The 576,716-nt window shown below is 37.3% G+C and overlaps 15 protein-coding genes across 25 annotated transcripts in view; 9 read left to right on the forward strand and 6 right to left on the reverse strand.

Moving 5' to 3' along the window:
- Positions 1–3,220: 3,220 nt before the first annotated feature.
- LOC306882544 (uncharacterized protein) lies at positions 3,221–41,328 on the reverse strand. The gene is made up of 4 exons (XM_079437251.1): positions 40,707–41,328; positions 38,870–39,821; positions 5,903–5,960; positions 3,221–5,314 (listed from the first exon to the last, which is right to left on the reverse strand). Exons 1-4 carry the CDS (start codon positions 40,944–40,946, stop codon positions 5,299–5,301), a joined length of 1,266 nt encoding a protein of 421 aa, XP_079293377.1. The 5' UTR covers positions 40,947–41,328; the 3' UTR covers positions 3,221–5,298.
- Positions 41,329–44,672: 3,344 nt separating this feature from the next.
- LOC306882465 (heme-binding protein 2-like) lies at positions 44,673–47,468 on the forward strand. The gene is made up of 4 exons (XM_079437089.1): positions 44,673–44,889; positions 44,977–45,103; positions 45,734–45,902; positions 45,992–47,468. The coding sequence occupies exons 1-4, from the start codon at positions 44,755–44,757 to the stop codon at positions 46,164–46,166; spliced, it is 606 nt and encodes a 201-aa protein (XP_079293215.1). The 5' UTR covers positions 44,673–44,754; the 3' UTR covers positions 46,167–47,468.
- Positions 47,469–61,397: 13,929 nt separating this feature from the next.
- Positions 61,398–141,798, forward strand: LOC306882188 (sodium/potassium/calcium exchanger 3-like). The gene is made up of 17 exons (XM_079436662.1): positions 61,398–61,763; positions 79,957–80,097; positions 118,925–119,001; positions 125,367–125,441; positions 125,857–125,941; positions 126,046–126,149; positions 133,035–133,109; positions 133,678–133,703; positions 133,814–133,867; positions 133,999–134,126; positions 134,214–134,374; positions 135,310–135,580; positions 135,752–135,918; positions 136,008–136,122; positions 136,948–137,060; positions 138,097–138,162; positions 138,248–141,798. Exons 1-17 carry the CDS (start codon positions 61,589–61,591, stop codon positions 138,395–138,397), a joined length of 1,983 nt encoding a protein of 660 aa, XP_079292788.1. The 5' UTR covers positions 61,398–61,588; the 3' UTR covers positions 138,398–141,798.
- Positions 141,799–143,068: 1,270 nt separating this feature from the next.
- Positions 143,069–145,763, forward strand: LOC306882356 (uncharacterized protein). The gene is made up of 4 exons (XM_079436910.1): positions 143,069–143,468; positions 144,126–144,343; positions 144,615–144,774; positions 144,883–145,763. The coding sequence occupies exons 1-4, from the start codon at positions 143,207–143,209 to the stop codon at positions 145,107–145,109; spliced, it is 867 nt and encodes a 288-aa protein (XP_079293036.1). The 5' UTR covers positions 143,069–143,206; the 3' UTR covers positions 145,110–145,763.
- Positions 145,764–146,431: 668 nt separating this feature from the next.
- LOC306882516 (ras and Rab interactor 2-like) lies at positions 146,432–183,426 on the forward strand. Of its 4 annotated transcripts, none has more exons than XM_079437191.1 (13): positions 146,432–146,684; positions 149,222–149,310; positions 158,284–158,385; positions 163,417–163,505; positions 165,211–165,409; positions 165,504–165,612; positions 166,815–166,887; positions 167,766–167,857; positions 171,598–172,857; positions 177,946–178,254; positions 178,361–178,492; positions 178,621–178,784; positions 181,595–183,426. In XM_079437191.1, the coding sequence occupies exons 3-13, from the start codon at positions 158,338–158,340 to the stop codon at positions 181,910–181,912; spliced, it is 2,793 nt and encodes a 930-aa protein (XP_079293317.1). In that variant the 5' UTR covers positions 146,432–146,684; positions 149,222–149,310; positions 158,284–158,337; the 3' UTR covers positions 181,913–183,426. The 4 variants fall into 4 exon arrangements, with proteins under 4 accessions (XP_079293317.1, XP_079293319.1, XP_079293318.1 ...); XM_079437193.1 differs by having other exon boundaries at positions 181,752–183,426; XM_079437192.1 differs by lacking the exon at positions 149,222–149,310 and having other exon boundaries at positions 146,477–146,684.
- An 874-nt stretch (positions 183,427–184,300) lies between these two features.
- LOC306882517 (sialin-like) lies at positions 184,301–189,576 on the forward strand. The gene is made up of 11 exons (XM_079437195.1): positions 184,301–184,456; positions 185,333–185,520; positions 185,968–186,201; positions 186,336–186,423; positions 186,504–186,590; positions 186,730–186,848; positions 186,966–187,127; positions 187,454–187,586; positions 187,710–187,857; positions 188,013–188,103; positions 188,378–189,576. The coding sequence occupies exons 1-11, from the start codon at positions 184,369–184,371 to the stop codon at positions 188,507–188,509; spliced, it is 1,470 nt and encodes a 489-aa protein (XP_079293321.1). The 5' UTR covers positions 184,301–184,368; the 3' UTR covers positions 188,510–189,576.
- LOC306882518 (elongation factor 1-alpha 1-like) lies at positions 189,508–196,441 on the forward strand. Of its 2 annotated transcripts, XM_079437196.1 has the most exons (9): positions 189,724–189,756; positions 190,448–190,636; positions 191,293–191,476; positions 191,565–191,744; positions 191,837–192,133; positions 194,200–194,350; positions 194,459–194,715; positions 194,801–195,035; positions 195,631–196,441. In XM_079437196.1, the coding sequence occupies exons 3-9, from the start codon at positions 191,333–191,335 to the stop codon at positions 195,753–195,755; spliced, it is 1,389 nt and encodes a 462-aa protein (XP_079293322.1). In that variant the 5' UTR covers positions 189,724–189,756; positions 190,448–190,636; positions 191,293–191,332; the 3' UTR covers positions 195,756–196,441. The 2 variants fall into 2 exon arrangements, with proteins under 2 accessions (XP_079293323.1, XP_079293322.1); XM_079437197.1 differs by lacking the exon at positions 190,448–190,636 and having other exon boundaries at positions 189,508–189,756.
- Positions 196,442–198,496: 2,055 nt separating this feature from the next.
- LOC306882520 (cyclic GMP-AMP synthase-like) lies at positions 198,497–203,671 on the forward strand. Its single transcript, XM_079437200.1, has 5 exons — positions 198,497–199,417; positions 199,859–200,081; positions 200,827–201,096; positions 202,822–202,921; positions 203,083–203,671. Exons 1-5 carry the CDS (start codon positions 198,629–198,631, stop codon positions 203,420–203,422), a joined length of 1,722 nt encoding a protein of 573 aa, XP_079293326.1. The 5' UTR covers positions 198,497–198,628; the 3' UTR covers positions 203,423–203,671.
- Positions 203,443–211,864, reverse strand: LOC306882519 (putative ATP-dependent RNA helicase DDX43). 3 transcript variants are annotated; one of them, XM_079437198.1, is made up of 17 exons: positions 211,397–211,864; positions 210,946–211,001; positions 209,748–209,874; positions 209,502–209,648; positions 209,211–209,292; positions 208,255–208,411; positions 208,041–208,159; positions 207,850–207,960; positions 207,605–207,746; positions 207,362–207,462; positions 206,837–206,924; positions 206,568–206,695; positions 205,774–205,883; positions 205,353–205,491; positions 205,160–205,247; positions 204,002–204,162; positions 203,443–203,806 (listed from the first exon to the last, which is right to left on the reverse strand). In XM_079437198.1, the coding sequence occupies exons 1-16, from the start codon at positions 211,731–211,733 to the stop codon at positions 204,013–204,015; spliced, it is 2,082 nt and encodes a 693-aa protein (XP_079293324.1). In that variant the 5' UTR covers positions 211,734–211,864; the 3' UTR covers positions 203,443–203,806; positions 204,002–204,012. The 3 variants fall into 3 exon arrangements, 2 of the variants coding, with proteins under 2 accessions (XP_079293324.1, XP_079293325.1); XR_013785257.1 differs by lacking the exon at positions 205,160–205,247 and having other exon boundaries at positions 203,526–203,806; XM_079437199.1 differs by lacking the exon at positions 205,160–205,247 and having other exon boundaries at positions 203,526–204,162.
- A 452-nt stretch (positions 211,865–212,316) lies between these two features.
- LOC306882739 (potassium voltage-gated channel subfamily KQT member 5-like) lies at positions 212,317–333,540 on the reverse strand. The gene is made up of 17 exons (XM_079437591.1): positions 332,953–333,540; positions 239,744–239,834; positions 236,991–237,117; positions 235,013–235,188; positions 234,099–234,224; positions 232,892–233,002; positions 231,934–232,029; positions 228,487–228,581; positions 225,943–225,969; positions 223,529–223,585; positions 222,225–222,445; positions 219,835–219,943; positions 218,696–218,827; positions 218,320–218,430; positions 217,088–217,195; positions 215,974–216,103; positions 212,317–215,560 (listed from the first exon to the last, which is right to left on the reverse strand). The coding sequence occupies exons 1-17, from the start codon at positions 333,285–333,287 to the stop codon at positions 214,502–214,504; spliced, it is 3,111 nt and encodes a 1,036-aa protein (XP_079293717.1). The 5' UTR covers positions 333,288–333,540; the 3' UTR covers positions 212,317–214,501.
- A 7,246-nt stretch (positions 333,541–340,786) lies between these two features.
- On the reverse strand, positions 340,787–419,634 carry LOC306882270 (regulating synaptic membrane exocytosis protein 1-like). The gene is given in 35 exon segments (XM_079436784.1): positions 340,787–343,170; positions 343,256–343,395; positions 344,037–344,138; positions 344,243–344,355; positions 345,484–345,634; positions 348,577–348,797; positions 349,746–349,906; positions 350,152–350,261; positions 350,369–350,481; positions 351,046–351,080; positions 351,082–351,157; positions 352,003–352,068; positions 352,257–352,328; positions 353,262–353,339; positions 354,482–354,571; positions 356,590–356,700; positions 358,552–358,629; positions 359,254–359,316; positions 359,780–359,875; positions 359,964–360,147; positions 361,454–361,510; positions 362,959–363,112; positions 363,226–363,397; positions 364,038–364,168; positions 364,254–364,369; positions 364,488–364,534; positions 366,347–366,470; positions 367,329–367,428; positions 367,619–367,729; positions 368,520–368,560; positions 372,383–373,197; positions 374,441–374,742; positions 394,348–394,564; positions 416,681–416,755; positions 418,980–419,634. Coding segments are annotated over 35 exon segments (4,905 nt in total). The 5' UTR covers positions 419,147–419,634; the 3' UTR covers positions 340,787–342,954.
- Positions 419,635–421,233: 1,599 nt separating this feature from the next.
- asrgl1 (asparaginase and isoaspartyl peptidase 1) lies at positions 421,234–430,265 on the forward strand. Of its 3 annotated transcripts, none has more exons than XM_079437624.1 (7): positions 421,234–421,364; positions 421,921–422,109; positions 422,188–422,330; positions 422,546–422,700; positions 423,414–423,535; positions 424,103–424,213; positions 429,002–430,265. In XM_079437624.1, exons 2-7 carry the CDS (start codon positions 421,923–421,925, stop codon positions 429,214–429,216), a joined length of 933 nt encoding a protein of 310 aa, XP_079293750.1. In that variant the 5' UTR covers positions 421,234–421,364; positions 421,921–421,922; the 3' UTR covers positions 429,217–430,265. The 3 variants fall into 3 exon arrangements, with proteins under 3 accessions (XP_079293750.1, XP_079293749.1, XP_079293751.1); XM_079437623.1 differs by having other exon boundaries at positions 421,238–421,364; positions 421,908–422,109; XM_079437625.1 differs by having other exon boundaries at positions 421,252–421,297; positions 421,908–422,109.
- Positions 430,266–448,487: 18,222 nt separating this feature from the next.
- On the reverse strand, positions 448,488–462,947 carry LOC306882738 (opioid growth factor receptor-like protein 1). The gene is made up of 7 exons (XM_079437590.1): positions 462,637–462,947; positions 461,035–461,121; positions 460,699–460,777; positions 458,830–458,908; positions 456,069–456,135; positions 455,423–455,568; positions 448,488–451,699 (listed from the first exon to the last, which is right to left on the reverse strand). The coding sequence occupies exons 1-7, from the start codon at positions 462,829–462,831 to the stop codon at positions 451,204–451,206; spliced, it is 1,149 nt and encodes a 382-aa protein (XP_079293716.1). The 5' UTR covers positions 462,832–462,947; the 3' UTR covers positions 448,488–451,203.
- Positions 462,948–478,024: 15,077 nt separating this feature from the next.
- On the forward strand, positions 478,025–501,675 carry LOC306882634 (galactosylgalactosylxylosylprotein 3-beta-glucuronosyltransferase 2-like). Its single transcript, XM_079437425.1, has 4 exons — positions 478,025–479,102; positions 489,493–489,637; positions 496,340–496,488; positions 500,996–501,675. Exons 1-4 carry the CDS (start codon positions 478,536–478,538, stop codon positions 501,080–501,082), a joined length of 948 nt encoding a protein of 315 aa, XP_079293551.1. The 5' UTR covers positions 478,025–478,535; the 3' UTR covers positions 501,083–501,675.
- LOC306882633 (stromal membrane-associated protein 1-like) overlaps positions 501,581–576,716 on the reverse strand; it is a 125,498-nt gene continuing 50,362 nt past the window's right edge. For all 3 annotated transcript variants that reach the window (XM_079437424.1, XM_079437423.1, XM_079437422.1), the window contains 5 exons: positions 532,069–532,147; positions 526,801–526,928; positions 510,257–510,482; positions 509,352–509,668; positions 501,581–502,764 (listed from right to left, as the gene is read on the reverse strand). In XM_079437424.1, coding sequence (XP_079293550.1) covers positions 502,630–502,764; positions 509,352–509,668; positions 510,257–510,482; positions 526,801–526,928; positions 532,069–532,147 — 885 coding nt within the window. In that variant the 3' untranslated portion in view covers positions 501,581–502,629. The remainder of the gene's footprint in view (positions 502,765–509,351; positions 509,669–510,256; positions 510,483–526,800; positions 526,929–532,068; positions 532,148–576,716) is intronic.

Here is a 576,716-nt window from a genome sequence, read left to right on the forward strand (position 1 = left end):
GAGAGCCGTGATGAGAGTCGTAACATCTCTCAGTTCTGTTATTATCATTCTTGGGTAATTACAGAGACTTGTGCTTGCTGATTGCTTCTGTCAAGCAGTTAATCTGAAAATGAGAAGGTAATGAGAGTATGGGCTAATATGCCGCATATCTCTATCTGTCCGTCCAGAGGGAGACACAAAAAAATAGAAGACAAATTATAGTTTAGATACAGATAGCAGAAAACATTAGGATAGCGGAATGAGAAGAGATGTTCATGAACAAATATATACAGAAAATAAGGTTTCTTGAACACTCACTGCATCTGTTGTTGGTTGAACAAATAGATAGATCTGCCCCTGTTTTATATCATTGGCTGAGCTGAAGTTTTTGTGTCAGACTGGTCGAGATGCTTTAACAAGCTATTTTTTTTTATGTGGCTGAAACCTTTAAAAATTATTTTTGTTGGTGACAGTGACAGTAACGTGACATACGGCCTAGTATGGTGACCCATACTCGGAATTCGTGCTCTGCATTTAACCCATCCAAAGTGCACACACACAGCAGTGAACACACACACACACCGTGAACACACACCCGGAGCAGCCTTGATGTAACCTTGTGTAGTCAGGTTGATTCAATCAAGTTTAGTAGTAAAACTTACATATGAGGCATATTTTTAGGGTATATTTTAGGGTAGTGAGATGTAGCCGCCATTAGGGTTTTCCAGTAACCAATAACAATAGTGATGCTTGCCTGAGCAAACACTGCTAATGATGTAGGCATGTTGCTTTTGAGTTTTAATTATGCTATTAAAGGAAATTTGATTTGAGATCAAGGCAAGCAGATGTCACTTTGCATATCCAGGGGTTTTGTGGAGCTGAGGGGCAGGAAAATTTGTTGAGACAGGAAATCAGTGGCTGTCCCTGTGCTGTGAAATCTCTGAAAATCTCACCTCTCAAATCATGCTGTCTCTATCCTGTTCAAAAGTCTGTCTCATACTTGTATAAAAAAAAATATGACTTTACTCCCATGATGTGCTGCAGTCTCAGTGTCTTGGCAGTTGAACGAGAGTCAACACGATATGAGTAATATTTGAGTCAGTTCTGAATTAGTCTTGACTTTTTCTGTGTATTTGAAACTTAAGCTTTTACATCTTTTTGTGTCTGCTGAGGCTTAGGGTACACCATTATGGAGTAAGTCTATTAAACTTCCTGAAGAAAGCACCACCCTTATTATTGTAAATGAGCTTAGGAATCAAACATATTTCCATTTGTTTGTGTTCCATTGTTAGCAGCTTTCCATCTCTGTGTGGCTTACTCTTATTTGTTAAAGGTGTGGGAGAAACAGTTCACTGTTGTATGTGGTTTTGCACCAGGATCAGGTTTTGGATTTATGAATTAATACTTTTTAAAATTACTCATTGAAATCTAATCCCCTGTATTAAGTCAGAATCTGAATATTTCTGTAGAATTAAAAAGATGGGCATTCAGGGCTTTTTCACTTCAGCAAAAGTCTCATTTGGTACTAATAATATTGGTAATAATATTATTTTATTTCTAGATGCTAACTGAGATGTTAATAGGATTTGTGTCGCTTTGATAAGGATCATAGATATATGTATATATATATATATATATAATGATAATAGAATAGAAGTGGCGGTTCACACGTGTCACCATGGAGACGAGTCTCTGAGGAGCCGTGACTGTGACTCCCTCTCTTTTTCACACTCACTCTGTTTGTACCCATAATGCCTAGTGACAATCAGCACCTGACTCACACACATACATGCAAATACTGTGCATACATATGTACAGTATATACCTTATTATTTCATTTGTGAAGCATTTTCATTCTCCAGAGCACTGATATCTTCATTTTTAATACAATTTTAGAATTTCATAAATTCTTTGAAATATGCAGTGTTGTGGCATCATTAAATAACAGCCAAAACAACTTTCTTTTGCATAATTCTGCAAGGCAGAGATCACTTTAAGCCATAAGCAAAATGCAAGAACAGAATTGCTGCATTTCTCCAGCTCAGCATTTCATAACTATTTATTTGTCTTTGAACAGCGCTGCATTTTTAAGCCTTCATTTTCCATCAGCTCATTCTAGGTCTGAGGGGGCCAGAGCCACATCCACTGTGAAACATTATTGCATTGATTACTATAAATATGAAGATGCAGTTTTTACTAAAAATGTGTGTGTGCTAGTGAGAGAGAGAGAGAGAGAGAGAGAGAAGCAGAAGAGTATTTATAGGGCCTCTGGTTCCTCTCGGTCTGATGTTTGTGTTGATGGATTGGGTGTTTTTTGGTCAGGTAGGCATTCGGGCCGCTCTCAGCAGGATCCCAATGTGTGCTGCATTGCAGAGAAAAGCAAAGAGCAGACATTAGGACTCCGTGTTTGTGTGTGAGAGAGAGTGTGTCGTGCTCCCTTGACAATAATACATCTTAATCAGGGCACACAGTGCTGCTCTTTGCCCCTTACCTTCTGGCTGATATACTTCCCTACTTATCATAGCAGAGTAGGGCACACATATTTCTATTTATAGTATTCACTGTACTTAAACATGCACAGTGAGTTAAAGACAAAAGCCAAACAAAATAGTGATAATAGATTTGAATAATGATTTTAGCAAACATGCTGTATTTTCTTAAGGAGTATGTTTAAAATACTAATACACTTAACAGAAATGACCTGATTCTTGATGTTAAATGGACCATTCACTTATCATGTATTCACTTACTTATTCACATGATATTCTAAACCTGTATGACTGCCTTTCATCTGTGGAACACAAAAGAAGATATTCTAAAAAATATTTTTTTGTCCACACAATGAAAGTCACTGAGGACAAATGGGGTCAGTAAGATTTTTGTTTTTAGAAATGTATACTTTTATTCAGCAAGAATGCATTAAATCATGTAAAGAATAAAATAAACAATGCATGAAAAGTATTACGATTCCCACAAAAATATTAAGCAGTACAACTGTTTTTAGCATTGATAAGAAATGTTTCTTGAGCACCAAATCAGCATATTAGAATGATTTGTGAAGGAACATGTGACATTGAAAACTGAAGAACAGAAGAAAGGCATACAGCTTTAGAAAGGGGTGAACTATTTAATTACATTTAAACATTAACATCAAGAATTTGATGTCTGGTTTCCTGACATGAGACATGTAAAATTAACAAATCAGTCAAAATAAGAATCAAATTAAAAGTGTTTTACATAAAGAAGACTTTATTGTTTTTACATACATCTCTTAGTATAACATTTATAGATTCAATAATACCAGTACGTCAAAAATAATAATTATAGTTATCATATATAAAAAACTAAGCCTTAAACTACTCTTTACTTTTTAAAAACATAAAGGTTTTATATATTAATATCTGTTCTGTTTCGTAATCTGTCAACAAAAATAAAAAAATCACAGGTTAATGAGCTTATCAAGTAACTTTTGCTGTTTTTAATACTGACGGTATACCGGAGGATTGATGGTTTGCGAGATGCCTGTTACGTTCAGTGAGGGAACAAATTTAAACTATGACATCCTCTCAAATGAAATGCAACAGTACCCGGTTTGTACTGTCGCCCAGAAAAGGTTCAATTAAATACCTGGTAAGAAGAGAGGCATGATGGTCTATGTAGTCCAGTGGGATGACAAGTCTCTGAGTTTTACATCTCAGTTATGGTCCAAAACCAGAGAATGTGAGGGCAAGCACGTCTGGACTCTAACAGAGCCACAGGGCCGCCTCTTCCTTTCGAATCCACAGACAGACGGAGAAAAAAAAATAATAATTTATTGGTGAACCATAAAATGGGTTTGGCAATTTCACAAAGCATTGAAATGGTCAAAATATGTGAGCTTTGTGATTGGGCCACTTGATTTCAGCAGCAGTGAGGGCAGAAACACCAGACGCAAGAAGACTCGACACAATGGAAGCCTAAAGCGTCTGGCTACACAAGTCTCGGGTGCAGCAGCAGTAGCTTTCTATGTGCTTCTTTTACATCACACGACACTGCATCTACAAACAGATCAGCAACGGGATATTAAGAGACAGGAGGGGTGTTTTAGGATGCCTCCCACTTTGACTTTTGACTTTAGCAACTATAGATAGTTAAGAGTTTAACTACCGCACTTTACACATGGCCATAGTCAACGTAGTAAAATAAACTGTTTTCACACGGGTCCTAATGAAAGCCAGGCAGTGATTGATATGACATAATGTCATAATCATTCAGATTTCATCTAAAATTTGATACTTGTGGGCCACTGACATTCAGCATTGCTCTTTTCCTCAAAATAGCTTAAGAAATGTCCTTGTTCTTAGAGGCAAAAAACTGGTTTGGTAATCTGCCTGTATGTGCAAAATGTTGGCACACTGCAAAAAAAATAAAAATCTGTATTTTTGTTTAATTGGTTTCTAATTGGTTTCATTAAAAATATCTAGATGTCCTTACATAAGCAAAATTGAATAAGACATTTTATGAGAGTTTATATATCGATTGTTTCCATATAATATCTTGTATTATAATCTCTTAAAACAAGTTTTATAAAATCTTATGCATTTTAGCATAATTGATATAGAATTTTATATATGTATATTTATTTTTCATTTGTTAGCATTGTATATTTTGTTGTTTTAAGCATAAATCTCTCAAAATTTAGTGAGGTTCATGCTTAAAACAAGAAAAAAAACTTACAATTGAAGTACAAAAAAGTAGTAAAGGTAAGAACATTTTAAAAATGTCTTCAGTCTTATTCTTAATGTCTTATGCAGTTTTGCTTCTTGAGTAGTATAGGATGTTTAGACTTTTTTTTTTTTTTTACTGGAAAACAATACAAAATAATTAAGATTTTTATTATTTTATTTTTATCAGTGTGGATTGATTGTGTGTTTCGTGGCGACTGTAAACAAAATGGGTAAAAAAAACCTTTCAGTCCCATTTCAAACTTTTTTTGTTTCGTCTGCTTCCTTTCAAAGGAGGTAGGTCTATTTTGTTGGCAAAAGAGAGATGATTAAACCTCTCATTTGAGAAATTCTTTTGGCAATTGTGTTATTTCCAGCTCTTTAAACCCTAAAGAATCCCTCCTCCAGGCCTCGGACTTGCAGGGCTGTAAGTTATATTGGGCGACCAGCAGGAACCAGTGTGGTGAGGGAGGGGGACGAGAGACACTGGCTGTGCAAAGGTTTTTGTGCTTCACTCAGGCTTTTTCATCCCTGTCTTCCATTTCTGTCAGTGCAAGTTAAATGAAAGCAACAGGGATCCTTTTTCATAGCCCACTGAATCCAGTCAAGGCAATGGTCAGGAGGCATCAAAACTGTGGGGAGAAATAAGCATTTGATTAGGATTGAATATGAAAAACATTTTGTACAAATTTGTACTGAACCTGTAGATTTAAGTCTTCAAAACTCAGTAGCATGTAGTGTTTTAGTATGCGTGTGTGTGTGTGTGTGTGTGTGTGTGTGTGTGTGTGTGTGTGTGTGTGTGTGTGTTTGTGTATGTGTGTAAAAACTGATTGATTTGTGCTTAGCAAATTCAGAGGACAAACTGTTCTAATGCTGTCCTGAAGGTGGAAATATTCTGCAATTAAATCTGCAGCATCATTAACCCAAGAACAGCATTTATTTGAAATATACATCTTCTGTAACTTAATAAATATCTTAACTCTTACATTTGATTAGTTTAATTCATCAGTGCTCAATAGAAGTATTAATTTGTCCAAAAAAATGTACTGACCCCAAAGTTTTGAATGTTAATGTATTACACAATTGTACACAACTACAAAAGTGTAAACACACAAACACAAATATAACCGTATGAAATATCGTCAAACTAATCCTCTTTTGAGCCATTTAATGCATAAATAACATGCATGTGCACTGTACAATACAGATGTGAGCCTTACCTGTCCCAAAGCTTGACACTTCTACATGAGCTGGTGCAACAGCCAGCCGATATCAGAGCTGCAGAAGAAAATAATATATTGAGCATACATTTTAGAAGGTTAATTTAATATTGATGGTACTATTAGCAAAATAACAGCTTCTCTAATAACTACATATAAACATAGTGCTTTCCAGGCTGCACTGAGTTCCTCAGTAAAATAGTGGGCTGACTCACTGACTCGGAGATAATGATAATTATTCACTTGTTTATAGAGCAGCTAATTAACCCAAAGAACTGTTTTACACTGCCTTTTTTGTGTAAAAGGCGTGAGACAACCTATAATTTATAGTTATATCTTGTCCTTTGATTTGTTCTGTTTGGTAAATGGGCAGCACCAAGACATTTATTGTAAAAGGGAAAATGCAATGCTTCAATGTGGCAAATGAGGTTAGCAGCACTGCCACAGCTGTCCACAATAAACCTGGCTGAATAATAGTGATCTTTTTGATGAATTATTTGAACCAGCTTGCAAAAATTATTCATTAATGAATCCGACTGATACTGAATCAGACTGGAATGTTTACTAAAGTGTTTTTTTTTTTATTTTAAAGAAAATGTATGGGAAGTTCTTGTTCCAGATTTGCATCGAGTTCATTTTTTGTATTTCCTGTATTTTGATGCATTCTGAGTGTGTGAGCGCTGTTGTAGAAATCGTTCTCTGTCCTGTCTTTGCTTATGTGCAGTGTAATTTTAGTACTATTTATAGGGTTTATTAGTATTTCAAATCAGATTTTATTTTTGCATTTTCTTTTTTTTTTTTTTTGTGCTTTTGTCCTTTCTATTCATTTTTGTTAAATGTTTTATTTAGCGTTATTTTATTTCAGCTTTACTTTTAGATCGTCAGATTTTCATATAATATTTGTATTTTACTTAAGCTTTATTTCTATTAATGAAAACCATTTTTTTTTATAGTTTTCGTTAACAATAACAACACCAGTTAGGTGTTAAATAAATTATCACTTTATTTTGTTTCTCTTCCTTAAAAAGGATGCAAATGTGCTAAAACAATGAAGTTAATCATGAATTACTATTTGACATTTAATTATTGAATGCTTTGACAGCCTTGGGTTCCTTTGATCAGTTGACCGAGGCTGTTTATTTGTTGCCTAAGATATTGATTTAATATTGATGCTGAGGTTTCAGAGGCTGGTATCTTACTAAAGCCAAGGTTTGATATTGATCCACTCCTAGCTTCAACTCACTTTGAATAACAGCATTAGCTGGATGCATAGATGTATACATATGGCCACATTAATTGTGGATGGGTACATTTAGCTATATTTTTGAAGAATAAATAAGGATGTAAAATGGTAGATTTAACAAGATAATATGCATGTTTTTGTCTTGTTAACACTGCTGTTTACAAGCGCACATGTACACGCCAAGTGAGAAGATAAAATAAAGGGGGAGAGAACTGGCGTGAGAGAGAAAAGCCTGCTCTAATCCGTGTTACGTACAGTGTGATTGCACCAGCAGGAGGTGTGACCCTGAGTGTCTGCTGATGAAAAGTACCTTCTAAGTCAAGTGTCACTTCTGCAGCGACTCTGTACTGGAAGGACTCTCTCTGTCTCTCATGTGCTCATTCACATACACCCACAAAGTGATAGTTCACCCAAAAATGAAAATGTGTTCATCATTTACTCACCCTAATGTTGTTGCAAATGTGTATGAATTTATTTTGAAGAATGTGGGTACCAACAGTTTCTGGTCCCCATTGACTTCTGTACTGTGCAAGTCAATGGCTACCAGCAACTGTTTGGTTACCCACATTCTTCAAAATATATTATTTTGTGTTCAACAGAACAAATAAATTCATACAGGTTTGGAACAACTTAAGGGTGAGTAGATGATGCTAAAAATTTTGGGTAACTATCCCTTGAAGGATCCTTGTGAACTCCATATTCACATACAGACTATAGAAATAGGTTAAGAGGTTCTTTAGAGCCAAACCAAAAGCAATCTGTTTCTCTATTGATTTACTTTGCTTAAGGCTTATTACAGTAATACTTCACTTAAGCCGAGAAGACCTGCATCCAGAGAGACACTGCACACACTTCAATCTCATCTATCCATCCATTGGTCTATCTAGTGTTATATCATTCTGTCATTCATTTGATTTATCATTCTATAGTTAATTTGAACTGCTGTTCTGTTTATCTGTCTATCTATTAGGGATGTCACAATTCTCCATATAATGTTGAACCGTTCCGTACGACATCCAAGGTTCATGTGAATTGCAGTTTTGCATTTAAATATGCAAAATGCATGTGTTTTATTTCTCTCAGAACTGGCTGCCGATCAGTTCACGTGCTGAGATGAGGAAACGCCTCCCCGCTTATATTTGAAACAGCAACACACGCCGAGCAACTTCCCTTGTAATGACATGCAATGATAAGCCTTTCTAAACCTGTTGTCCAACAAAAGAGAACATTATAACTTGTTTTTACTTCACAACATCAGTTGAGTGTTTGAAATAATTTCCTTTTGTGATCTGTTGTGGCAACTTATCACAGAATGACACAGAAATATAGTCTATAACGTAATAAAGGCTATGATTAGGGCTGGGACTCGATTCCGAGGCGTTGGGAATTGAGAGTCGATTCCATTAGGCGGAATCGACTCCTCTTTAAGAATTTTTTTTTTTTTTTTTTTTTTTTAACACAAACCGCAGCCTGTAGCCGATTTCATTTGTCAACACAATCATGTCACCTGTAAAGAAATAAAGTTCAGACTAAATAAATGGATCCAGTCGTAACACAGAGTGGTTTAGGTAGGATGATTATTTCAGCGTTGTGTAGCAATCAGCGCAATGACTGACCCAATGAAATCTTTAGAATCGGTTGCTGGGCGGGGTTTGATCTTCCTCCTTGTAGTTTAGGACAAGAAGAATAAAACTGATTTCTTACACTGCTTTTTAAAAAACAACCACGTACAGTATGGAGACTGACGCTATCAGTGACTACGTTTACAGGGGCAGCAGTAATCTAATTATTGACCTTATTCTGAATAAGACAATATTCTGATTAAGGTGATTACATATGAGTTGCTTTCAGATTATTCCGTTCATGTTCATGTTCCCGTTTTACGTGTTACAGATCGACAGAACGCATCATTACGTCTCCATGCCATGCAGTCCAACGTTTCTTCCAGAATTATCAACATACAGTTTGTCTTCGTTATGGTACTATAAATAGTTTTGGCTGTTTCATTTACAAATTATACGAAAGCTACGAGTCACTTCGTCGTCGTATTAACAACGTTAATAGTTAGATTAAGGTGTGTAGCCTACATGTCTGTAATGCAGTCCGATAATGCGACTAAAATAGGAATAATCCACGTCTTAATTCAATTTGTGTTTACTTCTATTATGACTTTAGCCAGATTAAGGTAATTAGAAATCACTGTTTACATGGTAGTTTCTTAATCAGAGTATTGTTTTAGGCTAATCAGGTTCATATCGGAGTATTGTTGTCCATGTAAACAGTGTTTTTTGATTATGTTCCATAGAGAAAAGTGCCTCGTTCTATTTATGACCAAGCATCACTCGCAATACGACTAATAGGAAGGACAAATGGATTTGCAACAGTCGATTTGTCACGCCCGGTGTAGAGAGTTTCTCACTGTGTGGCACGGTAAGATGTGAATATGTTAGACACGGTGTTGGTATATAAAAAAAAAAAAGAATCGAAAATAACAGTGAGGAATCGATTCTTGGAATCGATTCTTTTGATTCCAGAAACAGAAACGATTCCAAAAAATCCGGAATCGAACAGCCCTAGCTATGATTATACCCGAGATGGCTTGAAGAACACAAACCATATTGTCGCAGGAGAGTGTTTATTGTCCTTATATTTCATCATTCAAAAAGTTTGTTTAAATCTTCTTTTTATTCAGTTACAGCGATAGCGATGCCTTTATCCATATTAGGGATTTCCTGGAACATCATCAGTGTTACTTCTATGATGCATATGTTGAGTTTCTGCGGGAGGGTGCCCTCTGGCATCCAGTATGAATGAAACACACATTGCATGTGTTTATAGCACTTAATAATGGACAATTCATCCTATTTTGGGTAAAAATCTGAAAAATAATGTTAAGCAGACATATAAAAAGCCAAGTTTTTTCCAGTGTACAGGGGTTTACAGGAGTTTTTTGTTGTTAATTTGTTGCAAAAAACCAAACCGAAAACTGTGGTTAAAAACCGAGGAACGTATTAAACTGTGGACTAACTGTAGTGTTGCATCCCTACTCTATCTATCTATCCATCTATCATCTATCTATCTTAATGTTTTATACCTAAGGACTGCAGCTAGATTTGTAGTAGTCTGTGAATTATGATGAAAAATGATAATAATAATAATACTGTACTTGTCTTGTACATATGTCCTTAAGCATTTTTGCCTTTTTAAACACTTTCAAAATGCTCTGACATAATTGAACTAAGGGCCTATTTAAATTGTAAGCAGAGTTTTGTTTTAGTTTTAATTGTTATTTGAAGGAAAAAGAAAAAGGATGTTTCTCCAAGTAAGTTTTGCATATCCACCTTAAAACGGTGTGTTATACAGTATATTGCTTTGCGGGATAGCCATAATCATAAACATAAAATCATTTTCAAACCTGCAGTGAGAATCAATAAGCATAATCAAATCAAGGAGCTACCAATGACTCAAAAATACAGCTTTCATATCAGTAAAATGTTATAGACCTTATATAAAAAAATATTTAAAAAAAAGCATTTTTTCTGTGTGATCCTCTTCTAAAACTACAAATGGCTAAAATAAGTATGTATTTGGGAACAAACTTGGAAAGTGACTTATTTTACTGCAGAAAGATGCTGTTATGTGCCCAAATTATGCCGGAGTACTGCTAGTCGGGAACTCGCATTTGATGAAAATACCTGGTCTATTTAAATCCTAATAGTTTGTGGAGCTCCATCAGTGTAAGGTAATAACATTATAATGGTGCTGAAGGAAGCAGAACAGTGGTACAGGAGATGAATGAAGGTGCTTAACCCTCTGACCTGCTTCTGTACATGTTGCATTTGTCAATATCTTTAATAAACACCCCTGAGTTCAAACTGTCTCTGCCCTCTGCAGCTTCAAATGACTGCAATAAATTGTACACTCACAAACACATAAACCTACCCTGCCCTGAGAGAGACACACACACTGATACTGGTAGTAAGTAGAGATGTTTTATGGTGCAAATGTTATTTGAGAATGTAAAACATTATGTCTGTAATAAGCACAGTGGCTTGAAGCTGTTAAAGGTCTCAAGAAAGAAAAAAGTCCATAAAACATGTAAGTACTTACTTCAGTTCAATGTGTTTGGAGTAGAAACTTTTCTTCTGGCAGCAATGAGTTTCTTTTTATTGACAGAGCTGCCTTGTTTAGCTTGTTTGTTACCTTGTTCTTCAATTAAGGCATTAAGATGTAAACATAAACTAAAATGTGTTCTCAGGCATGGTGCTTGCATATAAAATATATTTGCATTTCCTGAAGGAGAAACTAGTACTTTCAAGACAGCTAAAAAATGTTTTTGTGGGGTTTTTTTTAGGTTAGCTTCAGTTTAAGGCGTTGATTCTGCATAAATTAAATGCCACATCAGACCAGCATTAAACTCAGCACAATGCATTTTCTGTCAAATCCATGAGAATCAACACAAATCAAAATCAGGTTGAATCAGTAAGCAAATATATACAAAGCAACAATGACAATTCAGCATGCAAATTGCAATAAAATAATCACTTTAGATTTTGAAAGTAAAACATTCTCAAGGGGAGGTTTTAAAATGCGTGTTATATATTTCCAAATGTATTAAGTTAGACTAATTCAAATGGAAAGTCTAAAAATGTGGATACAGAGAGAGAGAACCTCTTACATATTGAATTAAAACTGTTGCATTTTTACATATCAAAGCCGTCAAAATAATCATTACTCAAGTACATAGTTGAAGGAAACGTTCACCCACAAAAATTTGCTTTATCAGAACAGATTTGGAAAAATTTTGTAGTACCTCACTTGCTCACCAATTGATCCTCTGCAATAAATGGGTGCCGTCAGAGTGAAAGTCAAAACAAATGATAAAAACCTCACAATAATCCACAAGTAGCACAGACCACTTCAGTCCATCAATTAAAGGGGTCATATGATGTGATTTCAAGTTTTCCTTTCTCATTGGAGTGTTACAAGCTGTACAAGCATAGATAAGATCTCTGAAGTTGCAAAGACTCAGGTCTCAAAACCAAAAAGATATTCTTTATAAAAGTTAAGACTTGTCCACGCCCCCCTAAAACGGTTCATTCAAACACGCCCCCACATGTCTACGTCACGATGTGGGGAGATTTTCATAACACCGCCCAAATGTATACGCAATGAAAGAGGGCGTGATTTTTGTTCTCGCTGTAGTGTTGTTGCTGCCACCGGCGCCATGTCGTGGAGACGCTGTGTTTCGTTGTGAAAGTGAAACTACTTTGTTTGGGCTTCCAAAAGTATTTACAAGACTGTTCCAGAGCAGTACAACACAAATATTCGAGTGTGTGCAGCACATTTTACGGAGGACTATTTCCTGAACATGGCAGGAGAGTAGCCTACGATGCTAGCTGTGCTCAAAGGCTGTTTCTATAAAGTGGGGCAATTCCAACTTTGCAAGGACAGTCTGACGCTTCTGACTAGTACGTTTCTGCTACTTACGATTAAAATGTGAGTTTTGAGCAGGGTAGAGTAGTGCTTGTTGTTTGTCGTTTCTCCGATCACAAATGCAGACATGGTAATGTTTGCGCGATGCAACGCAACGTGTAAAAAGACAATAATTGTGTCCCCACTGGATGCAACAAATGCTTATTTTGTAATGGGTTTTATTGTTTTAGTCTCTTCACCCATCACAATACGGTGAGGGGCGTAACATTTCCATCTCATGCTTGAGGTATTCAGCCAATCACAACGCACTGGATAGCTGGCCAATCAGAGCACGCCTCGCTTCTCAGAACGATGAGCTTTGTAAAAATCTGTACATTATCAAAATCAATGTACAGTATGTAGAAAGTAATGTGTTTTTTGAACTTTAAACCACATAAACACATTCCATTACACCAAATACACAAAATATTGTTCTTTTTAGCAACGTCATATGACCCCTTTAACATCTTTTGAAAGTAAAGTGAAAGTGAAGTGACATACGGCCAGGTATGGTAACACATACTCGGAATTCGTGCTCTGCATTTATCCCATCCAAAGTGCACACACACAGCAGTGAACACACACACATCGTGAACACACACCCGGAGCAGTGGGCAAATGTTTGAGGCAAATGTGTTTGGGAAATACAGATAGAACAAATTTTTAAATTTCAAACATATTCTGGCTAAAATATGAGGCCTCTATCTACAATATTGCTTATTCCAGTGAGAAAGTCATCTTGGCTGAATCAGAAGAGGAATGTGCACAGATCAAGCACCGTTACAAGCAAAAACAGTCCCGTTTTAAACCCAAATGTTGGTGAATTTTGATGTGAGAGGACAACAGTGGATGGACTTTTTTCCACATTATTATAGATTATAGACTCATATTTTGGCTAAACGGTACAGTTTAAAGTTAAAAAGCCCATATAATGGATTTGTTTCTTACAGACATGCAGCTTTTGACTCTACAAGATGTTAATTGATGAACTGGAGTCATGTGGATTACTTCTGATGATCACATTCTGATGCTGACGGCACCCATATCAAGTCATGCTAAATTTATCTGTTCTGATGAAACAAAATCATCTACATCTTGGTGGTTCTGAGGGTAATTAAATTTTTAGCTAATTTTAATTTTTGGATAAACCATTCCTGTTTTTTTTCATATTTTTGTGTAATGTTTTTGGGGTTTTTTCCTCTCACAGAGAAATGTTTGAGATTAAATACTTGGTGGACCCCTTGAGTACCACTGTGGATCTACAAAACTAAGTTTGAATACAGTTAAGTGGTCAGTGCTGAATTAGTTGCAGAAAACTATAGAGAAGATAAAGGAGAAAATGCAGGAATAAGAAGAATTTCAATACAATGGCTCCTTGTAGCAAAGGAGCAGTGCAGTGTTGTTCTGGGAATGTATTGGAAGTGTCCGAGCAGCACTGCAGTAGAATCTTCATTAACATGGGAGGAGCAGGTGTGCTCCAGCAGGTAATGCAGACAGGACACTGATACTCACTTTCTCAGGCTCTATGTGGCCGTTTTTGTGCATACTGTATGTAAATGCATGTTAAAGTGATGAGGAGACAAGAGGCTGATTCAGTGATGTGTTATCTTCTTCCTTTATAACCAACCCACGTCACCGACTCTTCTTTCTCTATCTTCCTCTTTTGTTTTTCCCCTCACCTCTGCTGTAATCAGTCAGTATGGGGCTTCCCTGCAGTCCTTCACAAGGTCAGCTGCTGGGCCTCTCATTAAACAGTCCCATCAGCCATCTCTCTAACTGTCTCATCATCTGCGCCAGTTCACACTGCAGTCCGGCCTTTCAGGTTAAAATGAGAACAGAATGAATATTCCTACAAGAAGCAGTGTAGCAGACACAAATCAATGCCTCTCAGTCTCTTAGAAAGGAGCATGGAACATACTTGCTCTAGTTTCAGGCCGTCATGTATATATTTTCTCACATTTACATGTTGACAGCTAGAGGCTTCAAGTGTAAGATGTGATAGTGGCATAGCTTTTGTTTAGCATGCAAGAGGAACATGGTTCAAATCCAGACATTTTTTAAATATGAAATCTAATGACGACCATGTATTTTCTTTGTATGAAAATTAACACCAGTGACATAAGCAAAAAGTTACATTTTCAGCTATATCGGACAATGGATGCATTTTTTTAAAAAATAACATTGCTGTCTCTTTGCTAATTAATATCCAATATAGTTTTATCATTTTCAGTGTAATACTGGTTCAAGGCTTATGCTCTCTGCTGCCATAGAAAAGCCTAAACCTTTCAGATCAGTGTTTGGAAGCAGAGTGGAGAGTGTCAGAAAGGATAAAGTAGCCTTGTGAGTCAATAAGCATACAGGAACAATATTTTTCACATCAGTCCATTGGACCTTTGGCCTGTTTGTTAGTGGTTGAATGGAGAGATGATAAAACGGAAGCGAAAAGAGAAGTGACTGTCTTTGATGTTCTCTGAGCAGACATGCTATTCTGTTGTTCAAAGAACTCACTCTCTCTCTTTCTCACACACACACACACACACACACGATAGCCACTTTTTTGTAGAGACCATTCAGCAATTACAAGGAGACAGCTCAGACAATACGACTACATCTGAATCTATCAACACACACGCTTAGTTCTCTGCATATTATGTGCAGTATCGTTATCAGAGAGACACTGTAATCCAAAAAATAGCCCAAGGTGACTTTTGGGATACATTTATCAATGTATTAAGGTCTGTCACTTGAATTCAAGGGGCCCAGGGCCAAATTTAATGGATGAATGGCGCCGAAACTTCTGAAACACTCATGATTCAGTTATTCCTAGTATATTTACATGTTTGAAGTGCACATTCAGATTATTGATGAATCAATAAGTGCATCACAAACCTTGCTGCTCTAGCTATATCAGTGTGTAATAAACTCCAGCAATGCATTTTAGTGATCTGATGTTACAGGTTAAAGATTTGATATGCTAATAATTACAAATTAATGTGATTTGCAGAAAAAATGTTCCTTTTGCATGGCTGCCAGTTAACAGATTTAAGTGTTACATTTATTTAATTTGTATTCTTGTTGCGATTTATATTTCTGCAGACTATTTGAACATTGGTTTAAAATTGTTAGCAAAATCATAGTCTATACAGTACCACAATAGGTAATACTTTGTGGACAAGGGTCTTTATGTCGGCTGCAATAGAAATGGTCAGGAGTTCAGAATCAGGTTTGAGAAGCACATAAATATTAATGCTTTAAACGCTCTAAAACAAAACATAATGGGAGGGGATTGACTGCAAAGAGAAAAGCTAATGAGACTAGGAGGAATAGCCCATTGGCCTACTTAACAGGATGTTCTGGGGGAGAACCTGATCGCTATCTTAAACGCACTGTGATCCCTGCTGCCCTTATGAGGAATGAATGACAATGAGCCACAACTTCCCACCACTGCCGGGATCCTCCGGTCATCCTATATTCCCCACTGGACAAGGTCAACCCTTAATGAGCTTCTTTGCAAATAAATCTGAAATCTGGACCCCGCTGACCTCACCGATTTCCTACAGGCAAAAGAGGACTATTTTTAAAAGCACATCTGTGTGACTGTTTTTTAATATCATGATGCTTTCCACACAGTGTTTGTGCTGTCATGAAGTATGAAACAATGGGAAGCCATCAAGGAAATCAGGTCAGTTAAGAGATTAAATCACTATTTGCAAAAAACAGATAATAAATAATATTTCATTGCTCAAATAATTTATGCAATTTACTTTCCCTCAGGGTAAATTATACAATAATCACTATTCAGAGTGAAGACAGTCTGTCTCTGCAGCACACAGGAACGCACTCTCCAAATAAGCACAGGAGAGAGTCTTCCCTGAGGAGAACCTTTTCTCATAGGTGTACAAAGCCCTTACTGCAAATGAGATAAGGCATAGAATTCCCATATAGATGGCAAACAGTTTAAAACGGAGGTTTAAATGGTGAAAAGCAAGTCGTAATAAGAGAACGAATATATATTCTGACATATACACTCTCACACACTGGTGAAGGGTGGGCTGCTCTACTGACCCAGCTTCTAGAAGCAATTTCCCTGAAGCACCAGTGTTCATCCCAAAACACAGCAGTGCTTCAGATTTTCCATAAATGCTATGTGTGTCCCCAATATAGCTTAAGCACATACTGTACTTTAAGAAATGGCACCTCAGAAAACTGAAAACCTAAGTCTCTTCATCATTTGAGACCATCTGCACAAACTAAAACACACAAGATGACATCTTTCTCTGTACATGATCAAGTGCTACATTTTCGCAATGGATTTTATGGTTATTTTGAAATCAAGTGGAAGCCATTTTAAAAAAAGTTGTTTAGGGCTTTTGTGGGGAGTATTTTGAAAGTGTGCTTGCGAATCTTATCTGTTGAGAAAAGATGGATAACAGTATTATTAAATGGATTATTTACTCAAAATTCTGTCATTATTTACTTACCAGTAAAAAAAATTCACTTTGACCATTTTGTGAACTGCTTCAAGCTATTTACTGAGAAGTCTGACTAAAAAAATATTCTGAAGACAGTAGTACATAAATCATATGGACCCCTTTTTTTATATCTATGGTGTTTTAACTATTGAATGCTCCAATCACTGGTTCAGTTCACCCTTCGCTGGGAGTTTGATTGACAGGTGATCTGACTAATCATAACACTGAATCTGCAATTTTGTCCGACAAACCAGACTAAGAGCAGTTTAACGTCGGTGGACTTGAAAAATGGTGTGAATCGACATCATTTTGCGATTGAAAAAAGATACTTTTAGATGTTCATTCATGTTTAGATGATTGGTTCACATCCCGTTTGAACTGAGGTGCTACAGTGATCTGTCACGACAAATTAAAAAGCCACAAAATGGTATTTATTGTTTGAATTTCTTAAAAGACAACATTTGAAAGCTGAGACTTCGTTTCATACCAAAAGTAACCTGCTCTGTCTTGTCTGTTGGCGTGCTGTCATTGCAATGCAATGTAAATTTCACTGTGTGGGAACGTATTTTTCAATGTAATTTTTCACATGGCTTGTCACACGTAGCAGCAGTTACTAAGGGGGGAGGGGGTTTTGCAAAGGGTCAATTGCATGAAATATTTGTATTCTACAATTATAACGATAGCAACATGGGAGTTGTCACAGATTGAGCCAGAGACAAAAAGGTAGTGAAACACAGGCAGGTTTACTGAAAAGGCTTTTGGAAGCAGATCATGAGCAATGGCAGGTGAGTATCAAACACTATGATCAGTTCAATGGTTCTTGGCTGTATGCTGACGAGTGGTTTCTTTGCAGGTTCGTAGGAGATAGGAGACCAGGAACGAAGGAGTACTACGCTGGAGAATCGTTTGGGAATCGTCAGGAGATCTAGAGGTAAGTACACACAGGTAAGTCTTGCACATAGAGTCTGGGAATAGTAGATGTGAACGGTAGATGTGACGAGGAGGGAGTGTGGAGAGTGTGCAGATATAGTGGAGCTGATGAGTACTGACAGGTGCTGGGGATCAGTAACGAGGAGATTGTGATCAGGTGTGTGTCGTGACTGGGCTGATGACTGTGATGGATCCCTGACAATACGCCCCCCTCCGGAAGGCGCGTCCCCGCGCCATACAACATCCATTGGGGGAGGGGGGGGGGCGCTCTGGAAGGACCAGGAGACAACAGGAGATAGACGGCCTTCAGGGCGGCGCCCGTTCCGGGACCCATGACGGGTCAGGGGACTCGGGACGCCATGGCGGATCAGGGAGCCTGGGCGGCCATGGCGGATCTAGGAGCTTGGGCAGCCATGGTGGGTCAGGGGACTTGGAAGGCCATGCCGGAGCAGAGGATTCTTGAGGCCATGGCGGGACCGCCTCCGAGACTGCGGCCCCAGCCCCCGCCCCGGCCTCTACGGCAATAGTGGAGCGTGAGCAGATATAGTGGAGCTGATGAGTGCCGACAGGTGCTGGTGATCAGTGACGAGAATATTATGATCAGGTGTATGTCGTGACTGGGCTGATGACTGTGATGGATCCCTGACAGGAGTAAGTAATAATCGAATTTTCATTTATTAAGCACAATAAACACATTTTGCCTGTGTGTATGGATTATGGCGAGAGTGATAGAGGAAGGCAGATGAGCAGCTTGTGTTGTGACCCTGGGTGTTCTGGCATGTCTGTTTTAACTTTAAGATCTAAAGGTTGTGTGACTGATGTGTGCCTCAGGATTCAGCTGTACAGATGACATCATGTCCTCCCTGGGACGACTCTGTATAAATAACCACAAACAGCCTAAATCTCTTGCCTCAGGCTTTTTTCAACTCACATGTAAAATGAGCAGGATGTCCAAATTATTAGTATTCGGGATACAGTAGGAAAACAATTTTTAATATCACTGCTCATGACTGAAACTTTAATACAGTTGCTTAATAAAAATTATAGTTGTTGTATATAGTGTATATAGTGTTGTAGCACCTCTACATATTTATATTTAATTTATGTCAGCGTGTTATCCAAGAATGGAAATTGGATTAAGGTTATCAAGTTGTATCTTGATTTCTAATACTTTGAAGTTCTTGACTCCATTTCCTATAATGCTGTGCTGGACTCTTGTATTAATTCCTGTTTTTGTTTCTTCCTGTTTAATGTTTTCTCTATGGATGATGATTGCATATGTATATAAGGGGGTAGGAACCAATGTGTGGGGTGTTGTTTTCCTGGGAACTTTTCCAATTGACGGACCTCTAGTTTACCAGGTGGATATCCTTGTTTGCAGCATGCCTCGCTGGCAGGATTTACTTGTGATGTTGTGGAGTGTTTCGTGACATTGGGCTTTTTGATGCAATGCAGCACAAAGGACTTGGGTACATTTGTCTGGGACTAACGAAGGTTGCGGTAAGAAGTACGCAACTCATCTTTTAGTGCAAAGACTAAGGGATCTACGATAAGTCACGACAAGGTGGACTTTGCTCATGTGTGTGATTAATGATATGTTTAATCTGGGTGTTTATACAATATACGTCTCTTTTGCATCGTGAAATGACTGAACTGTTTGTATTTTATTTGATGTGACATCGCTAATATTGAGATTGTTACAGTGGTGGCCCGTACGGGGAAGTTGTTTATGTGCAAGTGGTGTGTATATTATTGGGGATAATGGAGAGTGTTAATGAGGAGAACATAGAGGGACAAGACAAAGAACAAAAGGGTAATGAGCCAGATTTTTCTGCTGAATCTTTTGTAGTAAGGAGGAACTCCACTAATGAAATATCTTCTATGTTAAGTTCATTATATGTTACATCTGATAGAGATGAGACTGATGATGATGATGACGATGGTGAGACAAGAAGTGTTGTAGAAGTTTTGTCACAAACTGAAATGGTGCAAATGAAAACTGAAGTTGGGAATGTGAAAGAACAGATACAAGTTTTAGAAACTAAACTAACTGATGCAATTAATAGCTCTCTAAATAGAGAGACCAGTTTGAGGAAAATTATCGATATCAGTCTCTCCAAGTTAGAAGAAAAATGGAATCAGGGTTTGGAAAGGTTGGAAAGGGAAGTGGTGAATTGTTTGCTTCGTCGAGATGAGAAATGGGAGAGGAAACTGTTGAAAGTTAAGTTCTGTAGTACTCCTACTTCTCCACGGTTACTTACGAGTAGAACCACGACTCCCCGAATCCATGTTGAGCCTGTTAGTAATGTGTCTCAGACTAATACCCATAACTTGACTGGTCTGGCCGGTGCATCCTCCTTCTGTGCAAATCCTCCGATTAGACTAGAGTTTCCTGAATTTGGGCTATCTATGGAAATTGCGGATGTATTGCATTTCATAGAACGATGTGAAAGCTACATGGAGGTAAGACCTCTTTCATGGCCTGAGTTGCTTGGGACATTGAGTACAGTTCTGAAAAGTTCAGCCTCGAGTTGGTGGAGGGCTGCAAAGTGTACAGTCCATGATTGGAAATCATTTAAAGAAGCTTTCATGGCAGCCTTTCTCCCTGCAGACTATATGAGTGAAGTGGAGGAGAAGCTGAGAGTGATGGTGCAGCAACCTGGACAAAAGCTCAGAGACTTTGCATATGATTACAGAGCTTTGTGTATAAAATGGAAACCTGAGTTGAGTGAGGAAGAGATGGTGAACAAGATCCTCAATAATGTCAACCCCAAAATAGCAGGATCCTTGAGGGGCACTGTACATTCGGTTGAGCAATTAGTTAAGATTGGATCCATGGTGGAAAGAGATTGTATGAGCATAAAAGATTACTGGCAAAAAGTCAATGACCAAGTTGGAAAAGACAAGATAAATAAAAGAGGTTCTAACAAACCAGTTGCTCCCAGTGTGTCAGCAGGTCTATCAGTGATACAGCGCCATCACCATTGGAATCAAATTAATCCAGCATCACTTCTGGTGGTCCCTATCATACTGAATGGATGGCAGGTTGAGGCTGTGGTGGATACGGGAAGTGCTTTTACCTTAATGCAAGAGAGCCGATGGAAGGAGATTGCAGGTATGCATAATGAAATTCAGAATGTTAAGCAGAACTTTGTGATGGCTGATGGAAAGATGCATCAATCGAAGGGACAAGTTGAGATGAAGTATGACTGGCACCAAGAAAGAGGAAAGGTGGAGGTGTATGTAATGGAAGACTCCCACCTGGTTTTTCCCGTTGTTCTGGGATTAGACTTTTTGACTCGTGTTGGTGCCACCTTTGATTTCTCACAACTCTGTTACAAACTACCTTCTAAAAGAGGTGACTCTGGTTATCCTTTTATCTGTAGTCAACAACCATCTTTTATCCAAGGAGCTGGAAATCAGATGTTTAGCTCTCGTCCACGGAGCAACCTCAGCTTGTATTATCCTATGACTGAGGAACAATCATATTCCTTTCCCAGAGCCAGAAAGGATGTGCCGGGCATGGTTGATGGAGATCTGTTCCCTTCCGAGGTACAGCAGCTGATGCAGGAATGGCCGAATGTAACATCAGGAAAGTTGGGAAAAACTTCGGTTGTAAAACATCGAATTCAGACCTCAGACGAAGTTCCCGTAAAATCCAGGGCGTATCGGGTTTCACCCTTTAAAAAGAAGATTATTGAGGAGGAAGTAGAAAAGATGTTGAGAGAAAACATCATTGAACCCTCTCTCTCTCCTTGGTCATCGCCCGTTGTCCTGGTAGAGAAAACTGATGGAACGTTCCGGTTTTGTGTCGACTATCGGAAGGTAAATAGCAAGACCATTTCAGACGCCTATCCTATGCCCATGATCCATGACATTTTGGAGTCCTTGAATGGGGCAACGTGGTTTTCTGCCTTAGACCTGAAGTCAGGTTATTGGCAGGTGGAAATGGCAGAGGATTCTAAGCAGAAAACAGCCTTTGTTACGACAGCAGGTCTGTTTCAGTTTAAGACCATGCCGTTTGGAGCACGGAACTCATCAGCCACTTTCCAACGGTTGATGCAGACAGTATTGAGTGAGATCGTTGGCAAAAGCTGCTTCGTGTATATAGATGATATTATCATATATTCTAAGACAAAAGAGCAACATCTGGTCGATTTGAGAGCTGTGATGGAGAAATTGTGTAAATCAGGATTAAGTCTGAACATGAAGAAGTGTCACTTCTTTCAACGTCAGCTGAAGTTCTTGGGACACATAGTGTCAGACAAAGGGGTGGAGGTGGATCCTGAAAAAACTCAAGCCATAAGTGAATATCCAGTGCCCAGTGATATCCTGTCGCTACAGAGGTTTTTAGGACTTGTAGGATGGTATCACAAGTTTATACCTCATTTTGCGGATGTTGCTGCGCCTTTAAATCATATGAAGCGGAAGGGAGTGAGATGGAATTGGACACCGGAATGTCAGGACAGTTTTGAGCAATTGAAACGTGCAGTCACAAATCCGCCTGTGCTATCGCAGCCTAATTTGTCACTCACCTTCCAGGTACATACCGATGCAAGTGACATGGGGCTAGGTGCTGTCCTTACTCAATGTACTGAAGAAGGTGAGAAGGTGATTGCCTATGCATCAAGAATGCTAAAGGGGGCTGAAACGAACTATTCGACTTCAGAGAAAGAGTGTTTGGCAGTAGTCTGGGCTGTGGATAAGTGGAGGCATTACTTGGAAGGAGTGGAGTTTGAGGTTTATACAGACCATGCAGCCTTGACGTGGGCCTTTAATTGCCCGAAGACGTCTTCAAGGTTGACAAGGTGGATTCTTCGACTACAAGCTTTTAGCTTCAAGGTTTTCTATCGACGGGGTTGCCTCAACCAGGTGCCAGATGCCCTTTCAAGAATATATCCAGCTCGCTCTGAAAGTGTGTTACCATGCATGGTTATAACAAGATCCAAACTCACTACTGACTTGCCACACAATCTGTCTGAGATAGCTAAAGCCCAGGCTAGTGACCCTGACATTCCATCATTGAAGAAACATAATCAAGAACTGACTCAGAAACCAGGAAGGACACAAATGGAGGAACATCAAGGAATTCTGTATCGACGAGTACCTCTAAAACAGGATGGGCATAAATTCCAAGTGGTGGTCCCACAAGTCTTGGTGAAGTCGTTCTTGGGGTACTTCCATGATAACCCCTTGGGAGGACATCTAGGCAGATTAAAGACACTCATGAGGGTCCTAGAGGTGGCTTGGTGGCCTACTGTGCGCAAAGACGTTTGTGAACATGTCAAGACATGTAACGTTTGCCAGAGATACAAGGGGGAATGTTCCAAACCGTCTGGGCTTATGCAGTCAACAGAAGTTACAGAACCCAGCCATACACTGGGAATTGATCTGATGGGTCCTCTTCCTTTAAGTAAGAAAAGAAACACAATCCTGCTGGTGATTGTTGACTACTATACAAAATGGGTCGAACTCTTTCCATTAAAAGATAGTACAACACCGAAGATAGTGAAAATGTTAAAGGAAGAGATATTTACCAGGTGGGGGGTACCTCGATATCTTGTATCTGACAGGGGGCCTCAATTCACTTCAAATCTTTTGGTGGAACTGTGTAAAGATTGGGGAGTGGGGCAGAAATTAACAACTAGTTATCATCCTCAAACAAATTTAACCGAAAGAGTAAATAAAACCTTGAAAACTATGATTGCATCATTTGTTGGAGATAAGCACTCGAATTGGGATCAGTGGCTTCCAGAGCTAAGATTCGCTATCAATTCAGCACATCATGAGTCGACTGGTGTAACTCCGGCACAACTGATGCTTGGAAGATCTTTGAAAGGTCCGCTTGAAAGACTTTTATATAAATCACCATCTCCGAATCAAGCTGCCTATACATTGTTAGACCGACAAAGAAGATTGGCAGATGAGGTAGCACATAGAGTGGGATTGCAACGTGCCAGACAAGCCAGATATTACAATGCCCGGCATAAAGATGCGCAGTTTAAACCAGGTGATCTGGTCTGGTTCCGTTCTCATCCTATCTCTAGTGCTCCTAACAGGTTCTCAGCCAAGCTTGCGCCTAAATGGGAGGGGCCTGCTAGGGTGGAAAAGAAATTGGGGCCAGTAAATTACAGTATAAGATGCGGTTCTCCTGAAAAAACTGACAGTATTAATGTTGTTAATTTGAAAAGGTACTATGGTCCTATTCCTACTATGTCATAGATTGGGGGAGGGAACTATGTAGCACCTCTACATATTTATATTTAATTTATGTCAGCGTGTTATCCAAGAATGGAAATTGGATTAAGGTTATCAAGTTGTATCTTGATTTCTAATACTTTGAAGTTCTTGACTCCATTTCCTATAATGCTGTGCTGGACTCTTGTATTAATTCCTGTTTTTGTTTCTTCCTGTTTAATGTTTTCTCTATGGATGATGATTGCATATGTATATAAGGGGGTAGGAACCAATGTGTGGGGTGTTGTTTTCCTGGGAACTTTTCCAATTGACGGACCTCTAGTTTACCAGGTGGATATCCTTGTTTGCAGCATGCCTCGCTGGCAGGATTTACTTGTGATGTTGTGGAGTGTTTCGTGACATTGGGCTTTTTGATGCAATGCAGCACAAAGGACTTGGGTACATTTGTCTGGGACTAACGAAGGTTGCGGTAAGAAGTACGCAACTCATCTTTTAGTGCAAAGACTAAGGGATCTACGATAAGTCACGACAAGGTGGACTTTGCTCATGTGTGTGATTAATGATATGTTTAATCTGGGTGTTTATACAATATACGTCTCTTTTGCATCGTGAAATGACTGAACTGTTTGTATTTTATTTGATGTGACATCGCTAATATTGAGATTGTTACAGTGTTTTATTTTAATATTTAATGTTACAGCTAAATACTGTACCTGAAAAATAAAGCACTGTTTGCTTTATTTGTATATTACGTGTATTTGTAATGTATATCTTTTGTTCTTATTTTCTAATAACAAAGATAAAATAATGACAAAAAATGTATCTTCGCCCACTTTGGCCTGAATGTCTGCCATTCTTTTTTTATATTTTGTTACCTTGAAAGGCTTAGTTTTTAGAATAGGGAAATTAGATTGGCTGTACTGCTCAGGGAACAAAATAGTAAAACCAACATGACAAAGAATTGTGATAAATTTGTAAATTGTGATATTCCTGAATAAAATGGTGATATGATATTTTTGCCATATCGCCCACCCCTAACTTGAGCTACAACTGTTTGGCCTGTGCTACAAAACTTTCAACCTCTGTAACACCAGTGCTATGTGCAAAAAAAGTTAATGTACAGCCCTATATACACATATATATATATATATATATATATATATATATATATATATATATTATACATATAGTCATGGCCAAAAATAGCAGCACCCTTGGTAAATACGATCAAAGAAGGCTGTGAAAATTAATTGATCTTTTGATCTTTTATTTAAAAAAATCTAACCTTTCACTGGATAATAAGATTTTAAAATGGGGGGAAATATCATTATGAAATAAATGTTTTTCTCTAATACACATTGGCCACAATTAACGGCACCCTTTTATTCAATACTTTTTGAAACCTGCATTTGCCAGTTTAACAGCTCTAAATGTTCTCCTATAATGCCTGATGAGGTTAGAGAACACCTGACAACAGATCAGAGACCATTCCTTCATCCAGAATCACTCCAGACCCTTCAGTTTCACAGCTCCATGACGGTGCTTCTTCTCTTCAGTTCACCTCACTCATTTTCTACAGGGTTCAGGTCAGAGGACTGGAATGGCCAAAGCAGAAGCTTGATTTTGTGCCCAGTGACCCATTTTTGTGTTGTTTTTGAGGTTTGTCTTTGAATAATTGTACAGTTGGAAGATCTAAACATGGCCCATTATAAGATTTCTAACAGAGTCAGTCACTTATAGATTTTTTTTATCTGTTGGTATATGATATAATCCATGATGCCATGTGTCTAAACAAGATGTCCAGGAACTCCAACAGAAATATAGGCCCACAACATCAAAAATGCAGCAGTATATTTCATTGTACACATGGGGTACTTTTTATCCCTGTGTTCAACAAACCCATCTTGAGTGTTTGCTGCTAAAAAGCTCATTTTTTTGTTTCATCTGACCATAGAAGCTAGTCCCATTTGAAGTTCCAGTCGTGTCTGATAACTGAATATGCTGGAGTTTGCTTTTGGATGAGCTAGGATCGTTTTTCTTTAAACCCTCCCAAACAACATGTGCTGATGTAGGTGCTGTTTGACTATTTTTTTTAAGGTTTTCTGACCCCGTTTCTCAACCTTTCTCTACAATTCTCCAGCTGTGGTCCTTGGAGAGTCTTTAGCCACTCAAACTCTCCTTCTCACCGTGCATTAGGACGATATAGACATGTCCTCTTCCAGGCAATTTCGTAACATTATATGTTGATTCAAAATTCTTAATTATTGCCCTGATGGTGGAAATGGTCATTTTCACTGCTCTAGCTCTTTTCTTAAAGCCACTTCACTAATTTGTGAAGCTCAATTATCTTTTGCTGCACATCAAAAATATATTATTTGGTTTTTCTCATTGTGATGAATGATTAAGGGAATTTGGCCTTTGTTCTCCATCCTATTTATATTTCTGTGAAACAGGAAGCCATGGCTGGATAAATGCATGATCATAATCACCCTGGAGTGCTCAAAATTGTGAATATGAATGGGAATATTTTACTCATAAGAATCTCTAGGGGTGCCAATAATTGTGTCCAACTTGTATATGAGAAAAACATTTATTTCATAATGATATTTCCCACCATTTTAAATTCTTATCCAATGAAAGGTTAGATTTTTGTGAAGTTTTTAAATAAAAGATCACAAGGATTAACAATGCAGCTTCATTTTCACAGCCTTCTTTGAACATATTTACCAAGGGTGCCGATATTTTTGCCCATGACTGTGTGTGTGTGTGTGTGTGTGTGTGTATATATCTATATCTATATCTATATATAGATAGATAGATAGACAGACAGACAGACAGACAGACAGCAAGGACAGGGAATGAAGAGCCATTAGATTTGAAAAGCTGAATTCATTGTGGTTAAATTGTACTTTCATTGTACTTGTTTATAATTGTTGTGGTCATTGTCAACATAGTGTGTCACAGGTCATTTTCCTGTCCTCTCAGCTGTTATACTGTGCTTGTAGCACATGCTCTTCAATTGCACGCACAAATGTAGTGGCGCACTGTATATAATTTCATATTAAAACGCACATGAAGCTACAAGCATACAATGTCATAGATAGCCTATGTTAAGTCATTAAATTACCAAAAAAGTGATAAAAGCTGCCTTAAAATTATACATGTATGTAAGTATTTGTTATAAATGAGTCACATTTAAAAATATGTCTCTGAAATGCAGTGGTTTTCAAAACTGTCCTGGAGCAAAACTTTCTCCCTCATCTAACACGCCCGATTCAACTTGTCAGCTCATTAGAGACTTTAAGACCTGAAGCATGCCAGAAAAGGTAAAGAGTTGTGAGAAAATACTATGTGTGTCATGTTCAGCAGCGGTAGCTCTAAAAGCCACCAAAATAACCTAATAACCCAGCTGCGGTGATGCCTGTTATTCAAACAACAAAATAAAAAGGAAGGAAATCAATAACTTTTGTAACTTTTAGTATTCTTCAATATTTAATAAATTGTGTTTGATAACTTTATTCAATTTCTGTATATTTCCTATTTGCTGAAGGGCACAGGTAGCTAAATATTACATTTATTAAAATGCCTATATGAGAAGGTTGATTTATTAGATTGATCAATTAGAAGTTGTCAATTTTTTAAAAGTCTAATAAATGTTAAAATTGATAGCTCTCAATTATACTGTAATGATGAATGGCTATAATCAATGATTAAATATCGTGGGAAAAACAATTTCACAGAGACATCAGTATTGGTATCAGTGATACTCACCTTCAGTCATAAATAGATGCCATTAAACGTATTACAAATATACCGTCTTTGTTGTTTCTACATTAATTTGAAGATTGAATGCAAAATTATTGCAATATTAAAGTATATTTCAAAACTTTAATGTTAGGTGGGATTAATTGCATTTAATCTTGATCAATTTCATAAAGAATGTGAAATAAATTAGGGTAAACATACCTATTAAGCTCACGTCCATTTTTGAGATCAGATTATAAAAAGAAAAAATTATTTATAATCCTACTTGATGTCTTAACCAATTGATATGTTTGTTACTATATACCTCTTATAATTTCAAGCCAATAAGATCATGGCACACTGAGATATGGGTGTCCATATGTTGACACTGTCTGGCAGCCATTTTGAAAGCTGTCTAAAAACTTTCACCAAAAGAGTAGCCCCTTAAATGTGCATTTTTTAGATGTTTATGCCTTTATTTTGGGTAAGTTTCTCTACTTATTGTAAAATTAAGAGATTAATGTTCAGACGTTTGCATATTATAACCTGGAACTTGGATGTGGGAAATAATTACATTAGATCCAAAAGATAGATTTATCAAAATAGCACAGATGCTACAGAACACAGTTAGCTGACTAGCTCTATATGATTTGTGCTATGCTAATATATTACTTCACAGGCATTACTGGCTTGTACTTTTACATCCATAATATTATAAATTGACAGTTTATTGCTGGTCTGTCGTTTTACAGTGCTGTCATTTTTAAAGATTTCATTTTATTTTAAGGTGAGCTTGAAGGGTACACGACTATGAAAATCACACAGCTTCGGTGTGACATCAATAAGAAAAAGTATAATTTCATAGACATTGTTAATAATAGTTGTTCATATTAAAATATATATGAACTTAATACATGACCTAGACTATTTATTTAGCAAAATCCTGTCATGTCATTTTAATAAATATTAAATGACATTTATGCAAAATTGTTGCTGCTCCAATTAAGCTCAGTGTGCTCTCTTTAAGCTCTTCTACGTTGAACGTCTATGTAAATACTTCATAAACAGACTTTACATATAAACTGATGGTTGTCACTTTAAGTTAAGTTAATCGAGTTTCTATGGAATCAGTCGACTCAAATCTGCAGACTGGCTCTGACCTTTGGCAACTAGCATCAACTTCTCCAGACTATAAATCGGTGGAAAACTGGGGCAAAAATCATGTAGTGTATTCCAGCCTTAAGAGCGTTTAGATAAGTTAACAACCATTTAAAAAGAGGTTTCATAATGAGGATAGTTTCTATGTTCATCCCCACGAATTAAATGTTTTATTGGTTTGTTTTATTTGATTTTTGAATGTGTTACTTATCTGAAAGTGGACTAGTATAGGCTAGATGTTGCAATGTGCTTAGATGACACTTCACCATGAATATATAACTGATCGACTTGAATGCCTTGTTGCTTGAATTTAGTGTTCTGGTTGTTTTTGTGATTGACTTTGTACCTTCAAAAAATATATATTTTTACAATTATTCTTTACAAATTTTCCTTAAAATATACAAGAATTTTTAATAAACATGATGTGGGCTTAATGGGAATAGGGGTGTGCTTAAAGAGTAGAGAAATGTACCCATTAAGCACAGCAAGACTTTTTGAATTTAACGATGTATATCTTAATTTAAATGCTTTTGTCATTTAAATTAAAAGTAAATATTTTTGTGTGAGAGATTAATATTTTATTTTAACATAACTTTTAGTACTGAAACCAATATCTTGTGCACTAAAAATGTCTCAATGTAGATTTTGGTGAGCTTAATGGGTACGTTTACCATACTTTTTAATGATTGACAGCACTATATTTTTTCACATAATTTATCAACAGTTAGGAAGTAAGTTCTGAATTTAATGTAGTACATACTCAGAAATTGTACGAAATTAGGCACATCCTTGTTCTCTTCCAAAACGTAGTGAGGTGCCTACTGTCTCTTAATGATCAATAAATCTTGTAAGTGATTTATTTAGAAAGTATAAGCAGCAACATAACACAATACTCAGCATAATAATACATAGCAAAATAGTGTAAAATAATGTAAACTTAATTACACTAAACTATTTTTCAACATTTTTCAGAATTGAATGAAATATAACTTCAAATTTCTCTTTTGTCATCAGCCATATTGGGTTTTTTTTTTTCCTCCTGTGAATTTATCGCAGTGCATTCTGGGATTCCTGATGACGCCTTATAATGCAGCATCTGCAGGCACCTCACTAGGTTTTGAAATTGAGTCTAAATTACCCTTCAATGCTTCTAATACAGCACTGTTTTGTATGTACTGTATATCTCCATCCAGCCATCTTTTCCTCTGGTTCTGGAGATTGTAATTCCCTGATATGATGAAATATTTATGAGCATAAATTGAAAAAGGGGTCATTTAGTGTGGCTGTATTTTCCAAACTCCGTCAGTACATTATGAATTTCAAAATGCATGTCAGGTCATGCATTCAGATGATTTATAAAGAGCGCAATAGCACTGTTTATGCTGAAGGGAGTCCATAAATACCCACAGTTAGCTGCCTGCACACTGCCCTCCTCCCACAGAGAGCACTGCATGGTTTGAGGTTCCTCCCTGAGTATTACCTCTCTCCTCTGCATAGAAATTTCATTCATTTTAATGGCCTTACACATTACCTGGCTCTGTTGCCCAATTTAATTTTGTCTAAATCTTCTTTTATTGTCTGTGAGTAGATTCGGGAGATGGAAAGTGAGGGTCTGCCTCTGAGCTAGCTGGTCTCTTCTAGCTTCCATTGCTTCTATTACTGTTAACTGCATGTGTGTGCACTTGTGTAAATAGCTGTCCACTCGAAAAAGTAGCTGAATCACAGTGATTGATTTCATATGAGTGGGTTTTCTAAAGATTGGAAACAAAGTGTAGCCTTGCCACATTTCAGTGTGCCAGGAGGAGAAGCAAAAAAGAAAATACAGTATACTAATATTGCACTCATAATGCAAGATGGTTGCGTAATATGACTCACAAGCTGAAGCAGACTGCTGCTTGTGCGTCACAATAAGCACAGAGACCTTAAAATGGAAAGATTTTGGTTTAGTATTTTATTACACTAAAACCACATATTGGCATCATTGCTGTGAAACATTCCTTATATAGTTTTATACATTCATATGTATATATGAATACATATGAATGTATAAAACTATATAAAAAGGAAGAAAGGTTTAGTACAAGAGCTAAGTTGCTCTTCTTTTCCACACTGAAAGCATACACAGCATGCTGCTTTCTGAAGCTGATACATGAGTGTCCTACAGTCTTGTTCTGCCTATGCCTAGAAATGTGACCCGGCTGTACGAGCCAAGAGAAAAAGTGCAGTGCTTTCACCATGAAAAAGAGTTTCACCTCACTCCCTGTCCCGCTGTTTCTCTGTTTCTCTCTCTCAGTCCATCTCTCACTTTTCACTTGTATAGCACAGCAGTCTATTCCTGCCCATACCACAGTACACAAAATCTCCAGTCAGCAATAAACATAAACATGCATACAAAAACATGCTAGATCACTGTGATAAAGTCCATTCATTTCCTGAACTGACAGTGGCTAACTTCTTAAAAATACAGTGTGAAGTATTTCTTCAAAATAAGCAGTTCAAGGTTTAACTAACAAACCTGGCGGCTACAAATGCTAGTGTTAGCATGCCTGCTAAAACAAATTATTACTCCAGGCTGGTTTATGCTGGTTAATTTGATCCTTACCATCTTAAACTGATTAGCCTATGTAGCCTTCCACGTTTTTGGACTCAAAAAGCATCTTTCTCTCGTGACTGATATTCAATAGTAGGTCTGTATTCAGAATCAGATAGAATAAATTTTTTCAATATAAACCACACATACTTTGTTTTTTAGAAGGGCTTACATTCTGCTGTCTTTCCCATAACAGCTCTAGATAGTCACTATAGCAGATCTGCATTAATGCACACTCTTATCTGGGCTTAAGCCCAGATCCCCGGACTGAGGAAAGGCCCAGTGTTGTTGCAGATATGTAGGACATATTCAAATTGAAAATTTACAAGAATTTACAAGGTGTTGCTATGTTTTCGCTGTTATCTCTTAGCTTTGAGTGTGTGGCTCTGAGAAAGGTGGGGATTTGTGAAGTTGAGCACCGAACGCTCTTTCCTGACCGCACTATTGTCACAGCTCCTGACCATCAGCGTGAGGAGAGAGCTGCAGACACGGTGACACAGCCAGATACAATGAATAAGATTTAATGAGAGCAGAGTGGAACGGAGCTAATACACAGCTACACACATAGTGGATATTCAGTATGTATCTGGCCATTAAAATAAATTATTATAGACTTCCTCATCTTGTACCTGAGTATTCATGCATGCTAACACTGAAAACTGAAAAGGTTCCATCTATGAGCAGGTCATCATGTATAATGCAGTTGACAGTAGTTAGTCTTTCCTAGCTTGCTAATACCATCCTACTAATGTTTTTTATATCTTCTGGCCACCTGGCCTCATCCTTCTGAGCAATTCACAGGGGGAACAGCGTTTCTTTATTTTTTATTTTTTAAACTGGTAGAATATAGCAAAAGCAATGTCATGGGTTCAGTTCCCAAAGAATGCATGCCTGATAAAAATGTATTTACACTATCGTTCAAAAGTTTGGGATTTGAGATTCAGTATGATTTTTAAATGTTTTTGAAAGAAATCTTTCATGCTTACCTAGTGGTATTAATAGTAAAATTGTAAAATATTATTACAATCTAAATTAAATGTTTTCAGTTTTCATATATTTTGGAAAATAATTTTCAGCAGCTGAATTTTCAGCAGCCATTAGTCCCGTTTTCAGGGTCACACAATTCTTAAGAAATCACTCTAATATGCTGATTTGGTGCTCAGGAAACATTTGCTATTTACTCTTATTATCAATTTTACCAAGCAGTTGTGCTGTTTAATATTTTTGGAAACTTGTATTTATTTATTTTTAAGGAGTATTTGAATTCAATTGAATTGATTTTTTTTATGTTTTATTCAGTCTTGTTTTACAATTAAAAACAAGGCACTCTAATGTCAGAATGCTTTTTTGCAGGGTTAACTATTCAATTATTAACATATTTAATGCTTTAAACTGAAATACCAATTCTTGCAGTGACTTGAACCACTAATTCACCACAACACTCAAACACCAGCCACTAGTACATACTTGTCACTAGTAAAGATCAACACACTTTCATAAAGACGTGTGTGAACACCTTCCTATTAACTGGACATTGATTTTTCCTAGAATGAGATCCTATTTTCTCAGCATTTCCAATGAAAGTAAAGCTCTTAATGTCTGTATATATATGTTTCTTCTGCTTTTATAGAACACACGAATGTTAGATTAAATGTGCCCCTTTGGGCTACTGTATGAGCCCATGAAAGAGATCTGTAGATTGGGTAATAGCTCTGCAGGGACACTGACCACTGCAAGCCCTCATGTTCCCTCTTTCTGAGTTAGCAATCAATGGTTTCTACCTTACACCTTGAGCCAGTAGGAAGATAAACAGGGGTTCTAGGTAGAGAGCAGGCTGGCTCTGGCACTCTCAGCATGAATTCCTAATATCTTACATAATCTCTCCATGTTGCAGGACAGCACACAGGCTAGTATTGGTAGAGATGGCACTGGGTTGAATTAGGAACACAAGGCTTTTTTTGGCACACTTAAACTTAAACGTCTTCCAGGGAACGGGAGAGATCAAGGGCTAAATATGAGATGAATAATATATATCATTTTCACTGAGATTGATTAAACTATTATTGTAGAATATGGGCCAGCAGCCAATAATTGGGGTTGACAAAGCATCCTGAACAAAGACACTGACTGTCTTGTTCTCTCACAGAGGCCTCTGTTAGGATAACAAAGCAGTAAGCAAGCATGTATGCTGTGTATACATGACTGCATTGAGTTTAGGTTTCATTATTGGTTTACATTGGTTACACATGGTTTATAATTTCAGATTATATTTGTCCTTTCAGATCTCAAGATTAATACACAAATTAGCTTTTTCTTGGGGGAAATGGACAAAAAAAAAGTCTGAAGGACACTGTGGAAGTGAAAAATGATTAAAGAAAAAAAATGTCCAAGTGATTCATCTAGCAGCAAATATTAGAAACCGAGAAGTTATTTTAGACTGTAGGAGGTGTATGCATTGCTCTGTGAACTTGCAGTTTATGAAAAGGAGTAATTCAACACTTATTTTAGTTTAATTTATGCATTTGGCAGACACCTTTATCCAAAGCGAGCTACTTTGCATTCAAGGTATACATTTTATAAGTTTATGCATTTCTTTGGAATAAAATCCATGAATTTAGCATTGTTAGTGTTGCTCTGCTTTTTGAGTTGTTTGATGTGAACATGTACATATTGATATATACAGGGGCAGTCCATATCAGATCAGGCTGTTGCTAAGGCTGATTTAAGGATGATAGATTCTAAAATTTTCACAATTTTTTGCCCACTTGAATTATTCATTATTTCTAGGTCAAGGGGTATGATATTTCAAGCATTATGATAGCAATCCACATACAAATTAATAGATGCATACAAAAACTTGTTCGCTTTTCACATCAGTGGAAAAATTTCATTCCAACTGGTTCAGAGACTCAGGGTAAAAATATACAGATATTTCAGTAAACCTATTTCATTGTGTACCCATTGATAAGCAGTTATATAAAGTATAACACCACCTGCATTGCTTTTCTATGAACTAAAATGTAGTGATCAATGCTGCATTTATCTCCTACTAAATTCCTTTCCACTGTCTATTCCGCATATCTTAAATTCAATGTTTCTCCTCTTCGTTGCAGTAGCAGAAAGCCTAAATCAATTGCTCACTTGTGCGCTAATGAGAGATCAATAAACACTGTAGCTCTCCACTTCCACGAGTGTGTTCACCTATTTTCCCCAGAAACCGTCTCATGAGCTTCATTTTCTACACCACATGTAGCACATCGAAATTACTTCGTGCCAAAGTCCACATGACAACTAATAGATTATGGAATTAGCAACCGCACACGGCGATCGCAGGGGGGCTAAATTGCGGTCTGTTTAGGACACAGCTTAGCAGGATTAGAATTTTTCATTAAACCATAAAACAAGCAGACAGTCATTAATTATGGCTGAGCATTCAAGATCAGTCATTGGCCAGGTCACAAAGAGCCGAGTAGATTTAATTTAGTACCAGGCTTCTGAGAACTGTTTGCTAACTGTTACACAACCCCTGGCTCCCCAGCAAGAGAGCAAAAAACAGCCATCTGATGCCAGCCACAATCGCCAAGGCCTTTATCTCTTGAGAAATGAAAGGAAAATAAATTAAATTCCACTTAAATGTCAAGGCAAGCAATTAGATATGTATTCCACAGATTGCAAATTAAATTACTGCAAAGGGTTGTACCACCACATCAGCCTGGAACTACGACGAAAGCCCACAAAGCGTGAAGCATGAACAGCCAGCAGTGCTTGTTCTGTGTCACATTACCAAGGCAAATGCAGCTGAGCTACAGCATTATTCATTATTTACACAACGCATTGACGGATGGTCTGATTGATGGATGTATGATTTCTCAACATTGAGCCCTGAGGAACAGTTACAGTAGGTGGAGACCCCATTTAAAGCAGATAGGGCTAAATAGAGCCTAAATAGAGCTATATTTAGAGAGAGGTCAGTCAAGGTCAAATGTGAGGTCTTCTGTGGGTCAGGTCGGGATATTTTAGAATCCACTTTGTTGTTCTGACCCTTCAAGCTTAACAAACTGCATAGAAGAGACGCAACTGGAGTAGAAAGTGCTCAAAAAAACAAACTTGAAGGGACAGTTTACCCAAAAACAAGAATTCTGTAATCATTTATGGTGTCAGTCCAAACCTGACTTTCCTTAGAAAAAAAATTTCTCTACATTCAATGAAAGTCATAAAGGTTTGGAACGATACAAGCATGAACTTTTTTATTTTGGGGTAAACTAACCTTTAAACCTTGTTCGTAAATTTCTCTGAACTCAAAGTAACTTCTGTAATCCAATTAAGTTAAGCAGTTATGGCTCTTATGAGATATAGTTCTTATGAGAATTTATTATGTTACTATCAAAGTGCCCCAAATATTTTGCTTGAAGTTCTAAGTTTTTAGATTTATAAACATCTTTAAAAGCAAATAACATTTGAAGTCCTTTGCAGAAAACTTAAACGTTTCTCTCTTAAATCAGACTGCATGCAGCTGTTATTTTACTGATATACGTTTATTATGCCTAGTAATCAAAAAATAATTAGAAAGTGACAAAATGGAACTAGCATTCCTTAATTTCTGCTTTCATCACAACTCTTGACAGAATGATAAACCATATAAAGAGTTTCCTTGGCAAATCTGGAAAAAAACATTTTCATGTAACAGTGGGTTTGAATTGCACCAGGAGAAATAAAATATGCTTTTTAACCATTCACAAACCTCTTTTTGTTCTATTTTTTCTGCAATTCACAGAATATGAATCTGCCAACAAGTGTGGCCTACACCAGAACCTCTCTGAACATATAGATACCGACCACCTCATATCGACTATAGAGCAGCTGGTTTGCTCAAAGCCAAAAACATCAGAGTTACTGTGGACTGCAGGACACACTCCAGGAAGGGACGAGAAAAAGAGAAATCCGACTGTCAAAACCTTCTTAAGGGATAATCCAGGCTGTCTGACCACGGCCAACAGGGATGAACTGTAATTCCCTGCTCAGAATGTGAGCATGTGGTTCCATGAAGAGTGTAATTTTTTTTTTTTTTTACTGATTAACCAAAACAATTTTGTTTAATGTGCATTTATGACTAATTAGACACACTGGGGATTGTTTGTCTCTACTGAAATGTAACTTCTGAGGCATCTGGAGCAGTAAGCAGATTGAAAAGTGAGGATATGCACCAACCCAGAGCATCAGTGGAAAATTTTAATTGGATCTGCACTATTAGGAAAAGACAGTTTTAGTCTGAAGAAATAATGGAAGAACACACGTGTATCTCAATAAAAGTGAGTGATTGTAAGAAGGGAACGAGAAAGAGAATGAAAGAGAACAATAGCTTATTCTCTCTTAGTTAGCTTGTGGTTTCAAAAGACATAAATCAGCAGCAGGATGGATCTCAGTATACAGGCTGTCTGGTACCAAGCTTGCATACAAGGCCTTTGTACACTCAAAGAAGAAACAAACCGGGATTCTAGCTACTAAATCAACCATTCATCTGCTAGGAAGGATGCTTCAATAACTCTACCATTTCATCATGATGTTTATGTACAATCTATAAATCAAAGTGTCACATTTGAAACCATCCTTCATCAGAATAGCAGCACTATTTCTAGTTTGAGATCTGCAGCGCATCCATTTAGGCCAGTGAACTCAGGTGTTAATTAGCAGCTGTTATTTTCCTATTAAGTGCAGCGCAAGGTAAACAGCACACAGCTTCAGGAAGAATCCCACAGTCTTGGCAAGCCACACAACTCAGCACTTTTCTCCTCCAAGAAATCATTAGCAGAATATAGTTGGAGAGAACGCTACACAAGAGGAGGAGAGTCTGATATTCCTCCCTTTTGTTCTGCACACATTCATGTGGTTTGTCCTCCAATAATATTCACTGCAGCTTTTCTGATATGTCTGCATCTGTTCACAAAGTTATGAAGTATCTATGCAAATTCATTTTTAATTTATAATTCACACCAAGAGGATTCCCATAATTTTTCTTTAATCCATAAAGTATAATTCTGAAAGGAAACAATAATTTAGATTAGTATTAGGTAGCCCAAACAGCAGCACCAAAGCCATTGGTTTGAACTCATAAAGTCCCACAGAAACTACAAGCAAGATCACTAAGTTGATGCTACAAAAATTAACAAGCGTGCCAAGACTCAGCTGAGATCTGTACCAGCACCTTGTGGTGTGTCTGTGAAGGGTTGTTTTTTTTTTACCACTGCTGAGGTGTTTATGAGCCTTATGCTGGGTCTATGGAGGTGAATGAAGTTTACTGTAGGAGTTGAAACTATTCTGGGTGTCGTGTGCATATGTACAGTATATAACTGTGTGTGTAATACAAGAACATTTGTGGGTTGCAACATTCAGCATATGTGCCAGGGTGGCCACTAATTACAACTGAACTGAGAATGCCTTTAAAATTCCAATTAAAATCCTAAATTTGAAATGAGATAGCTAAGAGAAGGCAGAAATTGAAGGTAATGTTTTGAAATAAGGAAATACTTTTTTTTTTTATAGAGGAATTTGTAGGAACATAAGAAAAGGGGGAAAGAAAGGGCTTTTCTTAACACTGCTCCTTCTCAAGTGCTGCTGACTCATACTTTGCCACTCCACTCACCTGCGTTCATATGGCAAATACAATGGTGTCCACTCCTGGTCCTCCTGGGCAGCACTGTCTTCTGGCTTTTGTTGGGCCTCTGAGCTTTTTGGTCTTTCATTGATTTATTACAGTGTTCCCTCAGCTGGGTTCCAGAGCATAAAAAAATGGCTTCGGAGGCACAGGTACAGAGGCTGATTGATAGGAAGCAGCTAAAGCCTGCTAAAATCATGGCCCAAGAGGACCAAGACTGGACACCACCGACCTTTACCAGAGATGAGATGTTCTGCTCTAGCCAGACACTAAAGCCCCTGCTCTATCTGGCCATTGCCTCTCCTGAACTGAGCAAAGCAAACTAAACTAAATGCAGATCATGGCTGGCTGAATGAGATTGTTTAGTGCTTGGCTGAGAATTGGGGCTTTGCTGGCTCCAGGATGAAGGATGACCATCCCCTCTGTGTGTGGTGTACTCAAATGGGACTCCGTATATATCACTGTGGGTGCTACAGCAGGCTCCAATCGGGCCCACCGTTCATACCGCTATAGATGCTCCGGTGATGAGGGGACATCTCCTCTACGCCCAGCCTCTTCTGTGCCACCTCTCGGCCGGGGCTGCCAAACTTGCCATGCTGATGCCTCAACAACTCAGGGCTCCCAGATATGACTCGGCCCTTCTGTAGGTGCTCCGGGGTCCCTGACAGAATCTGTTTGGGCTCTGGACTCCCACACACACTACCCATGCTACCCCTGTGCTTCTGGAAAAGATCTGGGCTGCCAGGTGGCTGAGAAGACACCAGTAAGTGTTTTGAGAACTGCTCTGGACTGCCTCTCTTGCCAAGTTTCTCTGGACTGAGACCCCGCAGGCCCTTATGGTCGGGACTGGAGAAGGACCCGCAGCGAGACCGGCACACCTGGGGAAAGGTATGTGCTGCGTATTCCTGGCTGGTGCTATGTCTTCGGCTTGCTTGCTCAAGTCCCTTTGCCTCCTCCCCTGAGCCTGGCTTATGTAGGTGGTCAGGACTGCCTCCAACCGGGCCACCCAACAGCTGCTGCTTATGTGTGAGATGGTCAGGGCTGTCGGTGCTGCCCGCACTGGAGGTACTGCTCCCGTCACCCACATCCCTTAGTAGGCCAGGCCCAGGGCCACTAGCGTGAGACAGGCTGCTCTGACTATCGATTGAACTCCTGCAGCCGCCTGGTCCCCCGGTACCCGTTGGCCCGCCGGTACCTCCAGAGCCCTTCTCCTCATCCAACATGAGGCACAGCTCTCTCAGTTCAAGGTTCTCTCTCACCACTTCCTCTTGCCTCTGCTCCAGCTCTTTCAGCTTCTGCAGGTAAAGCATCACCTCCTTACGCATGATCCCTGCGCTGTAGCGGCCCAGGCGCTGCCACTCCCTTGACACCTTTTTCCCTTTCTGCCGGTCATCATCCAGAAAGCAGCAGAGGTCCCGTAGCTCCTGGTTATCCTCTTGCAGCTTCTGATTCACTTCCTGGAACAATCAAATCTATGACTCAACACTGATGTCTAAGCAAAGACAGTTTGACTGATGAAAGTGAAGTTAAACAAATGCTGGCATCAGTGCTGAACAACAGAAAACAGAGTATGAAGAACAGAGACAACACATTCTAGTAGAATATTCTAGTTGAGTTTTTCAATATTAGTAGGAAAAAAATGTATGAAAAAATAAAAATATGTGTATTAATACTAATAATAACATAGTATTTATAATATTCATGTAATATTCTAAATATAAATGTTAATTTATAAATAATATTTTTATAATATATTTTTTTAATGCTTCTGTGTGTGTGGGGGGGTATCTATATATATACACACACAAGCATTTTTAAAAATGTAATATTATAAAAATTATTAAAATAATATATTAATTATTATTATAACAAATATTTTAATTGTATTATAAATCACGGTTGTAACGTGACTTGTCAGGTTCTACTTTACACATCTGGCTACAAACAATTTATTTTTCCCATAAGACAAGTGTTGCAATGTACTGTTCTATGACAAAATGACATTTAAGAGGCGCCCCGGGCCCTTTAGCCCCATTATACCTCATCATAAAGAACTGTATTTGCAAGGAGCTACATATTAGAAAGTATGGAGGTAAAAAGAAAAACAATTTAAAGCTCCAAAACATGAAAAGTCATAGGTGAAAAGCTTTAACTTCTGCATCTGTCAAGGGCACAGGACGCTTTGAAAAAAAAAAAAGTTATTTTACAGGAACGTTTTAGTAAATAAATAAAATTTGCTTTGTTTGTGTAGTACCAAAAAACGAAGTGGAGTGATGAGGGGTTAATCCAATCGTTATTCCATTTCGCCCACACTATGTCACCTGAACACAGGCTCGCCTTACCTTCAGCCCCCGTATTTCGTTGAGATGCTGCTGAAGCCTGCGGTTCACCTCTCGGATGAGATTGCTGTGGTCCACTATGACGCTCATCTTCTCAGCTTCGGCTCTGCGGAGCCGGCGAACCAGCTCCTCCTTGCTCCATTTCATTAGCTCCTCATCCGTAAGTTTGGAGAGGTCCTCTGAGGGACCTTCTGCGCTCTTGGATATGCTCGACTGCAGCTGAGGCTGGGTGGGCTTTTCCATTCTCCCAAGCAACTTATTGAAGTGCTAGGCTATAAAACAAATCGCCGACAAGCCGGTCAAATCCTTCGTTCGCACTTTCCCGCAAATCCCCTCTTGTTAGGATCGAATTTTTGAGACAACCATTTTAACGATAACTGTTCTGTCCATGCTGCCCCCTCTGAAGATAGGGATGCAGCCCTAGAGTACCGGCGAATACTTCTCCTTATGCACTTGCTGTACGGGTGGACCCTCTGTCTCTACGGCAGAGACTCGGTGTGTTTCCATCTGTCCGTCAGCATCCTGTCCAGCTCAGTGCGGTGCTGATCCCGCGCATGAAGAAGGCGCACGGATGGTCGATTCTGTGCGCAGGGTGCGTGACAGCAGCCTCTCAAATTGCTCGACTGGCTGAGTTTTGATTTTTCTCTCTCCCTCTCTTTCGTTCTCTTTTCCGTCACACGCCCCCTTCTCTTGGAGACAGCTAACTTTTTGATATTGTGCGCCACCTGGTGGTGTTAAATCAAGCCTACGTCAACTTGACCATTCTACAGTTTTTTCAGTCGTTTTGGTCATTTTTCTTTAAATCATTCTTAATCTTTGCGAACAAGCATGTGCATTTCTCAAAACAATTCGTACAAACAGCACCACACAATGGATTAATTGCAAAAGCCTGTAACTTGCTCAAAATCTTTAGTTCACCTCTCAAAAGAAAGTATATCAGTGCCATCAGAATGACAAGTCCCTGTCAGTATTTCCTGACATAAACTATGGCTACGTTTTTGATGACAGACTGAAAATGCACAAATGCACTTATCCTGTATATGTCAATAGTACAAATGTGCATGTTACTGTATGTGGTATGGAAATATATATGTATGTGTATATATATATATATATATATATATATATATATATACACACACACACACACACACACACTAGTCAACATTTGAAGTGGATCAAAACCTTTCATCAAAGTTGTCCTAAAACCAATTACCCATACCCATTCTTGTCTTAGGACAACTTTGATTACCTTTTTTGATCCACTTCAAATGTTGACTACTATATATATACTGTATATGCATTACATTAGCATTTGTGGGGTCATGATTGAGAACATGGTCTACAGTATCTCACAGAAGTGAGTACACCCCTCACATTTTTGTAAATATTTTATTATATCTTTTCATGTGACAACACTGAAGAAATGACACTTTGCTACAATGTAAAGTAGTGAGTGTACAGCTTGTATAATAGTGTAAATTTGCAGTCCCCTCAAAATAACTCAACACACAGCCCTTAATGTATAAACCGCTGGCCACAAAAGTCAGTACACCCCTAAGTGAAAATGTCCAAATTGGGCCCAAAGTGTCAATATTTTGTGTGGCCACCATTATTTTCCAACACTGCCTTAACCCCCTTGGGCAAAGAGTTAACCAGAGCTTCACAGGTTGCCACTGTGGTCCTCTTCCACTCCTCCACGACGACATCACGGAGCCGGTGGATGTTAGAGACCTTGCGCTCCTCCACCTTCCGTTTGAGGATGCCCCACAGATGCTCAATCGGGTTTAGGTCTAGAGACATGCTTGGCCAATCCATCACCTTTACCCTTAGCTTCTTTAGCAAGGCAGTGGTCGTCTTGGAGGTGTGTTTGGGATCATTATCATGCTGGAATACTGCCCTGCGGCCCAGTCTCTGCTTCAGTATCTCACAGTACATGTTGGCATTCATGGTTCCCTCAATGAACTGTAGCTCCCCAGTGCCGGCAGCACTCATGCAGCCCCAGACCATGACACTCCCACCACCATGCTTGACTGTAGGCAAGACACACTTGTCTTTGTACTCCTCACCTGGTTGCCGCCACACACACTTGACACCATCTGAACCAAATAAGTTTATCTTGGTCTCATCAGACCACAGGACACAGTTCCAGTAATCCATGTCCTTAATCTGCTTGTCTTCAGCAAACTGTTTGCGGGCTTTCTTGTGCATCATCTTTAGAAGAGGCTTCCTTCTGGGACAACAGCCATGCAGGCCAATTTCATGTATGATATATATATATATATATATATATATATATATATATATATATATATATATATATATATATATATATATATATATATATATATATATATATAAACATTATATATAAACAATATATATATATATATATATATATATATATATATGTAATGTTTATATATATAATGCATAATTAATATAGTTTAAAATATCATTTAATTCAGTTATGCAAATCAGAATATTTATCAGCTGTTACTCCAGTTTTCAGAGTCATATGATCCTTCAGAAATCATTCTAATATATTGATTTATTACCAGTGTTGTTAAAAAAACTGTTTATGCTGGTTAGGAATGTTTTGATGCTGGTTTATGCTGGTCCTTAGCTGGTCATGTGCTGGTCTTAATCTGGTCGGACCAGTTTAGGACCAGCTTAAACCAGCTCAAACCAGCATACCATGCTTCAAAGCATACCTAACCTGTTTCTTTCAACAGGCAACAGTTTTGCTGCTTAATATTTTTTGGAACCTGTGACATTTTATTCAGGATTCTTTTATGAATAGAAAGCTAATAAGAACAGCATTGATAATAAATTAACATATTGGAATGATTTATGAAGGATTATGTGACACTGAAGACTGGCGTAAAGGCTGATGAAAATTCTGATTTGCATCACTGCAATAAATTACATTAAAAAAAACATTCAAAATCTTTTGAACGGCAGTGTGTGTGTGTGTTTGTGTGTATATATATAAAATAGACTATATTCAGTATATGATCCAAAGTAACTAGTAACTAACTACTTGAGTAGTTGTTTTATCCGGTACTTTTTTACTCTTACTCAAGTAACTATAAGGACTAGTACTTTTACTTTTACTTGAGTAAATATTTCTACAAGTACTTTTACTTTTACTTGAGTACAGTTTTTGGGTACTCTACCCACCTCTGCTCGTATGTGCAAACATACCTGGCAATAAAGCTAATTCTGATTCTGATTTTGAACATCTAATTCTTTTAAAACTTCCTCTAAAAGTAAAAATGAAAGCAATTTAGACATCTCACCTGAGCTGCAGCCAACATTTAAATGTCATGATAGCGTATGATTTCTGAAGGGATATGTGGTGAGTGTGCTGAGCTGCTTCCACTAGAATTCTGCTTTGTTTTATGATCAGTGCTGGAGGAACTCTGCATGGATCACTTTCAAGTGAATTATAGACTCGTACCGGTTGAGCTCCTGTTCAGCCTACCAGTTTTATTTTGAATTAAAGAGCCAAATTATTTATGTGGAAATGTTCCACTTTTTTCCTTTATTTATATAACTGACACCAGACATTAAGCAACCCTTAACTTTGCCAGTTTAGTCAATTTAATAATGGCTCATTAGTCATTTAACTGACACTTTTAATCAAAGCAATTTACAGTACACTTATTACTGGTGTTACTAATGATGAAATGCTTTGCTCAAGGACACAATGCTGATAGTTAATAGATTAGTGCTGCTTGGTTTAAACAAGTCATTATTCATTATTTATCTGTCATAGTGCTTTATAATGCTTCCCTGGAGGTTACATTATATCCTTTTTAATTGCATGGAAAAGATCTACTCTTCTTCACATTTCCGCATTGTGTTTCATGGAAGAAAGAAAACCTGTATTGTAATGTAGCAGGTTAATTGTTTCCTGGTGTCATACTGATGGTAGTTTATTTGCGATGGGGGGGAGAGTTCTGTGAAGTGTTGAGGGTGTGTCTACAGGATGAGGAGCATGCCGTACACAAACAACCTGTGACAACATTTTTCATCCTGCAGTGCAATGGCGAGGACTCTGCTTTCTGCTTTGTGTCTCCTGGTTGGACTTGTATGTTTCCCAAGTACAGAATGTTGGGAAGCACCTTGGTTCTGTCATGGACATGAGTGTCCTGTGTACACTGTGGTACAACAGTATGAGGTAGGTCGACAATTCTTGTTTTGTCATTTGGGATATGGTCTTTTCTATGTAAAAAATTATATCATTGTGTTAATCATACATAAAAAGGGATTTGAGGAGCGTAACTACGAAGTGAGCCATTGGATTACCACTGATGTTGCGAGTGCCAGCAATAATGATTTAAAAGATGGATTTTGGAAACTGTATTACTTCAATCAAGGTCAAAACAGTGAGAGTAAGTAAGCTATACTGGTAACACTTTAAAATAAGCTCTTGTTTGTTAACATTAGTTAATACAAAGTTAACAATTACTATGGTTAATACTGTACATTAATAGAGAATTTATTAACCTTTCTTAATGTTAGTTTATACAAATTGTCCATTGTTTGTTAGTTCACAGTGCATAAACAGATAAAACTTGATTTAAAAGTGTTTTAGTAGATGTACAAATTAACATTTAGATTAATAAATGCTGTAGAAGTGTTGTTCATTGTTAGTTCATATTAACTAATGTTATCAAATGAAACACAATTTTTAAAGTATTTTTAAATTCATGGTTTTTATTAGATCGTATTTGATTTTATATAAATATTCCAATACCCCAGGTTTCACAGACAAGGTTTAAGACTAATCCCAGACTAAAATCTAAGTCTGAGGTGTTTCAGCTAAAAGAAGCTTGCTCTGGCTGATCTTAAAATATATCAGTGCCTTTATTTTGTTTCAAAATGCACACCAGTAATGTTTTTTCTAAGGCACATTTATAAAAATTACTTAAATGTCATAATTGAACTATGGCCTAATCCTGGCTTAGTCTAAACCCTGTCTGTGAAACCAGGCCATAGTGTATCATAATTTTACTTCTCAGAAAAGGAGATTGCTATGACCAGGCCTGTACTGGTCTCAGTGAAGGAAGCTGATGGTATGGGGGAGCAACAGGTGTCCATTTCCGTCTTTCAGTCTGACACGGACATTCCTGAGCCCAACGATAACACCATCAGACAAACAGTCATACCAGGCGGTACTGTCTATGTCAGGTTAGTTATTTTAGGAAAGGATGACAGTCAAAAACCTGTCTGTTTGACTCTTTTTCATTTAAACATTCTCTCTTTGCTGGTCATTACAGGTCGTTTGGTGGTTTTGCATCTGATGAAGATGCCTTAGAGAATGTGCAGCAGCTTAGGGAAGACCTCACAGCTGCAGGAAAGGAGTTTGTTGAAAACAGGTTTGATGCAGCTGGATATGATGCACCGTGGGATTTGATCAACAGGCACAATGAAGTTTGGGTTTGTGCACCCTGAGAACTTGCAGATCCGGAAAGTTCTGTTCCTCATTCCTTCGGTGTAGCCTCTTTGTTTTGAAGTTCAGTCTATTGAAGATTTCCTTACATGTCGTATGACGAAATGATAGTATAGTGTTCATGTTTCAATCTTAACCATTGGATTAATGTTTCATTTTGTGCAATACAAATGTGGAAACACTTTGAAGTTGTTTGACAGGATTATAAACTGTTTTTTGGAATGTGGTGACTATCATCTACCTCTGTAGGTTCAGATAGGTTCAAACTGAAAATGCAGTAAAAATTACTGAATTCTAATAGCTTTAACAATAAAACATTTGACCTCTTTATTAAAAACATTTTTGTCCTTTTTTATTATACGTTCTATGTAAGTCATTCTATTTTTCAATCTAAAACATTCTATGAAATGAACTCACCCTCTTTTACTGATTTATCAAATTATTGAAAAATGCATAAAATTAAGGCATTCCAATAAGAAGATAAATATTAAGACCTAGAAAAGACATGGAAAACTGATACACAAAATACAGCAAGTTTCCAAAATACAAAGGAGAAACAGGTTTAGGAATGATCTGAATGAGAATAATGTGATTTTAGGTTACCAGGTGTCTCATCAGTTTTCTTTATAAGAAGCTCCACCCACTAAACTGGTCTAACTAGTGATCCAGATTTCCCCTTAAGCTGTTAATGAAACTATTTGATTAAAATAGCACAAAGTTCAGTGAATGTGAATCTTCCAGCTTGTGAGTATGAAACTTTTAAGAAAGCATGTGACTTCAGACAACATTTTTTGTCATTTGCAGCCTGGTGCTTATTCAGTGGGCTTAAAAATACATAAAATGGTGAGTTGTTTCACAGCATGGTTGTATGGTGCTGAATTCATAGGCCTGCAAGCAGTATGTGATTGTTTGTTGATGGGGGTTTCCCTGTTGTGTAACATGGGAATGTACTAGCTGAGAAGAAAACTGGGTCAGCCCACCTGAGACGTCTTGTCATGGTGACTGATCTGGAGTCAGTTTAATTCGTCACATCACATCTTCTCTAACAGAGCCAGGAAATGTGATGAGGCTGCATTTTCCCACTTCTCACACAATTCCTCCGCAAAATGGGCCAGCAACCTCACCTGAGAGAGAGAGCAAACTTTGTAGTCTCTCTGAAAACTAATTCACTAACTCTCCCAGGTTGGTTAACTAGCATACAGCAGTTAACAAACCTACATTGAAAGCAAGTAAAAATGATCTTATCTTTGATTAAACATTTCATTTCATTTTCAAGACAGACTCAATTGCTAATTTAGTCACACAAAAAAAAAAAAAAATTGTCCAAATGTGATAAAATACTGACTCACTGGTCACTGAAAGCAAACACACACTCCTTGTACACTAGGTGGCAGCACCGACTTGTGATGTTTCTCTATCCTGTTCTACATCACATATGGCATCAAATTAGTCTATTCCAGGGGTAGGCAACGTTGGTCCTGGAGTGCCGCTGTGCTGTAGAGTTTAGCTCCAACCCTAATCAAACACACCTAAACAAGCTAATCAAGGTCTTCAGAATTACTAGGGCTACAGGCAGGTACGGTTTTTTTCAGGGTTGGAGCTAAACTCTGCAGGATATCGGCACTCCAGGACCGACGTTGCCTACCCCTAATCTACTCCGTTTGTGCATCTCCAGTTTTCATAAAAATGTCCTCAACCATTTGCTTTAGCTCTAAATATGCTGTTGTATCTAGAAGAACTTTGAGCTAGAAGAACATGTGGGCAGTTCCTCACCAGCAATGTCGGAACAAAACCCGCTACCCAGCATGCCTCAGCACTCACCATGGGAAGCTGGACACTCAATGCCCCTCAACACACATTCACAGTTTCCATGGTTACACTTCTATAGCAAGAAGCCAACCATGTTCGTCAAAAACACAATTATGCTTCAATGAAGTCAGATCTGTAATAACCCTAGATGTGTTTTTATGAGTCATAGACAACTTGCCGTGACTACTTACTTATATAGTGGTATTTTCATCAGCAGGCCTCAGGACTGTTGTGTTCTGCAGTTCATTTAACACAGGGAGCTTATTAGGTCGTATTAGGTTGTATGCTTTGGAATCAGCGCATATTCGGCTAGTGTTTGTGGAGGATAGGAGATGTTGCCATTCACAAGAACTGTGTAGTTGTAATATCTTGGAACAACCTAATTATCTCATATATCGGCACATTTTTATTTTGAAATTCTGTCTGGGCTCGTATGTGCCACCATGGTGTCCAATAAAAGCCTGTCTGACTTGGCAGGTTATGTCAGCATATGTTTGAGGGCTTGTGAATTTTAATCTGCCCTGTTTTGGACTATGTTCTCGGTTTGGAGGCCCCAGCCAAGAGGCTGTTTGGACTGGCTCATGGGAATTAATCTTATCACAGACGGGCCAGTTTCCTGAGAATATAGCTGGGGCTCTATGCTGTCAGATAAGGCAATGTAGGAATGCAAGAGTAGTTGTGCATTTTGAGAGAGTTTTAACCATGTAGAATGTTCATGCTTATGCCAGCCAGCCGAGCCGTGTGATATGTGTGTCCATCTGTTGCATGATCTGTCTGCTTTTGCTCTGTTTTGAGGTCCAAAACACTTTGTCAACTACTCTCTGCTTCTCCCAGGAGTTGGTTTAATTTTTTTACATAACACATTATTAAAAATACAGCAACTTTTGGCCAAGAACAAATTATTATTATTTTTTTTTTAATGCTGTTTCGTATTAAAATGTCCCTCATGATTACCCCACGCTGTTTATAATTGATGATGTGCTAAACATGAGGACACCAAACCAAAAAAGAGAGCTGAAACTCATGGCTGTCACTGAAACTCAGATGCTGAGAGCAGCAAATTTCTACTAAAGTTTGGTCCCAACGGATTTGCAATTAATTATTTTTAACAGTCACTGCAGCATACATAATGGTGGCCTGTGATATATGGAGTATATACGTATATACATGTGAATATGGATGGCGTGTAAATAATGTCCAAAAAAAAGTCTAAGTCCACTTTGGAATTAGGCTATTTAAATGTGTATATAAAATAATCAAAATAAGAATAAGAGGCCAAACAACTGATATTTTTTTTTTCTCACAATAATCCACAAGCACTCAGTACAACTCTAGTCCATCAAATAATGTCTTGTTAAAGCGAAAAGCTATTTGCTTGATGAGCATGTAATGCTATTCTCCAAATCTGTTCCAATGAACAAACAAACTCATCTACATCTTCGATGCCCAAAATTTTATCAAACTTAAATTTTTGGATGAACTGTCAAGGGTTTGAAAAAAATTCACAATTTTAAGACATGTAAACAAATGTATTAATATTATTATTTATGTATAAAAATCTGCACTAATTCTAGGTCACTAATCGAATAGGCATGTTTGTGACGCTGAGTATGTGAACTGTTCAGTCATATTCTTGCTTCTTGCAAGTGCTGTCAGATGTTTGTGATATAGTGATCACTAGGCTCACACTTCCTCCAATACAGTGCTTAAGAGGAAGTGCTGTTATGTCTGTTGTGCTCCTGCAGCATAATGGATGGATGTCATCGTGTAGGACAGAAGAGCTCATAGCAACCCCTTGGATCTCTTGAGGTCCAGCTTTAAATCTTACTTTTACTTTTATTTACTTTTGTCATTTAGCAGACGCTTTTGTCCAAAGCGACTTACAAATAAGAAAAAGTAACTAAAACTAAAAGTTACAACTCTATAAATACTATGTACCCACATATGTAAATATGTAAATCTCTGTCTCCTCCCCTCAACTTAATCACTCAGCAAGTTTGGAAGCCTCTCCCATTTGTGAATCTCAGAGTTTGAGGTAATGAATTATAGATTTGAGTTTTTCCAAAAAGAATGTTGGGGATTTTATTGTAACTTTTTTTTTTTTTTTTTTTTTTTTTTTTTTTGTCTTAAGCACTCAGCTTTCATTAAAATTAAAGAATCACCCCAGGTAGCCAAAACGGTTTGGCCCGATAATGGCCCAGATCCAGCAGGCCGGAAGAAATAACTCGGCCCAGCTGCGGTTGCCAGACTCGGCATGGACATGGGATGAATGATGCATTCATCATTGCCTTTCATTCATGATACTATGTTTGTGTATTTTATTTCTTTCTTACAGTATCTAAGACCACAATGAACATTTCAGATTCAAAATTGTTGAAGTTTTGTAAATGTTCTAAAAAACAAATAAACAAAATTACAAATAATAACCCAGTATAAAATTACGAAAAAAAAAAAATTATTCCCTTTTAATATTACAAATGAAATTAACATTTGAAACGTTGCCATTTCAATTGCAAGGCATTAATATACAGTACCTATTAAATTTGTATATTTTGAATTATTTAGAAATTGTAAAATCATCTGCATGAGAAGTGGTTTAGAAAAGATTGTTTGCAAAAATCATGGATCCCCTGTGCTTTTAGGACTGCAAGTTCTTTTTTTGTCATCTGGTGAACAGAGAAGATTCTGTGTCTTATGACATTCTGAATCAGTTTGGCTGTTATTCTGATACAACTACCTGTGTGCATCTGAAAAACCCCAGATCATTTAGAGAAAACAATACAACATCAGAACATCTCTTAATTGTTACTCTTCAGTATTTTACCCTAAGCTAAATGTTGATCAGTTCTGGAGACATGGCCATGTGAATGCTTTCTGTCTTTTGTTCAAGCAAAAACAGCATTTTGAATGTCACCTCAGTAGGCTTGTGCACAAATAGTGCTTACTGTAACATCACATTATTATTTGTGACTGCACACTCAGTTTGCATGCATTACAAACAGACCTTATATGATGGCACATTATTCTCTCTTTCTCTCTTTCTCTCTTTCTTTCCACCCAATGCAACGCCAGAGTGCTTTGATTTTCTTAGAGGACAGAGGACTGTCCAAACACATAAAAACTCATTGTCTGCCTGCAGGGTCTCTACTTGTCCAGTCAGGTTTGGTGTGTAGAGAAAAGTGGCAATGGTGGAAGAGAGGTATTATTTGGATTTATCAGCACCCGGCTTTGCTAGTCCTTTTGATTGGTTGGACTCTGGCTGTATCTAAGACCAGAGTGAAAATCCACAACCAATTTACAGTGAATTTATGAAAGAGAAATTTCATTTTAATACATTGTACTGATGCACTGGTGCATGGCTTGAATTTCAAGTTTCTGGCCAATTTTGGCTGATGCACACATGTTTTTAAAGACTAGAATTCAGCTTTAGATTTTCAAATTGCACAAACGTAGAAAGGCACCTACAAGTTTATTCATGATGCCTAATTCAGTAACTAATGTTAATGAATTGAATCCTATTGTAACATGTTACCAAAGAATCAAATATGTGGTGTATTTTATCCTAAACCTTTTATTTAAACAATAAACCAAATAATTTGCATCATACTCTACCGTAAAGATGTAACATCCTTAGAGATGCAGCCATTTTTGAAAACCATCTTCATTTTTTATTAATTTTTTCGCCAGATAATGCAAGGTTCTGCAGTGAGGTCACAGTTATTTCCAGCAGCAGGGATTAAATGATGAGTTTTCTCATAGTGTGACTTGGTTGAGGATTAGAGAGACTTTGGGACAAATGTCAGAAGACTCCAGTCTCCGCTTCCAGTCTCCACCTTGCTCCATCATCACTAACAGTCATGCTGAGGCTGTGAAAGCTGTTCTCCAGTGTGCCACTTTTATTAAAGACTTATGATAGATTGGATCGGTTAATACTGGGATTTGAGATTTGTCGCTGAGTAAACAAAACACAGTGAACCTATGTAGCCAGTGTGGAAACAGGAGGCGTGCTATGATTCAAACCACCTCCTGACAGCTGTTAATGAATTTTTAATGGCTGTACAGATGAAACATATATAATTGGTGACTGAATATGAATATTTAATAGACTGATAGATTGTAAGTATTATATAATTTCTATATAAATTGCACAAAGAGCTGATAGTATTGTATGAATTATAAATACATCAGATGCATGATTAGTGTGAATGTTTTGCTGTGTGTTTGAGCATGTGATTGTAACATTAGGCAATACAATATTACATATCTTCTGCTTACTTTTTTTAACGTAGCAGAATAAGAGATTAATAATTCTCAGAAAATTCTGACTAGATCAGCCCAAATGTTACGCGTGGACTGGTTCACCCCTCTCGGTTTCTCTGAACTTTTAGTTTGACATGAGGAGGATGCTGGCCAAACATGCAATAACATAAACAGATTGTGCAGACTGAATATTGCAGGCATATTAAGATTGTCGTTCATTACTTCCTCCAGGTTTTTTATAACAGCAGTTATTGTAATACATATAAAAATGTAAATGAACAGTGTTTCTGTGAATGTTTATTTCTGTTTCAGGAATTCTCCTTAGGCTAGTTCTTTGTGTTTTTAAGAGCGTATAAAGTATGATGTATGAGTAATGTTGGTATTGGTTTGTGTGATATAGACTGAAAACACTGTTGCATAACATTTTCTTTCATTTTTTATTATCTTTTATTGTTATTTTGAAAACTGGACCATTTTTTGTTCCTACAAGACCATGTGAAGATGAAAGCAATTATGGAAGTTTAATCTGTTAAAAAAAGGTCTAAAGTTATAATTTATTTCAGTATAAAAACAATAAGGAAAATGTGAGTTGGCAACTGAGACTTCTTGTAATGTTTGTCATTCTGTCAAATGACATCAAAAAGCTTGGAAACACAGCATCAGGCTTTTCATTTATTAATCATATCCTTTTTGAGGTGCTATATTTAAGACAGAGTGCTTGCTGCACAATGTACCTCACTGTAATTTATTATGCTAGACTAGTTCTTCCCCGGCATCCTCTCCTTCAGGGCTGTTTGTCCACTATCTGAACCTATGGCAAAGTGGAAGTGGCCACAAGTGTCCCAATCTGCCTGCTACAAGATATAATGATAAAAATATAGACTAACGTACAATTTTAAAAATCAATTATATGTGTGTAAAGAAAGCAGAAGTCACATGACATTTGGATCATCAGCCCATTAACTGAACTTTCTGTGAACAGTAAAAAAGGTCAAAGACAAAGGTCACATTCGAATTTAGATATTGAAAATGATTCACTCTGCAGTTATCTGGAGTATTTTTAGAGATACGTCGTCATAAAGTGTGGTAATGAAATTGATTTTGTTCTCAGTGTTCTATACAGAAACCTTCAAATGCCGGCCAGTATTGTATTTCCCCGAAACAGGTCACCTATTCGACATCACCCCTGTGCATTTCCCTTACCTTTCTATTTCCATCTGTCTGTCCTGCTTGTCTTTCCTCCAGGTGAATTATCTAATTGAGAGCCATCAAGGGGAAGCTCCCCCACCATCCCTTTCTTGTCTGGGGGGCAAATGCTGGTTTCTGTTCCTGCTAGTGCTCTGCCGCCCACTGTCTGTCCTTGGCTTGACTTTGGTCAGAGGTAATGTATCCTTTCCTAATATAGAGAAACCAAAGACAATAAGACACTCTTAGAATAGAGCCTGGATTGTGGAGTCCCCATGGACGAGTGTCTGTGCTTGTTTGTGGAAAAGCACTTCAGTGCAGTAGTGTACTATACTCCTCTCCAAATCAATATCTTAACTAACTCTTGTGTGTAACTTTGTCCATGTTCTCATAAAATGTGTGGTTACCATCTATATGAATTAAAGGTGTACAGTGAAACCATTATCTGCTGTTGTAATGACAAGTTTGTTCTTATTTTTGTGGAAATGTCAAACATTTTTTCAGGATTCTGTAAGTTTTTACTGCCACTTTTGACCAATTTAATGCATCCTTGCTGAAAAAAGTATTAATTTCCAATAATATAAATTACTGATCCCAAACTGTAAAACAATAGCGTGTTTAAATGTTAAAGACACTTGTAAAACTTGTACATTTGTAAAATTATTAGTACAATATGAAATTCAGACTATGATTCATCATTATTCAATATGAAATTCAGACTATGATTCATCATTATTCATCATTTTCTTTCTTTCTTTCTTTCTTTCTTTTTGTCTTAGTTCAATAATAGGGCTTCTCTGGTAGCACTGTCCATCCATATTGACATTGTGAATGATGTGTGTGTCAATAGGTGTCTTTTGTCCTCCACTGGGGAGACAGGCATGAGTTACAGTAATCACCACAGATCTTTGACGTGATGAGGGAATTGATAAATTGCCGGTTGAAAATGGAGGCTTGTTTAAAAGAAAAAAGGGGCTCTTTTTCCGGAACAGAATACTTTAATGCACTCTTGAAGAAAAAGAATTGTAAATAAACTTGACAGTGAAAACTTGAAGTGGTTTGGCAGATGATGAGAGGATTTAGATGACAGTGTTTGAGATTGAACTGGGGAGGATAGGATTGAAACAGGATTCTCGATTAGAGCTATTAAGCTCAAGTTTAACAGAGATGAGAGCTGTTTTAAGAGAGGTGTGGAATGGGTTATATTGATCATTTTGGAAACGTTGAAATGAATCACTTGCTAATTGCTAAAGCTTTGATTGTGTGTGTGTGTGTGTGTGTTTCTGAGAATGGATGTTTTTAACAGTAAATTTACAGAAAAAAACAGATACATATATAATGCTTGCATGTTTTGAATAAAACATGTGAGGTGAGACAACAGAAGGATGAATGTGCTATATAACAGGAGGACTGAGTCGACGAGAAAGCGCCAGAGAGAGAAAAAGAGAATAATCCCTCAAAGCCCAGGAGGATTAAGCATCCAGAGAGCATCACACCATATTACAAAGAGATGTTTTTAACCTCAGGTCAACTACCCAGAAACCACCTCTCACTAATTTCAGTGCAGTAGGAGGAGAGGAAAAGGTGTCAATATCTGAACAAGTGCAAATTGCTGCAGTAGATTATCTTTAAGAAAGAAGAAATAGAGACAGGCAAAAACCCTGCGTGCGAGACAATAATCCTTGCTGTTCATTAAGAATGATTTCCTTAGATTCATTCTCATTCACAATTTAAAATTTCCCATTAATGCAGCTACAGTATTTGTCTGTATTCTTTTGACTTTTCATTTAAAATATTTGTTTTTGTTGTGCTTATATTTTGATAGATGTTTTATATTTTTTTATATTTTTGTATATAGATATTTTCTCTTAGAAAGCCTTGACAACCATTCTAAAGCACCCATAGCTGAACAATTGCTTTTGAGAAGAATGGGAAAGCCTTTTTTTTGTTGATTCCTTCTCAGCCATGATAATATTGCACACCTGGTCCTCAACTGTGCACACCTGGTTCTGGTTTAGTTAGTTCCTCATTAACCGTGTATATGTATACCCCTGTGTTTACCTCTTGGTTTTGATCAGCATGGTTCTTGTTAAGGAATTGGTTGGTGAATGTTCCATATTATGCGATGCAATAAGAGAAATGAGTTTAATACCTTATTCTTAATCAACTTCTTTTGTGCAATAATTATGAATGTAAAAGAAAAGTGGAAATTATTGGAGAAGCAAAGCTAAGTTGAATGAGAATATCCCTATATCAGAATATAAATTTTCTTTCATGAGCCATCAGTCACTTCCTCCACTGGGCATCAGATCAGAGGCAGGTGCTTCCGGAAACCTTTGCAGACAACTTTCATCTTTCTCAATCCGTAACATCTGCACATTAACTAATATAGAATTTAAGGTGAATGTGATCGTGATGTATCTCAAGTATAAGTTTATTACGTAATGTGAATTGTAAAGACACAGGTGAAGCAATCTGTAACTGGTTATATCAAAGGATGGGCCATCAAACAACATCAAAGGTAAACAGAAATGGACACTTTCTGAGGGGCCTCATAGTGGAAATCAATCAAATTGATTTGAAGTATTTGTTGTTTTAAATGCCAAAGCAAAAATGTTAGAAGAGTGAACATCAAGGAAGGAGATTGCTGAATTAAATAGTTTAGTTTTCACACAGTTGCTTGATATTGTATGTATTTGAGTTAACAAACCAATGAATTGGAAATACTGTTATATGGTGGAATTATATTTAAGAGTATAAAGTGTCTTCCATGAAGATACACTGCTAATTCATATCTATGACCTTTTTTCTGTGTCCTTGATGGCAAATCAGAGCATCTCTGTGTGTCCTTGAGTAAAATGACCTGCTCTCAGTCAAAGCCTTTGCTTGAGTGTATCTAGAGCAGCAGAGAGTCCGGTGCCATACAAATTAGAAATTTGACCACCCAGCTGGAAGAGTACGCTAATAATCTCTTTGTTTGCAATTATGCGACATAATTTTTAATTCAAACCTTCTCTAAATGTCTCTGGTCTCTCTAAATCCTAGTGTTTCACTTTGGGCTTGATCATTCATGTGTGGTTCCTTTTCAACCAGATCTCTTTCATCCTAGGAAACACACTTCCTGTTCCACTGCGTCATTCGGTGCTGAAGGACATATGTCTGGAAGACCACTCAGTAAAATCATATTAATATTAGGTCTACAAATGACAACAACCACAACAATAATAATAATAATACAAATGATTTATTGCCATTAGATCTAATAATAATAATAATAAATCATAAAATATTTTAATTAAATAAATCTATTGTTGTTGTTGTCAGTGGGACATGTGAAATACAGATCAAGACTGCCATATGCTTGACTTTTTATTTATTTATTTTTAGTTAAACTCCAATTCTACAGCAAAAATGAATATGCTTTCAGTTAAAGTATGTGGGCTAAGAGAACCAGCCTCTTTTTTTCAGCTGTTGACGAGCATAACTTCATGAAATGACAGCTGTGAAATGCCACAGGTGAAATAATGTCTGTGTCATTGAGATCTTTTATATATTAAATTCTTATTCACAAAGATAGTCTTGTTTTATTGATAGAAATATGTCATTTTGTTTTTGTTACAAATTGGTATAATTTGCTGCTTGGCTCTAAGCAGAGTTTATTACTGTGAAGCAAAGCAAATTGTTAAAGTCCAATTCCTGACCTGAAGCAAGTGAGTGAACTGTAAAATGGATTTAGAACATCACACAGTTTGATATATTTCGCCAAACTGAGAGCAGAGAAATTGTTAAATGCATTAATAATGTTGACTTCTAATGGATGTTACCGTCTGACTATGAAGAGATGGAAAGTCATTTAAAAACTTTTGGGAAGGGAGAAATAATTCAGGATTGTCACTGAAATGACTGCTTTAAGTAATTTTGTATAATAAAGCACTTATTTCTATTAAATCAAAGTAATTTAAAATAAATAAGAAAATAGGTGAGGGAAAAAAAAGAGATGTCACCTATTGGATGAATGACCAAAATGCATGCGTGAAAACCTAAAACCTTTCATATCAGTCACCTGACTGTTACCACTTTAAAAATTCAGAAAGCAACGTTCACAACAGTTTGCATCATTTAGTATGTGTCCTGTTTCTATTCTTCCATCTCATTGTAGATATGCCATTAAGTGTGTGTCTGTGTTTGAGCCACTGCACAAAACATCTATACTCCTATTTTAACCTCTTTTCACCAGGCCTACTTTGTTCTTCTGTTACTCTCCATTTCACGATATATTCATATTTTAACATCCTCTGTAACTTTCTTTACATTTCTTTCTTCCCATTCTATTTCTAGCCAACTGATAGTGAAAGGAAAACTGCTATTAACCATTTATTCCATTAATGCTGGAATATTGTAAGAGGTATTTAGATGCTTAAAGAAATAGTTGACCCAGAAATGAAAATTTGCTTATATTTTTTTATTACCCTTGGGCTGTCCAAGATGTAGATATGATTGTTTCTTCATCAAAACATATTTGGGGAAATTTTGAATTACATCACTTGCTCATCAATGGATCCTCTGCTGTGAATGGGTGCCATCAGAATGAGAATGAGCTGATAAAAGCATTGTGTTTGTAATAAACAAATCCATCAAGACTTTTTTTTTACTTTTCTCCTCAATCCATAATATTGATTTCTTCAGTGACAAGGTTATGAGGTGAGAAATATGCACAGATGAAACACCATTTACAAGTGAAAACAGTTCTAAATAAATATGTTGGGAGATTTAGATGAGAGAGGACAACAGGGGATGGAGTTTTTCACTGGAGGAAGTGTTATGGATTTTCTTTTTTTTTTTTTGTCAGAAGCAACATTTTAAAGTTAAAATGTCTTAATGATTGATTTTTTCTCTTAAGCACACAGCTTTTCACTTCACAAGACATTGATTGATGGACTGGAGTTGTGTTGATTACTTGTGAATTATTGTCATGTTTTTATCAGCTGTTTAAACTCTCATTCTAACGGCACCCATTTACTGCAGAGGATCCATTGGTGATCAAGTGATGTAATGGTAAATTTCTCAAAATCTGTTCTGCTTAAGAAACAAACTCATCTACATCTTGGATGGCCTGAGGGTGAGTAAATATTCAGCACATTTTTCATTTCTGGGTGGACTATTCCTTTAAGTAGCAGGAAACTGACCATATCTGTGACTTGGCACTGGCAGCATGAATGGGCAGAATAAATGCAAATCTAATAACTGTGAATCTGGTTTAGTGCATGGGAGCTAACTCTGACACTGCACTGTTTAAAAAATTAAGTGTATGACCATCAATCAAGGGGTTTTCCACCAGACATTATAGTCAGGTTGACAAGAGCAGATGACTTGAAACGTACCGTCATGGTGAGTCACTCATGTCATTATGGAAATTCACCTAGGGCATCTTTTTAAATGCATATTAAAGAACCGACCGTGGTGATCAAAGGCGTGGAAAAAAATATTTTATTGGTAAACAATTACTACACAGATGGATATGGAACATCAAGACAATATGAGGCTAATAGCACATCAAAAGACAAACTGAATTACACACAGATTCATAGCAGAGAGAAAGAGAGAGGGGGAGAGAAACAGGTGAAGCACAGATCACAAGCTATAGATGAAAGCAGAAGGGGGGCTAGAAAAGGATTGATGTCACATGGGCTGGGTAAACAGTGGCTAAAGAGTTTACACTACCTTGTTTTAATCTACCATCCTGTGTAAATGTTAGGTAAAATAGCCAAACAATATTTTCACATTTTGTCCATCTGACTCACTCAGGCCTCTTTGCTGATGCAAACAGATTGAAACCCCCCATTTAATCAGCTAACTCATCATTCGGCGTGTCCCTCTAGAAAATCTGAGACTCTAAAGTCTTGGGCTATGGACAGAGATTACACCCAATCTGTCAGTATGTGCCCATTACAACGCAGTCCAGTTTAATCCAATAGGCTCATTGCCCATTCTTTGCTTCTCTCCATAAAAAGTGCATTGTTGTCCTAGCAGTGGCATTAGGCACGCAAGCCATGCGGTCAGTGGGAGCTGACCCAGCTGCTGAAACAGTGCTGGCTGGAACATTGCTCAGTATTTGACGAAGGGAACACAGAACACCGAGCAGCTCTATCCCTGCAGTGTTTAACATATTTCAGAGAGGGGGAAAAACGTTTCTGCTATTTGAAGCTGTAAAGTACTTAAAAAGCAATAGCTACAAGATCTGCAGCTGTGTGGTTTTGAGACAGACTCAGAAAGCAGGTATTATGGCGCATGATGAGAAAATACTGATTAGGAGCATGGAACTGCTGAGATTCTCTAATTTATGAGACAGTTCAAGAAGATATATGGGAGTCTGAGGCAAGCTGTCACACCTTTTACAGTGAATATTTAATCATTTATATAATATTTAGTCATATAAATTATTTTGTGTGTGTAGACACATTCTGTGCCTTAAAGTATAGGCAATAAAAAGCATTTCCATAAAAAAAACATTTTCACTGATATTGATTATCCTATTATTACTAGATTGTATAAATGTATAACATTTTAATAAAAAATTACCAACTTGCCCCAACCTGACATTTATGAAAAATAACCTTGTCCTCGGAGCACAGTTCAACCTTTTGGGTGAAAATGAACTTCATTGTATAGAGTCAAACCAAAATGTATTCTGACTCCTTCAACATTTCCCACATTATCACAACTTATTCGCTACAGTTTAGATAATGGTAATAAAATATGACAAGAACTCAGAGTTAAACTGTGTCAGAACAAATTCATCTTGATTATGTCAGATAAATTTGGTAATGCATTAGGTTGAATAGCTTCCAGCTGTTAAATATAAGTACACCATTAGATAATACCAATTTAGGTCAACCAATTACCAATCAATGGTTAATTTTGTTCAGACTGTAGTATAAAAAGGATGCATTAGCACTTAAAGAAAAACACTTAAGCAAAACATGGTCAGGTCCCAAATTAATTTTTTTATTTTTTTTCTGGTAGTCCACTGTATGAAGAATTTTTGAGTATAATATGTCACAGTTTATTTAGCTATCCTCACTTACATAACTGAACTATAGTGTCCTGCACCCACTAGTAAAAAAAAAAAAAAAAAAAAAAATATATATATATATGTATGTATATATATGTATGTATGTATGTATGTATCTATATCTGGATTAAAAAATTATATCTGGTGTCTGAATCATTTTTGGTTTGAGTGTACCTAATTGAAAAACTGAAGACAAGTCTGCATGTACTGTATGCTAGCGTGGTTTCATTTTATCTTTACCCAACAGCTGTAGCATAAATAATAATAATATTTTTATTTTTATTTAATTTATATAAAGACATGAAATTTAATAAGAATTATTATTATTATTATTACTAGCCTACTACTACTACTACTACTATTTTAAGAAGGAACCCACCATATCAAATTACTGCTACAGAAAACAAAGATTTTGGACGTTTGAGATAAAACCTTATATTTACTAAGTACAGTGACAAATAGGTCCGGTATAAACAATAGTATTGCGGCGCACGTCAATAAAATAAAATTTTTGAAGAATTAGTTTTGACTAATTCAAATATGAATGTAGCGTATCTTATCGCATGTATCTGCAAATAAACCAGCAAAATACTACCAATAGAGGGTGGCGATGAGCAGAGGGTTTTGTTTGCGGTAAATCGTATAGCTCCTCCTTTTAAACCCACCAGCAACTGCCCCTAGTTCCCGCCCACCTATCTCACTCTCTCTTTCTCTCTCAGTGCATGGACTTCATCCTAGGTGCACCATTAGAACAGCTGCGTTCCAGTTTCTCTGTCTCTCTCTCTCTCTCTGACTGCGTTCACTTCCTTACTTTCACCCCTCCCTCCCTTTTACGCTCTCTCCTCCTCTACATCCTCAATCTCTCCAGCAGCAGCAGTTTGTGTCCTGAGAGAACTGGCACCAAACTGACGCATCCATGGGGCGCGTGCAGCATCTTTATTTCACCACATTACAATTTGAAGTCATATAGGGGGAATATTCACGTCAACGCAGCATATACACTATTGTCTTTCGGCGTTTCATCTTCCGGCTTAAAACTCTCAGTCGCACCATATCTGTCTGTGTTTGTGGCATTTGTAGCTGTATTGAGCTGTGGTGATGGATGGGGATGCGTGTGTTCGCGTGTGGACTCGACCGCTGCAAGTGATGCTCCAGCAGAAGAAGATCAAAGTGCGGAGGAAAAAGCGTAAGGAGTTGTTCGGAGGACAGATGTGCTTCGTGGGGCTGCTGCTGCTGGCGGTGTCCGGCTTGTCCAGTTTGGCCGAGAATTCCGGTGAGTTTCGGTTCAGGATTTGTCAGGAATGTGTGTTTGTGAAGGCGGAGGGGGGTAATGGAAAGTTTTACGGGAGAATCATACTCGCACTCTAAACTGTTTTAGTTAGAGAACCGTATCGCGTTACTGCACTGAGTTAAAGGGAAACATGCAGAATCACACTCTGAACTGTTCAATAATGTATGGTTCTCTAAAACTGTTAACCGCTTTAGAGATGCGCACTTAAGACTGTTAACTATTTAAATTAATCCTAATCACATAATTAACAGTTTCACAGAACTGTATAGGCTATTACCACTATCTTTTTTTTATAGAGCAAAACTTAACTATTAGAGAACTTAAATGTTTAAGTAAACCATACTCTGCAATTGTAGATCTGTGCTCAGACTAACCATTTCAGAGAGGTGTACTTGAGACTGTTATATTAAAGAACCATATACAATATTACCTGCTTCAATGAACCTTAATAACGCTAGAGAACTTAGCTGTTAAAGTGAACCATACTCTAATAGTAATAACTGTTACAGACAGCCGTTCTTACACTATTAACCATTATAGAGTTGTGTACTTTTTGTTAACTATTTTAAAGAACCTTACTCAAATTTAACAGTTTTGGAGAACCATACTAGTGCTCCAATCAGTTTTTGAGAACTGTTAACCATTTGAGTGAACTAATTACCTGTTGTAGACTGTTCTATTTACTCTATTATCCATATTAGAGAGGTGTACTTACGACCGTAAACTATTTTAAAGAGCGATACTCATAATATAAATAAACTGTTACAGAGAATCATACTGTCATTATAAACAATTTAAGACAGCCATACTGTAACAATTAATTCAGAGACATCCATACTCACATTATTTATTGTTTCAGAGAATCATACTTACACTTTTTCCCTGCAATGCTGACAAAGTTTGTGTTCTGACCCCATAATACATACATTGTAGTAAGCCTGTGTTGGTTTACCCACTGATTCACATGCACTGAAAGAGTTCATTACTGTAGGATTGAACATAAATTATACATAAGTATATCTATATCTATATATATATATATATATATATATATATAGTCAATATTATTTGTATAGCACTTTTAACAATACAAATTGTGTCAAAGCAGCTTTACATCGGCTTGATATAAAGCTGGGTGGCTTTATATCAGCTTTACAGTATTTAGACGGGGAAATAGTTTGTCGAAATAGTGTCATTCTCCTCTGGCCAGACAAAATCAGCAGTTTGAATCTAGGCTAAAGCAGAATCAGATTGTGCAAAGGACTCATCTGGTTCCTGTGGTCTTGTCCCGATGGCTGTCTTGGAGACAGGGTCTTCACTTCTCTAGGTGCTGATCCACCATCTGATCTGGATACAGTCTGGATCAGGGTGGTATACGGTACACTCGGAATAAAAAAGAAACAGACTAATATTAGCGTAGATGCCATTCTTCTAACAATGTAACAAGTATATATTAAATTATTTAAATGATTTAATATAACTAACACAGGGATCCCTGATGATCAAAATTATCTACTTATAGAATTATTTGCATCACTAATTAGGACAATGTGGCAGATATCTGTACCAGTGATGTCTGTAACAGTGTCTGTACCTTTCTTAGGCAAACATGTTAAAAGCACTTTATCACTCGTGTTTACATTATAGCAGCTAGGACTTGCATGAAGGTTTTTCCTTAAAAGTTGGCAAATATTAGCATAGAGGCTTTTTTATCAGCTTGTCTAGATTTGTCCGCTCCCTCATCCGCGATACCATACAATCTGAATCCATCCACATACAATACACTCCATCTGGCTGTTCGTATCTTTGCAACTCAGCACAAAAATAATGACTCTTATAATAATCTTTCTATTAAATGTGTCTCTCTAAAAGCCATTCAGTGTTTGTGTATCTGTCATAGTACCCTGACATCATACAAAACAAAAGATGTTTTTGTATAATGCTCTGCGTGTTCACTTAAGGGCACCGTATTTGTAGATAATCTTGTTGTGTAACATAATTTCCACAACTGTGTACATTGAATTACGGCTGTTGGATGTAATGGATAGAGTTTTTATTTTACATATACAGTGTTTTAATACAGAGGAAGATGCTCTTTTGCAAATGCCAGGAGGGAAAGCAAATAAAGAGAAGTGGAGAAAGCAAAGAGGTGAATTTGGAGTGAGGAATAGGGAATGATGAAGGCAGGGAGAGCTGTGCCGAGAACCTGCCAGCCAGTACAGATACTGATATGAAGGGACTGCTCTGTCAGTTGCTTACTGGCTCTGACAGACATGCTGCCTGCATCTGGGCCAGCAAGTCAGGCCTCTGAGCTTCTTTATTGTTTTCTGAGGTTATTATTATTATTTTTTGTCCTTTCTTTTCATAATTTCTTGTGTCCCCCATTTTCTTTCTCTTTCGCTCTGTTTTTCTCACTACCCTTATTTCTCTTTTGCACTGTTTGGACAGGATTAGTTTTTCAAACGGCTGGAGTAAAATTATTAACAGAGGACATCTGTCATGTCATGTACTGATTTGGACAGGATTTGGATCTATGTAGTTTTTTTCTCTGTAGTTTTACGATATTAGAAAAATGTCATATAAATAATTATTTTTATTAATAAATGTAAATAAATGAAAAGAGGCCAAAAATAATATATACTTCACTATAAAACATTGCATTCCAGATTAAACTCACATTCCTTGTGAGCTCAGATGCTCTCATGCATCTCATGTTCATGCACGGCATGGTCTTATCTGGAAGATGGACGGAGAAAGAAAGGGTGAAACAAAGAATAATGGACAGTGTGATAGATCTTCCTATTGTCTTGAACTATTTTGGACAATACTAGAAAGTGGTTTGGCATGTTTTGGCTCAAATTTCGCATCAGGTTTAAGAAATGCACAGCACTGGATAAACCTGATGTCTTTAAGATCAATTGGTTTCCTCAATTGCAATCCCAGTTTCTGGCTGTTGTGTAATGTTAATGACCCATTATTCATATATGCTGTTTTTTTAGGAATATATTTATCAAACCTAGAAATTTATACTTTTGTCCCTACTATTTTATTGGTATTTTTGCTATTTTTTAAAGAAAGACAGCACAAGCAAAATATTTGACAAAAAAAATGTGTTAGGGTATAAATTTTAAAACAACAAAATCGCTGTCAAATGTTAAATGCATAGATATAAAAATAAGATATAGGCCTAGTCTGTACTTGCCTCAATATTTTAATTGATTGCATCTTTCACTTGCATGTCCTTGACATTGATTCACATTCCTGAATCTTTGATCCTGTCACTTGTCACTTGTGAACATGGAAATATGGACAATAGAACACCTGAAAAGAATCTGGTTCTCAGCAGAATGACTGAATTATGTTTAAATGAATGAAAGTCATTGCATTGTGCTAGACTGTCCACAGGTGTCTTTACATGTAGAGAATGCAGGGCTTCAGTTTGAAACAGTACAAGATCACCCTGATCTGTGCCCAGAAGGTCATCTCTTTGTCCTTCCTTCTCTTTGTTACTTTTTCATGTGTGAATCAGATCTCAATTAGGCCTACACCTTTTAGTTACCCTATTAAGCCAGTCCTGTATTGTCTCTCAATCTTGCAATCATTGAACTTATGGTGGGGCCCATGAAAATACTGGTATGTCAAATACTAATTGTACTGTCCAACCATATTGTTTACCCCTATGAGTGGAACTGATGCTGCCAAAAAAATAGCATCCATTTTCTGACTGTGGTTTCTTACACTAGCACGAAATTTATAGGCATGGCATGCAGGCTTTTCCCATAACATTAATTATCATAGTCTTAGCCCTGGATGAAAGCTCCAAAATGTAGTGTAGCTAGATAATGTCTCCTTAGGTGACCTGGCTGCTTAATTGATTTTGCTTTCCAAGTAGGGTTACTTCTTGTTGTTCTTAACTCTCTCTCTCTCTCTCTCTCTCTCTCTCATTCTCTTCTGACCAGCTCATTTATCATCCACTCTGGCCCACACCTTGCCTAGTCTCTATTTGGAGCAAAGCAGTTCATTATTTTAGCTAGTTTTACACCACACTGGGCCACAAGCCTGACAGCAAGCTAGTCCCAGATGGATGACTTGACATGGATCAGTGCCATTATTGTAATTCTATACTGCACAGACAAATTGAAGGTTTAGAATATGTGTGAAATGTCAGAGGTCTAACAGTGTTCAGGTTACAGATTTGTGGCCACTGAAGCCCATGCACAGGTTATTTGGTGTCACTGTAACATAGGTGTAAATTAAGTCTTAATCTTTAAGGGATATTAGGACCATATCTGTTATCATGCGGTTTTTGATTTATTGGTATTAATCAGTAATGGATATATTTATCATCTGGTATCAGATATTTAATTTTGAATGCTCATTTCCATTTATTTTGTGGATATCAGGTTACTTTTGCCATCGTCTAATATAGCACAATTTTAAAGGGATAGCACCGCATTATGTTGTTACAGTCATTGTGATATCTTGTGGCAAAATTTTCTGTTCGATATAAAATATACTGACTCTGTGGTTTAGCTTTCAGTTGAGCTGATGAATGGAGCCAGTGATGATGTTGTCTGGTGCACCATTACCTACAAAAGCCATGCACACCAAACCAGCCTCTGTACATCCCTTTGACAGCTAATCATTCACAATTCTCTTTGAAACATGGCTTTACGCATTAAAGCAGTCCCGGCACTAAATATACACAGCACAGGCTGACGTCTCTGCAGAATTTCTGAGATGTATTCACAGTGAATAAAAATCATCTAGTCATTTGATCAAGTGTGAAGAGCAAATAATGGCTCATCTTTCAGTACATCACAGTTAGTAATTAAGCTCCCCGTTCAAACATTGATTACAAAAATCATCTCAACACAGTCTAAATGTACAGCAGGAGACTCAGTAAAGTAAATCAAGCTTAAACAGGAGGCACTGCATATTTTAAAGCCTAAAATAACATTTTTAGCTCTCTCATTTTTAACATGATAGATAAATGCAAACTTATTTCTCAGTAGTCTGTTTACATCATAAGGAGATTTTTGTCCACTAATATCATGCAAAATCAACACAGATGTTTTGTAGAGGAGCAACAAAGTAAACAAAATACACAGTAACCTCAAGAGTATTTGCACATGCAAGCCACAGTTAAAAATGTGTGAATGTCATTTCATTATATAACAAAATATCAAAACAAATGTGGCATTTATTTGTAAAGAAAGATAGCACAAGCTCACTTCACGTGCAAAATACTTAAAAAGGAAAACTCTAGCATCATTTGTTAGCAGATGCCAGTGGTTTGATATTTTGAGTCTAATTTAATGATATTCGAACATTAAGTGTGCCCTACATATCCAAAAGTGTCCATATATGGCAAATGTATATTACAGCATTAGAATGATGACGTGACATGGTTATTTACTGTGTTGAGCTGTTTAAAGAAGTTAACATTAACCTTGTCTCTCTGTGATGGGCTCTTGAACTGGACTGTTTGATTACTATATATGATTGAAACATATAATCAGAATGAATAGAAATAAAGGTGGAGTTGACGTGATGCAAAGAAATATCACAAGTGTGTGGTCGGCAACCGTTTATATCATAATTGTGTCGTGAGTGACAGGATTAGATAAACATGCTCTAAACTTTCATTAAGAAGTTCATAGAAAGAAAACATCATCCAGTTCTTCGTCATTATGTTCTCATATTACTCTATTCATGCTTATATTTAAAACAGGGCAGAATGTACTGTATTAAAATGAAGGAATTTTCCGTATTGATTGTTTTAACTCTTTTTGAATTTTGGACTTCCTTGTATTGGATTTTACGGTTAATGTAAATGTTCGTAAAATTCATAATGTCCTGGCAGAAAATTACCAGTACATTTTCAGTTTTTTTGTACAGTGTACAATCTGTAGTCAATCAAAATGGAATGCATGCTTAAATATACTGTCTAGTGATTGCTTGTATAGCACTGGTAGCACTGTGTTATTGATGTTGAAGACAATTCCATGGTAGATTTACTGAATCCAGGAGTCTTGGATTTTCTCTGCATGTTGAGCAACACTGTCACATGATTTTTATTTTTTATTTGTTAATTTTACTTCTGTAATGTGATGTATTTCACAGTGAAATGATATTTAGCAGGTAAAAATATAGAACAGGACTTTTAGTGGTTGTGAATTGATTGTAATGTGAAAAGTCATTGTTACATTCCAGAATGGAGCCAGACCTGAATGCGAGTTTGCTAAAAGGTTTGCTAAAATAATGGCTAAATAGCTAGTTTGATTAGCATTATCCAATAACATTTGCAGCCTCAGTAATATTAGCAGAAAGAGAGTCATTTCAGTGGAAGAGCAAGTTATTTTATTTTATCATTACAATCTTTTTTTTATTTTAATTTTTTTTTATATTCTTTATTTAATTAAAGATACGGATGATCTTGTTTGTAATAATCACAAAGATCTCTTTCTAAGCATGATTTAAAATCAAATCAATGTGAAATTCAATTAGCAACCTATTTTACTCCTGTAATGTTTTTGAAAAGTAAATATAGTCAATTTTGATTTCATTTGGAGAGTTTGTCAATATCTTGAATAACCAGAGAGAAAAATTCTCAGTAATTAACAAAAGGTATTGAATCCCCCAATAGAACGTCCCTAATTAATACAGTGGTTTTATATTAGGCTAGCAGTCTATTTTGGAATACACAAGACATTTTAGTCAGGATGGAGGCAGCTGCCGCCCTGGAGCGCATGACGAGGTGAAAAGGGGTTTTCTATCTCCTCCACATGCCTCTCCTGCAGCTGCCCTCACGTGTAGCGCAGGTCATTAATTCAGGGAGGAGGGGGCGCCCTACATACCTTTTCTCTCTCTCTATATATAGCATGCTCTAAATGTCCTCATTAGAGGTGTGATTTATGATGCCCCTACACTCCACCTTCTTTATGTTTGTGCTGCGGTAAGAGCGGCTCAGGCCCTGCATTGCATCTGTTTATGGAGTTTGCTAAAGCCAAAACCGCTCTGACTGAGTAAATCAAATGCAACGCACAGTTCAGCAGAACTCAGCAAGACCATCTCCTAGAGAGACTCTGGCCAGCCAGTGAGCGAGCGTACGGATTGCACACAGATGTTTGAAATATTTTAGACGTATGGAGATGAAAACCAGCCACACATTGTAATCTAGCAAGGACAAGCATGTTATACGGGCACTGAAAACCGGGATGACTTGCCAGAAATATTTTGCACTGAAAACAATATGTTCTCAAGTTCACTTTACAGAAACTAGTATGCAGATTTTTTTCAGAGTGGGAGATATTAACCATGAGGGTGGTAACCTTGAGTCTGATGGCCTGTGTGCAGCAGTTATTCGGTGCCGTGGGTTGTGAGATGAGGTTCCATCTGTTTGAAACAAAGTTAGGCCAGACAGAGACAGACCGAGAAGTTGTTCCCATGTTTACTGTCTTTATCTGTATTTATTGCAAGTGAGAACCATTTGAACATTTGTGACCCTGGAGCACAAAACCAGTCTTAAGTAGCACAGGTATATTTGTACCAATAGCCAACAATACGTTCTATGGGTCAAAATTATTTATTTTTCTTTTATGCCAAAAATCATTAGGATATTAAGTAAAGATCATGTTCCATGAATATATTTAGTAAATTTCCTACGTAAATATATCAAAACCTATTTCATATTTTTTATTAGGAATATGCATTGCTAAGAACTTAATTTAGACAACTTTAAAGGTGATTTTCTCAATATTTAGAATTTGTTTTGCACCCTCAGATTCCAGATTTTCAAATAGTTGTATCTCAACCAAATATTGTCCAATCCTAACACACCATACATCAATGGAAAACGTTATGACTTGTTTTGTCTTCCAGGGACACATTTGTTGAAGTAACTATCCCTAGTTCTTCTTAGATGATGTTATGTTCCTGTTTTAACTGTAGTATTCTGCATTTCAATTTACTTTTTTTCGTTTTGGGTTCATCTAAGGGTTCATCTAAACAAACAAACAAATAAAAATATATGGATGAAGATGATATGTGGATATAATATGAAGTTGCTCCTATATACAGTACACACACACAGACTCATATTGAAGTTCAGTGAAGTCTTTTATGCTCACCAAGACTGCAGTTATGTGATCAAAAATACAGTAAAAACAGTAATATTGTGAAATACTATTACAATTTGAAAAAGCAATTTTCTATTCGAATATATAACATGTAATTTATTCCTATGATACGAAGCTGAATTTTCAGCAGCCATTACTCCAGTCTTTAATGTCACATGAACCTTCAGAAATCATTCAAGAAATATCAAGAAATATTTCTTATTTTTATTTGTATTTATTTGTATTAATTTATCAGAGCTTGTACATGAGCTTGAAAAGGATATATCTTAAATCAAATTTGTTTTACAACATTTGATCAATGCAGTAAAGATAAAAACGAGTCTCATTGTCTTACACAATTTTGTATAATATTTTCTCTTTGTTTTAAAGATTTTTTTTCTGGAGAACAAGACAAACCAATTCAAGTGTTTTTGAGCATTTAATAGAATTTGTTGGCATAGCAACCTATATTATGATGCTTTCCATATCTCTCAAAATATTTGGCATTATGAAAGTTGAACTATGATTTGTCATTGGTATCAACAAAGTGTCGCTGTAATCTGAGTTGTAAGTGTTGTGAGTGATGATATAGCACATTTCAAATAGATAAACTGCTCCGCTGTCAGCAATTAGCAGGGAACCCCAGCGCACGCTGCGAGTGCTAGCACATTCAGATAGCCTTTCACCTGCACTAAGAGGGGAAGAAGAACTGATTAGCTTTTTAATTGTCTGATTTAGATCAAACGTGAGCTGACTACCATGTGGTGTAGTGTAAATTACGAGTAAGGATATGAGAAGGTAGCTCATTATTTTTCACACAGGATTACTTTTCATTCAAATAAGCATTTCTGCTCTGTAAAAAAGACAAATATGCTTAAGATGTTAAAATCCACTCTGAAAGAATAATGAGTTCTAAGCCTTTAATCTTTTGACTGCTTTGAATTTATATAAGCCTTTGTTTGATATTCTGTCTGATTACATAACGCTGCAGTTGAAACATATTTGAAGGTGGTGTGCTGGTTTGTAATTTAACCTGCTGAGGAAGAGAGTACTGACAGAAGATATTTTGGTGGAGTTGATGGTTTTTGTTATTGTCCCAAGGTGTCCGTATGGGAGGGTGGCCAAAACATGCCAATGTAGTATTTACCCCAAAAGAGCATTGTAGGATAAAACACAGAAGAATCAGACACAGCTGTGATGCAGGAAGAGATTCTGTGGTCCAGTGCCACCAAGACCAATTTTGGAAGCCAAAATTCGATGCTATTTTGTGTGGTACAAATGCAACACTCCTTTTGCCTCAAAATACAGTGAAATATGGTGCTAGCATCAGTAGGACTGCTTTTCATCATCAGGGACTGGACATCTTGTTAAAATAGAAGAATGTGTCATTTGACTAACCCCGGCAACGTTCAGTAAATCTCTAAGATGAAAAAATGGTGTGCAAGAATAGGCCTGAAGAGTGTATGAAGCTAGTAAATACTTGTCATTGCTTCACAAGGTGGCACTTGAAATATATTAAAATGTGTGGATTGAAGATAAAATGACATGGTTAAAATAAATATGATGGTATTGTGCAATTTGTCCTATGGAGTATGATTGACAACCTAACTGGCAGTTTATTAAGACTATTTGTGATCTGAGTTACTTTAAATGATATTGATTGGTTAAGTGATTATTGTATTTGCTTAAAATGACATTTTAACTAATGCAATGTGCATTGATGTGTGAAACTATATTCAAGTTATACTGTTTAATTGTTCAAAATTCATAATTATGCTGGTTTTGGTTTTACCTGGCTCTATAGACATCTTAATTTAAAATATTGAAAATGAAAATATTAAAATATTGAAAATATAGAAAATGTGCCTAAATTAGTAGACCTCATTGCTCAACTTGACTAGTCAACCTTTGAAAGCTTTCGCTACTGAAGACATTTTCTATGTCCATTTTTGAGATTTAGTATGATTTAGTAGTGATGCTACACTTAGTGATGCCCCAGAAACCATAGGGCCTTTCGCACAGCAGGAACCTTTTCATAGTACCTGAACTAATTGTGGAACTACCCACTTTTTGGCTTGTTCGCACCGCAGGAACTAGGAACGGTTTTAGTTATAGGAACTCCATTTGGAGGAACTAAATTAGCTCCTACTTCATATTAGGGTCTAAAACATTTCCATAGGAACTGTCAGTGACGTAAGTGTATGCTGATTGGCCAAACGCACACGAAACACCGGCTACCCGGCAAAAGCCATGTAAATAAATTTACTCCACGAACATGGAAAACAGCGATAACGGCATTTACCTGTTGTCTGCAGTGTTGTGTTCTTTTCTCAGCTTCGATGATATGTAACACAGCAAGTTGTCATAAAAAATGTTGTTTCTTAGCCCAACTTTTTGCTCTTGCACGTGCAAAAGCCCCTCATCTCTCTCACTGGTTTACCCAGTCTCAAAGCTTCCTGACTGCCCCTCTAGTCCTTTGAAGATTGATTGGTGGAGATGAGGCTCTTGTCCAGCTCTTCTGGCTGACAGCAGACATGCACAGCAGGAGCTGCACCGCCAGCAGTCACTAATGAGACTATTAATGGCCTGTCACATCCATAAACGACCCATTATGGATACCCAATCACTGACTTTATATATAACCACCATAGATTCACTACTGATGGTTTGTTTAATCATTCACCCGATAGTCTGATCATTAACTATGCTGTACAATTCTCAGACAGGTCCGTTCCCATGCTTTTCCTGAGACCCAATACTTTCAATATTCAAGAATTCCCATATGGAGTTTATTTGTAGTTTCTTTATAGGTACTGATTCTCTTTTCAATGGGGTTTAAACTTCTCCTTGATCTCCTTGAGAATTATCACCTCCCTAAAAATAAATAAATAAATATAAATGTCTTTTAAAAGCTAAAGATATCATAAAAAGACAATACATTGTTATTAATATTTAATTTATGAATAATTATATATTTAATAATAAACAATTATGAGTATTTATTTATTTATTTGACACTTTTTTCCCTGACATTTTCTGCTGACTCCCTAGTGGTCCCTCAGGGTCCCTGTTCCCCATCTATGCAGATATTTGCCTTATGTAATACAGTGTTTCCACAACACCTTAAATTCTACCTTGCTTTTGTCTTCTGATTTGTTCGTACCTCTCCTCTCTCCCTAAATTTGTTTAAAGAGTACTGTCCCATACTCAAGTTTTCGCCTAATGAAGATAAACTAGGTAATTACGGTTTTGTTAGAGTGGAAGTATGCAGTGTTATATTTATCCATTTTGACAGTATGGGGTCAGATGTGTAAGGGCACTCTGAATCTATAGGATAGAATTTCCCGGGTAGTTCCTCTTCGCAACAGCTGCTATCTGGGACAGTCTTCTGTGGGACAGGTCCACAGGTGATGTGGTGCAGATGTGGCTAGATAGAGCAATCTATTTTCTCTTTGACAGTGTTTAAAGTATATAGCACAAGCATCTGCAAGCTTTCTTCATAGAAATAGCACTGTTAGTGACAGGCTTTCTGTGGAGCATTACCAGCAAAAGGGAAATAAAACTTAGCTGTATAAATACCCCCCTTTTAAATTAATTTTATTTCATGAAGCTAAATAGTTTTGTTTTATATACTTATGGTTAAAGGTGAAGCATGTGATTCTCTACCACTAGTGACACCAAAAGGAACTGCATTCTGTTTTTTCAGATAACATCATTGGTTCAACCAGTGGTTTGAGTTTGAGATGGGTTAACCAGTTTAAAAAAAAAAAAAATAGTTTTATTTGCAATTCTGTTTTGTGCAAATATTAAAGATGACCAGTATACACTTGAGTGCGAAACTTCAATTAACTGCTCCTAAATTAGTGTGGTATTGCATAGGGGTGTAAGAAAATATCGATACACGTGAGTATCGCAATATTTTATTTGGCGCTACTGTATCGATTCTCCAAAACGGAATATCGATATTTTAAAAAAACAGTTCGGTGTTGAAGAGCCTTTGCACGGGGCGCAGCGGGTGGTAGAGTCGCCGCGCAGCTGCAGCTTTCTCTCGTAATTCGGGGGTGTTTTGTGCAGTTGGGGCGATGCTCGCGTCGTGGCCTCTGCGATTCCACGCGGAACATAAATACAAACTGAAAAACCTGTGAAATCCAAGTTGAAAACTTCTGAGAATGTTTAACATCTGTATTTATTTGATTGTTTTACAATTGTTTTGTTTTCTTTAGGAATCCTGCAAGCGCTTTATTTTTCATTGATATTAAGCAGATGTCATATTTTGTTCAGATCAAATGTTATGACATTGTATGTCACAATTGTAAACTTAAACTGTGAACCTTTAAAGTAGAGTCTATAAATATATATTTATTTCTTATAAAATACATTTTATACATACATTTAACTGAAGAATCATGCAAGCACTTGACTATTTCCCCCTTTACTCGTACTGCACAACAAGTGCTTCAATAATGTTGAATGTTATAGGGACTGATTATTGAAGCACAACAAGTGCTTCAATAATGTTGAATGTTATAGGGACTGATTATTGAAGCACAACAAGTGCTTCAATAATGTTGAATGTTATAGGGACTGATTATTGCAAATACAGATCCCAGTGTGTTCTGGTTAAACTATTTTTATTTATTTATTTTTTGCTAAGGTTTGCATATGGTGGTGTGTTCTTAATGACAGCTTACCTAAAAAATATATGTCCTATTCCTAAAATAAGAAATATCCCAATATATCGCCTTGCTTACAGTATCGCAATATATCGTATCGCAACCCCTGTATCGTGATGCGTATCGTATCGCCAGATTCTTGCCAATACACAGCCCTAGTATTGCAGGTAAATAGCTTTTGATATGTGGCAAATAACTAATGGAGGACTCTTGGGAATGATGATCAGTACTTTCTGTGGCTCTCTTTGGGGCATAGAGGCCTTATTATTCATTATTTAGAAGAGACTAAAATAGTACTGAGAAGTAAATAAGACCCTTTCCATTAAGGATGCTGCCCATTACAGTATCATATTTGAGTAAATCTTTAATGAGCATTATTGTTGTGTGACAAGTGAATCCAGTGACCAAAAAGTCATCCTACTTTTCCATTAATTTATAGTTTATTTTGCCATTTGACCTCATTCAAGATAATTTTGCATCTGCAAACAGTATCCCCTGAATTAGAACTGCAGTAAAAAGAGTAAAGTTGCATAATCTGTCTTAGTCATGTTTGCTCTCTGTGAAATTACTTGAACATCAGGACAAGCACCTACGGCTCTTTCTTTGTAGAGAGAGGTCCTTTGCCATAATGCATCCTTGTCTTTCAGCAAAATTTTTGTGCTGTTTTATTGTAAAACACTGAGTATTTAAGGCATGTTTATCTCTAGGGTCTGGGCATTTAACATCATGCTAGAGGCTTTTTGCTTTATGACATGCACCATGTTGTCTTTGTAGATATAACAAAGAGGGGATGAATAACCTGATTATGGAATATGTAGTAATAAAGTTGATAAAGGTGATGGTGCAGACGTGCTTTGGGCAGTGCAGTAGCCCATAGAAACCTTATTATTCATAAGACGTGTCTAAACTGCTTTTTCTATATATGCTTGACTAAATATATATGGAGGAAGATAGAGGGAAAGAGAGAATGTATACACGACAATTTCTATTCGTGCACGCGCACACACACACATATATATACTGTATGTACAGTGGTGTGAAAAAGTGTTGGCCCCCTTCCTGATTTTTTTTTTTTTTTTTTGCGTGTTTGTCACACTTTAATGTTTCAGATCATCAAACAAATTTAAATATTAATCAAAGATAACACAAGTAAACACAACATGCAGTTTTTAAATGAAGGGTTTTTTTTATGAAGGGAAAACAAAATCCAAACCCACATGTGTGAAAAAGTGTTAAAACATTGTTAAAACATAACTGTGGTTTATCACACCTGAGTTCAGTTTCTCTAGCCACACCCAGGCCTGATTACTGCCACAGCTGTTCGCAATCAAGAAATCACTTAAATATGACCTGCCTGACAACGTGAAGTAGACCAAAAGATCCTCAAAAGCTACACATCATGTTGCAGGGATCGCAAAATTTCTAAATCCCTGGTAGCCCTTCGGGCAGGTTTTGGTAGGTCTTCAGATTTTGGTTGCCCGAAAATTATCGCGTTGTCGCGTTTCAGTCACTACAGATAGAGGGATGAAACTCTGCTGAACTTCTTAGCTGGTAAAACATATATGTGTTGAATCACCCAATAATAAAACGTGACATTTCTGTAGTTTTGTCTCATATTCATCTTTTAGTCATATTTGTAAATGTCTAGATTCCACAGCCAACAGAGCAATTTTGTCTTTACTGTTCCAATACTTTTGGAGGGCACTGTATATATTCATTCTGTTTAATGGATTTTAATATACAAATTCTTATATAATAATCTCAAACTCAAAAGTCATGAAAGTTGACTTTGGTCAAACAGTGGGTAAAGCTTGATTTGTTACATAATGTATTTTTAGACCACTAGGATAATAATCCACAAGTCACCACTTGTGCATTTTCAATCTCAGTGAGGGACTGTCTCTTAATGGGGTCTCTCGCAGAGGTGCCTTGGGCTCTCTGGTGCAGCTGCATGCTGTGACTTTCACATTCATTACATAGAAATGCCTAAAATACTTCTGCAGAGTATCTCAGACCCTCTTGTGTTAATATAAATGTTTAAGGAGAATTATAGTTATTCACATGCAATGACACTTAATGTAAAATGTAAAAGCAATGTTCTTTTTTAAGAGATAGAGTTTGTGCCTATATCATCAGTATATTATTTAGCTCATGCATATTTTATTTTTTATTCCCTGCACGTATACTGATGTGTTTCGATTAGCCGTGTTCATCTGAGCATGATGGCATCACTGTTCTCCTCTGGTCTCTGCGGTTACGTCACATCTCCATAGTAACTTCCTGCTTCCCCCCGCGCTTGTGTGTGTGCAGTGTGCATTCTGGCTCGCTGCACAGGTAATGCCATTTCTGTGCAGCATGTCAGAGAGAAACACAATATTTCCAGTGAAGCTGGCACAATGAGCCAGAGCTTTGCTCACTCTAATGGAGCTGCTATTTTCCTCTTTATCATGCGTTTGATTATAGAACCTACATGGTTAATTACTTGGCCAATTAGTTGCATTTTAGCCCTGTAGAGTGAGAAATAAAGACTCAGAGCTAATTCACTAAGCATTTGGGGTACAATAACAGCACGTGCCTTAGTCTATTTACTAACCAACCATAGTCCACTTTAACATATTAAACATTTAGCCATTGGCATTCCTTTCTGAACCTTATTCACAAACTCAACGCTATTTGCTTTCTGAAAGTAACATTGAATTTTATTTAAAAGAGAGGATCAGTTTAATTTGATCATGTCAGTAGGTATTATTAGAATCAAATGATGTACAAATGATGAAGATGTATAAGCACAATTTTACCATTCAGAATTATACATTTCAGCATTTAGATTAATTTATGGTACCATTTTATAGCTGATTTAAAATACTGAAACAATCTGTTTTTCTCCATTCAGTTTGATAGGCAATTTACTTCCCAGTTAAAGGCCATGTATTTACCAAGATTTACTCATATTACTAGAAATAGGAAAAAGTGTGCAATGTATCAGAATAAGTCCCGCCTCCTAAAAAAAAGAGGCAGTCGCCAACTGGTAAAGTCATGGCGTCACTGCAGCTGCTGTTAGAAACTCCAGTTCCCATAGAAACAGTCAGTGTCCTGAGACACATGCTTGGGACTGCACATACGCATTGGCTGGACCAACTTGAAATATACATTTTTAAATGCTACTTGAGCATAAGAAATTAAATTTAAGGGATAGTTCATGCCAGTATTGTTGCTGATTTGAAATACACAATTTAAACGTGAATTTGTAAAGTTTTTGAGATAGCTGCCCAGAGGCATTGCAAATGTGGCCGCAGAGTGAAATGACTTACTGACTAGCCTCAAAGGGACTTTGGCCATAGTCTGCTGCATCCTCCACAACCCAACACTCAGAACTGGCCTGCAAAATCAAGAACTGCAGCATGCAAAATTGCATTTAGCATAGATTTTGTGAGCACATTTGTGCCACTGCCTAATTTACATAATTCCTTTAGTGAATCTGGCGCTAAAACAACAGAGACAGCGTGTTCAAATAAGCGGCACGATGCATTCCCCTTTGAAAGATGGAGGATCATATACCGATGAAGTGTCCGTGTGACTCAGTTTTGTGCTTCACTTGCTAGTCTCTCATGTCCTGGACAGATCGCTGCTGTCTCTTTACTTTACTCTTTATTTTCTTTTATTTTTTTTTATCTTTTCATTTTACATTATTGACACACTATTTTCCTTTTTTGATATTGTGCAGTTGCTTTGACACAATTTACATTGTTAAAAGCGCTATATAAATAAAGGTGACTTGACTTGAGGAAGTCGCTAAGGTGTCACATTTTCCAAAAGTGTCACAACCGTCTTCACTTCACTACATGATTCTTTTGACATCTCAGGGGGCGATGAATTATTAAACAGCTTCCACTAGGAATGTCAGTGTCTGGATTGGTTTTTCCTTTTTTGTCTTTTTGTTGATAAAGACAAACTCAAGTTTCCTATCAGTACCGAAGAAGAACAAGGTGTTCTGACACTCTTCTTACAACCGTATCCCAGTTCTGTATCACCGTTCGCGTCACATCACAATGTCAAAATGCGTCACATCATAATGCACCCCACAGCCCCGAAGCCCCATGAGTGCTGTTTTTTGATAAATATAGCGGTTTTATTTATAGCGACTGGAGTGGTAAGTGAAATGAGTTGCGCAGGAAGACGGTAGAGTGGAGTAAGGGCAGAGATGCTTGAGGACAGAGCGACCCAGATGACAGCGCTGCCAGAATAATCACCCCCTCCCAGACCAGACAAGCCTGGGCCGAGGCGCTGCTGCAGGAGCGTTCGCCGCGTGATGTCACTTTTATTACGCCTCGGCTTCACTCCGCACCACAGACGGCCCTCATGAATATTCGCCAGCTGACTTCCGGGGCTCTGCTGCTCACAGTAACACAAATGAGAAGTGGAGCCTGTGAGAGTTCAACAGTATGTAACACATTCTGGCTCACTGTGTCCCTGTGAATGCAGTGTGAATAGGAGATATCACACAGTAATACTGGGCTGGACCGGTCAAACCTGCCCAAAACAACACTGCGATGAGCCCAACTTAGAGCCGTGAGCGTGAGACTCTGTGTTGTTGTGCTGTGTTGAGGATTTTAGTTTTGTATAATAACGCTGGGTAATAATAGATAGGGAAAAAGTTTGTAATTGTTATTTTGACATTCAATGCCCATGCATTTCCAGTTGCCATCAGTAATTTTTATATGTTCAGAAAGGCAGATGTTTCATTAGCCATCTCTGGTTGCGAGTCTCTTAGAGGTCTGTAGATTCAAGCAACTACTTAATAAATGTAAATGACTGTCACACTCACACTGTCTTTTCCATGTGAATATGTATTTGTGCTGTCCAAATTACATTCAGTACACAAACTGATCTGCATTCTCTTTTACATAGTAGTTATTTGCATTAAGTGAACCCCAGAAAAAAATGTTTGGTTACACAGACAGCTTGTATATCACTCAGCATTTGCAATATGTTTAGACTTAAAATATGTTAAAATAGAAACCAGCTATTTTAAATGTAATGATATTTCACAATACTGTATTACTATATTTTTTTTATCTAATAAATGCATGAGAATAAGAGTCTTCTTACCAACCCTGAATGGCAGATAAGACAGATAAGAGGTAAAAAAAAGTGCCAACTTAATAGAAAGTAATTATTTTTTAGACTTTTAATACTTTACACATATTTGTCATATATTTATTATCATTTGTGTTATTTCTTTGTTTTATAAATGGTTCCCTTGTAAGGTGATTGTAATATTTGAGGGTTTGTTTCAATAAGACAATTTGTCATGTCATTTGCAACTGAAATAGGTCAATCTAGCCATGATTAATGACGATGATTTTTATACATGTTTTACAGGTTATGGCATCTCCAGTCTCTCATCTGAAGATAGTGAGAGGTGGGAAAGCCGCAGGCTGCTGCAGGACTTTGACATTGACAGCAACTACACTGATGAAGTGCAGGTTGGGCCCAATGCTAAAAAGAACTGCACACCGCCTGGTAAGAGGTTTAGCACCACACACACATAAAAAACCTCACACAGTGTACCAGCTCTTTTGGTTCAATAGCATGGATGAAACAGGAAAGTTATTGTTTTTCTAAGGAACTTAGTATGACAGATGACTAATGTCACAATGGAAGCAACACTTCAATATGATTAAGCAAGGAGTCAGCAAGAAGTTTCACTTCTGAATATCAGTTTTTAAGGTTAGAATTTCCATATTGGAACGTGTATTGGATTGTGAACTAGGCTCTATGAACCTTAAGCTCAAATGATGTTTTCTAAAATGAAATATTCTCATGTCTTTTATTTGTTCACCTCTATTTTGTGAGTCCACAGAGGTGTTAGTCCTGTATCAGGATTATCAGTAAGTCAGACACTAACTCATTTGTTGTGTATGAGTGAGTAATCTCGCTGACACAGACTGCTATTGTTTCTCTTGGAACTCACTGGCTAGAGAACATTATGTGTATTTCAAACCATAGAGACCAGTGAGCTGTGACCAGTTCAAAGGTTAACAGTGGGTTTCTGGCCAAGGTGAAGACCGGACACGTCACCTATAATGAAGACATTAAGGCTTATAAAAGTATTACTGCTCTAAGAAAAGCCAACTGAACACAACTCTATCAGCTGCTATGGCTGAGTTTGATGTGAAATTTGGTTAATGTCTGTACAAGATCCCATGGTAAACGCATTCACACCCACTTTTAATTAATAATCAGAATTAGTATAAACAATTTGACGTTTCCAGTCTGTTCCTCATTATTTTTCCTCATTGTTATTTATTGTTTATTTGCACGGTTGGTGTAGATCTTCTGTGTAATTCGATGCACTAGACTACATTGTGCTCCACACTCTTGGACAACGTGAAGAGGCCAATTAGAACAGGTCTGAGGGAGAGGCGAGTATGAACAAAGGGGTCATCGATACTGTGTGGGTCTATTGATTGACCGTCTCCCTCTTCTTTCAAAGCTCTCCTCTTTCCCCCCTGCAATGCATTTACCGTAGATGGGATCAACTACAGCACACTGTTAGTATCTGATTCCACTTCACTGCTCAGCTTGCTTGTTGTTTAGGAACTTCATACATGGGCTATATGTTTTTAGTGGCACCAAAAATATTTGGACAACTTTGCCACATTTAATAATAATTACTTTTTATTACATAACAAAATATAAAATCCACAGGCATTCATTCATTCATTGATTTAAAAAAAGTGTATATATATATAGCATAGACCGTAATAGCAAAATTAGGAATTAAGTGTAAAACTAAAAACATGTTTAATTTCAATTGAAAAAATAGAATAATATATACACAACCATTTAAAGGTTTGGGGTTGGTACGATTATTTTACTGTATTTGAAAGAAGGTCCTTATGCTCACCAAGCCTACATTTATTGATTATCAAAATTACAGTAAAAATAATATGGTATGTTAATACAGTAATGTTGTGAAATATTTTTACAGTTTAAAATTATTTAAATTGTAATTCTTTTCACACTTTTAATATTTAATATTTTTCATTTAATATTTTATTAAAATCTTATAAAAGTCAATAATAAAACCTGACCTCACCTTGCTGACCTCAAACTTTTTAATGTTATTGTAGATTTAAAATAAGACAAAAATTGGATAAGTAATGCAAAAATGGCTCAAAAAAGTTAATTGTTGAAATTATGCGAGTTTTTCGTTTGCATTCAGAAGCCATGTAGTTGTAAATTTTGGTTTGTAATGCAGTTAAATAATGCATATATTTTTAAATGAGGCTTCAGCGTCCAAATACTTTAGGGCCACAGTATGTCATAAATACTGTTATTTTATATGCGTTGGCATGACTTTTATATTTTATATGTGGTTAAAGTAGAAAAGGGGAGTGTTTAGGCTTGCGTAAAAGTGTAGTGAATACAGAGGAATGTCAAGTCTTATGGATGGTCAGAGCAAAACTTATGATTTGACATCTGTCCAGAAATAAAACCGAGCAGGAGGTCATTTTCCATGGGGAGCCATTGTATCTGCAGTGAGCTCAGTGTGTAACAGCCCAGCTCTGCTGTTATGAGGTGTAAAGGGAGCAGCTTTGTGTCCGTAACACAGCGTGGCCTGCCTGCTTTTGTTTGTGTTTTTTTTCTGTGGGCGGATTTGGGTGAATGTTTCCAAGTGGGGTCCTGGTGTTTTAGGAGGCTGTGTTTCTTGCCAAGCATCTCCTTGATCTCGCCGTTAAAGAGCGAGCTGTGCTCTTAAGCTCTCACTCATGTCCAGATGCCCGCTCCCCCACCCGTCTCCAACACCAGCCTGGCGCCTTGGCACAGGTTGAGGGTTTCCTTACTCTGCTGTTTAAAACTATTATTCCATTAAAACAGCTGTAGAAGCTTACACATTACACTAGAGAATAATCCTGCTTATCTCCTGATATTCAAACCTGGTTTTTACTACACATACACGTGTTGGGAATGACAACACTGTTTAAATGTATGAATGAATGCCCTAAATTATCATCACAGACTGTGAGAAACAATCTCAAACGTGAAACTTGGACATCAAGAGTTTAGGCTATTTTTGACAAAGTGATATTAGACTGGAGACCTATTATGATGCCTTTAACAAAAATACCTTGTTTTGCCCTTAATATTAATACTATATTCACCAAGTTTGCATTAAATTAATTAAAAGTGACACTAAAGACATTTATTGTGTAATATTTCTATTTTCATCATTTATTAAAACATCTATTTGAACTTTCTATTGAACTTTGTTCATCAAAGAATCCTGATCATGGTTTCCCAAAAAATATTAAGAGCAATAAAAATATTAATAATAATAACAATAATAATAATAAATGTTTTTTGTGCCAAATCAGCATATTAAAATGATTTCTCAGCTTTTGCTGTAACAAGAAATATGTATTGTATAATATATTTTTAAATAGAAAGCCCTGATTAAATAGTTTTTTTTTCTTTGTTTTTACTTTGTCATCAAATAAATAATAACATTTTCATAAATGTTTTAATTATCATAATATTTAATAGTTATTTAATAAATTATAATTATTTTATTCCTCACAATGCATGCTCTCTCTTTCTCGCATTTTATTGGGTTTTGCAGGCAGAATCTCCCTCTCTCAGCATTCTTTCATCCTTAGTGCACATGTAGTCATTTAATTTTTCATATGCTCTCCCATGAATTTTCAGGAGTTCTGCCTGTGCACAAATCCTCCTCGGCACTTCCTGAATATTCACAAATGCATCATAACAATCAGACAACCCGCCATTAGCTTGATTACTGAAGCTAATGAGCTGTTAATTATCTCTTCATCCATCAACTCCTATTGTCTGTCACACGGTATTTAATGTTGCTCAAGCAATAACAGTGACTGACTGGAAGCCATGATAATAGATTATGACCTTTGAACCAATATCAGCAATTAACTTTACCTAAAAGCTTTACCCACTGGAATTGATGTTTTGATTCAAGTTAAATAGTTCTATATAGTCATTTAATAAAAATAAATGATTGATCTGAATTACAGCTAACCTATACATTCTAATTCACTATTAATTCAAGTGTTTGCATTTGCCATTTTCTTTATCTTATTATATTGTGTTGACTTCCTCTAACTGAAGTGTGCTCCTGTTTTTGTATTTCTATGTACGCAGTTGGACATTTGGCTAGCAGATGAGTCATGTGACCTGACCTTTGAGAGCAGTGCTGACATTAGGCTTACGGCAGAGAGTGTATGTAGGACTGCTCAGCTGAAATGTGACTACACATGGAGGCTCGGGCAGATGATTAAAATGCCTGCTCTCACCTTTTTTCACCTGTCTATTTTCTCTTTGTTTCCTCGTTGTGGTTGCCATGCTGATGTCAGGAGGACCACAAAATGTTTTTTTATTTTTTAGTGCTCAGCCGAAACATATTCTTTCTACAAACCGAATTCTGGAAATGTTGAGATGTTTTTTTAAATTTGAATAAAATGAAAATTAAAAGACTTTCATATCACATGAGCCAATATTTTATTCACAATAGAACATAGAGAACATAAATGTTTGAACGGAGAAATTTTACACTTTTATCCACTAAATGAGTTCATTTCAAATTTGATGCCTGCTACAGGTCTCAAAAAAGTTGGCACGGGGGCAACAAGCAAGAAATTTGAAAAGATTCAGCTGGGAGAACATCTAGCAACTAATTAAGTTAATTGACATCAGGTCTGTAACATGATTAGCTATACAAGGGATCTCTTAGAGAGGCAGAGTCTCTCAGAAGTAAAGATGGGCAGAGGCTCTCCAATCCGTGAAAGAGTGCGTAAAAGATTGTGGAATACTTTAAAAGCAACCTTCCTCAATGTCAAATTGCAAAGGCTTTGCAAATCTCATCATCTACAGTGCATAACATCATCAAAAGATTCAGAGAAACTGGAGAAATCTCTGTGCATAAGGGACAAGGCCGAAGACCTTTGCTAGATGCCCGTGATCTTTGGGCCCTCAGACAACACTTCATCACTCATCGGCATAATTCTGTCATTGATATTACTAAATGGGCCCAGGAATGCTTCCAGAAACCACTGTCCGTAAACACAATCCGCCGTGCCATCTGCAGATGCCAACTAAAACTCTATCATGCAAAAAGGAAGCCATATGTGAACATGGTCCAGAAGCGCCGTCGTGTCCTGTGGGCCAAGGCTCATTTAAAATGGACTGTTTCAAAGTGGAAAAACGTTCTATGGTCAGACGAGTCCAAATTTGACATTCTTGTTGGAAATCACGGACGCCGTGTCCTCCGGGCTAAAGAGGAGGAAGACCTTCCAGCATGTTATCAGCGTTCAGTTCAAAATCCAGCATCTCTGATGGTATGGGGTTGCATAAGTGCATAAGGTATGGGCAGCTTGCGTGTTTTGGAAGGCACTATGAATGCTGAAAGGTATATAAAGGTTTTAGAGCAACATATGCTCCCCTCCAAACGATGTCTATTTCAGGGAAGGCCTTGTGTATTTCAGCAACACAATGCAGCTATTACAACAGCATGGCTTCGTAGTAGAAGAGTCCGGGTGCTGAATTGGCCTGCCTGCAGTCCAGATCTTTCACCTATAGAGAACATTTGGCGCATCATTAAACAAAAAATACGCCAAAGATGACCACGAACTCTTCAGCAGCTGGAAACCTATTTCAGGCAAGAATGGGACCAAATTCCAACACCAAAACTCCAGAAATTCATAACCTCGATGCCCAGACGAAGAGGAGATGCTACACCATGTACCGACAAGCCCCCGTCCCAACTATTTTGAGACCTGTAGCATGCATCAAATTTGAAATGAGCTCATTTTGTGCATAAAATTATACATTTTCTCTAAACATTTGTTATGTTATCTATGTTCTATTGTGAATAAAATATTGGCTCATGTGATTTGAAATTCTATTCGTTTTCATTTTATTAAAATTTTAAAAAACGTCCCAACATTTCCGGAATACAGGTTCTACGTTTCTGTTGTTTAGTCACATGAAAATTTTATGAATAATCTAAAATACTTTAAAGACATAGTTCAACCAAGGAATATTAAGTAAAATTAAAACCATAAAATAAACAATAACATAAATAAAACACAAAAAATAAACTTATTTTATTTCAGCTAGTTGCCAAGGCATAATTTCTCATTTTAGTTTAGTTTAATTTGAAGTACTAAAATAACTAAATTAAATAAACACTAAAACTGATGAAAAACATTGTTTTAACCAAAAATAAAAATTCTGTCATCATTTACGCACCCTCGTGTCATTCCAAACCTGAATGGCCATATTTATCTTTATTTCTAAGAATGTGTTGACTGTTTTTGGCCATTCATTGAAAAAAAATTACCTCACTATCAAAACTATTTGGAATAGGGAATTATCTGACCTTAACTTATCTGTCGACTGTGAGAGGGTGTGGTCTAATCTCAGTTTAACGTTTAAAAATCTGGCTCATCGTCTTATTCACTTCAAAGTCATTCATAAAGCTGAACTTTGAGATGTTGAGTATGTGTCTGTTGTTTTTTTTATGTTTTTATGTTATGTTGTGTTGGGTATGAAAAATAAAAAAATGTTGATAACAAAAAAAAAATTACCTCACTGACTTAAATTGTACAGCCAAAAAACTAAAATTTTCACGTTAGCACTCGGGTTTCATTATAAATGTACAAAGTCACATTACACAAGTCTAAACGTGCCCAAAAAGAGGATGCAAAGACAATAGCAAGGAATACAGTCACATAAAAGCCACGAGACAGAGAAGGGACACCAGAATTGAATAGAGATATCCAGAAAGAACAAGAAACTGCGATTAATCAGTGGGTCGCCCATGGCTACCCTGTGCACACATTCACAAAACACACACACACACACATATAGAAAACAAACACGGCGCATTATGAAAGATGATCATTCAGCATGCAGCACTCAGCTTAGTCATTTAACCACTTTCTACCACTTGAACTTTCTACAGCTGTTCATTGAAAGCTGCAAAGCGAACTTAGTTCCTTTTTTTGGTTCTGCACAAACAATAAAAGCCTTTATCCTCCTCAATAGTGAACATTTTGTTGTGGGAGAGAGTTTTTTCCTCTTGTGTCAGTCATATTCGTGTTCCACTAAAGAAGCAGAACTGCTTACTTGTCAAACCTTTGCATTTATTCTACAGTGTCCAGCACTGAAGACAAATGGAAGTGGTCAGTGTTCTCATAGGAACTCCTGATTTGGACGATGCTTTTTGTACAGCGTGTTGTGCTCTTAAATGGCCTTTGTTTACAGTTTACACCTCCCTCGTCTCAAAGGCTCAGTTTCAGATCTCTTTCTCTGGCTGAGCTACATTTGCACAATCAGAGTAGCACTGAAAATGTGCTTACCGTGCTCTTTACAGAAACGCCAATATTGCAGTTATAAACACAGCTTGTCTCTCTCTTTTGCACTGTCACTCACTCTTTCTCTCTGTTTCTGTGTTTGCCTGTCTGTTTCTCCATTTTAGTCTTTGCTCCAACAGACATACTCACTATGAATGCATCATATAGCATATTGGTTATTGACCATTATTAAGTCAAGTCAAGTCACCTTTACTTAAATAGCGCTTTTTACCATGCAAATTGTGTCAAAGCACTGCACAATATCAAAAAAAAGGAAAATAAAGTGTCAATAAGTTTGAATAGTGTCTTTGCAATAAGGTCGGCGATATCGCTGGAAATGAAGCGTCCCCAACTAAGCAAGCCAGAGGCGACAGCGGCAAGGAACCAAAACTCCATCGGTGACAGAATGGAGAAAAAACCTTGGGAGAAACCAGGCTCAGTCGGGGGGCCAATTCTCCTCTGGCCAAACAAACCAGCAGTTCAGTTCCAAACTGCAGCAAGTCAGATTGAATGGGCTCAGCTTTGGGCTATTAGAATTTTAAAAAGCCATTTTCTATTTTAATATATTGTAAAGTATAATTTATTCTTGTGATGGCAAAGCTGGATTTTCTACAATCATTACTCCAGTCAGAATTTTTGAAATAATAGCCTTTATTTAAAAATATCAATATTTTGTAGCATTATCAATGTGTTAACTGTTACTTTTGATCAATTAAATACTTGTTGAAAAAAAATATTAATTTCTTTAAAAAGTATCATGCAGACCCTACTAGAACTAGTTTATCAGTCAATATTTAGTTGTGCATACTTCTATTTTTATATTTATCTTACTTTTGCTATCATCTAATATTCACTTCAGGTTAGTCTTTAAAACACTAATAATCTAATAACACTATAAAATGTAATCTTAAGCAAATATCAACATTTGTGTGCTGTACATTTGAATGTTGTAATGCATAAATTGATTTAAAATCATTTATTTTCGATTGTAATTGCTTTTGTGTTTATTCAGACAAAATTGTACAATTTTTCAATTTTTTAGCAACAATTTTCTATCTGCAAGATGAAAAATTGCAGCCTGTGATATCAGTGGGTGCATTTTATTCTTATTTTTATTTATTTATTGTTATTATTTTTTCCCTATACTGGTAGAACATGAGAACATCTCCATGGAGACCCACAGATCTGCTTCCACTTTGTTTCAAAGCCATATGCTTTGGTCCAGCCTCCCTCCTGCCACAAGTACAGAGCGGAGAAAGAGAACCCTTAAGATGCTTGTTTTGTTTCCAAGTTTTACCTTATCCATGCTTTTTCTCGCCGACTCTCTGAGCAACCATCAGACAAACAAGAAACCAAAGTAAAAGCACATCACTCAGAATAAACAGAGGCTTTCTCAGGAGACATTCCCTGGTGGCTCAACCTGGATCTTTTAGACACGCTCAAACAGATATTTGTTGTCCTCTTCACTGTGACTAACCAGGTTTTTCCTGTGACTCTGCTCCCTTTGAGGAGAGATTTCTGGGAAATGCTGAGGCAGAGGATATGAAAAAAGAGAAATGCTTCATGCAAGCATGATTCCCAGAGGGGATGTTGTTTCTTTAAGTCCAGGCAGGCTGGAGTTTGTTAAAGGTGTGGAAACTCTGGTTGAAAAGGATGTTGCCATGTGGTTGCTAAGGTGTTTTTAATGAGTGTTAGCATGTGGCTATGCTGTTGCTCAAATTAATCTGTCCCAAAGTCTGTATGATATTCTCATGCCTAAATATGTCACTTTTCAGTGTCCGTTTATGGTTATATTTTCCACTTTTTATCATATCTACCAGGCAAGAATCATAAATTCCACTTATAATCTCCTCTCACATATGGGATGATTTATGCGGCAAAGTTTAAAACATATGATAATTATGTGTATTTATAATATAATTGTGATTTTAAAAATTTGTTTGGGGGTTGGTACAATTTTGTTATGTTTTTTGAAAGAATTATCTTATGCTAACCAAGGCAATATTTGATCAAAAATACAGTAAAAACAGTAGTATTGTGAAATATTATTACAATTTAAAGCTGTTTTCTATTTGAATATATTTCAGTAGGCTGATTTGGTGCTCAGGTAACTTTTTTATTATTACCAATGCTGAGAACAGTTATGCGGTATAATATTTTTGTGTAAACTGATTTTAATAGTGAATAGAAAGAACAGCAAAAAAGTACAGCATTTATTTGTAATTGAAATCTTTTGCATAGATGCCTTTACTATCACTAAATGTTCATCCCTTTATTTGAATGTCTTATACTTTAATGACATAAATTACACATTATATTATACATTGGCAGCGTGTTGAAGCTGGAGGTATGATCTTTCCGCTGTGTTTTGTGGGGGGATGAGGCATGTGAGTGGGGGCTAAATGTCAAATTACTCAGCGCAATGACGACGAAGCCTGCTACACGCGATGTGTCTCTGCGAATCAGCATCTTTCGCTCTCTCTCATTCTCTAAGGGTGTATCTGTTTTTGTGTATGTGGGTTTGTATACACATTTGAGCTTTGCTATAAATGGATATAGAGATGATGTTGCACAATGTTGCAAATTCCCCCAGTCCCTGGAATAGTTTGAGAAGGCCAACGTCAAAACATGGCAAGCACTGTAATCACTCATGCAAACCCAGAGTCATAATCTAAAGACGCATCCAGAAAAGGGTCCGATATTGCGTCTGTGTTATTGTGCATATGAGAAGCACCATTACTCTTTGCCTTCCAGGCGTTTATATGACATCCACACCTGCATGAAATCAGGGTTTGCATCATCTTTGATGATGAAATGTTGGGTTAGGCTAAGTCTTGATTTACTGTAGCTGTAATCTCATATAACAAATATTTGCTTCTAGCTGTCAGAATCATTCCCCAAAGCAAGTCGTTTTCTGAAGAAAAGCAAGCCATGTACTGGAACAATATACAGTGTGTAAAATACTATTGAGCTTTTTTGAATGAAATCCTGTTAGACTACAGTTATTGTCATTTTGATAATCTGTTTATTTAATTATTTAATTGATGTGTTTGTTATTAATGGTACAGAAGATCATTGAGGTCAAAGAAAATTTAGATGATGTGAAGTGTACTGTAAAGTGTAGTATTGTGAGCATAATGTGTAGCCTAAAGAGTTTAGAATAATGTTGAAGAGTATAGTTTGCCAAGTATAAAACATAATGGGTCTAGTGTATAATTTGTAGCAAATTGCTACAGTGTGGATCACGTTTCAGTGGCCTTGGTTCTGGAAGTGTTTGAAAATCACAGAAAAAGACTAAGAAAGTTACAAGACTATGTACTTAACAACTTTATTGGGAAAGAACTCCAATCTTATGAAGCATTATTAATTGCATAATTAAAAGGATGAAAAAATATAAAACTACTTATTTAAAGATTTTGATTATACGTGGGAACAATATATTTTATGTTTATTAAAAAAATAAGCATATATATACAAATATTTAAGTAATTCGAGAGTGTAGGGAGACTCTATTACATCATTTGCAGTGCTTCATTGTCGTAGTTCTCTGATTGGTAGAGATTTCTTTGCAGAATCATGGAATAATGTAGTTTTTCGATTTAAATTCTGCTGTTAAACTGAACATGATACATCATTGATTAACAGCATCATCGCCCACAACAAGGTTCATAAACTATTGTTAAAAACAATTATCTTATGTAAACAATAAAAGGGACTTTTACCTCCGCAACCTGACTGTTATAGTATTCACAGTGTGTAATGTGTAGAAAGTGGTATATAGTATGTAAGATGTAGCATGTAAGGTGCTGTACAGTGTGTAATGTATAGCTCATAGGTTGTAGCATGTAGCGTACTGTATATTGTGTAACATACAGTATAGTGTAACTTATAGAGTGTAATGTTAAGCATGCATTGTGCAGTGGGTAGGGTCACTAGAGTCTAGCATATACAGTTTCTATCAAAAATTGTTGTGTAGAGAAAGCATGTGCAGCTGCATGCAATGTTCAGATCTGTCAATTATTTCTCACAATAAACCAGTCTATATCTTCTATGGAGAAAAAAACACTACATAGCATGTCTACTCACACAAACAGAAATGACACACACACACACACACACACATACACATCCACCCGCCCACCCACACTCCTGCAGATGTTACTGTATGTGGCAGTGGTGTGAGGTTTTGTTGTCCTTGCGTGGGTCTGTGTTCTGACTCATGTAGTGTACCTGCGAGCTGAACCCATCTACGGCTCTTTCATAAACCACAATAATGAAGCAACTTTCCGCATAGCAGCCTAGGGCACGTTGCTCTCATAGTATTGGTACTTCCAGGTATAACAGTGGCGTAATTAGACATTCTCTTAAATTTTGCTGTAATTGTTAACATGCACATTAACACTTAACAATGTTAAATTATGAAGTGTCTGTAAATCATGGTAGATAACAGTGTGAATTAGCTCTTTTTCATCTCAGTGCAATTCTCTGTGATCTTGAGACTCCAGAAAGTGGAAACCCAGGAACCACCACCTTCGTTAAGCCTTGTGACATCTGTGGGGACGTTCTCATCAGTGCTCGAGCATCTAATTGGTATTTCTCGGCATGATTTGCTGTGTAACCAGAGCAATAAATCACAGTTAACATAGACATCTTTGCACACCATTAATCTCATTAATGCGGTTTTTCCTTTATAATGAAAATCAATTTTAACAGACTCAGGACATATTTGAGCTGCCTCTCCCAGGGAGACTAAAATGGATAGCCAACCTCAAGGGAGGCATGTATTTTGATAAATTGAATTCACCTCGAGGTCACAGAGAAACGTCTTGAGACACTAAACCCACTGAACTTGAAAACCCAGTGCATTAAAAGGTGTTTCCAGCAGTTCTGTTTTAAAAACAGGCCTGAATCTCTTGTGATTATAATCCTTACAATTTGCCAGGTAAAATATGAGAGGTAATGTTAATCATGCACTGGAGGAACAGTTCTTAGTGTTTCAGTATTGCAGCTTGTGTGTTTGTATCACAAACACCTGCATTAAAGTGCTAGAGAACAATATGCATTTTTGAGCTATGCATGTGTTTTCTGGTTAGGCTGTACTAAAACTTGAACAGCGCAAATGTACGTTGAATGTTAGTTTAATGCTATGTGTTTCTAATGGATGTACTTAAATATGTTTCTTTTTTTAAACATATGTAGTGTCCAATGGGGCAAGTTGAGCCACTGGATCATATATGACCCTGGACCACAAAACCAGTCTTAAGTCGTTGGGGTATATTTGTAGCAATAGCCAAAAATACATTTTATGGGTCAAATTTTCTACCGTAAATATATCAAAACTTAATTTTTGATTAGTGATTTGCATTGTTAAGAACGTCCTTTGGACAAATTTAAATTTTCTCAATATTTAGAGTTTTTTGCACCCTCAGATTCCAGATTTTCAAATAGTTGAATCCAAAAATTGCCCTATCATAATAAACCATAGATCAATGGAAATCTTATTTATTCAGCTTTCAGATTATGTATAAATCTCAATTTTGAAAAATGGACCCTTATGACTGTTTTTTTGGTCCAGGGTCACCTATATCTTCCAGAAGCTATCCTGAAATATCATTAATTACCATCTCATTTTGCTTTGCCAAGAGGACCTTTTAAATGGATAGTTAATCCAAAAATGAAAATGTCATCATTTCAGCCCAGGCTCATTGAAAATACGCGCCTCTAAATACATTTCTGCAGCACCATTATTTGGTACCTTACTGCACGTTTCGCGACAGTTTCAAAGTGAAACGTCCAGTGACTAGCGCTAAAACGTGGGTTCAATATGAGACTCTGCCACATATTTTTTACGTTGATATAGGCACGTATTGCTGTGTTTGTATTTTGTTGCTTCAGGTACGTATTGCGGTGGTTCATAATTCAAATATCTAAGGAGTATCGCTAAAAGTTAATGTTCTATAGTGTTGGAAATATCCCCTACACCAAACCCAACCCTAAAACTTCCCGATAGTGTTAACAAATGCAAAAGTGATGTAAAAACACATTTGTTGATGCAGCCATGCTATTTTAACTTTAATCGTTAAAAATTTATTTTAATTGTAGTTATTTTAATCGTAGTTTCACAGGGTTCGTACCGGAGATTTTCATCACTTAAGTTCAACGCCATATTGCATGAGCTACCGAGCAAACCTACTGAATTAGAAAACTCATGCATGTGAAGCTGGAGATGTGACGACACGTTCAAAAGTATCAGTTTTCAAATTTCACAGCATGTTAAAAATAGTTTTGAATTTATAACATAATATTCCTCAAGTAATTATGCGAAAATTAGGCTTTATTAATGGAAACTGCGGATCTGCAAATCATACTTTCTGTGAAAAAGAATAAAAGTTGTCAGAGTTTTACTGCCTCTAGTGTTCATTTTAACTGGAAACTGTGTGGTATTTCATAAATATGCTTTATGTTAAATAATTTTGGAATAAATTTCACGTTGAAAGTGGACAAAGTTGAGTAACTGCAAAAATAGCAACATTCGCTAAAACCAAAGCAGTAAAATGATTCATCATGTTCAGTTGTGACATTATAATAAAATTAAACTAACTAAAATGATTTCCATCTTTAAATATGTGTAGAGTTTCATTTTTTTCATCCAGCATACTATGGAGACAAGTCAATGTACTGCATAACAGGAATGACCCTATAGTTGCAACCAACAGCGAGTTAAGTGGGCGGCACGAGCAGCTGGCTCCTCATTAACGGCCAATTGGTGTTTCGTGCTGAGGCTGCTTCACCCTGTGCACGTGAGCAGCTGCGGAATTCCACTGTCGTGACACTTGCATACACACACGTTCACCAGCTTCTCTCTCATTCCTTAATGAGTCTTCATGATTTCTTACAGCGCTGGCCAGTGAGGCCGTCATGACCCCTGTGCTATAATGAAATAAAGGAGCACATGCCTGAGGAGAAGTCTATGCTGATGATGAAGAGCCATCTCAGCTTCACTCTTCTGCCTTATTACATGCATTTATTTTTAGCTGGCCTGCTGGGATTTCATGCTCCGCTGTTAAACGCTGATACACATATGTAGCGCATAGAATTTTTTATTTTTTAACCCTTCTCTCGCTTTAATCGCTTTCCTCCCTTTATTCCTTCTATTCCTCTCTCTCTCTCATGCTCTCACACTATCCAGCGTGTGATGGACAGGCTCAGAATGTGATGTCATCGGTGCTGCAGGGATGCTTGAGCTTCTCTGATTATGTAACACTCAAACAACGGCTGGGAAAAAGCCGTGGCATCACTCTAACTGCAGAAAAACTAGAATCCATCCCTTCTAATGCGGGTCAAAGAGAAAAGATTAGTTTAGTGTTTAATGAATAAGTATTAGTAGTGCTTAACCATCTATTTTCTGTACTTTATCTAAGTAATGTAGCATGTGGAAACGGAAATGTCATTTGCTTATATACGTTACATGCTAGATATGCTTTGATTTTTCCTACGTCAGCATTTATTCTAACAATGAAACGTCACAACACATTTTAGATGTGCGTTTGAATGATCAACATGACAGAAAACTAAAGGAAGAAGAAGGGGAATGGCTCGAGCCGGACTCAGGTCACCTGCACGAGCGCCACCGCACATGTCAGAGCATGTGCATTACTTGCCAGGCCACTTCTCTGAAATCTGCGGTACTATCTTTTGGGTACTAGATAGGGATGCACAAAATATTGGTGGGGTAAATAAAGGGTCAAGGTTTTTAATAGTAGCTAATTGTTTGAGACTGAGTGTGTTCTTGTGGTAGTGTAATTTTTGTATTGTGTTATTATAGTATTTATTCATATTTTGAAACTTTTAATTTTATATTTAATTTTAGTAAATTTTTTTGACATTTTTTTATGTGCTTTTGTCACTTTTAGTAGTTTTTTTTAATATCCCTATTTACATTTAATTTATTTACAGGAAGCAAATAATATGAAGGTTATAAAAGATATACAACTGTTGCAATACATATTTTCTTCTGTACATTTCATGTTTATGTACGTTACTGTATTTCGTGTGACTGTTGTACTGTTATAGTTATTCTTAATATTTAGAATTAGCTTTTATTTATTTTTTATTCAGTTTTCATTTTAATTTTAGTCATTTTTTTATGTGCTTTTTATTTTTAATAGTTTTGTTTTTTTTATATTTCAATTTAGTTTTATTTTTTATTTTAGTTTTAGTCATTTTAAAGGGAAAGGGAAGTGGTGTGTGACCCATACTCAGAATTTGTGCTCTGCATTTAACCCATCCAAGTGTACACACAATAGTGAACATACACCCGGAGCAGTGGGCAGCCATTGCTGCGGCGCCCGGGGAGCAGTTGGGGGTTCGGTGCCTTGCTCAAGGGTCTCACCTCAGTCGTGGTATTGAGGGTGGAGAGAGTGTTGGCTATTCACTCCCCAACACAGAGACATTGGCTGCTCTTACACTAGTAGCAGTTTCTGTCATAGAGCCATTAGCATATGCGTGCGTGTGTATGTTTGCGTGTCATATCAACGTGTTTGTGTGTCTCTCCTTTCTGCTCCCTTCAGAACCCAGCCGCGTCCCACAAGGGCCTCTGATTTCCATCTCGATGGAACCGCAGCTATGCTTTCACCTCTCACAACTCTCCAAAACAAACTTCAGGGTGTTATTCATCGATTCCACTTAATGGTCTTTAGTGATGTAAAGTATAAGAGTCAAATTTGGATGAGAGATGATTAAATCATGGTACATCAGAGCCTATCCATCAAGGAATTTTACAACAGAAGTTCTCATAACTTTTACTAACTTTGCTGGTCATGATTTACCTGCTTAAAAGACCAGCTTGAACCAGCATAAGATGGTTTAGATGGTCTCCCAGCCTGGTCGAGCTGATTTTTCAAAAAGGTTACGGTTTTTAATAATCGCTAATGTTTTGAGCCTGAGTGTGTTCTAGGGATGTAACTGTATGAAAATGTATTATCACAATTATAGTGACCAAATTTATCACGGTTATCAGTATTATCACAGTATTGTTCAAATGTGCTGGAGATGTTCAAAAAGTACCGACACAGTGTTGGGAGTAAAAAGTAATGTATTACAGTAACGGATTACTTTTTGATGTAACGCAGTAGTGTAAGGCATTATGTTTGTCACACTTTAATGTTTCAGATCATCAAACTAATTTAAATATTAATCAAAGATAACACAAGTAAACACAACATGCAGTTTTTTATGAAGGGAAAACTAAATCCAAACCCACATGGCCCTGTGTGAAAAAGTGTTTCTATCAGTCCGGAAAAGGTTATAAAGCCATTTCTAAAGCTTTGAGACTCCAGCGAACCACAGTGAGAGACATTATCCACAAATAACGAAAACATGGAACAGTGGTGAACCTTCCCAGGAGTGGCCGGCATACAACATAATCGTATCATCTTCCAATCAGCTTTGCCCTTATGTCATTTCTCTTTGGTTTCAGAGTTGAATCATGACTGTTGTGTGTATTTTATTTATTTATTTATTTAGACAATTATACACATTTTAATATTGGCCACTGAATGGTTATCTGCCATAAAATAAGTACTTTTATAGATCCGGTGATTGGCATAAAACAACCTGATTGCAGAACTGAGAGCCCATGAGCAAAGATGGAAGATTTCAAATCACTTATCTCTATGGAGTAACCATCTAAAACCAGAAACCGTCTCAAATCACAAATCAGTCTGATGACCAGCAAATCACCTTTAACGCAGAATTAAGGAGAAACAACTGAGGTCTCATTTGTGATTTTTTTTTTTCTCTCTCCAATGGTGGTGGATATCATTCTGCATTGACATGAAGAAAGAGAGAGAGACAAGGAAATCGAGAGGAGAGTAAGACTAATGATGATATGTGCTATATTTAAACAGCAGAGATTGCAGATGGATAGGCTCTATGGCTTTTCATGAGTCCCCGTGGACCGTGTTGCTTTGCAGCCGTGCTTTTTATCACACTTAAAAATGAATGAGTATCACTGTGGAGAGGGAGCTTGGACAGGATCGGGCCTGATGCCTCGTAGGGTTCACTCACACTGGAGTAATGCACTGTTATGACCTGCCTCCTGTTTGGAGCTCTTACTGCCATCGTTTTTACTCTAGACTTGTTTTATTGTGTTGGCTATGTTTAAATCCAGGGACAAACAGTATATTGGTACTACATCAGTTATCAGTCGATATTTTTTATTTTATTGGTATCAGTTGATATTCAATATATTTTTCTCCTGGAATAGAATGCTTAATTGTGTGTTTATTTCAGCTATTTTAAAATTTTGATTACTATTGCTGTCATCTAATATCCATTTTCATACAAACAGTCACAAATGAAAATTCTCAAAATCTTTTCGCAAATTCAAAAGCAAATCGAATTAAAATGACTGACATTTGCTTGTAGTTTTTTATTTTTAAATTTATTTTTAATTATTTAGTTTAATTTATTTAAAGTATACACTAACCTTCAAAGGTCTGTAAGGTATTTTTAGTCATAAGTCTCTTATGCTCACCAAAGCTGCATTTGTTTGAAAAGCATTATTATTTAGTATTTACTGTCCATTTTGATCAATTTTAATAAATCCTTGATGAATAGAATTATTAATTTCTTATAAAAACAAATTCCTGATGCCAACATTTTGAATTGTAAAATATTACACATTTTAATGTCATCCATTTATTTGTTATTGACCAACTAGAAAGTAATTATCGGCTTAACGATTTTAGCCAGAATATTTTATTATTGTATTTCATAATCATTTTTAATATCATCACCACTGATTCTTAGCTGGTTTTAATTCACGACACAGATGATTGTGGTACAGTACCAAAGTACTTTATCATACAATAGAACAATATAAAAAATAAATAACTAATAAAATAAAGTCAGTGAAGTTGAAATGTATTAATATTACCTTAGTTCCAACATTATGCACAGGTATAAACATGACAGGCTAAGTAAGAAAATTGGCGATTTTGTAGATGCAGTGAGAACAGAGGTGTCAGTTACAGTCTTATTAGTTTATTTAATTATTAATTATTTAATTTTGTTGTTGTCACAGCTCTTAAATTTCATTGAGGCTCCCTTTTTTACTTTTAAACAAATGTAGGTTGCTGTTACATTATGTATTCTGGGTTGCTGGTTTTGTGAATTTTTATCTGGGAGATGGTGTATATTATATTTGGAGTTGTCAAAAGTTACATCCAACATTGAAGAGACCTTCCGTCTCCCCCTTCTCTCTTTGTTTATTTTCTTCCTTTCGTGACTCCCAGAGGTACAAACAGCTTTAAAAGTTAATAAAACACCCCTGGTTAGTCACTGGGAACACATGTCAGGAGAGAAACAGAGAGAAGCCTGGGTTCTGAGGGTTTTTTGTTTGCTTATTCAATATTGTGAGATGGTGAGGTGTTCACTCATGTCACATTACATTCATCACTGTCTCTGTTGCCTGGTCGTCTCTCTTAACAACGCCTCCACCGACTACACAGACATGCCGCCTTATTTTTCTGATCCGTTCATTTGCGCTTGTTTTTTTGCGGACCTTTCTGGCACAGGTTTTCTTTACAAGCATTCCACCTCAATAAATGTGTTTGTAATTAAACACAGGCCCGGTCATGTGATCAGCCAAACATCATGAGACGGAGCGGGCAGAATGGACGTAGCGTGGCAGGCAGCGGCCTCCCACCGTCTCCATCCCGCCGTGTAAAGCCTTCACGTTCACGTGCTTCACCTCACGCAGAGTCGGATCTGCACGGCTCCTCGTGCTTCCCCAGAGCAAGCTTTAGCTTATCAGAGGCCTTAGTCTGGGATCATGGGACTGAAATATTCACTCATCCGCATAGAATTCCTCTTTATGATCTTGTAGTTTTAGGTCGCCGGTGTGCATGAACGGGCCTCAGTGTTTGCCAGCGTGTATGAGTATGTGTGTGGATGAGAGAGCGAGAGATCAAGCATGTGTTGTTAAATGTTCCCACACCGTGTAATGCAGACCTGAGTGAGGGGAGTATGGAAAGAAGAAAATAAAGTGAGGCACATGGTTCCCATTGTGCTGTTGTTTATGTTCGCTGTGTATGTTCTTGTGACTTTTACCTGACAAACTCTGTTCCTCAGATCTACAGTCACTTATATGATCATTTCAACTGTTCTTCTTCTTCTTCATCACCATCATCATTTGGGAAGCTAGGTCATTCATGTCCTCGTCAGATAATATACTGGATAAGCTAGGGCTCCACAATTTAGGGGGGAGAAAATTGAATTGGAATTTTTATGAAAAATATTGCAATTGTGATTTAATATGTAATTTTTTTTTCTGTATCTTCAAAAAAAGATAAGTAAAGAATTAAGGATATTGTGAAATATTACTACAATTTAAGATGTGTAATTTATTCCTCTGATGAAAAATATGAATTGCTCAGGATTCTTTTAATGACTAGAAAGTTCAAAAGCATTAGTATTTACTATTTACTGTCAATTTTGATCAATTTGAAATCTTGATGAATAGAAGTATTCATTTCTTATTTTAAAAATTCCTGACGTCAACATTTTGAATGGTAGCTATAATGTTATACATTTTAATGTCATCCATTTATTGGTTATTGGCCAACTTAAAAAACAGTCCTTTTATAGGAGTTTCCTGTATTCCTAATTTTTCCATCCTATTAATCTTTCATACTATTTATGCGCCAATATTAAAGTTACCAATAGTCCAATACCAGTAATTATTTTATATACATTTCTGTATATGTATATTTTCATATACATAAAGTATGAAAAATGTATATGCATTATGAGATTGGCTAAATATTACATTCAACTGTGTTATTCAATTATTAGTGTTTTTTAAAGATTTTTTTTTTTTTTTTTTTTTTTTTTTTTTTTTTTTGGCCTGTCAGTAACACAGATAACACATGACAGTACGTATGTGTAGTTATGCTATCATCATTCACAGCCTTTTTTTTTTTTTTTTTTTTTTATATTATTTTTTTTTTATTAATTAATTAATTAAATTTTATATACCCTTTTATTTAACCATACTATGACCGACAAGACCAGGGGACAGAGAAAACAAGAGAGAGAAAAAAAAAAAAAATAATAATAATAATAATAAAAAAAGAATAATTATAATTATAATGATAATAATAAAAATAATAATAATAAAAAAAAAAAAGGAATTAGAAAAAAAAAAAAAAAAAAAAAAAAAATTGTGGATAAAGTCAACAGAGAAGGGGGAGAGAGAGAGAGGAAAAAAAAGAGAATGGGGGATAGAGAGAGAGAGGAAAAAACAAAAAAAAAAAAAAAAAGACAATTTGCTTCGATACCTGCTGACAAAAAGAGAAAACAACAGAAGACACAACAGAAGACACAACATCAGAGAAACTGCAGCAACAACCAACATCTGTATGAATCACAATAAATTCTAAATGTTAAATGTTATTGAGCAACACGCATAACTAATATTACAAAATAAGTTTTGAAGCAACAGCAGATCAGAACAATGTGTGTCTGTGAGCACCCGTTTTTACACCAATGTGAATGCTTGAGTGTACACCTGTGTGTGTGAGCGCGCTTGTGTTCATAAGGTTCCTCCATGTAAATGTTTAATAGTGTGTGTGTGGGGAACAACAGCCCCATCCCGCAAGGCATGAAGCAGGCATGGAAGAGACCCAGGCCCCAAACATCCGGAGGCCCCCCAGGGCACGGGACCCCCAGGGGAACCACCGCAGGGACAACTGCGGCCCCCACCCAGAAAAGGGCAGAGGAGAGCCCGAAGGTGGGACATCCGACAGCCACAGTGTAGACACCCCAGGGTGCCGTGGCGGCAAGCCCGCAGGCTCCGCCGGCAGCCGACCACACCAGGGCAGACCGAGCCCTGGGCCCGGAGATCCAAGGGCCCCCCACCCCCCAACCGGGGCCCAGCAAGGCCAGTAGGGCCAGGCCCCGCCAAGCGACCGCCGAGAGTGGGCCAGCGCTCACCCGAGCATCCTGCCCCGGCGCGAGAAACCACCAATGCACCGGCGGCATCCTCCACCGGCAGGGCATGGTGGTGGGGTGGGGGTCGACTGAGATGATGAGTGAGGTGGAGTCTTTTTTAAAGATTTTTAACTGAACTTAAAAGCACTATTAAACATTCCATGACAGCAAAAGTCATCTCAATCTAACCCTAACCCCAAATAGAGAAAATGACCATGAACAATTGCATATATCCAATAATAGCCCAAATTTGTCTTGTATTGACTGAAACTGATCAATTAAAAAAACATTCCTAAAGTCAGCTGATAACCAATATAGATATACAGTATCATGCATACCTAGTAATATTCCTAAAAAAGCTGGACCCTTAATGACATCATTCTCCAGGAAGTGACATCCTTTTGGTTGGAAAACAAAAATGATTAATTATTTCCAATTTAATGGATCTAGTTGGTTAGACTCTTGTTAAAACATTCAGTACTGATTGCAATCCACTAGGCCACATGTGCTACTTCAGCTCTCAGGAAAATGCAGTTGTCTAAACGAAAGCGCTTCGTCCTGCTTTAATGATTTGCACTCTGGATCAAACAGATTGTATAATGAGGCAGATGATTATAAACCATCTCTGTTTTTGCCTTGTTGAGTGTGAGTGTGATTTGGTTTTTCTCTCTGGTCACGTTCTATGGCGTCCTGATTAAATGCCAGGATTACCATGTGCCCTTTCTTCAGTCCCACTGGCCTACTTGGGTCTTAAACTCAACAGTCCTGTTTTTCCTTCCTTTCTTCCTTCAATCCCTCTTTTAATTCCTCTCCCTCTTTCTCTCTTATACGCTCCTTCCTGTGTCCTGACCTGATGCCTCCACCTTATGATTTATGATTCGCACATAATAGGTATGTTTCCCGAAATATGGTATCTCTGTAGAGAACAGCATGCTCCCAGAGAGATCGGGGGAGCCCAGCGTGTGACACAAAGACTGTGTTTTATTCTGGGAGACATGCGGGTGACCAGGAGGCCTGTCAGCCGTCACTCTGAGCTGACTGATGGATGGATTGATCTCTTGACATTAGAACAGAAACTCTTCAGATCGACGTAAGCCTCTGTGCTCTATTTAAACATCAAGTGCGGTGCATTGAGAGTGATATTTAGGTGAGAGAAACAAGTAGTAGTGAAATGTTAAAAACACTGGATTAAGAGATATAAACATCAAATATTAGATATGCTTTAAAGTTGAATTCAGTAGTTTTTAGGTAGTGTTAGAATTGTTGTTCTTTATGTGCTTTAAGTGCCGATACCTCCATGGTGTTAGACGTTTCACAGTAATCAACTTGGATCATGATGACTGTCTTTGAGTTGTATGTGCGAGCTGATATTATTGAGTATGTGACTCGCTTTGCAAAAAATTTATATGATTTAATATAGTTAACCATTTAGCAATTAAGCAATATCACGAGTGCTGTTTTTCCCGAAAATCAGCATGATTGGAAATGTGATTTATTTTTATACCAGTTTAATGAACATGAAGTTAATGTTGTAAGTTAAGTTTTAGACACAGTATTGCCAATATTGGCTGTTTTTGCTCTATTTTGCCAAAGAAAACATTTTCAAACAAAGCCACATAAGCTGTTGTGGATATCAGAGCAACAGAGCAGTGTTTCTTTATTCACATTTTTAAATGAGTCGGGTGAGTGAATGATTCAGTGTCCCGTTCATAAAGATGGTCACTTTGTTCCTGAATGTATCGGCTGTTTGAACAAATAAGTTGAGTAAATGTTTTATTTTGAAGGCAGCTTAGGCTTCTTCGACTGTATAGGTACTGATTTTCCCGTTTCCACTGGTAAAGCATGATAATAATTGTGTTCCATGGTCTAATTTTCACCAATCAATCAGCATGGCATTTTTTTTCTTGATTTACATCATTTTAACACGACAGATGGCCCATACTTTACATAAAACACTAGAAAATTATTATGAGTCTCATGCGTTTATATCATTTAGAAGAATCTTAATAAAAACTACAGTACCAAACTACTTCTTTTTCTGTGCATCAAGTAGAATTGTACAAATAATGATCCTTTCCAAATAGGTTTCCTCAACATTTTATTGTTTGAACAAATATGTATCCTGTACCAAACTCGCGCCATTGTTTAGGCAAGAAAAAAGGTTCTTGGCAGCCATTTTGACCAGTTATTTCTATGTAGGCAACAGATATATAGCTCCTATCTACAACCCTGATTCCAAAAAAGTTGGGACACTGTACAAATTGTGAATAAAAACAGAATGCAATGATGTGGAAGTTTCAAATTTCAATATTTTATTTAGAATACAACATAGATGACACATCAAATGTTTAAACTGAGAAAATGTATCATTTTAAGGGAAATATAAGTTTAAATTTCATGGCATCAACACATCTCAAAAAAGTTGGGACAAGGCCATGTTTACCACTGTGTGGCATCCCTTCTTCTTTTTATAACAGTCTGCAAACGTCTGGGGACTAAGGAGACAAGTTGCTCTAGTTTAGGAATAGGAATGTTGTACCATTCTTGTCTAATACAGGCTTCTAGTTGCTCAACTGTCTTAGGTCTTCTTTGTCGCATCTTCCTCTTTATGATGCGCCAAATGTTTTCTATGGGTGAAAGATCTGGATGCAGGCTGGCCATTTCAGTACCAGGATCCTCCTTCTACGCAGCCATGATGTTGTAATTGATGCAGTATGTGGTCTGGCATTGTCATGTTGGAAAATGCAAGGTCTTCCCTGAAAGAGACAACATCTGGATGGGAGCATCTGTTGTTCTAGAACTTGGATATACCTTTCAGCATTGATGGTGCCTTTCCAGATGTGTAAGCTGCCCATGCCACACGCACTCATGCAACCCCATACCATCAGAGATGCAGACTTCTGAACTGAGCGCTGATAACAACTTGGGTTGTCCTTGTCCTCTTTAGTCCGGATGACATGGCGTCCCACTTTTCCAAAAAGAACTTCAAATTTTGATTCGTCTGACCAGTTTTCCACTTTGCCACAGTCCATTTTAAATAAGCCTTGGCCCAGAGAAAACGCCTGCGCTTCTGGATCATGTTTAGATATGGCTTCTTTTTTGACCTATAGAGTTTTAGCCGGCAACGGCGAATGGCACGGTGGATTGTGTTCACCGACAATGTTTTCTGGAAGTATTCCTGAGCCCATGTTGTGATTTCCATTACAGTAGCATTCCTGTATGTGATGCAGTGCCGTCTAAGGGCCTGATGATCACGGGCATCCAGTATGGTTTTTCGGCCTTGACCCTTATGCACAGAGATTGTTCCAGATTCTCTGAATCTTTGGATGATATTATGCACTGTAGATGATGATAACTTCAAGCTCTTTGCAATTTTTCTCTGAGAAACTCCTTTCTGATATTGCTCCACTATTTTTCGCCGCAGCATTTGTGGAATTGGTGATCCTCTTGCCATCTTGACTTCTGAGAGACACTGTCACTCTGAGAGGCTCTTTTTATACCCAATCATGTTGCCAATTGACCTAATAAGTTGCAAATTGGTCCTTCAGCTGTTCCTTATATGTACATTTAACTTTTCCGGCCTCTTATTGCTACCTGTCCCAACTTTTTTGGAATGTGTAGCTCTCATGAAATCCAAAATGAGCCAATATTTGGCATGACATTTCAAAATGTCTCACTTTCAACATTTTATATGTTATCTATATTCTATTGTGAATAAAATATAAGTTTATGAGATTTGTAAATTATTGCATTCCTTTTTATTCGTAATTTGTACAGTGTCCCAACTTTTTTGGAATCGGGTTTGTACTTGAATAAACAAAAACAGAAATCTCAAAAAATGTTTGTCAAGATTGTTTCAATTCTATATAGGGCTGTGTGATATGGCGATATACAAAGTCTGTCGTTTCATATTATGTTCTATCGTTTATTTCGTGGTGTCGCAAAATACATTGTTTACGGTAATACTTTGTCATCATTTGGATGATTGCGATCTTTACACGCCACTTTTTTTGCCGCTTCATTGGCTTTGAACGATTACATAAACACACTTATATGCGTCAAAATCCCCGTCTTTGCAAGTATCCTCATAAACACAGCAATTTAGGTCTTAAGAGAGAGGAAACAGCTGAAAGAGAAAACACATATGTAACAGTATATTGGATCCGGACTTCAGTCTTAAAGGGGAAGCTGTCCAATATTTGTTCAGAATCAGAATCAGAATCAGAATGAGCTTTATTGGCCAAGTATGTTTACACATACAAGGAATTTGTTGTAGTGACAGAAGCTCCACAGTGCAACAGAAAGACAGTAACAGGACAGGACACAGGTAATGAAACAAAATAACAGGAAATAGCCAATAACCAATGTACAAAGCAGCAAAAAAAATAAAAAATACACAATATATAATATATAATATAGGCGACTATGTATGTACAGGTGAAGTATGTGCAAATTAGAAATGAGAAAATAAAATAAGTGAGTGTGGTGAATGGATAATGTATTAGTTGTGTGTTCTACGTTTATTTATTGAGTGTTCATGAGATGTATTGACTGAGGGAAGAAACTGTTCCTGTGTCTGGTCGTTCTGGTGCTCAGAGCTCTGTAGCGTCGACCAGATGGTAACAGTTCAAAGAGGTTGTGTGCTGGATGTGAGGGGTCCAGAGTGATTTTACCAGCCCTTTTGCTCACTCTGGATAAGTACAGTTCTTGGAGAGTGGGGAGGGTTGTACCAATGATTCGCTCAGCAGTCCGGACTACCCTCCGTAGTCTTCTGAGGTCAGATTTGGTAGCTGAGCTGAACCAGACAGTTATTGAGGTGCAGAGGATGGATTCAATGATGGCAGAGTAGAACTGTTTCAGTAAGTCCTGTGGCAGGTTGAACTTCCTCAGCTGGCGAAGAAAGTACAGCCTCTGCTGGGCCTTCCTGACAATGGAGTCAATGTGAATATCCCACTTTAGGTCCTGAGAGATGGTGGTGCCCAAGAATCTGAATGACTCCACTGCAGTCACGGTGCTGTTCATGATGGTAAGTGGGGGGAGAGCAGGGGGGTTTCTCCTGAAGTCCACGATCATCTCCACAGTTTTGAGCGTGTTAAGCTCCAGGTTGTTGAGACTGCACCAGACAGCCAGCTCCTTAACCTCCTGTCTGTAAGCAGACTCGTCACCGTCCTGGATGAGGCCGATCAGTGTGGTGTCGTCTGCAAACTTCAGGAGCTTGACAGAGGGGTCTTTAGATGTGCAGTCGTTGGTGTAGAGGGAGAAGAGCAGTGGGGAGAGTACGCAGCCCTGAGGAGCTCCAGTGCTGATGGTTCGAGTGCTGGATGAGAATTTGCCAAGCTTTACTAACTGCTGTCTGTCTGTCAGGAAGCTGTTGATCCACTGGCAGACGGAGGTGGGGACGGAGAGCTGAGTTAGTTTATTTTGAAGGGTTTCCGGGATAATGGTGTTAAAAGCAGAGCTGAAGTCCACAAACAGGATCCTCACATAAGTCCCTGGTCTGTCCAGATGCTGCAGGATGAAGTGCAGTCCCATGTTGACTGCATCATCCACAGACCTGTTTGCTCTGTAGGCAAACTGCAGGGGGTCCAGTAAGGGTCCAGTGATGTCCTTCAGATGAGCCAGAACCAGTCTTTCGAATGATTTCATGGCTACAGACGTTAGTGCCACAGGTCTGTAGTCATTTAGTCCAGTAATTTTGTGTTTCTTTGGGACGGGGATGATGGTGGAGCGTTTGAAGCATGAGGGGACTTCACACAGCTCCAGTGATCTATTGAAGATCTGTGTGAAGATGGGGGCCAGCTGCTCAGCACAGATTTTTAGGCAGGCTGGTGACACACCATCTGGACCAGGTGCTTTCCTTCTTTTGTTTTTCCTGAAGACCTGGCACACATCGTCTTCGCTGATTTGAATTGTAGGTGTGGGGGAGAGAGGGGTTGCTGGAGGTGTGAATGGTTGTGTGGAGGGGTGTTCTGGGCGGGTGTGGGGTGATCGTTCAAAACGACAAAAGAACTCGTTTAAGTCGTCTGCCAGGTGTTGATTCTCCAGAGTGCTGGGGGGTGGTGTTTTGTAGCTGGTGATGTCCTTTAATCCAAGCCACACTGAAGCCGGATCGCTGGAAGAGAATTTGTTCCTGAGCTTGTCAGAATAATTCCTCTTTGCCACTCTGATCTCCTTTTCCAGTGTGTATTTGGCCTGTTTGTACAAGACTTTATCCCCCTTTCTGTGAGCATCTTCTTTGGCCTGACGGAGCTGTCTGAGTTTGGCAGTGAACCATGGTTTGTCATTGTTGTAGAATAGATGAGTCCTGGTAGGAATGCACATGTCCTCACAGAAACTGATATATGATGTTACAGTCTCTGTGAGCTCGTCCAGGTCATTTGCTGCAGCTTCAAAAACAGTCCAATCAGTCAGGTCGAAACAGGCTTGTAAATCCCGCTCTGTTTCGTTAGTCCATCTTTTAACAGATCTTAATACAGGCTTCGCAGACTTAAGTTTCTGCCTGTAGGATGGAATAAGATGAACCAAACAGTGATCAGAGAGTCCTAAAGCTGCTCGTGGAACCGAGTGATATGCGTCCTTTATTGTTGTGTAACAGTGATCCAATATATTACTGTCTCTGGTGGGACATGTAACATGCTGTCTGTATTTTGGCAGTTCACGGGAGAGATTTGCTTTATTAAAGTCCCCGAGAATGATTAAAACAGAGTCCGGGTGTTGTTGTTCACTCTCTGTGATCAGATCAGCGAGTTTCTGTAGAGCTGTGCTCACGTGCGCTTGCGGTGGAATGTAAACACTCACGAGAATGAACGAGCAGAACTCCCGCGGTTGGGTAGAGAGCGGAGATTCGCCAGATGGATGCTAGGCAACGCCGTTCTAAATCCGCGCTGACGAAGTTTCACGAGCGCGCCGGCTCTCTTTCCCCGTCTGCGCCTCCTGAAGCGTTTGACCAGAGCTACAGCTCCGCCAACTACAATGTCCAGCAAAACGTCCGAAAAATCAAAAACCGGTAGAAGATTTTGTGGTGTGTTCTGCCGAATGTTCAGTAGATCATCCCTTCTGTCTGCCATTCATATTAATCATAGCACATTGCTAGAAAATCTTTCACTGCGCTTGACTAAATCCCTTTTGTAACTTTAATAAGAAGAAATAATGATATATTTATATATCTATATATATGTATAGAATCTATACATAATACACGTGTTAATTATATCTATCATAGATAGAATATTTATATATATATGTATAGAATCTATACATAAGACACGTGTTAATTATATCTATGATAGATAGATAGATAGATAGATAGATAGATAGATAGATAGATAGATAGATAGATAGATAGATAGATAGATAGATAGATAGATAGATAGATAGATAGATCGATCTAGAGCCTACCACTCACATAACTGTCCAAGCGGAGGTCTCTAAAACTCTCTAAGCGAGAGGAGACCTGACGACAGTCGCCAAAACAGTCGAGCTCTCAGAGCGGAGACCTCTGCATACTGACTCTCTAAATCGAGAGGAGGTCTACAACGCTCCACACGCTGGACGTCCTGTAAGGAGACTCACCTAGAGCCTACCTCTCACAGACTGTCCTAGCGGAGCTCTGGCGAGCGAAGGCCTCTAAAACTTTCTAAGTGAGAAGAGGCCTGACGATGCTCGCTGAAGAGTCGAGCTCTTGGAGCGGAGGCCTACTACACTCCGTACACTGGGAATCCTGTGAGGAGGTGCAGCTACCACTCACATAACTGCCCCAGCGGAGCTCTGGCGAGCGGAGATCTCAATAACTCTCAGTAGCGAGAGGAGACCTGCGACGCTTGCCGACTTTGGCGAGCGGAGGCCTCTAAAACTCTCTAAGCGAGAGGAGGCCTGATGATGCTCGCTGAAGAGTCAAGCTCTTGGAGCGGAGGCCTCTGCATGACGACTATCTAAATCGAGAGGAGGCCTATTACACTCCGTACACTGGGCATCCTGTGAGGAGGTGCAGCTACCACTCACATACAGTAACTGCCCCAGCGAAGCGCTGGCAAGTGGAGGCCTCGAAAACTCTCTGTAGCGAGAGGAGGCCTGACAAGACTCGCCGAAACGGTCGAGTTATATGCTAAAACGCTACTGTCAATCAACAATCGTGGGAGGGGCCTCCGTCCGTGTGACATCACACGGACAGACGGCTCGATTTGAAAAAGGGGTAAAGATTTTAGTAGATTAAAAAAAACACTGGGGGGATTTTTATCATTATAGGGTGGTTGTGTACACACACTGCCAACACACATTTCAGTTCAAACAACTTGTAAAAGTGCATGTAGCATTATATGACCCCTTTAAAAGAAAATAAAAAAATACTATATCATGACATATATCGTTATCGTGATATAAAATTGGTCATATCGTGATATAAGATTTTGGTCATATCGCCCACCCCTAATTCAATATGTCAGATCAGCAGCATTTGTTAGTTTGTTGATTAGTTTATGGTTTTATAAATCACATGATCCAAAGTGATGTTTTGAAATAATTTTTCCAGCTGTAGTGTATACTTTCTTTTCATGTAACTCTTTAATTACTTCCATTCATGTTTTAAGGTCTTTTCTCAGACACCTCACTCACAATCAGGTCAAATATAGCATGGCATGATCACGATCAGTCTCAGCGTAATTAGATTGGGCCCATGTCTCTGGCCAGCTGGAATAGAGTTCTCGCTTTCTCTTTCTTTTTTGCTGTTATTCATAACTTGTTGCGGTTCAGATGAGAGCTCTCTTCTTAGCTACACTTGTCATTTTCTTTAGCTTGCTGTGTTAACGAAAAATACTGAGAAACACAATCACCCCATATTTTCTTCTTGACATCAAGCACAATTGTCAGTTTCCCCATACTTTTTTACTTATAGGTGAATGACTGTTTTCAGACAGTTAGATTTCTTTTTTGTTGCAATATGTTGAACAAATAGTGAATTATTTTTTATATATTCTCCCATTCTCAGATATTAGATGTCCATCCCATTAGGTAATGTGCCACCCAGCTTTTTAAGTGTCAAAAAAAGTTTAATACAACCATATGTGTTTTCAGAAACTGTTTTTTCAAGCACTCTTAACTGCCATAATGGAGGCATCAGTAGACCGATTCATATTTCTTGGAAGCTTGATGGAAATTTGTCTCTGCTTTAGCAAATACACATCTGTCGGGAAAAAGGGAAAAGAGTCCTTGAATCTCTCCATCTCATCTCCTAAACCACATGGTCATTTTTAAAGCTTTTTTTCAAATTGTACACTCCATGGCATAAGGGCAGCCATATTTTAATAATGGAGAAAATGTATTGAATATTATTTTTCAGGCGTCCTGCACATATCATCATGCAACAGATTAGGACGGGATTTGTGGAGCTTAGCTGATGGACACATGCTGTCCCCAAACACCCTGCATATACAAACACAGAACCAGCAGAGTTGAGGTACAAAAAGAGATGGATTGAGTGTGGAAGTTTTAATGTCCCTTACATACTACTATTTGGGCTCAGGTCATTGTCATCCCCCTGACCACTCCACTCTGGATAACATCACATAATAATGGATTAGATCATGCATCACACTTGTGTAAATGACAATACATGTAGATAATAACATTTGAGAAGCTGGATATTAGTTCAGAAAATGAATTGGTTTTGTTGCAATGGCATCTTTTAGAAGCAATAAATCAATGATAATGTATATGAATGGCAGTAGCACTGATACAATACATATCTAGTTTGTGACATCATCTAACATGGCACGTCTGATTGGCCTCTGCTGATTCTGCAACCAGTCAGCTTGCTGATTAACATTTAAATAGTCTGGTGCAACTTGTTTGCTGCAAACAAACCCTCCACCTCCCCCAGCTCCACCCATATAGATAGGTACAGGTAATTTCAAGTGTGTTATATGTGCAGTAGCAGCAGCATGTCTGTGGATGTATTGTCACTTGCTAGAGACAGAAATTATTATATTCATATTATTATAATACTGTAAAAACTTAATTTATATATCTATATAGTATTTGACTTAAATTTGTTGAAAACAATGTTAAACCTTTTTCTTTAATTTAATAATATTTTATGTTAAATGAGACGTTTTGGGTATCTTGACCATTCAGAGCAAAAAAAAAAAACACAGTCATTTCCCCTTCTGCTTTTCTACTTTTAACATCTGCTCACTACACAATGTCTTGTAGTGTGCATTTGTGAATTGTTCTTAAAAAGCCTTATCTCCTGAGATCTATTTAATGATGTATAGGATTAGAATGAATCATTTATACAAGTCTGAATTATATAATATTTGTGTGCTTATGTAAGAGGCATGGACGAGCACTGTTTTTTCCACATGTGAGCCTGGACCCCAGTTGCTACAGTGCAGGTCAATCCTGCTTGATCCTGCATAGATTTAAAAGTCAGGGATTTGAGAAGGACTCTGCGTCTATCATCAGATATGCTTATCCACGGACCCTGTTTCTTCTGCTATATATGTGTGTGTGTGTTTGTGTAAGAGAGATGGAGAGAGAAAATGTTTTAGCTCAAAAACAGTATGATTTGACCATTGCATGCCTTCAAATCTCCTATCACTTATGTTCTCTTTGCTCGACCTTTTTACATAAGCAGGTACAGAACATTGTGTCTTATTTATCTGTTGACCTGGTTAGAAAAATTAGCCAGTTTTCTTGTGTGTTATAACATTTTGTGGTAGAAAAGTCCTGTTATTAAGGACTCTTAAGTTATTAAGGACTCTTAGTGTTTTATCATATATGGAGCCATTAGCAGCACAATGTAGTTGTGATTGGTGTACGAGGGAAGAGAGCTCAGCTGAAACAATTGCATGCTGATGTTAGTGCAGCAGTGAGGGGCTTGTGAATAGCTTTAATTGAATCCAGGAGTAATTGGTCTTGGTATCTCAGCTGTGTTTGAGGCTGACAGCGGAGAGGACTAGTGTTGTTGGCATGTAAGTCATGTCATTAATTAGCGGTCCTGAGTGTCCCCTCTCAAACGTCGTACCTGAAGCACTTGAGCACCGCTACCTATGTTTACAGTCAACACTTCAGCCCCTCTCAATCACAGATTTCCCTGTCAAGATGGAGATAATAAACTGTGTATCTGTAACATGAGAAAAGCAGTAAAGCATTCGAACTGGGTCAAATGCAGCTTGTAAGAGACTCATGTTATTGATAAGATTCACTAATGTCATTGAAATGCTTTTATGTTCACTTTTATGCTGCTATCCTTAGTGTTATAAAAACATGGTATATGAACATTTTATATATATTTTTAAATACTTTATTTAATAGTATAATGGTATTTTTTTACATTTTAATTTAATCAATTTTAATTTTAATTTTTAATAATTTTATAATTACTATTATTTTGGTAACTATGCACTATTGTCATTTCTGTTAGTTTTTTGTGTATTTCTATTTACGTTTAATTTATTATTATTTCAGTTTTAGTGATTTTAATACTTCAGTTTATTTATTACTCAATTTTCTTTTAGACTGGCATCATCATAAATATAGCTGAATTACATAATTTGGTATAGAGCACTGATCGAGCTTTTTTAAATGAATAATTTATTATCTTAAGTTTTCTTTATGTCACTCTTCTGTGTAATTCCACATCAGTGGATAATGTCCATAGTGACAAAGTTGTTTGAGGACATGAACTGGATTATGTGTTTCCAGCAATGTTTAAGTGCAATTTATAGAAATTACATTGTTAAATGGACGGAAGGCAATTTATGTCATCTGGGAAAACAGTTTGACAATTAAAGCAGCTTTATAGGGGAAAATCACTTAAGAGGCAGAACTTTTTCATGGAATCTGTCAACGACTCAGCATCTGTCCCAAAGTTATGTCACCAGCAGCAGTCATTATGTTGCATTTCATATTGAAGTGATCACTAAATATGCCAGTGAATGCCATATTTGCACTCCATAGGGTTCTGGATTATAATTAAGTCATAATTAAACTCCAAGGTCAAATATGGACATGGACCAAAAAGCCAAGAGTTGATATCTAGGAAAGTGAGAGTTTCTTTGACAAAGTGAAAAAAAAAACCTTGTCATCATGAGGCTTTTATGAAGTTTCCGATTTGACGATTGAAAAAAAATAAAATACAGTGTAAAAAAGCAATAGGATATTACTACTACTTTAAAAAAGCCTCGCATTGAGTATTTGATTTAGTTTTTGAATGATATTAACTTCTAGGGAAGTTGGTTTTCAGTGCAGCTTTTCATTATGTAAGAAGCCACAAGTGCTTTATATATCATTACGCTCTACTTGTTATCGTAGTCTAGCTTGGTCGCTAAGTGAATCAGTTGTTTGACTCGTGTCTTTGATGATGGAAAGTGCGATATCTTTAGAGCTCCCTTGGGAAATTTGTTTTAAACCACACAAGCTTTATAATGACAGAGACAGCATATCAAATCCTCAGAGGAGTTTCTGTAGTAATCACCAAACATAAGTAATGAAGAGCAAAACAATATGCCTCCACCGTGCCATGTTTTTCTGTTAGGAAGTTAAACTGTAATTTCTATGTAGTTTCCTCATTTTTCCCTCATTATACATATAACACCTCAATCAACCCAGAAAAGTTCCTAATAATGAAAATACCTGTCAGGACTCACTTTACCCTAGATTTACTCCAGATTTTCTTCCCATTCGGCTTTCCCAAGCCACAGGGGATACATTAATTAAAGTTAATTTGATATCTTAAATACTTGTGTTCTTTATTGGTTTAGTTCACAGAGGTGCTCTATCTATCTATCTATCTACAGTACAACACAATATGCAGCAGCATTTATACGTTTAAATTGCATATAGTTTTCATGTGTGTATATGGAGTGTATTCAGGTAGACTTTGCTTTTTTGAACATCAATTTACCGTATGAATAGTTGCATCTGTACAGTATATGTGTATAAGCCACAGCACAACAACTACATATATTCACATCTCTAAACTCCTTTAGGAAGGAGAAATTCTTCAGTTACTGTTTGTCTTGACAACGGAAGGGCTTTAAATTCATCAATTAGATTTAATTGACAACAGATGCTGCCTTCCTGTTGATTGGAATTACAGAGGTCTGACTCTCAGTTAAGCTGTTATGTCTAACTCTCTCTGTTTGACTGACAGCTACTCCACGGCTGTGTCTGTGTCCGAAAACCTCAGGCAGCTGCCTTGCTGCCTCTCTGTCCAGTCACTCAGTGACTAAACAGGCGGTGTTTTGTCTCCTTAGGAAACAGTTTTTGTCTCCCAAGAAATCTGGCTTTCAAGGCACAATAACATCATGTCTAATAATGTAAAACAAATTCCAGTTTGCTTTAAATATATATGCATGCATGAGGATATTACATATATTCATGATATACAAATAAATACACATTGCAAGTCTCTTATGCTGCTCACCAAGGCTGCATTTATTTGATCATATATACAGTAAAATTGTATTATTGTGAAATATTATTATTAACTGTTTTCTATTTTAATATGTTTTAAATATAGTTTATTACTCTTAAGACAAAGTGTTACGGCGCGAACGAGACGTGTGGATTCATTTGTAAGCTTTATTCAAAGGCGTGGTTAAAAAAAAGCAAGGTTCATACAGTGGCAACCAGGAACAACAGACAAGACAAAGAGTAATCCTAGGGCAAGCGTGGGTCGACGATCGGCGAACAATATCCAACAGGGCAAGGCAGAGAGATAATCCAGGAAACACGGGCAAGAATCAAAACACTAGAAAACACGCAAGGCAAGGCAAGACTATGATAACTGAGTGGGCTCCGTTGAGTAGCTATCACTAGGAGAGTGATATACGCTATACAATACTTGGCAGAGAGGAAGAGGAAGTCAATGGTTTATGTAGGGTGTGTGATCAGTGCAATCAGCTGTTAGTGTGGTGCAAGAGTCCATGTGGTGAGCGAGTGACCTCTGGTGGTGAGTTAACAGAAGTTCATAGACCAGATTCATGACACAAAGCACTCCTGTCTTCAATGTCACATGATCCTTCAGAAATCATTCAAATTTGATGATTATTAATATATTATTAATAATCCAGGATTCTTTAATTAAGGTTAATTAAGGTATATTAAGGTTCTGCAATACATAAATATATTGTGGAAACTTAAATTCCTGTAGAGCTGCTTTGCAACGATTTGTATCGTAAAAAGCGCTATACAAATAAACTTGAATTGAATTGAATTTAATTTAATGAATAAAAGGTTCAAAATAACTAGAAATCTATTGTAAAATTTAAAATGTATTTACTGGCACTAATCAATTTATTAAATGTGCCCATGCTTAATAAAAGTATTACTTTCGTATAAAAACTTTCTGACTGCAAACTTATGTATAACTTATGTTCCTTGAAAATGAAACTTCCACAGCTTCCATCAGACAGCATTTTTATTCTGTCCATTCAAAATCCAATGAGAAGGCATGTTAGTGGATATCTTAGAGGATGTTACCTTGTACCATTTTGTCTTCCTACTTTTGTATACTATCTGCAAAGGCAGCATTTTGGCCAACTTTGAAGTTGAAGCATTACATCTTCTGATTTTTAGCCTTTGAAGTAGACTTATTTAAACCGCTCAAAGCTTACAAAATTCACTGAAGGGAACTTGGATGCGTACGGCTGTTTCATGTCCTCATGAGGAGTTGAGCAGTTCTCAGAGGAGGAGCAGGGGGCCGGCGCTGACAGCGGTTAATGTATGTGGACAGTCTTCATGTCCTTCCTGCTGGCCATTAGTCTCCTGGTACTCTGGAGGAGGAGGAGGTTGTGCAAGGTCCAAATCCTGCTGAGAATCAGCCCTGTCCTTCTCTATCCTAACATTCCAGGAGATTTTAGTCTTTTCTCACTAGCTTGGAATGTTCTTGTCTAATTCTCGCTAGCAGTCGCTCTGGGAGAGGAACCGAGGCCTCATCCATTTGTTTTAACTCTGTTGCCAGTGTACAATAAAGAGATTTCGAATTCACTTCTGTTTGTTTGCCTCCTCTGTAATTACAGAAGGGACCTTTCCGTAGACCCTTTCAACATTACCAAGTTCATCTTTCTGTTGTTGTTTTGTGTTCTTTAATTGATCCGCTCGCAGTAACTGGCTATTGTTTAGTGCTGCTTTATTCATTGGCGCTGTAATTGAAATTATATTAATCAGAATCTCTTGTACCAGGGAACGCTCTGCGAAGAGAGGCTGTGACTCTCTAATGAAGACCACACCAACAATGAAACCCATGTGAACCAAGAGCACCAGAGCAGATCTGTTGTTCCTTGGATAAAAATAGGCAGCTGACTCTCGGTCCAGCGTTTCATTCATCTGTTTGTCATCAGAAGCCTTTTGTCTCTGTTTATGTGTGTGTGATGAGCAATAGGAGACTGGCATGAGACCTAGAGGTCGTAGAGCAAGGGTCAGTCTCTCTTTTCACACACTTCAGGAACTGTCAGTGTGTAATTTTGAAGGATTTGTATCATTAAATGTACCATATACAGAAGCACCAGGTGAGAGCTTCTTTTTTTTTTTTTGCTAGTGGATGATAAAGCATTGTTTTGTGAGTTGTTTCGGGTTGTTTGAGCTCACCTCTGTGGTGTTTCGGGCATTGGGGGCAGTGTGAAGCCTGCTGACGCATTCAACCTCCCCGGTGATCTGGGAGAGAATGTCACTGCACAATGCGCAGCCATGGACACGTACAAACACCCTTGCAGATATTCCTGTAACGACTGCCATGTTATACAAATACTGTTATGTTGTTCTTTATATGAAACAGAGCTAGCTTGTAGTTTGTCAACTTTGCTCACAATGTGGTGGCACAAGAGAGTAACATTACATCTGTGCAAAGAGGAAATCACATTGTATGTATTTGTTGTGCAGTAATGTAGCCAATTGTGAAAATGCTGAATCTGAAATGACTTTTTAATAATTAAAAAAAATATATATATATATTTAAATTGCAACTTTTTTTTCTTATGTGAAGGTCACATATATAGCACAGTTTTTAAAAATTACATTTGTAAATAAACTTTTTACCTGCTTTTCATTATGGCTACTTATTATGTGCACTATTTTATTTTTGTCCTTGCCTTAGACCCAGACCTTTAATCATAAAATATTATATTTAAAATGTCTTACAAAAAGAGTTTAATTATTTTGATATTTATGGTGTGAAAATTATTTAAATTAGTTTTTACCTCATCACTTTCCCTCAATTGTAATGTAATTTCTATCATAACCAACAATTTTGCCACTAGCAAAGGTTTATGAAATGTTAGTGTGCTTAGTTACCAAGAAGACACATGTGTCAGTGATAGAGCATGCTTAACATGAAATATGACACATGATATGTGATATGATATGAAAATCAAGAATAATCTAGGTAATTATCACTTATGAAGAATATCTTATTTGCTCATTATTTCCTATATCTGTAATTATGACACTTAATATGAAAAATAGTAAAAAATTACAGAATTTTCCAGTAATTGTTAGTGGACCAATTAAATTAGTGGAGGTGTCAAATTGTTTTAAGAGAACTTAGTTTCTAAAAGTCCTTAGGAACAAATGTGTGTAGAGATAAAGAAAAACAAATGAAACTAAAACATAAAAAAGCATGCAAAATTATTAAACTTGCTTTTAAAAGATGAGACAGAACAGACATAAAAGATGCTGTTTCTAACAGTATTGGAGACAAAAAAAAAGTGTTAGAGGATCAGACAAGCAATTTATTTTAGTCTCTCAAGATACCATCTGTCTTTCAATCATAAAAAGTGACAGGCGTTCAAAGTTGCACACATTCTGAGCAATGAAATAAATCAGGTTTCACGTTTGCGCAGAGAGATCAGGCTTTTCCCCCGAATGGAACAAAGCTGGTCTCTGGGGTCTCAACGCTTTTCAATCAGGACTGTAGTATCTTGGATGTTGACGTCATGGCAACAGACTGTGTAGGAATGAGCACAATTGCAACACTTCAGACAGCTCACGGCTGACTTTGTCACTCCCACCATCTTAGAACATGTAAAACCGAATCCAGGCAAATAAGTGGCCACTCTCACTGACCCGATTCTGTCGGCAGGCTGCGGGCTTATCAATGGAGCCGGCCGGGTGACACGCTGTGGCAGTGAATAGCTTGTTAACAGAGCAGCGATGGACTGGTAGCAGCAGTAATGCAAGAACAGCTCCTGAAAATCATACCAATGCCACAGTCATATAGTTGTCAATTCTCTCTGAAGCTCAGTGAATGACGTCTGATAAAGTCATTTTGTTGTTCTGAGCGATCAGAGCAGAAATGTTTCACTGTATTGGTTCTGCTGATGAAAAATGAACTCTTTTTGGACTCTTAAAGGGATTTTTCACCAATGTCATCATTCACTCCCCCTCATGTGTTCTGAAACCCATATTCTTTTATAGGAAACAAATGGAGATGTTACGGAAAATGTCCAAGCTGCTCTTTTCCATACAATGAAAGTGAATGGTGACCAAGGCTGTCAAGCAAGATTTTATAGGCAAAATATTTAGCGAATAATGACCTAAATTTTAAGCTGTGTCATGCATCTTATAATACGGCTTCAGAAGACTTCAAGGCTTTTGTGCCCATTTTGAAGCTTGACAGCTTTGGTGCCCAAACACTTTCATTGTATGGAAGAGAGAAGCTCAGACATATCTGCGAAATATCTCCTTTACATTACACAATTTTCATTTTTGAGTGATCTAGCCCATTAATGGTGACAAAAGTATATGCCAGCATATTCTACTTTAATGAGATGAATTTATGCTGTGTAATTAGTCTGTGATTGAAAGCTTTTACTATTTGTCTTCTGGAGTGATCCATATGTTTAATTATATGCTGGATAATGAGTGGGAAGAATCTCTGAGAAACGTGTGCGCTGCTCTGTGTTATATGTGGATTATTCATGTAGCTAAATGTGTGTGTGTGTGTGTGTGTGTGTGTGTGCTTTCTGCAGGTATACATGAGTTTCCTGATGATATCTTCACCAACCAGGAGCGAATGGACGGGGCTGTAGCCTTGCACGTTCTGTGTGTAAGTATCTCTACCGTCTGATTTTCCTTTTCAACATTCAACACAGTAGTTTGAAATTACACAAACACTTGAAGTCACAAGGCTGTGTGTTCCATTCAAGCATCAGGGCAGTCTCTGGATTCACCTGTATTATTTGTTACAATGGCTACAAAGGATTTTCCAAGTGACTTACTCATTGGTACACATGAATGAATTGATCATGCTAATTTTCAGGTTATATTACCTCACTTGAATGGAGAGAAGGCTTTGTTCTACTTAAATATTATTGTGAGAGTTTGTGTCCAATCAGGATGTCTTTGCCACATTAACCAGTATGACAAATACATTTAACTCAACTGTTGTGTGTGACAACATGCCCCAATTACAATTATGTATGTTAGTTTGATGAAAGTATGCAAAAATATAATAATATTTGGAATGTACAGAAATTATATCTAATATGTAATTTCTGATGATCTGAAAAAAGACTTGAAAATATTTTATGTTATATGCATTTATAAATACTTATTAATTGTTTAATAAATGTATATAATATGAAAAAATATTATACATTGCATATTTTATATACTGTATATTGTAAGATCAATAATGGTAGCTTCTAATATTTTTTATATGGAGTAGCTTTGGTAATGACTTGTTCTCATTTTGAAAGGTATTCTTTACTCTGATGAAGTGTATTATTTATGAAGAAAGCTCATTTATTAGATCATTTTCTTCCTTCCTTTAACATTTCCAGTTACTTCCATTAATGGTATCAGTGTTTTCATGTTCAGATGCACTTTATAAATGATCTACAGTAGAACACGATGAAGCCTGTACACATCTTGGCATGTGTTTTAGTTCTTACCTAAAATAGTCAAGTCAAGTCACCTTTATTTATATAGCGCTTTTAACAATATAAATTGTGTCAAAGCAACTGCACAATATCAAAAAAGGAAAATAGTGTGTCAATAATGTCAAATGAAAAGATTTTTAAAAAATCACTTGATTTTCAGTTAAAGGCATTTCATTATTGAATTCAGTGATGTCATCATCCAGCTCAGTGCAGTTTAAATAGTGTCTTTGCAATCAGGTCGACGATATCGCTGGAAATTAAGTGTTTACTGTTTTACTGTTTTACTGTAAATACTGTTTACTACAGTGATTGTGCATATAGAGAGTGAGATTGGAGTTTATAGTCTCTGGCAGTCTATGCCAGATGACGCAATCATTTGTTTACAATAACACACAATAGTGTTCCCTCTGCCAACAGTATTTCCTTTAGTTTCTGTTCTTTCATGCATTGAGTTGAGTGCTCTCTAGAGATTTTAAATGGAGCCAAAGTGAAATAAGACTAGAAGTTGGAAGCAGTGTAAGCTGAGTGGCTGTCCAGAGCCTTTTTGAATCACGACTTGATAGAATGTTCATGAATGAACATTCGGCAGAACACACCACAAAATCTTTTACCGGATTTTGATTTTTTGGACGTTTTGCTGGACATTGTAGTTGGCGGAGCCGTAGCTCTGGTCAAAAGCTACAGGAGGCGCAGACGGGGGAAGAGAGCCGGTGCGCTCGTGAAGCTTCGTCAGCGCGGATTTCGTACGGCGTTGCCTAGCATCCATCTGGCGAATCTCCGCTCTCTACCCAACAAAACGGACGAACTCCTGCTCTCCCGGACAAATAAGGATTTTTCTAACTGTGCTGCTCTTTGTTTCACGGAAACCTGGCTAAATGGCAACATACATCTGTCTAATTACCAGCTGATCAGAGCAGATCGCGACGCAGAATCAACGGGGAAATCGCACGGCGGCGGGACATGCTTTTACATCAATGAGAGGTGGTGTACAGATGTAACTGTGTTAAAGAAGATGTGCTGTTTAGATCTAGAACGCTCTTCATTAACTACAAGCCGTTCTACTCACCGCGGGAGTTCTGCTCGTTCATTCTTGTGAGTGTCTACATTCCACCGCAAGCACACGTGAGCACAGCTTTACAGAAACTCGCTGATATGATTACAGAGAGTGAGCAACAACACCCGGACTCTGTTTTAATCATTTTCGGGGACTTTAATAAAGCAAATCTCTCCCGCGAACTGCCAAAATACAGACAGCACAACACATGTCCCACCAGAGACAGTAATATATTGGATCACTGTTACACAACAATAAAGGACGCATATCACTCGGTTCCACAAGCAGCTTTAGGACTGTCTGATCACTGTTTAGTTCATCTTATTCCGTCCTACAGGCAGAAACTTAAATCTGCAAAGCCGGTATTAAGAACTGTTAAAAGATGGACTAATGAAATGAGCGGGATCTACAAGCCTGTTTCTCTCTCACTGATTGGACTGTTTTTGAAGCCGCTGCCATCGATCTGGGCGAGCTCACAGAGACTGTAACATCTTATATTAGTTTCTGTGAGGATATGTGCATTCCTAACAGGACTCATCTAATCTACAACAATGACAAACCATGGTTTACTGCAAAACTCAGACAGCTCCGTCAGGCCAAAGAAGATGCTTACAGAAAGGGGGATAAAACCTTGTATAAACAGGCCAAATACACACTGGAAAAGGAGATCAGAGTGGCAAAGAGGAATTATTCTGACAAGCTAAGGAACAAAAATCTCTTCCAGTGATCCTGCATCAGTTTGGAAAGGAATGAAGTATATCACCAGTTACAAGACACCATCCCCCAGCACTCTGGAGAATCAACACCTGGCAGATGACTTGAATGAGTTTTATTGTCGTTTTGAAAAATCACCCCACACCCACCCTGAACTCCTCTCCACACAACCATTAATACCTCCAGCAACCCTCCTCTCCCCCACACCTACAATTCAAATCACCGAAGAAGATGTGTGCCAGGTCTTCAGGAAGAACAAAATAAGGAAAGCACCAGGCCCAGACGGTGTGTCACCAGCCTGCCTAAAAATCTGTGCTGATCAACTGGCCCCCATATTCACACAGATCTTCAACAGATCACTGGAGCTGTGGAAAGTCCCCTCATGCTTCAAACGCTCCACCATCATCCCCGTCCCAAAGAAACCCAAAATTACTGGACTTAATGACTACAGACCTGTGGCCCTAATGTCTGTAGGCATGAAATCATTTGAAAGACTGGTTTTGGCTTATCTGAAGGACATCACCGGACCCTTACTGGACCCCCTGCAGTTTGCCTACAGAGCAAACAGGTCTGTGGATGATGCAGTCAACATGGGACTGCACTTCACCCTGCAGCATCTGGACAGACCAGGGACTTATGTGAGGATCCTGTTTGTGGACTTCAGCTCCGCTTTTAACACCATCATCATGGAAACCCTTCAGAATAAACTAACCCAGCTCTCCATCCCCACCTCCTTCTGTCAGTGGATCAACAGCTTCCCGACAGACAGACAGCAGTTAGTAAAGCTTGGTAAATTCACATCCAGCACTCGTACCATCAGCACTGGAGCTCCTCAGGGCTGCGTACTCTCCCCACTGCTCTTCTCCCTCTGCACCAACGACTGCACTTCTAAAGACCCCTCTGTCAAGCTCCTGAAGTTTGCAGATGACACCACACTGATCGGCCTCATCCAGGACGGTGACGAGTCTGCTTACAGACAGGAGGTTAAGGAGCTGGCTGTCTGGTGCCAGAAACCCCCCTGCTCTCCCCCCACTCACCATCATGAACAGCACTGTGACTGCAGTGGAGTCATTCAGATTCCTGGGCACCACCATCTCCCAGGACCTGAAGTGGGATATTCACATAGACTCTATTGTCAGAAAGGCCCAGCAGAGGTTGTACTTCCTTCGCTAGCTGAGGAAGTTCAACCTGCCACAGGAGCTGCTGAAACAGTTCTACTCCGCCATCATTGAATCCATCCTCTGCACTTCAATAACTGTCTGGTTCAGCTCAGCTACCAAATCTGACCTCAGAAGACTACGGAGAGTAGTCCGGACTGCTGGGCGAATCAATGGTACAACCCTCCCCACTCTCCAAGAGCTGTACTTATCCAGAGTGAGCAAAAGGGCTGGTAAAATCACTCTGGACACCTCACATCCAGCACACTCCCTCTTTGAACTGTTACCGTCTGGCCGACGGTACAGAGCTCTGAGCACCAGAACGGCCAGACACAGAAACAGTTTCTTCCCTCGGGCAATCCATCTCATGAACACTCAACAATAAACGTGGAACACACAACTATAATACATTATACATTCACCACACTCACTTATTTTATTTTTATTTCTCATTTCTAATTTGCTCATACTTGACCTGTACATACATAGTTGTCTATAATATATATTGTGTTTTTGCTGCTTCGTACATTGCCTATTTGGATATTTGTATATTATTCTCTTATTATCTGTGTTCTGTCCTGTTGCTGTCTTTCTGTTGCACTGTGGAGCTTCTGTCACTATAACAAATTCCTTGTATGTGTAAACATACTTGGCCAATAAAGCTCATTCTGATTCTGATTCTGAATCATTTTCATTGAAGTGTGATTCATTGACATTTCTCTACCTGCTCTACTCTATGGCCAAAAAAACACATAGACATACATATTTATATTCCTAAAGCACGGATGTTTTAGCTTTGTTGTTGTTGGCTTTTTTAAAGACCTGAGAGATAAGAAAATTGTTTTATGTGGTAACTGACATCATGCCACCCACAATGGATGTTGATAGAACTTAATTTATATTGAACCTGGAACATGAATGATTACATTAATGCTGTCTTAATAAATCCATTGCAGTTGGACTTAATAAAATAAACTGAGTTTCTCTATTCCACCCCATCATCGTAAGCTATCACAGAGAGACTATTCATCATGCATCAGGCTTTCCTGCCCCCATAGGCCATGTCTGAGCACACTTTTAAGTGAAGCACTGATGCAGTACTGTGTGTTCCTGCTGAAATCACCTGCAGGGTTGGTTTGACACTGCCATTGTTGTGTGTTGTTTAGGTAGTTGCCCATGTAAGCAGAGAGTGAGTGGATGGTAAAAGCTGCAGCGAAAACCCTCTAAGACTCCCTCCAGCTGTTTACATGTTTTATTTATCTTTTGGGGCTTCAGTAGCCCTTGTCAGAAGGTCAAGAATAAAAGGAAGGGGAGGGAATGAGAGTGGAGTGGGATGAGATTACGTAATGGGCACACAGTGCAAGCATGGCAGCGTGACGGCTGAATTAGATGCACTGAAGTCTTGGCGGGAAACAGTTGGCAAACGGATCCCAGGAGTGAATGGGAGCTGGCTTTGAAAGGACAGTGTGTGCTTGCATCCATGTGTATCTATATGCAAGTTATATGTGAATTCATGCTTATTTAACAATTTTTTTATTCTCAAATATTTTCAAATGTTATATATAATTGACAATAATTAATATATTTGAATTATTTATTTGTATTTAAATTATGTATTTATTAATTAGTGTTTATGTACTTTTTTTAGTATGTACATGCATAAGTTCACATGCATATGTGTGTGTTGCATGTCAAGGGACTATGACATCTGCGATTCACACCCATCTGACCAGAGCAGATGTTGGAGCAACTAATCCACACACAGCTCTTTTATGTAAAACATGTCAGACTGTAAAAAAAAAAAACATCAGTTCCATCCCTATTGAGCATGAAACAAATAAACTTTGAACCCCCAGCCCCCACCACCCTTCACTCTGTAAAGGGCACCAGCTTGCATCAGTGCCTTTCTGTCATCGGAACACTTTCTAAGAAAAGGTCTGAATAGTCCCAGTGGACAGACGTCCCACTGGACTGCAGATTGCTCTGAGAATTTAATGGTGTTGACACTCGTGTACTCAAATGTGCTCAAACGCAAGAATTTCACTTTGCACAAATTTCATGCGCTCCCTGCAGTGGCTTCTAGAGTCTGTTTTTTTTTTTTTTTTACTTCTTATGTAATGTGAAGTTACAGAGGCTTCATCACGTGTCGCAATCTAATTTAAGGTGGTATTTCCACAGTGGACCATTTTGGCTTTAAAGGAAGAAAATGAAAATTCTGTCATGATTTTCTCACCCTAATATTTAATTTCTAAAGGTGAAGTTTTGAATAAAATATCCTGGCTGCTCTTTTCTAAATTATGCAGTGGCTCTTAACCATTTTGACCATTTTGACAGACCATAATTTAAAAGAATAACTGTTATAATTTACATACCTTTTAGTTGTTTCAAACCTTCTGCTGCTGCTGAACACAAAAGAAGATATTTTGAAGGATGTTGATAACCAAACAGTTGCTGGTCCCTATTGACTTCCATAGTATTTTTATTTTTTCATGCTAGTTCAACCGAAAAAATAAACTCATACAGGTTTGGAATGACTAGAAGGTGAATAAATGATGACAGAAATAGTCTTTACTCTTTCTCTCTCTCTCTCTCTCTCTCTCTAAAGGCCATGTATATGTTTTACGCACTGGCATTGGTATGTGATGACTACTTTGTGCCCTCTCTGGAGAAGATCTGTGAGGTAAGACATTTATTATGTCCTTGCTAATGTTCTACATATGCTAAGTCATTTAAAGCAAGTTTGAAGGTAAAATATGTAATTATTTATTTAATATTTTTCCTGTCACAGTCTAGGCTACTTTAAAGTTTTGAAGCTATTTTGAGTTTTTCTGGAAATAAAATAAGATAGTTGTCATAAGAAAATATATTAATTAAATATTTCTATTTTGTCCCAATCTAAGCTATTTTTTGTAATAATTCTACTATGTTTTTAATACAAAAATATTTAAATTAAATATTTCTACTTTCTGACCAATGACAGATGTGTTCGAGAAACTCAAGATTAGTCATTATTTTTGCCTGTGTTTTGTTTGGTGCAAAATTTTCCACTTCATCTTTGACGTCTCTCTCTCTGTCTGTGTGTAAATGTGTTGTAGCGCCTCCATCTCAGCGAGGATGTAGCAGGAGCCACATTCATGGCAGCAGGAAGTTCAGCTCCTGAACTCTTCACTTCGGTCATAGGTAAATGTCTCTGAACACAGCGTGCTTTTGGAAAACAATTCCCCACACATTTGAACATGGACCTTCACATGCCCTCTGTAAGCCACCCTGTCTTCTCTGTGCAGGTGTATTTATCACCAAAGGAGATGTGGGAGTGGGCACAATCGTGGGTTCTGCTGTATTCAATATCCTCTGCATCATCGGAGTGTGTGGGATCTTTACTGCACAGGTGCTTATTACTCTTCACATTAACACACAACCCAAAATATGTTTGGGGTAATGTTTCAAACTAATTCAAATGAAAAACTGTTATTTCTTTGTCAGATGTAGCGAAGGGAAGTCCAAGTCATTTTAGTGAACTTATCCAGCCAGTTCTCACAACTAATTCACAGATTTACTTTGGTTTCAGCATAAATGTCCATGCACCGTCCTATGTGTAGTGAAATATTTTGTAGTGTTTGTTGTATATATACCTTTTGAACCCATAGTAAACCCATAGTGGAAGAATGCTATAGTTGTATTCAAATTACTGTATCTTCCCCAGCACTATTTACATCCTCATTTGCTACAGTCTCTACGGATTGCCAGTAAAACATTATTTTCCTTTAGACAGTCGACACAAATATACTGAGCAAGCACTGTGAATTCTCAGCATCTGTGCATCCCCTTTCTAAACATCTGCCCTAAAAAAGCCATTACTTAGTGCAGAATGACAGTAAGAAGTGAGCAGACTATTCTCAGGGGTCACTGAGAGAAGCCGATGAGGTCAGCCATGTTAGCTGTGAAACTGCTTTTTTTTCTGTTTTCCATCCTATCGTCTTTGCTTTCCACTTCATTCAGTCATTCGCGCTCCTTCGGTTTAACCTCATGAGACCCTTACTATGTTAAAGAAAAGAGGGATATGAGGTTATTCAGTCTTTGCACAGGCATGGGGGACTGCTTAATAGTTTTTTCCCTCTCCCAGTCTTTCTCTAGTCACAATCTGTCAGTGGAATAGAGGCATTCTGGGTAGTCTGATGGAGCTCAGAAAAGTATTGTGTCTCACACATAGATACAGGTCCTTTTCAAAAAATTAGCATATTGTGATAAAGTTCATTATTTTCTGTAATGTACTTATAAACATTAGACTTTCATATATTTTAGATTCATTACAACACAACTGAAGTAGTTCAAGCCTTTTATTGTTTTAATATTGATGATTTTGGCATACAGCTCATGAAAACCCAAAATTCCGATCTCAAAAAATTAGCATATTTCATCCGACCAATAAAAGAAAAGTGTTTTTAATACAAAAAAAAATAAAAAATCAACCTTCAAATAATTATGTTCAGTTATGCACTCAATACTTGGTCGGGAATCCTTTTGCAGAAATGACTGCTTCAATGCGGCGTGGCATGGAGGCAATCAGCCTGTGGCACTGCGGAGGTGTTATGGAGGCCCAGGATGCTTCGATAGCGGCCTTAAGCTCATCCAGAGTGTTGGGTCTTGCGTCTCTCAACTTTCTCTTCACAATATCCCACAGATTCTCTATGGGGCTCAGGTCAGGAGAGTTGGCAGGCCAATTGAGCACAGTAATACCATGGTCAGTAAACCATTTACCAGTGGTTTTGGCACTGTGAGCAGGTGCCAGGTCGTGCTGAAAAATGAAATCTTCATCTCCATAAAGCTTTTCAGCAGATGGAAGCATGAAGTGCTCCAAAATCTCCTGATAGCTAGCTGCATTGACCCTGCCCTTGATAAAACACAGTGGACCAACACCAGCATCACTGACTGTGGGTACTTGACACTGGACTTCAGGCATTTTGGCATTTCCCTCTCCCCAGTCTTCCTCCAGACTCTGGCACCTTGATTTTCGAATGACATGCAAAATTTGCTTTCATCCGAAAAAAGTACTTTGGACCACTGAGCAACAGTCCAGTGCTGCTTCTCTGTAGCCCAGGTCAGGCGCTTCTGCCGCTGTTTCTGGTTCAAAAGTGGCTTGACCTGGGGAATGCGGCACCTGTAGCCCATTTCCTGCACACGCCTGTACACGGTGGCTCTGGATGTTTCTACTCCAGACTCAGTCCACTGCTTCCGCAGGTCCCCCAAGGTCTGGAATCGGTCCTTCTCCACAATCTTCCTCAGGGTCCGGTCACCTCTTCTCGTTGTGCTGCGTTTTCTGCCACACTTTTTCCTTCCCACAGACTTCCCACTGAGGTGCCTTGATACAGCACTCTGGGAACAGCCTATTCGTTCAGAAATTTCTTTCTGTGTCTTACCCTCTTGCTTGAGGGTGTCAATGATGGCCTTCTGGACAGCAGTCAGGTCGGCAGTCTTACCCATGATTGCGGTTTTGAGTAATGAACCAGGCTGGGAGTTTTTAAAAGCCTCAGGAATCTTTTGCAGGTGTTTAGAGTTAATTAGTTGATTCAGATGATTAGGTTAATAGCTCGTTTAGAGAACCTTTTCATGATATGCTAATTTTTTGAGATCGGAATTTTGGGTTTTCATGAGCTGTATGCCAAAATCATCAATATTAAAACAATAAAAGGCTTGAACTACTTCAGTTGTGTTGTAATGAATCTAAAATATATGAAAGTCTAATGTTTATCAGTACATTACAGAAAATAAAGAACTTTATCACAATATGCTAATTTTTTGAAAAGGACCTGTATATACACACAATTGTTTTATGCCCTTCTCCATTATTCAATTCAAGTTTATTTGTATAGCGATTTATATATTGCAGAGCCTTAATATATTTAACTTATGTCAAAATTTGGTAATTCTGTATGTTGTCTGAGCGTTGGCATCCTCTGAGGTCCTCTGAGGGGTTGGCATCATCTTTTCTCAGGTGTTCGGTCATCTCAGATCATTTAAGGGTTGGATCCAGACTGAAGCTTCTGTAATTCCTAGTTACCATGGGATGTTAATCCCGTGGCAGAAACAGAGAAACAAATAGAGACATAATTAGCGTAGCTGCTGTTCCATCTAAGCAAAAATGATTTGTTCAACCCAAGCTAAAGAATAATAATAATGTACATTTGATCAGATATCACTGCAGTACAAGATTATAAGAAGCATTATGTGAATGCTTGGCTAAAGAGATGTGTCTTTAATCTAGATTTAAACAGATAGAGTGTGTCTGAACCCCAAACGTTATCAGGAAGGCTGTTCCAGAGTTCTACCTCCTTTAGTGTACTTTGCTATCCTAGGTACTACCAAAAGTCCAGAGTTTTGCGACCTTAGGGAGCGGGTTGGATTGTAGCATGATAGAAGACGAGTTAGGTACGCAGGAGCTAAACCATTTAGGGCCTTATAGGCAAGTAATAATATTTTGTAAATGATAAGGAACTGAATAGGTAGCCAGTGCAGAGACTGTAAAATTGGGGTAATATGATCATATTTTCTTGACCTGGTAAGAACTCTAGCCGCTGCGTTTTGGACTATCTGTAGCTTGTTTACTGAAGATGACAACCACCTAGCAGTGCATTACAATAGTCCAGTCTAGAGGTCATGAATGCATGAACTAGCTTTTCTGCATCAGAAACAATTAGCATGTTTCGAAGCTTGGCAATGTTTCTAAGATGGAAGAATGCTGTTTTTGTAACATGGGAAATATGATTTTCAAAGGAAAAATTGCTGTCTAATATATCACCCAGATTTTTGACTTTAGAGGACGTGACAGTGCATCCGTCTAGTTGTAAATTGTAATCCAAGAGATTCTGTGTACTGTTTTTTGGTCTGAATTTAGTCGGAGGAAATTATTGGTCATCCAATCTTTTACATTTTTTACACAGTCTATTAGCTTAGATAGTTGAGAAGTTTCATCTGGTCTTGTTGAGATATATAATTGAGTATCATCAGCATAACAATAAAAACTAATCCCGTATTTTCTAATAATATTACCAAGAGGCAACATGTATATTGAAAATAGCAGAGGACCTAGGACAGATCCTTGTGGTATTCCATACTTTACTGGTGATAATTGTGATGACTCTCCATTTAAATGTACAAAGTGGTAGCGATCGGACAGGTAGGATCTAAACCATCTTAAAGCCTGCCCTTGAATACCAATATAGTTTTGTAATCGATCTATGAGTATATCATGGTCTATAGTGTCGAACACAGCACTAAGATCAAGTAATACTAGCAATGAGATGCAGCCTTGATCTGAAGTAAGAAGTAAGTAATTTGTCATTTTAACGTGCAGTTTCTGTGCTATGGTGAGGCCTGAAACCTGACTGAAATTCTTCATAGAGATCATTTTTTTGCAAGAAGGAGCACAATTGAGCAGACACAACTTTTTCTTCTGCTACAGGTAACAACTCTTTCAGTAGTTTAGTGGGTACAGGATCTAATAAACATGTTGTTGGTTTAGATGCACTGATAAGTTTATTTAGCTCTTCCTGTCCTATAGTTGTAAAGCACTGCAGTTTTTCTTTGGGTGCGATGAATGAAGCTGAAATACTAGATGCAGAAGAATATAAATTTGTTATTGTATTTCTGATTTTATCTGTTTTATCAGTAAAGAAATTCATAAAGTCATTACTATTAAACTGTGAGTGAATATTTAGATCGGGTGGCGTCTGTTTATTTGTTAATCTAGCCACTGTGCTAAATAAGAACCTTGGATTGTTTTGGTTATTATCTATGATTTTGCGGCTATGCTCTGCCCTGGCAGCTTTTAGAGCCTGTCTATAGCTGGACATACTGTTTTTCCACGCAATTCTAAAAACTTCCAAGTTAGTTTTTCTTCATTTGCGCTCAAGATTACGAGTTTCTTTCTTGAGATAATGGGTATAACTGTTGTACCATGGTTCAGTACGTTTTTCTCTAACCTTTTTCAATTTGAGGGGGGCTAGTCATTTCTAGTTCATGTGTATTTATGGGTACAGTACAGTCTAGTTCATGTGTATTTATGGGTACACAGAGCAGTTGAGATAAATCAGGCAGGTTATTTGTGAATCTGTCTTTGGTGGCTAGAACAATAGTTCTGCCTGGACGATAACGCGGAGCTATATAATTAATATCAGTAATACGCAGCATGCACGATACAAGGAAATGATCAGTAACATCATCACTTTGAGGTAAGATATCTATATCCATATCTATTATAATTTGAGGAAAAGGACAAAGTCAAACGAATGGTTAATTGACAGGAAATTTGTTTTGGAAGTTTGAACATTGGTGTCTGATAAATAATCTCATTGCTGTGTGTGTGTGTGTGTGTGTGTGTGTGTGTGTGTGTGTGTGTGTGTGTGTGTGTGTGTGCATGTTTATGTGGTTTATGAGGACACAAATTTGTATAATGACATGGGTATGACAGAGGTATTACAATATGAAGGTGGTTTATGAGGACACTGCCTATGTCCCCGTAATTCAAAAGGCTTAAAAAACATACTAAATGGTGTGTTTTTTCCAAATCTAAAAATGCACAAAGTCTCCTGTGAGGGCTAAGTTTAGGTGTAGGGTTGGTGTAGGGCAATCGCACACACAGTTTGTTCTGTATAAAAACCATTACGCCTATGGAGAGTCCCCATAAACCACAAAAACCAACGTGTGTGTGTGTGTGTGTGTGTGTGAATATGTATTTTTTATAAGATAAGTTATATGACATTATTATTATTTATTTATTTTATACATGTAGTATTTAAAATATTTTCTATTATTAGATTTTTATGTTAAATAAATTATCTTATTATACACACAAGCACACAAACATTTTATATTTACATTTATATAAAATTATTTATGCACATACATGTCATATGCAGTGGTTTTGCATTTTTTGGACATTTTTACAAAATTAGAATCAGTAAATCTTTCCCAAAATGGCACAAGGCCATAAGACACTTACGCATGGAATCCATCAGTGTCGGGGGGGGGGGGACACACATCTGCAACAATGGAGCTTCTGGTTGCCACGGAAACACAAAGCAAAGAGTGTCACCTGTGGTGTAAGTTAAGCTGTGCTGGCGTGAGCGATTGCGCATTACTTCCGGTGCTTTGACGTAGATCAATGCTTTTTATGGAAGAACCGCCCTACACAACATGACACACATTCAGTATGGATTATTTCACACAGTTCAATCAGCTCTATTCGGTACAGGATGTCACGTTCATATATGGTTCCTACTTTATTCATTTCCTTCACTCGCTTCCAATTCATGCACTTTAATTCTGCATTCTAAAGTTTGCAAGCCAAGACCAACTTTTTTTAAAAATCTGGAAATAGTCACAGATTACACATTATATAAAAGGCATGACAAGCACATTTTAAAATCCTTTAATACCAGGGTTTTTAACTGAGTCCATGGATGAAAGAAGCATGCAATTTATTTATTGTGCTGAATAGAGACTTTTGAACTAAACTCCTTAATATACTGTTCAACTATTGTACAATATCATTATTAAAGATACCATTTTTGTTTTGTTTTGTTTTGTTGTTTTTCTGTAGGTTTATTTAAAAATCGTGGCACCTCTATGCATGTCCCTTTTATAATCATGGCCCTGTAATATGATAACCTTTATGAGTTACAAAACTTGCTCTACACTGAAAAAATAAAAAAATAAAAATCTGTGAAATTTACAATAAATAACCATAATCTGTGGTTGTCAGAACTTTAGCCAAAAATATCACAAGTAGCTTTTCCACAAGTTCACTAATATATGGAAGGTGCACAGTGTCATAAATACAAAACGCTATCATGATAACACATTGACACTAAGTGTCCAATAAACATTAATTTAACAACAAAAACCCTAATGTAAAAAAAAAAAAAAAAAGTTATTTTAATTAAAATCCATCAAATCATAGATGTCAAACAAAGAATTCTGGGCATGTCAGTATTCGGTTTATTTATAGGATCGCTTGTTCTTTTTCACTTCCAAAAACTTACCGTTACACTAGTAACATGTTTTTACCTGTCTTTTTAGGTGGGTTTTTTTGTGTGTGTGGGGGGGGGGGTATTTTTATGATCTTTTACTGATAAAATTCCACTGTTCAAATTTTACTTTTTTTGGGGTGGGGGGGTTCATGATTTATGTCACCACAACAAAAAAAAAAAACACTTGTTCAAGGTGACTGGTGAAAGTAAATCTCTCATCTGTCCTCTCTCTCTTGTCAATGCAGGCAGTACGGCTCTCGTGTTGGACGTTAATGAGAGACTCGGTGTACTACACTATCGCAGTGACCGCTCTGATTGTGGTGAGTAGGACTCTAAGTGGCTTTTTATGCTCCCATGATGCCTATGGGCCTCCTCGCGCAGCAGGAGAGGAGAAGCAAGTGGCTCTCCCGTGGCTCTCTCCTCTTATTTGCCCACACTCTGCATGTGTTCCCAGCACAGAGGAACAACAAACACCGATTATTAGTACACAGAACACAGAGTATCTGAGATGTTACTCACAGCAACTTATTAAAAATTGGATTCACTGAAAGAACAAACTATTTTGTAAAAGTGTATACTGTTACAGTTGAAACTTCAACTCTTTTTTTGGAAGGGGTGATATGCCTTTTCCCTTTTATAAACCTGAAAATGAACAGAAACGTCATGTAAAATTTTCACTGGAATTATGCTGATAATATAATTGATAAAGAAACTATTATATTATATTATATTACTCGTTAAATCCTCAGGGCCCATATTTACAGTAAGATAATCCTGCCCTCTGGTGGTAAGGTGTGACATTTCAGAGCTGTTTGAAGAAATTTGGCTTTGTCATTGTGATTTGTCTGTTAAATTTTACTTTATACTCTGTTTTCTTTTTCTTTCAAGTTCATATATGATGAGAAGGTGACATGGTAAGATTAAACCTGCTGTTACACCAGACCACTCTCTTAATTTTTCATAATACAACTGTTTCACATTTTGTTTTGCATTCAGTCATTTATGCTACTTTTCCTCTTCTCAGGTGGGAATCGCTCATTCTAGTAGTACTGTATATATTTTACATTATATTAATGAAGTAAGTTGTCTATTCTGTCACTATGGAAATTTTTCATTATTGCATGGATTCATTGCTATTCGTATCTACTCCACATCAGTAAATCGCATCGCTGCTGATTTTATGAACTCTCCTTCCTTGGTGTTAATCAGATTTAACTCACGGGTGGTTCATTACATCGAGCGGCGGAAAAAGAACTCGGCAAATCTGGGTAATGGCACAGCCAGTAACACAGACATCGACGATGGATGTGATGCCACTGTTGTGCTGCTTAAGAAAGGTAATGCATGCAGTCCTGTTTTATATAGGTGTGTACAACTGCTTGGTGCCCATCTAAATTTCTGCATTGCTTTGCTGCCACTCTTAGCAAATTTCCACAGGAAGCCATCAGTGCTGATGGTGGACGAACTCTTGTCTGCGTACCCTCATCAGCTGTCCTTCTCTGAGGCCGGAATGAGAATCATGATAACCAGCCACTTCTCTCCTCGCACACGCCTCACCATGGCCTCCAGAATGCTTATTACAGAGGTCAGTCACACAAGCACACGTTCATAAACACAGTTATGTCAAACACTGTCAGAACTAGATGCATATGCACAGCTAAACAAAAGTACAGCTAAATTTTGTAGATTTTGTAGTGTTTTTGAAAGAAATCTCTTATTGCATATTATTATATTATATTATTACATACATATATTATTATTACAATATTAAAACAACTGTTTTGTATTTGAATATATTTTAAATTTTAATGTATTCCCGTGATAGAAAAGCTCCAGTCTTCATATGGTTATTATGGTTAACTTGAACTAAAATTAAAACCATAAACACATTTTTGTTACCCGAAATAAAATAAGGTTTTTAAAAGCATAATTTACCAATTTCTTTTAGTTTAACTAACATAACTAGGTACTAAAATGAATAATAAAAATATAAAGACACATTTAAATATATAAATATATATGGCAAAACACAACAAAATCACTAAACCTTTATCAAAATTTGAAATGGAAACTGAAATAAAAACAAAATAGAAACTAATACGTAATAATAATAAATACTTGAATTGTACATTAAAAATAAAACTGGGTCTTCAGTGTCACACGATCCTTCAGAAATCATTCTCATATGATGATTTGGTGCTTAAGAAACATTTATTATTATCAGTGTTACAAACCGTTGTGCTGCTTAATATTTTTTTTGGAAACTGTTAAACTTTTTTCAGGATGCTTTGAATCGAACAAATCTAAAAGAAAGAAAATAAACGGTAATTGTGAGATGTTTAAAATAAGAAATAAAGTCACAAAATGGGATTTAAATATGTAAATCTAACAGTTGTGAGAAATAAAGTCACAATTGTCTTTGTGAAAAAGGGGTTATTGATTGCATCTGTATTTCAGAATGAAATGTTTATTATTCAGTTATTATAGCTCAGATTAATGTGTGTGCGTGTGTTTCCGCAGAGGCAGCGTCTGATAAACAGTCGTTTCAGTAACGGGGACTCAGAGGTGACAGTAAAGATCCCAGGAAAGCGTGGGGTGGAGAATGGCCTGGCAGGACCGGACCGAGGCCTGAATGGGCGAAAGGGAGGTCACCATGATGACGACAGGGGAGGAGCTGAAGTCGGCACTGACACCGAAAACGAGAACGAGGACAATGAAAACAATGAGAACGATGAGGAGGAAGAGGAGGAAGATGACAATGAAGGACCCTATGTACCATACCGCTGCCCCGGTACATTTATTACAGGCGATTGATAAAAAATATTGTAAATCATTTTAGGTTAAATTCTGGTTGTCTATAAGCAGGCAGTGTTCCTGACAGGAGGTGAACCGTATAGGCAGCTTTCAATGAAAGCGTCTGTTAAAAGACTAATGATTCAAATGATGTCCTGATCTTGTGCAGGTGGGGGCTTTAATAAGCTAAAGTGGCTGCTGGCCTGGCCACTGAGTCTGCTGCTGTTCCTCACCGTGCCCAACTGTTCCAAGCCTCGCTGGGAGCGCTGGTATATGGTCTCGTTCATCATCTCCACCCTCTGGATTGCTTTCTTCTCTTACATCATGGTTTGGATGGTAAGACTTGCCTCACAAATATTCACTTTAGAAATTCTTAAATGTATAAATGATTTGCTTGAAATGACCTATTGACACTCTCGTGGCAGGTCACAGTGGTCGGTTACACTATGGGCATCCCAGATGTCATCATGGGCATCACTTTCTTGGCTGCTGGCACCAGCGTTCCTGACTGTTTGGCCAGTTTAATTGTCGCACGGCAAGGTTGGAAAACATTTCTTCATGCTCTTGCATTATTATTTATTATCATTTCCCCAATTAAATAATAGGAGGAGATTTTTAAAAGATAATAAGTTTGCAGACTTTCAAACAGCTTTCTATTGTTACAATATCGGTAGTATATGTAAACAATATATACTCCTTCTCCATGTTACCTACACCCAGATATCACATTTATTTGTCAACAAAAGTATGCTTGGTAGCCTAAAATGCATAATTTTGTGTTATCCAGTGGATTTTTGACAGCTTGAGGGATGAAACTTCTTAATTTTTTTCATTTTTTTGTTTTCATTTTATTACATTCCGTATTCCCCACCCACGGACAATCGGATTGACAGAAGGCCAGCTCCAAAACAGTGTTGCCAAGTCAGCAATTGTCCTGTACAATTATGCCAGTTTTATACTGTTGCCATGGGTTGTTTTTTAGTCCATGGGTTAAAGCGATCTTCCACCACCCCTCAGTGGAAGGGGACCTGACAGAATGAGATTTCGACGGAGGGGAAATCCGCAGTTTTGGACTAGTTTTCAATAGAAAATTGGCTGGTTTTGTTTCGCAGACGTGGCAACCCTGCTCCAAAATCAAAGTGCATTATGGGTTTTGAAGTTTTATGGCAAAAGGGAACACCATAGCACTTTTTGTTCCGTTTTCTCAGGTAGCACTGATTTTTATTTTTATTTTCTTAAGTTTTTTTTTTTTTTTTTAAACCCCTGAGTCAGTAGGGAATTCCTCATTTAAGACTGAAGCAGAATTGAAAGTATTAGTAGATTCAATTTCTGTTTTAGTCTCAACTGTCTCTCTATCTTTTTCAGGAATGGGTGACATGGCTGTGTCTAACTCCATTGGTAGTAATGTGTTTGATATCCTGATTGGGCTTGGTCTGCCCTGGACCCTCCAGACTTTGGCCATCGACTATGGCTCCACAGTAAGTAGAAAATGTTGTAATAGAGATTACTGTGTAATGATTCATTTGGTAAATGCTTAAACAGCATTGACATAGAAAGAATTAAAAAGTCAGTGTTGTTTTGTTTAGTTAATATTTGTATATAGTTTCAACATAATAGCACTCAGAACCTGTCAGTAGCAGTAGACCATTAGGTAAGATCATCTTAGAGCAGTGGTTCAAGATGACTTAAAACTATTTCAATTAAAATCGTAATAAATTTAAATAATATTTATTTCTAAATATTTTTAAGATCTAAAATATTTTAATTGGGTAAAAATTGTTATATATATATTTTTATATTTTATATATGCTTTCCTAGCATGGCGCTAGCAACGCCAAGGTCATGGGTTCGATTCCCAGGGAAAGCAAGAGCTGATAAAATGTAAAAACTGTAACTTGAATGCAATGTAAGTCGCTTTGGATAAAAGCGTCTGCTAAATGCATAAATGTAATGTAAATGTAAATATATATCTTTAAGACCCACTGTATTAGAGGAATACAGTTCTTAATATATTGTCAATATAGTACTAGTTTCTAGTTGATAGGAAAACGAAATTGTGTAAATATTAGGGATGTGCTGATACGGATAATTATTTTTATGTTATAGCCAATAATGAATTGATTGCCAATAGTAAAATCTATTCTATTTTGTCTAAATAAATTAATATTAATTTTAGATTTGCTCAAGCTTAAGTCTTATTAAATTATTTACTAGTGTTTTTAAGACCAGCTTTAAGTGAGAGTTACATGATGGCAAACATATCTAAATATAGAAATTATAATAAACAATTACATTTCAATAATGGATTATATTAAAATAAAATAAAAATATTTTGTGTTGGTGATGTGTCAGAAAACAGACACAAAAAGAAAATAGTCATTAAAGAGGTTGTGTACGTTTTCTAAATTGAATACACATTTTGAGTTTCTGTTAGATAAATAATTTATTATATTTATTTATACATTTGTTCTATATCCTAAGTTCTAACAAACTTTTTCTTGCATTTCTTTTCAGATTCACCTGAACAGTAAAGGCCTGATTTTCTCAGTTGGGCTGCTGCTAGCATCTGTGTTTCTCACGGTATGTGGAAGCATCTAAAAACACTTATTCAAACAAATGTCCTTTGAATCCACCTCTCACCATCTACCCTTTCTTTCCCTCTCAGGTTCTCGGTGTGCATTTGAACAAGTGGAAGCTGGACAAGCGTTTGGGTTTCATTTGTTTGCTGATGTACGCTGTCTTCCTGTGTTTCTCCATCCTCATCGAGTTTAACATATTCACCTTCGTCAATCTGCCCACCTGCCGTGAGGAATGAGACAGTTCCTTTTCCCAGTCCTCCCTCCTTGACCTTGTGAGGACAATGGCACAAGTCCTCGATCAGACCGGATCTCGTTCTGAAGGAATATTTATTTATTGATCTAGCTGATCCTTTATCGATCCTCTCTTTTTCTTTCCAATGGGTGCAATATTGACGGAGTCTCCGGATCTGTGGTGTTACAAGAGGAGAGAGAGGATTTGTGTGAAGAATGGTCCTGTTGACTGATATATAGACTGTTCTAACGGGACAGGAATGTGGTAAATGATGACTACTGCCTGGTTTGATGTGAATACTTTTTTTTATATATATTTTGCATATTACATATTTAAAGAATATGATGTAAATGTATTTTATGATGGTATTTGTTTTATTAGCTGCTAATTTACTGAAGAAGAGGCTGGACTTATTAATGTCGGTAAAAATAGAGATTTATGAGGGTTCGTTATTTTGCTGAAAGGTACTGGTGACCTCTAGGAAATACTTGTATACAGTCCTCTTTTTAATTTGGGCATTACCAAGTCGTCACCTTCATTTTACAAGATCGAGCTGGACGTCAGGGTCATTAGCGTCTACATTTTTCAGATGAGAATATGTTTACGGTGCAGAGGAGGTAATAAAACTGAAAGGTTTAAGATCAAATTTTAGAGCTAAACAGCGGCATTTGTTTGCACCTGTGTGGAAACACATGTTGGAACACTACTTCCAACATATTTATGTTTAGTGAGACAATACTCTTGTGTGATAGATGGGTTTCTATAGATGTGTTTCTGGAGTTTCTTTTGTCTTTAACACTCTGTATATACTGAAACAGAGAAAGGTTTATTTATTAATTTATTGAAAACTATTTATGCAGATTACTTTCCTATGACGTACTGAAATAAAACCAACCCACAGCTGTCCCAAAGAAGAGACCGTTCTGGAGTTTCAGCCAGGCTACGCCGTTTTGTCCTTCAGAGCTTATGTGTCTGCCTTTTCTACTGGATTCCTTTTCCTTCATCTCTGAATATTATGCACCCTTTTAGATGCACCTTTGACTTGATGTGTAAATCAGTTTCTACTATTTGATATCGGTGTGACATGACATTAGAGGTAACTGTAAAGATTTTTTGAACACTCAAAACTTTGGCAGGCAAGTAAGGGAATATATATAGATAGATATATATTTTATACTTAACTGTTTTGACATTTAAGATCGGTCCATTCCCTTTTTAGAGTGAATGGAGTGAGTGAGCCACAAACCTAAGAAGCTGATTAGCAGGAAAGTGTCCTGGTAAAATGAAGCTAGCGTTGATCAGACTGTTTCAAAGTCAAACCGTCAAACCGTAGATGCTCTAGAAAAGGTCAAGTCATTTTTCTCTCAGCATGCCGCTCTAATCTTAGAGTTTATCCAGGAATTTTGGAAGAAATCCTCTCAGCAGAACAAGGATCAGAATTCATTTTCAAGGAAGCGGTTAATAATATGGATTTTTCGGGAGTTCTTTATGCTGATGTGTCCGAGGCTCATTTCTTGCCCTTCTTTTAGAGGACTATTTAAATACTTTGTTTTGTATGCCTTAATGCATAATGCATCACAGCTGTAAGCTTTTAACTGTGGCACAATATGTGGATGCGTGGACTTTTTCTCCTAACAGAGGTTTTTTTAGTGAGCTGACAAAGTAGCGATTCTATGGACTGTTTTAGTCTAGTTAGCAACTTCATGCAGGTTTTCTAGTCTGAAGGCACATTGCAGGGAAATTTTGTGTTTTATGCACTGGTTGATACTGGGTGTCTAATTGTTTGTCATATTTTAAGAATAGAATTTAGATGACTTAGAAACATATTTGGAAGAGGATTGCAGCAAAGTATTTTTTAATTACAAAAGTAACTTTGTATTTTGTAACGCAAAATGTTTAGAAATGTTTTCTGCTTTTAAAAGTCTGTAGAGTGTGCTTCAAGTGAATCTGCATATTTATTCTAGATCATAAAACTAATTTGTCAGCTTACTGTCAGAGTACTGTTTAAAAGCATGTTTAAAATCAAAGGTCACACTTTGTAGGGCATTCTTTCAACGATGTAAACAAAAGATCATTTGTCCCTAGTTTGAGAGAATATATTAACAAATATGAACATTTCGTTTGCTGTATCACTCATAGTAGACATTGAGGCCTAGTTTACTTTCCAAAAATGCTACAGCAGGTCTAGGGTTTAAGCAATGTGATATTCCTGATAAATATAAGATAGGTGTAATCCAAGTAGAGCGTACAAGCTGTATTTGGATGCTGAAGATTGTTAGTCTGTTATTTTCTTCTTTGTAAAGCAGGGTATTATGAGAAAGACGTCGGGAAGGCAGGGTTTAATGAAAGTTTTGTTCATTAAATGCAATAATGTTTAGATTAATGAATTACCGTGTTTGCATTTTTTTCTTGTGAATCCTAAACATCACATCACATCTTTTGAATCATATATATAGATATGCTACGTACATATTTCAGTAAGGTTTAATAGTGTTTGTGCACTCTATGCTCGATATTAAGGATAGTAAAAAGAGGCTTTGAGATGCAACTAAATTGGCTTTCACTGCAAAATGCTCAAAAATCTATGAATACTGCTGCTTACAGATTGAGGGACATTAATGTCTATGTTTATGGTTGCAAAATCAGCCATACTAATTTACAGATTCAATGATTTTTACATACTGATAAATGCTATTTGGTCATAATCACATCTGGAAATCAAAGCGCTGCTGTTCATTTGTATGCACAAATATAATAATAATATTGAGGGCATGCACAATCAATTAGCCCACAATTAGACGAGTTTCCCTCAGATTTCCTTTTCTTGTCTGCTGATATTTCTTCATGGATTCAGGCATATTTTAATAAAAAAAAATGTGACTTTTACAGGGTGATGCATTGCTGATGTACATAATTATACATGAAAATGTCTTCATATTTTTGTCTTTGCCTGTATATCCGTTGACTATATTTTCATACAGTAGATACTGTACAATGTTTGGGTCCTTATTTGTTTATTTTATTTTTGTTGTTGTTGTGTTGAGGGTTTGATTAAACACCCTTGGTTTGCTAAATTGCATGGGATATTTTAATATAAGGAGTTATTTATGTTCATTAATATTACACATTGTTGAGCACTGGATGGACAGCAGTGGAATTAGACCTCTTAGATTATTGCATGTTTTCTTTGTTTTCTTTTTTTTCAATGGAAAACTGCTAGGCTTTTGATTCTCCAATGAAAGCATAAAGTAGATATTTCATTCAAAGTAACTGATGTCTTCTGCATTTCAGGAGTCATAAAAAGAATGGTGGTTGGCTTTATGTACTAAAATATTTTGTTCAGGTGTTTCAGTTGTATATCAGAGTACATTTTTGCTACTTGAGCATAATAAAAATGATCTTTGCTGAGGTAAACACTATTGTACACTTATTGTCATTTCAGCCATAATGGTATGTGTAAATACACATCTTGGCTTCATTATATAAAGACATAAATGCAATTTCTTTATTTATGATAATATTTCCTAAACCTCAAACGTACCCCTAATCCTAACAAAAACCTGGTGATATAAGATTTAAAGCAAAATATTGTTAGATAATGCCTCCACGCCAGAAATATCAGATCCAGCCCCGGAAACACTAGATCCTGTCAGAAAATATCAGTTTTAACTAGTAACAGAACAACTAGTCAGCAAAGTTGTCTAATACCCAGAACTGTATTAACTGTCTTCTATCAGCCAAGAAGTTGACTGAGTAAAGCCAGAGAAGAGCAGAAGCAGGAGATGAAGTATGATAATAAAAAAGTAGCAGAGTTTATAAATAATCTTAGGTAGCCTATATATGTTTCAATGCTCAACTTTGTCTGACCAACACAAATCCAACAGGGTTATTATATCACAAGCAACAGCAATGGAAAATTACTGCTTCACAACCTTGAAATGGAGACATTCTCTTATCTCTTACTCGTGAATAGGCCTACACATTTTCCTTGAACCCACACAATCGTAAGTCTAAACAACAATGGAAAAATAGTATAAGACAAAATTATATAATATAAATGACTAATCAATAAATGAATCAATGAAATGAGTATAAATATAAATATATATAGGTTATTGAGTATAAATAACCTATAAAATATATAATATAGCCAAATACATCTTAAATAACAGCCTATTAGGCTACAGCTCCTTGATCAGTTTTTGAAACACTGAAATAAATTCATGGATCCAAGTGAATAAGAGCTTGCCTTTCATTTATAATGCATATCGAAACTAATTTTAACTTAATCTGCTGCGGTTTAAATGTAGGCTATTAATCTTTAGCTTTACAACTCAATAACAAAGTAATACATTGATTTATTTGTATTAATATTTACAAGGTTTACTTAATAATATATATTTTTTGTAGCTTTTCATATTCACATTTCAGAAAGAACACAGAAAAAGGACGCAAAACTAAATAAAATAAAAATGATTAATTATGTAAGTAATTATCAGCAAAAATGATCATCTTTTATGGTTAATCATTTTCAAAGACTGTTATAAGAGATGTGCATGTGTCAAAAATTTAACTTGGCGCCTATGCAATGGGCGACGTCACCGGCATGCTTGTGGGAATTGTAGTTCATTCAAAACTTCAAACGTTCTGCCAACATTGCTATGACGTTTGCGTAACGTGATACGTGCGCTGGCTGGGGACAGTTTGATAAGCATTTCCGCCTATTTCTCGTTCATATCGCAGTGTTTATTAAGAGATGCATGTTATGGGATTCAATTTAGCATGAAGTGCTGTTTGTAAGTGTATAATATAAATGGACCCAAACAGTGTTAGTCGCGTGAACTGGGCCATAAACCGCCGGGCGGAGGGTTTAGTAAGTAAACACATGGCAGACATGGCACAGAGGCGCTCAGCGGTGCCTGAAGAGGATACGCACCCTCTGCCAGGAGACTTGAGCAGAAGCGCAGAAGACATCCCTGGGCGGGCCGAGGTGAATTTCAGCGTGGATTCACAGTCCTACAATCCCGCAGGAGTGACGGGAAAGTTAATGCGCGAAGATGCGTCTTCAACATCAGGTACTGGGAAGTGAAGAGAGTAAAAATAATGATGTTTACCTTGACACGGACTTACACATCCCTTCACTTCTATTATTATGGAACTTTGTTTTGTTAAAAAATGTCTTTTGCATTGACATTTTTAGTTTTTTTGTTACAGGTATTGTTAGTTAGTTGACAGTTGATTAGGTGTTATCTTATTTTGTTTTAACATAAAATTGCTAACTTGCATAGTTTTTACATAGTAAACTTGTTGCTGTGCTAAACAACTCGGGTCATTTGGTTGTTTATTTAGATAAAATATGCTAAAAGCACCTAAATAAAAAAAAAAAAAACATAAAACCCTTTGACAGTTATCATCACCAATCTTGTTTAGTAAACAAACCACCACCTTTATTGTTATTGGCAATATTTTTTTTCCACAAATGAAACTGATGCAGCATTTTTTTATATAAATGCTGTAGTTTAAAGCAGTAGTTCCACTGCAGTGAATGGGTGCCATCAGAATAAGAGTTAAAACAGCTCATAAAAACATTAAAAAAAATTATCCAGCAAACTGATGTACTTCCTGGATGGCCTCAGGCTGAGTAAATTTAAAGCTAATTAAAATTGTTGGGTGAACTATTCTTTTAACCTTTTGTAAGTCTTCACTTAATATGCATTTTTTTACAATTACAGAGACAGCAGCCCATAGACAAATCATTTCACTCCTTATTGAGATCAAGGAGGAGCAGCAGAGGCAGTGGGAAGTTCTGAAAGACCTGCAGGCCAGGATTCATGGACAGGTGTGTGAAGAGGAGGACGAGCCGCTTGATGTAGATCTGCCGCTACGAACAATGGAACAGCTTGATGAAACAGAGCAGCATTTAGAGGATACTGAAGCTCAGAAGAAAATGGTAAAAAATGATTACTGTCAATCTACTCAACAATCTACAATCACTGCAGCACATGTAATAATAGGTTATGTTACTTTTGTAAACCTCAATTCAGGACAGGAAGTTTACATCTTATGGAGGTAGTTATGTAGTCCAAAATAATAGTTTAGAACAATATTGTTTGCTTTTGTTTCTAGTTATTTCTTTCTACAAAACTTTTTTTCTGGTTACACTGTTCCCTTCTGTACCTGTACTGAATATTTATTAATATTTTGAATTGTTTTTTTCATAGGCGTCACACCTCTCACGGATGGGCGGAGCTACGGTAGATGATGCGGTCCGGCGTCTTATGCACGCTGTTCTCTCTTTCAGTGTAGGCTCAGAGCTCAACTGGGTTGGCAGAGGACAGAAAAGGAGCTTCAGAAACACCAGACTGCAGGGTGTTTTGTTTCGTAAGCAGTCTTTAAAATCATGTCTCAGTGCAGATGCATCTTCAGGTTTATCGCTAGGATCCTCAACATTTCCCATGTGAAAGATTGTTTTAACACTGTTTTCTGCAGGTGCCTTGAAAAGGACACCTGTAGGAAAGGAGGCCACACACCACCAGTTTGCTGATGTAGTGAAGAAATGGTTGCGGTTTGCTCCTTTCCGACAAAGAGGAAGTGGACGAAGAGCGCATTGGAAACCCATTGAGTTCATCTGTCCCAAATATGACAGTTCTGTGGAGGATCATAACCAGCTTAACCATAACCAGCTGGATTCTGGGGAGATTCAGGTGACAATATAATTACAGTGTTGTATGACTAAATGTCCAAAGACAAGTAAAGTGAAATCAGTGAATGAAGAAATGACAAAAGTGTGAAGGATTGGCTTTTAAATTATGTTTCTTTTTTTCCATATTACATTCTTTCTATTATAATATTTGCTTTGTTTTCTTTGAGTTCAAATATACTATTGTTACGAGAATAATTAGCAGATTTGCAAATTACAGCATTAATCTTTAAAAAGTAATGGGTAAATGTAAGTCATTCTGTTATAATGATTATTTTCCCCGTGCAATTTTATTTTAACTAAAGTGTAAAATGTTTTGTTTTAAATGCTGATGGCAGTATATTTCCATTTTAAATATTACATTTAGCAAATTGGAAATTGTTAAGAATGCCTTGCGTGGTTTTGTGCCATTATGTTATGACAATAAATAGACACCAGAGTTAAGAATTTCAAACATTAAAGAGTTAATAGGTGTCACAGAAAAAGTCAGATTGCTGTAGAAAAAAAAGAAGATATTTCTCAAATGTAATTTAATGACTTTTCTCAATAACGTAGCTAAATGCACTTACTCTCTTGGTATCCTTGTTTATGTGACCTATTTTCCAACAGTTTTCTAAGAACTCTTGCTTCCTGCCATATATAAAAACACATTAAAAGCAATTTATCCATTAAGTTTTTCTGTGGTGAATTCATTTGTGTTATTTGCGTGTTTCATGTTTATTGAGCCACTATTTTCAATTTATGTGACACTTTTACCTTCAATTTATTTAATGTTAGATGATTGAACATAATCTTCCTTCAAGTCCCTCAAAACACTTATCACTATAGTGTTTAATTTTTTTAATCAACATTGTTGAAGAGTACATGGGAATTTGTTATAGCCTATTTTAAATTGTTAGTGTAATTTCCATCATATCTCAAACAATATACTGTTTAATCGCATTCTATTATGGAAATGGAATATTAACAGATGTGATAAAATGTCAGACTAATTTTGCAGCTTGTATTTTATGTATCATAAATACTAGGCCTAATATGTTATGCTTTTTGCATAATTTGACAAAATGATTGAATGACAGAATCAATTTGATTGAATGACAGTTAACTTATATAATAAGAACAAGTGTTATTTCGGTTTATTTGCTTTAATAAATAATTCGAGGAAGTGAAATAGTGAAATTTTAGAGATATTTATCCCACCGGTTATTTACTTAATTGTTTCGATTTGTGCAACTTTGCATAGTTTTCCACTGTCTTTCCGGTTGCTTCATATTTCTCTCTTGAGTATCATCAATGGTTGGTGGATCTAACAAAGGCTTTTCCCTTCCGACATTCCCTGCTGGAACACGTGACGTGAAACTTAAAGCGCATCAACTTTTGTTCTCCTCCTGGAGTTTGTTTTTGCCGGGAGAGGTCGCATGCTTTAACACAGCTATGAGTCTTTTGAAGTACAAGGCAGCAGCTTCGACTCGGTCATGTAGGCACATCTAAACTGTTCACATCAGCTGAGCCTTTGGAGGAAGATCATCCAGATCTTATAATTGCGTAACTGCGCTTTTGCTAGCGTGTGTTTTGGTTTCGACCCGTCGAGGTGAGTCCTCCACACACTGTTTATAAGCGTAAGTCTACAGCGAGTGTCTTGTTTTTATTATTAAAACGTGTTTTACTTAAAATAATAATAAATAAAATCTTAAATTTGACATTATAACATTTTGGAACATATACGTTTTTGTTTTGTAATTATATTTTATTAACACTTAATTACTCGTGATAGTAATGTTGTTTTAATTATGCTGGGATAACACTGGAAAGGATAGTTTGGTGACTTCTTTTTAGTAACTACCACTTGCTTTGTGGACAAGAACAAAACTGTTATTGTTGTCAGCCGGTAATTGTTTTATGCAGGTTACTCTGGTTAAGAATGGTCTATAGGAAACATACATGTATTGAGATGTTGTTTAACGTCATCATGATTTTTTGAAAGTTTTAAGGATGATCTCAAGGAAAGTCCAATTTGTCAAGATCTGTAAAACTTACTGAGCTATATGTCCTGACTTTCGATACCCAAAATGCTGTCATGAATATGAGTCAGCTTAGGTATTGAAACACATTCATATATTTCTTAGGTGAATGGTATGTATGGTAATTATGTCCACAAGAAAAAGAAAAGCTGTAGTACAGCATTGAACAGTGTGTTTTTGTATTAGTTTTTAAGATCATATCATTTTGCACTGGAAAACTGCTTGCACTTATATTTTTCTTTGTGAATGTGAACTCTAAAAGAGAGGGAAGTAAACTTAGTGTAGGGGTCAAGTTAGTAGCTTCACTGTGATGTCCTCATATTTACAATGATTTCAAGTTTTTTTGAAGAGCTAATTACATCAGAACAGGTAGTTGTCAAATGTTTGCCAAATTTTGCCATCTCCTAAAACTTGGTCGTGTCTCTGGACAGTAAAAAAATTGAACAGCCCCTGTGAGGAAAGTAGGTTAATGGCGTAATCAAAATGTAAAAAAATCTGTTGTTGTTTTCATTTATTTATTTTATTTTTTTTTCTGAGCAAAGTCAGTTGAAAGTCCTTGTGCTATAGTGAGTGTGCTTACTTATCCACCGCTTGTGCTTTATGCATCAATTCTCTTTTATTGCATTCATACAAATTGATTGCATTCATTACTAACTTTTTTCTAAAAATTGTCCCTTCAGATTTTTCGTTTCTTCCCCACAAATATTTCAGCAGTGGCTCTGAGGCCTGTTAAGAGGATTAGTCTCAGGCAAAGGGAAGTAACTTAACTGATTTTGCCCAGAACATGCGTCACTTGACAAGAATTTCAGAGTTGTGCAGTGACTGGCATTGGATTAGTTTGGAAGAGAATGTTTTGATCCATTTTATTACTCTACATAGCAGTTGTATTTACATTTACATTTATGCATTTAGCAGACGCTTTTATCCAAAGCGACTTACATTGCATTCAAGTTACAGTTTTTACATTATCAGCTCTTGCAATTTACTTTATTTAAGCTGCGGTTTGCCGGAATTGTGAACACTGAGCACTACTTAAATGCTGAGGTGTCAGCCGTGACTGAGGTGTCTTCATTATGGTAATTCCTTGTACTGTAATTTGTCATCATAATTTTAGTGTCTTCTGACAGTATTGAGAGTTGTTACACTGATTTTAGTTAATGTGGTGGGTATATGATTAAATAGCTTGACAATTTTGAAATGAAATATGATCTCTTATGGTCAACCGATCAGAGCAATGAATGCAAAGTGAGAGATATAATGAGGTAATGAGATATCATATTTAGTTTAACCGCAGAATTGAAAAACAAGCCAAAGTCTCACACAGAATGATACTGTAGTAGTGTGACAAACTGCACAATCCTTTAATACTTTTTACTTGAACACTTCCTTGCTTGTTGTGTACTATTCACCTTGTTTCTGTTCCCTTAAAATTCACTAACGTTACCATTCAAATGTTTGTGGTAAGATTAAAAAATAAATAAATAGCCTAAATAAAATATTCAGTTTCATTGATCAAAAGTGACAGTAAAAAGATTTATGTTACAAAACAATAAATATTTTCAAATAAATAACATTTTTTTTTCTGAAAAAAAAAGATGTTTCAGTTTTCACAAAAAAATAAGCACTGTTTTCTACATTGATCATAAATAAGAAATGTTTCTTGAGCACAAAAACAGCATATTATTGTGAATTCTGAAGGATCATGTGACTCTGAAGACTGGAGTAATAGCTGCTATCAGATTTGCAGATACAAATAAATTGAAATAATGTTTCACCATATTACTAGTTTTTACTGTGTTTTTGATCAAATAAATTCAGCTTTGATGAGTATAATCCTACTGACCCCAAACTCTTGTGTCCACACTGAATATTTTTGCCTTGTTTACATTTTGTGGGCCAATTGGAGGTTCAAACACAGAGCAAACCTCAAATATTTAAAACACTGAGGCCCATTGGGACTTAGGCCTGTTTTAAAGCAGATAATGCTGACTATATCGTCCCATCACAATAACAACCAACTAAAATCAATTTTGCTTGGCTGTGCGCATCTGAAAATGTGGTGAAAAGGCTGAAAAAATCTTTTGTCTTCACTTTTTATTTTCTGTAGGAATAGTGACATGCTAAATAATGGAGGAATTCTTGATGAAGGAAGACCAGGAAGTGATACATTAAAGTAAAGGAAAGCACACAGATTAGGTAAGGGGAGCTGGCTTCACATCTTCTTCATAAGTGTGATTTATTTGAACAAGATCTAATGGTTTATCCGTCTTCCCCACTGAAGTGAGAGTGTATTCAGCACACGCAGACCTCATTTTCTCTTGGAATGTCTCAGCTTTAATGCAGTTAAGCTAAACCAACAACTTTTGTGGCATAATGCCAATTACCACAGAAAATTATTTCGACTTACCCCTTAAAAAGCATACTTACCTACACATTTATGACCAAAAAACCAGCCAGAAACAATCTAATCAACAGCTTTCTGCTATATCTTTACCTGAAGGCATGACATCACGTCTTTGTTGATATACTGGAAACGCCCACAAATATTACAACTTTATAGCTCGAATGATTTCAGCGCTTCACAAAAATGAGTTTGACATCTGTCAAATTCTTTTGTAAATGTCTTACCATCATTTTTGCTTTTTATGGTAATTGATATTATCAAATGATGTATTAAACTAAAAATTCCTAAAGACGTATTACACTTGTTTTTTAGTTTTCATTTCCTTTTAACTACCATACATCCTCATATCTGAGTTTTGGATGATGTGATGTGGCTGGAATCCAGCTTTAGCAAAGAAAACGTGTTTTGTTTCTTCAGTGTTGCTATTTTGGTATTTAAAAACCTTCAAACAGGTTTGTTGTTTTGGTTGGAAGGGGTTATGTTTTATGGAAACCAAAAAAATAAACGTAAACATGGACTGGATTGAAGATGGCACTCAAAACCTCTTCTTATCAAGATAACATGCTTTAGACCTTTTCTGAAAACAATGAGAAGAAGAATAATAGCGTTATGGGCAAGATGAAGCAATTGTTTTCTTCTTCGGAAGATCATTCGGTATCCAGTCCAGGACTCTAGAAGTGATATCAGCTCTTGCAGTCAGGAATCTGCCAGTCTGCCAACAGCCTTTCCCACGGAATCACCTCACGCTTCCCTCTGCACCGTCTGAATGAGAGACCGTTTTGTGTCTGACACAGAAACTAGGAAATGGAGAGAGAGAGAAAGGATAAGTTCTGAAGAGTAGGAAACTTTTAAGTAGATCAAAAAGGTGTGTTTGGAGCCAGATTCAGGGCAGCAGAGGAAAGGAAACTTGATGAAACAGGATGAAAGATGTGCAATAAGCACTTAAATGCAAGAACAGCCCGATGTATGAGTCTGGAATTTGTCAGCACATGTATAAATCGTTGTTTGATCCTCATTTTGTTTGGTTATTGCTCTGGGACATGCTATGTGGGGTGGAGCTGGCCACATCCTGTAGAGTGCTGGCCTCTGCCTGCTCCCTCTGAATGTGTGTTTATGTGCTTCTCTTGTCTGGGGATCTGGGGATCACACCCATCCCATGTTGTGAGTAGGCCTAGATATGGTTGAGATGAAATATTGAGAGGCAGTGCTTGTATTTAATCAGGTTTAAATGGTCATCTTTTAGCCTTCACTTATGAAGTGTGGCCGGTGACATTCAGATGGTTTGGGTTTGTTGGTCTGTGCTGCAGTCTGCGGTAACAAAAGACTATTTTGAGTGTGTTTTGTCACTGCTTTGCCTGCTTTTGTAGTTAATGCCATTTTTCTGAGCCTTTCCGAGTCTCTCCGCAATCCTTTCAGTCACAGCAGCAGGAGACTAAGCTTAAAAACCACTTTAACTTGAATGAACTGTCAGTCAGATTTCAGGTCTTCAGGGGTTTCAATTTTTTTTATTTTTTTTTATTTTCTTGTTGTTGTTGTTGTACATTCTGAAACTGCGTCAATGGTTTTAGTACATTTGACTCTGGATTCTGAGGGGTATTGCAAGAAAGTGTAATTTTTCTTGTGTGTCAATCACTTTACTACTGAAATCAGATATTTCAGAGTTTCAAAAAACAGTTGTTACAGAGCTGACACAAATTCTGTTTTGGGCGTTTTTGTCAGTGAGCTTGATGAAATCGGTCAGTAAACGATTCAGTGACTTGTCACTAGTTTTGTTTCTGAATGAGGGAGTGCGTTTGAGTGAATCGGTTGAGCAAATGATTCAATGAATTGTCGCTTATTTAAGTTCTGAATTAATTATTGTTTGAACAAAATTTTTGAGGAAATGTTTAAATTAATCAATCATAAAGAGTCTCATTTCTAAATAAATAAATATGGTTGACTGAATTGGTTGAGTAAATGATTCAGTGATGCCATCTACTGGCATAACTTGCAAAACTGACAGTAACATCCAAACACGTGATAAAAATAATGTTGGGCAGTTTAATCTGGCTGTTCTGTGTTTACAGTAAGGAAGGTAATGCCAGTAACCATAGTGACAGTGGTTAAAGTAAATATCAAATATGGTGTCAGCATAACAACAGAAAAGTCTTACCACAAGTGACACAACAAAAATCTAATCTAGGTGTGAGTTTATATGTCATATTTTATTAAAATGGCTTTGCATGAGTGTACAACAGCACATCATTTGGGTTATAAACAGACCACAAACTGATGAGAGTCACTCCGATGGAAGAGAGATTGGATCTAACAGCTGGATCTTTCTATGTAGGTTACCTAAAACCCCATCTGAAAAGGCAAAACTCAGGCGTTTTTGAGTGAATCAGTTTGATTGAAGGAAGTCTTCATGATGTTGCCCAAATAAAATGTTGATGTTGTTTCTGAAGCATGGGTGACTGTAGCGTGTGAAGATTTTAACTGTTGTTGTTGTCCCTCAAGGCTGCTGTCCCGCATGGGTGGGTAGAGCTCTCTACAGGCTTTGAGCAGAGCTGGATTTTTTCCAGCCGGGTTTTTGTGAAGTGGAGGGCCATATAGCAGCAGGGTCCTAACACAGTGCCAGACAACTTCATTATCCAATAGAAACTCAGTGTCTTTTTTCCCTCTCCCTTCTCCATCTCACATACTGCCTAACCACTGCATCAGACTTCAGAATGATTTATTAGTATAATTCTTTGAATGTGTGTGCGAAATGTGCTTTAATTGTCCTAGTTATGGTCTCGAACATATATTGTAGATGTGTTAACAATTAAGTAGGCTGTAAAATTCTCTCAGAAGAATATAGGAAACTTAAGGGAAATAAAATAATTTAGCATAATTATGATTAAAGTCATTTTTGGATGATTATAAACTCCTCTGCACTGCATGTGGGCATATTTTATTGTTGACTTTTGTTTAGACTTTAATTTGTTTGCTGTTTAATATTAATCACAAGATCTCTCCAATACAAACTGCATAACCTATACAAACAGCAAGTCTGGTTTCGTAAGCTGTGAATCACACTTTGAGTCGAAACCAACACATTTCCAGTCCAACAGGACTGGAAAGACTATGTCATTCAGTAACACGCTGTGACTTCCTCTGTTGGTTACTGGAATGGGGAAAAAGCTCCTTGCTCCTTGCTAAATGCATACTGATTCACTTTGATTGCAAAACACTGTTGACCACTAACATGAAAGTATACTGTAAATGCCGTTTCCAGTCTAACATGTGAATAGGTTAGCCAATCAGAGGGCATTTCTGGTGCACAAAACATTGACTAGAAACTTAAAACTTTTGTTTATCAAAAATGTTATTTTTGACAAAAGACAGTAAACACATTTATAATGTTACTAAAGATTTAAAGTTTTAAATCAATGTTGTTCTTTTGAACGTTTATTTAACCATGCGATAATTTTATACATGCAATAATTTTGTTTCTTGCTTTCTGCACATTAGTAATCTTGTAATTTTAGTGAATTTGTGATTTATATATTGTTTCTTTTGTTAACTTAAAATGTTAATGTCATTGGCTGCTGAGAGGATTCACAGAGTAAGAATTTTATTGTATGGTCACGGTGTAACTTGATAGTTTCCTGTACATATGACAACAAAGATTGATGCAAAAACAAATGCATCAATGTTTTCACAAAAATATTAACATTGATATTAACATTGATAATGAAAATAAATAATTCTTGAGCACCAAATTATGATTTCCAAAGGAGCATTTGACACTGAATTCAACTTTGCCATCAGATGAATAAATAGAAAACAGTTCATTTAAATTGTAATAATGTTTTACTGTATTTTTCATCAAATTAATACAGACTTGGTAAGCTTAAGACACTTCTTACAAAAACATTAGAAAATCTTACAGATTTGAATGGTTGTGTAAATATATGTGCTGGTGCATTATTATTGCACAAGAAACAACATAAAGGAAATTTATAATCACAGAAAAGCACAAATGGTTATCTTGTACAGAATGCAACTTATACTACAACCGTTTCCGGAAATTTTTATCATTGGGTAAACTATCCGTTTAAGGTTTTGTTTGTGTGCGTCATATTTGGTTTTGTTTCTCAGCCATGCTGCACTGTTGTTTTGTCCTAAAAACTGTCACTGTCCCGCTGTTCATTGTCATGCTTATATTAAGATGCTCTGCACTCAGAGTTCTTGTTTTGTGTTTACATCAGCCCAGGATAAGAATCCCAGAAATACTGAGTCGTGTCTCACATTCTTGTTATATTTGTTCTCTTTGTTTATGGCTCAGCCCCTTTAATTGCTTGCAAGCTCCATTTCCTGTCAAGCCCTGCCAGGTCTCTCCAGACTACAGAAAATCCTCTCTGCTACTACGCACCTGTTATGTGTGTGTGTGCAGGACACAGAGACGCTCTGTGCTTCGTAGTTCAGATGTGCCTTTGTGTGGGTCCAAACAGCCCAGCTCAGTGGTCTTTTACGTCCACACACACACATATATATACACAAACTTGCATGCTGAAGCTTTTGTGCAGTGGTACAAGCCAGCACGCAATAACAAATGACCCTGTTTTGATGGAAACAGGATAAAAGTTTGCCTCTAGGCTTGTGTTGTTTGCAGTTGTTCACATTTTGGATGGCACACTAACAAATGCTGTTCCTTTCAACTGTAGTTTTCCATGTATCTCAGTGCCGTGACATCCCTATTGAGATGAGCGGGCGAGGGGGATAAATAACCAATTGAACTGGACTTTCTCTCTCTGCGTGTCTGCGCTCCACAGTGGCCAGTTAGTAACTTAGCCTGTTTATTCTGCCCGTGCTGGCAGTACGAGGGGTTTCCTGTTTACTCACCGAGCCTTATGCATGTGTGCGTTTTGTTGAGTCTTTCAAAAACAGATACAGACACAGAAACCGGATGATGCAAGGTAAATAACAGCTTGCTTTTTCTGGTTGATATACTGAGCAGGGCTCAACAATGGTTTGTTTGATGTCCTGGGGCCATTGTGAGAGAGTTTCGAGCCAGATGATGGAACTGTCACTTGTTTTGCATCATGTCATAATTTTACAGCAAACCTATTTATGTTTATGGATAAAGCTGTAGACTACATAATGCTGGCAGTGCAAGCAGAAAAAAGTGTTGTTGCTGAGCCCTGCCGAGGAAAGATGAATGTGTGTTGTGATGCCTCATTACAGCAACAACATGAGGTGAAGCCCCTTCACAGAGAGGAGTAGATTAACATGTCAAACTCAATCTATATCTGTCAGCGCAGGAACGACGCTTCACAGGAAATACCTGGAACTCAGTCAGATTTCTCTTGTACCCCACCTTCATCTCCAGCTATTTCCTGAAAACCCACCATCACAACAGCATAAAAATGTTAAACTCAGTTTTCGCTGCTGTATTTTTTCCAAGAAGCTGGGGGGTTGTGAGAGTTGTGCCCTTTGGATTGTACTGAGGCTTGCCGCTGAGCATGACAACTGGTCAGGAAAAGAGAGAAAGAAAGAAAGAAAGAAAGAAAGAAAGAAAGAAAGAAAGAAAGAAAGAAAGAAAGAAAGAAAGAAAGAAAGAAAGAAAGAAAGCTAAGAACTGTGGGATTGATTTGGAAGAGAGAGATTGAGACGATGAACAAACAAAAGCTGGATAATCGTTCAAATCCTACTGATTAATTGGTGAAATCATTGATGATCAATTGTCAAAATAATCGCTTGTTGCAGCCCAAATGGACTATCCATTTAATGAGGTGAAGATTTTGTTTATGTGCAGTTGGGCTTTGTTTCTATAATAGTTTTATCACTCAATATTATTATACAATAATATGTTATCTTAATAATAAAATAATAATTGTATTATTATTAACAATATATTAGCTAATAATGATGATGATAATAATAATAATAATAATAATAATAATAATAATAATAACAAAATTTTAATACTATGATTAAATCACAAAATAATAATAAATAATAAAGTCCAATTACTATAATTAATAATTATCATTATTAAATTGTTATCATTAGAATTTTATTAACATTTTTAAACAACAGCAATAATAATAATAATACTTTGTTTTGTAGATGGATCTTGAGTCTAATAGAGTCCAATGAATGAATAGCTAGGCTATTAGTATTATTAATCTTAAAAAAAAAAAAAAAAACTACATGGCAAAAAAGATAAAAAACAGGAATAATATATAAAGGAAATCAAGCCAGAAGAATAAGAAAATATACATTTAATTGCTGAAATAGATCAATTTAAACAACTGTGAACAGATATATTTTGAATATGTAAAGAGATGTTGTTTCACAGATACGGGGGAGGGAATTCCAGGCTTTGTTCTACTGAAGGACCTTCCACCCAGAGGACAGTCTGAACTTAGGCAATGTTGATAAATTGGCTCTGGAAGACACAAGAGTCCATAGCGATATGTGCAGAAGAAAGCAATGGTTTGGGGGGAGATGCTAGCTCTTTTCAAAGCTTCTGATGGTCACTTCAAAGGCCTTGTGAGCTGAGCTGCACATGTTTGCCATGATTTCCTTTACAGTGTCAGCACCCAGACAGCAGCTTTGTGTTAGCTCAACACATAAATTCAACCAGTGAAAAAAGGCTTTGTGTTTCGTTTGTCGACGGTAAGAGCAGAGTCAGGTTGTCACTGAAAGACTGTGCTGTCTGTGGAGGAAAAAGCTGTTGTGCATAACTCAGACAGCTGTGCTGGATCAAAGCTTTCTGGGTGTTGGGGATCTGCAGCATCTGGAAGTGGGTCAGCGCTGGCTCTTGCTCCAGCTGAAGACAATCTTCTACAGCAGGAGAGAGACGCTTGTTCATCGTGAACAAAGTGACCTGCAGAGGCAGCTTAGGGTGATGTGGCTGTTTAAATAGCTGTATTGTTTACAATTTCTCTGGCAGGACATATTAATGCAGCTTACTTTTGCATTGAATGTTAAAGAGATTTCATAAATGTTTTGAAGTAAAAAAAATGTTGTGTACAAAACAAAAAGCTCCCTCCATGGTCCCTTCAGCCTTTAATCACTTCAGCCCATTCATGGTTTGAACCCATTATACCTAAGTTGTAAAGAGAGCTTTCTGACCCTCCATAGGGCCCGGGAAATTTCAGTTACACTGCTGTTTATGCAGGGTCATAAAGCTCTCGGATTTCATTAAAAATATCTTAATTTGTTTTCCAAAGATGAACAAAAATCTTACAGGTTTGAAACAACATGAGGGTGAGTAATTAATGACAGAATTTTCATTTTTGGGTGAACTATCCCATACAGCTATGAGGAGCAGGAGTTAAAATCAGTGAGATATAGCCTAGCAAAGAGTACTTTCATCAGTACATTTATCAGGTGATCACAGCATTCCAGTGGTTTCTTTTTGCACATGGAGCTGGTTTTGATTCTTACCTGAGCTGAGCAGTGCATTCACCACTGATTATTGCATTAGAATGCTGTAGGTTCCTCTACCTTCCCTCTTCCTCCACCCTTTCTCACAGCTTGACCTTTGCCCTGGTTTTGTCTCTGCCAGTCTCCTATCTGATTCTCCTCCCTGTATTATGCCTCAGGCTGTTTTGAAAACTTCTTTACAAAAGTGGGTGAACAAAAGATTTAAACTCAGCCTGTTATCTCAATTTGCTTTACCAGTTCTCCCATGATCTCTAAGCAAATGTACTGTGTAAATAGTTTTAGCTAAGGTATTCAAATATATATATATATATATATATATATAATTGAATACCTTAGCTAAAACAATGTACACAGTATACAGTAATTATATTAATTAACATGTTAAATTCAGCCTTGGCTGTAACATAATATTGGCTGCACATCTTCTTATGAGCAATCTATGACAAGATGTGTTTGAACATGTGACTGTGTGTATGTATCAGACAGTATTGTGTGTATAAAGGGAGTAGTTAACGTTAATTAATCTGGCAGGAAATGAGTTGAATGAGAAGAGGGCTTTTAATTAACTTTAGAGTGTGCCTAAGGTGCATTTAGGGTAAACGTACCTATTAGGCTCACGTACCCATTAAGCACACTTCTATTTTTGACATGAGATTATAAAAACAAAAAAATATTTATTATCCTACTTGATGTCTTAACCAATTGATGTGTTTGTTACTATATGCCTCCTATAATTTCAAGTCAATAAGATCATGGCACACTGAGATATGGGTGTCCATATGTTGACACTGTCTGGCAGCCATTTTGAAAGCTGTCTAAAAACTTTCACCAAAAGAGCCCCTTAAATGTGTGTTTTTTAGCTGTTTAAGCCTTTATTTTGGGTAAGTTTCACTACTTATTGTACAATTAAGAGATTAATGATCAGACTTTTGCATATTATAACTTGGAACTTATTATAACTAATAAGTAAGAAATAATTACATTAGATCCTAAAGATAGATTTATCAAAATAGCACAGATGCTACAGAACACAGTTAGCTGACTAGCTCTATAAGATTTGTGCTACGCTAATATATTACTTCACAGGCATTACTGGCTTGTACTTTTACATCCATAATATTATAAATTGACAGTTTTTTTGTGTGAGAGATTAATATTTTATTTTAACATAATTTTGTACTGAAACCAATACCTTGTGCACTAAAATTTTTTATTTTGGTGAGCTTAACAGGTACGTTGCAGGCTCCTGCTATAAGTCTTGTATGCTCATTTCTCTGACCTATCCGTGTGGAATGGGTTGAGATTTCCTCTTCCTGGGCTTCAAGTTATGTATCTGTGATCCACAGAGACTCAGCCTGACAAAGAAGAGCTGCGTACACCCAACCGTGTCTACTACAGACATGATGATGCAGTCCTGCCTCATGGACCAGAGCAGCAGCTTTTTTAAGGTGAGACACATCAGTACTGTCTCCTGAGCTTTGCCTTGTTTTCTGTATGTGTTTGTCTGCATGTTCTGGATGTAGATTTGCATGTGCTCTGTTATCTTTACATGAGCTTCTCTAACAGAGTCTCCTATATGAAATAAGCCACACAGGTTTGGAATGACATGGCTAAATGATGACATTTTTGGATAAACTGTCCTTTTAAGGTTCATCTCAGTCGGTCCAAATTTGTTAATGCTTAATACAGTTGTAGCTAAATATTTTGTGATCCAATCACTCAAACCACATTCAGAGGTAGACAGAAACGCATGTGACAGCATGGCCTACGTCATGATTGAACGGCACTATAGTTTACATTTTACACAGTAATGTGTCAACCAGCAATAAATGACGCACGAGAAAAACAACATCACTCGAGGAGCTTGCTTTCAGTATGCGTCCTACTTTAGAGCCAGACAGAGCACAGGTTAATCAGGGCCTCTGGAGACCCAGTGGAATGCCGCTCTGTCTGTTCACTGTGCCGGTGCTAAAGCTGCAGAGTTTAAGAGGTTCTCAGAGGATGATAGATGCAGTTGTTATCTCTGCAAGCTATTCTTCCAACAAACATAAAGAGTTTTTGTGTGAATGTTTATGTAATTGTTTCAGGGTGACCTTACTATTCCCTCCAGCATGTGTTGTGATTATTTCATGCAGGGGGAAGTTGTAGTTGCAAGTGCAAGCTTTGTTACATGTAAACAATCAGATGCAGCCAAAGGCAAATAAATCAGGCTTTCACGCTGACACTAACCGGCCGTGATGAATGCATGATAAGATTATGAGTGTCAGTGAACAAAAATTTATATTCCTCCTTGTTTCCTTAACAGAAAACACTCCAGGGCTCGCAAAATTTCAAAATCCCTCGTAGCCCTTCGGGCAGGTACTCTTCAGATTTTGGTAGTAATTATTTTTTTTAAATATAGAAAATCAGATAGGAGTCTAATCGTCAATCAAAAATATTTTCAATATACCCATATCAACAAATATGAAGGAAGGAATTTGATTTCACTATTTACAAGGTATCTGCAGATTTATGACTCATTTTAAGAGCCGCACAAGTAAAACGAACACAGTATGGGCGGGGTTGGACAATGTCTATGGTAACATACAGTATTAAGCCATAAAATTACATGATTTACAGTTCAGATACAGGTTTTCACAAAAACAAAAATCTTATACAACAGCATTTCAGCCTTTTTTATGAAAAATTATATGAATTATTATATTAAATTAAAATGAATAAATATTACTGTCTAATTGTTTAGGTTTTTAGAAGGCACATTAACTTCTCATTTACAACTCTGTGTTTGCTGGTTAAAAACAATGGTCGATATTTGCATTGATCTGACATACAAGAAAAGCTTATTGGAAATGCAAATTCATTCTCTGCCACGAGGTGGCGCTTTAGGAGCGGCATAATATAGCGGTTTCCAGTACACAATGCAGCACCGTCCGCGCTCATAAACGCTGCTTCATCAGGCACTATAAGTCAGATGAAATGAAAATGCCACCAACACGTTTCTGAAGACGTTCGGTTCCCTTCAGATACATTCACATAAAGACATCCATGTTGTGTTTTGATTTGAAATGTGCAGCGCTCATATTTATTACATCATTGCCTTTTGAAGTTTAATCCTGCCGTATCGCCATTCTTGTCTTTCCGTCCTCAACTGTAAGACTTCTTGAAATTATAATTAAGACATTTAAATACGTTAAATGGTATAAGAAAACTTTTTATGGCCTTAAGTTTGATACAACTAAGTTGAAGAGTTTTTAAGGAACTGCGGGAACGCTGTATTTAAGGTAGCCCGTCGTGTAGGGCAGTGATACATTTTGGTAGCCCGACTGGAAAACACAATAGCCCCGGGACGTCGGGCTAGCGATTTTGCGAGCCCTGCACTCCTGTGACATCTCTCCTCTGTCATCAGTTTAGATGATCCTACAGTGGAATGTGGTGAGCGGATTGAATTGTACCTTTGTCATCTATTAAAGGAATGGTTCATCAAAAAAAATTGTTGTTCCAAACATGTATGACTTTCTTGTTTCCGTGGAGGACAGATGGTGAATTTTCAAAGAATATCCTGGTTGCTCTTTTCCAAATAATGAAATATGGAATAGAATACTGGCAAGAAGACTTAACCATATGGAAAACTTGTATGATATTAGGAATGCACAATATCAAATTCTTGTTGATACCAATTCCTGTTATGGCTAATAATTGATAAATGGCTGACATAAATAAACATAAATCACTATAATCAGTTGTTTTAAATGCTACAAGTGAGTGTAGGCATTACAGCAATATAATGTACAGTATGAAAAATAGATATTCATTCTGATATTTGCTAAAGATAATGTTTAACCATGTCATTTAATTATTAGTGATTTTAAAGATCAACTTTAGTGAGTGTCAGATGATGATAAGAGTAAACAAAATGTAAAAAATTATTGTATTATATCCAATATAAATATGATACAACAAATTAAATAAATTCAGTAATATTGGCTGATAAACAGATAAAAATTTTGACCATTTTTATTTAAATATTAATAGAATATATTAAAATTCTAAAATTAAGATGTACAAATAGGCCCTTCAAATAATATCTCGACAAAGGGAAGCTAGTTGAGAACCACTGCCGTATTATACAGGTATCATTTACTTTAATTATATGGAAAAGAGTGGCTAAGATGTTCCTTAAAATTTAAAAGGTCACATGACATTGCTAAAAAGAACATTATTTTGTGTATTTGGTGTAATGCAATGTGTTTATGCGGTTTAAGGTTTAAAAAACACATTATTTTCCACACACTGTACATTATTGTTGCTCCGCCTTTCTGAAACCTGTTGATTTTTACAAAGCTCATCATTCTGAGAAGCGAAGCATGCTCTTATTGGCCGGTTATTCAGTGCGTTGTGATTGGCCGAATACCTCAAGCGTGAGACGCCCCTTACCGTTTTGTGATGCCGTGATCCGGCACAATGACACAAAAACGATAAAACCCATTATAAACGAGGCATTTGCTGCATCCAGTGGGGACATAATTACTGATTATAATGACTTGAACTGTCTTTTTACGCGTCACGTTGCATCACTGCCGTGTAAACATTACCATGTCTGCATTTGTGATCGGAGAAACGACAAACAACAAGCTTTCACAACAAAACAGCGTATCAGGACATGGCGCCGGCGGCAGCAACAACACTACAGCGAGAATAATAGTTCTGCCTTCTTTCTTTGCGTATACATTCGGGCGGTGTTTTGCAAATCTTTTCACACCGTGACTTAGACATGTGGGGGCGTGTTTGAATGAGCCGTTTTAGGGGGGCGTTGTCGAGTCTTAACTTTTATAAAGAATATCTCTTTGGTTTTGATATTTTAGTCTTTCGCAACTTCGGGGATCTTATCTATGCACAAACGGCTTGTAACACTCCAACGAGAAAGGAAAACTTGAAATCTCATCATATGACCCCTTTAAATTTTAAACTAAGGATTTGGAATAGTGTGAGGGTGTGTAAATGTTGACAGAATGTTGATTTTTGAGTGAACAGTCCCTTTAATTGATGAACTCTGCTGCTGTCACTTTGAGTGTTTATATTTCGAACACTCCTCTCAGTGTTAGGGCTGTGTTTGGCTGAAATAAGTGTGCTAGTAAAATGTCAGCACATAGTTTCCTAGAGTCTTGGCTGCTTTGTATGCTGTGAATGACTTTACCTCACGGCTGGTTAAAGACAGGCACAGATGACTGCAGTATTTGGAAGAGTTCTTGATCTCGCCAGTCTCCAGAACACCAGCCAGCACATCACAGGCATCAGAATTTCCTAACAAATGTCCAACCGGCGAAAATGCACCTTTTATTCTGCTTCATCACCCCTTTTAATGGCTCATCAGTAAAGCTGAAGTCAGTCTCTGCTTCTGAAAGAGTTCATCAACGCAAGCTCAATGATTTTTATTTCAGATCTCTTTCTGTCCCAGCAGGATTGTGTCTATTCAGTGAAAATGATAGGTGGTTCTATTGTCATCATTCTGGCCGACATTAGATCAGAGTAATTTGCTGTGTTCTTATAAATCTGTTGAAAATCTATCTTCTGTTTTTCTCTGTCAGTATCCAATAGGATTATACGATCTCATTTATATATTTTAGAAAAAAAAATGGTGTTGGTGCAAGTCTTTACAGAGTGCTTTTCTTGGCTGTGAGCTGCATTTTGAAAAGAGCCAAGGGTTGGTGTGTAATTGTGGTTTGCTGACTAGGTCTGAGATGAAACTCAAAGAAATACCTCATGACTAAGCAGAAAATGCTGCCTCAGATAAAAAAGAAATGCGAAAAGAAAGTGTGGGCGGGTCTTTACTTGTCTGGTTTATGGTCAGGGTTCCACTGAAATCTTGACTTCCGTGCATAATAGTGGTAGTGATTAACTAGAATTTCTGTAGGATAAAAAGTTCAAGCAGTAAAATACTAAAACATTTATAATTTAAAAAAGGGAGAGAGAAAAAATAACAACCTGCTCCCTGCTGGCCATCAGGAGAAATACAGATCTGTGAAAAATATACAATTACAAAACCATTTTCCCAAGTGCACTTACCCTTACTGACCTAAAATCACCATGATTCATGTCTGATTTAAGCAGTTAGCAATGAAGCATCAACAATTGTTAGTATCCTGCCTTAAACAGAATATTTTTTTTCTTTCGATATAGTGTATTTTAATTTACAGTGACCACTTTTCAGTGTTTCATCTAGAAATAGTCAAAGGAGATGTACAGACAGTGTGCTTTGATGTCTTTGTCTGAATTGTTCTCACTGTTTGCTGTTGAAAGGAAACGGCTGCAGTTGCTGGCTCACTGAGAATCGTTTCATGACTAATTCCAGACACAGCCACTTCCCATTCGTACAAAACTTCAGTGACACACCAGCACACATTCAGAATGTCTTGAGATTTCCTGCTCTTTATGCATGTATTGTGTTTTCTCTCTGTGTGTGTGTGTGTGTGTGACTACAGCTGATTGACACGTTCTCCATGGAGATCTCAGAGCTAAAGCAGGAGATGGTTCAGCCAGCCAGAGAGCCGGAGACAGAGATCTTACAGGGGTGAGTCCTTCCTTCATCACTGTCATCCTCCTCCTCACTGGCATTAATAGGTTATATTACATTTACATTTAGTCTTTTAGCACACGTTTTTATCCAAAGCGACTTACAAAAGAGGTTGGTATTACACTGTAAAAAAAAAAAAGTTGAGCCAATTTAAAATTTTAAGGCAACCAGCTTCAGCAGATTTTTGAGTTCTCTCAACTTATTTTTGTAGGAGATTCTCAATTTTTTTTTGTATAAACTTAAAACAACAAGTTGAGAAAACTCAAAAATATTCTTAAACTGTTTTTTTTTTTACTTAAAACAACAAGTTGAGAAAACTCAAAAATATTCTTAAGCTGTTTTTTTTTTTTTTTTACATTGTAGAAGGTGTGAGACAACATTGAAAATGTAACTTAAACCAATAATAATTTCAATAATAAAAAAAAAGATAAAAAATGCAAACTAAGCAATATTTTGAAAGTTATAGCTGTATCTGGCATTAAAATGGGACAGGAGAAGTAGTTTTATAATTTAAAAAAATCTGTACAGATTTATGTAGTCGTCAGTATTCAGTATCACAAGCATCACTTAAAGACTCATTCTCAGTGTTTGTTATTGTACTTCCCATGTTCTCCAGCAGGTAGAGCATGTCTTATTTTTGAGCCGTAGGACATTCAATGCTTTTGTAAAACCGCATTTCCATGAAATCTAAAGTATGTGCGAGGAACAATAAATTCAGGTGTTTCACAATCAGCTTTCAGAAGTTTGAAAACAGCTTAACCAAAACAAGCTTCAGTCTTTTCCTCATTTGATGTCCATGCATTCATAATGAGACAATTAACAACATTCCTAAACAACTTCTTGCGATGTATAATAAAATAGTTCTGTAATTTAAGTCTAGTAGTTTCGTTTTGACAGATCAGTGTGGGTTTGGAAAGTAGGAGGAGGTCTTACTTCCTTCTAATCTGTAAAGAGTCCCAAGTGGGCTGTGACTTGGCTAATTAAAAACAAAATAATTATAATGAATGAACAACAAACACCAATATTTGATTTAATTATTGGATAAATTAACACATATCAGTGAATTAGCAGGTTCACATTAACAGGTTCATAAGTTCACATTAGTTTGTGTTGTTTCACTTCAGTAGTGTAACTGACAGTTACAAAATTGCAAATGTATGCATTGAATGCAGATTTATTAACTAGTGAATAATAGTTTTAATCAGCAAGGATGCATTAAATTGAACAAAAATGACAGTAAAGACATTTAAAAATTACAAAAGATTTCTTTAAACTGAACTTCAACAACCTATTCATCAAATAATTCTGAAAAAAGTATCACATTTTCACAGAAATTTGAATCAGTAAAACTGGTTTTTACATTGATAATAATAAGAAATGTTTCTTGAGTACTAAACAAGCATATTCGAATGCTTTTTATAGGATCATGTGAGGAATAGAAAAGAATAAATTACATTGTAAAATAAATTAACACAAAAAACAGTTCATTTCAACTGCGAAAATATTTCCCTGTGTAGCTGTTTTCGGTAGTAGTTTGGGATTCTTACAGATTGAGGGTGTTAGGTGGTCTGCGATTTTTCTTTTAATGTAAAAGTGATCTGCCACCTGAAAACATTCGACAACCACTGGTTTAAAGCAAGTGTGGTTTTGTTCTTGTGTTGTTGTGAAATAAAGGTTTCTCTCTCTATGTATATATCTGTAGTCTGGAAGGAGAGGTCAGCGGTCTTTTCCTTCAATCTTCTGCCTGCGCCGGTACACCTGGAGTGAGGGATTCTGGGTATGACTCTTTACGCAGACGCATGAGCATCCTGGACAGACTGATGCAGACACACTCTGTATGGTTGCTACTCTCTCTGAGCGATGAGGAAGCCAGACGCATTCTGCAGCCGCAGCCGGCAGGGGTAATGACAAAAGCCACCTTGCTTCACAACAATAGGTTCGTTTGTTATTTATGTTGTATCATGGTCAGTGTATTTGTGCGTCTGTTCTGTCTAGAGTTTTGTGGTGAGAAGGTGTTATAAACTGCAGAAAAAGGTGATTTCCCTACGTATGGACAGTGACACTCTGATTGTTCGGGACTTCCCAGTTAAAGAGAGCCAATATAGTAAGTGAAGTTTATTTCCATTAGAAGACCACTAATAGTGTGTGTATCTGTAATCTTTTTCACTTCCTCTTGCTTGGAGTTTTTGGTTGTTTTTTACCTGTCCATTTCCTGTCTAATAGTTTGGAATAGCCATGCATCTCATCAGAGTAAAGGCTGACCTAGTAATAAACTATGTTTGTTTGTCTGATGTTTTAGCTTAATTTATGTTTTTTGTTATTCTGTCAAAGACACATTTCATGTTACAGGGCCATAAGTGCGCTGTTGTAATGAATATCAGTATGATATCTATGTAGTGTCATATAAGCAGCATACACTACCGTTCAAAAGTTCGGGGTCAGTACGTTTTTTTATTTTTTATTATAAAAATAAATTAATTAATATTCAGCGAGGAGGCGTTAAATTGATAAAAAGAGACATTTTTTGTTTTTAAAGTTACAGAGTTATAGAGTTCTATTTCAAATAAATTCTGTTTTTATGTGAACTTTCTATTTATCAAAGAATCCTGAAAAAAGTATAATGGTTTCCACAAACATATTGAGCAGCACAACGTAATTTAAACTGCAATATTATATTTCACAATATTACTCTTTTTGCTTGTATTTTGATCAAATAAGAAGAAGAGGAAGAGGAATTTCCTACCACAAATGTATGAATGGTAGTAGTATGTGTGAAAAAGGGAAAATATGGAAAAAATTATTAGGTTTGAAACATAACGTTTATGAAAGGTATGAATCGTTCATAAATCTATCCTTTTGTAATATGTTTGTATTTACAGTTTTTTTTTTTTGTTTATATTTTTTTACACAACAGTTTACATTACAAATTCTGTTCTTCTTATGTTTCATGAATGAGGCCCAGCGAAACTAGAAGTACTTGTATGGATCAAGCTCCAGTTGTGCTATGCTGTTATTCTACTCAAAGGAAATCAGTTCACTGTTTTATCTCCATCAACACACTTCATGCACTCTGCTTCATTCCCATCTCTCTGTTTTTCTCTCTGTCTTTGTCTGTCACTTTCTGCAAATGTAGTAATGCAGTAAGTGGGTCAGATCCTGTGCGACTTGTATGAAGGGTGTTTAAATGTTCAAATTTGGCTTTATTTACTTTTCCCTTAGAGAGAGACTGTTAGGTCATTTCAGTTTTTCCAATAGCGATTCCTGTGGTGTGTAACTTGCTGTGGTGTGTGTGTGTCTTTATTACAGCTTTTTCTCTGGAGGGCTCAGGGATCAGCTTTGCAGACCTCTTTCGGCTGGTGGCGTTCTGCTGTATCAGCAGGTAAGATGATCCCACTCAGAAAAAACAAAAACATCTACAAAAACAGCTTGTTTAATTTCTAATATTATTCACTGTTCTATTATATATTTATAAATGGGTGGACAGTGACCTTTATGCTTTGTTGGTGTAGATAGTAATCATTTATAAGAATGCTTGCTTTATCCTTAAGAAAGTCTAGTGAAGGCTCAACTAGTAATGATTACACAAGCGTAGATCCCAGACTTAGACCAAAACAACAATATTAACTCAACCAATGGAGTGAATTTGAGGTGGGACTCTCTGTTTGACCAGCCAATGGAAGGGATGGTCAAACCTTTCAGAAAATCTCCTGAAGTTCTCAGAATAAACCAAAATGTTTGTGGTAAAGTAAAACCAGATGATGCTGTTTCAGCTGCATTCCAGTGCTGAAGACCAACACAGAAAATAACAGGAAGGAAGGGTCTGACTAGAGTGGTCTCTTTTTGCTTGGAAAAAAAACAAAAAACAGAATGTAGTCAAAGTTCTATTCTGTCTTAACCTGCTTACATAGTTAGAGTTCACCCATATAGAGTTCTGTAGCGAAGAGGTTTGCGAGACGTAACAAATCTATGCAAGGTCTGTGTCAGTGCCACGCTGAAAAGTCAGTGGATAAACACAGCCCTTTCTCTGCCAAACTCAACCACATGCTCTGATTAACAGCTATTTCTCTCTCTCTCTCTTTCTCTCTCTTTCTGAGTCTGACTCATTCTTTCTTTCATACTCTCCACGAGTGCACACAACGATTCTCAGCCCGGATATTCTTGCTGTTTAGTTTTTAGTATTTGTTGTCACTCTAACAGTCTTTTGAAGCATTTTTGTAATGTTTTTAGCGCTTCTCAACATTCATCTGCCCTCTTTAGGGACGTTCTGCCCTTCACACTGAAGCTGCCCGAGGCCATCGCAGCTGCAAAGACCCCTAAAGATCTGGAGGAGGTGGTTCAGTTAGGAAGAGGTGAGTTTTATTCCCCAAGCATGAATGTTTGCTTTCTAGAATTTTACTGAGCTTAACTACTGAGTGATGAGTTTTAGCATTACTCACCCAGACAGCTCCTAACTTTTTGTTTGTTTATTGTATGTCTGTGTGACTGGGTTTAATAGCGTGTGTTTACTGTAAACCTAATACAGATGTTGTTTGCATTTCATCTTAAATTCAGGTCAGAGTTTTATTGGCAGTCAGTGTATCAAAGTTTAGTCATTATTGAGCATTCAGCAGTTTGACTTGGTTGAAGCATTTAGTTTTACAAGTAAACACCAACTCTAAAACATTAAGACAAAATGCACAGCATATATATGCAGAAGGGATACACATTTGAAAATTCTTGCCCGTAATGATAAATTGCTTATTATTTTCATGTTGGCCAACAATCAATTAATGGCCAATAGTAAAATTCTGTACTGTTTTCTTTAATGTATGTTCTTTTTGACATTTGCTCCAGATTCAATTTAACAGTTATTAGATTATTAGTGTTTTTCAAGATTAAATTTGAGTGTTAACATATATAAATATAAAATATAAATATAATTTGAGGAAATTAGTTAAGTGAAGTGAAAGTGACATACGGCCAAGTATGGTGAGCCATGCTCGGAGTTCGTGCTCTGCAATTAACCCATCCAAAGTGCACACACACACACATCCGGAGCAGTGGGCAGCCATTTTTGCTGCGGCACCCGGGGAGCAGTTGTGGGTTCAGTGCCTTGCTCAAAGTGCCTTGTTTTGAGGGTGGAGAGAGTGCTGTACATTCACACCCCCCACCTACAATCCCTGCCGGCCCGAGACTCAAACTCGCAACCTTGTATTACGAGTCTGACTCTCTAACCATTAGGCCACAACTTCCCACTTCCCATGAACAATTACATATCCAATATAGGCCGATATCCATTATGATATCCGTATTTTGTGCATCCCTAATAAACAGTATTTGAGTGACCAACTAAGAGAAAGTAACAAATTCAACATAATTTTACACAAAGTGAGAATTTTTTTTTATTTTTTTATTGTTTTTAAGTCTTAAAGCATGAGATCTGCAGGCTGTAGCCATGTTAATGAACATGTTGAATTTGTAGTGCGACAACATCTGGCATGTTGTGAAGAACATAAGTCAGATATGTCCTGGAGCACTGACTATACAGGTGTTACTGTGCCAGCAAACACACGACAACATTCAACACGTGGCATTTAACAAACAGCTCATGTGGCCTACATATGAAGATGATGAGATGTTGACTAGGTGAAATTGACCACAGATGTGTTTGATGCTAGTAAATGTCTCTGTCAAACAGAGATCTGCCTGTGTGCTTTGTGTCTGATTCAAACTACATATTGTAACTTTGCACCTTACTTGACGTATGTGAGGTACAACATTCCTGTACTGAGACATATGAAATCTTAAACACAAAACTGTTGTGGTTATGTTTCTCAGCAGAGATTATGAGGTTCATTACAAAATAAAATTATCCCTGTAGCTTTATTTAATTATATGGTGGAATGGTTTGACTTGAGGTAAAAAGCTCCAGATTTTATTTTAAAAAGACCTTTTTCATATATCATAGTCTGAAACAAGTAGGCCTAAATTACTTGTTTAGGGACATGTTTTAATCTAAGAGTTGTTGATGTTTTTTTAAGATAAATAAGATAGCTTTGAAACAGGATGATCTTTTAGTTTTGTGAAATGACATACTTGAAATCTCAGAGGGGAACATATTTTCCTCAGGAAGACCAGGCAGTCTGAATGGGATAGGTGAGACAGATAGTCAGTCTTGGCAAGTAGTGTATCTTCTCTTTTAAAGAATGCCACCTGTAATAATATGGTTAGACAGTAATGAATGCTGAAATGGCAGTGCAGAGTAAAGTTGAGAGCAGTGACGGGTGTGGTACCTCTATACTAGGATCATTTCCAAGAGAAACTCCACCAAGACAAAATTCCAGCTGTTCATTGACCGACTATAATGACTGGGACAATGGGGGTGAACTGAGGACAAGAGAAGAGTTGAGAATAACAGCAAACGCGACCGAAGCTGTAAAACAAAATGTAGCATTTTAAGTTTGTTTACTGAGACTGAAAGAAAAAAAAAAAGAATAGTGCAATTGTAAACACAGGTGCAGGTTTCCAGTTATGCCACTCCTGCACAGGTGTCATTTCGGCAGAACTGATCCGAGTGACGCAAACGCTTCCCGCTCTTATCTCAGATGGCATCAGTTAAGAGATGGCTGAGACTTATACAGAAAAAAAATAATGATAATTTTTATAGTGATCAGATTTCCTGTCACACCTATATTTCTGTTGTAACTTTCTTGGCAATTTTGGTATTGCAGCACTTTTTATGTCACTGTCACCTCAGTATAAATCGAGTTAAATATTGCACTTCGGATTAATGAGTCAGATAAATGAACAAATGTGAATATTTTCCTTGTCTTTACAAAGGCAATGTGTCTGTAGAAAAAAGGGCATGTTAGTTTTCCTCTTGACCATAGATGTCACTAAATCCCATCTCAGCACATTTATTGAATGGTTATGTTTTTTATTTCAATATTTTATCAGACCATCAACATTTGTGTGGTTTATACCAGTCAATTATTATTATTATTCATCTGCCACAGGGACACTGGGCCAGTTATTACATTTTTTGACAGTTTCATCTGCTGTTATGACACCAGTTTTGTTCTAAATTTAATTGGCAAATATTTCACTTTACCTTAAAAATATATAAAATTATGCATCATCCTGTTCATGCCAAACTTTATTCCAAAAATGCTACAATTTATTAGTAAATTAATTCATACACATTATTCTTAAGGGGCATAGCTTACCCACTTGTTTATTGATTTTTATATCTATTGTATTTAATGTCTATAGTTATAGTGTTGATTCACAAAACTGGAACATGATCGAAATAAAAAGTATTCATTTTCTGAAAATGCAAGATCACATAACAAAGAAAAACAAAGAAAAGTCATTCTCTTGCATTGCATCACATGAAAACATTTGAAGGGGTGGCGTTTAGTATGAACGAGTGTGCTGTAAGAGAGGAGGAACAGAGAGCTCCAGTGCCTGTCCTCTTCCCACCTCCTCATCAGCATGCATGACTCACACCATTCACTGTGTGGGTATCAGCACTACTCTACCACTCACAACTCAGACAGAGTCGCTGCATGAAGTGTAGACGTGTAAACTTTTGTGCTCAAACTATTTACAAGCAGTCTGAAGAGAAGACTTGATGATTAGTAGCGTAAGTTTAATTCTCCTAATCTTGTCTTATTTGTTTCAGGATTTTGTTGTTCACTTCAGTGTTTTTTCCCTTAGATTCGGTCATGGAATTTTGTGGTTTTGTGTTTGTGCACACTATATTATGTTAGTGTATTCAGTATGCCAGTGCTTGAACTTGAGGATAACCCTTTCAGAAGCATTATCTACAGTGTCTGCTGATATTCTTCAGCTTTTCTGTCAATCATTTGAGATCGTAGCTTAATATCTGGAATTCTCTGACTTCCTCTTTTATTTGTTTGTTCTGTAATGCTCTTCTGTGATTGTGTGAAAAGTATGATTCAGCCATCTTATTGTTAAAGATCACTTACTTCTTAGTTCAGCAAATTTAGTGAAGAGCTAAATTTCGATTTCTTGATTTTTTTTTTTTTTTATAAATTGAATGCGTTTTTTTATTAAAATGGAGCCTCATTATGTTGTCTTCATGCAGGTTTCTGGGACTCTGAACTGTGCAATAAGAGGAAGTCTTCTGTGTCTGGGGAGACTGTGTGTGAAATTTCACAACAGAGACTAAAACAGTGGTTATACAGTGGAGTTCTTCCAGCCATCCCATTCACACGGACCCCTTTTGAACTTGAATGCAGTCAATCCAACGGAGCGCTGTGCTTTATCAATCCCCTCTTCCTGCAGACACACCAAACTAACCCTTCACCTAAAAAGCAAGAATCATCCCCGGGCAACGCAGATCGCCAGAACAGGGAAGACAGTGTTTTTTGCCGTGCAAAAAGCACGCAAAACAAATCACACGCAAGTGTGAGCAGATCCAACAGCAAGAGATCCCCACCACCTCGGCCCCCACCTCCCCGTTTTGCCTCTGGCAGATCTGCAGTTCTTCGTAAACAGAAGACCATGCCTGAGACGGTCTGTTGGATCAAAATGCCTCAGGAAAAGAGCAGCCTGCTGGGGAGGTTGGGATCATCCTTCAGTTCCTTATCACCCTCATCCTCCCCACCCAAAAAGTTCAGTAAACCCATCCTGGTGCCCTCATCCCGCAGTAAGAATTCCTCCAATCTGCTCGATGCAGACGGTCTCCGCTGCCACATGGCCCTGGATGACCAGACCATTGAAGAAGCTGTGTCTTGGAGCTTGGCCAAGCAGTCCTCACGCAACTCCACCGCTTTGGAGAACGGCAGCCCCGTGGATGAGCACTGCTCCACCGGACGAGAGCGTCTGAGTGATATCAGCATCTCCACCTCGTCCTCAGACTCTCTCGACTTCAGCCACAGCTTCTCGCTGCCCATGGAGGCCAGTCCCTCCAGAACCGAGCGGCCCACTGGTGACAGCAGCCTGGAGGAGGAAGAAGAGGAAGAAGATGATGGCATCAACTTGGAGAGCGACCAGGAGGTGCCACCACCCTTGTCAAAGAAGCAGAATGGCGCTGGTACCTTCGTGCTGCCTCGTGCACTGAGAGGACAATTGCGCAAGATGAGCAGTGTTCTCAATTCTTTGATGACGCCCGAGAAGAGAGCCATTCGGAAGATTGTTGAGCAATCCAGGGATAAAGGGACTTACTTCGGCTGCCTGGTGCAGGACTACGTGAGCTTCTTGCAGGAGAACCGCGGCTGCCACACATCAGGCTTGGACCTTCTGCAGACTCTCAGGCAGTTCATGACTCAGATGAAATCCTACCTGCTGCAGAGCTCTGAGCTTGACCCGCCAATTGAGTCCCTTATCCCGGAGGATCAAATTGGTAAGGCTTCCTTCCTTCAGTAAAACTGTTCCGTGCTAAGAAAGGGAAATTGAATTGTTGCTCTGGCGCCAATAATTATACAAAGGAAGTAGGGGTGTGCAACATGTATTGTCTATGATAAAAGTTATTTTAATGATGTGCAAGCTTACATTATCAAGCATGTCATATGTTTAGGGCATCAGCTATATGTACTAGACTGTAGCTGCAAATTGTCCATCTAAGTTGTTTTAATGAAAGGCAACTAATGAAATACCTAGCTGAATCAAGCTCCAGTGAGCAGTAAGCACTGATGTGATTTTGTCTTGCCACGTGAGCACATTACGTAATTCTTGCAGTGATACCTTTGGCCTTGTCCCAAATGCCGCCCACCATAAGCACTTGCTGCCTTCTTCCGAGTCCATACTTTGTGTTGAAATCCTTCATATATTGTAGAATAGTAGTCTGTTGTGGAGCCTGCAGAAGTGTGCGTTGAGGCTGCAAAAGGGGGAGCTTTGTGGTCTCAAAATTACAAATGGGACATTTTGCAGTCTCGTGGACTTCACAAGCATGCAGCGGCCATCGCAAGAGCACAAGTACACATCAAATGTGCCATTTGGGGCCGGGCCAGTGAGTATTAAACAAACTAAATTGACACTTCTCTGCAGTATTAAGGCACTTAATGATCTTGTCAATGTTAATTAACTTACTCTCAATGCAGAGGATGAGAGGAATTAATATTTGCACTGACTATTGATAAACAGGCCTTTTAACAGACATTTAAAAATACATTTTAACAGACATTTTAACTGTTAAACAGGTTAATGCAGCTATAATGCAATTAATAAGGACAGAGCTCATATTCTATAAACTGTGTACAATGGGATTGCCAACATATTCGTGAATCAAAATGCATGTTGTTGCATTAGTGAATAGGATAGAAAAGTGACATTGAGAAAATGGCTGTTTTGTGGTTAACAAACATTGCAAGTGAGTCTTTCAGGCTGATTTTGGCTAGACACCGTTTCTATTCAAAACCATCCTTTAAAATGAGACACCGCTCTGTCTCCATTGACACTGACTTACTAGGACCCTGTGGTCCACTGCTCACAGCACAACAAATATGAACTTTTTTCCTAGCATTGGAAGACTACAAATAAAACACAGAACATAAAAAATAAAATGCAAACATTTTAATAATATATATGAAGCAACAACAAATGTGAAAGTGAAATATTTATAATTAGAATGCCAAAATTACGTGTTTACTGCCTTTTGACACTGCAAACTATAAAATATGTTTGAAAACCAACAAATACACCATGAGAAATGAATGATGCGTGTTAAACTTGTGAGTGTGTGTGCATGAGACAAAACTCTCGTGCCCATTTATCTCGGCCTGGAGGCATTTTACTCAGCGTGAGCGGCACACACAAGACACATTGAGCTGAGATGTACACTGACATATTCATGTGTGGGCAGAGATCCATCAGTATGGCTTTGTATAACTGGCCACACGTCTTTCACAGTCAGTAACAAGCAATTATATACTTTATACAATGACACACTGCAAAACTGCTACTTTCCCTGCAACTGCAAAAGCCCAGTAGATATACATTCTAAAGCAGGTTAGTTATCACGAAATTGGTTCAAGTTAACATGGATAGTATGTTGGATGATTTTCAGCTCAGCTGGATTTTGTTTTGGTTCTCCAGGAAATTTGCATCATCCATCGCCCTGAGCATCCTCCTCCTGCTTTTTGTCTCTCTCTCACGAGTTGTAAACAAAGTCCAGCTCTGCTATGTGTTTTGAGGAATAGATCACTTTCCAGATGTTCCCAGAACAAACTTCTGCCAAACGAGCCAGTGTCGCCAATATAGCTCTTCTACGATCCACCATAACCCCTCCTGCTTGTTGATTCAGGCATTGAGTATGTGGGTGTCAGGCAAGAATGTAGAGAAAAAGGCTGTTGTTCAGAGCTCCTAACCTGATGCAGCTGCCTATGTGTACTGGCAGGTTTTGTTACGTTTCTTTTGTGCTTAAACAAGCCCAGGCACAATAAGGGCTGTAGCTATGAGATTATGCCGCAATAAAGAGAAATCCTATTCTGTGACTTTAAAAAAAGCAATAAAAACAAGCTTGAATGCACAGTAATGACCTTTGACATTAATGTCACCCTCTATTTTTAAATAGAGATAAGTCCGTGTTCCAGCTCTCTTCACTCATTTTTGAGTCATAACAGGATTAAGACACTTTTATCAAGATTTGTCTGAAAAAGACTCATTGTTGCTCATCCAGGCCAAGGATTTTTTTGTTGTTGTTGTGCCTCGGCTCTATTCCGAGTACTTCCTTAAAAACACATCTGAGAGTAGAGATTCATTTTGTTATTATTCGTTTTCCTGAAAGACTTATTTGGATGGGTCAATAGACTATGAGGGGGATTTTATTTGCTCTGTTTGTCTGGTTTAGTTTGTGTGTGCCTTTTGTTCTGTGCTGTGACGTACTTTGTGGCTTTGTCTCCTAACTCGAGCACTAGCGTGTACTTCTTGTGTGGGAAGCATCAGTGGATTCACTTCTCCTGTCATTACGGCTTCATTTTCCAGTCTGCAGTGTAGACATGGAGCGTGAGAGACAAAAAGAGCACTATGTAGGAGTGACGCTGAGGAGGACAGGGGATTGTTTTGAGGGGATGTTAGCAAGCCTTGGAAGATAGCCTTTCAAGTAGAGGTGGCCTTGACGGAATCAGTGTTTCTAATTTGAGCCACATTCCTGTAAACATTCCTGTCGCTATCACCGCTGTGGTTTCCTGTTGCCCTGATGTCCAATGACATCCTTGTTAAGGGCCGAAGTTACTAAATAATACAAATTAAAAAGACAGTATAAATTATAAATAATATTTTTTTATAATGTATAATATATATAATGTAAATTGTGCTGTGCAGCAAACATTTAATTCATCACCTCTTTTTTATGTAAATAAGGTTACAAATACAGAAGTTAGGTTTAAAAGTCTGTCTGGCACAACTGATGTTATATTATAGCGTTAAAGTAGGCCATAAATTAAATTTTATTTAAAAGAGATGTTTGATTTTTCTGATTGTAGATGCTATCAAATTAATCAAATCAAATATTATATTACAGAAATAACATCGGTACCCCTCCCAAGTCCTTCGTTTCCACTGCGTCTGCGGTTCTTCCACTGAATAAAGCTCTTAAGTGGAACGGCAAACCAGCTCAGTTCCTCTAAATCTTTGGCTCTGTTCTGCCCCTCATTAGCAGAGCTCTCTGCATCAGAGAAGCCTTGCTTATTTACCGAGCTGTCCGCTCTCTCTTGGGACTGACAAACATTTTGCAACTCAGCTGAATCTATTAAAGTGATGTCAGACTCAGAGCTAAAGTTAGACCTCTAGAAGTTAGACCTCTAGAAAACCCTGATGTAAGGCACAATGACTATGACTGGCTATTTATTAGTTATGCTTCTGATGGATAATTTCTTGTAAATGGACTGGGAGTATCTGTAGCCTTGACCGGTTGAAGCTGCTATTGTTGTGCACACTAGTTGATAACATTTGGCCCCATTGTGAAGACTGCCAACAAGCAGCCTGTGTCTGTTTTTACACTTTACTTTAAGATGTAAAGTAAAACAGGGTTAGTTTACTTAATTTCTTAAAACAGGTTTGCCAAGCTATTACGGTCACAAGCAGTTGAGTCATCCTGACACACATGATTAAGACGATTACCATAAGATAAATGAAGTGTAAACCGTCATGTTACAAGTTGATTCGAAATCATCTAGCATTTTGTGGATATCATGCACAGTGTTTTCCTAGGAAACAAATCATTATGCTATTTATATTAGCTCACAAAACATAGTCATATAGAATTACTGTAAATTGTTTTACACTTGTTCACTGTAATGCATTTACATTTGTAATAGACCAAAATAGGAAAGCAAACATAAATTGTATTAGTGTGATTTGCTATTACATATTTAAAAAAGTATAAAGTGCTGCCGTGTGCGTTGTCAAAGCACTTATTGTGTTGCTTTCCTCAGTGTTCCCAGTGTGCTGACAGAAGCAGTGTTGTCAGCAGTTTCCAAAGCTGTTTAAACATTACATTCTGCTCTTCAGATCAGATGATTTTAGTTACGCATGCACTTCTTGTAGTTTATAGATGATTTACAGTTTAGGTATCATTTCAAGTCCTGCTTGCACAAAGTTACAAGACAAAACCTATTGCATTGAGTCATATGTGAGCATACCAGAGACTCTTGTGCTGTCAGGAGACATTTAGTAAATGTTGAAGAGTTTTGGAAAAGCAGGTGTAAAAATACTATGAGCAGGTATTCCCCTTTAAAGCAGGAACTGGAACAAACCACGTCATAGATCCCAGTCAATATACTCATGGTCACAGTCCTTTCATCCACAAATAGACTTGCCCACAGACATTCTGTTCACTTTTTTAAGGGATTGTATGCTCCAAGGGGGGGGTTCTGTTCCCCTGCCTTCTATAGTTACTATGTCTGTTTTCAGAGTTCATCAAAACAAATTCCAAAACATATGTGGTGTAATGTCTATAAAAATGTAATTTTGATTTTTTTTTTTTTTATCATGCTGGATAACATGATCATCAGGTTTATATAAATGAGTATGATTTCTGGTTCCTTTCTAAAGAAAATACTTTTATAGCAAGAATCCATTTAATTGGAAATACATTTAAAAATATATTTTTTATATATTTAGTATTTTTATTTAAAATACTGTTATAGCAAGAATTAGAATGATTTCTGAAGGATTATGTGACACTGAAGACTGGAATAGTGGCTGCTGAGAATTCAGCTTTGCCATTGCAGTAATAAATTGCTTTTTTTAAATATATTAAATGACAAAACATATTAAACTGTTATGTTTCCCAATATTACTATATTTTTGAACAAATAAATGCAGCCTTAGGCAACTGAACCATTCAATTATAATTTCTATTTTATACAATATTCACAAAAAAAACAAAAAAACTCCATTACTGCAATTAGCTTTAACCTGTTACCTATTTATATATAATTATTCTAATTATTTATATACAATTATTAAATAACGTCTTTTTCCTCCGTAGATCAGGTGATGGAGAAAGCCATGCACAAGTGTGTGCTGAAGCCTCTGAAACCTGTGATAGAGGCCGCTCTGCGGGACTTCCAGGTGAGCAGTGGGACTTGGCAGCAGCTGAAGGAGAATCTGGTTTTGGCCAAAGCCAAGCAGCCCCAGGAGATGGGTGTGGATGGAGCTCTGCCTCCTGATGCTGTGGCCATAGAGAAGATTCGCCACAAGTTCTATAACATGTGCAAGATGTACTCACCAGAGAAGAAGGTGTCTCTGCTTCTCGGTGTGTGCAAGCTTATCTACACCATAATGGAGAACAACTCAGGTACATGAGCATGATGCATTTGTTTGAAATGCGTCAGTGTGACCATAATACTTCTGCATAATTTGATTTCAATTCATGATTTCAATCTTTGTTGTATCAATGGCAGGGAGGATGTATGGTGCTGATGACTTCTTGCCCATGCTTACGTATGTGATGGCCCAGTGTGACATGCCACAACTGGACGCTGAAATAGAGTACATGATGGAGTTACTGGACCCATCACAGCTTCATGGAGAAGGTACATTAGACCCCGGTTTCCGCGTATTCGTCACAAATACTGGGCTACTGCAATAACTGCTGAAGTTATTACACAATTTCATTGGGTATCAAACTTTTTTAATGTTCCAGTATTTTATCTGATTGTAGGAGGCTATTACTTGACCAGTGCATATGGGGCGATGTCTCTCATCAAGAACTTCCAGGAGGACCAGGCAGCTCGTGTGCTGAGCTCTGAGACCCGTAACACGCTGCACCAGTGGCATCGTAGACGCACCACACAGCGAACCACTCCATCTGTGGATGATTTCCAGGTAAATTCCCTATTAGACATGGTCATATACAGACATGGTCAGAATTGTTGGCACCCTTGGTAAATATGATCAAAGAAGGCTGTGAAAATTAATTTGCATTGTTAATCTTTTTGATATTTTATTTTGAAAAATCACAAAAATCTAACCTTTCATTGAACTAAAACAATTGAAAATGGGGGAAAATCTCATTATGAAATAAATGTTTTTCTCAAATACACGTTGGACACTATTATTGGTACCCCTAGAAATTCCCCTAGAAGTATATTCCCATTCATATTTACAATTTTGAGCACTCCAGGGTGATTATGAACATGAAATAATCCAGCCATGGCTTCCTGTTTCACAGAAATATAAATAGGAGGAAAAACAAAGCACAAATTCCCTTAATCATCCATCACAATGAGAAAAACCAAAGAATATATTTATCTGATGTGCAGCAAAAGATAATTGAGCTTCACAAATTAGTGAAGTGGCTTTAAGAAAAGAGTTAGAGCAGTGAAAATTCCCATTTTCACCATCAGGGCAATAATTAAGAATTTTGAATCAACATATAATGTTACGAAATTGCCTGGAAGAGGACATGTCTATATCGTCCTAATGCACGGTGAGAAGGAGAGTTTGAGTGGCTAAAGACTCTCCAAGGACCACAGCTGGAGAATTGCAGAAAAGAGTTTACTCTCGGGGTCAGAAAACCTTAAAAACAATTGTCAAACAGCTCCTACATCACCACATGTTGTTTGGGAGAGTTTCAAGAAAAATTCTCCTTGCTCATCCAAAAACAAAGTCCAGCATATTCAGTTGTCAGACACGACTGGAACTTCAAATGTAAGTCCCCAATTGTAAGTCGCTTTGGATAAAAGCGTCTGCCAAATGACTAAATGTAAATGTAAATGCAAATGGGACTGGCTTCTATGGTCAGATGAAACTAAAAAATGATCTTTTTTTAGCAAACAGCAAACACTCAAGATGGGTTTGTTGAACACAGGGATAAAAAGTACCCCATGTATACAATGAAATATACTGCTGTATTTTTTATGTTGTGGGCCTATATTTCTGCTGGAGGTCCTGGACATCTTGTTTAGACACATGGCATCATGGATTCTATCAAATACCAACAGATAAAAATCAAGTGACTGAATCTGTTAGAAATCTTATAATGGGCCATGTTTGGATCTTCCAACCAGACAATAATCCAAACACAAACCTCAAAAACAACACAAAAATGGCTCACTGAGCACAAAACCAAACTTCTTCTATGGCCATTCCAGTTCCATGACCTGTGGCTGCACCCTATAAAAAATAAGTGAGGTGAACTGAAAAGGAGAAGCACCGTCATGGAGCTGGGAATCTAAAGGGTCTGGAGTGATTCTGGATGAAGGAATGGTCTCTGATATCTTTGTCAGGTGTTCTCTAACCTCATCAGACATTATAGGAGAAAATTTAGAGCTGTTAAACTGGCAAATGGAGGTTTCAAAAAGTATTGAATAAAAGGGTACCGTTAATTGGGGCCAGTGTGTATTAGAGAAAAACATTTATTTCATAATGATATTTCCCCCCATTTTAAATTCTTATTCTACAATGAAAGGTTAGATTTTTGTGAATTTTGTTAAATAAAAGATCAAAAGGATTAACAATGCAGATAAATTTTCACAGCCGCCTTTGATCATATTTACCAAGGGTGCCAACAATTCTGACCATATGTGTAAGTTCTATTCTCCCTTTTCTTCCTTAAAACAATAGCAATTTAGGAACATCAATATATGTGACCTGTGCTGGCAAAATGAGTCACAACGAGCAATTTTTAAAAAACAAATTGGTTATTTTTATTTTTACATCCTTCATTACACAACCTTCAAAATGATGTATGATTTGTTGGAATTGTACAAAACAATTACGGAGCTACGCCTGTTTGAAATCAATGGAGTCAGCAAAGTAAATTTAGAGAAAAACTGATTTAAGGCTTTCTGAAGGTTCGACATTATTTCTTTTCCCCCACTTCTTTTCTTAACAATCATTACTAGATTAATAATCTCAATATAGCTTCTTTTTTTTTTATCTTTGTTGTTATAAATAAGAACTGATGCAAAAAAAGAACAAATATAAGAAAGAAGTGTATAGTGTTTTTTCTTTTCATTTTACATCTTAAAAACATAAGCATTCAAGGAAGAAAAGCAAATAGTAAAACGTAAAAATCACAAGTGTTCATTACAAATAAATTATTTTAACTACTAAAGCATTTCAATCAAGAGCAGTGAGTGATTCCCTCTTTTATTTTATCGTTTGATTAACATTAATGCAACATGCTGCCTATATTAAGATATAGTGTAATGCACAGATCTAATATAATGTTACACATCCAAAGTTTTTCCCCAACAGTTCCCCAAATGTTTGCTTAAGATATATAACAGGTTGTGTTTGCGTGAATACTTAAATATATTTAGCCTACCGTAAATTTGTGTATATGTGTATCGGGATAGAGTGTTGTTTTTATGCGGGTGCTTCGGATGTCAATCAGTGCGAGAGGCTAACGGAGAAAAGGTACTCCTTTTAGAAAATGTACAAATAAAGATACTTTTAGATGTTTAATTACAATTTGGAACATCGGGATCGCTAGACAAGGGCTTAATTAACAAATTTTTGTGAAAACCTCAAATTCGACCAAAATCTAAAGTTTTCCCTTTTTTTTGCCTGTTGCTCAAAATTTGCTTGTGTGCATTGACTCATTTTGCCAGCACGGGTCACGATATGTTCTTAAACAAGTTTGATATATATTGGGATTTACACTTAGATTTCTTCTTGTCTATGTTCAGAACTACTTGCGTGTTGCACTGAAAGATGCAAGCAGTGGCTGCACAGCCAAAACCCTTCAGGTGCAACCTTACGCCACAACGGAGGAAGTGTGTCAGATATGCGCGGACAAGTTTAAAATTTCTGATCCAGAGAACTACGCCCTTTTCCTCTTGACAGATGAAACCACACAGCAGCTGGCCCCGGACACTCACCCGCAGAGGATCAAGGCCGAACTGCACAGCCGCCCACAGCCACAACTCTTCTACTTTGTGTACCGCCAGATCCAAAACCTCACTGTCCCTGCAGACCAGCTCAATGACAACACATCACCCAACTGACAGAGCAAACCTGGTTTCCATCAGGTCCTCTCGAAACTCCTTCTCAGCCACATTTACTCAACTCCTTCCCTAGGAACACTGCTTATGTCTGCATTGTTTTGAAAAAAGTTGGATGGAAGCGGAAGATCTGCTTAGAGGGAAATAGGGAAGGAAGGATGTGTCTGACAGATGCAGCGTTTTTTATGCTCCGTCTTCTCTATTTTTCAGAACGTTTTAGGAAGTGGCACGCGACCATCATGAGAGAATAGCTGTACCCAAACTGCCACTGTTACAGTATGCCTGTTTATTTCTTCATAAATGTTCAAATACATTCAGGTTAACAGAGAAACAGGAGCATTTTAGTGTTAAGGGTGTTTGTCTAAGCTTTGCACTTTCCACATTGAATACACTCCAAAATTGTGCCTTCCTCTTCCCAAAACTCTGCATACCTATTCTATCTCCTGTTCTTCGCTATGCTGAGAGACTATGCCATTTTTCTTATGACTGCATTGAGGTGGAGAGAAGACTTTTAGAAATTTCCTTCCTTCAGCATTCATTCAGTAACATGGACATCTCAGTCCCTAAGAACATTGTGGACAATTGTTTTCAGATTGTTTTTTTTTTTTGCAGTTGCTGGTAAACTGCATTCTTTTTATATATGATTTATTGTTATGATATTGCATGTATCTCTGTGATGATAAGAACCAGGCATTGTTGCCAGTGATGTTTTATCATATTGCTTTTGTATGAATTAAGGTCATTAAGTTTTGTTAAAATTCATTGGTAGTAATGGAGATAGTAGAAATGGTGAGGTTTGTTCTAAAATACTCTACTACTACTGACAAGCTTAACATTTAGGGCTTGTGGTAATCTGGATCTCTGTTGTACTAATTTTGGATTTGACTTGCAGACAAAGGGTTTTGGCAAGTAGGACAAGTGGAAAGATCAGTGTAAAGTAAGAAAGATTAAGAAAAAAGACATGGATGTTTAAAGCAGGTTTAGAGTCATTTGTAGAAAATATCAACGAACAGAAATGGTTTTTGTGTCACTGTAAAGTGCTATCAGGGAATACCAAGATGGATGAGTCGCATAGAGGAGAATAGTCCTTTAACATTCATAACTATACTCATGCTCTTAACTGCAATAACTTGCCAAGTATTTCATGTTCTACTAAAGTACTTTATGTTTGTATGTTTTGATGTAAACTCGGGGCATTGTTTTTTTGTTTTTAAGAGAGCAGGGTGCTGAAATGCTCTAATCCCATGTAACGATGATTTAGAAACACTAGTCACATCCGAAACACAAACTACGTTTCAAGTCGTGGAATGTATTTTAACATGATATTTTAAGTCTGTTAAATGTATACATATTTATATGCAATCTGTGCAGGAATTTTTCACAGATTTGAAATGTCTTGATTCAAAAATATTGTGTATTCATTTGGAGAAAAGCTCATCCTCGTTCTTTAGTAAGTTCTGCGTATCTTCCTTTTAAAATGTACTCTTTTGCACACAATAAATTGATGTTGAACATTTATCATCTCTGTCATCTTTTACTACAAGCTTTCACAAGTCTTATCCTTTTCTGCATTAGCGGGTGGTTGGGTACCCTGCCAGTTCCTTTCTTGGAATAGATAAATGCATTCCTCATCACCCTGAGGGCTGGTACTTCCCACATTACTGATTCCACGTAAAACAAAATCATTACAAGGCACCTCTGACTGTTTTCGCATAAGTGAGGATTCCATAAGTGTGTGTGTGAGGGAGATAGAGCTAGTAGTCTATGTTTCATAACGGGCATTATTTCAAAGCAGATTTGCAAACAACAACAACAAAAAAAGAAGAACCTCAAATTTTGTAACATTCAGATACTGCATGTTTTTTTGTTTTTTTTTTGTTTTTTTTTTTGACCTAATAGAAAATATAAAAGGTAACATTTAAAGTTAATTGTGAAAATTTGGTTTAAAATATCTATTTTAATACATAATGCTAATGAAGATCGTAAAAGAGAACTGAATCCTGACTGCATTCGAATTTCCTTGCTTTAGCGCCTCTTAGTGGATAAATGTTGCAATAATATAGAAAGTACACAAAGTAGAAAAGCAAACTCTGTTTGGTAATGGATCTTTAAAAAAAACAAGTCTGTCGTTGATTAAACCATGAACAATCATAGTTTAATATAAAACGGCCACATTAAGAAATATTTAAGAGGATTTGTTTGTATTAAAATTCTTAATCTTGTATATTCTTCTATATTCTTGCACCTTCTTTTACATGTTTTGACCTTTAAAACATTTTGACAAATATAGTTTTTTTTATTATTATTATTATTTTATTTTTGTTATATAATCTGAAGACGACGGGACTTTTATTGTGGTATGTGTTTTTGCTGACGGTGAACAACAGGTTCCGCTTCCGCATTCGGAGCGTGTTGTTATTGTGCTTCTGGGCAGGCTGAGAGCAGCCGAGCCGCTCAAGATGATGGAGCATTCAGCGTCAGACTCAGAAACTGAAGATCATGCCCAGCCTTTACTACGCCGGAAAGACACCGGAGACCTCCAGAAAGGTAGCAGGACATTAACTACGAATGCCTATTATGTATTTATGCAGATTTACAACATGCCACGTAATACAAAATGCGCTGGTACCATACGCGCCATAATATTAGTACTACTTACAAAGTAATAAATATGTAAATGCAGTTATAATAGCTGTGCTTAACTGATAATGTTCCGCTGCATTGTAAACTTGTCATTTGCTAGAATAGCTCATGTTAAAAAATTCCTTGTTTTTAGTAACTTACTCATGAGATGCCTGTCATTCAATCATCCCAAAAGTGCAGACTTCATCTCTTTCGTTCAGTGTGATAGAATTGTCGCAGCATTTGATGCAGTCTACATAAATAATTCAAGAGCCTTTTCAGATGTGCTTTCAAAACAGGCAGTCACGTGAAGGAGGAAGTGTGTTAGTCATGCAGGTAACTGCCCTAAAAATGTCCCGTGATAACTATTTGCGCCTCTTGTTACAACTGTAAAATCATAATATGTTAATATCAAATGTCTTAATGTTTTGTTACTATGAATAATTTATCATTATTATTATTATTACTACTATTTCAAAAATGTAATACATGTTTTAAGAACGTGTCAGTAATTTCATGTATTACGTGTCAGGTATTTAGGGATCTGCCGAACAAAATCATAGGAACCACTCTTAAAAATGATTTGAATGAAAATTTCTTTAAGAGTCTGAAAAAAAGAGTCTGTTTGTCATAGTTTTGGGTGGAGCATCTTTTTTTATCCCTCCACATTCAGTTGACAATTTGTATTCGCAACTCGGGTACAAAAAAATCATACAGGTTTGGAACAACATAAGTGTAAGTACATTTTTGGGAGAATCCTTTAACCACTGTTTGACAATGGTTTCATGTTTGTTCTTCCAGCTCCTGCTTGCTGCTCCTCACGATACGGGTTGGCCTTCTTGTCCTGTTATGGCTTCTTTGTGGCGTATGCCCTCAGGGTGAACCTTAGTGTAGCAATGGTGGACATGCTGAAAAACAGTTCCAGGGCCAACACCAGTTCCTCCGTCTGCCCTCATCACAGCATCCCTGTGCCCAAACACAATCACACCGTAAGAGCATCTACTTTATGGTCTCCCATATTATATATGCAAACTCCTCTTGTTTTATTATTTAATAATAATTATTATTGTAAGTTCATTATATAAAAAATATTTCAAATGTATTTTTAAATCAATATTTTTGAGGTGCATATGATTTATTTATTTTTTTTTGCATTTCCGTATGATTAATTAAATGTATTTCAGTTTTATTTTTAAAATTTTCAAATTTAAATAAATATATTTTTTTAACAATGTGACATATTTCTCAAACTCTCATTTTGACATGAAAAGAAAGGTGTTCTGGAAAAAAGTAAGGTGTGCTGTGGGGAAAAAAATAGTTTTTACAGTTTTTTTTGTTTTGTTTTGTTTTTTAAAGTACAGTGCACATTTGGAAGAATTTATTCCAAGCATGATATCTTGGAAGTGTTAATCATATTTAGTTCAATGTCTCCACAGGCCAGTGTGTATGACTGGGATTCAGAGACTCAGGGATGGATCTTGGGTTCTTTTTTCTATGGGTATATACTTACTCAGATACCAGGTGGCTACTTTGCACGCAAGTATGGTGCCAAGTGGCTCTTTGGTATCGGCATCCTTTGCACTGTGATCTTCACCCTGCTGACTCCAGTAGCCGCTGACATGGGAGCTGGTTACCTCATCGCTGTCAGGGTGTTGGAAGGCATTGGGGAGGTAACCTCAAAACTCATTACCTACAATGTGGATTTAGTACTTCTGTTCTTGTAGTTTGAAAGTCGATGTTTCATTGTTGTCATATTCATTTTGGAAAATAAAAGTCTTTAAAAGACTCATTCTTGTGCATCCAGGGAGTGTCATATCCTGCTATGCATGCGATGTGGGCATCATGGGCACCACCTCTGGAGAGAAGTCGACTGCTCACGATCTCTTACACAGGTACCCTGCCTTGATTTGTAACAATCTACTCAAGTTTTTGTGTATTTGTACTATTATTTATTTTTTCTTTTCTCTTACAGGTGCTCAGCTGGGAACTGTAGTGGCTCTTCCTCTGTCTGGCCAGATATGTTTTTACTTAGACTGGACGTACGTCTTTTATATATTTGGTAGGTTTCATTATAATTCGCATTTAAAGGTGAACTGTGTGCACAATCAGCATAAAATTTAACACTAAAGATTCTTCCACAGGTTTGTGTCTTAATACATTCTAAATGCACACTGATCTGATTTCTTCACAAATCATAGGAGCTGTTGGACTTGTTTGGTTTTTCCTTTGGGCTTGCTTTGTCAGTAACAGTCCCAGCTCACACAAAAGGATAACAGAGGCTGAGAAGACTTACATAATGGCATCTTTAAAAAATGAAGTAGGCAATGCTACAGTGATCTTATACAGTGTCTGTCTTTAAGATGATTTCTTTATTCTCAAACCAGATAATGGTTGTCTCATTAATTGTTTGTTTGTATTAAAATATCTGCTCCAGCTCTCCCCAACCACAGACTACATCCCATGGATATCAATCCTCAAATCTATGTCATTATGGGCCATAGTTGTGGCACACTTCTCTTACAACTGGACATTTTACACTCTGCTGACTCTCTTACCCACCTACATGAGTGATGTACTCGGATTCAGCATCCAGCAGGTGAGTGCAAAGCAGGGCTGATAGATCTTTTTTTTTTTAAATGATCAGAAGAATTTGTATTTTTACCAAATTTATTTCAATGTTTTGAATGCTTTGTAAGCTAATGATGAAGATTATCTATTTTAGATTATTAAAATAGAATTATACATGTCCTCACTGTCACTTTTGATCAATTTATTGCATAATTTCTGAATAAAAGCAATAGAACTTACCCCAAACTTTTGAACAGTAGTGTATTTAATATGAAAACAGGTTATCTGAAAAATGATCATTGCCTCTCATCAAAAGACCGTTTATTAAGTGTGAACTCAATGTGTGATTTTCAGAATGGAATGCTCTCGGCTCTGCCCTACCTTGGTTGTTGGTTGCTGGCTTTGCTGGGTGGACAGCTGGCAGACCTACTGAGAGAGAGATATGTTATCCGCACTGTAATTGTGCGTAAGGCATTCACTATAGTAGGTAAGACATTCATAGATTTATGCTGAACGGTACATTTGAAAATGTGTTGATGGGATGATTGAACTGGTGATGTGAAGTCTGTTAATGATAATAAATCAGTGTGTCTGTTTTGAATGTGTCCAGGAATGGTGGGACCAGCCGTCTTCCTGGTGGCTGCTGGCTACACTGGATGTAACTATGTCTTGGCTGTAGCCTTCCTCTCCATCTCCTCCTCTCTAGGGGGCATTTCGGCCTCTGGATTTAACATCAACCATTTGGACATTGCTCCCTCGTAAGATAAGGCTTTTTATTGGCAATCATATATGATTTATGGTTTAGAACAACGGTACATGCATGAAATCCATGTCACAAGTTAATTATCGTTGGATCATGGATAAAGTACCTCTTCATTTTCATATTTTTTATTTATTTATTTTTTCTTCTCAGATATGCTGGGATATTGCTTGGGATCACAAACTCATTTGCCACTATACCTGGCATGGTGGGCCCTGTAATAGCAAGATCTCTGACCAAATCTGTAAGTAACAATTTATATATAAATTATTATATATATTTTAAAATATTACAATATTTTATCTTTTTTTTATGCAACGACTGCATTACATTGTTACGTGCTGCAAAAACTAAGAAAAGTGGTGTAAGAAAGTTATTTATTTAATGCTATGCCTGTCACTGATGAGATCATATGTTCGTTATGCATAAATGCAAACATTAAATGCTTCAGGAGAAATCTATTTTTCACATTTGTGATAATGAAGTAACAAATGCTTAAACATTTTGTTTTAATCTAGAACACCATTCCAGAGTGGCAAATTGTCTTCTACATCTCCGCAGCGATCAATTTATTTGGAGCTGTTTTCTTCACAATATTTGGCAAGGGTACAGTCCAGCCTTGGGCTGTCCAGAGAATACACATCCAGTGAAGCACGTCTACCGTTAGCCATTTTCAAAAGGCCAAAGGGACGTACCTCTTGTAAATTCTAGAGATCTTAGCTGTAGTTGCATATGGTTTGCAAACTATTGAATATTGCACAATCCAATGTTGTTGTTGTTGTTTTTTTTAATCGTACCAACAAGCACAATGACTTTTGGTATTTTTTTTTATTGGTAATATTTGTATTTGTTATGCTTTTTCAGACAATTTTTTTTTTAAATAAAGGTGCGATAAATGAAGGGAAGATAAAACATGGACGCTACATCAAAGTTTTGATCACACTACAGTGTAGTCTAATTCACACTTGTGAGTGGAGTCTGTTTAGTGAATGAAAAACCTGTGTGAATCGGAGCTGTTACCAAATGAATCTCACTCACTTACAGAACCACAAGTTAACTTGTGAATTGTTTTGAAGTCTAAAGCTAATGAGACCCATTGTAGTTGTTGTTAACACAGTAGTAAAAACTATATCAATTCTATTTCTGATTTGTTAAATCTGTTCTGTTGAAAACTAAAATAATCGTAATCGTTAAGCAATTGTAGTCTTTTGCGATTAATTTCCCTATGAAATATGCCTTATTTTAGGCCTATGATTGTCACAACATGCCTTACCCATACTGAAGCAAGAGGCCTTAAGGGAGATTATCGGTGAAATCATGTCTGGTTGTTGCGGTTTAGACTTTTTGTACACTATAACTGATTTATGTTTACATTTTTATTTCTTTCTGTTTTGTGCAGTCGTTAAGTGGGAAAAAAAATCCGTGTAAACGCTGTATGTTGCATAATCTCTCAATTGTCAAGATATACAAGACATGCTTCATCACCTGTCAAATACCTAATACAAATTTTGCTCATGTTTATGTTCTTGACGTGCATGTATTCATTGTTAGAATGATCAATTCTGCTTAAGACCTTTTTTTTATAATAATAATTATAATAAAAAGAAATCTATTTGAGACCAATATTTTCGTCACCTTTAAAACCACCGCAGCAGTTTATGTGCACCTGACACGTTTAAAGCAAATGCGTTCGCAGAATAAACTTAACTCTTTTTTCCTTTCTCGTCAATTCTAAATGATTTAAACAGTTCTTGACAATAGCAGTCTGACCTCAAGCATCCTCAGTGACTGATGTAGAGTCTGCGCATGCACAGTCGCTTTCGTCGAGTCTGTATTATAACCAGACGCGCCGTTCAGCCTCTTCAGCACCGTTCCACTATCCCGAGCGCACGCGCAGGTAAAGTACCGCACATTCACACGCATCTTTATCTGCGTATTTAAAAAGAAACCTAGCAAACGGTTGTGTAATCATAAATGAAGAACTTCTGTCTGTTTTTGTGTTTTCTGAATAGTTGTGGCTTGTAATAGACCTTACTGATGCTTGTATTCGACGTTGCGCTAGATACAGGCTGGGAATGTGAGAACATGGCGGCAGCTGCAGGGGAAGGGATTGCACTATTAAATCCCCTAGACATCTGAATGATTTCTGTCGCCTGCTGTTCTTAGACGACTAATTTTGCAATGTTTTAGAGCAAATTAACACCGAAAGAAATAGCTTTCTGAAGTCATGTCAGGCTGATGCGACAGAGGAATAATTTAAAGCCCTTTTTTAAAGAATGCGTCTGTGTTAGTTAACCTTAACAAGAATAGCCCTTCTGTTAACCTCTGAAGTTAAGCTGGGAATTAGCTTCCTTACACTAATGGCAACCCGGCACTTGCTTTAAGGAACATTTTGGAATTCTGTCCCTGACGAATTATTCATTTGAACAGCTTACAGCTCCTTGGAAATGATGCTGATGCAATAATCATACACTATGGGTTCATGATGCAGCCAAACCATAATGCACTACCTTAGAATGGAATATGAATTCTTGCTTAACCAGCTGTTCCAATATTTTTTCTTCTTTTCACAATATCGGATACATGAGTGGCTCACAAATGGCTGCCAGTCTTTTAAATCAGTAGGCGAATCTTTACAAAATGGAGGTCTGCAGGACAAAGATGTACCAGGCATGAAGAAAGTTGTCTGTTAAAGCATTGCTCGTTATTTGGCAGAACTAGAAGCCTAAACAAGCCTGCAAGGATAAACTTAATGCTGGTCTGAAGGTTGAAAAAAGGTGAGGGCGTAGTGAATACCGTATTTGTTAAACAAATTTCTTTGTCTGTCTTTCTTTCAGTGTCCAATGAGTGAAATTCAAATGATAAGACATTTAAATTCTGCAGTCACAGGAAGCCATAGATGTTGCTGAGCTGGTATTGCATAGGTCATTCTAAGAGAATTACAGATTACTGCACCAAAAAATTAGATTTCTGTCATTGTTCAAGTGGATGTCCTGTGTGGTTTACTTTCTTTAGCAGAACAAAAAAGTACAACTTTTGAAGAATGTACAGGTCGGTCTTGTCCATGATGATTTTACATCCTTTTTGAGGCCTTACATCCTCAGTCACCATCCATTTTTATTCAGTGGAAAAGAATGACCAGAACATTCTTCAAATTTCTCCTTTAATATTCCACAGAAGGAAAGTCAAATGGGCTTGGGAACAAATTGGGGTGAATAAATCTAGGAATTTTCATTTGGTGGTGTACTACTATATTGTACTATCATGAGATCTACTGACGAACAATGCATGTGTTTAAAAGGCCACTTCTTAAATTCATGGAATTAGTATTTTAAATTGGATGAAAATCATCCTCTAGCCAGGGAACATGTGTCTAACTTAGTTTATGTCTTTAATAGAATTTGCACCATGACTATTTGCTGTCTGTGTAAAGATTTACAGTTACATTGGCACTTTAAATAAAGCCGTCAGCCATGGGAAAGGAGAAGCTCCACATCAACATTGTGGTCATTGGCCATGTGGACTCTGGAAAATCCACTACAACTGGCCACCTCATCTACAAGTGTGGTGGGATTGACAAGCGAACAATTGAGAAGTTTGAGAAAGAGGCTGCAGAGGTATGATGGAGATATTGAAGACATTTAATCTGACATGATTAAAAACTATTTCAAGCTGTTATATCATGTTTATGTGCATCACTCATAGATGGGAAAGGGCTCTTTCAAGTATGCCTGGGTGTTGGACAAGCTTAAAGCAGAAAGAGAGAGAGGAATCACCATTGACATCTCCCTGTGGAAGTTTGAGACCAGCAAATACTATGTCACCATCATTGATGCTCCAGGACACAGGGACTTCATCAAAAACATGATCACTGGAACCTCACAGGTTAGGAACTTAACATGCACACAAATATATTTTAGTAGCTGCTATTTCTATAGAGAAAAATAATAATCCCTAACATTTATTCTGACCCTCAGGCGGACTGTGCTGTGCTGATTGTGGCGGCAGGTGTCGGAGAGTTTGAGGCTGGCATCTCGAAGAACGGCCAGACCAGAGAGCATGCTCTTCTGGCCTACACATTGGGTGTGAAGCAGCTGATTGTGGGTGTCAACAAGATGGATTCCACTGAACCCAGTTACAGCCAGAAGCGTTATGAGGAAATTGTGAAGGAAGTCAGCACCTATATCAAGAAGATCGGCTATAATCCTGACACAGTGGCATTTGTGCCCATCTCTGGCTGGAATGGAGATAACATGCTTGAGGCCAGTCCCAATGTAAGTATGACGGGAAGTAAAGTATTGTTTCCATTAGGGCTGCACGATTAATGAAAGTAAAACGGTAATGGCTTTGATGTGGCTTAGTGTATTTATCGGATTTAATAAAAAAATATGCACTGCCTGTTTCAGAGTGAAATGCAGCACTGTGTTTATTTACAGTCCAGTGTTTTCAGTGTCTCAGCGGTTTGGTTTGCAGTAAAAGCTACTCTACACAAATGTTGTTTGAGTTGCTTATAATACAGGTACATCTCAAAAAATTACAATATCGTGAAAAAGTTCATTTTTTCTTGTAACTTATTTCAAAAAGTGAAACTTTCATATATTTTAGATTCATTACATGTAAAGTAAAGCATTTCAAAAGTGTTTTTGTTTTAATTTTGATGATTAGAGCTTACAGCTCATGAAAGTCAAAAATCAATATCTCAAAATATTTGAATATTTACATTTGAGTTTCAATTAATGACCATCCCTACAGCATAAATTCCGGGTATCTCTTGTTCTTTGAAACCACAATAATGGGGAAGACTGCTGGCTTGGCAATGATCTAGAAGACTAACGTTGACACCCTAAACAAAGAGGGTAAGTCACAGAGGGTCATTACTGAAAGGTGTGACTGTTTACAGAGTGCTGTATCAAAGCATATTAAATGCAAAGTTGACTGGAAGGAAGAATTTGGGTAGGAAAAGGTGCACAAGCAACAAGGATGACCGCAAACTTGAGAATACTGTCAAGCAAAGCTGGTTCAAACACTTGGGAGAGCTTCACAAGGAGTGGACTGAAGCTGGAGTCAGTGCATCAACAGTAACCACGCTCAGACGTCTTCAGGAAAAGGGCTACCAAGCCACTTCTGAAACAGAGACAACGTCAGAAGCGTCTTACCTGGGCTGTGGAGAAAAATAACTGGACTGTTGCTCAGTGGTCCAAAGTCCTCTTTTTTTTTCAGATGAAAGTAAATTTTGCATTTCATTTGGAAATCAAGGTCCCAGAGTCTGGAGGAAGAGTGGAGAGGCACAGAATCCATGTTGCTTGAAGTCCAGTGTGAAGTTTCCACAGTCAGTGATGATTTGGCCTGCCATGTCATCTGCTGGTGTTGGTCCACTGTGTTTTCTGAAGTCCACACTCAACGCAGCCATCTACCAGGAAATCTTAGAGCACTTCATGCTTCCTTCTGCTGACAAGGTTTATGGAGATGCTGATTTCATTTTCCAGCAGGACTTAGCACCTGCCCACACTGCCAAAGGTACCAAAAGCTGGTTCAATGACCATGGTGTTACTGTGCTTGATTGGCCAGCAAACTCGCCTGACCTGAACCTGACCTTATCAAGAGGAAGATGAGAGACACCAGACCCAACAATGCAGATGACCTGAAGGCCGCTATCAAAGCAACCTGGGCTTCCATTACACCTGAGCAGTGCCACAGGCTGATTGCCTCCATGCCACGGTGCATTGATGCAGTAATTCATGCAAAAGGAGGCCCAACCAAGTATTGAGTGCATAGAAATTAACATACTTTTCAGAAGCCTGACATTTCTGTTTAAAATATCATTTTTTTATTGATCTTATGTAATATTCTAATTTTCTGAGACACTGAATTTTGGGTTTTCATTATCTGTAAGCCATAATCATCAAAATTTCAAGAAATAAAGGCTTGAAATATTTCACTCTATGTTGTAATGAATCTATATAATATATGGGTTTCACTTTCTGAAATGAGTGACAAAAATGATTGACCTTTTTCACGATATTCAATTTTTTTTAGATGTATCTGTATGCATTTAGAAATGCTGCATGCTAATCGTCTTCACAAATTTGTTATAAAAACTTTCATGAACCATCTGACAACAAAAGAGAAGTTGTAAAGGGTTGTTTTGTGGCAATCGCAACTTTTTTCTTTTTTTTTTTAAATCACAATTATATTTTTCCCTCAAATCACTCTATAGCTCAAGTTTCTATATGGAGCATTATGCAATTCTTAAGTGAATATGAATACTTTAAGCAAAATGGCATCCCAGCAGGTGGATCCCAAACAGCATCTTCTTTAGGTTTCTTTGTCTTTACTTTAGATGACTTGGTTCAAAGGTTGGAAGATTACCCGGAAAGAGGGAAATGCATCTGGGACCACCCTACTGGAGGCTCTGGACGCAATTCAGCCTCCAACACGTCCGACTGACAAACCCCTACGCCTGCCTCTTCAGGACGTCTACAAGATTGGAGGTTTTAATTTGGACAAACTATGTTAATCAATTTTACCTGTTTTTGCCTGAAAGATGGTTAGACATTATTCTGTTAGCAAAGCAGAGCTAAATGCAGTGTTTTGACTAGGAATTGGAACTGTTCCTGTGGGCCGTGTGGAGACTGGGCTTTTGAAGCCAGGTATGGTGGTGACCTTTGCCCCTGTCAATGTGACAACTGAAGTAAAGTCTGTGGAGATGCATCACGAGGCTCTTTCAGAGGCCTTGCCTGGGGACAACGTTGGCTTTAATGTTAAGAATGTCTCTGTCAAGGACATCCGTCGTGGCAATGTTGCTGGAGACAGCAAAAACGACCCACCTCAGGAGGCCGCCACCTTCACTGCTCAAGTAAGCTCAGTTAACTTCTATTCTCACTCACTACTCACTTCAGCAAACCTGAGCAGTCATTACAAGCTTCATTCTTTCCCATCAGGTAATCATCTTGAACCACCCAGGGCAAATCAGTGCTGGCTACGCCCCTGTTCTGGATTGCCACACTGCACACATCGCCTGCAAGTTCGCAGAGCTGAAGGAGAAGATCGATCGTCGTTCTGGGAAGAAGCTTGAGGACAACCCTAAGAGCCTTAAGTCAGGAGATGCGGCCATCGTCGAAATGATCCCTGGGAAGCCCATGTGTGTGGAGAGCTTTTCAGAGTATCCTCCACTGGGTAAGTGCTATCCCAACATCCCATCCCAAGAGCTACATTCAAGCTTTTATTAAAGTTAAGGTAACTGAAGTTAAATTCATTAAGTATAGTTCTTGATAGTTTGACATTCCTCTTTTTCATAAAAAAAAAAAAATCATTATTCATATCTAAAAGCCATGCCAAATAATTAAGAAAATATATACCTTCAAAAATGAAAATTGTTTTATATAATTTACCTCCAAACCGATGACTTACTTTTTTTTTGTAGTTGTTAGTTAGTTTGATAGAGGCAATGATAGGTAATGAGATGGAAAATTGAAAAAGAACACACGTAGGGCAGTCAGCTGTAAAAGAGGGGCAGGGTTTCAGCAGAATAAATGACTGGAGACGTCTGGAATGCAGAGAAGTCAGACTATTCCCCGAAAGATTGTTTTATAACATTTTTATTTTAAAAAAAGCATTTAGAAAACAGACTCAAACAAATAGATGAATTTCTATTTCATACCAACAGTTTTTATTAAAGATATGGTATGCCAGGAGGCTTTTCACAATCAGCGTTAGGATGATAGAGATAATGAACACAGATGACCTGCTTGGATTCTTTTTTGGTTTGCAGGTCGTTTTGCTGTGCGTGACATGCGTCAGACAGTTGCAGTGGGAGTGATTAAAGGAGTGGAGAAAAAGACCCCAACGAGCGGAAAGATCACCAAATCCGCTCAGAAAGCCCAGAAGACCAAATGAATGTTGTGTTTGACTGCCAACTCCAGAGACGCATATGAAAAAGCAGAGGTCATCCAGCTCTTCTGTCCTATTGGCTGCTTAGGTTCTATAGTCAGAGACTGCTTAATTGTTCCAATGCATCGTAAAAGTATCAGAAGGAAAAAAATTACTAACAAAAGCAGTCCTTTAGATAACACTAATTTATATGTTGACTCGTACTGTAAGTCTTACATCCACACCATTGAACTTATTTAATAGTGTTTTTATAGTTGTGCTCTTATCTTCGATGATAGCTGTTGAAACCATATGTGATTTTGAAAATCTTCAGAGGTTTGACCTCTCCTGCTCTGGAGTGCAGTTTTAGCCTGGTTCTCACAATGTTGTCTTCGCTTGTTTTAGTGCTTGTTTGCAAAATACCATGTGTTCAGTATCCACTGGTGGTGAGCTACTTAAACGACACTATTTAGTAGACATTGAGAACCTTTATGTTTAGCTTTACAGAGCAATGAAAACCTAAAATGAAGCTCTTAAATCAGCCCGTGTCTGGGCTCATGCAATCTTTGGTGCACTGACAGCTTTATGTTTAGCACTTTGACTGGCGTAGGCTAACCCTGCACAAGCACTTGTTGACTTTAATTGGCATTAGCTACAGCACCTTATTATAAAAAATAAAAGCTTTCATGTCATATTAAAGATGTCTCAACCATAATAATTGTGTTTGTGTTCATTTCACTCCCAAACAGTACACTACATAAAAGCCATAGAGTAGGGCTGTCGTGGTGAAGGAAGTTCCCTCGCGGTAATTTTGAGTGGCTCAATAATAAGATCGTTAGTCTATTATTCTCGAATCTGACTGACAAGATACTTTTTCTTTTGATATTTCCGTGTTCTAGACGGGCTGTCAGTCAGTGCAGTTTCATTGTTTCGCCACAAGGTGGTATCAAGAGACGTATCAAGAGTTCATTCAACTACCCGTTCAAAAACGCTTATTCGTTCAAAGAGAGATGTAATAAAGCATGCTGTTGAAATAATTTTAACTTCGAGCGCTACTTTTAAAGGCTCAGCTGACCAGCAATGCTAAGACAGATTTCGCTTTCCTTGGACATGACAGCCTGTTGAACTTCCTCAGCTGGCGAAGAAAGTACAGCCTCTGCTGGGCCTTTTTCACAATAGAGTCAATGTGAATATCCCACTTCAGGTCCTGGGAGATGGTGCTGCCCAGGAATCTGGATGACTCCACTGCAGTCACAGTGCTGTTCATGATGGTGAGTGGGGGGAGAGCAGTTGGGTTTCTCCTGAAGTCCACGATCATCTCCACAGTTTTGAGCGTGTTCAGCTCCAGGTTGTTAAGACTGCACCAGACAGCCAGCTCCTTAACCTCCTGTCTGTAAGCAGACTCGTCACCGTCCTGGATGAGGCCGATCAGTGTGGTGTCGTCTGCAAACTTCAGGAGCTTGACAGAGGGGTCTTTAGAAGTGCAGTCGTTGGTGCAGATGGAGAAGAGCAGTGGGGAGAGAACGCAGCCCTGAGGAGCTCCAGTGCTGATGGTACGAGCGCTGGATGTGAATTTACCAAGCTTTACTATAGCTGCTGTCTGTCTGTCAGGAAGCTGTTGATCCACTGACAGAAGGAGGTGGGGATGGAGAGCTGGGTTAGTTTGGGCAGGAGGAGGTCTGGAATGATAGTGTTAAAGGTGTTAAATTTGTTAAGTGCAAATTTACTGAGCCTCTGTACAAATCAGCATGGTACACATTGTTATCATAACTAATATTCAGTACACATGCACGAAGTGTAAAACGAGAAGTGCGTAACCTTAAGAAAAAGAAAACACGGGGTGCTGCATTCCTCTGCGGTTATGCTCGCCAATAGCGCAACAGCCCTACCTATATTTTACCTTTGTATTAAGGACATTCCAGTACTGTTTTGTGAGCTTAGACTTTAACTAAAGTTGTGACAAAGTCTAAAAAATAGCTTAGAATAGATCATACTTTGCTATCTTGCAAACTATTTATCAATAAAGTCTTATAGTCTTTTACACAGCTTGGACTTCTTATGCAATTACACAAGAGTTTTCAAACAATTACATTTATTTCATGTATTCATTATTTATTGTATAAACATACAGCTTAAAATCCTAAAAATGTATTTTTTATATTAGCACAAGATGTCGCAAGTAGTAATCAATTAATAACATTATTCATAATCATTCAAAAAAATAAAAAATATGGACGGGGTTGCCAGTAAAGTAAGCAGATCTATTATTTTATTAGTCAATAGCTGGCCTAAATAATACGTTTTCAGAACAGATACCCAGATTTAAACAACAGTTTGCAATGCTTTGAAATATAAGTTAACTCTTACTCCAATAATATTAAGTTTCCATTTTAGTGTTAAAAGCTTTTCATGTTCTACTCAACACTCCACTCCACTTAATATTTCTCAGCGTAGATTTATTTTTAAGTGAAATCAGTATAGTCTCGTACTTTTCACGGTATTGAATATCGCCATATCACCATTATTGCTCATGAAGAAAGTGTTTAACACACCAAAAGCCAGACATGTTTTCACACTGCCATTAAATAGTCAATCGAAGCAGTATTAAACAACGTAAACCTTATTATACAAATATAACCATTGTTTTGGCCAACAGATGTTGTAATTAATAAGAGTGCCAGCCCCATGACTAGCACCTGTTAGTAGTAGGCTACTTCACACGATCCACGCAAACCCTAATAAATAACGTCATAATACGTCATAACACTGAGGAAGTGAGAAATATTGAACCATAGAGGCTGGCACAGTACAACCACCTGTATCCTGATGTCACAGTTCTCTGTAATAGAAACCTTCCTTTAGATGCACAAGCGCGCGCGTCGCAGCTCACAGCAGCCATCATGAACAGCCAGAGAAGGCCGGGCAGCTCCCGCGCGACAAGCCCTGGCCAACCCAAAGCCAAAGCTCAAACAAAAGCAAATGCAAATGGGAAGAGTAAAGAGCAGAGAGATCACCCTAAGACTGACAGGGAGGATAAGTCTCCGGAGTGCGCAGAGGCCAAGCGCGCGCCAAAACAGGGAAGCAGGAACAAACAGAGTAAAAAGCAGAGGGATCCGGAGATCTCCGAGAACAAGTACGAAGAAAACGGTGATTCTGTTCCCAATAACGCAAACAATGCTGCCGAGAACGAGAAACAAGCCAGTGCACAAAACAAGGGTCAGAGCAAAAAGTTTGACTATGAAAGTGAAGGCAAACCACAGCAGACCGTCAAGAGCAAATCCGATGAAAAGCCAGCACTAAAACATCAGAAAAAAAAGGAGAGAGACAAAGAAGAATCTCCAGAGAGCTCCGAGAGCAATTTGGAAGCAAAATCCACAGCAAAACCTAGAGGGCGGCATAAATCTGGCATAAATCAGGACGCTTCTCCAGCGGTTTGCGCGCACAGCTCGGATCGCCAAAAGAAAAGAGCAGAACAAACTGCAATGACAGGACGAAAAGTCGATGACACAATGGGAAAGGTCCTTAAGGCAACTATTGACAAATTAAAGATCAAGAAGAACGAGCAGTCTAATGCGTCCAGTCCTGTTAATGACATAACAGATAAAGTCATTGCACACCTGAAACGAAACACGACCTGGTGTGAAGAGATCGAGACTTTACGAACTGGGAGTTATTATGAAAACGTTAAAGTAAGTGATTGAGTTTGACATATCCACTCTTGATTCTGCATTAATCAGATTGCCAGGACATATAAACATTATTTCACAATATCCATAATAGGACATTCCTACATCAGAGCATAATACGCGGTGATATTAGATTAGGAACAGAAACGCTTGAATTTTCACAGATGCCTGTCATGTCTGAAAAATCAAGCGTTTTCTGGCCTGTTTCATTGCACACTTTTATTTTTTAGAGTTTAGAGTTAAATAAATCACCCTTCAAAATGACAACATAATAAATGCATGCAGGCATATCCAATTATTCCATGAGAGAAGTAAAAGAATATTCATGTTTGGACACGTTTGTGGAATATTACAACTGTATATGATTATATGGTCTTGACATTTCTAATCACCATGCCAACGCTCATAAAAGAGCCAACCAACATCTGCTTTGTCACATTTTAGATTTGTGAACCAGATGAATTTGATGTGATGCTGACTATTCCTGTGGAGCGAGTGGACATTCAGGTGTTTGATGAGGCCGGAGCATTTTACAGTATTGCATTGAAACGACATCCGAGAAGACATCCTCTGGACAGATTCCTAAATGAAGACAGGACCATTAAGGCCAGCGAAATGCTGAATGAATTCAGAGATGCTGTCAAGAAGGCTGTGGAGAATCTCCCATGTAGGTCCAAATATTTATGTTGTTGTTGTAAATCTTTTACTGATCTATATATAATATATAATGTTTAATTTAAGCTTAACCTTTTTAACAGATCTTTTAAAATATAATTTTTTATATTTTGAACGTTTTAAAACCATCTAGCTCCAGTTCTCTGTTGGACTTTGTTGCATCTCCTACTGTTGGAAAGAGCTTTTAAAATCAAAACACTTGAGCCAATTTCAACCATTTACAGACACTGATATAAGCGTAAATTATAAATCAAGTTGGGGTAAACTCTTTAGCGCATTAACAAAAGAAATCAAACAAATGAACAACAATAATACAGTATGCCCAGAAGGTAATGAATTTTCGATTGTTTTCGCTTAGTTCTTGCAGCCTGAGAAATGTTCATTTTATTGAAATAAGACAAAAAGAAACATTCATAAACATATTTAATCTTACTTAGTGTTACGGAATAAGGACAAAAATTGAACTAGAGTAATTGGAAATGTTGCTATTTTCAAAACTATATGGCATGTTTCAACTGAATCGGTAAATGGTTACTTGTGATTTACATCACACCAACTGCAGAACTTTACCTTATGCATTTAATTAAAAAAAATAAAAAAAACCTCTGTCCAAGAACACCAGCTTCCCACTCTAAACCAAAAGGCTACAACCATTTTCTAGCATTCTGGTAATATTTGTTTTATTATATATATATATATATATATATATATATATATTTTTTTTTTGCATTCTGTAGACCAAATTGAGATACAGCGAAAAAAGCCAAAATGCCCTGCAGTGACGCTGGAAATAAAAATGGAAGAAAACGGAAAGATCATTTCCGTCGACTTCGTTCTTGGTCTCAAGGTTCATCGTGCAAGCTGGCCAGACTTAACAAAAGATGGCTTCACAATAGAAAACTGGCTTGGTACAAAGGAGAAAGCTAAAATGAAGCGTCAACCATTCTACCTGGTGCCTAAATATGAGGGGAAGGGAAACGCAGAGCATGATGGAGTTGTTGCAAAAGGTATAGTGTTTATCAATATCATCAATTATTTGTTTTGTTTTTATATTATATACTGTGTGTATATATATATATATATATATATTAGTGCTGTCAAACCATTAATCTCATCCAAAATAAGTTGTTTACATAATATACACAGAAAACATATATTATATAAATACACACACATACATATACTTCAGAAAATTTTTATATATTAAATATATTTATTTATAATATAAATTATATTAATATAAATGGACATGTAAATACATTAAAATATTTTAAAAATAAATGTGTGCGCATTTATATATACATAATATACACAGAACACATGCAAACAAACTTTTATTTTGGATGTGATTAATCATTTGACAGCACTAATATATATATATATATATATATATATATATATATATATATATATATATATATATACACACACACACACACAGTTGGGCAAAAAAGTATTTAGTCAGTCACCAATTGTGCAAGTTCTCCCACTTAAAAAGATGAGAGGCCTGTAATTTTCATCATAGGTACACTTCAACTATGAGAGACAGAATGGGGGGAAAGAATCCAGGAAATCACATTGTAGGATTTTTTAAGAATTTATTTGCAAATTATGGTGGAAAATAAGTATTTGGTCAATAACAAAAGTTCATCAATACTTTGTTATATACCCTTTGTTGGCAGTGACCGAGGTCAAACGTTTTCTGTAAGTCTTCACAAGGTTTTCACTGTTGCTGGTATTTTGCCCATTCCTCCATGCAGATCTCCTCTAGAGCAGTGATGTTTTGGGGCTGTCGCTGGGCAACACGGACTTTCAACTCCCTCCAAAGATTTTCAATGGGGTTGAGATCTGGAGACTGGCTAGCAAACTTCAGACTGGCCCGGACATGTACTGTCTTAAGCAGGGGGACACGTCTGGCACTGCAGGATTTGAGTCCCTGGCGGCGTAGTGTGTTACTGATGGTAGCCTTTGTTACTTTGGTCCCAGCTCTCTGCAGGTCATTCACTAGGTCCCCCCGTGTGGTTCTGGGATTTTTGCTCACCGTTCTTGTGATCATTTTGACCCCACGGGGTGAGATCTTGCGTAGAGCCCCAGATCGAGGGAGATTATCAGTGGTCTTGTATGTCTTCCATTTTCTAATAATTGCTCCCACAGTTGATTTCTTCACACCAAGCTGCTTGCCTATTGCAGATTCAGTCTTCCCAGCCTGGTGCAGGTCTACAATCTTGTTTCTGGTGTCCTTTGACAGCTCTTTGGTCTTGCCCATAGTGGAGTTTGGAGTGTGACTGTTTGAGGTTGTGGACAGGTGTCTTTTATACTGATAACGAGTTCAAACAGGTGCCATTAATACAGGTAACGAGTGGAGGACAGAGGAGCCTCTTAAAGAAGAAGTTACAGGTCTGTGAGAGCCAGAAATCTTGCTTGTTTGTAGGTGACCAAATATTTATTTTACCGAGGAATTTACCAATTAATTCATTAAAAATCCTACAATGTGATTTCCTGGATTCTTTCCCCCCATTCTGTCTCTCATAGTTGAAGTGTACCTATGATGAAAATTACAGGCCTCTCTCATCTTTTTAAGTGGGAGAACTTGCACAATTGGTGGCTGACTAAATACTTTTTTGCCCAACTGTGTGTGTTATATATATATATATATATATATATAAAAACCAAGACACTGTGGCCCTACAAAAACTGAAAACAAATTATATGGAAAAATGTCCTTTTCACAGATGCCTGGCGACTTTCTTTTTCACATGTCGAAAAAGAAATTCTGAAAAAGCACGGCCAGTGCAAGACATGCTGTGAAGGCACTGGACCGAAATGTTGCCGGTAATTATTATTCTGTTCCTCTTGTGCCAAGCTTTGATGCTGGTAAAATTTCAGTGCAGAAACGGTCTGTTGTGATGGTGCTTTATTGTTTGCATTAATACAGTGGTGTTCACTGTATTACATTTACAATAAAATAACTGAACTTTGCTCTACTTCAACAGGAAGGAGTGTCTAAAGCTCCTAAAGTATCTTCTTCAAAGGTTCAAAGAGGATGACCCCAAATCCAATAAGATGTCCAGCTTCTGCTCCTATCATGCAAAGACCACCCTTCTCCATGCTTGTGCTAGAAGGGGAACTGACAACGAGTGGGCATACAGTCAGCTGGCCGACTGCTTCCAGCAGCTTTTGGAAGACTTTGTGAAACACCTGAGAAATCGTCATCTTCCTAACTTTTTCGTTCCATCCCATAATCTCTTACATCAAGCCTCTCAGAGTAGCTGCACTTTCCTGGCAAATAAAATTGAATTTCAGCGCAATAATAACTTTCCTATATTCAGTTAATTTTGATTTTCTGTTTATTTGTATTAATGCATATTTTGTTCTTTCATCTTGATAGTCAACTGTTGTTTAATACCATTCAATAATACATATTCCAAATAGTTTTATAGGCTTTTATTTGATATGCATTCAGCTGAACAAGTTTGTTACATCATCTACAACTGGAGGCATTTTACCGCTCATCAATGTAGGATAACAAAAAAAATACTGAACTGGGGGGAAAATCCTATTAAAGAAATATATCATGCATACAAAATGAATCAGTGTTTCTTAAACATAACAAAACTTAAATAGTCAGTTAGAAGGACTTAACAGGCTCTCTACAAATGAGAGGATTAACACTTTAAAAGCTTATGAATGAACTCCAGTGAGTATAGTGACATCAACCTGAAAGATATGATTAAAGATCAATACTACTGCTGGTACAACAGATACAAATACTAAAAAAAAAACTTGTGAACACTGAACAATTTAGGTTGAATCATGGTTTAAATCATCTTAAACATTTGTTGTAAAATAAAACATTTTCTTCATGCTGATGTTACTTGAAATGGCAAGACAAATTAATGCAACAAATACTACCTTTCAAGCGATCAGAACCGCCGATCTGAGCCTCCTCTAAAACTACCTCTCCATCCTCCCCTTCCTCCACCTCCTCCTCTTCCTCTGGGCGCAAACATTGCTTTCTCCCTCTGGTGCTTTTCATAACGTTCAGCCATCAGTATCAGTTCTTCTGGTACATCCTAAAGAAAAGAAAAATGCTTCCTTTAATCCAGATTCGCCATTAGAATTTTGTATACATATACAGTAAACACACTAAAGACAATCTCAACAAAACGAGCCATTCCCTCTCTATACTATATATACACGTAACAAAAGTAATTTGTTTTATAGTTAAATTTGTTTTAAGACCTTTTACTGGCAAAAGGTTGTGGTGAGGCTTCTGAAACGTTGACAAACTTAACCAAAAGAGATCTGATCAGGTGGTAGGGTGAGGAATAAGAGATTTCACTTTCATCCAAACTAAGCATTTGATATATAGACCTTAGAATCCAAACTTTGCAATGAAGTTGTTTTTCCGTACAAATGATACTTGGATTAAGCAAAAACTGGACAAATTGATCCCAAAGATGAAAAATGCTTATTTTAAACCAGCTTTTGTTTGAAACTGTGTTGGATGCAAAAAATATTAATGTGAATTTGGAAAGTCTGAATTAAAAAAAAAAAAAGTAGAACTTCAGATAAATCCAGAGTTTCGACTGACACCAAGTAATATGTACAATGGAAAATCCTTTTTTTTTTTTTTATCTGCAGCAAACAAAGTAGGGGCCCATGATACTTTGACTTACTCGCCGTCTTAAAAATATTGAACCATTTTAATTATTGGACTGATACTGATGACATTAAGAAGTCTCTTTCAGATACTGCTATGACCATGGATATATTGTGCATCCCTACTGCAGCATTTTTTAGTCTAGATTTCTCCATAGATTCACACAGCACATACAAAGAGAGATGTGTCCCAAAGACTGTTAAGGGTTAACTAAAATGGGTGACAGACATTTCGGTGCATCCCTATTTTCATATCGTACACATGTAACTTGCATGCTTACAAACGCAACCTGCTGTAAGAGGCCTCAGATTTCTAACTAGTCAACCGGAGGTTATGGATTTGGGTTTTTTGCATAGCAGAGTTCAACAAACATAATGAAAGGAGTGGATGTCTGCAGGTGTGATTACCTGACCAGATCTCTCCAGGATGGTTATCAGCTCAGAAGCTACTTTCCAGTCCTCTCTTGTTACCAGGGTTATAGATTCACCGGACCTCCTGAGTCAAGACATGGACTCATTTACATAAAGAGCCTGAAGGGTTGCATAATCAAGACTTTATTGTATCTGTCATTTCAGTCACACCTTTCACTGCTTCACTCACCCTGCTCGGCCTGTTCTTCCGATGCGGTGCACATACTCCTCCACATTCCGAGGGAAGTCATAGTTGAAAACATGCGTGATGTCATGAACATCTAGCCCACGCGAGGCCAGGTCAGTCGCCACCAGAATGCGCACACGACCTTTGACAGCCGCCACGGACAGACAGATGGAAAACTCAGATCAATTTCAGTTAAAATCTTAAGGGGCTCAGTACAATCGCTGACTACACCAAAAGTATTCGTAGTTGTAAAGTATGCATTTTATGCACCACTAGCCAAACAGTGTTGGTTTGATTAGCTGGAAAGCAACATCGACTGAATTTGGAACTACTTGTTTGTTTAAAGGAAAATGGGGTCAGCAGTTTTACAAATCTGGTGTTGTTGGTGTCTCAGAAATGACAAATTTACTGCTTACTAACATACCATCTCTAAAGTCCTGCAGTGCCTCTTCTCTGTCACACTGCTCGCGGTCTCCATGCAGAGATTGAACCGCTACACCCTGCAGACACAGGTCACTGGAGAGGTCATCGGCTCTATGCATTAGCAGGAAAGAGAAATCACAGTGAGAATCTGACGACTCAGACATTCTTAACCAGTTTTGCTTCATGGTTTTACATTTGATCCAACACAGTTTGGCATACAGTAATGTAATGTAGTCAGGGTCAGTTTTTTTTTTTTTTTTTTTTTTGATGGTTTTAGGATGAACGATCCCACAAACAGCACCTCTAGAGGAGAATAACTATTAAAACTATCCACATTACATTAAGATCTTGTAGAATTTAATCCAATTATGGAAATGCCAAATCAGGATCAAGCACTAAACCATACCGTCAGGGTGAAAGTGTAATAAAGGACCTGTACCTAAGTGAGCATTTGGTTTTAATGTTTGCGCAACTGCTGAAGGACCACAAAAGCTGCCAGTATTACAGGGGTGTGGAAAATAATTATGGCCACTCCCTCTGGCATTGGAGAAATGCAGTTTCATTTTTAGAAAAGAGCAGCATTTCCCCACAATCCTTTCAACTCACACCTTGCTCAAGCACACAAACAGATGGGCACAGACTGATTACCACATCAAGTGATCATAATAGAAATTATATTATGCAATACCATTTCAGTAGAACATGAAAGTGTGCGTGCAAAAATTCCTCCCATTTCCTGTTTCGTGGAATCAAACAAAGGTTTTTCTCATTTAAGTTTCGCTCTGAGAAACTCACTTTATTTTTTTCCCAACAAATATTAATACTTTGTCCTGAGGCTCCATTCGGTCAACGAAGTCAAAAACATAGGCTTTCTTTTCTTCCTCCTGCACGAACAGAACTGTCTGCTGAACAGTGTTTACTGCCTGAAGGAGACAGAGATGCAGAAGGGGAATTAACTGGGGACTTTTAATAAGGAGGCTAAACAGAAAAGCTGTATTTGACCTGGTATTTGTATGTTACCCACTATAAATACATACTACTACACGCTGCAACCGCTCACTCACCGCTAGATCTAAGGTGCCCACATAAACCATCATGGGGTCTTTCAGGTAGGATTTGGCCAGCCGCCTGACACCTGTTGGCCAGGTGGCACTGTAATACAAAAAGAGAAAAACAGATTAACATAGCAAAATGGCAATCATACAAATATTGAAACTTCACGACAAAATATCAGTCTTTATTCCGCATTTAAAATTCAGTTTGCACTGCACCCACAGATGTCGAACGATGACAACATGTTGTGAATCAGTGCGTAACCCATTTCAGCGTCTGTTCTTTTTTTTTTTCTCAGATTGAGAAGTGAATAGTGAATAGTCTGAGAACTAAGTGACAAACTTAAATTTAGTGATTGTCTGTGTTGGTTGGCGTCTGTCAATACCACGTGATTCAGCCTAATTGTATTATTTATTTATTATTATTTAACAGCATTTTTAGAGCAACAAACAATGTAATGCAAAAGAAGTTTTAAAAAAATCATGTCAAATCCATCCATACACCATTCAAAAGAATCAAACCGCTGAGCCCATCACCTAGTCATAACAGTTTGTCTGTCAGGTCGAATATCCAAAATGATTTTCATGATTTGAGGTTCAAAGCCCATGTCCAACATTCGATCAGCTTCATCCAACACCTGAAACAGGGGGAAAACCAAAAGACACAATTTTTCAAAACTCAAACCCATTTTTTTTTTTTTTTTAAGTGCTCACAAAAACAAATAATGCACCAAATCACATCCGTTACAGGCCCAGTATGCATTTTTGTCATTAATGTACCAGATAGGTGATGGAGCGCAAGTTGATGAGCTCATTCATCTGCAGATCATTTAATCGTCCTGGTGTGGCAATGACAATGTCTACACCACCGGTCACTACTTTAATCTGGGCCTTTCTGTCACCTCCTCCATAGATACAGATGCTACAGTAATGAGAGGTATTTTGAACAAACAGACAAAGAAATCAGGACGAATTCTTAAATGTTGCATAACATTATGATTTATTTAGGGTACTGGCTACAGCACCTTTTAAATCCTTTGTAGCTGTATTTGTTACACTCAGTTTCAATCTGGAGGGCCAGTTCACGAGTGGGAGTCAAAACCAACATGCCAGGGCCATCTCTCTTGTCCCTTGGTCTACAGTGTAAATACATAAATAAATATTTACTTAATAAAAAGATAAAATGTGGAGCACTGATACTCTGGTAGACATTTACACTGGTTGCTCGTCCATATGAATAAAGCCAGGAAGCAGGTAGGTCAGAGTTTTGCCAGTTCCCGTCTGGGCTATTCCAATCAGATCTGTTCCTTTCAGGACGATGGGCCAGGCTTGTGACTGAACCATGAGACATAATAAGCAGGATTACATTTATCCCCACATATAAATCTTAACATTCAGAGCAGAAGCAAAAAAATGTTTCTTTGGGGTACCTGAATGGGAGTTGGCTTTTTAAATCCCACTCTGACAATGTTTTCCATTATTCCAGGATAGTGAGCAAAAGCCTCCTCAAAAGTGCACACTGGATTGGGAATAATTCTTTTTTCCTCATCTTTCAAGTCATCCACAAAGATGTTGTTGTTCTCCTTTCTATTTGGGCAAAGAAGAGCAGGGGTACAAAAACATGCACAGTGCTGCACAAATACTCGTACAAATCAAAAATATCTAAATGTATTGAGCATGACAGAAAAATAAATCTTCATTCATCGTCTTTTTGAAAGAAGTGGCACTTCTAACTTATGCTATAACGCAGCGGTTCTCAACTAGGGGGTCTTTCAAGGGGGCCTTAAGATGACTTCAATATGATTCAAAACAACTAAAATAAAGATGGATATATGAGGTAGTCTAATTGTAAGTGTGACTTCTAGACTTGGAAAACTCATGTAAAATAATAAAATCTTAAAATGTTAAAACGTCTGGAATTGCAATTTCTTTAATTTCATTTATTATTTTAGTTACTTTTTTAATACACAAACTAGGAAGTGACCACAGGCTAAAATAAAACAAAACTAGGGCTATTGGGCTTTTGAAACTTCTTGTGGACAGTGGGGGTCTAGGAGTGAAAAAGGTTGAGATTCATTGCTACAATGGCTTCTTATAATTGGAACTAGTATTAAAAGACAGTATAAGAGGCAAAATTAGAATGCACATCAAACAACACACAACAAAAGACAATGAAAAAGCACTTTGCAAAATGCATTGTTTCTCTCACTTAAACAAAAACAATACTATATGAAAAATACACATTCAAAGCCTTAAATACTAGTACTAGGATTATACCCAAGCATGCCACAATATATTCATCTCAGAGCATTCAGACACACTGTTATTAACAGATAAATGCCGCCATCTGTGGGCTAATGTGAAGACAAGGTGATACAACTTTTACCTCCAGATTTTGACTTCTTCTGCACTGCGAGCTGCCACTGATTTTGCTTCAATATAGAAATCCTTCCTGAGAGGGGGAAGATCTGCAGAAAACAAGATGACTGTTTAATTGGGTATAGTTCATATCTGACTATATATTTTACGCAGTATATCAACTAAATTACTCACTCTAGTTTAAATTTTAGCCATAAAGTGTAAATTCACAGAAGAAAGTCATAAATGTTTGAAATAACAGGAATCTGAGAAAACCAATCTAAAGTAATGATCACATCTTGTGCCACTATAGACTCACCTTGCCATTTCATAGCTTCATATTTGTCCCGGTTTTCTCGAAGTGCAGTCCAGTCAATAGGTGCAGCTGTTGGGGCAGCTGCAGCCACAGCTCGTACAGCAGAAGCTGGCCAGCAGGAGTCATTCTGATAACCTGCCTTGCTGTTACCTGGAGTTTGAAATGGAAAATGTCAAACCCAAAATATTAGTAATTAACAATACAATAAAATAATACATTACAGTAGCTTAGTTATTCCTGTGCTCTTACCATTTCCACATCCAGGACCTCTGACAGAATTCCCATGCACCAGATCTTCAATCATGTCTTTGGCTTTGAGCTGAGCATCACAGCTTCCAAAGACAAGTACCTCAGCTTCATGTGCACCACGGTTTATCTATCATACATCATTTAAACAGTATTTGTTGAAATACCATGTGAAAGAAAACATTTGTGTTGTTCTAAACCCATATGCCTTATTGTTTTCAGAAAACAAAAGGTGAATTTTGAAGAATGTCCTCAGAATGAAAGTAAAAAGACAACAGCTTAAAGGCAGCTTTTCAGAAAATATTATGGATCTGACTATACTGAAAATTATCCAATGAAAACAAAAACCTGAAGTGAATTGAGCTGGATAACGATATTATTGTCTTTTGTAGAGCTGCTTATTATGTAATTTATGAACTTTGTTACACTGACACTGTTATTGAACTGAAAAGAGCCATGAAAGTATTGCCTTTTATAAACCTTAATCATGTTTAGATGCCATATTGAATTGAACATGGACAAAAATGAGGCTGAGGGATAAACTTAGTCTTTACAATGGCTCACAAATGTCAAAGCAGTTTTATTGAGTTTCAACTGATTTTTTCTGTTTCATCAGTTGAACAATTGAGCCTCATTTTCACTCCTGTCAGAAATTAAATATGGCGCTAGCCTAAGAGTTATAAAGCTTCTTTAAAGCTGAAATCGAAGTTCTTGCATAATTGATGAACTGTGCAACACTGACAGTTACTAAACTGAATCAACACAGTATCTGGGTTGAGATGAATAATGACACTATTTCTTCTGTAGAGTTGCTTTACAGCTAACATTTCAGTTCTTTCATAATTCATGAATTTAGCTGCTGTGAAACCATGTTATTGTAATTGCTATAAAAAAAATAGGCTACATGTGATGTGACTTAACTTAAAAGGGAACTGTGGCTGTTCAGCACAAAAATATAAAAAAAAAAAAAAAAAAAAAAAAATCACATTTTTTTTTAAAGAAGAAAGTGTGTAATATGGGTTCAGAAAGAAATTAGAGTAAATAAATGACACTCACTCTGTAAATAAATAACAGGATTAGTCTGCTCAAGGTGTGATGGGCTAAAACTGGAATCTAGCTCTAGTGATTAGCTACAGGCATGTCTGAGCTTTCCAAATGTTACTGCCAACACTTAATGGTAGCATTAGTGTATTTAACTTGCCTTTATCGATGCTCCACTGCTCTCTTCGAGCTCCCGAATTTTCGCACCACCTCGACCTAGACAGACGAACAGAGAATCGATTCTTTTGAACAGTTTTAAAACAGGATTCGGTCATTCTTTAGTTTACGCAAAAACTTGCTATTAAGTCGTCCCTATGCCATTTGGTATTTGTATTATTGGATTCTGTGTTGTTATATTATAATTCTGTTCAGTGGAGCTATTTAAACATGAATAAATAAACCCTTGGTTCGCTACAAATCCTCTTAAGTTACTAGTGCTTCACTCATCGGTTGTCGGCTCATGAGTCTGATTCGGCTTGACTCGAACCGAATTTTTGGGTAAGATTTTCAACCGATTCGTTAGAAAAACATTAGACATCACTACAGAGTTTGACAGCCCTCCCCAAAAAACTGCTGCAAGCATAAATGTTCCACAGACACCGGTGTCTCACCTATTATTCTCCCGACCAAAGAGTTTTCCACATTGAGAGTTGTCGGTGATGAGCCTGATCGGTCTCCACCACCGCGACACCCTGTAGTCACAGTCCTGGAACGACTGTGACTGTTATTTTTCCCGGTTGCTCCGTCACAAATATTGGATTCAGAGTCTCGGTCCCTCCAGTTTCTCCATTGCTCGCCGTCTCCACCAAACTTTGCGCCGACACTCGTGGTTTCTCGGCTCCGCGCGCCTCTAGGAGATGGAGGCCTCCATGACTTTACAGTTTCAACGGGTAACGGCTTTGAAATCTCCACACCACCAGCATCATTCTCATCTTCCCAGTCCGACATTTAAAACAAACATATAACAACACAACTTTGGATAATCGACGCTTCCCTCCAGAACGACCACAAATCTCTGATCAGAAACTTCGACCAAAATCCGCTCACGTGATCCCTTAATAAAATGCAACATGGCAACCGCAAGTCTTTATAATCTTTATGCTGTTTTAATTAATGACTATTTATTTATTTATTAGTGGTATTTTGGTGGATGACGCGGTTTCAAAATGTGTACACGAGATGAACAATAAAACTATTAAATTATGCCATTAGATATTGACAGAAAACTATAATTAAAGCCACCCATAGTAATTGATGCAGTACATCTGCTAAAAGAATAAATAGGCTAGTAAATAACTTTAAAGAGGTTTTTGGAATAGGAGACTCCTTATATTAGTGCATTTCCTAACTAATGCATGCTGGTTGTTTGCTTTCACATCACAGATATAGGATATAGATCCCATCAATCATATATGCATTGCCTTCCAATTTTCTAAATGTATTTGAGGAAAAGAGAAAAGGGATCTAACTGGGCCCACAAACTAAGACAAGGCACACACAGACATTAACATCAAGCACACTAGGCCAAGTTTCAAGTATTTTGTTTATTTAAGTAATATGATCATAAATTTTCATTTAGCATTTTTCAATCCCAGAGCATCAACTCTGTTATGTGCACAATGATGAAATAAATTATTCTGAATGACAGAAAACGCTTAACATTATCAAGCATGTATATTAAGGCCAGTTTCTGTGTAATAAATTATTTTATCTAGTGGTAAAACAAAGAAATGCTGCTTAAACTGACAGACGCTTTAAGTTCACAGGCAAACAGAGAATGTGCAATTGTCAAAATATAACAATTTCAATAAGAGTTCAAGGTACTGTGAATACAGAAGTTGTATAAATGTTTAATAAAATGCAAAAAGGCACCGTAAAACATTGAATTACAAATCAAAACTTTCAGAAAAGCAATAACAATAGTAATATTATTAATCATAATGTGTTAAGACGACTATATTTCTGTACAACCCTTTTTCTGCATTTCAAGCATCAATTAGTTCCACAGCTGTTGACATTTTCTCAGTTAAATTCTCAGGTGCCTATATTATTTACCTCACATATAGAGCAAAGTAAGCATCTCAACTAGGATTATAAATCTTATTTAAAGCATATTCATGTTAAAACAATTCATCACATTTGCAGGTTTCCTCTACACATCTGAACAGTTGTGCTTCCAATTGTACAGTGCCAAAAACATCCTTAGTGTACACCTCAGATGTTTTTAACAAAAATAAAAAACAAAAACAAACAAATGTAACCGTTAATCATGGTTAGTCTACGTACACATAGATACACTTTACATTCTAAGTTGTACAGACAAGCATTTTAGCTAAAGCACTTATTGTACCATTCAGAAGTATGGAATAAAAAAAATGTAGAACAGAGGTTACAAAGCTGAGGTTTAGATATAAGACGCCTGCTTGCTACAGAATTTAAAAGAACAAAATAAAAAAATACAACAGAAATTAGATATTGCAGCAATTCCAATAAAAAATTTGACAAAGATAACTTCTGATTATATGGATGCAGGTTACAAAGCAATCAAAAAACATGTCAAATTTAATTACAATCATTAGTTATGATATTGCAAGTGTGATTTATTGTCATGATGAAAATGATTATTATTACATTTTAGCAGCCAAAAATCCACATGAGGACTCGGAATTAGAAAAATCAGAAATCAGTGCTTTTCAAAAAGCCTGATTGTCACAAATACCTCCTCACAAGACATTACACCTAAACACATCATACCATCTCTTTAGTAAGAACATTCAGCTTTCTTCAGATGCTAAGACTCTCAGGTTTTAAAGGACATAGTCAAATTAAGAAAGCATATCTCTGTGCAGGCTACAGCGTGAAGATGCATTTGTTTCTGAGTTTCTTCTGGAGTTGCTTGCAAACCCTGCTTGATTGGCTGAGGTTTGCATAGTATCACGGATTAACATGGTTTATGGACCAAGACCATAGTTTTTTTTTCTGCTATTCCCCCCACAATTTTTAACACATGCAAATTAGTGGACTGCCAAACATTCAGAAGGAAGTGAGAAATGAATCCGGTGAGGGATTATTAGTACAGGTGCATACAACACTTCCAATTCTATTTGCTGTTGCTTTTTAAACATGCCGATCCCATGCAAGGCTCATTCAGTACCATAACCCTTCATTATTTTAAAGGAATATTATAGGTTCAATACAAGTTATGCTCAACCGACAGCATTCGTAGCATAATATTGATTAACAAAAAAAAAAAAAAAATGCATATAGATGCATATACAGTATACGGGTTAGGGTGATGCACTCACAGTGAAAATGAATGGGGCCAAATTCTGGACGATTTAAAAGCAGAAAAGTATGTTTATAAAATTATAAGCTTCCTTGATTATAAGATTCCTTCATATGGTTACATTCACACACTTTTCAGTCATTTATGGTGTTTACGGAGGTAATAAGTATTATGCCACAAACCTGTCAATTGAGCTTAACGTATATTGAACCCAGAATACTTTTTCTTGTTAATATAAATTCTCTTTTTTGATAAATTGTCCATGCATTGATATGTATGTATGAACATAAACGTATGAACAGCATGTGGTCTTCTTGTGAAAATGAGAAAACATATAGAGCGAGCAGGACGCTCCATTTCCTTTGGAAAAGCACATGAGGGACATGAGGTTGTGTCCAGTCTCCACAGTGAGGTTCCTGTGCTCCGGGGGTTATTCGAGGCATACGTGAGGCAAGTTATGGGACTCAAGACCATCTGTTGGTCCAGCCTGGCTGGGAGATGGCCCACTGGCTCCTGTCCGTAGCAGCTCAGAAGAGAAGGACGTATCGTTGCTTTGTTGGTGGAGGTGGTAAACGTCACCCGAGGTGTCCACCTCTTTGTCATTGGCGAAGAGCTCCGTATCGCCCCAGTCGGCCAGCGGTTCGCGGTCGCTGGACTCATTGTTGCTGCTGCCGCTGCTCCGAGTGGACAGGCTGGGATGGCAGTCGGCGGCAGTTGGTAGCATGAGGTTCTGAGCGGAAAGAGACTTACCGAGCCCACGCTCGACTTGTAGCGAGGCAGTTGTTGTGGAAGACATGAGCATAAGAGGATCAATGTCAAGGCTCAAGTGTCTTCTCCATGACCCATCTTCCTTGGGGTTACGTTCGGGCTTGTCCCGTAGCTGTACCGTGCTTTGAATACTCTCGTCTTCCCTGTCCGACTCATCCTCGGTTTGGGTACTCAGGCAATTGCTCAGACACTCCGCCTGGCTCTCCTGTAGTGTCTCTGGGATAAGGCTGGTAGGCCGACTTTGAGGCGTTGGTACCATAGGTGGGAGCTGAAGGGTCGATGAGGTTGAATGTACTGTTGGGACCGGCCTTGTCAGCTCACTGAACCACTGGTGACTTCTGGAAAGGTTGTTAGGGGTGAGAATTGGAGGAGGGGACGCTGGATAGAAACTGTCTGGGCTGGAGGGTTGGTTGTTTAGGAGAGGGGAAGGTGAGAAGGAGGAGGCAGAATGCGGGTAACCGGTACCTAAGTTGAGTTCACTAGGGGCCAGAGCAAGATGAAGACCACGGTGCAGGCTACTGCTGCCCGAACGAGACACACTGCTGCCCGTAAGCTGGGAGGATGACAAATCCTTGCTATGGATGGAGCTTTGGTAGTCGGAGGTTTGATCCAGCTCGAACAGGGGCAAAGCAGAAAGACCAAGCATCGAAGAGGAGCCTTTTTGCAAAACTTGTCGGTATATATCCAGTAATGAGTCCAGCTTTGAGTCAATGGACTGTACCTGTATTATATTAGAAATAAAAACATCACATTGGAGTTTTCTGAATTTTATGCTTAAATATTGTAAATGTGTGCAAGTAACTGTTAAAAGGTTTGGGGTTGGTAAGATTTTAAAGCTTTTGAAAGAAGGTTGCATTTATTTGATCAAAAGTGCAGTAAAGACTAATATTGTGAAATATTAAACAATTTAATACAATTTAAAATAACTGTTTTCTAGTTTCATATATTTTAAAATGTAATTCATTCCTGTGATGGCAAAGCTGAATTTTCAGCAGCCATTACTCCAGTCTTCAGTGTCTATTTAATGCATTCTTGCTGAATAAAAGAATAAAAAGAAAGAAAAAGAAACAGCACTGACCCCAAAACTTTGAACAGTAGTGTGTTTCATTAGACCCTCAAGTTAATATGGCTTACTTGTCTCTCTACTTTACAGACACGGCCAAGCATGCTCATGTCATGCTCCAAGGATTCTCCTTCTGGGAGGATTTTCTCCCTGCCTTTCCTGTCTACTGAAATCTGGCCCTTTCCCAGTATCTGATCCACCCTATAAGGAAGAAAAAAATTTGAGCATACATGAGAATGCACACCTTTACACCGTTGTTTCTTGAGCTCGAGCAGGGAACAGCACAGCAGAATAAGACTTGACTTTGGTTAGTGAAGAAGAAATTAAGTTAGCCATCACCATCACCATCTACTTTTTCTATGTTAAAAGGAGAGAAGGAAAAGAAGCTGATATATTTCTGTAAATGTTATAACTACATTCAGTACAATTGAGAATTCTGTTCTTTACATTCTAAATGTTACTTGCTGTATGTAAGAACTGGCTGTATCTGATCTACCTATGCTAGTTGATTAAAATATCAAATCCAAAATGATAAACCATGCTCCCGAAAAACCCCTAGGGAGTAAGATTTTTAGCATAATGTAGTAATGTACATTTGCAGGTAGATGTAGTCTATGATAATCCAGGGTCTCCATGCAGAAAATATGCAGACTATGCACAGTATTAATATATTCTGGATTGCACATTTCAGTCTGTGATTCTCTATGTATTTTGTCAGGTGTTAGGAAAAACATCTTAAACTGCTCTTGCACAATAGATTTGACGAGACAAGGAAGTATGAGTTAAACCAACATCAATAAGCTGAACCAATCAGAGTGTGTGCTACACAATTAATAAATAATCTCATTGGTTGAAAAACATCACTATTTATTAATCACCTTGGAGTCCAATGATGAAGATAATAAATAGAGAAAAAAATAGAGGTCTGTGATTCCTATATATCAGTAGTTGTTCTCAATGTGGCCTTAGCAAACTTCCAAATGACAAAAGCTTTAAAATAAGCTAAAATGTCTAAATGTCAAGATCTGACTTATTTACTTCAGCCTCTTAACAAAACCTTAAACTCTATGGATAGTTTTAGCTAAATACTGTACATCATCACCATTGGACCCCATTCACAATATGAAGTGATTGAGGTAAGTACAGCCCCATGACTAGCCCCCCAGCCTGCTACAGGCCTCTGACCCAGCATGCTTCTTCTTGCTTTGGCTGTAATACATGTGTAGAGAGGGAGAGGAAAGGTTCCTGGCTTTGGTGCTGAGTGTCTGATGTGGACCCACAGCTGAGGCGAGTCTAGATGAGAAAACATAGGGGAGTCAAGTACATTTTTAAGGTTGTGCCGTCAAGTAAAATGGAGGAGAGAGAAGGTTGAAGAGAAGGTACTTCCGCATCATGACAAGATATTATTACTACATGCGATTTACTAATACGTTAATGATCAAAACAAAGGTCTCAGTAATTTAGGTTAAATTCTTAACTGTTGCTTCAAAGTCAGTGTTTCAAACTTACTGAGGTATCTGATATTTAAGTAAATGTAAGTTAGATATGGTTGTTCAAATCAGAGCTAGCAAACAACTATTGATTCTGTTGGTTCAAGATATTAAAGAATAACAATATTTGAATATGCTACTTCCATGCCAGACAAAATTTTGAACAAAAATCAAGCTTTGGGACCCAAATAATAGGGAAAGCTGAGAGGAATCAATCTAAAAGTTAGTACTATACACAGGCACATTCAATCTAACACCATGCACTGCATCACGGTTATGCTGGTTTAGCATTGCCAACCTTGTTAAACAGACAAAGTTCTACATGGAGAAAAAAATGGAGGGATGAAGGATTAATTGAACAGAGCCAAAAGCTTGAGGCTTTGGGTCATTGACACATCACATCACTTTACTGCAAAAAATACATATTGTAAAAATAAATAAATAATAAAAAAATGCCAAACTTTTGAATGGTAGTTTCTTCTTATTCAGTATTTGTGTCTTGTTTTGCATTAAACATATCTAAACATCTAGATAAGATTGCACAATAAATTAAGATAATATAACTTGAATTAAGATGTATTACTTTGTATTTCTGTCTCACAGACAAATTGTTTTATATGCATAAATCTAACAAAATATACTGCTTATGTTTCAACTTCGCCAATTCGATTTTAAAAATAAACGTATATATTCTCTGAAAACTAATTTTAATATCTTACTAAATTTATCTTGATTTAAGGATCTTTAGATATTTTATTTATGTAATTTTGAAGTGTTTAGCTCTTTAAAAGCTGAACTGCTGTGATGTTGATGTCCAGAGGGTATTGGACACTGGAGGTTTAGACACAAAGCCTCAGCAAATGACTCTGGATTCTGGATGTTCCAGAGATAAAAGAGTTTGGGGTAGTGGATTGCGGGTCGGCTGACCCTGGGCCAGAGTGTTTCCTCTTGGCCTGGCTGTAATACAAGTGCAGGGAAGGAGAAGAAAAGGTCTTGGCTTTGCTGCTCAGGGTCTGTGGACCCACAATGGTGTCCAACCTGAATGGGAGAGCGCAGACAGGAAAATAAGACAGACACGGACATGTAGATGTTGAAAGTGTGCATAAGAAAACAAACCTATTGAACTATTTTCTGTAGCTTTCTGTAAATATGTATTTGTGCTAACTGCATTTATTAATATGTATTTTATGCAAAAAAAAAAGGAAAACTGTGAACAGAGAAGTTATAAATGAATTCATAACTTTTAGTCACATATTCACGGTGAACATATTTTCACCACACAACAAGGGCTGGTTAATCTCACCTAGTCTGGAGACTCTTGATACGACATAGCATATCCAGGTGACCAGCAGAGTATTGCTCAATCACATCTTTCACATCATACGGTCGAAGCGTCTCCTTAAACTTCTTCTTGGCCACATGGAATTTCATTATCCTGTCAACAGTGAAACAAGACAAAACTTTTGATTAGAAATTATGACACACAGGCATATGCAACAAAGGTAAGGAAAAATAGTGCAATATGTTTTTCTATTTTATTTGCAGCTTAAATATATTGTGTGTGTTTATTTAAAATAAAAATAAATAAGATACATTTTCATTAAATGCATCTACTCTATTGGAAAAAAAATTTTAACGATGCACAATTTTTAATGTTTCAACAATGAATTTTAAAATTTCATGAAATAAAATATTTCTCGTTACATCTGAAGATATAGCTATAAACATTATATTATGTACATATGGAGTCAACTCAACAAAGCAAACCTCTTTGCAACTCACAAATAAACAAGCCTGCAAGTTGTGTAAGCTTGCTCAGAACCACAAGAGGGCAGAAGTGAGTCACAAATACCACAACAGTTCATAAACCAGAGAAAAGAAAAATGTTTTAAAAACAGTTTATAATAATATTACTCAAGTAAGACTCATGTTCTAGTAAAGCTATGTGCTACAGAGGACATTAGCTGTGAAAACAGGTATTACCACAGGCACACTGAAACCTAAACCGATTCTATGTGTGATGTTCTTCTGAGTGAATGTGAAAAAGCAAATATTGACACAGAGGGGGGCCGATTTCAGTGATCTGTTTCTGTAACGTCTTGCAGATTCAAGCCCCTGTGAGTTTTCTTTCTGTCAGATGAGCTGGTGTGTAAGCAGAACTGACTGTGAACATTTCTATCCGACACCCTGGGAAAGAGGAGTGGGACCAATCTCAGCCCTCATGGGAGGCCCTAATAGTTCAGAGCAATGTAAGTGAAGTCACCTGAAGCAACATCAGTGGCCTGTCCCAGCAGGAGATAGACAGCAGTGATTATCTAACCCTGATGTCTCAATAAATAAGGCAGGAAGGTCAAAATGAGTGTTTTCAACCCTGCAACTACAGTGTGAATTCTTCAAGCTTTCACTAAGGCAGAACAACGCTCTCTGGGAAGTCAAACTCACCTGACAGCCCTGATCACTGCCTTTAGTGGGGCAGAGAGATCTTCCACAGTCACATCACAATGGCAACCCTTCTCATCTAAAGCATCATCCGGTCCAAGATTTGTGTCAGCTGTGAGAGAAAAAGAGAGAAAGGGAAAGAATCTGAAACATAGCAAGCAAAAACATTTATACAGCAGATCCTCAAAAAGGCTGCACACTAAACTAGGCTGAAAGGTATAGAGAACGCCTAGGGCAGATCAATACAGCTATCAATCAAAATAGCATTCAAAGCCAATCTTTTCCTTGACCCCCAGCACACTGACCACAGGCCACTGCACTGAGCTTTACTGCATAAATACTGCTGTACTGACGTATCACATTAAGCTGAAAGGCAACACAATGACTTAAGGAGTCACAAAAAGTGTCTGAGAATCTCACAAAGGACAAGCAGTTTGGAGAATGGATGGATGGAAATGTCAGTTAGATGTCTCAATGTCACTGTATTTAAACAAACAAACAAAGTGAATCATAAGCAAAGAGAAACAGGTAACAAACTAAATATATGATGCTCGTAGAAGAGAATGAATTCTTCCATTTTTTTTCATTAACTGTTCCCATCTGGTAGAATGACCTGCCCAATTCAATCTGTGTAGCCGAATCCTTACCCATCTTCAAGAAACGGCTAAAAACTCATCTGTTCCATCTTTACTTGACCCTCTAACTCTAGCACTCTCTATTCTAATTTTATTTTATCTCTGTCTTTTTATTAAAAAAAATAAATAAAAATTAATAATATTTATCTGTACTGCGTTAGGCTAACTGAGACTTGTAATAGCACTTGCACGTTGTCGCTCTTTTGTTGGTTTTGATTGCTTCTTATGTCCTCATTTGTAAGTCGCTTTGAATAAAAGCGTCTGCTAAATGACTAAATAAATAAATAAACTGTGTGTGATGCCTGACCCCATCAGCAGTGCATGACATAGATAAATGGCAAAGGATGTGAAGCAATTTCTCTTCCTCAGCAGTGATTTATGGGTTATATACAGTAACCTGTGGTGGATCTATAGTGTGTGTTATATAAGAGTATGAAGCCAGAGAGTGGTAGCACAGCAGGCATGAGATTCATTTTGGGTTGATGGGTCTCATACAGAGCTGCAGCTCGATCGCTGCTGCCACTGAGATGCTATCTTTGCAAAATGTGCTTGTTAGTAGTGAATGGGCACTTCTGTGAAAATGTACTTGATTGGGAATGTTACAATAAATCTTATGGTACAACAATAACAAAACATGTAAGTGCAGTGTTGGAGAGTGACTAGAAGTCATGAATCATTATTTAGTAGCATGACAACTGCAGCTTTTCCAGCAACAAACTAACTTTTAAAATGTTAAATTTCTGCATTTTATATTACATTGTTTGCATACTTGGCTTTGCTGGATAATTAAATGAACTCTAAAACTAGCATTTGGAAGTCAGATTCATTTCAGTAAATTAGTTTATTCAGTTGGTTCAAATGTAAATCAAGCGTTCATCTATGCATCTGATCTAATGTGCTGTGTAGAAGTCCATTCTTGTGTCATGAAACAAATATTCAACCCATCTTCTTTATGTCTAAATGTATGTTATTGTTCCTATTGTGAAAGATACATTTATGTATACTTAGAATGTTTTATTTTTGAAAATCGCATAGCTCAATCTTTAGGCGAAAACGTCAGACTTCTCTCTTAGGTGACGTTTTGTGAACTTCTCCAATCTTTTAGTCCATTTAAACCTGTCTCCATAGCTGCTGCGATGGGGCCACATCCAAACATTTTATATGTAACTTCACTCATTTTGATTGTAAGCATCATTCCAAATGAAGCCCTGACAAGGCCAATGAACAGATTAAAAAGAAAATTGACTAAACTATTTCCCGTTGTTTTATTTTCCCATGGGACCAAGGGTTCTGTCAATCCTTTGTGACTAATATACAGAATTGTCAATGTCAATACTGAAAATCCTCTTATAAACAATGTCTCTATCTCCACTTTCGCTCTTCTTCCCTGAGGGGCATTCTGGTGATGGGAGCATGAGCCAAGGTTAACTAGTGCAAACAGAGGGTCCCATGGGAGACCATGTTCTCCCACTGCAGCCCAATAGTGTTTGTAATTCGTGTCCTCAGGGACAAGTCCAAAAAAACAATACAGTACATAGGGAAAGACACATTCTTGTTTATAAAGAGTCAAATGGTGTCAAAACTAGCAGATAACAGCAAACATGACCTAGAATTATTTTTAAAATTAAGCCATTTTTTATTTGTGAAGCAAATAAAAATCACAGGTCTGATTATCAGCTAATGAGAACTTTCCTAAATCTGCTTCTATTATTACAGTAGAAGTGGAACAACAGCGACCAAATAAAAAAAGCTGTTCACCTTCAGCCGTTGTGCGCGATTGGCTCTTGAGTCTCAGTGATGGCCGGAAGCGTGTACGGTCATTGAAGCTCCAGCTCTTCTGGACCTTGGCAGGGCTGCTGCCCTCAACCCCAACCTCTGTGGCAGGAGAGCGTCGGTCATTCACTGACATCTGTCTGCTCTTCATGCTCTGACCGCGAGGACTGGCCATGCGCACACGCTCCCGAAAACTTAACTTTTGACTGCAGGAGAGGAAAGAAGAGGGATGGAAGAGGATGGGAAGTGGGAAGGGACAAATAAACAGAGAAATTATTAAACATGGAATGGAAATAAAGATGTATTTAACTAAAGTTGTGTTCAATAAAAACTGTTGTGATGGCTTATTTTGGACCTGCAAGTTTCTCTACTAAAGTCCTCCAGTAAAATAGTTTTTTTGTTGTCATGATTTGGAACCACATCTTACTTGGAAGTTCTTTCGCCAAAGCCTCAAAAACTGTCCTAGACTTTTCTCAAAAATTGCATCAAAAGACCATCATGCAACACAAACCTCATTCCACGGCTTCCACCAATCAGCAAGCAACATTTTGAAGAACGACTCTCTAACCACCCTACTTCTGTTGATACCTTCAATGTGGAGCAGCCTGACAACATTTCCATGTACCTTTCTAAGCCTGATGTAGAGGCCCGTAATATTAACAGTTTATGAGCAGAAAAGTTCTATACGTATTCCTTCAAAGACAAAAATTCCATAAACTGGGGTTCTTAATTCATGCTGGATGTCTACATAGTCCACTGAGCTCATGCTTGGTATTGAGTTTGTATGTGAAAGAGATGTAGTGTAAAAGGAGAGTGAAGACATAATGCTATAAAGGTGACTTACAAGAATATAGAGCCAAATTTCATGCACATGCAACATGCAGGTTAAGACTAATGTGTTAACGCAAACGGAGACGTATACAGTACAGTCAGAGATATCCTTCACAACTGAACTGAACCTTTGAAACCACTTGATCGGATTATTCCTGCATTGCAATGTGGGATGTTGGAAAACTGGTGGTTTGAAATTTAGAAGCTTTGCATCATTTTATTATTATCACAAATTAGATCTTGTATCATATTGGTAATAATACAGTAGAGTAATTTCTGCATGTCAGATAGATCAGTCAGTGGCAGTTAAATCCTTCAGGCAACAGGCAATAGGACCCTCATATTAGACCCTCTGTAGGGTCTGTAAGGTTATCTGAGGTGGCCGTCATCCTCCATGCATAAGGTTAGTCAGCATTCACATTGGTCATATTGCTGGAGCAGTGGGGGATGCTGGGTACCTATATTTCCATGTGGTATACCTCCTGAAGAGCCTCTGTCTATTACTATGACCCTTACTAAGGAAATGAGGAAGACAGATGGCAGATGAGTTAGTTAGACTGTGTGCAGAAACAACCTCCTTAAGTGGAAGAATTATATGTATGGAACAACATCGAAACAGAGGCACGACTTGGGGGTAAAATTGAAGCAAAATGCAAAATAAATTGGCATGTTTTTGCAACCAAACATGGTAATATAGAGTTTAATTAGCACTGCACCAAACTACACACTCACAAGCACATTCACACTCGAAGTATATTAGAAGTAAACAGTGTACAAAACTTGTCTAACAACCAAAGAACTTTGACACACTTTCTTGGATTTGCTGGTTAATTCTAAATTATCGTTCTGTAAATATTTAGCTCCCTTCACTCTCTAACCGGTACAAATGGATTATGTGGATTGTGGATTACACCTAATGTTTTCTTAAAGACTTAAGACTTAATGTTCATCCATTTAAAAGCTTTCACAAGCAGCGCAAAAAGTATTCACAGCTTAGCTGTTTGCTGTAATGCCTTTGCAATTTGAAGGGTAATTTTCCATCACATTTAATGACACATTTGCCACACGCTGTGGGACTTTTCCAACTGTAAATTACTTCATTTAAATGACTTCAAGAGTGCTGGTGCTCTGCTCTTCACATATTTAATACGAACCATGCAAACATCCAATTCCAGCATTAACTGAAAGTGTGAGGATTCAAAAAAAAAAAAAAGCCTTGGGTGCAACCATTATTTACAAGGACTGAGCAATTAGCTACACCTCTGCTGAAATCACATGGAAGTTAAAACACCAAACGTTACCAGACTGACAGCAAACATCTGACCACACAATGGCCTTGCAGATGCGGCAGTCTTTAATGTGTCTAAACACAGTCAAGATCTGTATACAAACTTGCAGAGTCCTAAATGTCAACAGCTAAGTCTGGAACTGAGTCACTACTTTTTACTGCTATTACTTACTGGACCTATTGATGAAAGGTATTTAGAAGAGGGTGGGGGCTGTTATCGGGGGGAAAACGCCTTAATGCATTTATGCTGTGATCTTTGCTTTCTCCTGGCTGTAGTAATATTTAACGGTCAATATAAACAATCTCTGAACGGAAAAAGTGCTTCACGAGGTAGACAGAGAAAAGAAGGCCAAAGTACTCATCTATTACAGAAGGAGCTGTGCAAGTACAAACACACACACACTTTGGTACAGATGAACACTTGTTCTTAGCAAGTTAGCAAAGTGAAGCTGCTCCACATCTAAGCTACTATTCTATGACTTTTACTAAATGTTCTCTGAAATATTTGTTTGGGATTGGTCAATTGTGGCCAATGCAGTGGTGAAACTAAACCATGAAACTGTATATTTGTCTATTGTCCAAAACAAAATACTGGTGCTACTTTCATGTCTCAGGCATCACTCTGTGCTTTCTCTCTAGAATAGTATATTTATATATTCAAATATAATTACATTTATATATTAATATTAATTCATGTACAAAAATATATTTTAAAATATGTTTGTTGAATCACTAATATAATTCTGTATTATATTAATAATATAATGAACAATAGCAATATCTGGATTAAATCACACTACTATTCAAAAGATTTTTTTATATATATTTAAAAGAAGACTTATGTTGGCTGCATTTATTTAATAAAAATACATTGAAAAATAGTAATACTGTGAAGTATTATTAAAATGTATATTTAAAAAAAAACTACTTTAATATATTTAAAAATGAATTTTATTCATGTGATGGAAAACATCGTCACATGATCCTTTCAGAAATCATTCTAATATACTGATTATTATTATATTTTATACAATATATATATATATTGGGGCTCAATTCATATCATGACACTTCATATTTTTTGTTAAACTCAATTGTTTTCAGGAATATTTGATGAATAGAAAGTCAAAAAAGAACAGCCTTTATCTGAAATGTAAACATTTATATGCCTTTACTGCATCTTTTAATAAATTTAATGCAACCTTGCTGAATAAAAATATGATCTTACTGATTATAATGTACAAGTAATATAAAAAAACAAACAAATTCAAATCAATATTTAACTAATTATATGTAGCCTTGTTATAAGAGACAGTACAGTTAGCTTCACATTGGCGTCCTGATCATCCTTGGTTTCTTCTGTGATAATTAGCAGATACCAAACATACCTATAGCTACTACTTCAAATAAATAAAACAATCAGTGGGAGTGAATGATAAAGCAAGACATGTAACATGCCATGACTGAATGTACTTAATTCTTCTCCCTATTATTATTGATGCCATGGAAGCTAAAACATAAACGATACTTCAATAAGTAAAACATTCCAGACACTAGGAGGATGTAGATACGAGAACAACAAACCTGCTGATGGATTCCCCCTGGTCTTTCCTTCAGGTGTTAATTAAAAACATAGAGAGAAAAGAGGCAGGATATTAACACTTCACATTAACGACAGAAACTAATAAGGAGACTACAGAAAAGACACAGATGTCTCTGAAATATACTAAATGTTTCACTGTAGGAATGACACACCAATATATTTCACTGTGTCACACAAATTATAGTTTAAATGTTAAAAAAGGAAATTAAACAAATATACCTCAACACACACATGCATTAAGAGTAGGAAGAAATGAAGAGTCTTTTTTAAGACAGGCAGCAGACAAGCAGGCATGCAAGCTATGAGCAATGCACAGTCAAGCTGACTAAGACAAGCGCTAGCAGAAGAGGGACAGCGGTGTTATCAAGGGCTGCTCTGTTGTATAATTACTCCAGAATTGGGGAATTGCCTGAATATAGCAGTACACCCATTTGTCATGTGTCTGTCTTCAAGTGTCTGTCCACAAACTGTCCTGGCTTCTGTTCAGTTTGATTTATCTGTTCTGGGCAACGTAGGGGAAATTTCAGTTAGCCACAGCATATACACGAGGAAGCAGGTGTGAGGATGTGGCTCTCATCCAAACGGAAACTTTTAAGCTTCAGTTATACAGAAGACTTGTGCTAACTGTCAAAACCTGAGGGTTGTGAGGTATTTCAGTAACTGTACATCATTAAATATTATTTTGGGTAACTTGGAATATTTGTTTTATCTCTTACTGAATTACATTTCCAAGTGCAAATCACACTTTTTAAATTCTCATACTCATTTAGCCTTCCAAAGAACAAAGTGACTATTTTGCAGAACAATGACCCAAATATTTTATCTTTTTTTGTGCATCTTACATAGCCATTCAAATTACACTCAAACTTTACAGCTAATAAAATGCATTTCACGCTAATCAGTGTAAATCTCACAATTTTGAGGTCCCTCTTAAAGTGCCCATATTATGGATTTTTGAAAATATTACCATATTACCTTTCCCGCAGTGTGTAACACAGCTCTAAGTGAATGAAAACATCCTGCAAAGTTTTAAATCTGAAAGAGCACCGTGTATAAACTTATTGTCTCTCGAGTCGACTCTGAATCATTGAAACAAGTCGTTTTTAAAACGAATCCCAAGCAGTGTTGCCAACTGCTTTCAATTGAAAGCAGCTAAAACTGGTAGCTAAATGTCACTAGATGACATCATAACGTCAAATTCACTGATCTATATAAAGATGAATATAGATCAGTGGGTAAGATAAAAACTTAGACAAGGTTTGTCCAAGAAGTTGCTATATTTGTCCCTAAACTTGTGAAAAAATAAAAAAAAAGTCTCAAAAGGGGTGGGGAAGTAGCTAAATCTAGCTACAAAATCGCTAAATTGACAACACTGATCCCAAGCCTTTTCATGTTGACGTCAACATGAAACATTAGCATTTTGCCCGCCCACTTGTTGGTCTTTTGTTGGTCTGAATGAAAATGCAAATTCATTCTTTGCCCCTAGGTGCTGCTTTTGGAGCGTAAAAATAGTGGTTTCCCTGCTATCGCTGTACACAAAGTAGCACTGTGCTCACAAACGCTGCTTTATCAGGCATTACAGGCAAGATCAAATGAAAATGAGACCAATAGGACCAATCACCGCAGATTAGCGTCACGTAAAGGAGGGGTTTGGAAAAATGAATCGTTGACCGAATCGTTTGGGAGTCGTTGAGCAAAATAAGGCAAAAATAAATGCATATTATAAGACAATGAAAGTGTTTTTTGACCTTGCATGAATGTCAACCTGGTGTTGGGCAATCCCAAAACCAAAATATTAACCTTTCATTACCCATAATAGTGGCACTTTAAAAAAGACATAAACTCCAAGTGATACATATCTAAAAGAAAGTCTGGAATGTGAGCTAAACTCAAAATTATGAGGAAAAAAACCCGAATTGTGAAATATATGCTCACAATTCTGAAAAGAAAAGACTGAACATTTGAGATACAAACTTGCAATTCTGGAAAAAAATGTAAAGTGTAAAAGTGTAAATGTAAGTGTAAAATGTTATCTTAAAACTGCAGATATAAACTTATATTTGCGAGAAATAAGATAAAAAAAATGTGTTATAAGTCTGAATTGCAAGATAAAACTTGTACTTCTGAGAAAAAAGTCAGAATTGCGAGATATAATCAAGGAATTGTAAGAAATGAAGTCAAACTTGTGAGATGAAAAGTGAAAATTGTATTATCATCATTATTCAGTAGCAATTCATGTATGTTTTAGGAAAGATACTTTAACATTTAACTGTACAATTTTGACAAAGTATCCATACTTGGGTATAATTTATCTGTACTTTTGACATCTGGCCATATGCGTATTTTCAGTGACCTAATGAGGATGGATATCTACAGACTACGGTAAGGCACAGAAAAGATTATTATGCTTAGGAAGAGAGACAGATTGAGGGAAAACAGAGTTTATTTGCTGAGGGAAGTGGGAAAATGAGAGCTACAGAAGCACTGACACCAAATACGACACCAGCTGCCAGAGTTGTACCTACTTTGTAGGGCTGCAGGTATGCAACGCCTTCAAATGAGGCTTCCAGGTAGCAATGGAAACCGAGTTCTCATCAGCCGCATAGCTACGCCACACACACTACGTGCAGAATATACAAAACCAGGAAAATAGGGAGGGAAATGAGGAGAGTAGAAAATAAAAAGAGAAATACACAAGGCCAGGAAAAAAGCAGGGATTGGAGAAAAAAAAAACAGAAAAAAAAACAAAAAAAGATTAGTAACAACCGGTTCATGTAAGCGCTCTTCCATCAGTTCACTGCATTGATACATGCCTTTGAGGAGGGAGAACACTTTTATAGAACAGCCATGTGGCACTCAGGTATGTTCTGGAGAGGTCTGTGGAGTAGAGACGCCACGCAGCCTGGTGCAGGAGACAGACACACACACAGACGGGGACATGGGTGGAGAAAGACAATAGCACGGTGAGGGAACAGCCAGTGAATCACTGATTGGGCTCAAGACATTTCTTCAAACCACTGCTTTCATTTTGTTTAAATGCTCTAAGTTTTGAGCAATGCTGGAAAAAATGTTAGCCTATGTATTTTGAGGACTAAAAGTCTTGAGACCACTAGTGAAAATGCTTTTTAAAAAAAAAAAAAAAAAAAAAAAAAAAGATCATCTGCATAACAAAAAGTTAATAATCAATTCATTATTTCTTAGCATGTGGTTTTGCTTAGAAATAATGCAGCACTTGAGCTTCATGACCTTCACAAGTTAGTGGAAAACCTTAAAATGATGTTTTCCAGCATGATCTGAGAATGAGCCAAAGAGCATCTTGAAAAAGTAAGAACATCTGACTGTCTGTCCAAATAGTCACACAATGTCTCTAATTTATTAAATATTTCTTATTTGTGTAATAATTTTTAATTTTTTAATGTTAATGTTCTTTTTTTTCAGGTTTAAATTGCAGTATACTTTGAATTCCAGATTTTCGACGATGTCTTTTTTGGATCCCACTGTACACAATTTAAGAGGATTTTAATGTTTTCAACATCAACCATGTCCAAATATGAGAGCAGATCAGTGTTGAACAAATGTCTTGATGTTTGGGTGGCACACACAACATCAAAACAGCCAAAGGACTTAAAAGTGGTGCGGTGAATGAAAAGAGGAATACATTTATCCAGTGAAAAGTGTTTATATATAAAAAGGTGTTTATAAAGCACAAACTTAAAAAAAATAAAAAAAGCAAAGTGTTTGTGGCTTTGTATGTTTTAATTTAAGGGTTTATGTGTGGCCGTATGGCACTAAAATAGTACTACCCATTATTTAAATCTAAATATAATTAATACTTCTATGAGTATTTGACCACACAGATGTTGTTGTAGGATATAACGTACAGTCAACATGAACCCCTGCTTGCATTTAACTTCTGATTTTGCAATGTATATGCTATAACAATGAAATAGCATTTTATTCATTGGTAATAGACTGAATTGTAAATGGGCTATGCATACTAGAATGAAGCAAGCCTTGAATGTGAATTTACTAAAACAAATTATTTTTTTTCTAAATTATCCAATGTACTGAATGATGCCAGCAGAAATGGAAAGTGATTGCTAGGGAAGAACAAGTCATTTTGATTAAAAACTACAAACAAAAGAAGCAAAACGATTAATGTGCACTAATGAATCATTCATAATATGGTACATGCATTAAGAAAGTCAACAGGGCCGTTTTTATTTCATGTTGACTTGTAATAATGTGATAATGGATATGGTTTTATGCATCAAGATGTAAAATTGCTTTAAAAAACCATAAGAAAGAAACAGAAGACGTGTGTGAGGAGAAAAACATCAGAAGGATGAAAGATGGAGCTCTCAAATTGCGTGACGCAGCAGTGAGGAGGAAGGTCATATTTTCCATCATTCTCTACAAAAATGTCAGTAAAAGAGAAAACGGCAATCGTGACATGCAGGAAAGAATCCAAACCCAGACATAGCTAAGAGTCATACTCCACAGATCCTAATTAAGATATATATATTCCTGGGTTATATAAAGACCTGAAGTGATTTAAGGGAGGTGAGAGAGCACAAATGATGAGAAATAATGCACCAATGCAGTCCCTGCTACATTACATCTTAAACAACACAGCATGGATAAAATACAGAGTTACTGGTAACAGTAATTAAAGCTGGATGGTTGGATGCCCGCTGAAAGGCCTTTGGAAAAAAGGAAAAAAATTAAAAACAGGGTTAAGACAGATCAGGAAGAGAGACAACATAAACATAAGGGCCGATGAATATATGAGACATTCTCAGTCTGCAATATCAGAAAACAACCTGGAGAAAGAAAAGGGGGTCATGGTGGTTAAAATAGTTGGGAAACTGCATGTGGGTTTTCAACAGCAGCCAAAAGGAAGTAACTCATTTCTATAATAATACAGGACCTCAATGTTTTGTATATGTGTGTTTGTGTGTGTGTGGACATTTTCCAGGAGTAAATCTGTTTCTTCTGCTAGAGGAGAGGGATGCACCGTCCATTAGGAAGAGCTATTGTCCTCAGAGAGGCCCTTGCTCAGAATTCCTTCCGTGGAAACACATCATAAATATCTGCAAGTGTTTCCTTTGGCTCTGACGGAAGATAATAGTCCTCATGTAATCAATACACATGGTATTGATAAAAAATATTTTACAATTAATAGTTAATAGTTAGTCAAAATGATCAATATTAATTATTAATTTTAAATAATAAAAATTAAAATATAAATGATTTATTTTAAATATTTAGTATCACAATTATTAAGATTATTATTCAGTTTAAACCACTGTTGTTTTAGTATCATTGAGATACTATTATAATTTTTTTATATATTGTGAATTAGATTTTATTTTCATATTTTCTTGATTTCATGTTAACCTTAGTTTTTGTCGAGCGTTTAGTCATTTTTATTAGTTTTTGTTGTATTTAAATGTGCATAGTGTTTTTTTTTTGTTTGAGTTATTTTAGTACAATAGGTAAAATGGGAAATGTTGAAGAAACTAGCTGAAATAAAATAAGCTTGCTTTTTTATATTTACATTTATTTCAAGTAACTTTCTACTTTTTTCTTTCTTTTTTTAGTTTCTGACTTATTTAACTATAATAACTCTAACTATAATTTAAAATGACACTATCAGGGAAGAGTGTCTGTCTTATAAATGTTCCATTATAAAACTGGCAGGTATGAAACTAATTTGATATTAAGATAGTAACTGTGTGCATTCTAAGTGTATATTTAAGTGAATTTGATCTTTGAGGATGAGAATCAGAACAGGGCAAATCATACATACAGAAGAAATGCTCAAGTTCTTCAGGTTCCTTAAAAACCACCAATTATGAAACATGAAGGGATTTGAGCATTAAGCATTCTTTGTTTTAATTATAATGAAGCAACATGTATTGAGTTCTGAATGTCTGACTGATCGAATTTTTGAGATAGGATGAGCTTACCTGTATGAGGCTGGCCGCTGGGTTTCTCCTCTTTTCAAAGTGCTTCTGTCTGTGCTGCTCTTGGACCTTCAGAGCAAAGCCAGAGCCAAGAATACCCTACACCCACATAAAGAACACAAACGCACCCTATTACTAAGGTTGAATCTGCTGATTTGGACTAAGAGAGACTGCGAGTGTGCAGGACACGTTTGTGAGCAGAGTTACAGAACACTTGACGAGAATGAGTCAGACTGGCCGCTGAGGGGATTTACAGCCACACATACTGTGCGTTCTCAAACACATCATAAAAATCATCACAGTACAAAATGGTTTTAGTGATTTCAGGTTTCATCCTAAAAGACCACAAATCTCCCATCTCTCGTAAGTGAGATCACTAAAGAAATCAGGATAAGAAGGCATAACCAAATGCTTTAACTTATATCTCATTTGTTCATCTGTCGTCATTTACTCACACTGCAGTTGTTCCAAAACTGTATGGGTTTCTTTCTTCTGCTAAACACAAAACATATTTTAAGGAACGTTAGGAGCAGCTGCTGGTCCCCATTGACTTCCATAGATATTTCCATACTATGAAAATTGTGATCATCTTTTTTTTTCCCTACTGTGTCGTATATGCAAGTGAAACAACTTATTGAATATAAATTGTAGGGCGGGACTTGATTTTTACAAAGAATTGTACATTGACTTCTTGGTGACTACAAATTTTTGCATACGTGACGTCAGAAGACTTGGAATTTAGTGCACGAGTCATGATTACTTCAAAAAAAGAAAGCAATCATCATCATGTTTGGGACAACATGAGGTTGAGTAAATGCAGACGGAATTTTCATTTTTGAGTATACTATAGCTTTAACTTCTGTTTTTATAAATCCATTGTTATGTAAAATAATATATAACCCAATCTATTCTAATGTCAGAATGCGAGTCATGCAGTACATATCAGGTTAGAGCTACTCACAGCAGGCAGAGCGAAGAACGAGATGCCCAGCAAAGCAAACCCTGCAGACAGAAGCCGGCCAGTCCAGGTCTGTGGAGTCTTATCGCCGTATCCAATGGTGGTGAGCGTGATCTGAAGAAAAATGTGAGAATATGAAGGGTCATATTCCTAAAGACTTCCCACAGACAGACAGCATTGAATTGTGTGTCTGGTTGCAGGACCGCAGTGTACTTCAAGACTCCACATATCACCTTCACTCATGTATGGAGGAGGAATAGTAACCTCTACACACTCACTGCATCTACATGATGGCCAAACATAGATCGAATCCTGGCCAGGGTGCATTGGAAAGTCAAAGGCCTCATAACATGCAGTCAATTCTGTCCATTTATGCCATGTTAAACACCCATAAACACCAATCTGCGTTTTAAAGTTACGGCCACACAGATGCACGGTATTATATCCACCTTTCAGCAAGAGAAATACTTTGGTGGCTCATCAAAAAAAAAAGGATCGGTCTAACTCGCACTCCTTTACACACTCATAAGTGAGCGATTTGGATTCTTGCAGGCAGGGGATACTTAAACAAAGGCCCGTCCAAAGCAAATTCAACACATCCAGTAAAAGTGAGTGATTTGTCAAATGCAAAGAGCACTGCGGGCTTTCACAGCGCTTTGAGGCAAAGACTAGGAGTGTGGGAGCTCACACACAAAGCCAGACTCCCGTTCTCCTGTTTTCCTCCACGGAAGCCTGCCTGTCAGCTCCAGACGCTGGCTTGGACTCAACCCAGTGTTAATACCGTGTGGCAGCATAATATTGGCCCACTGCTGGTTTGTCTCTGCATCTGAGCTCTACAGCAGAAGGCCATACCCTCAACTGACCTCACATCTCCTCGAAACAGCTCTGTTTGTGCTTGGTAGGAGCAGGAAATTACATGCATTGATTTGTTAAGTCAGCTGGTGAGGAACCATTACCAGTCCTGCTGTGTGTGCCACAACAACTAAACCCTGACAAGGCCTAGGGTTGTAACTCACTTATCGATTAATGCATGAAATACATGTGTATTATTGAGCATCCTAAAACCAGACAGTGGGGGACTGATTGATTGTATATAGATGTGAAAAAAGGGATTTAGTGTACATTTAAGGGAAAATGTGCACAAATACTGAAAGGCGTTGATGAAGAGCGAAAGGATGATGTTTAAGGAAAACATTTAAGGTAGACTTACCGTACCCCACCAAAGAGCATCGGCATAGGTGGCGAACTGTTTGTTAAACTCTTTCTCCACCAAGTAGACCAAGAATGATGAAAAGATCAGCACCAAGAAGCCAATGTACCAGGCGGTCACGAGCTCCTGAAACAAACATCACAATAAAAAACATCCAACAAATTAAAGTCATATCAAATAATATCAAACTTTCCTGTAGAAACAACAGCTTGGACCTGCCTAAGATGGCTTGTTGGTATCGTGCTGGTCTGTTGGCTGGTTTTATATGGGTTTTGGGCTCATGTCAACTGGTCACGCTGGGGGAAACCAGCATGGCCAGGATGTAAAACCAGCTAGACCAATAAAGATTTTTTTCTTTTTTCTATAAACCTGCGCTGGAACACTGTTTATTGTAAAAAGTGCTCTACAGATAAACTTATTTTGAATTACAATCTTAATAAAATGTTTTAGAATTTAAAAATGTTCTGCTTTCTTTCTGGTTGTCAGGTTGGAAATCAGCTGGCTAGGAGGAAAACCGGAGGGGCCAGGCTAGGAAACCAGGTAAACCAGACTAAACTAACAAAGACCAGCGAAACAAGCTGGTTTAAGATGTTTTTTTTTCAGTTTGATCAGGGATGTCAGGAAAATGTAAACGCTTAAGTCTGAAAGGAGATAGAAATAAGTAACTCTGCTATTATATCAACCACAATGATTCATTGCGGGGACCCCTAATCTCTCCACTAAATGGTGGGGAACTGAGGACTGAGGAAGCGTGTGGTTTGGCTGCAGCCCGTGGATGAAGTTTCAGTCCAAGCGGTGCTGGAAAAAGAGGTTGATTGTGGGGTCACATGTCTGCCTTGACATGAAATCTCACACGCAATGTCATGACCTGAGCTCATTTACTCATTTTTGCCTTTAAATAGTATTCATTATACCTTGCTGTGAGCGTAGACTACAGATCCAAGCAGTTTCCAGGTACCGCCTCGCCTGTCCATACGCACCATGCGCAGGATCTGCAAAAAACGCAAACTGCGAAGTGCAGACGTGGCAAAAATATTGCCCTGGCTACCAGCTGAAACCACTGCGATGGATGCAATGAGCACAATAATGTCTGAAACACAAACACAGGAAACAGGGATCATTTGTACATGTTTACAGAAAGAGAGCAATAGAAATACTTTGATTGTCTTATTAAAAATAATTATAGCAGTTGGCCATTTAGGAGATGGAATCAGTGACTCATAGTCCTCTTTATGTCCCAATATCAATATCACTTAACTAGGACTAAGACCACCCAGCCATATCAAGAGCACCGGAGCCAATCTACCTATAAACTAAGCTTGCTGTTGTTCTCTAAGACATCAGGAACAGAGATATTAAAAAAATAAAAAAATTGGCTGTTTCACTTGTCTGTTATGTCTTTCTCCCTGAGGTCAGAGACAGAGAGAGGGGCCAAGAGAGAGCAGAGAAGCCACAGCCTTACAGAACAGCATATCTAATCCTACGCTGCACACAGAAAAACCTCTCCAGCTCCCAGCGTTTCTTAACCAGGGATAATATTGTTCTTTACTCAAATCACCTCCGTCATATTTTCCTGCTGAATGTTACACTTGAGGTTTGAAATGAGAATGTTCTTGTGTCACCCATGCTGAGGGTGGCCTCCTAAAAGTCTGTTATTTGAAATTCGAATCCCACAATCTTTGAAGGTTGCTACAAGGTGAAAATGGAACATTGAAGAACATGAGCAGATGGAAATGAGGGCAGCAGATTTGTGGTACTTGTGAACAAAAGCTATACGACAAGATGGAAATCCAAAAATTGAAAGAGAAACTTTGAAAATCATGAAAGGCACAATTTTCTCTCTCTTTTTTTTTTCTCTCCCCCTTCTTTATTTTGCTGTAAAATTTGATTTGGAACAATGTGTGTTGTAAAAAAAAAGCTATTTTTAAATAAACTAAATGAACTAACAATCTTAATAAAAATGTGTTATAACCAAACTTTCAGCTCAAAGTTTTAAATATTTTATAATTGGCTTTCATATATGACAGTACTGACGGCATCTTGTTTAAAGCTACAGATCTCAGATTGTGTCCAATTTAAAACATTTTTATAAAGTTTGTTCAGTAAGATATATTAATATTGCTATTCATCAAGGATGCAATAAATTGCAGTAAAGACTTTTAGAATGTTACATAAATGTTATGTAATATCATATTTTAATGTTAATTATTAAAATAATTTTCTGAAGGACTGGAGTAATAACGCTGAAAATTCAGCTTTGCCATCACAGGACAACATTACATTTCTACATATATTAAAATAGATAACATTGTAAATTGTAATAATATAGCACAATATTGTTTTTATTGATAAGAGCCTTCTTTCAAATACCCAAATACAAATACAAATTTACAAATACCCAAACTTTTGAAACAGTAGTGTAAACACGTTGTTTTGGTGCAAAATTGGTGCAAATTGTTTCCTTTTTCTCTCCGTTTCATAATTCAGAGTTAGTCTCAGTGCTGGTGGGATGCTGATGGAACTCAGCCTCCTAATGAATGGAGATGAGGTTCAGTACATGACACACAACACACTGATATATTCACACTGGAGCCTGAATTACCCTCATACAACACAACACCACATACACCACGTGTAATAAATATAAATAGCACTGGTTAGTTATTGCCTGTAATCCCTCATTGGTTAGTTGTTGTCTGCTTTTCCTCATGAGGGAATTACAAGAGAACTCTCAGTCATTATGCATGTTTGAGTCAGTCATCGATTTGGGGCAGAGATGCTATCATTAGCCCATCGAGCATCCGTCAGCATCCACACGGACACAGCAGATCCATCACCCTTTACAAACACACATATGGAGAGCACACTCAAAGAACACGTTTTTTATCCTACCGATGATACAGAATGGTTTTCTTGCAAAGCGCAGTCGTCCTTGCCATCCCCTGTAACGACAGCAGCATCCAGCCGACCAGATGCGAATGATGTACTCCAGACCGAACACAACAATCATCACAAACTCCTGCAAAGCAAAAATACACACAAACACCTTTTATGACATCAGGTGCACCACTTAATATATGGAAACTAATTAAATCTCGGCAAAAAATGCTTATTGTTATTTCCTGTAAAGTTAGGCATGAATGTATTACATACGTATATACTTTAAATACTGTACACACACACACACACACCGATACCCCACAGGAGGCCTAGCTACTGTAACACAATTAACCTCTCAGCTAATCCATCATTGCCACATTCCTAGTGCCTGCTAATTGAAGTGTTAGATAAACCCCAGTTGAGTTCACAGAGGGTTTCACCTGAAAAAACATCTGTCTGCATGCATAGAGTTTATAACACAGCTCTGCTCCCAGAGAAACACCACACATTTACACTAAACTGCTCGCTGATTCTCATTGTGCTTACAATCTGGTCATCAGTTGAAACTGTCATGCTTTTGGATCACCTGGCACATATTCTTAAGTAGTGGGAAACAAAAAACAATAATAAACAAAAATAAACTGATAAGAAAGCAAGTGAGTCAGTCGATAAACAAATGAACAAATAAATAAATAAATGTTCAAAGATTTATTTGGACATGTTTCTTAAAATGCTTGAAATAATCTTAAATGAAATAATAAAAAAAAATTTATAAACAAAAATGAGCTTTGAAGAAGAAGTCTGACTTTAATATTGCCTGGTTTTTAAATGCTTTCATAAATAAATCTAATCTAATAAATAACTCTAATGGGTTGATAAATATTAATATTAAGGTTTATATATTTAGCAAAGCTATATTTAGTAATGTTTCTTTAATATATACTCTTTAATATTTATGTAAATATGAATAATACTCTTTTCATATAGTATATATATATATATATATATATATATATATATATATATATATATATATATATATATATATATATATATATATATATATATATATATATATATATATATATTCTTTATATACACTGAACAAAATTATAAACGCAACACTTTTGTTTTTGCCCCCATTTTTCATGAACTGAACTCAAAGATCTAAGACTTTTTCTACGTAAACAAAAGCCCTATTTCTCTCAAATATTGCTCACAAATCTGTCTAAATCTGTGTTAGTGAGCACTTCTCCTTTGCCGAGATAATCCATCCACCTCACAGGTGTGGCATATCAAGATGCTGATTAGCATGATTATTGCACAGGTGTGCCTTAGGCTGGCCACAATAAAAGGCAATATCTCACAATAAAATATTTGAGAGAAATAGGGCTTTTGTGTACATAGAAAAAGTCTTAGATCTTTGAGTTCAGCTCATGAAAAATGGGGCCAAAAACAAAAATGTTGCGTTTATAATTTTGTTCAGTGTAAATTCTTGAATTTGATTTTAGGTTAAGTGGCTTCTAGGTTGTGTTTCTTAATTAAATAAAAAGAGAAAATCAAATCAAATTTGTGTTATGAAAATTCTCTAATGGAATTCAATGTGAAATTGTTGCTGTTTTATAAACTAAATGACAGTTAATTTGTTGATGATGATGTTGATCTGCAGCTGTTGATGGACTAATCAACCTTTTCACGGGTCACATTTCACATTTACCCCATCTCTGAGGGGTAAGAGGCCTGAGATAGGCTTTTAAACTGTCTTGTCTTGATCCACTGTGACAGCCGAGCTGGGTTTCCCATGGCTTGACACAACACTGTTTGCTTATCCTGAGCACTATCTGATACTGGAGGCTGTGTAGGTCCTGCTTTCCCACCAGTGGGGTAGACGCCATCCTCTCCTGCTTTCAGGTCAGCTCAGCGTCTCTGAACGTCTCTCAATACAGCCTCTTTAACTGAAACAGGAACGCCTTGGCCCGCTCCACCAAGCGTCCGGTGGGACTGAGGTGCTCAATCACTAAGAGAGCCATGCTGCTTTCTGCAGTCACCTGAGAGGATCCCATCAGCCAGTAAAACATCTCAGTGAAAGAATGAAACCAGCCCAGCATAATACAACACGTATCAAATGGCTTAATCCAAGTGATTAATCCAAGGTCTTATAACGTTTTTGAAGGGATCTTTGAACACCAGATCAGAGAGAAACACTGAGACCTTGTTTTGTGACTTAAAGTCAACAACAAATCAAAATTTACCTTCGCTGACCCTACAACCCTGGTCTTAAAACCTGCAAGAATGATAACTATAACAATAACTTTCCAACACTATTATTCCTCTTTGCTGTTATCGTTATATTTGCAGTGTGGACTTCCAGCATAACAGCCTTTACATTAAATAATTGTAACAACGTAAAAGTCTTTACTGTCATTTTAAATAAATTTATCACACTGTCACCCAATAAAAGTATTAATTTCTTAAAAAAAAAAAAAAAAAAGAGTAGTGAAGAGTGGTGATTCTGACATGAAAGCCATGTAGGAAAATCTTAACCGATTTCCAAATTGTGATTTAGTAACGGTTTAAGCAAACTTTCCCCCCATACAATCAATTCTAGTTCCAAGCTACATTTTTATCATTTAATACTACATTTTATTAATAAATTCATAATTACAGAAGTAAAATGGGTTTGAACATAGCAATTCATATTAACTAAGTGTTTCATGTGATTTCAGGTATTTTGTTTCTACACACAGTAAGTTTGTGTCTCTCACCAGAATAAGCAGACAGTGATTGGAGAGGTCCATATGAGCAGGGATGGTGGAGAACACAGAGAGAACCAGACAGCCAAACACCAAAGTGAACCTGCCAGGGAACAAAAAAGGAAAAACATTAGTCATACAGCTGAAGTAACTGTATTCTGTTCTGTGTGACTTCACCTGAGCAACTGCGAGATGAAACTGAAGGTTTCTTTGTTCTGATGTGAAAGCACCTTAACAAATCTCAGGATGGATCCTGTGAAAGAACACCGACTGAATCTGAGAGCTTTCAGAGAGGCATTAGATCGCAATCGAATCCGGTGGTGCTTTTCTACAGCTCTTTTAGCAACTGACCAGTAAACATAACAGCTTTTGAAGTACCTGAATGACACACTCACATAAAGAACTTCCCTAACAAATCATCACTTTCAGCATCATTAAAGCTGCACAGTTTCACTAATGATGGATGTGTGTGTAACTGCACACACCACACACCCTCTGGCTTCTCTGAGAGCTATTTACAGGAACATGCAGTACATGCTTTCTCCTGCTGTCCCTCTTGTGCAGTATGCCGTATCTGTCCCGTTTTCTCTATCTCACTTTTGCTTTCACCCTGTATAAACAGGCCATTAAGAACATTGGCCTGAGGTGGAGAACAGAGATGGACTCTTCATTTTCAGAAACAGATGCAGCTGTGCGAGACGTGCAGCCGTATGCTGTCTGAGTGAACTAGCAGACATCACGGTGTCTTCCAGCAACTGCTGTCCTTATGTTTCCTGTAAATACATTGTGTCTGGGAGCCTGTTTTTTACATCCAGCACTGTCTTCTGTATTTTACCTTTAGCCTCCACCTCAGTCTTAATCGAAAGAAACCATATTCTGTAATTTTGTATATCATTATTTCTTTCCCATCTCAGGTCTACTAATAATTGGTTTCCTGCACCATAACTGCTATATGTGCTATATAACAGCACTTTCTATTCAGTAAATCTGACTAAATGATTTGAACAGTTCATATGCTACACTGGAAACGAGTTCCAATCCATGTAGATTTTTGAATTTGAAATTTATGCAAATTATATTTGAAATGGGCATTTGCGACATCTACATGCACACTACCATTCAAAAGTTTGAGGTAAATATATATGTCAAAGGTGAAAGTTTTCAACATTGTTGAGCTTTGATAATAAGAAATGTTTATTGAGCAGCAAATCATTTTAGAATAAATTCTGAAGGATCATGTAACACTGAAGACTGAAGTAAAGACTGCTGAAAATTCAGCTTTGCTATAACAGGCATAAATTGCATTTTAAAATATATTATAATAGAATAAGTATTATTTTAAATGATTTCAATAATATTTCACAATATTACTGTATTAACTGTATTTTTGATCAAATAAATTTTGCCTTGGTAAGAGACTTCATTAAGAGACTTCTTTCAAAAACTTTAAACAAAAAACACAGTACCTAAATTTCTGAAGGGCCTTGGAGTTTTTTAATTTTTTATTTGAATTTAAATGTAAGTAAATTAGATTTGACAGCTCAGTTATGACTGGCAGTCCTCTGTTAGTTTATACTATTGTTTATCAGTTTCTGAATACAACGATTCATTCCCGAATGACCAATCTAGCTGTACACTTTCATTTCTAAAGAGCAAGGCAGGTCTTGTTGTCCATGATACGTCCATATTAATGAATGAAAAGACTCAAGTCTTAAAAGATAATTCTATAATTATAAATGCAACAACACAACTGCTGAAAGGCCTAACTGAGCATCATACTTGACAGATGAAGAGTAAAGAGTTTGGGAGGTGTTTATTTACTAGTTGTGTATCTGTCTGTGATCAATGACAAACTAGTTGTGGCATTTGTGTGTTAACAGCTGTTATCACAGTCATGCTGACAGCCCTCACCTGTTCCTCTGTCTTTCTTTCTCTTTTTGTCAGTGAGACACAGTCTGTCTAACCTACTCCTCACCCTTTTAGTGCTTGGCTAACACATGCACACCCACACAAACCAGACTCTTTGAGTTAGTGTGAGGGCTTCTGTGAATCTCATAACACTCCATAGTATTACGATCCCCAAAGACTGGATCGTGACAGAGTTTATGAGTCATTGCAGGATATATCGCTTTCCATATCCTGGTGGTAATAGCAGACCACAACCCTTACGCTCAAACTGGTGTCGTGCTATTCAACTAGAACATGTTTATAACATTTAAACATGCATAGGGACAAATGCACACACACAATGTGCCTAAGAAAAGGGCTTCTGCTACAGTCATTACTGTATCCCAATAGACACGCAAAATAGTAGCAGCGATTCAAAACACATTCAGACCAACAGTGAAAATGCATCTATTTTGCACTCCTTTTTAATGTAATATTTGTTTTCATGACTAATTATATTATCAGCACAAATATTTGAGCAAAATGTGAAAATGTACATGATTTTTATAATTACATTTCTTATTTGGTTTGACCCATTTTGCTTTAATAACAGCAATACTCAAGTTTCATCACCTCCTCAACTTAGTGCACTGTGCTTCAATTGAGCCAAGAAAATTTGCTTACATAAATAAAAATGTCAAAGCGTTCAAGTATAAATGAAAGCAATCACAGACTTTTGCATTACACGTGCAGCCAGACACATTTTTCAGAGTTATTTGAGAGATCTCTCACAGTCAGATGTGGGGGGAAATGAAAATACTGGACCAGGAAGAAATTACTTTTTTTGAACAAACAGCTGCAGGTACCAGCACTCTGCTAAACGCTCGGTCCAGACAATGTGTCATTTAGCATTCAGAGCCGTGTGGTCACAGCGCCAGGCTCCCACAGACCCAGACATCTGAGCTTTCAAAGATCTCAACCCCAGGGACCTCTTTCCACCAGCAAGACAAAACACAGCACCACCTACCAATTCAGCAGCCTGTGCGTGTAAATGTATGAGAGAGTGTCTGTATGCAAATGTCAGCTTGTTGTTTTGTCGTATGGCTGCTTTGCAATGCAACAGAGTGAGAAAAAGAGGGAGAGAAAGGTTACAGTAGCAAATAGTGGGCTGCACACCTGTTTCTGTTTGCGTCTGTGTGAAACTGTCTGAGTTTGTGTTGTTTCGTTTGCCGTTTTGACTTGACTTTGAGAAGCATTCAGACAGACAAAGATGACATGCTCGTATTTGGAATTTCAAATATTTCTCCATGAGCCAGGCCACCTGCAGTGTGTATGATAAAACATGACACGGTAGAGGGAGATGTTGCTGTCTACCACACCAAAAAACACACACGATCAACCTATGTGAAGAATAGCATTTAATAAGCCTGTTGATGAAAGCAACTAGGAAGAATTAAAAGACATGACAAGGATAGAAGAGGAGATTAGAACAGGCAAGAAGACAAGAAAAGTCTCTGCATTCGTGACAAGATGAACACGATAATTCATTTTGCATTGGACTAATATAAACTATAGCATGTGTAATCCAGCATCCACAATACAATACAGCCTGATGAGAGATGAGAGTAGAAAAAAGAGAAGTGAGATGAGATTAGCTGAGAAGATGGCATGAGATGAGATGCAAGAAGAGAAAATAATAGAAAATGTGAGAAGATGCAAAATGCAAGAGAAAATGAAGAACAGAAGACATGAGGAGATGCAAGAAGAAAAGGCACAAAGAGAAGATGCAAAAACAGAAAACGTGAGATGTAAATAGATGAAAGATGCATGAAGTGAAGATGAAAAATATGAATAGAGAAGATGCAAGAAGATGTGAGAAGATACAAGAAGATGTGAGAAGATGCAAGAAGAGAAGAGAAGATGCAAGAAGAGAAGAGAAGAGAAGATGCAAGAAGAGAAGAGAAGAGAAGATGCAAGAAGAGAAGATGCAAGAAGAGAAGAGAAGATGCAAGAAGAGAAGAGAAGATGCAAGAAGAGAAGATGCAAGAAGAGAAGATGCAAGAAGAGAAGATGCAAGAAGAGAAGAGAAGAGAAGATGCAAGAAGAGAAGAGAAGATGCAAGAAGAGAAGAGAAGATGCAAGAAGAGAAGAGAAGAGAAGAGAAGAGAAGAGAAGAGAAGAGAAGAGAAGAGAAGAGAAGAGAAGAGAAGAGAAGAGAAGAGAAGAGAAGAGAAGAGGATTGCGTTGGGATGTTTCTGTGTTTCAGACAGTTGGCTGGTTTAGAGTTCAGTCTTTGCTTCTCTGACAAGATGAATAAGATTTATTTTCCATTGGATTAATATTAAATATAGCATGAGTAATCCAGCATCCACAACACCATACAGCCTGAGTTATAATGGCTGCTCTGTGAATTATTGAATAGCTTGTACAAATAGCCTGTGGACATCTGGCTCTGATTTGGCTTGAGCCTCTAATGGTTCTCCTCCGTCTGAACAGGAAGGTCTGGACACTGGCTGCTGTTTCCACTGCAGCTGGAACAGAGCAAAAACAGAACTCCGACCTCTGACCAGAGCTTCACACAGGCCCAGGGTTAATGACAGCAATAACACACAATCAGGAGGTGGCACTGAATGTCCCTGTGTAGCCCTGACATCATGAAAGCCACTGGCTATTGATTGATGCCTCCACAATCAAATGGGCTTTTCAAAGATTACACAGAGGTCTGAATGTTATCATTTGCAAGCAAGACAGCGATTTCATAGTCTAATGATTGAGATTCAGTCAGGTATTTCAGTGATTCTTGGAGTAACAACACTTTAAAGAAACAGCTGAAATCATTACAGTAACAGAGAGTGAATTCTCTTTCACAAGGAGGAGTTTGACTGACAAAACTGAAACAGCTAGCGTCCTTGATGTTTGCAGCGATTGACAGTGAATTACTTCTTAATCACAAATCCAGAGTTCAAGTGTATGAAAGTAAGAAAGAATGATGGATCAGCAGCAGACAGAGCGAAGGGAAAATGCTTGTATTACTTGCACTCCAGATGCTGAATATGTGTGAGAGTATGCGCTCGTATTTATTTGATAGCTGGACACTGACTCTATGATCAGTCATTATTAGTGTTACTCTGTGCTAAATTAAAGATGTTTTTTTCAGTCTGCTGCGTTCCTGAGCATTCCTCTGGCTGGCTGAACGCAGGCCTGTCATGAATAATTAGGGCTATCATCTAACACTGCATGTTGCTGTTCCAGGTCCAGTGAAGCCAGTCATGAGAACAAAACCTTGCCATAAAGTCCAGCTGAAGCAGCTAGTCAAAACTGACCATTACTACATCGTGTTCAACCACACGATTCCCTTAAAAACTGACACAGCTTAATTTTGTTATCTCAACCCGATGCTGAACCGCTTCCTCTGAAATCTCTCAAAACTTGCACAATAGCATACAAGCCACAAACAATTCAGAGAGCAATTAGATTTCTTTTCTTGACGGAAACAGTGCTTGCAACTGCAACACGTCTTGTTTTCTGTCAGCTGCTCAGAAGAGTTTGTACAATCACTGTACCATTCAAGACCAATCACAATTCAGTATGCAAATACAGTAGATGTACGACAGAAGACCAAAGCACAATTTAACAAACAGTACAATGACCTCATCACTCTTGTTTCTTGATTGCTGAACATTCTATTCTATTCTAACAGTCAGAGAAGTTGAAAGTCAACGGGAGGTTTTCAAAAAACAAATCTGTTCAGTTTAAACAGACTGTTGTAAGTACTTCAGGCTGAACTAATTGTAGAAGTTTTAAACTTGGGTTAAGGATTTAGAACAAAACCAGAATAACCGAGGACTATCAATATAGTGCAGCCATGGATGCACTATAAAAAGAACACAGGCCAGTCAGGCGTATGCTTAGAGCTGGCAGGAAAAGACGAGTTTGTTGGAGTTTAATTGTTCTCAAATTGCACAGGGGATTTTTAATTAACTTTGTTGACTGCCAGCAAACAGACTATATGGCTATTTGAGGTGGCAGCATGCAGAGCTGATCAAAGGTAAAGCCTAATAATAGCTCGCTAAGGTTTGAGAGAAGTTTTAATGCGGCTGCATGCATGCAGGCCTCCAGAGAGTGTGAATACAGAGCAGCGTGAGGCTGGATGCCTTATATTTAAATCAATCTAAACAAATGGCATCGCAACAACGAGAACAAATACACAAACTACTTTATATTCCTGTACGACCATTGGGAATCAAGCTTCAAGAATTCATTTCTTTGATCTACTGTCTTTCCACCAGCAACTGCTGAGCAAATTTGAGGATTTGAAGAACTACAGAGATGCGTATCAAAGAGAAAAGCAGGGATCCACCTTTAAAGGACAGAACAGATATTCATTGTCATAGCTTTGACCACCAAAAAGTACATCTTGTACAAAAATTTTTAATATTCATGGAATGTATTTCACAGCAGTTTGCCTCCACAAAATCTATTCCAGCACTTCAGAGTTGTGTGCGTGTGTGTGTGCTTGTGTATAGAGTGTGTACTGTATATGTAAAAACGTATGTGTCTGTATGTTTAGTAAAAAAACAAAATTATAAAATAATAATAATAATAAATTCATTCAGCAAGGATGCAGTAAAGATGCCAATCTTTTGAATTTTCTAGTCAAAGAATCCTGTAAAAAATTGACCACCGTTTCCACAGAAAGTATTAAGCAGCACAACAATGATAATAAGAAGAAATGTTTCTTGATCACCAAATCAGCATATTAAAATGTTCTAACGTATCTCGAGACACTGAAGACTAGAGTAATGACTGCTGAAAATTCAGCCTTTTCACAAATTTTCACATTTTAAAACATATTTAAACAGAAAACTTATTTTAAATTGTAATATTTCACAATATTACGGTTTATACTGTATTTTTGAGCAAATAAGCTTACCAACCCTTTTAAAGTATATACAGTACATACCTTTTTATACCTTTTATCAGTATTAATTCACAAATTACCTACATTCAAAATCTAATACTTTCTGATGATGTCTAATGACTGTTATATTCTGTCTAACCACTATTTTATGCTTATACTGTATTTCAGATTTCTATCAATGGATTTCACTAGTGTTTTTTTTTTCTTCTAATTTTTCTGACAAAGTTTTCTGTAAATCTGTTCCTATCTACAGTGTTAGGAGTAACCCTCAGAAATAGATCATATATGTTGTTTCATTATTTATGTTGTTTTGCATGATTGGAAAGCACAATTATAAGAATAACAAAACTATGTTTCTGTTCTTTAGAAAGTACATTAAAAGAGTATAACCGCTCAAAAAATATGGTACCATTTACAGAATCCAACTAATATTATATCAGAGATAACAGACACAAACACTGAAAACACCTGAAACTCTATAAGGTGAGAAATGATGGTGTTTTTAACATGAGGTTGAGTCTAATCAGGCATGGTGCTGTCCAGGGTCCTGAAGCTGATCACATAATGCCACTGCTGCATCAATATGATGTTCTGGCTACAACACAAGGAGGCTGGATCAGGTTCTTCTGTTAAATAATTAGATAATTATTGGAAAGAACATGGTGTGTCAAAATATCCATTGTTAACATTATCAAGTAGTCTAGGTTCACTTTGATTCACTTAGATAGATAGAGCTATCAATTAAACAGATCCTTATTAAACATAGTATATTTTATAATATACAACATAATATTTCTATATTCTACATTTTAAGCGAGTGAACTGGTGTTTCTGTGTAGGTCCCAAAATAGCTTTTTTGCAAGAGCTTTGGGACACATATCCCAAAAATATCAGCGGAGCCCCTCGCCCCACTACAACTCAAACCAGCACTTTTACAGAGGGAGGCAGTTCTCTAATCTCTTCCTTATAGACAAATAAAACACAATGTAAGCCCATAAAGTTCACACAGCACCATCGTAACTGCAGCCTCCCAGACACCACAGCGGTTGGGTTTCTTTTTAAGCCTCACTTCACCGTGGAGGAGGGTGGAGGTGAGCATGAGCTATGCCGTTCCGCCCCGTTCCGCCTCCAGCAGTTTGTCTTGAGGAGGACAGGGAGCAGGAACAGACAGGATGTTCCCCTGCCAAAAGTCTATTAACTAATCCTGCTGTTTATACAATCTACTCAAGTGTCTTACAAGGCTGATCGGCTAGATGAAACACGCTGTTTTATTTCTAGGCAACTACTTAACAAAACACAACGCAGCCATAGGCATCCAAAGCCTTGAGAGCATCCATCTAAAGTTCACTGAAGTCAATGGAAACACTTAATCATCTAAATAATAAAAAAATATATCATTTATAATCATTCATTTAAATAACCATTCATTTAGATTATGATGGTCATTACTAAATTGTGCCTTTATAGTGCATGTGTATATTGTTGCTGTAGGCACAAATGTAATGTATGATATGTTTTTGCCTTACAGCTATTATCTTTTGTGAGGCTTTCAAAAGTTTGGGGTTCGTTTTTTTTCTCTTATGCTCAACAAGGCTGCATTTATTTGATCAAACATAAAATAAAAACAGTGAGAAAAAGGTGTATTTTAAATAATAGTCATAACTTAAATATTTTAAATGTATTAATCATTCTAACATGCTGATTTGGTGCTTAAGAAACATTTATTATTATCACCAATGTTGAAAATTGTTGTGCTGCCTAATATTTTGTGGAATTTTTTTTAGAAGAGTTAAAGAGTTAAAAACAATAACAAGATAATTTAAATAATCTTTGTTTGTAAAATTATAAAATTCTTTAATTTACTGCTACTGATAATAGCATTAATTTCTTTCTTTTTTTTAAACTTGCAAATTTTTGTTAGTATACAAAGAAATTAGCATAATTTTAGAGTATCCACACTCTTTTTGCAAATATAAAATGTAAAATAATATATCAAAAGCTATGAAAAGGATGTCATCTGGGTATGCACAAATATTTCTTTTTTAGACTTATAAAGCATCAGATTTCTGTAAAATATAATTTGGTATAGAAGCTGTAAAATGCAACTGTTATCGGTAGTCAAATACAGCTATCCTGCAACGTTTCTTCGAGCACAAGGAGGAGCAACGAAAAGTACACAAAGGAGAGTTAGTGTAATGATTCTTATGTGTATTGTATTTATGTGGCTGGGGAACGGGGCCAAATTTCCATGATGCAGCATAGCTTGGCTTTGAAGGTGTGGGCCAGGAGACATTTTGCTCACCCTCTTTCTCTCCCTCCCTCCGTCTTTTCCTTTCCTTTCTCTTTTGGGTACCATTAGGAGAAGTGGGAGGAATCGGCACAAGCTCTTTTCCATGTGATGAGCACAAATCCTGCACTAACAGGATCCAGACCTGGGGAAGCTGGTGAGCTCTAGCAGCTGACAGGGTTCATAAACACTCCTGGCATAGAGGGAAACAGCAGCAGGTTCTCATCAAACACCAAATGGCCTCTCCTGTACTCCCTAACTACCTCCAGCCTGTCTCATTCTCTCTCTTTCTTTCTGCTCTACAGTTGCTGGTGCTAACCAGATGTCTGCTTGTGTCCTACAATGCAAACTATCACACAAAGACAAAGAAAAAACAATATGGGGCAAAAAAAAAAAAAGTGGAGACAGTCTCACTTCTCAAAATAGTCTCAAGGGATGTTTAGTCTCGCATTTTTTCTTATCAACATAAATTTAAAAGAGTTAGGAAAAGTGTGCACTTCAAGTGATGTACTGTAAATGGCTACCATTTATGTTCTTCTCCATTTTTAACCTAGTCAACTTTAAATGATTCTGTAGTGATGAATATATACATTTTTTGAATATATATATTTCTATTTAAAATAAATACAAACGCAGTAATAGTCATAATATTTATATTATATTTTATTTAAAAATACATTTTAATTAGAAAATAAGATATCTTAATATTTATTAATCCTTTAAAAATCATACAATTTTCTTAAGAATTTGTATGAATTTTTGAGAATTAAAATCTAATAAATCTCATAAAAGCTGTATGCTGAGTATTTACCCCATGCAAAATAAAAAAAATAAAGGATAAAAAAAATACAAACTATACGAATGCTTCGCATAAATATTTACCCTATACAAACTAAAAAATAAAAGATAAAAAATACAAACTATACGAATGCTTCACAAATACTGTACATGTGCAAGAAGAAACATTTTGAGTCAAGCAGCTGGTTGGGGAACAGAGCAGGATGATTTGTAGTGTCTGAGCATGTAAACATACATATATTGCTGAGTCTTTTTTGGGATTGTGTACACGCAGCAGAGTGTGTAAAGTGTCTAGCGCACATAGAGGAGAGTGTGTTACTACAGGTGGTTTGTACAGGCCCACTCACCTGTGTGTAGCACACTTTGAATTGCACAAAAAAAGTTCCATACAGTTTTTTCTAGGGTGTGGTAAGGTTGGGGGGGCGGTCCATGTTTCAGGAGGTAGGGGTTTATATGGGGTTTCAGAGGGGGCGGAGTTCAGGGCTCTCACAGCCTGGGGGAAAAAGCTTTTGAGCAGTCTGGCGGAGCGGGCTCTGATGCTCCGGTACCGTCTTCCTGATGCTAGGAGCTGGAAGAGACTGTGGGAGGGATGGGTGGAGTCCTTCACGATGCTATTGGTTTTGTTGGAGCATCGTGTAAGGAAAATGTCCAGGATGGAGGGGAGAGGGGCACCGATGATCTTTGCATCTTTCCGCTGGAGTGTCTTGCGGTCAGCAGTACTGCAGTTCCTGTATCAGACAGTGATGCAGCTGGTCAGCACACTCTCAATGGTGCCTCTGTAGAATGTGGTGAGGATGGGTGGAGGGAGACTTGCTCTTTTCAGCCGGCAGAGAAAGTGTAGGCGCTGTTGTGCCTTTTTGGAGAGTGACATGGTGTTGGTGGTCCAGTTGAGATCCTCTGTGATGTGCACCCCCAGGAATTTAGTGGGGAACATGGTGTGCTCATCTTACCCATCTTTCTAGGTGGGTAAGAGCCAGGTGGAGGATGGAGAAAATTGCATCGTCCATAGAGCGGTTTGGACGGTATGCAAACTGGAGCGGGTCGAGTGTGCTTGGGAGGCTGGTTTTGATGTTGTGCATGACTAGCCTCTCAAAGCACTTCATCATGATTGGAGTCAGTGCTATGGGACGGTAGTCATTTAGACAGGACACAGGTGATTTCTTTGGTACCGGTATGATTGTTGTGGATTTGAGACATGTGGGGACGACTGCCTGTCTCAGCGAGGTGTTGAAGATATCTGTTAGGGCATCTGTCAGCTGTGCAGCACAGTCTCTCAGAACACGGCCAGGTATGTTGTCAGGACCCGCAGCCTTGCGTGGGTTAATCCTAGATAGGGTCTTCCTTACGTCGGCTGGAGACAGACAGAGCGCCCGGTCGTTGGGAAGTGTGGGCAGTTTTTGTGCAGGTGTGTCATTATGCATTTCAAACCGTGAATAAAAGTGGTTGAGTGCATCGGGGAGGGATGTGTCATCATCACAGGCCTGTGGCAGGGGCTTGTAGTCAGTGATGGTCTGAATGGCTTGCCACAGGCTCCGTGTGTCTCTGCTGTCTGTGAAGTGATTGTTGATTTTTTGAGCATATGACCGTTTTGCATTTTTGATGCCACAGGACAGATTGGCTCTTTCTGTTTTGAGGGCTGCTTTATCTCCTGATCTGAATGCTTCATCTCTGGTCTTTAGCAGCTCACGAACCTCTGCTGTCATCCATGGCTTCTGGTTTTCACGTGTGGTGATGGTCTTGGTGACTGTCACATCATCAGTGCACTTTTTGATGTAAGCAGTCACAGTTTCAGTGTACTCATGCAGGTCTGTGTGGTTGTTGTAGGTGGCTGCCTCTTTAAACATGTTCCAGTCTGTGCACTGAAAGCAGTCCTGTAGTGCTGAGGTGGCATTGTCTGGCCATACTGTGATCTGCTTTTGAACCGGTTTGGTGAGTTTGAGAAGTGGTCTATATGCTGGGATTAGCATAACAGTGATGTGGTCCAAGTACCCGAGGTGGGGGCGGGGTACAGCCTTGTAAGCGTTCTTTAGTGTTGTGGAAACAAAGTCCGGTGTGTTGTTTCCCCTTGTTGCAAAGTTCACATGTTGGTAGAACTTTGGCAAAACTGTCTTTAAGTTTGCGTGGTTGAAGTCACCGGCTATGATGAAAAAGCTGTCAGGGTTATTTGTTTGTTGTTCGCTGATGGCGCTGTACAGTTCACGAAGCGTGTCTTTAGCGTTTGCACATGGGGGGGGGGCGGTGTAAACCGCGACGATAACAATGGCCGTGAACTCCCGCGGCAGATAGAACGGTCAACACTTCACAAACATAAACTCCACCAGCGATGAACAGTGTTTTGATAATACCACAGCATTGTTACACCAGTCTTTGTTGATATACACACACAAGCCACCTCCGCGGGTCTTACCAGATAGTGATGAATCTCTATCCGCTCGGTAGCTGGTTAGCCCGTGCTGCTGAATGGCGGAGTCCGGGATGTTGTCGTTTAGCCATGTTTCGGTGAAAACAAACACACAACAATCCTAGATGCGGTGTAGAGCGACTGAGTTGAATTAGGTCCAGTTTCTTTTCCAGAGAGCGAACGTTTGAGAGCATGAGTGTTGGAAGAGCTGGTCTTGTGGGGTTAGCTCTTAGCCTAGCTCGTATTCCTCCACGCTTACCGTGCTTCCGTCCTCTCTCACACCGCTTGCGACGCTGCCTTGTGCGGATAGCGTCAGTAGGCGAGTCCGCTGTCTAGAGGTCTGGCTCCAGCAGTAAACAAAGGCCTCGTAGCTTCTCAGTAGCCACCGGCAAGAGTTGTTGTTTGTACGCGTTGCTGATATCCAAAAGGCTTTGGCGATCATAGATGTGTTTTGGATTGACTTCGTTGCGAGTTAGCGGTAATTTTACACTATTTGGAGACAAACAGACGACATTAAAAAACATAAAAGCACCATCTTTGGGACCCAGAGCAGCCGCTGTGTCTGACCTTGTTAGACCTTGTTACTTGTTAGATAAAAGTGTCTGTCAAATAGATAAATATAAATGTATTAAATATTTGGCAAAAAGCTTTTTTGTTGTGTATGGAGTAAAGCATATCACAATGCAGGATATCAACTTCTCAAAACGTTTTGCAACTACCTATCCTAAGTATACATGTAATGAGACAAAAGAACAGATGCTGAGGTTCAAGCCAAGACTTCAAGCACTGAGCCATGAAGAGATAGATAACAGTGACTGCTACTGTGCTGTGAAGAAAGACCACATCAATCTGGACCACAAAAGGAGCTTAGCAGCCACTTGAACCACAGGTAGCGAAGAGAAAGCTCAAATATATCTGTCCTCAAGAAGTTACCCATTTACTGAATCTCACTCCACTCTTCAGTTCTCTAGTCTGTCCTTTTCATCAGTCCTACATTTAATTCCCTCTGTCTTCTATGGCTGCTCTTCACCGCTCTAAACCAATGCTATCAAAAACGAAAATGCAAAATTGAAACCATATAAAAGATTAAATCAAGCTCATTGAAAAGGAAAGAATATATATAAAAAAATATTTAGGCAAAGAAGTGGCGAAGGATTGCTTAGAAAAGAAGAGCTGCAAGCGGAATTCATCAATCTTCTATTGCTCAATAAGACTTGGAAGACAGATGGAAATCTCCATCATTTACAAACACTTTGAACTCATTCACCCCAGAAAGTTCAACCAGACCACGAAACCCCACACTCACCGCCGCTGCTGGTGGTCCTGCTCCACTAGCTCCATTAAACACACAAACGCGCTCAAACACAAATGTTCATAGGAAAGACTCAGTCACGGCTGGCTGTGCAGTGTCGACACGCTTCCTCTGGTTGACACAGGTAAATTAGAAAGGGAGACAAGAAATAATCCAGGAAGAACTCGAGACATGCTTCAAGGAAGGATAAGAGATAAAGAGTAATTACATCTTAAATGAAGCTAATGTATGTTCGAGAAGGAAGCTTTTTACTTTACTTACTTTACACACACACTCTCTCTCTGTCTGTGGTAGAAGATTTCAGGTTAACAATTCCAGCTCTGGGTGGACAGAGTGAAAACGTCTGATAAGAAACTCTTGAGATCTAGTTCAAAATACACAGTTAAACCTCTGAAAATTGCTCTTGGGGTTTTAATAAATTAAGCTGTTTATATTGAGGTCTGTCACTTACTGTCACAATTAAATACTTTAATTGATGGTAATTAATTATTTACCATGCAATTGAGTGTGTGTGAGTGTATATATATATATATATATATATATATATATATATATATATACACACACACACACATTTATTCATTTAGCTGACGCTTTTTCCAAAGCGACTTACAATTGCTATATATGTCAGAGGTCGCACGCCTCTGGAGCAACTAGGGGTTAAGTGTCTTGCTCAGGGACACATTGGTGTCTCACAGTGGATTCGAACCCGGGTCTCTTTATTAGGTACACCTGTTCAATTGCTTGGTAACACAAATTGCTAATCAGCCAATCACATGGCAGCAACTCAATGCATTTAGGCATCTAGATGTGGTGAAGATGACTTATTGAAGTTCAAACCGAGCATCAGAATGGGGAAGAAAGGGGATTTAATTGACTTTGAACGTGGAATGGTTGTTGGTGCCAGACGGGCTGGTCTGAGTATTTCAAAAACTGCTAATCTACTGGGATTTTCACGCACAATCATCTCTAGGGTTTACAGAGAATGGTCCGAAAGAGAGAAAATATCCAGTGAGCGGTACTGCAACCAAGGTATGCAGAATACCATCTCCGCACAACACGTCGAAACCCTGAAGCAGATGGGCTACAGCAGCAGAAGTCCACACCGGGTGCCGCTCCTGTCAGCTTAGATCAGGAAACAGAGGCTACAATTCGCACAGGCTCACCAAAATTGGACAATAGAAGATTGGAAAAACATTACCTGGTCTGATGAGTCTCGATTTCAGTTGCAACATTCAGATGGTAGGGTCAGAATTTGGTGTAAAGAACATGAAAGCATGGATCCATCCTGCCTTGTCTCAACGGTTCAGGCTGGTGGTGGTGGTGTAATGGTGTGGGGGATATTTTCTTGGCACACTTTGGGCCCCTTAGTACCAGTTGAGCATCGTTTAAACGCCACAGCCTACCTGAGTATTGTTGCTAATCATGTCCATCCCTTTATGACTACAGTGTACCCATCTTCTCATGGCTACTTCCAGCAGGATAATGCACCATGTCACAAACCTCAAATCATCTCAGACTGGTTTCTTGAACATGACAATGAGTTCACTTTACTCAAATGGCCTCTACAGTCACCAGATCTCAATCCAATAGAGCACCTTTGGGATGTGGTGGAACGGGAGATTCGCATCATGGATGTGCAGCCGACAAATCTGCAGCAACTGCGTGATGCTATCATGTCAATATGAACCAAAATCTCTGAGGAATGTTTCCAACACCTTGTTGAATTTATGCCACGAAGAATTAAGGCAGTTCTGAAGGCAAAAGGGGGTCCAACCCTGTACTAGCAAGGTGTACCTAATAAAGTGGCCAGTGAGTGTGTGTGTGTATCCATCTATTTTAATGCATTTTAAAATGCCATTTATTCTTGTGGTGTTTTTTTGTTTTAGTTTTCATTTTTGATAAATAGAAAGTTAAAAAGAACAGAATTTATTTTAATAAATTACTAAAAAATGTCATTATTAATTTCTTTAACAAATTATAATATTTTACATTGCATATATGCAGTATATAACATACAGAATACTTCAAATATGTGGTAAAATAATGGTGAGTGTCGGCCCACTTTGAAAGCTGCCTATGATTATAGTCTGTCTCACCTTCTTTTCATCCAAATGCAGTTTTGCCTCTGGTGGGCCCTTACACTTTACTAATGCATGGGGTCATTGCAAAACCCACTAAAGTGTTCTCCACAGCTTGCTTTAATTGGAGTGTTTACAAGCAGTGTGCCGAAACTCTATTGTAGACTTGGGGTTAATTTTCACCCCGGCTGCAGCAGTAAATCTGCCGCATCAGAGGGGGATTTTCATCACAGGAGAAACCACAAGCATCATAAGAGCACATGAAAAGCTGGTTGGGAAACAAAAAACTATATTGACACCAAATTGTATTAACATGGGAAGATTATGGCAGAAAACAGCTGATGAGGTTTTTCCAGCCTTATCTGCACGTAAAAGAGTTTCCACTCAGGAACAGAGCGAGCACACACACTCAGTTCCAGACGTATGTCTATACAAACGTTCACAACTTCTCTTCTACCTCTGGCTTTTTATGGCATTAATGATATTTTGAGAGAAAGCAGATGGGCCAAATCTGTCAAGCTTGCATTGACATTGTCCATGTAAGGATACAGTAGCCAGGGAGCCTGTCTATCCAAGTTCTCTCGCTCCATCTCATACGCACACACACCTCTATCGTTTTGAACATAAAAACTGTATCATTCTGAAAGTGTTACTACCCTACCCCTGACTTGCAGTGCAAGTAGTTTACGGTTGATGTATGGTGTAATGGCTTGTGAACGTGTACGGAGCAGCAGATCTTGTGTCAGTAATGGTGCCACAATTTAGTGCAGCCCATCATTTTGTAATCATTTTATAATATAAATAAATAATATTTTATTTTCACTTTTGGATTCCACTGTATGTAGGCCAAAACAATACATTATTAATGTAAATCTGTTTATAACCCAAACAGCGCATTCAATGGGCTGTAACTCGCTCCCTGTTCCCTGAAGAATAAAACAGAAATGCTAGAGGTGTAATCTAAATCTGACAAGCAAACACATGGTTAAATGACACCCTAACCTCTCAGCACAACCATAATCTAGGTGTAGAAAGATCTGTCATCCTAATGGAGCTCCACAGGATCCTGCTGAACAGGGTGTAAGTGACGTCAGTACTACATTTCAAATATTACACGGCTCTCTGGATTTCTTGATTCTAATTGGTCAACTGTGGCATTCTGCAATCCAATGTTTTTGTATAATGACCAATAAAAAGCATATTTGACTGTTGTCTTGGGCAAACAATTTCCTACACAGTACTGGTTTTATGTCCACTTTGCATTTTGGTCCAGATCGCCCTGTCGGAGTTCATTGTGTTATAATGATTGAATAGCCACTTTATTAGGTACACTTGTTCAATTGCTTGGTAAAACAAATTGCTAATCAGCCTATAACATGGCAGCAACTCAATGCATTTAGACATCTAGATGTGGTGAAGACGACTTGCTGAAGTTCAAACCAAGCATCAGAATGGGGAAGAAAGGGGATTTAACTGACTTTGAAAGTGGAATGTTTGTTGGTGCCAGACGGGCAGGTCTGAGTATTTCAAAAACTGCTGATCTACTGGGATTTTCATGCACAACCATCTCTAGGGTTTACAAAGAATGGACCGAAAAAGAGAAAATATCCACTGAGCGGCAGTTGTGTGGACGAAAATGCCTTGTTGATGTCAGACGTCAGAGGAGAACGGGCAGACTGGTTAGAGATGATAGAAAGGCAACAGTTACTCAAATTAGATTAGATTAGATTCAACTTTATTGTCATTTATGCAGAGTACAAGTACAGAGCTAATGAAATGCAGTTAGCATCTAACCAGAAGTGCAAGAATATAGTGTTTTATATACATATAAGTGCAGAGTAAATGAAGATATGATTTACAGAATGTACAGTGGAATTGCTATATACAGTATTGTACAGTATTGAGCAGAGTATATACAGAATATAAATAGGAATGCAATGTAGGGATTGTATGTACATTATGAACAGAGCAATGTAGGATTATATACATTATGAACAGCAGAAACGTGAGAACAGTGGTAATAAATAAATACAGCTGGATGAGTGTGCAAAATATTGATAGGACAATGTATTCTATGCAAAATAGCAGTAGTGCAATATTTTATAGAAATAGTTTACTGTGCTTTGTGTAGTAACAACTTTATACAGTTTATAGTGTGATAACTTGTACAGTCTGTGCAAAATAAGAGTAGTGCAAATGCATGTGTGTAAAGTACTGTGACCAGTGCAGTAATAAGCAGGTGCAGGTTAGATTGGTGGTGTGGCGTTCAGAAGTGTCACAGCCTCGGGGAAGAAGCTCTTCCTGAGCCTACTAGTGCGAGAGCGTAGGCACCTGTAACGCCTGCCGGATGGAAGGAGGGTGAAAAGTCCATGGTTAGGGTGAGAGGCATCCTTGATGATGTTTCTTGCCCTGCCCAGACAGCGCTTATAATAAATGTTCTCAATGGAAGTTAACTGGGTGCCGGTGATCCGTTGAGCAGTTTTCACCACCCGCTGGAGTGCTTTGCGGTCAGATGCGGAGCAATTGCTGTACCATACTGAGATGCAGTTCGTGAGTATGCTCTCAATGGTACAGCGGTAGAATTCCACAAGGATCCTGGGATTCAGGTGAACTTTCTTAAGGCTCCTTAAGAAGTAAAGGCGCTGCTGTGCCTTTTTGACCAGAGTGGAGGTGTTATGGGACCAGGTGAGGTCATCAGAGATGTGGATGCCAAGGAACTTGAAACTCGACACACGCTCCACTACAGCTCCGTTGATGTAGATGGGTGTGTGTGCATGACTCCTAGTCCGCCTGAAGTCCACAATGATCTCCTTTGTCTTCTGGGTGTTTAGCTGTAGATTGTTGGTGGCACACCACACAGCCAGGTGCTGCACCTCATCCCTGTAGGCTGATTCATCGTCATCCTTGATCAGACCTACCACCGTGGTGTCATCTGCAAATTTAATTATGGTGTTGGAGCCATAAACAGGAACACAGTCATGGGTGAAGAGGGAGTACAGGAGAGGGCTCAGTACGCAGCCCTGTGGCACGCCGGTGTTCAGGGTGATGATGGAGGAGGAGAGGTTATCTAACTTGACGGAATGAGGTCTGTTAGTCAGAAAATCTAGAATCCAATTGCAGATGGGTGTGCTGATTCCAAGCTGGCTGAGCTTGGAGATCAGCTTGGAGGGGATTACTGTATTAAATGCAGAACTGAAGTCTATGAACAGCATTCTCACATGTGTGTTTTGACTGTCCAGGTGGGTGAGGGCAGAGTGAAGCGCTGTTGAGATGGCGTCCTCTGTTGACCTATTGTGGCGATAGGCAAATTGGAATGGGTCCAGTGTAGCAGGGAGACAGGATTTTAAGTGGGATGCAACCAGTTTCTCAAAACACTTGGCAATGATGGGGGTGAGTGCAACAGGACGGAAGTCGTTAGGGACCGAGGCAGTGGAATGTTTCGGTACTGGTACGATGGTGGAGGTTTTGAAGATAGTGGGGACAGTTGTTTGGGCCAGGGACAGATTGAAAATGTCCGTGAAGACCTCAGCTAGCTGCTCCGCACAGGCTTTAAGCACACGACCAGGTATTCCGTCAGGGCCAGCTGCCTTCCGTGCATTCACCTTGCACAGAGTGGAGTAAACATCTGATGTGGAGAGAGTGAGAGGCAGTTCACTGGGTTGATGCTCAGCTTTGAGTGAGATCTCCTTATTATTTTGATCAAAACGAGCATAAAAGTGATTGAGCTCGTCTGGGAGGGAGGCAGAGCTGGAGGGGGGCACAGAGTTAGGTGGTTTGTAATCTGTGATAGATTGTATGCCTTGCCACATACGTCGGGGGTCTGAAGAATTGAAGTGTTCTTCAATCTTCTGTTTGTGTGTGAGTTTGGCCTGGCGGATACCCTTCCTCAGGTTGGCTCTGGCTGAGCTGTAAGCCTCCTGGTCTCCAGACCTGAAGGCTGCATCTCTTGCTTTGAGCAGGAGGCGAACCTCTCTGTTCATCCAGGGCTTCTGATTGGGGAAAATTTTTATTTTTTTGTGTGTGGTCACTCTGCTCACACAGCTGTTGATGTGCTCCATGACAGAGTTGGTATAAATGTCAATGTTAATCTGAGAGTTTGTGGTGGCCTGGACAGCAAACTCACTCCAGTCTGTGTGCTGGAATTTATGTTGAAGAGTGGAGTCAGCACCTTCCAGCCAGATTTTAACAGTCCTTGTTGTAGGTTTCACACGTTTGATGACTGGGGTATACTTGGGGAGCAGGAACAAAGAGAGGTGATCAGACTGACCCAGGTGGGGGAGGGGTGTGACTTTGTAGGCATCACTCACATTAGTGTAAACGTGGTCCAATGTTTTATGTCCCCTTGTAGTGCAGGAGACATTTTGATGAAATTTAGGGAGAACAGATCTAAAAGTGCAGTGATTGAAGTCCCCAGCAACGATAAAGGCTCCATCCGGGTGCAGGGTTTGTAATTTGCTAATAGCAGCACAAAGTTCTTTCATAGCCACGTTAGCATTAGCGTCCGGAGGTACATAAACTGCAGCAGCAACAATGCAAGTGAACTCACGTGGTAGATAGAAAGGCCTGCACTTGATAATCAGGAACTCCAGCTCAGCGGAGCAGTAGGTATCAACAATGACAGAGTCTTTGCACCATGATTTATTTACATAAATGCATACTCCACCACCCTTGTTTTTACCAGAGGTTGCTGCTACTCTGTCAGCCCTGAAGAGAGAGCGTCCGTCCATATGCACCACGCTGTTTGGAACATCGTTGCAGAGCCATGTTTCAGTGAAGAACATAACATTACAGTCCATAAGCCATTTCTGTGTGAGGGTCCAGATCTTTAGTTCGTCCATCTTGTTCATCAGAGACCATACATTGGCAAGGAAGATGCTGGGCAGAGCTGGTCGATGTGGGTTTAGCCTTAGCTTAGCACGCAGCCCTCCACGCTTTCCCCGTCTTTGTTTACGGTCTCGACGCCGACGCCGAGCACTTCCGGTCGGTACGAGTGATCCGCTTGTCCGCGGTGATCTCAGTAGCTCCGGCGGGAGTTCGCTGAAGTCGAAAGGATGATCTAAAACTATGTTGGAACACTGTTTGTTGATGTCCAAAAGTGACTGTTTACTATAGCTGTAGTTCGCATAACTGAATCGCGCGAACACGAGTGAAATAACCAGGTAAATTAACACTATTTTCCTAAATCTGGTAAGACGCTGAGCCTCGCGATGTGTTCGCGCCGCCATCTTGGATCTAAGTCGTTAATAACCACTCGTTACAACCAAGGTATGCAGAATACCATCTCTGAACGCACAACACGTCGAACCCTGAAGCAGATGGGCTACAGCAGCAGAAGACCACACCGGGTGCTGCTCCTGTCAGCTAAGAACAGGAAACGGAGGCTACAATTCGCACAGGCTCACCAAAATTGGACAATAGAAGATTGGAAAAACGTTTCCTGGTCTGATGAGTCTCAATTTCAGCTGCAACATTCAGATGGTAGGGTCAGAATTTGGGGTAAAGAACATGAAAGCATGGATCCATCCTGCCTTGTCTCAACGGTTCAGGCTGGTGGTGGTGGTGTAATGGTGTGGGGGATATTTTCTTGGCACACTTTGAGCCCCTTAGTACCAATTGAGCATTGTTTAAATGCCACAGCCTACCTGAGTATTGTTGCTAATCATGTCCATCCCTTTATGACTACAGTGTACCCATCTTCTGATGGCTACTTCCAGCAGGATAATGCACCATGTCACAAAGCTCAAATCATCTCAGACTGGTTTCTTGAACATGACAATGAGTTCACTTTACTCAAATGGCCTCTACAGTCACCAGATCTCAATCCAATAGAGCACCTTTGGGATGTGGTGGAACGGGAGATTCGCATCATGGATGTGCAGCCGACAAATCTGCAGCAACTGCGTGATGCTATCATGTCAATATGAACCAAAATCTCTGAGGAATGTTTCCAACACCTTGTTGAATTTATGCCACGAAGAATTAAGGCAGTTCTGAAGGCAAAAGGGGGTCCAACCCTGTACTAGCAAGGTGTACCTAATAAAGTGGCCAGTAAGTGTGTGTGTGTGTGTGTGTGTATGTGTATATATATTTCAATATTGTATTCCTGAACAAAATACATTTACTGAAAAAATCCATAAGATCCAGATTTTTAGATTTGTTTTCTTTAAAGATACTACATTTAAGATATACAGTATTCTGTATATCTTAAATGAAAACGTTACCTGGTCTGATGAAAAAAAAAATTGCTGTTTGCACCTCATACATTCAGTGTGTTCACTGCAGGTCTCTTTGTTAAGAACTGTGTGATCTTTATCCTCTTTACAACACTTCTTGAGAATTGAGGCACACTGATTGGAAGTAGAATAAGTAAAAGAAAAAAAAAATAGGGTGAGCAAGAATCCAAAAACACTCCCTCTTTCCTTACCTCCCTCTCCTGGGCAGCGTTATTTGGTGGCATAGATCTGACATAGATTGATTTGTGTCATTTCCTGAGTGAGGGAGCCATTGATCCTGCACTGACCTGTTCACTGTAGCATCTGCTTTCATTAGCAAAGCAAGTACTGTGTGGAAAGGCATCAGGACAGGAGCCACAGGGAACAGCACACCTCCTTAACACGGCCATCTATCACAGCCGTTTACCCTGCCCAACAAACACGCACTGATCAATACTGCAACCATCATCCCTACAGCCCTAACTCTCTCACACATGCACGTATATACAGTACTCTGTGAGTAACACAGCAAACACTTCCACAAACAAAAATAAAATACTTTTTCTTGGTTTCTTTGTGGTGCGGTTTCTTAAAATTGCCCTATTTGCTTTAAATTCTACTCATAAGATTCAATTGGTTAAAATTTTCAAGGATAAAACATCCTGTTATTTCATTCTTAAAAAAGAAAGACTAATTATTTACTGTCTCATCTTTTAAGAGACAAGAAAAAAGTATACTTTCATCAGATTTTTCTAAAGTTAAATTATCTGGGCTATAAAACCTATTTGAATTTAATAGCTCTAAACTGTGACCTTATTGTCTATTTTTATGATGAAAAATGATAAAAGATGCTAATATGATTTTACATTTTGAATAGAATTTGATTGAAACCATTGAAACCGTATTATGTTCCACTTCCATATAAATGTACAAGCCAACTGTTTTCTTATCCCACCAAAGCCACTTTTTACTCACATTTGGCACTTGTGAAGTGTTAACTTTGGGCCCTGAGAGAAACAAAACTGAGAACTCAATTAAGTGTCTGTCCTGAGCTGTTAAATAGAACCCACTGAGCAATAAAATTGCATTTTTGGAGGAGACAAATACCTCAAACGAGATACGAGAGAAGTAGAGCAGGTGGGTTTTATGCAACTACTGTGGGTTTGGTCATCAGCGTGAGAGGTGCCAGCACAAATACGTAGCATATACTGAATAAGGAACCGGTTGTGCAACATGCTGGTCTTGCTTTAAAGACCGGGTGAGATAATGGATAATGTTATGCAATGTTTGTTTACAGAGAAGATTAGACAAGAAAAAAAAAATCTGTAGAAATATGAAACAAGAGAAAGAATACATTCTCATGGAAGAGGCAAGAAAAACAATTGAAAAATTGTCAGAAACAAGGTTTAGCACAGGAGGGGAACATAAGACAGGTGGTGTAAATGGAATAACATAAGCCTCAAAGGGTTAGGAAGGAGAGAGAAGACAATAGAAGAAAAAGAAGAACGGGAAATGAGACATTCACTGCTAAATGAGTAGTTCACTGAAGTATGGCATAATCTACCTGCTGGGCATGGAAATAGAGAGGGAGATGAAGTGGCTTCTCTCAGGACTAACATTACTATACCGCAGCTCTTTTGCTGCAGGATTAATAGGGTTATATCTCTGGTTAGACTAGACCGTAGCGTCCTACTTTGTGTGGGACTTTAATGTACTAAAGGAAGACACTGAGATCGCCACTGATACTGAGTGTTTGCACCTGAGCACAGACACACCTGACTGCTTTTACCAGTCTCTACAAATCAAAATACAAAAACATTTAAATTTTGACTTTCTTTAGAATCCTTTTTGGTGTTTTAAACAACGATGTGGTTGAAATCTGATTAAAATTACATTTTGAATGCATCTCAGTATTTTTCTACCATTTGGCAAGCTACGAATATGTAACATCATATCAAACATAATACTGTCAGAGACTGTCTAAATATTATTTTTACTCATACACTGAACATATTCACTATGCAGCAAATAAGCTAACAAACTTGCTAGAACAAACTTGCATCTTATGTAAAAAGCAGCTTACAATCAAACAGTGTGTGGGCTGATTTGAAATTACAAGTAATAACCGTGACTCCTCAGGGTTCAGTCATTAGTGCAACTGTGGCTTTTTCCATCCTTCTGAATGCTTGAATTTCTCATCAACATCTGTACCTCCTGCAAAACACAATGAACCTGAAGCTCATTCAGGAGCAAGGAATTAATTTAATGGAGCTTATTTATAACAGGGCCCACATTAGTATCAATATCACTGAACCCAGAATAATGCAATTAGCAGAGCGAGACACGAGAAGCAGTGTTCACTGCTTCACATAATACACAATATAATATTATATATAAATTATTACAAACTAAATAAAGTACATTAAAACATTTATACTAAGAAAATAATATATTAATGTATGCACCCTAAATTGTCACTCGTCCGTCCTGATAAAAAAAAAAAAAAGAAAGTGAAATGGTCGATTGTAATGGCAGAATAACCTGTCAAGTACACTCACAGGATGTTGACTCAAGTTCAGTCCTGTCCATACATTATTTGAGAGGATAGGAATAAAGTGTAGGCATGATTGGACGAAGAATATATAGCATGTCCGTTTCTGGTGTGTGCCGTAAGGGTATTGTCCCTCCATATTTCTGTGAGCTTTACTGGCGGAACAGTAAAGCAGTGTCAGACCGATGCTGACTAGATCTTTTATATGCTGATCTCCACAGAGGCAATCCCCCATCATCCCCCTAAATAGCAGCAGGGCCATCCATCTCCCAGAGAAGAGGAAACTCTATCTTTATCCTGCACAGTAGCAGTGAACAGCAAAAATCTGACTGTCCCAGCAATAGAGGAAAAGGTGTATGGGTGCAAAAATTCAACACCTATCTACCCACCTAACCCTATTTATCCATCTATAGTGCTAGGCGTGTAAACTGAAATGACAGTCCTGGTTAGGTTTGTTATTAAATGTGTGTGAAAGTAATTGTGACACTTGATTTGCTCTCTAATTAGATGCAGTCACCACTGATTAGGTCTACATATACAAGAATATTTAAATGTAATATAAATGTAGGAAATTCCATTACAGATTAATGGAAATCCGCACTAAAGATGACACACACTAGTCCCCCTAGTCTAGAGAGGTCTATGTGCGTGCGTGTGGGTGTGTGTGTGTGTGGGGGGGGGGGGGGGTGTATCTTTCCAAGGCCAACCCATTCAATTCAAGGTTCAGTCTGACTCCACAACTAAACCTGGAAATGTAGGCAGCCCCTGACTAACAGGAGGCTTTTTATAGTTTTTCCTAGGTCTGAGATGTGTGATGAATGTAGCTGATCTTTCAGTTTCATTGCAGGAGACAATACATTCTGAACTCCGGCTGACAGAGAGAAAAAGAAAATGTGGTAGGCTGCAAGATGAATGAACCCGGACTGATTGGCAGCAAAGCCACAAGAAAATATAGATAGCCACAGGGGACCATGCAGTCACTCGGATAATATCCAATCAAAACATTAAAAATTACAATTATTCGTGACCAATAAAATTACACTTTTTATGAATCTGCTCAAGTTTTAAGATAGAAATACAGAGCTGTGTCTTATTTTTCATTTTAACACACTGTATAGTGTTCTTTTTTTATGGAATGTGGTGAATTTCTAGTGTACATTTGAATTGAACAGTGATATAAAACATTTTAATAGTTCACAACCAGCAACACAATTCCAAAATTCAACTCAGCCTTATGTTCCCTGAATCTTATGTTCCCTCAGCCCTAACACGCTAGAAGTGATGACTGTCAATCCACAAAAGCAATATATGCCGTCAGGTCATATTGAAAACCACAAAAATATGACGACTTCACGTTGAATGTCAGTGTGTCAATGTCAACATCATTGGCCCAGATTTGGTCTGACAGTGGTGACAAATTTGGCATTTCTTTCACAAAAAAGAGTTCATGTACTAGCCACTTTTCTCTGTGGATGCTAGATGCTAATTATCTAAATATTTCAAATTATTTCCTCAGAAATTGGAAAATGTTGTTGACATATCATGGTTGTGACACAGGAAATATTAGCATTGGGATTTTATATTATACTCTAAAACCTTAAAACTTACCAGAGCCTGTTTGACAATGATGTACATTATTTTCAATGAAAGTGAAGTGACGTGTGGCCAAGTATGGTGACCCATACTCGGAATTTGTGCTCTGCATTTAACCCATACAAGTGCACACACACAGTAGTGAACACACACCCTGAGCAGTGGGAAGCCAATGCTGTGGCACCCGGGGAGCAGTTGGGGGTTCGGTGCCTTGCTCAAGGGTCTCACCTCAGTCGTGGTATTGAGGGTGGAAGAGAGCGCTGGTTATTCACTCCCCCCGCTGACAATTCCTGCGGGACCTGAGACTCAAATCCACGACCTTCAGGTTACAAGTCTGACTCTCTATCCGTTAGGCCACGACTGCCCCCTGGAATGTGGTAAGGGGGTTATTTAGAGTGACAGTTGCCCCTGATATACCCTGATTTATTTATTTTATTTTTTTCATTTTAATAAATATCTGACGGTGTTGACAAAAAGTGGGTACTTTGAAACCTTATGAAACATGCAACTGAAAAACAACCTTGCTTGGATACGAGACATTTTTAAGTGTTGCTTTTGATAAAACAAGATCTTTTTCCATCATTAAAAAACATTTTTATCTATTTTATAGCATATGAATGATTGAGCCCTTCTCTGTTGACACTGTTTTAGATGTAGTGAGAAGCCAATAAGTGTCATAGATTTGATATAATAATGGTAAAATGAAATTGATGGGGATAATTGTGTTAAATACATTATATTATTAAACCCCCATAACATTTAAAACATTTAACATTTTTAAACCTAATAGCAGTTACAATTGCTGGACATGTTTTGCCCCATGTCTCAAGAATCAGTGAAATGTATCATCAATATGTTAGCTTTATGAATGCAATTTCATTCCATTTTAATTCTACATTAATTCAAATAGTAATACTGCATACTAATTGTTTCCTCAGTTCAAATCCTCTATTTAATTCTGAATGATGCACAAGCCTCTAATATTGTTTGTCTTACCAATTCCCAATAAAATCTCACATCTTGTAGTCCCGAATACACCTCACATCTCTGGCATCAGGTCAGGTGGGAATAGGAAAATGTAAAAAAAACCTAGCAATCAGAGGGCCTCAGTGAGAGAGAATGGAATGGAAAAGACGACATCCACTTGTCATGGCTTTTAAAAGCAAATCAGAATAAAAGATGTCAGGGGAAATAAATCTTTCCCCATTTTCCAGTCATTCCATCTCAGTAAGATAAGAACAGCTGGCAAATGAACCTCAGAGTGAACGCAGCCATCAGATAGGGGGAAGTATAGCAGCGTGCTGTGCTGGTGAGGATACAAACACATGGGACTCTAAAGTTAGTAGAAGAAGTTGGACACGAGTATGTGCAAGTATGCATCAGTGTGTGTGTTGTTGTGTTGGTCCACGGGTTTTTGCCATAAAGGGGAGGAGAGATCACAGCGCCTTGATCAAACACATTTTTTGCTTGAGCGAGTTGCCTTTGAAGCATAACACTGCTTTAAACACTTGCAGTCTTATCAGAGGGAAAACATTATTCTAGTTGATTAAACCTTGATTTAGATCTATATTACTCATGTTGTGGCAATTACCAGCAATTTAGTTCAGTACAATACAAATTCCTTTAATGTTTACATTAATGCCCAGGAATAAAAAACAGGGTAAGAATGTCTACTTAATATTGCCACAACTAGCTGAGCACCATATCAAGCCATCCATGAACAAAAAGAGAAAGAAATTTGTTAATTAAATATATCTAAATTAACAAAAGATTTTTTTATGAATTTTTATTATAATTAAACTTAACTTAAATATTATACAACTGTTCTATTAAATATATATATATCAGTGCTGTCAAAATTAGCACATTAACGCAGGAGATTAATTTTTTCAGTTTAACGCATCAAAATTATTTAACGCCGTTAACGCAGGGGCAGAGCCTAGGGTTGGCCACCCCACTCATAACTGCTGTTTCTGTCTGTTTTTTCTCGACAAGAAGTGCATTTATTCACTCGCAGAACGTCTTTACGATCACATCAATCCGGAGACGTTTCAGATGCACGCTCCAGCTTCACTTCAGCAGCAGACGCGAGTCAAACAGCGCGGTAACCGACGCGTGATATTGCCTGTATCAATTCATATCAAAGCGCGACATAAACTACGTGCATGCAATGTCGTGGTCAGTTAAGGCATGAAGTTACCAAAAAGGTGATTAAAGCTGCCTTAAAACTGTGCGTGCATGTAATATGTTATATCTGAGTTACATTAAGAACATTGTTATGGGATGTTATATATCATATGATCGACAGTCGATTATTATAGGCTGTCTTGTTCTGAGCTGTTCTGTCCGAATACAGTTCCTGGGGCCAGTTGCATAAACATAGCCACTATGTTAAAACAGTGTCTTAAGAACTAGTTTGACCAACTAGCAGTTAGCCAAAGTGTAATCAGTCTTGCTTTTTGGATTCAAATCAAACCAACCTATAACTTTCTGTGACTGATTTAAAAATGTTATGACCAGTCTTGAAGAAAAAAGTAGATGACTAACTTTTTAAGACTAGTCTAAGCAGTTTATACAACTGGCCCCCAGAGCTGCACTAGACTGTCCGCCTCTTGTTTTATGATTAAAGTGCTGCATGAACATGGTGTCAGAAGATGCAATAATAGCAAGTAATAGCCGATTCCGATCATCTTCGATAATGGATGCTGATAATGCTGCAGCCACGCCCACGCCTCGCCTGTCTAGCGGTGTGCCAGCCCACATCGCGGCTAATATACCTCCTTCATCCCCAATGAACATGAATGGAGACTGGAGTGCTAACTGGGACTTATTCAGAGCAGAGTTTGAGGATTATGCACTGGTCACTGGCCTGGTTGAACAGACCAAGGAGGTCCAAGCTGCGACGCTGAGAAGCGTGATGGGACCTCAGTGCCGACATGTTTACCGTCACAACTTGAATTTTACGGCGGCGCAACAAGGCGACGTTAAAACAATTCTGGAATCACCAGAAGCATATTTCAAGCCTGCTAAAAACGTCATTTATGAGAGGTACGTGTTCGGCTGTTGTAAGCAGGAGGAAAGGAAATCCATAGACAATTTTGTAACCAGATTGAGAGAAAAAGCAGCAACTTGTGACTATGTTGGCTTGTAGGATGAAATTATTTGTGATAAAATCGTGCTGTTGTTATTACAAATGAAGCTACCAGACACAGACTGTTAAGTGAAAAAAATGTAACTGCTCACAGCTATCGAGATCTGTCGCACAGCCGAACAGACCGCTATACGTATGAGAGCGATGGATGTAGCATGCATGCCTTCAGCTGAAACGGTTCACGCTGTTGCTAGGAAACCATTCAAGTCCAACCAGAGGAAGCGGAGCAATTCACCCAGACTCGTAGACACTAGTAGGACATGCAGATACTGTGGTAATGTACATTCAAGAGGCAGGGATTGTTGTCCAGCATACGGAAAAACATGCAGACCCTGTGGAACAAATAATTACTTTGCAAAAGTGTGCCTTAAACCTACAGAGGGAAAACTGCACTGCATTGAAGATTCCAAGGAGGGACCGGTTGGGGACAGTGATGATGACATTTACACAGTCGAGTCCATTAGCACAGTGCATATGAAAGGGAAGAAATGGTTTGTTTCCCTGTGATTGCATGGCAAGTCACTGCATTGTCAGTTAGATTCAGGAGCAACATGCAATGTGATGAGCTACAAGGACAAAGTAAAGGTGGCAACACACACACCACTCTGCCCCAGCAATGTCAAACTACGGCTGTACTCCGGCGAGTCTCTGAACTCCATGGGTGTTTTTGACACAGAATGTGTGGTCCAAGGGAGAAAATACCAACTATCATTTGAGATAGTACAGACAAGTCAAAGTCCACTTCTCTCAGGTTCTACTTGTGAACAACTAGGCCTGATGCAGTTTACAATCCCAGATGATGTGCTCAAAATGGAACATGAACAGTATGAACATTTGACTAAGACACAGTTAATTGACAAATACAGTGATGTGTTCAACTTGCCTGTGGAATCTCTGCCTGGTGAGTTCCACTTTGAGCTGGATCCTAGTGTCTCACCGGTACAGTGATTTATTTAGCAATATGGTGATTGTTAAAAACCAAGAAAAGCTGCGGATTTGTTTGGACCCAAAGTTCCTGAACAAAGCTCTGAAACACTCTCATTATATAATGCCAACTCTGAAGGATGTGTTATACAAACTGCCTAAAGCAAGGATTTTCACCTTGGTTGATGCCAAACATGCATTCTTACAGTGCAAGCTGGATCAGGATAGCAGCTTCATGACTACATTCTGGACCCCATGGGGTAGGAAACAGTGGCTAAAGCTTCCATTTGGTGTATTGGTGGCACCTCAGGTGTATCAGCGGACACAGCATGAACTGTTAGCAGGTCTAAAGGGAATTGAGCCCATTGCAGACGATATTCTCGTCGTTGGATGTGGTGACACGGACTAACAAGCTGAGAAGGATCACGATTTAAAGCTTCAGGCCCTGTTGGAACGTTGCAGAGAGGTCAAGCTACGACTCAGCTTAAAAAAACTGCAGTTCAAAGTCGCTGAAGTAAAGTTCCATGGTCATATCCTTTCATCCACTGGCCTGAAGCCCGACCCAGAGAAAGTGAGGGCTATTAAGGACATTCCCAACCCTACAGACACAAAAGGTGTGCAGCGTCTCATCGGGTTCGCTAATTATTTAGCCAAGTTCATGCCCCATTTGTCAAGTGTTTGTGAGCCGCTGCAGCACTTGCTTGACAAATATACCCCTTGGCATTGGCTGCCCAAACATGAGGCCGCAGTTGGTAAGCTTAAGTCCTTGGCCTCTTCCATGCCTGTTCTGTGCTATTACAATGTTACTAAGCCTGTCACAGTGCAAAGTGACTCCAGCCAAAGTGGTCTTGGGTGCTGTCTTATGCAAGAAGGACAGCCCGTTGCCTTTGCTTCATGAGCTCTGACTCCCGCCGAGAAAAATTATGCTCAAATCGAGAAAGAGTGTCTCAGTATTGTCTTCGCTTGCCAAAGATTTCACCATTACTTGTATGGACGAGAGTTGGTTACAGCAGAGACTGACCACAAACCCTTGATTTCTATATGCAGCAAACCGCTTCTCAGTGCACCTAAGCTGCTTCAAAGCATGCTCATGACCAGTGTTGGGGAAAGTTACTTTTAAAAGTAATGCATTACAATATTGCGTTACTCCCTAAAAAAGTAACTAATTACGTTACTTAGCTACTTTTTATGGAAAGTAATGCGTTACGTTACTTTTGTGTTACTTTTTAAATATGAGCAGGGCTTGATTGTTTGTTTTTAATATAAAAAGTTATATTTATAGCAAATGTAAAAGCCCTTTCACACCAAAAAGTGTAATAAAAAAACCTCAGGCTGAAGGAAAAGTAAATTCGGGTCTGTAAAGTAGAACGCAGGAGAAGAGGGTTCAACACTAAAAAACAATGAAGCACAATTGTTAGTTTATCTTAAGTAATTTTTGCTTATTAGTATGGTTGAACTGGATCATCAAAGGTCAGCAGCAAAGACATTGGTTAATAAAATGGGATTAGATATATTTGTGTTGTTTAACATTTAATTATTGCAGGTTTGCGTCATATTCTGAGTTTGCATTTCACTGTTTTAATTCATTTTGATGAATACTAAATCAGTTTTTTGCGAGTTTTTTTGAAAAAGTAACTCATTTTCTTGTAAATTAAAAAGTAATGTGTTACTTTACTAGTTACTTGAAAAAACTACTATTATTACGTAGCTCGCATTACTTGTAATGCGTTACCCCCAACACTGCTCATGACACTTCAAAACTACAGCCTCAAGGTTGTCTACAAACCAGGACCTAAAGTGTTTATCAGTGACATGTTAAGCAGGGCAGCTGCTGACTGTACAGGCAAGGAGGCAGTTTACTAGTGGCATGCCATATGTCATTTGCAGAAAGAGCAGGAAGATGTGTAACTCATCAACCAAGCAGAATACCTTAATGTGACAGATCACTGGCTGGAGATCATCAGGATGCATACGGAAAGGGATGATGCCCTACAGGCCCTTAAAACCACTGTCTTTGCAGACTGGCCTGATGAGAAAGAAAAAGCCTCACACCTCATCCGAGAATTCTGGCCTTATCGAGATGAAATACAGGTAAGTGTGCAAAATGGCATCTTGTAACGGGGACAAAAAGTTATCATCCCCAGGTCACTACGTGCAGATATTGCTCAAGCGAATACATTCAAGCCATATAGGAGGTAATGCATGTTATCGTCCAGCACGTGACACATTATATTGGCCTGGTATGCAAGCAGAAATCAAAGACTTTGTGAGTAACTGTTCGACTTGTAATGAATTTGCACACAATCAACAGAAGGAAACCATGCTCTCTCATGACATCCCCAACAGGCCATGGCAGATTGTCAGCATGGACTTGTTCAGTCATCAGCAAAAGGACTATCTTCTAATTGTGGACCACTTCTCAGATTTTTGGGAGATTGAACTGCTTCCTGATCTATCTGCAGAGACCGTTATCAAGCACTGCAAGGCTCAATTTGCCCGACGTGGTCAGCCAGATAAGGGTGATCACAGATAATGGCCCTCAGTTTGGTGCACTGTTTAGGTGCTTTGCTTCAAGCTGGGAATTTGAGCATATCACTTCCTCACCAAGATATCGTCAAATGGAAAGGCTGAGTCGGCTGTTAAGATTGCTAAGAACCTTCTGCGCAAAGCTATACACGACAGAACCGACCCTTGGAAAGTGATCCTTCACTGGAGAAACACCCCTACTGAATATATGGACAGTAGCCCCGCCCAAAGGTTAATGTCGCGGAGACTGAAGACATCTCTTCCAGTAACAAGCAAACTTCTAGAGGCATGTGTAGTGACTGGGGTTGTGGAGCGAATTCGTTACTGAAAGCAGTTGGCGAAATCCTGTTATGACAAATCACCTCATGATTTGCCAGAGCTGAACATAGGAGAGAGGATCCGAATGAAACCCCTTCCAGGGGAAAACCTTGCACTCTGGAGAATTGGCACCTGTCTTCAGAAAGTGGCACCACGCTCTTATCTTGTGAATGTGGGTGGATCCTTATATAGACGCAACAGAGTGCACTTAAGAGTGGCAGAATCGTCCTCTTCACAAGCAGCGGACAGGAATGAACCCAAGCTTTCTATGCTGGAAGGGAGTGTTGCAGTGGCCCCTTCATCTGCTGACTCAACTCTTGTGAAGCCCTTACCACAGGCTTCACCTGACCCGGTCAAACCTTCATCATCAGAAGGACACACATACACAAGGTCTGGCCGATTGTCCAAGCCACCCAAGAGGCTTGATCTGTAGGAAGTCAGGAATACTGCTGTGGCAGTTTGGAAAGAAAAGTGCTGTTAATCTAAAAAAGGACTCAGTGAGGATTTAGTTCATTACTATCTGAAATGTATTTCTTTAGACACTTTAGTTCTTATTTGTAAGGGGGATGTTATGGGATGTTATATATCATGTGATCGACAGTCGATTGTTATTGGCTGTCTTGTTCTGGGCTGTTAGTAGAGACTGAAATGGGTCAGAAAAGGTGATGATAGTTGAGAGAAAATACGATGCGTGTCAGATCTGCGACACTTTCAGCAGCGACAGCTCTTAAAGAAATAGCAGCAGAAAACAACCTAATAATGTTGTGATGTCTGTTCTTAAAGAAAAAAAGAGGAAATCAATAACTTTTATATAGCTGTAAGTATTTATCTGTATTAAGTTTAGAATTTAGTGTTTGATAAAATTATTCAATTTCTGCTGAGGGGCACAGGTAGCCTCGCTAAATATAACATTTCTTATAATGGGTTTATGTGAAGATTGTTTTAAGTTCACTTAAATTAGAAGTTATTTTTAAAGTCTTATAAATGTCCAAATTGATAGCTCTTAATTATAATGTAATGTTTAATGGCTATAGTCAATGGTTAAATATTAGGGGAAATCAGTGATACTGGCCTCCAGTCATAAAAAAAGATGCCATTAAACAAATATTAAAAATATGTTGTTTGTACATTCATTTGAAGATTGAATGTGAAATTATTGCAATATAAAAGTATTTTTAAAAACTGTAATGTTAGGTGGGATTAATCGCGATTAATTTCAGAAAAAAAATGTGTGATTAATTAGTTAATTTTCTAATCGATTGACAGCACTAGTGTACTTGTGTACTAAGACCGACGAAAAATGAAAAGTTGCGATTTTCTAGGCCGATATGGCTAGGAACTATACTCTCATTCAAAACTCAACTGTTTAACTCTAGGGGAGTTGTAAAATGAGCCTATTTCCAAAAAAAGTGGAGTGTTCCTTTAATGTTGAAAACAGTTTCAGCTTAATATTTTTGTGATCATTTTTTTTCAGGATTCTTTGACGAATAGAAAGTTGAAATGAACAGCATTTATTTAAAATATAAATATTTGGTAATGTTATAAATGTCTTTACTGTCACTTTTGAATTTTATGGATCCTTGGCAAATAAAAGTATTAATTATTTTTTTATTTATTTTTTTAAGTCCCAAAACCTTTGAATAGTATATACACTTCTGATCCTCAAGCTTGTTATGCAAATTTAATATAAAATTTATGCACGCTCCTGAATCGGATTTCTCCTTAATTGAGGGCTGTCAGAAGAGGTCAAAGATGTGCGATTAAAAATGCGATCACACTGCCAACCCACTACCATTCATTTTGGGCAAAAGGTCATCGTCCATTTAGCCCCTGTTGGTAGATGCTGTGAAACCATCTGGGAACACAAAGAATCTTTCTCCATTTATAGTCATCCAAAAGCTACTGTGCATTTTGACTGAATGCTTAGTTCTTTCTTTCATTTATTTTTTTGCATACTTGAAAAGTGTCTGTTAATCTGCAGTCACACTAGACTTTAATTACAAAGCCAGATGAGACTCAATTAACAAAACACCTGAGACAGAGTATCAATTCAATCACTGTGGATGATTTCCTCTGAATCACTCAAAATTACAGAACATAGACAAAATGTAATGTTCTTCCACATTAATATCTGTGAGTCTTTACGTTTGTAATGTGATAATACTAATATCACTGCATTCCTTACAATAATGAAAAAAAGAAAAAATATAACTCAAAGCTACTGCAATATGCTGACAGCGCGCATAGTGCTGAGAGAGGAAAACGGTGACGTGGCAAGGAATTCAGAGGAAATTAAAAAAACAATAAAAGCATTTAATTTAATGATTTCAGCATAAACATTTTGTCATGGATGGCAAACAAACAATTTTTTACATAAATATGTCTGGGTAATAAAAAAACAACAACAATAATAATACTAAATTCAAAAGGAGCTTAGGAGAGCAGAAGAATGAAGAAAAGTTAATATCTACACTCTGACAAGTGAAACAAATTAGCTTCAATTTATGCAATCAGCAGTTTTTAGAAATTGAAGTAAATCACTCACAATGTGGCATCACAATGACAGGTGCTTATGTAGCCCAAGCTAAAAACAGCCGAAATTAATGGCTGGATTTCACTAGAACACAACTGTGATCTATCTACATCTACAGAGCTATCTTTGTAAATAGCTCATATGCAGATGGGATGGATATTTACTCCGTTTACCGGGCACTCTGAAAATTCGGCCATCAGAATGAGAGTCCAAGCAGATAACTACATCACAATATTTGTTTTGTAAACTGTGTTTGATCTGTACATATTTCTCTCCTGATTCAGAGACAACTTTGTCATTGGAACACATTATATTATGGATGGTTTTGTGAAGCTTCACAAAATGTTTATTGATTGACTGAAACCATATGGATTACTTGATAACTGTGATAATTTCATCAGCTGTTTGGACTCTCATTCTGACGGCACCCATTTACTGCAGTGGATCCACTGGTGAGCAAGTGATGTAATGCTAAATTTCTCCAAATCTGTTTCGATGAAGAAACTAACTCATCTACATCTTGGATGGCATTCATTTTTGGTTGAACTATTCTTTTAGGTGTATTACAAATGCTCTTTTACTGCCACAATAACACAATGCACAGAAAAGTTTGCTGCAGGATGTGGCTTTCATATACATGGCTAAGGCTCTTGAGCATTGGTCTTGCTTTTCCAGAATTTTCTTGCCTGAAGACATTATTGAGAGACTCCCAGGGACCACGCATGCTATGTTTTTCCTGATTCAGGTTTTTCAGCGGGTGGCTAGAAAGCCAATCTGCTGTAATGGCTATGGCTGCCTGCTGAACACTTTATGCTGCAGAGCCAAGTATGAATTCTTCATGAATTCTTCAGAGAGGCCTGTCATTAGCTACACTAGGGCATCATTAGATGAAATATCAGGTCTCTACAGATACAGGCTTAAAAGGGCCTCAGCATTTGTGATTTTTAATTCAAGTAAAGGTCTATAAATAACAAGCTGGTGAGACAGAGGCATCCACCTGAGGGCAAGGGAGCAAACTGCTGAGAGCACCTTCTCCTGCTCTCGTCCTCATTCCCTCGTTTACACTCTGCTCCCGTTTCACCATTTACTTACAGTACAGTTTTTATTCCATTCTTCTATATTAAAGCCCCACAAATTGTCCCATCCTCCTGTGAAGACACGTACTTTATCAGAAACAGCAGAATAATCAAAACAATGGCTACAAAATCTCTGAAATACATTCAAAAGTTCTGCCTGAAGATGAATCAATTGGATATGACATTTCTGTTTCAACAACATCTGTCTCAATATTTGCTTTATTTTCCCCAAAGTCCTTTATTATTGTCCTACATCCAGAACCACTTAGATGTACCTGCCTCTAAATTACATGCACAGTCACAAAACAGAAAGCTGTTACAGGCTATACATGAAAAATAAAATAAATAAATAAAATGCTGATTTGCAGCTCACAAAATATTGGTGAATAGAAAGTTCAAAAGACCAGCACTTATTTGAAATAACCTTTTGTAACAATATAAAAGTCTTACTGTCTTATTCTATCAATTTAATGAATTATTGCTGAAGTATAAATTTCTTTCCAAGGTCATAATAGATTCAGTTAGCAACAATATCCTTTGTGTTTGATACATTTTTCAACATATGCACAAATCCAAAACTTAAGGGTTATCGCATAGATTTGTAACTGTATAGATTAACTAAACTGAATTTGAAAGGAATAATTCACACGTCTGTAATCCTTGCAATTTTAACTTCAGTTAAAACAACTCACACTTACAGCAGATTTAAAGCATAACTGTCTTCAGAGCAGTGAAAGAAGCCAAGGAAAGCAAGTGGAAAAAGAGCCCATCTCTGGAACTACTGAGCGTCTTTTTGAGTGTGTGGAGATATTTTCCATCCATTAGTTGAGCGTGAGGCCATGAAATACACACACACACACACACACACAGAGAGAGAGAGAGACACACTTCCCACCACACTCGCACATATGCAGGCCAACATATAATTGACTTTCTAGATTTACATTTAATTAAGTAATCGCTTCACTGTAAAAAATGATTAATTTGTGTGATACTTAAAAATAGTGTGTATATTTCATTAAAGAAATTGTGATTCAGTGTTGTATAGAAAATTGAGGACTTTTTACTAATAAAGCCAAGAGATGTGTTTTCCTAATTTTTTTAAAAGAAACTTCAGCGGTTTTGAGGCTTGAATTGAGGAACTGATTAAACTAGACAAGAATCTGCCTGCACGCATTTGTGAGAAAATCAAGCCAAGTTTCCTCATAAAAAGGCAAATGAGTCTCACAGTTGTAACACACAATACATATATTTGTCCATACCTCTGCATTTTCTCTCAAATAGAGTTTTGCATTTGCAAATCACTTTGCGTTTGTTTGAAAGCCGAGTTTTTCTTTGCTAAGCAGATTGTGTTTATTTGCAAAACACTGGATTTGTTTGATGAATATTGGCACAAAATTCGCTCCATTTTTCCTATTTGAGCTGTGTGGTTGTATACAGTCTTTTAAATGTACAAAATAACTCAAAATCACAGAATTTTGAGAATCAACTTAAAATAAATGAGCACATTTCACTAATTATATTAAATTCATTGTATCTTAGATTAATTAATTTAGGAGATTTTACATGATTTATTCAGGTAGATTCCATTAAAAAAATCAAGTCGTGAAAACTACTCAAAAATATTAAGTGTAATATTGTTACCATCATTTTTTAAAGTAAATAGCTCGTTTACAGTGTTCAAATCCAGATCAATGTTGAGCTTTAAAATCAACCCCGAATGAAGCTTCTCAGACACCCCACAAACCACAAAGAACAACAACATATAACAAAACCTACACTCACTCTGAAATTGCTAACTGTGCAAATGGAGGCACATCATTTGTGAATCTGATTCAAATGCATCAAGTCTAGACAATAATTTCGATGAGAAAGCATGAAAGATGCTTTTTGTCAGGACATTCTTTTGCATCTATGCTATATATATGCAGACTGCATCTAAATTTGCATATCTGAGCCTTTCAACTTACCTACATGGTGATTCAGTAGCAGTATCAGAACAGAATGATTCATTCCTTCTGCAATTGCTTAGTCTGCTAATCAACACAACCTGTAAATTCAAAACTGTCCAGCAATAGCATTTAATCATTACTCAATCTCCAAGTACAAAGAGAACACATTATCTACTTCAAAAGCAAAGCAAAAAAAGATCTATTTGACTGTTTTCAGAAGGACTGGAGTTGTTGAATTGCTCTATATAATGTCAGAGTGTATGCAGGTGCAAAGCTAGTGTTTTGGCCATGGTCTGAAGTTGAGATATAGTGCAGAGAGTCTGATGTCTCGGTGTGTAAACACTGGAGCGAGGAGGCTCAGGTTTGTTTGAGCGTGCAGAGGCTGTCGGCTCTAGTGTTGTTGTGCTGAGAGACACATGCACTACGTAATGGAATCTCTGTAGTCTCGTGTCTGGCTTCTACAGAGCTGTCCCATCTATCCTCATACAAGCGTCTGGACGCCTGGACATGATCACACTCTCCTCCTCAACCCTGGGCTGCTCGAAACTGACACAGGAGCTGAGAAAACACACCCTGCTGCTATTTATACATACAGAAGCACAAGCATATGCACTCCCACGTATGCACACATATGCAAGAATCAATCACTTTGATGTGCATTAATACAGTGACAGCGTCATTTGCAAAGGGTGCAAACGTTGTCTTTCTGTTTCACGTATGGTTCTCTCTTGGTTTATAAGAAAGGTGCTTCTACAATGCTTTCCTATGCATTTATATCCTTCACTGTCAAATGGATAATTCTTTATAATGAGTGAGAGACTTCCTCGTACAGACATTCAATATAGAGACATGCAGTATTGTTTAAAAATTCTTTAATCAATAAACTTTTTCTTGAGGATATATTAAATATAATTCCCCCAAAATTTTAATTCTGTCAACATTTACTTACCGTCATGTCATTCCAAACCAGTTTGTTCCAACTTGAAACTAATAAAAAGTTGTGGTAACACTTTACTTGAAGGGGTGTGCATAAGACTGACATGACACCTTCATAATCATGACATAATAATGACATGACAATATGAAGGAGGTTTTATGCATGTTTATGACAACTGTCATTAAGTGTCATTCGCTCAGTTATGTCATTTTTAATGCAAAGATGACATTATTTGACCTACCCTTACCCCTAACCATAGCCCATAACAAAGACATCTCAAACAATATCATCTTTGCATAATAAATTACATAACTGAGCGAATGACACTTGTCATGTCATGATTATGAATGTGTCGTGTCAGTCTTATGCACGCCCCTTCAAGTAAAGTGTAAAGTGAAATGAAGCTGAAATTGAATAAAATATAAATATTCAATAAAAAACCTTCTAAAATGTTGCATTAATTCAAATAAGTTTAAGCCTAAGTACTAAAATTACTAAGACTAAAAGCTACATAGAACACAAATAAAACAAAAACACATAAGCACATAAAAAAATAAGACTTTAACTACATTTAAAATGAAAACTAAACGTATAAGAGTAACAAATATAATAAAAATATAATAAATAACAAAATCTAATAATATATACAAATAATAATAAATATTATAACTGTTTATAAATACCACTGTTCTAAACCTGCAAGGCTTTCTTTTTTTCTGTGGAATATTTCTTGATTTCTTTTTTTTTTTGGAAGTCAATGGTCACCAAAAAGCATTGATTTCCAAAATATCTCTTGTGTTCAGCATAAAAATTAAAGTCATACAGGTTTGAAACGACATAAGGGTGAGTAAAATCTTTTTAAGACATAAAATTAAATAATATTTATATATTAATATTTAAATAATAATAAAATAATATTAATAATAATAATTTATTTTTTAAAAATTCAAGAAAAATCAATAAAGAAGTCATTTTTTGCACTGTATCCCAAATCTAAATCACCATATGATTGCTTTGTGGAATTTAAAGCCATTCACCAGTAATCTTACCCTGTACCAAAGCTCTGTAATCATATTTGTGTTTATGTTCTTCACACAATGTGATCATTTTGTAGCTTGAAAGACATGTCAAATATGAATTACTGTTGCATGGAAAAATTCTTCAACATACCCTGTACTAACAAGTTCAAGAAAAGTTGATGGAAAAAAAACTTGTAAGTGATATTAGAGACTACTGAGTCCCAAGACGATGCATGAAAAGAAGTAGATCAGGCACTTTACTAGAACATAAGAAAGTGATGGTGAGTGGGCGAGGGTGCAGTGAGATAACTCAGCTTTCGATGAGGAATACACAGCTATGCGCTGAAGATCAGAGCAGATGAGCTGGAAAAGTCAAGATGCTGTTTCAAGAGGCTTTTCATGAATGTGACTGGCAGGAAAATAAAAGGACTGTTTAACTTCGCTTTAAGAATTTTTATTTTAAACTATTATAATATCAAACAACTGGAACACAAAAAGAATTTGACGTCTCATTCACATTTATGCATTTGACAAAAGCTTTTTTCAAATTGACTCGAGGTACATCACATTTCAAATAATAATACTAAGAAAGAAAGAAAGAAGCCCTCATAGAATTTGTAATGGTTTTAATGGGAATTGTATTGGTTTTAATGACGACTGTATTGGTCCCTGTGGGTCTACTGGTAATTTTTTTACACTAATTCCTAACAGAATATGGCCTAAAACACTACAGGTAATGGTTTAAATGGTTAAAAGTTGATGGTTTGTAATGGTATTTGTAGTGGACTTTTGAGATGGTTATTTTCTTCAGCAGGTGTATATCAAGTAGAAATAGCTCTTTAAAGATACATTATGTAATTTATTTTTGTTTGAAATGAACAGAATTGAAATAATGAGTGAGCACCTCATAAATTCACCTTTGAAATTGTGTTATTGCCTTACCTTGAATCACTATGGTAAGCCTATATATTTATATTTTAGAGCTGTTGGATTTCGGAAGGAAATTGCATACATCCATCATTCATCTGTGCTTATGTCATCCATAAATAAAAGAAGGAAGATCAGGCTAATACTATATGCAGCTTAACTTTCTTTCGTTGTTAAGGCACCTCAAGTTATCAGATTCATCCATGCAGAATTCACGTAACTACCAAAATAATGTTCTTCCGCAAGTAACTTGCAGTTTTATGCTTCAGCCAGAATTTACATAGCTTTAATGTACAATTCACCAAAAACTAAAATTCTGTCATTAAGCACAATCATGTTGTTACAAACCTGCCTGTAAGACCTTCATTCATCTTTCATCTTTCATTCATCACACAAAAAGTATTCTCATAGTTTTATAAAATTAAGGTTGTACCACTGATGACACATGGACTATTTTAATAATGTCCTTACCTTTCTGGGCCTTGAACATGATAGCTGCATTGCTGTCTATGGAGGATCAGAAACCTCTAGGATTTCATAAAAAATATCTTAATTTGTATTCCGAATATGAACAAAGGTCTTATGGGTTTGAACCGATATGAGAGTGAGTAATTAATGACAGAATTTTCATTTTTGGGTGAACTGTCCCTTTAAAGTAACTACTGCAAGTTACAACTTTTTACAGTGATATTGCAATATAAATTGCTACTCTTGTGTAAAGTCAGCAACTACCAAGTAAAATCCCTAAGAGTCTTCTTACATGGCCAATGCAATTTAAACAGTGCATTGTCATCTCTCTTCATCTTTCTAGGTGCTTTTGAAATGTGGATACTGTAAACAGATCATGTGAGTCTATTGTCTGGTCTTTCTATATAAACTGCTCTCATTCAGTCAGACTATATCACACTGCTCTTTTACTTCCACTGTTTGGACAAAGTCAGGCTCTTAATGCAGCCATAATAGCTTATTTTATGCCCAGCTGGTATTCAATGTTTGTGTGTGCTTGGTTGAGAGTGAGAGAAGCAAGAGCATTTTCTCTATAACATGAGACTTTGGGGATAACAATGCAAGCAGCTCCATCACCATTAAACTGAACAAATAACCATGTCAGGTTTCCAGACCATTATTTCCAGACATTTCCCACTGCTTTCTTTCTACTTCATTCACGAAGCTCAGCTGAGAGTGAGAGGCAAGGTTTTCCTCATATTCTTTGCATTGAGTTTGTGTTAGTTAGAAAGCGCAGAGTCTCCCCTGTTAATTATTTGATTAGCTTAAACACTTCTTACTCCAGCAGTCTTTCCCTGATAATTGCTCCTGCTAATTCATCTATCAGCAGTTTTATCAGCAGATTGTATTGAGGATTCCCTATTTTCCTAGAGGACTGTTGAAATTCCGTTATTGGCTATAAAAGGGACAGTTCACCTCAAAATAAATGTATTATTCTGTGTATTACAGACATAAAATGTCTCCCTTTTTTATACAAGGAAAATCAGCGTGGCCCAATATTGTTTTGGATCTCACTGGCTTTCATTAAAAAGACAAAAACAGCTGAAAGGTGAATAAATTATCATTTTCATCACACTATCTCTTTAAGAAATTTCACACAAGCAAGACTGCAGAAACATTATTTAAGCTGAACTGAAAAAACAGCAGTTTTAATAGAGTTAAAATAGAGAAAAAAAAATCCATCCTGACGCTTTCATCTTAAATGCCAACATCTGACCTAAATCATGACCTTTCTCTTGCTACCTGTGGCTGACCTTTTCTGCCAGGCAGCTTTATTAGTTATAGGCAGCGGGTAGATGACCTCTGCCCTTGGATTGGGTTGCACCTCCTAGTTGTAGGCCCACACTCCTCGTCTGAGCCTTTAAAGACCTGCTGCATCTGGAAGGCATTGCACCAGCAAGCCACTATTACCCATTATCCAGCCCCAAGGCCGTCTAGGCCACCTGCACACATACGTGCTTTAACAGGCAATGGGCTCTTACACCAAGCCCTCGTTAAGCAGCCAGCAGCCCACTTTGAGTGCTATTTCATCAGACTACTGAGCCAGTGAAACGGCTGATAAAACGACCATCAGAAACCCGAGCTTGTGAGGCTCAAAGGGCCGCTGGGTGAGAAGTTCACTGCATCTCTCATCCAGCTGTGTGGACCAAAAGAGAGGTCAAATATGCAGGAGCAAAGAGAGGGTACATGTTCTTCGAGGAATGCTGATGACGACCATCACGAGAAATTAAAACAGACTGTGAATTCTCAGATTCAGGCAAGATTCAAGGAGAGGATTTCTACTTGTTTTTATTTAGGATTATTGCTTGGTGGACAAGAAGACATGTAAAAATTCTCAGATGCATAATACATGAGGGACCTGGTTTATATCGAGATATCATAAAATAACAGATTGGGGCTCTTTTGACCTAGCAATATTTAAACATAAATTTCAGATTTATGTTTTTGAATTGCATATACAATTTCCTTCCATTTGAATTAAACAATTTTAACGTAAACAAAATAATAAATTTAATGTAATGCATATGTCATTCATACAAAAATTAAACGGGTAAGATTTCTGTTATAGTAATATTACACTGAATGTTTATCAGGTTTAGCCTATATATTTTTCATCAATTAAAGCAAAAATTCATCTATCCATTTGGATTACACAATTTTAACATGAACAAACTTATACATTTATTGTGTTGCATATTTGTCATCCATACGAAAATTAAACAGTTAAGATTTCTGTAATAAACTGAATGTATTTTAAATATAAAATAATTAAGTTTGCATGTGTATCATCAATAAATCTACTTTGTTTCAATTTCATACATTCCAACTAATTGAATATTGCTTGTTACACAGCCATATTTTAACCATTATCATACATCTTAATTGAATGTTTTCATGATGAACAGATGCTGATTCTAAGCAATTTGAATACATCTATTTTGAAAATGTAATTACTTAAAATCAATTATTAATTCATTTAAATTTAATAACAAGCTGTGCCATGATTTATGAGTGCATTTGACCTGTTTCTTACATGTTTATTTTTTATGAATGACTTACAAATGTACATCACATTAAGTTTATTAGTTTGCTCATGTTAGGTCTGTGTAGTCCAAATAATTGGACAATTTATATGCAATTCAAACACATAAATCTTTCATTTAAGCCATTTTCCCTAAAGTGCAGAAAACATGGTAAACATCACTCACAACTTCTTTAGAAACCACCTAGAGCATTGTGGTGATGTGTTTTGCACAAACAAGCACCACTCACTAGAAAATGCAGGAAAATGTACTTTTGTGGAGGGGTGCAGTGAATGTCAGAAGTTGGCTAGAGTATGACACCGTGTATGTTAGTAACAGCTGTCAGACAGAGACCTGCTGGGAGAAAGGCTGCATATCACAGCCAGCCAAAGCAATGACTCTCAGCCAGAAACAGCAGCACGGCCCATGGCCAAGAGCAGAGAGCAGGACAGTGGAATTACATCCAGGCCTGACTGCCACACAGAAAAGAGCAAGAGCATGCGTACCACCATTTAACACACAAGCTCAGTTTGCTTTCAGGCGGAGAAAGCAGAAATAGCCAGTGGATACGCTGGATTTAGATACATTACAACAATCTGGCAGCAATATTTACTCAAGATTCATGGTCTGCTGTCTTAATCATGATGAAAGCTGTACAAACCAACACAAACAAAGACGCACACACCGTAGAAAACATTAGCCTACCCAATCACCAATGCTTTTGTAAACACAAATATCTGATCTAAAAGTTAATCGAGCCTTTTCAGAATATGAACAAGTACATTAAATGCATATGTGGCTTGTGCAGCATTTTCTTCAATGTCTTCTTCTGATGATTTCTTCTATTTCAGCTTAATATGCAGAAACATAAATAGGTACAAATAAGTACCGAAAGATATGTGTAGAGTGATTAAACACTGCGGCTCTGTTTTGCTGTCAAAACACTGCTCTGTTTGTTTGGAGCATCCCAACAAGCACAACCTAGCAACATTGGCTCAACCAATACAATGATTCAGGGGCATGGCCATCTACTGACTGTTTGACCAATGGAAAAAAAGAAAGAGTGAAAAGGCATGACCTACTGTAGTAATGCTATAGCAACCACTCACAACACTTTTGAATAAAATCTAAATGTCTCATGTGGCCAGTTTGAATATCATCACGATTTCAGTGTTTTCCTACTATATTTCATAAATGACATATAAAACAGAATCAATGCATGCTGTATACATTACCATTCAAATGCTTGGGGTCAGTATATGATTATAAGTACACTTTCAGTAAATGCATATATAATATTACATAAGATTTCTATTACAAATAAATGCAGTTATTCTGAACATTCTATTCAAAGAAAAAAAGTGTATCAGTTTCCACAAAAATATTAAGCACACAAGTTTTCAACTTTGATAATAATAAGAAATGTTTTGTACGCAGCATATTAGCGTGATTTCTGAAGGATCATGTGACACTGAAGACTGGAGTAATGGCTGCTGAAAATTCAGCTTTGCCACAACAGGAATACATTTAAAAATTACATTTTAAATAAATATTTTTTTAAATATATAGAAAATAGTTCTTCTGAATTGCAATATATTTTACAATATTACTGTTTTTACTGTATTTTGATCAAATAAATACAGCTTTGTTGAGGACAAGAGAATGTAGTTTTAAAAGATAGTGTATTTATGCTAAGATAATTCTGCATGTAACAAAAAGCAGTTACTCTGCTTGTTGTTTTCTCATAACTTCCAAAATATTCCACTGGGTGGATCAGCCGTCAATCTGGCTGGACCAGTGACACCCTGTGGCCTCTCGCTGATGTGTTTACTCAGAATTACTACTGACAAACACAAAGTCTGATTGCATCAAAAAAATAAAACATTTGTTTCATGGAAAAAAGCAAAACAAAGAGTTTTTCCCCTCCTTAAACTAATCCAAAGTGCAATGATGTGAAGGTTAAAGAATTCCTTGTGACACTGTGTATGTTCGCGGCATCAGAGAGACATCTGCTCCATTACAGCGCAGTCTGTCAGTAGAAGCTTTGTCCGCAATTTTATTACTTTTCCATTTTGTCTTCCACAATCTCCCCCTGTCCTTCTGTCATTCATTTAATTTGTCTTCCTTCCTTATTAAAGCCAAAACCCACAGTAGCCTGTCTCAAATCTAACTGCCATGATTTACAGCTGCCATACTGATTCATACAATAGGTGTTGTAAAGTGTAAAATACTTCTATTTAGCATTTTTCTAATTTAATGTTTTGTTTATTTCATAATAAATTATATTTTTCATACAAAAGAATTCACATAGTCAATTATGACAAAAATTGATTAGTGACCTATAAATAATGCAGACAATTTAATATTTCTTTTTCACTTTATAATCACAACATTTTTTTGTTTTAAATTTATAAAAATTCTAAAGCTTCCTGTTCATTTCCAGGTTTAAATTCAATTTTGAAAGCCATATTTTCAATGGGGACTCAGACCTGTAAATGGAACGCTATGTGTGTGCATGTGGATCTGGAGGTATAGCAAATCTCTCAAGGATTTGAGGGAATAATCAAATAGATTGGTGCATTCTGACAGACCCGTCACTTGAGCACAGCAAGCTTTTGCTTGTTATTTTGTAATGCATGTGTTTAAGTCTGAAAGCATTCAAACCTGAACATCCTAGTTAACTTTCGGTGGCAATTCAATCCCCTGACCCTATAGGTAGGCAGATTTCACAACCCACTCATTCCCAGTCTGTCATCATCTTGATTAAGCGAAAAGTGCAGAAAAGAGGTCAGTACTGTGGTAGGGATAGGATGACCATAGAAGGTGTCAAGAATGACCCACCATGCTGGCCACAAGATGTATTTTAGCCATGTGGTTTCATACCTTTTCGTTTTAAATAGTCAAAAACCCATAAGTTCAGGGACAGACAATATGTTCTGTCTACTAGTACATAATTTATACAGTAAACACTGCAAAAAAAAAAAAAAAAAAAAGATTTAAAAATAAATCAATTATTTAGTAAGATTTACTCAGAAAGAAAAGAAAAGAAAAAGAAAAAGGAAAAGAAAAGAATAGAAAAGAAAAAAATGATTTATTGTTAAATTATTTTAAGAGGATATTTTTAGTGGACAGCTTTTTTTTCAGTGCACATACTGGAATCCAATCCAAAATAGTATTTAGATCTTTAAAGACTTTACATTTTAATTGTTAAACAAATAAAACAAATACTTCACATTGAAATGCTAAACCCCAGGACATTTTTAGAAGAACTCTTTCTCTCTCTCTCTCCAAAGTCAGTAGGTTTGAATAAGATGATTATTCAATAAGCCATAAATCAACAATAATATAATTAGCTACCAAGAATGTTAATGGTGGCTAACAATTTATAGCCCTGTATTTTTTCCGTCTTCATCGCTGGCTTGTTTTAGGGCCAGCAATGCATAACTTTCTACTTTCTGATTATGACGAGTTCTCTAACCTCACAGCTGCTCTGAGACCTCAGCTCTCGCTGGCTTCCAACCAGCACACATCAGCCTCTGGGAGCAACAGTTAGCAATGCAAGCAATAGCCACACACACATACATACTATTTGTGTAAGCACATACACAGACGTACACGCAAACACAGCTGAACACAAATATGCACACACTGCAAATAAGAGATGTGTGCTAATGAGCAAAATAAAAGAGATGAATGCAGACAAACGCCACATGATTTTTCAGCAGTGTTTTACTGTGATGGAAAAGACTTAAGACATCATGATAATTGCTTAAAATTTTTAATCACTCTGACCTTTTTGAACCTTAGACTTCCGTAAGAGATTTTCACATTTCAGTGCAAATTCTAGAGACGAGTATTTCAAGCACCAAACTGACTTGTTTGTATTGATCTCAAGGCTGACCACTTTATACATGGAAGATGAAAGCATTAAAGTGCAGCGCTGCTGAAAGAGTTCATACATCACTGAAATAAAGTGAAGAAACAGCATCCATACACACTGTACACACAGAAAATATGCAACACAGACTTGATGGAAAAATGTGACTCTACCAACATTTTTGCAAAACTCCAAAAAAGTAAACATCCAATTCACTGCAGTTTTCAGCTAAAATGAACACTACAAGCAGTACAACAGCAACTAGGCCTACCTTCATTCATTTTTACATTTTAATTATGATTAAAGGGACAGATTATCAGTTAATAAAGATTTATTATTGCGTGGTTCCTTGCACAATACTACGTCATGATCTCAAAATGCTTTTATACATGATTCACAAACTAGTACATTTTGATATTTACATTTTACATTTACATTTATTCATTTAGCTGACGCTTTTATCCAAAGCGACTTACAATTGCTATATATGTCAGAGGTCGCACGCCTCTGGAGCAACTAGGGGTTAAGTGTCTTGCTCAGGGACACATTGGTGTCTCACAGTGGATTCGAACCCGGGTCTCTCACACCAAAGGCATGTGTCTTATCCACTGCGCCATCCCCACCCCATCATATTTGCATCACATACAGAAATCAGCTCCATTTTTTCTGATGTTGTAAACTTGCTTAGTTGCTCACCTGGTACAGCACAGAACCTGCAATTCAGAGTGCTCTAGGACGTGCCCCGGTGAAACACTATTCACAATAAAAGAGACATTTTATTTCCAAACTGCTGTGATATGTGTAATAACCAGCATTATAAAACATTGTCAGATTCACATGTTTCAGATAAAACTGAATGCCCGTTTCTAGTGTCCATTCACTGGACATTTTATTGTGAAAGTGGCATGTACTTCCAATAAGCCTGATTGCAAAAAAGTCTAAATTCAGACCAATAATGGGGAAAACAAAACAAAACAAACAACGAAAAAATAAATATTATTTTTTTTTAAAGGTGTTTTCCCTATTTAAAGAAAACAACAAAAAAAAACATGCTGAGAATTTTAAAACAAAAAGTATAAATGATTATTGTGTAAATTTGTATAGAATTACTGCATGTAAATTGAATAAGAAGTATTTAAACTTCTGCAATATAATTCTGCACAGCAGCACCATTAATGTATTTAAGCTAAATTTGCAATCTCGTGACACAACATATCAAACTGCCTCAATATTGATTTTTATTTTTTTATTTTTTTAAGCAAAGTGGGCAAAAAAATATTGTCCACAAAAGCCACAGGATCTTCCACATCAGACCACAGACACACACACACACACCAGTGATGTCTGTTTGGGATGCTGTTTGCTCAAACCTAACAATGCCTTACCCATCATCACTGACAGGTGCTTTTAACCAGGGCTTTGTGACTAGAAACCCTATTCATTACCTTAACAGCCACCCCATTAAGGAATCCCTGCCTCTGTCCAAATTGAATGGTCCAACAGTGCCCTGAGCAAACCCACAGGCACTAAATCAATCAGAAGGACGACAATGAAAACAGCACTGTAATGTATAGTCGACTCAACAGTTTTTCATGATGAAGAGGGGAAAAAAGGACAGATGAGAAAAAAAAAGAATATCATGAAATTGGTTCAGTCTCCAGCTGCCTGCCTCGTTTACTCATGCACATTTATCATGGTGTTAATTGGCTAATTAATCACCCACTGCAGTAACCTTTCCACTTGGTGCTCCCTGATGCACTGGAATCCCCTGCTGCAAACATCCCGAGGTTACAGCTCATACTGCACATGCACGCACCCACACTGTCTGATTGGCTTGACAGGTTTGTTTGTCTGTGTATACTGTGGTGCAGCAACAGTCCAGGGAAAACCAGACCCACACACGCAAAATGACTTTTTGATAACACAACATATAAGAATAGCAAGCAAATAGATTTTTTTTTATTAGGTATGCATGATAGATTGGTACCCTATCAATGACTACGTTTACATGGACATCAATACTCAGATTTTAATACGATTAAGACAATACTCTGATTAGGAGTCTACAATGTAAACAGAGATTTTTGATTACCTTAATCCAGCTCAAGTCATAATCGAAGGGACTTTGCATGGCGTCACGTGGGGACGTAATAACGTCATTAATCGATCTATGTACTATAACATGTAAAACGGGAACATGAAAGGATTATTCTAATAACAACTCATGTAAACATATTAATCATAATATTGTCTTATTCAGAATAAGGTAAATAATTAGATTACTGATGTCCATGTAAACAGTCAATTACTGTTGGACATAAAAAAAAAATCATAAACAATTTATAATTTATCAGTAAATATTTCAAATATATTGGCCTATACTTTGTTAATTTTTAAATAATAATTTAATAAAACTATTAAATTTAACCTCACAACGAATATTATAGACTATGTATAATATTATAAAATGTACAATATGATGCCTAATTGTTTATTAATTATCGGCCATAACATAAAAATAACTATTGTGCATCACTACTTTTCATTATAATCGTGCTATGGTTGCTAACAAAATATTGCATCTCAAAAATCATGTGAAATCACACACAATGTAAGACCATGAAAACAGTTTCTACATTATTGTAGTATCACTAGCTATAGCCTAAATAAAATACTCACTATAGCACAAAAATAAGCTCACTTATTACATAATTTAAACTCTGCACACATGAGAGCTTGTAATTGTCTGCTTTTCTCATAGTTAACGTGCACTGATGGTATGCGACATGCTTTGTGCTGTAGGAAAGCAGCACTAAACTGGATTACAATACTGAGGACTTGAGCAACTGCAATACGGCCGGCCAAAAGCCATTAATTCCCCTTTTTCAGCACACGTAATCCTGTCTGTGAGATACACAGCTCACTGAATCCCTTAAAATACAACTCCATAAAACAGGTCTATAACCCCCAAAAACCACAAGTCAACATGCTGGAGTCCTGGAATAAACAGACGGCAAGTGTTTAGACAGGTTCATCTGTATATATGTGCTAAGAGTTGGGTCTGACTAACCTCTGTGACAGCAGATCTCTTTTATAAACAGAAAAAGCAGTATTTATTTAAAATATTTTCTTTTGTAACACTGTAAATGTTTTTACTGTCACTTTTGATGCATCCTTACTGAATAAAAGTAATTTCTTAATTTAAGAAATTATATGCATTTTACTGACCCCAAACTTTTGAATGGTTGTGTATAAACATACAGAAATGTTCCAGGACAACATGATGGTTTAACAACTGGATTACCATGTTAAAGCAGTTATTACCTGCAGATCATTGGAAAAGTGTATTAGAAAACCACTTTCTGAAGGCCTGTTTGTTTTATTTGTACATAGATTCTGATTTTTGTTTTGTCGCATGACATTTTCACTTCTAATGAGGATAGAAAATTGCTTCTGATTACAAAATGACATTTGAGCTTAAATCTCCTTTTGGGACTGTTTCACATTTGTGTGGATGTTTGTATAAGAAATTAAAAATGTGTGCTTTTGCCATATCCCTGCTTGTCTATGTGCATTTCCAGTCACAAAGTATGACTGGAAAAGGATTATAGTCATTACAGATGATTATCGAACAAGAAGGCAAACAGTTTGTGGAGCAGGTACAGCATTATGGACTTAACTCCTGATTAAACAAATTCTCATTAAGCCAAACAGAGCTGCTTTCCCCTCCAGGCTTTCTCGTCCAGTCTATATAACTAGCATACAGTAATGGACCTCACCTCAGGGCGGCTCTGATCCATTCTGTCCACATGTGTGAAGCACATGTCTGGCTGCAGTAAGTTTAATGTTTAATGTTTAAATAACCTCTTAAAGTTATACCTCCAACTCCAACTCCAACTATATAGGCCTATATATAAAGTGGAGCAAATTCTTGCAAGATTGTGCCACTGCATTCTAAACTAAAGCAACGCAGAGAGTGAGATTCAGTGTTAATATATGTGGTCTTATGATTGTTTTGTTTTTGTATTTGCCTTCTGTTATGGATGATCTTCAATGTACCATCCCAAACCAGCCAAAGGTCAAAAACCTACTAATTTCTACAAAATGGAGAAGAGGAGACCCAATAAGTTGAAGTAATCAGTTCAGCATGAGGAGCAAAGCATTCAGAAAGCGGGAAAGGAAGCCTAGGAATTTCCGTCCTTGCTCACTCACCTGCCAGCGACAGCTTTAGGATTTTACATGGGTCTTTGCATGTGTCAGTCAAAGTCTACCAGCGTGTCATGACCTTTAAGCACCACAGGAGTTTCTATGTGCTGGACTCTTATTATTTTAGGCAAACAATTTCTAGGTGTTATAAACCCCTTTCTAGAACACTCGTACCTGCACCAAAAGCTCTTTCTTTCACAAGTACTCACTAATGGCTCTCCTCTGTCCTTCTGAGGAGGCAGTGCGCAACTTCAGAGTATTACATATGATACACTTCAACACAAAAACACACAGTATGAGGGAGAGTTTGAAAAACAAGCAGCGTTATAATAATTACAAAAAAAAATAAAAAATACCAGAAGTATCTTAACCTATATTAATAAGATGCAAAATATTGATCTAAAACACTGGTGGCCTTGCACAAAATTTGGCATCACTTATTAAAAATGAGTAAAGCTCTTTATTTGGATTGATTATTATGTGGGATCAATCAAAAAATGTTACAAAAGATTGATTTTTTAAATAATTGCTGTCTTTTGACCCTTCTATTCGTCAAAGAATCTTGAAAAACTATTATTGTTTTCTCAAAATATTAGGCAGCACATCAGCATATTAGAATTATTTTTTAAATTAAATCACTTGATATGTGTAACAGTAAAATCAGAGTAACTTTAACCTCTCCTGCATTATGCCTACATTTGACTACTGTACCTCACAGGAAGCTCTATTGTCATTACTCCCATTGGTTGTTGCCGCATTGAGTCATTGCTCATCAAGTTAACTTTGTTGCATCTCTGTCTGTGTGAGGGGCCCATAAAATGGAAGAGAGACAGATTGTATCGCTTTCCTCCTGTGCTGATCACTCCTCGTTAGAACACAATACTATTTTCATGTTTTCCCAAAGACTGTAAAGAAATAAAGTCAATACATAACCGGCACACATGAATGGCCTTTTTAAACCTAAAGCAGAAGACTGAATAGGTAGGCTATGTTGTGAGTGTGGGGTGGTCACACTGAGAGGTGAGGAGGATAATTGCAGAGGACTAACCTGTCATAACAGAAGTTGAATGGAGCAGGCAGCTATTCCACTGGCTAATATCTCTATTAACGAGCAGCCATTACAGGAGCTGAAAATAGCTCCGCTAGAGCGGCAAGACTTAAAATGTGCTCTTTTAAACATAAGACAGATTTTAAGCAAATCAGCACACAGGTGTATGAAAGCCCCTCTAGAGAAAATGAATACTGCACCTTTTAAATGCACTTTTAAGACTTCCATCGTCATTTGAATTGTCGTAACAGCAACAAAGCAAGCTACTACTATTAATTACATTTTTCTCTTACTGACCAAGCATTGTATGCATGCAAACACAATTATCATTCTTCTTTCCAATGATTACTCTAATGCTCTAAAGCATCTAGAGCCCATCAAACCTGCCGGAATGTTAATGTTGTGTTTGGCCGGCTGTGAGAGGTGTGAGAGACTAGTTTGCTGTTCCACAGTCAAACAGAGCTAGATCAGTTCAGTGGGCCGTGAAAGAGAAAGGTGTGCATATTATCAGACCAGCTTAATAAACCAACTCATGAAACCATAAAAATGTTTTCTGCTCTAAAAACCATATTATTTTCGAATAACATAAATCAGCCTCGGAATTATTCAATGATCGTGAATAGGAATGTTGTGGTTAAAAGTTGCATATGAAAGCAATGCGAGTCAATCGCTTGAGTTTGTTGATTCTTATTCATGCTCATAATCACGAGTGGGACTTATAAAGTTTTGATAGCATGCCATGCACCATGAGACCAGCTATGTTGTTATTTTTATCCCGCCGTGCTCCCTGTCTGTGTAATTCACAAAGGAATTTATTGTGCACAGTACAATCAGATGACTGACTTTAAAACAGAGTATGTTTTCTGTAAAGATTGCAGGCTTGTACTAATAATGAAATGTTTTTTTGCAAAGGTTAGCACTGCTAATGCCAGAGCTTGAGCTCTTGAAACTCCACCCTCTTCTTCCTTGAGCACCAGCTCATTTGCATTAAAGCAACATACTCAAAATCAGCACGTTTTGGCTCATACCCTAAAAGTGGCTATTTTAACAAGCTATAAAAAATTATCTGTCGGGTATTTTGAGCTAAAACTTCACATACACACTCTGGAGATATCAGAGACTTATTTTACATCTTGTAAAAAGGAGCATAATAGGTTCCCTTTAAAGGGGTCCTACTATGCTTTTTCACTTTTTGAATTTTAGTCAGTGTGTAGTGTGTATGTTTGTATCTACAAAGTTACAAATCTCAAAGTCCACTCCAAAGGGAGATATTTGGTTTTTAAAAAATCCCTTTTCAAGAACTACAGTGAACTGCTCGTTTGGACTACAAAGTTGTTTTCCTGTATTTATGACATCACAAATTGTAAATCCCGCCTACAGAAATTTGAATGGTTGGGGGCTGAGGAGCACTGCACATTTCAAAATTGAAACCAAGTGCGGGTGTTTTTATATCACTGTATTTCTGATGGAAACCAACTATTTTCAGAAAATTTTGGATGTAATTTTCATTTAATCTTGCATATAATGTCTGATAAAGCAGCGTTTGTGAGCAGAGCTCTGTTTTGTGTACAGCGTTACCGGGGAAACCTCGCTCTCTCCTGCTCCAACAGCACCTCCTGCTGGCAGAGAATTCATTTGCATATACTGTATATGCGGCCACAAATAGTGTAAGTCTGTGGGACTATGGTATAAATAAATTCAACTGTATAACAGTTTCACTGCAATTCATGTTATAATGTTAGAATTAAAGAACAACAAACATAATAAATATTACCGTTGCACTTATCAGTTCATAGTCAATGCAGTTATTTTTAAGCTGTTGTTGACATCCCATCTAAAACGTGATTTAGCCAAAAAAAAAAAAATAAATACAACAACAACTATAACATTACCACTTTAATAGGTCTTGCAATATCCGTGCGTGCAAAGGTTCTGCACGATCCTCTTGTTCAATATTCTCAGGGTCTGAATTGATAGCAATATTGACAAACTTGCTATTTTGGTAAGGGGCGGGGCAATATTGAAACGCCATCTAAGCTGTTCACCAATCACAACGCACCGGAACAGCTAACCAATCACAACACATTTCGTTTTTCGGAAGGCGGGCCTTCATCAACTAATCGAGCTGTTTGTGTCAGGCTGGGGAGAAAGGTATTGTAATAATGTCAATTATGTGAAAAATAATGTGATTTTCGAATCACCAAGCATGAGAGCATGTTCTAGTACACCCCCAAAACAAGATCAAGACTTTGTAAAAGAGCATAATAAGACCCCTTTAAAGAAAATTTATAATTACAATGAAAAAGAATATATGAGTCATACAAGGCATATTTGTTACATCCAAACTATGAAGGGAACATCCTGTTTAAGTCCTGACAACTTCTGGGTTCATACGAATACAACAAAATGTTGAGATTGCAACAGATACAGATACAGATATTGGCTCTGCTGCACATGCTTAATAGCAACACTTCTATCAATATTATGACACTATCAAGTGCCCTTTCATGCATTTTCTCCTGTATTCCACAGTAGAACTTCAAGGAAATTCCTCGAGGAAGGCAGTATTTAGCTTTCATGGTTGTTTGATAGGAATGTTGATCGAGGAATGTGTCCTACTTGGCTGCATCATGCTCATCTACACCCGCTTATTTCAGCACTACCTGAACATCCTTCATCACCATGGCAACAGCACCGCAACAGTGCGCTGCACCTTTGAGTAACTACAGGCAGAGCATTCCTTATGAACCCAAAGACATTGCAAGATAACATTAGCACAACAATTCAGCTTGCAGGCTCAGTGAAAATAATCACTAGGGTATTTAAAAATTCATAAGTCTCTGCATATAAATAATATTATATTATTTATAATAACAATCTAAACATATACTTTGACACTAAAGCATTGTTAAATTATGTTTTGATAAACTTTAAGTCATCATGTAGCCATCTGTTCTACTACTGGTCATATTATGGTGGTTATCGGCATATTTTAAGATAAAATCAATTTCAGTTTTAGTTTTATAACAGCTGAATATTTAGAGACAATTATAAACTGAGATCTTGATGTGAGCTGGCAGAGAACTTCAGTCTTGAGAGTGTGAAACTATTACTATGTTATCCTAGCCTGTTTTCAGAACTCTGTCTGGCAATCAATATGGATTCAAACACACAATCTCTCTCACACACACATAAAAAGCTCCTAAGCCTAGATTCTATTTCCAGCACATGTATCAGTCACAGCACTGCTTAAATATTAACAGATGAGAAAGAAGTTGATATGAAATATGTAAAGACTCATTAGAGCAGACCTACATAAGATTGTCCATTTAATTAGAGTGGAGCAGAAGGAGAGATAAGATCTGTAATATTTCATATACTCCATATCAGTGAGCCTATATCTACTTTGCGCTTTAGAGAGGCAAGTGACTGATCTTTTAATTATTGCCCTTCATTGTCTCTTCACATCCATCTGAACTTCCCCAGGTCACTGTGTCGGGGAGCATCATGCGGTCATCAGCACGCCTTCACACCGCAGAGAAGGTCAGAACAAATAAAAGTGAGAGGAGAGAAAGTGAGAAAAGAGAGTGACTTTTATTGGGCCAGGCAGTGCAGCAGGAGGCTTAGTGTTTCCAGATGTGCCGGCAGTCCCATGAGCGTGGCTGCCCTGCTGTCCGTCCGCATTATAATGGAGCAGCACTCTTAAAAAGTGTTCGGAGACTTCACAAGCAACAGACACCGGCTCAGCTGCCGCCACAATACTATTCCTGGAAAAGGAGTTGACATCATTGATTTTTCCTACTGAGTGGGCAGCACGAGTAAGTGTTTCATTTCGGTCAGAATGCAAGCCATTTCATCCAAAGAAGAAAACAGCTGGAAATAGTCCTTTGGAACATTTTTCTGTGTAGTAAATAAAGAGGGATGGTATCCAGTTGCATAATGCCAAGTGCTGGAATCTTCTCGCGTCTGGTCGGTCTTACTGTGCAATCAATGGGCATTTCCTTAAATCATAAAGTGCCATTTCAAGAGAGAGGTTTTGGGTTTAATTGGATTGAGCAATTAAGGCCAAATGAGGTTTCCAGGCTTCATCCAACTCACCAAACAAATAAAGCAACTGAAAACCATCATATCCATTTCAAATCTCTTCGTTCAATTTACTACTGTGTAACAATACAGCGGGGAAAGGAATATTGCCTAATCTCAATCTCTCTGGCTTTCTTTCACTTTTCCTCTTTCTCTCTCTCTCTCTAATGAGCATACCACCCGTAGGCCAAGTGAGAATGGAGGGAAAGCTCCCAGAGTTCTCCAGGTCAAGCGTGTGTTTTCCTACTTAGTAGTAAGATGTTTAACCACATTTTTGATTAGTCCTCAGACAAACGCCACCAATGACATTTTCTGGGCTGGAATAGGAATGGACGGTGGGAAACGAGAGATTTAGAGAGGGTCTGATAGTGTGAGAAAGCAGTATGAAAGCTGGCTGAAGACGCTAGTTTTTTTCAACCATTACCACACTGGAAAATAAACAATTTTAATCAGGATGTTTTGCTGTTTTGCATCGGAAGTAAAGAAGTAAAGATAAGTAAGCTATCATGTAACAAGACTTATTAAATCTAATTTATTAAATTGTTTATTTTCTGTTTATTTTTTAATTATGTTGATTTTACAATAGTGTTATTTATCAATATAAATTTTCAATTTTGAATTAACTGTAATAAATTTTAACTTTTTTACTTAAATAAACTTCAACATAAACTTTAAGCTCTCACACCAAAGCAGAATCATCCACATATTCGTTTGGTTTTCATATTAATTTAAGTATTAAGTATTTTTATTTTTTAATTAATATTCATTTTAAATTACAATTTAATTTTCATATATTTTTTAAAATACAAATACATCTAAATCAAGATATATTCACTGACAAGAAGCTTCAATACCTTTTGCAATTTCATATTTTGCTTTAAGGATGCTTTGAAATTTTTCCTGAAAAACAAGACAAACGCTGATTAAAATAATTTATTTCTTTTTTTTGCAGTACTAACAATGCCCAACTATTGCATGTGAGAAAGCCTATGAGGGAAGTATGAGATGGTTTTGACTCACATTACAGTGAGAAAGAACTGCTATTACCTCCATGATCAGTCACCAATCAAACATCTTGACACATGTCAATGCTGCTGCATGGGAGAAATTATCAGAGCCTTCCTTTCAAACTTTCAACTCTGGCCAAAGAAACTTGTGGCACTAGCAGCTTAAGCCCCAAATATACCACACTAAAAATCACAGACACACACTCATACATACCAACAGATCTTCTCATAGACATAAGTACAGATGGGAACAAGCAAACCCATTTGCAAGAGTTTGGAAAACCTGCTTGAAAACATATTGTTTTTGCTATTCTGTTTAGTGGTGTCAGTGGTGCAGAAAGCCTTGAGAGTGATGACTTTCAAACGCAGATTCAGGTTTAAGTTAAGTCATGCAAATTTTTGACGCTGACCAACAGAAAGCTGTTTGGTTTGAAGTGACTGTTCTTCACGCATCAAATGAACAATGTGACTACATCTTATGTAGCCAAAAGATTTATTTCATTACATTTAATATAATCTATCATAACACTAAAGTGAAGAAATAAACACAGTCATTACAAGCCAAACAAGCCTAGTTTTAACACAGCTTTAGAGGACAAGAGGCTGACCATTCATTTTTTGGAAGGTAAACACAATGTTCAAGCCCCAGGAAAAATGCAGCTAATTACATGTGTGGGAATTAATGTGCTTCTCATTTATTCACACCAAACATTTGCTTCAAAGTGTCCCACTTTGACTGTTTACAGTTTATTGGAAACTTTTTTGGTTACAAAACCTGAAACAGCCTCTCCGTATTTACAATCTGAGCAGGTTTATGTTAATTAAACTTTCACTCCTGTTCTTTTGGCAATGTCTGCAGAAATGAGAAGCTAACTGCTTTGATTAGCAGAAATCAGGATGGTCATGATTTTATTTAGCTGAAAAAAAGCAGCTGGATTGTACAAGCACAAATATTGGCTGATGTGGAATTTACTTCCAAGAGCCCCTAAAGCTCAGTTCCCTCTGAGAATGGCACACAAGACCAAGTCAACCAACACATTTACTTATTTAGGTACACCACATCAGGAGAGATGAGCATCCAGTGGTAGACATCAAGCAGAGAGACCAGAAGTAGAGAAACAGTGAGGACCTATGCTTATCAACTCCAAAGCAGGTGTCTTTTAACCAAATGAGCAACGGTCTCACAATTCCAGATTTAGACAAATATTTAGGGAGGTTCTGGCTTGAGGAAGCCTGTACCAGGACAGTGAGTCCCCACATACCAGTGCACACTGTCTCCTCCTTGACTCCATACATCTCCACAGCTATTTTAAACAGAGCTGGCCCTCCCTAGTTTGTAACACAGCGTATTCCAACAGTATCTGCCTCTTCTCTTCAAAGGGAGTCTCTTAAACCAGGCTGATTTATCTTCCCCTTACACTTTTAAAGGTCATTTCACTCGCAGAAAAGCTGTCTGGGAGTTATTGAGATGAGCAGGCTGACATTCTGTCTGCTGATTAGCTTAAACCTACAGATTTGTTCATGAAATTAGGGTGAGTGGCAAATTAAATGGATTGGGGTTCCAATGTACAGAATTGCAGTCAAAGACAAGCTGACCCTCAATCAATCAATATAATTTTGGTCCCACTTTATATTAGGTGGCCTAAACTACTATGTACTTACATTGAAATTAATCATTTGATACAAAGCTCTTATTGTGTACATACATGTTTTTACATTGTAATTACATTTTTAAAAAGACCTATATGTAGTTACATCTGTAATTAATTTCTGTAATTACATTTATAATTACACTGTTGACCTATCTCTTATACCTCAACCCACCCTTAAACCTACCTATACCACCGAACCTGTCCCTAAACTTATCCGTATCCCACCTCAATAGCAGCAAAAGCATTTTACAATACAATATGACCAAAATAAGTACATTGTACTTATTGTATGATGTATGTACATAGTAGTTATGGCCACCTAATATAAAGTGTGACCATAATTTTAGATATAAATAAAAATTAAAGGGATAGTTAACCCAAAAATGAAAATTTGATGTTTATCTGCCTACCCCCAGCACATCCAAGATGTAAGTGACTTTGTTTTAACTCAAACCGTTGCAGTCTGTCAATCATATAATGACAGTATAAATACTGTTCAGTTTCTCACACAAACCGATCGTTTCGTGTCTTAGGACATCAATGTATCATCACGAGCCGCAGGGTTTAATTTGGTTTTGTCTGTGCATGTTTTTTTTACTCTCAAAGATCTGGTGCCCATTGACTGGCATTATATGATTGACAGACTGCAACGGTTTGAGTTAAAAATCTTTGTCTGTGTTCTACTGAAGAAACAAAGTCACCTACATATTGGATGCCCTGGGGGTAAGCAGATAAACATCAAATTTTCATTTTGGGTGAACTATCCCTTTAAAAAAAAAATAGCTCTCATTGATATGAGTTAGGGTAAGAGATCAAAGAAAGATCATCAAATCATATTTCACACAAATATATTAGAAGTGACAAAATTGAGTGGTTATAGTTTCCGCTGATTGAAATGGAAGACTAAAAATAAGAAAAAAATAAAGATACAACAAAAATCACAGAAATTGAACCTAAAAATATATTTTAATGGTAAAAATACTATCACTATTCTAACAATCTATGAATAATAGCATTCTTTTGTATGATTCCATACAAATTGAAGTGTCTTTGGCACAGTCTGGCACATCCAATCATTAAAGCCAAGAACAATTCCCATTTCAAACATCTTTATAGAGGTGGCTAAGGATGAAAAATGTTCAAGAAGCTCTAAGTATTATCCACAGACTTACTCGTTTTTTCTTTCTGCCTCTTGCTGTGTGCCTAGTAGCTCCAATGCTCTGCTGATTTCTCGGCACAGGTGGCCACTCAAAGCACTGTAACAATGTGGTATGAGGCAAGAATCATGGGACTGGTACTGAGGAAGGAGCTTGAAGAAGGCCAAAGCCTGAAAGCATTAACCCTGGACCTCCCAACACAACCTGCTGAAAAATTCTTCTCCACTGATGTTCAAAGAGTCGGGCCTGAGGGCAGGTGTCTCCTAACTGACTTTACTGTGTGCTTGTTGGAAGTATCTACAGACACTTAAACTCTCCCTCTCCCAGGTACACACACACATATGCTCTGCTCTAAAACCTACTGAGCTCCCAGTGGCAGCAAGGTCTGAAACCAGGGCTGCTCGGTTATGGCAAAAAACCACAAGCACAATGATTATGTTGGCGAGTAGTGAGATCAGTGAATTTCCTTGAACTTTAAAAATAATTAAACTGAAAAAAATAATAAAAAGAATTGGGGGTGACCCCGAATAGTCGACGATTCGATGCTTCGATAGCAGGAGCCCGATTCGACTCCCAATTGAATATTCGCAGGGTGTTATGATCATGCCATTTTGGCTATATGGGGGTGCTCAATGTCTGAATTCACATAGAACTACTGGTTTTCTCACAATAAGTTAATATACAGCCTATTAAGATAATGTTGTAAATAAGAATCTGAAAAGAAAGAAGCTTTTAATAAATATTTTTAACGTGCATTAATAAATCCAACCACCCCTATAGATTTAAATTTCACTTAATACAACATCTTGGCGGCAAGGATTTAAATCTTTAACAAGACAGAGTGAAAGACTGGATTTTTTTCGATCAGGTAGGGTATAAGTGATTTCAAAATATTTCAGCCGGTTTATATATATTGTGTATATATTATTTATCTTGTATAAGATGCATTTGAGTTGCGCTGCAGTAAAGCGCTTCATTGTAGTAGGCTACTACAGTGATTAGACTTGTTCGAGATGAACTATACTAGCCTGCCACCGGCTGGAGAGTAGCCGCTTGCAGTCGGGGTGAAATTAAAAACTGGTCTCGTTTTGCTCTCGCGGTACTTTGATGGCACATGTGATCGTAAGGCGGCTGCAGCGCCGATCAATGTCGGACAAATGTTCTAACCAGAATGCATTGCTTTTGTCAGGCAGCAGCCGATCTTTGTGGCGCCGCATGAAGTCGAACAAGCCTATTATCTCTTCAAGCACGCAGCGCGAGCAGTACAAACAACAATGCAGAATATTAATAACTATGACTGGGACTGTCATATACATAACATTATAATGAGAACACTATTATGATAAAACGCTGTGAATTTTTAGAGTTTAGTTGCCGTGTTTCTGCGCGTTGTTGCATGAAGAACGCGTCCATAGAAGGCATTAATTCAGATCCGTGCAGACACGTTGACTTCTGCATTCGGGGCATTTTGTGCAGATACCCTATAAGTCGTAAAACTGACGTTATGTTGTATAAATAACGAACCGTATTCTATATGAGATAAACTGGTTAAATCCCACTGATTAAAAACCTTGCTATCGAATGCTTCGCTCTACTGGTCATCTTCAGCGCGCGCAGCTCAAATGCAGAATATTAATAACTACTGTCATATACATAACGTTATCATGAGAGCACTATTGTAACAAATGTTGTGAATTCTTAGGGTTTCGCTGATGTTTAATGTTAACTATCTTTTAATCAGAACATAAAACATTATTTTTGTATCTGCGAGGCATCGGTTACACATTTTCCCTGTGTGTTAACGTCAGCAATTATGACTGTCCAATGTCTGACTTGATTCTTGGTAATATATTTTGGTCCCGCCCTTAAACACATGATTCGACTATCAGTCGACTATTGGCAAGATTCGAAAGTTCCGATTCGACTATGAAAATCCTTAGTCGGGGACACCCCTAAAAATAATTAGATAAAGATAAAATAAAAATAAACTGTAATACTTTATTTAAAGCCTTTATGTATAATGCATTATAAAAGTAATTTTAATGCATTAATTATTATGCCTTGTAATGCACCTTATAATGCATTGTATAATCTCATGTAGAATTGTAACCACAGTTAATACTTTATAAAACACTTATCAATTCATTGTCATTCTATGCATTTTAAATTAGGTTATAATTATTTACGACAAGATATAATGTATTACAATGCAAATTATGAATAATTATAATGCATTACACAAAGGCATTACCAAAAGCATTACCAAATAAATGAATAAATAAAATATATAAAGAAAAAAATTATACAAAACGTATACACACATTTGAGGAAGGATTTATAACACAATACAAATGAAAGCTTTCAAAATCATTGGTAGGCGAAATCATAACTGAATATAAAATGAGATTAATTGGCCATCCCTGTTTAAAAGGCAGGCATATTAATCACAACTCCATCTGAAAAAAAAATTAATTGCTAGGAAATTGAACAATTACAGCAACTGTAAGAAACAAACTGAATTAAACAGTGTAGCATCTTAGTTTAAGATACCTTGCCAAACTCAAGCATAGCATTATATGCATCTTTTGTGAAAATAGAAATCCCAGAGTGCATTGCAACAAACTCAGATTACAAACAAATGTATAATAACATAATAAATGTACAAGAAAACAAGTAACACAATTTATTTTGTTTTACCGAATATTAGTATGTTTTTTTTAATGCTTATTGGTGTATTGTGTCATTAGCTTAGCAGCATACAGACATCAAACTGACGTCAACTGAAATCAGTTGCAAGTCACCCTTTTCAAGTGTGGAGTGCTGTTTGTGTGGCCTACATAGACAATTCAAAGCAGACATTTATGAGGTTCAGAATGCTTATGCAGCAGGCCGCTCATGAAAATTTGGAACCGAGATTAAGTCTACACAAACATACTGTTTCTCCAAAATCCATAAACACTGTAAGTTCCACATTACATTACAGTGCTACATTACGGAAAAAAAGAAAAAGAAAAACATTATATCCAAGTTTAGAGCAAATTACAAAGGCACAGGTAGTTTACTATATTTACACTACAGGTACAATATTGTTTACACTGAAATCAAATCAATACAGCCATCACCAATGCTGCACTCTTTCTCCAAAATAACACTTTCTCATTCGCTGCTAACCTACTTTAAACTGAATATAAACTTGCAAACAACTTTTGATCTCTGAAAGAACTGAGCAAGAAATGAAAGCCATTTATCATACAGCAGTAAATGTCAAAACTCCAGACTCTTTTCTGGAGTCATTTGTCAGATTGCGTGGCGAGCAGATGGGTCATGTTTTAGGGCTACTTCGCTGCTTTTATCAGCTGTTACAGGTGATCATCAAATGAAAAACATTACTGACTAAAGAGAGTGAGAGAGTTAAAAAGGGAAATGGAGAAAGATGAAGTATTAGAACAGAGATGCAGAACAAAAACAGGCCAGTTGAGCTCATAAACACCAAGCTAAAAACAGAGCATTTAACTGTTACACACCATGCATTTTCCCATTGGCTCACAACATATGTTAGGAGTAGATAACTTGGCTCACTGAGCAGCCTTATCTGAATGGCAATCATGGTCTGATGGGAATACTGGGATTCTTGTGAGACAATTGATCTCCCTATCCTCAAATTATTATTGTTTATCCAAAGATGAATGATGACTCTTCACTAAATGTCATTATCATATGGTACTTTGTGACATGTAACTGAATGATTAGTACAATTTAATAAGATTTTGGCCATATCAGTGAGCGCAACGTAAAAACATTGAAGGTATCTTCAATATAGTGGATTGATCTAGAAAATGTTAGAACAAACACAGAGGAATAACATGCCATGGACACACACACACACACATTCTAGAATAACGCGTCAGACATATATACTCACAGCAAAAACAAACATATACACTGGATCAAAGCATGCTAATCTATTTTCAGTCGAGTATTTTTAGGAGCAAGAACTCAGTGAGCAAATATCAAAATATCACACCTCAACAGCTGCATAAAAACAATGAAACATAAACTATGTTTGGAGTTGGTAACATTTTTTTAACATTAGACTCTTGCGCTCACCAAGGTTGCATTTATTTGATCAAAAATACTGTAAAAATATGATTACAATTTAAAGTAACTGTCTTCTATTTTAATACATTTTAAAATGTAATGTATTCCTCTGATGGCAAATCTGAATTTTCAGCAACATTAAAGCCTTCAGTGTCACATGATCCTTCATAAATCATTCTTATACTGTACACTGATTTGGTGCTCAAGAAACATTTCTTGTTATTATCAATTTTCGCTGCTCTTAATTGTTACACAGAAACATGTAGGCCTTATGTAAAGCTGCTTTGAGACAATATGTATTGTGAAAAGCACTATACCAAAAATGCATTTATAACATTACAAATGTCTTTCTGTAACTTCTGATACATTTAATTACACCCTTGATAAATAAAAGTCTTAATTTCATAATTAAACATACTGATTAGTAGTTTAAAGGGGAAAAAACACATTCTCTGTGTTTTAATGCACTGACATAAGGACTGTCAACCATGCATGAAATTAAACTATCAAACAAGATTACACGATTTCATTGGCTGTCTATTGGTCTAAGGCACTTGGAAATCTGCTGGAACCTAAGATCAGCCCATTTGCCAAGCAGCACAGAGGAGTAAACAACACAACACATGTTGGCCTTCAGAGTCAACAATATCTCACGTCACACCCCATCCCATTAGAACACCTTTAAAAACACATACTCACATCATGTAACAAGTTGCCTTTAGCTTTGAGCTTCTCACTGGCACTGGTTCTTTCAAATGGACCTAAACACTGCTGACTTACTGTATAAACTAGTGCTTCTCCAAATTAGTAGTGTAAATGAGAAAGTAGAAACATTTTGTTGAATAGAGACTGTGCTGTAATCTATGTGTCTGATGCTTTTCATTGATGCATTCATGGTCACATGAATGACTTATTGGTCAAAATCCCCTCGCCTACACATATGGTTCAGTACATATAGCTTTTACTGAAGTTAGCTCTTTGGGGAAAAAATGACAACAATAGGCAGTTCAATAATACTGTAACTGCACAGTTTGAAAAGAAGTATGACCAACGCGTGAGTCTATTAGTACTGTAGCTAAACGCAATAAACATCAATTTATGTTTCTTATTGTGGTATTCATAGCATACTGCCTCAACTTATCGAAGAGGAACAGAAAAAACGTAACTCAGCATACTGTACACTGGATTTACACACAATAAAATAAGTAAAACTGCATAATATATAAAGATTTGATTTTATCATTATTAATATTATTATATTAATAATAATATATTATTTTATTTTTACTTATAATTTAAATGATTAATTATTTAAATATTTGTTTTAAATATTAAGTTTATATAAAGTTTAAGTTTTCCTTATTTTAAACCTGACAAAATATAGTGAGGTTTATACTTAAAACAAAAAGAAGAAAAAACTATATCAAAGTGTATTCTCTGAAGTCTTTATATTAATGGATGTCAAGATTTTTGTCCTGGAGAACACACCAAAAATACGAATTAAAAATGTTGATGATTTTTATTTATTTATTTCTCTCGGTAATGTAGCCAGACATACAAAAGAAGTCTTTTTTTTTTATCTTTTATGTCCATAGATCCCACACTCAGTCCTCATGGTCCACAATCACAGACAACGATTATAACAATGCTATCATTTCATGTGTGACTGATGTGCAACAGCAGGTGCTGCGGATGTGAGGCTGGAAATAAAGGGCAATAGTGCTACATGTACAGTTATAATGAAGCTTGTTATGCATGCACACACACACACACACACAGAGAGAGCTATAGAAATGATCTGCGCTCTGATCTGCGGTCTCAGCCACTAAAATGTCATCTGAAACATTTACAGTGTCACACACTCCATCAAACAGCCATTGCAGATGTCTACAAAGCTTTATGATGGCATGCTAGTTTTAAGAGTTTATCTCAGAGTGCATCTTCACATTAAACACACAGACAATCCAGACAGATCAGACATCTCATTTTAAAACAGCATAGGATATGTATTCATATTAGGATGGAAGTTATAAATCATAGAAGAACTGTAACAAATGTCTCGATTATAATGGCTTTTTGTTTACAAGACTCAGCAAGGAAGAATCTAACGACTTATTTCACACAAACTACAAAAAACTCATTTACTTCATCAGTACTTTTGTCTTGATATCCAGTAAAAATATTCACACATCCTTAAAAAAAATACAATATTTATTTGAGAAGCAAAACTGCATAAGATAATGATTAAGAAAAAGATTTTTTTTGCAGTGTAAAGCTTACGAGCTGCTGAAATCATGAATACATGCTTCACATCAGGTTATTAATCATCTCTATGAATTCATCGCTACTCAGCACTGCTGTGGGGTCTTTGTTCAGAGACCGCAAGTTCCCTGTAGCTCAGCACTTTATAAGTTTTGGAGTGATTAAGTACAACAATTAGCTCAAGCTAGGGAAATACAGTTACCGGTCTAATTAAATCGAGATCTACCCCAAGGAGCAAGACTTGGCGACAACATATCAGATTGATATCACGACATCCGATGAAAAATAAGACATGATAGGCTTTGTATAATAGGCCAGATCGATCCAACAAATGTGACCATATTTGCAGAAAACTGACAGAAAATGTAAAATGTAAAAATAAGAAATGCTTACATACAGAAGCAAAGCAGAGCTTGCAAACTGATGTTGGCAGTTTTGAGCCTTACACCAAGTACACTTATCTTTCACCGACACAAATTCACACAGATGCAGAGTGATCGGAGTAAATAAAACAATTCGGCAAATAAGAGGAGAGAGAGGACGACCGCTCCAAACACCAGCGAGCGGTGCAGCACTTCAGAGCTTTTCAGAAAACCACAGCTGAACGAGTGCGGCTGGTCACAGGTTACCGAATCCATCCCACACAGAACACATGATCTGTGCACAAAAGTGGATATTTTTACCTCCAAAATGTTCGCTATAAATTATGCACAGGAAACATCCTTGGGTATTGTGTCCTAATAATCATCAACGCCACATGATTTAGTGATACGACAATTTGCTATTAGCATTATTTCACACCACTCAATAAAGAGAACACTAACTGGGGCACAGACATATTTTTCCACTCTCCGCTGACAGTCAGTAGATAAGCCACACATAACAGATCAGCATATTTCCACTCAGAAATCATTGTAGAGGGAGAGAGTTCCCATTTCTAATTGCTTTATTGACTTTGCTATCAAGCTTTGTTGAATTGCCAACATATACAATGCAAATAAACTAAACATGCAAGCTGAACCATTGGGTCTAATTATTCAAACAAAATTTTTGAACATAAATGGGGGGGGGGGGGGGGGGGGCATACTAATGCACAATTCCCAAATCCCATTATTTAGCTCCACATATTTTCATCAATCAGCCATTAAAAGGGTAAATATTCTGAATATAGTGAAGCACTTTTTTTAACATTTTGTCATCATATCTGGTAAAAACTGCAACAGTACCTGTACTTTCCTACTTTTGAAAATAAAGCCTACAATTACTAGTAACTTAGTTGAGCCCCTGGTACAGCTTTAAAAGTAAAAAAGTTTTTTTTTTTTTTTTTTTTTGTGCTATGAATTGAATGATTTTAGGGAAAATGTTTTAATAAATCATGGCTCGTCTAAAAAAAATAAAAATAAATTAACAACATATATTTTACACACATTTTAAGTCCTGGATGAATTTGCTTTTAAATTAGGGCTGTGCGATTAATCGAAATCGAATCGCAATCGCGATTTGAGAAGTTGCGATTTGCTAATCGCAAAGCCTGCGATATGGACACCATATTACTCTGTTCCAGAACATGTGCATGACTGCCGGCCTTGAGTGGCGGTCTTACTAACCAATAGAGTGAGCGCACCTCCATTCTCCCCAATCAGCACTGCTCTAGCCAACTGCGTAAACGCCCACCATTTAAAAAGGGTCAGATCGAAAGTTAGGCAAAAGAAAAACGTATGTAACTTCAGCTTCGTTTTGACAGACAACGAACAAAAAAGGTAATTTGCAAGAGCATATCAAGAGCTCCCTTATCGGTTCTGCTTTCAGTACTGGAGAATAAAAGATACATTTTTAGATGTTTTTATTAGTAGGCTACATGAACGTTATCTTACACATTTTCTCTCCACAACAGATTAATGTGAAATAAGTTTATAATGCATGCTCGCTAATTCAGAAGACCGCACACACAGCCCGCGTCTCTGAATACTCGCTCCGCTCTGCCCCACGCTGCGCTTCGTCTCACGGACGAGCCGTTTACACGCAGCCTGTCTCGTAATGCTCTTTTATACTCACGGTCTCGTGCCCGGTTCTGCTCCGCAAGTCTCTCACGAGCGCATCTGGCAATATGGACGAGGCCTGACGCACGCGCGCAACCTGTGTCAACTCGCACCTGGCTCCGCGTTTAAAACGAATGTAAATTTAGTCTAACTGCTTGCCAATTTCACTTGGATGAAATGAAACATTCAGCACATTTCCCACTTGTTCTTAAAATCCCAAATACTTAAAAATGAATAAATCAGCCCGTGTAACATGTAATACTTTAATAATTGACTAAAGAAATACAGTTCTTTATTTATAAAAAATAAACAAATCTTTCCTGTGAAATTCAGTGATTCTGTAAAAGTAGTAATACCATTATAATCTTCGCTGCAGAAAAAATAAATAAAATAATAAATAAACAAAAAACAGTAGAAACCCTCCCAATACACAATAGAAAATGTAATGGATTTAAGGGTTATAATGGGAATTGTATTGGTGGGATGTAATCTAGCAGATGGCAACCAATAGAACAACAGTAATTCTTATTGGAATAATGCCCAAAACAAAAAGGAATTTTGTAATGGTTTTTATGGAAACTATAAGAATTTCTGTGATGGATTCTATTGTTTTTTAGTTTGTTTGTTTTTTCAGCAGGGTAACGATACTCATACTGTGCTGCACATTATTGACAAAAATAAATAAATAAATCGCAATTAGATATTTTTACCCAAATCGCACAGCCCTATTTTACATTTAAAAATAATAATAATAATAATAATTACTTGCACATTACTTGTAAAAATGTACTTTGAATGAATGACAGAATGACTGAAAGACTAAATGACTGAATGAATAAAATTTAATTTAGGATTTATGACAGACTCATGTGCTACTCTCAAACCCAGCCAGTGTTTATGATGGGCTCTTTATAAATGTATGATCATGTGACAAACTTTGCATAGCTACATTGGAGGCCAACACAGCTTACCCACTGACATGTTGCCACACTCACCTCCAAGTTATGCAAGTTATGAGAGGGTGGGAGATACCAACCACAGAAATTGTTGGCGAAGACCTTGCTGCCACATGGAGATTTTTGTGCAAGAGCAATGAGGAACAAATCCAAGAGTGTGTGAGTTATTGATCCAGAAGCACAGATGTGACATGCATGAATGGCAGCACTACTCTAAATGCCAGAACAACCACATGACCAGCGAATGAGACACCCTGGGGATCAAACGCTTTTCAACACAAACATTATGTTCTAGGCAAGACTACATAAATATTAAAACTGATTAAACATTAAAACTCACAAAAGCATTTGGATTCTGAAAACCCACTATGAAGAGGCAAAAGTTTGCCAGAGGACAGGCACTCACAGCTAAGTGTTTACAATGTTAAATGACACAGCAAATAGTGAGACTGTATCATCAGAATGGCAAACTATTAATGACTCACAAAGGGTCGCGTATTAAAAAGCTGTGAACACCTGTTATAAACACCTGTATCTTTAACAACTAACCTGATCTCATAAGAAAACATAACTATTTAATGAGGTAATATGAATTTTCATTTGGAAAAAGCATGAAGCTCACCCCTAACACAATCCTTAAATTTAACCATCAGTGGGGCATAAGAAGAGAAGACTGAATGAACTGTATGAAAATGCATGAATGAGTTTGTTGAACTAACTGGTTTACACTTTTGACAATCTCACCAAACCGTTTCACATAACTTCATAAAATTCCTCTTTCTATGGGTTTCAGAGGTGTTGGTCTTGAAACAAATTTGTCAGCAAATAAGTGACAATCTAGCAAGCTTCAGGAAATGGTTTTAAAGGGACATTAACTGCCTTTGTTTTTTATTTTGTTCTGTTCTCTGAGGTTGGCAAACAGTCATGTTTGTTTGACAGTGTACAATCCTCATAGATGGATGCTGCTGTGTTTTAGGTTAAAAACACATACTTAAAGGGGTCATCGGATGCCCATTTTACACAAGTTGATATGATTCTTTAAGGTCTTAATGAAAAGTCTATAACATACTTAGGTTTAAAAATGTGGTTTTTACACTACCATTAAGAATTTTTAACCAGTCAAAATCAGCTCCTTCTTCTGCATGCTGATCTAGTCCATGTTTCTTTAAATCCTAGTGAGCTCTGCTGACTCCACCCCTCTCTTCTGTGGAGTGACAAGCAGACCATAGATATGTGTAGATTCCCTATTCGACCGCTCCAGATATGTTGACAACTCAGAAAGGGGATTTTAAAAAACCACTGGGTGGATTTTTATCATTATAGGATGGATGTGTGCACACACATTTCCAACACACATTTATGTTCAAACAACTTGAAAAGTGAATTTTGCATCCGATGACCCCTTTACTAAATATCAAACGATCTGCAATAACAGACTAACCAATAGTGATCACGTAATAAAGACAGTTACTCACACTTGTGTGGTGCAACATCGTATCCAATATTGTCAGCACTGCATCGTCTGACACTTCGTTAATAATAAAGTTAATCAAATAAAGTTTTTTGTTGGTTTCTGCATAGATCTGCTTTGCCGCTCTTGTCATTTACCAACGTTCTGTGAATCAGTGGGTGGTGCTAAACAGGCAGTGATGTGGAAGCATGAATTGATCTACTTCTTTGGAGGTGGTGTTTAGCAACACTATTACGTCATAAATTCCACAACCTGTCATTTTGGCAGATTGGCTTCAATATAAGCGGTTTTCAGACTAACGAGAAAGTTTTGTGTTCTGAATCGTACAGAATGTTTTTACAGTACAAAGACCTCTTACTGTATATATCAAATGATATTGATGATTTCTCAGTTCATGACCCATTTCATCTGACTACATACTCTAAAACATGCCACAATTGATGCAAAACAATACAAAATGATATTTTGAGCTTTGCTCTCTGAATGAAGAAAAAAAAAAACTTATGTGTATTATGTTCCAGGTGAGAACACACACAAAAAATTGCGAAAAAATTCTAGAATCTCTTTGATTGGGCAGACACCTCTGCGACCGTGCCCGCTTTCTTGATAGATGTGATGGATCGGTTTCCATGGACACACCCAGTGATGTGTGCTCTAGTCAGCAGGTGTGATGTGAGCCTAGGTGCTGTATGTCAGATACAGCTACTGTATTACAGGACTTAAAGCCTGTCTGATTATTTTATCAGAAGGTATGATGCAGGATCCCGGTTGTTGACTGATGCTTGTTGTTTTCTCTGCACAGAACAGGTAAAGCATGACTTTATAAAGCATGACTTTGTTATAAAAAAAATTTAAATTATTCTAGTCAAAGTCATTTCATTACATCAAGTAAGCGTGAGGGTGCTGGCACGTATTCATGGCGATAGGGAACTGCTTTATTACTCATCTACAGACTTTAATGTCCTGTTTCCAAGACAACCACGGCAGTGAAGATGTTCATGGCATCGTTCAAGGACAAAAACGTGGCATGTATAGGAGAGTGGCCATAGGGCACTATGATCCTTATCCTTGAAAAATAACACTGCAGTCACCTCTGGCCTTGAATTGAATGCTTGAATGCAGAGCAATTACAACACAGCAAGTCTAATTAGGCCCAAAAGGAAAGTGTCCTGTAGCACGCCAAAAACACAAAAACGTGCGAACACTTTCTCCTTTCTCCATGAGTTGAGCAAACAGATGATCCAGGCCCAAAACTCAAAACTTTGGGAAATGCTGTTTGAGATGGGCTGATTGGGATGCTTAAACAAATTATTTGAAGGCTGGTAAATCAACCTGATCTCATAGAAAGTGGCCATTTTGTATACATTTTACAATGCATGACTATACTGAAAAAAGTAATGGCCAGATTTACTTAGAGCTTGTGCCAACAAAATCCATCTTTTGGCATTAAAATCTTACTGTCAGAATTTACAACAGATGCGCAGTGAAGAAGTGAAAGCGTCAGCACAGGTTCTGTCAGGAAGACTAAATGTCACATTATCCATTCATACTAACAGGTGTGGCCTATCACTACTTAACAACCTAACCGGCTACCGACTACCCGGCACTGCTCGCGTCTCAATCATCAAATGATATTTTCGCCTGACTCTCAAAGCCGTGAGTCCCATTGACTGCTATTATATGACTGACAGACTGCAACAATTTGAGTTAAAAATCTTTGTTTGTGTTCTACTGAAGAAACAAAGTCACCTACATATTGGATGCCCTGGGGGTAAGCAGATAAACATCAAATTTTCATTTTTGGGTGAACTATCCCTTTAAATATTTTTTAAATTTTACCATTTAGTACAATAGCTTAAATACTATAATACTAACTACAAAAACAAAATGATAACAGAAAATAAACTGAAAACAAATGCATGAATATTTTGAAACTATAATGATCCAGGAGAGAGGAGATTCTATTAATTAGGGTCAACGTCATACTGGAAACAAATGGTGTGGGCTTTCATTGCTAAGGGCCATTATTATTTGTTAATGAGGGTTACTGTGCACTGAGCTGTGTATTGAACCACAGCAAGAAAAATGCCCTTATGTGTTGAGACTAGGGATGTGCATCTCATGACTGAGGCCGATACGATACGCATCTCGATGCATAGCCAACGATACGATACATTAAAGATACATATTAAGCAGGTACCGATGCGATGTGATACGATTCACCCTTATTACAATTGCAGTGCAATCCGATTTCAATTCAATTCGATTCAACACAATGATGCAATACGATGTAATGGAGAAAATATGATCACTTTTAATGCCTCGAGGCCTGTTTCATAAAAGAAGTTAACCAAATAAGCCAGGCTTATGTTAGTCATTGTCAAATGATTTGGTTCCATAAAGCAAATTTAACATAGGCCTAGATCAGTCACTGTGCAAGTTGCAACTTATGCTAACCTGGTCTAAAGCAGGCCTAACTGTCAGGCTAAGCTGAGTTCCTCTAACACTGACCAATAAGAACAATATGATATTACCACTGTCTCACATAGTAGTATTGGACTTTTTTCTTTTTTTTCTTTTTTTACAGTTTCTAGCCACAGGGGAAGTCGTGGCCTTATGGTTAGAGAGTCGGCCTTGTAATCCAAAGGTTGCGGGTTCGAGTCTCCGGCCGGCAGGGATTGTAGGTGGGGGGAGTGAATGTCCAGCGCTCTCTCCACCCTCAATACCACGACTGAGGTGCCCTTGAGCAAGGCACCGAACCCCCAACTGCTCCCCAGGCGCTGCAGCATAAAATGGCTGCCCACTGCTCCGGGTGTGTGTTCACGGTGTGTGTGTGTGTGTTCACTGCTACGTGTGTGCACGTTGGATGGGTTAAATACAGAGCACGAATTCCGAGTATAGGTCACCATACTTGGCTGAATGTCACTTCACTTCACATGCAGCCTTTCTCTCTGGTTTTATAGTTTGCAGAACAGATAGCAGAATATTAGAACATTACAATCTAAAATTGCTCTTTAAAACGTTAAAATAACTCAATTAAAAGTTAAAATCACTGAATTAAAATTAAAATAAATGATAAAGAAAATGACATTAACTGTAATTAGTACTGTACTAGCTTACATTTGATTTGCCTATTACAATAGTTCCTTTACAGTTACTGCTATCATAAATATACACTTATATGTAGGTTTAAAATTTTACAAAAGACACATTTAATGTCCAACAACTAATATTTTAGCAAAATGCATATTTTACTCAGAATTATTCCGCTCCTATTTGATTGCGCTCCGTCTGTTTAGCGCTCATGCATCAAGCAGCACTCGTTCACTCCTGACAGCAAAATGGATATGTTTGCATGCCTTTCTAACATTTACAGATGAAAAATATACCTGTGACATGTCGGTTATGCACTGAGGAAAACACAGCGTCTCAAATGCATTCAACAGCACAGATATATTGGCTGTTAACCATGCTGGATCGATCTGATCCATGATTGACATTAAGGTCTGCTTAAGAATAAACGTGCACAAATCAATGAGAGTATGTGAATTTAATTTGTCCTTAATGGAACCACTTTAGCCCCGATTGATTTGTTAGGTTATTTCAAGTCAGGTTTTGGACTTCAATCCTAGTTTTTCCTCGGGTCTCCGTGGTGTTGTGATGCGAATATTCACCCAGCAGCGGTGATGAGAGAACGCGCTTGAGTAGCAGTTTAGAGAGGAGAACTCAATCTACATATAAAATATTGGTCACAGATTATTGGTCACTTTCTAAACAATAAAAGTATAGTGCATCCACTAGTAATTATATATAAATAAATCGTTTTTTACTGATGCAAATACGTTAGAAATGATGCATCGCGATATTAAAGCCGATGCACACTTTTTAAACAGATGCATCGCATTGTTAACTTTTTATGCTGATGCACCGAGCGAATCGGGGAATCTTCCCATAGTTGAGACATTTGATGTCTTTTTTTCATCTAGAACGTGACAATATTCTGCACAGAGATGCACATAAAACTGGACTGGATGTAGCGTATACTCCAGAATTGTAACATTCGAGCAGGGTGGCGCTAACACCAGGCCTGTGGCTCTGATTCAGTTTTCTGACTGTTTGAAAGGCACAGCTAATAGTGACAAGACAGAGTGCAGAGGGCTGCTTTCAACGGGAAGGTTTTGATCTCATTCTGTAATTGAATTTCAATTAGAGAGAGGATTAGAATACAGCTGCGCTAAAGGCAATGTGGCACTTTCTGTTTACTTTATACTATTAGCTTGTGCCCTTTTCTTAATTATGAAAATAAAAGAAGTGATTTATAATGGAAAGAGAGAATGAGAACATGACATAGTTTTCCTCTGGCTGCCAGAGAGAAGTGGATAAAAGCATTGCAGCTTTATGGCCTGGCCACCACATATAAAATCCTGCAATTACTTCAAGACGGGAAAAAAAATCATTTTCTTTAATGCTGTCAAACATACATTTGTCATTGTTTGAGTCCTACAAAACAGAGAATGATAAAACATTTTATGAAGACAAAATCACCACATAAAAGAGGCAACAAATATGTGGTCTACAATATAATATGGTAACTAGCATGTGGAGAGACTGAAACTGTATTAAAATGCTGTTCTGTTTTGTATCTTCAACAGATTTTTTTTTTCTCCATTCTGTCACAGAGGGAGTTTTGGTTCCTTGCCGCTGTCTTATTTTTATATTATTTTATTACTGACACTCTATCCTCCAATTTGATACTGTTAAGTGCTTTGACACAATCTGTATTGTTAAAAGAGCTATATAAATAAAGGTGACTTGAATTAACTTGACTTGACTAACCAACTTGATCTCAAGAGAAAACGTTTTGTGCCAATTTTGTATGAATTCGGTCGATTTTCAGTTTTACCAAACCATCAGTTAGGCCTAGGGATGCACAATATTATCGGATTGATCGGCTTTAAATGTAAATATCGGCATCAGTATCATATGAAAAATAATGTCGATATGTCTTGCCGATAAGAGGAATACGTTAACTCACATGTACTCTGGGTGTGCTAACGATTAGATCAGGTCAACGGTGCGATTGCCACTCCAACTGAAAGCATGTGATAGAGATTTACTACTAATCACAGAACCGGCTTTACTGATAATGTCAATCGGATGCGATTTATCGTGCAGCCCTAGTAAGAATACACACATACACATACAGAACATTTAAATTCATTAAATATTCAAAACATTTAAGCTCTCCAAAGCCATTTTGATAAAAATATAAAAGTTCCAACAGCTCAGGGTTCACAAGTTCTCTAATGACATGACTAATTGTGAAAGCTTGTTAACTGATGGAGACTAAATGAGGGTGTGTTCATAAGAAGGTTTAACATTCTTGTATCTCCAATCCAGATGGCAGAGTAATATATGCTGGCTAGAAAACACCACATATGGACCAGAAACACCCACGAACATGAAAGGAAAAAAAGATAGCGGGAACATACCGAGGCAAGGCGGGGTGGTGACTGAGAGGAGGTTCGAGGGATGTGAAAAAAGACGAGAGAAAAGCCACTGGGTGCCTGTGATCTTTAATCATATGTTAAGCTACTGATCCAATTCACAGGCGAGCACTCAATTGGTTAAGGTTTAAACAAGGTAAAAACAGTTTGGACCTGTGTGAGGTGTTTAACTTCTAGATAAATTCATCAAGTGACTATGTCCTTTGACAATCTGCAATCTGATTCTCAAGGGGCTGATCGTGTATCAAAGTAATCAGAAAGTGTGACATTCTGTATGACTAACTCTCTAATTGAACCCTGTGGATCATTTACAAGGTCTTAAAACAAGATACAAGACCCTTTGGAGGGTATATTATATTTTCTCTACACTGCTAACTTCTAACATCTTCCCTTGCGGTACATCTCATATTGCATTTCATTAAAAAAATGAACGAACACACTGTTGATGTGCTTTAAGCTTTGAACTTCCCATGATCCTCTACATGACACATCTGCTGGAAAGAGGGCTGCTACATCATAGCTCTGCTTTAATGGAAACTGCTAAAACACTCTGCTAAAAAAACTTTATTCTCCAAGAATAGTGTTCAATATCAAGCAACTAAATAAAAAAAAAAGCTAGGCACTTAAATCGGAGTTATTCCCAAGAAAGTCTACATCGTCCACAATTTTTTTTTAAAGATTTTTATGTAAATTCAATCTACAATTTATTTTTAAAGATTTTTATGTAAATTCAATCTACAATTTATTTACAAACTGAAATGAGTGCTATCATAAAAGGTCACGTTCAAAATGTAGCACAGATGCCACAAATATAATGGGGGATTTAAATGTGTGGTCAACCTAGATTCTATGTTCACTTCCATTCATACATTTGCATATGAACGAGGGAGAATGGAAATGAAAGTATATACATATGCAAAATCTGTATTCTGTTTAAGTTTATTTTAGGTCTAACAGGTAAAACATCCACTATAATATCATGTTGTTGGGAGGAAATCTTGTACTGTATCTCCATATCTCAACTTTTTTTTTTTTTTTTTTATAAATTAATGTTATGCTTTATAAAACCATCTGCCATGCTTAATTCATAATTGGGAAAGTAAAAAGAAAAAAATATTTACTTATTTTATTTCTTAATCTAACTTTTTTGGTGCTAAAAATTTTGTGGAGCTGTTAATATTACGACTAAAACAATCTAACAAAAGCAGCATTAAACATTGATTCATGAGGCCTGAAAAAGCCTGTAATCGTTCACACTTATAGAGATGTGCTAATTTTAAAGAGCCAATTTCAACAGCTGTATCGAGCATAACATCAACCAAGCTCAAATTCAGGTTATGTGCACCTTGTAAGTCAATCCTACTTCCAAATGGTGGTTCTTCATTGAACCACTAACTTTTATAACTGGTAGTCTTATGTTCACCAAGGCTGCATGTATTTGATCAGAAATGCAATAAAAACAGTAATAGTGTGAAATATTGCAACTTAAAATAAACTGTTTTCATTTTCAAATGTAATTTATTCCAGTGATGGCAAATTAAGCTGAATTTTTAGCAGGCATTAGTCCAGTCTTCAGTGTCACATGATCCTCCAGAAATCATTCTAATATGCTGATTTGGTGCTTAGGAAACATGTCTTATTAATATTAATGATGAAAACAGTCGTGCTGCTTAATATGTTTGAGGAAACCTGGATAATTATTTCAGGATTTGTATAAGTTTTTCTTTTTTTTTTTTGAAAATAGAGGTCTTTTGTAATATTATAAATATATTTACTGTCACCTTTAAACAATTTAGCATATGCAGAGACATCTCCTCTATTGCCCTCCATTCAAACAGAACAGCTTTAGTCACTTCTCTTGAAGGCTCCTGGGGAAAGGGCTCTGACGTTACTCTGTTAATGGGTCAAAACACAGCCATGTGATTCAACTTTCACTCATACTGTCAAAAAAGAAAAACAACACAACAGTTCTGAAAACACTGATGCATAAAGTTTTAATTGCTCACTATTCATAATCAACATTTTAGCTAGACATCATGATGAGACCATTGCTCTATCGCAGAATGGTCAGAGAGCCAGTGGTTTACCCATTTGGTTTACAAATGCCAATGACAACTAGGCTGAAAAACGACACAGAGAGAGTGTGTATAAGCATAAAGCATATATATATATAAGGTGCTTATAGATGGAGCATCCAGTAAAGGTGCAAGACGCAACTCAATCAATCAAACAAATATAAATATAAGGGTACAAACATTTTGTGATGATATGACAATACTTAAAACCCATCAGACCTGCACACATACGCTCACAAATATTACAGTAACATATCATAAACAGTGAAGAGTTTGTTTGCACTATTGGAGGAGGCTAATCATACAAACCTGAGAGGTTGCGCTGGATGTGGCAGGTGCCTAATAACACCGGACCATCGTGCTGCTTCAGAAAGAGGCTAGCAACTAAACAGCCAATCTGCTGTTTATTTTACAGAGACTTATAGACCGGCCCGCAAAACATACCCTCCCTCTGTTGGCTCTAAATTTCCAACTTCACAGCTTATTGAAGAGCCCTACAGAGCTGTAAAAAAATAATAATTCAAATAAAACTCACATCTTGTGAAGTTAAGTGTCATAACAAGTGCAGCAAACAGCACAAGAATCCTTTGCCTGGAGAACTTCTCTGCCAGAGCAAATACAGTGCTAGGGCTTTGCCTTTGATTCCAGCAAATGTTTTGAAAGTCTACAGTAACACTGTTCTGTGTACTGATGCAACAGGCATTAATGTGCTTTAGCAGAATTTTGTGAAGGTAATACTTCTCTAATGTCAGTAAAGGTTCAGAGGCTACTAAAGGCTCTAGAGTTGTGGAGAGATGATATGCTAAGAGGTTCACACAAAAACAGCCACCATGTGAATCCTTCCATCTGCCATCCCAATTAACACCACAGTGCTTCTCGCAAAGGTGGTCTGCCACCCCATGCAAACGTAATGGCACAGAAACAAAATTATTTATCGACAAAGCACAGTAATTAATGTTTACATACACTGGCTTATAAGTAATAGATGTCAGATGAACTAATAGATATTAGATTAACAAAAGAACTCTTTATAAAATATAAAACGCATACACGCAAACCAACAGATATTTCCCAATCAAGACAAATATGGATTGTAGTTAAAGACAATTAGATTTATTTTCTTGTTAGGGTTTACTGATTGAACTGTATCATTGTATTTCTGTATAGTTCTGCCTTTTTTTTTTTTTTTTTTTTTTTTTATACATTTCTAATATATATTTTTATTGTTATCTTTTATTTTGTATGTATTTTGTATTTAAAGCAATTTGAATTGGGTATAATGTACTAAATAAACTTGTCTTGCATGGCCTAAATGTAATCATGTTAGATGACAGCAAAAGCGATCTGAATGTAAAAAAATAGGGTAAATAAGCATATCCAATAATAATAAAAATAAAATATCTCTGATCTTGGACAATAACCAATAGGGTACCACTATACTATACAAGATGAAAAGTACTCTTTTACCCTAGTCAATTTGACATCAGAGTTCAGTAAATTTGGTTGATGTGAAAGCATTTTTGAACTCTGTGAGCACCGGTTCAACATTACAAAAGCAAAAAACAACACCGTGTTTCACCGTGCAAAAATTCAATTCCGTACTTAAGACATATCTTTGGATAGCAACTTCTTCAGTGGATTTAACTGAACCTAACATTTGGCATGGTGAGAATGCACAGCATCCCACTCAATCACAGAGTGCCTCGGGACACAGAGTGCTGTGACGTGTGGCCAAAGATGCCTTTGCTGGAGAGTGTCTTCTGATTTCCTGTTTTCTGACATGAGTAGAGTCAGGAAGGATGGCAGCATGTGCTGTGTCTGCTCAGTGCCAGTTACGCATCCTTTCACCTGGCTTTGGCTTTTATATGATCTGAGGTACCAGCTTTACTGGATTTACATTTCCTCTGTGCCTTTAAATGTGCTTCCTTCTGCTTTTCTAGGTGTCTTTCCCACATACCTAAGTAAAAAAAAGTCTTGGTGCGGTTCGCTTTCACACAGCAAAGTTTCTAAACGGACCAAAATTGTTAATACAAGTCACGTGCGAGTAAACTGTCCTCTCATTGGTCAAAGTTCCACGGAGCTGGAATGACAATGATTCATTTGCAAAGAGAGGCAAACAAACTCTCTCTTTGAGGGCTTATTGTTTTTTTTGTTTTTTTTGTAGCTGTCAATATATTTATTAATTTATCATTTTGAGCAGGAGTCTCGTTGGCAAAACATTGTTAAAATGCACCTATACGAAGAGCATTAAGACGGCATTATAAAATGAAAAGGCGCACTTTGATTTTGAATGGCGAAGACGTGCACACCAACTGCTTTTCACGGAACTAACGTAATTACCCATTATACAGTGTGATATGGCCTGGTTCGTTGGTCCGTTGGATCGGATTGCTTTCTCACTACAACCGAATCGCTCCAGAGTTAGTTTTCAATCGAGCCGAGACTACCTCGTTCAGGCGGTCTCGGACCGATTGTTTTGGTGCGGATCCGAGCGCGATTGCCGTGTTCACATATGCCCAAACGAACTGAGCTGAGGGGGGACACGTGCCAGGTTCCGAAACAACGGGCCAGGTGTGAAAACACCCTCAGATATCATCAAGAAAGGAAGGAAGAGGAAGGAGGAGCAACTCATTTTCCCTGAGGAGGTTAGGTAAATTTGTGTCTCACAGATATACTGATTTCATAATCCCGTCTGAATCAAACACATCAAGTGTTCTTCCTCCAACAACCTAAAATTACAGAGTAAATTACTTGCTGTTTTTCAGCATCCACAGAGAAATCTAATCTCGTCAGGATAGAAACATCTGTGGTATATCATTTTTCACAATGCTTCTCATTTGACCTGTTTTTCAAATATCCTAACTAAAGTTATATTTATGATTGTGCTGTCTGGTGCTTCATTATGGATTAAGACCTTTTTGTCAGATTTCTGGGTAAAATAACAATTGATGGTCGCTGAACTGCTGGCATTTTATCCAGTCTAAAAAATATAATTAAATAATTCAAGACAATTTGGTCTGAGAATATACATAACATCATAATTCTATCATACGTATAAGACACTCATCTGAAATAGTTTTTTTTTTGTATTTTTTACATTATGTCCTGTTTTGATGTTGATTTTTCATGAAATATGTATTTTGAAACAAATAAGAATGATTCTGAATTCAATGTTGTTTTGAAAGGACTTAAATTTTGGCTGCTCTTTCTAATATCCGTATACTAGGGCTGTCAGTTTAATGCAACAAAAATAATATTAAATCATTTATTTGAATAAAAATACATTTTATGTAAAGTGTGAACAAAAATGTATAATAAAATGTCAACCAATTCATCACGCACATCAGCTTCTGTAGCGCCCACATCTAAACAAAAAACACTCATATCTAATGTATGTAAACTTACAAAGATCCTAATCCTGTCTGACATTGCAGATATTTTGTTAATATTTGTAACTCAAACATCGAATCTCATCCAAATACTGTTAAAGACCCCTTCAATTTGGCTTTGTTGCTTTGCATTTCTTTCAAGTCGACAGTCGAAAGTTTTAACTATTTTCAAAAACTTGAAATTGTGTTTTCCTCATGGAAAATCACTGCCTTGCACCGGGAACTGGAATCAGGCCTGGGGTCATGACTGTGTCCTTAACTGAAGGCTTGCTCTGTGGACTGGGTGGTCTGTCAATCAGACTGGGAACCACAAATAAGGATTTGAGTGCATGGCGAGCTCCTTGCAGAACCTAACACTGTCCCAACACAAACAGCAGGAGGAATGTGAAGTTCCTGTGGTACATCGAGAGTACCCAGGCCCAGCAAGATGCAGGCAAACAGATACGGAGTGCCTCAAACTGCAGGGATTATGAGTGAATAAAAGTTACATATATAAATATCTCATAAAAAGTAATTAAAGAAATATTCCAATAAACGCATTATGATGCTCGGTTTTCCAGTTCCCGTGAAACTGCCAAGAACAATAATTCTATTTCACAATACACTCCAGAGCCAAACAAACATAAATTATTTCAACAAATCCAAATCTCCAAAATGCTATTTTTTCTGTCTCCAAAACAATGTGGCTGGGAAAGTGCAAAAGAACTAAGAGCCAAGACTAAAAGAGCAATCAATTGATCGGACTGGAGTTTAACTAGCATCTACTGACTCTCTGGTGTATATATGTACAGTAGGATACTGTACTCTTCTGACATTGAACAGCTTTTGCCCTATGGGGCCAACAAACAACTCTCACACATACGTGCACATGCAAGGACACTGTTGTCACTACAGCTGTCAGGTTTTGTCAATGCTGCTAATTCCCCCGCCTGGGATGAAGCTCTTTTTGAGAAAGGGGCTACTCAAACTTCATTCATCAGGTATCATATCAGGCTTTCTTTGACCACACAATGGAAAAGGCTCTTCTCTAGACTGAACCTTGGAAGGGAAAAAAGCAATCTAGTTTAAAAGCCTTGCCTTTTGTATGTTTGAATTTCATGTAAGAATGAAGAACCTTTCAAATCTTCCATAAAGGTTATATAGCAAACAGAGAGCATTGTGTTTACATTATTTCCTGCTTTGATGTTAATCTAATGCATCTTTAGGAAAAAAAAATATGAATGTCTCCTTTTGTTTATCCAAACAATTACTAATTTAGGCTCTATACAGTAACTTTATACTAGAACTGTCAATCCACTGCATAAAAAATATTATTAAATTAATTTATTATTTTCATTTTAATTGTAAAGGAGACATGGACTTGGGTTGTCAAGATAGAAGTGCCTTCCAGGTGCAATAGCAATGGGCTCATTTTCTGACAGAACACAGAAACATATTTTACTCGGTGAACCATGTGCACAATGGCTACAGTGAACTTTGCACAAATGGAAAATGTATGTGTGTGTCAATACAGTTGCTGTACGGTTTGTGCTGCTGTTATTTAGTACATTTACTGGGAGCTGTGATGTTGGTTATATCGCTGACCACAATCCAGAAAAGAGGCTGTAAGGGAGTAACAGAGATTTGCTGGAGAGGTCACATCTTATCAAATAAGGAATTTGGTCGTTCCAACCTTCCACGTTTTCAGAAGACAAATACGAGTTGGTTTTGTTTGGCCTGTGGCGTATGAGATTATCAGCGTGAGGAATGCCTGGTGTTCTTCAAAACTGAGAGCCGCAGCATGAGAGCTGTTAGCATGTTAGTGTGGGAGTTCTAGCATGGACACTCCACTCATAGGGCCTAAAAATTCAATTAAACTCAAACTCTCCAAAAAGCTATTTTAGACAATATGCACAACTTCTTCATTTCAGTATCTGCTCCTCTTTTTAACATTCAACAATTTTGTAGGTCAGTAAAGATATTTATAAAGTTACAAAAGGTTTTATTTAAAATAAATGCTGTTCGTTTAAACTTTCTATTCAAAGATTCCTGAAAAACATCTTCAGCAGCACAACTGTTTTCAACAATAATATGTTACTTTAGCACCAATTCAGCATATTAGAATGATTTCTCATGGATCATGTGATACTGAAGATTAGAGTAATGGCTGCTGACAATTCAGCTAATTCAAATAATTTTTCACAATATTACTGTTTTACTGTATTTTTGATCAACTAACTGCCACCTTGGTGAGCATAAAAAACTTCTATCAAAAACTTTTTTTAAATTAAAATAATATTACTGAGTACCCAATATATACCCAATATAGCTACTGCCATGTTTTTGATTATCGGCTAAAAATCTGGTCCACATTGCAACTTCTTCTATCCCACTTTGATGGAAAGAGAGCGTTTGACGGACATGTAAAATGTCAAACCACATTTTAGTTTGTGCTTGCATGCACAAACTATTGCATGCCAGTTTATGATCAATAAACTGGCATGCAATAGTTTGTGCATGCAAGCACAAACTAAAATGTGGTTTGATAGTTCAAATATAAAATAGTTCAAATGCTGTCCCTAAAATCAATTGTGTGGGTATCACTGAGGAAAATAGTGAAAAATGTAAGTATTTGAATTCCTGTCCTTCCAAATGTATTAAGTACCAATAATTTCACAAATATACCTCAAACCATACTTTAAAGCAGAATATGCTCAGTAACTTGTTCTGACTGATAAAAAGCTCTGCACATTGACTCCTGGAAGTTGCCTATAGCAGTCAGGTTGGATATTAGATTGCCTTTGAATTTTTTATGTCAAATGCTGCATTGAGGAAAATTAAATTTTTGACTGTTATATGCTTCAAAAGGTAAGCGAGCAATGGGCATGCTGTGTGAGCGCTCCAACTGATGTAATCCAAAATCCAAAATCTAGTACCTGTCCATGTAAATCAGATTGTATATAACCTCTAGGAACCAGAAAAAAAATATACACTCCAGAAAACCAAACAAATAGGTAGGAACTAACCAATAACCAGTTTCTCCAGAGCCTTGAGATGAGTTTAATGAACCTATAGTTCTACATTACGCTCCTGCAGTCATATTTATTTAGTGAAGTACTCCTCAATTTTAGCCTTCAGGCTCAAAACACAGCATGCTTTTTATATCACACAGTAATAAAGTCTCTGGCCTCTAGCTTGGACATTGGTTGCCATGGAAAAATGGCCACCATCCCTCTCAAAACTGTTTAACAATAGTGAGCTGGACAAGTATCCCAACACTGACTGAGCTATGAAAAGAACTAAATAAGGAGTACGTAATCTTCCAGCTCTCCAATGCCGCTTTATTGACAAGGTCGAATTGTCAATTAAAGGGAAATATTTTGTGTAAACAGTAGGACTTAACACAATCTCCTTCCAAACTGGAGTAAGCAGTCATCAGGGTTCAGAGGGGATTAGGACACATGGTGACCTTCTCTGTCATTTAACTAAACCAAGTAAGGAGCTTCTAAAGAACAAGCCTGAGAGCAACTGCCAACTGCCATGACATTTAGGGTAAAAAGTCCTCTAAGGTTTTAGTTTTGCTATAATGAACCATTTGGTTTAACACACCACTGCCCTAAATCCTATCTAATTATTTTATAAATGTATTTCTGGGCTTTTGACTTTCATTTACAAGATAGTGGTGAGAGAGACAGGAAAGTGTATTGGATTAATGGGGATAGTTCCAAAACATCTCTGATCCTTCAGAACGACGCCATCTAATTCAGATTCAGCTGCCTCATATTATCCAAAAGCACCCACAAGAACAAGATGGAGCTTTAATGAGTTATTTCTCATGTGTCTGATGACATATGGAAAAATTAGCATAGTTAAATGTATTTCATTAGCCACTAACACATGTGCAAAGACACCACTATTGCATCCCTTCAAAGGAGGCACATGCAATATTTCCACAACAAAAGCAGAATCTTTCAACTACAATTAAAGAGGCTTTGTGCATGATGCTGAGATGGCTTTTTAATTCCTCCCAGCTTGCTACAGCAACAGCGAGAAGAGATTTTGACATTTGATTCAACAGTTAAATAAACAAACTCCAGTCCGCTAAATATTATATTGTTCTTTATCAGCAGGTAAAACAAATCAAATGCAATCATGGCCCATTAACACAATGTACTAAAGGCAAAAATAAATTACAGGCATAACATGCAGTACACGAATATTGATATTCCCATTCATCCAGGAGAAACAGTGACCACAGGTCATTTTTATCATCTTAAAGATGGATGGCCGTGTGTTAATGGTCCTGGGTAACCGACCAAATAAAGCAGAAAGTATGTAAACTTTTTTTTTTTATAATTTTTTTCTATTCAGGCTAAATCTCCCTAAACCTTGTCTAATGATGGTTTGCAGACATCTGAGGAAAGGCAAAAGCAGAGAGAAGACAGACCCCATAAATGAATACTTTGCTAAATACTACCATTTGAATATTTGGAGATGGTATGAAATAAATTAAAATTATTTGCTATGTAACTTATTCCTGTGATGCCAAAGCTGAATTTTCAGCAGGCATTACTCCAGTCTTTAGAGTCACATGACCCTTCAGAAACCATTCTAATATGCTAATTTGGTGATCAAGAAACATTTTTTTTAATTATAATTAATGTTGAAAACATTACTTTTACTGTTATATTTGGTCAATTTAATGCATCCTTGCTTAATAAAATTATTAATGTAAAGATTACTGACCCAGATGGTATGTTGAATGGTATGTTTATGTGTATGTTAAATGAGTAGTATGTCCAAATATGCATAAACAGTAGCCAAAAAACACCTGGTTGAGCTATATTCAAAAATATATATATTTTTTAATAAATAATATACATATAATAAAGCTGAGGTTTTTCAATTTTAAGTGCAATAGGAACCAAGATGATGTTGTTCCTTAACCAACCAAGTTGTTCCTTAAATTGTACTTAACATCTGAGTCAATTATTGTCACAGTTGTTGTTAGTGCATCATAGATCCAAGAACAGGTCAAAGGTCAAAGACAGCATGATGGATGTAATATGTATAGTCCCACTATACATCTGCATACTAAAATGATCAAGATGACAAGTTCAGCAAATACTGTACACTTAAAGTACGTCAATTCAGACGCAGATAGAGATTACTTTATTATTCAGAAATAATATTATTTAGAAATTATTCAGAAAACCCTAAGGAAAATACTGACTAAATGTTATAATTCATAAGCTGTTGTAATCAGTTGAAACCAGACAGAGAGCTGTTAAATCAATCCAGTGCACACCTGTCTATACCCAAATACTGTGTTATCAGGGGAACCCCTTCATGCTGACAGGCAAGATCAAAGACAAAGAACATTGAGCAATGGAAGACCCCTATGCATTTCCCAGGAAGGCAATTACTATTTAGCCCAGTGTGCTTGGGCACTGCAGGGCAGGGCAGGGAAGCCCCTCTGGGTTGTGCCCGGCCACACAGACTACTTATGTTGCAGGGTTTGCTATTAAGAGAAGACGGCTGCCTCCATCAGTCAGCCCCCCTGTCAGCAAGGGCAACTAATATAAGACCACTTTTTGGATGTTTCACTACTCACCACTCAGTTAAAACTTTGAAATCAGCCGAACGTAATCACAAAGTTCTTGTGTTAACTGTAGCAAATGAATCTTTCTATTGATTTGTCATCTATATCATGAGAAACAATTACAGTGACAAAGTAGTTCTGTTGCCTTGAGAAACTGTTATTGGCTAATGGTCTCACTGTTATTAAACTTAATGCCAACATTAATTTTATTGAAAGTTTCGAGCAGCAATTGCTGTCCTATGGGCAGGCCCATGCTGCTTTTCTCTCAGCACAGCTGGCAACTCAACATGTTCATACAGTACCCCGTCTGATCAAACAGTGTCCTTTTCGAAAGCCTTTCCCCCTATCATTCATACTCCCACTGTAACACAGGCATGACACCCTGTTTTTTTTTTTTTACATTTTACATTTTTATGCATTTAGTAGACGCTTTTATCCAAAGCGACTTACATTGCATTCAAATTACAGTTTCTACATTTTATCAGCTCTTGCTTTCCCTGGGAATCGAACCCATGATCTTTTCGTTGCTAGCGCCATGCTCTACTATTTGAGCTACAGGAAAGCTTATTGCCTCCTCTTTGCACTTTTTCAAGATCTGTAACCTGTTTGTGTTTGTCTAAAACTTTTTTCCATTAAGTGAGAGCCAACTCTGTTTCCATATACCTTCCAACCGTAAGTAATAGCCGCTTGCGTCTTCAATTACAATAACGGTGGGAGTGAAAGTGACTGGGCCTTGTGGCCAGTGCATCAATAGCCTTCCCCATCAAACAAGTGTGTTAATCCTAAATGAAATCACAGTCTATAAAGCTCAAGAATAACATCACCTTCCTTTATTTCTTTGTCTCTCACAAATCCAGGTTTTAAAGGTTAAAAAACTGTTGCATAACACAAATGATAGTACTCTAAGAAAACTTGATTATGCAATCAGATGTGCTGGGAAATTGATATTTAATGTCAGTAGTACTGATTCAGTATATTTACACTAATTTGCAGTAAAAGGCAAATATGAAACTAAAGACTGGCATCTCCTAATTCCCCTTCCGAATTCCAGTGTAAGGGAAAAGATTAAATCTTAAAGGGGTGGTTGATTGTTTTTTTTCTAGGCTTGATTGTGTTTATGGGGTGCAGTCAAACACGCGTCCATGTAAAACGCTTCTCATAGCTATGTGAAAATAAGTGTATAATTGGAGCAGTTTGTTGGAGCTGACCTGACGATTTGAATGAGAGAGTATTAAGTATTAACAGTATTAAGAACCGCTGCTTTAAGACATATTATTTTGAAATTTGTGAATCCATTAGATTCGTTTGAAGACAGAATCGCCATTCATATATGAATAGATTTTTATGTGCACCCCTAGTTTTCTCTTCCTCTTCTCTAAAGCAGCACAACATGGCCTCGCCCCCTTCGTTACATGTTCCCGAGGGCGGGGTTTGTCTGGGTTTGTGACATATCGGACCCGGGAAGTAGCTCGTTGTAGTCCCTACGAGCCGTTTTTGTAGGCATTAAACTGACATAATTTTAAAAGACGATATCTCTGTTTGCATTGAACTTTCAGCGTCGTAACTTTGCAGATATTGTTTATGCTCAAACAGCAACATTACACACTAACTAACGTTAAAAAAGTGAAGTCGCTCTTGTATATATCACATTCTGCCTGTCTACTCGGGTCAGTGGCAAACTAGAGCACCTTCCTGAGTGCTCAGAGAACAAGAGACCCTTTTTGCTCTGTGTCACAGAGGAGACAGGAGACCATTACAGGTGGGAACTTTTAAATATTTTGTGACGATTTAAAAGCCATCGGTCAACGTGCAGTATAAATCACCCTCAACAACTCACAATTAAGTCAATCTGAGCCATCTAGGTAAACCATGCAGTTTTGTACAACAACCATGAAATGGAACACAGTTAGGAAATGTGAATGGGGAACTCAATGAACTTCTACCTCAAACCAGATGAATTCTCAGTCATACAAAGAGGGCTTGAATCTGACTATGGCATGACGTATACAGATGATTATGGCAGTGTTCACCTACTGTGCAATTTCCCTTTTTCAGTCTTAAAGAATGCATGTGATTTCTGAGGGGATAAAGGAAACTCAATGTGGCTTTAATAATGTAAGTGTTCATGATGGCAGCATAACGATTTCGTGTTGGTGAAACCAGTATTAATGCATATACGGAAATCTGAGTGTCAAATATGATTATCAGAGAGGATTATGTTTAGAATTAGCCCAGGCGATAATTTTTTTTGTTGTTGATATTGATACGGCATGGAAGCTTTAACCTTGGTGAAATGCGCTCAGCTGTGATTTTGTTGTCAGCTCATCACAAAGAAAAATTAGCTTGCTGGGTGAAAAAACAAAAAACATTTGCTGGGTGAGCAAACAACTGTGAGTAATTGATATGGCCACTGAAAATACTTTCCATTTAAAGAACCTGTTGAACAAAAAGTGCGTTATAGTCTCACACATAGTATAGTATAACACTATGTTGGATGCTAGATACTGTACATATAGTATGTTGGGGGTGTCTTGCTGAAAAACTCGTAGAATTGTAAAAAATAGAATTGTATCATTTGATTATCCAACACACAGAAAACATGATGGAAACATAATTTCAGACCTTCCAGTATCTAATCAATTTATAAAAGTAATTAAAAACAACTGACAATCACATTAGTCATTAGAAAACGCCCTATAGGTTGCATTAGACAAATATAGATATAGGTTGCATTACACATAATAGTAAATGAATCACACTCAGTAAATCTCAATAATGTTATTTCTGTGTTTTTTTTTAATTATTTGTTTATAGCTAATTGTTTGAATTAAATGGCACATTTTTTGAATTCTTAAATATTTCTTATAGCAATAAATTATCAAGCAACAGAAAGTGTGACAATTAATGACCTCTTTCGTCACCTATAAGAAATTTCATATTTCAACGATATCAAGCTCAAGCTCTAAATGGCACCTTCATAATTAATGATGAAATTAATCAGGCATTTGTTCATATGGTGACGTATGGTACTAACCCTAAAGCATACTGGCACAAGAGACAAATGTGCTAATAATTTTAATAATGTGCTGTATTTAGTAGTCTCTGTTTATTAAAAAGGATATGAGTACATGACGGAAACAGCAGAGAAGCAGCATACGGTTTGCTCAGGGCACAGTTTGTGGTTGTGATTGATTGTTCATTGACTTCAAACAGTCCCCCACGTCTTCTTTCACACAGCCTTTTGAAACCAATAGTCTCATAAGATTAAGATTTTCTTTATTAACTTATTTCTCATGACGAAAACTCTCATCACATTTAACACAGTGTTTCTTCCTGCGCACACAGCACACACACAATCCGAGTTTGACTTATGCACTTATGCAAATTTATATATGAATCAGAGGCTACAAATGCTTAATAAACATGTTCTAAAGCTTGTCAAAAACTAATTACTGTTAACAACCAATAGCAACTCATGTAAAAGCCACTTCCTTCCTCTGTTGATTTTTTTCCCCCTACTGATAGCATATTCAAACATAAGCCCAGTCCAAGTGTGCTGATTCTGTGATGTTTCTGACTAGTGTGGGACAATGCGTCGTTGCAGAAGTAACAACTTAACCTCCCTGACCTCAGCTGTCCTCTCAGCACAAATAAGACAACAACATCCTGTCTCGCAGCACAGAGCAACGTTCTCCAGTCTCACCATCCAACAGCTCGGCTTCCTCCTTGCACAAACGTTCCTAACAAAACGTCAACAGACGCAACCAATCTGAACATAAAAACTATGTCAGAATACATGCATTTTCCTTTAAACTGGGGTCATATAAAGAGAATCTCTTTCAGGGAGTTTACAGAAAATTTCTGAAAAGCCATTATCATAAATTTCCCAGTAACAGTAATGGCAAATACACACCATAAAGCAAACCCTCTGAGATCTTATTGGTGCGTTTAAAAGACAAACGGCCGAGTCTATCAAAGGCCACTGCTAGATAGTAAGTCAATGATCAAACATCTTAACTAGAACCATTTCTTAAAACCCAGAATTGGCATCAAATATGAGTTGAAAAAAGATAGTAATCAACATTTTGATCATAAGCAGTAGGCTAAATTTAATAACTAAGAGGACTGGCATATGAACTATGATATGAAAACACTGTACAGCAGATTGCAATTTTCTACATCCCTATATTCCTTTCATAAAACATTTAGACATACAACTGCTAATTATGTCAAACACAATGAGGATTCATTCCTCGAAGGAAAAGGAGACTTTTAAAACAAAGTGAATAAATATCACTTTAAGTAACAGGTGAACTCCAGTTGTGAGCATACATGATGTAGCCTAATCAATAGAAAGAGAAAGAACAATTTTACTTACACAAAAGCATGATAAATGAATGCCCAGGCTCGCGGTCTCTCCAGGACATTGTAGAGGTGGTTCTGGAGCTTCCTGTAGCGCGCGTTTCTCCTGCCGCTCTGCGCGCTGTAGACGAGCGGTTTCCCCAGCAAGCTCAACCGGGCGCCCTGCTTTCTCCTCTGGTTCTCCGAGCCTCCTGCACCTGTTGTGCCCGGCGCCGACAGCAGACTGTCGACTGTCCTGGTTGCGCTGTTCATCGTCCCACGACCGGCTTCAACATCTTTCATGCCATAGTGCTGCGAGGTCTTCATCCAGAGACCAGTGCCGCCCTCATCACCGCTGTGGTTGCGGGGCATCGCATCACCAGCGCGGGCTGGAAACGCGCGTCTGGCACCAGCGGTGCGCACATATAAAGAAACTGTACACGAGCTTCACAGTTCCCGGTGTAAAAACATTAGGTGCTTTATTGTTCTTCTTCTCTTTTTATCTTTTCGTTAAGGTTATATACAACAGGATATTCTACTGAAAAGTGCAGGTATACAACTCATTTGCAGATAAGCTATGAAAGATTTGGTAAAGTTATGAACCTTCAGATGACTCAAGCAATCTGCTCCCGCCGCCGTGAAACTGGAGTTTTGAAGGAGCGTCACCATGTCAGTGGAGGAGATTTGGCTAGGGGAGGGCATCACCCGCGCGCGCTCTCGATTTCTCTCCCTCTCTCTGGGCTACTGTAAACCACTGGCTACTGTATTCTAGTTCAAATGTCCTGACAAGATCTAATGTAGGACTTAAACACATACACGACAAGCAAATTATGAGTTTCATGAAGCGTGGGCTTCAGGGCGCGAATTAGGCTACTTTCAGGTCATTTTTAAGACAGTTTCTGTCAATCTCTTCTTTAAAATGTCATTTTAGAATTCATACTCAATATTTAATTGCGATTGATTCTCAGGTGCTTTGGCATCGTGCCCATTTATGTTATCTACATTTAAGCCTGGGGATATCTGTCATCATTGATAGAAACATTTATCTAACACCGCTGTGCCCACATCATCATTACCTACTCACTGTGGTGGCAGAACAGATTCTCCTCAAAAGACTCTTTATAGAAACACCAAACAAATACACTTTCTGGGTTTCAAAACAGGGCTCAACTGAAAAGGCTTCAGTCTGATCCGTGATCCAGAGGAGCCTCTGCCAGACAAATCACGTGATCCGAAAAGAAATACAATGCAAACGCCGATAAGCGGCATACTACAGTTTAATTAGCAGGTAAACTGAATGTTTTATGACGTGAACGTTATTTAATTATATTCTACATATTTAACTGTTTCGCTTAGTCTAGCTAGCATTCGTAAGAATGTTTCTTCTTGACTCTGTTACACTGTAAAAAAAAAAAAAAAAAAAAAAAAAACTAATCCGTAAAATACAGAAAAAGTAGGGTACTGCAGCTCATAACACAAAACATTATCCATTAATTTTACGGAAATTTCTATTTAGCTACTCTAAAACACAATGCGATGAAGTGTAAAATTCAAAATACTGGTAAAACACGTGTAAAAAATTAATACGGAAAAAATCCTTCAAATTATACAGTAGCATGGCCATATATTATTTTTCTTTTCTTTTTTTTAAATAGTGTACATTTCGTTTTCAGTTGCCCTTTTAGGCTATGCCTTGTTTTTCACTCTTTTTTATTAGATAAAGCCAATTCAAATACTTTGGCATTAACAATAACAATTATTTGTCGTGCCAATAAAGTACATTAAATACACTGCACAGATCAAGGCACAAAGTCAAAGCATAATATATATCAGACTGTAAGACTGAAATGCTGAGAAATATACAAGAGAAATGCAAAAGCATTACATAAAGAGACAGAGTGTGTCTGTCTGCTCCTGTGTGTGTGTGTGTGTGTGTGTGTGTGTGTGTGTGTAAGAAAGTAAGATGCCAAACGCAGCTGTTCAGCGCTTCACTGATTGTCTTTGTAATTCAGGGAAATCTTCCAGGATAACATTATCATTGGAACCTTACATTGCAGTGTTACAATCTAATACCGTCACTGTAATGCAAATCTCTTTCTACATGATCACAATATCTAAATTAATAATCATATTAATAAATCAGCAAATATGGTTACAGCATTATTCTTCAGGTCATATCAGGCTTGGACATACATAATAGACCATGTATCAGCATCTTGTTTCATACTTTTTACAAACTTGTTCACATGCATGAGAAATTAGACAATCATTTCTTTTTTTTTTTTTACAAGCCTTTAAGTTGAAATTTTGTGCTTAATGTGCCAATAGCACGGATACAAAATCTGTACTATTTCTCAGACTAAGAATAGAGTTACAGTATATTAATTATGCCATATGAGCTTTTCTTGCTGTACAAAAGCGGTTTAAGTTTTCATTAGCAAAACTGCCAAAAGTATAACAGAAAGGCATAAACTAAATGAACAAGAACACCTATTGTGTTTACAATACAAATACTATACATTTCATTGAGTTTATTTAGTGATCCTGGCAGTGCAAACTTGGGCTTAATATAATTTGGAATTGCAAGTTATTATAAGAAAGAAATTTACTGTAAGCAAAGCTCAAATCTACAGCTGTATTTGGATGGTAAAAATGTCTACATATGAACTTAAAGCATAAACTCTTATGGACAGGACATTGTTATCCTAATGTAATCCTTTTCTTTTTGGTACTACGTTTTTTACATTATTACGACCATAAAAACGTATTTCAATATTTTGTTATTATTATTGTGTGGATAGGTCTCCAAAAAGGAATCATTCACAGCTAACAACAACACACTCTAGTGGTGTGAGTCTGTTAATACAGACTTGAATATACCCTATTCATTTACAAAGCATTGATACAAACCCTGGCAAAAATTATGGAATCACCATAATTAGATGTTGTTTACCCAATTTTTTTTATTTCATAACAAATAAACGAATCACAGAGATCACACTATTTTTGTTTAATAATTCAATAATATTTTAATATATATATATTAAACTCTTTTAATTAATGAACATTTCTTTTCCATATCAAGTAGAGGAAAAAAATATGGAATCATTCAATGTTGAGGAAAAAATTATGGAATCATCTATACCAAAACACACAGTTAGTACTTTGTTTCTCCTCCTCTTGCTTTTATGACAGCCTGAATTCTTTGGGGCATGGACTTCACTAATGAAAAACAATATACTTCACCAAGCTGGATTCAACTTTGTCAAAAAGCAGGTGACAGATCAGCTTTGCAAGATGGAGCCTTGTCATGGACCAGTTTTTCTCAATTTCCACCATAAATTTTCAGTCGGATTGAGATTCGGACTGTTTGCTGGCCATGTCATCGAGTTGATATGCCTTTCCTGAAGAAAAGCTTTAACATTCTTTGAATCATCACAAAACTTATTTTCTATTGATGGAATGAGATAAGTGTCCAAAATGTCAATGTACACTTGTGCATTGACTGTTGAGGTAAGAAGTATTGTCATTTCCCCAGGTCCTTTTCTTCAGGCAGTCATCTTTATACATTTCATTAGAATGGCACCAGACAAAAGTTCCAGCATCATTTCCTTGTCCAATCCAGATTCGGGATTCATCACTGAATATCACTTTCCAATCATCCACACTCCATGACTGCTTCTCTAGCCCACTGTAACCTTGTTTTCTTCTGTTTAGTTAATGCTGGTTTTCGTTTGGCTTTTCTATATTTAAATCTCATTTCATTCAGCCGATTTCTTACAGTTCTGTCACACACATTGACTCCTGTTTCCATCCATTTGTTTTTCGATATTGTTTCGTTGTGAATTTTCTATTTTCAAGGCAAATTGCTTTGAGTTTTCTATCCTGTCTTCCTTACGTGCATCATATTTTAGAAACAGCTGACTGGGAACATCCAACTTCTTTTGCCACACTCCGTGATGGATTTTCTTCTTGGAGGAGTTTTATAATAATTTAAACAGACAGCTCTCTTGTTGGGGCCATGTTTCCTTTCAATTAGCCAAGTCCAACAGCTCGTTAAGGTCTGGAAGCACTCTCTTTTAACTGCTGACTAATTAGCATTTTAGAAATGTGTCGGAATTTATTTCAGAAATGCAAATTACAAGCTGATTCCATATTTTTCTTCCTTAACATTGAATGATTCCATAATTTTTTCCTCTACTTAATATGGAAAACAATTTTCCATTCATTAAAATGTTTTAACTTAATTAGTTTGAGGTATGTTTCACATAAACAAAGTGTTGAATTAGCAAGCAAAAATGATTTCGTGTCATTTCTGTGATTTGTTGACTTGATATAAATTCAAAACAAAGTGTGGTGATTCCATCATTTTTTGCCAGGGGTTGTAAAAGTGTGAAATATAGCTAAAAACCATAACAGCTTTAAAAAATAGCCTAATTAAAATAAAACTTACTGCCGCTATTACTGTTGTAATAGTGTGGTTCCTCGCAGCTTATATGATGTAGGCCTACCTATATTACCATTGTATGCCAAGCTTATAAGAAATCACAATCAAATTAACATCACAATAAATCAGATTCACTGATTTAGATGTTAGGTTAAACTGTAAAAACTAAGTCTTGGTTTGGCCATAAGATCTGTGAATTAACAGAGAGTTTACTAAAGCCTCTAATGATAGGGCCTACTCCAATCCATCAACCTGAAACACATTTCTGAAGAATGTAAGTATATGGCACTGTGGTGAGGGATAGTGAGAACCCAGACAAATTCTCCAATAACCCCTGTCATAAAATAGCTATAAAGATTATATGGCCAATGGGATCAAGGCAAAGAGAAATGAGTAACGAGACTTAAAATATTAACAAAAGATTCATTTGAAGTATGGAGCGCAAGATATGCTTTTTACATATTTGCAAGACTGACTATAAATCAAATGTTTTAAAAATGTTTGAAATCTTTTCACGCCACTGGTTTCATTTCCCAGGCAAAACAGACACTTTCCATTAACAGCTGACTGGCACTGCACCAGCACTAAGTTTATGAATGTAGCCTATACTTACTGAATGCCTTTTTGACACAGTCCACCGCTGACTGGTTCACCTGTTCACACGAGACAACGCGAACCATTGCAGATACCTTCAGCAGAGTTTGTTATAAGCTAATGATGAACCTTCAACTCATAAACTTTCATTTAAAACGGGTATCACTAAAAATAACGATAACTTGCAGTTCCATTAGACGATTCCCTCAGAAAGCACTCTGTTTGATTCAGTGAGTTCAGTGAATCATTTGTTTCAAACTATTCAGGGCGCGTATCAAACTGCCACGTGATTTCAGTAAACGAGGCTTCGTTACGTTTCAAAATATTTCAGAATGACAGGTTTGGAACTACTTGAGGGTGAGTAAATGATGACAAAATTTTCATTTCTGGGTGAACTATCCCTTTAAGGACAGGTGGAGATTTACTATATTCAGACCTACAGTAAATGGGGGGGAAACTAAGCCCTCGTTTAATCTATTTTTATGAAATAGAGTAAAATGAATGAGTGAAAATATTTCAGAGCTTCTAAAAAATGTCTGAGCTTCAAAAACATTAATTAGGCTTTTTGTTATTGTCTTGTTTGATTTCCTTATATGCTGACTGTCTTGATTCTTTTTTCAGGAAGTTTCTAAAGCAGCTTTCCTTATTTTCATTTAGTTTAACTTGATGCACTACAATAACTTAAACTTAAATCAAATCTACATACGCCTACATATTTAGAAAAAATAAAACAATGCAAATAAAAACAACAAAATTGCTAAAAATACAAAAAATAAAAATTTAAATGTAAAATATAAAAATAAAAACTAGGACCTCAATGATAAAATAACACTGCCTGGAAGCAGGTGTATTTTCCTTCCCTCTTTTTTTCTGCTTTGTTTTCACTTTCGAGTTTTTTTTTGTTGTTTTTTTACACAAAATTATAAAAAGTTTTAAATTTATAAAATAAATGTTAAATTTATAATAAATTTTAAATAGATGAAAGTAGCATACAAGTGTCTGAAATGTTGCATAATGCCTTTATAGTGTGTCGTATTTATGAAAATATTTTTATTATATACACAACCATTGTTTAATCACTGCTAATTATTATTTTTTTTATTGCTAAACATGCAGACAGTTGAACCATTTTAAAGTAGCAAGTTATAACAACAAAGTACAAATATGTGGCAGATATTTTATGTCCATTTAAACCAAATTTGCCCCTGGCTGCTGGAATGTTCCCAATTAGCATCTGAAAATCCACAACAACTTCCTGCACTGAATTTTTCACGCTGTAGCTTCCATTACACGGATATTTCCCAGTTACAAATCATCTTGTTATTCACTGTCTTTTTTATTTCTTCCTGTTAAAGCTGATCTGATTCAACCGCTTGCACATTGTTGGACCCGAACGATGGTACGGCTTGTGTTGTCCACTTACCACATTCTCGGCATCAGGTGGACCATCTGCAGTGGACCAAAATAGGTCTTGTCTCAAAAACACACCTGGTTTCCAGCTGCTGACATTCTTGACGCTTTCTTTCTCCAAAAAATCTAAATAAAAAACAGGGGCATTGAGCGTACCCTGCTCCTATAGGCCATGTTTGTCTTCATAATTTAAATTTAACATGAAAAAAATTAAAGCTACAAAACAAAAATATTGCCTTAGCAACTAACTGAAATAAATTTAAATTTAACTTAAAAAGTTTAAATGGAAGAAAAATGACTAAAACGTAAAATGAAAACTGAAATATAAAAATGAAAGCTTCAAAATATTACTAAATATATAAATAATATTATAGAGTAGGTAACCAAAGATATTTTATAAATACAGTACATTCATCAAATTCCCCTTCTTTAATTTTTCTTTTGATGTATTTTTGATTCTGATTCTATGAGAAAAATGCATTTTATTTATACCTGCTCTTTTGTTATTTTAATGTTTTAAAGCCTTTTATTGTTTGCACTTTCATGTCTTCATTTTCTGTCTCTGTCATTTCTATTTATAATCTTTGTGTAAAATCTCGGAAGCCTTTTAAATCTCAGAATATGCACCCTTTGAAAGTACTATTCACATTTTGAAGGAAATATGAAATCCTTAAGAAAGGATACCACACCAGTGACCGCTTTTGTACCCCTTTATTTTGGATAGTTTCTTGCCTCATTATTGTTCAACATTATTGTCTGTTTTTGACTCCAGTTTTAAATTTATGATTTGGTTCATGAAAAAAACAGCACTGTTTTATTACAGTCCAACTAACTGTACAATGACGTCATGATTCCTGACATGAATTTAGCAATTGTTAAACAGTGACCTTGCACGACTGTAAATAAATAAACAAACAAACCGAAATAAACCCTAAACAAAAGGAAGGAACAGTGTAATGCTATTTGTCTCCACGCGGTGGAAAGATTGGATTATGATTAGCTAGAGCAGGGGTGTCAAACTCAGTTCCTGGAGGGCCAAGCCTGCTCCAACACACAAACCATGTAGTTTTCAAATAAGCCTAAATGACATGATTAGCTGGATCAGGTGTGTTTAATTAGGGTTGCATCTAAACTCTGCAGGGCTGTGGCCCTTCAGGAACCGAGTTTGACACCCCTGAGCTAGAGTATGATGCATTGGTGGACAAGACGCTACTGGACAGACCTTGATTTGGTTTGAGGGCATGGGCAAAATGTTAAGTCATTAATAATTTTGAATTGTTAAAATATTTAGTACACAAATATTCTTACACCTTTTAAATGATAATAGATTATAAATGTAACATACAATTAAAAAGCTTGTAACATGTATTTAAAAACCAAAATACATAATTAAAAAAAAAATCAGTACACACATTTTCTTCCACACAGTCTTTTATTTGTAAATAATAAAAATGAACTCTTGAATATAAAACATACACATTATTTGAGCCACGTCTGCTGTACAAACAAGAAATGTTGCAGTGAATACTTTCAATTTTGTTTCAGTGGAACACACGAACTGTAAACAATCAGTATCCTTGAATAATACTGACAAAGTAAATAAGTCTGCCGTAACCAGGCATATAAAGTAAACTTCTCATTGAAACGAGGATTCGTGAGCATTTATGGTAACGCAACAGGTCGATAGAGGTCCAAATTTCTCTCGCCAGATTGGGCATCACTAAAACAAAACTTTGGAGGCATCCCTTCTTCCGCTCAGCAGAACCAAGAGACAGAGCACTGATCCATTAACTTGAATGGGGCCGCTTTGTAAATATAAGTAAAATTCTTTGCAGACTCATATTTACAATATATGCATGTACGTAAGCAATGTTTACTTGATAGACTCTGTTTCAATATCAATATATCTCTAAGTCATTGTGATTTTCATAATTATATTCCATATACAGATAGCTCTAGTTTTTATACAGATTATCTACCTTAGTTTTAGCCCCACAGTAGTACAGACTACAGTGAACACCAACATCTTCAATAAAATAGGGCCTTGTGTTTGCTCAGTACTACAGTACAGCACTTATTTATCCATCCAGGGTTTAAAAAAAAAGGAAAAGGAAATCAAACTATTCAAAAATTCTTATAGACATTCAGCCCCAAAATAAGGCCTGTGTGTATGGCTGAACCCGGCCAAATGCCCACACATGGAATGAATGGCTTAGTTTTATTTGATAATCTATTTATATCAAGTACAAGCAAACTGTACAAGTACATGCAACATACAAGCTGGCCTACAGTTTGTGGAACTAACACACACTTATTGTAGTCTCTTTTTTTCTCATCTGTCTTGTTTTACAAAATGTGCATGCAACTTGGAACAGTTCCAGATTCATGCTGTTCCCCTCATTGGTGGCATCTGTTCCCCTTGTTGGAACATATCACTGTCACATTCAAAATGCTCAGGGGGGATCTGTGAGATTGGTTTTATAATCAACTAAACTGATGACAAACTGCTAAAAATATCTTTAGTTTTTTTCATCTTTTTATGTATTACCTTTAATCCCCAAAAGCTTGAACTTTTTCTCTTTTTTGTTCAAAAATCAAGCATTTGTGCTTGCATTAAAATAATATAAACTCTAGTCGGGTAGAAATTCTAATATCGGTATGTACAGGTCCTTTACCAAATGGAATAGAATTAAAAGTGCTCGGAAATGCCTGTAAGATATGATTTGTGATCGCGTGAAACCTGGTAATCGAACGTGTTAGTGAGCTGTTAAATGATAGTGGCATCTTTTTACAGTCCCGGTGAATCGAATACAAGTGGTTTTGTGTCTTCCATGAAGCTCGTATGACACAAATGTCAGAAAACATGAATCATGTTTTCACATTCTCCAAAGTGTGCCTATTTACCAAATCAACATTAACGTGAAAAGGCAAAGCAGTCGGTGGCGACTGCTGTAAACAGACTTAAAAGGTTCTCATGCGTCTCCCTGCCTTCTTAAACGCAAAAGCACACTCTCGCACACACACACACACACACACACACGCCACAGTCACACAATCTGAGTCTGAGTTCGTGCCAGACCGGCACACGGCGGGGCCTCGGATGCAGCATCCGTGATGCAGAGAGGAAACTCTCTGAGAAGACTAAATCTTGAACTTTAACCCTCGACCTCTGGTCTTTCAGCAGAGGGACTTCCTGAAAGTGCAATATAGAGGCGGGGCAGTGCTGTCCTCTCTCTCTCTCCAACACATGAGAAAATAAATGCACTGACTGACCAGAGCAATCTAGGCTACCGGCGCCACTGTGGGCTCCGCTTCCTGTCAGACATTTTGGCTGCCTCTCCCTTCCTTCTCTTTTTTTATTTGGGTCGAATTGTCATCTCAGCAACAAAACATGCAGAAAAGGAGCAGAGTGGATCAAAGGAAATCTCTACAACCCAAAGATCAAAAGTAAAAGAGAGAAGTGATTGTCAGGCTTCAGCAAAAAGCTTTGATCATGATTCTGTCCATCTGTCTCTTTATCTGCCGCTCTGGTTCTGATTGTTGCCTCGGGTCCTTGGTCCACTGGGTCGTGCGTTTCCTGTCCGTTCACTAGGACCTGATGCCCGGCGGCCCTGAAGACTCCAGCGAGGTCTGGGAAGCGCGACGAGTGAGAGGAGCTAACGTCGGGTCGACCAATGATGAAGGGGGAAACAGTTTGTACCAACCGATAACTGTGCTAGAAAGATCCAGCTCCTCTAAAAGAATCTGGGCGACTCCCATGAAACATTTGTGGTCCATGCGGCCGTAATCTCCCCAGACTATTACCTGAAGACACATTCGGTGGTCAGTACGCACAAATGTTGGACTTTGGAGGCATATTAAAAACAGACGAATGAAATTCGCTTCCTACCTGGAGAACTTTACCCTGCGGACTCTCCTCAAACAACAGTGATTGCTGATACAAGGGATCGAGCGTTTTCCGTGCAATCTTGGTTTTCTTTTTGGCTTTGCACGCTCCGTTATCCAGCAAATAGACCTTGACATAGGGAGCTGTGAAGAGCAGATGTAGTGCTCAACTAGGGTTGGTCAGGCAGTTAAAGTGCCTGGTGGTGGCACATGTCATATTTACAATTAGTACAATGTATTAATTATCAAATTTATGGGATGTAATCACTCCATTAATAAACTTTAAATCATATTTCCATTAAGCACTATAAAAACTACAAATACAATACTGTTCAAAAGTTGTTTTTGTTTTTTTAAAGACGTTTCTCATACTGACCAAGGCTGCATTTATTTGATCAAAAATATAGTAAAATAGTAATATTGTCAAATATTATTACACGTTTAAATAACTGTTTCTATTTCAATACATATTTATATTCTAGTTCAGTTTCACATGATGTAAATGTATTTACAGTCACTTTTGATCAATGCGTTCTTGCTGTATAAAAGTTAACTCTATATTTAAAAAAATCTTGCTGACCATTTATGAATGGTCATAAATGGTTACATGCTTACATAAAAAAACAATTGGTGCACCTAAAACTGATTAATTTACTCATTACTCATTCAAATAACAGTGTTTACATAATGAGAAGAAGACATACTGTATAATGAATCCTTGATCTATTTTCACTTTTATACACTGCTAATGAAAATTATTGTATGTATTGTTGGCACACTCTCACCCGGCAGCGATTTGGAACCTGGTTTAGGTGTAAGACCACGGGCCCTGATAACCTCCACTTCCAGCTGCCCTTTCTTGTCCATCAGTCCAATCTGAACATCTCCTACAAAACAAAAAATAAAGGGTTTTAAAGTTTTCCATTGCATCAAATTCAACTGAGATAGACTTTAGTCAGTACTTGATGAATGTTATATGATGTTTACTTACCCATAGCAGGCGTGGCAAGTGTTTGTCTACCCACTAACTGAGCAGGGCCAAGACCATCTAGGAAGTCACTGAACTGGCTATCAGCCCCTAACCTCATCCCTGAGAAGATCAGACTGAGACATACACAGGTTATCAGATAGACAAATGAGTAGATCTATATCAACTGTAAGGCAGCAATTACGGTCAATTTCTTGTTATCTTCAGCCATTCTTTTTTGTCATAAATCAATAGAAATTAAAAAATTAATCTTTGTACAGTAGATACCAACATAAGAAAACAAACAAGAACCTATAAAACAATTATAAAAGTTTATTTGGATGAAATCTGCTACTCCAGAATGAGCCTACTGCCCTCATATAGAGTTCAGAAGCTAGTGAAATGCAGCCCATCTCCTCCAGCGGCAGACTTGCGCTGTGTATGGTATGTAAACCCTGTCCAGCGTTAAGGCCCCTCTTAATACACTCAATATTTCCTTTGAGACCAGCACAATTTCCATGACCTAACAGCAGCAGGAATGTCTGAGGAATGTGCCAGCCCGTGTCGTGCTACCATATGAACAGCCTCGTGTGATTTCAGACTATTTAAAACACATTAATGTGAAATAAGCCTTAAATCACGGAGTCACAAAGTCACACTTTGTGTAGTGACACGGCGACCGACTGCTGCTCTGACGCCACAAAGGCAAGCATGGCTGCCGTTCTCTGTGGAGCTGCAGACCCTGCCAAGACCCCTCTCTGAAGATGATGGATATTTTAATTATTGTAGGGGAGTACCGCTTGCCATCTGGCTCCAAAAATGGAGCTGAGAAAGTAGTGGACACAGCATTAGCTCTGTAAATCAGACTGTTTCTATTAGCTTATCCTTATGGTTTTTCCAAATAAATCTAGAAGAGAAGCTCATATGAACATGACACACAGCCTGTTGAGAGACCACTTATGTATGAGTGATGGGTTTGCAGTGAATGCCAAAAAACATCAGAGACAAGACATTTTAAAGGAGTGCGAAAGCAGGTCAGCTTCGGGTAAAATCGCAGAAATTAGGACGGGGTTACATTATACATCATAATACACACTGTATGCTACTGTCCAACATTTAAATATATATCTGATATATATATATATATATATATATATATATATATATATATATATATATATATATATATATATATATATATATATATATGTATATGTATATGCGATTTATAAGTTGCAAGGGTTTACACTGCTCTGGATACTAACTTGCCCTCAGAGCTGTAACTGTTCATGCTGCCATCAGTGGACTCTCGGCTGGCTTGGCGAGCCATGACGTTGCGGGGATACTCCACTGCCATTCCCGTCTCCTGACTGCGCTGGATCTTACTGGATCCCTTTGCTTTCTTGTTGCCTGCTTCTGTGGATGGAAGAAAAACAGTAATACAATATACAGGGCTTTCATCAGGTGAACAAGGGAAAGAATCTGGAAGACCTGCAAAACAGAAACCTAAAATGAAAATACTAGTGCTGTCAAAAGGTTAAAATAATGAATAATCATAATTAACATAATTAAGTTGGGTTATTTTGTATTGTGAATTTTATTGATTACTATCAGTACAATGATACAATTTTATATTCACGTGTGTGTGTGTGCCCAGATGTTTGTGTGCTATTCTTACAGCCGTCACTCAGGAGAAAATATTGCAATCTAATATGAAGGTCTTCACCCCTGGTGAGTGTAACATCTCCTGCTGGACGTCATGGGGCACCATCCGTACTATTTATGGCCTTTTGATTGATTGCAGATCCTTTGAAAATGTCAACAACTGAGGTAGCTCACAGAGGTGCTGTCATCCCAGTTGTTTGAGTAAAAAATGTAGCAGAGAGATTTATCTCTTCACTCATCGTGTTCACTTTCATCAAACCACCATCAGTGGCTTATTCTGACAACATTTACAGACAAAAAAAAAAAAAAAAAGTTCAAGGATTGTCATTAACAGACTCGCATGGCTCTGATATTATTTGAGGAAACAGAAAAATACTGTCAGAGCAGAAAATAACTGAAGATGCTAATGCTAAACAGCAGCACTAATCTACGGAATACAATACAATAAGATCATCTGTATGTTGAGGTTTGGCTGGTCTTTTGACCCCTCTTAGCAAACAACATCTTAAAGCAGGAGTGGCTGTGTAACACATGTTCTGTGGCGGCCCACAAAATGTTTTAAAAGAGAACTGAATTTGGCCCGTTATTGTGAAATAATTTAAATGCATAATATGAACACTGGGTGTCGCTATCATATGCAGTCAATGTCACTGCCATCATTACTCATTCCCCTATTTAAATAATAATCATCATCATTGGCCTGTATCACTGTTAAGATTTTTTTGACAAAACAGTGTTGACTTGTTTGTGTTGAAAATGTTTAATGGATAATGTTTTAAAACGGTAAGTAATCCAGGTAACATTTTGTATAAAGATTTAATTTGTTAACATCAATTAATGCATTAGGTAAAATGAACCATCAACTAACAATAATCTAGGTTAATGATAATTTATTCACTGCTGTTCACCAATTTCAGGGTAAGACAAACAGCATTCAAATAAATCCTGAAAGGAATCTAATCTATTTATCGAAGAATCCTGAAAAATGTCAACAAAAATAATATTTGCATTTTTATATTAAAAATATTGCATTAATACGCATTGCTAAGAACTTCATTTGGACAACTTTAAAGGCGATTTTCTCAATATTTTGATTTTTTTGCACCCTCAGATTCCAGATTTTCAAATAGTTGTATCTCAGCCAAATATTGTCCTATCCTAACAAACCATAGATCAATGGAAAGCGTATTTATTCAGCTCTCAATTTCGAAAAATTGACACTTAAGACTGGTTTTGTGGTCCAGTGTCACATATTAGTGTTTACTGTATTTTGGTCAAATAAATGTAGTCTCAGAGAGTGTAAAACAAAATGATCAACAGTAAATTTTAAATGGTAGTGTAAATATACTGTTAACTCATGTTTATGCAATACATTAAAATATATTAGTATATGCATACATCACCATGAACTAAAACTAGTACATACTTTAAAATAAGTATTGTTTGTTATTTCTTAATACCTAATGCTTTAAATCATGTAAACCGATTTAGAAAGTGTTTCGGTAATCTTATTTTTAGTTTTGGCTATGGTTGTGAATGGATGAGGCTGGTGCAGTGGGCAGAGCATGGAACAGCTGTTACAGAGCAGCGGAGCTCTTTAAAATGCTGATTTATCGCAGCTTTGCAACTCTTTCTGATTTATCATCTGATGGGCCTTTTAAGATATTATCCAGGCGCTTGGCAGACAGCGGTGCCAAAAAAACTTCTTTTGCCATCCTTTTTGAATTTGTTTCTTTTTTCAGCAGTCCATTTATTAAACTATAAACAGACAGTGCTTCAAATATGAGATTTTAGAGGATATCAGATCCAACTTCAAAGGCATTTATCTACATTACATCTGATAGGAATTCAGGGTTGATCTGCACCTGACACAATGAACTTCTGCCAGTGCTAACATGCTGCCATTCACATTTCCAGCCTGAGCTTTCAGCTCCCACACTTTAACAGAGACTGAAGATGCTATTTTAAGAAGTGAAACAGGGTAGAGAGAGACCTGATACGTAGATCCACCAGACAAGGACGACCCCGGAAAACGAGAAAACACTGATAAGAGATAGCAATCTAAGTAAAGCAGGAAGACTGAAAAAATACATCCAACGGTCTTGGCAAATGGTCTGAACTGATGAAAAGGACAGTTTTAAAGAAATTGCTCATTATAATTTCTCAGTCTCCATTTTAGTGACGATCCCCTACTGCTTTTGGCCCGGATGACACTAAAGCCTTTCAACTGAATATCTTTTCATTGTTACGAAAGCACTTTTTTTATAATAATAGCTGATTTTAGCTTCTACACCAGCAGAGGGCGCCTCAGGCTACACTAAGCCAATGAAACTCACTGGCGTCCTGTAACTCTTCTCTGGTGTTTAAAAGAGTATAAAAGTTATATTTAAAACAGAATTTTTTTTAAGGTTTAACCCTGCCACTGTCCGCACTGGGAAAAAGTGTGACTTTAGCAGACAGTGATATCTAAACAATGAGTTTTAATAGGACAAAAGGCCTCGTCAAAGGCCCTAGATGGTATGTGAAACAGCATGCAAACATGTCTCGGACACTTTATTTTATTAGGTACAATACCCGATCTATATCATTGTCCAAGCTATATGCCATTATTGCATAGAAATCTGAGCTTTTAACTAAAAAAACACAAAGGACCCTTCAAGGTGCGAGTATATGATTGGCTGGAAGTGTCTGACCTGTCTGACTGAGCTGAGAGGTGCTCCTGCTGCGGCCGGGGGGAAAGCCCACGATGGCGACTACACGTGCGCTAAGGCTGGATCTGCGTTTTTTCCCTCCTGCTCCCAGTGTTCCCAGAGCGGTGTCTGACTGACTGCCATCCGTACGCTCCAGAGTGTAGATTTCCCCACTAACGCTCGTACTCTTCAGCATGCTGCGGCTGGATGAATGAATATGACGGCTGGTGTGGGGAGAAAAACAGTGAAGACTCTCAGTAACCCAAATGACAAATGGAAAATTACTATTCTGACGTTATTACAACCCTCTGCATTTGATTATTGTGAGCGCTCTTTCTGCTTTTTTTCACTTCCCTCAACATGAGTTTACCGAAAATCATAAAAATCTGAGAAGGACACTATCATGGAAAAGACTGAGACTGAGAATCATTTAAAGGGTTATTGGAAAACAGATTTTGTCTTTGCTATTTTGATAAAAAAAAAGTGTTTGATTTACAATGTACACTACTGTTCAAATGTTTAGGGTTGTATTTTTTTTTAAATACAGCAAAAAACAGAAATAGTCATACATTTTTACAATTTAAAACAGAATTAGTTGGAAATAAGATTTAAAATATTATGAAAAATATAAAATATTTTTCATTAATTAGTAAATATACTCCATGTTTACAACACAAATGTATGGAAATTAACCATTATGTTATTATGTTTACATTAACTATTGTTTACAGTTTAACACCATGTTTATAAGTGAACATTTATTCAGTATAGGTACAGCAAAAATGAGAGAAAGAAGGTGGATAATGATTATCTAAAACTGATTTGTGAATGTTTGTGCAAGAAAACAATTATAAGTGGACTTCAAGGGGGAAAATGCTGTAAATATGATGAAAATGACCTCTTTATTATAGAAATGGTCTTATAACTCTCTTGGTTCTATCTATTGCTATTGACCCTTATTACCACTAATATGCACTCCATAGAACATTCTTTGCAGAAGTACAAGGAATTTTTGAACAGATTTTTACCCACGTAAAATAAAGAGATAATAAAAAGTATGAATGCATGACATACATTTACAAACTGATCTCTAACAAGTGATAATCAAAATATTATTCAAATTCACAAATCTAATCCAACAGTCCAGAGTGATGCTACACCATGCATCTCACCTAATGCGACCCCTGGGCCGTTCTGATTGAATGGATATGTAGCTGGTGCTACTGATCCGCGAGGCACTGCTGGCGCGAGAGATGGCTGACACGTCACTGACATCACTGTCTGAGGACTTATGGGACACATTATCACAGCTCTGTCGCTGCTCCTTATAAAGCTAGTAGAACGAAATGCACAAAAAATGAAAGAAAGGAATAAATGACATTCTAAAATTAGAAAACAATTATTTAAAATTGTAATATTTCAAAAAGCATTAAAATTTTTTACTGTACTTTTGATCAAATAAATGCAGCCTTGTTGCGCTTATGACATTTTTCTCAAAAAAAAATCGTACTGACCCCAAACTTTTGAATGGTAGTGTAAATTAATTATAAACTAAAAGAGAGAACAAACAGCACTCGCCTCTCTTTTATTCTTGAGCGTCCTCTCCAGATCCTGGCTGGTACTGGAGGGAGCTGATGCTCGGAAGGTACGTACTTTCATTTGCCGCGTTCGCTCCTCTGAAGCAAGAGCTAATACATACATGATACACAACAAAATGATCATTTCACATTTTGCATTTTTACTCATAGAACATTTGGAAAAGTAACCAGTACAAGTCAGCAGACAATGACTGTACCTTGCTCTACACTGCTGCTTTTGGCGGGGACTTGGGGAAGCTGTCTGGCCTTGCGTGTCGAAGAAGGGGCCGCTGTTGATGAGGAAAATGCGGGGCTGGAGTGTGGCTGCACCCTGGTGGAGGAGACAAAATGAGAGAGAGAGAGAGAGGGAGAGAGAGAGGGAGAGAGAGAGAGAGAGAGAGAGAGAGAGAGAAACAAAAAGAGTGATGGAGACTTTATCTTATGATTTTATCTAGTACTAAGGCCGTCAATATCGTAAACCAGTGTGGACCAAAGTGCAAATTACTGTTTGAACAAACAGCATCAAGAAGTACTACACATTTTCACTAAAAGAAAACCATATCTTGATCGGACTAATGTCTGCATACTCGGGGTACATTATTAATCACATTGGATATGTATTATTGCTAAGAGCCATTAGGAAAGCAAAACAAGTACAAGAGTGGCGGGTGTGAAACCAGTGAAGAAAATAGCGTTAAACTGTGAAAGAGCGGTAAACACAGAAAGCTGTGGGTAGGTGATGAGGACAGGTGGATTTTCAGTATGAAAAGCAGCAACCACACAAAATATCTGAGAGAAAAGAGCAAAATCAGCAGAGATTATAGCAATGACAAGCCTTTTTGTGTAGGATGGGTAAGGCACAGCAAGGCTTCTTAGCCCAGATCAGGGTCAGCACCTTTCCAATTGGGGTGAGCCTGGGGTTGACCCCCTCACGGGTCACCTTACCCAATGAAGGCAGCGATACCCTCTTCCTGCACGAGCCCTTTAGAATGGAGGTTGGCTGAATGCTGCAGGCCAGTGTGAATAGCAACATACAAGACAGAATAAAGGAATAAATAGCAACATACAAGACAGAATAAAGGAAAAATAAAATCAATGTGACAAACCGTAGGAAAAAAAATGGAGAAAAAGCCAAAGTATTTGCAAAAACAGACGGAGAAATAAAGTGTGAAGAAACAAATATGTTTGTGGATAAAACCAGTGCCGCCTTTCCCTGTAAAAGTTCAATAACCCATTTAAAAATGTATACACGGTGTAGTATACAGTTTAATATACTAAAATATATAGTATATAACAAGGTCCAAATTTAACATTTGCCATAACTTCTAATGTTGGGTGATTTGAGAAAACTGGCCATAAATTTTCTTCCCAGCCATCAATTATTTTTATTAAAAAAAAATTGTTTTCTATATTTCCTATTTTGCTACAGGTCTTTTTGTCATTTATGATGAATTAGTGAATTTTTTATAGTAAGATTTTAATAGCACTGCTTTCCTAATTTTAATTGAAAATTTTGGTTATTTTTCACAAATTACAAGAAACTGGTGAATAACTGGTGTTATTAAACAAATTTATTTACTCATGAAAGTAAATATTTACTTACATTTGGAGCTTTGGCAATGTTTTAATTTTGGGCCCTATTATAAAATATAGAAATGGTCAGGAACAACTGAACAAAGATTATTCATCATTTAACAAAAACACTATACAAATCAAATCTAGAAGCTTTATCCAGTGTGAAACAAGTGTTATTTGTGTCTAAAACAGGTACTGTATGGGCACACAGGACTTAAGGTACAATCAACAGGCAATACAAATGTGACGTGAAATGACATGGTTTGATAAGTCTTACCGCTCGCTGTCAGATATTTTCTTGTCATGTTTCTGACAGCTAGGCTTGTCCAGAGTTCTCGACTGCCTGCAACATGGAAATGATCGAGGCGAGACAAAAAAAATTAAAAGAATGAGGAGTAGATTCACTCAGGACAGGACGGACAGTAAATGAAACTTCTGTCTAATAAAATGCCATGATGGAGATGGACATGTTATTGGTATATGTGCACTAGAGCTCTTCCTGTGTGTGTGTGTGTGTGTGTGTGTGTGTACCTCTGTGCGTCTGGCTTTGCACTGAGGTGGTGTACTGTCTCTTGAGCGGGGAACATAGCCTCCAAAACCCAGCTGATTCATAAGATCAGGTCAAACACATATGAGTGGCATGGACACATACAGTAGACACACAATGACACAGTATGGGCTGATGTTAATGAAACAATTTCATTACACTTTGCTTAAGTGGCTAAAATATACAATAACATGTACAGTAATTAAGACATATACGAGACAAACTGTGTATGATATGGAACACAGACACTTGACTCTTATGTGTCAAGGGTCACATATGGCATGTGACGTTCATACCCGAAAACTTTAAAAACGAAACCCCTGAAATTATTACAATTTCAATTTAATACAGAGAAAAATAAGTCAAGACACATGCAGTGCCCCCAAAACATATTTGGACGCTAAAAATGTCTGAATATCACAGCATTTGCATCTGCAAACCAATTATTTTACTTATGTGTGAAATGTTTTGCCTGAAAAGTGTGCTTATGGTATTTTAACTTCAAATTACATTTCAATTGGTTTGATATTTTGTTATATAATGCAAAGATATTCATACATTTTTAAGTGTTAACACTTTTTGGGGCCACTGTTAAGTGAGAGTCTGTATCTAAATGGCAAAAACTGTTGGAGAAATCAGAGAAATCTTTAGAAGATAGTATCAACAGAATAAAGAAGTTAAGATAAAAAGGACTAAAATACAACCTCATGAAATCCAGAGTAACACAACACACTACACATCACAGCACAAAAGCCACAAGTCACCACATTTTTAAAGCTACTAAGCTGCTGAAAATCTACAAAACATACTGGCGATCACATTGTAGAGCATTATAATCATGGGGTCGGGTCACAACAAGCTATGGGTCAGAAGCTACAGAAGGCTGGAGGGTTAGCTACATCCATTATCTAGTTCCATGGCAGAGGGGGGATGGACAGGTTAGAAGAGCAGAGAGGTTTAGAAATAGGACTGGAGGACAGGAGGGATACCTGTCGTCTTCTGGGGAGGCATGCTGAATTAGGATCCTGGGGCTCGTGGGTCTGGTACGGGGCAGAGACTGGGTGCTCCTGCGTGAGTGTGTGCGTGTGTGATCCCCAAACACCGAAAGAGTTCAAAGTGAAGATGGAAGAAACACGGGAAGTCAATATAGAGACTGTGACAATGGTCATGTCAAACATATAAGATGCACAGATTCAGGGGACTCATTTCTGACACTTCTCCAGCTACAGTGGTTGGATATATGCTCCCTATCAAAGACGCAAAACAGAACTGTCAAGCCATAAGAGTCTTTGGACGCTAACAGAGCAGTGCAAAGTGGGTGACCCAACGGTGGTATGTTACTTTGACATTAACATTAACCTAGACACACTGGGTTTTATTTACGAATACTTGCATATACTGCAATCGTCCTCAGAAAAAGTTATCATGCTAAATTTGACATATTTACAAAAAATGATAATAAAGCTAATGAATCTGCAAGCAGTTAGTGATTAGTATAATTAGAATAATTAAGGGCTTTCCACACAATCTCACAAACCTTTTTAGAACATGGCAAAATAAATAAATGTTCTTTTTAACTTTCTATTCATCAAAGGATCCTTAAATCAAAGTATCACAGTTCTCACTAAAATATTAAGCAGCTCAACTGTTTCCAACATTGATCATTAGAAGAATCAGCATAAGATCTGAAGCATCGTGTGATACTGAAGACTGGAGTAGTGATGCTGAAAATTCAGCGTTGCTATCACAGGAATAAATTACAATTTAAAATATATTAAAATAGAAAATAGTTATTTTAAATTATAATAATATTTCACAATATTACTGTATTTTTAATTAAATAAATGCAGCATTGGTGAGCTTAATTTTAACAACCCCAACCTTTATTTATATAGGCCTAAACATTTAACTTAGTTCATTTAATGTCTCTAATGCAACAAAGATTTGCTTATATGGTTTTAGTTGGTTCTAAATTTTGACTTAAATAAATAATAATAAAAACTTTCAAAAAAATTAAGATTTCTGTGTTCTCATACAGCTTTTAAACAAAACAATGTGTGAATGCACATTAGCAAATAAGACCCAGTGATTGTTGTGTTTAGAGGGCATCACAAAGTAACATTCTGAGAGTGTCCTTTAATGTATGTGAATGATATTAATGACAAATTCAACAAAACTGAAATAATCCAATTCAAAATAAAGCGTGTACCTGTCTCGTTCAGGTGAATTGGAATTAGAACCTGGTCTCAGACAGTTGGTACTAGCACTTCTAACCCTGTCAAGAGAGGGCTGTAGATCACTAGGATCACAACATGCCATCCAATGGAGAAAGAAGAAGGAAAAAAGCAAGATGACAAAGAACAAAAAAAGTTAGGTCCAAAATAAAATGAAAAGCAAACATGTAAGTCTTAAGGGGAGGAAGTCAAGAGAGCTGCTAAAATGTGGCGAGTGAGATAATGGTTGAATTTTCTGCAAACATTCTGAATGAGGAGCTGCTGGCTCTTGGGAGCTGTTGGATGTTTGATGCTGTTTATATATATATATATATATATATATATATATATATATATATATATATATATATATATATATATATATATATATATATATATATATATATATATATATAGTGCCCTCCAAAAGTATCGAAAAAGTAAAGAAATTGCTCTGTTGGCTGTGGAGTCAATACATTTACAAATATGATTAAAAGATGAATATGAGACAAAATTACAGAATGTCACATTTTATTATTAGCCGTTTCAACACATAGATGTTTTACCAGCTAAGAAGTTCAGCACTTTTAGAGTTTCATCCCTCTATCTGATGTGAGCATAAGTATTGGAACAGTTGCCTCACAGGTCTTTCTAAGTGATCAGCTGTGTCCTGTTGCATTAATTCTTCAGATATTAAAAGCAGGGAATGTATCGTATCAGTTATATCCATTACTTCTGTGTTCTGAATCTTGCATTCAATGATGACACACACAAACCAGGATGAAGATGAGGGAGCTGACTTTGAGAGAAAAGCAAGCAATTTGGATGCTAAAAGAAAAGAGGAAATCAGTTAGAGCTCTAGCAAAAACAAAGGGCATGGAGAAATCAAGAGTTTGGAAACCACCAGCGACACCAGCAACCAACAACGACCTGATCGGCTGAGAAAACAACAGTAGTTGATGACAGACAAATCATAAAAGCTGTGAAAATGAATCCTAAAAGACATGTCTGTAAAATCACCAACAACTTCCAGAAAGCTGGGGTGATGCTCTGATAATCTACTGTCCTCAGGAGACTTTGACACAGAATTACAGATGCTACACAGCAAGATGCAAACCTCTGACCAGCACCAAAAATAGAAAGGCAAGATTACAGTTTGCAAAAAGCACAAAGGTGAGCCAGAAGAGTTTTGGAACTGTGTTTATGGACCGATGAGACAAAGATGAACCTTTATCTAAGTGATGGGAAAGCAAAAATGTGGAGGAAAAAAAGGGAACTGCAATGATCCCAAGCATACAGCCTCATCTGTAAAGCATAGTGGAGGTGGTGTCGTGGCATGGGCATGCATGGCTGCCTCTGGAACAGGCCCTCTCAACTTTACTGATGACTTAATGTATGATGACAGTAGCAGAATTAATTTGGAAGGGTACAAAACCATCTTGCCTACCAATATTCAAGAAAATGCCACCAGATTCATTGGGAAGTGCTTCATATTGCATCAGGACAATGACCCAAAACACCCTGTCTTAGATTGCCCAAGTCAATCTCCAGATTTAAATCCGATTGAACATGAATTTCACCAGCTGGAGAGGAGAGTAAAGACAGAAACTCCCCAAAACAAGCAACAATTGGAATTGGCTGCATTAAAGGCTGGGAAAAGTATTTCAAAGGATGAGACCAAGAGTCTGGTGATGTCTATGGGTCACAGACTCACTGCTGTGATTGTGCGCAAGGGATCTGCAACTAAATAATAGCTTTTAATCTTTTATATCTGCCTTATGTTCAACTGTCCCAATACTTATGCTCACATCAATGAGTGGGATGAACTCTAAAAGTGCTGTTCTTTTTATTTGGTAAAACATATATGTGTTGAAACAGTTAATAATAAAATGTGACATTCTGTAGTTTTGTCTCATATTCATCTTTTTTTAAGTCATATTTGCAAATGTCTTGACTCCACAGCCAACAGAGCAATTTTGTCTTTACTGTTCCAATACTTATGGAGGGCACTGTATATATATATATATATATATATATATATATATATATATATATATATATATATATATATTTGGGCTTAGGGTTGACATATTCGACCCCTTACCTAATGGTGATCCTGTCTGTGAACCTAAGAACTCGACGTGTGGCTGTACGTTGAGTTGCAGTGACCACAGACAGCCGTGACTTTGACTTAAGGCATGCAGGAAGTGTTAAGCTGAACACAAACGAAAGTCCAACAAGTGCAAACAAATGCAAACATAAGTTACAGAAAAAGACACACAAAAAAAAACATTATAAAATATAAATCACATGACCATGTTTTCTGTGGAGACCTGTTGGATGTTTAACACTGTGTCACAACCAAAGAGAAGGATAGCTTTCTCCAGGAATTACAGACCTACTTGGTTTGGACAGACAAATAGCTTGTCCCACCATGCCTGGTTAAGACATGCCACAAGATGTTTATATCCAACACTGATTTACTTTCTAACTCTTCAAATAAATTGAATCTTTTAAATTACAGATGCTACTTTAAATATCCACAGAAACCAGAAAACCACAGTCAGATAGAAAGCACTCATATTTACTTACCATCTTAACATCTAACAGTGGCAGATTCCAACAGGATTGTCTGTATTTCAATCTCCAGCTCAATGACTACAATACTGCACTACGTGTTTGCATGTCATATGATGATGTTGTTGAAAATACAAATATACTATTTTTATGGACCCTTGTGAAAAAGCAGCACATTTTGGCATACTTATATCAGAAATAATAATCTATAAAAACATACTTAAGTGTGCACTGAATGTGATGTTTTCATACATTTTAATTACAATTAAATGAAAAATGATGGTAACACTTCAGTATAGGGGCCAATTCTCACTGTTAACTAGTTGCTTATTCTGACTATTATTAACATATTAGCTGTTTATTAGTACTTATAAAACATTTATTCTACATATTCTACATCCCTAATACCTACCAAATACCTAAACTTAACAACTGCTTTACTAACTATCAATAAGCAGCAAATTAGGAGTTTATTGAGGCAAAAGTCAATGTTAATGGTTTTGTTAATAGATATAAAGTGTGACCAAAATTATGTTATCGTATTATAGTTTAAATTTATATTAATGCAATTATCCAAAATTTAGAGTGCTTATTCAACCCATTTAAATAAGACTTTAGAGTGCTTATTCAACCCTTTTAAATAAGACTGAAGTACATCTTTATATGGAATGTTTTATGCACTTCTATTGTCTTTGAAATCTGGTCGAAGTACACCGCTGAATGCAATGACAAGCATTTATGGAAAACTAAAATATACTCAGTCATTTCTATGTCATTTGTATATCATGTATTTAAATATTTTAAATATATAAAAGTTGCAATTTATTACATTTAAAATATATAAACTTTAAATGTAATATCTAATAACACACCACAGTGAAAATTAGTCATCTTAGTACTTCACAAGTGCTTTAGTATGTTACAGCAAAATAAGTGTACTTCTTTAAGGCACGACAAATTTTTAAAACAATTATTTAAAATTTACTTCAAAAGTAAAACTTTTAATATGACAAGTAGGCTATAATTGTTACTTAAGCATGTTACAAAACAGTTTTAAAATTGTACTCTCTTTAAGTACAATTAACTAGCCTTTAATTATTATATGATCATTTAAAATTATAAATGTGAAAAGTATTACAAGTATATTTTAAATATATACTTTTAAGGTTTTAAGTACAAGTGCACATTCAATACAATTAAGTGCACTTCAGGGGAAACCAATATTACTCTACCTATTAATAGTAAATCATGAACAAACATTATCATGCACATCCAGTTTAATGGTTTTATTGAGTGAAAAAATACTGTGTCAGATTTTGACAATGATAAAAAAATATATATATGAACCAGCATTCTGTATATTGCATTAGCTAATCCATAATAAAAGTGCTCTGGAGATCTGAGCGAGTTTGAGCGTCACAGATGCTATAAAATCCTCATTAGTCAGAAAGGATGCCATGTCTTAAGTGTTCGTTTTTGGCCGCCTTACCTGTAAATATCCTTATGAATTCCATTGACTAATAAAGGCATCTTGGGAGGCAGAGTGCTACTGTACTTAGATGAACTCCTGCCAACCCTGCATTAACATGCAAGCATGCAAGATGGAAACAAAAGATGTATCAAAATCACAGCTGTGGTTAGTCCACTCAAGCAGCAAAAAAATGTCAAAGGTCACACAAGCAAACATGCAAAGATCACTCCAGAGGCAACTCCCTCATTCTAGATCATCTTTTTTTTCCCTGTCAAACTTAATCGAGGTCAGTAACGAACAGAATAAATATAAACGTGTCAAAATGACACTTGAGCAAAATGAGATTGTTATTTTCAGAAAGCAAACGCTTGTCGTGGCGAGGTATTCGTCTTTTAGGCTGTACGCCAAAAGCAAGTGGAAAGTTCCACTTGTAATGTTTCTTGTCAACGAGCTGCTCTGAAATATTAGAGTGGAGAGGCGAAGAATTTGACAAGAAGCATTCGAGAGAGAGAAACTGGCTTCAATGCTCAGCGCGGTTTTAATTAAATGGAATAAACTTCAGGCTAGGCGAAAGAAAAAGATACAAGGAGTCTTTTCACAATGAAAATGATATTACCAGTTCTTATGACACCAAGATAGTAATATTGATTTACACAGTAATCTGAATACAATAATAGTATAATTTACAGATTGGTGGTTCAATTCTGGCCTTTTCTTTACCTTTGGGTGTGCAGACACTCTGCGCTTCTACCCCGCATTGATCTATGTATCAAGATGACCTCACTGCAATTACCATGGAGATGGAGGACACATAGGAAAATAAACAAAAAAACAAAGCAGACCAATAAACAAGCAAACATAAAAGAAAAAATGGGCACCAGTAAGTGAGTTAGAAGAGGAAGGGTAACAACCTTTAAAGACAGAACAATACACAAAGGTTAAAAAAGATGTGTTTTCCTGTACAATCATCTCTGTCCATACAAACCTTTCAGTGGCATTCAATCCGTTCAAAAACACTCAGTCACATGTGGTTTGGCTTTAACCCACCTTCTGAAAATGGTGCAAGTCCTTTGTAGATTAGCAAGTCTCGAAAACATCATTTCTCTTTCCAAAAACTCATTTTAATGGTGTTCCAGAAACAGTATTTTTATGGAAGTAAATGAAGGCACATGGAAGTGATTATTCTTTTAACACACAATAAGGCACACTTGTACATACTCGCTTGGGCCCGCACATTTCTATTTACCTGTCATCTACATAATCTCTCTCTTGCACACGGGCACGATCGTGGGTGCGTGTTGGGGAACGGGATCGCCGGCTGTGCTGGACCTCATCCAGACTCCTTAGAGGGAAAGACAGAGAGAAAACAGGGTTTTAATGCAGGTTACAATTATTTGGCAAATGAATCCTAACAAAAGGTAGGGATGTACCTCTGTGCAGGGACGTTGGCTGGGCGGGACCGTCCCCTGCTATCTTCGTCTCTGTGTGGGGACACAGACCGTGAGCGATACTGAGTTGGCCTGATTTGGTCTGGAACCTCTAATGTTGTTGCTCGGTCTCGGTCTCGGTCTCTGTCCCGTTCTCTTTCTCTCTCTCTTGATCGGTTTTCTATAGCTGTGATGACACAAAGAAAAAAAAAAAAAGACAAATTTTTGGAAAGCCTGTCTGGAAAATTCAGATTTTGCTTATGCAGTCACTGGCCTTGCCAAACCACATTCCCCATGTTAGAACCAATCCAAAAAATAAAATGATTGACATATGTTACACCATATCTAACAAAACATGCCAGATAATTAAAATACCTTGTTCATTCTCCTTATATCTATTTGTGAACAATGTGTGCTTTTGACAGTTGGAAGCACAATTTGAGTCCTAGATATATATGTGAACACACACTAACAGTCAAATCGATATATTTATTTGTCTATTTTTGGTTATTTAATAATTTGTTTTCTACAATTATATTTTTTACATATTTTTACAACAAAGCAGAACATAACAGAACAATCTTCGCTTAGTGGCAAGACATTCATTCATTGTTTTCAAAGAATGTACTTCTTTAAAAATTAAAGCAATGTTTTAAACATTAAAAAATGTTTAAAGTTCATTAAAAAGCAAAGCAATGAAAATTAAAAATAGTTTTTTTTTACAGAAATTGTTTTTTTAACACCAGTTTCCCCCCCCCCCAATAAAACCACTAATATATATAACTTCATAGCTAAAATCATGGTAATAACATTTTATCAAAATGAATAATAATGTAAAAAAAAAAAAATGTAAATGTAACTTTTAAAAAAATTCAAAGTTGGTCATAAAAAAACAAACCAAAACAAAACAAAAAACACTGCCCTATAAAACTTCATCCACTATTTTTACCATTGCAGTATGCCTACAGTATATGGTTTGGAGAATGAAGTCAAGGTATGTCACAAAGGCATTGTAAAACAAAGACGGGCCATTTTCTAACTTCTACCATGCAGAAGCAAAATAAAACGTGTAGCACCACCAAGGGGAAGCAGTCTTCCAGTTTACAATTTCTTTTCCCTCAATTTCCCATTGTGATCATGCATGTGTGATAGTGTGCATCATTCTGCAAGTCTAAACTACTATACTACAGAGAAAAGCACTGGAGACAGAACACATTTAAGATAGTTAGTGTCTCCCACATTTAGAAGAAGCACCACCTTTTATTAATTTCAAGTGCATAATAGCACAAAGAAGTTAGTTTATTAGTATGGGATGAATGAAACATGCCAGATGTGTCATGATCGGTGATCGGTGCATTGTCTCCAGCACAACAGCGGTGTCTTCCGAAAGAAGGGAAGGCCTGCTATTGGTTGCTTCTCTCTTTTGGGGTACTCTATTGCACAAAGTACAGAGAAGTGCCAAGGTTGGCATTGCCTTGGCCCCTCCCACCCACCTGTGGGGACTACACCAATACCATCATCATAATCAGTTTCTGTAATACGCTGCGAGCCTGCACACACAGATACAGATATACACACAGGGATAGATGTACAGACAGACACGGAGATCCACACAAAGCACTGTTGGAATAATCCATTGTTAGGCAGCAATAAAATAGCATATTAAAATATGTCTTGTGAATACACTGTACCCTTGGGCCACACTCCTACACACTAACTCACAGGCAGCACGGTTCAAAAACATACCTCCGCACGAATGTACAGACAAAACAGACATGAAAAACCTTGAATATTGCAAGGCAATGCCAAACATATTAATGAGACTGGATGAATTCCAGGACCTTGACCTAAAAGATATGTTGATGTTCAACTAATATTTGATGATTGTCCTTCACCTACTTATATATAGTTTAGTAATTGTGAAATTATGATAATATCTCTGGCTTGACTTAACATCTTAGAAAGTGAAGGAATACTTCATCTATTTTAATCGAACTGCCCACAACCTCTTCAGCTTTTGGTAAATCTGTGAAACACTGAGGGGGCGGTTTCACTAAACAATTGTGCCACACAACTGAGAAGCATTTAAACGCAAAAATCTTATTCATACACTCACAATTAAGCAGAATAAGGGATGTGTTTAGCGTTTTGGGGGCTCTGCAGGGTCCCCCTCAGTAGAGATCACGTTCCAGGGGCCCAATGCATTTGCATGGTGCCTAAACATGCTACTGAGCAGAATGTCCACTACTGTTCAAAAGTTTGGGGTCAGCTTGAGATTTTTAAAAAAAATATTAATACTTTTATTCAGCAAGCACATTTCTACTCATTAAAGAATCCTGAAAAAAAGAATCCAGGTTTCCACATTTTGTCAACATTGATAATAATAAGAAAAGTTTTTAAGCACCAAATGAGCATATCTGAATGATTTCTAAAGGATCATGTGATAAAGACTGTAATGATGCTGAAAATTCAGGTTTGTCATCAATGGAATAAATTACATTTTAAAATACATTAAAATAGAAAATAGTGATTTTAAAATGTAATAATATTTCACAATATCACTGCTTTTACTGTATTTTTTCATCAAACAAATGCAGCCTTTGTATAAAAGATTTATTTCAAAAACATCTCATTGAGCCCAAAATTTTGAATATTATTGTATAAAGCTGCTTTTTGGGCAAACACACCTACTTTGTAATTAACTATTACCGAGTCATAAACAATTGAAGGTACAAATATTTGTGTACATTTTCTATAGATCACAGCAGCAGTCACTTTTCAAATTATGATCAAGTGATGGAGAAGAGTGTTTTAATTGGACACATATACAGTTGCTGATAGCTCACAGCGCTTGCAATTAAACAGCAGGATCCACAGATGAAATTAAAATCATTCTTACTAAATTCCTCCCTGTAAGAGAAAAAGCACTTGAACACAAAGTGATTCAGTGTGTTCAACACTTTCAGATCACATCCCCACTGTGAGACCTTACACTTACGCTGCAGCTTTTTGGTGGGTGTTTCTGTGTGTCCGTGTCTGCGGGGCAGGTATGGCGAAGGGTGCGGCAGTGGTATGGAAGAGACGTCATGTGTCTGCAGCTTGTACCAATGAGGCTTGTCATCCAGCAGGGCAGTCTCCAGCTCGATTAGGATCTAGGTTCAAAGAGAGGAGAAACCGCAGACAGTCAGGTGTGATACTGTACGAATGTTTTCAGAGAGCAATTCATGCTGTAAAGAAATGGACAAAGTTAACATATGCTTCATACTTCTCCCATAAAGTCACTCTCCTCTTCTTGTATTCTGGGTTGGTCCCACACAGTCATCTCCAGCATGTGTTCTCTGAAATCCCGGCGATGGACATAAGAGTACACAAATGTCTGGTTCCACTTGGGCTCCAGACTTTTCTTTACTGTCTTCGTCCTTCTCTTGCTCTTATCGCTAAAGTAAAACACATATAACATTACAACAATAACATTAAAACTATTAAAAGTGCTTGATGCACATATCAGCCCAAAAAATTATAATTTTTTAATGATTTTCTTTTACAAAGATTTTTATTTTTTTTTATTTTTTTTAGTCTCACCAAGGCAGCATTTATTTGATCAAATACATTGTAAAAAAAATAGTAATATTCTGAATTCTTATTGCAATGTGAAATATATATTGCTAAAAAATAATTGCTATTTTAATATATTTTAAAATGTGATTTCACATGTAATAGCAAAGAATTTTCAGTAGGCATGACTCCAGATTCAGTATCACATGATCATTCATAAATAGTTCTACACTAATATTTTCTGCTCAAGAAACATTTATTATATTATTAATGAGCTGTTGTGCTGCTTAATAATTTTGTTGAAACTTTTTCAGATTTTTTGGGGGTGAATAGAAACACTAAATGTCTTTACTGTCACTTTTGATCAATATAATGCAATTAAATATTGCCATTTCCTAAATAAAAGCATTAATCTCAGTTTTGAACAGTAGTGTACAGGGTTGTCACAGTAAAAATGTCTGTAGTCGATACAATACCAAATTGCTTGACTAAAACTAACCCCACAGGAAACATCTAATATACCTTCTATCGGGCAGGAAGTACATTTTGACATAGGGGTTTCTGGGTCGTCCATCTGATCTGGGTGGCAGGTCTATAGCCTGCAATACGTTCACTATCAGCTGATGGCCGACCTTATCGTACCACATTTTTACCTGCAAGACATAAATACATAAACAGCGAATAAACAAACACTCTAAGCACAACATTGTGAATGTACATACTTAAGTATGTACTGACCGACAGCTGTCCAGGCAGTAGCTGAGGGGCATCTCTAAGACCACTTGGGCTGGATGGGGACAAGACAGATATAGAGGGTCTTTCCATCTTCTGTGATTCGAAAGAACTTGAACCTGCTGCAGAGGGACAAGAAAAAACAAGTGTTTAAAACATCAGAATAACGTTTGCATATTAAAAAAAATAAGTATTTAAGAGTTCACAATTGATTCATGAATCATTTGATTCAGTACATACTAGATTCTAATGGAGGGTGCGATGTTTCTGGTATTCGTGGCATATCACTGAAAAAAAGAGATCACAAATCCATACATTAGTTGTCAAGTACACTACTATTCAAATGTTTGGGTCGGTAAGATATTTATAAAATAAGTCTCATATGCTGCTCACCAAGGTTGCATTTATTTATATTAAATACAGTAAAAAGAAATTATATTGTAAATATTAAATAAATATTGTAATTTTAAAATAACTGTTTATTTTAACATGTTTTGAAATGTAATTTATTTCTTTGATGGAAAAGTTACATCTTCAGCAGCCATTACTCCAGTTATCAGTCTTTTTTGTAGAAAAGATCAGTAATTTTGTAGAAATCATTGTAATATGTTGATTTAGTGCTCAGAAAATATTTTGTTTTATTATTAATATTGAAAAGAGTTCTGCTGCTTAATATTTTCTATGGGAACCATTATACACTTTTTTTCAGGATTCATTGAAGAATATAAAGTTCAAAAGAACAGCATTTATTTAAATAGAAATAATTTGTAACATTATACATGTATTTATATCCACTTATGATCAATTTAATGCATACTTGCTGAATAAAAATATTAATTTATTTTTGTAAAACAAAAATAAGAATAATTGAATAAAAAAAATAACTTACTCTAAACATTTGAATGGTAGTGTATTTGGGCATTTAAGCCACATTTAATGTATGAATATTTTTGTACAACAAAATATCATATATAGTGTCATTTATTTTGAAGCAGTATAGCACAAACATGCATTTGATATTTGTTAGGATTTAAATTATTACATTTTCGATAAATTGTTTAAAATATTTTTGACAAGTTTGTTTTCAGAAAAGCTCTAGTATCATTTGTTTAGCAGATATTTTACATGCAATTTAGGTGTCCAAATATTCTGGACACACTGACAAATAGTTTCAAGTCAAACATCATCAGCCAGAGGTTACAGAAGGGAGGTGTGCATCACAAGCTCTTTATAAGGGCTTTAGGGACAGAAGACAGAAGCAAATGAGGAGAGAATTCAGAGTTGAGGTCCAAAAAAATAAATAAATCACAGCACCTCTTAAGACTGTGTTTTACTTGCAGCTAAGATTTATACACCCTTTGCAAGTGTTTGGAGAGAAATCAATGAGTACATCTTTTTCAAGAGGTGGGAGGACAGAGCAAAGGAGAGTATAATGGCTTACAGTGAAAACTAAACACAACACAAAGTTAAACATCTATTGCACAGCTATTCAACTGCCTCTAGAGACTTTAAACACTTGTGTTTAATAATTGGTCCAACTAGACTAAATTCTTTAAGGGGTCATGAAATGGACAATCAAAATGTTCTTGATATTTACTCATATAACAGGTTGATCTACAATAAAAAAAATTAAAAACTGTGACTTTCAAAACTAACTTTCTTTTTTTACCTTTCTAAAACACCAGGATTTGAAATCAGGAGAATCGTGATGTCACAATTCCCCTCTATACGTGTCATCATTGTATGTAATCCAAGGAGGTGTGTTATGAACAACTCATGTCTGTCATAATGAATATAATGATACATCAATGATGCTTCTGTTAGGTAAAGAAAGACAAAAATCTTTTGATGTAAAAATCTTTATTCACTTTATAAACTAACCTCAAGAAACAGAATATAAAATAGAAATAACCAATTTTATTTAAATTATGACTATTTTTGTAGACAAAACCAAACTAAGATTATAAAAGCACCACAGGAAACATTATAAAATAATTTACAAAATGCATTTATTGAACCCCTTTAAAAATGGTTTGGCTGCTTTGCCTTTAGTTAACCGAGAGTCAGATATCCAGTAAGGTGTGTGAAGGACGACTTACCCTATTGGCCTTGATACTACTAACTCGACTTGTGGTAGTGTTTGGGAATTCAAGATGATATTGTAAACTTCTTTCTTCGTTAATCCAGGTAATGATTTACCATTCCACTGAAGCACCTCATCACCTACAAACAGCCAAAATGTGTGTTGTCTCATTAAATTCATGCACACATCTGAGGACAACAACCATTCAATTCTTAAAATAGAAATTTCACTGATTAAACATTTTCAAATGATCTGAGGAATAAATGTATTATTAAATTAAATTCAATTAGGACTGTAAATTAAATGTGCCAATAGCACAGTAAATTACGCAAATACTGTATTTTCCCTACCATCAGAGTAATTTGTGTTTATCTGTGATTATTCATTTGTCAAAAATCTTCATTTGGGGTCTTTTCTTTGTAAATACAGATATATGCCAGTGGTTTTCCAAGGAACCCCATTGCCCACAACATTATTCAAAACCTCCTAGTTTTCTGTACAAGAGAAAATATCTTTCAGGATTTCCACTTTTTTTAAACAACGACTTCACATGGCTTTTGTGATTTCCTGGATTTTTACAAATATTTTAACTCACAATTTCTACCTGCCTGGTCAAATATTTAATGAAAAAAATTAAGTGTTTTAGATCTTGTTAATTTATTAATAAGATCTTATTAATTTACATTACTTAATTTAAAATTCTCATATATCCAGGTTTTCCAAGACTGTTAGAAAACAAATAGAGAAACAAAGAGGGTGATTTATAAACAAAATCTTGATTTTTATTCATTTTAACTTATTTTAATGCTTGCTTTATCTTATTTTAAATCTTCTGAAGTCATCTTCTGGCCTCATTAGAAGTTTGCTTGTGGGCACTGGTCCTGGTTGAGAACCACTAATATATATGCATCCATACATGATTAATTTGCTAAATCAGTGTATAAAGTAATTTGCTTGATTACTGTTTAATCAAGTAACAGTCCAAGTTCTGGACTCACCGGCCCGTAGATGACCCACCACATCAGCTAAACTCCCTTTCTTGACTTTGGTGATGTAGGCCCCAAGTCTCCCAGTTTCTGTAATCTTCCCCCCGACCACCTGTACCCATGCAAATCAATTAAAGATGGGTAAAGTCTACAGAGAATTCATAAATGGCAGTACATTGTGTGTGTGTGTGCTTTCATCTTTTGTACATGGTCCATGACATGGTGTAGTTGTTGTCTTCATAACAGTCAGGAGAGGAACTTGTGTTTATACAGTATGTTTATGCGAGTTGCTCTCCCCTCACCTTTAGCCCTAGCAGAGCCCCAGCCTCTTTTGGCATGGCTGTTCGCTTGCTCAAAGTGATTCGGCCAATTAAATGATCACCTTCCTTGGAGGGCTGCCATGTAACCGGATGCTAAAGAGAACAAGGCAGAGATTAATCCCATCAGAGAAAGGACCATTACATTACATCTAACCAGACCTCACCTTCACACTCATGCGCATTCACACACACAGACACAACCAGGGTTATTACAGCTAACAGAAACTAAAATCAAAACCAAAAAAAACATTTTCATTTAGTTTCACTTCATGTACTTAAATAACATACTAAAACTGAATTAAAAATGGAAAAAAGATTATACACACATACAAAAAGCACAACACAAGAACAAAAAATTACTAAAACTTTAATAAAACTAAAATGAAATTTGCGATCATTTCATCTTGTAAATGATCGCAAACAAAAAATAATAATATTCCAAAGAAAATATGTGTTATTCTAATACCAAATGTTTATTCAAAAAGTTAATTTTCCACTTAAGACCACACAGGCCAAATAATGTTAACCAATGGCCAAATAGCCATTTAGTAATTGTTTTAGCAAAATTGCATTTGGTATTGCTCAAATCTGGTGGATGTAACATTTAAATGTATACATTTGCATTCATACTATGCATTTTATTACTTTGTGCATTTCCTGGGAATCGAACCCATGACCTTGGCAATGTGAGCTACAGTGGCATACTATATGTAACAAACACATCCATTTAATTTACAGTTTACAGATCAGTCAATTTACAAGTCCTGCACTACATTTTCTTCTTAAAAGAAAAAAAAAAAGATCACATTGTGGAAGTAAAATGGTAAGTGAACATTAGTATGTTGACTTTAAATGATTGAAGCACAGTGTAGGAATGACTTACATGCCACGCAGTGGGGTCCAGTGGACAGCACTCCCAGTCCCCTAAAACACACACACACACACACACACACACACACACACACACACACACAAAAGTTCATAGAGTTACACTGTACATATGTGAGCTGCCACCATACACTAACCAGAGTCCATTTCTAAACTCGCTCTGTTTACGCTTAATCAATATCTGAGCCCCAAAAGATCTCGTGCTAAAATGTGTTCTGCTTTGACCCACCTGCAGTGCAAGAGGGAGCAAGAGTGTTTGAGAATATGTGTTTAAGAGCTACATTTAGTCCCCAGACAGTGGAAGCAAATGCTGACACCAAAGTTGAATACACACTCCCACACACAGACACACACAAACACACAGGCACAAAGGGACAGTCTCAGCGCTTTCCGTGACGTTGGCCTTTACTGTTGGCATGTTATATGGATGAGTGCCTTGTACATACGGGTTTCTGGGCTGTTCTCCGGTTATTTTTGAGCACCTGGGGTGTCTTGAGCATGACGCACAGAGAGGGTGAAGAGTGCTCAAATTGTCATCCGAAAAACAAAAATAGATTGTAAAAAAGTAAATGTTGCTATAGACATCAGATTTCAATTACTTTCAGTCAGCTTTTAAGGTTCAAAATAAAAGTGTGATGTACTTTCTGTTGGCCAGTAGCTTTTATATGGACAAATATTCAATAAATAATACGTGGTATTTGCTAAAGAAGCATCACTTTTAATGCAGATTTTTTTTTTTAAACCTTGTGAATGATGAAACTGACAAAAAAATCCCACAGATTTGCTTTGAAGACTTAAATATAGATTTGGAGATGGGCTCTTCTCACTCAAAATCACTAAAAACACCTTAGAAACAAAAACATACACACTTTAATATAGATTAATATATATATAAATACTGGTTATTTTACAACATGACTCATCCAATCCAATTTTTAGAGTCAAAAGTATTGATGTTATAAAGCAACTTCACTAGTGAGGCATTTGATTTAAAAAAAAAAGGTTCAGGGCTTCAAAATAAGGAAAAAAAGAAACCTTGAGACCTGGATAGCTTACTTACAAGTATGTCAGGGAATTTTCATAGGCTACTTTTTTAAGGAAGGCTGCTTCTTCACTGTCTAACCCAGTTTTGAGCAGGGTTGTCCTATAAAAAATTACTCTAAATAAAAATGTTAAACTCTGAAAAGCAACAAAATTCAACTATCACTCCTGAAAGTTTTAACAGCTAAAGGAAAACACCCCAGAAAAACATTTTCAGCACAAAACAATGAGAAACTTACAAAAGAAACATGTATAAATCATAATCAAATGCCATGAAGTAATATTAAGTAGAAGAGGTCTGCATGAAGTATTAGCTGTCCAAGGGTATAAATGTTTAATATATTGCTTGTTGCACGGTGGATTGGTCCCCTGTGTGGGCTTTTATCTAAGCCTTGTACTTCTCATTCATATGACCTCCAAAATGTAGTGCTTAGCAAATACATATTTTATTAGTACATAGTTTCACATTGCAACATAAAATATTTCATTAGTACAGTTTCACGTTGCAACATGCAGTGTGTTGTATTATTCTACTTCTAATGATTCTAACTTTCCAAGGCAACAACAAAGAAATCAAATCTAATAAATATCAATCTCTGCTCAAGATTTTGTACCCAATTCTGTACACCTGAAAAACAATATTTTGAGTTTAAAGTTCAAATTATAAATCCATTCTTTGGCCATTAATAACAGAACTAACATACTATCTTTAAATAACAAAAGTATGTCAACTTGAATTATTCAGTTCCTATTCTTTAGAAGAAAGAATTGATTCTCTTACCTGTTGTTTCTGTTAAACCTGATGAAATGTTGTTGCACTGATAAGAGCAAGCTTGTGTTCTGCTTAACCTGGTCTCAATCTCCTGTTCTCCTATTTTTAGTCTCTCATTTATTCTCCTATAGTCTGTCTTTCCTATTCAACTCACAATGTTTACATTTCACCCCTGGCTTGTGTTAATACACTGACCTTTTAAGTCTGTGTTCAGTCAATTTGCCAGGCTAACAACCTCCTCTCCTTCACACCCCAACCTTCATCCAGTCAAATCCAGTAAACAATTATTCAGTGCATACTATCATCATAAATATCCACCGCTGATTCACTTGAAAATACTCTTATTAAAGGTGCAATAGGTGATTGTCTTCAGAAACTTATTTTGTTATGCTGGTTGAAAGTCTCCTCACATCCCAATAGCAATCATTAAGTTAAGTGGTCTAAATGTATTTATCTGTATTTATATATTCTGTGGAAGGCGTAGGACCAAGAAATGTTCGCCCAATCAAAACGCTTGGTCCGAGCGTTTTAATTGGCTTCCCTACCTGCCTATCAACGTATGTATTAGCATACCTCTGCGCACCATGTTCCAGCAGACAGGATAAGTCATCAGCGTGTTCACGCACGCTGTGCAGACAGAGCGAAAATGGCAAAAAACATCAACAACCCAATCTTCCTTCTTGGTATTGCAATACTTTTACTAACTGTACTATAAAGTTTTCTCACAGGTGAATGACACATGATGTAGCCCAGAGGTTCCCGATTCCAGTCCTTGTGCCCCCCGCGCCCCCCCGCTCTGCATATGTTGCATGTCTCGCTTAGTTAACACACCTGATTCAGATAACCAGCTCATTAGAAGAGAGCTACATGCATGAACTGTGTTCCGATTGATATGATCCCTACACAGTGTTCTTTGCTCCCTACTCCCTGAGCAGGGGAAATCTGTTGAAGTTTACTTCACCGCTGAGGGAACCGCTGATGTAGCCTATTGTAGTAATGTTGTCTCTGGTATTCTGCTCTTTGAGCGTATATACGTTCAGGGGACGTGGCTTTGGACAACGATTGCAGGGAGGGTGGGACGTTCGCTTTCAGTGCTATCAGGCTAAAGTTAGCATTTTCCGAGTTCCCCTACTGCACCTTTAAAACTCGGATATGTAATTCATTAGTACGTAAATTAGGTTTTCATCCTATTACACACAAATAATCTTTATAAAAAAAAAAAATAAACAAATAATATAAATATCTATCTATCTATCATTGTTTATTTTTTTTTAATTAACTACTGCTTCAAAGTTTAGGGTCAGTGAGATTTTTTTCTTAATGAATACATTTATTCAGAAAAAAAAGATGCATTAAATTGATCAGATCAAGTAACAGTAAATACATTTATAAAAGATTTCCATTTCAAACCAGTTCTTTTCAACTTTCTATTTACCAAAGAATCCTGAAAAAAATCTGCAAAACTACTTCTGTACAACTATTTTCCTATTATAAGAAATGTTCCTTGAGCACCAAATCAGCATTTTAGAATAATTTCTGATCCTTAATTTTGAAACAGTAGTGTATATATAACATGTCGAATGATTTTCTTTAAAGAAATCAGTGTTTTATAAAATGTTTTATAAACCTGTCTGCACCGCGTGGGCAGCACGCCGACATATAGCGCTGTTGTGCTTTGGGTGTCAAGTTTAGTCAAGTTAATTGATTATTTATCTATTTTAAAGTTTTTAAAATAAATAAATAATCAATTAATTTAATAAGTATAAAACCTGCAGGGCCTTTATGGACAGTCATTGTTGAAAACCCTGCCATTTGCACACAAAGCAAATGAAAAGTCTTGCAGCATTTAAAAGAAGTTATACGACCTCTTGATAGTCATCGCTAATCCATTTGCGTGTTGCAAAAAGTACTAAATTCATCAATCAAACTAAATATTACATTCATATTGATGGTGGTTTCCCTTTCAGAATCATGGAGGTTAGTGTTTATGCAAACACTTGATTAAATATATAAATTACACAAAAGCAGGTATCCATCTGACCCACCTCTCTCACTGACGCTCTCAATCTCCACATCTTCACAACTGGTGTATTCCGGTGTCGAACCGGCCTCTTCCTCCGAGCTGCTGACAGACATCTGCCTCTTGTTTCCTCCCCGTTTGCTCTTGTAGGGGCGGGGCGGGGGCGGTCGTAAAGATTCTGATTGGTCAGAGCTGAGCGAATCATTACGCAGCATGCTCTCAGCTTTTTGACGTTTCGATTTGCGCAACAGAGCAGCCGAGCCGGGGTCCAGGTGGCTCAGCTGCAACTTCCTGTCCCATTCCTGAGGCTCCCTGAGCTCAGGTGGGCCTGCGGGCATGGCAAGGCCCACCCTGAACCCCGGAGCGGGTGGCTGTGGGGTTTGGTTCGTTTTAGGAGGAGGACCCTGCACAACAGGCGCACTCTGCAAACATGTACCCCCCGCGGTCCTCTCTGGGGCGTAGGCCTGCTGCTGGCCCTCCAGCGAGGCCTGCCGCCCATCTGCCCATCTCCGTGCACCTCTGTTGTCCTGCACCATCTCCCCTGCCTCCCTCGGCTTAGGATGCATACGTCCATCAGGCTCCGCCGGCCTAAGTTTGGCTGGATGATGAGGAGCATTTGGGTCAGTCCTGCACTGTTCCCTGGGTAGTTTCTGCTCCGCCTCAGTTCTCCTGGTCTCAGGACTGTCATGCTCCTGAGAGCGAGTCTTCATCAGTCTTCGACTTTCTCTCCGATTTTCTCCAGTATCTCGCTCTTCAGAGTGGATTTTGGATAGGCCTCGCCGCCTCTCACCTCTTGGCCCTAGCTTGCCATTCTGATCAGAGGCTGCTGGTGGCTTTTTTCTAGAGGTCAAATAATAACACAGCATCACAAAGAGACATTCTTACAGACAGTCTTTCCATATTAAAAAGAACTGGATGTTGTTTTAATGAGACATCGCAATGCATCAAAAATAGAAACCAAATTAGCGACACAATGTCATTATGCTTCTTGTTTGTCATGAAAATACTCGCCTAAACTGGTCCGCAGGTCTGAGCTAGTTCAATGTGGTGTTCAGGCCAGGCCAAACTTCATCTAGTCTAGCTGGCTAAATTGGTGTTTAGCTGGTTTAGTTGGCCTGATATTTTAAGAGTACACTCTCAAAAACAAAGATTAGCTTTATTGGCATTCATGGAACCTTACAAGGTTCTTTTAAGTGGAAAATGAATCTTTAGATTATTTCTGGTTTATAATGGTTCTTTTAAGAACTGGTCACTGAAAGGTTCTTTGGGGAATCAAAAAAATATAATCAATGAGAAAACCACAGTTTGGAACCTTTATTTTTAAGAGTGTACTATATATAGCTATATATAGCTAAAATGTGGTTACAACAATATATCTTAACGTGGCCTAATGGTTAGAGAGTCAGACTCGTAACCCAAAGGTTGCGAGTTTGAGTCACAGGTCCGGCAGGGATTGTAGGTGGGGGGAGTGAATGTACAGCGCTCTCTTCCACCTTCAATACCAGGTGAGCAAGGCACCGAACCCCCAACTGCTCCCTGGGCGCACCAGCATAAATGGCTGCCCACTGCTCCGGGTGTGTGTTCACTGCTGTGTGTGTGCACTTAGGATGGGATAAATGCAGAGCATAAATTCCGAGTATGGGTTACCATACTTGGCCACGTCACTTTCACTTTCACTTTATGAAACAGTGAAATAAGAAAAAACGTAGGGTGGGACTTGATTTTGTCCATCAGGATTTGATTGGATTGTTTGCCAATTCCTGTGATCTCATTTGAGTGACAGGTTGCTGGAGGGATCATAGTACTGTTCTCGCACTGTTGCACACGTCATCAGAGAAGAGATGTTGTTGTGAAGGGGAGGGAAGTCATTGTTTTTGATTAAAGATTACAAGGGCAACTGAACTAAAAAAAAATTGTACAGATGAATAATTTAAAAAAAAAACACTGCAAGATTCCATAAACAAGTAAGAATAGTCAATTCTGACTTTATTAATTTTTTGTTCATTGTAACCTTTAAAAAATATTATGGGAAAAAGTTACTTCTCTAGATTTTGCTTTGAGGGAGCGAGAGGCTGAAGTGTACCTTTCTTGTGGAGGCTCACTGCGTGAGCGTGATGACGGCGTGTCGGCTGGCACTGTGGAAGGGCCTTTTCTGGGGTCGGTCGGGGCATGTGGCTTGGTGTCATGGGCAGTGGAAACGGAGGAGTCGAGAGGGTTCTGAGACCTAGAGCGCACCTTTTTCTCCCCAAAGGGATCTCCACACATGGCCGGTTCACTCACTGCTGACCCAAGCTCTCCAGCCTTGGGCCCATGGTTGGGAAACCACTCTCCTGATTTAGTGAGCATATCCTGCTGCCTTCGGCACTTGTTACATACCCACATTACCTGGGGTAAAAGAAATATCATATTTAAAATTTAAAGTTTCACTAATTTTGTGAAGGTGAAGTGTGTAATTTCTGTATTTTTAAACTGAACTGCAAAAATAATGAATCCAAAAATAATTTCAGATAATGTAGTCCCGCCCAAAATGGTTTACTTATGACTATATTAACCTGGAATATAAGTGTTTTGATACAGAAAAAATTACATACTGCACGTGTTTGACATTTTAAACCTAACAAAATATTACAAAATTAAAAACGATGACAGATTAAATTAGGATGACACATTCATGCATTTCTTGATTCTGGGTCAATTATAAGTTGTGTCCATGATAAAGAAAGAAAAAAAAAATTGGTATCATATGTTTTTTTTTTTTTTTACTTTAATACCATTTTTAAGAAAATTTTACATTTAATGACAATAAAATATAATGTGGTATAACCAAGCAAAACGCAATAATACATTAATAAACCATTAAATGATTATTTAATAAACTGAAGCCATGAATAATAATAATAATTATTATTATTATTAATCATTATTTTTACATTTAAACTTGGTTAATTAATTGCATTTCTAATAATTAAAAAAAATTAACATAGATTTTTGCATACATATATTATGCAAGTTACTGTACATGTGATACCCCAAGTTCACATAAAACATGCCTTCCCTGACTACAAAGCTACAGATGAAAGGGTTCTTCATCATGTGGAGACCAAAAATAAAAGCTGAGGCATCAAAAAGAAGAGCTAATCTGGCAGAGACACTGCGATATGTGACTCAGGTCTGACAGACAAAACGGCAGCCCGCTATAAGGGATAATGTAGGCAGGAGGAGGTGTGAACTGAAAAAATTAGACAGAAAGGAAACTGTTGTGTTAGCAGGGATAAATGTAAAGACAAACAATTAATATAAGGTAGTAATGTTAGCTGACAGAAGGTCGGTGTTTTTGAAACAGGAAGTTGAGACTTGAAACTGTGAGCTCCGTGGGATGTAATCACATGCCCACAGAGCAAAGGCATTGACCGTGGTCACTGTGGGAAGATTCGCAGGAACTGTGGGGAAAAGCACGGAGGGTCGGGCCGCGCTACACGCAAACATTAGCAGTGCTATCCATCACCCTCCTCCACACACACAGAAAGCCTGCCTGCTGATTCCTTCAGCAGGGGGATCAGGAGCGAGGAACACAAAAGATCTTGGCACATTCCAAATTTTTTCTCCTTTTTTTTCCACTTCCCTCCTCCAGATTGCTTTTGATTAAAAGCTTGGGAGGTTGAGCGCGAGAGTGAGCGAGGGAGAGACACGCATCAACACGTCTATATTTATCCAGGCAGCCGCCCAGCACCATTGGGGATATGTTAAAAAATTCCCCAGCTCGCTGCATAACTTTACTCAGTGAAGACTACCACTGATCCTGCGGATGCAAGGCCAAACACACACACACGCATTTAACACGCAAACATATACACACACGTAAGCTTACGCACACACGCAGCCTTCTGCTGCTGATGTCCTTGCCAGACAAACACGCTCTGTGGTTATAGTTGGAAAACGAAATGTTCAAATGTGCCACCTGCTACCAGAACTCCTGTCCTAGTTTCTGCTTCTTTTTCTTTCTTCTTTCACTTTCTTTATTTAATCATTCTAAACTCTAAATAAAAATGCACACAATTTGGCTTACTGCAATCATAAACTAAACAAATCCATAATATTTTTCTAAAACTTTAATACCATAAAAACTTTCGCACACAGTAAGCAGCCATCATGATCATATCTATGACAATAAACCCTCATCCCATGTGATTCAAAATTCACTCAGTATCAGTGTCAACTTTTTCATTAAAGAGCGATATTTCGAAATGATTTTCTAGTATATTTTACCTTCATATGGGCATTTCCCCCTGCCAATAAAAAAAAGACAAAGTGTGTCATCCATTTGTACCAAATACTTAAAATGAATTAACTAAAATAATTGAAAATGCATATAAAATTATTGTGTCCTACTGTCCGAATGTTGAGCTCTCTATGTTCTTTATATAATTATGGCACATTATGGTTTTGGTTTTGATGGCTTATTTTACATTAAGTGTTTTTAAAGCTTAATTAAATTAAAATATTTTAAAATAGCTATACATTCAAAAACACATCTCTGAACAATGTGAATTTAATATTGTTTTAAAAAAGCTTCTGATTTACTGAATTTCACTAGTAAAATTGAAACTGCTAATAAATTTCACAAATAATTACACAGAAACTGCGAGTAACGTTGAATTAAAGGTACAATTTTGAAGTAGAAATTGTTGTAAAAATGATTTGTCAAAGTCATAAATAAACCTGGAGTATGTTTTACCAAAAATATTATTCCAGTCTGTCTACTTCAAAGTTGAATCATGTTAAATTCATCGTGCTACTAGCGGTTTCTTTTCAATTATTTGTGAAATTTACTAGTAATTTCTGAGTGAAAATTGTTTCTTAGTTTTTTTCAAGTAAATCCTACACCATTTTCTTCAGTGTACTATTATAGTATTTATTCATATTGTGAATTATTTTGATTCATTTATTTATTTGTTTATTTTTTGCATTTTTGACTTTATGATAGGACAGTTTAGAGTTGACAGGAAGTGAAGTAGGAGAGAGGGAACAGGATCTGTATGTCAGCGCACAACCCACAAGGCTATCGCCGCTGAAAAATTACTCTGCATTTTAGTTAGGTTTTCTGTTCTCATTTTAATTTGATTAATTTCATTATGTGTACAGTAATTTTTTCTTTTTAATATTTCTATATAGCTTTAATTTAATTTCAGTTTTAGTACTATAAGTCTTGAAGTTTTAGTAATTTTTTATTTATTTCAGTTAACTGCCAAGGCAACATTTCTCATTTTCATTTAAGTTTTTTAAGTTCAAGTTTTTCTTGTAATAATTATATTTTATTTTATTCCACCCGAAGGTTTTAGTTTTCGCTAACAATAACAATGCCTCAAAAACAGCAAATACCAATATCTGACATCTATGAGTAGATGAGTGACATCTACTGACATCTACGAATATCTGACATCTATAACCATTCGAAGCGGGGTATTTTTGCCTTATATTTGCACTGGGGCACTCTTTTGTCTATGGTGACGTGTTTTACCGAAGGCCCTGGTTCATTTCTGACCCGCTCTATGCACTTGGCACCTGACAGAACTTAATTTTAATGTGAAAAACAAACAAACAAGCACATGAGAAGGTCTCTAGAGATCATACTGTAGGAGTGGTGTTGATACAGATGTAGCGTTGGTGTGTACAGGGCAGAGAGGGGCAAGAGGGGCAGCTCTCTTACAATGAAAACGCATTATGCTGTGATTGAAAAGGGCTGGCTGAGCTCCAAACTAATCTAAAGTAAATCAGCAGCAGAATCCCCAGCTGTCAAGCACAGACCCCGACCCTCCCCACACGGATTACAACACTCAAATACCAGCCGCCTCTCCTCCAACAACCCACAACACTGTACCGCACTGCTTCCTCTCAGATCACACATCACTTATGGACAACAAGACAGGAGGAGGCAGCCAGTTTAATCAAGACAAACTGCTTTCAGACGATTTGTTTGTGTGCACAGACAGTAAAACTGCACCACCAGATTATTAATGCACAGCTTTACAATATTACCAAATGTAATAAATGAGCAATTGCTTTGGAATTCAACAAACTGTGAGTTTTCCCAAGAAAATGTCCTTGCAAGAACCATAAGAGCGTAAGATTCTGAATCTGGGCTGCTAGCAATAGCAATTGAAGCTTATTGTAAAGTGCTTCCCCATGATATTATAGTAAATGTTTTGCCAGTGCTTGTTTTGTATTTTTTATCTTGAATTTCCTTGTATTTTGAAGGAAACATTGCATTGTGTTGTGTTTTACTGTTGAAGGAAATGTCCGTAAACTTCACAGATAATCTTCTGGCAGAAAATTGCAGGAACTTTTTTCTGCACAGTGCAGATTTTTCACTGATATCTGGCAGACTAATGTTTTCTTTTCTAATCATACAGATGAAGATGTGGAAATGGCTCTCCAGTTTGTTATCCAACACTCAGAAGAAGAGTATTTGGCATTTATAAAATGTAAACAATGACTATAAGTTCAGTAATATTAAAAACATTCCCAGGGGTCTGTGAGAGAAGGACAGAGGGTGTAAAGGAGGAGAGAAGGAGACTTGCAGGAGACTCTACAAACTCATGCAGGTCCAGTGATGGGCTAATTATCAAGCTACTTAACATCTGCTAATGATCAGTAAAAGCCCTGGTGCCTGTGAGCCACTCTGTCTAAAACACACACACTCTCTCTGTCCAGCATCTCTCTAACTCTCAGCGGATTTCACCTTCAGATCAAACAATAACTACTGCTTCAGCCAAATCTGTACAAATCAACTTCAAATTAATCACCTGTATAAATAAAAAGGACCAGGAAGGATGGGTGTAAAATTGAGTTCAAACGGGAAAATCTGACAAAACATCCTCTCTCACACCACCTCCATTTTCATTCTTCAAGAACCAGTGTGAAAACAGCAGAGAAACATGTTTTACCCAGGGTGTTAAAACTCTGTGTTTGTGGATTTGAAATATACAAGCTAATTTTGTCCATTTGTAACCAAGGATGGACCACCCATATAGAGAGCAGTGAGACCCTTTCACTGGCTGACTTAAGGGCTAATCACTAAAAAATAATATTCTATTCAATTCTATTCAGGGGTTCACATAAGTGGTGTGAATGTGCGACCAAAATAAAAAATGTGATGGGTAAATATTTCAGACTGCTCATTTGCATACTGACAAGGTTGACAGCTGTTAATGCACAAACACGGTTTCAGATTGAGCAACTGTAATACTTATGAGACTTACATCTTAAAGCATAAATCTAGGCAAGGAGCTGTCAGTTTCAAAGGAAAATTCAAAACTGTGACATTCACTGATGCGCTTCACTGGACAGCTAAACTAAACCCGGCAGCACTTACTTGAGGGCAACCCGCCAAAATAAAAGCTTGCTGATTTTAGGTTTGAAAAGGTTGAAAATTCATTTAAAAAACAAAACAAATGTAAACATTAGCATGACATTGCATTTTTCAAGTGTACTATAAAATAACTGTGTTTTATTTAATACTCATTTTTATTTTAAAATAAAATAGTATTATCATACTTTATTCATTGTTTTGTTATTTATTTTAAAAAATTAACTGAATAAAGTGCAATACTATTATTACTATTATAGATTTTTTTATTATAGATTCACCCAAAAATGAAAACTCTGTCATAAATAACCAGTGTTGGGGAAGCTACTCTGAAACTGTAGTTTGACAAGCTACAAGCTACTCGTAAGTTAAAGTAGTTAAACTACAGTCAAGCTACCCTTTTGGAAAAGTAGTTAGCTACACTGCAAGTTACTATCAAAAAGTAGCTAGCTACATTGAAACTACTTTTGATTTTTTTGAACAACGTATATTATAAATAACTGAATAAGTGTCTGAGGAATGTTTTAAGTAAAATATTTAGAGTTATTTATCACCCTCATGTCGTTCCAAACCTGCAAGACCTTCATTCATCTTCAGAACACAAATTAAGATATTTTTGATGCATTCCGAGAGCTCTCTGACCTTCCCATAGACAGCAAGGATCCTTACACGATCAAGGCTCAGAAACGTAGCAAGGAGATTGTTAAAATAATCCATGTGACATCAGTGGTTCAACTGTAATTTTACAAAGCTACAAGAATAATTTTTGTGCGCAAAGAAAACTTTATTCAACAATTCATCTCCTCCGCGTCACCCTATAGAGCCATTTTGGAGACAGTATCACATACGTAAACAACGTATACAACGTATGTAGGCGGATATGTTGTTTACATTCAGATCAAAGCATATAAAATGTAAACAGCGTATCTGCGTATGGTGCTGCTGACACATGCCCATGCTGACACAGAACAGCATACGTTGTTTACGTATATAAATAACAGGACAATAAACTTATATTAACACTACTAAACACTTTTCTAAAATGTCAGTGGCATTCTTCACTTTCTTTAGTGGATTATCCACAAAAAATGAACTTCTGCCATCTACCATGTGTGCTTTATGTGTGGGCATGTGTTATCCAATCCAAGCGTGTCCTAGATTACACTAAAGCACTCACCCCTCTCCACCCTTTCAATGCAAGATTAAGAGAATGTAATAGACACTGTTTTTCAGTCATCTCCTCACAAGACGGTTTATTTTTGTTTGTGTAAAACTGTCAATGCTTTTGTGATGCAAGAAAAATGACACCCAGTCTCAGCTCTTGTGGAACAGTACCAGAATGTCCAGGCAAAAGATGTTTGCTGTAAACGAATCTAGAACCCCAGAAGACTCATCAGGAAAATCTCTTCTCCACCTAGCATCACAGCTCACTGAAACAAAACTCCTGCACTCCAGGCTCTCAATAACTCTGCTAATAAATTACTCTCAGTCGAAAATCCGATTCTACACTAGTTTGCATGGTTTCTCTGTGTAAGCCACAAACCACTGAACACACTCAACAGCCGTGGATCTGGTGGGTCGCAAACAAAAAGATCACAGGTCAGTTCTTTTGGAGTAAAAACAGCACTAAAATCAAATAATAAAATCAAATAAATGAAATCAAATAAAATAAAATAAAAAGCATAGTTAGTATAGCAAAACAAATACACTTCTAAAAGACAAGAGAAAATGAATACTGCTGTTTAAAAGTTTAGGGTCAGTAGGTTTTTTTTTTTTTGGAGGAAATTAATATTTTTATTCAGCAAGTATGCATTATATTGTGTGACTTTAAAGACTGGATAAATGGCTGCTGAAAATTCAGCTTTGCCATCACAGGAAAAAATTACATTAAAATATAAAATAAAATGGGAAACAGGTAATTTAATAATATTTCACAATATTACTGTTTCTGCTGTTCGACAAAAAAAATTGGGCATTTGGTGCGCTTAAGAGACTTATTTTACAAAGTCTTAAATCTCTCTACTTGTTAACATCAAAAGTTTCTATAGAGATAAAATTAAACAATTAAATATAAATTTTTTAAAACTTTAATAGTATTTTTGTATTCCAGTTTTGGTACTGAGTTGGGAACCAACTGAAAACTTAATTTTTTTTTTTTAAGTATCCTTTAATTCACATAAATGCTAAACAACTGCTGAGCTTCTTAGCAATTTATCATCTGACACCAGTTGGCTCTGTTTGACTAGCAGCCAAAGGCCTGTCTTTCATTATCAGACTCCGCCTCTTCCTCCGTCTTGTTAATATCATTCCATTTCCATCGCTCGGTAAGATGCGGACAGGCAGGGTTGTCCGCTGATGTCAGGTCCACGCAAACGGGGTGGATAAATGGAGTGCTTGAGTTCTGTGAGTGGAGGAAAAGGGAGAACGCACTTCACGCTTCCACCTCCGACAGCTTGATGAATTGGGGCAGCAACAGGCAGAGCTAGACCCATAATTCAGCATGTTATAAATCCCGGATAAGGATGAAAGACTGCCACAAAAGACATTACTGTCCATTCCGTCTAATGAGCCAGTACATCAGCGCCTGGAGACGCTCACCCACCAGCCCTCTCTCAAAACACTTCTTCACCCGTCCCTCGTACAAAGACCATTCCTAACGTTAAATACTGGATCAATAAGTAAATAATCTATTTCATCTCCCTGCTGATGTTACAAAACCAACTTTCAGTCTTTCGTCACTGAGACATACATCTCACGCTTGACAAGCCATCTGCGGATCGATACGGTGATAAGTTTAGCTCTACTCCCTCTCCAAACATCAGGGCCCGTATTCATAAAGATTCTAAGAATCCTCTCAGAGAGCTCCTATTTTAGCTTAAAAATTTCTAACTATGAGTCTTAGCTTAAGAGTGATTCAGGACCAATCTGAGAGCAACTCTGAGCGAGGAAAAGACAAAAACTTTTATCTTAGTGAGGAGGCGGGGCCCGTTGCTAGCTATGACACAGTCTTTTGAAGACTGTGATTGGTTGGTTGTCAAGAAGGAAATAAAAGAGCACTTTTAAGAGTAGGGTATATTATAAGCCTTTCCTTTGAAATTACAGGCGGAATTTTTCCTCTCGCTCTTTCTCTCTTTTTTTCACACACACCACACACACACACACACACACACATTATATATGTATATATATTCTTAATTTTTTATTTACCATGCTGTCATACTTACCGTGTTTTATAGGAAATGAACAGAGACATAGCCTAATAAGTGCTGTAACAGACCCAAATCATCACTGCTGCATAGTTGCATTTTTCCAGTTGCCAAATATGTTAATGTAGTGATTGTCCATTTCTGGCGCTATGGCATTTCATCGCAGTTGTTAGCATGTCTCCAATAAGATCAGTCACAAACATGATCCCTGCACGATCTAATGTGTAGCGTCTTATTAACTCACTGTCATGCATTGTGTGCAACACATTTCTTCTCCCTCTTCATGTTTCGTCCATTTTCTCCACTGCTAAAGAAACTCTTAAGCCCCTTAAAAGTCCTCGTTTGTACTCCTAACAATTTTGGACCTTAAGACCTCTTTTAAGGGTTAAGATGCTTTCTGAATTACTTTTTTCTTTACTAGGATCTTTTCTTTAATTTTAAGAGGAAACACCCACAGTTCTAAAAATGTTCTTAGAATTTTGTTACTAGGAGCAACTCTTAGCACTAAAATTCTTCATGAATACGGGCCCAGGCCTTCTCTGAATTAAGCAGACCGATGAGGTCTATGAATACAATGCATCCCATGGTACCACCAGCCATTCATTGTCACATTATACTCATCTCTGTAGACCTGAACTCAAGTCCAAATACCCACTGGATCTGTGTCTCGTATTTTCACTACATAAAGTCCTATATGAGGCCTGACCAAAGGCTGTTTAAAAAAAAAAAAAAAAAAAAAAAGAGTCGTTCTCACCAGAGTTATTTTAGTTAACTAAACCTACAACATAAAAAATTACTATTTTAATTTTTTTAGCTGGCCAAGGCAACATTCTTATTTTAATGTAGTTTAACTGGATGTATTAAAATAACTAACCCTGAAATAAAAATGAATACAACTATATAGAAAAAAACTAAAATATGAAAAAATAATAATTTATTTTAATTAATTTTTTATTTTAAAAATATTTTGAAAAAAAAACTAAAACAAATTTAAATGAAAATGGAAAATATAAAAATAAAAATGGATTCCAAATAATAATTAAAAAATAAATAAAGGTTCAAAAGGTTTAGAAGAACTATTTTTAGTTTCCCCAGAGAACCTCTCTCTAAACAGTCTTATAAGAACCATCTTTTTTAGTGTAAAAATATATTAACAATATTATTATTTTAATATCTAAAGAACCTTTTCCACTACTAAGAACCTTCTGTGCCATGAAAAGGTTCCATGGATGTTAAAGGTTCTTCACGGAACCACTGATGCCAAAAAAGAACCTTAATTTTTAAGAGTGATACAAAGACAGCACTGGTTCTCATCGAAAAACATTACGTCTAACGTGCCTGTCAATAAAATATCCACAAACCAGATGCAAAGGAAGAGGAGAAAGAGCAATATTAATCATTTCACAGTGCCGCTTTGAGGAGGTGGGCAGTGGAATGACACATCGCTGGTGTTTTCCAGTATCACAGAAGTTCTGGTGTTAAAATCTACCCAGCTCCAAAGCCCAGCCCGGTTGACCATATAGTCTAAAATGGATCTTTGGAAAAGAAAGAAAGAACAAGAGACCGAGAGGAGAGTGTACTGCCTAGGGAAAAAAATCCGACTTTAAAAACAGCAGCACTCAGAATGAAACGCTTGGCTAAAGAAGAAAACAGATATTACCAAGAGGCCTGGTAATCATTGGGATAATTTATTTATTTATTTAGTCATTTAGCAGACGCTTTTATCCAAAGTGACTTGCAAATGAGGACATAAGAAGCTATCAAAACCAACAAAAGAGCGACAACGTGCAAGTGCTATTGCAAGTCTTGATTAGCCTAATGCAGTACAGATAATTATTATTATTATTTATTTTTTATTTTATTTTTTTAAATAAAAAGACATATAGATAAAATTAAATTAGAACAGAGAGTGCTAGAGTTAGAGGGTCAAGTAAAGATGTAACAGATGAGTTTTTAGCCGTTTCTTGAAGATGGGTAAGGATTCGGCTGCTCGGATTGAGTTGATAATGAGCTCTGGATTGCATTTTACAGGCATCTTTTTGCAGCACTGAAGTGTATGGCACTGTTCTGATTAACGAATGCAGCGCCATGGGAGAAGACACAGTGCATGTTCATTTTAACAGTATAGCAGGCCAAGCAGGACATGCATTCATCAAACACATTCTCTGGCCCTTATTTACTAGAATCACAAATAAAGGGTGCTATTTTCCTTGTGGAATCTAACATACTGCACTACATGGGTGCATTGTGGGTGATTAACTAACAAGAACTGTATACATACAGTCGTGGTCAGAATTATTGGCACCCTTGGTAAATATGATCAAAGGCGGCTCTGAAAATAAACCTGCATTTTTAATCCTTTTGATCTATTATTTAAAAAAGAAATCACAAAAATCTAACCTTTCATTGAAATAAAACAATTGAAAACGGGGGAAAATCTCACTATGAAAAAATGTTTTTCTCAAATACACATTGGGCACAATTATTGGTACCCCTAGATATTCTTATGAGTAAAATATCTCTGAAGTATATTCCCATTCATATTTACAATTTTGAGCACTCCAGGGTGATTATGAATATGAAATTATCCAGCCATGGCTTCCTGTTTCACAGAAATATAAATAGGAGGGAAAACAAAGCACAAATTCCCTTAATAATCCATCACAATGAGAAAAACCAAAGAATATATTTCTGATGTGCAGCAAAAGATAACTGAGCTTCACAAATTAGTGAAGTGGCTTTAAGAAAAGAGACAAACAAACTAACAAATAAATAAGAAATATACACGAAGCTTGAATCATGTTACAGCCTGCTGCCTTGTTTAGTTCAATTTACTGTATTTTATTCAGATTTTAATTGCACTTTGCACTTTGTATTGTGTCCAGTTTGTGGCTGGGAGTTTTTTACATTTCTTTAAAAAATATTTTAAAGAAACTTTTAAAGAAATGAACTAACAAGAACTGTATACATAAGTTAGACACGTCCATATTTAAAGGAGGCTTCTGCATGTGGTAATTGTACTAAATGTTACATGAAGTGCTCACTGCATACCAAACAAACAAAAATAAATAAATAAAATACACGAAGCTTGAAAGTGGTCAACAAGCTCATAATTTGATTTAAAAAAATCAAATATAAAGCAATTGTGAAATATTATTACAATTATGTTGTAATTTTTTTAAAGATTTCAATATGTTTGTTTTCATTTTAATTTAATATGTTTGTAATTTATTCCTGTAATGACAAAGCTGAATTTTCATCAGCTATTGTATCTATTTGCAGTGACATCCATCTGTATTTTGGGTGTGTATGGATGCATCACTCAAATTACATAATTATTCAGGGAAATCCACAAAAACACATACTGTATACACATAAAACTTTTGTAAATCTGTGTGTTGTGCAGGTAGCATATACTGTATGAAAATAATCCATAAAGAAGCTCACATAATATAAACATAAACACAACAGTGCAATGAATTAACAGAGTGAAACTAAAAAAATACATGTACTGAAGAGCTTGTATATGTGAATGAAGGGAGTGAGGAAAAGAACACTTTCAGATCAGCATTCACACTCTCAGTGACAAAAAGAGAATAGAAAATGCTAACCACTTTGTCCTCTTTCTTCTCCAGCGTCACAGACAGAAACAGGATGGTGGGTGGGGGAGAAGAAGAACAAGAGAGAGAAGTATGAAATGACAATCAGATATGAAAAAAAAACAAAAAACAAAACATTCAGATGCATACTAGAATAATAAACACAAAAACAGCTCTAGACTGGCATTAGGAGCATCAAAATGTGTCAAAATAGAAATGGCATTTTCCAGTTGCAAAACAAACATTTCTTGGAATGTTTTACATTATATTGTGGATTTATTCACTTTTTCTTTGCTATTATTTCAGGACAGATCACGGTAGTGTAAATTTGCAGGTATGTTGCCACCCACAGGGCAAACCTGAGAGGTGCAGGTAAAACTGATATGTACTCATCATGTAAAAAACATCATAACTGTATATTTTCATGCTTTCTCAAGCAAAGCAAATTTTGAAAGTCCACTAAAAGCATATCTGGTCATAGACATTGTTGAAGACGTTATTGTCAACATGCCTAAGAAGTAAATAAATTTTTTTTTAAAAGTTTATAAAAATTTACATAAAATTTGAAATAATAACAAACATCAGGAAAAACTAGGAAACAATAGCTTTGTTTTCCGTATACTTGTGTCGCTTACAGTTAAAGTCCTTCTCTGATTTTATTGTTGGTTGCAACGTTACTTGGCAATATTTTAAAGATATAATTTGTATTATTATTTATTTATTTATTGTTATTTTGCATGTTATTTTGGTCTATTATTGTCATCTGGGTGGGAGTTTTAACTCCTATTCACTGGGAATAAAAAAATAAATAATAATAAAAAATTCAAAAAATGAATTCAGTTGATGTAGAGACATATAGACCGGGGAAATCCCCCATCTCCCCACACTCTGAATATTACACAGCCTATCATAACTTAACTACGTGTAAACATTATTTAGCGGGGTTTACTTGGAAAATCAGCTGTTTTCTAGCATTCGAATAACTATGGATAAACCTGAAACGATAGAAGAAGGATTGGAGATGAATTTCATTTACAAATAGCCTAAGGTAGGAATGAATGTGCATACTTTTACAACGACACCTGCCACGGTATTTTCCTCTTTGAGTGTGTCCTAAAAGCGATGAGGTATGGAAGCCACTTTGTCATGGTTTCCGCCACTGAATAAAAAATTAAAAAGGTAATTGTGACTTTTTATATCTCTTCCATTCTCTATATATATGGAACTTTCATTAAAGGGGTCATGTTATGCTCTTTTACAAAGTCTTGATTTTGTTTTGGGGGTGTAACTTACTACATGCTCTCATGCTTGGTGATTCGAAAATTGCATTATTTTTCACATAATTTACATTATTATAATACCTTTCTCCCCAGCCTGACACAAACAGCTCGATTAGTTCCGGGTTTGACGAAGGCCCGCCTTCCAAAAAACGAAATGTGTTGTGATTGGTTAGCTGTCCCGGTGCGTTGTGATTGGTGAACAGCTTAGATGGCGTTTTCAGTATTGCCCCGCCCCTTGCCAAAACAGCAAGTTCGTCAATATTGCTATATCAATTCAGACCCTGAGAATATTGAACAAGAGGATCGTGCAGAACCTTTGCACGCACGGATATTGCAAGACATATTAAAGTGGTAACATTGTTGTTTTGTTTTTGTTTTTTTGTTTAAATCACGTTTTAGATGGGATGTCAACAACAGCTTAAAAATAACTGCATTGACTATGAACTGATAAGTGCAACGGTAATATTTATTATGTTTATTGTTCTTTAATTCTAACATTATAACATGAATTGCAGTGAAACTGTTATACAGTTGAATTTATTACCATAGTCCCACAGACTTACACTATTTGTGGCCGCATGTATATGCAAATGAATTCTCTGCCAGCAGGAGGTGCTGTTGGAGCAGGAGAGAGCGAGGTTTCCCCGGTAACGCTGTACACAAAACAGAGCTCTGCTCACAAACGCTGCTTTATCAGACATTATATGCACAATTAAATGAAAATGACATCCAAAATTTTCTGAAAATAATTGGTTTCCATCAGAAATACAGTTATATTAATACACCCGCACTGGGTTTCGATTTTGAAACGTGCAGTGCTCCTCAGCCCCCAACCATTCAAATTTCTGTAGGCAGGATTTATTTTTGTGATGTCACAAATACAGGAAAACAACTTTGTAGTCCAAACGAGCAGTTCGCTGTAGTTCTTGAAAAGGGATTTTTTTTTAAACGAAATATCTCCCTTTGGAGTGGACTTTGAGATTTGTAACTTTGTAGATACAAACATACACACTACACACTGACTAAAATTCAAAAAGTGAAAAAGCATAATAGGACCCTTTAAATGGCAGTCAAACACCTATGACAGCCAGTTAATGAAGAATCCATTCAGAGAGTCACACTGCAGGACACATCAATTTAGACACTTCACTATCAACTGGCATGGAGGAAGAGGATTGGTCGACTTTTGGTTAAATTTCATGCAAATTAGGGATTTAAAAAAACATCATGTTACAGCCAGCTGCCTTGTTTAGTTCAATTTACTCTATTTAATTCTGATTTTAATTGCAGTTTGCACTTTTTATTGTGTCTAGTTTGTGGCTGGGAGTTTATTACATTTCTTTAAAAATATATATTTGGCATTTTTAAATAAATGTAATTGTGCATATAAACACTACCATTTGAAAGTTTGAGGTTGGTAAGATTTTTTCATGTTTTTGAAAGTCTCTTATGCTCACCAAAGTTGTATTTACTTGAACAAAATAAAGGGATATCTGTAATATTATTCAAAATTAAAATAACTGAATATATTTTTAAATGTAATACATTCCTGTGATGACAAAGATGAATTTTCAGCAGCTTCAGTGTCACATGATCCTTCAGAAATCATTCTTATATTCTGATTTGGTGCTCATGAAATTTTTCTTATTATTATCAATGTTGAAAACAATTGTGCCGTTTAATATTTTGTGAAAACCATGATACTGTTTTGTTACTGTTTATTCTGCTAAAATATAAATGTAGTGCACTGGGTGGGGCATTTGTGATTTTTGTAACAGTTTCATTGAACTTTTTCGAGTCTGTTCACTCTGGATCAGCTCAGGCTACTCATAGCAATGGAGCTATTAAGTGTATTTCATCGCTTTTAGCAACTGTTTCCAGTCTACCAGATTGAGTAGGTGTAGCTCTCTATGTTCAACCTACAGGCATCTAGCGACTCCATTATCAAGACTGCCACTCTCATTAATAGCACACGCCAAATGGCTCCGAGAAACAACATGCGCTCATTTCAGCAAAACTAACCTCAGGGCAGCACCCATCCACTACCAACAGAGACTTCACTTCCATTGCATCACATATAGGATTTCTCCTACCTTCTCAGACACAGACAAAAGCTTCTGAACAGCCTTCTAGACATCTTTCTCACATCTAAACCAAAATTAAACCTCATGAAGTGCCAAATGTAAGTAAAAATCAGCTTTGGGAGTTACGTCAGGGGTTACATCTCAATAGAAAAGCAACAATCAGATCCTAGCTGACATGAATTAAATCATAATCTCAGTGGAAAATGTACTTATTAAAATCATGAATGTAATGAAATTCAAATTCTGGCTGATGCCAATAAGCAGATAAATATTTTAAGCCAATAACCAATAAATGGTAGATACATAAAAATTATATTTTGTCTAAATAAATGAAAAATAAAACCCTAGAAAATATTTTAATGTTAATGATTTTAAAATACTAAAAGCATTTTAAACTAAATTTAGGCACAGCATCATTAGAATGCAAAATTTAAAATAAGATTCATTTTGGGATAATTGGGCAATATTTTCCTAGTCTTCTCAATAGCAAAAAGTTGCCCAATTTACCTGAATTCACTCTAGATATTAATTTTGACATTTGCTAAAGATTTTATTTAACAGTGTAATTAAAGTATTAGCATTTTAAAGATGAACAAAGTGAGCATTTCGATGATGGCAAAGGTCATTTAAATATAAAATAGGGGGAATGAGTATGTACAGTTAAATATCCAGTTTCGACAACTACCAAAAATCTATAAAATTTCTAATACTGATAACTAATACTGTGCCAATACATTGTTTATTCTTCATAAAAAACAATAGCATTATTCATGACATTAATATTATTTAGTAGTCACTGTAAAAATCATTCATTATTAACAAATTCAAAAATGTAAATAAAAAATGCCTGATAGGATACACTGACTGCCAATAAAAAATGTCTCAATTCACTTGCCATTGGCAGCCGTAGACAATAGCTACACTACAAATGGCCTGGCTTTGTTGAGTTGAGTAGCTATAAAAATGTATATATTTACTTCAAATGTCCAGATGGATACATCTGTAACTAAATCAGTGTGTTATTAAAGGGGTCATATGATGCTATTAAAGATCTTTAATTTTGTGCATTTGCTGTAACAGAACATGACTTGCTTTTGACTTGCTTTAATGTTCAAAAAGCACATTATTTTTCAAATACTGTACATTACTGTAGTTCCTCTATGCCCCGCCTCTCTCAAACGCCTCATTTTCTACAAAGCCCCTCCTTCTGACATGTGCAGTCTGCTCTGATTGGCCAGCTGACACAGTGCATTGTGATTGGCCGAACACCACAAGCGCATAACGTCCCTTACCATAATCACGAACTTCAGCTTTCAGAGTAAATATAAAGACAGTAAATAATGTCCTTAGTTTTACCATCAGTTCAAGCCCGAGAGGGGAACAGAGTCGTGTGACAGACATAGTGATGATGCTCGTATATATTTGCAGTACACAAGCCGTGGTTAAGACAGCCGACTCCACTGTGATGTGACCCTGTCTCTCTTTCTCTCTTTCACACACACGACTAGGGATGCAACGATACCATTTTTTCAGAACCGATCCGATCCAATATCCAATAACGATCCAATCCGATACAGTGCAGTTTTTTCTTTAAATAGATGTAGAATTTCTATACTTCTCTGTGCTGACCTGATCGTCACTCTTTTGTGTGTTAAACACAATCTACTACATATAGATAACTCCATTTTAATGAAAAATAACAAATGAAAACATATACTCGTAATATATGACAAAAATACTATTATAAACTAGGTTAGTGGATAATTCAGCAGCAAAAGAGACTCTAGAAAATTTATGGGTGCACAATAATTTTATAAAACCTAGTGAAACATTTTTATTTACAAATAAAAGTGAATAAGTGTAGGACTAAATCTGGTAAAATGGTACACATTGCTCTTTGTATTGTTGTAAAATACATTCATTAAAAAAGCAAATACATTTTTACATTTATAAATATATACTAAAAAATTAAAAGACATTTATTTTAAATATGTAGCACAGCAATGAAGGCAGCAACATATGATAGATAGGACAGAACATAAAAGACTATTAATAATCTTTTATTACGCAAAAGTATTAAAAAACGAAAGGCTCCAATGCAGAGCGGCACAAAGCGTGTATGCGCATCCCGTGCGCAGAATGATGCGCTTGAAGCAACATGGAGTCACAGCGCGCAGAATCACAGCCTTCCGAGTCTGCATAGAAAAGTTCAAAGAACAAAGGAAAAAGATATCGATGCATAGTGTATTAAATCTGTGCGTTAGTTTATTGATCCTTTTCTTTTAACAGTTTTAAACCTCAGTTACTGTGCTCTCTTGAAGAGAGTTTGACTGTAGTAACCGAACACAACGCGTAGTTTGATTGCTGAATGGAGGATGACAGACAGCGAAATTGAAAAAAAAAATATCTCGATTTTTTTTGGATTTTTTCGATAACGATAATTAGACGATATTTTGCCGAGTGTGTTATTGTGCCGATATCTGACTACCGTGGACAGTTGCAGTTTTTGATTCATATTCTGTGTGGTCAGTGTCACATATAAGTGATAGAAATTAATCTTATCATATAAGTTTAAAATTGATTTTTACCTTTTATGGGCAATTTTACCTTTAAGAAAGCCGAATAATTTAAACGGTTGATTCATTCAGGAACTAAACATCGTCATGTTGTTCAGAGACGTAAAACAGTTCTGTAGCTGTTTGGAATTATTTTTTGTTGGCGAAATGGAGCAAAAACAGATATGGTATCTAAAACGTAAGTCTCTAAATATTAACTTCTTGTTTATTGAACTGTTGTATAAAATCAATATCACAATCATGCTTATTTTTGAACAAAAAACAGCACTCTTCGTGTAATTTTAACTATATGAAATTATATATATATATATATATATATATATATATATATATATATATATATATATATATATATATACACATTTTCTGCCCCCATATTTTGAATTTTGTGATCATTCTTAATGCATTTTATTAGACTGAATCATGCAGTGAAACACTCTAAATGCGCACGCGCTCTAGTCTAGACTTCATGAAATGAATGCGTGCACTTTGTAGAGGTGTTTTGATTGGTTCTTGAAAAAATACTTGATAATGTCAAATTGCACATCGCTAAAACAACAATTACGATATTATCGCAGACGATATATATCGCACACCCCTACAGCCGCAGCGGAGAGAAGAGTTTCCCTGAACTTCAATTTAACAACTTAAATATTCATCTGTACCTCAGATTAAACTATGGAACAGCTTCAGAACACTTGAAATATAGTGCACGAAAACTCTATGGTGCTTTATAATGTTTTTGTGCCTTTCGTGGGGCTCAACAATAACAGAATAGTATACGCAGAATATCGGATTTGGATCAGTCTCGTCTGAACAATACCCGATCCGCAGAAAATGACCGTATCGGAGCCGAAACCGATACTGAGTATCGGATCGATGCATCCCTACACATAATGCGTTACTCTACACTGCGCAAAGCTCCGCATTTGAACAGTCAATAGCAAATACTTAAACTAATAACAAAACATACTTACAGTCGCTGATTCAGACGTGGCAGATTGTCATAGCAAAGTCGGAATTAACCCTTTTTTTTTTAGAAATAGCCTTTGTGCACAGCCAGCCTTGTACTCTCCTAGGTTTGCGAAACTGTCGTCCATAAAATGCATTGAACAAATTCGAACATTTGGTTTCTGCTGTTCTGTTGTAAACAAATCTTAACAATGATTTCTAATTACATCTACTTTCGGAAAGCCAAATAAAGTGCTTTTGCTTTTGCATAGAAACACACAGCGTCTCCCTGACGTGACTGCATCAACACTACTGTTTCCTTGCTTGCACATTTGGGCGGCATTACGCAAATATTTCCACATCATGACGTAGACATATGGGGGCGTGTTTTAATGAGGCATTTTAGCCCGGTCTTATACATGCACAAACAGCTACATAACACACTAAAGAAAAGGAAAACAAGAAATCGTATCATATGACCCCTTTAATTACATTTACCCTCATCTCCACCTCACTGACCTCACTCCCTACTCTACTGCCCCTGTCGGTGAGCTAATGCTCTCCTGTTGACTCCCTACACTGCACTCATTATGACTGAACACTAATTAGCGCTCTGGACTCAGTAGAAGGAATAGAAAGCGAAGGTAAATATCACACTCCAGGAGGTGGGCCACCATTTCAGGTGCTTCTCTTTGTGTGGTACGGCTGCCCCTGTGGAGACTCAGCACCAACTCAGGCATCCCAGCGTGGGTGTGTAGTGACCCCTCCGGTGACCAGCAGCATCATCTCCTCTGACTAATGCCCAATTAACCTTTCTCTCATCCACCCAGCGCTCTTCTCTTCCTGTCCCTGCTTAAATGTGTGCAGATGCAGGTGAAGGAAGCATGAAAAACAGTCTGGCCACTCACACGATGTAGATGGTACTCACGTTATTGGAACGCAGAGAGACCCTTCCCCCGCACCGGGCACAGAACTTAGTCTGGCAGTAGGAGCACAGGTTTCCACAGCCATCAGCAAACTTGGTCTTGTGGCAGATGCCACAGGTGGGGGCGTCATCCTTGTGTTGGCCCTGCTGCCTCTGTTGGGGGGGCTCTGGCCCAGTCCGCCTCACCTGCTCCTTGTAGTTGGCAAACTGCTGGTGCAAACTGGGAGGGGAGAAAGAGAAAGGGGACATGAAAAACTTTAGGTCCAAATTCAATAGTCGCCTATGTAACATATTTACCTAACAGCTTCCCAATCTTATGAGTAAATTTAACATAGTCCCTCAATTTTAACATGTTATCAGCAAATGTAATATTTTAGCCAAATAATCCCTCCATTTTAACATTTTAACCCAATAATCCCTCAAATGAATAATTTTACATTTTTGTAACTTTTGTAACATTTAACCTAATAATCCCCTTAAATTAAACATTTGACATTTTTGTAACATTTGTACATTTAACCTAATAATCCCTTAAATTAAAAAATCAAAAAAATTTTGTAACATTTGTAACAGTTTCACATAATAATCCCTCAAATTAATAATTTAATATTTTTGTATTTTTGTGACATTTTAACCAAATTATCCTTCAAATGAATAATTGTACAGTTTTGTAACATCTGTAACATTTTAACCCAATAACCCTCAACATTTACCAACAAACTCAACTTTTTAACATAATCCCTCAACTTTAACAAGCAGATTTAACATTTTTATCTATCATCTACCAACAAATTTGACATATCAGAAATTTTGACTTGATGACATGATACTCTAATTTGATTTTTAATGCCCCATATTTATTCAGATCGGATTAATTTGTCAATGTTTTTTTTTTAACAAACTGACCAATTTTCACAGTAAGTTCAATCGTTACCGTTTTCTCAAAAAAAAATCATCACACAGAACAGAACCAAACAATATAGCCCTGACTGACCATGTGCACATGACGAAATCTCAACTCCAACTTCAAGGTATGTATTTACTTGGAAAATATGTTGCTAGTAAACACTTATTCTGAAGCTAATACAGTAATTGAAGACAGTATCGTGATATTTCAAAGGATAGAGATATAAAAATCTACAGTGAAACAACTCCACTACCAATTCTCAGTCTTTCTTTCAGTCTAATGTTCTCTCCACCACGTAGATGAAGAATGCTTAAAGACTACATGAACGTCTTCCAAAAAGTTCCAAACAAACCAGCGACTACTAAACAAAATCATGACATATACATACAACCCATATCCAGCATTTTCCCGTCCAAACAGCACTGAGGTCTCAAGCATGAATCTATCCAGAGCTTTACTTACGCTAAAGGGGTCTTCCTCACAGACTCCTCCGCCATGACGACATCATGTGACGTATATTAAAACAAGCAACCTGCATGTAGAGTTAAAAGAATATGCTACCTACGGAATGTGATGAATGCACGACCATCCATGCAGAACGTGCCCCAGAGAAAGACAACGAGATGATCTGAACACCTGCCCCAGTCCTAACCCCTGTCTCCCTCCCCCTGTGCACCCCTACTGCTCTCCTGTTCCTCAACACTGTCACCAGTGAACATACTGTGGGTCAAAGATAAAGGTAAAAGACAAGCTCTGGCACAGGAGTGACAAGATGTGACTGCAAGATGTTCCAATTAAACAACTAAATTGGTTGCTTTTTCACAGCCAATGAGACTTAAGAGTTCAATACAATGCAATACAATACATTTATTATTGCATTTATTACCGGTATAACTTTTTTTGGTATTAAAATAAGAAAATTACAATTACACAATATACAAAAAGTGCAAAAACAGCTATGTATCTAAACATTTCTACACTTAAATTACACATATGTGGGAAACATTTATAAAAAATTTCGACACCATCATCTGAGGTTGTAATATTCAACGTAACTGAGAATTACAGAAAGTCAGATAAATATTTTTTATTTATTTGAATAAAATGGCATTAATATGTTATTCAGTTTAGCTGGATTATCATTTATGAATGCACTCAAATTTCTTAGGAAGAATAAAATATCCATCCATCCATATATCAAGGGCTATTTTTAATGGCATGATCAATTACGAAAACACTAATGACAAATAACAGGCTTCTAAAAATATTACAATAAAAATGATATACTGTATGATTTTTCAATTTCATGTGCCAAAATTTCATGTGCAGAAATAAAGAGAGTATAACAGTATGAGTTAAGGCTAATAGCTCAGCTCAAATAAGTTGTTGTTAAAGAAATTTCACAAGAAATGTTTGAATTTATACTGAAAGTTCTGATTAAAGACACATCGCAAATAGCACAGATACAGCAATGTGAGCTTTCTTATGAAACTCTAAAGCTAAAATCTCTTTTTTTCTTTTCTAAAAGTGTAACTGGAAAAAGGCACATTGTAATTCCAAAAGGCTTGAAAAAGGATGTGAATTCTAATCAAAAAAAGGAAAGAAGGTTGAATTAAACATGCACTCTTCTTATCTCAATATTAAGATGTCAAATTCACCTTTCAAACTTGCAGAACACAATGACCTTTAGTTGCAGTAGCTCCAATGAACAACGGAGCACAAAGTCAACGCTGAGATGAAATTGAGCAGCACTAGACTACAAAAACCTTTCAACACTTTATGAAAAACATGAGAAACAGAGACAAACATTGAGCTTGGCACTGTAAAAGAACATATGAAAGTGCTTTGTACTCTGAGCCGGAAATGATATTCAGGAAAGCAGCCCAGGCTTTCCATAATTGAGACAGCACATAAAACAAAGACCCATAAGTGAAGCACAAGGTTATACGAAAGTGAACCACAGCTTTACTTTACTAGCACAAACCCCTCTTTCCCATCACAAATCATTTGTGCTTCTTTCTCTCTCTCTCTCTCTCTCGCTCTCTCCCTCTCATCCAGGAATAGAAGTAAACCTTTTGTGAAATGCAAATCAGGCACAGAGTCTGCAAGAAACGGCGAGCAATTCACACAGGACTCCGGCATTAGCATAGAACTTGGTGTAATTAAGGTATGAGGAAGCTCTAATTAATGTAGTAAAGTGTGGGGACACGGAGGAGAGCTGGCGTGGATATGCGTGAGGTGGGACGGGTTTTTACTCCGTTCTTCCCTGCTTCATGACAGCTGGTCTCAGTGGCTGCTGATGTCATTGGGCGAGCACATGGAAACCTCCGTGATTAAACAGCTGTCAACAGTCGCTCGTACTAACGCACACCATGACAGGAGCCACAACTGTAACTCATTGGCTGTGCGCAGCGTTCCTGCGGAGGCTTTGGTCGGGCCTACACGCTGGCCCATTTATTATGTCCGCTAGGCCCCACGGCTCCCTACATGGGCATAAATTCACCCTATCTGAGCCAGGATGTTGTATGAAAGGACAGACGAGGGACAGAGATGTAGTGAAAGTACAGCTGAGGTTGATTCAGTGTAAATTTAACATCATTCACAGCGAATGCCGGGACAAAAGTGCGTTTATGAGGGAACAGACGTTGGCAGCCTGTGATGGAGCCATAAATGCAGCTCACAGGCACTAGAAGCTCCATTCATCCTCTAACACAAGAGGACAATTCTGAACACCACTAACAGGACATTTACACTGTGCTCAATAGGAAAAACAGCTTGAAAGAAAAATGCCAATTATCCAATATATGTCAATAAAGAAGCGGCTATTTTATATACAGTGGAAGCCAAAATTATTACAACCCGAATTCTGGAAATGTTGGGACATTTTTTAAATTTGAATAAAATTAAAATTTAAAGACTTTCAAATCACATGAGCCAATATTTTATTCACAATAGAACATAGATAACATAACAAATGTTTAAACTGAGAAATTTTACACCTTTATCCACTAAATGAGCTCATTTCAAATTTGATGCCTGTTACAGGTTTCAAAAAAGTTGGCATGGGTGCAAAGGGCTGAAAAAGTAAGAAATTTTGAAAAGATTCAGCTGGGAGAGCATCTAGCAACTAATTAAGTTAATTGACATCAGGTCTGTAACATGATTAGCTATACAAGGGATGTCTTAGAGGCAGAGTCTCTCAGAAGTAAAGATGGGCAGAGGCTCTCCAATCTGTGAAAGAGTGCGTAAATACATTGTGGAATACTTTAAAAACAACCTTCCTCAACATCAAATTGCAAAGGCTTTGCAAATCTCATCATCTACAGCACATAACATCATCAAAAGTTTCAGAGGAACTGGAGAAATCTCTGTGCGTATGGGACAAGGCCTAAGACCTTTGCTGGATGCCCGTGGTCTTCGGGCCCTCAGACGACACTGCATCACTCATCGGCATGATTCTGTCATTGACATTACTAAATGGGCCCAGGAATACTTCCAGAAACCACTGTCGATAAACACAATCCGCCGTGCCATCTGCAGATGTCAACTAAAGCTCTAAAGCTCATGCAAAAAGGAAGCCATATGTGAACATGGTCCAGAAGCGCTGTCATGTCCTGTGGGCCAAGGCTCATTTAAAATGGACTGTTTCAAAGTGGAAAAGTGTTCTATGGTCAGACGAGTCCAAATTTGACATTCTTGTGGACAGCTTGCATGTTTTGGAAGGCACTATGAATGCTGAAAGGTATATAAAGGTTTTAGAGCAACATATGCTCCCCTCCAGACAACGTATATTTCAGCAGGACAATGCAAAACCACATACTGCAGCTATTACAACAGCATGGCTTTGTAGTAGAAGAGACCGGGTGCTGAGTTGGCCTGTTTGCAATCCAGATCTTTCACCTATAGAGAACATTTGGCTCATTAAACGAGAAATACATCAAAGACAACCACAAACTCTTCAGCAGCTGAATATTGTGAATAAAATATTGGCTCATGTGATTTGAAAGTCTTTTAGTTTTAATTTTATTCAAATTTAAAAAACGTCCCAACATTTCTGGAATTCAGGTTGTAGAACACTAGTGTTTTCACCAGCTAAAAAATGGTTTCAAGTCAGTTTTTTCTATCTTTTGCTGTAGTGTGTCAGTAGGAAATAACAGTTTACATTTCCAAACATTCATTTTGCCATTAATTGTAATAATCCAGTGAGATTTTTGTTTGCACAAGGAGTCTGACAACAGCCAGTGCTCCACCCAGAGGTCTGATCTAATCATCATCATCCAGTCTGTCTGGAATGACTTGAAGAAACAGAACAAACTGAGACAGACACAATCCAGAAGAACTGTGGCAACATCTCCAACTATTATTAAATTATTTATTATTATTATTAAAATAACTTTTCTATATAAAAAAAATAGAATTTTAAATATTTTTTTGGAAAAGCTGACTTTTTAGCAGCCATTGAAAATGGTTACTTAATATTTTTGTGGAAACTGTAATAAGAATTGCCTTACCTTTAATAAGAAATCTTCAGTGAAATTATAAACCTTTACTTCAATGAGGCCTTGCTGAAAAATGAGAATTTATTTTATATAGACATTTTATTTTTATTTTACAACAATACAACGTGAATATATATATATATATAGTGTGAACACAAAAATATAAAGAATTAATAAAAAATATAAAATATTATACTATTTTTAAAAATCTATATTATATTACATTACTGTTTGTCTATCAATAAACAGTACAAAATAGCAACATGCAGGAGCACATGCACTTCTCCTGTATAGCGTGCTTCTAATATTTTGAGAACATGGATAGTTACACTGTGGACAAACATCCACTATTATCTATAAGCCCAAAGTAGAAAAACTGCATTCCTCTTAACATTTTCTTGAATAAAAAACAGGGCAGCACTTTATGCTACCAGGCAAACTCACATACCTATGATAAAGAAATAGTCTCATTACTCTTGATAAAAAATGGGCTAAATTTAGCCTCTTAAATGAACGCTTTCAGCACTTTCACTCAATTGGTTCCATGAATTTAAAGGCCTCTTACCATATGGCAGCTGCTCATGTTTTGCATTAAACAGCTGTTTAACTGCATTTTTAAAAGGCTTTCGCTTATAAATCTAGCAAAAGGTGACTTCCACTTCTCACAAGGGGACCAAAGTCACTGAGGCCAAACTGGAATGATTTATCCCATCACCTGGAGATCAATGTTTGAAAGTGAGCGGAAATCCATCAAAGTACACCGTGTGAAAGCATCAGGAACATAGTGAGAAAATCACTCCCTTCCAATTTAGAAATTAAGTCCCCCTTCCAGATCCATGCATGATTGATTTCTGCTGACAGACACCTTAAAATAAATGGGGTTCAAATTAACTGAATTATTTGGGCTTTTGATTTTGTTGTGCTTATTACCAAGCGGAAAAACAATGCTTCTGTTGGGCCCAGTGAGGGTTTAAAAAGGGGAAAATCAATTGAGAGAGTAGAATAAAACAAATGTTAGTCCATTTCTTAAATGTCAATAATATACAGTATAAGAAGGTTTTGTCAAGTTTAGAGATGCACTAATACTGAAATTCTAGGTGATACAATAATGCAGTAATCATTCTATATATTATGGCTGATAATCGATAAAAAGCCCAGTATAAAAATTCTAAAACATTGTCTAAATTCAATAAAAATAAAACCCTAAATCAATCAATCAATCAGTTGAAAGGTGAAGTTAGGCATCAAAACTTTATATTTTGTACAACATGAAAAATGGATATTCATTTTAAGATTTGCTGATTTGCCAGTGAGGGACAGTAAACAAAAGACTGGGGAAAAAAATCATTCACCTTTTAATTGCCTTGTTGGTTACTAGAATGTACACATTATCAACAAAGTTTTTTACAAAATTTATAATTTTGTTTAAAAAAAACAAGCTTTTTAAAGCTAAAAGTCATCATTTCTACAAATTACTTTATAGCACTGACTTCCTCCTCACAGTTTGCTCCCACTCTGTCTCATACTGCTTAAATATCCGGTTTTGACATTTATCCAGACAACGCCGTGGATGCTCAAGGTCCGGCCTCAATGTGTCTGTTGGCTCTGGCTCTTCAGGACTGGCTCTAGTACAGTTTGCCATTATTTCTACTCAGTCAGGCACTGAGGCTGAGGATGGGGGTTGCCATCCTCTGAGTGGCACCATATGGCTGAGTCCTACCTCCACAGGAACTTCCCCACAGTGGAGAGTGTTCACAGCGCTGCCCCCTGCTAACCCCACAGACCAGCCATGTGGCAAGGCTACGGTGCTGTTTCCCTCCCAGAGTCCCCCTTTCAGCGCTTTCAACAGCATTGTGTCTCCTCCTTTTTTGCTTCACACACTTGCAACAGTGCTTTCTGAAAATGACCTGATTTTAACCAGTTTTTCTCTAAGTGCTCCAGCTAAACACAAACACAAGCATATATGAGCAAGACCTCTCCTGTTCTCACTCACACTCAGCTTTGAGTGCTTGACTGTGCTGTTCTTGAAACCTTTTACATCTCACTCTTTCATGTTTAGATTTATGTATCATATGTTTCATTGTTTTCCCTTAAAGACAAAACTAGCCAGTCAATTCGACTATGGTGACTTAATCAACACCATGGGTTGATGTTAATAAAACCGATTGCATTTTCTTAGCATCATATAAAGGTCGCATTACAACTGTCTTGAAAACTACTTTAAATGTTTTTGCTACTCTTCAAATATCTTTTATGTATATATTTTATTGTTGTATTATACTGATTTTATAATTTTTCATCCTAGACCTAGACTTTCAATCTTAATAACTGAAAATCTATCAAAAATGAAAAAAAATATGGCAATATTTCTATGATGAACTATGACCATCTAAACAAAAACTGGCATTATTTATTTTACAATTTTTTTTTTTTCCAGTTCATAAAACTAATTTGTCATTTAATTTTGCCACTTTATTAAAAAATGTTAAATGTTATTTCCACCATAGATATTAAATATTAGACACTATTAAATACCATAAATAATAATACTAATAATTTTTTTTTAAATTACACTGCAGTTGAAATGTATCATTTTTTAAATTTGTCTTATCGTAATGAACTATTCTCCTGTCATGTATATTCTGCATCAGACATTAATAGTGGGCAAATTAAATGTATTAATTTTCTGTATTAAGTTTTGAGTTACACATTGCATTGTGTGTATTAGGGTTAAAGGATATGTCTGTAAATTTAACAGAAAATGCACTGGTAATTTTCTGCCAAGACACTATCCATTTTTCCTCAGATTTTTTCTTGAAAAGTGTAAAAAGTATAGTCCTCCCAAATATAATGAGAAACATTAATATATACTACAAGGAAGAAAGTCGTCAGGCATTCACAATATATACAGTGCCCTCCAAAAGTATTGGAACAGTAAGGCCAATTCCTTTATTTTTGCTGTAGACTGTAAACATTTGGGTTTGACATCAAAAGCTGAATATGAGATGAGAGATTAACATTTCAGCTTTTATTTACAGGTATTTTCATCTGGATCTGATACACAACTTAGAAGATAGCACATTTAGTTTGAACCCACCCATTTTTCATGTGACCAAAAGTATTGGAACATGTGACTAACAGGTGTGTTTTGTTGCCCTGGTGTGTCCTATTAATTGATTATTCAAACAATAAATAGCACTGAATGTGTGAGGAAGAAAGAAACCACTGGTGTACTAAGTAACACACCTCAAACGGGTACATCAAGGAAAACATCTGCAGTTGATGACAGAAACATTGTGGCAGCTGTAAAGAAAGACCCTAAAACAACTGTTAGTGACATCAGCAACAACCTCCAGAGGGCAGGAGTGAAGGTATCACAATCTACTGTTCGCAGAAGACTTCATGAACAAAAGTACAGAGGCTACACCAGAAGATGCAAACCACTCATTAGCAATAAGAATAGGAGACAAGCCTCAAAAATTCTGGGACAAGGTTTTATGGACTGATTTTATGGACCAAAGTGATGGAAAGGCTAAAGTTTGGAGAAAGAAAGGATCTGCTCATGATCCCAAACATACAAGCTCATCTGAAACACAGTGTACACAGGTGTACATTATAGTACATATTACACAAGTAATGTAATGGCTAGGGCTTTCATCGCTTCTTCTGGGACAGGCTCATTAATCTTCATTAATGATGTAACACATGATGGCAGCAGCAAAATTAACTCAGAAGCCTACAGAAATATTTTGTCTGACAATTTACAGAAAGATGCAACCAAACTGATTGGGAGATCATTCATCATGCAGCAAGATAATGACCCAAAACATAGTGCCAAAACAACAAAGGAGTTCATCAGGGGCAAGAAGTGGAAGGTTTTAGACTGGCCAAGTCAATCTCCACACTTAAACCCTGTAGAGTATGCATTTTACCTGCTAAAGAAGACTGAAGGGAGTAACCCCACAAAACTGAAAGAGGCTGCAGTGAAAGCCTGGAAAAGCATCACAAAAGAAGAATGCAAAAGTTTGGTGATGTCAATGGGTCACAGGCTTGATGCAGTTATTGAAAGCAAAGGATCTGCAACTAAATATTAATTATTTTTCACTTTAATCTGTTAGTTCTATCTGCTCTAATACTTTTGGTAACATGAAAAATGGGTGGGTTCAAACAAAAGGTGCTATCTTCTAAGTTGTGTATCAGATCCAGATGAAAATACCTGTAAATAAAAGCTGAAATGTTAATCTCTCATCTCATATTCATCTTTTGATGTCAAACCCAAATGTTTTCAGTCTACAGCAAAAATAAAGGAATTGGTCTTACTGTTCCAATACTTTTGGAGGGCACTGTATATATATATATATATATATATATATATATATATGTGTGTGTGTCACATATTATAAGACAAGGCTCACTAATGAAAGTAAAAGCATATAAAAAAAATTAATCAGAGACTATGAAAATCTACTAAAGCCATCATACGTACCACACATAAAAAGACACCTCATTGATACGAAAGCAAATAACCAGCTCCAGAGCATTATGAAATATCAGCGCTCTAATTACATGCCCAGTGGAGATCATAGATGGCACAGAACACAGAGAAGGTCACATGACAAAAATGATGAGCACACAGAGGAGTGTTGTGCACGTCATATGACCAGCCGCTGCCTCTGATAGGACAGGTAGAGAGAAGCAAGTGTACAGCGGTGTCCTCATTATGCCAAACTGGAGATGCAGCAGAGAGTCGGGGGAGAGATGTTACATCCTCTCTGTGCTCTTAAGGCTACAGTAACACTAACGTCCGGTAAGCCAGCCATAGATAACTATACAGTAGTATTCTTTCCTTCATCTTGTCTTTTGTCCGTTTATTATTGCACTTCCTTTTTTTCATAAGGAAGTTTCCAATCCCCTTCACAGATTCCCTAATGGGGTTCCTTTCTAGCCCTTTGTAACTAAGAGCTTTTTGCTGTCAAGAGCCTCTAATGTGAGCGAGTGGAAATCCACAGCTGTTACATGAATACAGAACTGTGATATTTAAAGGGATAGTTCACAATGAATATTCTGCCATTACTTACTCACCCTCATGTCATTCCACACTCATAAGAATTCCATTCTTTGCACTAAAAGGAGACATTTTGAAGGCCGTGCTGATCACTTTTTTAAAAATGCAATTAAAATGAATAGGAACAAGAACAGTTTTCAATTTTAAAAAAGTCACAAGCTACGTAAAAAAATGGACCCTGGTCCGTGTGGTCAGTTTTATACTAGTTATTAATTGATGTTGTATTTAGGTTTTTTGCCATATCTACAGTGACCGGGAGGGGATCTCTCAGTGTTCGGTTCACTGAGTTTTGCCATGCGGCATGAGCAATACAGTCTGGTGGCCTAGGCCTACATGCTTAATATAATAATTGAATAATGTAATAATTTCTATAATAATTACTTAATTCAAAATTAAATATTAATAAATTCATCACTGATAATCCCAGGTTGCTATGGTCACGCAGATTTGTTTACTCATGGTCAGGTCGCTCCCTCAACATAGGATCTCGAGGCCACGACTTCACATTGCGTGGCCACAATATAAGGATTTTTTTTTTTGGTGCTTAATTTTTTACGTTTTAAAATCTCCATGCCCAAATTTTGCAAGTTTATGGAACAACAATATATAAGCAACAAGTACAACAATATAAAGCAACAAGTACAATTGCTTATAATTTTTCAATTCAAAAATGTCTTCTTTTCTTTTCAACAAAATAAAAAAAAGAGATATAAGTTTGGAGCGACATGAAGGCATTAAATGACAACAAAAACTTCACTTTGGACGAACTTCCTAAACAGCTCACAGTTCAAAATATATGACATACAACTGGATAGTTTATGAATTATGCATTATGCAATGGATTCCGCAATTACATTTAACTCATATAATATATATATATGTGTGTGTGTGTGTGTGTGTGTGTGTGTGTATGCTGTATATCTATTACTAGATATCAAAAATAAAGTAAAAAACATGAATTTTTTTTTTCTTAGGTATAAATGCTAAATAACTTTTTCAAGAGACTCCGTTTCCAAGATCAACAGTGTAACTGGCCTGATCAGCAGGCATTTTAATAAGTTGAGCCGAGTGGAGGAGCTGTACAGTGCCACCAGGACAATAACATTTCCCAGAACCCCCTGGTGACGGCAGCAACTCTGTGCCAATTAAACAGCATCCCTTTAATAATAAATGGAGTGGAGCTTCAAATTCACAAGCAAGAGACATAGAGCGAGAAAGTGAACTGAAAGGAATAAAGATATATATATTTTTACCAGGGGTTACAATAGATACAGTAATGAATGTGAACTTGAGAGCTTGTACTCGACAAAGACAGAAAATAATAAGTGGGAATGGGAGACAGAAATAAATGTATGAGCTTTGTAGGGTTTACTGAGGCGTCTACTCAAGTGGCCACTCTCCTCTGTCAATAATCCAACTCATTACTTTTTACCCTTAAACAGCCTCCGTGACACTCGCATTAGCTTTGACCAGCTAGTGTTTCAGTTAATAAACCTCATGAAAACACTTAATAAACCTGTCGGCCTTTAAAGCCTCCCAGCCAAACAGAGACCTGTCATTAATTAGGGTGGTACATGAGATGATGGTGTCTATTTTTACCCTGCTGTGAATTACCCATTTACAAACAGATTAGAGTGGGTGGGAGGAGGAAGGAAGGTGTGAGATGGAGGGATGTGGGGGGAGAGAAGTGGGAAGAAAGAAACAGATGGAGAATATGTGCAGTAGCTGTTGCAGTGGAGAGGTGGATGCTGGGATCTCCTGATAAAGGTGTCCATATGGCCTAGCTGTGCATCTTCACAGGACCAACACAGCCCAGTGAAGGCTCAGCATTAAACACACAACAGGCTATAGCATGATGCTAAACACACACATATACATACACATGTAAACACAAGCTGTCCAAATACACACAAACGCACATGAAGCACCAGTTGGCATTATACAAATCAGGCAGCAGCCAGTTTGAGCGGAACCCATGCCCGCAAATACACACACACACACACAATGTAAGTCCAGCCACTGCATTTACACTGGACCAAATCTGAGCAATTCCATACGAGCAAGACCAACAGTTCAATAAACAAGAAGTTCATACTGAATAACTTACGTTCAAGATTCAATATCGACAATTAGGTGGTATAATTTGTTTCTCTGACGAACATAGTTGCAAATAAATCCACAGCAGAATTAAGGATTATTCGTCTCTGAGCAACACAGCATTGGTTTTACTGAATGGATCTGTGAACGAATCGGTTGAGTGAATGATTCATTGACTCGCTCAAAAAAAAAGTCACTTGTTTATTTTCTGAATGAATCAATGTTTTAGAACAAATCGTGTGATGATTGATTCAATGATTCAATGACTCACTTATAAAAAACATTTGTGTCTGAATGAATTAATATTTGCATAAATTATTTAAAAAAATAGAAATTAACGAACTGGTTGACTGAATTGGTTCAAATGACCATTTATTTAACAGTCAAAGGTCACCACCAAGTGGCGTAACAATGTAACCTGCAAAAAGATTCACTTAATGTCCTCATCACTAATGTGCATAATAAATGAAAGTTTTTTTGTTTAATTGTTTGTTTTATTATTATTCAAAGCCACAAAAACAAGAGGTATTGCAGCCAAATTAGCCTATTAACGTTAGCTGCCAAATAAAAAAGATTAATACATTTCACCACTTCTAAAAGTTTTATGTAGAAACTTATTTGAAACTTATTTATAAAATGAAAGAAAATTGGTTTGCAAAGAGCCCACTTTTTCTTATGAGCAATATATTGTATTTTCATAATAAAATAAATAATTGCATAATTTTTTTTTTGTTTGTTTTTACATTCCAAAATGTCATTCTGAAAATAATAGCACATCAAATAAACAAATGTCTATCACGCATCCCAGGTTTGTAAATCCTTCTAAAATCTATATGAGAGGCTTCTCGAAGCAGTGACATGGCCTAATTGAACGAAAACTGGCCAAGGGATCAAGAAAATAATTTAAGGGGGTCATAAACTTAGAAACCAAAATTCCTTTGATCTTTTGACATATAATAGGTCAAGTCAAGTCAAGTCACCTTTATTTATATAGCGCTTTTAACAATGTAAATTGTGTCAAAGCAACTGCACAATATCCAAAAAAAAGGAAATAGTGTGTCAATAGTGTAAAATGAAAAAAGAAAAAAATTGCAATCAAATAATAGGTCATTGTACTATACAAATCTATAAGTTTCAGAACACATAACTTTCTCGCTAGTCTAAAAATAGCTTATAATGTACTTACTTACATTTCACTGCTGGTTATACTCTGTATAATTGTGTATGTGACGAATAAAAATCTTGAATAAAAAATCTTGAATATTGAAGCCAGTCTGCCAAAACGACTTGTGGAATGTATGACTCTATGATGTAATAGTGTGACTAAACACCGCCTCCGCAGAGGAAGATCAATGCCTGCTTCTACATCGCTGCCTGTTTAGCCCCACCCACCGATTCACACATGTAGTGTAAATAACAAAAGAGGAGAAAGCAGGATTATGCAGAAATCAAATGATAAAAATTGCTCCAAACACAACAAGACACTGTGCATTGCCAATTTGTGGAAAAACAGTCTTCCTTCTGATCCCAACATTAGGAAAGAGTGAATTAACTTTATTTTTAATGAAGATCCAGACCACATCAGTAAGAACTCGGTCGTTTGTTCACTTCGTATTATTGCGAATTCGTTTTCAAACAAGACAATTCGACACGGGATTTTCAGAAAGATTGAAACTAAAAGACAATGCTTTGCCAACTATATTGGATCCCATAGTGATGTCGCAACACTGTCACAAAAAAGTGTAACTATTTTTATTACTTGCTCACAATTGCTTTGTCTGTTACAGATCGTTTGATGTGTACTATTTATGCGTTTTTGACCTAAATCACTGCATCGTCCATCTATGAGGAATGTACCCTGTCAAACAAACACGACTCTTAGCCAAGAGCGTTCTGATGAGGGGGGTTAAAAACAGGACAGAAAATAGCCTATTACTTCTAAATTATGTTTTTTGATGTAAGAATCTTGATAACATTATAAGGGGGTCTCAGAGAACAGTACAAAATAAAAAAAAGGCAGTTCATGACCCCTTTAAATATGTTGTGATTTAACATTTCACAAGCCATAGAAAATCAGACCAGTCAAGGATCAAATTGTCTGCTGGCACAGCAGTCCAGATTTTTACTTAACCTTTTACACATATGATAAATATAATAATTTTAAGTAACATTTTTAAACAGTATGCCTTAGCAGCATGCATTAGCATTATTGCTAATTTGGGTTCAATGTAGCTAGTGTACTGTGCGTTCACTGGTCTGTAAACTCCATTCAGCACTTTGAAAAGATGCATTTATCATCTCACTTTATCTATGTTGTTCTTTATTTTATTTATTTTTTTGTTATTTCATGCTATATTATTTGCATCAATCAAGGCATATTGTGTCATTTGCTGCCATGCTACCATTTTTCTGCTCTGTCAGGTGTTGCAGTTGCTTAATTGCTTTCCTGACTTCATACCTGGTCAGTCCTTTTAACCAAATGTCTACAAAGGCTTTGTTAATAAGCTCGGTGGTGAGTTCAAAATATGTCTTAAGCCTGAGGCTACAGTTTCCCTTATACAGGCTCCAAAAAACATACGAGTGTTCGAGACTGACAGAAAACACACCACGCAGGGTGCATCTATAAAGTCTTCATAGCTTGTGAGTGCTCCCTGGGTGCATGACACCATGGTTACAGCCCTTAAGAACAACGGGCTTCCCAGTGCTTCCACTCTGAGTCAGGTTGTCACCCAAGCCATCCCATGAGTCCAAGCTTTAACCCTGTGGGGCAGGAAGAGGACATTACGGAGAGAGCGAGTCTGTGAGCAGGAAAGAGGAGCCTCCAGGCCTCGCTAATAACATTTTCTGCTGAGAGACACATGAAGGAAAAGATGGGAGGGACATCACTGCTGCTCCACTCTGACACTCAAATATGCCTCAAGACACACGAATAAGCAGCTAAAGTTCAAGTGGAGCAATAGTTGGGCCGTTGTGTGTGTTAGAGGTACAGATCAGGCTGTTAAGGTCCTGGGCACTCATATAGACATACAAACCTTTACTTGATACCTAACCATTAAATTATATATGATTATAGGCATTGCGTTAGGAATTTGAATAAAGCTTAAAGTTCTGTGTATATCTTGCACATTTGTGCTACAGACATTAAATTGTGCATCTTCTGATGAGAAGTGTACTATCGATAGTTTTCACGTGACGTCACAAACTTATAGGAACGCCCACCTGGAGGGCAAAAGGAAGCTTTGCTCCACTGACCGCCAGTTATTTTTTAGCAGTTTGCATTAAGTAGTAATGTAGTAAAACGCAGATATTAAAAGGCGAAATTCAGGAAACACCTCATTGATGGTGTCTATTTTGTATTGGCAAGCAGATGAAGCCAGAATATAAACACAATGTGCAAAGTTTCACATTAAATGATTTCCCATAGAAAACCGTTATAAGGAAAACACTGAACCATTAAGCAGATTGCGTTCATATTCCGGCCTCATCTGTATTGTCTATGTAAATGATGTGTCATTAATATGGTGATTTCTGAATTTGATCTTTTAATTTTACTGTTTTAAGGCGCTTTAAGTGTTTTTACAACATTTTGTCGCACTATTTAATGATTGAAATATTGCCGCAGGTGCTTAATATGGATCGCAAATGGCCAAAACTTGCATTTTGTTCACATACCTTTGTTTTATTCTTTTGAGAAATGAACTAAATATTTGCGGCTGTGAAACAGATGGAAAATTAACAGTCTTGTCCTGCAGTTCTATGGCTGTTTTGCCCCCAGGTCTTCAAGCCGGTCACATAACTGAAAGCTATGAATTGGTCATTTCTGAATAATCTGATTTAAAATGTTATCTTTACGGTGGGCCATGAGTTTACGGTTGGGTTTGCTTTATGGTGGGCCATATACAAAGGGCAAAAAGAAACTCTGAACCTGAATTAAAGGAAAGAGCCAAGCCATATACTGTATGCACTGCCATTCAAAACTACGAGGTCAGTACGATTTTTTTATGTTTTTCTCTTTTGTCTCTTATGTTCATCAAGGCTGCATTTATTTGATTTAAAAAAAAACTGTAAAAAAGTAACAATGTGAAATATTACAATTTAAAAAAACTATTTTGTTATGTTTTCATATATATATATTGTATTTAATATAATTTAAAATGTAATTTATTCCTGTGATGGCAAATCTGAATTATCAGCAGTTATTACTCTTCAGTCTTCAGTGTCACACATTTCTCAGATATTATTCTAATATGCTGATTTGGTGTTCAAGAAACATTTCTTATTAATATATTTGTGGAAACTGTGCCTTAATATTTCTGTGGAAACAATTATTTTTAGGATTCCTTGATGAATATAAGTTCAAAAGAAGAGCATTTATTTTAAATGGAAATCTTTTGTAACATCAAAAATGCCTTTACTCTCGAGTTGATTGATTTAATGCATCCTTGATAAACAAAAATATCAATTTCTTTAAAAAATCATAATTAAGCATCTCAGCAGTACTGTCTAAATATCAACATTCCCAACATTCCCATCAAAGGACAAGACCAGAAGTAACTCTTGTATAATATGCAAGTAACCGTGAAAGTGACTGACTGGGCAGTAGCACATGATTGATGTGTAAAACCTACAACGGACACTCTTCAATAGCATAGCCGCTCAGACGGACTGTAAATCTCTGACAGAATCCACTCTCAGATGGAGCAGTCCCATGTGGGCTGGTGAAAATAAGCAAAGAGAGAAAAAAGAGGGAAAAACATCTGTATGCCCATCCGCGCACACAGCAGCCATGTCATTAAAACAAAACACATCTAAAAATAGACAACCCACTCTCTTCATCCAAGACATCATGGTCCTCGTAAAACCCTCCGGAATCCACACGACCCGGGCCAAAAAAATGGCCGTGGATCTGATCGCCTCACACGCTCAAGTCGACTGAACACGTCAATGACGTTACTTTCAAATCAGGCCATGCATTATCTGCTTGTGCTGTTTTTACACAAATGCATGGATGCATAAACGCACACACACACATAAACGTCTTCTCTCTGGGCGATTAAATAAAATCATTGGTGCAAAAGGAACACAGAGCCACAGCTTTTTGGCCAGCTCAGGAGTAATACTGATGATGCTTGAGGAAAGTGACACTCTGCCGAGGAAAAAAGAGAGAGAACAGTGCCTACAGAACGGCCCAAAATGCACATTCCTCCACGGGAGTGCTGTGTAACTGAAGCTCCAGGTGTTGGTGGCACACTTCACTGACTGACTGTCTGACTGACTGACTAACTGAAGACTCTGCCAATTAAAAAAAAAAAACATATGAACGACAGAAGAAGCAGACGCAGTAAAAAGACGACTCAAAGCTGACAGTTCACCACTGTTGTGGAGCTTAGTGTCTGTTTTTGTTTGCAAATTGTCTACATTTTTTTACATGACTCATTCTTCAGAAACAAACTTCTGTGGTAGTGGAGATAAGTTCACTGCCTACATAAGTAAGATCCTAACAATAAAACAAGTGATATTACTTCATATTAAGCAAGAGGATGTACAATTGCCATCTTGGCTGATAAAATGGGTGAAAACTCCAAAAGACTTTTCCCAAAGACTATTAATCAACCACACTATCACAGAGACTATATGTGTTTTTGTTTTTTTTTCCCTCAGTAAACAACCACTTAGACACCAACCTGTCGACCACCTAAACCACATATCAACGTGCTTAAATCGAATCAGAACACTTCAGTAACTGCATAGCAACATTCTGACAACCAAGTTGTACACAAATACAGAGCACACAAATATATGTGGTACTGAATTAAATATAATTATGCAAAAGTTCATTCCAGTCCTCGAACTTGATTGGCTGACTGACTGGCGTTTCAAGATTAATGATATACATTTCAACAGGGGATGTTTCATTGTCACTTCAGATAATCCTATATGGTGAGGATTTTTCTATGGTGACTCTTTTTGCAGGTTACATTGTTACACCAGTAGGTGGCGACAAGTGATTTTATTAATGAGTCACTGGAACTGTCAGCTGATTTGTTATGAGTGACATATGTTATGAGTGAGTAGGGTGAATCATTCACTCAACCCATACGTTCTAAACACTCTTCATTCAGAAATGAAATAACATAACCATCAATGTTGTGCAAGTTACTGCAACATGCAACATGCAAGTTACTCAAAATTTTAAGCACATCTTTGCCTTAAAATGCAGTCTAAATAGGCAGCTCAATTGTTTCTGGAGCAACATTATGGACTGACATTTCTAGAGACATTACCATCAACTTTCAAAAGCTCTCACAGGTCCTGCACTAGACTCGGCTTTACATTATATCCAAAACTGATCTTATAACTGAAAATACAATTCATCTGAGGATAGACAATGTTAGAAACCAAATTACTAAGAAACGAGTGGAGGTGCCAAGCAAAGAAAATATCCCGGCATGCCTACACATGCTACACACTGGCATTCCCCATGGGACAAATTCTCACAGGAGGGTTGGCTGTAACAATCATGACACATTGTTGATCTGGAAATATCAGCCAGACAGCAAGGGAAGCTTCAATCCATCTCTCCAGTCATTTAATCATCCTCCTTACAAGTTAAACATTGGTTTGGTGACATATTAAGAACAAGACATATGTGCTAAACAGCAACAGTTGTGCCAGTTTGTCCCATGCAATGCCATGAGAAGATCCAGTATGTCAGGAGAGATATTGTTGGTGTCACATAACCTAAGCTGCAGAAAAGTGCCCCCTGACCCTGCTTTGGGAAAGTCCTACTTCCCCGTGTTTGTGTGTAAACGGCTCACAATATACTCCCCAGCAATACGGCGACAGATGCCAGCTGTAATTCCCCTTACTTTTATGTGTTTCTATGTTAAAAGGTCTTACTTCCCTAGCAGGCCCATTATCCACCAAAATATTTGTGCTCTAAACAGCCTGGGTCGCTGACACCACGGCGCAAGGATGGGTGTATTATTACAGTGCATGGTGAGTGGTCCCTGTCGGCTTGACTGCATATTTTTGTGAGTTGGTGAGGAAATGAGCGTGTGTGTGTATGTGTGTGTGAGTGAGTGAGTGTGTCCTAGCACAGTTAACCAACTGGAGGAACAGATGGACTCCCCACTCTCCTTGTTGTGAAGAAATACAGCCTTCACACATACACACACACACACCTCTCAAAGCAGCATTTAACTCTAAATGGGATATGCTGACATGTTTATGTGGGCCTATTCATACATTTAATTATAATACTCAAACAACATTTGTTTAAGAGTGCTCATTATCTGATGCATAGTAAGCATTTTTTTATTAAACATGGAGAAAGTTTTGCCTCAGAGAGATGCTAACAATCTATCCAGGTACTGAAGACTGATATATAATTACATATTTTGAAATATGATACATTTTATTTCATCAGCAATATTGTTTTTATGTTTTTGGAAGCAAATATATTATATATATATATATATTTAAAAAAATATTTCTCACCTTGGGTCTCCTTTACAAAAATAATAATAATAATAATTTATAAGGTTTTCAGCATTATCTGGTAATTATGCAACAGTATAGTTTACTTTGCTTTTCTTTTACAAAAAAAAGTCAACAAATAATTTATTAGGTTTTCTGCATTATCTGGTAATTATGCAACAGTATAGTTTACTTTACTTTTCTTTTACAAAAAAAAGTCAACAAATAATTTATTAGGTTTTCTGCATTATCTGGAAATTATGCTACTACAATTTAACTTATAAATTAAAAAGTACACTTTTATAGAGATAATGATACCTTAAATCAGCAGAATTTGCAACACACAGAAAATGAAATATTCAAATTTGTATTACTGAAAGTTAGCTCTCTTGCTAACAGGCTAGCATTATGCCAATGCAGTTCAGAGTTAAACTGCATCATTCAGTTTAAGCAGCTCAGTTTGAGTAGGTCATATAAAATGTACAGCAATCAAACTCACAGCCACTCCAGCATCTGTATGCAGAGGCCTGCGAAAGACACACACGGTAATGCAGTCGGGCCACTGACTGAACAAGTGAGAGAGTAATTGAGTGGGAGCCGGAGAATTAGGAGCATGATTTTAGCACATGCCAACCCTTGAGCTCAAGCTCTTCCTTCTGAGGCATGCTTGGTGGGTGAGAGCAAATGGCTTGTTCTCCAGTGGGTGCTAATGTATGGACCAGGGCGCTATTAAAAGTCACTACTGTGTGATATGCCTGTGCATTTAATTATTTATCTATTCATGTATTCCTCCTCTTTTTAAAGGCTTTTTGTCAGTTCTTGTGTCTAAGCCAGAAGCACAGGCTAGAAGAGGAGTGGGGCTCAAGAGAATAAGATTACAATAAGAGCAACAAGAGCAAGTTTGATTTCAGCAGAATAGACCTGCCTCAAATACACCCCATCTTCTAAATCCCTTGCTCAAAAACAACATTTCTGAGCCAGAAGTCTCTGGTAGGTGTAACTGATCAAGTACATTCTGCATATGCTTATGGTGCAATGGTAATAATTGTAGGAGTCATAAACTTCTGTTGGTCTTCATTAATCCAAAATTCGATGGAAAAATCCTATTGGGTTTTTGTTGAGGGAACAAACATTTGGCTTACATCATCACTGCAGCACTTTATTGGGGTAAGTTTTTGATCAGGCTGATGACATCACAAATGACCACATCCAGGGACTCCACACAGAAACAGATGTGTTTTGGCCAACTTGCCCTATAATCCTAAACTTTTCTGATCCTCTGACCCCTCCAGAGACCATAGAAAGTGAGTGGGAGTGAAATGTTCTCAATCTGTTGATATAAACCACACCGCGGTTCTCTTATTCTTCAGCTGAGAGAACCAGGGCAATACTGGTGTGCATAAATAATTTAACATCGCATAAATATTACTCTGTCAGCACTCTAAAGCACCACCACAGGTGCCAGGATTTGTTTTCATGTTTTTGCAGGAAAAAAAATTAATGCGACTTAATTTTTTAACTTTTTTGATTTACAACACAGTGCCACTCTCAGCAATTTCAGCATGAGCCCAATGGGCAGTAAAAAAGGAAATCGGAAATAAATAAAGCAGTCATTTAAAGCATTAAAGAATGTCACAACAGCATGCACAATATGTTAGTCTCACTTTTAAACATTCTTCAACAATTTAATTCTTTACAAACAAAAAAAAATACCAGCAGAGAGCACCTCCTTGAGGTAAATCTTGACCTTTCATTCACTCTCATGTATGACTCCTACATTTTGAGGCAGTGTTGTCATCAAATATGTATGTATGTATGCATGTATGTACCAAGAGCTTCTTAAAAACCACAACAAATTCCTTGTGTGTTTGCGCACACTTGGCGAATAAAGCTGATTCTGATTCTGATTGTCTGACATTTATAGAAATCTCAGTCATGACAGTCAGAAGACAGAATGACTAATATAACAAGGCAACAACCATTAGACCAGTGGCTCTCAATCAGGGGCCAGGCAAAGTTCCAGGGGCAAAGTGTTAGAAGTAATTAAATTTACTTAAATCTTAAATACATACATATCACTCTTAAAATAAAGATATTTTGAGTTTATTTTTATTACAACAGAAGTACTAGAAGTAAAGCTGAGATAGGAGGACCTTTGAATATTGTGTTGGACAAAGGGGGGCCTTGGAGGCAAAAAGGTTGAGAACCACTGCACTATAATGTCTATCATTTATTTACAACAAACTCCAATATTAACTTACTGCATGTAAACTTGACTGAGATGTTTACCTGATGTCGTTCTGCTGAGGTGGTTTCTTGTTTCCGACCAGGTTCACCGTTTTTGCTTGTATGGGTTTCTCCTCCCTAAAAAAAAAACAAACAAAAAAAACACATTTTAGATAGTAAATCTTTTAGAAATAAATCTCAGCTCTTATGCATAAAAAAGTTTTTTTTTTTTCTTTACATAGCGTTTTCTAGTATTACCAAGCTTCACCAAACATGCATTTTCATAAAATGAAGGTTGAGTTATAAAGACAAAGCATCTCCTTTTGTAAACAATTCTGCAATATTATTTTTCAAGAACAGTTCTTCCAAAAATAAAGATTCTGTATGCAGAACACAAATGAAGATAAATGAAGTAGTACAAAAAAATCTTATTTTATATTCCACAGAAAAAAGTCAGTCATAGAGGTTTGGAATGACATAAGGATGAATGAATGATGACAGAATTTTCATTTTTGGGTGAACTATGCCTTTAAAGCTAGCACAGTATTGTTGTATTTCTCAATGCTTCAAAAGCGTTGTGAGGTTGACCTCTAGCTTCTGCTTCAGGACAGAATTTAATTTGAGAGTGAGGAACTGTCCGATTCAAACACTGATCTCATGACACACACAGTAAATGAAAATGAGAGGTTGTTTATCAGCACACTAAGTACACAGATTATGTGGTGATCCGTCTCTTCTCTCAAAGGGAAATACTGTGTAAATGAGGCTGAATTCAGTGATCATTTGACCTGTGACCTTTAACTATTCAAAAACAGTTATTTATTTCTCTTTCAGAAGAAATTAGAAACAAAAAAAATTATATACAAAGACCAAGAAATTAAATAACTACATTATTATTTCCTATGAAATAATAGGTTAAAATAAAAGGTGGGAAGTCGTGGCCTAATGGTTAGAGAGTCGGACTGGTAATCGAAAGGTTGCGGGTTCGAGTCTCCGGCCGGCAGGAATTGTAGGTGGGGGGAGTGAATGTCCAGCGCTCTCTCCACCCTCAATACCACGACTGAGGTGCCCTTGAGCAAGGCACCGAACCCACAACTGCTCCCCGGGCTGCCCACTGCTCCGGGTGTGTGTTCACGGTGTGTGTGTGTGCGTGTGGATTTGTTCACTACTCACTGCTGTGTGTGTGCACTTGGATGGGTTAAACGCAGAGCACCAATTTCGAGTATGGGTCACCATACTTGACAATACGTCACGACTTTACTTTACTTTACTTTTTTACTTTACTATGAGCAATATAGGACAAGAAGTGGTTAAGTTATTGATTGTAGCTGCTCAGTGAACCAATTTAAGATGCATAAATCTGATTTCAAATCTCAAGGTGGCCAACAACTAATGTAATATAAGCAATGATGGCTTCTAAATGGCAGGTGGACAGGAAGCCAAGAAACATCTTCACACTCATGACAACAGTACTGAAGAACCACAAATAGCCATTCAGATTAAAACTTTGTAAACCTTCCTACATGTACTTGGTGCTTATTAAGGTTGTTTTTTTCTTACTGTAAAGCTCTTAGAGTTGAATACTGTTGCTATACAAATAAATGTATTATTATTAAGAAAATATCATTAAGAGTATCTAACAAGATAAAATAAACAAAAGAAAGAAAAGAAAAGAAAAGAAAAGAAACAGATGAGGAAAATATAAAGCAATGACTGATGCTTCTACTCAAGCTGTGAGTGATGCTCACACTACAATCAGGGAAGATTTCAGTGAATGGGTTAAGGATCCTGACGATCATGATGACGAGGCACGGAAATATTGTCGTGACCAGGCAGGAATCCTGACACTGGTGGTGAATAGTGCGGAAAACGTTCTCTAACCTATTTAAAAACAAAATGCATGACGTGTCGAATAAATTAACTAATAATGTGACGTGCTGCCTGAAACTAATCCATCACACAGTGAGGTGTAAAACAGCAGGATGCATCGAGTTGTGGATATCTAGCTCTTGCATGTCGACACACCCCTCTCTCTTTAACAGCTACACCTGTGACCGGTCACCTGGCCGTTCATTACACAAGCTGGTTTCATATGGATGTGAATGAATACACAAGCGGTGCTCATCTATGAAAGGTGCCCATAAGGATGGAGAAAGTGGACATACATGGCCAGACTCACCCACACACACACACACACACACACACACAGGAGCTCAGGTGCAGGCGTACAGCCTGATGGCTTTATTAGTAGGCTGTGGCAAACAGATGCACCTACAGAAACTATCACAAGCTGTTTGCCTTTTGGTCTCCAGAAGCAGCACAAATACTACAGGCAGGCTCCCTATGAAGCGTGATGTCTTACTTGTGAATGGCCTCATCCTTTGCCTCTTCCTCCTTCTGCCGAACCATTACAGCCATGATAATTTTCCTCTCCTCCTCGGTGAGGTGACTGAGGTCCGGTAGCTCGGACATGGAGCTCTGCGCTGTGGGTGGGCGAGGGCCGCCGCGGGGCCCCACCGAGGCGGACATAATTTACCCCTGTATGATCGGTGCACAATCCCAGCTATGTAAACCGCTATTCAGGACATAGTCCGATGGCTTATCTGCGGTTGTCGCGAGCGTGGCGAACCGTTCATCGTTGCGGCGGGCACCCACGGTTGTGCTTCTCTTCCTATACGGCTTTTTCTCCTGTCTCTCTCCCCCCCACCCCCCGCCCGCCCGCCTGCCTCTCCCCTCCAGGTCCAGTTAAGGGTAGTCCATATCTGATCCGGAGGATAAGTGCGAGTCGACGAGGGGGGTCTTGCGCTTGCTGCTGAAGCCGCCTCGGAGCTCGGGCTCTCGGGAGGGATGACGGGAGCAAAGGCGGAGTCCGCACGGCGCTCTGTTTTCCGAGCTCGCGCTGCTGCTGCTGATGCTGCCGCTGTCAGGGAGACGGAATAGTCAATGGGACCGCAGCCCCTCGAGCGCGCGCACGCCTCCTCGAGACGGCCGCGCCGCGCGCACTCTCATTTGAGAATGGGGGCTCGCTGCACGCGCGCACAGCATCCCATTTTCGCTCTCCAATCACAGCGCGCTGGTGACGCGCAGATTCACCGTGCCTCACTTGCGGGTGAGATTGAGAGCAGCGCGTTGCAAGTACAAATTCAGCACGCAACAGATGAGTGGCTAAAAAATAGCCTAGATAATAATGCACTTAGAAACACAGACTTGCTGTAAATGACTAACTTCACATAGAAATGTGACCCTGGACCACAAGGGTCAATTTTTTGAAATGGAGATTTATATATTATCTGAAAGCTGAATAAATAAACTTTCCATTAATGTATGATTTGTTAGGATATGACAATATTTGGCTGAGATACAACTAGGTCTATTTGAAAATCTGGAATATGAGGGTGCAAAAAAAAAAAAAAAAAAAAAATCTAAATATTGAGACAATCGCCTTTAAAGTTGTCCAAATTAAGTTCATAGCAATGTATATTAATAATAAAAAAAATGTTTTGATATATTTAGGCTGTGGTAGGAAATTTACTAAATATCTTCTTGGAACATGAAGATATATCCTAATGATTTTTGACATACAATCGATCATTTTAACCCATAGAATGTATTGTTGGCTATTTATGACTGGTTTTATGGTCCAGGGTCATAAATTGGGACAACTGGTTAAGGGGGACACTTAAGCTTAATCATCTTTATCACTATTTCTTATCTTTAAAACAATCTTTAATTTCACACATTTGCACAAACGTGTAAATGAAAAAGGACAATACCTTCTGATGTAAAGCCTGTTAAAAGAGTGAAATGTGAGGGTAATTTGCGACTGTGATTTTATATGGAATAATAATTAATCAAATTTTCCTAAATCCTTTTCATGGAATGTCCCAGTCTGCCAAAAGTGCCTCTCTGCCATTTAAATCATTGATAGAAAGGAACAAATTTTGTACAATCATTAACTATTTAATAACCATGTAAAACATGACTGTTACAATTAGTTTAAATTTAAAATTTAGAATAACTTTTCTGAATTAAACTTGAGCTAATACAAATATTCAAGTTTTCAGTTAATAACTAACATTACATTTCAACTTAAATTATTAAGGCAGCACGTGATTTAGCTTTCCCAGTGTTGTCCAGCTTTGACAATATGCCTATACTGTATGTGATAATATTTTTAAACAACTTAATATAAACTTATAGCATAAATATGCAGGCTATACAGTAATTAAATAAACAATAGGTTTTTTTTTAATTAATGTAGGCTACTAAAATAAATTTTAAAATAACAACAATAATAATAAAAGATTTTATTTGATGGCGCCTTTCAAAACACCCAAGGACACCTTACAAAACAAAATAGAAGAAACATATCTCAATCTGTATTAAAGCGAAAAACACATTTAATCGGTGTTTTTATATGCCATATGGGATGATTTTAATCCTATCTTTTATCTCGGTATCTACGGTTTTATTAAACGGTTGCATCATGTTAGACTGGTCGCAATATAAGATCGGTGTTTTGCATGTTGTTCTTTCTCTTTTCTCCTGTCCGTTTGCATGTCCAATAATAAGCACTGGTGCAGTGGTTGAAGAGCGGACTTTTATTTTGGTATTTTCTCCGTGGCTGTAATGACGTGTGCACAGTCATATTATTTGTTGCCCCTGTTTACCCATCTACAGGTCATTTTGCTTTTAATGCACTCCTGCTATCTGTGATTTCATATTCCTGTCGTTAGTCGTTAATCTGGTGAGGAACCATTGTTAAATATCATTTTTATTGTTATGCATATGTGGACACTGCACAGAATGACAAAAACGCTGCATTTAGATTTGGTGATCCGTTGAGTGAGATTCATCTTTAACGTTACCCCTCTTCCGGGTGACTCACATAGACCACTTTATTTGATGACGGGATTCAGATGATTACAGCTTGTAAACGTAATTTGACATGACATTTTAAACTAAAGTTACTGGCATTTTAGCGGCTCATTATGCTGATGTTGTAGATTGCACCATTTGAAATACAGTACCTGTTGACCGATTTATTATGATAGTGAAGTCATTACAAACCACTGACTTTATAGCTTTATGCATCGTAAAGAATAATATTATGCGTGTTTTGCAGCTGATTTGATATCTTTAGGTCAAAGTTATAATACGGTTTAAATTATTAGGTTAAAAATGTATGTTCAAACCATCAGAACGATTGCGAGTGTGATATTGCTTTTATGTAACAATATAATTGTATTTTTTTCTCACTTTTGTCTTCTTAATATTATTCTCAATCAAGTATTTTTGGACAGCTATGCTGCCTGTAGTGGTGGTGCATGGAGGTGCTGGTCATATTCCTAAAGAAAGAGCTGATCTCTCTACTATCGGTGTAAATGAGGCAGCCAGGACTGGGTATGCCATCCTCCAGAAGGGTAGAAGTGCTATGGATGCTGTGGTTGAAGCAGTGGCCCTGATGGAGAACAACCCGAGATTCAATGCAGGTACTCATAATACACACCTAATACCTATTACTACATCCAGGGTAAGTAGAAAACTCAGGTTATGCCCATATGTCATAGGTCAGGGGTCAGTGCTAAATGTGAAGGGGGAGGTGGAGATGGATGCAATGGTAATGGACGGCAGGACTCTAGATAGTGGGGCTGTTTCAGCGGTCAGAAGAATTGCTAACCCAGTGCAACTGGCCAGGCTTGTCATGGAGAAGGTATTGTTGTAAAATGCATAACATATTCCCAAATACTGTACATAACCACCATGGGAGATATTTTAAGTAGTCACACAGTAACTAAGGAATACTAGGCTATATGCTATCAGATGCTTTTTGCATACATCGAATGCAGTCTTTAGATGATTTTACAAAACTTTGCATTTAAAATAATCAAAGTAATAATATAATTAATGTCTGTCCTTTCTCTGGAGACCAAACACTTGTGTCTGACAGCTGAAGGGGCCTCTAAGTTTGCCAGAAGCATGGGTGTACCGGAAGTGCCTGAGGAGTCATTGATCACAGACTATGCCAAGATGCGCTGGAAGAAGAACCTGCAGCCAGATGCCAACCCTGTGGAATGCCAAATGTAAAGCTTTTATGTAATGAAAACTGGTACAAAGTGCTGACATAAAGTTTTTGGCATAAGATACCTAATGTCTAGAACTTCTACTAAGAAGAAAGAGTTGCAACAATAGTTAAAGGGATAGTTTGCAATCAGTTTCTTCAGACCTGTATGACTTTTTTTCTTCTATGAAACACAAAAGATTATATATATATATATATATATATATACACACTACCGATCAAAAGTCTCTTATGCTCTAGAAGGCTGCATTATTTTAAAGAGTAAAAACAAAAGTCATATTTTGAAATATTATCACAATTTAAACGTTTTTTTTTATTTGAATATATTTTAAAATGGCATTTTTCCTGTGATGGCAAAGCTGAATTTTATTTATTCATTTTTTTCCTTTAGTTTTCTTTTTTTTCTTTATTTTATTATTATTATTATATAATGAAAGTAAGGGGTCCAGTTCTGTTTACTGTATGAAATATGCTTTATGCTCACAATAAAGCATATTTCATTAAAAAAGGACAGTGTAAAAGGAAAGTCAGTAGTTTTGCATATTCTCTGCATTAATTTTAAATGTCTAGAAATTATAACAAATGGCATGTCCCTTTTTTATGTACTTTATCTGATTTCTTTCTTTCTGATGAACTATTCCTTTGCTACCAGATTAATTAAAACATTTGTTCATGTGTGTGTTTGTAAAGCTGTTTTGTATGCATGTGTTTTAGGGGCAAGATGGGAACAGTCGGTGCAGTAGCTGTGGACAAAGACGGGAACATTGCTTGTGCCACATCCACTGGTGGAATGATAAATAAAATGGAGGGTCGTGTGGGAGATACACCGTGTGTTGGTAAATCCAAACTTGCTGCTTTGTAATGTATGTTAGGGGCCTTGATTTGATTTGCACCACAGAACTCTAGTGTTAACCTTTCAGAGGAATCAGACTATAAATGGTTTGACATATAGCTGTTTCTGTGTATTAAACTGAAATAGAAGAAAGTATTTTAACATTGAAAAATGACACAGAAAAAAACATAAGCAGTTGATATGACAGGGATTGAACTCTGACCTTTGGACATGCAAGAATGTGTGTAATTTTCAGCTGCTCATGAGAGCTTGTTGCCTGCTGAGTTAATATTCAAACCACAGATCTAATCCCAGCTCAGCACACCACATTCTCTCAGGACACATTTTAACCTGTGGGAATCACACATACACACTAGTTAATGATAGAAACAGAGCTAGGTAAACAGACTGCTGGTATTGTCGGATTTAGTGAGTAAATAAGCAAAAATGTAAAAAGAGAGCTTTTTTTTTTTTTTTTTCTTATTCTGTGAATATTATCAGGGTTTGCTGAGCTGGAGTGTGTATAGGAAAGATCTCACTCTGGATTTGTGTTTCTTCTTCCGATTCTCAGGATGTGGGGGTTATGCAGATAACAATATTGGGGCTGTCTCACCCACAGGCCATGGGGAAGCCATCATGAAGGTCACACTGTCTAGACTCATTCTCTTCCACATGGAGCAAGGCATGTGTTACGAGATCAGTTCTTATTTAACAAACAAAGCATTGTGGTCTTATTTATTTTTTTGTGAACAAAATTGCCATATTTATTACATATTATATATTTATATAATGCCATATAAACTGCAAGGACATATTAAATTGATCAAAAGTGACAGTACTATGCTACAAAAGCATTACAAAATTAGCTGTATACAAAGTGACCAACACCTGGTTTTCAACCCCTAAAATAGGTATTATTCAACATTCTGAAAATGGAGCCTCATTGAAATCCCCTTATCTCTGGGACTGAAAGATGTAGGACCTTGAAAATGAAGATTGCAAAAGACAAGTTTATTAGGAACTAGAATCTAAAATCACATTGCAATATCTTTAATACTTCTTGAGTTATAAGCATTCAAACTTTGGAAAAAGAAAATGTATGGCACTCAGACAGGTATGTTCAATGCATTTGCTTTGGCAGAAGTAAATAAGATGCATCCTTTGTTTCAACAGTAGCTTCAGACATTCCTTTTTAAAAGAAAAGAAGTATCATATTTTTGCAAATTGACCCACATTTGGTTTTTGACCACTGAAAATGTGTATATTTTAACAATTTACTCCTGGAGCCATATTGAAATTCCAATATTTCTGGAACTGAACCATTAAAAATTAAGATGCCAAAAGGAAAGTTTGTTAAGACTTAATATCCAAAAGGGCATTAAGATATCTTAATACTTTTTGAGTTACAGGCATGCAAACTGTGGAGAAAAAAACTTGAAAAGTGCTATTTCCCCATTTATGAATGGTGACCATTGGCACATAATGAAACAAAGATTGCTAAAGTCAACAGATTTTACTAACAAACCTACCAATCTCTGTAAAAATAACATTTTGATGCTGCAATCTTTCTTAAGTAATTTTCACCCCCTTGTAATTTGGCTCTGAATCTCAGGTGAAAATTTCTATTTTGACCCCCCTCTACAAAATAGTGGATTACTAAATATAATAGTGGATTAGTAAATATTCATCCATGACATTTAATATTTTGGCTTTCTTCACTATACATTTCTGTCTTTCTTCAGAAAAAAATATTTGCCGGGGAAGTTTTTGAAATTTGTTTGATTTGACACGGAATGACCCAATAGTGAAATACATTTCATGTCTTACATATTACTCCTTTTCCTAATAACACAGGTTATAATGCCTGTGTCTCAAAACAAGTGACTACCAAATGTAGTAAAATAATCCTGGAGGATTTTGGTATTAATTTTAATATATAGTACATAGTGAGCAAGGAATGAAAACATTGCTCAGAATAACTAGCAAATTGTAAGAGACAACTAGATTTGGATTGTAATTTAAAAATAGATAAAAACATGATAGATTGTAATTAAACATGTTAAATTAAAACTAGTTCCTAGAAAAAGTAACTGGAACTGTAGAGTAATAATATATAACTGAGCACGATTGCAAGAGCTTTACATCATGATGGCATCAAAATGAACCTGTCTGGGTTTATTTTGTTATAATGCCCTTCCTACAGTACATTTTACTAGACGTAATTATAATTTTAAATAAAGAAAATTAGTCTAGCCATATGACCAACTGATATCACTTTGCTTGTGTACTGTGCAATTGTACTCGGTAGTTTTAATATGGCATGGCAAATAGATATTTCGCATCTTGGACCAAAAATCAATCTGCATTGTAATACTGATTTAGAAGCAACAGGTATATTGACATGAGCTCAAATGAGCGGTTCACATGTGTTCATGATTAGCTGTGCAATCAATTCCTGGCACATTTTAGTGAATAAATAGCTTTAATTACTGCTGCTACACATTAACTGGAGATCTAGAGCCTCGTTAAGATGTTTGACCTCAAGTCTGTTTAGGTAAACATTGTTCACTTCATTGGTCTGAGTAAAAACAATTGGAGTCAGTCTCATGCAATGCGTTACGTAAAACCAATACAATGAGCAGACACATGGAAGTCTGAGGTGTAAGCTGTCTGAACAGTAAAGTGAAGATTAACTTTCCTGCACATCCTCAGAAGGACATTTCAAATAACATGGCCTGCCATTACCTAGACAGTATGTTGTGTAGTGTAAGTTAGTCTTTGTTTTCTGTTGAGATGATCTGTATGTCTGCTTTTGCCTTGTGTGGAAACACAACGGGAAGTGTTTTTGCTGAAGCAGCAGAGATCAACTATGCTACAGTTGGGCAAAAAAGTATTTAGTCAGCCACCAATTGTGCAAGTTCTCCCACTTAAAAAGATGAGAGAGGCCTGTAATTTTCATCATAGGTACACGTCAACTATGAGAGACAGAATGGGGGGAAAGAATACAGGAAATCACATTGTAGGATTTTTAAAGAATTTATTTGCAAATTATGGTGGAAAATAAGTATTTGGTCAACAACAAAAGTTCATCTCAATACTTTGTTATATACCCTTTGTTGGCAATGACAGAGGTCAAACGTAAGTCTTGACAAGGTTTTCACACACTGTTGCTGGTATTTTGGCCCATTCCTCCATGCAGATCTCCTCTAGAGCAGTGATGTTTTGGGGCTGTCGCTGGGCAACACGGACTTTCAACAACAGATTTTCTATGGGGTTGAGATCTGGAGACTGGCTAGGCCACTCCAGGACCTTGAAATGCTTCTTACGAAGCCACTCCTTCGTTGCCCGGGCGGTGTGTTTGGGATCATTGTCATGCTGAAAGACCCAGCCACGTTTCATCTTCAATGCCCTTGCTGATGGAAGGAGGTTTTCACTCAAAATCTCACAATACATGGCCCCATTCATTCTTTCCTTTACACGGATCAGTCGTCCTGGTCCCTTTGCAGAAAAACAGCCCCAAAGCATGATGTTTCCACCCCCATGCTTCACAGTAGGTATGGTGTTCTTTGGATGCAACTCAGCATTCTTTCTCCTCCAAACACGACGAGTTGAGTTTTTACCAAAAAGTTCTATTTTGGTTTCATCTGACCATATGACATTCTCCCAATCCTCTTCTGGATCATCCAAATGCTCTCTAGCAAACTTCAGACTGGCCCGGACATGTACTGGCTTAAGCAGGGGGACACGTCTGGCACTGCAGGATTTGAGTCCCTGGCGGCGTAGTGCGTTACTGATGGTAGCCTTTGTTACTTTGGTCCCAGCTCTCTGCAGGTCATTCACTAGGTCCCCCCGTGTGGTTCTGGGATTTTTGCTCACCGTTCTTGTGATCATTTTGACCCCACGGGGTGAGATCCTGTGTGGAGCCCCAGATCGAGGGAGATTATCAGTGGTCTTGTATGTCTTCCATTTTCTAATAATTGCTCCCACAGTTGATTTCTTCACACCAAGCTGCTTGCCTATTGCAGATTCAGTCTTCCCAGCCTGGTGCAGGTCTACAATTTTGTTTCTGGTGTCCTTCGACAGCTCTTTGGTCTTGGCCATAGTGGAGTTTGGAGTGTGACTGTTTGAGGTTGTGGACAGGTGTATTTTATACTGATAATGAGTTCAAACAGGTGCCATTAATACAGGTAACGAGTGGAGGACAGAGGAGCCTCTTAAAGAAGTTGTTACAGGTCTGTGAGAGCCAGAAATCTTCCTTGTTTGTAGGTGACCAAATACTCATTTTACCAAGGAATTTACCAATTCATTCATTAAAAATCCTACAATGTGATTTCCTGGATTCTTTCCACCCATTCTGTCTCTCATAGTTGAAGTGTACCTATGATGAAAATTACAGGCCTCTCTCATCTTTTTAAGTGGGAGAACTTGCACAATTGGTGGCTGACTAAATACTTTTTTGCCCAACTGTATATGTGTGTTGATATGGGCAGGGTGTTGATAAGATTTATTTGGTCTCACCTAAGATCCAATCCTTACAAACCACATAATTTAAAGGAATAGTTCAACCAAAAATTTACTCACCCTCAGGCCATCCAAGATGTAGATGAGTTTGTTTCTTCATTGAAACAAAATTGGGGAAATTTAACATAACATCAGATGCTCAACAATTGATCCCCTGCAGTGAATGGGTGCCGTCAGAATGAGAGTTTAAACAGCTAATAAAAACATCACAATAATTTACAAGTAGCTCAAGTCCATCAGTTAACGTATTGTAAAACAAATCCATCAAGATGTTTTTAACTTCAAACAGTTTCTTCCAGCTAAAACAGAAGTCCTCTATCCATAATATTGCTTTCGTCTCGTCTGAATCAGCAGAAAAATATGTTTACAAGTCATGTTTACAAGTCAAAACTGTTCTAAACAAATTTGTCTGTGGATTTTGATGTGAGAGGACAGTAGGGGATTGACGTTTTCCACTGGAAGAAGCGGTATTATGACTCATATTATGTCCAGAAGTGATGGTTTAAAGTCAAAATGCCTTAATGGTAGATTTGTTTCTTACAAACACAGCACGTTAATTGATGGACTGGAGTTGAATGTATTAATAGTGGATTATTATGATGTTTTAATCAGCTGTTTGGACTCTCATTGTGACGGCACCCATTCACTGCAGAGGATCCATTGATGAGCAAGTAATGCTAAATCTGTTCTGATGAAAAAAACAAACAAACTCATCAGCCTTGGATGGCCTGTGGGTGAGTAAATGTTTAGCAAATGACCATTTTTAGGGTGAACTATTCCTTTAAACCATTTGCTTCCTTGTTGTGCATTACATGGTCACATACATCTGGCAGAGAGATCTGGAAAGATACTACCATGTACTTGTTATTAGTACACTGTAATTTTTTTATTTTAGTAAATTGCTTACTTGTACGGTTCAGTTAAGTGTGTGTTCTTTTGTACACTCTAGGCAAGACCCCAGAGGAAGCTAGTGACCTGGCTCTTTCGTATATGAAGGAGCGAGTGGATGGTCTTGGCGGGGTGGTGGTGGTAGATCCAAAAGGGACCTGGGCAGCTCGGTTCAGCAGTTTGCAGATGTCATGGGCCGCTGCCCAGCAGGGTGAACTCCACTATGGGCTGTACCATGGCGAACACTTTGTTGAACCTCTACAAGAGAACACATAATGACCATATATATGCACACTCTCAGGCACATTTTAGTTGATTACATTTTTACAATCAGTATTTAATACAAAGGGATATGTGCATACATGCAAATCAGTGTTTGTCTAAATGACAGTAATTAAGCAATATTATACATTTTGATTATTATACATTTCTCTACACCTAACAATAAGCAAGTCTTACATAGATTGATTGACCATGTAACTACTATTACACTCCTTTTTGAGGGCGGTGTAACTGTCCTTAGTGGTAATACTGTATTTTCTCCACTAGATGGAGGTAAAAGGATGATTTTGGAATCAAGTTAATTTAATTTGTTGTAAGGTGCAGTTCACATTTAAAGGGATAGTTCACCCCAAAATGCTAATCCTGTCATCATTTACTCAAGTTGTTCCAAACCTGTTAGTTTCTTTCTTTTGTTGAGCACAAAGGAAGCCATTCTGAAGAATGTTGGAAACAAAACAGTTGATGGTAGTCATAGGTTTCCATAGTTTGAGGATAACTTCAAAATATCCTCTTGTGTGTTAGTAAATGTAGACAGAATTTTCATTTTTGGATGCACTATCCATTTAATAATAATTACAAAATTGTCAAATAAATGTTATACATATTTTGCAGCTTTGCTATAACTGTGAATATAATACTAAAGCAGTAGAGATAAAAAAAAAAATGCTGTACACGTACTGTAAATGGCACCCGTGAACCTAAGTCAAAATATCTTGGCAGACTTACCAGACTGGTTTTATAACTGATTTTGAAGAACAGAAATCATGAGTCATTCCTGAAGTAGTTCAGCGTATCATTTCCTTCTGAAAGAGAAAACAGCTTATTAAAGCACAAATTATTTTTAACCAGCAGATCATGTTGACATTTGAACAAACAATGCAGCAGTTTTATAATGGTCTATATTCTGTGAGAACGTTAGTGCCAGAAGAAACTTTGTAACATGTTTTAAGTGTGTTGTGTCATCACACCATTTAGACTGATTATGATGGCTGAACGTCTGTTGGAAGGTGAAAATGTACAGAAAAATAAACCCAAAAAATGTTGTTGTTGTGGGTCACTTATGTGCTGTTTTAAATTAACTGAAACTGATAACATAAACATATCAGTTTTCATCTACTGTATAGTGAGGTGACGTGGCCTTCAAATCTTAATGCCCGGCCCCTCATGACAGTTTAAGTACACAAGCTTCTGCTTATTGTGTCAACACACAGGCCAGCTTGCAAGTTCCAACTGTGAATTGTCTTTCTAATGATCAACAACCCAAAAAACAGTTTTTCTGCCCTCGGCGGTCAGTTTGTGTTCAAAATATTCCACACGAGAGCATGCAAAACAGCATCAGCTTTTGTCCTCTCAAAGACACAACCGACAAGTCATGACCTCTCTGTCCTTTTGTGTCTCATTTCACCCATAAATGTGCAGGAACATTTAAAAAAAAAATCATTAAATAGGTATATATCAAATAATAATACACTTACAAAATCTATTATAAAAATAAAAAATTATATTTAAAAAAAATTGAAACTCCCATAAAAATAAAGATTAGCATTTACCTCAAGGTCAGTAACCTTTGTGACATGTTGCTTTTAGATAAAGATGGTGAGTTGATGCTACAATTTTTATACCACTTTATAATATTTTTCAATATTTAGTATTTTGTTATTTTAATATTAAATCGGTTGCACTCACTCACTGTCCCTCATTTGAGTAAATAATCTATTTATGGGGAAAAAAATGGTTTTAAACCAAAAGATTAAGTGTATTTTAGTTATCTAATTGAACTGCATTTATTTTGGAGTGAATATATTAAGCCATACACAATACAATATACTAAAAAAACAAATTTACGAATATTATCTAAACAAATCTATATATACGAAATTATAAATTGGTACTAAATCAGCTGCAGGGCATTCATTTTAAATTTATATATTGCATTTAGATATTTTGCCGATACTTTTATCCAGAGTGACTTGGATATCCCTACAATATTCCTATAATGAATTGTCAGGTTTATTTATTAAAAAGCTAGGCTCGGAAACAAGCTGGATCAGAGATGAAATGCAAAGAAAATTAGTTAGGTTTTTATTATTATTATTAATCTATGTGAATTTAATCAGAATACAAAACACTTGTTTAAAATATTCAAATATAACAGCACAGCGGTCAAGGGGTCATTGAGTGAATGTAAACGCTGGCACCATCATGGATACGAGCGCTTCGCCCGCTGATTGGTCAGCACTCGACAGCGATGACTAAAAGGGGCGGGGCTAAACTCAGGAATCCGCATAGAAAAAGTCAGGAGTGACAGATTGCCCGGAGTGGGTGACAGATTTACAGAGCGCTCAGACGACGAATTCAGGCAGCCCCCCTTCTTACAAAGCTTTATTATAGACTCTTAACACCGTGTCTACATTGAATAAGAGCGACGCGACGCTACAAAACTTCAAGCAAATCAATATAATATTAGTTGATTATAACTGTCGCTTTCTATTTTTGTCGCGTGAGATAATTACGTAATTACGCACTTGTGGCGGTTCCCAAGAGCGTATACAAATATATCGCGCTTGTTTGCTTTGACCAGTAACTTTAAAACACGTGAGAACGGGTTTTCGTGAAGTTAAAGACATGATACAGTTATTTAGATGACGGAGAACACGGCAAGGATCAGTCGAAGTGGAGATGGCATCCTTTCTGGACATTTATACATTTTCTCTGAAGGCATTTCTGCTGTCAGCGCTGGAGGAAAAGTCACGGGCATCTGCAAAAGAAAGTTCATCAGACGGATCTTTCTTAGAAATACAGCCGATTGTAACTTAGGTGAGTGATCAATTCATATGCGGCATTTAGAGTTGTATTGTAGATTTATTTCAAAAAGAAAACTGCACAGTAAAGGAGTGGACACAGCTGTGTCCAGGAAATGCTTCAGCTGTGGAAAAAAGAGAAATGTAAGATATAAATGCGCTTAATCAAGTTTATCTTCTTTATGTGATTCGACCTTATATGCATGAGGCCGCAGGTATTCACCCCTACTGAAGTTCTCTACTACAGCCGGATTGTAAGTGTTACAATAATTAAGATACAATACTAAATAATTATTATAACTGGCCAGTTTGGACATCATTTCACCCGAGTCCTGCTCCAGTCCGGGTTATCCATTTCCTGCTCAGTACTGAGAGAGATCCGCTCAGAGAGAGGCCAAGACGTTAAAAACCGCTGCTCTGTTCAGTTAAAATCAACCGCTTCCTTTCACTTTAGTCAGACGCCATATTTGATTAAATGAAGGTGTTGTGAGGGAACGTAATTTTGGAGTTTTTGTCTACTGAAAGTTTCTTTGGAAATATTTTTTTTTGTCAGCTGAATATTTGGCATGTTATTAAACTACAGTAGGCTACAAATCCATTGAACACACAGTACTTCTAATCCTCACATCTCATTGTCACATCTGTGCCACAGTACATTACTTTGAGTTATGCATCTGTGAAACCGCCAATCAAATGTAACCTTAGCAGAGCGCAAAGCTTATTTAAAAATCAGCAGATTTTGTGACCCTCATGTGTTAGCATTGTAGCTGGGTTGGTTGGCATGAGCCAGTGAAGGACAATGTGTCAAGACCTATTCATTAAACCCTTCATTATTGCACTTGACATATTAAGTCTTCATTCTTCATTTCATGTTTCTTTTCTCGTTTCCAATTCAGTTTTACAAAGCAGCCATTAGAGTGTAAGTGTCGGAGTGGCATGACTTCCTGTGTCTGACCTCTGAGAGTTAGCGTTTTCTGTTAATCAGTGTTCTGGTGACACAGATGACTTGTTCTCTTGCTGTGAGTTTCGTGCCTGGAATCAGGGAACTGTGTTTAACTGCTCGTCGAGTGCAAAGGAGTGTGACCTCCAGCAAGGTCAGAGAGGCCTTCGCTCATCTGATTCTGCTTCGGGTGGTTTTGGGTTCCTGGAAAAAAGGAGACAGAGAGTTAAAGTAATGTGAGTGAATGGAAACAAGTGATTCTGTGTGAAACAAGTAAAAAAAAAAACAATGAGTTCTCTCACATATCTCAGGTGCATCGCATTAGAAATGGGACAGTGTTGTTTTGTAGCATTTAAAGATCAGGAAACACAAGAAAGGGAAAATCAACACGTAAAAGTAGTTAAAGGGGTCATGACATGGATTTTTTTTTTTATATATATATGTTCCTTGAGGTTTACTTGCGTTAATGAAGTTTTTGCACAAAAAAAAATATGACCTGTAATAAATCCTGACCCTCTCTCTACAACCTGTTTTAAGGGGCGTGTCCTTTAAGGCTTGTCAGGAATCGGCTACTGTTATGATTGGCTAACATCATTGCATAGGAAACTGTATCAACACCCCATTCTCTATTGCATGTGAGTGTTTTGACATGATAAAAAAAAGGTAATTTCATTATGCATTATGAAATGATTTACTTACGGTTTGTGATGCAGCTGTAGTCAGATCTAGTACCGCTTCATCTTTCAACAAATGTTTCTTTCTGAACTCTCCATGACACTGTGCCTCATTTACAAAACAAAATACTCAGATCAATCCTCAGACACGATCCAGGATGTGTCTTCGGACTCACAGCCAGATCCCTTCCTTTTTTCTTTTAGTCTCGCTCTCTTTCCTTGCTCTCCACCACCTCCCCCAATTCCCTCTTCCTGTGTCTCTGCCTTACTACATGCTATGCGGTTGCCAAGTGCTAAGAATCTGCGGAATGTGGGATTGCAGTGGTCTGATAAAGTTTGCTTTGTTCCCGCCGTGACCTGAACACTGGGAGGGATATGGGACCCTGGGAGTTTCACCAGAGTCAGTGCACTGCAGAGCAGACCCTGTACACAGTCTCAACACACTGTTAAGCACACACACACTTTGAGCCACGTCTCATTAGCAACCTGTTATTTGTCTTACAGCACATGCTACTGACGGCTGGTTTGTGGATAGGATGGGGATGCAAGTTACAAGTTGAACTTACATACACACAAATTTGAATATGAACATTATAGCTGTTGGCATGGTACATGTAATGCTCCAAAAACTGACGGCTTTTAAATAGTCTGGTCTTACTTGATTCACCCAGATGTCTTGTTTATCAGACAGAAAATATATTTAAGACACAAGCTGTATAGAGTAAAATCAGCCACTTGTGAAAATATAAATTACGTCCAGTAACAGATAAGTTTATTTGAATGGTTGTTTTATTTCTAACAAGTTAAATCATAAAAAATGTGCATTATGGAAAAATAAAATATATTATTAAAATATAAATAACAAAAATGCATTATACATATTTTAGTATATCTTGAGGATAATGTAATGTTGAACTGAATGAGTTGAACTATTAATGCAAACAACACAAAAATATTAAATTAACTTGCTAGACCCACCAGACTATGCTATTTATCCGATTACTTGATATTAAAATGATAATTATAATTAGTAAAATGTTAATATATTGTAATGTATATATGTATATTAGTAGTAGTAGTAGTATACTATAGTTAGTGAAGCAAGAAAATCTGGTTTGTACAAATGATTCAAGAAAGCTTTTTAAATTTGATTAGTGACCTAGAAATTATCCTGAAACTAATAGTTCTCATTATTTTACATAATAACTAGTAAATAATAATTAAATAAACATTAAGTACTTTCATAATATTAAGTAAAGGGAAAGACTAAAGGTCATTGCACACTAAGTCCGAAATTTTCACATGCGTTTTTCAGTTTTTTCGTATTCCCCATCCTTTCCTATCAAAATGCATGCTTCGGATGCAAAAACGCAGAAAATCGAACCTGATCCGAATTTTTTTTTGACGGACGAAAGTTTCGGAGGCAGTGTGCAAACGTGATTGACACAACGTGAGGTCGTATTTATTTTTTAATTCGCGAAGATTTCGGACTTAGTGTGCAGAGACCTTAAGAGTAAACATCTTACACAAAACCATTTCCCTAACTAAAAATTTGTTTCTGAATGCACAAGGCCTTCTGCAGCAATAGATTCCTTCCAGAGAAAAGAAGATGCATGATAGAGAGAAAAGAGACTCAGTCCAAATTCCCATTGTCGCTTTGTCAAAGTAGACACTCAGCTATTCTCACTCACACATATTTCCAGTTTTAGAGGCTAGTTGAGTGGAAACACTGCCAGGAAAGTATGAGTGATGACAGAAAATAATGCTGATTTATTGATTTTAAGGTTTAAGTTGGCGTTCCATGTGTAATGGGCTTACAGAGGTAACTTTCCTCAGAGCTGCAATCTTGAGTCTAGCGCTGAAGGGAGTTGAGACGCTCTTGAGGAAATTTGCCATCTCAGCCCTCGCAAAACAGGGGTCCTAACAGCTTCGTTTAAAGAGTAAACACAGATGAATGCTTTGTGATTGAAGAGGGTTGTCAGGAAGCTGCTCTGATGTTTGTGTTTAGGAGACGTTTGCAGTCAGCGGGATACGTTGCGTGTGAAGCTTCATCAGATTGGCTCTTTGTGGGAGAGTCATGGCAAAACAAATGACAGCCGCTGAGTTTCCAGTGTTTTCAATGTAAATATGGCATGTCTCTTCTGTCATGGTTACCAGCCCTCATAGTGTCACAAGGTGGGCCAAACCTAGCTGGAATGACTGCATCTCCATGGACACAGAGGAAGGAGTGCCGAAAGGCTTCTGAAGTCTGCAGTCTCATGAAGTAAATCAAAGTTTTAGCTGTATTTGTCAAGTTTTTGTGCCAGCGATGGCACAAATTTGAGTGTATTAGGGTTACAGTCAGTGTCAGGTTTACGTATCGTCTTCGTAGTGGGCAAAAAGTCAGCTGGCAGTACGGGCTACTGTAAACATCCTTGACTGGAAGCTGGTGCTTAAGATGGAGCTTTCAGTCGGATGTTTGCAGCAGCCAACTGCTGTTACCCTAACCTGGAAACCTGCGGCAGAAGAACATGGACACAACCACTGGAACAAACCATCGGATAATAATGTTCAGATTGTTGAAGTCCAATTACTTTTAATCCCTCTCTAAAATGGCAAGCTGAAGGGCCACACAAGGTCCATTCACTGGCTGTTTAAGGCATATTGTACACAAAACTGGAAAGCAGTGTAAAAACTGTAAGCTTCAAATAGATTGGCCAAAAATTTGTGGGATTAGAGATGCATCTGCTGGCCTAAAATTGATTTATTTCTAATATATTTTAAAGATATTTATTTGGCAATCAGTACAAAGAAAAGTATTTCTAAGCATATATTTCATAACTTATTTTTGTTTTTAAAAGCTAAATAAAACATGAAATTTGTTTTAAAAAAAAACAAGTTTTATTTTAACAATGAAATAAAAAAAAAATAAAGTTCAGTCTGCTCTCAACTGTGGGATCAAACATTCTGTCATTCTGATAATGACCCTGGCTTCTAAATACGGCTAAATTGATACCTTCCCGGTATTTGGTTCACTGTATTCATATTTTACACACTTAAGATGTATGTTGTGTAACACAATCAGAACCCACTGATTTTTGTGCTGCCCTTCTGACCTTGTACGGTTGTTCCTGTCAAATAAAAGGGAACATTTCTGCCTGTAAACGTGTATGTGTTATTTTGATATATCTGGCTTTTTATGCATTAATTTAGGTTAATTTATCATGGGTCACACAGTTTATTTTTTTTAAATGCGCTTACACTCAAACTGCAAAGTGGTGCACAATATACACTCTTAAAAATAAAGGTGCTTTTTTTGGTTCCACAAAGAACCATTCAGTCAAAGGTTCTTTAAAGAACCATCTCTTCCTTACCTTTTTATTATCTGAAGAACCTTCTTTCACCACAAAGAACCTTTTGTGAAACAGAAAGGTTCTTCAGATGTTAAAGGTTCTGTATGGAACCATTTAGACAAAAAGGTTCTTCTATGGCATCGTGAAGCACCTTTATTTTTAAGAGTGTATGCTGTAAATCACATGAGCTACATAAGACTAAGCCACTTCTGACAGTAAACTATGAAAGGTTTTCACACATTCTGACATTTTTATCATATATACCGTGAACTACATGAACAGCTGACTGTTTCAGCCATGTTGCTTTCAATCCACAGCAGCTGCAATAGCATAGCTGTCTGACCAGAGATGGGCTGAAATGGATCCCTCTGTGGCACATAAAGAGCAAACCGTGGTTTAAGAATGAATCAGGCTTAGGGTTTGCTCCGCGAGCTCAGGCGGGAGCGATCATTGTCTCTAGAGGCCGAATGTCAACATCAGAAGCTAAGGGTTGCCATTTGTGTCAGATTAACACTTTCAATCATGTAAAACACATTCCACCCGACACCTGCGGAGCGCTAAGACCCAGATTAGCTGAGCTACCTCTGCTCCGGGTCACTCCTTCTCAGAGTTTCAAAGGCCTGTAACACAGATCCCGAGAGCACAGGACTCTCGCTTTCCCACCTCCTGCATGAAGGCTCCCACAGGGCACACGATGAAAAGCCCAGAAATGTGATCCTGAAGGTCAGCAAATTGAAAACTTTCGAGCCTACAAAGTCCAATCCCCAAACTAGTTGATAGATTAAGACGGTCTAAAATATTAAAGCAACTTTTTACTATTTAGAATTTAATATTTGTTTCACCATTTTTATGTGCAGTCTAATCATCAGACAACACTGTTCTGTTAATGCACTGTAAATGTCAAAAACAACCCAGTCTCATTGGAAATATGTGTCTTTGGTGACATTTCTGCAACTTGATATTGCATGGCCTCTTAGACGTTTGGCGACACTTTCAAAGTGAAATGTCCAGTGAGTGGCTCTAAAAGCATGTTCAATTTTATACAAAACAGTTTAAAGGGTTGGTTGTTGTATGTACTGTGGCAGTTTGGAAATTAAATGTCTGGTAAGTGCTGCTAGAAAATGACTTCTCTATTATACTACTGACACTAAACTCAACCCATTGTTACCAAAAGTAAAAGTGAGATGAAAATGCAATTTCTGAAGAAACCTTGCCATTTAGCAAGTTTACTACATCAGAAAAGTTGTATAGCTGGTTTGAAAATAATGTACCACCAACACCAAACCGGATCCTACCCTAAATCTAATCGATAGTGATAACAAAACCAAACATGAGATTTAAAAAAAAAATCAGAGGCAATCATTCCATTTGAGCAAGTTTACTACTTCAGAAAATGTGTACATACGAGCCTGATCATGCAAAGGTGAAAATGGATTAGTTTACAAACCATGCGCTTTGGTAAAAGAGGTCATGGCATAGTATTGTGCAAGGAACCACGTAAAATTAAGTCTTTATTAATCAATTATCTGCCTCAGTAGTCATTTGTGAAAAAGAAACTCACACCATTGGTTGAGCCAATGTTGCATGGGTAATCTTTACATTATATGTTGAGATAATTATATTAACACTGAAAAAAATTACTTCATCTTTAAGGTTAGAATTCAGCCTGTTGCTAAAACAAAAGTTAATGCATGTAGTATATGATTTCATAGTTCTATGATATTTTGCTCTATTAAGCTCATATTTGAACAAGTTTTCCCTGCTAAGCTGGTTATCACTTCATCTGCGATAAGTGACAGATTTAATGAGCACCCAGTTTCAGCACTCTGGACAGCTCTCTTAGGTTGACCCTGCAGACGCCCCGTCCTAAGGGTGTGCCAGTCCTCAGGGACATCTTTACTGTCATAAAGTAAAATAAAAGAAATAAAAATAAGCAGGGATTTCCAAAATTACATTCTGATCACTTCTTTATAGTGTCAACAGACAGACTGCGGTAAGTCAGCAAGTTAGAAATGTTACTAGAGTATGCTAATTGAATGTTTACATAGTTGTACAAAGTATCTAATTATTTGTTTAAAAATGGACTAATGATAAACTGTGCTGTATTGTTCAATAAGCTGTAAATTAGTGTTTTATACTTAATGTATAAAATATAAATATATAAAAAGTTCTGTAATTTGCTATTAAAATGCTGGACAAGAACACAGAGATTGGCTAACTAACACTTTCAAATAAATAACTCATTCTTAGAGTTTAAAATAACTACAAAATGTATCAGAAATGCTGCACAGTTTCGGTTAAATGTAAGCTAAAATCTTTAGGTTTTGCATACAAGTGATGTCTAATGCATTCTAGAAGGCCACAGTCACTGACTAGAATACTATAATGTAAATATTTTGTAAGAAAAAAAGACTTTCTACCAGTTATTATAACAGTAGCATCTACTGTATGATGCAGTAAGTTCAGTTTTGTGTGCCTGCATTCATTAAACCTTTTAAGAATCATTCTTGTGTCTTTTTCCAGCCCCACCAGTTTAATCGCTCTGTCCCCTCTTGTTCCCTTTCCTTGTAAACTCAATCACTCTTTCTCTCTGTGTTTCTTGTTCTCCACCCCTCTTTATGCCCATAGGCTGCCACCAAGTCTGATGACTTTTCCCAGAAGATTCAGTCAAGACATAGAGAGAGGGGGCAGAAAGAGAACCTTCTTGTCCAATAAGAGGAAAGGGGACTGAAGAATGTGAAAAGCTCCCATTCAGGCCGGTTCACAGGGGCTGGGAGCGGCAACATCCTCAGGAGGGAGGAGGGAGGAGGGGTTGCTGCTTTCAGGAGGATGGGCTAGGGATCCTGGACAGGGGCCAGGAGCGATGCAGAGGCTCCTCGGATGATGCTGGTCCGTGGGAGCGTCCAGTGCCTCCGCCTCTCCTCTGTCCCTTAGGACACAGACTCCGGACTCCTCGCATTCTGTTTACTCGCACAAACAATCTCTCCCCGCAGTCCTTCTACCCTCAGAGCAGAAGCAGCCAGTAGGCTGCAGGATGAGGAATGCATCTCTATTAATAGAGCGGTTAGATTATCTCAAAGACTAACGACTGGCATGTCCAGATTCCTGAAAGGCATGGCAGTGACGTACATTCATCCACCGGTCTTCATGATCTCATTTCCTCTTTTAAAAACAGTTTATATTCTACTTGCACAACTTTATCCTCACTTAAAGTTAATGAAAGCATTACAATTTTTTCATTAACGTTTTTTAATTTAAAGCGACTTACAAATGAGGTACATCAAATGTGAGAAAAAAATCTAATTAAATGACTGAAGTAAAATAAAAAACAAATGGAAAAATATAAAATGTTCACAAATTAATTTTAGTTATATATATATATATATATATATATATAATTATAACTTTCATCAAACAATAACAACACAAGATGGTGCTGGAATATTTAACAATGTTTTTTATTTATTTATTAAATATACCAAATAGCACATTTAGTTTTGGTAGCCCTAAAAGTCAAACTAGAACTCAAAAAGTAAACTCAAAACTACATTAAACTTCTAAACAAATTACTATTAATATTAATAAACTAAAATACAATAAATTGAAAAAAAAAAATTCTAAAAGGGTATTGTTTGCATTTGCATTGATTGTAATGCGATATACAGGTATTATTGGGTCAAGAAATTCTTTCCTAAGCCATGGCCAGATTTCAGATAAAGGTCCTGAAAGGACTTGGGAACCTTTATGAGCTTCAGGGAGTGTAAACATCCTACACTCTCAGCTGGAGCCCAGCCTGAGGCCGGGAGTGGGATGTTTGCGCTCTCTGGCTCAGGAACACTGCGGCTGCGCTACGGAGGGGAAAAGCTTATTCAGAAAAAGTTGTCTAGATGTTCTCATCATCTATTGAGTAACAGTAGATCTGAAATTACACCTGACCACTTTGTGGGAATATTCACTGGAACTACAGTCAGTGGAGTAGGTAGCAATCACCTAACTATCTATCTTTCTACCTGAATGTACAGTATATTCATTGTGTGTAAAGTATGTTAAAAAGCTCAGGATAAAAGAAGACGGCTTCTTCCTGGACTTTGTGGCTAGGTCGAAGTGGATAGATTTTGAAGTGGATACGAGAGCTTTGTAACGCACACAGGAAGTGAACTCCATTGTGAGCACTGGAAGGGCTCTGAGGGTGAGTGGCCTGTCATTGAGCTGTTCAGGCTGAACTCTAGGTCTCTTTGAAGCTTTCTGACCCCACAGGGTGGGACAACGGTTCAACTGCAAGCGCCCCCACCCAGACAGAGCTGCTGATGGAATTGCCTGATAGGAAGTGAGTATTTATACCCACTAAGGAACAGAGAGAGGCACCCTTCCGATAGGCGTCGCTCCTCTTGTTTCCTTTGACAAATACGTTAGGACTGCTCTCATTAAAGCTAACTCCAAGTCCACAAAGATATGCACAACATCCAGTGCTCTCAATGGTATTTGTGTACACGCCTAACCGTGTTTTGGTTACCATTCTCTCCTAGATTCCTACTGCAATGACCTTTACCCACTTTTGCTTGATGATGTCATAGCTTAAGCATCTCTTATATGTGACCACTAGGTGGCAGAATAACTCCCGAAAATTCCTACAAGCTTTCAGACTTTGCTTGGAAAGACAGTGAACAAAAATGCTTGTTCACTGGCCATCTTTTTAAAAAAATGTAAAATTATCCACTACAAAACTTGTAAGCATCCTCTTCTTAAGTGTGCGCCTCTAATTCAACAACACCAAACCAGAAATTCATTATTATTCATTTTACTCTTATTACTCATATAACTTAGCATAATGTTAATATTATTTAAAAAATAAATATACTGTTGGTTTAAAAAAAACATTCTGCTTGTCACACACATTTTGTTTTCTTAAAAAAGCAATAGAAACAATCCTGTAATTAGTTGTGGCTCTTTTAAAATGACTGATAGCACTACATTTTTTTAAATATATATTTTGCTGATCTTTTCATTTATTAAATTTTTTTATTACCTCATTCACCTGAAAATACATCTCCCTACTATGAGTGGGAAAAAAACAGAAATGCTTCAATCAAATGACAGCCTCTGATCAAGCTTTTCCTGTCAACTGGAGGAATCGAAACAACTGAAGTAGGACAACAAATACATCATTCTTTATTAGTTTAACTTTTTCCCTTCTTGCGGAGCTTGAACTGATTTTTCTCATGATGCTAGAGTTCTTTTCATCTAACTGCAAAAGAGCTACTGAATTTACATCAAGTTCCTTTCAAATGTTTCAAACAATAATCTCTCCTCACAGGTGGCACATCAACAGGAAGCAAGAAGTCGGTATGTATGTTATGTGTAAAGTAAAAACAGAATTATCATAGTAAACAATGCATTGTCAGCAATAAACACATCAGGAGATTTATCTGTGAATGTTGTTCCTTGTTTGTTTAATAAACCATATACAACTGACTGTTTGTTGTGGCCTCTATTTTTGGTCAGCATTCCTTCTCAGTGAAATGCTTCCTTAATTCAAAAACATGATGACAGTCAGTCGAAACCCCATATTTAGTTGTTGTCAATATAGTAATAGTTTTGGGGGATGTTAACACTCTCGACCACACAAGGAACTGAAACATTTCAGTGTAGTCAGATATCCTTTATTTGCTCTCAGCACTACACAACACATCAGCAACAGAAAAATACTGAGCTGTGATGAAAGCAGTGACTGTGTAAAATTCAATATATAATGCATGCTGTATCGTATACGTGTGAACTAAACCGGCTCATTTGACCTTTTGTGACATCAAACGCTTTATAACATTTAAATCAGATTTGAACCTCATTAAAACAAATCATAAATCTCATTTGTTTTGTGATGCTATCATTGAAGTTTACATTTAAAAACTATGGGAAGACATGCCAACAAATGCTAGAATTGCTACTGATCCAGAAGTCTATGACCAAATTGAATTGAGGATTCTAAATCTAATTTAAACTTGAAAACGAACAGAATTATTTAGATTTTTAAAGAAATTAATACTTTTAATCAGCAAGGATGCATTAAAATGACAGTAAAAACATTTATGTTACAAAAATTTCTACTTCAAATAAATGCTGTTCTTTTGAACTTCAACAAATCCTGAAAAAATATCTGTCCACAAAAATATGAAGCAGCACAGCTGTTTTCAATATTGATAATATGTATATGTGACCCTGGACCACAAAACCAGTCTTAAGTTGCTGGGAAATATTTGTAGCAACAGCCAAAAATACATTGTAGGGGTCAAAATTATCCATTTTTTTTTTATGCCAAAAATCATTAGGATATTAAGTAAAGATAGTGTTCCATGAAGATATTTTGTCAATTTCCTACCGTAAATATATTAAAACTTAATTTTTGATTAGTAATATGCACTGCTAAGAACTTAATTTGTACAACTTTAAAGGTGATTTTCTCTGTATTTAGATTTTTTTGCACCCTCAGATTCCAGATTTTCAAATAGCTCAGCCAAATATTGTTCTAGCCTAACAAACCTTACATCAATGGAAAGCTTATTTATTCAGCTTTCAGATGATTCATAAAACTCAGTTTTAAAAAAAATTACACTTATGACTGGTTTTGTGGTCCAGGGTCACATATTAGAATTATTTCTGTAATAATATAATAATAACTGTAATAATATTTCACTATGTTACTGTATTTAATCAAATATATACTGCCTTGGTGAGCATAAGAGGGTTCTTTCAAAAACATTAAAATAATCTTACCAACCCTAAAGCTATTAACAGTCTTGTATATAGTGGTCAGGGGTCAATTCACAAACCTAAACAGATAATGTAAGACTCTGTGCTAGTGCTTACTGGAAAAGTGTGACTCTACCACTCTTGTTCTCGCTTTCTCAAGTATACATACTCCTGGTAATAAGCCTGTGTGAGAACAGCTGTGTAATGGCTGGGTAATATTTTGGACAAGGCCTAAATGCACTTTGTCACTGCATGGCTAAAGGAAGGTCATTTGAAGTCATGTGGTTGCTAACAGTGAAGGATTGAGTTGACAGAACTGGCTGTTTCATTGGACGCACTGCTATGAGTCCCATCAGCACTTCCTCTTTACAGAAAACAGAAATTCCCTCAAACAACATCTGTTCAAGTTACTGTTGTCCCAATGGGGAATTGGGGAAATATACATACATACATGCATATAAAAATGGTCAGGTTTCCAACTCTGCTTCCCTTGCATGCTAAACAAAAACTGTACCACGTCAAAACTGTATCTGTATCTGTTATTCCTGTGATGGCAAAGCTGCATTTTCAGAAATCACTCTAATATGCTGAAAATAGCCTACACCAAAATTAAGCAGTCAGGCCTTTTTACTAAATAAATCTACACAAGTTGTGCTTATATCTAATTATGTGTGTTGAGATATTTCATTTGAAAATAAATGTAGCCTAATTTGGTTTTGATGGTTAGATGTCTTTTTTCTTATTTAACCATAATCATGATATTGTAACTGTCCGTGTACATCCGTGTAAGTATAAGTGTGAGTACGATCTGATTTAGCCTATGCACATTTGATCGAAAGCCTGGCAGAGTGATCACAATGCTTGGCAAAAGTTTTGTAGGCTATTGTTTACAGCAGGGCTGTCCAAACTCGGTGTCCTGCAAAGTTTAGCTCCAACTTGCCTCAACACACCTGCATGGAAGCTTCTAGTATGCCTAGTAAGAGCTTGATTAGCTGCTTCAGGTGTGTTTTATAAGGGTTGGAGCTAAACTCTGCAGGACACCGGCCCTCCAGGACTGAGTTTGGACAGCCCTGGTTTACAGAAAGGCACGTTCTCATCGCATCAAATCAATTTTTGTTCATTATAACGTTGCGCTGCGTTTCTGTTTTTCTTTAAAGCAACAACTTAGAATGCCTAATGTTGGTTTGATTGCTGTTACATGAGAAAAAAAAAAATCTTGCCAGCCTCATATAGATTTAATGCGGTTTTTCACTGGTCTGAGTTGCACAGTGTATGTTGTATGTTTAATTGAGAGCTGTGGTATGAAGCTTTGAGGCTGCTAATTGAATGAGACTACAGCACAGTAAGGAAGATACATGCACACACACACACACAAGCAGCGTGAGTCATGGGGAGTATCCGCTTCACGACACAGACACCCAGCACACAAGCCCTTCCACCTCATTCTGTCACTCCTGATCAGTAGGCCATAGTGCTTTCCACTCAGCACATTTAACACTCATGAACCACAGCAAGAGTGCTGGTGTAAAACAGTGTGCAGGAGCGCACCAGGAGAGCCGGGCCAGGTGTGTGTCTGACAACTCTCAGACTGAAGAGCTGGCAAGGAAAATCACACTCACAGGTGTACGTCAGGAAAAGCGCTCCCACACACTGATGCTTTGACAAGCGACAGCAAAGCTCACGCTGATTACGGGATATGCGGTCTCCTTAAGCCCACCAGGGACCAGGCTGCCTGAACAGACCATATGGCACCACTCTTCTCTGATTTTATCACAATTTTAACTGTTTCCCTGACTTCACAATCCTCTCAACAGAGCGGTGTGGATTATGAGAGGGAACGGAGTGATTTTCAACTTGTCCTCTGTCAAAGACACGGCGCAGTGCACTTCAGCGGCTGAGAGCGAAGCCAGAGCCACTTTATCTTAAGCCAAGACATTGTTTTGAAATTGCATATGCAAGCGATGAGCTTCAGTTAGCTGGTCCCTATTGTAGAATAAACCCAAATCGCATGATCAGGACCATAAGCTAAAGGGTCTTTCATCACCCTGCCCTTACGAAACAAAAATATAGGGGAGTATACTGGAAAATACAATACGATATATTAAATAATCTAAACTAGTGCTATGTTTTTCAATTTACTGCATTATATGCATGGACCATGTTGGGCTATATATTGATACATTTAAAATGTGGTGGTGGTGATGGCGCAGTGGATAAGACACATGCCTTTGGTGTGAGAGACCCGGGTTCGAATCCACTGTGAGACACCAATGTGTCCCTGAGCAAGACACTTAACCCCTAGTTGCTCCAGAGGCGTGCGACCTCTGACATATATAGCAATTGTAAGTCGCTTTGGATAAAAGCGTCAGCTAAATGAATAAAATGTAAATGTGTAGCAATGAAGAACACATATTATCAACTTTGATCTTTACTGTTAGCTACATATTTCATACAGTATATGAAAATATCTGTGATGGAATTTAAGAAAAGTGTTTACTGAGAGCATTTAAGGATTTTTGGAAAATTGGATGTTTTGTTAAAGTCATGACAACATGGTGACTGGAAAATTAGATTTGACATTTGTACAGTGGTGGACAAAGTACACAGATCAAGTACTTGAGTAAAAGTACAGATATGTATAATAAAATATTACTCCAGTAAAAGTCAAAGTACTGCTTTTTAAATTTTACTCGAGTGAAAGTACAAAAGTACTCATTTTTTTATGTACTTAAGTAAAAAAGTACTGATAGATTTATTTTGCAATTTTATGTAAACTACTTAATTTAATTTTAGCACATTTTTATAATTTACCAAAATACCTGTAATTTTCCCAAAATGACCACTATATGGAGTCAAGATATATATATTTGTTGTTGGTATGGACTACGTTGATAAGAGTGATGTAGTGATGTTCACTGTGAAGCTTACACTGCGATGTACCTGAGAAAAAACAGATTTGACCGTCTAATTTTCCCCAGTAAGAAAAAAAGTGTTTTAAAACTTCTTGTTTTGCAGAACGTCAGTTATATATGACATGAGAATTAGGTCTGAAGTTAGGAAGAACATTTTAAGGAAAATATAATTATATTTTCATGATTTTTTTCTTCTCAAACCTTGTCTGTGGTGTAAAAACACCCCTGGCCAAATGCCCCAAGAGGGCATCACTTCCCACTTTGATAATTACTGTAGTTACTGTGTTCTGAACATCACATCCTTTCTTTTTACATCAGATGGAATCTATCTAGGTGGCTGAATAAAAATATTTGGACTTTATATCAAAAAATGTCCTCAACTTAGCACCAGCAAGCTTGTTAGCTAGACAGTTAGCATTAGCTAACAATATTTACTTATTTTCAATATGGTTATGAATAAACAGTCATATCTGTCTGCTCGGCTCGATGATCTAAACAACATAAAAAATTTGTACTGTTGATAAACAATATAAAAACAGACGTCACATAGGGCTAAATGCATAGCAATTTAATAAAACTGCTAACTTTACAGCAGCGGGGAATATGAACGTGCATGAGTAATTTTATTTAATCTGTGTTATTTTAATGTTTTGTTTTTTGACCTAAAACATAGAGACACTGACATTGATCTGTGTGCATTCAAGCATTTCAGAAGGCTTAAATAGATCACCCTTTATAGCAGATTTAGTTCACAAACAACTGACAGTTTTGACTTAAATATGATTTTCAGTTACAATAATTAATCCTAAAATTCGACATTAGTAACTTACTTTTAGCCGCATCAGTTGCGCGCGCGGGCGCTCACAAGATCTCCAGTGTTTACTTGTGAGTTCAGTTCACTGGAGACTCGCTCTAAACGGTTAATTTGAATCAGTGAGTTCAGTTCACTGGAGACTCGCTCTAAACGGTTCATTTGAATCAGTGAGTTCAGTTCACTGGAGACTCGCTCTAAACGGATCATTTGAATCAGTGAGTTCAGTTCACTGGAGACTCGCTCTAAACGGATCATTTGAATCAGTGAGTTCAGTTCACTGGAGACTCGCTCTAAACGGATCATTTGAATCAGTGAGTTCAGTTCACTGGAGACTCGCTCTAAACGGATCATTTGAATCAGTGAGTTGTCGACTCGAGAACAGCTGCAATCGGATCCAGTTCGTGAATTAATCATTTGTTGCGATTTGCGAACCGATTTCACTGAAAAATTGGTTAATTGAAAAGAATATTATAATATTATAATCATTGAAAAGATTATAAGGAGTAACGATATGTTTTATGAAATGTAGTGAACTAAAAAGTACGATCTTATGCTTTGGAATGTAGTGAAGTAAAAGTAAAAGTTACTCAAAATAAAACTACTCCAGTAAAGTACAGATACTTCACAAATTTACTTAAGTAAAGACCACCACTGCATTTGTACTTAATTTAGCCTACTTAACTTTGGATTGAATATATTATTCTGTAGATTTTCCATATACATTAAATCATTTATTATGTTGATTGTTATTAAGGAAATATATTTTCTTTGTGTAAGAGTGAAGAGGTTTATTTTGGGCCCAACCAAATTTAATTCTGCTTATTAAACAGGTACTTATCAAATAAATAAAACTTTATTATTAAGTAACAATATTTTATATAATCATAATTATATATTATAATATTCATATTATTATATTATTTTATATTATATGACCACAGAATGCTGTGATTGGCCAATCAGAAAAAGTATTCGATAGCTACGTAATAAAAGGAAAAGTTAGGAAATTATTGTGGTTAGTTTGTGATTTGATATTTTTTATTTTGAAATTGTATTTATTACAAATATTTGTTTTATATGTGCATTTACAGTATCTTCTCAAAGTGCATAAATATATATTTGACACACTGTAATAGTAACATCACCATACCCATTTATACTCCTCTCAAATGAATTCAATTGAATTAAATGTGCAGGGGGAAATTAAAAGATGCAAAATCGCAGTTGTGTCAGTCAAATTCATAAAACATCAAAATTCAGTAGCTGTATTTAAACACACACACTTATAATTCGTCAAAGAGCTGCACTTTATTACACAGTAGGCCACAATAGAAACATCCAAATATGAACTTCCAAATGTCACATCTCCTTTGATTACAAATTATCACGTCTCAACAAAGTTATAAGTTATAAGGCGCCTTACATGTCGCCAATCAAACTGTTTCCACACAATTATGGCACAAGAAACACTGAAATACTGAGATGTGGATTCAACAGTCTTTTAGAACCACAGTTTCCTCAAATGAACAAAGAGAAGATGGCTATTTGTTTCCAAACAGGATAGAAGTCTGAAACCTAAGTTCCACTGCCTATTTTGACGTAAAGGCAATATTTTTGTATAAAAGTACCTCCTAAAGAAAATTGGTTTCAGACTGACTTCCAAAGCATTATAACTTCACATCTAAAAATCAACAACTTCAAGAAATTCAAGTGAGCTTAAGAGATAGGCAAGCGAATATTAATACTTATGTCTAGTAGAAGTCGAAAAAACTGACATTTATGAATAAATGTACTTCTTTCAATCTCTCAGTCAGATGTCTTCTTTTCTTTTCACCAACTGCCATGCACAGGATTGTGGAATATTGCAGTGCACATCTGTGTTGAATTCAAAAACTTAGATGAAGGCATCTTAGTAGACAGGACAACTATGGTTTTTCAGGTTTTGGACAGAAGAATTATCTGTCCATTTGGAGGAAATAATGAAGCAGAATGTGAACCCTCTTTTCATGCATGCATGCATGACTCTCACACATTTAGATAGATGGCATTTAATGAACCCCAGGGTATGAACTGGGTTAGATGGAAAACAGAAAACTGTGCTCCATCTAAATATTGACTGAGGCGAAAGACTGCGAGCCTTTATCGTTTAATCCAAAAGAGAAAAGGGAAGATGCCACTATTACAAGAAAGAAGGGATTTAGTATTTCCTGAAATTGTTCGCTGTTTGTGTGCTGTTAGAACCCCGTAACACACACACACACACACCTGTGCTGTGGCGGTATTGTCTAGCCCTCTGGGTACACTCTGAAACAGCAGTGTGGAACAAACACACATAACATGCGTGAGCCATATTAATTCATATCTGCTTATAAAACACTCATTTATTTGTATTCTATTTGGATAGTGACGATCAATAGCCCTGATTGTCCACACTTAAACACTGTAAGTATGATTAGAGAAAGGCAGCATACACACTTACACGTGACGTACATATATGAATTGCTCCATCACTTTTGAGTAATTTTGAGTTATATGCACTGAATGAAAAAGCAAAGTTTCTGCTTTATAATGTTATCACCATTATCTTTCAAACAGTTCTCAAGATATAATCATTTAAATGGTGGCTGTTAAACCTGTTTTTAAGAAAAAGGCATAAATAACAGCCTAAAAATGTAAATGTTCATTTATAATATTGTGCATATATTCAACTATTATTACTTAGGCCTACTTTTTTTCCAACTAACGAGCGGACATTCCTAAGAGGAATGTTAGGCTACATACCATGTTGTTCAAAAGCTGTTTTACCGATGTCTTCACCTTCTTCGCTGATTAAATAATACTTTTTTTTTTACATAAATACACTTTTAATATACCTTTTGATGTGCTTTAACTAGTAGCCTACTGTAATGAGCGGTAAACGCTGCCGTTTGAACTCGGGCGGTTACGATCTGCCACAAGTAGCGTCAAAACAGCATTTACCGTTTAAATTCTCATTTAAAAATAAGAGCTAAGGCTTTGTTTTTATCAAAAACTAACACAAAAGAGTCTAAATTCAAGTTTGTTTTGCTTATAATTGCGTTTTTCCACAAATGGCTTACTATGCGACTTCCGACTCGAAATGATAAAGCACTCATGTATGCTTTAACAAACGAAAGAAGAGGCACTTTATATTGCAAGACATATTCGAGAAAACTGGATTAAAGTCTCACACGTACCTATAGAAACATGGAAGATCAATTACCTGAAGATTCCTGCAAGTATATTCACACTTACTTCACATTATTATAATCTGTTACAATGAGCTACGAGAATCCGTTGTGAGAAACATCAGTGAGCTCTGAACACGCAAAAGAACACACATCTGTCGGAGAGACGGGCTTATGATTAGCAAATAAAGCCTCATCTCAAAGCTGGTAGACTAAGATAATATTCTCTGACAGGGGAAGACTGAATAGTCAAAAAGTGCAAAATTTCACACGAACAGAGTTTCAAGTAGCACTTATACATACACTTGTACATGCACTAAGAACTCTCCAGAGGGCTGCAAGTAAGAATTACGATAGAGAAATTCATCCGCTAACACTTTGAAAAGTATTCAGAGTTAAGAAAAATCACCTCATATTAATTAAAATCAAAATGGCAAACAGTCAAGTTGTTCAAAAAGCAAGTCTTTAAAAGGCAATAGTATGGAATAATATTGCTGTGCCATTCTTTTACTTAACTTTCAGCTCAGAATTCCCAGAATCTCTCTCTTTATATTCTTACAGAGGAATGGTCTCAATGTATTCTTCTAGATCTACCCTTACCCTAACCTCCTGCAGGACCATGGACCCTTTTGCTGTTTTCCACTCTCCACTCTTCCTCTTTTCCATGTCGTCCGCCTCTCTCTCTAAGTTATTTCTGCCCTCCCTAGGTGACCTGGCTTTGCCCACACTCCTCTCCACCACCTCATTTTTTCCTGCCTTCATCACTGCGGATCCAGAGGCCGGAATGCGCTTCTTCTTGGGTGGCCCCCAGATGAAGTTCTCAGGCGGCTGGTAGTGGCGCTGGGCGAAGCGGAGCAGGGCGCGTCTCTGAGCGTGTTGGCGCAGTGTGTAGACAAAGTATTCCAGTGCGCTGTGACGCATGTTGGGTAAAGTGCCCTCCACCAGCGCCTCCTCCAACAGCAGACGCACCAGAGGCAGCTTGAAGCTTTCAAAGCCCAGTTCACCAAGACTCTTCAGAATGCGAGTAATACGCAGGTAATTGTGCTGCGACCTGGAAAGAAAAGAGGTCATAGGTTTTACACAATGGCCAACATTTTCAGTTAAAGTAATATTGGTTGTTGCCAGAGAAGAATACGTTTTGACATTTTATATTTTTGAAAGCAATATATTATTTACATAAAACAAAGGCTGATTCATTGGCATATTTTGGGGTGAACTTTTCTACCAGTTTATAGCTATGAGCAGCGTTAACCAGATTAAGCTTCTAGGTTCACAACAGCACTAAATGGATTATATTCCTTTGATGTTATTTTTTTATATTGTCATCAATACCAATATACAAAATAACAATATAATAAAACATACAATATATTTATTTATGTGTTTAAGAAACATCCACATTATCCAAACTTTTGTAATGAATTAATGGATCACAGTACCAAACGAACTTTGTGAAATTTATTTGACATTGGCTACACTTCAAAGGTCCTATATACTGTATCTATCTAGCTATTTACCTATCTAGTTAGAATTTGTATAAATTGAAAATAACAAAATAATAATAAACTAATTTTCATAAATGTACCTTCAATGCCTTCATTTTTTGTTTTATAAGTTTTAAGTTTAAAACAAGTGAAAGAAAAATCTGCAGTATAAAAAAGTAGGCCTTCATTTAAAATACTTTATTTAAAAACAGGCCTAAATATTGTATGCAGTGTTGCTTCTCAAGTAAATTTATCTTGTTTCAAGGATAGTTTAGGCATCTTTGCACTAGTTAAGGCTGCACTGTGCCTGCTCAAAATTCAGTGTAAAGATGCAATGCTGTATAACAGCTAGACTAAATTATGCCTGCTCAGATGCACTTCAGTCCTTGTAATCAAAGTATACAGCTGTGTAAATTAGGGCTGCCCCCTAATTGTAACATATCTGTTTCTGTTTAGTTTCCTTTCTGCCCTTATTTGGTTTTTCCTGTTTTAGTTTCTGACCTAGTTTTGTTAATTAGTTATATTCATCACCTGTGTTTGATTCAATTACCTTGTTTCCTCGTTTGTTCCAGCCCCTTTATAAGTCCTCAGTTTCTCTTAAGTCTTCGTCTAGTCTTAAAGTTACGTTTTATGCTGTTAACCTTGCGTCAGCTTCTGTTTCATTTAATAAAGTTATATTTTGTTTTATACTCCTCGTTCTCCTGTCTCCCTGGACAGCAACCGTTACAGAAGACTAGACCAATAACCGAAGACGACATCGACGCTCATAATGCTTGAGCTTGTTCCCGTTGTCTGCGGGGGATCGCGCCACCGTTCAAGGCTCGCCCCTGCCCCTCGTACCTGGGAGAATGGGTCACCGTTCGCGGCGTCCGCTAGTCTGCCGTTCTGGGGAGAACGGGTCGCAATACGCCGCTTCACTAGACCCGCGTCCCAGGGGAATTTTAAATCATCTGCGGCGTCGAATGTTCCGTCCACGGCGATGAGGATACCGCCGTGCGAGGCGATGAACGTTCCGCCCGCGGCGAAAGTGGTTCCGCTCCCCGCGGCTAAGATGGTTTCGCCACCCACTAAGTGGGTTTCCCCAACACTGAATGGGGGTTTATTGGATGAGGCACTTCCCCGGGAATTCTCGGCTCCCGTCCTCTCCCCAGTACACGCTCGCCCACAGTGCCCTCCCGTGCCTGCTCCTCGCAAGTTCCCTCCAGTGCCTGCTCCTCGCAAGTTCCCTCCAGTGCCTGCTCCTCGCAAGTGCCCTCCAGTGCCGGCTCCTCGTAATAGCCCTCCTGAGTTCCCGCTGGTCCCGTCCAGCCCACCTGAGTTCCCGCTGGTCCCGTCCAGCCCACCTGAGTTCCCGCTGGTCCCGTCCAGCCCACCTGAGTTCCCGCTGGTCCCGTCCAGCCCACCTGAGTTCCCGCTGGTCCCGTCCAGCCCAGCGCCTCCCGTGCGCCCTCAAGTGTCTGCGCTGCAAGAGCGCCCCCAAGCGTCCGCTCTTCCAGAGCGCCCCCAAGCGTCCGCTCTTCCAGAGCGCCCCCAAGCGTCCGCTCTTCCAGAGCGCCCCCAAGCGTCCGCTCCTCCAGAGCGCCCCCAAGAGTCCGCTCCTCCAATGTGGCCCCCAGAGGGGAACTTTCCCAAAGAAATTTTGGGGGGGGGCCATATAGTCTCAGTCTGTGTGGCCAGGCCAAGGGCCAAGGCCACGGAGCACCCCGATCCGCCAAGGCCGCCCGAGGACCCCGATCCGCCAAGGCCGCCCGAGGACCCCGATCCGCCATGGTCGCCCGAGGCTCCGGATCCGCCATGGTCTCCCAAGGCTCCAGATCTGCCATGGCCTCCCGAATCTCCAGTCCTGCCATGGCCTCCCAAGGCCCCGGATCCGCCATGGTCTCCCGAATCTCCAGTCCTGCCATGGCCTCCCAAGGCTCCGGATCCACCCTGGTCTCCCGAATCTCCAGTCCTGCCATGGCATCCCAAGGCTCCTGATCCGTCCTGGAGGCTTCCCTGTCATATCCTGGTCCTGCTCCAGCCTCCAGGACGCCCGCCCCCCCTCCCCGATGTTACTGTTACGGTGCGGGACGCACCTTCCGGGAGGGGGAGATACTGTAACATATCTGTTTCTGTTTAGTTTCCTTTCTGCCCTTATTTGGTTTTTCCTGTTTTAGTTTCTGACCTAGTTTTGTTAATTAGTTATATTCATCACCTGTGTTTGATTCAATTACCTTGTTTCCTCGTTTGTTCCAGCCCCTTTATAAGTCCTCAGTTTCTCTTAAGTCTTCGTCTAGTCTTAAAGTTACGTTTTATGCTGTTAACCTTGCGTCAGCTTCTGTTTCATTTAATAAAGTTATATTTTGTTTTATACTCCTCGTTCTCCTGTCTCCCTGGACAGCAACCGTTACACTAATAGTCGACTATAACCCAAAGAGGTTGCTTATTCGCTCGTTTATTAATAAAAACATGCGTTTAGGCGACTAATCGCTTCAAACGAACAACTATTAGTTATTCAGAAAAATCTTTAGTCGAGGGCAGCCCTAGTGTAAATGCATTTATACCACCTCTAAGCAGCATTAAACAAGTATCTGTGTAAAGACACCTAACATCCCACTTCAGAAGCACTTCTGTGCACCTTTGCAGTGTCAATTAGATATGTTTACTGGACAACAAGAAGTCATTTTTGTCCAGTGTAAGAGAGGAATACTCTCTTAAATGACAGCTTTTTGTATAGACCCATTCACACTGCAGACAAAGTTCATCAAGCGGAGTATTTCTGCAATGTAATGTAAGTGTGTCCTCTATGGCACAGTCCTGGGGCAATGACGCACAGACAGACACACAGTCATCTATGTCTACTACTCAGCCCTCTGCACTGCGGATCTTCTTTCGTTCCCTCCTTGCTTATCGTGTGTTCATCAAACTCGTGTGCAATTCTCCCTTTCTGCATTTTTTTCCTGATCTAAATAATAATTTCTCTAAATGCAAAAGTTTTTGCATCCTGTTCTACTCTTCTCTATTCAACTTCCTCTGTGTGTCTGACCCATTTCTCCAGCCCCTGCATAAGACGGTCACATGACGGTGCAGTCGGGGTCATGACTGTGAAATTGTGTTGCAGAGACAGGAGACTAAGAACTCCCTGGACTGAAGCATGCTAAATATGGCAGGAGACAGGAGATGGGAGACAGTCAGATTGTCATGGAATGTGAAGATAACTGGTGCAGATGAAGTAGAACATAATGGGAAGAAGACAGAAATTATAGAGTAGAAAGGACTTTTAAAAACAGCAAACCAGAAAGACAACTCACTCATTCAGGTGCTGGAAGCGATCTTGCCAGTTTGGGGCCCGAGCCACATTACCATTTTTATCCAGGAGCTTGATTCCAAAGAAATCCAACATGATCGTATATGCTAGGAGGAAGCGTCTCTTGGCTTCTCGAGTGCTTTGAAATTCCTGTTGAAAACAAAAACGTACTTGGTTTAAAGCTGATCTGCACAATGACTACAGAAGGTTATTTAAGGCTGAATAAAATAGAGGCACTGACACTAAAAAACTAAATGTGCCACTTCCCAGAATCTATTTATGAATGTTCTGACACCCCCTGACTGGGTGATATTACACTATTAAAAATAAAGGTTCCAATTAGAACCAAAGTGTTTTACAGCCTAATATACTTTGAGTTTCATAAAAAAAAAATTATTTTTTTATATGTACCAACCTTTAAGGACCCAAAAATCAAAACACTGATTTAAAGCACTTATTTCTTATTGCATCCAGAGAACCATACTGACAACTCAAGTCCTTATACAGCAAAAGTAATAATAATTATGAATCAATGAAATAAAAATAAAAATATAAAGAAGAAAGTTCTTTGCTATGAAGAACCACAGAAGAACCTTTATGTTTAAGAGTATACATGTCTTTACTGATCTTGATTGACTTGAGCAGCATACCTTTATCTCATCCTGAGTGAGTTCTTGAGCATAAAAATTTAGGCCTTGTTCTCTGAGTGGGAAGAGCCTGTAACAGCAGCAAAGAAACTACCAATTAGGATCTACCTAGGAATTTATCATAATTTATCCGTTAGAAATATGACTGACAACTCTGGATAAACATTTTCAAACACATACAATTTTGGGTTTGGTTTTATATATATATACCAATATATACAATCACACGGACACCTTTACCAAAGAATCAAACCCATGAGTCATGACCATATACATAAATGCATTAATTCAAAATGCATTACCTAGAAATCAAATTATTTGAAATCAAAGTTTGAACTGAAGGAATATTATTGCTATAATTAAACTATAATTTAAATTGTATTAGCCTTTATCATATACTACATCTGCTTTATATCAACCATATCAAGTTCCCTAGTAATCAGTATTGGCACTGGCCGTTGACAAACTTTTATCAGTTGTTCTACAAATATGCTAAAATATATTAATGTATTCATATATAAACATTAAATGAAAATGAATAGTGGTAAGAGTGTATATAACATAATTAATGATTTAAGACAATAAATCACAATTATTAAACTAGTACCAAAAATAAATCATGCTGGAACAGTCAAAAGTGACAGTCACTAGGATATGGGGAAGGGGACTAGTGAGAGAGATAAGACACACACACACACACACACACACACTGCAATAAAGGGTCAATTTCTCCCTGCCAGCTTTTTGATCCTACATGTTGCTGACTACTAGCGAAGCACACCTCGCAAACCTTGGCACATCTTTCGCTATCATCTCATCTTAATTTACTTAAAGAGGCAAAATGGTAGCGATCTCTCTGCTTGCACTCACTTGTGTTTTTACATTGGCTAATTTATATTATGCAGATAGCCCTGCAAGCATACGGAGTGTGAAAAAATTAGTAGAGGGGAATGAGAGAAGCTTTATTCCTCAGCAGGAGGGGGTGCCGAGGTACGATTGGCAGCATATGCGTGAAGCTTTATTTTAGAACTGTGTTGTTATTTCACACGGGCTTGGGGCATCATGTCTGCCCCCTCTTCCTCACCCTCAATGCTCATAATAACAGCACAGGCAGGAACGAACAGGAGCTTCAGCTCTGGGAGTGAGTGAGGTAACAGCACCCTACTGAGAACTTTACAAGAGCATATGACGTAAAACCTCTGTTTAACCTCCGTACAGCCTTCAACGTTCACTGAATGTTACATCGCCAGCAGATTCAAATTCATTACTGTTTACATGTTTTCTCCTTGGGGATGTAGGTATTGTATAATATTTATTTTTAAAATGAATTAGTGGTTGAAAAGAGGATGACTAAAACATGAAACAAAAAAAATGGCGTCAAATTGTAGGCCACCCCAAAAGGCTAATTTTAGCTTTTCTTTTTTTTTGGACTGAGTAGAATAAGGTCTGTGGTTAACATTATTTGAGGAGAGTTTTATGTCATGTTCTACAACAGAAATTTCACACATTTAAATCTCAAGCGTGAATACTGCTTTAAAAACTCTGCTAACACCAGTAGCTGTCAAGCTGATCAAGCATGTGCTTGTGGTAGATGAAGTCCCTATTTAGCAACTTTTTTAACTTACTTTTTTAAGCACTCTGTTTTAAAATTTTGATTTTATTGGTGATGTTACAGACTCTGAAAACCCGTTAAAAATGGTTGAGGAACCCCATGGCTCGAAATGCTAATTCTCTAATTTAAGGACCAATAAGGTCAAAGGGAAATGCTTCGTATGTTTCTTGTCAATAGTATCATGAAGCTAATGCAGGAGACACATTTTGTCCTTCAAGTTGCAGCAGCTGCAGTTTACATAGGATTCATTTCACCTACTAGTTACAGTAAATTACAGGTGATGTGAATGTTCAGTATTTTTTCCAAGTTGACCTTGAACAAGTGCCTCTTTTATTATATCAACAATATAATAATCATCAGAATCCAAAAGAGTTGCTGAGTATTTCTCTTAGTCGGAAACGAAAATACCTCTTCATATCTCAATATATACTACAAAATGTTTATTAATATTGAAAGCTATGATGTTTTATGCACCCAAACAGCTGGGTGCTGTTTTACTGTAGTGCCTGCAATATGTTTCATTAATCATGCTTGATTTAATCTCAAATTCTTAGAAAAGCTTACATACATTTCTATAATGTGGGCTGCACTTATCTTCTGCCATTAAGATTAAACCTTTATCGTTTGCATCTTTAATGTTAGGAAAATGGACCATTTAATCAGGAAATACCCTCAAGTCATAGACATTCCCCAAAGCTTCTTCGGTTACTAAAGAGATGATGTCAGCCAAAGCGGTCTATGAATATTTAAGCAACGTTAAACATTAAAGTAACTTTTATCTAATGTAGTGCCTAAGGCCATCTTTTGTCACCAAAAAGGGCGTTATTGACCCCTTCACCTGCACAATTGTACTGATTTTGTCTTTATAACTGCCTTTGTCCGCTTTCATGCTCTTGTTTGATTTTGCCTTGATTTGCATCTAAGGAATATGAATTTTATTTTGAACAGATGGTAAAGAAAAGGATATCTAATCCCTCATGCACATATAAACACACAACTTTCTCTGTTCTGTGAACAAGCAGTGATAATAAAATAGTAAGTGCCTGGCCGATAACAATTTGTGAAGTCTCAGTTATTAAGCATTATTAAGAAATTACTGACTAGGTGCTTTATTGCTCGCAGAGAAGCCGGAATATTGAAGAAATGTCTTACCACTGAATGTATGTGTGATTGTGCTCTAATTTTTCATAGTCGCCCCTCCATTTAGTGAGGATTTCTTCAATATAAATACCTGCGGGGACAAAGAGGCCAAGCTCAGCATTAGTCACATAAAACTCTATTAAAGGGACAGTTTTTCATAAGCCTATGACTTTATTTCTTTATGGAACATTCAAGTCTTAAAAGAGCCCATAAGACTTATGATTAACAGCCCAAAATGTAAAACTTCATCTTTTCTTCCAGTGAGCTCTACTAGGACCTGATCGCTGAATCATTGAGATAAATAGTCTGTGAACAAATCATTCAAACCAATGTGTACTAGATCAAATGATTCATTTAAAAGATTTGATTAAAAACAATGATTCATTCACATATGAGACATGATAGGACAGCATGTTGTTTCAGATCAGAGTGCAAACAGATGTGTAGGTCATCCGTGACATGGAAACACTGAGATCTCAAGGGAACACAGAGCACAGCAGTGTGTGTGTGTGTGTGTGTGTGTATCCTTCTGCCTAAACAGCAGTGAAGCAGTTATACTGCCATTAAACGCTTGCACAACAGATCCAGTTAATTCTCAAACATGCCCACAATAACCAATCAATGGCTCCTCTGAGATGTCTTCAATGTCTGCCTGCCTAAACTGGCCCGCAGGGAAAACATTCAGCTAATGAAGCACTCCAGAACCCATGTTCTTCCCTCACACCAGCTGGCATGTGTATTCGGTTGTAAAAACTGCTTTATGTTAATTTGGGTATAAATGTTCTTGCAGGATGTATGTTCATGTCTTTGTGTATTGTAATATTCTTGTGTTGTGAGTCTCACCATCGATATTATGAAATATTGTATGAAATATTACTATGAAATATTGTAGGCGGGATCGACATGACTTGGAAACAAAAAATTAAATCTAAAGCAAATTTCAGATCATGTCTAATGTAACAAAGCAACAGCTCAATCAAAAATGAAAATTAACTCGATCGATAGATAGATAGATAGATAGATAGATAGATAGATAGATAGATAGATAGACAGACAGACAGACAGACAGACAGACAGACAGACAGACAGACAGACAGACAGACAGACAGACAGACAGATAGATAGATAGATAGATAGATAGATAGATAGATAGATAGATAGATAGATAGATAGATAGATAGATAGATAGATAGATCCAACAAGCTCTCAACTCGAGAACCTTTACAAACTCATTGAAAAGCTCTTAAATAACGATTATGAAAAAGAGGAATGTGCATATTCTTCTAAATCCTACATCCCACAGAAAAACAACAGCACACAAATTTGAAACAAGTAAATAATGACAGAATTTTTGTTATTCAGAACTATTTCTTGAAGTAATCATGGGTAAAATAATTTTAAGATGACTCTCTTGCTCATGGATCATCTGTGTAAACCATGGTTTGAATCTTATTGGATTACCAGCCCAGATCATTATTTGCACCGCGCTTCTGTTCCTAAAATGGCTGTGTTATTACTGCAAAGAAAATTTCCCCATATAACAATTAAGGCACAGTCTCATTATGAGAATCAAGGGACTTCCAGGGAGGAACTTCCTTTAATATAATGGTGATTTAAAAACAATAAAGCAGATTTGTTTGGCAAACATTTTGAACTCCATACAATGCTGTCCTGGAAAGAACAGCAATAATATTAGTTCATTATTGAAGAATACAGGAAATAGTATGAAAAGACTCTTCACTCACAATTCATTCAATGGCTGCAATAAAACGCACTGTACACATACAAAGACATTTTGAGTAACAGGGTTAGTGATAGCGTTCTTTTCAGTCCAAATCCCATTGTACAGTCATTAAAACGAAAAAGCAAGCACACACTCACCATCCGGCACCAGGGGGATCTTATTCAGATAAAACCTCAGATTGCGGTATTCGTTCGGCTGACGAGGCTCCTTGTAGTTCTGAGCAACAGAATCACAGATTAAAACCAGGACAGAAGGACAGAGAGAGAGAGAGATAGAGAGAGAGAGAGAGAGAGACAGAGAGAGAGAGAGAGAGAGAGAGAGAGAGAGAGAGGGGAAAAAAAACTTTACATTTGGTCTCTACTATGTTATTCTGCTGACTGTACTGCAATATTAACTACAAATTTCATATTCAAAGATGATTGGCCTTCAAGCTCTGTATGAGAAACGTGAAGAGAGTAGACGTAACTCTTTACCGGATAACTATGCCGATACTTGTACAAGTCCTTTGCGGCGTAAAAGCTCCTTTTCATCCTAGTAGAGGACTCCATCATGTCACCAAACTGTGAGAGGAAAGGAGAGAGAGGAGTGGAATGGTTACATGGGCAGTGAAAGAGTGTATGAATGACTTCACTCATCAGCATCTGAGCTACATTGTCACTGCTCTTCTCCATTGGGATGCAAAGGCTGTTAGACAAGAGAGAAGAGCTCCATTTTGTAGACGATGTACTTTTTCTAACTAATTCATGACCATATTTTAGCTCTCAGCCTCTTGTGATGTTCAAACACTGAACATCTTTACAGTTGAGTGAAAGCTCAGCACAGAAATCTTGCTCTCTTACACACAACATGAAGCGGTTTGCTAGTAGAGGCCAATGTCATATTGAAATGCCTGTGAGGCTTATTAATTAATAACATTAAATTTACTTTGTATTAAATAATACAACGGTCTTTGATGCAGGGCTCACAAAAACAATACTATAATGGTGAGTGTGAAAAGCTGTTATCAAATTAATTAAAATCCAATGTCCTTCTTCCGCTGACAGGAAATTCAACAGAGCAAATTTCCCATGAGGAAATAGGTCACATTGAACAGGTCATAGTCTCAGTGGCCTTAAAATCCAGAAACCTAGAGAGAACATGAGCCATTTTAAAACAAATAACATCTAACAAGGTCAAAGATACAATGCTTTAATAACCTTCCTATTGCTCTAAGAAAAGTTACACTGGCAAAAAGTGCACCATTCCCTGTTTAATTTTAAACATTTTTGCAATTTCATATTATCTCATGTATATTATAATAATGTCTGCATTATTTTTCGATTAGATAATGAATGGTGTGTCTCTTTGAGCTACAATTTCCGTTGTGTATTTCACAAATAAAACTGTAAGGGGCTTTTTACATTGGGTGCCGAGTATACCCAATCATAGAGTATGCGTAAAGGACTAAATCGTTGAAAATCTTTTTTATTCACTGATCTGACGAAAATGCATAAAAAAACTATGTAGACCAAAAAAAATTAAATGAAAAACTAGTCTACTTAAAGCTACAGAACATGCTGAAAAGCCAAAGGTGAAAGGTCATAGCTTCTTCAAATATGGGTCAAACAGATATGTTTTAATAAAATATGCTTTTGTTGTGTTTATTTTTTTATTAGTAGTAGTATTAGATATCACCAACAATGTCACTATGCCTACAGTCATGCAGAAAACGGGACAAAATGTCACAATAGAGCCCATTACAATTACAACTGTGCTTAGTAGGCTATTTAGTAAAAGTTTTACCCTAAATGTGCAATTTTCAGTATAGCGCCGTGTACTTTACAGCTGTACACCGCTAATTTAATAATAGCTACTTATATGATGATAGATAGATTGACATTGCCCACGCTTTAGGAAAGCTTAAACCACATGGATTTGCATAGGTTATATCAACACCACAATCATTACTACACGCTGTCATCTTGGATGCAACCGACTCTACGCTTACAATTCCCACATATGCGCGTACCGACCGTTTTCATGGTTATTATTGTTTCTCCTTTGTTATCTTTCAGTGCTCGTCATTGATGAGGTACCTGCGGTGATCCGTGATCCAGCTGCTCGGCTCCTCTGACTGCATCCGCCGGGCTCATGGATTCGGAGATGCCGCTGTCCTCCTCCTCTCCTCCCGGCTGATGCTCGTCGCTCTCCGAGTCCGTTTCCCACGTCGAGTCGCATTCTTCCACTGTGCTCGGCTCCTTGTATCTCCAGCTGCCCATCAGATTGCCCATTTAAACCCTGTCCACCGTGCCTACATAGTTTAAAGTCCTCGTTCGGCTCAGGATCGAGCTTTAATATGATGCGGAACTGGCGTTCGGGTCCCTTTTATGTGACTAATGGGGGATTTCCAGCGCTGTGATGAGAACACACCCCCTTCTGCCCAGAGATCAGCACTGGAGATGATGAGGAGGCGGATGATGTGCTCTCAGCATCATTTGTGTAAAACTTTACAATAAGGTATCAGTATAGTATGTGCACATTGGAGGATGGGGGTGGCAGGTAGGTGAAACCGTAGAGGCCAAAATGCTAGGGCCAGCCTTGTTACCAGCTAAGTACTTTTCAACAGCGATGCTAGAGCTACCGCAAAAATAGAAGTTTAATTCTGAAGATCTATAGGTGCAAAGATTACTGTAGACAAATCAAGAAGCATCTCCTGAGTATAGCTATTACAGTATAGCTACTAAAATAACTGATAAAATCGAATTGTAAACAAATCCATCATAAAGACATTTTTAACTAACTTTTTAAGAAATTAACTGATGACCAGGGTTTGTGTGTATTACTTGTGGATTATTGTGATGCTTTCATCAGCTGTTTGGATTCTCATTCTGGCAACATCCATTCGCTGCAGAAGGTCCTTTGGTGAGCAAGCGATGTAATGCTAAAGTTTGCCAAATCTGTTCCAAGAAAGACACAAACTCATTTACTGTACATCTTTGATGGCCTAAGGGTGAGTGAACTGTGGGTGAACAATTACTTTAAAGCATGAAATTTCTCTTGACAAATTTTCATGGATTAGCCTAATCAATGTGTGTAAGCAATTCAAAATTAATCCAAAACTTTAAAAAATTGAATAAATAAATAATAATAATAATAAAAAAAATAATAATAATAATGCATAAATATTTTCAAAAGCTATATCTGTCACATGATGTTATGAGGATGCATTCATTTTCTATTTATAGGAAGCTGTATCCAATTTTAAAGAACCACTAGGTGGCATTACCATTTGTAAAAAGCTTCAAATGAGGCATGCGCAGTGAGCTACAGAAGGATGAGGGAGGGCAGAGGCCAGTGTGTCATGAGGTCAACTGCAAGTAATTTACACAATATGTCAAGCATGATCATAATCGATCATGTGTGAGAAGCAAGTTCAGTGTGCTTTCAATCCCAGATCAGACCTCAGCTCATCAATGCTGAAGAGCTGCAAGTATCTAAAATTTGTACATTTAAGTGATACCGACAGGAGAAAGTCAAGTCTCTTTAGAAAGCTTTTTTTTTTTACACCTTAAAATGTTGGAAGAACAATCATGACTGAAGATCATCCTGAGACCTAAATCTCAAATCCTTTCAACTCTAGTTCTCTATCGTTTCCCTTTCTCTTTTCATGTTGCTCACAATTCTAACTAATGGACTTACAGTCTTCCCCGTTCACTCTGTCTATTGTTCATGCTATAGTGCATTTATCATTAATTTATCACGTTGCCTCTTCCTGTCTCTTTCTATCTAGTTTTCCTCTCTATCTCTCTCATTGCCTTCTGTTCTCCTTTCATCATGAATCTCTCTCAGTGTGTGTGAGTTTAGTAAAGTGGATAGGCTCTCCAGTGACTGTGGGGTAATTATCCTTCATCACAAGTCATGCTCTGCTGCTTCCTGCCTGTTGGGGGCTGGGAGACACAGGCCCATCAGTGCAACTGTTTCTGAGGCCTATACAAGAGGGGATTCGAGATTACAGAAAGCTTGTCAACATACCAAGCTGACATTCTCTCTCTTTCTCTCTCATTCATTCACTCAGCCACTCACACACCCATTCAGCTTTTGCTTTTGTGTCAAAATTGGCATTTATGAAAGAAATAGTCTCATGGGTGCCGCAAAAGTTAAGACAATTAAGATTTTTAATGATTTTGAAAGAATTGTCTTATTCTCACCAAGGCTGCATTTATTTTATCAAAAAGTAAAAACACAGTAAAAACAGAAATATTTAATTAATTGCTGTGATGACAAAGCAGCCGTTACTCGAGTCTTCAGTGTCATATGATCCTTCAGAAATCATTCGAAAATGCTGATTTGATGCTCAAGAAACATTTCTTATTATTATAATATATCATAACAATATGTCATTTGTTAACATAAGTTAATGTATTAACTAATATGAACAAACAATGATCAATTAATAATCTTAGTTATCGTTATTTAATCAAAATAGTCATTGTTAGTTCATAGCGCATTAACTAATGTTAACAAACACAACTTGAGATTTTAATTATGCATTAATAAATGCTGTAGAAATATTGTTCATTCTTAGTTCATCTTAACTAATGTTGTTAACTAATGTTATTAATGAACATTTTATCAATATTGAAAACAGTTGAAGCATCCAGTTCAGCAATTCTGCTTCATAATAATGTGGTTGTTGATACTATTGAATTTTTTTTATGCAATCTTTTGCAACATTATAAATGCCTTTACTGTCACTTTTGATCATTTGAATGCATCCTTGTTTAGTAAAAGTATATATTTCTTTAAAAAAAAAAAAAATCTTACTCCATACTTTTGAATATAGTTTAACATGGTTAACACAAAAATGTTAAGCAGCACAACTTATTTCAACACTGATGATAATTATAAGAAATGTTGCTTGAGCTGAAAATCAACCCATTAAAATTATGTCTGAAGGATCATATGACACTGAAGACTGGAATGACTGATAAAAATTCTGCTTTCTCATCACAGGATAAATAACAGTTTAGAATATATTCAAACAGAAAACAGTTATTTTACGTTAATATTTCAAAATATTGCAGTATTTACAGTACTTTTATTTAAATAAATGCAGCCTTGGTGAGCAGAGACTTTTTCAAAATCATTAAAATCTTAATTATTCCTTTTGACTGCCATTGTATGTTTTGCCTAGTGTAACTTGTAGTTGTAACAAGCATTCAGACCTTCTCTATCTGCTCATCTGCTGAAGGGAGCAATCTGTGTCTATTAAGTTAGCAAACAAATCAAGAGTCGTTTTTAAGTAATTTGACAATCATACTTAGCAAACTGCTTGCCTGCCACTTTTGGGAGCCATTGTGAATTTTATAGCTGTTTTCTCATTACAAAAGCCATTTGTGCCAGGCTGTGAAAGAAGAGAACAACAAAGCAACAAGCAGAATGAGGAAAGGTGGGCGGCGAAATTTAATGAGGAGGCGAAAATAATAATGACTTAGCCGTCCCGTCCATTAACAGAACCGTAAGGAGCATACATGCTCCTGAGTCAGCACGTAGGACCTGCTGAAGTGAGCTTAAATCTCTTGGTGGACATCCAAAGTTAATTTAAATGGGTCAAATGGCTGAATGACTGCCTGCCTCACCAAACACTGTGACTGACAGAAGCCACAGACTTGAAGTTAAGTCACCTTTTATTTATATAGCACTTATATATATATGTGTGTGTGTGTGTGTGTGTGTGTGTGTGCGTGTGTGTGTGTGTGTGTGTGTGTGTGTGTGTGTGTGTGTGTGTGTTTATTAGACAGACAGACAGACAGACAGACAGACAGACAGACAGACAGATAGATAGATAGATAGATAGATAGATAGATAGATAGATAGATAGATAGATAGAAACAAAATTCAATTCTGCTGTAAAGCAGCTCTAAAAAAGACAATATTAAACAGTAATTTTTCAACTGAAATCAGTCAATAAAGTGATTTTTGTCTTAATGTTCTTTTCTTGGGCTAATATAAGATTATTAGCTAATGTAGCTAATAATATTGTAACGCAGTTCGTAGGTCGGGAAGAAGGAGGCGGGAACCGGCAAACATTTACGGATTTAATAATCAAAATATACAAACGTAAAAGTACAGCGGCAGCCCCTCACGGACGACTGCCGCACACAAAACACCAAATAATATCCAGGCCTGGTCCTCTCTCGTCTTCCACTGTCGTCACTCCTCCTCTTATCCTTCCGGAGCTCCTCCGTGGGACTCGAGACCGGTGAGTGTCGCAGGTGTCGCTCATTATCATTAACTCCACCGGCCTCGCTCCGTTCCCACGGCTCTCGGCCCCGCCCCACTCACCACAAATATGCTACTAGGATCTTTCTTGCCCATGTGTGCTCTTGTAAAACAATGTTTTGTGTCCATATAATCTAATGCTGTGATACAATGTTAGAAAGGAGGTAAATGTGGCCATTCTGGCAGCCATACAGTGCTATTGAAAACAACTTTGTAGAACCATAATTCCACCACTAGAGAGCAGCAGGTCCTCTGTAATGAAAGCCATGCGTTTGGTAGTCTATACGCTGCGACTGTGAGGATACATTTGGTTAGAGTGAGCTTGTGGGACATAACTCTTAGTATGCATTATGAGTCAGACAGCCAGTTGTGGGGCGCTGGGGCAGCAGATGGGCTATTATCTGGATCTGTGCGGGAGTGATGGAGAGCCGAGCCTGTGCTAGATACAACACACCATTACTCAAACAAAATATCACTGTGCCCAAGAAATCCCTCTGCTTATACTGAAGCTTACATCCACTCTTTTAAACAATAATGCTGCCGCTCTCTCTCTTTCTGATACATTCACAAAAACACAAAGTTACTGGTGCATAATAAAACTAACACAAACAATGAGGATAATAACAGTTTGCTATTATTATGATTATTACTATAATAATAATAATAATAAAACAATAATTATCGTTGTTAATGACAGTTTAATATTATTATTAATTCTTCTTCTTAATAATAAAATTAATTATTTTTAATTTTAATTTTACAATAACGTTATAATTATTGCTGCTATTATTAACAATGAAAATATTTCTAAACTTTTTTCTTTTACTAACACTGATTCCATGCTCTCGCAGTAAAATACATTGTTTTCACTCTTGCATTAATTTCTATTGTTTTTATTTACATTAACATCTATTGTTTTTGAGCTTATGGTTTTGTTGTTGTCTGTTTTTTGCATTTTTTTCTAAGGACATTTAATGTTTATTATGTTTATTAGTGTTTTTTTTAAAGGGATAGTTCACCCAAAGATGAAAATTCTGTCATTAATAATTACTCACCATCAAGTTGTTCCAAACCTGTAAGACCTTTTGTTCATCTTCGGAACACAAATTAAAATATTTTTAATGAAATCCGAGAGCTTTCTGACCTTGCATAGACAGCAACGCAGCTGACACGTTCAAGCGCCAGAAAGGTAGTAATCAGGTTTGGACCGACATGAAGGTGAGTAATTAATGATAGAATTAAAATTTTTGGGTGAACTGTACCTTTAAGATTGTTGGTTGATGCCCAAAATGTAACTGTCTCACACATAGATATCATGAGAACATTTTGAACATGACTTGAACATGACAGCTTGCAGAACATTTGATTTGTAAGCCACACCAACACTCCTGAAGCTGCTTACTCAGACCACAATGTAATGAAATGTGGTGGCCTGTTAATGACATGGCTCTTGTCTGTTTATCATACTGCTTTCTGAAAGCCAAGACTATGACAAGCCACCACACACTTACTTATATGTCTTGTGTCTCATTGGGCATGACATTCTACCAGCCCTTAGATTCTACTGATAGCTTAATGAGGCGACTGACTGTTCATCAGCCGTAGCAGACTGAATTTAGACAAGTTCAGTCAAGGGGTCGTAACGAAGAGCAGCAACACTTCACACTAGTCACTAACTTTATATTTCACCCTTTATACTATAGGATGAATAAAAGAAAGCATCTGAAACCTGAGTAAGAAAGATAATTAAAGTCATCTGAGGTCTCTTCGAAACCCAGTACAATCTACAGGTTATGAAGTTGAGTGTGCCCGGATTATGCAAGTCAATCAGTTTTATAATTGTCTGTAATTAATTAAAGATATGGGTCATTATCTTGAAGTCAAGTGTGTCTGTGCATTTCAAGGTTGCTTTTACAATCTAACTTAATAGCCTGGCTGCTTCTACCGAGAATAGTAATCACATCCTCGCTGTGAGTGAACACTGAGATGTTCGTGTCCTTCTAGCAAGGGTTGAGGGGTGTAAAATGGCACATCAGCATTCAGCAGTCATGACAGGAACCCACAAATATCCTGGGATTTCAATTCTGTGTCTAACGGCACAAGGCCCTTATCATTTTTACCATATTTCTCCCCTTAAGGCAAACACACACACACCTTTACTTCTGTCACACAGTGAATGTGTTACAGTGCGCTGTGACTGCAGCTTGACCATGGCTGTTAATTAAGTTCTTATCAGAGCTGTGTTTCTGTGCATCCACGGGGCTCCTGGGACGCCCCCAGATACGCAGCAGCAGACCCCTCAGATATATCTTTCAGCTTTATATCAGTATTTCTCTGCCAGTATTCCTCTGTTTTACATGGCTCTCTACAATACTGGATTTTGATTGGTCAACCGCACCCAGTGGTCTGATATTTCCTAATATTCACTGTTGTCAATGGCATTGCTGTATACAGTGTCAGTCCGTTCATCCGGGTAAATGAAGCCAGTGTCGTGAACAATTGGTTGCCCTGCATAAATGAGTCCACACTTTGATTCTTTGAGCTGAAAGAGCTTTTAAATGAAAAGAAGAACTTTTAAAAGTTTTAATGTGTGTTGAGTTCTGATTAGACTTATGATGTATGTTGTCTTAGCTGTGTAAATATGACTATGAATGCCTATTGTTACTTATAATAGTAAATTAACAAACATTTAGCTTGTGAAATTGCTTATGAAATCAACTGCTCAGCATACTAGCTTAGCATACTGTTAGCTTAAATCTATTATCTTCGATATATTAAGAACATGCAAATAATAAAATGTGAAATAATAAACCTTTTAATTATAATAATGATAATAATTAGCGTAAGAGGACTTTTGTATTAACTATACCGACTCTGGAAACCTTGCAAGTTCAAATAATGTTTATTTATTTTTTGGATCATTGGACTATTTTTTTCTTAGCAGAAGACATATATGCATATATGCAGGTAAGATTATAAAATATATACGCTATATTATTTACTCATCCCTTATTTAAACTCATCTCAATATGTTAAAATAATATAGGCTAAATTAAATAATCAATAATCAATATTATTTTCTAAATTAAAAAGAAGTATTTATTTGATGTGTTGTCACACATGCATTCTACTGCATTCCACTGGCTACTTTTCCATTGTTTTTCTATGTAAACAGTGTTCTAAAAACGGGACGCTCAAGGTAAAATACGTAAAAGTCTGGTTTTTACCTCAGTCTGGACCTTGAATTTTTTCTTCCCATTCTGCTTGCCTCTCACATTTTTCACCACATTGTGTGTAATGAACCCTATAGTCACTCATTATGTTCTCTCTTTTGCAAGCCGCTCACGTACAGGATGATGTATTTAATGAAATAAACACCTAAAAAACAAACAACGGCACAAGGTATAAAATCGCCCCAAGAGCGCGAATGAGAGCATCTGGAGCAGGTGACAGAAGGGAGGAAGGGGTTTAACGGCATACAGACACCGGCATAAATCACACAGCACGCTGACAAATAATGCTCAGTGTCACAGACAGCTGATTGCAGGTAAAATATATAGGCATAGGCACTCATGTTGATGAGGCGCTTCTCCATAATGACATATATTGTTATGGATGACCCATAGTTTTCATAAGAGCTTTGTGCCATTTCCTGGACTGTGATGACATGGGTGTTTTATTAGAAGTACACTGGCTTTGCTACCAACATCTGCACACAGAGAAGCACGAGCTACAAAAACTGGCCATTCATATTTTATTAGCCATTTTGCTGGCTATCCATAATTCACAGCAGAGCATACTTAACAGGCCTGCCCTGGGAGAGTGGACGAATTATATGGCCCCTGTGAAGGAGGATTGATTCTGTTTGGGTCATCGTTTCTGTGTGTGTTTGTGTGGTCTGCAGGTGATTACAGGAATTATAAATGGAGGAGGCTTCAGGGAGATGGAGAACAGGAGTGGACCGTAGGGTTAGTTTTTCATTAATTATCTCAGCTTGGGTTCTTAAATGGTAGTTTAGCTTTCTGTTAATGCTATTATTATTATTAATGCTCATTTGATCAAACTAATTTTAATGCCTTTCCGATTCGCAGTTATATAAATTGAATATTGGTGAAGTGGGATAGTTCAAAATTTTAAATAATGTTCAGACTGACCGTTTCATTTCATAAGACCTCAATATTGCAGGAGCCACGGGTGAAAAAGGTCACCTCTTGGATGGCCAGAGGGTTAGTAAATTAACGTTCACTTATTAATGTTCACTAAATGTTACATGATGTAAAGTGGTTTAGAAAACCTAAAAAGTAATGTTTATAGTATACATACATATATTAACCTCCTATGTCCAAGTCTAGCTTGTAAGAGATATCATAAGCCTTCCATTTAGGACATTTAGATTCTAAAACGCAAGGAAAAAATTCCACTTTACCAATATTTGTCCTGTATTGGAAAGTATGCTGAGTCACACGCTTATCATCTTGTTTACAGTTACAGTTGAATTATTGTCCTTTTTTAACCTGACCTTGCTTCATGTGGAATGAGTGTCTGTTTGTGCTTAACTGACATTTACATTTGTTCATGAAAGGTTACTGCTGAACAACCTGTACGACATTTAAATATTTGACGATCTGATTACTGTTTGTTTGTTATTTGTATGCAGGACTGATGTCAATTATTCATTCTTCATGTGACATTATTGTTATCTTTCTATTTGTTTGCCACATACACACACCAAACCTCCTTATATTCCCTGAATAAATTCCTGCAGCTATACTAATCACAGCACTCAATATTATTATGGCATAATGCGTGTCTGTCCCGTTTAAAAAAAAAAGTCCTCCTGTCTGTCACTCCTAACCTACGCCCCTCGACGAGCACTAAATCCTCCTAAGGGTCTGTGGCTCTTTCTATTCCATGCTAATATCTTCCTCAATAAAGACTTGAGCTAACCTTGTTCAACAGAGCACTGCCGTGGCGTATAAAAATGCAATACAGCACAAACAGATTAGGAAACAAATTTCAGCGGCTGCTCACATTTGCTTTTTTCATTTTCAAGATCATTAAATGTTGACAGTTCTTCTGTCATTAAGTGGAAGAAGTTAATTATGGCTTTGAAATGTAGTGCCATCACATTTAAACAAAATCTGAATATTAGAAAGTAGTCATTTCAGCTGGAGGACATATCCATTTCACACTACATATAAAAGCTTTCTGAATGAGTATTGTGTTTCTAACAATATGATTTTAAAGCACAGAATTCTTACACTAAATTAGAGACTAGGGTCTGTAAATTACACCCTGTCCAGCCCCTATTCAAGTTGGCACATTTGGAAACAAGGATCGCAAATGAGATCTCTATAATATCTCAGTTGTTTGATATTTTAAATTGAGCTGAGACGAGCATTTTTTTTTTTTTTGTATGATTGCATCTCATTTCAAACCATTTGAAGTGTGCTTTTTACCAATTACTACCACAGCAATGAAAAATAAAAAATTTTTAATCTCATTTGCTTCTCCTAGACCATGCGATTAAATGGAGAGCAAATTGAGTCTTTTACTTAGGGCTCTTTTTAACACTGAATCCTAAGATAAACAACAAAAAGCATAAGGACATGGGTCAGATTGGACAGCTTTTTTGTTGTATATATTGCAAACTTACTGAACATAGTCTAATGTGCTTATTGTGTGTACATATGATGGTATTGGTATTTTTACCATCTTATAGCTCACAAATATAGCTTATAAAATGTCAGATCAGTGCCAGGAATTACTTTGTTGCACACACTCTCCAACACCTGTACTGAACTGTAATGGGCAACATAGTTCCTATGACGAGAAGAGCCAGGTATGCTTGAGCATTTTGTTCTTTTTAGGATTGCACATGATATCATGTCCTGTTTTTTGGTTCTTTTAGATGTCTTTGGTCCATGTTGCATTCATATATCAGTCGAACCTCACCAGAGTTCATTTGGAAGTGGACAGAGACCCACTATTTCAGGAGCAGCAAGGTTCAGATGCCAGTGTTCACACTTTTTCAAATGAACCAATTGTACCAGAGTTTATTTTAATTGAACTAAAACTGCCCAGTGCAGACTTGGCAAACTGTAATTGGAGCTCCAGAAGAGCACTCAGCGCAGTGTGTTGTAGCACATGGTCTAACCGCCGATTACATTGGATACAGATGCTTAAATGAAATCTAAAGTTCCGTTGAGTCTATGGAGTTATGAAAGAGCAACCTCTCAGCAATACGGTTTTCATCGGGGAGTGTCCCTTTTCCAGCTGAGCTGAAAACCAAGGGGGTGTCGTCATTCATCAGCAGGTGAGAAAGAAGTCAAGAGGCTGGGTGCGGCAGGGACGGTGTGTCCTTCCAGCATGGAAATGAAAACTACTCTTCCAGTCTTGTATACTCCACTCCACCGTAAGGATTCATCCAGCTCCCAGTGGGACTAAACGAACAGAATCAAGAGAGTTTCCAAACAGAAGTTAACAGGCCAGGGAGAGACAAGCTTAATTGATCACCCTGTCACCGCTCTTTATCGTTAACGGCTTCGTGTCACAGTAACAAATTAGATTGTTGCAGGATGAGACCAATTAATTGTGATGTTAGAAGGCCTTGCCAAGCTCCCTGTGCCAGATGCAATTGTGAATACCAGTGATTTCTTGGTTTTGCTGGAGCACTCTATCAAAATGCCATTCTCTATTCTGCATCTTTCATGATTTGTAAATGCCTTCTCAGACAGAATGTGAAAGCATTTTCTTTTGTTCATATCTCCACCGTTTTCTTTCCTGCAAGAAAAGAGTCAGGACGTACTTTGGCACAGCTGTTTTTTTATTTTTTATTTTTTATCTAAATGGCAACATGCTAGATCAATGCTGAGGGCAAACAGCACATGCACAACATAACCACTGTAGAAATCAGCCAGTCAAGATGTGAAGATCAAGGCTAGGTCAGACAGTGTAAAGAGGTAAGAGGAGGACCACCTGAAAAGATATGAATAGGAAGAAACGGTAACACTTATTATAGCAGCCATAAGATTGGTGTAACGGGACGTGATTTTAGCAATAGCGCACAACAAAGGAGTAAACAAAGATTCTTTAATTCCAATTTGTAATCCAAAACAAAGAACAGGAGAATAACCAGGAGACCAAATTATCATCAACACATGTATTCCATTAAAATAACACCAATCCAGAACAAAGACTAAGGGAGAACTGAGGATGTATAAGCAAGAACCAAACAAAAGGAACTAATGAGATGATTAATACAACACAAGTGAACACAATGAAGGTGATTACAGGAACCAAACCAAATAAGGGCAAACAGGAACTTAACAGGAACATACACATGACAACTGGAAGAACCAATTGTTTTTTTTTTTTTTTTAATAGTTTATTACTCTAGAATATTTGCACATTGGACTAACCAGTTTTTTTTAGCCATAATTTTGGTGCAAAAGAAGAAATTATATTAAATTATAATATAATTTTAAAATCTCACTAAAATTAATTTTGGAAGTTTTAGACTTTCTCCTAATAAATATAGAGGATTTGTCCTTTGCCTATTACCCATTAAAAAAAAAAAAAAAGCTGCCAGAGACATTACCAAGAATAAAGTTAATTTCCTTAAAGAGACTGGCCAGAATCAGTCCAATCCAATCCAGTATTTCAAATACATCATGCTGCATTTGTGAGGTTAGAGAACTTTCTCATTAATCTCTCCTTCGCTAGCAGATATAATTTCCCTATGGATTAATTAAGGACCTAAATGACATTTTACTGCATGTATGTCCCATGAAGACAAAGCCCAGTGTTAAGACAATCTGCACTGCTATCAGCATGTCGATATGTGGTCTCGCAGGCTATCGTTACATTACCAAATTGCTCTGCTAGTGCTAGGAAAAAATTTATATGCCGTGTGTGGCAACAAATACAACCATGCTCAGTATTTTTTGAGGATCCTGCAGGTAAATGCTTAAGTTTGCCACAGTGTGAGAGAGCCGGCTTGGTATCACAGGTGCTAATACGTTTTTATCCCAGGGCTCATACCTTTGATGTAGTCCCGGATTGAGGAGTGTCATCATCTATTAATATCCTCTTAATATGTAGCCTGTGAAATGCCATGTTACCACTTCGGCGCTGTTTACTTGTGATTGAGCTCCAAGAGACATCTTTTGTTATGTAAATCTGTCCCACAGCATGATATTCTGCCACAGATTCAAGGTTATTACAGCACATATTCATCCTTCATCATTCATTGCAGTGCTAGGACTGCTTTAAGTCACTGGTTAAAAGAGCATCATGAGAATATCGAAGACCGCATTAGACAAAGATGATGAAATATACAATGCAAAGAGATGTTAACTATCAAAAGTCAAAAAAGATTGATTGGATGCTTGGATGCTTCAGATTAGCACTTTCTTCAGTGTCCTTGAAATGAAAGAGCTTGCAAAGTTACTTCTGTCATTTAGAGATCTGGTTGCGTGACCTGCATACATCTGACTCTGTTCTGGAAATTATTCACACACACTCGCATTTTGGAGCTAAATGGGCTGTTCTTACACTAAAGCTTGTGAGAAACAAAGTCAGTTAAATGATTATGGCAATTAAGCTATTATAAGCCAATTTTGCCGTACATCTTAAAACTCAATTTATTGTACAGCTGAAATGGTGGCAGAATTGGAAACACAAACCGTTATCAGGTTGAAACATTAGATGCATTTCGCTCGAAAATTAGATTAGGCTTGGAACAAGTGAAACTATTTGAATGCTTCGATTTTTAGTTGAGAAAAAGTCCAACAGCAATTTGTTTCTGTAGCTTTGAGAACAGAGACCTAATGCTGTTAACTCCAGACCAATTGATTCCATTGAGTTATGTTGAGAAAATGTATTGGCTCAAGCGAAATTCACACAATAATGGAAAGTGATGAAAAGTCATTTCTATGCAAATGGTGTTGACAAATGCATTCTATATTTCCTGCTTATTGTGAAGATCTAAATTGCTTTGCCTCACTCTTATTGAATTGAGACCTAAATTATTGTTTAATCTAGTTGTGCTGTGATCTATTTTCATGGAGCACTGCTTTAATTGGTTGTTATTGCGTTCTGTTGGCTTCAACAGCATGCATGAGTATTGAAAGGATATTTCTCCATCAATAAACAGTTTTTCTTTTCCTCCTCCCCCACCCATGAAAGCCATTAAATAGTCCAGTCCATGCTCTCCTGTGAAGCGTCATCAGTGTGAAGGAAGATGGGAGGATTACCAGATTAGATTGACTGCAAAAATGCACAGCACCATCATTTTCTCTTTTGAAGTGTGTCATAGTGTCTCTTGTTCCTCCTGAACAGCATAAATAGTCCACAAATCAAGAAAAAAAATACTTTCTCCATGTAATAGAACAGTTCACTGTGGATCAATTCCATTACATCAAAGACCTGAGGCTCGTTTCTTGAATAAACAGGCCATAACCATTGTGCTTCTCATGCTTCTCTTTCATGCTAGATGCAATGAAATGAAAAATAGCCACTGTTACCTGTCAGATTTCAGTCATTTCCAACAAAAGGTTGCCCACAATGAGATAGCGTCTCTGACAGTTGCTTCTATTTTCCGTGATTGACATTGTCTGTGGTGACAGGAGGTGGCATGTCGAGGATGGGAGGACAAGGCTGGGTGTCACAATCCATTGCTGTCATCGCACTTTGAATGGAGACACATTCACGCCAGCGCTGAAATGATCATAAAAGCCTGCAGGCAATGTGTCAGCCATTTTGATTACAATGTAGACTGTTAAATCTAATAAGTTGCCATGTTGCTTTTTACCTTGTTGTTTGTCATGCATCAGGATGTTTTGTTTATGCCATCAGGTGATCTGGTAAATCTACAGATGGGAATATTCCTGAAGCAAATGAACATCAACAGAATGAGTCTTCAGTCAATCATGTTGTTCATGTGCAAAAATGAAGATGGATTTCACAGGATCTCCATACACAAGCTGACAATTAATTGTCATTTTAAACAATATTAATTTAGTTGTGTTTTACATTGATCAACAGAACAAAAATCCTTTAGCTAGCAGTTTCCATCAGTGTCTACATACTCAGATATCTTACCGGTTTTAGATTAAAAAAAATCTGCAACTTATATACAAAAATGGCAAAATAAATGAAAATGTTCCTGTATTTAATGAACACACTTCTGTTATTGGAATCTCGGATGTCTGACTGTCCCTCTGGAACAAATAAAAGTGGTGCTAGTCTTTATTGAACAAATTCCACATTTGTTAGTGTTAATATGAAAACATTTGTTAATAATGTCCGCCAAACCAAACCTTGCTTTTAAGATAATTTTCAGAATCAAAATGCTCAACATAAAATAAGGATAGGGAAGTATTTATGATTGCAATAAATTCAAGCACAAAATTGAAAACATATATGTTATCTATTAGTGTTGCAAGCATAGGTCTCTATGAGATAACTTCTAAAAACAACCCACTGTATTTATTTAGTTTGGAAGTAAACTATAAGATGAATCTAATTGAATCTGAAATTGTTTTCCTAAAGAAGTCAAGAAGTTAAGGTAACACTTTACAATAAGGTTTATTAATTAACTACACTATTGAACTAAGAATTAACAATACTTCCACAGCATATTAATCTGTTAATTTCAGTATTTACTAATGTATAGGCTATTAAAATCACAAGTTGTGCTTGTTAACATTAGTTAATTCACTGTGAACTAACATGAACAATGAACGACTGTATTTTTATTAACTAACATTATGATTAATAAATAGTGTAAACAAATTATTGTTCATTATTTGTCCATGTTAGTTAATACATTAACTGATATTAACAAATGACACCTTATTGTAAAGTGTTAATTATCTATATATATATATATATATATATATATATATATATATATGTGTCAATAAATATCATTTTTGTTTTAATTAAAATGCTTAAAATAAAATGAGGATGCGGAAGTAATTATGATTAGCCTACAATAAATTCAAAATTAAAAAAAACATGTATGTTAACTATTTGCGTTGCAAGCATTTGGGTACGTTCTAGCAACAACCCTTTAAGTACTCATTTACAGTTTAAAAATAAACTGTACACGTCTAACAATCAAATGTGAATATTACATGAAAGTCTGCTATCGCGCAAAAAAAACAGACAATGCTGTGATTCCTCTCTCGCTCTGTAGTGCGCAGGTGGGGAGGGAGAAATCTCAGTTTGAAGTCTCAGCCTTCCTCATTTCAACAGACTACAGCAGCGTCCGTCGGACCATCAGCTCAGTCCCGTTATTTGATGCAGTTTTGAGTAGGCTACTCATAACACCTATATAGATTTATTGCACTCCAAGCTATGCACGTGACCAAAACAATGACCTGTTGTTATTTTTGGCACTGTTCTCTGCGCTGAACGACTGAAGAATCCCTATATAGGCCTATAGGGAGCATCATCCCAGGGAACGGACTCTCTGGCGGAGCGCAGGACGGGATGGGATCGCAACAGCGCTTTTAAGAAACGGGAATGGCAAGTTTAAACGTGCATGGACTGCGGATGCTGGCTAAAAATCACGCGAGGGACGGCTTTAAAGGAAGTTTAAAAAGTGATAATCTGCAATAGTTCAATAATCGGCTCTGAATTAACTGCTCTGTCTGTGGCGGACTGTTAATTCTTCACATTAAGCAGCACTGGTTCTTCGGGCACAATGAAATCCATCTTCTACACGCGCTTTTTCATCCTTCTTCCGTGGATCTTGATAGTGATCATCGTGATCGACATCGATACGAAGAGGCTGTCTGTTCGGAACACGGCCAGTTTTTATTTGTCTCGGCTGGGAAATGTGCAGCAGCGGCAGGTCGTCAGAACGACTCGCACCAGCAGCAGCAGCAGCACCACCAGCAGCGGGAGTAACGCCACATCTCTCCCGATTATTTATGCCATCACTCCTACTTACAGCCGAGCGGTGCAGAAAGCAGAGCTCACCCGCTTGGCAAATACGTTCCGCCAGGTTCCGCAGTTCCACTGGATCGTGGTAGAGGACTCAAACTCTCACACGGAGCTGGTTTCTCGGTTTCTCGCCCGCTCTGGGCTGCGACACACTCACCTGAACGCGTTCACCCCGCGCAGGTTCAAGCGGACAGGGATGCCCCGAGCGACCGAGCAGAGGAACGTGGCGCTCGGCTGGCTGAGAGGACATCGCTCGTCCAAAGATAAAGGAGTCGTTTTCTTCGCCGATGATGATAACACTTACAGCCTTGAGTTATTTGAAGAGGTAACTGCGACTTCTTGAGATGACTATTGGCTTAATTCTACTTAGAAGAGTAAGGATTGATATGAAATCTGAAAAATGAAGTAGGCTGTAGGCTACTAGAAAAGCAATGACAATAGAAATGCTACATTGAAAATAGTGGCAACTAGACAGAGATATGGCTGGGGTTCTCAAGAAACCTCTGCTGGTTCACACTGGTCCAAGTCATTAGAGCTCACCTCCATGAATCTTTGACATTTTGCTTGCTAGATATGGCTGGGATTTGCTATACGGTTGCTAGGGTGTTGCTATGATCTGCTCCTTGGCCCGGGTCCAAAAAAAAAATCCAACTCTATGGTCTCGCCCCATACGTCTGACCCATTGAAAAGGGTCAGGCATGTCAACTCAAATGGTGCAGGATGAGTTATTCCTGTATGAGTTAATGTATAAGTGGGGAGTGTAGATCTACATGCTTTAAAAAAGTGTGGTATATACAATCCAGTGCCTCTACAGTATTTCCCTTGAGAAGCTTCACTTTAAAATTGTAATAAAATTGAAAACAGCAGCAATTAAGCAGAAAAGCAGCAATTAAAGTCAAGTCAATTCAACCTCTATATTGTCATTGTTCAATAGGCCTATGAAAAATCTCATTTTGAGAAGAGAAGAGAAGTACGGTGGCAATTAATAACTTGCAACGCATCAGGAGACTTCGCTGACATCTGTCCCTATGGACATTCATGCGATGTGTTTTATCATGTCATTGCCATCTATTTCTTACAAGTCTCAAACGTGCAGCAAATGACGCACATAAGTGAAGGCGACCCAGTATACTGTGTAGCCAAGCAGAGTGAATTAACCCAGTTTAAGGCAGTGGAAGTCACCGAGAAACGAGAGTGACCTGACAGCTGGGAAATTAGGATTTGTCTGTTTAAATGGTTGTCTGTGGACGACGGATGAAACAGACAACACCATGAAGTGATGAGTGGAGAGACACTTCATTTGAGGCTGTGTCTTACACAGGTTATGCTTTTCTACATCTTGCACACATTAAAAATCTTTTCAATTTTGCACATATTTCTTCAGGATATATTTTTGATCAAGTCAGCTGGATTCTGGTAATTATAAGAGAGTAAGCAGTAGGATTAAAGAAGCAGTTCTCTCAAAAATGAATATTATTATTTACCCTCATGTCATTCCAAACCCATATGTTCGTTTATTTTTTTCAGTGGAAAAGAAGAAATTTTAAAGAATCTTGAAGTAACTCATTAAACAACACTGAGTTTTTAAAAAAAAAAAAAAAAAAAAAAAAAGAAGAGAAGAGAGAAAAAAAAAGTAGTTTGTATGAGGAAAATACCACCTTATTTATAAGATTGGCCATTTGTAAATTTAATGCGTCTGGATTCCTGTGCCATTCGCTTCCATTTATTTTTAGCTGTACAAAACGGCTCATTATGCTGCTTGAAACAGCAAACTGGTATTATTTTACCATATTATTTCAATGTATTGTCCTAATTATAAACACATTGGTTTGTCAGTTTGTTTGTAGTTTTACCATTTACTGCACTTTGATATTTTTCTTGTTTCCCTATAGCGGCTAATGAATCTGAAGTCTCACATATTCACAGAAAACAGCTTACTTCCGCATTGAAAAATAGTGCACAATATCAAATGTAATGCACAAGTCATATGGACCACTTTTAACATTACTTTTATTGTGTTTTTTGGGTCCTTTTTGGAGTTGAACCAACATGGACACCACTTGTGATAGAATTTTCATTGTTAGTTGAACCATCCCTTTAATCAGCTTAATTGCACTGGAAAACATATTTTACAAGTTCGCTTTTCACCTTAATTAATATGATGCAATTTGTTAGAAAATGTGCAATTTTTTTTTTTTTATAAAAAAAGCATGGTCTACCCGTTAAAAAATCATCAGCGGGGTGTAAGATGATTGAACAAAAACATACTAATTCAAATGAATTAGTCACCTAAACATACAAATTTAAGAATTACCATGTAAATGTGTTGCTTTGTATTTGATGTCTGATGGTTGGACAGTTCTTTTATTTGACTGGAAAGCATAAAAAGGGCACCAAGAAGCTGACAGCAGTCAAATGATGAGATGAGAAGAAGATGTTTCCTCCCCTGCATTACATTCTCTGTCCCATAATACAAAATCTTTTTCTCTCTCTTGGTTGTTGTCCAAACACTGCACTTATAGCTCATCGTCTCATTTATCATCAATTATTCTACCCTTCTCTTACCACTGCTTTTCCTCCCGTCTAAGCCGCTCTTTTCCTCTGCCATGGGCCTTACTGCCTTCCTCATTCCTTCAATGCTTGCTTTGTGCATCCCTCCCTCCCTCTGCCTCTTTCTCTCTCTCTCCATTTCTCCAGAACACAGCTGGACATGTGGAAGAACACATGGAACAGCCCCTGAGGGGTAGAGCGCAGTGTCAGTATGCTGATGACCCCTGCTCTGCTCAACACAAACACATTACACAGCACAACAATGAGAGTCATTTGGCCTTTTTCAACAGCTAGTGTTTCATAATGACAAATATTAATGACACATTGGAAATGTATTCATTTAGCACATACTGTTTTCCCCAACGAGAAGTGCTACAACTCGAGTGATTCATCCTCAGGCGACAGTAACATAAAAGAACTGCAATGCAAAGTCTCAAAATTAGCTAGAAAAGCACAAACTAGTACAGATATGTGATGGAGCAACAGTGAAACAATAGTTTTAGGTGTAGTAGGGAGTTGAGTACAGTGATCAAGTTCTAGTGGGGGGGGGGGGGGGGGGGGGGGGGGGTCTTTAATTGCCTGAGTGAAGTATGCAAGATTATTCTACCATTAAGTTTTTTAATTCTATTTGTGAGTTTATAATCATTAAACTCACAAATAGAACATACATTATTATTTTTAGATAGAAAATAAGATTCCAATGACAAGCAATTTGACTCAAAAATGGAACATGATATAATCACTCACAAATCAGCCAATCAGAACCATCTTTGTTTGCATTCTTTCTCACCTGCAAAACATGACGCAACTGAAGAGCATTAAAAGGAAGAACACATTTTAATGTGGCGCTTTATCAGACTGCATGTTTTTCCACGTGAAACATGACTGCCATCCTGTATGATATCCACATCCTCTTTGTTTTCTCCTCGTTTATTTTTAATATACACAAGGAGAAATAGTCCACCAAATGATAGTCCACCAAAACGAAAATTTGGTCATCAATTGACCCTTCGCATGGAGTTTGATTGACAGGCGATCTGACCACTAATAACGCAGAATCTGCCATTTTTGTCTGTCAAACACACCAGACTGGAAAGTAGCTTAACGTTGGTGGACTTGAACTTGAAAAATGGTGTGTATTGACATCTTTCCGTGGTTGAAACAAGATACCTTCTGATATTCACTCATGTTTCTTTCATGTTATAACTAGTAAAGAGGAAGAGGTGATCGATTCACGTCACGTGCCACTTGAACTGAGGCGCTACAGTGATCTGTCACAACTCAATAACAAGGCACAAAACGGTATTTATTGTTTGAATTTCTTTAAAAACATTACAAAAATGTTTCTTTGTTTTATACCTAAAGTGACCTGCTCTGTCTTGTGTGTCGGTGTCCTCTTTGCTCTGCGATGTAACAGTTATTTTTTACTCTGTGAGAATGTGAAGTGTGGCATGGCTTGTTGGACATAGCAACGGTAATGAAGGGGAGCGGGTCTTTGCAAAGCGTTAATTACTCAGCTGTAGTTCCAAACCTGTATGTATGCATTTCTTCTGCTGAACGCAATAACCAGATCAGTATTTGGGTTGGCAACCAAACTAATTCGGGTCCCATTAACTTCCATTGTATTTTTTGGTCCATACAATGCAAGTCAATAACTGAAACGGTTTGGTTACCAACATTCATCCAAATATAAAGGTCAAAGAGGTTTGGAATGACATAGGGTGAGTAAATGACAGAATTTTCATTGGCTGAACTATCATTTCAAAATCCCAGTAACCAGTGAAATGTACTCCTCCTAGGATTCATTTATGTGTAGTCAAATTGGAAAACTGGTGAAGAATTTTTTAATAAATGATACATCGTCCGGATTAGGGGCATAGATATTGGCTAATATCAAGGGAACATTATATAATGAACCAGTTACTATAACAAATCTTCCCCCTCTATCACTTTGGACATTACTCACACAGAACGGGGTGTTTTTGCTTATAAGAATTGCAGTCCCTCTGGATCTTACATGTATGCATTTAGCAGACGCTTTTATCACCCATTAAGTCGCTTTTATCCAAAGCGACTTACATTGCATTCAAGATACAGTTTTTACATTTTATCAGCTCTTGCTTTCCCTGGGAATCAAACCCATGACCTTGGCGTTGCTAGCGCCATGCCCTACTATTTGAGCTACAGGAAAGCTTGACTGAAAATCTTGACTGAAATGTGAGTGGTACATTTGCCCCACCCAAGATTTTTGTAGTTTATAATGATCAGCTGATATTGAGTTTCTTGGAGAAATGATATATTTGCCTCCAGTCTCTTTAAATGGGTAAGGATCTTATTGCGCTTAATGTTATGGTTAACCCCTTTCACGTTCCAGCTCACAAAGTTCACTGTAAGTAGTCTGCTATGTCCCAGGTTTACAGCATTGTTTAATGCGTGTCAAACTGACACCAGCTTCCTTCTGAGATGTTTCTAACAACTGTACACAATAACACGAGTAAACATGAACAAGTTTGAATACCAAACGAACACCTTGACCCCAACCCCCCCCACCAAACAGCTCCCCAAACGAGAAGCACAAAACCTCCCACATGTAACTAACCTTTAACGTTCCCAAACGCATAGGACTTCTTCCAAACGCTCAAAATCTTAAAATGTATTTTAACACACACTTGTTTTTCTTTTGTCTTATTGAAAAGAGAGCTTCATAAAGCCATATTAGTCTTTGACCAGTAAAAGTTTCCACGGTCCAGTAAGAAGAGGGGAAAAAAAGAAAAAAAGTTCAGTAACAGAATGAATATAATGTCCAGTTAAAAAATTAAATAAAAACACGTTTATGCCCTGCACAGTACCAAACACACTGTAGCAGACATCAAGGGGGTCCTGAAAAACTATTCAGAGAGCATCCATTTTTGGTTTGATGTGTTGCTCAAAGTAAGCGCCTCCGATGGTGACTTAAAAGAAAGTCTAGTGTTATCAAAAGTGAACCGTAAATCTGCCGGATGGTGGATGCCTAAGAAATCCCAGCCTGTTTAAGCTTGCATTTCACAGAATTAAAGGCAGCTCTTCTACGGCTCAGTTCGGCACTCATATCAGGAAAAATATGGACCCGTGCGCCGCGAAATGTAACATCACCAGCGCGACGCGAACTAATCTCACCAGCGCGGCGCGAACATAAGTAGTTAGTGTTTTTTCCCTGCACGTTAATGAAGATCATTAAGTTTTTACATTTCTTTTGCTTAATATCCCTCATATTACTACATTAACAGTAGTGTTAGCTACTTTGAAACACGTATAGGCTATATTTAGTAGCCACATGTTCAAAGCTGAAACTTCCATTGTCCTCTTAGAATTAAAATGTTTTTTGGTTTCATTCATCAAGGCATATTTTAAGTAAATTTAACATTTAAGAATATTTGTGTAACTGACTGTAGCATATTATTAGGCTATACTGAGAAAGAGTCAAATTTACTGATATTTTTCTGCCAGGACATTATCCATTAATTTTACCTAACGGAATTTAACAATGGTTTTACTATAGTAAAAATGCAGTAACCATGGATTGATTTTGACAGATTGATTGTCATTTGTTGAATATGGTTAAATGGTTTGTGTAATAAAATCATGGTTAATTTTCATGTTTTCTGATAACCCTAAAACAATGCAGTGCAAAATTCAAAATACATCATATTGAATTTACATAGGTTACACTGTCAACAACTTTAAAATAGTTTTTTTTTATTATTAATTAAATTTTATTTATTTAATATGGAGTGTAGAAAAAAGCCTGACAAAAGTAGCCATTATATAAAATTGCATTGTTAATAACATTACCTTGGACATTCCCTGGTCTTTAGAGAAAAAAAGAATCCCATATATGTTACCCTGGACCACAAAAAGCACGAGTACGTTTGCAGCAATAGCCAATAGCTACATTGTATGGGTCAAGATTATCCATTTGTCTTTTATGCCAAAAATCTTTAGGATATTACTATAAGTAAAGATCATGCTCCATGAAGATATTTAGTAAATCTCCAACCGTAAATATACCAAAACTTAATTTTTGATTAGTAATAGCCTATATGTTGCTATAAGAACTTTATTTGGACAACTTTAAAGGCGATTTTCTCAATATTTATTTATAAGTTTTTTTTCTTGCACCCTCAGATTCCAGATTTTCAAATAGTTGCATCTCGGCCAAATAAACCATACATCAATGGAAATCTTATTTATTCAGCTTTCAGATTATGTACAAATCTTTTTTATGTAGCCTACCCTTATAAATGGTTTTGTGGTCCAGGGTCACATATAGCCTATCCTATTTAATAATAGTTCAAATTTAAAATGGTACATAACTGCAATATTGTGCTGAATGTAAAACTTGACGACAACAACAATAACTAGGTACAAAATAAAAATAAATAAAATCTACTAGAAGCTGGGTGTCCATATGGACTATTGTAAATTTATTAAAGTTTTATTAATTATATAGGCTATTATAAGGCAAGGTGTGCAGTTCTTCAAAGTAGCTAAAACAACTGTTAATGTCTTAATAGGAAAGATAATAAGTAAAATTAATGTAAAAAATTATGTTATGTTAACGTGTATTATGTTAACGTGAAGGGAAAAAACACACGAACTTCTTATCTTCGCGTCGCGCTGTCAGTTCAGTGGCGTCCTCCCTGCGCTGTCGAGTATATCGCGCCGCTCAGTCCATTGAACTATGACAAATCAGCGCCGCGCGAACTCTTTAATAACGCACTGTTTCGTCCCACTTTTGGGTTGTTTGGCTTCCCATATTTGGAGAATCTTGGCCTTATCGGAGAAGTAGTGCAGACGAACGATCATTGCTCTGGGCCTGACGCCCATGGTTGCCAGGGTAGCGGTTTTCCGCACAATTGGGCTAGTTTAGAAAAGGAGTTGCGGGAAAAAATACGGAGTTGCGGGTTGCGATTTTTTGGGCTACATTTATAATGTACCGCGGCCGCAAAAAAATAAATAAAATAAAATAATTGTGGACAAAGATAAAAGGGAACCTGACGTATGACGTATTTTATCAATACGTCACGACGACTTTATTAGTGGGTGTTGATCCCCGGGAATGAATACTTGGCAACAAACGCTGCTGCTCGGGAGACGCGAGTAGGCGCGCGCGCCACATGTGCTTTTGACATCACAAATCAAGCATCATCATCACGTCACTCCATGAGAGCGTTGTAGTCAGAAGCGTCGGTTCGGTTGTCTGTGGATGAACAAGCAGCATTCTAAAATGTCAGGTAAATGGGGAAAGTATGGAAAGAAGTATCGCAAAGAATGGGAGACAGAGAAAGGATTAAAGGAGTGGATTCGAAGTGTTCCAAATGATGATAGAAAAGCGTTCTGCAAATATTGCAAATGTGAAGTAAGAGCTCACCACGGTGATCTGGTAGCTCATGCTGCGACTGAAAAACATAAAGAAAATGCGGCTCCTTTCTCAAATGCCAGAACATTATTTGACAGGCAGTTCCTTTCTAAGAAATAATGCACCTGTGAAAGAGGCAGAGTTGAAGCTGGCTGCCCATGTTGCTTGTCACTCAAGCACTTAGCGCTACACTGTTGACCACTTAGGAAGTGTTGTGGAAGAAATTTCGAAAAAAGGCATTAGTTTACATCGAACGAAATGCACAGCACTAATTAATTTAGAATCCAGCCGTTGTCTAATCTGATTGGACACTGAAAAATTGGGCTAGTTTTCATTCCATTTGGGCGGATTTTGAGTTGTCATTGGGCTGGAAATATTTCTGGGACCTGGCAACCCTGCTGACGCCAGCGCGGGGTTTCGGAGCGAGGGCGCCATGAGCGCGGTCTAACACCACTGATTGAAGGCCAGGTAAATCTTCGCCTAGTACCTCTGAAAAGAATACAGACATCAAGTCAGTGGGCCGGCCCTTCTCCGCGTCTTCAGGTATGCCAGTTATCCGGAGGTTTTTGCGACGACCCCTATTCTCGAGGTCGTTGCTTTTGCAACTTCTGAATTTGGTCTTTCAAAGTTGAAATCGGTTAACCATAGATGTAGGATATTAGTAGAGACAGAGTTATCCCTTTTCAAAGTATACTTGCGTGTATTAGTGAAAATAAAATTAAAATGAATGAGAGCGCAAACGAAACGCGACTATACTTCATCATCTTGCAGCCGGAAGTCCCCCTAATGGGTATTTTGCCTAGTTTTACTGTTAAAAAAATCTAAAAACAAGATATGTTTACTTGAAAAGCCGCATTATATGTGAACCTGGATCACAAAACCAGTCATAAGGATAAATTTTTCGAAATTGAGATTTATACGTCATCTGAAAGCTGAATAAATAAGCTTTCTATTGATGTATGGTTTGTTAGGATAGGGCAATATTTGGACAAAATCTGGAAAAAAAAAATAATACTGAGAAAATCGCCTTTAAAGTTGTCCAAATGCATATTACTAATAAAAAAAATAAGTTTTGATATGTTTACGGTTGGAAATTTACAAAATATCTTAATGGAACATGATCTTTACTTAATATCCTAATGATTTTTGGCATAAAAGATAAATCGATAATTTTGACCTATACAATGTATTTTTGGCTATTGCTACAAATATGCCCGTGCAACATAAGAAGGTTTTGTGGTCCAGGGTCACAAATAAGAAATTGAGACTAGTTTTCATAGATTGAACATTTTGTCCTACTGCATTGGCAGTTTTTCACTTGTTTGTAAAACAAGTGTTCAGTAAAACCTTATATTTAAGATAATATTCATGAAAACAAATCATAGTACTTTATGCAGTGTTGCTTCTTGTTTCGAGCATTTTCAGATATTATTACTGGAAAGCAAGTCAGAGGAGACTTAACTATAAAAAAAAAGTTACAATGTGATTTTGTGCTGTGCATGTATTGGCAGCACATGGTCATAATGAAATCATATTTTGATTTTCGTGGTACAATATACTCTGTGCAATGTATTCTCCAATTCTTCCCAGCCTTGTGTCTTCGGTGCCACACCACATCACTGCAAATTCTGCATTAGATTTATCGTTCTCAGTTGTAACCTGTCTTTCCTTAGAAATATAGTTTCTTACTAGATCCAATTTTGTAGTTGCATTGTTTGAATCCTCTCTGGAACTGTCAGGCAGCATGTAGAGTTTTGTTATCGAAGGTGATTTTACCTCCCTAAAGATATCAAACACACTTAGACTACTACAAATTTACTTCTCTGCACCGTGTTGTCAAAATGAGGCCAGACTTTCTTATTCCCTGTCCCTGCAGGAAAACACATGGGTCACAAAAACTGCCAAACACAGATGCCATAGCCGCCTGTAGCTTGAGAGCTCAGCTCAAAGAACTGTGTATGTGACACTGCATTTGATGGCTGTGCCTGTTGCCCTTGTTGTCAACTTCAACGCAAAAGGACGCTTGGCACCTGCAGATGACATCCTCTTTGCTATAGAGAATTATTTGACTTTGCCTTTGAGCGGTGTTAGACTTTAAGTGCAACATTATGGAGATGGAGCCTTTGAAGAGAGGGAGGAAGACAGACATTAGAAATACAGCTAAAGGTGCAGCAGTTTGTGCTTCAAAGCTTGTCCGTTGCTTACGGCCGCCAGCCACAGGCACGTCACCCAACTGCATACAGCACTCACATAAATAGCGCAACCATTAAATATTCAAAGGCTACTCTGACCATTTGTTCGAGAAATTGCAGCAACGCTCATTTCTCCAGTGGCAAATAGTTTTATTTTTATTATATATGAAGGAATGAAGGGAAAACAAGATTCTTTCAGCAGTAGGATGTTTAAAATTCCTCAAGGAAGATGGTATCTTGTTGGAAATGACAGTTTTAGTATTGGCGGGTGGTTCAATCAGATGCAATCGTGTTTATGAAACTGAAGAGCGATGTGTGCTGTCTCCAGCAGACTGCAGGTGGATGGACTTATTTGTGCTGAAAATGAGCCAGGATTTTATAATAAGCCATGCTGTGTGTGTTGGTACTACGCTCGTTCCTTTAAAAATAATAAAAGACTAAGTACTGCATTTGGTTAGCAGTATAAAGGTCCAAAGAACTGACTGGAGGATCCACAACAAAACTGCAGATCTTTATGATAACTTTGGGTTTGTAATAGTATCATATTTATCACTGCTTTGTCTTCTGCTGTTCAGATGCGGTCAACCAGGAGAGTGTCAGTATGGCCAGTGGGACTTGTTGGAGGCCGGAGGTATGAGCGGCCCTTGGTGGAAAAGGGAAAAGTGGTCGGCTGGTACACTGGCTGGAAGGCCGACAGGCCGTTTGCAATTGACATGGCCGGTAAGACACTAATATCTCTTGAATTTCTCATTTAATAACATGCACGGTCATTAAAACACCACTAGGAATTTTTTACTGATATTATTGAAAGATATAATGGTGTATAAAAATCTTGCTGCACCATTGTTGCCTAACCAGGAAAAAAAGGGACATATATTTAAATATATGACAATTATGCCTGTTTTACACTATGTGCAGGATGAAACGTTGACACAAAAGCATGCGTTCACACTAATGGCATTTATGCTGTGTAACAGAACCGCAGCTCAAAATAACAGAAAATTACAGACAATTAAGTGATTTCCAGGTTATTGCACTGGCCCAAAATTATAAAATGGTTATCAGAGTGTATCATTGAAAACTATGGAACATAATCTAAACCATCTCAAATGACAAAACTTGTCAGTTGATTATTTTATGTTGCTTTAGGAAAAGCTGTATTGATAAATCGGTTTATAGTGCATTTTCTCAAGATTTTCTGCCTATAATACATTCAGTGCTGAAACTGCTTACTGTAAATGATACAACTACAACAAACAACAAAAAACCATGCCTTAGACATGAAAAATCCTGTGCATCATGGCTTAATGGGGTTTTTATAGCTGGTTTAGTATAACAGATTAAGCAGTCGTTTAAAAAAAGCTGTTTGACCAGTTCTTGGAAAGATCTCTAAATGTCTATTTCTAGATTTAAAATATTTATAGGCCCTGAACATAATCTAGCTCACTCCCTTTAGTGACGACAGAAAATGTTTGACAATAGATTCCACTGGTTAAATAACAGGTTTCTGGTGACTGGCACTTTCCATCATCCAGCTGGTTTTGAATTCCAGGACTAATTTGTGCAAATCACGTAAAACCTCAAGCTGAACACTAAACTGCCATTTTTTTTTTCACCCTGCCCATCTGAAAGCTTCCATTTAAGTTACATTTATTCATTAGGTGTATGCTTTTATCCAAAGCAATTTACAGTGTATTCAAGATATACATTTTTATCAGTATGCGGATTCTCCTGGGAATCAAACCCATGACCCGTGGCATTGCAGGTGAGCTACTGTGACCAATTAACCATCAATCAACGGACTTGATAAAGACATTTTTAAAGTGCAGAACCATTACTGTAAATGTCTTAAAAGTATTGTAGAAGCAGAAAAACATTAGCTGGAGCATTATGCCTTCAAGTTTCACCACAAGGTCTCTCAATTTTATTTAATGTTATTAAGGTATTGAACTTCCGCCATCCATATTTCTGTCCATTTTCTCTGAGTTCTGAAGGATATTCTGCCCACGTTATACCATGTGCTGTCGATAATCACAACATCAGCTGTGTGAGGAGCAGCTTGCCTGTTCAGATAAGCAGATGGGTCTTCTTTGCAGTTTGGTTGTGTTGATACTTTCCAGACTGCCCTCACTGAAGTTGTTTCAAAGAGGCATATAAAATTGGCCCAAAGCAGGCAGCAAAGCAGTTCCTATATAGAGACCATGCAAAAGGAACGCTCTAAGCTGGGGGGGGGGGAGCTGTGAAACACTAGAGAGTCTTCTGAAGAGGCTTTTCTCCTATACAACACTAGTGATACTAGCTAGAGCATGTCAGTGTTTATGAAGTACCACGCTTGTTAATGCCAAGGCAAAGTAACACTATTAAAAAACCTAAATAATTGATTTAAAGGTGAAATAAAATAAAATAGAAATATTATCTGAAAAACTTAACACTTAAAAAATAAAACTAATAAAAATGTTGCCTTTACAACTTACTAAATAAAAAGTTAAAATACTAAAATGACTGGTAACACTTACAGTATTCTGACTATTAACTAGTTGCTTATTATCATGCCTATTATGAACATATTGACTGTATATTAGTACTTATAAAGTACATACAGTATTCTGGATGACCTTATTCTACATCCCTAATCCTACCCAATAACTAAACTTAACTATATTACTAACTATTAATAAGCAGCAAATAAGGAGTTTATTGGAGGCAAAAGTTGTAGTTAATGGTTTGTTAATAGCGAGAATTGAACCATATAATAAAGACCTTAAAATAAGGAGTGACCAAATTATTAAAACTAAAAGAAAATATATAAGCAAAAAATATATATTCAAAACAAAAAGCAAAAAAAAAAAAAAAAACATGGCAAAAGCATGTAACAAAATTACTAAAAATAAAACTGAAAATATATAAAAATTCTAAATATAAAAAACTATAAGTGTACATATACATCACTGCAAGTAAATATGCAGCACCTGGTCCTTTCTTCAAAAGGTACTAATGTACTAACACAGAAAACTTTTTATGCGTTTTGACTATTTTGTTTTTAATACGACAGCAGCATTTTGGGAGCCTGAAAACACAAACTTTTGAAAAAATTATCATCATTGCTATCTCTGTGTAAATTTTGAAAACAGTGACATCATGCACCTGTATTTTATGCATGATGTACAAACTTGTATACATATGTGCGCAGGCGTGTACTGTCTCTTTACAAAGTGACATCGCCACCTACTTGCATGCATAATACAGCATTTTAGTCGTTTTCTCAGATCCGTGTCATTGTTTTGCCAACATTGTCACCTGTAAGATAAACTTTTAAAAATCGCAAATGAAAAAAACGTTCTTTTTCTAGTACAATCGCTGCTGTGTAAACATACCCTAAATGGCTTTCCAGATTCTTCACCCTCTCTTTTCTTCTCTGGTGGAATGAGCTGCCAACCCCCACCCGATCTGCTGAGACCATCAGAACCTTCAAGAAAGAGCTGAAGACACACTTCTTCCACGAGCACTTAATGAAAACACAACCATAAACAAAGGCACTTCCTATATTAACTCCTGGCACTTGGCACTGTGTATTGCAAATACTGTTGGCTCTTCTGATAAATTGCTTGTGATTTTCCACATTTGTAAGTCACTTTGGATAAAAGCATCTGCTAAACGACTAAACGCAATTTAGAAGTTGACATGTCAGGCTGGTCGGGATTCCCAAACAGAGGGATGTTAAAAGCATCTGTGTACACTTTATGGGGAAATCAGCTTTCAAATGGCTTACTTATAGTTTACTATAACAAGAAAAAAATTGTGACAGTAAAAAACAACAAAAAATTACACACTATTACAAAGCATAACAGGTAGAAAAATATAAAAAATACCCTATAATTTAGGTAGAAGTGAGGTGACGGGGCTCTCTGCTCCCTATAATTGGCGAAAGCACCTTTACCAAAGCTTAATTCAGCAATTTCTCTGTGCATTTTTAGCAAACGTGAGCTCTCAGGCAATGCATTAAAAAGGGAGGGGTGAGAAGATGCTGACAGGTTGGAAACATCCTAATGGAGAGAGGCAGGGCTCATATGCAGCTCGAGGGAATGAATACAACGTAAGAGATAACAGTGCGTAGTTGAAGCAATCCCTAATTCCCCAGACTCCAGCGCTGCCGCTGGATATTATGCTGTTCATGAAACTCTAATAACAAGAGATGCTATCATCTCTTCCTCATGTGATCTCCAGTACTACCACTATTGCTCCTCTTCCATAGCTTGTATTCTTCACATGTGTTCACTCACCCATAATATCATCATCATTGTCATCAGAGATAATGTATTCATTGTCAAGGCCTACCTGACAGTGATCACATCTCCCTTCACAAACACTTCACACAATGTATAAGCTTCCTCACATCGCTGCCGTAGACTAAACACACGTTCTAGGAGCTTTTTAAGGTTCATAAATCCGCCGGCTCTACTACACTTCTCCCTGAACAAAAGCTGAGAACAATGAGGTTATTTAGTATTCCTGCTGTACGGCTTCTTCAGAGAGCAAACACAATAGCAGAGAAAAGGTCCTGAACCGCCTCTCTCATTACTTTCAAGCATTGCTCTCACCTGAAGAGGAGCTCAAGTGCTTGTCTTAACATGGAAACCTTTTTAACACACAATAGCGACGTTTTGCACATTAGGCGGAGAAGGGTTGAAAAGATTATGCATGAGAACAAAATGCTGCATAGTGTACACAGTGATTAGGCCATGCATTAGCTTTTACACTATCTGTGTCACAAGAAGAATATATATATATATATACACACACACACACACAGTATGTATACTGTATAGTATATAAACATACTGCATTTCCTTGGAGTCTGCATGGAGGACAACTTGCAGAATTTGTTTTTCACAAATATTTTGTAGTGGTTCTAAAATAAATGAAATGCACTGATTGCAACAGCTTCATTGTTGTGGTGGGCACTAGGCACTATGCTAAAATTTGCACACAGCAAGGGTTGCCAGGTCTGAAAAACAAAACAAGCCCAATTGCATTTTTTCCATAGTCTTCCTCTTTGTCGGGGGTTCACTCTTTTGAAATTGTGTTCCGAGGGGGGTTCCCTCGCCATCAAAATAGCGTTCCGGGGCGAGGAGGGTAGATTGCTTTAACCCACATACTACCGTATTGACCCGAATATAAGACCATGTTTTTTTTTCTTGGAAATACATCTGAAAAAACACGGTCGTCTTATATTCAGGGTCTGGACTTTGAGATGTCAATATTACACCCACAACAGTGGGGCCAAACACGCATAACACGAGTGTGCCATGAAATACGTAATGTGTGTTGTAAAGATAGCGAGTGAAAACAAAAGAAAAAGAAAAGCTTACAGCGGCATGAGTCCTGACTGTCATGTTAGCCTGATGGGAATAAACTTCCTCTGTAAGTGATTTTAAGACGCTTTTACGCAGATTTGAAGACTACAATAAGATTTCACTTCTACTATTAATGACATTTTGCTAGGCTGCTGAGATGGATAGCCGAATTGTTATATAATTCAGATGGGCTATTTTTGTTATTTTTATGGTTTACCAAAAAGTGTATATTTTTAAATGTGATTGTTGGTACATTTTACCAGTATTTACCATACTTTCAAAACAAAAATTTAAATATTTAAAATATGCAATATGAAAGTAATTAAAAAAGTTTAGTTTTTTCTCAGTAAAACACAAGATTTGGTTTTCAAAAAGCCTTTGTCCAGAAGGTACATCTGGAAAAAGGGGGGTCGTCTAATTATATTCAGGTCAAAACGGTAATATACAACCTTTGGCAACAGTCTAAAATTAGCCAAATTTCGCTGTAAAACCGTGTACTTGGCAACACTTCAAACTACTAAATGCGTGAAAACTGCACCATAAAAATGAGCTGAACTAGCCTTAAGTTTTGGGTTGTAAGGTTTTTTTTTTTAAGTCTCTTACAGTTACCAGGCCTGCATTTTTTTAAATCAAAAGTAAAATCATTAATTGTGTAAAATATTATTACACAATATTATTTACTTACAAAACAGCGCCTAAGTTTAAAAATGTAATTTATTCCTGTGATGCAAAGCTGAATTTTCAGCATTATTACTCCAGTCTTCATTGTCACAAGATCATTCAGAAATCATTCTAATTTGCTGATTTTTTGCTCAAGATATTATTATTATTATTATTTCGCTATTATAATGTTGAAAACTATTTTTGTGGAAACCATGATACATTTTTAGAATTCTTTGATGGATATAAAGTTAAAAAGAACAATTAAATATTTTGTGGTGTATGTATAAATATAATAATACCCTGGTCAAAATTTTAAGAGTAGATTTAAAAATCAGGATGTGAACATTCCATGTGCGTTTACCACACTGTTTATACAATTAACTCAGCGGCACATCTAGCCGGTCCCTGAAGTGCTGTTGGTGCATCAGCAGAAACATGTCCGGCTCTTCAGCTGTATCAAAAGCCCTGTCCCTGGATCTCTGAGCATAGGTTCTTACATCATTTCCCCAACACTCCAACAGGGACATCAAAAGGCAATATAGTCATTAAAAAAGAAAAAAAGATGAAAAGAAAGGAGTTGGCTGGCCTTCAACTATTAATAAAGCTTGACAGTATGCATGTCGATCTGAGGGAGAGAAACCTTGTAACTACACAAGGACACAGTTAGCCAGGGCTTAGATGAACATTGCATTGCTGTCGTGAGCTCGCCTCTGTGGATTTGAGGGAAGCCCAGGTGGTTTTAGCTGGAACGCAGGCGTCCTAGAAAACAGCCTGTACCCAGGATAAAAAGCCCACAACAGAGGGTGATATTCCCTATAGTCAAATTTGAAAAGTCCTTCTCCTGTTTTGTGGCTGAAACGGTGTCATCGAGAGAAATAGAAACGAGTGGGTGAAAAACTTACCCTGACCCACATGCAACAGTGGGAGGGTTCAACCTGCTCCCACAAGAAATACATAAGGTCAAGAGCGCGCTGAAGAGCTGTGTATTTGTGTATAGTTAATACAGAGTATATGAGAGAGTGTGCTTGAATATATAATGAGATTATCTGCACTATAATTAGTTTTAGATGGCCTGTACCAGTGTGAGCTTTTTGATGTATATTCGGTGGAGCTTGTTCCAAACCCAGACTTTCTCACTTTCAAATGAAGTCTATAATACATGGAGAAAGCTATCTGTTAGCATTCCCATTCATCTTAATGGCAGTTGCTCAACCCCTGGAAGTATGTGATTTGCAATCTGCAATCACGGCTCTTAGGCACGCACTTCTTTCCAAACTCTCCACTAATGACTATCATGAGCTGTGACAACAAAAGCAGCAAAGAGGAAAAAGTAATTAAATAAAATAGATTCAAACTGAAAATTTGATTTATACTTGCTTACAAAACTCTGTTCCATCATTGGCAGGCTTTGCAGTGAACCTGCAGGTGATCCTGTCAAACCCACGTGCCCTGTTCAAGAGAAGAGGAGCCAAACCAGGGATGCAAGAGTCTGACTTCCTCAAACAGATCACTAAGGTGGAGGACTTGGAGCCAAAGTCCAAGAACTGTACCCAGGTCAGTAGAGTAGCCTGCATTTGCATCCTTCACACCGATTATCAAGAACACTACAAAAACATCCCCTTTTTGATGTTCCTTCATTTGTTCCTAGTCTTTCTTGAGTCCTTGCTTTTGACATTATGACTCAACCCTATGTTTTTGGTACCAATTTGAAAACCTAACTTCATTCATTCTTCTACCAGCTCTTGAAAATGAAAAACACATTCCTATGTATTTGACTCGGTCTGATTATAAAAGCTCCTGCATTCATCCGTGGCCCATTATCTCAGGAGCCGAAATCTCAAGCTCAAACCTCTTCACTCAGCTCACCTTACGTGTCAAAATGCTCTCTTCTGATGATGGCACGTCACGGCTCCTACCATCATCATTATCACCCAATTACCCTAATGGTAGCCGCACTGGGTTATTAATAGTGACTATTAGCAAGGCTGACAATTCCACTAATCACCAACACCAGCAAGAGCAGGACATGTTTCCAACGTCAGCCAATCAGCTATGCGTCATTTTGCCAGACACAGCATAATCTGCACATTGTAAACAGAGAGTGTAGGTTTGTTCCTGTGGTACAGTACCATGGCGGGTGGAAGCGTGTAGATATCGCACCCGTAAACAGAGTAGAAAGGCCACTGACAGTTACGAAGAAGTGCGAGTCGCTACTCGGACAAAGTGGGAGTTTAATATACTTAAATTTGTGGCTGCAGTCCAATTATATGAGGATGGCATTATGGAAGTAAACAATAGGAAGCGCTTGTGCCAACAGTTATGGGTCTTCGTGATGGGCGTGAGCGGGCACCTGTCCAAAGTGGAGCACTGCCAGCGACGTCTTTTGGAAAGGTCACATTTGTAGAAGCGTTCTTGAGGGTCCCAGCTGATGACTGTGACTAAGCCTGCAGGCAGGGAGATATGGCTAAATCCCAGCATGCACTTTAAAATTAAGCACAGGGAGGCTGGGTGGGTCATCTTATGCGAGTAATCAGACTGAACTGATGTGACAAGGAGGAAAGGGACAGAGGGAGAGAGGAAGAAGAAGAGGGCAAAGGGAATGTTTTTGAGATTGGCAGAGGGATGACAAACATGCCATATAGATGGAGAGGTGAGAGAGATTCACAGGCTTATTTACAGAAGTCAGTGCATAGACACCTATTTATTAATGTCAATCTCAATCGTGCTCCTGCAGACCAGATTCTGTGCCAGCATGCTTCACTCTGCCCACAACACAATCGCTCAAATTATTATTCTCTATCAACGCTTCAGATGCTCATGCTGTTTAGATTCAAAAGAAACCCTCGGAAAAATCTTCAGCACAAACATTGTTTGAAAAATCTTTTCATATCGGTCAGCCCAAACGGAATCCAGACATTTTTCATATTTTTTCGCAATGGAACTAAGAGTAATACACATTTATAAAAAGACAAAATACTTGAAAAATTATAGGCTATAACAATTAGTTTTGATGTCACAAGATTCTATCCTATTTGTAGAAAATCACTTTAAGGTGTGTTTCTTGGTAACACTTTACACGTAATGCAATAGCTAACATTAACTAACAATGAATAATACTTTAATAACCTTTGTTAATATTAATTTCTACATATACCAGTGCATTTTTAATAATGTAAGTTGTATAAATGTACATTAACATACTATGAATGAATATGAATTATATAGAATGAATTGAAAATCGAATCAATATTTGAAGTGGATCAAAACCAAAATGTGTTCTTGTCTTAGGACAACTTTAATGAACTTTTTGTTCATTCGATGTGTATTGTTAGCTCATATGCTACCATACAAAAGTTCGGGAGATTTTTTGTAACGTTTTGACAAGGCTGCATTTATTTGATCAAACATTCAGTAAAAACAGTAATATTGTTAAATAGTGTTCTAATTTAAATTGATTTTTAAATGTAATTTATTTGATGGTGAAGCTTAATTTTTAGCAGCCATTACTCGTTTTCAATGTCACATGATCCTTCAGAAATCACTCTAATATGCTGATTTTCTGCTCAAAAACATTTTTTATTACAAATGAAAAGAGTTGTGTTGCTTAAAATATTTGTGGAAATTTCATCTTCATATTCAAATTTCATTTTTTTTCATGATTATTTGATTACTAGAAAGTTCATTTTGAAATCTTGTGTAATATTATACATCTTTATTCTCATTTTTGATCAGTTTAATGTGTTCTTGCTGAATAAATTAATATGAGCAAAAAAGAGAGGAAAATAGAGAAAAATCTTACTGACTCCAAACTTTTGAATGGTAGTGTGCCTTAACTAATATCAAGGACTGTTAATGCCTTGTAAATAACACATTACATGATATTACTTTTCTATTTCTATTTATTTGTGCTTTCATCTAACAACCTCTCTTATTAGAAGCCAAAACAAGGTATTGAAGAGGGGGGGTAGGATCTAGAGGAGCAGGGGGACAGAGTGTCTTCTCTTACTCCTGGATCGCTCGAAGTGGGGTTTCACTCTGTACAAATTGAAATCTGTCTATCCGAGTATTTAACAAGAGTTCAGCACACATTGCAATAATGACCGTGACATCTCCAGTGCACTTGTCTTACATTATTCTAATAGATACACATGCAAAGACTAGGACTGCTCCAAGATTAGTCCAAAAAGTATGAAGGGTTTAATTTTTAATAACTTTTTCTTGAAACTCATTTACAATAACTAGAGCCCATGAGGCTTCACACCTCCAAAAAAAAAAGCCTTTACGCACTGATTTGTAGCCATTACATTATCAACATTAAAAATTAAAGGATTTATTACATATGAAAGCGGAAGCGTGCAAGTTTAATTCTTCATGTATTATTACTTTACTCTTATAAAAAATTACTGTGGGCTGCAAATGTCTTCAACAGCCACACACAAACACAACTAATGAAGTTCAACCACCCACAAACCAATTACAATTCACTTCAGGAAGTTCTCAGTTTAGTCCATCTCAGACCTTCAGACTTATTTCAAAAGTTTTGATACCATAGAAATTTCGTAATTCTTGTCACCAGTGTCAATATCACAAAAAACTAATAAATACTTAGTTAACTTAAAAAAAAAAAAAACTTAAGCTCACTGAAGACAACAGTCAGCGATTAAATTTTAAATAAGAAACTAATTAGAAGCAATTAGACAAAACACTACAGTAGAACAAATAAATAAGAAATGCTACATACATTATAAAATAATCAAATTAATAAAACAATGCATATTCTTCAATGTGTAAATTAAATATATATTTCTTCTTATTAAAGTTACAAAAGTCATTAAGTAAAGAGCAGTGAGAAATTTTCTCTCTTTTGTTGTTTGTTTAACATGAATGACAGAGAGCAGGAATATTAGACTGCTGTCACTTTAAGAGCTGCCTGGATCCAATATACTGCTACACATGTGCTTTCTTTCTCAGCTGTTTACTTTCATTTAAGACCTAAATTACTGTGTTTACGAGGATACTTGCAAAGACGGGCATTTTGACTCGCACAAAAGTGTGTATTTATCTGTTCAAAGCGGCAAACATAACTCCGTTCAATACTCCCGTGCTCTTCATGTGCCTTTCTGACAGCACACACGTTCGCTGCTGACTGCATTTAAACGGCTTAAAATTACTTGTTTTTAAACCACAATGCTTGGAAATGCATGCAAACAATGTTTTTGTGACCATGTAGCACAGCAGTGTCACATAAGTGTGTAACTGCAATAGAGATGATAATCCAAAGTCTCTACCAGTTAATCGTATCTTTAAGTATATCACCTACCCCTATAATATTTATCAAGGGAACGATGGGGTTAGCAGACAGCAAAATAAAGTGTTAGACACCTTCATAAAAGTATTATTACGGGATCTGCCAGAGAGAAACATCTGGTTATCAGGCCACTTTGGTTACTTTCTGGGTTGCTGCTCCACAGTCCACCTGATTTATCTCTTATGATTCTGCTAAATTATCCTTGTTTTACAAAACAAGCCAATTTGCAGTGCCATTTATCTGTGCTCGTTCCCTGCACTGCCTCTATCTGATATAATTAACACTTAAAACCAGTCCGAGAGATCCCATTCCAGTATCCTTCACGCACCAACAGCCTAAAACATCTCTGCTGAGAGATCACACACACACACAATGACCTTATTTTCTGTTATGATGCACCTGTGTGTCATTTCCTTTCAAGGAAATTCATTTGGCGGCCATATTTGCAAGCCTTCCAGAAAGCTCTTTTAGGGATTTAAGACCAACTCCAATCTACTTGAATGGGGAAATAAAGAAATCTTACAAACAGCTTCTCAAATTCACTTTTAAATTACATGAACTGGACCTATTTATGTTGTTTCTTAGACTCAAATAGAATTCAAAAGCATTTATTTGAGGTTGGTAAAGTGTCTCAAGGGCAGTCCCATTTATAGTAATGTAGGTAAACTGCCTTGGTACATACAATTTACATGTGCTTAATGTGTGCTTGGTTCCTGTATTCTAAAATACCTGATTTCAAATGGTTTCTTTCAGGTCCTGGTGTGGCATACACGCACTGAAAAGGTCAACCTGGGTAACGAACCAAAGCGACAACAGGACTCGGTCTATATAGAGGTCTAGCGAGCAACACTGCACTAATATTGTCATATAACACTGGATGGAGGCCCGCCATCATCAGCACTTTCCAAATCGATGGCCACATTTGAACTTTAGGATATCTGCTCTGGTGGAAAAGACATGCCAAGCCGTCTCGGGATTCTCTACTGACACTTACTGTATCTGCTGGAGCTTCTCACTGTGGCGTCACACTGGATTACCTGTAACATGGTAGAGTAGAAACCATGGATAAGGGGTTTTCAAATGGAAACTGTATGTGAAAACTTCATCTTATTCCCAATGCGGTAGTCAACAGACCATTTTGCAGACTCTGGACAATCAGAGAATCGGATCGATGTCTGTGAATGTGGAGAAAAAGGACCAGCTGCTTGAATAATGTACAAAGAGGTTGAGCGGTGCTGAAGAGAATCGACCCGTCCACGAAAATAAAAGGAATAGTGGATGGAAAAACCCTGGAAATACCATCTAATACGAGAGACACCATTACAAGGACAGAACTTTTGGATTACAACTGTCTTTATTCCAAACGACCCTCTTTAAAAGCAAAAAAAAAGAAAAGATAACTTTACAATAAATGCGTCTTTAGACAAAATGATCACACAATAGTTCATGGCTATTCACTGTTTAATGCACGGAAATAACGATATTCTGTCTCTGTACTAGGCACCAGAAAATGTAAACACATTATAGAAATAAACCTGGATGACACGGTGGGGATGTTTATATTATTGCACAGCAGAGAGACCCTGTCTGAGAGGATAGAAGCTCTGCTACAGCGGCGAGACTGAAGTGTTTGACTGCACGCTTTTGTTCAGTCCTTACTTTTCAAAACTAGCTGGCTGAAACAATTTCTTCCCCGAGCCCCTTTCTATTGAACCCACAACCCCCCCCCCCTTTCCGTTAGCCGTCACAGCTGTACAGTCGTCCAGGTTTATTTGTCTTTCACTCACTGTGCTTCTCTGTAACGCACACATTAAAACATCACAGTAAAGATGGAGTTTGTCATGGAGCTACACGGATGCGGTGGGGTGAGCAGCCAGAGAGAGGGGACGAGGGGTTCATCTATCTCATGATTACATACATTACATGGGTCTATACAATTTCTGCTACAGGGTTCTGGGACGTGGGGCTACAGAAGATAGGAAAAGGAGGGGGTAGTCACAAATATGATAGCCATACCTCTGTCTTTTAAATACTATGACTCACTATTGATTTGGTAAAGATATATTAGAAGCCTGTATAATTGGTCCAGCAGCTTTCTTGTAGCTGATATGTATTTTGAACCCCCAAAAAATATATATATAGATGAAGAAAAAAATAATTGCAAATAAGACGGTCAAAGCTGCCAGTCTCTTACACTCCGTACTCTCGCTCACTTGATCAATACACAGGGCAGGTTGAATCGATGCCCTCCAGAGTATTAATGGTTGGAAAGAGAAAGGGGGAAAAAAATGACAGTACATGAATAAAACTCTGGGCGCAAGTGGTAGTGGGGGAGGAGAGATGGAGGGAGGGAGGTGGTGCCCCTTGTACCATCTTCCCTCTTTCATTTACTTCCAGAGCTGGGTGCTGAGGGTCTGACCGGAGGGGGGTGCCACCCAGCCGCCCATGGGGGCACCAGGTGGCCCAAATGCCATTGGAGCACCAGAACCATTCAGGTTCATTCCAGACATCTGTTGGTTAATCTGAAAAAGACAAGAGGGAGAGAGAGAAGTGTGAAACATCTACACACACAAGACTTGTTAGCATAATTAGCTATGGTCCAAAAACTACAGAGAAAGCATTAAGGCATCATGGGCACTCCACCAACAGAAAAGGTTTTTACGAAAAGTACTGTCTCCTAAAATACCCTAATTTGGCTAAATTCTAAGCCAGCATCACATGTGGAATGCACTGAGGGGAAATAAATAATATTCTTTAATATTTTCATAGCTATTTAATTAATTTAAACATTTTTCTGATTTAAATTTTAAAAATTAAAATTTAATTAAATAAAAATATTTATTATATAAACTGCCATTCAAAGGTTTGGGATCAGTAAGGGGTCGGTTTTTGAAAAGTATTTTATGCTCTCATTCATTTGATGAAAAATACAGTAAAAACCGCAATATTGTGAAATATTACAATTTAAAATAATTATTTTCTATTTTAAAATGTAATTTATTTCAGCAGCCATTACTCCAGTCTTTAGTGTCACTTCACCCTTAAGAAATCAAATGTAACTACTTATATAAATGATAATAATTATATGTAGAGTGCTTCAAACTGGTTTCAGGATGCTGCCTTTGAAGGTTGCTAGGTTTTGGAACAGAGCTTTGGTATTAAAAGAGAAATATATTTGCTTTGTGGAGTTTCTACACTAGCATGAACAGTAAAAGTGGTGTTTTTACACAATCAGACCAGAGATCTGACCGATCATTTCACCTGTGGATGGCCTTTCCCTCCAATGTTCCTATTTTTTTTTCCAGGTTACTAAGCTGTCCTCTGATCTTTAAACGCATCACCCCTCTTATTACTCTGTGTCTACCTCCCTCTCCCTCATTTTCGATACCTCTACTCTTCCCGAGAGCAGAGCGGCGTAGAGGAGAGGGTCCTGTGGGGTGCGCTGGCTGTGGGGCAGCCCATAAGACACGTCTGTCTGATTTATACCGCTGTCTCTACAGCTCATAGCCAGCATAGAGAGAAAAACTAATGGTTTCAAATAAGCAGCCCCCTATTTTTCATTATTAACTTGAATTCTGGGAACTAAAGTTTGTGCAATCTTTATCCAGCTGTCAAAAAGGATATATAATGGAAGATGGGATTTTTCTATCTTTGAAATAAGAGTTTGATGTGCTATGTTGACAATGGATGTACAGAACTACCATAATCGACCATTTGGTGGGTCGTCTGAGGCTAAAATTATTACAATCATTACTAATCTATTCACAAAGAAACTTCGCAGTTCACAGCACATCATCAGTTTAACAAGTCTGACGGTAATTGTTTTGAAATTTGTTGTTGAATGCGGTGGATCTGTGACAGGCGGCGCTCTGATGGCAGTAGTGCTGGTGTTTTAGAGGGGATGAATGTAGAGAGGTGAAAACCATGCTGATAGTCTAACAGCACACTACACCACTGCCAGCTGTCAGCATGCTAAAAACCTCTCAGAGAACTTGCGTTCAGTCTCTAAATTCATTCACTGTGAAGCACCACTTTTAAGAAAAACAAAAAAAACAGCTAAAACAAAGCCGACCTCACTAATTGACTAGATGGTTGGCGTTTACATAATGTTTATACAAGGTTATGTTAATGTTTACATAACTGCTTATTCGTTATTCAGCAGCTCAGCCTGATCTGATGAGTGAAACAGTGAAGCGTGCCAGTACACAGAGGCTAGCCAATCATAAAAAAGCTCATTTACATATAAAAGACTTTATACAACACTAATTGCTTAATAAATGTGTAAAATTGTCAGTTTTTAGACTAAATACACAACCGTTCCAAAATGTGGGAATTATTTAAAAAATTAATACTTTCGTTAAAGTAGCAAAGCATTAAATTGATCAAAAGTGATAGTAAAGACATTTGATAATATTACAAAAGCTATTTTAAATAAATGCTGTTCTTTTGAACTTTCTGTTCAAAGAATCCTGAAAAAACAAAACATAATTTGCACAAAATATTAATCACCACAAATGTTGATAATAGTAAGTGTTTCTTAAGCACCAAATCAGCATATTAGAATGATTTCTGAAGGATCATGTGACGCTGAAACCAGGAGTGATGACTGCTGAAAATTCAGCTTTGCCAACACAGAAATAAATTACATTTTAAAATCTATTAAAAAACAAAACAGATATTTTTGAATTGTAACAATGTGTCAAAATATGATGTTTTTACTATATTTTTGATCAAATGCAGCCCTAATGAGCATAGAAATGTTTTTGGGATTTTTTCAATATATACATTTAACTGACCCCAAACTTTTGAACGGCAGTGTAAATAAGTGGAATAAATATTGATATGCTACAATTTAAAAGAAAAATGGCCAATTTAAATATAAAAAAGAGTGGCACTTGCCTTTTCCCATACAATCCTGAAATGCAAACTACAACATACACAATCCAGGCACATATCATTGCCCTTCTATTTCTGTTTAATTCCAAAGCACTAAACCCCATCCTTAGGCAGTGAGGGAGGTTATCCATCACCGTGAACTCCTGGAGTGCTCTGATGTCTCACAAGGTGACTAAACCGCTTTAGGCCATGAAGTGTATGACTAAAGTGAGACAGTCAGAGGGAAAAATGTAAAAAAATTGCCTTCTAAAATCCTCAGGAGGATCCGCTGTGGACCTTGACTTCATTTTGTGCTCAAATGCACAGCAGGACAAATTTGGCCAATCTCGTAATTACACCTGCTTCCTCCTCAACACAATACTGTCTACACATGGAGAAATAAGTGTGCTGCGAGAGTGTGTGTGTTTGTAAATACTCCAAGAACAGTACTCAGCTATTCAGGGGAGTGAATATCAAACTCTAATGATTCTTCTTCTCCCTGAGTACTGGTTCTCCTCAGTCCTCCTTCAGAAAATAGGGAGACGTTCTGTGTGCTGGGTAACGAAGAAAAACATTTCAAGTCAGATCCATCTCGGAAAAAAAACACTCCTCCCTGGAACCGCGCAACAAAATTACCCTCACTCCAGAAAACCATTAAGCAAACGCATTTCTTTCCTCAGCCGGTCTCTTAAAATACAAATGTGCTGCTGAAGGCCTATAACTCAGGACGTGCGCACACGCTTGCAATGTGGGGAGGGATTTTAATTAAGGCCGTGTGTGTGTAAAGCATGCTGTATTGATTTATGATGTGTAATTAACCTCCCGGAGGCTGAAATCTCGGACTCCCTCTGCTCTCAGCCTCATACGCAGAGGGCCACGGGCCACAGGAGGCGGGGGCGAGGCAGGGAGATGATAGAAGTTGAGAGGTCGGAGTCACTGAGCACTCATCTTTAATGAGCCACATGCAGATGGGAGGTGACAGCAGATTAGATGAGGATTTTAAAAACTCTTATTATGAATCTCTGATTATACTGTACGCTGAGAATGACAGAGAGAGACCTTAAATGACAGCTTGCTTTCCACCTGAAATGGTTTTGAAAAGATCTGATCTGAATAAAAGGAAAGCTTTGTGGATACCAGGAGATGCATTGTTGGAATCGGATGATGAATATAATATGATGAATGGTAATAGCTTCAGATATAGATGTTCTCTCTATAAACAGCAGATGCTGATCAACTGCAGCCAGCACGCTGCACCAATGATGAACGTCTACTTTTATATCTATGACTCATGGCAGACTCTGGAGGGTTGGTTAAAAATAAATTCCCCAGAGGAACATTATGAACCTAACTTGAAGATCTTGACCTCTGGTTTGCGACTTAAGTGTACCATCATCAAAAGTAATTAGGACATTTGTTCAGGTTCACTTTTTTCCACCTACAACATAATCTATGCCATGATATTATTACATTAATCATTCATTTGCCAGCTCCCTGATCGCTTGCTCCACAATGGGTTCTTGTAGCTGTCAGATTTTACAAACTCTTTCCTTCTTGCAATGTACCCAACACTTATTTAGGCCGTACATAATTTACCCAATGCGATCGACTCTAGATAGTTGATTAGTTTAGATGTTATCTGCATTCAAAGAGCTTACTTGTGGACCGATTTACCAATCCAACATAAAAATACAATATATTTACTCTCGTTTCACAAGGACTTTTTCTTTCTATTTTCTATTCTCTCTGTGGTCATTAAAGATCCCATGGCACTTCTCGTAAAGAGTAGGGGTGTAACCCCGGTGTCCTGGCCAAATTCCCTCTACTGGCCCTTGTCTATCATGGTCTCTTAATAATCCCCATCCACTTGATTGGCTCTATCACTCTTTCCTCTCCACCTGTAGCTGGTGTGTGGTGAGCACACTGGCGCCGTTGTGCTGTGGCTGCCGTCGCATCATCCAAGTGGATGCTGCACACTGGTGGTGGTAGAGGAGAGACCCCCCCACATGATTGTAAAGCGCTTTGGGTGTACAGCAATACACAATAAAGCGCTATATAAATGCATCATTCATTCATTCATTTTTCATAAGGTAAATATCACTAGAGCACAGTATAATCTTAATTCATCCTGATTCAGACCATTCAAAAATTTGGGGTCAGCAAGATTTCTTATATATATATATATATATATATATATATACACTCACCTAAAGGATTATTAGGAACACCTGTTCAATTTCTCATTAATGCAATTATCTAATCAACCAATCACATGGCAGTTGCTTCGATGCATTTAGGGGTGTGGTCCTGGTCAAGACAATCTCCTGAACTCCAAACTGAATGTCAGAATGGGAAAGAAAGGTGATTTAAGCAATTTTGAGCGTGGCATGGTTGTTGGTGCCAGACGGGCCGGTCTGAGTATTTCACAATCTGCTCAGTTACTGGGATTTTCACGCACAACCATTTCTAGGGTTTACAAAGAATGGTGTGAAAAGGGAAAAACATCCAGTATGCGGCAGTCCTGTGGGCGAAAATGCCTTGTTGATGCTAGAGGTCAGAGGAGAATGGGCCGACTGATTCAAGCTGATAGAAGAGCAACTTTGACTGAAATAACCACTCGTTACAACCGAGGTATGCAGCAAAGCATTTGTGAAGCCACAACACGCACAACCTTGAGGCGGATGGGCTACAACAGCAGAAGACCCCACCGGGTACCACTCATCTCCACTACAAATAAGAAAAAGAGGCTACAATTTGCACGAGCTCACCAAAATTGGACGGTTGAAGACTGGAAAAATGTTGCCTGGTCTGATGAGTCTCAATTTCTGTTGAGACATTCAGATGGTAGAGTCAGAATTTGGCGTAAATAGAATGAGAACATGGATCCATCATGCCTTGTTACCACTGTGCAGGCTGGTGGTGGTGGTGTAATGGTGTGGGGGATGTTTTCTTGGCACACTTTAGCCCCCTTAGTGCCAATTGGGCATCGTTTAAATGCCACAGCCTACCTGAGCATTGTTTCTGACCATGTCCATCGCTTTATGACCACCATGTACCCATCCTCTTGGCCATAGTGGAGTTTGGAGTGTGACTGTTTGAGGTTGTGGACAGGTGTCTTTTATACTGATAACGAGTTCAAACAGGTGCCAGTAATACAGGTAACGAGTGGAGGACAGAGGAGCCTCTTAAAGAAGAAGTTTCAGGTCTGTGAGAGCCAGAAATCTTGCTTGTTTGTAGGTGACCAAATACTTATTTTACAGAGGAATTTACCAATTAATTCATTACAAATCCTACAATGTGATTTCCTGGATTCTTTCCCCCCATTCTGTCTCTCATAGTTGAAGTGTACCTATGATGAAAATTACAGGCCTCTCTCATCTTTTTAAGTGGGAGAACTTGCACAATTAGTGGCTGACTAAATACTTTTTTGCCCAACTGTATAAAGATAACGATAAAGATATAGTTCTAAAAATCATTCTCAGTATTAAAGAATAGCAGAGTAAACTGACGATATCATCCGCTGGTGTGGACGCCAATATCTTTATTTTTATAGTTATCGTTCTTGGTGTGAACGGGGCTTAAAAGTAATACGTTTTAATGACCCTAAACATTTAATGTAATGATTTAATAATATATTATCATGTCTATAATAATATAATATTTATTTATATTAATAATCAATAATATTCATATATTTAGATACAAATATGAAGGTTTAATTAAAAAGGTAAATCTAACATTTACATTTACCATAAAATTACATTATAATATAATATAATCACTTCAAAGGCATTTCAGCAATTGAACCCCCGGTTTCACAGACAAGGCTTAAGCCTAGTCCTAGACTAAAATGTAAGTCTGAGCTGTTTCAACTGAAAGAAACTTGCACTGACTGTTCTTAAAATAAATCAGTGCCTTTGGTTTGTCTCAAGATGCACACCAGTCATGTTTTGTCCTAAGCAGATTTATAAAAATGACTTAAATGACATAATTGAACTATGGCCTAATCCTGGTTTAGTCTAAGGTCTGTCTGTGAAACCGGGCCGAAATGTACTAAAACCCTTCTTGCATAGACTTAAAATAGCATAGGATGTTTTTCAAGTGCACTTTATATTGTTCACAGGCCTAGAGCTGTCACAGAGACGTGTGTGATTTCATAAGAGACTTATTTCAGTGACTAAATTAACATTTTATATGTGGCATATTGGTTACAGCAACATTACAAGTCACATACCTGTGCCATATTCCACTGTCCTTGTTGACCTGGCTGCATGGCATACATGTTTTGAGGGGGCACCATGCCCTGAGGTCCCATCATGCCTGGGGCCAAGCCCATCACTCCTGGTTGTGCATTTCCCATGAAACCGTTAGGCATAGTCATGCCAACCATCATGCCTGTATTCTGGCCCATCATAGCGCCACCCTGTCCCATGACGGCCCCCATCATGGTGGTGGGTGGCATGGCTCCTCCCATCCCGGGGAAGGCCTGGAAGTTCCCCTGTGGCTGCGCAGGGAACTGCATCTGAGATGGGCCCATAAACATCGCAGTCGCTGTGTGAGCAGAAACGCACAAAAATACACAAATAAGATGATTTACACACGACGACATGTTCAATATGTTCAAAGAGACAAAAACAGAAGCAGACCAGAGGACACTGACACATAAAACATCACAGACGGCAAAGAGCGATCAATATCTGTGCTAATGTGTGCAGTTCCTCGCCTCAAGCCTAGAGGAAATGGATCTTTGAGACAGAAGAGGTGTGCAGGATGAAAGGGGGCATCTAACGCGTCCTGATGGTGAAGAATTGGCAGTGCCTTCATTTGGAGTATCTGAGGTTTTGAGAAATGTCCTCTTTGAAGAGTAGGGCAGGCGAAGCAGGCAGCTTTAAACCACGTTCAGCAGTATCAGAGTGCTGAGACACGCAGTGCTTGAATTATTGATACCCCATTAAAGCAGGGCTTCTCAAGAACCTCGCTTGCTTTCTCTTTCACTCAAACACACACACACACACAATTCCAAAGCACCATTAGAAATGGACTCCGGATGCATAGCGCCATTTATAGATCTGCATTCTCTCGCTCAGATTGCTCACTCTCTGAGGAATAAGAAAGTGGGACTCTGGGGGATGGATGTACCTTGTGCAGGCTGTTGTGGGACGGTGCTGGAGCCATACAAAGAGAGAATAGAGTCCTTGGAGAGAGGTTTCTTGGCCGAGTCCTCTGCTTTGCTGCTCCCGCTGGTTTCGCTGAACAGGTCCAGATCTCCCTGTGTTGGAGCAGCACTTCCTGTGCCCGTAGCACCTGCCACAGCCCCTCCGGCGGAGTTGGCCTGAGCACTCCCAGCTGCCTTACTGGAACTGACCTGCAGAGCAGAGGAGACGGTTGACTTCAAGCCATACACACTCTCAACACCGGCTTATCAACACCGGCTTCACACAATAACTCCCTCACATATAAATAAAACTCATTAGCAATCACAGACATGCATGGATATATCTGTGGGCCTTAAAATCATGAGCCAAATGAGGTATCTCAACAGACCTTCCAGTCTAAATGGTAGGAAACTTGTGCCAAATCAACCGGATAAAGCTCTGAAACATTTATAAACAAAAATAACACTAACAGAAAATAACCAAAAAGTCATTATATTTATATTCATGTTCTTGTTAAATGATATACTACTTTGTCTAAATAAATTAAAAATAATATAGCAAACTCTAAAATCAATTATTTATACAACAAATTTCAAAACATAAATACTATCAAAAGAACAGTTAAAAACCCCCAATATATTATATTATAATTTTAATGTTTTCAATATAATAATTTTTCAAAATGAATTTAATTAACATTTTCTAAATATTTAATCTTATGAAGTTTGTGTTTTTAATGATCAAAGATTTTGGTGTCCTAGACTGGTTTTAGAGGGGTTTAGACCAGCAAACCAGTTTAGGCTGGTTTTAACTGGATCAAAACTGGACCATGTTGCTGCCACAGTACAAGTAAATGTGTGGTAATACCAAAATTTTGCAACGGCTTTGAGTTTGAGTCACATGGATATGCTGTGTTTAACACTCAAACCTGTAGCGAAATTTGTGTGGGTAAATCTTTCGCTCCAGTTAAATGCTTAAATCACATATATTCCTCCTAAAATGACCCACAAAAATTCACAGAACAATTGTAAATGTGACCATATCACATTTAAGGAAAGGCAAATAAATCAAATCAAATTTGGTTAAAAATATCAATCCTGGATAAACTCAGATGAGAGAAAACAAACACAAATACAAAGATGAAAGAAAGGCTTCATCTTCATGCAGAGAAATGACATTAATTAGACTGCAGCTGTGATGATGAATGAATAGCTCAGGAAGAGGAGACACAATTCACCGTTTACACAAACTTACAGCGCACACAAATAAAAGATGATGGAGAAGACAATCAGTAAGAGGTAGTTTGTGTTCAGTCAAAGCACCTGCATCCTTTTACTCAATTACAGTCGTGTGATGCTAGACTAACAGCCACAAAGCTGCAGATGGTACAGCTGATGCCATGGTTACCCTTGGAAAAGCAAGTCTGTCAATACGAAATTGAGGGAAAGTTCTAGGCCTAAATCATAGTTCATATTTCCAGGAAAGTCAGCATGGTGAAAAGTAACTTGCTGACTCTCGTGGCACATGGCTGAAGAAACTCAACAGTGGCTCAAGGTCATGATCAGTGATGTGCGAGACCTGGGTGAGTCTTGCTGAGGTTTGGCACAGGCTCTGGTCCATCCGTGAATAAGAATCAGAAGGACATCACACCATTATAAGCAGGACTGAGGAAAATACGCTGGCAGCACACCATGCTTCAACTGTACTACATATTAGCCATGCCAGGTGAACCTCATGAAACCTAGTCTTTGTCCTCTAGCTTTGAGGGTATTTATAAGCTAGTGATAAAATGAACATGTTACAGCTACAGAAAATATATATACAAATACACACAAATTTGTTGCAAATGCTTTCCATTTTCACTTTCCACTTTCCATTAAAGAAACCTAAAAAGTATCATGGTTTCCACAAGTTCATTACGCAGAAAAACTTCAACACTGATAAAAGTAATACATTTTTTCTCGGCAGCAAATCAGCAGAATGATTTCTGGAGGATCATTTGACACTGAGGATTGGAATAATGGCTGCTAAAATTTCAGCTTTCCCATCAGTGGAAAAAAATACATTTTAAATTATATTAAAACAAAAAACAGTTATTTTAAATTGTAGTATTTCACAATATTACAGTTTTTGCTGTATTTTTGAAGAAATAAATGCAGCCTTGGTAAACAGACTTATTTCAAAAACAATAAAATTACATACAATATCTCTATCTATCTATCTATCTATCTATCTATCTATCTATCTATCTATCTATCTATCTATCTATCTATCTATCTATCTATCTATCTATCTACACAGTGGTGTGAAAAAGTTTTGGCCCCCTTCCTGATTTTTTTTGTTTCATTGCATGTTTGTCACACTTTAATGTTTCAGATCATCAAACAAATTTAAATATTAATCAAAGATAACACAAGTAAACAACATGCAGTTTTTGAATGAAGGTTTTTTTTTATGAAGGGAAAACAAAATCCAAACCCACATGGCCCTGTGTGAAAGTGTTTACTTGTGTTATCTTTGATTAATATCTAAATTAGTTTGATGATCTGAAACATTAAAGTGTGACAAACATGCAAAAAAAAAAAAAAAAGAACAGGAAGGGGCCAACACTTTTTCACACCGCTGTGTATCTATCTATCTATCTATCTATCTATCTATCTATCTATCTATCTATCTATCTATCTATCTATCTATCTATCTATCTATCTATCTATCTATCTATCTATCTATCTATCTATCTATCTATCTATCCATCTATCTATCCATCTATCTATCCATCTATATACACACACACACATACATACAGTGCCCTCCAAAAGAATTGGAACAGTAAAGACAAAATTGCTCTGTTGGCTGTGGAGTCAAGACATATACAAATATGAATAAAAGATGAATATGAGACAAAACTACAGAATGTCACATTTTATTATTGGGTGATTCAACGCATAGATGTTTTACCAGCTAAGAAGATCAGCACTTTTAGAGTTTCATCCCTCTATCTGATGTGAGCATAAGTATTGGAACAGTTGCCTCACAGGTCTTTCTAAGTGATCAGCTGTGTCCTGTTGCATTAATTCTTCAGATATTAAAAGCAGGGAATGTGTCGTATCAGTTATATCCATTACTTCTGTATTCTGAATCTTGCATTCGATGATGACACACAAAAACCAGGATGAAGATGAGGGAGCTGAATTTGAGAGAAAAGCAAGCAATTTGGATGCTAAAAGAAAAGAGGAAGTCAATTAGAGCTATAGCAAAAACAAAGGGCATGGAGAAATCAAGAGTTTGGAAACCACCAGCAACGACCTGATCAACTGAGAAAACAACAGTAGTTGATGACAGACAAATCATAAAAGCTGTGAAAATTAATCCTAAAAGACGTGTCTGTAAAATCACCAACAACTTCCAGAAAGCTGGGGTGATGCTCTGACAATCTACTGTCCTCAGGAGACTTTGACACAGAATTACAGATGCTACACAGCAAGATGCAAACCTCTGACCAGCACCAAAAATAGAAAGGCAAGATTAGAGTTTGCAAAAAAGCACAAAGGTGAGCCAGAAGAGTTTTGGAACTGTGTTTATGGACCGATGAGACAAAGATGAACCTTTATCTAAGTGATGGGAAAGCAAAAATGTGGAGGAAAAAAAAAAGGGAACTGCAATAATCCCAAGCATACAGCCTCATCTGTAAAGCATGGTGGAGGTGTTGTCATGGCATGGGCATGCATGGCTGCCTCTGGAACAGGCCCTTCTCAACTTTACTGTTGACTTAATGTATGATGACAGTAGCAGAATGAATTTGGAAGGCTACAAAGGAATATTGCCTAGGGCTGGGCGATATGGCTGAAAACTGTATCACGATATCAGTGTTTCATATCGGTCGATATCGATAATTATTGATATTTTTTTTAAGGTGGTAACTTACATCAAGTTCGTGGTATTACCAGTCTTGGCGGGGACGACGGTCTTGCATAATTTGCAGACGACATTTGGTCTGACTACGGTCAGACTTATAATATCCAAAAACTGCCATACTGGGAGCTGACTTTCTATTTTATTTACAATTTCCTCGCTCGCTGCGGCACTCATTTTCTGCTTATGAAGAGGAATCCAGCAGACCAGCCAATAGGGTCTGGCTGCAGACGTGCACTCTCAGCCGCGCGTGCGCACTTTTTTTTTTTTTTTGCGCGTGCGCACTTAGACACGAGACAACGATATGGCGCAACCAAACATGATACTGTTACATGATTGGCTGTTAGCGTGTCACTCCCTATGTTGCTAGGTTACCAGAGAGCGAGTGCCTTTGTTAATGCAACCAAACTTGCTTCGCAGCCTTTGTTTTCTTCCGACGAAGAATAAAAAATATCGAACGTTTTATCGAAGACATTTTTTATTGATATCGTTCACATGTCTATCGCGATACATATCGTTATCGGTTTATCGCCCAGCCCTAATATTGCCTACCAATATTCATGAAAATGCCACCAGATTCATTGGGAAGTGCTTCATATTGCATCAGGACAATGACCCAAAACACCCTGTCTTAGATTGCCCAAGTCAATCTCCAGATTTAAATCCGATTGAACATGAATTTAACCAGCTGGAGAGGAGAGTAAAGACAGAAACTCCCCAAAACAAGCAACAATTGGAATTGGCTGCATTAAAGGTTGGGGAAAGCATTTCAAAGGATGAGACCAAGAGTCTGGTGATGTCTATGGGTCACAGACTCACTGCTGTGATTGTGTGCAAGGGATCTGCAACTAAATAATAGCCTTTAATCTTTTATATCTGCCTTATGTTCAACTGTCCCAATACTTATGCTCACATCAATGAGTGGGATGAACTCTAAAAGTGCTGTTCTTTTTATTTGGTAAAACATCTATGTGTTGAAACGGCTAATAATAAAATGTGACGTTCTGTAGTTTTGTCTCATATTCATCTTTTAATCATATTTGCAAATGTCTTGACTCCACAGCCAACAGAGCAATTTTGTCTATAATATAAAATACATACCGGTATTATTGTACATTATTTAATAATATACTGTAATACTATCTGATTCTGACTAGAATAGCAACTAGCAAATTATTCTCATGGCTATGACAAAGTAAAAGCAATTGACTATGAAAAAAGTCTGACTCAAACTTTTTTAACAGGAAATAAGTTAACACAGGAAAGAAGCTGCACTCCCCAAACGATTTCACAGGGTCTTTTTAGTATTAGAGCTAATTATAACGTTTCACCCTCTATAGAGAGAGAAAGAGAAAAGCAGAGAGAGGAAGTGAAAACAGAGGGGAGAATGTGCCACATCATTTGAATTCAAATCGAGCGAAAACAAACAGATGTGTATCAATCGATTTTCCCCACAAAAATCTTCCCACTCTAGTATCATTAAGTGGCAAACATGCTTACTCAGATGGCAGATATCGAACAGGCCATTCTCTGAAGTTCACTGCTGAAGTACATGCCTGACATGAGCTCGTAAATAAAACTAAACGAAAAGAGCGTGATTCAGAGACCGTCTCCGCTCTCTTGCTGTCTATCCATCAGTGTCCTGGAGCGCTGGGAACGGAAATGTTCCACAGTAAATCAAAGACAAAAAGGCAGGGTTGGGAGGACGGGGTGGAGGTTGGCAGGGACACATGTTGACGCTCTCTTCCCATTTAGATGGGCCAATGATATGCAGCTCTGTGCTTAGGTATGCGGGAGAAACACCTCCAGCTGCTGCTGCGGCAGTCGCGCATCTGATAAGAAGCGAGCCGAGCTGAACACGGGTGAACAGCACTGCGGCACGATAAGCCAAACACCGCCTTGCAGATCTGATACGCAAACCCCTCGGATGATTAACCTGTGAAGGCTGACGCTAACACAACTGTGTGCTTAAGCCTATAATGGGTTCAGCCTTTGACATGCATGAGAGAAAAGAGGCGAGGAACAAAGAAATCACACAAACTTTTGACAGCTTGTCTCAAGACCCCAGCAACTAGCAAGAATATACTTACTTGGCAGGAGGGAGACTTTTTTAGGGCCACATTATGAAAAAGAGATGACATAAGCCCTTTTCTCTATTTGTAATATGAGTGACATTTGAAGGAATCCATACGGGAGTCCGCAGAGAGACACAGGAAATGCTATTAGAATTAAAAACTGATGAGGAGGGGGAGGCCAGGACACCTACACTCCATAATTCAGGGACAGGAAGATATATTTTTCTCTATACTCAATGCATGAGAGGGAGAGACAACTTGTGTACACATGTAGACATCTATAGTTTAAAGATGGAGAGATGGATGGATAGAATGATGTACCGAATGGACGGAGAGAACGAGAGACTGATAAATAGAATGATAGATAGACAGACAGACACATAGAAATGACAGACAGAACAACAAACAAAACTACAGAGAGAACAAACAAAAGAAAATGACAGACAGATAGAAGGAACATGGAACTACAATTAGAATGATAAAGTGAGAAAGAGATAAAACAATAAAAAATAGATAGATAGAACGATAGATAGAACGACAGATAGACAGATGGCTGCTGTATAGATAGAAAGACATACCAATAGATGCATAATTATATCTATCTATATTTTAACAATAGATAAAATGATAGAACGATAGATAGATAGAACGATAGATAGACCGAGAGATAGATAGAACGATCTATCTATCTATCGTTCTATCCATCATTCTATCGGCTGTGAAGTATTTTTTTTTTTATATGAAATATAGCATTTAATTTGAAAGTATGCAATTTCGGACGAACTCTCATAATAAACTCTCTCCTTCTCATTCACCACAATCAGTGTGGCACCAAACCCATGAATATTTGATCTTTCCCACCCCCACATTAGCACAGAAACACACACGCGCCACACAAACACACAGTGCAGCCTGTATTTCACTGTGACATTCACGGAGCACCATGCATATTCTAGCTTTACCCACCCCCAAACACAATTCACTCGCTCCCCCATACCCACAGAGAGAGAGAGAGAGAGATTTTATGTGCAACAGAGTAGGCTTTGTCTGATTAGCAGCCCCACACAGATAATTAGCACTCTGGTGGTGCTGTGGGCTGGGCTAATCCAGTTTCCCCCACAGCCCCCTTCTGCCTGTGAAACCAGAAAAACCGAAAAGAAAAAAAAAAAAGAAGAGAAGAAACAAAAGAACAGAAGTGCCCCAAAATCACAAATGTGTTAGGTCGGATTTGGTGAAGACGGTTGTTCGCAGCAGTGCTGGGTATGTGCCAGAGCAGAGTCTGGCAGTGCCACCCTGCCAAGGTCCCACTGCAGCTCAGAGTCTGAGGATCAGTCAGCAGGAAAGAGCGGATGAGACAAGAGGCCATCTGGGGAATACACAGCTACACAATCAACAATATGAAGGGGGAAAATAAACGAATACATAAACTATTTTCACAAAAAATTCCCTATCACAAAACTATTAAAAAAATCTAAATATCGGATAAAGTAAAAAAAGACAGGTTACTCATAATGCATCATGTAGATGTCAAAGTAGTTGCCTTAGTATGCATTAAACAAACTGCGAACTTCCTTATAAACAACCATCCCATCAGTTCCAGGCTGCAGAGATGCTCTGGTTGTATTGCGTTCATGACCTGCACTGGTCCAGCAGACATTCTGAAGCAGTGCATTGCTGCGGTGCTGCTCTGGGATCAGTTAACTCTGTTAGTTAGCAGTGGTTACAGATAGAAGATGAAGAAATCTGAGCCTGCATTAGCACTCTGACCTATATGCTTCCAGTCAGCCTTCTGTAATATATCCACTGCCTCACTTTGGCCGTGATCGATACTCTGCGGGTCTAGACTTCAGTCATAGTGCCATTAAGTGCAGATCACATTGCCACATACTGTATAAGCAGCATGATTTCTCTTTCTTCTCCACACATGACCAAAAATACCTCAAGTATTAAAGGCCACTATGGCACTAATTTACCATTTCAGTGTGTAAGTGCTTCCTGTGATTCTACTAAATATGGATGTTATGAAGTTGTATCTGCAAAAAATGGCTACCAATGTTTTAAACATTTTAATGCATAATTTTACATTAAATTAAATCACATTTGTTAATATAACTCATAAGTTAATAAATTGACAGCTATAAAAAGAGGCATTCATCAAAAGGATATTCATTCCATCTAATAATAATTTAGCTACATTTTCCCCTGACAAACCTGACAATAAAACCTGATGACTAACTGACCCTAGTCGTAACATTCGATGCTGTGCTTGCATACCCAAGGACATTCTGCCTCTAGAATACTTAAGAAAATGAGCTGTCCTGGAAAAGTAAGAACACGCATACATACACACTATAAATGTGAAAAAAGCATGACCAATTAAGGCCAGCTTACTCCGTCTGGTAAAGAGAAAAATTAATACACTTGACGCTTTACTGTCCCTGAATCCTAAAATATGCATGTGTTCTTTAAATATCCCAACAATTTGCATGTGGTCACAAGCGACGGCCTCACCTTTTCCTGAGACGTGTGAATGGATTGGCTGTTTCCAAGCTCGCTGGCTTTAAGGAAGAGCTGGTAACGTGTGAATTCACATTGTGTGAGGCTGGAGTGTGAAATAAGTAATCCTCGGGGCAGTCCTTCGTAAAAAACGACCATTCACGCACTTGTCTGTATCTGTAATGTTGTCTACGACCTTGGGATAGTATCATATGATGGTTTCTAAAGGTTTCAAGAATAGGGCAGGCATGGGACCATTAGTACCTGCTAGATGACGCAACTAAGCCATCTGGTTGAAAAAAAAAAGCAAAAGAAGCAAAAAGCACTAATGGTACTTTAGACCTCCATGTAGCCTTGCAGACGTGGGTGTGTTGTTCTAATCAGATGCAGAGGACGGAGGCATATACAAGTACATGGTGATTAGACCAACTACAGGGACAAACACGGGATGAAACAAGAGTGGAAACAGAAGCCTTTGGATTGCAGAATACTGTAATTTTAACACTCCATACACAAACACACGCACATTCTGCCACCGGTGGCAGTAATAGCCCTCAAACCAGATGATACGTCTATCAGTGAGTCACTTCCCAGACAGCAGACATTAAAATACAACACTGCCAATGAGAATGGCAATGCAAAATGTACAACTCTTAAAAGCCTGAAGAGCAGAATTTGAATAAAATAAAATAAAATTAAATTAATTAAAAATAATGCCTAAAGCCCCAAGAGCAGAATTTCCAAAACATACTGTATGAAATAAAATAAAATAAAAAAAAATCTAAATGAATAAATAATCCCTAAGATTAGAATTTCCAAAACACACCCCATCATAAATATCAGGTCAGCATCCCTCCACTGACTAGTCACAGCTGTCTTACAAGTATTACAACTAGTATTTAAAATGTTTGAAGTGACTCCTGTCAGCACAAAATTGTGATTAATGTCAATCTAGTGTGACGTAAAAGAAAAATTAATTTTAATGACTGTTCAGACTGAGGTCTCATTGCAAAACATCTGATCTGTATCTGATTTAGTACCACATATGGAAGTGGCCCAAAATTTTGCTGTTACAAAACCAAATCAAAAAAGTGAAAAAGTTGTTTAGCAGCAAAATCTGAAATAAAAACCTAGATAAAGCAGTCACCCTGCAGCACACTGGCCACCACAGAGTCTTTTCTGTTTGTAGAGGTGTACACACTGAACTAGCTCAGCTTTCATTAGGCATAAGTCCTACTAAGAAACCATCTGTGCTTAAAACACACACAAAACACTGAGACTGCCTACACTGCAGCTCTAGTGTGTGTAGATACAGCGCAAGTGCCTGCATGCTCTCTGAGAGGCTCAATGTGGTTTTCCACTCCGCTGCACCCATGCAGCGCTGGATGTGTGGTGCATGGCATGCCCATATGTTGTTGAGCGTGAGGGCCCACAGAGCTCAAAAAACACGAGCGGATCAATGGTTGTGCTCTTAAAGGGCCGACGGTGGGTTTTGATGAGATATGCCTCTTAAACAGCTGAATGATTCATTAGTGAGTCAGCACACTATCCTGTGTGCTGCAGATTCTGGGGCGAGACTATTGCAGGAAAACAGCTGACAAATGGTACAAAGCAAAATTACTTAAAGGTGCCATAGAATGCATTTGATACAGTATTTTAAATTGTTCTCTGATATCTACACAGAAGGTATGTGGCTTAGGTAAGGGCAAAAAATCTCCAGAAACGATTTTACATGTCCATTTACAACCCTAGGATTTCTGCCTAGAATGAAACGGTCTGTTATTGGCTTATTTGGCAGGGTCATGAATAATAATGAGCTCTGCTCTGATTGGCTGTTTCACAGTACGGCTCATCAGCAAGAAGGAAGCACAGGGAGGAAAATATATATTTAAATACTTTCTCTCGCAGTTATATCGTCGGGTAATTATACTGTATATAAAACGCGGGCATCAGGGAGCCGTTATTAATATGCGAGGCATTGAAACTGCTTTTGAACGATCCATCGATCGCGTTATAGTTCACTTTCAAGAGACGCGATCACACAAACTATGTTTACATTATGGAGCAACAGTACTTACCACACATTTCACAAGATCAGATGCTTGTCAGTGGTGCTCAGGATCTGTAAGTCATTCGCCATCATCCTCATCTCTCCTTACTGAGAGTGAAATCTTATGTACTGTAACAGGCTACCGCTAGCAAGGAGCTAACCATGTCCCTTTAGTGGCTCGCGTTATTTGCTTTTTGTGCCTTTCTGAATACAGACACCAACCCATCCCTGCACTTCACACCCCCTGCACGGCCTGGAACATAACATTTATTTTGTTATTTTCGCTGTTGTCCGCGCTTGTTTATTTACAATACCTGCAGAGCTTCTGATGGTTCGGCCGGCTTAGAACAAGGACGGGTTTATGCAAATGTTGGGGGCGTAGTGATCCTGACTGTTGCGTCACAGTCGGTGTTATGTTCTGATTCGCCTGTTTTTCAGTGGTCTTTTTTAATCACGAGATTTACATATGAAGGAGGAAACTATGGTGTTTGAGGCTCACTGTATGTCATTTCCATGTACAGAACTGTTATTATTTAAATATGCCAGGGTAAAGACAGTTTTTCATTCTATGGCACCTTTAAGTAAAGCAAACCTTTCTGCAATTACATGACCTAGTCTGGTAGACTGCATCAATGCAAGAGCAGGAAGAGGTTTAGAGAATTCAAAGAACCCTGCGATACATCAGAAAGAGGATAATAAGCAGCTAAATGCTAAGAGGATCATCTGCAAGATATGGAAGTGGAGAGATGTGTGATTTTTGGGTCAAATATTGTTTCCATATTAGTTAATATCATAAACACTGTAAAAAAAAATATTTTTTGAAGCTGTAAATAAAACAGTATGTTTTATAAATAAATAAAAAAATACTATTTCAGTCTTTCTACTTAATACTTTTTCTCAGGTTTACGTGTTACTTGCCTTTTTTGTAATTATTGTGAAGTTTACTAGCAATTTCTGAGTGCAAATTGTTTCGAAATAAATCCTTCATGAAACTTTTATTTTTCAGTGTAGTATGTTTTTTTCTTTTAATGGCACAGGCTGATATTGGTTATTTAATTGTTTTTGCTCATTAACCTAGTTTTACATTCAGATCACATTTTCTTTCATTAACACTTATTTACAATTTTAAAATCTTTAAAAAACTATAATAATTTAAATAAAACATAACTCCTAAGCAAATGCCAAAAATGTTCTTGCTTTACATTATAATGTTGTGATGTCTGAATCCACTTCTAGCATTTAAAGCCCTCCCTTTTTTTGGGGTTCACTCAATCTTAAAACCAGCTCTTTTAGTATGAGTTATTGGCTATAACTACCATAATTATCATATCTGCTACAAGTTTCATATCGTTGCATCATAGTTCATAGTTCACAAACTCCAAAAGACACATAAATAAAATTTACAATAAGGTTCCATTAGTTGATTACATTATTTAACTTGACCTAGCAATACAAAATAATGATAATGTGGAATACATTATTAAACATCAAATACACAGTATCTGTAATTATAATTTAATGAACCTGAGGCAATGAACTAACAATGAACTGTTGTTATTTTTATTAACTAACATTAAAAAAATTATTAAACAGTGTAACAAATGTACTGCTCATTTTAAAGTCAGTTAATGCATTAAGTAATGTTAACTAATGGAACCGTATTATAATATGCAACCAACTTCTTAATTGACAAACCCACAACAGTGATAAACAATGTGTCTAATATGCGAATGATCATGATGCAAATGAGCAGAGACATTCTGCCTCCACAACGCTCATGAAATGTTGATGTTGATATTCTCACAGCCCTTATGTGCGCAGACAGCTTGATTAGGGAGCTGAAGAGAAACAGGCTGATCAGGATGTCAATAAAGGGGAGGGACTGGCTGCTAACCGAGCATTATGGGATACCAGAACTGGCTCGCAGTTGTGCAATCATATAGAAGCTGCAGGGAGGGGGAAGTCCTGCAGAGGAGACTGTGTGTGTATGTCTCAGGGGTTGATATAAAAGCTGGCAGTAGATGAGATGTGAAAAGAAGAAGTGTGAGGACAGCTTAACATGCACCGGCTGGAGACACACTGAAGGAATGAGAATACAGACGCCCGGCGGTTTCTCATCAAAGACTCCAACTGTCTCTCATGCTCTCATCTTTCTCTCCCCTTAGGCTTAGGGAGAGCTGTGAGCGCCCTGATTCAGGCCCTAATGCCAACCAATCAGCGATCTCCTGCTTGTTTCCACATGAAGAAGAAAAAAATAAATAAAGATCAGCATACATCCCCTCATCGCCTTGCATTAATTTCCTTTCCAAAGAGTGTGTACCAATTGCATGCTTATTTCTGTTGTATCATTCAGGGTGTTCAACTCATTATGCATGTCTACAACCTAAAATTAATATTAAAATCATAATTATAAAATTATTTATATCAAACAACAAAAGAATGAATGTGCATATGTGAATGATGGATTAGAGTTGGGCTGATATGGAACGGTGTTATTTATATACTATTATTGCATTCATTAATATTTTGAATTTAACTTATTTTTATATTTTCAGTTTCATTTTAGTTCAAGTTAATTTTTATCACTTTAAAATGGAGGCAAGGTCAGGCTTCTCTGTGCACTTTCTGCTTCCTTCCAAAAATCACTGTTTGGAGAAAAACAAATCCTCATTCACATACATAAGCAATCCAATTCCAATAAGTGACACATCTTCAGATATGCGAAAAGCCTCCAAATCCCTTAAAGAGCCAATGTGCAGCTCTTTCAGACACATCTTCCACACAAAGACTCTAAAAAACACAACAAACAAGAATCAACCATAATGCTGCCATCCTCCCTCATCAGACACCCACCGCCGCTGTCCTGATTGGCTATAAGAGTGTAAATTAGTGGCTATCAAAGTTTTTTAACCCAATGCTCATCTACACAGTATCTAGGCCACTTATCGCCCTTCAACAAATAAAACGTAGGCTGAATATTAATATTATATTATTATTCTGTGTTAATAATATTTATACTGATAATTATTACAATATGAAAAAAAATGCCCGGTAATGGATAAATGCCAAATACTAAAGTGCAAGATCATATTATCTAAGTATTTGAAAAATTAAACACTAAAAACTAAAATGAATTGCTGAATTTAGGCATAAAAAAAAATGTATATTCATTTTGAGATCTGCTGAAGACTACATTTAACAGTGTTATTAAATTATTAATGTGTATAAATTAATTTTATGTGAGCATTAGATGATGGCAAAAGTCATTCAAATGTAAAAATAAGGAAAATGCAGATGCACAACATCAGCCAACAAAAACAAATCTTGAAGATACATTGTGCATCTCTAATACGTATTTGCCAAACTTCCCTGTCTCCTCTTAACATGATTCGGTTTTTATCCCTCTTCTCTTGACATTATTAAACATCTCTCCTCTTCACTCTCCTCAGTGAAGGGCCGTAATAAATGCTAATATCCCTTATTATTCAAGCTGCATCCTTTGGCCAGGGAGACCCTGCAAATCAATTCTGTCAGCCGCAACTAGACAGGCAAAATGTAATCATGTTGTTTGAGGAGGAAATTAAAACAATTGGGTTTGACCTTTTCTTTGTCTCTCTTAGTCAGTTGATTTCAGACTGAATGAGGGCAGGCAGGAACAGACATGTTTTGTGACCTAAGAAAAACAATGCTTCTTGTTTAACTCATACCCTCCAATCTCTTACAAATGAGGTGCACTGGTCTGTGAAGGCCTGCTTAGCGTTAACCCTCACATGCCATGAAAAATGACTAAATGTACCAAAAGAGTTCAGGTGGTTTGTGCATTGCTGACATAGCACTGACACTGACTTCATGACTGAAGATCATGATAGTGTGTTAAAATAAATCTGAATATATAAAACACATGCATACATACACACACATATATATGAAGAGTTCATTTGCAAAAACCGATAACTTAATTTTTTTCAGAAATCACGTTTTTTTTTTTTATTGAACATTCCAAGTAATATCAATCAAATTGCAGTTGGGTTGTTTTGATTAAAGCTGCAGTCAGTAACTTTTTTTGGTTAAAAATGATCCGAAATCAATATTTGAGCAAGCACATAACCAGCCAGTGTTCAAAACTATCACCTTACTTTAGCCCGATTCACAACGGTTAGCTTATAATAATGTTTTCTAATTTGAGTGGTACGGGTAGGTTTTCGCGGGAAATTTTTCGAAAATCGCATTATTTTTCACATAATTGACATTATTACAATACCTTTCTCCCCAGCCTGACATAAACGGCTCGATTAGTTCCGGGTTTGATGAAGGCACGCCTTCTGAAAAACTAAATGTGTTGTGATTGGTTAGCTGTCCCGGTGCGTTGTGATTGGTGAACAGCTTAGATGGCGTTTCAGTATTGCCCCGCCCCTTGCCAAAACAGCAAGTTCGTCAATATTGCTATCAATTCAGACCCTGAGAATATTGAACAAGAGGATCGTGCAGAACATTTGCACGCACAGATATTGCAAGACATATTAAAGTGGTAATGTTATAGTTGTTGTTGTTTTTTTTTGTTTAAATCACGTTTTAGATGGGATGTCAACAACAGCTTAAAAATAACTGCATTTACTATGTACAGATAAATGCAAAGGCAATATGTATTATGTTTATTGTTCTTTAATTCTAACACTATAACATGAATTGCAGTGAAACTGTTATACAGTTGAATTTATTTATACCATAGTCCCACAGATTTAAACTATTTGTGGCCGCATGTATATGCAAAATAATTCTCTGCCAGCAGGAGGTGCTGTTGGAGCAGGAGAGAGCGAGGTTTCCCCGGTAACGCTGTACACAAAACAGAGCTCTGCTCACAAACGCTGCTTTATCAGACATTATATGCACAATTAAATGAAAATGACATCCAAAATTTTCTGAAAACAGTTGGTTTCCATCAGAAATACAGTGATATAAAAACACCCGCACTGGGTTTCGATTTTGAAACGTGCAGTGCTCAACCAAGCGTTCTCCCCACCCGCCAACCATTCGAATTTCCGTAGACGGGATTTACAATTTGTGATGTCACAAATACAGGAAAAAAACTTTGTAGTCCAGTTCTTTGTAGAATGAGCCGTTCGCTGTAGTTCTTGAAAAGAGATTTTTTAAAAACGAAATATCTCCCTTTGGAGTGGACTTTGAGATTTGTAACTTTGTAGATCGTTTTATGCCCAAACATCAGTGCCATATACTTCAGAAATTCTAATATATTGATTTGATGCTCAGGAAACATTTATTATTATCAATGTTTTTATTCTTATTAAAAATGTTGTGCTGCTTAATATTTTTGTGTGAAACTGTAATACTTTTTTTTTTTCTTTCCAATGAATCTTTGATGAACAAAGTTAAAAAAAAAATGATTTCAATTATTTGAAATGTTGGAAACCCGTCACTTTTGATCAATTTAATGCATCTTTGCTCAAAGAAATTTATTTCCTAAAACAAATATCTTTCTGACCTCAACCTTTTGAATGATAGCATAATATCTCTAATATGACAGAAAAAACACATGTAGCAAGTCGCACCGCAGGACACTGTCAAGAAAATAGTGTGACTGACATGACAACAGGATAGAGCAGGTATTTTGAGTTACGAACACACACACACACACACACACACTTGTATTGGTGGTTTATGGGGAATCTCCATAGGCATAATGGGTTTTCTACAGTACAAACTGTATTTTCTATCGCCCCACAAATAAACCTAATCCCCTACAGAAAACTTTGTGCATTTTTAGATTTTCAAAAGAAAAACACACCATTTAGTATGTTTTTTTTAAGCCTTTTGAATTATGGGGACATAAGCAGTGTCCTCATAAACCTCTTTCATATTGTAATACCTCTGTCATATCCATATCATTATACAAATTTGTGTCCCCGTAAACCAACCAAAACAGTGCGCATACACACGCAACTGGCTATTGATGTTTGCATTAGTGGACACATGTACCTGGCTTGTGTTGGTGTTCGAGGGCAGAGGGTTGGATACCATTGGTCCAAAGATGTCTAAGTCATCACTGATTGGAGCTGCACTGCTTGTTCCCACCCCGCTGCTGGCAGAGTTGGCTGCGGGTGCATCTGAGCGAGAGAGAACCAAATGTCATTACAGACAAGTGTCAAATGCATTACATAGAGTAACAGTCACTGTGGATTTTGATTGGTTTCACACCAAAGTTAAACTAATGAAGTGACCAGAAAGTGTTTAGAGTCGCACTTGAATATCTACATAAATATTTGCCTTGCATAACATAAAACCGTGTCAACGGTTTTGAAGACCACTGCAAAAGTACACTTTTTTGATCGATTTTAAAGCAAGACACCACAAGCAGAATCATTGCTTTAGTCAACTGATCAACTTGAAGATTTTGGCCTATTTGCTTCCACTACTGTAGATGTTTTATATTCTATCCATATTTAATATCATATGTATTTATTTTATTATACTATTGATTTGTCTGTAGATTGCAATTATGATACATTTAATGTCTGTTTTATCAAAACAACAATTTTCTCATGCACTAAAACAAGAAATCTTCACTTCAGTAGCACTTACATAAAACAAGTTTTTTTTCCTATCTATATTCTGAAGGATATAGATATATTCAGAGGGTTTTGCATTCTGTACATTTATGAAAATTAATGCATATTTAATTAGATCATGCATAATTTGCATATTTAAATATAACATTTTAGAAAACTTCAATGTACTGTGAATACTCAACTGGTGAATACGGTGTTGCCATTTTGACCTATAGTGTCTCGCCTTAAATGATAAAATACTACATACACTGTTCAAAATGAAGACAAAGTATCTATGGTTGTCAAACTAAATGTCCATAGTTTATGTGATTACTCTGCTAGGACAGCCATTTCGCAGACCAGCAGGTTTTACACCAAAAATGGCTAAGAAATTAAAGTATCATTTGTTTGCGGTGTCCAAATACTTTTCAGGGCCACTGAATTTATCTATTCTGAGCCAATGAAGTCAGATGTCAGAGACACAGTGGCTGTCCAAACTCTTTACATAACAATTCAGATGCATTTGTGACTCATTGACTCAGCAGTGATGACCAATGCCAGGCTAAACCTGCTAGCATGAGTCTTTGTCTCTGTAGAGAGAAATAAAGGAGTGTTCAACTGGCAGCAGCCCACACCGCCTGCTCAGCTTGCTTTTCCCATTCCTGCTACCTATCGACTCCATCCAAGAGAGCAGGAAATCTAATCACACTCCGCACACGCCTCGGCCAACGCGGGAGAAAAAGCACCCACTCGCCTCCGATGTCGGCCTGCCGCTCAGACACACTCTCTCATTCCATTAAAGTCAAAGACTCCATCAGAGCCCTGCCTGTGTTCACACGTTACAGTGTGCGGAGTCAGGAGCCACTGCCATCTCTTTATGACTGATAAAATCCATGAAAATAAAGGAGCTCAAAGTAATAAAACTGGAACGAATAGCAACAGGAGTGGGGAAGACGAGAGATGCGACGCTTGATGAGCTGGGGGTGTGACTGGAAGGAGAATAGGAAGAGGAAATTAGAGAACCCACGTATAGTGTGATGTGCAAAAGAGCATCTGGAAAGCACTGCATTATTTCAAAAGCCTTTATGGGTGCACAAACATCTGATATGCTTTAAGAGCGCCTTCACATGTGGTCTAAATCAGCGGTTTTCATTTGGTGATGGGTTTTGGTCAATTTTGATTGGCTCACGAATTGGAAGGAAAAATTAAGCTCAATGCAAGAATAAAAAAAAGAATGCAGAGATATGAAAAGGATGAATGAGCTGAGAGTCTAATCAAACTTTAGTATTTTTGCACAAATTCATATGTAACTTGGTGGAAGGTAGCCAAATTAGGCAGATGTCAACATGGACAGGTTGAATGACATGCCTATATTCACAAAGACTTTTTAAAGTTGCAGTGTACTTATAAATGTGGCGACAGATCTTTTCTTCAATATTGTAACATACATTAGAGTGTAACTGATTATTGAAAAAAAAAAAAGTAAGGCGGAGACTTGGTTCTACCTATCGATTGTTGTTGATTGGATCAAGGCAGATTTGAATGCGAGCTTGCAATCAATTTTAACAAGTGGCAGGATTTATGCAGATGAAATGATTGGAGAAGTCTGACATAAGTAACCAGAAAGAAGTCTTTTGTTTCTCTCAACGATCAAGACATTTTGATTAAAAATGACAAGATCCAAAAAAATATTAAAAAGTGAATAATTCACAATAAGATCAATACTATGCATTTAGAACATAGAAAGAGTGCATTTTCATTTCATGCTACCTTCAAACACATTTAAATGAATATTTTTTGCTTATAAAAGAAAAAAACATACTGCATTAGGTTGCCACTTTTTGACCAATGTAAAATCTGGGTGCTGAAACGAAACCAGATGAGAACCATTGATCTGAATCCTTCCAGACATTCAAACACATCTGTTGTGTTTGAATGTTTCTCTTTTTCAAAACATCTTAAGAAAACTGCAGATGAGCAAAACCTCTATTATATTATATTGCATTAAATATGCAAATTAAATGAGATTAGATGCACTGTATGTCACATTTACACCTGGTATTATCAGAGTTTAAGTGTTCATAGCAAACACAGGTGTAAATGAGGTCCAACACATTTTGTGATCAGTTCTAAACCACATTTGGGGTTGAAATTGATCATTTCAAATGAAAAAGGAAAAAAAAAAAAACTTCTATCCATTGATTGTCAATTGGAGGTAGGCAGATTTGAATGTGAGCTTGCAGTCACCTATAATTGGGATGAGAATAAAAGTATGCAGTCATGAATAGATACCCTTAAAAAGATTCAAGTGTTAATACCAGATTTAAACAGTTCTGAAACAAATCTCCTGAGATGGTTGCTAACATCAAGTGTAAATAGAACTAAATACACATTTAACAGACAGAACGCAAATGTATTGATATATTGTTGATTCATTGTGATTCACTTGATTAATCAAGCATATACTGCAAGTAATTTGATCAATTTGTAATCAACAGCCACATTGATGGAAAGAGAGAGAAAAATGTTGGTTGTCTGAACACAGTGCTAGAGACTGCTGCTGGTATGGAAGGGTGAGAAGAGATGCTGGGGCCTTGAGCAAAAACACATCAATAAGACGCATGTCTCAATCTCAACACCATCATCTCCAGCCTCTCTTAATCAGCACTGACCCCTACTGCCCCCCAGCTGAAGACATTCATCTAAACACTCTAACCTCCTTGCCTAGGACACACACATTTGTGGAAATGTATATATTCTCACCCACTCTCTGTCTCTCTCACTCATCATAACGGACAACTTGGTAGCAGATCGAGATTGAGAGAGTGAGAAATATCGAATAAGAGAGAGAGAGAGAGAGAGAGTGATAAAAACAAGACAGAGTGACAAAGGAAAGCTCCAGGGCAGCAAATAGAAACTTTCATTTCCCAGAAAGTAATATAACATCAATTGTGTTAGGCCATCTCAAGGGCTCGAGTTGCCGGCCTGATCAATACCGCCAGGACTGAACTAGCAGTGTGCTTCCATGAACCTTCATCTAGACAGTAATAGCAGTCAGTGTGTTCCACTATCTCAGCCTTAACACAGACATGTCGCTTTGGTGTACAGCAACACATTGTCTTGGAACTGTTTTTTGACTACTTGCTGGACTAGTAAAAAAATAAAGAGAGAGAAAAAGAAACAAGATACTATTTTCTCTAGATAAACGGGAAAAAAACTAGTTACAGTTTTAGTTACATTAAAAACTAAGACAAATTATTTTAAATGCTACAAGTGAATTTAGGCATCACAGCATTTCAATATACAGCAAAATTGATATTCATTTTAAGGTTTGCTATAATTACATATGTTTTAAAAGACTACTTTAGTGAACACTGAATGACAGGCATCAACATGAGTATGCACAATTAAACACTTTTTATTTACTTTTAAATTTAGTTTTTTAAAGATTTATTTTTGCCGTTTTGCCTTTATTATTATAGGACAGTATAGAGCAGACAGAAAGCGAAAAGTGGGGTGGGGTGGGTGGTTGGGGATGTCGGCAAAGGTTGTCAAGCTGGGATTCGAACTCGGGATGCCAGTAGCACAGTGTTACTGCCCACAACTCGGCACCAACAACAACAAAAAAAAAAACCTTTCTAATATCTAAAAACTGAAGTGAAGTGACATTCAGCCAAGTATGGTGACCCATACTCGGAATTCGTGCTCTGCATTTAACCCATCCAACGTGCACACACACAGCAGTGAACACACACACACCGTGAACACACACCCGGAGCAGTGGGCAGCCATTTATGCTGCGGCGCCCGGGGAGCAGTTGGGGGTTCGGTGCCTTGCTCAAGGGCACCTCAGTCGTGGTATTGAGGGTGGAGAGAGCGCTGGACATTCACTCCCCCCACCTACAATCCCTGCCGGCCGGAGACTCGAACCCGCAACCTTTGGATCACAAGTCCAACTCTCTAACCATTAGGCCACGAGTACACTGCCATTAAGAAGTTTGGGGTTATTAAGATTTTTTTTTTTTTTTTTCAAGAAATTAATAATTTTATTCACAAAGGATGCATATAATTAATCAAAGGTGAGTAATGGCTCCTTTCCGTCACAGGAATAATTTACATTTTAAAATATATTAAATTAATTATAATTATATTAATTATATTAATTTTAAATTTGAATAATATTTCACAATATTACAGTTAAAAATGTTTTTGATCAAATAAATGCAGCCATAATGAGCATTAGTGACTTTTTTCAAAAACAGGAAAAAAAATAAATAAAAAAAAACCTTTTACATTTACATAATAATATTGTTTTTACATTATTTTAATAGTATTGTTAATACTATTTTTGCTGAAGCACCCCCCAGCACCTTCCCAGTTTAGCTCCAGTTTATAATTATATATTAATAAGAAAACAAGCCAAATATCTTGTTGAATTCAATGGCATCAGCTATCGTCAATATCTCTGTATTGATTTGTGTGTAAAATCCCATCTGATTAGCCAATGAGTAAGTGCAAAAAGTGCAAAAATTATGCTTCCATTCCACTACACCTCCCACCAATTAATTTTTTTTGTTGGTGTAAAATGGCCTATCAACAGTGCTTTAGGTTCCAGCCTATCTTAGACATATCTATTCATATCTAGACATATATATTCCCCGATCGGCAATGAGATGAGTAATCAATTATTCATGTCTTACCAAGGCCTAACAGGTCGATGGCGGGCTCCGCACTCTTCTTAGGACTGATTCTGGAATCTGTCTGGTTGTCCTCTCTTTTCTGGGATGAAGGGAGACAAAAAATAAAGAAAGGAGAGAGTGTTAGTGAGAAGCATTTTTGGGACCCCAATTCTGAATGCGAGCATCAGCGTAATAGGCCGCCAGTTGTTGTTCTGATTCGAATGTTGTTCTTCACAAAAACAGCCTTCAGATGCTATGTATACACAGCTTCTGTGTTTTATCTTCGCTAGTCGGGCACTTTGACGGCTCTGAACATCCTGCGCTGCAAACTGTATGAATAGATAATGCAACGCAGTGCCGAAATAGCTTGCTCGCTCTAATTGTTCATAGCCTGACTGACGCCCGACTGCACCTCACAGGTGTTGACTGACCATGCCACTTTGGAGATGCAGTTCAAAGGCGCTCGAGGCCTGTGATTTGTGATGGGCAGAAAGAAGCATCTCGGGCTGAGAAGACGAACCGTAATCCGGTCTGAACGGCCGATCGATGGGCTCTGGGTTAAAGCCTGGATCAAAGCCAGACGGAGGCCTTTTAAAACCTCATTCTACACAAAAAACACACATACACAAACACACAATCAAACTCAAGAGGACAGCGCTGGGTTGCGTTTTTCCCAAAAAGACTGGGAAGACAAAAGGTAACAAAAGGGCAAAACGCATCGGAACAAACACAAACCCAGCCAGACTGTTCTGTCGAATCTGAATAAAACCACCAATGTCTGACATGTGTCTTATTAGCACAATAAAAGAGAATGATAAATGCGAATTTGTCTGGATGTGTCACTTAACGTCATCATTGCGCAATTGTTCTTGGCAAAAGATTGGATTTGAGCGATTGAAAAACGGGACAGAGCTGACACAAGCACTCTAATGAGCATCTGCAGGCAGGGTTTGTGGTGAAGTGTCAAGCCAGGTGCATCGTGGGTAGAGGATTAAATGGGAAAAAGAAATTTGCTGCTCTCCAGTGAGCTTGAGACTCGGGTCCACTCAACTGTGGGGTGAAAAAATAAATAGTTGCCTAGCGAAAAAACGCTTTTACTGATTCCAAAGCCGTCAAATGCAGTTTCTGATGAGAAATTACATCGATCGTTGATAATTTTACAAGCTCCTGAATTATGAAAGCTATCAGAAGGTTGTTTTATACATAGCTGGGCCCTAAGCTCTTGAGAAAAGGTTGGAAATTGAAGTAAAGTGAATTGAATCTTAATCTTTGAGCGATGAAAAGCTTCTCCAGCCTTGCATGTCTGCTTTTGTGTACAAGGCCAAGTCTTTCACTTGTGACCTTTTTTATTGTAGTACACAAGCAGAGACACACAGGTAGGAATGTGATATACAGTTGCCCTTAGCAAGAAAAGATGCACAACTTTTATTCGCCTCTATGATTGAAATCCATAATCTTAAAACGGTTGGCTGAATTATGTATGAATTGAGGGCTTAGGTGCGCTACTATTTGTTGACTTTGACACACGCAGACTTTGAAGACGACTTCGAAGACGAAATCCTTCGTATTTGTGCTTCAGATGATGGAAACACGACAGGCTGAGACAAACAAACAAAACATTCACAATACAAACAAACTGAAATACAAAGGCTTATGGCACACACATCACACTTTGTGAAAACAGGGAGAGTCAACTTTGGGAAGATCAGGGGCCACACAACAAGGATCCCTTTAGCCTCAAGGGAAAAACTTAAGTCTTTTATATTAATGAGGTGAGCAGGCCAAAATGAGTTTAATTATTAACTACCCAAAACAAAAAAAAAACAAAAAAAATTATACTGCTGAACTGAAATTTATATAAATAATGAAAATAAAAGCTACTCATTATCAAATATTTAAATACATTAAATATCATTAAATATCAAAACATTGATAAAGCTGTAATAATATATAAAAAATACTAACATATCACTCATGCACAATTTTTTCCTTCATGCTAAGCTTTTATTTATACATATCTAGCCTTTATTTCTATAGTCCTCCAAGACCTCTTTCAGTCCATTTCATCCTCTGAGCCTTTCCTCAATGCCTCCATCACTCTCGAAAGCCGTTCAGTGAACGGGTGTGAAATTGCTTGAACTGTGGCATTCTGTCTCTGGGGCCTCTCCAATCAAGGAAATTTCTAATTCATGAATACTTCCCTTTGATGAAAGAATAATTCCATTTGGGTCACATTCCCTCACACTCTACGCGGCCGCGCCATACAAACAGGATCAGAGGGAGATGCTCATGTGCGCTCAGGCGCTATGAACAGGGACACTCGTTTTACACTTCATTCTGGATCTTCATTCTTCATTCGATCATCGTGTCAGGACCGCTTCCCACGTATCGACGAGGACACGAAAGGTTCAGTAGACTGTTTGCTTTAAACGAATGGTTATCGTCATGGTGTAAAGAACAGAAACTGCTCTTTGTTAATAATTGGAATCTTTTCTGGGAGCGTCCTAGGCTTTTCCGTACTGATGGCCTGCATCCCAGCAGAGTCGGAGCGGAACTCCTGTCAGACAACATCTCCAGGACGCTACGCTCCATCTGACTAGTAAGCCAATTCTCACATAACTGCTATGATGACTTTTGTTCTACCCACTTAAAAGATAGAAGTACTTGCATTGACCAATCTATACAGACTGTCTGTTCCCCGAATAGCGAGGTCAAAATATAAATTTATTGCAGGATCTAGGAAGAATCTGATCGTGATTAAACCAGAAAAACGCAAAATAAATGAATAAAAACTATTTTTAAAGCTTGGGCTCCTAAACATTAGATTACTCGCACCCAAAGCAGTTATTGTAAATGAAATGATCACAGATAATAATTTTGATGTACTCTGCCTGACTGAAACCTGGCTTAAACCAAATGAATATTTTGGTCTAAATGAGTCTACTCCACCAAGCTACTATTAGCTACTGTCAGACTGGTCGTGGCGGCGGTTTTGCAACAATATATAGTGATATTCTCAATGTTACTCAGAAAACAGGATACAGGAGGTTTAACTCAATCGAAATGTTACACTGTTAGATATGCAAAAGAAATCTCTCCTGTCTCTTGCTCTGGCTACTGTGTATATACCGCCACGGCCATATACAGATTTCCTAAAAGAATTTGCAGATTTCCTCTCAGATCTATTAGTTAATGTTGATAAAGTGCTAATTGTCGGAGATTTTATCATTCACGTTGATAATACAAATTATGCGTTAGGACTTGCATTTACTGACCTAATAAACTCTTTTGGAGTCAAGCAAAACGTCACCGGGCCCACTCATCGTTTTAATACGCTAAATTTAATTATATCGCATGGAATTGATCTTACTGATATAGATATCGTACCTCAAAGTGATGATGTTACTGATCATTTCCTTGTATCGTGCATGCTGCGTATTACTGATATTAGTTATATGGCTCCGCGTTATCATCCAGGCAGAACTATTGTTCCAGCCACCAAAGACAGATTCACAAATAACCTGCCTGATTTATCTTAACTGCTCTATGTACCCATCACGCCCAATCTAAATATTCACTCACAGTTTAATAGTAATGACTATGAATTTCTTTACTGATAAAATAGATAACATCAGAAATACAATATCAAATGTAGATTCTACTGCGTCTAGTATTTCAGCTTCATTCATCACACCCAAAGAAAAACTGCAGTGCTTTACAACTATAGGACAGGAAGAGCTAAATAAACTTATCAGTGCATCTAAACCAACAACATGTTTATTAGATCCTGTACCCACTAAACTACTGAAAGTTGTTACCTGCAGCAGAAGAACCGCTTCTCAATGTTATTAACTCATCGTTATCTTTAGGTCACGTCCCAAAACCATTCAAGCTGGTGGTTATTAAGCCTCTTATTAAGAAACCACAACTAGATTCTAATGAACTGGCAAATTACAGACAATTTCAAATCTTCCGTTTATGTCTAAAATTTTTTGAAAAAGTTGTGTCTGCTCAATTGTGCTCCTTCTTGCAAAAAAATTATCTCTATGAAGAATTTCAGTCAGGTTTCAGGCCTCACCATAGCACAGAAACTGCACATGTTAAAATTACAAATGACTTGCTTCTTACTTCAGACCAAGGCTGCATCTCATTGCTATTATTACTTGATCTTAGTGCTGAGTTCGACACTATAGACCATGATATACTCATAGATCGATTACAAAACTATACTGGTATTCAAGGGCAGGATTTAAGATGGTTTAGATCCTACCTGTCCGATCGCTACCACTTTGTTCATTTAAATGGGGAGTCATCTCAATTATCACCAGTAAAGTATGGAATACCACAAGGATCTGTCCTAGGTCCTCTGCTATTTTCAATATACATGTTGCCCCTTGGTAATATTACTAGAAAATACAGGATTCGTTTTCATTGTTATGCTGATGATACTCAACTATATATCTCAACAAGACCAGATGAAACTTCTAAACTAAGCTAATAGATTGTGTAAAAAATGTAAAAGATTGGATGACCAATAATTTCCTCCTATTAAATTCAGATAAGACAGAGATATTACTTATTGGACCAAAAAACAGCACACAGAATCTCTTGGATTACAATTTGCAACTAGACGGATGTACTGTTACGTCCTCTAAAGTCAAAAATCTGGGTGTTATATTAGACAGCAACTTGTCCTTTGAAAATCATATTTCCCATGGTACAAAAACAGCATTCTTCCATCTTAGAAACATTGCCAAGCTTCGAAACATGCTACCTGTTTCTGATGCAGAAAAGCTAGTTCATGCATTCATGACCTCTAGACTGGACTATTGTAATGCACTGCTAGGTGGTTGTCCTGCATCTTCAATAAACAAGCTACAGATAGTCCAAAATGCAGCGGCTAGAGTTCTTACCAGGTCAAGAAAATATGATCATATTACCCCAATTTTACAGTCTCTGCACTGGCTACCTATTCAGTTCCGTATCATTTACAAAATATTATTACTTGCCTATAAGGCCCTAAATGGTTTAGCTCCTGCGTACCTAACTCATCTTCTACCACGCTACAATCCAACCCGCTCCCTAAGGTCACAAAACTCTGGACTTTTGGTAGTACCTAGGATAGCAAAGTACACTAAAGGAGCTTTTTCACATTTGGCTCCCAAACTCTGGAATAGCCTTCCTGATAACGTTTAGGGTTCAGACACACTCTATCTGTTTAAATCTAGATTAAAGACACATCTCTTTAGCCAAGCATTCACATAATGCATCTTATAATCTTGTACTACAGTTGTATCTGATCAAATGTACATTATTATTATTATTCTTTAGCTTGGGTTGAACAAATCATTTTTGCTTTGAAGGAAAAAACAGCTACGCTAATTATGTCTCTATTTATTTCTCTGTTTTTGCCACGGGATTAACATCCCATGGTAACTAGGAATTACAGAAGCTTCAGTCTGGATCCAACCCTTAAATGATCTGAGATGACCGAACACCTGAGAAAAGATAATACCAACCCCTCAGAGGACCTCAGAGGATGCCAATGCTCAGACAACATACAGAATTACCTAATTTTGCCATAAGTTAAATATATTAAGGTTCTGCATATATATCAATATATTGTGGAAACTTAATTTCCTGTAGAGCTGCTTTGCAACGATTTGTATCGTAAAAATCGCTACACAAATAAACTTGAATTTTAAAAAAATTTATGAAATCCTTAATTTATTCATTAATTAATCTACACTAATTATAATTATTAATAACAGACCTAGCTATTATCACTAACTATTAAAAGAAACAATGGTTTAAATTGTACAATATTGTAAGGGATCCAACAAAATGGACAAGACACAAAACAATACAGCACAGCATACTGTAAACAAACAAAATACCTACATGGCGTTTTCTTGTCTGTTAAAGAAAAAAAAAAAGCATTAATTAAACAAGATTACAAATGATTAGAAAATAAAAATAAATGTGGAGAGAAGGGTATCTGGTATCTTGAGGAGAAAAGGAAGAGATGTTTTTGCTCTCCTTCTGCAGCACATTAATAATAATAATAGTGGAAGGAAACTCTCTGCTGAATGTACGGTGTGTTCTTGAGCTTATGAGTGGGCCCATGCCACTTTCTGTAGCACAGTTCCTTTACACACTCACAGACCAGGACAAAGCCCTCACTCCACAGAGGCATTCATTATTAGTGAAAAAGAAATGCAAGTCAGAAAAACTACCGCAAGTGCTCTGAAGGCTTGTCAGGCCAGTTTCCATTGGCACACTCAATAAGAAATAATAAGGCTACCTACTGATATAATCCAAACCTATTTAATATTTTACAATGATTAGTGCCAAACTTCTAATCTGACTGACTGAGCAGCGTTATGGACTTTAGTCGCCAAAAACTAAAGGTGGATGTAATAAATTAAACCCCTGTTACAGAACATGATAAGCAGTCAAACTCATTCAGTTTCCAGTAATTAAAGCAGCACAAACCCCAGTCAGCGGTTAATGGAAGCATGGCAACATCTGCCAGCGGATGCACAGAATGAAGAGACTCAGGCCTGTGCCATGGGGGGAGAAAACAAGACTCGGTAATCATTTAATATGCTTATCATTAATTATAGTTCATCATTGTGCTTATCAGGGATCTAAACTGGGGTGGCCTGAGGAGTCTTCGGCTTGTAATCAGCACAGGCACTTACATCACTGATTACTTTATTAAAATTCCATTTTAATCAGCTGTTAATCCACACACTTTCTCTCAGTCCGGATTTCCTGCAGCACAAGGGCAGCACTGCAGCTCCATGCAGTGCTGAAGCTCGAAAACTCGGAGATACAGGACGAATGACAGACGGATGGTCAGGCCAAGACTGAACCTGGAGATATTTTTTGCTTTTTCTGCTTAGATTTTTCAGAACATGGTTTCTCAGAACACGGTTGCATGTTTTAAACACCCGAGCTGTATACTCTTATTTGGAGCTGAGAGCAATGTCAATTTTTACAATAAAAAACAAACAAATAGTAAAATAAACTTTTTTGTTTAAACCAAAATATGTCTTTTAGTTTTTGCATCACATTTTTCATTCATTGTGATTAATATAAAATAACATTTCAAATATAATTTTTTTTAAATTATTATTAGCTGTTTAACACTAACTAAAAAACACTCAAGTGGGTCAAACCACAGCATACTATGACTGGATTATTTGAATAAATTCTTTGTATTTTTCTAAAAATACTGTCACAGTCTACTGCTAATATCTGGCGGTGTTATTTTTTCTCGTCATATACTATCATTCAAACATTTCGGGTCAGTAAGATTTTTTTTTTATTAAAATAATTTATATAATATATTAAAGTTATTCACAATATTGATGTTTTAACTATTTTCGATCATACAAACAACTTTGGTGAGCATGAGAGACTTTTCAAAAACAATTAAAAAAAACATTTCTTACTGACCCCAAACCTTTCACAGTAGTGTATTTTTGTCACAAAATGTTTGAACTAAATTATCAACTTTTTTTGTCTTCTCTTCTTTAACATTGACAAAGGTGTTTGTTTGTCAACAAAGACAAAGAGACAACAAAAAGGCAAATTACAACAATTATTATAAGATTTTTTTTTTTTTAAATATAATGTAGACAAAAACAAAAAGGACTGGAAAATATGACGACATAACACTGCAAAATAAAAACAAATTATATAGAACTTCACAAACAAATATTTTGATCTGTAGTTTCGTTAACTAAATTAACACTGGCTAAAAAAAATCAATGAGACTGGGCAAAATATTGAATAAATGAATCTGTAAGAGGCAGGGAATGTGTAAAATTTAGTGAATGACTAGCATTACAATTCAGCATAAATCTGTGGGCCTGCTGATCGCCTGAAGCGATGGATAAGAGACGAAGGGAAAAAGATGAAAACAGAGCTTGTTTATGTGCCGCAAGCCCATGCAATGTATTGCATACGTATGGATGTGCGAGCGTGCGTTTTCAAACATTTCACAGTAAACATGGCCACTGTAATCTGTATAATGTATGTGTTAGGTAGTGGGCATTTTCCAGTCGTAAGCCTTTGTTAGCATTAGAGGGGATGGACAGGCATGACAATTCAAAAGATCAACAACAGATGTGTTGCTATGGAGAGGGAACGCTGGTGCGAGGGCTCACTTCTGTGAATGATGTTCTGTAGTGGGTTCAGGGCCAAGCTTCTGGCCCGTCACAAACTGTCAACGCACATCACACTGAATCCGCCGCGCTGATACTTCCACGCGTGCCTGTCTACATACACACACATACACTGTTCCTCCCTAGACACTGTGCTTTTGTGGAAGCTAGCGAAACCAACTTCGAGGGGTCAAAATCCTCAGTTGACAGAGAGAAACATTTTTTTTTATGGCTGCTGCACTTAATTATTTTGACAATCGTGCAAAAGCGTAGCAGGAAGAGGAAGGTGGTGGCAAAAAAGTAACGGTGCACAAACATTCAGTGCTATGATGGAGAAAAGCAGTGGAACAAGATATATTTGTCCCTGTATTAAAAAAGTGTGAAATTGCAGCAGATGTTGCATTAACCATAAGTTTTCTGCCATTTACTGAAGTTTAAAAACATTGACAAAAAATTGCATCAGCTATTTTAACATAAAAAAGACATCTAGTCTATTGCATTTTCCTATTTTAGATAGAAAAACACCACAGTAAAGGAAGCTAATAGGGGCATGAACTGAAGAAAGCAGGACAAAAAAAAAGAGCTCCAACAAAAATAGATGTGAGTGAGGATTTGGGGAGAGAAATTAGAGATTCTTAGTGTAATTCATGAGATAAATGTTCAATGAATGAAAATTTGCCATTGGCTAAATCTGGTACAATACATTAATTGGAAACTTGTACATTTATTGTACATAGTCCCTTTCCAAAGACATAAATAAAAGGAAAAATCCAAGAACATGCAATACAGCACTTGGTAAAGCTAAAATATTTTGTTAAAAGTATCTTTCTTGTGAAATTAACACCAAAAAGAAAGACTTCTTAACGAGTTTAGAACAGTCTGTTTTGTCTTGTTTTCCAGTAAGAATTCTTGTAACAAGGCAAATTTACTGGAGATGCAACACTGCATAAGATTTAGATTTCAGAGCATGCATCTTAAATAAAGTGTATTTTGTCTTTTCAATTGTTTCAAACAAGTGAAAAAGAAAAAAACACTCATATTACAGATACATTCGCTGAAAGCAATTCTTAATTTCTTATGCGGTGTTGCTTCACAGGCAAATTCATCTTGTTTTTAGGGATTTTTAAATATTTAACCTGAAACATATTACAAAGCTACTTGTTAAAGGGATAGTTCACCCAAAAATTCTGTCATCATTTACTCACCCTCAAGTAGTTCCAAGCCTGTATGAATTTCTTTGTACTGCCAAACACAAAGGAAGATATTTTGAAGAAAGTTTGTAACCAGGCTGTTTTGGGGCACCATTGACTTCCATAGTAGGAAAAAAATACCATGGAAGTCAATGGTGCCCCAGAACTGCTCTGGATTCTGGATTCTTGGATGAATAGAAATTTCAATAGTGCAGCATTTATTTGAAATCTTTTGCAACAATGTAAAATTTACTTTAATGTGTTAATGCATTTAATGTATTATTCTCTGCTGAATAAAACTAATAAATTCTTTTAAAAAAATCTAACTGACCCCAAACTTTTTAGCAGTATACGTTGACAGCTAGGTTAACTAGAAGGTTAACTACCCACAGATGAAAGTGCAGGCTGTTGCACACATAGGCTGTGTCTTGTCTTTTTTAATTATTGAAAATGTTCGTATTGGGTATGTCAAGAACAAATGTGCACATATAAACGGAATGCCATACATCTATATCATTTTCGGGAAAATGAAAATAACAATGGAGAATGATGGAAAATTTACAACCCAGTCCATCATAGTGACGGATGAAGATTATTTGTGGCGCATCCTCTGAACTGCAGGTGTGTGAGTAAGTGTGTGTGTTATCACGGCCCTCCTGCTGTGTGATCTCATTCTCTAAAGGTTGCCTGCACCCTCATCTTCCCAGAAAACCCCCCTGTCCTCGCTCTCTTCCTCACCTTTTATCTTGATATCACTCTGGCCTGTATATCAGCTAATGTGAATTCTGAGTGAATGGGCTGAGATGTTGAGGTTAATGATGATGCCCTCACTGCAGTATATATGAAGCTCAGTGAGGGCTGTCTGAACCCCTAGAGTCACTTCACTCGCACCTCAAGCCTCAAGTCAATATGGTGGTTAGGCCTCAATCTCAGCATGGACTTGCACACACACACACACACACACACACACACACACACACTCACACAGGGTGGGAGTTACAGTCTCTCCACTCCAGGGTTCTAACCACACGGTCATTTTCACGCCTACTGGATCCTCACGCTTTCCAAATTGTTTTTGCAAAGGTCACATGTAATGTTCAGCTTGCAGGGGTCTGACGGTGTAAATGGGGAAGATGAGGAGCGGGGAGGGGATTGGGAGAATAACCCTTCGGCCACAGAGGAGAGAAGAAAGCTGAAGTGGTGCTCTGAAAACTGTTTTTCTTCCTCCTTTCTGTTTTTTTCCTCCCTCCCACACAATGAAACAATGCCACATAGAATCAAAGCATCCATAACTTTTCGGCAAGTTCATTAATAATAAAAGAAATGTGAATCACCAGGCAGCAAATTACACTTTTACAGTCTCGTATACAACCTGGATCTATAGCCACGTCACGCACAGAGAAGTCTCAAAGACGTAGAGGTGACCAAATGAACAGGGAGAAATGTATAAACGGAGTTTAATAGCAGTTCTGAAGGTGAATTGTGTGTGATTTCTCTGTCACTAGAAACAACAAACAGAATTACAAAGAAACGGTGTCCATTTTCAGCTCTACGACCAATAGGGCTGGGTAAAAATATAGATTTTCTGATGAATAAATTAGTAAAAAAAAACATTTAAGTGTTAAATTTGAACAACCATGGTATTGATTCTTAGATGATTTCTTATAAGAATAAAATATAAATAATAATAAAAAGAAACAAAATAGAACTATTCCTGTGTCCGAAAATGCTATTTCTCAAAAACAGTATGTGAAATGAGTAGTATGGTCAAATTTGAAGAATTCACAAAACAGTAAGTGAATGATCCAATGATCTGATTCACAAACAAATTACTCTTATGAAATCCTTATTTTTAGTGAAAAATGAACCATTCAAAAAGTCTCAAACTCATGCGTTACTTATTTTTGAGTTATCTGGGCTTCCAATGGTGAATCTGAATCAAATAAAATAGAATCTAAATCAAAACAAGATCTTGTAAATCAGAATTTGAAGCAAAAACAAATTGGAAAATGTGTATCGATACCCAGCATTTGCCAGAAGTTGATATGTCAGATGTCTCAAAAATTTGGGAAGTCAACATATGACATATCAGTCTCTCCACACTGACCAAGAACAGGAGAAAGAACTATATTAAAAAAAATACACACTTCACATTTAATTTATGCAAAACACTAAAGGTCATTGGCACAAATTTCTCATCAGGCCGTGGGTCAGGAGGGGAAGAGATTTCATTAGGCATAGTTTATGTTATGGGAGATGACCCTATTTTAGGGTCTGCTGTGACGCAGACAGGCCCAGAGATCAATGCAAAAAACACGTTTGAAGACGCAGTCAGACTTGCTAAATGATGGCTTATTAAAAGAAAGAAATGATAGGAGATAGCAATGGGAGGGGTGAGAGAGATGGTGATACAATTAAAAGAAAAAAGGCTCTTAGAAGTTCTTCGCTGTCTTTCAGATGCATTTTTTTGATGCACTTTCTGTCGAGTTGCCTCGGACTCATTCTCCAAAACTCATTTGCTCTCGCTACATCAAAGCAATCTGCTATTTGCATACAAGGTGCCATTAAAAGATTTGAACGTAAGTTTTATTTTGTTCTTAATAAAAATACAACCAATCTCACTTTACATAAAGTAACTGGATTTGCCATTTTCACAGGCCTCAGTTCCAGCCACTCAGAAGGGGGTCTTTTCTGACCAAATCAGGAATTGTAACAACATGCCTTTATGGGTGCGATCAGACGTATTCATATATGGCCGTGCATCATCCAAACAGACACATAAAACCAACATCCACGTCACCCGTCCGTTGGCAATAAACTTTTAATTAAGACTTTTCATAAATGCTTATCTTTATCAAAGAACTCCACTGAGCTTGAGAAATCTTAGCCCTCATTTCCTCAAACGAACGCTGCAGATCTAATTATGATTCCCACACAATGTCTTCGTACTTTCGTTACTCCGAAACCGTGCTAATATTCCGCCTCCAGCGGCAGGTTTAGAAACGAGGCTTCAAACCCACCAGGCCAAAATGTTCTTTACAACATCTTTGTGCTTCGATTCTGCATCCAACACCTTTAATGAACAGGGTGACTGTGTAAGTGAACGCTAGTGGATTTCATGAGAGCTCTTGTTTGCTTAAAGATGCAAATTAATGTAACACAAATGCATCATACAACAACACATTTCAGACAGAGTAAGCCGTGTGGGCTCCCTTGATGCTGATATACACCGGGAAACGGTCTCGGCTAGTTTGTTGCTCTCCCGCTGCTCCAAATTCAGCCAATATTGATCAGGCTCCCTGCGGCACCGCTATCGATTGGCTGTTTGCAGGTGTGCGTGTGCATGCAATTGCGTGTGATGTGAAACTAAACTGGGTCCCTGCAGAGCGGATGGTGGGGGAGGGAGATATCTAGTTAAGGTGAGGAGTGTTGTTTGTCAGAGGACACTGTTCAATTAGGGCGCCCTTCACTCTCTCGCTTTCATAGACGTGGCTTTTGTCGCATTAGGGCTGCCAATGGGGGAAAGGGTCTGGAGGCAGATGTGTTGTTGAAAGGTGGAGGCAAAAATGAAGCTGGTGCTGGGGAAAAAAGAACCAATTTAACACTATTACAGGCCGTAGTAAGCAGCTAGAGGATAATGGGTGCCACTGCATTGTTCAGTCTCCTGTGCATCATCAATGTGATATTTAAAAGGATAGTTCACCCAGAAACGAGAATTCAGAGATTTTTTTTTTTAATGCCGAAACAACATTGGACACAACTGACTTTAATTATATGGACAAAAATTATCTTAAAAAAGTCTTACAAGTTTGGAACGACATGAGAGTGTGTAAATGAAATTAATTTCATTTTTTTTAGTTTTTACTGGGTGAATGATCACTTTAAGGACAAATGTCAATTCACACACGGATACATGAGCAAAATTTTAAACTAATCTATCCATGTCCTTACAATTAAACTTTCCATCGAAATACTAGTTATATTAGGGACAAATTCTCACTTATTAGCATGTCTATTATTAACATATTGGCTGTTTATTAGTACTTATAAAGCACATATCCTGCATGACCATATTCTACATCCCTTATTCTACCCAATACCTAAACATAACAAAGACCTTACTAACTATTAATAACCAGCAAATTAGGAGTTTATTGAGGCAAAAGTCATAGTTAATGCTTTGTTAATTGCGAGAACTGGACCTTAAAATAAAGTGTCACTGCAAAATCTTGTATTAGTGCTAGAGGTGATTTCAGATAAAACCACCCGTAAAAGGCAAGTAAAAACTAATTAATTATGGTTGGTTGCTTTAGATATTGGTCAGACGGTCTCTTCCTGTATAAGTGGGTGGTTCTTGGCCAAAATAAACTGCAATATGGAGCACTCAAGACTCAGAGAAACTCACAAACCCATGGATTCTCAAAGAGTGGGTGCACAAAATGAGTTCTGAAACCGAAACTAAATATTCAATATAACAATAATGTGATTTTTCAAGAATTTCAAATCCAGTACAGGGTTTAAACAACAACAGCAGCCTACATGGTCTAAAAAAAATCAAGAAAATGAAGACAGGCTTTTTAGCGCCTCATATCTCGGCTGTCGTAGGGCTATGTACGGTGCTATCTTGAGTTCGGTGTTATCATGTCTTCTTCTGATTTATGCTGCTGCAATACGCAGTGCACGGCACGCACGGACAAGCTCTGATCTATACATTTACTGGCTCACACATAGTTTGTTGACTAATACGCTACACTCCTTTCCAAGTCACACACTTGCTGCAGTCTCACGTGTTACACTAGAGTAACAGTACTATATTTTGGAGAAATTGACTATTTAAAGTGAATATTTTAAGATATTTAAGAATATTTGGACTGTTTTTGTCTATAAAATGAAAGTCACTGGAATCAAATCATTAGACCACACTGACTTCTACTTTTTGGACCAAAAAATAAAATGTATATATATATATAAATAAAATATATATATAAATAAATATATATATATATATATATATATATATATATATATATATATATATATATATATATATATATATATATATATATATATATAGTCATACAGGTTTAGAAAGACATAAGGGCGAAAAAAATTGACAAAATTTTGGTGAACTATCCCTTAAAGCTCTGCTGACAGCATCTGTGTCTGCAGTTGATAAGCAAAGAAAATAATTTCGACTCAATGTTGGTCAGGAAAACAGGATTTTAACTTTAAAATTTTAAACATTAAATTAAACAAATTTAAAAATTAAATAATATTAGCTAAGATTAATGTAAAAAATGTTTTTACACAACTGACAGAGTAACACTATTTATTCATATTTATTCAAACAAGAACATATACTCAACCCGAACTCCAAAGTCTTAGTGTTCAACACAGCTGGAATCACAAAGCAGAGGAAAACACCCATGAATTAACAGAAATATGCATAAAATGGAGAAATGGTTCGCTCTCTGGCTCTGTGTTTCTCTCGCTAATGTAACATGTGAATAAGACAAAGCCTAAAGGTGCTGCAGGGTTCTCCTGCGTTGAAGGGTTTGCACTAAACCACAGGTGATCCCTGTTGTGGCCACTGTCTGAATATGTTACAAAACCACAAAGCCACAGAAATCACTGTACAGTTATGAAACTGAGAATGTATGTAAGAGAGCTTCTCTGTGTGTCTACAAAACAACGGTTTCAACAGTTTTCATGACAAGATACAATTTTTTTATGTTTTTGAAAGAAGTTTGTTATGCTTACCAGAGCTGCCTTTCAGTGTTTAAAAACTCAAAAGTGTAAAAAAAAAAAAAAAGTGTTGTTCAGAGTCACATGATCTATCCAAAAATCACCCTTATATGCTGATCTGATGTTCAAGAAACATTTTTTATTACTGTCAAAGTTGAAAACAGTTAATCTGTTGAAAGTGAGATACTTTTTTCCCCTCAGAATTCTTTGATGAATCGAAGGTTCAAAAGAACAGCGTTTCTTTGAAATATGAATCTTTTATAATGTCTTTAATGTCACTTTTGATCAATGTGTTGTTGCTGAAAAAAGTATTGATTTCTTTTAAGAAAAGAAAATCCCACTGACCTCAGACTTTTGAATGGTAGTGTACCTAATCACATACCTAATCCTTAGTATATATATACACATTTACATTTAGTCATGTGGCAGACGCTTTTATCCAAAGCGACTTACAATTGGGGAATACAAAAAGCGATTAATCTTGAAGAGGCAATCAGAAAGAGGAAGTGCTCGTAACACCAAGTCTCAGTCATTGTTCAAATAAGTACAAGCTAGTAAGGGAGGGAGAGAAAGATAGAGGGAAAGAGTAAGTTTTCTTTTTTTTTTTTGAGTTTAGGATGAAGTCAAGTACTGCCGAAAGAGATGAGTTTTCAGTTGTTGCTTGAAGATTGACAGGGATCCAGCATTTCGGATAGGGGTAGGAAGATTATTCCACCAGCCAGTAATGGTGAACGAGAATGTTCTGGAGAGTGATTTTGAGCCTCTCTGTGATGGTACCACAAGGCGTCGCTCACTAGCAGATCTCAGACTTCTGGAGGGGATGTAGGTTCGTAAAAGTGAGTGGAAGTAGGAGGGTGCTGAGCCTGTGGTCGTTCTGTATGCAAGCATCAGTGTCTTGAACTTGATGCGAGCTGCCACTGGTAACCAATGCAAGGAGATGAAGAGAGGTGTAACATGCGCTCTTTTGGGCTCGTTGAAGACCAGTCGTGCCACTGCATTCTGAATCATTTGTAGAGGTTTGATTGTGTTTGATGGCAGATCAGCCAGAAGAGCATTGCAGTAGTCCAGTCTAGAAATGACAAGGGCCAGGACAAGAAGTTGTGCAGCATGTTTTGTCAGAAAGGGCCTGATCTTTCTGATGTTGTGTAGTGCAAACCTGCAGGATTGAGCAGTCTTTGCAATGTGCTCTTTGAAGGTCAGCTGGCCATCAAAGATTACACCAAGATTTCTGACCGAAGTTGATGGGGTAATCATTGATGAGCCTAACTGAATCGTGAAGTCATGCTGTAGAGTCGGAGTGGCAGGGAAGACAAGAAGCTCCGTCTTTGCCAGGTTGAGCTGTAGGTGATGTTCTTTCATCCATGCCGAGATGTCCGCCAGGCAGCCTGAGATCCGTGCAGCTACCGTTGGGTCATCTGGTTGAAAAGAGAGATAGAGCTGTGTGTCATCGGCGTAGCAGTGATAGGAGAAGCCATGTGCATTTATGATGGGACCCAGTGATGTAGTGTATGTGGAGAAGAGGAGGGGTCCAAGAACCGATCCCTGAGAAACTCCAGTGACCAGTTGATGTGAATCTGATGATTGACAGTGTCAAAAGCAGCAGAAAGATCCAGCAGAATGAGGACTGATGATTTGGAATCGGCCTTTGCAATTCGCAGGGCTTCAGTAACAGAGTAGCGCAGTCTCTGTTGAATGGCCACTCCTGAAACCTGACTGTTTAACATCCAGTTTGTTGTACTGTGAAAGAAACCGTGAGAGCTGGTTGAAGACAACTCGTTCGAGTGTTTTCCCTACGAATGGAAGGAGGGAGACAGGTCTGTAGTTTTCTAAAAGAGAAGTGTTTAATGTAGGTTTTTTGAGCAGTGGCGTTACCCAAGCCTGCTTGAATGATGTGGGGAAGATGCTTGTGAGGAGAGATGTGTTGATAATTTGTGTGAGTGCCGGTAAGAGTGTGGGAGAGTTTATTTGGAGAAGGAGTGAGGGGATTGGGTCGAGAGGACATGTTGTAGGATGGCTGGAGAGGAGAAGTTTGGATACTTCTGCCTCGGTGAGGGGACAGAAGGAGAAGATGGGAGTTAGAGCAGTGGATGTGGTTGATTGGAGGTCCTGTGGAGTTGAGAACTGGTTACTGATTGTTCTAGTTTTGTCTATGAAAAAAGAGGTAAAGTCGTCAGCGGTTATCGAAGTGGTAGGAGGTGGAGGAGGGGGACAGAGGAGAGAATTAAATGTTCTGAAGAGATTACGCATGTCTGGAGCACTGTTGATCTTGTTGTGGAAATGTGAAGATTTGGCAGTGTGGACTTCAGTAGAGAAAGATGAAAGCAAAGACTGATACCTACTCAGGTATGACGGATCGTTTGATTTGCGCCATTTTCTCTCTGCCACTCTGAGTTTGGTCCGATTCTCACGAAAAACATCAGATAACCAGGGGTTAGAAGGGGCAGCCCGTGCTGGCCTGGAGGAGATAGGACAGATGTCGTCTAGACACGAATTTAAGGTAGAGTGTCAGTAGCTGCATTCACATCCAGAGATGAGAAATGGGTAGGCGAGGGAAGAGAGGAGGATACTACAGAGGAAAGAAGGGAGGGGGAAAGGGAGCGTAGGTTGCATCTGAAAGTAACCGTTAAGGGAGATGGTGGCACCTGGGTAGCTAAATGTAAAGTAAATGTAATGAAGAAATGGTCAGAGATATGTAGTGGTTGTACCAGAATGTTATCTGTAGTACAATTGAGTGTGTAAATTAAATCAAGTTGGTTGCCTGATTTGTGCGTGCTAGTAGTGGTGAGGCGTTTGAGATCAAATTAAGCTAGGAGTGAATGGAAGTCTGTAGCATAAGGCCTGTCTAGGTGAATGTTGAAATCGCCGAAAACTAAGAGTGGAGTGCCATCCTCCATGAAAGAGGACAGCAGTCCATCCAGCTCATCTAGGAAGGTTGCTAGAATTTGGCCAGGGGGACGGTAGATTACCACAATCTGGAGTTTTATAGGAGCTGTTACCGTAATGGCATGAGATTCAAATGAGTTGAGATTGCCTAGGGGAGAGTGGGTTAAGTATTTCCAATTGTTTGAAATGAGCAGACCAGTGCCTCCACCCCGGCCAACTTGCCTAGGGGTGTGAGAGAAAGAGAAATTGTGAGAGAGAGCAGCTGGGGCTGCTGAGCCTTCTGGGCGAATCCAGGTCTCAGTCAAGCCCAGGATGCTGAGGGTGGATTGTAAGTAAAAAGCAGAAATGAAGTCGGCTGTGTTGACAGCTGACTGGAAATTCCAAAGACCCACAGAGAAAGAAAGAGGTGCAGTGGATAGGAGATAGAGATAGAGATAGGGCGCAGGTTAGCAGGGTTACGTAGCCTTCTGTGTATGTTTTTAGAGCGAGGTTGAGAGAGAACCGGAATGGTTTGGAAACACATGATAGAGGTGGAAGGATAGAGGATAGGAAAGTGTGAGGGAAGATAAAAACGATACTTAAGTGTGTGCTCGATGTCGTTGCTCGGTCAAAGTCGCGCAGGAAAAAGTCGTCTGTCTTTACACTCGTTGGTCTTCACACGAGGAGGCTGAGCACGACGGCTGAACGCTTCCGCAAGCGCTCGGACATCAAATAAATACAGTCTAGGAAACTAGAGTGAAAACAGCCGTGGCCGGCTTGCGAGCTGCCGTTCCGTCTCTTCTGGTGACTAATCGGCTTTCCGTATATGAACATATAGTATATGAACAATAGCATATAGTATATGAACAATAATGACAGTAATGCTTGCCTTCGTAATCATCAAAACAATACCACACAGACTAACATCCACAATCCAATCCCAATGGATAACGTTTGCCATTTTCTGTTGAATTTCCGATTCACTCAAATGTGTAATATTATGGAAGTCAAAGGTGCTGTATGCAATGTTAGCTGCTTTGCAAAACTTCTGTCACTAAAATCCCACTAAACAACCCGCTCTCAAGAGACATGTCAGCAAACCAGAACGCTTATCACACAAAGACTTTTAAAAGGGACATTTCTATGTGCAATTCCACAGAAAATACTTATAGCACATGGCAAATGGCATTGCATGTACACTTAGTCCAGGGGGCAGTCGTGGCCTAATGGATAGAGAGTTGGACTAGAGAGTAACCCAAAGTTTGCAGGTTCGAGTCTCAGGTCCGGCAGGGATTGTAGACGGGGGGAGTGAATAACCAGCGCTCTCTCCACCTTCAATACCACGACTGAGGTGAGACCCTTGAGCAAGGCACCAACTGCTCCCCGGGTGCTGCAGCATCGGCAGTCCACTGCTCTGGGTGTGTGTTCACGGAGTGTATGTGTGTGTTTGTTCACTATTCACTGCTGTGTGTGCACTTGGGTTAAATGCAGAGCACAAATTCAGAGTATGGGTCACCATACTTGGCCACACGTCACGTCCTCCTTTATTTATTAAAGTGCAAAGAGGGTCTGTAAGGGTCTAATTAAAGATGCTATGGTACGTATGGAATATGTATATGCATTCTTTGTGCTTTGACACTGCAGAAAAACCATCTTAACACAAGCAGCACTTACTCTGCCAGGCCCGAGTGTGCTAACTTACAGCACTACAGCAAATCACTGCATTTTCCACCTCCTGCAGGGCGACTGAAACGGCCCCCCACCTCTCTCCTCCGTCACTTCTTTATTTCACTCCATATAAAATTCATCACATCATCTCCAGTGCCTCTGTAAATCTTTCTTCTAATCTGTTTATTGTCTGATGCCATTTCTATCTCCTTTATATATTTAAAATAAAGACTTTCTCTCACTTCCACCTCCCCTCAACTGGCTGTTCAAATCAGAGGACATTATTCCACCTCCCATCAGGGACTCCACCGCTCTACAATAAGCGCAAGCTGCCCATACAGTCCAGCATCTGATGCACGACTCCACCATTGAAACTTCCTCTCCAACGGCTTACACTGATCTCGTGCACACAAACACGCTTGCATCTCTATGAAATCTGGGATGTATTCTTCAGATGACACATCTGTGTGGGGAAATCAAACAACTCATAGCGGTCTAGATCAAACACACAAAACCTCCAAACTGAGAAGAACATTAACTGCTCATAAACAATCTTTCACAAACAATCAGTCATAAACAGAGACTGCTGTTCTTAATCCTAGTTATCAGCCTTTTCTATAAGGTAGGCAGCACAATTATGCATAATAAGATGACCTCAGAATACACATGCATCCTTCACAGAGAAGGCACTGAATCTGAGGCAACAAAATATATGAAAACCAGACAAAACACAACGCTAAAAGAATGTGTACTTAACGGCTTTAATGAGGGCAAATACTAGCATAGCAAATGACTTTAACGACCAAATTAAAAATGATGGAAAATATATTATATTGTATATTTACAATATATGCAACATGTAAAATTATCTGCAAAATATGGTGCATATATTGAAAACAAACAAATATTTAAAACTTAAAATATTATAAATTTCAGACCATTTAAAAATGTGTAATATTTAGCAGTTTTGCAATTGTTTTTTTGTCTGATTGGTGGAGAATCATGTAGAATCACGGCTAATGTAGTTTTTCACCAGAAATTGTTAAACATGATTATTAAAAAATATCTTCAAAAAACATAACTGATTGAGTAACAACCTCAGAGTTTACAGTAGGTCTGTTTTTAACGGTTTACAAGTTATTGTTAAAAATCAGTTCCCCAATGGAAAATGAATTGGATTTTTACCTCAGGACTGCACTGATGCACTCTATTGCTCTGTTGCAGTCTGAGATATCATTTACTAGATTTTCTATTATGATGTTTATGTAGACAGTAGACACTGGAATGCAATAAATAATAATAATAATAAAAAGAGTAAGATAAATTCAATTAATTAAACACACATTCTCTAAAAAAACAATTAAATAAAAGCTGCTTGAGTACATTTATGATGTTTAAATGATTTTCCTGCAAAACAGGACAAAGATACTGATTAAAATAAGCATTTTTTTGGCAGTGTGAGACACTGAATGAGAAGGAGAAGAAACCAAGACAGACTCTAGACTAACAGAGGTTCATCTTGGGAGAACAAACCTCAATCTGAGCTTAGTCAGTCTGATCTGAGGTCAGTCGTGCTCTATAAATAACAGACAACAGACGGGCAGCAGTGGGCACAGCACAGGTGTGGAGGAGGCCGGGAGGAGCAGAATCTGTGTGTGTGTGTGTGTGTGTGTGTCCTTACAACTGAACATATGAGTGAGAGAACTCTGAGCTAAAGAGGGAAATTCTAAAGTCAACATCTTACTTCCAAAATTTGATATATATTACATTATGTCTGCACAGATATGCACAGTGATATGACTGCAATATAAGTTTATCAAATCGCAAAGGCTATGATTTAAATCATTAATTATATGCTTCATATTTTAGAGTGAAGTGTGACACTGTGTTCATTTACACGTGCAGCTCATGATCCAGTGTTTTCAGTGTCTTGGAGCAGCTCAGTTCACAGTATATGCTGCTTCAAAATCAAAAGTTTGATCGTTTAACCTAAAAATAAAAAAAATAAAAATAGCCATATTAGAATAAGTATTAAACATTACCCATAAAAATGTATATTGTAATTTATGTCGTAACTATTAATAGTTGCACTGTAAAATGACATTATTAGTATTGTAATTTATAATTTACATAGTAACTATTAATAGTTGTACAGTAAAATAACATTATTTTATAACACTAGCATTATACAGTATAGTAAAATACTGTATTATCATTAGAGGTGCTCCGATTGATCGGCTACCAATCACTATCGGCCGATAATCACTTGGGGATGTTTGATCGGCGGTCTCTAAAAAGGCTGATCTCAAAAAACAGATCTCAAGCTGATGACGTGCATGCTGTGAGAGATTTGGCACGACATGCAGTGCAGTCTCAGTCTTTGTCCGGCACGGGTGAAATAATTATAATGCTGAAGGTGAGGTACAATTCATATTTCTTCATTAAATAACTTCTAAAGTAATTTGAAAACCTTATGCGAGACGTAATTTCCCAAACAGCATGAGTGAATCACTGCGCATGCTCTCTCTTTCTCTCTCAAAATGCGCAAACGGCTTCAAAATCAAGTCGCGTCTGCACTATAAGCGAGCTGCACGCTGAACAGTTGACAGGAACGGTCAATTGCACAATCGAGGCAGGGTTGCATCATCACTATAGTTTATAAATTGCATTTCTTTTTAATTCTTGCCAGTGTGTAAACCATTCAGTGCTCGCGCGCTCTCCTGGAGGCCAGGGCACTTAACCCTTAAAAGAGGTCTTAAGGTCCAAAATTGTTAGGAGTACAGACGAGGACTTTTAAGGGGCTTAAGAGTTTCTTTAGCAGTGGAGAAAATGGACGAAACATGAAGAGGGAGAAGAAATGTGTTGCACACAATGCATGACAGTGAGTTAATAAGACGCTACACATTAGATCGTGCAGGGATCATGTTTGTGACAGATCTTATAAAAGACATGCTAACAACTCCGACACCGCGATGAAATGTCATAGCGCCAGAAATGAACAATCACTACATTAACATATTTGGCAACTGGAAAAATGCAACTATGCAGCAGTGATGATTTGGGTCTGTTACGGCACTTATTATATTGCTGTTCATTTCCTATAAAATATGTTAAGTATGACAGCATGGTAAATAAAAAATAAAGAATATATATATATACATATATAATGTGTGTGTGTGTGTGTGTGTGTGTGCGTGTGTGTGAGAGAAAGAGAGAGAGAGAGAGAGTACGGTAAAACAGGAAAAATTACAAGTGAAGGCTTATAATAAACCCTACTCTTAAAAAGCACTCTTTTATTTCCTTCTTGGACAACAAACCAATCACAGTCTTCAAAAGACTGTGTCATAGCTAGCAACGGGGTCAGCCCCGCCTCCTCACTAAGATAAGTTTTTGTCTTTTCCTCGCTCAGAGTTGCTCTCAGATTGGTCCTGAATCACTTTTAAGCTAAGACTCCCAGTTAGAACTTTTTAAGATAAATTAGGAGCTCTCTAAAAGGATTCTTAGAATCTTTAGGAATACGGGCCCAGAGATAGTTTCCACTGCACGCGCTGAATTAAAGTAACAGTGCATTATTTGCAGTAAATACGAACATGGATTGACACAAAAATGTAGTAATAACAACATAAATGCATTTAATTAAAGTCAACTGTGTTTCACAGTCAACACATATGGCTTTTTGGCTAGGTTTAAAGGGAAAGAGCACTTTTACATAAACAAGGCAATAATAAATTGTACTCGTGGAGGTAGAAAAACAAAGTTCTTTATGAACCACAGGATTGCTTGTAATAAAGATTTAAATGCAAAAGGAAAGGCAGTACAGCTGACTGTTTCTGTCAGTGGTAAGTTTGTGATAAAGAAAGAAAAGTAGTTTAAATGTTTTGCCACTTGAGCAACTTAATATATAAATCTAGAAGTAAATGCAAAAGTAAAAAGCATTGAATAATGTGTTGCTTTGCTTATATGTATTTTGTTTAAACACATCTATGAAAGATTGTATTACTGTACTGTGTAAAAAAAAAAATACATCACAATGCTGAAAAAGCATTTTCAGTAACAATGTTTGGATTTGAAATCAAAATAATGGATAAATGTTGTGCATGTGTTAAACTGCCACAGATCAGTTGCAGACTCCTGTGTGAAAGCACAGTCAGTGCTGCTTCTGCACCGCTTACGTACCGCACATGGACTGCATACACACTGCAAACGGAGTAGGCCTATGTGTGAACCTGGCATAAAAGTCCACCTCATTTACAGCTCACAAAATCAGGCATGTGCTGTGGTGTAAGTTATTGCACGATTGTAAAAACAAAAATGCACTGCATGATAAAACATTTAGGTGAGATAAATATATATTTTTGAAAAATGTCTATAAAAATGCCCCCTCCACCCCTAAAATTAAAAAAATCCCCTCTCACGAGTCACCTAAGAGGGGAATTCATTCTCAAAAATTAAATTCAGGCCCTGAATAAATGTCTAATTGAAAATCCTGATTGGAGTATCACTATAAATAACTCTACATAATAAAAAGAAGGCTTTAAAAAGATTGGTATCGGTGATCGGTATCAGCAGATACTGCTTTCTGTGATCGGCAATCTGTGATTGGCCTCAAAAATCAGAGCACCCCTAATTATCATATATTAAAATGTTACAACAGTTAAATATATTTTGGTAAATTTTTTATTTAGTAATAATAATAGTCATTGATACTGATCTTTTAAAACAATACTAATATCAAATTGCATAAATCAGGAAAAAATAAATAAATAGCAATTATATATTTTTTTCCTAAAATCATGCTGTGCTATTTTAGACTGAATTAGGAAGTTTGATGAGAGCACCAAAAATTGGACTTTATGGGGGACAATGGGGATAGACTGATCATGAATGAACCATTTATCATTTAAGTGTGTTTTAGGGTTCCTGGCTTGTGATGTCGGCTAAAGTCATTTATACAATATGCACAAATGAATTGTGCAGAATTAAAACAAGAACAGGCCTTAAAATAAATGCGAATAAAAAAAAAAGAGATTTGATGTCGACTTTGAAAGGCTGTGTGCATGTGGCCTGGGAGGCAGAAATCCCTCAGCGCCCATCTTTGCTAAATCCACTGGTAAAGTCACAGAGCCATATGATCTTTTGTAGCTATTTTATACTGCACATACACCAGAAACAAACAAGAACACATTCTCTCTCTTTCTTACAAACACAGGCCTTTAGGCAGAGTGGACAGTGAATCCTGAAATCCCATTCCTTGCATGAACGGCCCAGTGAGAATCTACAGCAGCCTTGAGACACACACGCGCTCCGTCTCACACCACCCGTCAAGTCTCCCTCCCTGCACCAACACACCTTTTCTGTCTTTTATCTCCTCTTCCTCTCCTCCATCTTCCCTTCCTTTCATCCTCATCTCTCTCCAGTCTCCCTCGATACTTCCCTCTCTCTCATTTCCTTTCCTTTTGTTGTCTTCCTCCCTCTCTCTCCATCTTTCCTAAACCTCATTTTTCTCTCTATCTCCCTAGTCACCTCTCACTTCTCAATCTTTTCTGTATCCCCAAACCAGAAACCCATCTCTGTATGTGTGTGTGCATGTGTGGTGTAAGCACAGGCCCAAGGTCATTGTTAGCCTAGATTAGGCAGGAAGTGCACAAAGGAACGGCCTTTATCATGTGACTAACTTTCTTATTATTTGGTGTCCTCAGGCTGGAGAGTGAATCAGCATCTACGGTTCCGACGCAGACTATGAGTGGGAAATGAAGAGAAAGGAGAGAGACAAGTGAGGTTGCACCAAGGCGGTTTTAGACCAAATGACTCAACGTTTTGATGAGGCAACACAGGCGAGACCAAACTCATGAAGAGAACATTTACATTTACTCTAGCTCGCTGTTCGGCTGCGATGTGTCTGTAGGTGGTCATTACAACAGCACGACTGTGAGTGAGATATATATAACTGTTCAATAAACTTTAATATCAAGTAACTTTCATTTTCAACTAAGTTTCTACAATCTGTTTCGGCTAAAAACAGTTAGAGGAGAAACTTTGGTATGATTTAAGACAGAAGATAGATTTCAAAAGTGAAATCTAACTTTATTTCAATCTGAGAAATGTCCATTGCTAAAAGAATAACACTATTAAATTTTGCAGGTCCTGTCAGAGCTGTGGCATCTCACTGTTTATGGTTTTCAGCATTTCATGCTGAGCCCCACATTTTGAGACGCAAGTTGAATACAATCCAGCTCTTGTGACATCTTATGTTTTGTTAGATTTCACTGCGCTTCATCTAGCTTTTATCAATGCACAAATGCATGAATAGATAAAACTCTGTTCAGGCAGGGATCAAATCATTTTCATGTATAACTCTGTGTCAGTATCAGGCTTGTAGATAAAAAAAAAAAAAGTCATTATAAACATTTAATGTTTTTATATTAACGTTACTGGGTCCACTTAATCGGACAGGAAATTAAACAATTTGGGTTTGGTCTTAAAATTAGGATAAAACTATGGAAACCCCTGTAATAATGTTAAATTTGTTAACATTGATAATGCATTAGGTATTAGGGATGGCTCGATACCATAATTTTGGATTCGGTACGATACCAGAATGTAATACCTCGGTATCGATACTAAATCGATACCATAGGTGACAAATAACCAGCCTCAAAAGATAAGTGAATTTATTTTTTTAATAATAATAATAATAATAATAATAACAGATTCATGTCTTAATACCTTTGTATCAAACTGTAACAAAAAAACCTACAGGGAACATAGGTTACATTTTGATGTTGGCTAACTGAAGTAATAAGATGAAAATATATTCAAATCTTCTTATCTTTTCAGTGTAAACACAGTGCAAACTAAATGTCTCAAAATGTAACAAAAAACTACCGGGAACATAGGTTACATTTTGACTGAGTTTGAAGAAAAAAATACAACTTAAGTTGCGCAATTAATGCAACAAATGTTGCTTTATTGTAAAGTGTTATTCTAACAGTCAAAGTAATATTCAAAATCATGTTATAACTTCTCTCTCTCTCAGATTGTTTTCAGATTTCAGACTCAGCCAAAGAAAATTAAAGCATTAAATATGAATCTCACTCTCTCTGCTGCTTCATTAGCGTTCGGCAGCGCATCAGAAACTTTCCCTTCATATCATTGATACTAAAATTAATATAGCAAAACTCGCTCAATTCAAATCCAATTAATATTCGATTGTATGAAATGTAAGTGTATATATTACGTGACCAAAACTTCATTGGTTCTAGCGTGTCTCACACGCACGTTTGAGCTTACTGTATTACATCTGAATGTGCGCTGATCAGTTGTAAATAAAAGTTCAAATTAAATCTGAATTTATGAATGATGCACTCACCTGTCGATCTCATAATTCTCTGAAAAGAACAGGATGAGCAAGCGACAAATGCTTGAAAAGATTTGTGTTCCTGTGGCAACATGATTTAGGCCTATAGCAACGCTTGCATACAGGTGCAGTAAGGTCAGTTCCTTCACCTTTGTCATCTGTTTTGTATCCAAAGTAATGCCATATTTCACTTCTACTGTTCTCTTTATTTATTCATTTCGGGTCACGGGTGCGTTGATAGAGTTTCATCTGTTTGATCCATCGCGTTGTTCTGTTGTCACATTTACCGGTTGCGCAGCAATTTGGGAAGCATTTCGCAACAGCAGCGTATGAAATACCGAATTGAGCAAAATTATGATATCGTACCGTTTGAAATATAATAAATACCGGTACTTTTCCAGTAACGGTATACCGTGCATCCCTATTAGGTATCATGATAAAGCATATACATCTTAAGTTTAAGTTACATTATAAAAAATACTACTGTCCATTGTTATTTCATGTTTCATAACACTAACTTAATGTTAAATTAAACAACTTGTATACAAACAAATATGTATATAGAGACAGAAAATTAACCTAATTTAATACATGCTGTAAAAATTTGATGTAAAAATTAACATTTCACGTTAGGTATAAAGTATAGCAAAAAGTACTCTACAGTTCATAAGTCTAAGGTCAGTAAGATTTTTTAAAAAGAATTTAACACATTTATTAATTTTTTTATCGTGACAAATCATCCATTTTAAATAAATGTAGTTCTTGTGAGGTTTCTACAAAAATATTAGGAAACACAACTATTTTCAAAATTGAAAAAAATAAATGTTGAGCACTAAACTGACATATTACAGGGCTCCAGACAAAAAAATCGAGTAAGGAGCCATTGGCTCCTATAAAAGAAAAACTTAGGCGCCAAATTATTTTTTTAGGTGCCACAGAATAAAAGTGGTTTATTTTATTATTATCGTTTTATTTTTCCCCCCTATTTTAACATTTCAATCATTTTGTCATGTGTTTGTCTTATCTTTTCTAGGCTTTATCAGCATTTTAATCCATCTTGTAGATGATCAGGTCGACCGGGGGACTAAGGTTCACTTAAAGTGTGAATTAAATGTCTTTTACAACTTGAAATATACAGTCACAAAGAATTGTTCGTTACACAGAATCTGTACCAATATCATGGACCATAAGCATCACTTGGCAACTGAGTGCAGTGCATCCTATAAATGTTGTCACGTCTTTCACACATTCAGTCTGTTTTTCTTCATTAGTAAAATGCAATTTTATAGGAGGAGTTGAATCATGTACAACAGAATAAGTAAAAATATTAATATGCAACAGCGCATAAATATAGCAAAACGCTCCTCTTTATAGTTATTTTTCTAGCTGACTGATGAGTTTATGGACACTGAGTGGTTATTCTGAGGTAAATGTATTACAATGCAATGTTTACAAGCTTTATACATTTCCTCAGTTTGAAACACTGAATGAGCTTTTACATAAAACAGTTGTAGCCTACTATAGGCTTTCTTATTGCCTACCTTTTGATCATGTTCATTTCATACTATAGTAGTAAATCGAAATATATAATGGGTTCACTTGCTGCTTTAACTGAGGTGCTAAAGAGATCGCGCCTGAGCATTAAGTGCGATACTCTCCGCTCGCGCGACCCGGACGCATACACGGACCGTGTGGACGCGGGGTACTGGTGTTTATATTACCAAAAGTGTGCGCTTGTGGTCCGCATTAAAGAGCACCCAAACCGCATCATTTGAATTTCGTAGCATTTTAAAGCTGATACTTTGTTTATTAAAAAGTAAGACAGCACAAAGCTTTTTGCGATTACTGGATGGCAAGTGCGCTTCAAATAACAGGAAGTCCATGCATTAACAGAACACAGCATATAGACTCGATAAGAAGATCGACCGGACAAGTGTAAATGCATCTGGTTGTTGAAACCACATATGGTAATTTTACTCCTCCCATAATATTAAAATAATAGACGTGTGAGAGCGTTTTATAGGCTATATGGCATGTTATAGTCAGATATGACAGCGCAATGCAACAAGCATCACCGCGGATGAGTAGCGGAGTATTTCTTCAGCAAGCGACGCGCAAACTGAATGAACCTGAAAGTAAGCCGCAGACGCTCAACACACAATCTTCTTCATTAAAAGTAGCGAGACTAGCCTATCTTTCCAGTGCTGATGCCGCGCGCTCTCTTGATATTGAAATTAGCTGATAATTAATAAAATTATCCATTGCTTTCATTGACGTGAACTCCGTTATATTTGCATATGAAGCGGGAATTGAAGAACGGATTTATATCCGTTTTGCGAAGACACATTTATGTGGCCAAGTGTAAATGGGAAAACGTTTTAACAAATCATATAGATATCCGATCAGAGAAAATGCATGAAGTGACCAGGTGTAAACAGGCCCTTTCAGGTCTCTCTCACTGCGTTCAGCAGACTGTGTGCGGCAGAGACGAGGACTGTTTGAAACTCTTTCCAGTAAAACTTTGATGCGCATCGTCTTATGTAAGTTTAATACTTGAACATCATAAAAGATGTGAGCGCAAAACAATCGGGAAAAAAGTCCTTTCATGCGAATTATATATAGTCGCCAGTGGCGACCTCAGCAAAAACTTCACTCGCAAATTAATATTTTTGGTCGCAAATGCGACCATTTTAGTCGCAGTTTGGAGCCCTGTATTAGAATGATTTCTGAAGGAGTATGTGACAGTAATGTCTGGAGTAATGTTTGTGGAAAATTCAGCTGTCATAACAGAAATAAATTATATTTTAAAAAATATTAACATGGAAAACAGTTATTTTAAATTTTAATAATATTTCAGAATATTACTATTTTTACTGTATTTTACATTTTAAAAAATGGTGAGCATAAGAGACTTATTCAAAAATAAATAAATAAAATAAAATCTTACCCCAAACTTTTCATATACACGAAAAAGAGAGAACGAGCAAGAGAGAGAAAGATGATATGCATTCCACTGGTTAGTGCCAGGCCTTGAGCTTTAAACATCTAATCTGCATTAATCATGCATTTTACCTCACAAAGACTACAAAGGAAAAACATCACCTGCCGGCACTACACATAAGCTTATCAAGAGCTCAGACCACACACACAAATGTAAACATGAAACACTCATGCAGCCTTGTATTAGTGAGATGCACGTGTGCGTCTACATTAAGTGCAGTGATCAGGGTTGTACCTCTTACACAATAGCAACCATTCAATTAAACACATGCATAATGCCAACAGCAGGTCCTGCTCAATTAGCATGTAAATGTTATTGTGTTGAAGCCCCTGAACTCATTGAACTATGGAGTCTCACCTGTTTATCTCACAAACTGATGCCCAATCTACCATCCTAATACATCCCTGACCCCTACCAATATGGCACCATCCTTTGACATCTCAGCAAGAGGTTCTTGGGAGGAAGAGATGAGTGTTGAATCTTCTCTGTTGAATAAAGCCTTATCTTTTTAAAGGCAAGTCACCTGCTGGCCATCACAGAAAAGTCCCCAGTTAAGTCAGATAACCTTTTCTAATTCAAGCACAGCATTTAGATACTTAAATGAAGTCTCCGAAAGGATTGATCAAATTTATGTTTTTATATTGCCAAATCATCAACCAATTCAGACAAAAAGAACTGACCTCTTAGCTCAAAATCGTATATCATGACAAGGTAACTCATTTTGCCCGTTTAACAAGCAGGGATCCTCCAATATTTTGGCTGCTGAAAATTTAGCTTTAGGTTGAAAGAAAAAACAAGGCCACAAAGAAACTACAACTTCATCAGAGTGGATAACAGAAAATTTGACATGGAGAAAAATCAGTGCGCACATGAAAATATCAACATTTAATCATATTCATAGCTGGCTGATGATGATATCTTGTTATAAAGAATTATCATTTACAGTTAATGAGACACGTTAGTGCACATCAGTGTCACTTAAAACTGTGTAATTATATTTATATTGCAGCTAAACAAACATGACTACAAATTCAGTGTATTTGTTTACATAATTCAAACAGATGCACTTTTGTTCAAAAGTTTGACTTCATTCTTAGTCAGCACAACTGTTTTCAACATTGATGATAATAAGAAATGTTTCTTGAGCACCGAATCAGCATATTAGAATGATTTCTGAGGGACAATGTGATATTGAAGACTGAAGTATGGCTGCTGAAAACTGATTACATGAACATCACAGAAATTAATTGCATTTTAAAATATATTAAAATAGAAACCCAACATTACGGTAAGCACAAGAGACATCTTTCCAAAATATTAAAACAAATCTTACTGAGCACAAACTTCTGAATGGTAATGTAAATATTTTATGCAAATTTCTGTTTGCATTTACTAATAGACTCCTCTTCGTAAGTGGTTGATTTATACGTGTTTCCTGTCTTCAAACAGACTGCACACACACTTGTTTTCCCTAAGAATTTTAATTTCGGTACATCATTAAACACTAGTTTAAATGATTAAAGACTTTAATTAAAAAGTTTTCAATGTTTTTGGGAAACTGGGCTAGATAGCACATTTTAACATTCTGAATTTATCATCATTCATAATTATTTTCTTTCCAAAACAGAAACCCTGAATATCCTGTTGCCCTTCTTTGGAGGATTGAAAACAATTTTGTATTTTCTGAATCTATTAGGAACTTTCAAAAATGAGCAACAAAAACGACAAGGTGCAATAGTGTAGAAGTAATAATAAACAGCCAATATGCTAGTAATATGCCTACTAATAAGCAACTAGTTAAATAGGTAAATAGTGTTCCCTATTCCAAAATGTTACCAAATTATTTTGGCCTATATGGAGGGTTAGATTTGAGTACTGTGTTGGACAACAAAGGCCTTTGAGTCAAAAAGGTTAAGAACCACTGGATTTGAAGCCCATTATGAAGCAGGGGCTCTGAAAACTGCATCCATCTCTAGGCTGGAAAGGATCTCCGTCTCCCCAGCAGCAGACTGCACATCTGGATGTGCTGTATTCTACACAGAATCAAGTAAACCTGTGAGTATGTTTGAGTAAAATGGAAATTCCTCCTCTGCTCACAGTCCCCTGACAGCAGACTGTCACAAGAACAGCAGGGGGATGCAAAGATCTGAGCAAGAAATGTGCGTGCACACATACACTCGAAAGGACAAACATACAGTGCGATTACTATGTGAAGCTTTCCACGTGTACTACACACTTACTCGACCGGCTCGCAAATGCACAACGTGATTCCCAGAGCCCTAACCATACATGCATGTGTACCAAACAAAAACAACAGCATTTTCAGTGCCGCAAACACTGCTTGTTGTTTCTTTGATAATTTATTCATTGCTCAAATGGGAAAAAAGACAGAAACGTAAGATGCATTTCCAAAGGGAAAAGAATGGAGGATGAGCGAGCAAGACAGGTGTTTGAAAGAAGTGAGACTGTCTTGATGAGCAACACAGAGCCAAAAAACACTCACAGGAACATGCTGCTGCACCACATGTGGATTCACACGCGGCGTATGATGTTGTATGGGTGCTAACCCAGGAGAAAGCAGATGCTAGCCTAACGCGCCAATGAGAGCAAGAGGAGATGATGTTGAGCATAGCAGGATGGTTTATTATTATATCTATGAAAAATTCTAGACATGACAAAGAAAAAAAGAGTGAGGTGTGTAAATGCAGAGATAATTTGTGCAGTTACCTTGCCTACTGGCCTTGAAAAGCACATGGGATAAAATGGGTTTGAGAGAGACAGAGAGAGAGAGAGAGCGTGCTAGCAGGGAGCTCGGTCAGGGTTTCTGATTGCATTCAGGGAGAGTCGCTGCAAATGAAAACAATTGTGGTGCAGCTGCCTTCATTAGCGCAGAGACAGAGCTTTTCATACTAATTCCACTTAAACCCTAATGAGCATCTCACTGAGTTTTAATGAGAGATGAGCGGGCAGGAAGAGTTACCCGGGCAGTCGCTGCCCTCCAGAAACGTTCTACTGGGGTCACTGGAAAAACGTTTCCAATCTAGTGAACTCCAAGCTACTTTAGAGTAATGAAAATAGGACAAGATAACTAGCTGCTGTTATATCCAGACCCTCCAGGATGCAAAAAAAATTTTGGAAACTGCTGCTGGAAGAGAAATAAATTAAATCAAGGTTATTTTATAAATATTTATTCTTGCCTAAAACACAATAAGAGATAAGGAGCTATGATTTTTAGTTGTTAAAATGTGCTGTAAACAGGAAGTGAAAGTTTCATCAGTATTAGCTACTGAATTAGGCTCACTTTCCAAAACCCTGCCATACTGTTATACAACTCAGAGCACTCTAATAGAGATGGAGAGCAGCAACATGTCATCCCTGTGACAAGCAATGGCAGCAAAATGCTCTTCTCCCATGACAAACTAATAACTGCTTATGAAGCTCAATATGGTGCTTGACTTGAATGATCCGCTTCAGCTAACATGAACTCAACTTCCTGCTCCCAGATATGAAACGTCTAAAATGATTGACAGACAGAAAGAGTATTAGGCTACAGATAAATTAAATAAATGTCTTTCACTTTCACTTTTTCTAAACTTAAATGTATAGATAAAATATATAATTAAATAAAAAATAAATTAAAATAAAACAAACACTATTTAAAAGAAACACTTTGTGTCCTTGTTACATGTACTTAACAGTAAATTACGCATCATTACATGCAACTAAGTACATGCCATTAATGAACATTAAGCAGTACTTAAACATACACTGCAACTGAGGGCAAATGAAAAATAAAGTGTACCCAACAAATACACTAAAACATATGAAGAGTTCATTTGAAAAAACCGATAACACTTTTTTTTTTTTTTTTTTTTTCTTCTTTCAGAAATTACGTTTTATTGCTGCGCATTCCAAGTAATATCAATCAAACTGCAGTTGGGTTGTTTTGATTAAGTAATAACTAAGCAAATACAGGCAATTTACAAAAGTTCATTGAAAGTATGTTTTTTTTACATATTAAAAGTTTGTTTTATAGCAAAAGCAGATAACTCCACCAGTCGTTTTTTGGCAAAAGCAGATAACTCCACATTTCATGGTTTAGAGTAAAAACAAAAACAAACAAAAAAACATTTGTTTAATCTTTGTAATCTCCTTGGATGACAATGTAGATACCTGACAAGCGTTGTTGTTGTTGTAGTGATCATAAATTTATGATTACACGCAATACACAGAGCTTTTCCCTCACCATTGTAACGCGCTGCTTTCGCAAGGCTCTCAGAAAACGTTTCAGCTTTTATTTTCCTTTGTCGCCCTGAAGAAGATATCACAGGTTCATCAAGTTCGTCTAAATTATCCATCCTCGATCACTTTTAGTCAGCTTTGATGAAACTCCTCTCAGCTAGCGCCTTTTGAAAGTGAAAGTAGCCTTGTCACCTGACCTGAATACAGTGCGCTTATTCGCTAAAATGGACTTATCGGCTTCTGTTCAAAAACATCAAGGGCGCTTGTTGGCTTCTGCAGTAAAACGTGAACTCGCGATGCCTTGAAAGTGGACAATACCGGCTTTTTTGACAAAATGTGTTTAGGGTTCAGATCACGTTATACTGTATGTATACTGTATGTATACTGTATATCCTATTTTTTGGAAAGTGGCGTTTATCGGTTTTTGCAAATGAACTCTTCATATATTCCTTACTGTATTAAGTACAGCACCTTAATATTACAAATTGTAATTATTGTAATGTGTAAATTCTGTGATTACTAACTATTCCCAACTCCCCTCTACTTACTTTAATATTGTGTCTTTCCTTCCAGGGTTTTGTCTGACTGTGATGGTGAAGGTAATTTTAGTAAAAGCTGAGTTGCGTTCAGGTGAGCTGTCTAACAGGATTGAGCATTTTCGTCTCTATCCTTCATTTCTTCCAACACCAACTGTTAGCACATTTCATATTTTTCCAAAGATTAGCCAGCTTTCCACTTCTTCAACTGCTCTAGAATCCATTTAAAATGAATGTCCAGTGTGTGCACATACAGCTCTTAGAGTTTGTATGCATTCATATATTAAGCGCAAATGTCCACTACAAGCCAGTACATTTTGATTTGTACCTTTCCTACAGCAATGCCATGATCCAGTGAAGGCATGACTCCTCTGTTCACAGCCAGACAGACTCACATTCATTCATTCATTCATGAGCAGCATGCCATAATAACAAGCCTCCATTAAACATTGATCCTACATTATCTCTATTCCAGAGTGTTATAGACCATCTACTGTAGACTGCAGTCCATACAAGGGACCATTATGTCTAAAAATCAGAGGAATAGTACACAGATGATTACAGATTCAAATGCTACTTTTCTTGCATATACAATGTATAGACTTTTCTAAGGAAAATGGATATAAGTGGTGCAGAGTCTCTAAAATATTTTGGTTCTTAGATTTGGCTCTGGTACATTGAATTTTACCCTATCAAGTGAAGTCTGACAATATTACACACCTCACCTCAACAAGCCCTATGATGTAAGGTATCATTCATAACAGTAGCACAAACAGTGCAGAGCGAGTTGAGCTACAGTTTAATATTTTGAGTTAGGAGTTTGTTTGAATCCCAAGCCCCAAACGGTGAAGAACAGTGATGCTTGTCTTTGCGGGCAACACTAATAATACATAAAGACTTCCAGTCAGGGCTGGGGAGATCGAGTTGGTGAAGTATTTCTGTGTTATTGAGCAAAACAAAAAGAGAGTTTTTATTCGCTGAGGAACTGGAAGCAAAAAGCACTAAGCAGACTAGGGTTGCACAGTACATGATACAAAAAAAAATACTGTGGCATGAAATCAATAAGATGATACTAGTTATATCATCATCATTTTGTCAATTTTGGTATCTAACCAAGATTACACTGTGCTACTATTTAGCACAGTGTAAATGTGTGTAGCAGTGTAGCAGTTCATGCAGTGTAAATAGAAGAATTTTTTAAAGCACCAAAGCAGTGGTTCCCAACCTTTTTTTCATGCCCCCCCGCCCACGTACACATATAGTAATCTGAGCCCACCACCCCCCATATTATATTTATACACGCCCATATTTTCATTATCAAAATCAGTAACATTTGTAAAAATTGCAACAATCTCCTTTTTTATTTGGTGAAATTTAATTTAAATTTTTTTTGTTTTGAGTTTTATTAATTACATTCCATTACTCCTTTAATTAATGTACATTAATATAATACATTTGATATAAACACCCCACATTTCTGCCACAATACTATGGTGCAGTTCATTTTACTACAGTAAATCCATGGTAAATGATGGCGATTTGTTGATTGTAAAGCCTTCTGACTGTACTGTTGCACACAGTGTTTCTCTGCTGTTTGTCAGCGCTGTTTTATCTGGATTTAAACTAGTTTATATCAGTTGACTGACATCGACTGATACTAGTTTATACCAGTCATTTGTGTTCTTCGCTGAATTCCAGCACTTCTCACTGGATCTCACAGTGTTGTTTAGTGGTTGCGTGATCGGTGAGTAAACACATCTGCTCTAGTCAGCTCGCGCCACACGGACCATATATAAAACGATAACTATAACTATAGTGATATAATTTCCTCGATAAAATAAGTTCGATAAATATTCAATTTAATGTTTATGCGGCAAAAGCGGAACAAAACAGCGCTACCGCGCCACTGTTTGAAACGAGCGGATATGGTCCGTGTGGCGCGAGCTGACTGGAGCAGATGTGTTTACTCACCGATCACGCAACCACTAAACAACACTGTGAGATCCAGTGAGAAGTGCTGGAATTCAGCGAAGAACACAAATGACTGGTATAAACTAGTATCAGTCGATGTCAGTCAACTGATATAAACTAGTTTAAATTTCACACAGGGCCATGTGGGTTTGGATTTTGTTTTCCCTTCATAATAAAAAACCCTTCATTCAAAACTGCATGTTGTGTTTACTTGTGTTATCTTTGATTAATATTTAAATTTGTTTGATGATCTGAAACATTAAAGTGTGACAAACATGCAAAAAAATTAAAAATCATATATGGCTAAGCTGATGGCTAAGCTGAAATTTCAGCAGGCATTACTCCAGTTTTTAGTGGCGCATGATTCTTCAGAAATCATTCTAATATGCCGATTTGGGGCTTAAACATTTAAAAACAGATATTTTTGTGGTAACTGTGCTAAATTGTTTTTGGGATTCTTTTATAAAAAGAAAGTTAAAAACAGCATTTATTTGAAATATAAACATTTTGTAACAATATAAAAGTCTCTACTGTCACTTCTGATCAATTCAGATTAGGCACGTTTCCATTACCCTTCAAATTGCGCAAATTGAAATTGCAAATTGAAAATACGCCTAATGGAAACACGTCAATTTTGCAAAAATGCCCATATAATCGCAAAAAAGTATTTTTAATCTTAAATGACATTTACAATAAAATTTGCTAATTCTACAATACCATGGCAAAAGAAATATATATTTCTTTAAAAAAAAAGGAAGTGAATGTTACAGACATTGAGACTGATAGCAAATTAACACAAAATTATTAATTCTATTGAAATCATTCAATCAATCGACTGAGGCTGTTCATCTGTTGCCATCGATACTGATGTACCAAAGGCTGGTATTGTACAAAAGTATTGGTATCAATCCAATCCTACAGCAGACAGATGGAGCTTCCACTACAGCCAAATGAATTTACTTCGTTCTACATCATCTCAGCCTGGCAAACACACAAACCTCTCTGAATATTTTTATGCTGCTAAACAAACCATCATACATAGCAAAAGATATTCACCATTCTCTCACATGAACAGGATGCTGTCTGAAGGTTGTTTTATGTGGCAGAATCACTGTAAATCCCACCGTTGTGTCACATATGAAACACACCATTTTAATCAGCCTACACATTGACCTAGGGTCAGTGCTGGTCTCTTTCTCTGGTTTTTCCTTCCCTAAAACATGCGACTCTCAGACTTTGGAACAACAGCGGTCATGCTGGAGCATGACAGAAGCAACACAGTCTCTCGCTCTCACACACACTGTGGTGGAGGTTCAGGAGAGGCTATGAAAATCATTGTAAGGTCCTCGCTTGGCTGATTTGAACATAAGCCAAGCGACTTTGATGGCAAAGGAAATATGTATGGAGATTAACTCACAACGACAGACAAATGAAGGTTGTCGAGGGGGAAAATATGCATCAGATGCCACAAGGCAGACAGCCCCGTTCCCCGCAGGAGTGCTATAGACGAGCATGGCATCTCATTCAGTCATTCAGAGATGACCAAATTAAGGATTGATAGATAGCTAGCTGTGGAATGATGTTTGCACTCAACACAGGAAAGAAGGAAAATCAGGGCAGGCAGACTCTTCTTACTCTTAAAGGTGCAGTGTGTCATTTCTGCACAACTAACGGTATACAATTTATAGATTTTCAAAAAGAACTGTTTTCAAACAGGTTTCCAACAGACATGCAAAGGGTAAAAAAACCATTTAATTTGCTAAATTAAAAAAGGCTTTTATTTATATTTTATTAGGAAAACATGCTTCTATTTTGCTTATAAATTGTATGTTATATAGTTATATAACATACAATTTAATTATGTGTGATATATACATATATGTATATACACAGAGGAGAATGGGCAGACTGGTTAGAGATGATAGAAAGGCAACAGTAACTCAAATAACAACTCGTTACAACCAAGGTATGCAGAATACCATCTCTGAACGCACAACACGTGCCGCTCCTGTCAGCTAAGAACAGGAAACCGAGGCTACAATTCGCACAGGCTCACCAAAATTGGACAATAGAAGATTGGAAAAATGTTGCCTGGTCTGATGAGTCTCGATTTCTGCTGTGACATTCAGATGGTAGGGTCAGAATATGGCATAAAGAATATGAAAGCATGGATCCATCCTGCCTCATGTAATGGTATGGGGGATACTTTCTTGGCACACTTTGGGCCCCTTAGTACAATTGAGCATCGTTTAAACGCCACAGCCTACCTGAGTATTGTTACTGATCATGTCCATCCCTTTATGACTACAGTGTACCCATCTTCTGATGGCTACTTCCAGCAGGATATTGCACCATGTCACAAAGCTCTAAACATCTCAGACTGGTTTCTTGAACATGACAATGAGTTCACTTTAATCAAATGGCCTCTACAGTCACCAGATCTCAATCCAATAGAGCACCTTTGGGATGTGGTGGAACGGGAGATTCGCATCATGGATGTGCAGCCGACAAATCTGCAGCAACTGCGTGATGCTATCATGTCAATATGAACCAAAATCTCTGAGGAGTTTCCAACACCTTGTTGAATTTATGCCACGAAGAATTAAGGCAGTTCTGAAGGCAAAAGAGGGTCCAACCCGGTACTAGCAAGGTGTACCTAATAAAGTGGCCGGTGAGTGTATATACACACACATACATACACATTACTTCTTTAAGTGTTAAAAACTTACAACTTGTTAGTAACTTATTTTGGCTTTAGAACAATGACAAATAAAATAAATAACAGATATTTGATGAGATTTGGGGGGTTGGGGCATTAGAAAACCTCACGCCTAAGGTATTGGTATTGATGCAGCATGAGACTTTGGTGCCTCAGTTTCAAACCAAACTGTTCATATTGTTTTTTTTACAGCAGACAGATGGACTATCTACTACAGCCAACTGAATGCAGTTTGTTTTACATCAGTGCACTGGTTTTGTGTGTGTGGATGAGCACACACAAGCGGTCACGTATGGCCACAGGCACCAGCCCCAAAGGCATAAAGTTGCTGAACTACCCTGTCAGGATCTCTCCCTCCATTCCTTCATTTTTCACTCTTTTCCCTTCATCTCATCCCGGTCTGCCTCCCTTAAAGTTTAGTCGTCTTTCAGGAGTTACAAAGACCGTGAATATTCTTGACTCAGTTGAGTGGAAAATGGAGAGATTGCAGATGGACTTCCAAAGGTCACTGCATTTTTTAATCTTCTCCACTGTGACCAACACTTCCAACTTCATACTGTACAACCACAAATAGTTGAGACAGAAATGTCAAGAGCATGGGATAGTGGACTATTGGTATGTGAGCCAAAAACGAGTTGTGGCTTGTTCTGACAGCAGTGAAGGTGTAATATTAAAGGTAAATAACAAAATGCAACTAATCATGTAATGGAACATAGACAGGATAGCAAAATAAACTACTTTTTTTTAAAAGGAAGAGAAAATGCTTGCCATATTCATAGCTGGCTTTAAAGGCTATGCATCTAAAACTCTTCAGTATTTTGGTGCAGTTTACCCGTCACTGTAAAACGGCTAATAACAATACAATACCTAATTTTTGTTCTGTGTGTTAGACTGGTAAGAAAAACACACTTCTGCTTATTGCGTTTACAAATGATGACACTTTTATGACACTAATATTTCTGTTTCTACATCAGATTGGATAAGCCGCATTCAAATAAAATAAAAAAAGACACCTGTGAACACGCTATATTAATGTGCAGAGTTGCAATAAGTTTTTTGGCAAACAAACAGCCTACAGTTAATGTAATAAACTGTGCTACTTGATGGAAGAGTTGTTTATTCTGATTATTATTATTAATAATATATGTTGAATAATTCTACTGTTGAGACATTTTATAAAATCAATAGTGCAACAGTGCTGCCTACTTTTTCAATGGCTTTGGTTCCTGAAGTTTTTTTTCACATAAGACTTTTTTTTAAATTCGATTTTCTTCATTAAAGAGATAAAAATATATATATATATACACAAGACAGTGCACTTTTTAGGTACAAGAGGGTTTTTATGAAGTTAGGGCTGGACGATTTAGCAAAAAAATAGCATCTCGATTTTTTTTTCAGAACGTTTGCCCGATTCTCGATTTTTTTACGATTTTTAACTAGTCCACTTAAAAATGTAACTACAACATGATTCAGGTAACTTTTTCTTTATTAACCCTCTAGTTAAAGAAAATTCTGTTCCAAGTGCAGCACACATGAAGTTGTCAACATGATGTAAATGTTAAATGTCACCAAGTCAAATTCCTTGTGTGTAAACATACTTTGTAATAAAGCTCTTTCTGACTTCTGAAGGTATAACGCCAGAAGACTATAAAATAATAAATGTTCTGTGAAAACCATGAACAGCTTTCAGCCTGTCACCATGATGCAAACATGAAATATCAGACATACAGTAGTAGTTCTTCACAGGTTATTTTTATTCAATTGTGCTGCTTTTCCATAGTTTTTTCTATGCAAACATGGACGCGTTTAACTGTTGAACGGCATTATAAAAACGTGGCGCTCAAGTTAAAAGAAGTTCACTCCCATCTTCTGGCATCTTGTCCTATTCCACTGCCCGCGTCGCATCTTTGTCAACACAAAAGCGCGTTCTGTGTGAATGGTGCCCGCACTGAGGATCTATAATAGAGAACGACGCCTAGCCATATGAGCGCGTCACACGTGAGCGGTTAATCACATGCGCCGACATGCGGTTGGATCGTTCATTTCTCTTTACTATGTTATCATTGGCATATTGTCATAGTGTCTAATTCTAAAGCCTGGTAATATTTCTATTCAAAATCATGATTCCTCGATTTATAAAAAATGTTATCGCGGCAAAACATTACATTTGAATTAATCGATAAAATCTGAAAAATCGCCCAGCCCTATATGAAGTAAATAATTACGAACCTATTAAGCACTGTAAATTACATAAATTAAAAACAATGGACAAATAAAACTACTGATTTAAAGATTTTGATTATAAACAATATATTTGCATGCGAGTCGGTGGATGCAACAAAGTTCTTTTGGTGTGATTTGATCACTGTGATTCTTTGATTGGTGGAGTTTTTCCATCATGAATACCACTTCTTACATGATTATTTAAAAAATAAGTTGAAATAGGGCTGTGCGAATTGGGGAAAATATCTAATTGCAATATTTTTGACATATTGCGATTGCGATTTGCGATTTTAAGCTTCAGCTCAATATTGTCAATAATGTGCAGCACAGTATGAGTATTGTTACCCTGCTCAAAAAACAAAAAACAAACAAACAAAAAAACAATAGAAACCGTCACAGAAATTCTTACAGTTTCCATAAAAACCATTACAAAACCTTTTTGTTTTGGGCATTATTCCAATAAGAATTAATGTTGTTCTATTGGTTGCCAGATTACATCCCACCAATAGAATGCATCGAATACCAGTAGACACCATTATAGTTTACATTAAAACCAATACAATTACCATTATAACCCTTAAATCCATTAAATTTTCTATTGTGTTTTGGGAGGGATTCTACCGTTTTTTTTTTTTGTTTGTTTTGTTTTTTCTGCTGGGAAGATTATAATGGTATTACTACTTTTACAGAATCACTGAATTTCACAGGAAATATTTGTTTATTTTTTATAAATAAAGAACTGTATTTCTTTAGTCAATTATTAAAGTATTACATGTTAGACGGGCTGATTTATTCATTTTTAAGTATTTGGGATTTTAAGAACAAGTGGGAAATGTGCTGAATGTTTCATTTCATCCAAGTGAAATTGGCAAGCAGTTAGACTAAATTTACATTCGTTTTAAACGCGGAGCCAGGCACGAGTTGACACAGGTTGTGCGCGTGCATCATGCCTCGTCCATATTGCCAGATCCGCTCGTGAGAGACTTGTGGAGCAGAACCGGGCACGAGACCGTGAGTATAAAAGAGCATTACGAGACAGGCTGCGTGTAAACGGCTCGTCTGTGAGACGAAGCGCAGCGTGGGGCAGAGCGGAGTGAGTATTCAGAGACGCGGGCTGTGTGTGCGGTCTTCTGAATTAGCGAGCATGCATTATAAACTTATTTCAAATTAATCTGTTGGGGAGATAAAATGTGTAAGATAACGTTCATGTAGCCTACTAATAAAAACATCTTAAAATGTATCTTTTATTCTCCAGTACTGAAAGCAGAACCGATAAGGGAGCTCTTGATATGCGTTGTGACGCAGCTCTTGCAAATGACCTTTTTTGTTCGTTGTCTGTCATTTCGAAGCTGTAGTTACATACGTTTTTCTTTAGTTTTAATTTGCCTAACTTTTGATCTGACCCTTTTTAAATGGTGGGCGTTTACGCAGTTGGCTAAAGCAGTGCTGATCGGGGAGAATGGATGTGCGCTCACTCTATTGGTTAGTAAGACTGTCACTCAAGGCTGGCAGTCACGCATATGCTCTGGAACAGAGTAATATCGCGTCCACATCGCAGGCTTTGCGATTAGCAAATCACAACGTCTCAAATCGTAATTGCGATTCGATTAATCGCACAGCCCTAAGTTGAAATAATGCATGCTAATAGCTTCAAAAAAAGTATCAATTAACAAACTTGTAAGCTCACAATAGGTTTGTCTTTAAAGGTTAAGTTACCATTAATTCAATTCCTTCATGGAGAAAATGAAAGGGACACATACGGAAACCTGTTGCACACCATACTGAAACCATCTTGAAAATGTTGCGATTTTAAAATCTTCCCTTAAATCACCTCTGATATAGTCATTTGGTCATTTATTTTGAGCATCCTACCATGAGCGTTTCACTTTTAAGGTGGCATGTCAAATTAAAAATGGCCTAAAACTAATCATTTTTAGATCCCTAGAACTCTCTTTCACATTACTGAACCCGAAACAAGAATATTTAAAACAACCAGTTAACTAATCATTCAGGCAACCGATCAACTAGTTTTGCATTTTCCTATTTTATATGCTAGTGGGTTGCCTGGGTATGCCCAATGTAAAACCCTGATGCAAAGCTAGTTGAGAACCACGTGTGCAGGACAACAGAGCATGAAGAATAAACAGTTATGCACAGAGTAAGAGAATAACAGAAAACATGAGACACAAATGAAGAAAAAATGCAGCACTCTGCCCTCTCCCACTCTCACTCAGGGCCACCCATCCTCATCCTCTCGCCTGTCAATCAAATACCTACATTGTGCTCTCTGACAGCTAGATGACAATAATACACATTCCCAAATGCCTCACACACTCTTTTTTCTCTCACACATGACACACAGCAATTTTGAAAGCCTTTTTTCCACGTTTGTTTTCTGCATTACAATCCCAGATGACCCCAAACTGTGCTTCAGGGGAGGGGAAGGTGTGTGTGGTTATGAAGTGTAGCCCGAAGGAATGGAAGGTGCCTGAAGTGAGAGGATCGTTACACAAGTACAAATGTAAGATGCCTGTTCAGGGCTTTTTTTCTTGTGCTGCAGAGTTGTGAATGTGCAATGTCGACTAGACGCAAAATTTAAATTATTGCTGCTGTGGCTATTTCAGCACATCTAAGTGTTTGCTTGTTTGCTCAACATTTCTGCAGTACAGTGAGATGAAGTCAAGCTTGCAATATCTGTTACCCTACGTGTCCACTGGCGCGGAAGAAACCTGATCGATACCGCTTAAAGCGCTAGAGATCAGATACTCTGGGGGTTTGTCGGTAAAATAAACAGCAATGTGGCTGTTTCCTTGCGGACAATACATGATCAAAGTCATCGTGTATGCGCTAGATCACAGTTAATGCAAACTTTATTTCTGTATGGAGTTAATGTAATACGCGTTTTGATTGTTCATTTAAAATAGTTGTGGTATTCAGTAAGAAATAAAAAGTCAAATCACAAACTCTACATAATTTGTGAA

Source organism: Barbus barbus (assembly GCF_936440315.1).
Source record: "Barbus barbus genome assembly, chromosome: 16".
Classification (NCBI taxonomy): domain Eukaryota; kingdom Metazoa; phylum Chordata; class Actinopteri; order Cypriniformes; family Cyprinidae; genus Barbus; species Barbus barbus.

Coding starts and splice junctions, on each gene's coding strand:
- LOC306882544 (XM_079437251.1), bottom strand. CDS start 40,946: ATGGAAAAGCCCACCCAGCCTCAGCTGCAGTCGAGCATATCCAAGAGC. Junction 39,822..40,706: donor ACGAAATACGGGGGCTGAAG/GTAAGGCGAGCC, acceptor TGATTGTTCCAG/GAAGTGAATCAGAAGCTGCA. Junction 5,961..38,869: donor TCACCGGAGCATCTATAGCG/GTATGAACGGTG, acceptor TTTCTTCTGCAG/CTCTGATATCGGCTGGCTGT.
- LOC306882465 (XM_079437089.1), top strand. CDS start 44,755: ATGGCGAGGACTCTGCTTTCTGCTTTGTGTCTCCTGGTTGGACTTGTA. Junction 45,104..45,733: donor TCAAGGTCAAAACAGTGAGA/GTAAGTAAGCTA, acceptor TTTACTTCTCAG/AAAAGGAGATTGCTATGACC. Junction 45,903..45,991: donor GGCGGTACTGTCTATGTCAG/GTTAGTTATTTT, acceptor TGGTCATTACAG/GTCGTTTGGTGGTTTTGCAT.
- LOC306882188 (XM_079436662.1), top strand. CDS start 61,589: ATGGATGGGGATGCGTGTGTTCGCGTGTGGACTCGACCGCTGCAAGTG. Junction 126,150..133,034: donor GTGGGATCTTTACTGCACAG/GTGCTTATTACT, acceptor TTGTCAATGCAG/GCAGTACGGCTCTCGTGTTG. Junction 134,375..135,309: donor CCAGAATGCTTATTACAGAG/GTCAGTCACACA, acceptor GTGTTTCCGCAG/AGGCAGCGTCTGATAAACAG.
- LOC306882356 (XM_079436910.1), top strand. CDS start 143,207: ATGGACCCAAACAGTGTTAGTCGCGTGAACTGGGCCATAAACCGCCGG. Junction 143,469..144,125: donor AGATGCGTCTTCAACATCAG/GTACTGGGAAGT, acceptor TTACAATTACAG/AGACAGCAGCCCATAGACAA. Junction 144,344..144,614: donor CTGAAGCTCAGAAGAAAATG/GTAAAAAATGAT, acceptor TTTTTTTCATAG/GCGTCACACCTCTCACGGAT.
- LOC306882516 (XM_079437191.1), top strand. CDS start 158,338: ATGATGATGCAGTCCTGCCTCATGGACCAGAGCAGCAGCTTTTTTAAG. Junction 163,506..165,210: donor GAGACAGAGATCTTACAGGG/GTGAGTCCTTCC, acceptor ATATATCTGTAG/TCTGGAAGGAGAGGTCAGCG. Junction 165,410..165,503: donor TGCAGCCGCAGCCGGCAGGG/GTAATGACAAAA, acceptor TGTTCTGTCTAG/AGTTTTGTGGTGAGAAGGTG.
- LOC306882517 (XM_079437195.1), top strand. CDS start 184,369: ATGATGGAGCATTCAGCGTCAGACTCAGAAACTGAAGATCATGCCCAG. Junction 184,457..185,332: donor CACCGGAGACCTCCAGAAAG/GTAGCAGGACAT, acceptor TTGTTCTTCCAG/CTCCTGCTTGCTGCTCCTCA. Junction 186,849..186,965: donor TGGCATCTTTAAAAAATGAA/GTAGGCAATGCT, acceptor TATCTGCTCCAG/CTCTCCCCAACCACAGACTA.
- LOC306882518 (XM_079437197.1), top strand. CDS start 191,333: ATGGGAAAGGAGAAGCTCCACATCAACATTGTGGTCATTGGCCATGTG. Junction 191,745..191,836: donor TGATCACTGGAACCTCACAG/GTTAGGAACTTA, acceptor TCTGACCCTCAG/GCGGACTGTGCTGTGCTGAT. Junction 194,716..194,800: donor CCGCCACCTTCACTGCTCAA/GTAAGCTCAGTT, acceptor CTTTCCCATCAG/GTAATCATCTTGAACCACCC.
- LOC306882520 (XM_079437200.1), top strand. CDS start 198,629: ATGAACAGCCAGAGAAGGCCGGGCAGCTCCCGCGCGACAAGCCCTGGC. Junction 201,097..202,821: donor TGATGGAGTTGTTGCAAAAG/GTATAGTGTTTA, acceptor TCCTTTTCACAG/ATGCCTGGCGACTTTCTTTT. Junction 202,922..203,082: donor ACTGGACCGAAATGTTGCCG/GTAATTATTATT, acceptor CTACTTCAACAG/GAAGGAGTGTCTAAAGCTCC.
- LOC306882519 (XM_079437198.1), bottom strand. CDS start 211,733: ATGTCGGACTGGGAAGATGAGAATGATGCTGGTGGTGTGGAGATTTCA. Junction 208,412..209,210: donor GAAGAAGTCAAAATCTGGAG/GTAAAAGTTGTA, acceptor TTGCCCAAATAG/AAAGGAGAACAACAACATCT. Junction 207,961..208,040: donor CATATGGACGAGCAACCAGT/GTAAATGTCTAC, acceptor TTTACACTGTAG/ACCAAGGGACAAGAGAGATG.
- LOC306882739 (XM_079437591.1), bottom strand. CDS start 333,287: ATGCCCCGCAACCACAGCGGTGATGAGGGCGGCACTGGTCTCTGGATG. Junction 216,104..217,087: donor AGCAAGAAGAAGCATGCTGG/GTCAGAGGCCTG, acceptor TCTTCCTTATAG/GGTGGATCAGATACTGGGAA. Junction 215,561..215,973: donor TCTGTAAAGTAGAGAGACAA/GTAAGCCATATT, acceptor AATATAATACAG/GTACAGTCCATTGACTCAAA.
- asrgl1 (XM_079437624.1), top strand. CDS start 421,923: ATGCTGCCTGTAGTGGTGGTGCATGGAGGTGCTGGTCATATTCCTAAA. Junction 422,331..422,545: donor CCAGGCTTGTCATGGAGAAG/GTATTGTTGTAA, acceptor CTTTCTCTGGAG/ACCAAACACTTGTGTCTGAC. Junction 423,536..424,102: donor GGGAGATACACCGTGTGTTG/GTAAATCCAAAC, acceptor TCCGATTCTCAG/GATGTGGGGGTTATGCAGAT.
- LOC306882738 (XM_079437590.1), bottom strand. CDS start 462,831: ATGGGCAATCTGATGGGCAGCTGGAGATACAAGGAGCCGAGCACAGTG. Junction 461,122..462,636: donor TGGATCACGGATCACCGCAG/GTACCTCATCAA, acceptor TTCCTCTCACAG/TTTGGTGACATGATGGAGTC. Junction 458,909..460,698: donor GATCCCCCTGGTGCCGGATG/GTGAGTGTGTGC, acceptor TTGTCCCCGCAG/GTATTTATATTGAAGAAATC.
- LOC306882634 (XM_079437425.1), top strand. CDS start 478,536: ATGAAATCCATCTTCTACACGCGCTTTTTCATCCTTCTTCCGTGGATC. Junction 479,103..489,492: donor GCCTTGAGTTATTTGAAGAG/GTAACTGCGACT, acceptor TCTGCTGTTCAG/ATGCGGTCAACCAGGAGAGT. Junction 496,489..500,995: donor AGTCCAAGAACTGTACCCAG/GTCAGTAGAGTA, acceptor GGTTTCTTTCAG/GTCCTGGTGTGGCATACACG.